The 553780-nt window shown below is 37.3% G+C and overlaps 13 protein-coding genes, 1 long non-coding RNA gene and 2 pseudogenes across 50 annotated transcripts in view; 7 read left to right on the forward strand and 9 right to left on the reverse strand.

The window, feature by feature from the left end:
* lrmda (leucine rich melanocyte differentiation associated) overlaps nt 1–10232 on the forward strand; it is a 262778-nt gene extending 252546 nt beyond the window's left edge. The window contains exons 7-8 of one of the 3 annotated variants that reach the window (XM_052613530.1): nt 8658–8748; nt 8835–10232. In XM_052613530.1, the coding sequence (XP_052469490.1) occupies nt 8658–8737 (80 nt within the window). In that variant the 3' untranslated portion in view covers nt 8738–8748; nt 8835–10232. Of the gene's footprint in view, nt 1–8657 lie in introns of all 3 variants that reach the window. The other 2 variants (XM_052613531.1, XM_052613529.1) reach the window with 2 other exon arrangements.
* Nucleotides 10233–18675: 8443 nt separating this feature from the next.
* LOC128026419 (calcium-activated potassium channel subunit alpha-1) lies at nt 18676–275545 on the reverse strand. 11 transcript variants are annotated; one of them, XM_052613541.1, is made up of 33 exons: nt 274610–275545; nt 195111–195275; nt 122696–122757; nt 105956–106049; nt 105642–105753; nt 87708–87783; nt 86698–86773; nt 86135–86305; nt 82977–83068; nt 75214–75324; nt 74830–74935; nt 74624–74706; nt 73331–73400; nt 72443–72598; nt 68662–68771; nt 68279–68347; nt 61722–61808; nt 61513–61589; nt 57570–57578; nt 54894–55067; nt 50190–50222; nt 45042–45135; nt 39703–39826; nt 37758–37982; nt 37136–37328; nt 33856–33969; nt 31298–31381; nt 29840–29970; nt 27440–27634; nt 26224–26342; nt 25103–25324; nt 23781–23809; nt 18676–22223 (listed from the first exon to the last, which is right to left on the reverse strand). In XM_052613541.1, exons 1-33 carry the CDS (start codon nt 274892–274894, stop codon nt 22072–22074), a joined length of 3900 nt encoding a protein of 1299 aa, XP_052469501.1. In that variant the 5' UTR covers nt 274895–275545; the 3' UTR covers nt 18676–22071. The 11 variants fall into 11 exon arrangements, with proteins under 11 accessions (XP_052469501.1, XP_052469493.1, XP_052469492.1 ...); XM_052613533.1 differs by lacking the exons at nt 54894–55067; nt 57570–57578; nt 82977–83068 and adding an exon at nt 82799–82890; XM_052613532.1 differs by lacking the exons at nt 54894–55067; nt 57570–57578.
* Nucleotides 275546–279263: 3718 nt separating this feature from the next.
* On the reverse strand, nt 279264–329508 carry LOC128026420 (disks large homolog 5). 6 transcript variants are annotated; one of them, XM_052613545.1, is made up of 33 exons: nt 328687–329508; nt 313762–313830; nt 310689–310851; nt 310191–310334; nt 307928–308111; nt 305231–305490; nt 304324–304636; nt 303822–304052; nt 301814–301998; nt 301595–301720; nt 300604–300736; nt 299548–299675; nt 299276–299451; nt 299056–299159; nt 297702–297794; nt 295872–296705; nt 294792–294912; nt 293795–293939; nt 292766–292890; nt 292576–292665; nt 291006–291162; nt 288289–288454; nt 287519–287652; nt 287262–287426; nt 286627–286810; nt 286400–286548; nt 285598–285768; nt 284498–284694; nt 284261–284404; nt 283780–283907; nt 283421–283530; nt 281175–281284; nt 279264–280971 (listed from the first exon to the last, which is right to left on the reverse strand). In XM_052613545.1, the coding sequence occupies exons 1-33, from the start codon at nt 328982–328984 to the stop codon at nt 280868–280870; spliced, it is 5841 nt and encodes a 1946-aa protein (XP_052469505.1). In that variant the 5' UTR covers nt 328985–329508; the 3' UTR covers nt 279264–280867. The 6 variants fall into 6 exon arrangements, 4 of the variants coding, with proteins under 4 accessions (XP_052469505.1, XP_052469504.1, XP_052469503.1 ...); XM_052613544.1 differs by having other exon boundaries at nt 295872–296717; nt 310689–310842; nt 328687–329507; XM_052613543.1 differs by having other exon boundaries at nt 295872–296717; nt 328687–329507.
* Nucleotides 329509–332932: 3424 nt separating this feature from the next.
* Nucleotides 332933–348625, reverse strand: LOC128026421 (annexin A11-like). 3 transcript variants are annotated; one of them, XM_052613547.1, is made up of 15 exons: nt 348489–348625; nt 345933–346160; nt 343579–343661; nt 341591–341929; nt 339676–339763; nt 339278–339372; nt 338781–338894; nt 337802–337892; nt 337614–337693; nt 337449–337505; nt 337269–337362; nt 336640–336735; nt 336133–336191; nt 334117–334239; nt 332933–334033 (listed from the first exon to the last, which is right to left on the reverse strand). In XM_052613547.1, the coding sequence occupies exons 2-15, from the start codon at nt 346150–346152 to the stop codon at nt 333974–333976; spliced, it is 1599 nt and encodes a 532-aa protein (XP_052469507.1). In that variant the 5' UTR covers nt 346153–346160; nt 348489–348625; the 3' UTR covers nt 332933–333973. The 3 variants fall into 3 exon arrangements, with proteins under 3 accessions (XP_052469507.1, XP_052469509.1, XP_052469508.1); XM_052613549.1 differs by having other exon boundaries at nt 341591–341791; nt 345933–346156; nt 348489–348560; XM_052613548.1 differs by having other exon boundaries at nt 345933–346156; nt 348489–348560.
* A 4588-nt stretch (nt 348626–353213) lies between these two features.
* Nucleotides 353214–354080, reverse strand: LOC128026611 (molybdenum cofactor sulfurase-like; annotated as a pseudogene).
* Nucleotides 354081–359756: 5676 nt separating this feature from the next.
* LOC128026423 (poly(rC)-binding protein 3-like) lies at nt 359757–375075 on the forward strand. Of its 3 annotated transcripts, none has more exons than XM_052613553.1 (14): nt 359757–360223; nt 361556–361644; nt 362351–362471; nt 363573–363596; nt 363764–363796; nt 364183–364299; nt 365070–365201; nt 366466–366594; nt 366942–367031; nt 368279–368320; nt 369674–369749; nt 370648–370700; nt 371708–371877; nt 374772–375075. In XM_052613553.1, exons 3-14 carry the CDS (start codon nt 362388–362390, stop codon nt 374806–374808), a joined length of 987 nt encoding a protein of 328 aa, XP_052469513.1. In that variant the 5' UTR covers nt 359757–360223; nt 361556–361644; nt 362351–362387; the 3' UTR covers nt 374809–375075. The 3 variants fall into 3 exon arrangements, with proteins under 3 accessions (XP_052469513.1, XP_052469511.1, XP_052469510.1); XM_052613550.1 differs by having other exon boundaries at nt 359769–360223; nt 372841–375075; XM_052613551.1 differs by lacking the exon at nt 361556–361644 and having other exon boundaries at nt 359766–360223; nt 372841–375075.
* A 2854-nt stretch (nt 375076–377929) lies between these two features.
* Nucleotides 377930–404173, forward strand: LOC128026649 (brorin-like). The gene is made up of 4 exons (XM_052613900.1): nt 377930–378129; nt 383292–384042; nt 388675–388804; nt 403189–404173. Exons 2-4 carry the CDS (start codon nt 383374–383376, stop codon nt 403338–403340), a joined length of 951 nt encoding a protein of 316 aa, XP_052469860.1. The 5' UTR covers nt 377930–378129; nt 383292–383373; the 3' UTR covers nt 403341–404173.
* On the reverse strand, nt 388784–390489 carry LOC128026650 (uncharacterized). Its single transcript, XR_008186471.1, has 3 exons — nt 390380–390489; nt 389074–389260; nt 388784–388919 (listed from the first exon to the last, which is right to left on the reverse strand). It is a non-coding gene; the product is annotated as an uncharacterized LOC128026650 (long non-coding RNA).
* A 17245-nt stretch (nt 404174–421418) lies between the features above and the next one.
* On the forward strand, nt 421419–432382 carry LOC128026425 (spermatogenesis-associated protein 48). Its single transcript, XM_052613561.1, has 9 exons — nt 421419–421932; nt 422050–422108; nt 425097–425167; nt 425633–425771; nt 426458–426525; nt 428078–428119; nt 428263–428370; nt 428457–428558; nt 432250–432382. Exons 1-9 carry the CDS (start codon nt 421470–421472, stop codon nt 432380–432382), a joined length of 1185 nt encoding a protein of 394 aa, XP_052469521.1. The 5' UTR covers nt 421419–421469.
* Nucleotides 432383–438200: 5818 nt separating this feature from the next.
* On the forward strand, nt 438201–461387 carry LOC128026424 (DNA-binding protein Ikaros-like). Of its 7 annotated transcripts, XM_052613554.1 has the most exons (9): nt 438232–438513; nt 446024–446077; nt 447528–447647; nt 454663–454941; nt 455437–455478; nt 457699–457866; nt 457984–458109; nt 458486–458611; nt 460116–461387. In XM_052613554.1, the coding sequence occupies exons 1-9, from the start codon at nt 438366–438368 to the stop codon at nt 460817–460819; spliced, it is 1767 nt and encodes a 588-aa protein (XP_052469514.1). In that variant the 5' UTR covers nt 438232–438365; the 3' UTR covers nt 460820–461387. The 7 variants fall into 7 exon arrangements, with proteins under 7 accessions (XP_052469520.1, XP_052469516.1, XP_052469518.1 ...); XM_052613556.1 differs by lacking the exon at nt 458486–458611 and having other exon boundaries at nt 438227–438513; XM_052613558.1 differs by lacking the exon at nt 454663–454941 and having other exon boundaries at nt 438229–438513.
* Nucleotides 461388–465472: 4085 nt separating this feature from the next.
* LOC128026426 (fidgetin-like protein 1) lies at nt 465473–468752 on the reverse strand. Its single transcript, XM_052613563.1, has 2 exons — nt 468589–468752; nt 465473–467578 (listed from the first exon to the last, which is right to left on the reverse strand). Exon 2 carries the CDS (start codon nt 467559–467561, stop codon nt 465564–465566), a length of 1998 nt encoding a protein of 665 aa, XP_052469523.1. The 5' UTR covers nt 467562–467578; nt 468589–468752; the 3' UTR covers nt 465473–465563.
* A 1297-nt stretch (nt 468753–470049) lies between these two features.
* On the forward strand, nt 470050–476475 carry LOC128026427 (tubulin--tyrosine ligase-like). 3 transcript variants are annotated; one of them, XM_052613564.1, is made up of 8 exons: nt 470050–470451; nt 470546–470720; nt 471618–471696; nt 471924–472156; nt 472241–472376; nt 472510–472779; nt 473544–473687; nt 474412–476475. In XM_052613564.1, exons 2-8 carry the CDS (start codon nt 470552–470554, stop codon nt 474593–474595), a joined length of 1215 nt encoding a protein of 404 aa, XP_052469524.1. In that variant the 5' UTR covers nt 470050–470451; nt 470546–470551; the 3' UTR covers nt 474596–476475. The 3 variants fall into 3 exon arrangements, with proteins under 3 accessions (XP_052469524.1, XP_052469525.1, XP_052469526.1); XM_052613565.1 differs by having other exon boundaries at nt 470052–470451; nt 470584–470720; XM_052613566.1 differs by lacking the exon at nt 470546–470720 and having other exon boundaries at nt 470052–470451.
* A 1192-nt stretch (nt 476476–477667) lies between these two features.
* Nucleotides 477668–508987, reverse strand: LOC128026428 (kinesin light chain 1). Of its 4 annotated transcripts, none has more exons than XM_052613567.1 (17): nt 508638–508987; nt 501739–502015; nt 501569–501634; nt 500346–500510; nt 500182–500260; nt 497801–498026; nt 496903–496990; nt 495695–495796; nt 494291–494464; nt 493539–493638; nt 492349–492401; nt 492202–492269; nt 491976–492084; nt 491017–491178; nt 483779–483909; nt 480812–480875; nt 477668–479868 (listed from the first exon to the last, which is right to left on the reverse strand). In XM_052613567.1, the coding sequence occupies exons 2-17, from the start codon at nt 502012–502014 to the stop codon at nt 479803–479805; spliced, it is 1929 nt and encodes a 642-aa protein (XP_052469527.1). In that variant the 5' UTR covers nt 502015; nt 508638–508987; the 3' UTR covers nt 477668–479802. The 4 variants fall into 4 exon arrangements, with proteins under 4 accessions (XP_052469527.1, XP_052469528.1, XP_052469529.1 ...); XM_052613568.1 differs by having other exon boundaries at nt 491044–491178; nt 508638–508986; XM_052613569.1 differs by lacking the exon at nt 480812–480875 and having other exon boundaries at nt 508638–508985.
* A 1382-nt stretch (nt 508988–510369) lies between these two features.
* Nucleotides 510370–513534, reverse strand: LOC128026612 (cytochrome c oxidase assembly factor 8-like; annotated as a pseudogene).
* Nucleotides 513535–514553: 1019 nt separating this feature from the next.
* LOC128026429 (BAG family molecular chaperone regulator 5-like) lies at nt 514554–525865 on the forward strand. Of its 2 annotated transcripts, none has more exons than XM_052613573.1 (5): nt 514554–514691; nt 521049–521322; nt 521417–521845; nt 522346–522569; nt 524480–525865. In XM_052613573.1, exons 1-5 carry the CDS (start codon nt 514669–514671, stop codon nt 525003–525005), a joined length of 1476 nt encoding a protein of 491 aa, XP_052469533.1. In that variant the 5' UTR covers nt 514554–514668; the 3' UTR covers nt 525006–525865. The 2 variants fall into 2 exon arrangements, with proteins under 2 accessions (XP_052469533.1, XP_052469532.1); XM_052613572.1 differs by lacking the exon at nt 514554–514691 and adding an exon at nt 516502–516790.
* A 13341-nt stretch (nt 525866–539206) lies between these two features.
* LOC128026435 (tRNA (adenine(58)-N(1))-methyltransferase catalytic subunit TRMT61A) lies at nt 539207–552814 on the reverse strand. Of its 4 annotated transcripts, none has more exons than XM_052613590.1 (5): nt 552593–552814; nt 552131–552204; nt 551273–551662; nt 547463–547729; nt 539207–541070 (listed from the first exon to the last, which is right to left on the reverse strand). In XM_052613590.1, the coding sequence occupies exons 3-5, from the start codon at nt 551601–551603 to the stop codon at nt 540754–540756; spliced, it is 915 nt and encodes a 304-aa protein (XP_052469550.1). In that variant the 5' UTR covers nt 551604–551662; nt 552131–552204; nt 552593–552814; the 3' UTR covers nt 539207–540753. The 4 variants fall into 4 exon arrangements, with proteins under 4 accessions (XP_052469550.1, XP_052469553.1, XP_052469552.1 ...); XM_052613593.1 differs by having other exon boundaries at nt 551273–551657; nt 552593–552786; XM_052613592.1 differs by lacking the exon at nt 552131–552204 and having other exon boundaries at nt 551273–551657; nt 552593–552787.
* Between the last annotated feature and the right edge of the window lie 966 nt (nt 552815–553780).

Below are 553780 nucleotides of genomic sequence, written 5' to 3' on the forward strand. Positions count from 1 at the left end.
ATGAATTCATGCAGAGATGCTCAGCAGATTTTTTTGTGTGTGTGTGTGTGTGTGTGTGTGTGTAATTTTCCTCATTAAAAAGTTTACAGATAAAATAAAAAATAATAATTATATATTGGCTTAAGGGGTGCCTCAATTTAATATGCAAAGAGTTTGTGAGTAGTTTGATTTATTAAAACACCTGGCTGAGATTTGTGCACTGAAGTACAGTTTTTTTTCCATTGTGTTTAGCTTATTCAGGGCCTTATGTTTTAAATTGTTTAATCAAATGTTAAGGCTGTAAAACATCTTAAATATTATTTTAACAGATCCTTAAATTTGTGCATGGAATTTTGAAAAGGCCTAAAGTGATTATTGAATTTCAAAAGGCTATGATTTTGTTAAATAAATGTCAGTGCTGCACATTCAAAGGAGTAATGCTATGCTGTTGCACAATATAAAGTCTCATACTTTCAGAGCAGTTCACAATCAATAAAGGTTGCACGTTTATGCCTAATTATTGCTTATGATATACTGTTGATAAATCATGACAATGTTTTCTTTATTTTTATATTGCAATATGTTATAGACGAATGTAAAAGTGCATATTTTATCTCACTCATCTTTTTTTGAAGTAGTAAAGCGGACGTTTCAAAATAAGAGTCCCAGTATATATTTTTTATTTTTTTTCTGTTTGTAGTTTGGTGACATACATTTCACTAGTATTTTACTAGACAATATAAATGTTTTATTGCCTGTCTTTGAACACATTATTATAGTATCAGAAATTACCAATTTATTTATTTATTTTTTTGGTTATATGTGTGCTCTAGACTATTTAAAAGATACAGGATTTGTTCTCAAATTGTATGGGTTTGTTTTGTATGAGCATGGTTAATTTTATCTGTCAACGACTGAAAAAAGTTTTACATTTGATTTAAAAAAAAACTGTTAATGTACGGCATATGATAGACATGCTGTTTATTTGTGATCTTTGTGTTGTTTTGCAGCGCCTTAGCTTTCTGTATCATAACATTCTACTAAAATGATGTATTTTCCCTGTAGTTCCTACTGTAGATTCAGTGGTGACACTGTAGAGGTGCAGGAAACACTGTGACTAGTACCTGCACTAGTTGTAGTGCTAGTAGTAAAACAAGCTTGTACTGTGTGGAAGTCTTATGCATTTTTCACATTGCTCCTCCTGACACCTTTTAAGTGGCGGTGTGATAAATGTTGGCTATTATAATTTCTCTGGAGTTTTGCCAGAGGAAGGAAAGCAAAGACAGCAGATTTCCAAGATGTCAGGCGCTGAGATAGCAGGCCAATGAGAGGCTGTGGAGGGCTTGTGTTGTATTCTAATAAGCAGTGACTGTGCCTCGATCTCATATGAAGACAACCTCCTCTCCTCTCCAAAAATCCAGGTATGACAGGACGAGAATAATGCTTTCAACCTTTCTCCTGCCAGTATATGCAGCATGGAAACATTAGCTTTCCAAAAAATGTTTTATTTCACTGTAATGGCTGTGTGAATGTCTGGAATAAAGAGAAGGCCAGGCCCTGACACAGTGTTGTTTTTTCATATTAGCTATCAGTTCATCAATCCATCCCCATGGGTTCAAGTTGAGCTCTGCTTTCCACGAACAGGTTATGTAAGAAATAGCTGCTTCTGCATTTTACCTTTTCTCCTGCTTTTGTCTCCCACTCCTTTTTTTTATGTTTCATGTAATAAGCGGAGTGTCCAGCTCTGGAAGTTGGCTACAGTGTGCAAAATTAGCAGTGGGCTGTATTATATCACGCATCACCCTAGCTGCCAGTTTACGCTAAACATGCTCCCCCATCCCTGGCAGGCCCATGTGTGTTTTCCTCTCTCTGCTCCCCACAGAGGTTTGTTGAAAGAAGAAAGGATAGACATCTCCCAGACCTGTACCGTTTGCAGACCGCTGCTTTAAGAGCTTGAACATGTGAGGAAGCAGTCATGCTGCTTCAGGTCAATATTACAGCTCCAGTCGTCACCAGACGCTGAACTGAGCCACACTTTCATATGATTTATTATTCATGCTATTTGTAGTATTAAAATATTAAAAGTAAATTAAAAATTTAAAAATAAATCAGTTTCACTCTTTTCAAGTAACTATATCATGCCTAACTATATCAAGATATTTTTCTTTATTACAGTTAAACCATATACTTATTTATTTTCTTAGTTTCTTTTCAAAGCAGTATTAAAAATTAAAATGTTCTCATTTACTCGTCCTCATGTTGTTCCAGACCTGTATGAATTGGTTTTGTTTGCTGCACACAAAAGAAAGATAGTTTGGAGAATGTTAATAATAAAACAGCTGCTGGTAGCCATGGTCTTCTATAGCAAATTTTTTTTTATTTTTTTTTTACATGCAAGTTAATGGCTACCAGCAACTCAATGATGGGGTGCTTCAGCATTTAGGATGATTGTGCTGCATTTGGGTCTTATACTCTGGTGAGGTGTACAAGAATCTACTCTCAAATCAACGCTCTGATAGTCAGAATGAGCATACAGGGATCCAGCGGCGGTACCTCGATCTCCAGGGCAGCAGCTGGAGTGCAAAAAACCCTGTCGCCCCCTCAGAACAAGTACTTGCGCTGGCAGAGCTGTCCGCTGCACCCCCCCACACCCGTCCACAGAGCGAGGGGGTGCTGACACAGGCACAGACGTCTGATCTGATGCGAACAGACATCTCCTCACACTTCACAGTTTGGATCACCTCAGCTTGTGAGGATGGCAAGGAAAATGAGCGTCGCTCGGCTACAAAAGTCCAAATTTAGATTGACTGAGTTTGTCCCCGGGCCTTGCGGGCTGACACGAGCTGGCCCGCCACTAACTCAACGAGGAAGGAGAGCGCGGGACTGGAGTGACACGTCGGAGAAGTCTGGTTCCCTATCGCTGGCGGTAGAGGAAGGGGAGGAGCGGCTACTTTGAAGCAATGGGAGAAATAAAGTGTCAGGTTCGGTTAGCATCCAGACTGGTGTTGGAATATGCTTGGCACTAATATGGCACCAGTATCTCTGTCCTCATCTCTGTTCACTGTCAGTGCGTGCGATTCCACGACCTGTTTCTCTGCAGCTCTGACAGTGTCTTTTCAGATCATGTTAGTTGCACGCTCGGAGCGCTGCCACAGCTTGCCCATCACTCAGCCACTTTGTTTGATGCCTGCCCTTTTTTGTCATTAATGCACTTGATGTCTATTTAAAAACGGCGGCGATGCATGCTATCTGTTGTCCTGTCAGGAGATCATTGACAGCATTAATGCCACTTGTCCTTGCCTCATTTACTAAAGCGCTGACACCTAGCTGCAGTCTGCCACATCCATCAAGTGCCTGTACTTCTCTCTCTCTGCCTCTCCTTCGCTGGCATGTCAGAACGATCCTGTCTTTAACACGCTCAGACTGGGCTGTCTCCACACATCACATATAGGCCTCACACTCCACTAACAGAAGGAAGATGTAAACAATACAAGCGCTGCGCTCTTCTTCCTAACTCTGGCATATGTTTTGCTTGGACATATATTGTTGATGTATGAGAGAAGTGAACGGTGTCACACTCTCAATGAGTTATGGCCAGTCTCAAAGCTCTCGAGGAGAAAGCCTCATTAATCGTCACTAATGTTGCATTAGTCACTGCTTGATTATTATTATTTTGGTTGAGCACCATAGCAACTCAACTAACTCCTTTACATCTGTGTAGTAACATCTCGGGCACCACTCAGAACTCCCTGGTGACCACCAGTAAAAAAATATCTGATGTCATCTTAGGGACAACCCAAACATCCCTAGCAACTGCCTAACAATACCTATACTACCACATAGAATACCACAGCACCAACTACTTACAAACATGCTAAGAAATACTCAGAACTCAAACTTTGATACAATAGTTATATCTTGTTTTTATCAATTCTGTGTTGTACCTTGTGTAAAAAAAATATGATGCAGGAATATGATTCATTAGCAAGTTATACATCAAAAATTTATTCTTCATCATGTTATATATCAAAAATAAGTATTAATGTAGTATTTTCTTGTGATAGCATCACTGTAGCATTTACTGCAGCACTACTTGATAAGGCCTGTATTTATACACCGCAAGTAGACATATGCAAATTGCTTCTGTATTGCTCTTTTGTATTATAACGTTCCTTTGTTTTAATGAATGAGTGGAGAGGAGTGAGTGGCAGCTTCACGTCACAGTGTCTCTCACACACACCATCACAGTGTCTCTCACACACGCCGTCTCAGTGTCTCTCACACACTCCGTCACATTGTCTCTCACACACGCCTTCACAGTGTCTCTCACACACGCCGTCTCAGTGTCTCTCACACACTCTGTCACAGTGTCTCTCACACACGCCTTCACAGTGTCTCTCACACACGCCGTCACAGTGTCTCTCACGCACGCCGTCTCAGTGTCTCTCACACACGCCGTCTCAGTGTCTCTCACGCACGCCGTCACAGTGTCTCTCACGCACGCCATCAGTGTCTCTTACGCACGCCGTCACAGTGTCTCTCACACACGCCATCAGTGTCTCTTACGCACGCCGTCACAGTGTCTCTCACGCACGCCATCAGTGTCTCTTACGCACGCCGTCACATTGTCTCTCACACACGCCTTCACAGTGTCTCTCACACACGCCGTCTTAGTGTCTCTCACACACTCCGTCACAGTGTCTCTCACACACGCCTTCACAGTGTCTCTCACAGACGCCGTCTCAGTGTCTCTCACGCACGCCGTCACAGTGTCTCTCACGCACGCCATCAGTGTCTCTCACACACGCCGTCTCAGTGTCTCTCACACACTCGGTCACATTGTCTCTCACACACGCCTTCACAGTGTCTCTCACACACGCCGTCTCAGTGTCTCTCACACACTCCGTCACAGTGTCTCTCACACACGCCTTCACAGTGTCTCTCACAGACGCCGTCTCAGTGTCTCTCACGCACGCCGTCACAGTGTCTCTTATGCACGCCGTCACAGTGTCTCTTACATACGCCGTCACAGTGTCTCTTACATACGCCGTCACAGTGTCTCTTACATACGCCGTCACAGTGTCTCTTACGCACGGCGTCACAGTGTCTCTTACATACGCCGTCACAGTGTCTCTTACATACGCCGTCACAGTGTCTCTTACGCACGGCGTCACAGTGTCTCTTACATACGCCGTCACAGTGTCTCTCACGCACGCCGTCACAGTGTCTCTTACATACGCCGTCACAGTGTCTCTTACATACGCCGTCACAGTGTCTCTTACATACGCCGTCACAGTGTCTCTTACGCACGGCGTCACAGTGTCTCTTACATACGCCGTCACAGTGTCTCTCACGCACGCCGTCACAGTGTCTCTTACATACGCCGTCACAGTGTCTCTTACATACGCCGTCACAGTGTCTCTTACATACGCCGTCACAGTGTCTCTTACGCACGGCGTCACAGTGTCTCTTACATACGCCGTCACAGTGTCTCTTACATACGCCGTCACAGTGTCTCTTACATACGCCGTCACAGTGTCTCTTACGCACGCCGTCACAGTGTCTCTCACGCACGCCGTCACAGTGTCTCTCACATACGCCGTCACAGTGTCTCTCACATACGCCGTCAGTGTCTCTCACATACGCCGTCAAAGTGTCTCTCACATACGCCGTCACAGTGTCTCTTACATACGCCGTCACAGTGTCTCTTACACATGCCGTCACATTGTCTCTCACACACGCCGTCACAGTGTCTCTTACACACGCCGTCACAGTGTCTCTTACGCACGCCGTCACAGTGTCTCTCACGCACGCCGTCAGTGTCTCTCACGCACGCCGTCTCAGTGTCTCTCACACACGCCGTCACAGTGTCTCTTACACTGTCACACTGTCTCTTACACACTCAGTCAGTGTCTCTTACACATGCCGTCACAGTGTCTCTCACACACGCCGTCACAGTGTCTCTTACACTGTCACACTGTCTCTTACACACTCCGTCAATGTCTCTTACACACGCCGTCACAGTGTCCATCACACACGCCGTCACAGTGTCTCTCACGCACGCCGTCACAGTGTCTCTCACGCACGCCGTCACAGTGTCTCTCACGCACGCCGTCACAGTGTCTCTCACGCACGCCGTCACAGTGTCTCTCACGCACGCCGTCACAGTGTCTCTCACGCACGCCGTCACAGTGTCTCTCACACACGCCGTCACAGTGTCTCTCACACACGCCGTCACAGTGTCTCTTACACACTCCGTCAGTGTATCTTACACACGCCGTCACAGTGTCTCTCACACACGCCGTCACAGTGTCCATCACACACGCCGTCACAGTGTCTCTTACACACGCACGTCGTCACAGTGTCTCTCACGCACGCCGTCACAGTGTCTCTCACGCACGCCGTCACAGTGTCTCTCACACACGCCGTCACAGTGTCTCTCACACACGCCGTCACAGTGTCTCTTACACTGTCACACTGTCTCTTACACACTCCGTCAGTGTCTCTTACACACGCCGTCACAGTGTCTCTCACACACGCCGTCACAGTGTCCATCACACACGCCGTCACAGTGTCTCTTACACACGCACGTCGTCACAGTGTCTCTCACGCACGCCGTCACAGTGTCTCTCACGCACGCCGTCACAGTGTCTCTCACGCACGCCATCACAGTGTCTCTCACGCACGCCGTCACAGTGTCTCTCAAGCACGCCGTCACAGTGTCTCTCACACACGCCGTCACAGTGTCTCTTACACTGTCACACTGTCTCTTACACACTCCGTCAGTGTCTCTCACACACGCCGTCACAGTGTCCATCACACACGCCGTCACAGTGTCTCTTACACGCGCACGTCGTCACAGTGTCTCTCACGCACGCCGTCACAGTGTCTCTCACGCACGCCGTCACAGTGTCTCTCACGCACGCCGTCACAGTGTCTCTCACGCACGCCGTCACAGTGTCCATCACACACGGCGTCACAGTGTCTCTTACACACACACGCCGTCACAGTGTCTCTCACACATGCCGTCACAGTGTCTCTCACACACGCCGTCACAGTGTCTCTCACACACGCCGTCACAGTGTCTCTCACACATGCCGTCACAGTGTCTCTCACACATGCCGTCACAGTGTCTATCACACACTCCGTCACAGTGTCTGGACAATGAATGATGCTAATGCTCACCTTATCATGCACTGTTGATCAGTGAATCAGTATGATGAGCTCACTGTTGATCTTCAACCTTACTGTCTTTTGATCTCTCTCTCTCTCTCTCTCTCTCTCACACACACACACACACACACACACTCTCTCTCTCTCTTTCTCTCTCTCTCACTCTCTCTTTCTCTCTCTCTCACTCTCTCTCTCTCTCTCTCACACACACACACACACACACACACACACTTTCTCTCTATCTCTCTCTCGCTCTCTATATCTCTGAAGAAAGCAATCTCTTGGCTTGTTATTGTCTAGACAATGCCCTCAGGCTAAATGTTGTCTCTCTGGTGTTCTCAGACTTTAGACGGATGCACTGTCTCCCCCGACACACCTTTCATGCCAGAAATCTGAGTGAGAAATGACAGATTCTGGAGACACAATTTCAAAACATCCTTTTATTTTATTTTTTTGGAGCAGTATGTGTACTTTACTGACAAACCACTTTCTGATGGATAAACAGTAACGGAGAACTTTAACTTTTTTGTCATTCATAGATTCCTAATCATAACACATGCTTTTGATTTGATAAGAAATCACTGTACTGCTAGATCGATCTATCTATCTGCCTTTATGTCTTTCTATCTATGCAGTTGCAGTTTTTAAATAGCTCGTTTTCAACCAATATGAAGATATAAAGGAAGAAATTGTTAATATTATCACTATTTTATCACAAAGTACTGCAGTACATTAATAAGCAGTTATATGCAGTACAGTTATGTTGCTTATGTTTGTGTGTGTGTGTGTACACAAACCAAAAATAATTCAGACACCAAATATAATTTTTCCAATTTTCTAGTGGGTGCAGGACACTTTAGTTCATTGATGTAAGTGAGGATAGCAAAATAAAGTAAATTGTGACAAAATTCTTCATAGTGGACTATCAGTTAAACTTTGGGAGCAAAATTACTCAGACACTTTGACCTGAAAGACAATGTTTTTCTTAAGTGTTATCTGAAATTATCAAGATGAATTTGTTCTGACAGTTAACTCTTGAATTCTTGTCATATTTTATTAATGTTTTCTAAACTATAGAGAATAAACTTTGATAATGTGGGAAATGTTGAAGGTGTCTGAATAAAGTTTGATTTTTACTCTGTCTGTCTGTCTATCTATCTATATAGACACATACACACCTAAACTAAATCAATATAAACAATTAACAAAAGTTTATTGGTGATCAAATAAACGTGAATCATGGTGGACTTCTTTTGTGTGCACTGTGCAAGTCGTGAAGTTTAATATATTTTTTTTATAATCACTTCTCATACAATTAGATGATGTGTTTAAACATCAAACCAAAAATAATATTTAATGTGCTATTAATATTTTATGTGTTATTATAATTGGAATATTTCAGCTTGAGGGTTACATCATCTCATGGTTTCAGCTCAGAATATACATGAATTTGACATTGATGTGGTTAAATGTCATTTTGACATGCTCTTCTCTCTTACTTTCAGGGGTTTTCACCAAGTGCCGTTATGTCTACTATGGCAAGCACTCAGAGGGCAATCGATTCATCCGCAATGACCAGCTCTGACTGACAGACAGGTCAGTGGATAGACACACGAGGGGGCTGTACAAAGATATCCTGCGCATATTATTATAAATATACATGTTTCCACACACATTTTAAGCAGCCAAACCAAGCCCTCTAGTGCCGTCTGCTGAGTGTGCCTTCCCTGCCACCTCCCATCGTTCTCGCTCCGTCTGAGCAGTGCCATCCAGATTGACATGATTGCCTTTAAGCAGCCGCAGTGACAGACACACACACGGCTGAGCGCTCGTCCTGACAGCCGCAGCACCATGATGGATTGCCTGGTCCAACTGCTGCTCTCCCCAGGTCAAAGGTCCCACCTGAGGCTTCGGGCTGCCCACATGGAAGCCCAGGATGAGCTCCTCTCAAAGTCAAAGCTAAAGTTAAAGAGAAAGATCGGTGGGAAAGTGTCTTTTTTGTTGGATTTCTACACTTCAGCCATTATTAAAAGTAGAGCTTATTTTACATGGTTTTGTAACCATGTCATTTTCCATACATTACCATAGGGGAGGTGTCAGTTTGAGTCATTGAAGGGTTTTGTTAATTTTTATTAAAAAAAAATAAATAAAGTTAAAAAGGCTAATAAATTAAACCAATTAATTGAGTATTTGTTTAAATTTATCAGCCTTTTTAAGCTTTGAAAATAAAAGGCATGCCAGGCATTTTTTTTTAAACCGTTTGCTTTCATATAAGTAATCTCTGTTATTATGTTTTAATGATCCAAAGCTGTATTGAATGTTTTCAGCATGAGTCCTTTCAGAAATGCAGCTGCGAGGCCCTCACAGGCTCCTGACTCTGCAGCTTGTGTCTGTTTGCGAGGTGCATGTGCATGTCGTGTGTGAAGTGTGTGTGTTGCGGGGGCAGTTGTTGCAGTGCCGGAGCCTGGAGGAGCTGTGAAAGAAAGAGGTAATGAGCTTTGCTTTATTTCATTTTTTCTCCTGAGGGAGAGAGCAATGACAGACAGCAGCTCTGCCAGTGAAAATGAAGGTGGATGTATGTATGTGTGAGGGGGGAGTCAACAACTTTCTCTAGGCTTTTTGAGGGATTCCTCGTGCTTTTTTTTTTGTTTTGATTTTTGGGACCTATTCACATTATTTTAATTATTTCTTTTCATGTTTAAAAAATATTTTTAAAAAATCCCTAATGTCCTTTGCTGTGCTTTGGAAACAAAGTTTATTAGCAGTGGGCAAAAAAAAAAATATAAAAAATATTTGCATCATTAACATCAATTTAGGGTGATAAATGTTTTATGTGCATCCAATTTATTTTTGTTTTTTGTTAAATTAGTTTTTTCTATTACATTCCATATTTAAAGTTGAGTTCATGCACTGAAGACTAGCCAAAGATCCACTGCAAACAAAAGAAGTACATTTTTAAACAAGAAAACTAACTGGGATTTGTTATTAGTTTGATTGTTGTATGAATCATCTTTTTATATGGGTTAGTTGATATGACATGTAAAAGTGTCCATCTAAAACTACTGGAAATATATATATTTTTAATCACAAAATAATTATTATACATATTGATTTGATGACCTCATATTGATTTAACACACTATGTAATTTTTGCAGTTGCAAAAAATGTATAGCTGAATAAAATTATAAAGAAATACATACAAAAATCTGTATATATGAAATGAAATGAAAAATATGCATATATGTAATGAAAATGAAATGGGTAGTCTATTACTGCATGTACTGTGATTATTGTATGTAATATGCTATTATTGTGAAAATATAATACCATAATCATGAAGTATTATTTTTTCTTAACATTTTGATTAAATAACCATGTGCTATCATGAGCATAAATGAACTAAATAAAATAGCTTGGAAAAAAAAATGGATTACAATCTAGTGTTCTTTTAATATTTAAACAACCAGGAAACTGCAATAGTTTTTATTAATGTTACTGGTAGTAAAAAAAAAAAAAAAAAAAAAACTTTTTTTTTTTTTTTGTTATTATTTTTTTCCTTGTAAACATTCATTATTAATGGCATAATTTTGCCTGGCCTCATCTTGTTTAATTGCCGTGTGTTAAACGGCCTCCCAAGAATGCCATCTGAATTAGCCCAGCAAATGAGAGACGTAGTTTTGGATGTGAAAGAAAGCATGTGTACCCGGAGCAGCGCTCGGCAATGTGAAGCACGCAGGGAAAGGTCACACATAGCCCAGTGGGTTTGACTGTGGGTCACAGGTTGTGTACGTCTGTGCCTTATGCACTTGTCGGTCCAAGTGTGTGTTGCAGTGTCTATTCTGTGTATGAGAGGGACACAATGCAATGGGAATATTGTACTAAATGTGTGTGTGGGTTGTTTAGTGTGTGTGTATACAGTACATTTGTGTCTTCGGCCCTATGAGATTATGCTTGCTGGAGAGTATGGTCACTAGTGCGGGCATTTCTAAATGACAAGGTTTATTTGTTGGTGTTGTGATATGTTCTGAGAAAAGTGGCACTGACAGCTGGTGGAGGCAGCAAGAAGAAGCCACAACAAGTCCCCCCCTAACCACACAAAATGTCATCTCTTCCCTGGCTGGCTCACCCAACCATCCCCATGAAAAGAACAGACATTTAAAACTTTGTGACATGTGTCAGAGACGCCGCCATTGAGCCACTGCCGCTGATGTAGCCGGAATTGACAGCACCCGAGCCGCTGGAGCTGGCTTGGGGACATACCGAGTTTGGTGAGTGTCAGCTCCCATCCTCGTCAGGGCCTCATCTCAAGCAGCTCCGCAAATATAAACAGCATTAGAAGGCAGGCGGAAGTGCAGCGGGAAGACATATGCTGACACACACACACACACACACACACACACACACACACACACATACACACACATGTGCGTTCGGGAGAGAGCTTGGTAGAGGCATATGGCGGGGACTAATTAAGGTGTGAGAAGTGGAGAGCAACCTGTAGACTCCGACCTAGGACGTCACGCTCGCAGGGCTCCTCATTAGAACAACGGCTGAGAAAATGAATGGAAAGGGTGGGAACTAAATAAACATGAAATGAATGAAAAGATCAGCTCAGTTTGTTGAGATGTTAATGGAACAATCATGCTTTCAAGTTTTGAATCAATGCAAATTATTGACATGCATCAGTGGTCATTTTTGCAGTAATAACACATTTCTAACATGGTAATAGCAAGTAAGATTAGAATTTAACAGTATCTAGATTGCATGCATACAGCAAACCATTTAAAGGTTAGAATAGAATAGGTGGAAAGAGTGGGACCTAAATGAATATGAACAGTTTGATGAGATTTTATTGAAATTATCATGGTTGATGATTTTTAAAACAATCCACGTTATTGGCATGAGGCATAAGTGGTAACTATCTATCTGTCTGTCTGTCTAGCTGTCTTTTGTTAGAATTATACAAAATGTAATCAACATTTTGGATTACTTTTTATGTAAAGCAAAAAATATAGACAGTGAAAATCTGTTGGAAGGCCTACAGTGTAAATGATATTTAATAAACTAGTAACAAGAAAAGTGGAGAAGACTGGCCAGTGTACAATGTCTGGTCCATACAGTATATGTAGTTCCCTGAGTTTCATAGAGGTATCAGAGCAGCACAGCTCTATACCCAACAGTCAGCACGGAAGCCCGTCAAAGCAGCGAATGGGAATCTTCTGTAGTCATCAGTTATTAGGCCGTTCTCTCTGAATGACTGACGTCTGCGAATGCAAATGAGAATGCGTGCCGCGTGTGATCGACAGCGGTGCGCTGATAGCATATGCTAACCGAATGAGTGAGAGGTGAGACGGGGAGCAGAACGCTCTCCAAAAGCTCACAGCTCCATCCTTCACGACAGACACGAGGAGATATTAGCCCAGGCAGACGGGAGAGGGAAAAGGGCAGGCAGGGAGAGAAAGAGCTTTATTTCCGGCGCGGTTTCAGATGAGTAGCATTTGTCATGGAAGGGGAAGATGGTGTAATTAGCTTGTCAGTCTGCTTTAGGCTGAGCTTGCGAGCGCCGGTAAGAAAGATGGACGAACTGCCACGCGGGTTGACAGGCAGTCGATAATGTGGCAATTAATGTCATAAATAATTCCTCTACCAATTATATTCGAATGGACCTTGCGCTTTAAAAAGAGAATGGTGTTCCCTTATCGTTTCCTTTATCAGCAAGCATCGCCATCATTTCCAACATAATTATTTCTCTTTAAACATCGAAAGAGAGGATGACCTGTACTTTCAAGTGTAGAAGAAATACTCATTCTTTCTTATTCTTTTAAAAAAAAAAATAATGGACACACCATTAGGGCCGTTCGTGCGCGCGCGCGTGCGTGCGTGTGTGTGTGCTTTAAATGTCATGGTCGGGTCCTAGACAAGATTACACGCTAATGTAATTTCTAAATATGGAGGGCATTAGATAAATCAATTTGGCTTGTTATGTTAAAGGTTGCCAAAGCCTTACTAACATGCAGCGTATTGATCCAACACCTCCTTGTTCTGTGGGAAAATGCTGGTCTATCTGATCTCCAAAGTCAAAGTAAATGTTTCCCAGGATACATAAATTACTGCACAAACTACATGAGCCAACATACTCTACAAGGCAATGCTATTCATATATTTACATCTATCGTGCCATCACAATCGGTTATGTTTCCAGATGACAGACTATTTAATATTTGTCTTTATTTGGTCACGTTAAATGACAGATATATGCCTGATTAACATTAGAATTTATGGAAGTCTATCTATACTATTACTGTCCTAGTGAACACATAATAAATGTTCATGACTTCCACTTTCTCGTTGTTTCAGTGGATTTGCCATTATTAATCGTCTGTCTGAGGTGAATCAAATGGCGGTGGGCTGTTGTAAATGGCTTCCCATCCATTGTTTTTAAACCACTCTTGAAATGGATGACCAAATAAAAGGAGCTCAGCTCATGCAAAGCATCAGTAATGTTGTGTAAAACCCTGTTAAATACATCGGATGGATCTTTGGTGTGCTGTATATAATATATAGCCCGGGCCGTGAAGGCTCAAGGTCACATCAGCCACCTCTACATAATGCATGAACCCCTCCTTCCTCAGACAGTGTCCAATCACTCAGGCCCAACCTTGGGATGAAAATTTTACTAAGTAAATCAGCGAACATTCTGGCATTTCTATTAACCTACACTGTGCAACTGACAGCAAGATGAATAATGCTAAATAATAACATGTGGCTGCAAATCAGCTTTACAGCTTGAAGGTGAGCTGAAACTGCTCTGTATACTATGTGCCGTTCGACATTATTTGCAATGCTTTAAAGCTAAAGACCTTGCTTGGGTTCAGCAAATAATCGCACTAAGCTAGCCACATCTTACAGGGAACTACACTAACCTTTTCCACTGGTGGCACTTGCACAGTTACTGGCGCAAAACATGATTTGGTCGCACAGATTATTTATAGTAGGCCTAAGCTGCTCTGGATAATAATGAACAATAATGAAACTTTATTGCATACAAATGTGCTTTTTATTTTACTTGCCATCTTTTAAACAACATGCCTTCTTGTTTTATTTCTTACAGTACACACAGTGCATTGCTCCGTAGCTGGCCTTGTCTGAAATTGTTTAATATTTTATTTTTTTACTTTTCCCCTCACTTGATAAAAGTGATTGCTTATAGTGTATTTTGAATGATGGGCCAAATCTATATTGTACTTCAATTTTTTGTCTTCATAATGTAGGCCTTTTGGTGTACACTTTGTTGAAGCCTCACTTTATTTAGGCCTTAAGCTGTTATTTGATATGCTTGACTTGAAAATAAAATGTTATATTTTATTTAATTTTTTATTGGAAATTAGAAAAATATTAGAAGAAAAAAAGGGATGCTTCATGAATCTGGTCTGATGGCACAGACAGCAGCTCGGCAGCATCTAATAGTGTAACACTGTTTTCAGTTTTAAAGACTTACTGTGTAGACATCATTCAGACAAAATCATCCCATCTGTCAACATTAAAGGTGAACTGCCTTCACCTTTGGTGAATTTGTGCTAGAGTAATTTTGATGTTTTCATTCAGACTCATTTATTTTTCTTTACTGGTATGACATTTCCTCTCATTTATCTTCATGCATGCAGTGACTATTAATATTGTTGTAAATAGAACACGTTACAGGGTGAAGCTGTACAGAGAAATCTGAGAAAGGTAATGGATTTCTTTCCATGCTGAAGTGTGTGTTAGTGTTTTCTCAATAACATATTATTAATGACATTGCACTGTTAGGGAGAGATTTGGACGCACACACGCCATACACAGTTTCTCTTCACGTTGTTTTTTGTGTTGAGGAAAGCTTGCTCTACAAGACAATCACATTACTCCCTGTGGATTTGTTTTCTCTCTGCTGTTTCACATGTAGACAGGCAGACTAATGCATGTGGAGAAAGAGCTTGATTGACCATTGCCAACAAACGTTTGTTGAAAGGCGATTTTTGATGTCATGTTAAATTAGTCATGATTTTCCTCCCAGTCTTCATGCTGAGTGAAATCTTGTAATATTAGTAAATGATAGAGCAGGCGTGTATAAATAACGCCTTGCCTTTATTAATATATCATCATCATCACCAATTTGTTTTGAGCGTAATTTCATGTGAAACCTCTCAAGCATGTGGATGTAACATGTTGCTTTAGTAGTTCCATTGGCAGGTGAATCCCAATTAAAGGGGTCATATGATGCAATTTCAAGTTTCTCTTTTATCGTTGGAGTGTTACAAGCTGTTTGTGTATAGATGAGATCGCTAAAGATGCAAAAAGTCTCAAAACCAAAGAGATATTCTTTATAAAAAGTTCAGATTTGTCCACACCCTGCTAAAACACCTTGTTTAAACACGCTCCCACGTGTCTACGTCACATGTAGGGAATGTAGGGTCACATGTGGGAAGATTTGCATACCTGCCACCCAAATGTTCACGCAAAGACAATGCAAAACTTTAATTCTCGCTGTAGTATTGTTACCGCTGCTGCCATGTCGTGGAGAGGCTGTGTGTTTCGTTGTGAAAGTAAAAACACTTTGTTTGGTCTTCCAAAAGTGGACACAACTAGAAATCAGTGGTTCAGTTGTATTTACAACACTGTTCCAGAACAGTTGAACCTGCAAGAGACCATTGACTTTTGTGTGCATGCTCAATCTAAATGTTGTTGTCTGATAGAAAGTAAATCAAGATTAGTGAGTTTAAGTGTGTTCTATTAACACGACGCAATTAGGCAGCACCCAAGTGAGAGCGCTTAATTCCAGCTATCTGATCGCACACATTTGCCCGTCACCATTCGATTCCACCTGCTCAGCATTGCAGTCACCAGCGGGGCGCAGGGGCATGAATCCCAGCTGACAAAATGGAGAAGTCAATTGGATGAGGCTTACACAAATCTCACCACAGGGCCATGCTAAAACAAATTAAAAGAGCGAACCGAGTGCATATTTTATGCTAGCGATTTATGATGTAGATGTCCTCCCCTCTCTCCTGTTGCCTTAATGATAAATCATCATCTTCCAGAAGAATGGATGGAGAAGGAAATTAAAATGTCAGTAAGAGAAAGCCAAAATGGCAAATGCGCCATGCTTTTGTTGTTCCTCTTAAATTCTGTTAATCGCCTCAGGTAAAGATTAACTGCTGCTGCCAATTTAATTCAGCTTCAAATAATGCAACAAGGTCACTGTTTTCCTTTCGCTCGTCTCTCTCTCTCTCTCTCTCTCTCTCTCTCTCTAGTGCAGGATTGAGTTGTCATGTAGCTCTAATAGGCAGCACAGGGAATCATTAGTCCGGCTCAGCTCTCTGACTGATGGGCATTTCACTCCAATCATCTGGCCGTGTTCAGACGGCGCGGCACTATTGACACGGTGTCAGAGCTGAGAGAGGATGGCTTAATCAGCCGGGACACTCTCAGCATTGATTTGACAAGCTGCTGTAATGACCTTCTTGTTTTTGTAAAGGATCACTGTTTATCTGAGCTGGCACTGATGCACTGAGCATGCCGCATCGTCATGGAAACTATTATCACAGCCAAGCCAGGGCCTTGGAGGGCTCCTAAAGATGATGTTGAATGTGACTCCAGGGGGTCGCCGTGGACGGGGGTCTGTTGCCACGGTGACAGCTCCTCCCCCTCTGACTGCTGTCCGTCTGAGACACGTGAAGGACTCCAGTAGAGATGCCGTTCTGAGTCAATAGCGGTGACTCTGACTTGAATAATAGTTTTGAGAATTGTCATGTTGAAAACAAACCCCATCAAGTGTGCAACACATTGATTAAGTGTTCAATATTACGAATTTCTCACTTTCATTTACTCAACTGACAATCCACCCAGAAAATTGTTTTTGATTTTAGCGCCCATTGATTTGCTAAATGGCCCATAATGGCTACTCGAATGTATTAATGTGGGAAAATGCCCACCTACGCCCGACCTCGTCGACTTTGATTGTCGTAGCTTCAGCTCAGATGAAACGAACCTCTGAACCCCATCTCTGCATTTCAATAACGTTATGCTTTAATTCACAATAAGCAACCTTACAGCAGCACCCAAGATGTTCCAGTATACCAGTATATTTTCAAAAGGATTCAGGGATGAGGACACTGTCTGGTGGATGGGTGTAATCAGCCCGTCCACCCCCCACCCCTCCACCTTCTTCCCAATCTCTCCCCCTACAGCCCATGTGTCAGACAGTAAATATTACTGGCGTACTGACAGGCCTGGAGCCGTGACTCACCGTGTAAAATCGTTAATAAGCGGCATGATGGGGCCACTACATCCCAAGGTGAGAATGTAGGGGGCTGTTTTCATTCACAATTATCCAAAGGACAGCATGAAGTGTCCACGGCGGGATGATTTGTGGGCTGGAAACAAGAGTGCTTTGTCTTGGAAAAGAGATGAGGGCTTGGGAGCAGGAAAGGGAGATGGAGAGAGGTCAAACGGATGGGAGCGAGCTTGTGTATTACAAATTGTTGGCTTATTGCTGGATTATTGCTAGATTTATATATAAATTTCAACAGATCATTGGCGTGTTTTATACAATAATAAAAAAAAAAAAGTATTTCAGCTTGTCTACTTCAAAATTTCACATTTGATTCAATCTTTTACTTGTGGTTCTTCCATATACCAAACAATTTTTTTTGTAGTTAAAAGATGATTTATAGTGGTATTGTTTATTTTATTGCTATTTACACACATTTTATTTAACCAGAATCTGAAGCAGTAGAAATGGTGAAGACGTGGTTGTTTTTGTTTGTGATGTGTGGCTTGTTTCTGCTTTATTGCTAGAGACTGGGAGAATAGGTCTTGCATGGTTTCGTTCAGTAAACATACTGCCAAGTTAAATGGCTGATCAATCAATTTGACTGGAATCGATCTGAATCAGTTCAGCCTGCGTGCACACACAGGGAGCCACTTTATTGTAAATCAATCATTTTGAAAACATCTCACAAAGGAGCCAGTCCTTACTAACAAGCCATAAATTTAAACCTACAGGGTGCCACCCTTATCAGCCTACAAATCAGGAGCGCAGCCGACATCTGTTCTACTTCCTCCTCTTTTTATTTCGGCTTGGTAAGTCGATCTCAGATCTTTAGTTTTAAAAAGAACAAGCCACGTAAGACCAGACTAATATCTTTATATAAAACAAGGTTTAATCAGTCATTTTTTGAGACTGAAACCGGGGAGCACTGTAATCAGGTTGAGAGGCGCACAGTGAAAAGTGTTTATCTACACATTCTTAAGTAGACGATATGTGGAATAGTTCAAATGTGAGAGGAGTAATTTGTCATTAAACATTCCTCTTTAAATATGATCAGATGTGTTCCCTGCGCCCCGTACATCCTGTTTCCCCCCTCCACATATCTTCGGACTGTAACAATGTCCATTTGTCCATGATGTGTGTTTTTAATGAAAAACAGTTTTCGATCAAATGTAGTGTAAATGAAGTAAGGACGCAATATACCAGTCACCTGTAGAACACAAATACATCGATTTTAATTTCAGAAAATACAAAAAAGAAACCATGTACAATTTATGTACAATCTTTTTTTGTTTTGTACAAGACGGTATGTTTTATCAGCAGGTTATATTTGACAGAGTCAGGTAGATCAGCTCAGCACCATCCATTCCTTCACATCTGGTATCCAAATCAGTCATTCTGCTATGAGAAACCCCATTTTCCTGCAATGAATATGCTAATGATTACATGGATGGATGGATGTTTCAATTATTTATTGAAGTGGAAGAAAAGACAGAAACAATACAGTAATCCTTGTTCAAGTTAAGCATGTTAAGACTTGATTCCCTCCGAGTATTTATTCTGTTACAGTGTAATTGCTTTATACAGTTTCAAAAACTTAAATCTCTTTTACAATAGAATAGAATAGCCAAAATATGAGTTGTGTATTACATAGCTATTACATAGTACATCAGTAAGGTTGCTTTATATGTTGCTTTAATTAAACACTTTTGAATACATTGACAGGTGACAAACTAAACATCATAGTCAGTTCTACCCAGCATCTTTCAGTCATTGCTCCCCCCCCCCATTTTTTTTTTTTTTAAATAGTTTTTTTTATTTTTTATTTTTTACTTGTACAATATCTATAACCAAGGTGCTAGGATTTCAGCAGCTTGCACAGGCACAAGTGTTGTATGCCCATTTGAATGCCACTTTTCGCTCAAGTGGGTCTTACGGTGTTCCTCCTTTGGTCTTCATGCACTGCCTGGCACTGTGCTGGCATGGAGGCAAGGGTGGCTTGGATGTTCTCCATGCCAGTATTAGATGCCATGAGATTCATCAAGTATTACTGACCAATGACTGACTGATGCTGGCAGATGGACACATTTCATGGCACTGTAGAAACTCTGATATGTGTACACTGTAGTTTCTTCAAAGATGTACAAATTAATTGAATGATAAAACACTGCACATTCGTTGCAGTGGAAAAGAAATATCAGAATCACCTCAAACTTTCATCAGGCCTACGGAAGGTAAAAGAAAAAATGTACGTCAGCTTTGTAGTTTTGTCATCATGATCACTACCTGAGTATGTGATTTTGAAAAAGAAAGATCTGTAAACAAACAACCGATATTTTCAAACTATACGTGATAGTAACATTGAATTGGAATGTAAAAACCTGATGGTTAATAATCCTCAGCGCTAGTTTGCTTTCTGCTTGTTTCAACATGCATCTACACTTTTGTCATTAAATGAAACCTGCTGTCTTGACTGTGCCATCAGCCTTTCTTGTAATGTAGTTTGTTACAAGGAAAGGACCCTACATAAAAGAAAAGAAATCTATAAATTGGACCTTTAACTCTAATGGATTCTTTTTAGCTCAATATATATATATATATATATTTTAGGCTAGCAAGTACGTAGACAATCCAATTGAACATACAGTTACTCACATTGGTATTATCTTTTTAAGAAATCTACTTGCTACAAAGTGCAACACCAATGTAATCACAATTGAGAAAAACCCAATCCTAATTGTCCAGTTGGCAAACAAAGCTGAGAGCCTTTGAGAAATTAAATGTGGATTAGAACGGGCAAATTTATAACATTTATATTCTTTTGCTCAATGGATGGATGAGTGCTAATGTCTCTATTCTTGCCTCTATAATCTTATTAGTTCACTGCTGAATCTGATCGCATTGCATTTGCTTCAAGTACTTCAGCACGCTCTTCTCTTTACAGAGACCTAATTTAGGTCAAACATCGCTAATATTACTATGACTCGTTACGGAAAGAGCAGATTCATGTCTGTCTGAGGATCAACATCGTGTCATCAGTCATTCAATATTGGTTTTCACCTCAGTTAGCTTATGAAAATGAAAGCATATAGGTTGTTTTAGTAGAGCTCGAGGTCCTTCAAAGCAGCCCGTGTAAGTATCAAAGAGCACTTCATATGGTAAGCTGAGATTGTACCTTTCTGACTCGGGTTCACAAATCTTTGAATGATCTCGATTGATGTTACGTGATATTAAGATACATTTAGAAATAAAGTTCTCTGATATGTATAAAAATAAGTACAAAATGATTAGCTCATGGATAAAAAATAAGTATGTACTTATGTATAAATCTGACAGAGCACTTGCAGCAACGTTCAAAGGACTGTGAAACATTTGTATCAATATATACGTTCTACTTGAAGGTACAACATAGTCGTGTAAGTGAGTGACGTTCAAATCCATTCAGTCCACAGCAAGAGTATTACAAGTTACATCTTTGGCTGATAATTGAACATTATGATTGAGCTTTTGCTCTAGAGTATAAGGCATCACAGTCGGTCACAGGGAACATCCAAGCACTTTTCCGCCCCTGTGCCAACACGGTGTCAGGCAGTGGCTAGACCCAAAGGAGGAACCAATGATGCCCACTTTTTGCAATATGTGGCATTTTTAAATGTGTATATGTATTTTATTTTCTCGGCGTTAAAGCTCAACCAATGTTGAATTATCAGCAGGTTAGAGTAGTGTTTCATTCAGTCTTATAAATAGCAGAGCCGCAGATGCACACAAACATGTTATAATCCTCTATCACAGACAGTTTCCCACACCAGAAGTATAAATGATGGAAAGACATCAACAGAAGTAGTGCATATCCTCAATGTATTGCCAATTCCGAAGAGCTACGTTGGGGACGGCCATTTGCATTAGGTAAAACAAACATTTCCACGTGTATATGTGCCTAAACCGTCTGTAGGGATGAAAATGGGCATCCTCTCCAGAGCTCTAAGTTCAGGTTACATCAGGCAGCCTTCAGCACACACCATGCGTGAAAAGAGTCACGCAAACACTCGTTTCCTTGAAAAAAACAGCCACAGCCTGGAGGAGAACTGAGGGAAAGCTTCGACTCTTCTATGAGCAGTGTTAGAGTTATTAGGCGGTAGTGCAAAATTAAATTGACGATGGATACGTAACTCAATCGGCAGGACTGATCTTTGGGTAATGTTTGGATGACGTGAACGACAGTGACCCTCATCCTCCATTACAACACCCTCTGCATGGAGTCAGGTCACGGCAGAGGTGAAATATTGCAGTGAATCACAGGAAGTACTTTTTTTTTTCTCTCTTTTTTTGTTTGCCTGTTAACAATTTTAAAAAGTGCTAGGGGCTGTACAATCCTTACTTGATTGTCATTATGTACATCACTATGTTTACATATATAAAAGTACGGAAGTAACATTAAAGGTATACACACAGGAAGTCCCTTCCAGTTCTCAATCGCTTCAAACCCTTGAGTTGAACAAGGGAAGAACAATATGTCGCCATCATCTCAGTCATGGTTTCACGATTAGCGCTCATCTTTTACAGCAGGATGACCCAAATCCCTCCATAATGGTAAAGGCCGGGGATTCGTTCAGCATTCATCTTCGACTTCTCGGATGGGTGGAATCAGACTGCTAGTGGATTTGTATTGATTGACTTGGTTGGCCATGTGAGTGCTCATGGGCTTGATTTGAATGTTCCTTGGGTATGCGTTTTCTGCTTCATCTGTAAACCATCTCTTTTCTGTGAGACAGCCATGCAGGAGAGAAGCAGAAGACGAGAAACTCAGCGTTAATATCAGATCTTTAATGCAGGATCATGCTTCTCTATTAAAAAATAAAATCAATTCCCACACACTCTTTCTCTCTTTATACAGTACATGAACTTGATTTCAAATTCAGGAGACAGGGTGAAACGCACATTGTTGGACCTATTACTGATTTCATGAGGCAGCACGGTACGTACTGTAGCCAAATATAAATGATTGTATCGTGCTGTGTATTTGAGCATGTTATCACACGACCGGTTCTCTGAAATCAGGGGTTTTATTCGGAAAGGTGTCCTATGAGGACTCAAGCCATGGATAGGGCCAGCATCTGTCCTCATCACATTTACTTTCTCCTAGGCAGTGTCATTTTCCAGCACTCCAACATTTTTCCACATATTCCTCCAACTTGAAATGTGCTGCACACCTTGGAGTGTCAGGCTGCGACGAGCCGTGGGGGAAGAGTGTCACGGCGCAGTCGTTTGATGTAAGTGGATCTCTGCCTGAGGTGGTGCAAGGAGTCAGCCACCTCGCTTCGTTCCCCTGAGTTCACTACTGATGCTGGCACTTACATTGCCCCAAGACATCCTCTGGCCCCGCAAGGGTTAAAAGAGCCAATTTCAGCAGCACAGGGACTCTCATCATGGCTCCCCTCTCTCACACGGATATCTGAGGTGAATTTCAGCTGAGTGCGGAATGTGAAACCACTTTTGCTTGGATTGAGTGGGGAACTTTTAACAGACCGAATCTACATTTTTATTTTTTTTTCTTTGGATTAATGCAGCCATAAGTCACAAGAGGTCTTTCTTAAATTAAAAACTATGTTTTAGGCACAACGCAAAGTGGCAAATATGACAAAAGCCACCAATGCATCATTAATAATTAGCGACACAGGCGATACTTTGAACAAATACTATATAAAATGTCAAAATATAATAATTACAGATTGTAATAATAATTAATAGTCAATTTAATTATTTTAAATATGTAATTTGATCAAATTTCAGATTTTTATTAATTATATTATAGAATTGGATTTGAATGGCTTTGAAAACAACTCTGAATAAGATTTTATTATTTTCCAAATACCTTATTAGAATTATGTAAGCTAAACAAATACATATTGATTTAAACCTACATGAAGGAACAATGTGCATACACACTGACATCTCACACAATGCAGTTTGTCTTAAAGAAGGAAAGAAAGAAAAAGGAAAAGAAATAAAACCCTAATGAGAGGTAAATGAACAAGAGGAGTTCAAACAAGTCGAGGGGGATTACTGAGAGAGAGATCACTGGAACCTATCAGATGGACAGAGGGTAGCGAGAGGATGATAGTCGACCACATGCAATGCTGGGACGGTCCTGAGCATGACAAGACTGAGGCAGTAGCAGCGAAGGTGAAAAGTAAGCATGATTTCATAGGAAAGTAAAATCTAAATCCTCTCTCATAACAGTGCTCCACAAAGGACAAAGTTATGATTAAAAGATCCCACAACAGGTGCTTTATCATGCAGAATCATTAACTTGCATACCTGGGCCCATTCTATTCATCCTTGTTGCACTTTAGAAAAAAAAGTGGTCTATGTAAGTTTTACAGTGTTTAAGGCAAATAACAGTTATCAAACAGAATAACTGACATCATATCGTTACATTTTTATTCTGTTTTTTTTTTTACACTAACGAGAAATCAGTCTTATAAAAATCTAAATTAAATGTTGTCAATGCTAATTCAGAATTTATGACTACAAACTATTTAGCTCAATCAGTATTAAAGATTATGATGGATCTTACAAAAAAAAAATAATAAAGATATCAGATATTAACTAATGTAACCTACTCTCTAATTGTCATTTTCAATATCTTCCAAACTAACTTTTTGAATGACAACTTTTAGGTATGTATGTTAACAGGCACTTGAAATCAATGCAGGGTTTTACAACATCCCACAATACCTTGCAGCACCTCCATTCTGGAGAAAAGTCTCAACAGCAGCTTCGTGAAGATTGAATATGTAGAAGATACAGTTTTCAAAGGTGGAAATTTGTAAAGATCCACACTTAAATTATCCAAAGCTTCTACAAAAATACACACCATAGGATTTTCTGCTCTTGCAGGGCATGTAGGGATGGCGTGAAACCATTTATGCTATGATAATGTCTCTAAACCCTACCTGAAACATAAAAAAAAAATGACTAGAGCATAACTGAAAATAAGCCACTAACACAGACTAAAAACATGATGATGCAATCTGCAGTTCTTACACACACAGACATAATGATTAGACAAACAGGAATTCATTAATTAATGCTGTTCCCTTACTCTTATATTTGGAATAACGTCCAAAATCATCTATATCACCTATACACAAAAGCTGATGAAAAATTCTGCCTCTATTTCTGGAACATTATTTAGCTTGATAATAAATATTGAATAAACAGTTCTTGAGGTCTGCAAGGGACTTTTCTGCAATTATTTTTAATACATACATTTACAATTCCTAATAGAATGCCGTGCTGTAACAAATCTAAACTGGTGCAGACTATGAGATGAAGACATCTAGTTTATTTACAAAAGCTCACAGGTTGATTGTGTGCAATATGCAGACATGTTTCTGGTTATGGTGCACTGGCGATGAAGCAATGATCAAATGGTCAAAGTTCTATGTGTGGTCAAGGCAAGGGCCACATGCATATAACAATGAAGCAAACTCACACAAACAGAACATGGAAGGCTGAGAACAAACACACACACACACACAGCATCCTTTCTGTACAAGGTGTGCTAAACCCACAGAAGTGAACAAACACACACATACACTCACTCTGCTGGGTTAGAGAAATGAAGGCCAACTTACTTCTGTTTGTCACGGGCTTCACGTGCTTTGCTGCTGCGGTTCTGCCGATTGGTGGCGGGGATGTGAACAGACGAGCTCTTCTTGCTGGATGAATGAGAGGAATGGGAGGAGTGGGACAGGCTCACTCGGGACTGGCCCGCATTGTGGTCAAACTGCATCAGACAGAAGATCAGGTCCGTGGGCACCAGCTCAAACTCATAAGGTGGGTTTGTGATGACATACCTGCACACACGTTCAAGTAGTGTTAAGATGCCATTTTGCCCTTTGCAGAACAATATTAAACAGATTTATAGGTGAAGTGTATAATTTCATGACTAATCAGTTATTAGTCAATATTCAAATATTAGCATGTGGCTAAGCTAAAAGCGGGATTCTAATAATAGTAATTCATAGTGCACTTAAAATTGAACAAAAAAAAACAACATTGAAAAAAGATCACTACTGATTAAAATCATGCTTAAAAATGGTTAAAATGGCTTAAATATTCACTGAACTATGGGGTTGCTTTAATCATGAAGGAGACGTGACAGTGCCTTAGATTGTAATTAAATAAGGCACACTATAGTACACTTTTCTTTTTTTAAATGCTTTTGAAAGAAATCTCTTCATAAAGGCTGCAGCAAAACTGTAATATTGTGAAATATAATTAGGCAAATTTTTTTTATATATAACATTTCTAAAACAATTTATTCCTGTGATCAATTCATTACTCCGGTGTTCAGTGTCGCATGATCCTTCAGAAATAATTTTAATATGCTGATTTGCTGCTAGAAAAATAACTCTGATGCTCCTTTTTTCAGGATTCTTTGATGAAGAAAGTTGATGAAAACAGCATTTCAATAAAAGTATTAATTTCTTTGAAAAAAAAAAAAAAAACATTCCGACTTCCTTTTTAATTTTGTCCTTTTGAATATTTATTTATCTTACAAGCAAGCATAAATTAGTGTTACATTTTATCAGCTGTGATCCTACAGAAAGCTGCCTAGGTAGGGAGCTCACACCTTACTAGGTGTTGGAACTGGATTTACATTAATGTGGGCTTCATTTTTATTTCCCAGCAGTGAAGCTGGATTATAGGCTGAGTGAAATAATGAGGTTAATAGGTCAAAAGGACAGCTTACCTTTTTGTGCACTGGCCTGGTGTACTTAAATGTGCATCGCGCAATCTATAGATCCCAAAGCACAGCATGTTGTATGTTTTTAATGCTTTACAAAACAAGTCTCCGTAGCAACCGCCATCCTGAAAAAGAACACACCATAGTGCTTTAATCGTTCATTCATAACATTCAGATCATTATATGCTTATTTCAGGCATGACAGAGCCAACTTGAGTGTAAGAGCAGCTGTTGTTTGCCTCATTCATTTTTACTTCGATACAGTCCGTGCTGGGTAGTAACTGAGAAAAACTAATCTTGATAAAGTAATCAGAACCCCAAATTAATTACTTTTAATTCAATTATATTACATTTTAAAATGCTCATAATCAGATTCCAGGTACTTTTTTTATGGATTACATTGTATTCACACAATGAGAGTAAATTATTAATAATGTATTTTTTCATTCCAGTTTATTTTTTATTTTAAATGTAAAATGTTCCTTTCTAAATGAACATACCTCTTATTATACAGACCAATATTTATGCAAGTTACTAAACACTGCTGACTCATAGCTGTGAAATACTTTGACTTCATCATATCCAGTGACGTCCACTAATCATTAATACTGGAAGTTCATTACTAACCATTCAACTGCAGATTGATTCTGGAATCTTCGCTGGGGGAATAAGCATTAAGCATCGGCAACAATCCATCCTCTACCTAATGCATGCTCATGTTTTGATTCAGATTGTGTTTGAAGAGGAGGGGCTAGTCGCGCGTGCCTCCGTTGTCAGTTTGTGAGAGGGAGGGAGCAAGCAGCATGCAGTAAAATACAATTGTACCCATATTAAATAGTTTAAAAATCGGAATCAATCCGTGGCAGTCAGCATTGATATTGTGGCGGGCCGCCACAAATTAATGAATGTATGGGAAACCCTGGAATACACTACTTAATATGTGTAATCCAGATTATGTTATAAACCACAATTTACTTGTAATGTAATTTACATGTAATTTATAATCAGTAAAGGACCATAATTTTTAAGTAATCTAGATAACACTGGATATAATACAGTAGAAATACCATGAAAGATTTAATGCTGCATTACTTTTTACCCCCAGACTTCGCATGTTCAGCTGGTTCACTTGCATTAGTGGGCAGGGGAGACCCCAGACAGGGAATGAGCCCTGTTTGGGAAAGTGCCAAAACATGTCAGCTCCTCTTAACTGCCCACTTACCCCCAAGTCTGCGAAGGGCCCATCGTAGAGGGCCAGCTGGGCGACCCGACACCTGTCCCTGTTAGCCAGCGTCTGCGGCGTGCTGTAGCCACCTCTCAGCGCGTTCTCCTCAGCTAGCAGGCCCTCCAGCTCCGGAGTGGCGCCTCCTGTGACCAGCGTCCGGATCAGGGTGAGGATATTATCATTGAAGTATGTCTGCCAAGATAAAGAAGTAGATCCGGACGTGAGTGTCATTAGAATCACAACTGAGGACAGACAGGATTTTGGAGCTGTCCCGAGCACTGTTATCTAGACCCTGATCCGTCTCTTCTCATTTCACTCCCTGGGAAGGGAAGAGACACAGGAATGTAATTACGCCAGTTGTTGTTGTTGTTGTCATCGTCGTCTCCTCCCCACGCACATTCATTTTGGTAACACCAGCCACTCTTAACAGGGGAGCGTTTTGCACACGAGGACATTTTAATTATCATTATTGCAGCTAATTGCAGATTACATACAATGAAGAATAGATCTCATAACACAACAAGTTGGGGACATTTGTCTTGTATAGCGGGGTCCTAAAGTCTGAGACCATTAGTGAAAGTTCTTTTTTTATTTTATAGACGAATAGTTGAAAATGTTTGCTTTAATGATAATATGTTTATATGTTTTAAACATGAAGCGCTGTGTAATCCTGCATTGTTAACACGGTCAATGTCACATTTTAAATAGTGGCCTACAAATAACCTAGATTATGTTACTAACTACAATTTACTAAATGTAATTTATAATCAGTAACAGACCATATCATTTGTAAGTCATCTACACAGCACGTTATTGTTGAAAACTGTTGTGTTTTTTAATATGCTTGCGGAAATTGCAAAATATATATATATATATATATATATATATATATATATATATATATATATATATATATATATATATATATATATATATATATATATATATATATAAAAATAATTCTTAGATTTTTATTATTCACTTCACCTCATAATCTTTATGCACTAACTTTTAATGTCTGAGGTCAGCAATATTTTTTTAAATGGATTAATAGTTTTCTGTTTTAATATATTTAGAAATGTAATTTATTCCTGTGATGTCAAAGCTGAATTTTCAGTGTCATGTGAACTTTCAGAAATCATTCTATATACTGATTTGCTGCTCAAGAAACATTTCTTTTTATCAATGTTGAAAACATTTGTGCTGCTTATTTTTTTCTTTACTGTCACTTTTGATCAATTTAATGTGTCTACACTGAATAAAAGTATTAATAAAAATAAAAAAATCAGAATCCAAACTTTCTAACAGTTTAATAATCCTAAAACTTTACATTAATTTCAAGTTTAAATCAGATTCTGTATCCTTGACTTTTAAAGTGGTTTCTGACTTGTAGACCATGCTGTATCTTGTCCATCAAATGTTCTTCAGTGTCAGTGATGATAAAGTTGTCAAATGATTACAGTACAAAAATAAAATTTTCCACCAAGATCACAAGGTCATTTGTGTGAGCACCAGAGGGCTGTGTCACCGCAAGCCTGCACTAGAGTGACACCTCTCCGGGCCCCTGACAGCAGCATTCAGCCCAATGATGGATGAGAGCTGTCTATTAGCAGGCTTCACCTTTGTCCACAGTGAAATGCACTTGAAGGCTGCTTTGTTCTAGCTTCACTCAAAGTGAAAGGTACTGGAATTAAGCCATCATATAGATAAGGGGATAGTAGCGGTCATAGTTGGTGAGGGGGGAGGAAGGAGGAAAAGGGGGCAAAAAGTATCTTTCCCAATCTACCCAAGATGACATTGTTAGTAGATTAGAGCTCTTGGACCCCATAGCAGCCCACCTCTGCGTGTCAAGGCATGCCATTAAAGAAAACTTGAGCACTTACCTTGTTAAAAGATCTAATAAGACTCTTGAAAGTTCATTTCATGACACATTATATGAGGAGTCTTGGCAACAACTTTCCTTTTGATGTCAATGCTGCTGACAGTGCTGTCTGATCAATGTGGCACTTCATTTACCAACCTCTGCCTGGTGGTAACGCCTGAGCCCTACATCTAAAGCACTGCACAGCCGGAGGATGTCTCTTTTCTATACATTATTTCAAAGGATTAGCAGTGAAACATGCCTTCATGTAATTCTATATGACATGCCTTGATGGGAGAGAAATGACTGTGCACCTTTTGACAGCTTGCTTTGTTCACCAAATCACTGGCTGCTTTTGAATACGAACGAAAAGATCACCTGAAGCCTAGTATATAATATGAAGGATCCTTCACACAATGAAAGGATCTGAATCGACTTATTCTGCGAGGATTATTTGTTTAATGGATTTATGTAAGCCAATCTATTCAAATCAGTGAATAGGTGTCAATGTGGCAGCTGTTTAGCCACTAACTCACCGCACTCATCAGGGAGTCCAACACGCTGATGGCGAACGCAGTACCGCAGGCAAACGGCTGGGTCAGATACAGCTCCGTATCTGGGTCGTCATCGTCGTCTTGGTCCAAAAACTGAACGTTGGAGTCATTCACTGCAGTACAGAGAGAGACGTTTTACAACTGTGAAGAAGAGTCAACTAATGTCCTTCAAAGGGTGAAGTGGCGTGTCTCACCATCCAGCAATAAACGGGTTAATGATGTCAAATAAACAATGAGCAAAAAAACAAACAAACTGCATGCACATCAGTGGGCATGCATTCTGGAGATTAATATAGGTTGAAATATTGATATCTGTACACTGCAGTACTCAAAAATTTGGATCTAACTTGAATCTGAATATCTTAGAAGTGATAGTTCACATAAAAGAAAAAAAAAAATCTGTTTCTGAGAGAAGTTGCAATGTCTGGATTGTTCTTTTGAGTCAGATCCTTTAAATGAATCATCACTCCACAAAACTGATATGAATAGTTTGTAAAAAAAAATCGAACCGATCCTGTTCACGGACTCAATAATTCAGTCAGAGTGGTTAACGAATCATTAGAGGGGTCAGATCATTAGTAAATAAAGACTTTAATTACTCTTTGTTTCACATACAGCTACTGTATGACATCAAATGATGTGGAATACACGATACAAGACTTGTGAACTGCTTTTATTAAGCTGTTGGATCCTTTTTTAAACTTAAAATCCTCAATCACTATTCATCGAATTTGCATGGAGAAGAGTGGCTAGTATAATTCTTTGACATTTCTCTTTTTGTGTTGCATCAAAAAAGATAGTTCTACGTTTCTGAAAACACAAATCCATTTTTAAACATTGATATCTTTAGTTGGGCAGAAGCAGTCAGATTGCTTTGAGGCTATTGTGTATGGTCTCAGCGGCCAACGTACAGAGACAATGCCCTGAAATCCCACTTGGTTTGAACACAGCCCCACACAACAGTCTTTGTTTCACCCCCTTTCAAAATCTATGCTTCAGAGATTAGGGCCAGCACCAAAAATAAATAAATACAAATAAACAGCTTAAAGCAAGGTTTGATAGTTGTTGGTTTTTATTTTTTTCTAATTTGATTTCTTCCCAAACTTCCTGTGAGCTAAGGAAGAGAAATGTCAGTCTTTCAGACAGGCCGCTGATGAAAAGGAGCCCGGGCCAAAGAATTGAACTGCAGGGAGATGCTATGGAAACAGCCACAAGGACAGACTCGCATGATCAAAGGCCTAGTGATGCTCTGAGAAAGAAAGAAAAAAAAATCCTTAAAAAAGGCCAAAAACAAGACAGTCAATTTCAACCAGAACTAAGGATAAAAATGTGTTCAAAGTGATGCCATGGGAGCAGGCCTCAGCTGCAGCGAGAGAAATCAAGGCAAGCCGATGAAGGAGGCAGTGCATCAGAGTAGCGGAGGACAAAGGCGCAGCTTACCCAGTTCTGTTATCATTTGTATGTTGTTTCCACTGTTTTTTTCCTGACTGAATGAAACCAAAGGCAGTAGTTTGCCAGGCTTAGCTAATGATGATAAAACAGTGTTGAGGGGAGACAGTTATTGAAACAAGTTCAAAGCCAGAGAAAGAGAAAGCATAAATGAGAGTATCATGTCAAGAGTGGGATTAGAAATCTAAAGGTACAGTGTCAGGATGAAGCGCTTCTATAAGAACTCCATGAACAGTTTGGCCGTGTTTATTCACAATACCGGGGATGTCGTGCAGGGAAAGATTACTATGAACCATTTAGAAGAGAAAACAAATCACTCTCAACATGTTTTTCCACGTCTCTTGTGTAATCACACATATTCCAACACTAATACTGCAGGCCTGATTTACCAAGTGCTCCATTGATTTGCTTGTGTAGAGAATCTGCTGATGAAGTGGTTCAAAAAGTAGCTGTGTATAACTTTAAGTAGATTATTACGCTACCTATAGGCTAAACATTTTTCAATCTGCGCAAAAAAAACTTCTAGTTGAGTTATTACAGCAAAAACTTGAGCCACTGAACAGATGACAGTATTCAGTGTGACAAAAAGGAAATGATTGGAGAAAAGCCAAGAATTCAGGTGATGCAGCAATGAAAATAGTTGCAGCTAAAGAATGATCAACTCATGTGAGTTTCTTAAATGGCTGATGGTCCACATATTTATATTAAAATGTAATGAAGACAAACATATATATATATATTTGTCTTCATTAAATTATAATATAAATATATGGATACAATACAATAATTACTTAGAAATTTAAAAATTAAAAAAAATTGATTTACAACAATTTTTATATGTCAAAAATGCATACACTACAGCAGTTTCTCAACTGGAGGAACATTATACTGTGTATCATGCACTCTTTAATCACACATGCAAATGCAGCAACGCATGCTGTATTATCATTTTACTAATTCACAAAAGAAACTACGAGCATGCAAGTGCAACGTGTGAAATAAAAGTCCAGTACCAATAAAGCACATCACTGGTACTTCGTGTGTTAGCTGGGGAGGATTTGCATGAAGGTATGATATATTTTTTAAACAGATTATATATATATATATATATATATATATATATATATATATATATATATATATATATATATATATAAATAAAATACTTTATGATATATATATGGGTGCCATGGCCAAAACAGTTGAGAAGCACTGCACTACAGTTCAAATGTTTTGGGTTGTAAGAGTTTTTAATGTTTTTGAAAGCAGTCTCTTATGTTCACCAAAGCCGAATTCATCAAAACAACTATTTTCTATTTGAGTATTCCCGTGATGCAAAGCTGAAATTTCAGCAGCTATTATACATGATACTTCAGAAAATATTTCAATATACTGATTTGCTACTCAAGAAACATTTATTTTTTATCAGTATAGAAAAACAGTTGTGCTGCTTAATACTTTTGTGAAAATCATGATTACTTTCCTCACACTTCTGAACGGTTGTTTATCTCAACAATTGAATTTCATTTCACTTTATAAATTATTTATATGTATTCTCCATTTATTTATTAACTCAATTGTTTAGTTTTTTTTACAATAATATATTTAGCTTCCTGTCCGCAATGATTATTTACAGGAAAACAGAATGGGACATTTTAAGAAATGACCAATTCAGAACACTATAAACAAGTAGCAACTCAAGTTATCTACACTTTTATCATGTTTACAATTCTTGGGAGCATTATTAGCTTGACTATCTAGCTTTTCTCTTTTTGAATTACAGAAGGACTCTGTCAAGAGGATGAAATATCCTCTCAACTCAAAGTCAAACTCACGCTTTCAGATTAGTCAATGTCAAGTATATGTCAATGTCTTTAATGACAGATGATATGGACAGCCTTTGTATAAGATTATACTGATTATTCGTGATGTGCTCTTTCTTTTTTTATTTTTCGAATATTTATAAAAAGGCAGAAACCTTTAGTAAATCAGGCCCCATGTGCCCCAGATGTAGGACTTTGCAATCCCTCAGGGAGGAGGACTTTTGCATTTCATGTTAAGAGGACAGTAGTACATACGAGTGTGTGTGTGTGTGTGTGTGTGTGTGTGAGAGAGGAGTGTTTTGCATAGCATCTGTGAGGCCCTTTCTCTTTTGCAGCCTTTCTAGTGTAACTCGCTGTAATTGGGTCAGTGGAGAGTTGGAGCGACCGGTCTCTGGTGCTTTATAGTGCCCTCCTGGATCTAAAACTTTCATGAGTCCCCCCACCATGGGAATAGTGCCACCCTCATTGTTATTTATAAATGGATCCATTTTGCTACAACATGCTTTTTTCCTCTCCCTATAAGTCTAGGTCTCTTCCAGTGCATTAAAGGCACATCTGATGAGGATGCGACATTGACCAAGTCAGTGAAATATTCAGGTGCACCATTAAACACATCACAGACACACACTTCATAAGGAACACACCAGTGTGGCTTGAAACAGGAGTTTAGATTCTAATCACACTTGACTTTGACATGTTAGCAGTATGACTGCAGTCGCGTCTCACCAAGTTCAGTTATGATCGGGATGTTTGATCCCGTGGTGATGGATGTCTGCCGCACTAAGCCGTGCACTGGACTGTTATCTGGAGAAGACCTATCCATCCCCGGAGGTGTGAAACCTGGAAGAGAAAAGGGAAAACGACCGTCACATTTTACTTTGCTTATGGTGCCAAAACAGATTCAAGGTTTGCAATGGTGACCAAACCAGTAGCATAACAGTCAGCCAATACAAAGAAGATTTTCTTGGTATAATGCTAAATGTAGAGAACATTGTAGAGTTTGTGGTGGCAGGATACCACATGCTAGTCTAAAACAGTGAATCCTCTGCTTTTAAGGGTCAGCTCAGGCATATTAAGCAGTCGCTGCCTTCCATCAACTAGCAGGTATAAATTTTATATGCTGTTCATTTTGTTACCATAAAACTGGTGAAGTGGATCCTGAAAACCTTTTATGTGAAATGCCATGAAATACAAGCAGGAGTGACAAGAGTATGAAATCACATGACTTGACACTTTTGCATTTCCTCAAGCTGACAAGTAAACACTTTAAATCAGTAATGCTATATGCATAATGCATTGGCCCTGTTTTGACATCCATCGACTGAAGAAAAATGCAAGCGTGTAGTTTTTACAGTGACAAACATAATGCAGGCAAAAGATTCAGGTCACAAAGTTTTCAAAGGGCTGCAGGATTCTGAACAGAGGTTGTCCTTTTCAATGTAGAAGAACAATAGACTAAAAAGAATAGACAACAAAGAGAGACTGTTTTAAGACATTGCTTTAAATGTGCAGAGAATAATCCCGTCTCCTGTTTTGTGTATTGTGAAGACATCAGATATGCAGTGACAGTCAGTATCGACCATCCGGCATATTGAAAAGCATTTTTGCTTCAGCTCTAAAAACAAGAGCAAGAGTACTGTTGATTCTACTATTTTATAATTACATTTGTATTTTGCACTATTAAGCATCTCAACAATTAAATGATTGCATATTTAATGTTAGTATTTATTTAGAATTTTGGCTTAGAATATTAGATATCCACTGAAACAAGTGTTAATTTCATTTACAAAATCTGTTATTTTCTTATGGCTAAAATATGAAAACAAGATGTCAGTGACATAATTAAACATAGTTTGTGATTGTATCAACATACAACACTGTTGACAAAAAAAGGACTAAAATAGACTTAAAAAAATAAAAACTTTACTGGTTACTGAATAAATAAAATATGAATAAATAAATGGTTACACAATTCATACCTTGTTTGTTGTTTAAAAAAGAAAGGAATATAATTTGAAATGATTGAAATATTAGGAATGTCACGGTTTCAGCTTTTGAGATTTACCAATTATCATAATGTAGAAAGTGTGTTTATATTTCTGATAACATAATAAATCAGGACAATCATAATCTTGATCAGTAATAACAATTATAATTTTGATAAAAAATAATTGGATTATGATTTTGAACTATTATGCAGCATGACTAAATTGTGATAAAGTTTTCATTGACTAAAACCGGACAAAAATTCCTGGACTTTTAGTCAACACTGACATTCAATTTAAAAAAGGAAAAATGTTTTTATATATTATACACACACACACACACACCATTATCTCAAGACTAACCACATTTCACTTGGTCTCGTGCAACTTTTATTGTTGCACATCGATCACACTCCATAAAGTTATGTGCCTCCAAACAAACATGCACACAAACCTTTAAGTTATGCTCTAAATTCTTCACTGTGTTGTAGTTTTCAATGGTAATGCATTATGTATCTTGGACTTTGTGTACTTTATTCATAAAAACCCTAAAGCACTGCCAGTAATGCCTGTGTAGTACTTTCTCCTGATTTATTCAATAACACTTTCTACACAAGTTTAACAAGCCTCACTGAAACGGTGAGGTGCTAAATATTCATCAAGATTATGATATGATGTAATTTGTTACATCTGTATCTCAGAGATTTCAATATGATCAGTTTGTAATTCTTCTGATTCTTCTGCCTTAAAGACAATTAAATCATGATGTATAATTATGTAACATTAATAAGAATCATAATAAATAACTATATGTCTGCCCAGTTGGAACTCCAATCTGAAAGAAAAATGTGCATCATGTTATCTCTATTGCTGCACAAGTTTACTTGGGAATAATCGGAAAAACAAGAAAACTGGTCTTTGTGAGATAAAATATGTTCTAATATGCTCAGTGTTAATGAAATTAATCTTTATTACACACCATTGCTCTGCTGTTGATCATGCCAGATGTTGTGTTTAATTCATTAAGAGCGTAGTAATTACCAAACCCGCATGGAATCTGTGCACAGATTTCCACAGAACTACAAACGCCCATCAGTCACAAATTTCTACACATCCCCTGCCACTCCTGCAATTTTATTCAACAATGCAGCTAAACTGATTGTGCTTTCAGTACTCTCAATTCCACTTGATACACTTTACACTTTATGTTTAAACCAACAGAATTCCCCCAAATCAGCATACTGCTAACAGATTCCTTCAGGGCTTGATAAAGACATATTCATCAACAGTATGTTTAAAAGATATGATCATTCTCCACAGAGGGATGTGCTCTTCCTCAACACTACACACCGTTCAGCCTTTGGGATAATATTGGACACATTTCATCTGACAGCTGTCATTTTGAAGCTTTAAATCCATCTTTTTATGCAAAAGTGGATACTCAATAATGGTTTAAACGTTAATTGTTGTAGGCCAGCTTGTGTGGTGTATGTAATTTACGTAATGAAGAGCAGCTGAGAAAGTGAAGCTGCTGATTTGTACAGTCTGTTTAATGATGATGAATCCTGATGGGAACAAGAGGATTACATGTTTATTCGAATGCATAAACAATCTGTTCGAGTCAATTTGTCGGCAAACAAATCTGCCGCGGTCCAGCAATTGGAGGCAAATACACAATATGCACAAAAGTGTTAGTTCAGAGCTGTGGTTACAGAGTAAATATACAATAGGTCTGCTCAGAATCGCATGCGTATTCTAATATTGCACATACATTGCACAAATTTTGTTTCTTAATGTTTGCATAAAGTGTCTAAATGACTGATTTATTGTGTTTCTTAATGCACAAACATTCTGCTTTTATTCTTTAGTAACTGATGTCTTCCCTTGTTCTATTAAACCAATTTGGGCAGAAAAAATGGACCTTGTTGTCTTTGAAAGCGCACAGTAGATGACTGTTTTCACAGTCTAAAGCTCTTGAGGAGTATTCTCCATGCCCTGAAGTATTCTTGGCCACTCCTTACCTTGGGAATTAGCCTGCAAGATCCCAATGCTGTCATCAAACTGCATAGATTTGATGTTAAGAGTCGCCAAGATGCATTCCTTGTCCTGCAGTGAAGCATCGTCGATATTGCTCTGATTGGCTGACAGGATAACGCACATGTCACAGAGGTTGATGTTGACGGCCCTTAAATCAGCTCGACTTAATGGTGTACCCTTCAGCGGAGAGAGAGAAAGGAAAGAAAGGGAAAAACAAATTAAAGACGGTGCAGGAGCTCAGGGAAATTAGTTAACAAGTATTTACTTTTCTAAGGGCAGTGACATTCAGCTGATCTAACTATGTGCCGAGGGAAGAAAGGATGTAGTCTAATCTAGAAGGCTAGCCTTTGCTGACGGCAGCTTTTCGGTTGCGTTTTTCATACACAGTCAAGTCAATGCTTAGCACTAAAGCAGGAAGCAAATCCTGAGATTCACATCTGCTGCCAAAACATCAACACTTGAAATCAAATTGTGGCGACACTTTTCAATGCAAAAAACTGGTAATGTCTTACTCCTTGAGTCACACAAATACATAACATTTACACTAGATATCTTTTTTTTCTCCAAGGTAAAACCTCTATGCTCATTTTCAATGCGTGTACTCACAGGTAAGATGGAGACTTTGGGGAAGTTGTGAAGGGTTTCCCACTCTCTTTTCAGATAATCTAATGAGCCCACAAACACGATGGGCTTTAGCTCGTGGTAGTGGAAGTTGCTTGCTCTCAAAGGCATCACCAGGTTTCGAAGCCCCACTAAAGCTGACGTGACATCTCCAAATATACACACTACTACATGTCCACTTAAAACCGTCATGGAGGCCTCGCTTCGTGTCTGTCATGAAAAAGCCAGAAACAAATAAGACGGTTATAATCTCATCAGCAAGAATGGAATAAGAGCTCATCTACTGCCATCCATAAAAAAACAACTTAAGCTGAAGGAGTAGTGTATATATTGTATAAAAGGAAAAAGGGCAGACATGCTGTATTTAACTGATTGAAATTTAATCACATAATAGCAATAAAGTATAATAGCACCATATGGAATTGTGAGAAAAAGCGCATTAAACGGCAATAATAATTGAAGAGAGCAAACAATGTCATTGTAGAAAATGGCAACAGCATTTTTGTATGTTCAAGCACATTATCATGAGAAAAAAAAACACCTGTTTAGGACTTTTACTCAAGATTCTATACATTTAGTCAAAGCAAATATATACTTACCCCCCCCAAATAATTATCATATTATTATCAAATAATAATCATTATATTCTTACACTTTGGTTCACTGTGCACTAGGCAAGTAATTCACAACATGAACAAAAAGGTTTGGGAGGTTTTTCATTACTTTCATTATAGGGGAAAAATACAATGCACTTGCTCAAAATTGCATACCTATTCTAATAATAAGAATAGATTTGTAAGTTCACTGTGCACAAAAGATAATAGCAAAATGAGTTTTACAATCTCAAACATTTAAAAGTATATATATATATATATATATATATATATATATATATATATACACATAGATATATATATATATATATATATATATGTATATATATATATATATATATATATATATATATATATATATATATATATACTGTATATATACACATATACATATATATATATACATACATACATACATATATATATATATATATATATATATATATATATATATATATATATATACATATATATATATACATATATGTATATATATATATATATATATATATATATATATATGTATATATGTATATATATATGTATATGTATATATGTATATGTATATATGTATATATATATATATATATATATATATATATATGTATATATATGTATATATATATATATATATATATATATATATATATATATATATATATATATATATATATATATATACATATATATACATATTTTTTCATTATTAGGCATTTTGGAAGATGACACAAATGAATAGGAAAATAAATTACATATCAATATTTGTATTAAATATTAGTTATTATTATGAAAATCCGGCCAATTATTACTCCCCTTACTACACTTCTTTTTTCAACATGCTATCCCAACAGCACAACATGCTACATTTTATCCCAACAACACTGTATTAATGCCAATTAATACAGTGTATAAATAACCAGTTTATGGACATTTTACATGTACATTGCATAAAGTAAAATGGTATATCAAAAAAATGTTTTATATATCTTTTAGAACAATAGTGAGAATACCCCCCCCCCCCCCCCAAAAAAACGTTATTATGTGTTTTTTAGTTGTTGCTCTGATTTATTAAGCGTGATCATAGTGCTGTAAGAATAGTGCATGAATATCATAGGATGTCAATAAAAATATGCCATTATGCCATTTGCAGTATTAAGGATTGCACTTAAAAATAGTTAATTTGCTAAATTTTAAATTTGCTACAAAATTCTTGTAACAAAGTGGTGCTTGGACATTCTTTAAAGATAGTACCTAACCTTTAATTTTAGACATTAAAATTGGGATTAACACTGCAGTTTAAAAGGTCCGGTACCTACCAGAATGGCCTTCTCAATATCGTTGGATGGACACCAGTGAAACATTCCAGTAGAGTCGTATCTTTTCACACTTGTATCCATGTTCTCAATCTGCTCATTTCCCGGAATGAGTAGAGGGTCATGTCTGAAACCGAGCACAAGGAAGAGAAAGCGTGTAAGAAGAAAACATGTACACTTGCCCTTGTTTGCAAATGCAGGTTAGTTAAAAAAAAAAAAAAATGTGACAGTGGGAATCTATCTTCTGGGCTTAATTGTGACATTTGTCAAAGGACAAACTTTCAGCACATCTCACCAGACGTCTGCTGACAATAAATAAGCAGTAAACAGGCCTGTGCTGACATGGCTTATCATTGTCAGAATGAATTTGTGCATTGGACTCCATCATAACGGCAGCTCTCTCCGGGCTGAGTCATCAAAGCGTCCGCGCCGGTGACAGCACTGGAGTGGAAGAGATGGAGCCGGAGCACTTCAGTGACTGAGTGGCACCAGAATGGAACGCCAATTACCGGCTTTTACTCCGCATCACTCTTGACGTGATGCGTCCAACGGTAAAAGCTTTAACAGAGCTGCACTTTAAATATTTTAGGAATTTGCCCAATCACATTTTGTTCCCCCAAACTGAAGGCCATTAATGTTTCAGCAGCGTGTCACGTCTAAACAGGCTAACCTATATCAGCACGTCCTGCAGAAGCTGATCCGCAGGGCATGTTGACCGTGAAAGAAGTGTCAGCACTCAGGTACAGAATGCATTCATACCCCCTTGAAAGCTTTCTAAACAGCTCTGTAGCAGAACTATAGAACTGAAAAACTGAATTCACAAACTAAATGTTCTGGGGATGTTTGGTATGAATAGCAACACAAAAAATTTTTAGAATGTAATTTTGAGCTTGTTTTTGTTGCATTCTCTGCCTCAAATACACTTATTGGTAGTATTTAACACAGGCATGCGTGCACAATTTAATATGCTTCATACAACATATATATAAAATTTATGTGTGTGCATAAAAAAAAAAAATGTTGGTCATTTGTTTTGCGCAATTCTAGGCAGATTAAATATATTGCCTTAGAATTGTCCAATAATTGTGAATTATTAAAACAACAGATTGGGATGTATATATACACACACAATATATTTGAAACTATTTAGTTGACAATATACATTCTTTAATATTGCAATGATTTTGATCTGTCTAATTGTTTGGCCATCATATTTACTAACGACTGTCATCGAACCAGTTTGCGATCCCTGTAGAAGCTGTTAAACGTTAAAGCACAGATGAGGGTGATTTCTTAAAAGGCACTGTTTTATTTGCAAGAGGTGGAAGGACCACCACAGAAGGAAAGATATAATAAAATATAAAAACAACAAGTGCTGTCCATGAATTTCATATACTGAAATCAATACTGATAAAAGTAACAAAAAACATGATATTTTTTTTTCTTGTTTTATTTTTTTTTTGGCTGCTGAACCAGTTCTATATTCTATGTGTGCATTTCAATAAAGTTATGTTATAATTTGTCTCCCCAGTGACACTAGAATTAATACTCCACTTTTTCTGCCAGCAGTTTTTGAGAGAAACCACAGAACTCTTGTAAATGCAGAGAACTGTCAACTAAAACCCACCGTGCAGCATGTTACCGAGCCAGAGACAGGCCAAAAGGGCTGGCTTTGAGGAAATGGCCTCGGGGCAGACAACAAAGCCCCATTTCTGAGATGTGGCTGCAGGGGAACATGCGCTCTCAGAATCTGCTCGACCCAGCTATTGTTGATAATATTATCCACAGATTAACAACCATATACAATGAATTTCAACAAACAAAAAACATGAGATCCTCTTTTTTTTTTAAACCAATCCTGATAATGACAGGAGATGATTTTGTTATATTAGTGTACATATTGTTACATGATTAATGCATGAAACAACTCAGGGAGGGTGGATTTACTGTATAACACCTCATACAAAGATCTGAAGCTTATGTATAGAAGACAACTACATTTGTTTAATAAAATACAGGATTTATCAATGCAATGAATAGCTATTTATTCAATAACGTCAGAGTGTATTATTTTATCTTATGCATGCGATGTAATTTAACTGACCGAGCCTGTTATGCCTTCTTCTGTAACAAGCTGTAAATAACAGCACTAAATGAGATTTGTAAATTGCATTAGCCCCTTGTTAATCACTCTAATAATGAATGATAGGACCTCTGCTTCAGCTTCCATATTTGCATAACTAATTTAATTTACACTTAACATAACTGCTCTGACATCTTTAGTTATCTTTATTCAACTACTGCATATACAAAATTCAACAATGGATGTGTGGCAGAAATTCTGGTCATATTACAAACCTTATAATTACGGTTTTCCTGTTTTTCTCTCTCACCTTCATAAGCAGGTTAATTCAGTGACCCAGTTCTCTCATGGGCTGTTTCGACTGTGTTTGATTGCTTAAATATCACATCAGAAATGTGTCAATTAGCATGCTTGCATGAGATGATGTCAGGCTGTGTGCAGGTGCTAATTAATATTTAGTGCTTTTACACCCCGACTAAACTTTCATCATGTGGCGTGTGTTTCACCACTCACTCACATACTGGTGCAGTGCACCTCTGCTAAGATAACTATCTCTCACCCGCTGTCAGAGTCACCTGCCCGTCACAAGCACAATCCACCAGTCCACACCACTCCAGAATAAAACATCGGACATTACTCACTGCTTCTAGGAAACCCGACAAATACATTGTGACTTCCTACAATTAAATGTGTTGTGTCTCATTTGAAGTGTTTAAGTGTGATATTGTTACTGCATTATATTTCAGATATTATAAAAAAGCTTTTTTAAATATTATCACAACTGGTAAAACTTTTTGGAATTATGTTTTTTTTTTTTTATTATTTAATATATATTTTAAAATGTAATTTATTCCTGTGATGAAAAGCTGAATTTTCCCCAGTAATAGCAAATTTTATTAATAATGGTTATTATTTTCAATGTTGAAAATCGTTTTTGCTGCTTAACATTTTTGTGGAAATCGTGATACATTTTTAAGATTATTTGATGAATAGAAACGAACAATTGTATTTAAAATAGATTTTTGCCAAATAATGAAATAAATGTAGCCTTGATTACTTGTTTCAAAAACAAGAATTAAGAAATGAAAAAAGAAAGAAAGAAAAAAGTTTTGAATGTTCCACTTGATTTCATCTTTGCAAACTACCAAGCCAAAATCACTTTAAATAGACATTTCATCTGAAAATAAAAGGCTTGGAGTACTTTATAGGAAACGACCAGGTACCAAAGCGAGACAGAAAGTTCCAGATTTAATTGGTATGTCCAGAGGAGCATCCTAGACGTGCATGTGGGGAAAAAGAGAGCAAGAGAGAACAGAAGTTGAGCTGCTTCTCAAACAGCGCTCATCTATTGCAGCGCATCACTCGGCAGTCACTGGCTCCCCGAATCCCTCTCCAGCAGCCTATGAAAGCAGCTCCTCGCTTTGAAAATTTTCCCTATCATGCAAACTGACAAAGGCATGCTTTTCAAAAACCCACAGCCAATCTGTTGATCATTATTTATTTACGACGGCCTGGAGGCGCAGAAGCCTGTAAAAACCATACTTGATATGGTATACGCAGTCTGTTTTTCCCTTTCCTGCTTGTTGAATAAAGTATCCCTAAGGCTCCCTCAAACAATCGCTTTTCACTGTGCATAAAACACACCTAGTAAAGGAGAGGTATTTAATGTATGTTGTAATATATTGACAAGGAGGGGCACAGGTTGAGTGAGTCCACGGGTCTGTCTTTGGTAATTTTGATGTTTTGCTGCAGGGTTTTGGCTTGAAAAAGCTTACACCTAGAACAGAGGAGCTGTCATCCAGTACCCAAGAGCCAGCTGAACACACAGGCACCCTAAAGCACAGAAAACTTTGACACCGCTTTGAAGCGTTTCAAAACAGGGTAAATAACTCCCAAGAATTATTATCACTTGTAGATCAAAGAGCCGATGCATACATTACATGGCAAACGGGGACCTTCAAATCTGCTCAGAAAACAGTTTTGTGCTGCAAGTTAAGGAATAAAATTCAAAGATCCTTCTGAGCAATCGCTGAAAGCTATTTCTTTCATTGCACTCGCAGTTTATTGTTTAAACCGAGAGCAAAAAGAAACAATTGAACATTGATCATTTTCACTTGGAAAGCAGACTAAAGGGCGAGATCCTCTGCAGGGCTGACAGTTTACAGTGTGTAAAATTCAACGTAATTGCTCCTTTTGGGGGGAGATTCGTGTTGGAGACCTCTGTCTGGGGTACTTATTATAAACTGAAGCAAAATGCCTTGTGGGTGGCACACAAATTAAATGAATAAAAATGAAATTAAAAGTAAAAAAGAAGAAGAAAAAAAATCCCCTATTTAATTTAATTTATAATACAATATTTAAAAAATTAAATATTACTATAAAAAAACTGCTGTTTCCTATAAAACATTTTAATTAAATGTTACATTTTAAAACTAATACTATATATAAAAATTTAATAAAAAAATTACATTGAAGAAAAAAGTTAAATATTAATATAATTGCAATAATTATAAGCTTGCATCATAAAATGGCCTTATATAATAAAAATGTGGCTGATTTGGCACTAAATTACAAAAAACTATCGAAACACAAAAATCATGCATGTTGGCTATGACTCTGCAGAAAGTTGTCCTTTCCTTTAAACCTTCAGCAACACTTTTTCACTTGATGATGTGCAACGTAGGGCATGGTCTCTGCATTTTTTACAACCTCTGCATAAACGTCTCCTGGTCACATGGGCGAGTCCTTTTATCAGTCAAAATCAATTAGCAGCATTCTAATTCCAGCGGACAGGATAAAAGGAAGGTAATATTTGAATTCATTTTTGATTGCAATGATACATTTCACATATGGCCTTAAGTAAGAAAAACACGCCTCACAGGGGTTCCCACAATAGATGAAGAGCCCTGAGGCTAAGTAACCATGCTGGCGTCTCTGATTGGTTGGCACCGTCATTAGTGCCACCGCTGTTTAAGAACTACATGTGGACGGGACTGGGAGGAGATGACAGCTGAGACTTTAAAGCAAGAGTATTTTTCAAACAGCTTTTCATAGCTGCTTTCATGACAGAAATATTTCAGCTCTATCATTAACCGCTGACAGGCTGACAGCTCAAACGCCTCGGCCTGAAAGACCTGCCCCCACTCCCTCCACACTTTCTTTCTCCTTCTCCATTCCTCCTACTCCCACCATCCCAGCACCATCCATCCCATCTTTCCTTTTGAAGGCTGGAGGGAACGTCTTGAAATCAATGTCTTACCTCGTCATTTTGGGTGAGCAGTTGGGTGAATTTCGCATGCCTCCGTTGCGTTGCTTCTTTTTGGGCGACAGTGTTGACGGATGCTCATCTTCGACTGCAAACACATGCAAAGAGTGTCAGACTGTGGACAGCTGGGATGGTAAAGTGTGCTGGAGATGACATATTAAAGAACACAAAAGCCAACACTCAAGCAATCATCGCAAAAAAAACACTCAAATCTGTGAAGACCTCCAAAAATAGAAAGAGAACAGTGTTAGTGTGGACAAAAGTACACTTAAAGAAGGCAAGTACAGACCTGAAGGACAACCATTAAGTTTTACACCCTGTTTTCCATGAGTTGGAGTGAGCGATGTGGGTGTGGATTTATTTCAGTCCATATCAAACTCTCTTTTCCCTCTCTGTCATTGTTAGGAGGGCATGAGCTTGAACAATGACAGAGGGGAAGAAAAAAGAAAAGAAGATTAATTTGGAGTGTGTTTTTAAATGGATGACTACATGGCAGAATGCATCCTCATCACTCAGAGAGCCGTGAGTCTGTCCCCCGTACCACAAGCACTCTCAGCGCTGAACTGAGCCTTCTCTTTCTGAAACGCCTCTCCAGGAGGATGTTACCGAGGGGCCTGTGAATGTCACATCCTCTCTGCTTTATAAACACATCATGTGCGAGTGTTAAGGGCCTGAAGGTTGAGCTGCATCTGAGATGCTGTGGATAGTGCAAGGAGAAATATTCAAAAACTACAGCTTTGCTTAAAATATTAGTTCACCCTAAAAAGGTTGTCATCATTTAGTGATTCTCATGTCATGCCAAACCTGTTTGACCAATTTCAGGAACACAACAGGAGAACATTTTCAACTTCTTCATATGACAATGGCATCAAAATCTGTCCTTCGCATCTAAAGGTGCCATATTGCAAGTGAACATGAGCACCAACGAAATTTGTGAGCGATAGAAAAAAAAAACTAAACAACTTAAATTTAGCATTTTATTTATGGTGGTTTAACAATTATGCTCACTTCAAAGCGTCACTGTATGGATCAGGAGAACGGTTCCTTTACGTTGAGGAGAAAGAGTTCAATACGTTTTATTTTCATATTATGTATAATATCATATTATACATCTTTTTTTTCTTTTTTTTTGTATTTAAGTATCATAACAGATACAGAACACAACATGGTCCGATTTGTATTAGAGACAGAAACCCAAACTCTAAAACACCGCAAGCTTTGGCTCTGTTAGAAATTCATCAACACAGCAAAATACTGCAAACTTGTAGGTCTCTGATTTCCCTTTGTCATCTAATTGTTCTAATAAATCTTTTTTTAAAATACAAATTAAACAAAAAGATGCCCTCTGTGTCTTTACCAAATGCCACTGCTTGACATTTGCAATTGCACTGTGGAAGGAGCAATGTGAGACAGTAATCAACTTTAAAAATATCACTACTGATAAGATAAGGCGGTGCAGTGGCCCTTTGTTCCGTGTTATGGTTGTTAAGCGAGTGGCCTGGCTGGGCCGGACCGCACTCTCCTGCCCTTGCTCTTCCAAATTAGGTGGCGGAGATTTACGAGCTACAGTGGTGCCCTTCAGTAAGAGGCTTAACAATGAAATAACTCCACCTGCAACACGGCCATTTCAGCAAGTCTCTGTTTGTTCCAAATTACATTATGGCACTTTTACAACCTCAATCAAAATAGGATCAGCCCACCAAAGTGTGATTGCTGTTCCATACCACAGGCAGCTATAGCCCTTCTATTTTTGGGTCTCTGATCAGAACGATTAAGCTAGACATCTTTCTACGGGCTGATGCCTGCTTTAATGCACAACAGATATTACAGAAATGACTATTTAGTTTATATTCGTTTATTTACGCCTTTTCATTTATTAATTTTTTTTACTATAATTCTAAACACTTAGTAAAATGTGGGGTGGGCAACTGGCTTAGGTTTAAAAGTCTCAGACCACATTGAAAATCTAATTTAAACCTGGAAAAGAGGGGAGAAACGTACATAAAATAATATGAAATATACATTGGATTAATTCTAATAGTCTGAGACCCATTGAAAATCTAATTTAAACCTGGAAATAAACTGAAAACACTAAAATTAATATTCAGAAATAAAAAAGGTATTTAATTAAATTAAATTATGTAATTATGCAATACATATACATATATATAAACACACACACACAAAAAATATTTAAGATATATAATGAAAAAAAAATCCAAACGATATAATAAAAAAATAAAAAAAACAACAACACAAAAGCATTTTAATTAGTGGCCTTGGAACCCCACTGTATGTGTAAGCTAGCTATACTGGAACTTCTATACACCTTACGATGGCAGTTTCAGTTACACACATTACACACACATTTAGTGTTGGGCCAGGGTGTACATTAGCCACTAGCTGCTCTACATGCATGCAGCAGTGACTGCAGGGACCATGCAGGAGGGTTGTCTGCGGCAGCACTGACTAATGCATCCTAAGGCACCACCTACAGTGTGTGGGACTGAGTGTAGAGGACAAGGTGCAGGGGCGGTAGCGGTACTTTCCAGGCAGGCTGCGGGCCCGGTTCAGACCAGCCAGGCTGAGTCGTGACTGTGAGGGTGGCGCCGGAGGGAGAAGACTTCCTTTACGGTTATTAACAAGAGGTACGGCAGTCGTGGAGCACTCTACAACCGGCAGCACACTGGGAAGAGTGTTGGGAACAGCCATACTGCTGGCCAGTTTGATCGAGTGCTTTTGAAAAGGTGCTCTAACTTCCTCCTTTACTGTCAAACAGTGGAAAACACAAACAATGAGAGATGACTGTGAATTGGGTCAGTGACATAAGATAAAGAAAAGGAAAATGATTTAAAAATCTAGTTTAAAACTCTCCTATGCAAGTTATTAGAAAATGTTCTTTGTATTCATGGAGGTTTCATATGGTTTTGAAAATCTTTTATATTATTTTTAAGAAAAGTTTAAATTAAAGGAATCTAAAAATTGCATTAACTGCATTAAGTTAAAAGTCAAATGTATTAACATTTTCTTTACACCTTGAATGTGAGTATACATATCCTTCACATTATTTTCACATGAATATGAAGCTTTTGGGCAGTCACACCACATGACATTTTACAACCTGAACTTAACGTGTTCTAAGAAGGTAAAATGATCAAATATTTTAAGAGGCTCTAAATGTAAATTAAATCCCTTGTTAAAAAAATAAAAATAAATAAAATGTGTTTTACATAAGATTTAAAATGCTATATAGAAGCCACCTAAAAGCACATGCCATTAGTGCTTCTAAACTAAATATATTATGATTAAAACACTGAAGCGTTCATAATTTATCCCTGAACTGCATGAGAATCACATAAATATTTAAGTATGAAAATACAAGTTGACATGATTTTCATTGTTGCGCCATTTATTTCCCCCTTTGATTACCTTTTACAGACAGATCCACAAATCTGTGCGCCAGAAAGGCATCCGCTGCATATTTGAATAATTGACGATGACCCCCCAGTTTTATTAAACACTACTTAACCACTTGGCAAGCGCTTTAGGTGAAATGTTCAATATGACATTAGCTTTTCCATTGCTAATAAACATTAATTAATTAGAAGCACTTTCTTCCCCGCCTGCTCTGCGACAAGACAGAACAAAGCACGAACATACTATTCCTGATCACCGTCACAATGAATCAGGTCACAATGCAGGTAGGGATGTGCTCACACAAGGGAACACGGCAATCTCTTTACATTCTGCCTCAATATACGGCACAACAGTGTTGAAACAATGTACTTAAAAATCTGTACTTCACACACCACACGGAAATTTTTTAGATTAAGCTTCAGAAAGGACCAAAATGACAACAATCTGCAGTCTGACGGATGGGAGTGTGTGGTGTGTATAAGGGACCTGGAGTGTTTCTCACGGGGAGTTATCAAGCTCACTGCCTGCCATCCCAGCCATAAGACCCCAGCCTAATGCTATCTACATAAAAGGCAAGAGGTTAACCAATATCTGGTGTAAGTGCAAAAGCAGTTTCCGCCCGCTCCCCAAACCTTGCTCAGAGCAATAAATAGATGGTTATTTCTGCCGTCAGCTGCCGCATTGATTTAAAGGCCGCCACAGATAACTCCTGGATTCATCTGGCCCCTGTCAAACACGAGTAGCATTATACGGAGAACATGCACTGTGGCACTTTCACTGTGGATTTACAGTAATCCAGACGGCAACTGTCCCTTTATGAAATGCAAATCCTGTGACGAGCCACAATTGTGTATTCTTATCAAGGCCATTGTTAAATTATAGAAAATACATCTGTGAGAAAATGCATTTTAAAACTTTATCTAATTTTATGGCTGCTCTACATAAGTCAATTCGGCATGCGTACACTTTTGAAAAATTTAAATCACCCTAAATTATCCTACTTATTAATAATATTAGCATAAGACTTTATATTATATATTTCTTTAATTATTTTGCAGTAAAAAAAAAAGTCCTCCAGGTTCATAAATATATATATATATATATATATATATATATATATATATATATATATATATATATATATATATATAAAAACATTTTAAATGGTTTAAAATACATTGTCACTTCAGCCTATCAACTATGCAAATACATCAACATACATATAAAAATGAAATGTAATAGCAATAAAGCTAAAGCTCTCTCAGCATAAGTTGGGGACTCATGTTCCTAAAACACATTCAGCTGTGAACGAACCCCAGACTGCCGCTGAGATCCTGTTTCCCCTGGAGTTGCAGCGCCATCTGCTGTTGGTGGCTTCACAATACAGAAACATGTGCAATACCTCGAGCTCCTCAATCATCCCTCACAAGGACACAGAGCTCTTTATGCCACATCTGTATTTCATCTGGAACCCTCTATTCAGCACCTGACCTTTCTCATGCACACGTTTTAAAGTCGAGCTCTGATGCATTTGACCAGAACCCAGTACTGAGAAACTGTCATCACGACCCCCCTTCCCATCAATCCCAAGTAATCTACAGAGAGCTGAGGATGGCAGCTTTTGTGCTGTAATGCTATAGTGGGGTAAAATCAAAAGCAAAGAGCCTAAGCAGGCAGATTGCATGAATGAATGAGGGAATGAGGAAAACAGAAAAGTACACTTACGTGATCTGACATATCCGTTAAACTTGTATTTGGCTGAGGGGAACGCAGAGACCAATGAAAGGATACAGAGAGGAAGAGAGAGAGAATGAGGGTGAGACAGATAGCAGTATATCACACTCACACAAGAGCAGAGAGGACGAAAAGTCAAGTTAACAGCAGTTAAAGCAAAGAAGTTGATGGAGATAATTATATAAGTAGGAGATGATTAAAGAAACAAAAAAACAAAAGAGATGATTGGTGGAGGGACTGGATTTAAATGAAGCGATGAAAATCAAGCTGCCTGTTCAGTGTTTCCACAGCACAGATCCAAAGACCTATGACGAGTATACTGCCCAAATACGACCAACCTCACAAGAATCATTATGATATTTGGAGTTTGGTTGGAGAAAAGAACGCTTTGATAAGTCAAAATCTTATCCTTGACACTCAATTTGATGAAAACCAGTAAAAACTCATCAAACAGATGTTAGAAATCTTGAGGCTTAAGCAAATTGTTAAACGACAAATTACAGATGTTTCCCATCACATAATTGCTTCTGTAAAAATTTACCACTGCCGGCTGATCATTTTTGATCTGTAATTACTATCATGTCAACTGCAGATGAACGCCAAACTGTTGGCATGGCATGCTGGGAGATTCAAGATTATTATATGCTAGTACAAACTTGTGACAAAGCAAGTAACATTAGTCATTAATGAGAACAAAACTAGTGATAACAATAGCTACTAATTAATATTTAACATTACAATATTTTTAAATAACTAATATTTTTTCATTTAAAATTATATATTTTAATATTTGAAAACAACATTATTCAAGAAATGTAGTTGATCTATTGGTAGCTGATTGGGTTTTAAAAAGTAGCTATTTATGTACTGTTTAATATTATCCAATAGCCTGTGCTGCCTAAATTACATAAAAGACATAAACTTGGAAAATTTGGAAAAATGAAAAGTCATTTTAGAGAAAAAACTATTTCTGTCTTAGGAATAATGAGTACCGAATCATTTAAAATAAGACCAGGAATGCATATTAAGCAGGTAAATAGTGTCAATTTTAACTTCATGTTGACTTTAAGTCATATGTTGCATATGAAACTGTATGTATGCGGGTTTGTTGAAGATAATCATAATGCAGGATGTTTTGGATGCATGTAGACTGTTCTGTACTGCTGCCCCCATCGTTGCAAAGACTCATCTTTAGTTATGAGTACTGTATCTGATGCCATAAAGGTCACGGTGCAGGCCCAGGGCGGGGCGGTGACACAAGCGCTCAAGCAGGGGCCCCGTGCCGGTCCTGGCATATGTCGCTTGCGATCTGCGGGCGCAGGAAGAGTCGGCCGACTCTCTGGCTAGCATCTGTCCTACACGGTGGAGGGGATGACCGGCCCTGCTCCAGCCTGGTGGTAAGGAACTGTCAGGTTGAGTTTCATGACACACCAGCTGAGCTGGGGAAATGAAAATGCAAACATAATTTTCATGTCAGGCTGCATAAGAGCTGACGGTGCTGAATTCCACCCTGCAAGGAGCGGACAAGATCCACTCGCCCCGCCCGCCACGCTCGTCACATCCTCAGCAAACTCTAGAACCAACCAAAGCAGGCAGGAGGACAGGAAAAAGAGAAGGGGAACATTTTTTTTAAAAAGCCGCAACCCCTCTCAGTGTGCCGGGAGACTGTTGTTTACAAAACAGACATGTCTAAGATTGCCCTCTGGAAGCTTCCTTGTGAAGGCTCATAAGTTCAAAACAGGAATTAATACCCTTTGTGATGCCGAGCACCTTGAGAGTCTTTAAAGCTTGTGTAATGAGGGGATAAGTCTCGGCAGGTGGAGCGGAGGGACTGTTATTGTCATTGTAACTTAGAGCGGAGACAGCTAACTCACTCGTTCAGGATATTTGCTCCCTAAAGCCTGCACTTGCAGAGATAACAAACTCTTCTTAATAGTGTGCAGTGCACCAAAGCTATAATGAGTGCTCCCTTGCTCAGTGACTCTCTGGGCTTTGACTGCAGCCAAAAGAGTGCAAGAAAGACAAAGTATTGACTTCTCACGCATCTCATTTTCATACTAATAATTCTTTGTCTGGCTTTGGCAGACAGGAGCATTACCGTCCTGAGTGATGCATGCACAGAATCAGAACAAAAAGTGCACGAGGGCTGTTTGAGAAAGTGCCATCAGGGAACATTACTTCTGTAAGACAGAGTGCATTTACTGCCACGCGTTTCATGCATTCAGCAAAATTACTGCATCCAGGGGAGTAGTATTTATTTCAGCAATAACTGGGCTACTATATTGTGCAGGTTTAGGACCAACATATCATGCCTAGCACAGGGATGTGATGATATTTATGCTTTCTGACCCATTTGCTGTGTGGGAACACATAATCGGCAATTTAGTGGAGAGTGCCAATAAATCTTCAGTTTAGATGTGAAAGTTGCAAATTGAATTGCTGTGAAAAGTCAAAAAACAGCTCAAAAATAAGATAAATAAGATAGCAATCCTGGCCCACATGTTCAAAAGAACAAAATCATAATTTTAGGGAAAACTGCTAAAGAAAATAGACATACAAATAGAAGTTGTAGCCACTGAGGACGTCACAGTGGCTTTTTAAATAAAGGTAATAAATTACTTGCACTGTGAAACAAGAAGAAACAACATAGAAAAAAATATGCATATTAAATAAATATATACACACCCCAGTGTTATGTTAGGATTACTGAGATACTACTATATTTTTTATTCATATTTAGAATCTTTTGACATTTTCGTTTTCCTTTTGAATTTTAGTTCATGATTTGTTGTTGTTTGACATTTTCATTTTTAATGATTAAAAGTATTTCAGTTTTAGTTTTTTAGTTATTTCAGTACTTTACGTTAAAACTAAATTAAAATGAGAAATGTTGCCTTGCCAACAAGCGGAGATAAAGATTCAGTTAAAATTTATTTTATGGTTTTAATTTTACTGACCTGATACACACAAAAACAATGCCAAATAGCAAATATTCAGAACAAGGTCAATAACGGGATGATGTGCTCTGAGAATTTAATCAGAAAATCATTATTGACTGAGCAAAATCAAAGTCAGATGGAGGAACTCCTCAAAGAGATGTAATGCTAGATCTGAGACGAAACCAATGGGAGAGATTCAAAACAAAGCCGCAGCTGGCATTAGCTGTCAGTCTAAGCAAACTGATTTTAATTCAGAAGAAACGACAGCAGCAAAAACCAACGAAGGATGACGCTACGTGAAGAGATCAGTGACTATGTAATGACCAGTAACTGATATCCAGGGATGTCATCACAGAACCAAAACACAAGACACATAGTCAACCTCATCATAGGGTTTGACGCTAATCTAAGCTGATGTGGTGAACAGTCGGAAGGCAGTTGTAGAGGAAATGCGATCGCCAGAACTGACCCTTGCTTTTATAGTAGGTCGCACCGCTGCCATTCCTAATTGACAGACGCTTTAGCATTTCACATCTGTTACGGCTTAATGAGAAGACCCCTGTTCAGCGCTGTCCTTTACACAACTAACTGCTTCAGTCATCTGACCTCATCCAATAGCCTGAGTCACCGCCATCTCAATTGAGTTCCTGTCAGGAGATCTCTTTTTAACTTTCCCATTGAGCCTGACAGTCCCACTGTGGTATACAAGGCATTAAATAAAGCAGCATTGACTTTTTCTCCCCTGATTGCTGGCTAAGAGAAAATCATCGAGGAGGATCAGATCCTGTGGAAAGGGGGAGAGTTTGACGTGTTTTTTCAATTGCGCCTAAATGTGGACTTTACAGAAGGAAGAGGTTTTATTTCAGCCAGTGGAAATGGTGGAGGCATTAATGGCTTGCGGTTGTAAAACATGATTGTCCAAGAATAGCAGAAAAGAGATTGCCAGTATATTCTTACACTCTATGAACAGAAGAATCTCACTTAAGATCCCTTTCAATCACAATCTAGCATTTGGCATCCAAATTAAACGTGATTTCAGTCAATAATGGACATATATTGTTTGACGACTTCTTTTTTTTTTTCTTCGTTCTGCAATTTTGCTCAGTGAAAAAATATAGTCAAAAGGGATCTTGATCAGTGAGATAGGCATTCGCTTGTTTCTAACATTTTAAATTCTGCAAGATGGCCCATAATAACTGAGCACATTCAAAATTCCAAGACCAAAGGATTGTGGGTATCCAGTGTTTGAACCTGGGGGGAAAAAAACAGTTAGCCATTTGATTGCATCTTCTTTAATCTGAAGAAGGTCTTCAGAAATCACATGAACATGAAAACACTGTCAAAACATCATTAGTAAACAATTAGCCCATAGATGTTTTGATTAAAAGCACATAATACAGTTATTCAACAGATACATGTACACCCGCCACTTAAAAGTGTAAACACCAAAACAGTGACTGCAGAAAGGTCACCAGCACCGCACAAGTGCTCCACTAACACGGCATGCGCTAACACAGTCCTATTGCACCTACTGCAGCACTAACACAGAGAAGCCACGTCACTTCAACTAACACCAATTCACCAATCAAAAAAGAATATGTACTAGTGTACCAACCAATAAGCCACATATACAGAAATAATGGAGGAACGAAAGACACAGCACATGAAACACGGCACAGACACACACGCACTTAAGTACACACACACTCACAGGTCACGGACATCGAACGGCATGTGGTTTGGCGATCGAACTTACAGGCACGTAAACTGGTTGAGCAATCATGAACAGAGACAGAAGAAAGTGGGAAGGCCCTCTGAAGACTGTCCATGTTACTATGTACACTGCCTGACATGCACGAGCAGTCGTGCTCAGAGCGCCCGCAATCAAAACAACATGCCAGTTTCATTCGCTTGTAGACGGACATCTTGGCTACAGTCATGTGTTGGATGAGAGGAGAGGAAAGCAGCAGGTTAATGGCAAGGATCAAAAGAATTTTTCAACCAGGGAAGGTAACTTTTTCAAAAACAGGAACAGAAAGTGCAATGCCTTAGCAGCAAGCACTGAGAGACTTGACCCGCAGATGGACTCCTGCGCTCCTGCTTGCAATGTGCTTCTGATTCTGTTCACACTGCAGAAGTGGAGTTCGATCCGAATTTGAAGATTCATACCTAATTGGACTTTGAAAACATCTGATAGAGGGCTTGTTTAGGCAGGAAGCAGTCGTCTCATTGGGGTCAAGCCGTGCCCTAAGGCTGATCATGTCATAAAAGGTCAAAAGGTCAGATATGACATTATGATCAGGGGTTGGGGCAAGGGACATTCAGGCAGAGAGGAATGGGTGAATGTGTTCAGCAGCAAAACCTCTTTGGATAACATCCTCTGCATCGAAAAGAGAGGATCACGTACCTGTATCCCATCATGCAGTAGCAGGTTAACGACATCACAACGGGCTCTAACGTAGGCACTCTATTCTGTTTGTCAAACTCTGCTCAATCAGGGATTGGTTAGGAGATTTGTGTAGGAAACATGCCAATATGCTATTTCTTTGTCCTCTGATTAGAAGATACTTTCACATGCATTGCTCATTTGATTCAAACATACAGTGCGTGGGGTATTATGTATGCATTTTTTTTATATTTTTCTTTGGTTCTCAAAGGGGCTGTGGTGAGAGACTATAGCAGCATTTAATTGCTGTGAATTGGACTAAAAACAGTCCTTGGTATGCATTCTCCTGGTGCCACCTTGCTAACGGACCATAATCAAGTCTGGCACCCTCAAAAGAGCAAACAATCCACAGCGAAAAGCCTGCTTTTGACTTCCATCTGAGGTTATGAGCCCGAATTAAGAGGCCGATTTCAGTTGTATGCTGGAAAGATAATACGGTAAATGGCTTGGCCTTTAGAGCCATAACCTCTGGGATTGTTATTCGTGTAGAATCATGCAGGAAGAACAGGCATGCAGTGGGAGGTGACCGCAGTCGTATCTCTTGAAACGGCAGCCTGGTCAACTGTTTACAGGGCTGAAACTGATTGAGGCAATGCAAAAACGTGCAGCAGCGGGACTTCTACTTAATTTCATGCTGAAATCTGTTACTTCAGAGTTTGAGGGTTAACATTCATCGGAGCACATAGTATGTTGTTATGTTAGTCAGTGAGACAGGGAGGGCGAAAAAGACACAAGACAACATGATGATGTGAGTGACTGAACAAGACTACACAGAGAGCCTAATTACTGAAGCCTCTTAAACAGGTCAACCCGATTTAGCAAGAATGCTATCAGCACCCCTTACGTCTGTCCTCACCCTAAAACTTCCCTTAAATTAAAGCAGGCTGCATCTTATGTTAAAATACTAATGGACAGGAACATATTTAAAAGCTTTACGTATGCACATAATAGCCTATTTTGACCTTATGCTTATAAGAAAAATGCTTTAAATTCTTAAAATACTTAAAACAAACACACCTCCATCTGTAAACCAGTATAAAGCAAACAACGCCCAGGGGCTCCTTGGGGAGACCTACATAAAGAAACCTAGGTGACAAGTAAAAAGACCCTACATTGCACATTGGCTGATAGCATTCTTGCTAAATAGGTTTATAAGGACCTCAGTGTTCCCATTTGGTTCCCATCTAATTTGTAGAACTACAGTGGCATCTAGTGTCCAAGTTGTGTACAGCAAAGGTCAACACCACCATGCACCTAATGTTGAGAGATGCACAGTGAGGGCAGCAAGTAAAAAAGGAAGATTTCAATACTGCTGATGCTTGTTGTATTGTGTATAGAGTCTGGGCAGGGGCCGGATGGTGGAGACAAAGGGGAGGCTGTAGGCAAGAGGGAGACCAGATTGTTTTGATTGTGTTTTGGAGACGATGCTCGTTAAGCCTAAGAATTTGAAGAACTTCCACAAGACTGAAAATACAGCAGCATGCAAAATTGCCTCTGACAGCGAGGTGATGGATTCAAGTGGACTTAACCTCCCCCCTTGGCACTCGTGAAGTCCATGACTAATAGTAGCAAAATCAATCGGTGTGTTTGACTTTTCAGATTGTCGTGACATTCATTTCAGGTTTCATTGAGTTTCGGGAGGGTCAAAGAACCTTTGAAATGAATCTCCGATTTCAGAATGGTGCTGTAAGTAAATCTTTGGGAGGAATAGTGTTACTGGTCACAGCCTCATTGTTCTCTCCTGTTAAAGACTGGTTTGTAGGAGGGTCAGGACTGGGTCATTTTCAGGCCAGTAAATTCTGCTGTATTGTTTTGGGCTGAGGACAGTGGAGAGAGAGATGAGGTGTTGGAAGGATGCAGCAGCTAGACTGATACATGCAACATATATATAGAGAGGAGATATATATATATATAGAACTATTATAAGAGTGAGACAGTCAGACAGTCAGACTGTACTCTGGCCACAGGAAACCCATTTTTACTCACAATATGTCACTACCAGTGAGAGGTTTAAATAAAGAGGCGATATTCCAAGGCAGCAAGGAAGAAAATACATCAAGAAGTATGTCAATGACCATAAAGAGGGTGAAATAAAAGAACACAAACTTCCGTCACAGCAATGGAAACCTCATCTCCTTTATTGTAAGGCTACTGGCCTCTTAGCTGATATTTGGTTTAGGGATGGTGCATATAATCAAAAACTATTAATTGGGGTGAAAACAAAAGAGAAAAAAGAAATACAAATATTTTAGCCACTGTGTAAAAGTTTGGGGTCTTGAAAAATTAAGCAGCACAACTGTTCTCAACATTGATCATAATAAGAAATGTTTCTTGAGCAACAAATCAGCATATTAAAATGACTTCTGCAGGATCATGTGACACTGAAGACTGAAGTAATGATGCTGAAAAAACACTGTAATCCCTCATTCATCCAAAAAAAATCAGCATTGCCATTACAGGAACAAATTACATTTTTAAATAAAGTCAAACATAAGACGTTCAAGTTATTTTAAATTGTTGTAATATTTCACAATATATATATTTTTACGGTCTTTTTTCTTAAACAAATGCAGACTTGGTGAGCATGAGTGCCCTCAAAATAAATAAATAAATAAATAAATAAATATATTCTACCTGTTGTCAAAAGTGCATCATCTGAAACAACATGTATAATTTTCAAATGATGTAGATGTAAACATAAACATAAAATAATAAATAAACAAGGGCAGCTGTTAAAGTGTGCACAGTGAAAGGTCACTGGGAATGAATCTGAATTATTCATCTTGTGACTAACTGGTTTGGACAAATGCTTATATAGGTCATGTAATAACAATGCATCATTTCAACATTAATGTTAATGCATGCTCTACTTAACATAAATATTGCTTCATTCTACTGAGCCAAGATTATCAAATAAAACAAACATTTAGATGTTGCCACATGTACATATAATTAAGCGGGTGTTTAAGGAAATACATTTCTATCAAATGATATAAACGTCTGCAGGATGTGCTCTGACAGTTGACTACACTCTGAGCTATTAATCTCTCTTCTACTTCAGTGACTTCCTGTCAGAAAGTGTTTTCACCGGGCAGAGGCAGCGGGACATGACAGTGGCGCGTCCGACCGGCACTTGCGCTGGGCGTTCTGGGTAAACAGGGTGGATATGATTGGTAAAATGATCCTGAGCCAGGAGTGTGTTTTCGGGTACTGTATGTCTGGCGAGGGTGGGCCAAGCTACTCTTGCCTTTTGTTTTTCCACCTGACTGGTGTCATTACCTCTGCCTCTCTCCTGCTGAAGCTACCATGAGCTGACAGCCTCTCTCTTCAACCCTGCTAATCATGTCATTCCCTCTCTACATCTGTATCTCTCTCCACCATTAGCATGCTGCTGACTGGCTTTCCTCAAGAGTCTCACTCTTTCACCTTGTCCTCTTTATCCCTCCTTTTCTACAGTCCATTTCTTTCTCCTTATTCTTTTATATGGTTTTTCTCAAAGTGAAAAAAAAACACCTTAGGGGCTCTACTAATTTTGCTTGTCTTTTTCAAGAGATTGCAGCAAGACAGCAATGCATTTTGTAGATAATTGTGGTTTTAGACATGACATTGATTTTTTTCACACTTAAGAAATGGAAGATGAAAGTGTGAAAATCTTCCACTGACAGCTGAACATTCTATCATTCAAAAAGGAATGGCATCACAGTAATACTATCATTCTGAATGGCAATCAGTTATCTCCATTACATCTATTTGCATGCTGTATTGCAATTAGTCTCATCTTCTTTACACTGCTGTCAAAAAGCTTAGGGTGAGCTTAATATGATTTTTTTAAAGGTCCCCTTCTTTGTGATTCCATGTTTTAAACTTTAGTTAGTGTGTAATGTTGTTGTTAGAGTATAAATAATATCTGTAAAATTCTAAAGCTCAAAATGTAATGCCAAGCGAGATATTTGATTTAACAGAATTCGCCTACAAAAAACAATCCGTTTGGACTACAGCCCTCTAGTTCCTGCAGTAATAACGTCACTAAAACAGTTTTTTTGACTAACCACCGCCCACATGAATTCACAAACAGGGGGCGTGGCCTTGTTGCGCTCCGACGGAGAAGAAGGAAGAGCTGTTTGTGTTTGTCGCCATGTTGTTGAAACGCTGTTTTTTTTTCATCTCTGAGTTCAATCATCTTTGTTTGGGCTACTCAGGAACGCTGTACTTTGAGATTAATGGTTACAATTTATGTTTAACTCGGTTCCCGAAAATTATAATGCACATGTAAAACTATGTGCAGCTCATTTTGCTGAGGACAGCTTTCTCAATCTCAATCAGTTTAATGCTGGATTTGCACAAAGATTATTCTTGAAAGATGGCGCAGTTCCCTCTTTGTCTGGAGAAGGCGTTGTTTATGGACCACAACCGGTAAGTGTATTTTATTATTTAAGTTGGTGTGTTTAACAGTTTCTGTAACTTATTACACAAAGGACAACGCTGTTTAGCTTTGTTAACTAGATGTTAGGGCTGTGCAAAAAAACGAATGCGGTTTTTCATGCGCATCTCGTCAGTAAAAACGCTCCTGTGACTATAAATACATCTCCAGCACGTGCGTTCTAGCCCAATCACGTTACCAGGAGGGCAGCCTGCTCTCAGCTGCTGTCGAATCACAACACAGGTACCGCTGGCCCAATCAGAACCCGTTACGTATTTCTGAAGGAGAGGCTTCATGGAACAAGGAAGACATCAGCCCGTTTTTGTGACAGTGAAAACAGCAGTATACAGATAGGTGAATTGTGTGAAAAATACTGTGTTTTTTTACACGTGAAACATGAACACATGTTATATTGCACATTATAAACACAATCAAAGCTTCAAAAAAGCGTGTAAAACGGGACCTTTAATGTTCTGACAAAAGTATCTCATGCTCACCAATGCTATGTTTATTCGATCAAAAAAAAAGTTACAGCAGTAACACTGAAATATAAGTACAATGTAAAATAATTTTTAATTAATTAATTAATTAATTATAATAGTTTAATTATACTTGAATATATTTTAAAAGGTAATTTATTCCTGTAATCAAAGCTGAATTTTCAGCATCATTACTCCAGTACACATGATCCTTCAATAATTATTCTAATATGCTCATTGTGTATCCAACGTTTCTTCTTATTATTAGTGTTGAAATTAGTTTTGCTGCTTAACATTCTTGTAGAAATAAAAACATTTTTTCAAGGATCATTTAATGAATGGTAAAAAAAAAAAAGATTTTTGGGGGGTAACAATATAAAAACCTTTACTGTCACTTGTGGTTATTTTCTAAAATAAAAGCATGTATTTCTTTAAAAATCCTACCCTATGTAAAGGGAAGTGTTTTAATCAGTTATGGCTGCACATGTTTATTTTATGAGTAATGTCTCACAGTATTCATTAAAAATATGTGAAAATTAAAATACTCAGATGACCTACTGTTTCTGCTAAGATTCAGCAGCACACATTGATTTACACTTTACAATCCTAGAAGGCCATGAGAGTCATCAAATTCAAGTAGTTGTGGGCGAGGTGTGTGTGGGGGGGGGTGTAAGATGATTGTCTCTTTCTAAGTGTAAGCACTATAGTTAGAAAGTTCAGTTCAACTTAATTTTAATGCGAAGTTTGATTTGGTTTTTGCAAATAATATGTGAATAAAAAATAAAAAAGCAAAACTATGAAAATTAATTAAACTGTAAACTTTTGTTTGCTGCCTTGCAAGTGTTTTTTTTTTTTTTTCAGAGCCCGTCTTCATTTCATTTCCAATATGTAACTTTCCAAAAAAAACATTTGTATTTTAAAAATTCTACATTACAAGAGAGACAACAATATCTTGACATATTACACAACGTAATAAGTGCCCTACAAAGTGAAAAAGAGTTGGAGGTGAGGGATGGTCGGGTGTACTTACTTCTCTTGCAGCCACACTTTTTAATCCTTTTGGGATCTGTGATGTCATCATGACATGCTTTGCAGTAGAAAAATGCTCTAAAAGAAAGACAAAGAATTGAACACTCTGCTTCAAGTGTGCCCTTCACAATTCAGTTTTCACTAGTATTGAAACATGAAAAATCAAATAGAAGAGCACAAGTAATTTAGATAGATTGTAGAGATGATTACCTTTTCACCTCTTTGGCGTCGCTGGCGATAAAGAATCCCAGTGTCCCCTCCTGCATCTTTACATGATTCCCCGGGTTGATCAGAATACTGTTCAGTCAGAAAAAGGGTCATTTTCATTAACATGAAAACCAACCTTGCAGATTCAACAACTCTAATCAAGAGGAATGGTACACGTGTTTTTGGACCTTGATGAAAAGACTGATGAGAAAACATGCATATACTGCATCAAATTTTAGTACTGAAATTGTACTTTTGTCAAAAAAAAAAAAAAATAGTGCAGCGAAAGGGACCTATTCAAAAAGAATGCTTAGGCCACCTGGTTTCACACAAATACAGTACAGTACACAACAGAATGACTAGCCCATTTTAATTCTTCTTCTCTTTGTTTTTTTTTTTTTTTTTATTAATGATGATCTTATACTGAATTGTCTAGATGATGAGATAAAAGAAAGAATTAAAATTGGGGCGGAAACAGTATAGGCGTTCTGGTCGACAGGCCTTCAGAAACTCATGGTGTGAGGTTTATCACAACACAGAAGCGCAATTGAACTCCTTCTTTAGTGCGGTGGAAAGCAAGGGAATGACCAGCCCACCAAGAGTTCAGGGTGCATCCTGGGTCTCTGAAACTGCGGCAACAGCATAAGTAAGCCAACACAAGCCATGCAGTTTTACTTGAAGTTGCTTCTGCGCAAACAAGAAAGCGGAAATCTAAACATGGTGACCATTACATTTGTAGCATCAGCTATTAAGCCATTGTTATTACTTTTATTGTTATTGTTGCTGTGTAACCTAATTAGAAAAATAAGAACTGATGTAGAGGTTATGCCACCAGTAATCAATATCTCTTACTTTGACAGACTGTGTTGTCTGTTATTTTATATTTTTGTTTAATTTTACTGACTATTATATACAGATATAATGAACTGCATGTTATATCATCTTGCTAACCAATATTAACATTATTTCTTTTACCTGAAATAACCTTTTGAAACTTAATATTTTAGTTTTTATTTCTTTTAGATGAAATAGAAACATTTTGTAACAATATAAAAGTCTTTACTGTCACTTTTGATCAATATAATGAATTGCTGAATAAAAGTACAAATTTTTGAATGGTTGTGAATGTTAAATCAATTCAAAACATCTAAAGATGGCAATTGTAAAATATATTTTTTAATATCAAAAATACAAAGCATTCTGAATCAAATTCAGTAAATGACAGACTTTTTTGTTTGAAGCAACCTTAGCTCTGGGTTTTGGCTCCTAGTGATTGATCTATCCCAGGCCATTGTGAACAAATACCAGTCGCTGTCAAACCTAAGCTAGCCCTGTCAGCGTCTCTGTGACTTCCCTTGGTGGGCGAGGAATTTTTGATGTTTATGAATCTAATGTCAGCTTCTGCCAGATATTTGGGAGAGTCTGCTTTGTAACTGTAGAGGTTGAGCAGTGTAGACCGAGCCACTACTGAACCATTGTATCATTCCCCGTTAATTAGAAAAAGACGAGACAACACAACATAGCCATCAAAGGTTGCCACATTTGTTAGGAATCGTCAATGAATTGAGTGACAATTTGAGACAATTGAGTTGACAAATGCCCAGTGTGACTAGAGACTAGAGAGCCCAGACGAAAGAGCTCATGAAAGACATCCTGTTATTCCACAGACTCAAAATGGTGGCCAGCATCACTGGCTCTGAAAGAGCCATATACTTAAATACCATTTGAAATATGCAGTCTATCAAAATCCTTTCCTCTGGGCTTGTCAAATAACCACTTCATCAAAAATGAAGGCCAAAAGAGGGGGATTTAATCCATTATAAAGCAGACATTGGCTGGTCAGTTAATGAAAATGTCAAAAGCGCTCTGTCTTGCTTGAAATCATTGTGCTGGGTTATTTATCACTAAGCTTTGCATCTGATTAAATAGCCCCCTTAGTGAGAAGCAGCACATTTGACATGCCTTTCATAAGATGAATACAAACAGACTCATTCACTGACATATTCACACACATTGCTCCCCAAATTTGAGATTTTCACACTGTTTGACACTTATGCAATGGGCCGATCACAGACCGATTGCATGGAAACACAGGCTTCCGTTCAGAATCACTAAAGCTCATATTATAGGAAACAAAGCAAGCATCACACATCACGTGACAGAGCATACAGGCATGCGGTCACCAAGAGCGTCACAACCAAGGGCACATCTAAGAGAGCAGGTGCAGCCACCGCACAGCGGCACGTAGATGCAAACTGTTGCAGTAACTTCTGTGCAGTTGGATTGTTGTACAGAACACCAAACTGACAGGAAGCGACCTCACTTCATAAACATCTACTCAGAGACGCACAGGCATTTGGGGACATGATGATCATCAGTTCCAGACAAACACCGACACACAGATCGACCATTCAGTCACACACTCACACTCGTTAGAATCAACATCACACACACACAAATACAAATCACAGTCGCTCCAACACACAGACACACAAACGCAATACAGTGTTAGAGTGGTAATGACAGAAAAGGCAAAGATGGTCACCATGAATAGTGTAGCCTTTACTAACCAATCAGTGTTTAGCATTTAATACTGCGTGAAATAAAACTTGCCATATTGAGACACATCAGTTCTTAAAGGACAAACACTAGTATTTTTTTATATACAATGCACTGAATACAGCTATTTTTAGGCACTATTAGGGCACTTTTCTTGGTGCATTATAAAATAACCCCCCCCCCCCCCCCAAAAAAAACAAAAAAAAACATGAAGTACTGTTTGCATGGAGAGCACAACACTGAAAAAGACACGGGCAGAAATTATTTGCAGCTGATGAACACTAAAAAATTAAACGGCAAAAAAAAAGCAAGAGGAAGATGAGAAAAAAAACCCCAGAGATGAATGAACATGGAGTGGATAAATGCTGTGTTGATATGTGAAAAGCACAGACGATGAAACAAGTGAATTGAACAATAGCAACTACTCTCTCTGCCTGCAAAGAAGTTAGTGCATTAAGCACAAAGAGAAACACAATAAGAGAGAAAGCGAGAGAATTTGGCCATTTTTTGACAGGGAGGTGGTACAATATCCTTAAGCTTTTCTCCCACAGTTGATCTAAAGTGTAGAGGGGTGAGATAATGAAGAGGGCATACCGCTTTCTGCTTCTGCAAACAACAAGAAAACATTATATATCAAACATAGACTGGGAAAAAAAAAGGAGGCGAGGTGTCAGTCATCTGTATCTGCACATTAAGATCAGGAAATAAAAAATAAATAAAAAATAAGAACCTGTCAATCTCCAAAGTAGAGGGCAAAACAGTCATTTTCACCATAAAAAAAATGTTTCTCATTGGTTAACTCGTCTGTCCTACAAAGGAAAAATGATGGTCTAAATCCCAAAGTGCGCTTCCAAGTAGGGATATGGCGGTATCAAATTTTCCTGTTGCGATTAATTGCTCCTGCTTTTATCACGGTATACGGTATTATCACGGTATTGGAATTTTGTTTCAAAAAGGGGTCAAAATACATTATAACATGTTAAATAACTTTTTATAACAAAAATAACTGAACATTTAAATACAATAAAGCAATACAGAAAAATATATAAAGTTAAAAGTCTTACACAAATTAATGTGCAAAAGAACTAGAAAGACCAATAGGTATCACTTTACATTAAGACCTCATTAGTTAACCTTAGTTAATGCATTAACATTCACAATGAGCAATAGCTACATTTGCTACGTACGTTATTGATCAAAAAATCTTAGTTCATGTTAGCTCATTAAATAACAGTTGCAACTTTTGATTTTAACAACGTGTTATTAAATATTGGAATACCATATTTTCCGGACTATAAGTCGCACTTTTTTTCATACTTTGGCTGGTCCTGCGACTTATAGTCAGGTGCGACTTATTTATCAAAATTAATTTGACACAAACCTAGAGAAATGAACTAAGAGGCTTGAACCAAGAGAAAACATTAACGTCTCCAGCCGCGAGAGGGCGCTCTAATGCTGCTCAGTGCTCCTGTAGTCTACACTGAAGACATAGAGCGCCCTCTCGCGGCTGGAGACGGTAATATTTTCTCTTGGTTCTTGGTTCTAAATGAATGCGACTTATAGTCCAGTGTGACTTATACATGTTTTTTTCCCTCATCATGACATATTTTAGGACTGATGCGACTTATACTCAGGTGCGACTTATAGTCCAAAAAATACGGTACCTAAGATTAATGAATGTTCAGAATAATTTTTATTGGCAGTTTATGTTAACTAATGAATTAACTAATGTTAACTAATAAAGCCCTAATGTAAAGTGTGAACCAACAATAACGAATCAAAACTTATGTTGTAGTCCAGGTTAAAATGAAAAATAAAAAATAAAATAAATAGCCTATTAAGTCCAAATATATTTGGCTGTGACACCATTGCAAATCCACAAATTTGAATGGCTATTTAAATATGTTTTAGAAAGTAGATCAGCTACTTTGTTTATGGGGTTTCTAGAGTAAAGGCTGCTTTTTTTCCACAGTTTAGCGCCATCTGCTGTCAGAGAGTGAATGTGCTATCATTCAGCACGTCTCTCATGTGTTCCCGGTGCTTCTGAAGCATACTTGTTTACATCAGAGCACACACCCGTCTTTCAAGCAGCATACAGGGGTGTTGTGCATTTGACCAGCTGATGGGAATAGTATTCTTAAAATACATTCCAAATTCGGAATAATTTGTAATAAATAATTATTCACTGTATTTAGAAGTGCCCAAGATAACAATATCGTGCATATTCATTACCATGATATATCACATTACCAAATTCCGGCACATGTCTACTTCCAAGTTTAAACCAGTCCAGGATACCATATTGTTACACTAAAGTATAATGTTGTGCCCTCAAAAAGTTCTGCCATTATGTGAGGTACGGCAAAGCTATTAACCAAAGTTTAACAGCCATCCATTACAAAGTAATCGAATTTTAGGAACTGTATAATACCTAGTGAAAGTAAAAAATTACTTTTGTTTTACAGTCATTGTGTGTTGCCACAAAGAATTCTGGACATCACTGGCACTTTAGGGTGATATTGAGGAAAAACAAGGTTCTGTGTTACACTTTCAGCAGGTGATTCATAAAGAGTGAAAAAAGGAAAACAACTAGTTCATAACTGTTCTGAATACAGATCTCTCTGAGAGACAATATTGTATTGCCAGATCAGATTATTGTAAAAAGGGGCAAGAAATTATAGGACTATGTCTTCTTGATGCTCCTATTCAGCATTAAATGTTTTTTTTTTTTTTGTGTATGTTTTTTTTTTCGTGTGTGTGTCTGTAATAACTTCATTGCTGAATAAAAAAGAACTTGAATTTGAACAATATGGCAAAAGCGGGTAGTGGTAGGCAGTATGGGCAAAATCTTATATCACAGCATGACTCATTTTTAACATAGTAACAACACATATGTTAAAAGTTATTTTGAGATAATCCAGAGAATTATATATTTCACAAAAGAAATACAATTCATCTAATTTGATCATTTTGAAAATACATATTCATACTTAGTCAATGCAACTAAGCAGAAATAAATGTGTGCATTATGTCTCACCTGAGTAAAAAACTAAAGATTCAAAACTATAAAATTTTTATTGTGAAATGGATAGTTAAGATTAAATTGACTGGATGAGCCACATTAACATACTGGTTTAATACTAAAATATGTCAAATATAATGTAGCCACTGTAAACTCTGCAACAAATATATCTAAAAACTTGTTTGGCATACATCCCCAACTCTAACTCTGTGACAAGTAGCCGTCCTAACCAGTATATCCATCTACTGTAAAATAAATTAATGCAGAATGTTTTATAAACATTTCTAGTGTCCCATAACATATATATTAAAAAAGGGAACAAATATAACCAGGTCTTCCGGCTGATATTATGATGTGTGTGTATTTTCAGGCCAACTTGTGTTCTAAACCACACTCATTAGTACACACTGTACACAAAATGTATTAGTAAGAGTTACAGTGTACAGAAACATTGAAACACAGGTTGTGGATGTGGGAAGGGGTGGTGGGATTTGGCAAAGTCGAAGTTACTGAGACAGAGTACTTCATGTTATTAGTTCAAATGGGTCACTTAACAGAATGCCACAAGAGTGCTATTGATAGAAGGCTCTTTACTTGGAGAGTAAACCCTTATCAATACAGCACAGTGAGTCTTGAGCAGATGTCATGGCTCTTTGGCTCCACGGTGACTATTACAGACAGTGATCGGCAATTGTGATGCTGTGAGAGTCCAGCTGAGGCAAACTTCCTCCAGTGACAGAACGTAACATGCTGCTGTCTCCATGAGATCGATTCCAATTTGAAACCAGATTAGATTACTTGCAGAGAGATTTAATGATAAAAAAAACTGCCAGCCTTTTCTTATAACATAATGTCTAGCAAATAAAAAAATGATTACTTTACTGAAGGGGGTCTATAGGACCAATGAGGGATACACCTGCTTTGCCCCTTTGGTCAGTGAATGGTGAATGGTGGAGTTGAAGATCAAATGGGAACAAACCTGCTTTCCCTCTGCTCGGACTTGTATTCAATAGCGATCAACAACAACTTGAGCTTCACATAGCACAGCCTGAAACAAAGAATAGACATTTAGTGTGCAGAAGTCATCATTTAGCTATTTTAACTGATAAGACCCATTAAATGGTCCTGTAAAAACTAATTAATCTATATCTAGTGCAATCAGAAGACACTATTTACCATGAAATCTCATTGGTTCAAAATCGTGCTTTAAACATTAAACATCAAATTGGTTTCAACTGGCTGTGATTGTGTAAAGCAGCAGTTTCACATTAAGTGTGGACATTATATTTACTACAGTGTGTTTGCATACAGAGTAACGGCATGCAGAAAAGCTCCCGTGCTTTAGAGCAGAAGCATACTTACTCACAAACTGTAGGAAATGAAAGCCCCACAAAGGCACTGGACAGGTACTCAGTGTACATTTCATTGGCCACTCCCTCCAGATAATACTTCTGCCATGTGTCCTCCTCAATCTGCACAAAAAAACAACAACAACAAAAAAAGATTCAGATATACACAGTCAGGGAGGACAACATATTTCATTTGATGGGAATTAATAGAGAACAATCAGAACATGTCCAAACATTTTTACAAAAAGATTTAAAAGGATATTTCACTCAAAAATGAAAATTATGTTATCGTTTGCTCAACTTCATGTTGAATCCCATACATTTGCTAATCTTTGCTCATCAACAAATTGAGATATTTTAATGAAACCTGAGTGATTTGTTTCTCTATTAAAATAAATCAATGACATCAAACCATAAATATATTATAAAAGAAGTCGATATGAATCAAGCACTTTAATCCAAGCCTTCTGAAAAGACACAATAGCTTTATATTATATAAAGAACTGTGTCTCTTCAGAAGACTTTGAGATTGAATAGATTAAATGTAGGCTTTTCAAAAACTCATACAACAGAGCGCATTAAATACGCTAAGTAGAAAATTTAACACACATAAAAAAAACAAATGTTTGTTTACTATATTTGATGTAGTCTATGTCCATGTGTTTATGTGAATAAAAGTAATAAAATAAATCTGTTTTTCATATTAAGTGTGTCTCTTTAGAAGGCTTGGATTAAATTGCTTGATTCATACGGATTCATTTAACAATTTTTAAAGTGTGAAAGTTTTGGTGTAATTGATTTTTCACTGAAATCAATACTACTAAAGTCTTAAGGTTTTGGAATAACATGAGAGTAAATAACTGACGACAGTTTTTTTTTTTTTTAACTATCCTTTTACAAACATGTCTTTCCAAAAATCTTCCAGTGAACAAAAAGCTCTAGAAAACTTGAGAAAATGAGATGTGAGGTAATGTATCTACTAAATGCATGGTATATAATTCTGTCCCTCAAAGCCTTGTTTCATGTGCATCAAATTACATATGGCATCTCCCTGAATAAATTGAATAGTCCCAAAGATGCAATAGGCACAGTCTCATGCCATGAGAATCATTCAAGCAAAACACGGCTTAAACATGCCTTACACTTTGAAGTTGCTCTCTCATTTTTTCAACCTCTGTCAGACTTGGAGAATAAAGGCCAGGCATATTCCGGTGTCTGAGCTCACAGCTGCTCTCTTCATCATCCTCTCATTACATGCGTCTCAGGATGTGGGGCGGGTGGGGCTGTGATAAGCAGTGGGGCCATTAGGCAAACACTCTGCCATTAGTCAGCCATCTCACCCAGCCGACGTCTGTCTGACAGACAGTTCAGAAAGAGGCTTTCAAAGCCAGGCCCGACTCCCTTTCCCACTGCCAGGCTAACAGCACTTGCATTCTGGGCAGGCATCTTTTAGGGCGGCACTAATGGGTAGAGTTTTGTCATTAAGTCCTAAAGAGATGGCAGCCATTTACTGCAGGCTCCCTAAATTACCCCGCACGTTCGTGTCCTGCTTGTCAGAGCTGATTTAAGTGCTGCGGGCGTGTTCTCTCACACCCACTGAACAATTATTTCCTCCAGTCCCTCTAGAGAGCCTGATCCAAAACCCCTCTGCTTACTGCTTTTTTGTTAAACCTGAAGAGATAAAATATTCATGCTGAACATTCTTGTGGTTTTATTTGTAGTGAATGGTCACACATCACAGATTTATAGTAGGGACAACAGATATATTGCAAAAGTGTTTGTGGCTGTGTCTCTGGGGTGTGGGTCTCATTAACACCTCTCGGTAACACCCTTCTGCTCTGCTTCCTGAAGCCCACTCAAATCAGTCATGTTGCTGTCTACTCGAACCTCGCTCCTGCCGCAGACAGACTGCCCTTAAACTCTCACACATTGTCTGTGTTGTCTTATTTGGGTATCACTGTGCCTTATGTGAAATTGCTAATGAAATCTGACTGAAGAGGTTTCAGATGAAAGCTTACAAAAACACCTGTGCTGTTTGAGCCTACACACAAGCACAAGAAATGTTTGCGAGAAGTTTTGAGAGGCTTTGTTTTGGTTGCCAATTAAAGTTAAAGGATACAACTCACGATTATTGAACATTAAACATGCTGATAATATTGATTTATGCATGCAATAGAAATTGCATATTTACATTACAGAAGCGTAAATATTACCTACTACTTGAACATTGCCAGACATTGTTAGAACAGTGTTTAAAGTCTTAACTGACACTTTTTATAAATGCATCCTTGTTGAATAAAGTATTGATTTATTTTTCTATTAATTTGATCAATGTTAGCTTAGTAACATGCTAATGTCAAACTCTAAGGGAAATCAATCATGCCTTGAAGCAGAATCACTATTTGTTGCTGCCTACATAGATGTGTTTCAAATCAGTGACTAACAAAGTTTTAGCAAGGTTAGAAGGCTGTTGCCAATATGGACAATAGGGGTGTTACGATACACATATTTTTGCACTGAAAATGTTTGGTAAGGGTCTTTTGGTTCAGTAGATATTTATACATAACAAATTCAGCACTGTTTTAATCACTTCATGAAAGAAATTACATGTAAAAATCCTAGTTTTATATATCTTTATTTTAACAAATCGATATTGATTCTAAAATCCCAAGATTGATCTTTTAGTCTATGCCGTTTCAGTTAATGCATGATTAAAACTTCACTAGACATTAGTGCACCTCCAGTCCAGTATTCACAATAAGTGATTACGTAGAAAAATTATTTTGTTACTTTGAATATGAAAAAAAAGTGATAAGACACCAAAATAATAGTTGTAAATGTGTCGTGTGGCATTTGCAATTTATGAAAGCCATTTTGGGAAATGATTATATAACAAACTGGTATTCACTAAACAACAGTTTAATAAACAACCATGTTTGAGACATAGAAAGTATTTGTGGTGCTACCATGGTATCTTTTATGAGTATGGACATTGGTCTGAGAGGTTTGATTTGTGTGTTTGTATGCTGCACTCTGGCATGGGTGGTCTGGGACGTCTCTCGTCTGCGTTTTTATGAGAAGAGTGATGTGCCCTGCAGATGTTTCCACACATGCCACATTTAAACAAAGTCATTCCTCATCTCTTTAGGACAAGAGAATGCCGCTCTCCATGTGGAAGGCTTGCACAGTTTAGAAAAAAAATCAAAGAGAGTAAAATATAACCCCTTGCGGATTTCAGAATAAGTTTTACGGTCTCTGCGAAATTCTTCAGTCTGATCGCACACTCATGCTCTCTCTTGATCTCTCCATTTTTCCAAAGGGCTCCATCCAAATCTGAACCACCTGATAACAACCCACCACCTCACTGCAGCCATTCAGGCCTCGGATCATTTTATTTAGTGTTTTCTTAAAAAGAGCGATCTGTATGACTCTGAGCAGTCTGGTTGAGTTGGATGATAAATAAAGATGGCTTTGGGGTGCAGTTCATTGACTATGAAACACACATGGTTCACATTTCCCCACTCTATCGGCACGCAGGAGGACCGTAAATTCAGCAAGAGGAAAAACCACTAATTTACATTCTCACTTCCACCATGCCATTGACTCATATAAATTACCTCATAATGGCAGCGGCAATGCTGTGTTGCCGTCCCGAGTAGGTCCCAAATGAGACCGCCAGGCTCAGAAGATGATTTACGCCATACCATAATGGCTCTGGTGATTGAGCTGAAGTGGGGATGGAGGCTGATTCTACTCTATGGGTTTTATCAAGGCCTAAGACGGGCTGACAGTACCTTGATGTATGACCTCATGGAGAAGAGGTTGGCCAGCATGGTGGACAGGCCCTGTGCCAGGCAGCTCTGGGCTATGAAGCCTGCCTTCAGCTCGGCCAGGCAGATCGCATCATCACCCTCCTTCCAGTTCCAGCTGGGAATGTTTAGCAGATGGGCCTGAGGACACACAGGACGAGACAAGGGGAAGTTAACAATGTCCCCTGCTGAGAAGTCTAACAACTGTAGTAATGAAACAATTACAAAATCAATACATTTCTTACAGTTTAGGGAGAAGTGGTTGATCTAAACTAATTTGTAGCAGAAAAACATGAACTTCAGATACATATATTATATTAAAGTCTAAAACACAAAACATTATCACAACAAACCATGTTACAACAGTCCACGGTCTCCCATTCCTTGTTAGATTATATAAATCTGTCAAACTGATAAAGCAAATCTCATAACAGCAGCACGTCACTATTTCATATCTCAATGATAACACAGCGGGTTCGTTGACAGTCCTCTAAAACAGTTGACATTTAACTGCTCTCGAGTGAAATGTCCCACGAACAAAAAACATCCATCAAGTCATTAACATCTATATCCTGTTCCAGCACTCCCTGATGAATACAAAGCTGTGTTCATGTTGCTGTAATAGGGGATAAACACTGGAGGGAAAAAATATGTAGACATACTGCATTTAATTCTTTTGAACTTTTAAACTCCCGTTGTCATGGACAGCAGAATCTGAAGACCTGTTCTCATATGGCAGATATCATATATATATATATTATTTTATTAAAATTATAGCCTCTTTATAAATTTTTTGTATTCTTTCTGTTTAGGTCTTGTTCATTTTCTTGTTGATTCGAACTGACATAGCAACAGAAAAAATACACGTCCTACCTTGTTGTGGTACTGCAACATTTGAGTGATTATTCTGATCTTTGGATGGTAGTTCTTTATAGATATTACTCTGTAAAAAAGGAGAGAAACTATTCATTTACAGGTCAGTTAAAGCAAACATAAAATGGCATTAGTGGAAAAGAAAAAGATAGAATATATATAGATTTTCAACTTGGTTTGTTTCTTTAGATTTATGAATTTAGTTTAATGGTGCATTCAGTAATGTATTGCTTATTAAAAAATATGCAAAGATAGACTTCAAAAGTTTGGGGTCATTCTAATATGCTGATTGGGTGTTCAAGAAAAATCTCTTAATATTTTCATTGTTGAAAACATTCCACTTTTTGTGGAAACTGTTGTGGAAACAATTTTTTTCATGATTCTTCGATGATTTCAAAATTGAAATAAAATACATTTCAAATACACTTTTAGTATTTAATGCATCCTTGCTAAACAAAAGTATTATTTCTTTCTTACTGACCTCAAACTTTTGAATGGTAGTATATGAACAGCACTTTTGAGAAATATTAAAATGATGTACAGTCACACTCCAGACATATTAATCTTTTAGAAAAATCTGTTTTATTCTGCATGGAGCATGTTGCTCCCGCATGTAAACAAAAATCTACTGAGTGCACCTTTAACCTTAATTAAGTCCTAGTATTCACAATCGTAACTCACTCTGGGTTAAAAACAAGCATCTGCTGAATGAATAAAAAAAGGAACAAATCTTTCATTTCAACAGAGGAGCCTGTGATATGTGGCGGAACAGTGTGATTTCCCTCTGAAATCCAGTCTGGATTTCTCTCCAGTCTCGTAAAAGAGAGGTGCAGAATTTATTTCCATATTAAGCCGCTCTATAACACATTAGTTCAAAAGAGCACCCTGAGACCTGCCTAAATTAATATTTCATTTTCCAAACAGGCCAGGCTGGGTGCAGTTCTGTGCATTACTCATGGCTAGAGAACATCTCCAGCATGAAAGGTGGAAGGGAAATATGTTTGCCCTCCTTTCAAATACACTTTTTCAGAGCAATATTAGCTGACTCCATCCCAAAGGAAATTCTTTCTGGCTCTTTTCATCTGTGTCCAGGTACGTGTGAATCTGACCTGAGATGCTGAGTATCCCATTCACACCTTCCTTTAACAGCACAGGAGGGTGAAAGACATCAGCTTGCAATCCTCCTTTTTTACAGGAGGATGTCCCTACGGAGTGTATGAAGCTGCCCACAAACATCAATATGAGATGTGATCAAATGTGTTGATAGCAAACGTAGCCCTTCACCGAACTGACCTCATGATATTAGAGGCATCTTCAGCATCAGGGTCTGCACAGTATTTGTTTGCAAGAATCAAGCAGGCATCCGCTGACTCAATCTGTATAAGATGTAAAAGAAAAGGTGACGCCGCCGTGATCAGAACAGCATTAAAACATCAAAAATATACAGTCTGCTGCATTATTAAATATAATGTCTTATTAAACTGTCAGCTCAAACTTACCTTAACTCTTGCTAGATCATGTGGGTTGAGGACCGAACCTTGATAGAATTCCACCTGAGTGAAGTGACGTTTAAACAAGGCTTCCAGCTCAAGATTAGGGGAAATACTAGAATTTGGCAAAAAGAGAAAGTGTGTTATAATGAAGACGAATGCTTTTTTGAGAATGCTATAAGTCTTTGAGAACAATGTGTCATTTGAGCACCACTAGCAGCTAACAAAAGAATGTCATTACAGTTTATTGGCTGATCTCTTTGTTATATAAAAACAGGCAGCTATATTTGATTTATTTGTTTTTCTTAGTAACAAGCAGTCATTATATTCTTTTACAGTGCGGAAAGGCTCCATCAAGTTTCTAAAATGTATTCCAAAGGGAATTGTACTTACTTATGAAGAAAAACGATTTCTACATTAACATCATCCCTGTCCTTGTGTAGGAAGTCTTTGAGGAAGTTGGAAACACTTTCGAGCGTGATATGACCACAGACCACAATGTGCCTGTAAGGGGGAAAATTCAGCTGAAAAGTGCAACATAAAATAAAACAAAACTCTGGCATATCCTAAAAAGGACCATAAAGTCTTGAAAATGTCTTGAAAACATTAAATGTTGTGGCTTTCAAATATTCACTGTCCGTTCTAGTCATAACAGTTTTACCTCATATTTATAAACGTGGTTTAAAACATTAAATGAAGTGCTTTGAACTTCTCAGGACAAACAACATAGAATCTTTCGTTTTAATGTTGGTTTGTCAAATGTTCTTAATAAGACGTGTCTCTGTAGCCAAACCACCTCTGTGCTAGGACGCATGTTGACATGAACATCAATACTAACTGACATGTATCGGAACCACTGTCAAAAGCAGTTAAATTGTTTTTGGATCTGTGGCTGCCATGAACTCTAACCGTGACTTCTCCGGACAGGCACCGAATGAAAAACTTGCAATAAATCAGATGGAACAAACAAACAGACTCAGGTCACGGTCTTCTGGGGCTCATTTATTCCATAGTAAGATCTAGTTTCATACTCTAGAGCTGTTCCTAAACCTAGTAGTGAGCTACCTTGACATCTACTGGCTATATACACCACACTCAAATAGTGCTTTTGTGCTGTATTGACAAAGGCTAAAGATAAAATAATTGAACTAATCAATAATCTCACAAACAAGGTTGCTGTTGTTTACACAACAGTACAGTAAACAATTTACTTAATATTGAGCAAATTACATTTGATATACAATAGTCAGTTGTATATTTTTGTATTGCCAATGACAATAAAATCTAAACAAGCAATAATGACATTTAATTCCTGAAAGACCTAGTCGTCTTAATCTAGTTGGTTGAGTAAGTGATTCAATGACTCACTTCTTAAAGACAGTCACTATTTTTGATTCCTGAATGAATCAGTGTTTTTGAACAAATCAGTCTTATTGTTATTCGGTGACTTGCATGTGTTTCTTTCTTTTTTTTTTTTTTTTATTAAATTAGTATTTTTTAACAGATCAGTAGACAAATAATTCAGTAGCCCACCAATGAAGAAACTCACCTGTTTAATCAGTTCAATCAATGATTCAATGACTCACTCATAAGAGACGTTTAATTTCTAAACGAATCTGACTATGAATTCATCTGTTAGTGACTCAAAGTCGAACAGATATTCCTTTGCTAAATAAATTAGTGTTTAAACAAATCAGTTGATTTATTATTTAATGACTCAAAGACAGTCACTTGTCTCCACCTACTGGCAAAACAATGTAATCTGCAGAAAGAGTCATGGAAAAATCCATCGATTGAAGGTTGCGTTTTTAAGCCTTTAAACTATATACCACACTACACACTAAGAGTTTTTCATGTCTGCAATTATCTGACTCGTAAAAAAGATTACAGCCCATCATTACTATCCTAACAACTTGATGGCCTCTTCTATTACTGTTGCAGAACAATAACAATGCTTTATTTGTCAAGCAGGGCTTCTTTGCAACAGGAGGTTAAAGAGTTGAGCCTTAACCATGGGGTTTTGCGGATCACTTCACTTCCCATACTGGATTACTCCAATACTGCTGTGGTCAAAGTCTCAAGAGCTTTATCCATGCATGGTCATCAATCTTAATCTGTCCAAACTAACTCTCTCATGTCTCAGCAGACATGATGTGCTCATGAGTTTACAAAGAACAGCGGCTGCTGACCTTAATTGTAACTGGGTGTATGTGCCTGTACACTCTCAGTTGCAGGAGAGGTGCTTATTTGTGCTCAGATCCTGGACAAACATTAGGCGGATCTCTGTTTGCCAGAGGGACGCGAGGAGGCTTTATGGTTGCAGTGTCTGGATGCTATCACACATAATGATCTTCACAGATCTGGCCTCTTGTATTTAATGAGTGGTAGTAATTGCATGCATGACTGTCCTGGGATGAGAAGACTCTTTTGAGTTGATGGCTTGGTGTAAAGCCAACAGCGTCTGGCATAGGGGCGGCTTGATGAGAGACACATTATTCAAGTTTTCCAGTTTAAGTAGGTTTAGTTAAATCAGAGTTTTGTATGACAACCCTCTCACTCTTTTTACTCTAGAACAGAGTCTCTGGCATGGACACAAACAGACTCTGTCTCGGCTTATGTCAGACATCTTGACTCCATGTTTGGATGAGCTATCAGTCGTGCGTGACTGAGCTACTGATTGTGTTTCACCACTGCGGGGAGTGTTTTTTTTTTTTTTTTTTTTTTTTCAAGTTTATGGTACCACCAGTGAAAGCAATACAGGATGCAAAATAGAACATTAGATAGATAGTATGAATAATTACAAGAAAAAAACTTTTACCAAGGATAAAATAATAATTGTAAAATATAAACATTTAAACAATAACATTCTTGTGAGGAGAAAACAACAACAACAACTTTAATCTACACACTAACAACACTATACTGCGAACAACACAGTGAAGAGAACACTTGGGCTACAAAACAATGTTATGCACGATAAGTTGAAATAAAATTAAAAATGTGCACAAACTTGGCAAGCAAATGCAGAAGGGTAGTTAACCAGCATGCACTGTGAATCATGCCAAATAAGAGTGAAAAAAAAAAGCACTTAAAGTATGGAAATCATTAAAAAAAAAAAAAAAAAAAAAAAAAAAAAAGCTCGAACATCAGCCTCAGCAGCGAAACCATTGATACTGCTCTAATCCTTAAACTGATCAATCATTTCAGAGTCAAACAAAAAGTCTCCGGTCTGTTTCTGCACTCATCACAGACTTTTATAATCAACAGTGTTTTAGGGAAAGCTGTGTCCAAATGATATCTGTGAGGAGAACGTCATCTGATGAAAGGAGTGCATGTCTGCCATTCTCTTCAGACCAAGAGAGAACAGAGCTTGAGATGGACCACATGTAGTCCACATGGGGCCAGGGCTCCATCATTATTACAATAAACAACTCAATGCAAAGGGACAATAATTAATTTAATTAGGTAACTATGTAGTCATTAACACCTCCTTAAACTACTGTAATTATTCAAAAACACTCCATTATGTTATATCTGACTGCATTTTCCCTACATATGCTGCAAGACTGGGTATGGCTCACAAATAACCAGGTATTTAACACTCTGGGTACCAAATGTAAAAGCTTAAGATGAGTCCTTTAGAAAAACATGTTGACTAACCAGTAATCTAAATAGATGGCTCATCTCATCTCGAGTGGAGCACTTTTAATCTTAATCTCTCTCGTGTGGCTTGTTTTAGAAAATCGACTTATACAAATGTATATATTATACAAATCATTTTTGGTGTAATTAAACCATAAAGTAAACATTATATAGACGGTTTCATCGGGCGCACGCGCCTGGACCTAAGTTAACTTCTGGTCTGTGTTGTGTATATCGGTCTGGCTGCGGTGCCATCTACAAACGCAGTTAAAGCCAAGGTGATGATTAGACTGAAGTTGGGCTCAGGTGGTTGTGCTGCGGGATGTGTTTCCCATACATTTATTTATTTTTGGAGACTCGCCACAATTTTAAAACTGATCGATTTTCAAAAAGGCTTCGTTAAATAAACATGAGTAACGTAACATTAGGTAACGTACTGCACGTTTAATAATAATAATTCCTTACATTTATGTTTAAATATCAAAACGAGGCACAATTGTTTTTATATCGCTGTATTTCTGAAGTAGGACTTGCATGTTATATGCGTGATAAAGCAGCGTGTGAGCGTACCAGCTCTGCTTTGTTTACAGCTGTTACTGGGGAAACCTCTATTTCTCGCGCTTTATGTCTTTGCTTAAAAACATCTCCTGCTGGCAAAGAATGAATTTGCATTTTCATTAAGTCCGCCTGATCCACGCAGCAAACATATTTTGTTTGTTATCAAAAAATATCTACTCTAGAGGGACTTGACTGTTGTTATTGATTCTATTTGGAGTCTACCGGAAGTTAAGTTAGGTCCACAAAAGCGCTCACGCGCATTAACGTTTGTTTAAGTTGATGCCGTTGAAACAGTCTATAAACAAATAATTATGTAATATCTTTTAACATATATATTTTTTTAACTTAAGTGAATAGTTCACCCAAAAATGTAAATAAAGTCAATGTCACAGTTTCCAAACCTGTATTAGTACTGTATATACTATTATATATTATATACTATTATATAATTTATTAATATTTTAAATTAGTTTTTTTAATAATAATCTTATGTACCTGTCATTTTTATTATTATTATTATTATTTATATTGAGCTGGTAATTTATTTTTACTTCAGTTTTAGCTTCATTTTACATACATTAAACATAGTTGCCAATGCAACATTTTTCATTGCTTTTCATCATTTTGAATAATTTAGTTTTTTTTGTCTGTAAAGTTTATTTATAGTTTATTTTAGCTTTATTTCAATTAACTACTTTTTAAAATGTATTTAAAAATAACAATTAAAACAAGTAAAATCTAAACAACACTGTACAGAATTTCCATTGTACAGAAAAAAAAAAAAAAAAAAAAAAACATTTTCTGCATAATTTCTATTGTGTTCCACAGAGGAAAGAAAGGTTTGGATTGGAATGAGACTGAAATGATAATAGAATTTTAATTTTTGTTATTAAATGCATTTTCAGAATGTGTACATTTTATAAGACAAACATTACTTTATAAAAATTGAATTTGTCTCTAATGCAAATTATTATTTTTATTATTATTTTTGGATCACAGGAGGTTATACATGAATGCAAGCTTCTGTTATATTTTAGCATTATAACTAGCAGGACAATGCAGTAAGCTGTCCAACATCTCAGACAACACATCAGACAGTCTGCAATGCATGGACTTCTCCACACACAACGAAGCTGAAGTCAGAGAACCAGATGACTGAACCTCTATTGATCTCCCTCATTTTATTGCATTGTGAGAGGCATATCAGTAATGGCATTTCTATATGCCATTCCGTCCTCTTTTCAACTCTTACTCCATGCATGCACATGCCAACACAGGCCTGGGCTGTGGAGGCAAGTGGTGCCAACTTCACGTTCTTGGTGTGGCTTAGATGCTGGAGAGAAGCTCAGAGGCAGCGCATGAGCTCAGAGTTCACTCTGGGTTTATGTCAGTTTCAGCAGTGCTCTAATGGAAACCACAGAGACCCCGGCCTGATCCAACAGAACGCTTTTCTATATTACAGTCATAGATCCAGATCTGCGTTCCTGTTCTGATCGTTAAACGCTACACTGAACACATGCTGGCATCAACAGCCCTCACAAACCTGGCTGCTGCATGGTTTTAAGATCAGAGATTACACGTTAAACTACTGAGACTATACCTGTCAGGCTCAATACAAAATAAATAAGTAAAAGATACTATAAAGTTATTTTTATTTTATTTTTTAGTTGACAAATTAGAATCATTTGATAAAGATGATTTTTAAGAAGCACTTCAGTACACTGAGTGCACACTTTTAAAAAAAGTGGTGCACATGTGCTATGTTAAAGTTACTCTTAAAGTTACACACTACTAGTCAAAACATTGTGGTCAGTAAAGGTTATATATATATATGTGTGTGTGTGTGTGTGTGACATCTGTTATTCTCACCAAGGCTGCATTTATTTGATCAAACATGGTATAAAAATACCTTGAAATACTATTATAACTTAAAATTACCCTTTTATATTTCAATACCTTTTATATTTGAATACATTTAATTCATTTTCTAATGTAATTTATTTCTGTAATGCAAATAAAAAATTTCTGTATCATTACTCGAGTCTTCAGAGACACATGATTCTTCAGAGATCATTCTAATATGCTGATTTGCTGTTCAAGAAACATTTCTTATTATAAATATATTTAATATATAACAAAATTATATTTTTGTGGAAACTGTAGTGTTTTTTTTTCAGGATCCTTTAATGAATAGAAAGTCCAAAAGATCTGGAACCTTGTTAACAAAGTAACGAAGGAATGAAAGTGACCGTTAATTCAATGTTCATGCAAAACAAGACAAATATAGTTAGAGACTTTAAAAATGATCAATTAATTCTTTATTTTAAAGTCAAGCTAAACTCTACACAGAATATTACTATAATCTGCATTTCTATAACATTTATGCAGCCTCCAATGTTTATTCATAAACCTACTCATGGACTTCATATATATATATATATATATATATATATATATATTTATAAAGAATTTTGTGAGTTTATGCAGAATTAAACTCTACACTTATGTATTTTGCACCAGCCTGAGCTTGTCGGAAATGTGCTGACAGTGGAAATAAATATCCTGACACGTTTTGGAGGTGTTGTGATGTGTCCGTTCATGAGCACACAGTCCTATGCATACTTAAACAATAAAGCGAAGCCTGGTGCCTGTCTTTCTGCTCGGCCAGAGAGCTGGAGCCTACTGTAATTGCAACCAGATGCATGCATAGCCAGAAAGAAAGAAAGTGAGAGGCTTTTGACAAGGCCTTCTCTCAACACCAGACTGCGAATCCAAACGTGGGGCTGAGGCCAAACATAACATTTCATCAATCTTGTTTCACTGACAGCGAAACGGCATCAAACAAAGGGGCTCTTAATGGCTTTCTCCCGGCTTAGTATTTGCCCTCAAATTCAGATGATGAAAGCCGGACGTGACCGTGGGCCTGTTTCACGCTGTGAAATGGGTTGGGAAAGAGCGCACATGAGAGAGACTAAGAGAGGGGGCTCTAGAACTTGAACATGAGCATTCGGGAGAATCGCTGTGCTGATGACAGGGCCGTGTTTGAGCCAGAAACGAGTGGGTGGAGGGGGTTCAAATTATCCACATTCACATTCAGGGGTCATCTTAGAAATGGAAAATAAAAAAACGGGACATGGTAAAATACCAAGCGGGGCAAAAAAGCAAGCCAGTTGCAATGGAGCCACTCCAGTGCGAGAGCAGAGGCATCCAGGCATTCAGGGTGTGCGCTGACTGAAGATCAGGGCCAGAGTCATGTCACACAGAGATGAGGTGAAGGGCCAGCAGTGACGCACAGCCAGAGAGGCTTTTCTCACTGCAGCATGCAACAACAAAACAATCCATTCACAGAGAGCATGATGAGCACAACTCAAAGAACAGAAAACTGAAACAAACACAAGACAATGATGACACTAAGTGAACAGCGTTCTTTTTTTTTTCATCTGATCGTTACATACAGTATAAGCTAGTGATCATCTATCATTCATTTTGCTAATTTCTATTTCAAATGCCAAACAAACACTGATTCTATGGCAGCACATAACAGATGGAAAAGCAACAGTAGTCACTGTAATGAAATTAAAATGCAGCAGATGTGTTATGGAAAAGAAGCCACGGACACAAAGCAAAGGGCACTGACATGTGGCTTCGATGGCCAAGGTCTCCAGTCACAGTGTGACATTCTTTTGTCCTATCATTTTTTTCTGCACTAACCCCCTCTCTATCAGAGATGGGGGCATGTGAGTCACACAACCACACCTGGATCTGGATTTTGACTTACTTTCTGCCTCGTGTTGAGTTATAACTCCCTCCGTATTTCTTCCGATTAAGGATGAGAGCAGCAATTTCTGGCACGTAGCGAGCAAACATGGCCTACATGCATGGAACAGAAAAAGAAAAGTGCATGCAAAGAGGGGTTCTGCTGTGACCAAAGCCACAGAGGCACCTGGAATACTTACTTTCTGCCATTTACCGCACTATAGGAACCACCATATTTCTTGCGGTTTCCTATTAACTCTATGATTTCAGGGACGTAGCTGGCAAACATGGCCTAAGGAGAAGATAGGAGACAGAAGCAGAGGCTAAAAAAAGACAGCAGAGAGACCCGTCCGTGTCTGGACTTTTTTCCCTCAACCTCTGAGGTGCAGAAATGTACGTGTTTGGTACAAAAACCAAATGATATAGCTTGGTAAACTGTTTATTTTAGTTTGTATTATAATTAAAATAAAAAATCTAAAAAAATGTCCATTGTGCTTCTAAAAAATAAAAATCAAATTGAGGGGAAAATGAAATAATGTACAAAAGGCCAACTTTGGAGACACTCCATTGGTTTGGAGACACAAAAAAAAGTTAGTCATGCTGTCCATCTTTATTTTCTCTGACAGCACAAAAAACTGTCTTCAGATAAGGAAGAGAAAAAAAAACCTACATGCCATGTTTTGTCCAACAAACACTAATGCAGGCAAGTGGATTTGAATAGTCCAGTCTGATCGCCCACAGCTGCAAAGAACATTAAGACTCATTAGTGTGCTTCAAATGAGCTGGATGCACTTTGCAAGATTGCAGCCTTGACGAAGTTCTGTTTTATCTCCATGCTGTGTGTTACTAGGGATCTTAATCCCACAGTTGTCAGCCTGACCTCCTGAAGAGATTTGTGAGAGGTTCTTCACCTCTCTCTAGGGCCCTGATGAATTATGACATCTGCCTGATCAGATCTGACGCTTTACAACATTTCCATACTGAAGTCATTAATTGAACACATGATATAAATCAGAGCAGTGATTATTTCCAGCCCACCTCAAAAACAAAAAGAAATAGCAGATTGCTATGGAAACGTCTGGACAGCTGTAACCTTCTGTGTCCAGTGATAGAACTGAAGCGCATCTGTCCTGCATTATGTCTTTATAAGCTTCACATGAGGCCTTCTGAATGCCTGTGGATGATCTATACCTTGATCTCGAGTCTGTTAGCCACCTAAACACTAATCAATATATATTGATTATTGAATCTGAACATTTCTTTTTAACTGTCTCTATGAAAGAGTTTCAAAATGACATCATAATTCAAAAATTATACACTGTAAAATGTGAATGTGAGTTACCTTAAGGAGCCATTTCTTCCTAATCTAAACCATTACTTGCAATAATGTAACCAAATTTATTTAGGTTCAATTTTGGTATTTTACTTGCAATCAATCTACCTGGCCACAATAGCAATTGAGTTGAATTAATTATAATTTTACCAAAAACTTCCTGCAAAAAATACACATCGTGTTTTATGTTATTTCTTTATTTTGTTTCTCTAGTATCCTCATCTTAAGTTACTCTGGTGTAAATGCACTTATAAGAGTGTTTTTGGCTGCTGTTGCTATGGTGACGCTCAAGCAGGACTATGGGCCATCCGCCTGCCACTGTGTTTGTTGGAATTCGGGGGGAAACAGAAGGATGGGATTCCTGAAACCGCAAAACTGTTTTAAGAAAATAGCAACATATTATAGTCAAAATGCATTTCTTTAAATACTAATTAAATTGCAATAAACATAATACGAGATGTAATATAGCATCAAAAATTATAGCACAAAAATTTACAAAATGCATGTACATTAGGGCTGTGTGATTAATCGAAATCAAAATCGCGATTTGAGACGTTGCGATTTGCTAATCGCAAAAGCCTGCGATGTGGACGCGATATTACTCTGTTCCAGAGCATATGAATGACCGTCAGTCTTGAGTGACAGTCTTACCAACCAATAGAGTGAGGGCACCTCCGTTCTCCCCAATCATATCTGCTGTAGCCAAACGCCCACCATATATATATAAAAAAAAAAACGGAAAGCAGGAGAGAGACAGAGTGGGATTATGGCGTCTACAGGGTCACATCAATAGTTAGGCAAAATATAACCTAAAGAAAAAACGTTATGTAACTTAAGCTTTGAAAAGACAAAAAAAAAAAAAATAATAAATTACAAGAGCTGCGTCACAATGCATATCAAGAGCATCTCTTATTGCATGTTCGCCATTCCCAATTCAGAAGACCGCACACACCTCCTGTGTCTCTGAATGCTTCTCATACTCGCTCCTCTTTTCCTCACGCGGAGCAAATCCCGCATCACGGACGAGCCGTTCACACGTCCCGCACTCACGCAGCCTGTTTCGTAACGCTCGGTTATATTCTCATGGGACCCTGCACCGCAAATCTCCATGAGCGCATCTGGCAGTATGGATGAGACTTGACGCACGCGCACAACCTGCGTCGACTTGCGCCTGGTTCCTCGTTTAAAACTAATGTAAATTCAGTCTAGCCGCTTGCTAATTTCACTTTAATGAAATGAAACATTCAGCACATTTTCCACTTGTTCTTAAAATCCCAAATACAGTGTAACATGTAATACTCTAATAATTGACTAAAGAAATACAGTTCTTTATTTACATAAAAAATAAATATTTCCAGTGAAATTCAGTAACTAAGTTAATTCTATAAAATGTGTTATACCGTTATAATCAAATTATATATATATATATATATATATATATATATATATATATATATATATATATATTGTATTGGATAGAACAACAGTAATTCCTATTTGAATAATGCCAAAAACAAAAAGGAATTTTGTAATGGTTTCATGGAAACTGTAAGAATGTATTTTTATTTTTATTATTTTTATTTTTTTCAGCAGTGTAATGATACTCATACTGTGTTGCACATTATTGACAATGTTAAGCTGAAGCTTGACTTTGCAAATGTAAAAATCGCAAATCAAATCGCAATCGCCAATATCTGTCAAAAAAAATGGCAATTAGATATTTTTCCCATATCGCACAGTCCTAATGTACATTTCATCTTAACTTGGGCTGTAATGGTGAAACAAGGTGATGGATCTTAACAGCAGGGGATTAAACATTACAAAGACAATGGACATATGGTAAAAATGGTGTAATAATTTAGGCTATCATGAAGACTGTGGCATGGTAAAAACTGTTAGAATTTCAAGACGACAGTTATGAGGATGTCAGATCACAGGAGTTTTGCATGATTTTTAAATGGTAGTTGTTTGCATTGGGGAATGGGAGGGGTGCAGGAGTGCCAACAAGAGGAAAAGTGATTTTACCAGACCACCGAGAATGAAGAAGACCATGAAAAGGCGTCCAAGAGTGGTTCTTGCATAGACGTCTCCATATCCCACCGTGGACATAGTGACCATTAATAAGTACACACATTCCCAATATGAGAGCGGCTGAGAGTTTTGGAAGTTCTCCCATGGATCCCCTGAGTTTTCCACCTGCCGGAGGAACGAAGGGCAAAGATTGAATTACTGAAAGATCTAAACACGATCCTCTACAGCCATCTACTGTCCATACAGAAAATCACAAGGATGAACTGTGAAAGGAACCAAACGGAGGATTTAGTGGCAATCAGAGTCTCCTGCCATCTAGTGGCACAGATGTCCTCTGGCGCATCCCCCAAAAAACAAAACAAAAACATGAAAAAAAGAACCACAAAACACCGGATCTTTAGATGAACTACAACACAAACCACATATACCACAAAGGAACAGATGTGACACTCGCTAGGAGCTTTTTCCTCCCACGAATCTGCTTGAGCACTCCTCTCGGTGTCATTTCTCCAGGGGCATGGGGAGAGAGGGGGGCGTGTGTGTGTTTTTTCACTCACCAGATGAATGAATCCTGCAGCAGTGAGCCATGTGCTTATGAAGATGGAACACAGGTTCACCAGCTTGATGGAATTACTGTGAGAGACGAGAGTTACATCACACCTCTCAAAGTGAAACGCATCACACTGACGTACAGATCAGTCAGTCATCTATTGAGCCCAACACACACACGAGCGATGCCTTGCCTTGCCGCTGCTCGCTGGGAGTGAACACACAGGTTATCAGCAAACAAATCAGAAGATAGTGGGATCTCGAGGACGACCAACGCATATTGGAGCTGTTAAGTCTATAGGAGCGTTTACATTGGCGGTTTCTACTTGACACTGTATCTGTACCACGTTGGTGTGAATTCTGCACACAGATGAACTAAACTAAACTCAACTAAAATCACCACTCTCACAAAAATACAAATCACTTTCGATCACTGCAAATCACCGTCAATGTGAATGCCGCTTCTTCAGCAGCCAATGACAGAAAATACAGTTTTGGAAAAGTAACGTCCTGTTGACAGTTGTGTCAGTTCGGTGTGATATATCTTAGCAATATCCCCCAACTGAAAAACAAGATGGCAGCTAAAATAAATGAAATGTCCAGCAGTTTTACAACCAACGAGTAGGGTGCTGACGGCTTTTTCTCCAATTCCTTCCACATTCATTGACATATTTATGAAATACCACTGAGGTGTCAAGAGGCGCTCATCTTTCGTTGTGTGACAGCCTGGTGGAGGAGGAATCAATCAGAGGCATGTCTGCTTCACACTCCTGCATTCATCAGGCTGGAGCGCGGCCCTGTTCTCTTATCTACAGCACAATACATGCACAGGGAAAACATTCTGCTCTGCTATATGCCCTGAAGACTTCTGGGGCAAAGCCACAGAGGTGTGTGGTAAGCGTTGGAAGGGACACCAGAGACTCCTGAGGAGCTGTAGAGACTGTGTGTGTTGATGCCAGCAGAGTGGAACTTTTGAAACTGAGAGTGACAGAGGTGCGTGATGTGTTGTCGGCCTTACCTTGTTTTTAAGATATTCAAAAACTGTAAAATTTCTGAGAATTGTATCAATCTCAAGGCTCTTAGAAACCTCAGACCTGCAAGAGAAAAGAGAAAAGCAGTCGAGGATCAATAAATGGGTTCAAAATGGAACATTAGATTAGAATCTATATTCTATTTTGAACACTTCATAATTGGAGTTACCTACCCCCTTTCAAATAAGCAATTTTTTTCTGTTCTTTTTTATTTATTTTTTTGTCAAAAAGCATTAGTTTTAGACCACAGCCATTAAGTATTGATTTGCTACTTGCTAAGTGTAGTAGGTGGTGAAAGGAGAATCATCAGTATTTCATTTTTAAAGATCTCCTATATTTTATGTGTGTAACTGCTGAAAGGTTTTTTGTTTGTTAGTTTGTTCGTTTCAGCCAAATTTTAGGAGGGTTACCTCAGTGCTATGAATAATTAATAATAGTAATATTTTATGGGTCTTCAAAAACAGACAATATTACAAGTTTTGGTCGTTATAAACTTCAATCAGTTTATTTGGGCTTAGAGCAGAAAAAAAAGAACCATGGAACAATCACACTTCTGTGTGTGAGAGAGCGAGAGAGATGTAGGTGCTGAAATGAGTGCATCAGAAAGCAGATTGTTGAACAATATCCCCAGCTTTCAGCAGACTTCTTACATAAACTGCATTATCCCTGCCTTCAGCCTCACAAACATCATCTATTCAGAAACACAGGATCTTAGCTTTTGCTCCAATTCATACAAAAATAAATCAGATTCACCAGTTTCACTTTGCAGAAATATTTTTATGGCAAGTTTGATGTCATCTTCAGCAACAGGAAACAAAAACACTACAATAACCCCCCAAAAAGCTCTTACTCAAAGTAAATAAATGAAAATCTGAAAATCTAAATGAAAGTCTCTGCAAATACAGTATTAAAGTACAAGTTCCCAAGGAAGGATGTCTTACCCCAGTTAGACAGCACATGGAGGCAGCTCAGGCTGTCACTCTCTTTGCTGTCTCCTATCTGGCCTGGGCCCAACTTCACACGGTAACCATTCTGAAACAGGTCAGCACAAGACTTTTTGCGCCGTCGGCTCTCTTGAACCGTTTCTGTGACCAGAGTGCCCCGTGGGCCCCGAAACACTAGCAACTTGCTGGAGATCATGATTCCGTGATCCTACTCCTTTATAAGTTCCGAAACGCAGAATGTGACGCTTCCTCAGAACTTGAAAGATGTGTAACCTCAGATTTACTGAATCAAAAAAAATCTAATTTGCTCAGAGAGAAAGAAATAAAGTTTCCATAGGCATGAACGTCAGAATGCATCCAGAGCCTTCAAGCCTAGACAGTGACACCTGCCACTGGCTGAAAACCCTGATTGAAGCCTCAATCTCTGACGTATTTGGTCTGATCTTTTCAGTATTAAACTCCCACGCATGCATCTTTCCTCTGACCCTTTCTCTGTTAGTGAGTTGACTGATGAGATTTTGTATACACTGACCCTTCTAGGGATTTCAAAGGAGAAAATAAAAAAAAAACTATCCTGAATTAATCACAGGGCTTGTATAATAATGTTTTCTCATGCTGTTGATGCCATGAAGTGAGACTGTTATGGTAGATAAGGTACATTTCATAGCAATACATTCCCTCCAGGATTTTTTTGATTTTCGCGATCAAAATTACGTATATATTTATATATATTAGGGGAGGAACAATACATGTATTCGTACTGAACCATCATGGTAATGATATCTCCGTATGAGGCCTTAGAACTAATACAGGCAATTTACCCCCAATCCAGAAGGTGGTACCTGCAGCAATAAATGTTATAAATGTTTCCACTGTATTTAAAATTTGTAATTATTGATTTACAGTACAGTACTCGCGATTTAGGAAAAGGGTGTGATTAATTTGATTAAATATTGCAGCAATGCAATGTTGTTTAATAACTGGGCGCCAGCAGAAGGTCTGCGAATGTGATGAGCTGCGCAGAATGCACATTTCAAAACAAAGCCCACTGCTGACTCTAAATGTGTGTCTCACAGACTGGCAAAGGGTTTTACTTTAAAGGTGGTGCTGCATGTAGGATTGACACAGAGTGATTGAACTAGGTATTGCAGTCCAAATTCAAAATATTGGAGAGGGTTTGTTTCACCCAGTCCCTCCTCTTGACTTGACGCATACGCAGGTTGCCAGATTGCCGACACCAACAGGAACGAGCATACTTTACGATTAATGTAACGAAATAAGCTGTGTTTGCCTCCAACTGGCAATTGGCTGAAATACAATTGGGTAAACTGGCAATGGGCGGGTTTCACAAACCAAAACAAACACCAACATTCCACCCCGGAATGCACATTTTCGAAGGAGAATAACTGACTGTAACATTGTTTTTCAGATGAACAAGTATGTTAGCTTACCATGTTTATTAAATATCTGCAAACACCTGGTATTTTTATACTTTAGTAGAGTCAAAAACCTACATACAACACCTTTAAAGGCTTGTGCACTCAACTGTTTGCAAAATGGAGCTTTGTGCTTGTGTATCCTACCGCTCTCATTTCACGCGCACACGCACACCGGTGCGATCAACACTTATTGCCTTTTTAATAATGTTCAGTATGTACCTCAGTAAGTGTACAATCTCCAAGCTGGCCACTTTAAAATACTATGTGTGTATTTGATTGCTTGGACATACACCAAAAGCTAGTTGTGGTTTGTATTTGAGCTTACACACACATTTCAGACTGGGGAACAGAAACTCTTTGGCGGATTATTGTACTTTAAACATTTCATTATCAAACATGTCCTGCGATTTAGCAAATGCTAGTTCCATTTTTTTTTCATAATCTTTCGGTGCCAAAAAGTGTAAGCAGATGTTTGAATGCTTAGTTCAAACATCTTAGTTAAAAGTTAGTTAAAAGGGCTGTCAATAGATTCAAATATTTAATCAAATTAATCACACCCTTTTCCTAAATCGCGATTAATCGCACACTTCATAAAATTAAGCGTACATAAAACATTTACTGTAAATTTTGGTTGCCAGTAAGACTGTACATTTACAAAAGTACTGTAAATCAATAATTACACATTTTAAATACAGTAGAAACATTTATAAATATGAGTGAAATTACAAGAGCAACTGTGAACTTGTAATGTTATTCATACATTTCACAGTAAATTAGAACATTTGTTGTGAAATTAAATTCACCAAATTAACTACAATTGAGATTTTTCACTGCTGTGATAGTGTGTAAACATTTGGTTATTTTATTTGAGTCCACGGAGAAGAAATATTTATATAAAACCACAAACACTTAATGTGTAATAGTAAAGTAACTAAAAACATGACTAACTCAAATCACTGCAGTTCCTTGTCAGCAATACCATACATGTATGTGCTGAAGAACTTAAAGAGATCATCACTCCGCAGTTACTGTCTTTAAAGAAGTCGTGGCCTAGTTGTTAGAGAGTTTGACTCCTAACCCTAAGGTTGTGGGTTCGAGTCTCGGGCCGGCAATACCACGACTGAGGTGTCCTTGAGCAAGGCACCGAACCCCAACTGCTCCCTGGGCACCGCAGCATAAATGATGCCCACTGCTCTGGGTGTGTGTGTATTCACTGCTGTGTGTGTGCACTTTGGATGAGTTAAATGCAGAGCACAAATTCTGATTATGAGTCACCATACTTGGCTGTGTCACAAAAAAAAAAAAAAAAAAATTCCACATTGCACAAGGTGCAAACAACATTACTCCTGTTTCACACCAATGTTTAAGTTTTTTTTTCAAGTTTGTAGGTGTCAAGGTACAGAAACCAAATTATAGCACTGGATAGTCTTCAATGTAAAAATGAAATATACAATCAAACCTACATTTATTCAGACACCTTTAACATTTCTCACATTATTACAGTTTTGCTCTCTCTCTCTCTCTCTCTCTCTCTCTCTCTCTCTCTCTCTCTCTCTCTCTCTCTCTCTCTCTCTCTCTCTATATATATATATATATATATATATACATATATAGCAAAAATAAGCAAATTCGATGTTCTAGTGTTTTGAGACGCCTTTCTCTGAACACCAGAACACCGTGGTGTTGAATTGTGCTCTTTCACATCTTTTTGTTTGTTCAAACTGCATTTTGCAATTGTTCGTTCGGGTGCAGGAGGAACTTCGAGGTGAACTTCGCAGAAGAGAGCTCGATTCAGTGTCGCTGTCCGTGATACGCGGCTCTCTCTCTCGTGCGCACCTAACGGCACGCGCTACTCTGTCCAGCTTTTCCGCGTGTAGTTTTTGGATGCTTTAATGTTTAAATCGACAAGCAGTACGGCTTAACAACACGTGAGAAAGATAAGCTTTCGTGACGATGCGCAGCAGTGGCCCGTCAACTGTCCTGAGCATATTTTTAGGCTGTCCTCAGCGAGTCAGTTACATAAAATATCAAGGTGAAAGTCATCATAGCTTGCTTAGTATAGACCCAGCTCCCAACCCAACTTTGAGAATAGATTAACGGCGATATTTTTTTTATCGCCCGATAAGAGTCTCGCGTTAACGCAGCATGTTAACGGCGATAACGGCCCACCACTAATATATATATATATATATATATATATATTTATATATATATATATATATATATATATATATAGTTATATATAGTTATATACAGTCTTGTTCAAAATAATAGCAGTACAATGTGACTAACCAGAATAATCAAGGTTTTTAGTATATTTTTTATTGCTACGTGGCAAACAAGTTACCAGTAGGTTCAGTAGATTGTCAGAAAACAAACAAGACCCAGCATTCATGATATGCACGCTCTTAAGGCTGTGCAATTGGGCAATTAGTTGAAAGGGGTGTGTTCAAAAAAATAGCAGTGTCTACCTTTGACGGTACAAACTCAAAACTATTTTGTACAAACATTTTTTTTTTCTGGGATTTAGCAATCCTGTGAATCACTAAACTAATATTTAGTTGTATGACCACAGTTTTTTAAAACTGCTTGACATCTGTGTGGCATGGAGTCAACCAACTTGTGGCACCTCTCAGCTGTTATTCCACTCCATGATTCTTTAACAACATTCCACAATTCATTCACATTTCTTGGTTTTGCTTCAGAAACAGCATTTTTGATATCACCCCACAAGTTCTCAATTGGATTAAGGTCTGGAGATTGGGCTGGCCACTCCATAACATTAATTTTGTTGGTTTGGAACCAAGACTTTGCCCGTTTACTAGTGTGTTTTCGGTCATTGTCTTGTTGAAACAACCATTTCAAGGGCATGTCCTCTTCAGCATAGGGCAACATGACCTCTTCAAGTATTTTAACATATGCAAACTGATCCATGATCCCTGGTATGCGATAAATAGGCCCAACATCATAGTAGGAGAAACATGCCCATATCATGATGCTTGCACCTCCATGCTTCACTGTCTTCACTGTGTACTGTGGCTTGAATTCAGAGTTTGGGGGTCGTCTCACAAACTGCCTGTGGCCCTTGGACCCAAAAAGAACAATTTTACTCTCATCAGTCCACAAAATGTTCCTCCATTTCTCTTTAGGCCAGTTGATGTGTTCTTTGGCAAATTGTAACCTCTTCTGCACATGCCTTTTTTTTAACAGAGGGACTTTGCGGGGGATTCTTGAAAATAGATTAGCTTCACACAGACGTCTTCTAACTGTCACAGTACTTACAGGTAACTCCAGACTGTCTTTGATCATCCTGGAGGTGATCATTGGCTGAGCCTTTGCCATTCTGGTTATTCTTCTATCCATTTTGATGGTTGTCTTCCGTTTTCTTCCACGTCTCTCTGGTTTTGCTCTCCATTTTAAGGCATTGGAGATCATTTTAGCTGAACAGCCTATCATTTTTTGCACCTCTTAATAGGTTTTCCCCTCTCTAATCAACTTTTTAATCAAAGTACGCTGTTCTTCTGAACAATGTCTTGAACGACCCATTTTCCTCAGCTTTCAAATGCATGTTCAACAAGTGTTGGCTTCATCCTTAAATAGGGGCCACCTGATTCACACCTGTTTCTTCACAAAATTGATGACCTCAGTGATTGAATGCCACACTGCTATTTTTTTGAACACACCCCTTTCAACTAATTCAACTAATTGCCCAATTGCACAGCCTTAAGAGCGTGCATATCATGAATGCTGGGTCTCATTTGTTTTCTGAGAATCTACTGAACCTTCTGGTAACTTGTTTGCCACGTAGCAATAAAAAAATATACGAAAAACCTTGATTATTCTGGTTAGTCACATTGTACTGCTATTATTTTGAACAAGACTGTATATATATATAAGAGAGCCTCCAAGCTTTTCAAAAATGAAAACAAAAAGAAAAGTATAACAAAACTTGACGTCGGTGACAGTGCTTGCATGTTTTTTTTCCCCCACAAGAATACCAACATGTTCACCTTCTCTGGTTTAAGAAGCGGTCTTTCACTATACACTCTTGAAAACCGTCCAACTTTTTCACCATCACTTAATCAACTAATACTGGAATAATTCACTGAAAATGCAACGCAAGTCTCTGTTCTCTCTGCAATCTCTGAAGTAATCAGCCTGGTTTCCTTTAGATTAGTATAATATGTATATATATATATATATATATATATATACATATATATATATATATATATATATATATATATATATATATATATACATATTATACTAATCTAATTAGTCTAATTAGGGGGATGTGGGTATGTGGCGAGTGGGGCGGGGCCGAGGGACGTGGGAACAAGGAGTGAGGCCGGCGGAATGATTGGGAAATCAGCGACACCTGCGACCCACCGCCAGTCTCGAGTCCCACGTAGGAGATGGAAGGATATAAAACTGGAGCGAAGACATTGAAGGACGAGAGAGGACCAGGCCTGGGCCATTATTTTATGTTTGCTTTTTATTTTGTGCGCACCAGTCGTCCGTGAGGGGCTGGTGCGCTGTTTTGTGTTTATTTTTGTCATTAAAGTTTCATTTTGATTGTGCGCCGGTTCCCGCCGCCTCCTTCCCGATGAGTATGGAGATTTTCCCATTGAACCTTTGTTGAACCTGATGGCACGTTTCTGGCTCTGCAGCTGAGAGGCCTGTAGCAGAGGAGGCTGGAGGAACAGGATTCAGGAGAGCAGGCCAAAGCTGTGCACTGAAGCAGGCTTAATAGATGTGTAGAATGGACAGATGCTCATTCAGACTATTTCATTCACATCTGCAGGCTTACAGAACAACAGGATGTCACGTGTGTTACATTCACAAACCACTGGTTATTTTTCTCAATCAGGGAAAACTGAATATACTCAGAATTCGTGCTCTGCATTAAACCTATCCAAAGTGCACACCTATCCATAGCACACACACAGCAGTGAACACACACACACACACACACACACACACAGTGAACACACACCAGGAGCAGTGGGCATCATTTATGCTGTGGTGCCTGGGGAGCAGTTGAGGGTTCGGTGCCTTGCTCAAGGGCACCTCAGTCGCGGTATTGCCGGCCCGAGACTAGAACCCACAACCCTAGGGTTAGGAATCAAACTCTCTAACCACTAGGTCACGACTTCCCTGTGTTCAAAGAGCAGTGTTCAAAAGGGAGATATTGCTGCAATTTACAGCAATATGTTCAGTATTTCTCAGTCTGGTCTCAAGTATAATTCATTTGAAGTAATGGTAATATTATATAATTTTATCCAATTAGATAAGTGTTAATGATAAAATACTTGTGACGTTTGTACTGGCCATGGTATACAAGCCACCAAGACACCATACAGACTTAATCAAAGAATTTGATGATTTTTTTATTTGCCGATTTTAATATCCATGCATATAATGAAAAAGATGCATTGGGATAGGCATTCATAGTCATTCTAAACTATATTGGGCTTAGACAACAAGTATCAGGACCTATTCATGGTCATAATCATACTTTAGATTGAATACTATCACATGGAATTGATGTTGATGGCACTGAAATTTTGCAGCAGTGATGATATCTCAGATAATTATATAGTCTTTTAGTGTACAGTCCATATAGCTTAAGCTGCAAATTCAACTCCTCGTTACAAATATGGTAGAAGCATCACTTCTACAACAAAAAAAACTTTGTAAATAATATTCCTGATTTGTCTGAATTCGCTCCTTTACACTTAAAGAATATTAAGCACACCAGGCCAACATTGTGGTATAACAAGCACAGGTGCCATAAAGAGAAATGGAGTGCAGCTGGAAGAAAACAAAACTAGAGGTATTTCTCATTGCATGTACTTCAAAACTGCTAGATCTGCTTACTTTTTTGTCTCTTTTTGAAGAAAGCAAACACATCCCCAGGCATTTATTCAATACATTGGCTAAATCAACAAAAAAATAAAGCATCATCAGGCACAGATATTTCCCAACAGCACAGCAGTAATGACTTTATGAACTTCTTTACTTCTTAGATCAATATTATTAAAGATAAAATTATATCCATGCAGCCGTCAGCTACAGTATTGGATTAGACAGTGAACTATAGACTAGATCCCCTGAGGAACAATTCCCCTAATTCTCTCCTATAGGACAGGAAGAATTGTATAAACTTGATAGATCAAGTAAACTAACAAAATGGACGTTAGATCCTATACCATCTAAGCTTCTAAAAGGGGTGCTTCCAGAAGTCATAGATCCTCTTCTGACTATTATTAATTCATCATTTGCATTAGGATATGATCCAAAAACCCTCAAACAGGCTGTTCTTAAGCCTCTCATTTAAAAAACAACAACAACTTGATCCTGGAGAATTAGTTAATTACGGACCTCAAATATCAAATCTCCCTTTTCTTACTTTTTTTTTTTTTTTAACTTGATACAATGTTCTTTCTTAGAGAAAAATGAAGGAATCCCAGTCAGGTTTTAGATTTATCATAGTACAGAGACCACTCTAATCAGAGTTACAAATTACCTGTTCTTATCTTCCAATCATGGTTGTATCTCTCCATTATTGCTACTGGATCTAATTGCTGTGTTCGACCACAACTTTCTTTTCAACAGCTTTAATGTAATTGCATTGGCATGGTTCAAATCATACTTTTCTGCCCGTCAACAATTCGTGGCAGTGAATGAAGAGGTATCATATATTTCACAAGTGCAGTATAAAGTACCACAAGGCTCAGTACTAGGACAGTTGCTTTTCATGCTTTACATGCTAAGCTTGGGACATATCTTCAGGAAACATGGTGTTAGCTTTCACTGCTATGCTGATGATACTTGGCTCTATATTTATTCAAGGCCAAAAGAAACATACCAATTTGCAAAACTAACAGAATACATAGTTGAAAAAAAAAAAACTATGACTACCAATTTCCTACTGATAAATTCAGAGAAAAAAAATAACCTCTGCATGTAATAATCTAGAACACTGTCTAAAGCTTGATGGCTGTGCTGTCAACTGTTTGTCATCAGTTAGGAACCTGGTCTTGTTTATTTGTGCTATTTACACAATGTTTACTTTTTTAGTTTGTAGTTGTCCAAAAACTAATTTAAAATAGCACTGCATAGCCTTCACTGTAAAATAAAATACAAAGTCAAACCAAAATGTATTCAGACACCTTCAACATTTCTCACATTATCACAGTTTATTTGTTATAGTTGAGAAATTGGTAATAAAATATGACAAGAACTCAGAGTTAAAGTGTGTCAGAACAAATTCATCTTGATAATGTCAGATATTTTGATAGAAAGATATGTAATGGAATAAACCAAAACTTCAGACAACTGAAGAAAAATTAAAGAATTAAAGAAAGAAACACTTAAGGTCGCTATTTTATTTATTTATTTATTATCAATTTCACTGGTGGTCTAAAGTATGAAGAATTTTTGGGTATAATATTTCACAGATCACTGTATTTAGCTATACTCACTTACATAAATGAACTAGTGTCTTGCACCCACTAGTAAAAAATATAATCAATTATATCTGTTTTTTGGATTGACTGGATAAATTCTTGTTTAAACTACAAAGTAATTCAGTCAAAAGCAGTGAGTGATTTACTTTCATTTTCATACATTAAAGACACTGACAGCAGAGCTAGTAAAATAGGCACTGTCAGTTTAAGAGACAATGCATCCATTATAATGATACACATCCGATTTCTTTCTCAACACTTTACTTTCACTTAAGACATAACCACAGACTTTTCGAACACACTTTATAAGACAGGTATTTTGACATATTTAGTATGTATTTGTCAGTACAAAAGCAAGAAGACTTTGAGACGCGTCTCTGCGGCAGAACCTGATTTTACCAAGTGAGACATGTTCCTGGGACAACATCTTTGTTGTCCCTGGAACAACATTGTGATTAACCAATCAGATTTGAAGAACCAGTTTATAGATTTTGTGAAGTTTATGTTTAAAATCACTGTATGGTGCTTGTACATCAGTGTCATTCATCTATCATTTTCTCTGATTTTAAGGATCACTCATGGTTAAGGTTAGGTTTAGGTGTAGGGATATGGTTTAACTCAGCAAAATCAAGACGTGCGTCTCTGCGTGCTCCCTGAACACCAGAACACCGCGGTGCTGAATTAAGCTCTTTCACAAAATTTTCTGTTTGTTTAAACTGCGATTTATATTTGTTCTTTCAGGTGCAGGAGGACGTCAATGTCCTGATGGAGAGCTCAGTTCAGTGTTGCTGTTCGTGAGACGCAGCTCTCTCGTGTGCGCCGAACACAGCCCGCGAGTAACAGCTACTCAGTTCAGCTTTCCTGCATTGCGGGGCTAAAACCAACTAGATATGTTGAATGCTCAGAGCATGTTATAAAATGTATTTTTTTAAAATACACATTTCTGTTTTAATACATGCTCATAGTAAATCATAGCATATTACCTAAAACATAAGGTAGGTACAAAAATAATCAGTGATACATTTGCGACCTTTAAAAAATTAGGGTCGCAATGTCATTTCAAAAGGTCGCTTCTCCAATGACTGGTGCCAGAGCCGGAACTCAATTGGGATGCCGATGCATATCAAACAAGCCAATATTTAAAAGACGTCAGAGTTCAGGTTAATGAACAGCATTAACAACGACAATTAAATATATCAGTTCAGCAGTGTTCAGCTGAAGAGATCAACACTCTTCTTCTGCAAGAGATAACAAGCAATTCCAATCACAGGTTGGTGGAAACATCAGCCAGTTCCGAACGAGTGCCAGTCTTGGCCAAGCACTGGTTTCAGCTCTGGCACCAGCACCAGTGTAGAAGCAGTACAAGTCACCTGGATCCAGTCAGTATCCAGTCCAGATGGTGGATCAGCACCTAGAGAGGACCTCTACAGCCCTGAATGTCAGGAGAGACCATGTCTACTAGGCAAACCGTAAAGACAGATCCTCTGTGAAGACCTCATCAGCTCAATCTGATGTGTGGTACAGCCTGGAATTAAACCACACCATGCTGGTTTAATCTGGCCTGAAGAGAACTGGCCTGGCCTGGGCTGCCGGGATTACTCGCCACTCATTTCTCCCAGAATGCATTTGTGCATACATGTCCTGAAGCTTGTGATGTGAGAGAGGACTCTGTATATGAAAGAGGCTTAAAGCACAAATTAGTTTTCTTCACTGATTTCTCTTCCTCTGCTCATGCTACTCATAATCCTAACTGAAAAGCCTCTATTTCAGTAAATTCAAGCCATCCAGTTATGTGGACCAATACTGCTAACCACCAGATGGCAGTGTTACACAAAATATCCACAGTCAAGGATCGACTGAGGCCATTGATGGTTTAAAGGGATAGTTCACCTTCAGTTGCTATTCCCCACTGACTTTCATAGTATGGAGGAGGAGGAGAAGAAGAAGTAGTAGAAGAATAAGAACCACTATGGAATTCAATGGGGACCAGCAACTGAAGGTTAAAAACTTCATCAGTTAACAAATATCAGTGAATATAAATTCACTGATGTAGAATTTTTTGTAGTATTTTAGTATTTATTAAAAACAGAACCTCAAAACACTGAAAATGTTACCACTAGACTTAAAATATATGTACTAAAATTAAATGTATATGCAAATACTCAACTTTTAACTAACTATATAACTATTAGCAAAAATGACTTATTTTCTTTAATGAAATCATAATCAGACCCGATTATAAAACATTTGGTACACTTCAGCTAAACTATGGGGGATAGCAGGACAATTACAGTAACTACCACTCAAAATAATAATACTTTTATTCAGCAAGGATGAATTAAATTGATCAAAAATGAATAAAAAGATTTCAATTAAAAATAAATTATGTTCTTTGGAACGTTCTATACATCAAAGAATACTGGAAAAAATTTATATTTCTACAAACATATTAAGCAGCACAACTGTTTAAGAACAATGTTTCCTGAACACCAAATCAGAATATTAGAATGATTTCTGAGAGAACGTGTAACACTGAAGACTGGAGTAATGATGCCGAAAATGTAATTTATTAATAATAAAAATTATTTAAATTGCAATAATATTTCACTGTATTACTGAATGTATTGTATTTTTGATAAATAAAAAAAATGCAGCCTGTGTGAGGCATTAAAAAAATATATATAAAAATTTAGAATTTTGGTTTTATTTGATGGTTTCTAAATGGTTCTTAACCCTTTCGAGTCGATTAACGCATATATGCGTTTTGAGTCATTATCTCCTGATAACCCCGAAAAGAACTTAAATTACACTCTCAGTTTTAATCGTACAGATAAGAGCAATACATCAATCGAATCTGTAAAGGGTCTAGTTTTTTTTGGATACAGACATAATAACAAAGAACCTTTGTGCACTTATAAATTAAAGATAACAAACAAAGTGCGCTGTCTGCAGTCTTTGTCTCCGCTGATCGTCATGTACAAACACGTCATTAAAATGAACTGTAACTCCGTGAATACTCAACGAAGAGACATGAGAGAGATATCTATAGAAAGCCTAAAATGTCTACTTTTAAACTAAACAAGTGCTGCCGAAAACAAATATTCTGAGATAAAGTAATCCATATGAAAACAACGCGATGTCTATTTTTCATATCTCCGCTCATTATATCTAATGTGACCACGCCCCCGCGCTTAACGCGCTATTCAGATTCAAACAGAAGCGCGCGGCTTGAATACGCCCACACAGAAGAAAAAGCAGCCAGACTGTTCTTCGAGTTTTTATTTTATTTTACTGTTTGCTTCGCGATGAGAGGAATAAGACATAATTCACCCCAAAAAGATGTGATGTGGTTGAGGATTTGAGAAATGGATTTCCTCAGAAAAAAGAATGAAGCACTTTATTCAACAGAGATCATAAACATGAGTAAGTCTCTTTTTATTTATTTGTACTAGTTTTCACATAACGTGTAAACATTTTACTAGTTAGACTTTTTCCAAATACTTTTTCCAAACTATAATTCCTGACTAAATGTATAATCAAGTGAAACATTATTAAGTTTAAATAACAATATACAATACTATACCATTCAAAAGCTTGATGTAAATAATATAAATGTGACAAATAGAGATAACTCTAACAAATGTAAAAACAATGCAGTTCTTTCGATTTATTCCCCCTAAAAAAACCTGAAAAATATTCTCAGCTCTTTTCAACATTAATAATAATAATAATGATAATAATAAATGGGGTTTATTTGGTAGAAAATAAGATTGTTAAAAGGATTTCTGAAGGATTGTGTGACTAGAGAAAGGATGCCAAAAAATGTGTTTGAAAGTAAGCTTTGATTGTCCCTAATAAACTGTTTAACTGCTCCCCCAAGTGGATATTAAATTATGTTGTGGGATAATTAAATATATTCTTAATAAACTACAAACATAAAATTATATACTTTTATTTTGTTCTCACATTCTTTCTTGTAAGTCCTCCCTCAGAGTGGCACAGTTGAATGAGAGGCTCATTATGCAGCTCATTATGCAGGCCTTTGTCTTCTCAGGTGTAAATCACAATGATATTCATGATAGTTGACGCCTACTCGCATATGACTTTTACCAACAAAAAGTGTTTTAGAAAATTTAAATCAATATATTGTTTTCTGTGAATGAGTAAACAAGATGATTTTCACATAATTTAGAAAGAAAAATTCTAGGCTACAAGCTCCAGTTCTCAACTTTTCCGGCAACCAATTTTATGTATGTGTTTTATTGCCTTATTCAAGTGACTTAACATTTTTAGTTTTTCACTAACCATGCATAACATTTTTTTTCTCAAAAATACAATCATGTACATGCATGCATTTCACATATTATTATAGCCCAGTTTGTGCTGATTACAGTGATATTAGACTTTACCCATTTAGATATTTATAAGAAACTGAAAAAAGCACAAATATCAGGGCATGACAAAACTTCTCCAGGCCCCAAAAATACCCTTAGACTCCAGAGGGTTAATAACAGACAAGACGTTCTGACAAAATCCCTTACAGAAAAAAAAACGCAGGGAAGAGATTAATTACAGTATATAATTGAAGAAGACCATTTTAATGGCCCTGAAAATAACAATAAAAACCAAAGTGAACCTAGGAATCTCCCTCTATACACGTATCCGTGCCATTAATATGCACAAGATCTCCTCACATAAGACATTGTGATTACTGCCTTCTCTTCACAAACTGATAGAGCTTTTGGATGAGGACTTTAGCTCACAAAACGTCTCCATTTCAGAGTCAAGTATCTGTTGTTAATTGATTGCAAGGATGAAGGAAGCTAGTGTATTATAAACAGCCTCATGCTAATCCATATACAGCCCTTGTGTTTGAAAAGACTCTCCTGAACTGCTTCTAGAAGATGAATTTCTATTTCCCAGTAGAGGGTCTCTGCATGCCCTTCAAATTAATAGCACGTTCTCCACCACTTTCATCAAGCTCATTTCTTTTCTTTTTTTTTTAAAAGGGAACGATATAGCAAAGGTTCACTCATAAGCCAAGGACTTTGACAGTCCCAACAGAAGCAGATTTAATTATCCATCCTATTTTTCTTAACAAGGTGGGACCTGGAGTCCAGAAAACAATTGTTGGAAACATTTGGCTACATGCTATACATGTCACATGACACATTTATACCAGGGTTTAAACAACCAATTAGTCTCAAGAGGAAGTCTCAATGTACCAAAAGTTTTACATTTAATAAAATAATAAAAAAATAATAAATGATAATTTATTTTTTGTCTTTTTCTATTTATCAATTTCTTCAATGTTTATTAAACGGTTTGTACTCTAAAAGCTGTTTTCTCTCTCCTCTCTCTCTGAAATGAATATCCCTGTGATATGCTGTATATCAGTGGTCACCAATGTTTTTAAGCCCAGGAACCCTGACCTCAGCCTTTATGAAAGACAAGATCTACATTCTGAAGCATTGACAAGAAAAGACATCCCAGTTTGTACTTCCAATTTGAGGCCTTTTATTTAGTATTTTACCTAGTGATGCACGATCATGACTGATTCAGAATCAGATTTCTTTTAAGCAAATTTATGTACTGGCTACTTGCTTTATAACAAGCAAACTGGCCTTAAACAAAAATATCTGTAGGCATTTGAAATTAGAGGCAACCACTGCATCTTAATCACAATCCAAACAAAGATGTGACACACGTTGCATGAGCAATTGTTTTTGTTTTGAATTATACTCTATATTTTCAGGATTTATAGCAAAAACAGAATGGCCTGATTTTAGCCTTTTTTTCTTTACTTTTTTTTTGGCTACATAAAAAACTTGCATGAAACAAAAAACTGCAAGTCTAAATGAGACACAAATTCACTCTCTGACAGCAGGTGGCGCTTATGAACCAGCCGTGATATAGCGTTTTCTTTGTTACAGCTGTAAACAAAGCAGAGCTGCGCTTTATTCGGAGATAAGAGAAGTAAATGCCATTAATGCCATCAAAACTCAAGACGGTTCCTTTCAGTGCTACATTAATACAACCCCACATTTTCTTCACACTTTCTTTTACTGTTATTTTCAGGATCTACTGGGACCACTGACCACTGCTGTACATCATCACTATACAACATATGATCGCTGTAGTCCCAACATTTAGAGACGGCTGAACAGATGTTGCTCTAGATTTCATATGCCGGCTGTTTCACAATCTTTCATCATGTCTGAGAAGTTGTCCCTCTGTGCTGGGAGAGCGCTCTTTGGTCTTTGAGAGGCTTTAATTCTGCATGACACTCCCATACCATGTCCACAAAAGTACCAGGAGCACATTCATTCTGTAAAACCTACTCGATACCATTTCATATCAATACTTCAAACTGTTTCAGTATTTCAAAACTTTTATACTCAGTCAAAATAACGATTAATTTAAAATATATATTTTTGTAACATTATAAATGTCTTTACTACAACATTAAATGCAACAATTTAATGCATCCTTACTGAATGCAAGTATTAATTTCCTTCAAACACAAATCTTACTGATCCTAAACTATAGTGAACAACATACAGCGCCTTTAAAACTCAGCATAATTAACAACTAAATCTCATCTAAATCTCAGTTATTTTCATAATTACATTTTGTGTTTCACCACTCATCCAACTGGTTTCATCAGCTTGGACTAATGTCCGAAGGAAAAGTGCAAGTCAAATTTCTTCAGACAAAAATTCTGCATCCCGTAATGTTTTAATCATGATACTTCTCCGAGCATCAGGAGAGTCAACACTCTTGTGTAAACAGTAGACGACAATGGCTGAAATTGTGGACATTTTAAGGAACACCCTCTGATCACAAAATTGGTCTGCCTCCAAGCCATTGTACTCCTAATGGTTTGGGGGTTTAATGAGTTTAGTGTTGAAACTTTCTCAGCATTTGTACAGCACAGGCTAGTGAGTGATTGTTTACACATGCCGCTCAGCCAAACAGCTGTTATTAGGTGGATGTTGATAGCGGCTTTTATTTAATTTTCATTTACTGGCTTGGTAGGGAGGAACACCATTAAAATGACAGATTTTTTTGATGAACTGCTGCTTTTCTAATGCATTATTCATTATAGCAGCACAATGGCAGAAGATGACAGTTTTCTGTTTTCTTTTCTTTGTTGAAGTGCTAAATTATTAACTAGTGGTTTTTGATGTGTTTAAGGAAGGAGGGCATTCTTTTTACAGCTGTTTTGGAAAGCACTATTGACGCAGGTGGTGTAACTGTTATGAACGATTGTTTTTACATTAACTGTGCATACTGTAGACTAAAGCAGTCTTGTTTTCCTAACCTTCTGCTTGGCCAAAGGATACACACACACATCGGTTGCTTTACACCGCAGTCGTGTCTCAACTGTTGCTCACCCCAGCTTTGACAAAAATACGTTATGATGGGAAATCATTACCATCAGACTGAGGGGGCTCACTTAACCCACTGGCTTAACAAAAGTGAGCCTTAACGTACACTTTCCCTTTCCCAAATCTGACCTTTCTGTAACATCCCAGACCAGACCAGACCACCTCTTACAGGTTAAGAAACCTGGTGGACACCAGCATCCAGAACCCAAAATGTGTGACCAATAAAGGCCTGTTCAAACCAGAGATAGTAGCTATAACTATGAAGTTGACCTTTTTTTAAATGATATGAGAATAAAGAACTCCATAACAATAACTTTGTGTGAGTGCTGCTGTTTAACAAACTCTAAATCATCTCGCATTCCTGCCATCCTTCCCAGCTCTTCTTCACCTGAGCCCAACTCTCATTTTTGCAGTTTGTCTTGTTTCTAAGCTGTGACATTTCGTTAGCTATTCTTGGGTTTCCCGTGACAGAAAGGTAGAAAAAGCCATGGAAGCTTGGTTTAATAATCATAAAATCTCCTGTTCAAACATTTGCCCTCGTCTCATCATCAGTTTGACCTTTATCCCATCTAGCCGTGGTTTGAGCTGATCCTGTGACCGCTGGCCTGGGGTGCAGGGACTGACAGGAGGGTCAGGAGAAACCGGGAGTGAGGAGAGTGTTTGGGGACTTACCCAGCCAGCTCCTGTTCAGATACACTGACACAAACACAGGCGGTACGGTGAAGAAGTCCACCACTGAGTTCACCTCCAACCAGAACCACAGCTTATCGTTAGCTGCTATGAACTGGAAGAATATAAAAGAAAAAAGAATATATATTTTAAAGGGGATCACATTTTAGTAAGAAAAATCAACAGTTAAAATGAATGAGCATTAGAATGAACAACTAGTAGTCAAACATTAAAGATTTTGGGAGCAAAACACGATATTAAATGTACAGAATGTGGTAAATAGATGTTAAATATGAAATTTAAATATATGTACTTACACGCAGGCCAAAGTAGAGTAAGAAGAACACGTTGAATGCCATGTCAATTTGTAATGTGAAGTCTTTGTAGAAATTCTGACAGGATTCTATAGGACTATGGAGAAAGAAAGAGAAAAAAAATGTTCATTTAATTGAAAATTTGTTTGGCCTGAAATTATTGTCCTGAAAATATGATCAATATGCAATCTTAATGGTGCTAAAACAGGCTTAATTTTCTTCATGCAAAATATTTCTTTTCTTCTGATTTTTAAAGTGACATTTAACCTAGACATTTTTTTTTTGTGAGATGCACCCTATAACACATTATATAAATAACCATAGATGCTATAAAACCCACCCTTATCAAACGCGCCTTTTTTAAATATTACTTTTCTGCACCAATTTCTGGGCATTATATTCAAATATATTAATATCTTATATAGCCTACATGAAAGTCCACGTGTAGAGTGCAATATTCATTTGTATTACAATTATACTCAAACCTCACCTACAATAATTTATTTACATTATGTGTTATCTGTACATTTGGTTATATCTATGCACATTGGTTCTGTACTCTAATATCTGTATTAAATCTAATGTTCATAGTGTTTTGAATCAGTATTTATTAACAGTTTATATTAGAATTATAATGCATTAAATAACTTTTTCTAAATATAAATCTCAAAGAATCACAGCAAGTGTTCAAAAGGGGTATTATTTCTCATAGTGTTTTGAATCAGTATTTATTAACAGTTTATAACTGTTTCAATTATTCACAGGAAAACAAATTAATGTAATGAATGAATTATAATGCATTAAATAACTTTTTCTAAATATAAATCTCAATGAATCATAGCAAGTGTTCAAAACAGGTCTATTATTTCTCCCTCTGTTATGAGACGACAGACACAACATCAGGAATAGTCAACTGCATGCTTGAGCACTGTCTTAAAGCACTAGGTGCCTTTATCCATTAGTAAAAATATTAAAATGCATAAAAACATTGCCAATTAATTCAATACATCTGAGATGGATAAATCAATTGCTGAATGATTCAATTAATTAAAAGGCTTAATTTCATAAACCACAAGCCTTTGAGCTGAGGTTAATGTGGTGACATTATCATCGATCAAGACATAATTGACCAGACATAAATAATATAAAACTAAAGACAAAACTGCTGAAATAAGGCAACAGAAGCCCACAATGCAAGCTTAGCTTAGCTCTTTTTGGCATTAATGGTCAGGAAGAGCTTTCTATCAAGTTACAATTAGCCGTGTCTCAAAATGCATGACTGTCAACATGTGTACACTGTGAAACAAAGCATCTGATCCTTGAGCTCAATGTCACTTCACACTCTGCAATTACAAGAGATCTCCTGACATGTGGCGTCCGTGCAGAAAGTATCCCTGCTTCCTCCTTAATCCACCTTAAGGCTTCAATGTCATTATCCAGCAAGATCCCTGAGGTCAGCAGAGAGCATGCTGTGCCAACTTATAATGGGGTAAACAGCACTCAGGTGCCACTGAGCTTTTAACTTACACTAGGTGGCCTCAGCTCCTAATCGAGTGCCTGTGGAGGACGTACTGCAATGTCAGTGCGCACAGATCTATGCTGCCCTGAGGGACGTACACACTGGGCTATTTCTGGCCCGCTATGTGTTTTCATCATCATCTTTTACAAAGAAGTGCCACTGTGGCACTGATTCATAAAGGGCACAGAAATGAATGTGCATCCTGAAAACCGCCCTGGAATGGTTTTCCCATGTGTTTATGGGCCTAACATCCCATTATGTGATAAACAATAAACATCATTAATGGCTATCAGTGCACTAGAGCTATAAAATATAGAAAAATATAGAAAACTAACTTACACCTAAAATTAAAATTGTAAAGGTTTTAACAGAGGGTTTTGTTCATATTTAATTTCTCCAATTTTAACAATGTTACATTTACCTCTTAAAACATTTTTCAAAATGATTTATTATTATTATTATTTTTTTCTGTTGATAGGATTTTCTGATTTATGGAGTGATAATGACTTTTGATAATTAAAAATACCTTCCGTAAAACCATTTGAATAAGTCAACAAAACTAAACAAGAACCTAGCTTTTTCCAATGCTCAGATTTTTGTTCCGTAAATGTATGCAAATTATCACATATTTAACTAGCTAATGCCTTCAAACATAACATTTCAGAAAACTTAATATAAAGATGTTTGATATATATATATATATATATATATATATATATAGTATTAATTATTGATAATCCATATTCCAGTACTGTTGATGGTCATTTCCGACATGTGCAATCCAATCACAACAGACTGGGTCATGGGACCAATCAGAGCAGAGTAACATTATGCAAAGGAGGGGTTTGGAAAGATGGATATTTTATGGATATTTGAACTAATCATTTGAAAGTTTTTGTGAAATAACGTAAAATTAAAGTAAGTGTTTTTTTACCTTGCATGCATGTAAACCTGTTGTTGGGGACTCACAAAACCAAATTCTAAACATTTCAAATAGCATAGGAGCACTTTAATACAACAGTGAATGATTTAGGCCAAGGCACCATTTCTAAAATAAGAATGATTTAGCACCTGCAAGGGCACTGGACAGCTAAAACCTCAGTCAGTGGTCTAAAAATAGCCTTTCTGTTTTAATTCCTCCCTGAGGTGCTCTCTGCATGTGATTCTAAAAGAAGAAAACACACAAAGCAATGCCCCGTGTTTTCCTCCTATTAATGAAAACAGGAGGAAGTCAAAGCTCTAAGCAGAGAAGACGAGAGACTGAAATTTGTTTAGGATCTGTGGTTGATATTTGTTCAAATAATCCACTGTTCAAGCTGGAGAAATGCACAGAGGACTTGCTAATTCTCAAAGAAGCACGTTGAATATTTTAAAGAATTTTCATCCAGTTCTATTAAGTTTACAAATACACAAATGACGCAAACCGCACTGCAAATCCAGTCTCCCACATACAGAACTCAATACGCACCAAAACGAATGTCAAGATAAAGAGAGGCATGGCATCAATGGCATCTCTTATCTGTTTATTGATGAAACGACCCTCAAAAAGAGGTCATGCTGGACTGAGCTTTTTAAACTACTTTCCTGCCCTCTATGAGAACTCTGTGTGTTTACCTTTGGAACAGAGACCCCACCAAAGCATTTTTCTCAGTGATATGTCCCTATTACTGCAAAAAGCTGCAGAGTCAGAAATATGGCCTCCTCAGCAGAGACAGAGAGTGAAAAATTGAAAAATTATTCAAAAACTAAATAATTATATGTGACCCTGGTCTTAAGTCACTGGGGTATATTTTTCGCAATAGCCAAAAAAACACTATAGGTCAAAATTATAGATTTTTCTTTTATGCCAAAAATCATTAGGTAACTTTTGTAAAAATATATATTTTTTTACATATTTGTTAAACCTGTCATTATGTCCTGACAGTAGAATATGAGACAGATAATCTGTGAAAAAAATCAAGCTCCTCTGGCTCCTCACAGTGCTCCCGGTAAAAAACATCCAATCAGAGCTGTGGTCCGTAACTTTGTTTGTGTTCAAAATGTAGAAAAATGTATATAATAAGCGAGTACACCATGAATCCTTTTTCCAAACCTTGTTTTTAGCTTGTCCTGAATCACTAGGGTGCACCTATAATAAGTGTTTATATTCGGACTATTTTAGATTGCTTCGGGGATACCGCGGTGGAGTAACCCAGTACCTTTGTGATTCTTCATAGACATAAACAGAGAGAAGTAGTTCCGGCTACGATGTTCTTCCGCAAGACGCAAGCAGTTCTGTTTATTAACCGCTAGAGCGTCAAAAGTTACCTACCGCAGCTTTAAGTAAAGATTATGCTCCATGAAGATATTTTGTAAATTTCCTACCATAAATATATTAAAAATTAATTTTTGATTAGTAATATGCATTGCTAAGAATCAATTTGGACAACTTCAAAGGTGATTTTCTCAGTATTTTGAATTTTATTTTTTGCACTCAGATTTTCAAATAGTTGTATCTCGGCCTAAACTGTCCGATCCTAACAAACCATAAATATAGTATAAAAATAATCTATGAATTTTTTTTGATCAATGAAACAAATCATTGAATCGGATCCATGAAATGATTCACTGAACTGATTCAAATACTTAGTTTTTGCTACTGCTTAATATTAAAACACCTGTCTTAAAGGGATAGTTCACTTTTAAATTAAATTTTGGAATGTTTTAGCTTACCTCGAGGGCATCCAAGATGTAGGTGTCTTTAATATTTTTAGGTAAACCATTGTTCACTCATATAATGCAGGTCTATGTTCACCACCTCAAAGAGCATGCACAGAGAAGTCCAAATTAAACAATTCCCCATCGTAAGTACACATTGATGGCCTAAGACACGACGTCCAAGGCCAGAGGGGCCCAATGCCATGCTGTCAATAGAGTGAGTAATGTGTTGTATTTTTATTATTATCGCAACAATTATAGGGTGCAATATAAACCAATTAATTAATTACAGCATTATATTTCAGACAGTGCACATTGGTGGCGTATTGTGTGGTAAACAGTAAACAATGAGCGACGTACACGCACGAGAGATCACTTCCGGCTCTTTCCGCGCTTGCACAGACTAAGCCAGAACTAGGGCTGGGCGATATATCTAACGATATGATCATGTGCATCTAATCAGTAAAGCTGCTTCCGTGATCACCGCTAAAATCGCTATCACCTGCTTATAATTGGAGTGGCATTTAATAGATAGAGCCGTAGATCACTGACAAGCTACGCCATATCGCATTCATTATCCCAGATGAATCGCCTTCGATAATGAACGCGATATGGCGTAGCTTGTCAGCGCGCGCACCCTCCGATCACGTAGATGTGGTTGTATATAAGAGGTAAAAACAATATAAATACTGTTTGTTTTCTCACACAAACCACTTGTTTCATGTCTTAGGCCATCAATGTGTACTTACGATGGTGAATTGTTTAATTTGGACTTCTCTGTGCATGCTTTTTGAGGTGGTGACAATAGACCTGCTTTGTTTGAGTGACAGACAAGAATGGTTTGACCTAAAAATATTAAAATTGAAACTACTGCGGAAACATAGACACCTACATCTTGGATGCCCTTGAGGTAAGTTAAAACATCCCAAAATTTTATTTCAAAGTGAACTATCCCTTTAATGTTTATATATATGTAATATCGTACTATAAAAAAAAAGTTAAATGACTTACAAGTCATAAGACAAGGAAATATGACTAATGACACATTCTGTAGTAGTCAAATAAAAAGAACAGTCAATTTGTCAAACACAATTTTGCTTAATATTATAGTGCCACAGAATCATTATGAATAGAGTTTGAATATTCAAATTGTAACCCAGGTCTGAGAGATCGAAAGGTTAAGAAATCTTAAGATATCAAACTAAGCCATTACAAGTGAAGCCTGATATTAAAATGAGTTCATATTTCATCATCTGCTGTAATGCATTATTAGAGCTGTATGATATTGAATTCTGATACTGAATATCAGACGCAGGCCAATGTCTCTTTCTCCTCCTCCTCTCTAAAGCACAGGCTGCTGGTGTGTGGGAGATTTTCAAACGTGGAGAGACGATGCACTAGAATTAAACAGGGTGGATTATTCATCCCTGCAATGCAGTGCCAGGATGTTTATTTCTGTGGCTTCTCAGTGTCTCCCTGCCCTTTCACAGCATAGTATCCTAAAGCTTTTCCAGGTTAATACAGTTCAGCCTAAAAGCTTTATATAGAAGCATTCATTCATCTAACCAGCTTCAAAAACAAGTAATTTTTCTGACCTTACTGCATTAATAATTCATTAAGCCATGTCTCTTTGCTCGTTAATCAGTGCTGGAATTGAGCATTCGGTACTAGGCTTTGGCATTGTGATATTTGACTGCGCTGATCACCCAAAAAGTCATAAGTGGGACACAAAATAAAGGCATCCCTTGAAGGAGAGCTTCCCCTGTTGTTGCCCTACATATTTCTTGCTTCATTGTTCAGCCCTAAAAAAAGACACTGGTCTAGAGAGGAAAGTACAGACTGTTCCCATTAAAAAATATGACAATGAAACTACAATGTTAAGAAGTTTTTAACAAAACTACAAGACAGCACAAATATATGATGTATTTTTACTTGATCCTCACAAAAATGTACTGAACTAGAGCAACAGTGGTGCTTCCCTGTGCTAAACTCACTGTCATGATGCTGTGGGTGCCAGGGCATGATTTGCTTCCTAAGGTCTTCTGAGTGTTTGATAGCCCACTGCTAGTTGGTTGCTACAATATTTACAAGTGGTTGTTAAGGATGTTCTGGGTGGTTAATATAGTGTTGATACGTAGTTCTAAGATTTCCGAGTTGTTCGTAGGCCCAGTATTTGCCAAGTTTTAAGTGTTTGCACACGTCTAGACAAAAAGTCACATGATTTGAGGCATCATTCAATTTCGATGCACAAACAGAGCGATGAGTTTCATGCTAAAAGTTCAATACACTTGTCCCCAAGTATCTGAATGTGCAATAATAAAAGTGATGCATGCCACAGCAAACTCCACTAATAATACCAGAGTAAAAGGCACAGACTCTGTGCTAAACAATAGGTTCATTACAACTGGCTTCTTTCAACACCAGCCATGCAACAAAACACTCCGTCTTCACTGAAGAGTCTTTTCACTCCACTCCTCAACGGCGGATCAGTTCAACCAAAGGAAACAGTGCCCTGGAAAGTGACTCCATACACAAAAAGAGGATTATCCAGAGAAACTCAGGGGAGGGTGGTCGTTTGCCACTAGAGTTAGCTTTGCATCCACAGTGTTGAGTGAAGAGCCCCCCTGAAAGTCAGACGTGTGCACTGAGGCGATGAACACCCCCATCCCCCCCACCACCACCACTCCTGTCTGCAGTTGCTGCTTTCACCCTTCATCAAATTTGGAGTTACCTTAGGGAGTAGCCATCAGTTCAGAATCACTCAAAATGTCCCACTTTAGATGCCTACTGATGGCTTTTTTAACGGACGATTACGTTGTCTATTTGAGAGATGCGTTGAACGTGCTGTTGTTCCCTGTTCACATGTGCGAGGGGCCAAATCAAGAGAAGACGTTTTGTTTGTTCCAGACATTCTGGAACAGTTGTGATAATTAGCAGCGTAAATGAGTCGTAAGAGTCGTCAGCGGATGATCCATTATCGGCACCATTAAAGCTGGAGTCACGCGGTACGGCAGGTCAAATGAGGAGCTTGCGAGGGTGAGAACCTGTGTGTCAGTTGCACACATCTCTCTGCTGAGGACAGCAGCAGTGAACGTATCAGCTGCCAAGACTTCAGGCAGTAACTCTAGAGCCAAATGTGATGTAGATCATTAAGAGCACATCGCAGCACCCACCGCCACCGTCACATCCTGATCTGGAACTGAACCGGATGGGAAAGACACAGACCACTAACAAAACACTCACACACACATATGCACCAACAACTTCAAGCTTTATATCTATACCAGGGTTTTTCAGAGCTAGATGATCCAAATATGAATAGGTCTATAATACATTATTGTACAGTTTTGTGGTAAGCTAAATAAACTTGTATATGAATTAAAAAGTTTTGTATGTCCTTCAGATGCAAAGCTCTTTTCGTCTTTTTCATTTTTTTTTTTTTTACTATAAATTTAACGATGCATGAATGAGAACATAAAGCGCAGACTCACTTGATGTTAAAATAGGTATTAATCCTAATAAGCCACAAAAAAGACTTCTATTCATTACTCACACTGACTGAAGCACACACAGAAAGATGCTTCTCTCAGACAGCATCGGATCACGATTCGTGAATGAAGAGGTCATGTACGCTTATTACTAACACACTGACTGTATATTAGTACTTATAAAGCACATATTAATGCATTTTATGTGGATATATGATGATTATATTTTAGATACCTTAACCTGACCCAATACCTAAACTTAACATCTAACTTACTAACTATTAATAAGAAGCAAATTAGGATTTTGTTAACTAAAACTCTTAGTTAATAGTTAATGTTCCATAATCAAAAGTTTTACCAAAAAAAAAAAAAAGAAGTTATTTTAAATATTTAAAAACATACATAACATTACATCACATAAATAAAATACATAGGGCCTAATAATACTGTTCTCATATTTTTGTGTTTGCAAATAAATGCAGCCTTGGTCAGCATAAGAGACTACTTTCAAAAATCTTACTGTCCCCAAACTTTTGGATGCTAATGTCAATATTTTTAATGTATATACTTGCAAAATATATACAACTCTACCACCCCAACCACTTACGCTGAAGCTCAACTCAAATGACATAGGCTTCAAATCCTATTTCACACAGGAAATATGACTCTATATAGGGGTGTAACGGTACGCAAAAATCAAGTTTCGGTACGTACCTCGGTTTTAAAGTGATGGTTCGGTTCATTTTCGGTACAGTAAGGGAAAGAAATGCAAACATTAAACTGCAGGTTGTTTATTACTATAAACCTTTTTTTAACAATTTGTTTACTTTTTTAAAAAATACTTTTTAATAAAATATATATAAAATAAAAAAAGAATAAGAAATAAAATACTGCTGCAAAGTTCTACACTAAATAAAGTACTCTCATTCTCAAACCAATATCATATAATAAAATATAATGAAAAATTTAAATAAATAACTATGATTACAGTGCAGCATTACCGATCCCAGCTTATAGGCCTGCTCATATTTAAAAAAAAAATATATATATATATATATAACTTTTCCAAAGTGTAAAGTGCAGCATCAACAGTTTCAGTTTTTAGACCAGCTCAGATTTCGTTATTGCGTTGGACTGATCGGAATTAAGAGCAAAGGTCTGTTTAAATGCCAACGTGAGCTGCATTTGAATTACAGCTGTTTTTTTCCTAGTTGTAGTGATGTTCACACTCGCACGATGCCTTTTGAAAACATTAGGCCGGTGACACACTGGCATATTGCACCTGGCAAAATAGACTATGTTTGACAGGTGCAATATTTGAAAATCGATAATTATTAATTTATTTTTTAAATTACATTTATATCTGAATATATGTCAACCTATAGACTTTCAAACATCAAAGTGTCATGAATTAATATGTATTTGTGTACAAAATGACATATAAACATATTTTCCTATTATATTTTGCCTGGAAACGCTTCCAACACACGCGCGTGTCGCGTGAAAAATAGGCGTCGGTTCTATTTCTAGCATGCACGCGCGTCTCACACAGGCAGTCTGCAAGGTCTAACCTGTTAACAATTAATTAAAAACAGACACGCCACGCAGCTGAGACGCTTGCGCCACGCAGCCAGTGTGTCGCCGGCCTAGAATCAGCTGCAGGGCGGGATTTGCGCTGAACGCGGCCACTTAATATGTTTGTTTGGAAACACGACAATAAACCTATGTTCCGCATACAAAAAATTGCATTCGGTCATTCGGTACACACGTGCACCGTACCGAAAGCCATGTACCAAAATGGTCTGGTACGAATACATGTACCGTTACACCCCTAACTCCCCTACACCCCTATATGAAAACCTTCAATAATTAATAAATTGAACTGTTCCCATGTAGAAATGAAGTGAAGTGACACACACAGCCAAGTATGGTGACCCATACACAGAATCCGTGCTCTGCACTTAACCCATCCAAAGTGCACACACACAGCAGTGAACACACACTGTGAACACACACCCGGAGCAGTGGGCATCATTTATGCTGCGGTGCCCGGGGAGCAGTTGGGGTTCAGTGCCTTGCTCAAGGACACCTCAGTCATGGTACTGCCGGCTTGAGACTCGAACCCACAACCTTAGGGTTAGGAATCAAACTCTCTAACCACTAGGCCACGACTTCCCCCTTACATGAAAATATGTAAGCCAATTCACGGCATGTCGCATTATATGGAGAAAAAAAGATATCAACTCACAAGAATGATTTATTAACCATTCATTTTAGTTTGTATATGAAGATGTTTTTAGAAAGGAACAATTTAATAAAAAGTAGTCAACAATTTCTTGATTCGTGGACATTACAATTTCCAGCATATCCTGAGCAGGGCTCTGTATGAATAGATGCATCAAAAAAAGAACAGATTCCTAAATTTATTAGTATCGATACTTTAAAGAATGACTGCGTTCCAGATTTGTAAGAGACGTATTTCATGTTGGTGTGCAACGCACGCTTCCAGTGCCCCTCTATGGACGTCTGTGTTTTTTCTCCTCACGCAAGCAGCAAAAAAGCACTACAGCGAGATGGTTGCACTTGTGGCTTTACTAAACTGATTTGGCTTTACTAAAATGTGTGCATAATCGCATTAAATAGCTTAAATAAGTTGTTCAGATGAACAAAGCACGAGGTTTTCTTGCATAATTAACATTTTAATTGTTTGGTCAGACAGTTCATATATAATATTCAAATTAATCGGGGATTAAACATGGAGTTATGTTCTGTATGCTAAATATGAAAATGAGCATATGTGCACAGCACCTATAACTGCGCTTTGTATCTGCTGATTGCTGATCGAGATTTACATGCTTGGCTCACTGACCCTGTATACTTATTAATTTCGTTCATAAACGAGATGTATCAGTTCATTCAACTCGTTGACAAATGGAAAGATCTCTCGATCTCATTCAGTGAAGGGTGTATGGGTTCACTACATTCAACAAATCACATGCTCTGTCACAATCTTGACTAACTCTTTGACAGGATGAAACAGTTCACAGAGCTGTCCACCGTGCTTGCGCGCTGCTGCGGAGGGAGGAACTTCAGTGAACGAGAAATGAGAAAATTAATTTTACTTTATTTGCGGGCTGGGGCGGGCCAAATTATTTAATAAAAGTGGGACCCGCGTAACTATGATGCACGTGCGAGCAAGAGTGATACTGTGGCCACCGGTCCACGACTGGTAGAAAAAGATGACGCTCAATAAAGATGACGCTCATTAAAGCTCACTGGCTGAGTTTTCTCCTCTGAAAGAAAAGGTTGCACAACTGACAGAATAAGTTACAATATCTGAGATATTGCTGCTAAATTTTATTTGTTTTTGTTTTTTTAACTTGAATGCCATTGTTTAAATTGATATTTATCTTTTGACATTTAATCTTCTGAGTTCAGAAACATTGTTTAATATAATTGCTGTTCTATTTTTATTCAAAGTTCAGAGTCAAGATAAATGTATTACTCTTATGTTTCTTATGATAACTGAGATAATGCTGCTAAATTGATGCTTTCTTTACCTTGAATGTCATTACTCTAATTTATTTTTTTAGATTTTGATATTTCATATTTTGTTCAAATGTTTAATATATCTGCTGTTCATATGTTCATTTATTAGTGTGTTATATGAACACTTTAAATGTTCTAAAATAGCGGGAACCTAGTCCTGCACAGGTTCGCAAATTTGGCTGAAACGGGTGAAAAATATCCAACTGTGTCGGATATGGGTGCAGGTCGGGTCGGACACAGGTGAAACACGGGTCTAAACATGGGTTCAAAACAGTCAGGTGCAAACGTAAAAATAGGCCTATGTTCCACTTTTTAAAAAATCACAACCGCACGAACAGCTGCATGAGTCATTAGTTAACCGACGTAAGAGATCAGCCAGCTGTTTTTTTTCAGATCCAAACCACTCGGTTAGAATCTGTTAACTTGAATCCACCCACACTGTAATGCTAGTGAATACAGGACATTGCTGTTCTGCTAGAGACCACAGACAATAAATGTGACAGGACAGCTTAGACTACGCTGTCAGTCAGTTTGCAGAACTGAAGGGACACCGATTCACTAAAAAAGTATAGAGTAGCGAACCTCAACTAGACAGCCTCATGATGATTTAAAGATAACTATATTATTAATTCAATTAATTTTCATATTGTTTTTATTAAATTAAAATAATATATACCTCCAACTTCCTTCATTGTTTATCACGTCAGTTAATTTTCCAGGTTTATTTATTTATTTATTTTTGTCATAATAGGATTATCCAGCACAATAATAGCATAAATACTGGAGGAAATATGAAAGGCCCTTTGAAAGAAGTGTTGGAAAAAAGGGCGCCTCAAAGTCAAAAAGGTTGAGAAACACTACTGTAGTTTAGATGACAGAAACACACTATATTGCTTTTTTGTCATTAACTCAATACACTTTCCATTGCTGACTGCATGCAACAAAAAATGTGCAGCTCAAAAGAATGGCTCAAATGGAGCCAGTCGACTCAGTTGAACTCACTGGTAAATCTATATCAATCAAACTTACAAGTTAATTAATCTTTTAAGCTGTGTTTAGACACCAGCAACTTTGTCTCTGTAATGTGAAGATCCTAGCTTTGTGGCTGTAATATTATTAGCAGACTACACGTCTAGACGTATCCTAAGAAAATGCAACCACAGATGATATATTTCTGATAAAATCCAAGATATCATTCTAATTTTTCAAGACATTATGTATCTTGTTGCTAAAAGAAAGTAATATTCTGCTGTTGGAGAGGTACTACTACTCAGTGCATTAAACAGATGAACGGCCAATCAATCTATGAAATAAACTCACTCATACTTCCAAAAATTTCTATATAAGTATTGGGAAACAACACTGTAATAAATTAAATGATTTTAAATAATAATAAAAATGTTTTAGCTCAGTATATCATTTAGAAAACACAAACAATAAAGCCTAACAAAATTATGAGGGTTTGCAAAAATAAACAGCAATGTGTAAAGTAAAAACAGCATTGTGTAGGAAACACTGAACTGAACTGACCTCATATAAATCTGTTTATCATCTATCTCACATATGCACTCAAATGAAGAAGCTGCTGACTTTAAGCTGTAACATGAAAACATGTATTGTAAATAGAGTGGCTTGCCCCTCCCACCGCTTCCTTTATTATCCTGATCGGAGCATTGTAGGAATTAAAATCTCCAATCATGCTTCTCTCTAGCATGCACACACACAGACTGTATGTAAGACTTTATTTTCAAGACTATACCCATGCTCATTTGAGAGCTTAGCATAGAATTAAACTGCACGTGTTGGCTTTTAACAAGCTGCACTATGCCAGCACAGCAATCTGGATCTCTGACATCAAACTAATCTATGGCCTGTCCCTCTGACCTCTACTACTTTACTCTTTATTCCATTTGGTCTCTGGAACTGCCAGTCTGCTGTTAACAAAACAGAATTTATTTCTTCTATTGCTACTCATTCCGGTCTCAACCTCATGTCCCTAACTGAGACTTGGATCAAACATGAAGACATTGCCACTCCCGCAGCCCTCTCCACTAATTTCCCTTTTTCCCACAGCCCTCACACAACTGGGAGGGGTGGAGTTCTCCGTGAAAATCGGTCTAAACTCAGGGCTGCAGAGAAACTCTACTGACCTCAGTGTGTATCAGTCACTCCTCTCTTCATTCTCTGCAAATGTCTTCATTGCTAAAACAACATACTACCACAACAAAATTAACAACTGTCCTGACTCTCGCACACTTTTCAAAACTTTCTCTTCTCTTCTCTGTCCTCCAGCCCCTCCTCCATCAACTTTTACAGCTGATGATTTGGCAGTTTTCTTCACAAATAATACAAGAACCATAAGTAACCAATTCCCCACACCGAAGACACTCCACTCTCGGAGACAGACGTTTACAAACTTATCCTTTCCAATCACACTACTACTTGCCCACTTGATCCTATCCCCACTCACCTCCTTCAGGCCATTTCTTAATCAGTCATAACTTTCTCTTTCTTGTACAGAACAACCTCCTGGACCGCAACCAATCTGGCTTCAAAAGTGGCCACTCAACTGAGACTGCCCTGCTCTCAGTTACTGAAGCCCTCGAGTGGCAAGAGCAGCTTCCGAATCCTCAGTACTCATCTTGTTGGATCTATCAGCTGCTTTTGAAACAGTTAACCACCAGATTCTCCTGTCTATCCTCAGAGAGAGGGGCATCTCTGGAACCGCACTCCTGAGCCCCTTTCACACTGCACGTCGGACCCGGCATATTGCCGGAACATTGCCGGGTCACCTTCTGTGTGAAAGCAACCACATCCTGGAATTGATTCCCGCATTGAACCCGGGTCGGGGACCTAGTAAAATTGCCGGGTTCAACTCGGGATGAGCGCTTTGTGAACAAAAGCCAGATCTAATGGCGTGTCAAAGTGGTGACGCGGGACTCTTTTACCGGCTGTTTTGAAGGAAGATCTACGTTCGCGACGAAAAAATATGTGCAAACTGTAATGAAGCAGAGATCAGTTTGTTCCTCACTTTCCGCGCTGACGCAGAGATCGTTTGCTTGCTTCAGTGAAAGTATAACGTGCCTAGCGTTTTCGACTCGTACATTACACGTCACGCCCTGATGTCACGTGCCGTTACGGGATCTTCACGGGTTGTTTGTGAAAGCACGCACATATCCCGGGTCATCACTGGCAGAGTGAAAGTGCAAAATCTAGCGACCCGGGAACAATTGCCGGAACACTTTACCTGTGTATTTGCCGGAATGGCAGTGTGAAAGGGGCTCTGTGGTTCAAGTCCTACATCTCAGGTAGGTCCTTCAGAGTGTATTAAAGGGGTGATGTTTCTAATTTACAACTTCTTGCTACTGGGGTTCCTCAAGGCTCTGTGTTTGGACCACTTCTCTTCTCCATTAACATGATGTCATTAGGATCTGTCCATCAGAAGCATGACTTTTCTTATCACTGCTATGCTGATGACACTCAACTCTACTTCTCATTCTAACCAGATGATCTGATGGTAGCTGTCTGAGAGACATTTATAGCTTGATGAAGGACCATCAGCTTTAGCTCAACCTTACTAAGACAGAACTGTTTGTGGTTCCAGCTAACCCATAGTTTCATCACAGCTACTCTATACAGCTGGGTTTGTTAACCATAACTTCTTCCAGGACAGCAAGAAACCTAGGGGTTATGATCGATCATCAGCTAAGCTACACAGAGCATATTGCTACAATGACCCATTCCTGCAGATTTGCCTTATACAACATTAGGAAGATTAGACCCTTCCTGTCAGAGCAAGCCACACAACTTCTATTGTAATGCTCTCTTGGCAGGAATTCCTGCATGTTCTATCAAGCTTCTGCAACTGATCCACAATACAGCAGCCAGAATTGTCTTCAATGAGCCAAAAAAAACTCACGTTACTACTCTCCTCATCAGGTTACACTGACTACCAGTATCCTCACGCATCAAATTCAAGGTACTGATACTTGCCTACAAGACGAACACTGGCACTGCGACAATATACCTAAACTCACTAGTTCAAATTTATGTGCCCTCCAGAAGCTTGCGTTCTGCGTTTCCTTTCACCTTGTAGTGACATCCCAAAGAGGTTAAAAATCACCCTCACAGACCTTTTCCTGGACTGTGCCCAGCTGGTGGAATGACTTCCCAATCTCAATTCGAACAGCTGAGTCTTTAGTCATTATCAAAAAACATCTAAAGACACATCTTTCTCGCCAGCACTTGACCAACTAATACTTGCACTTACCTTTTCTTTCTTTTCTGTTCTATCATATTCTCTCATTGGTCTGATTGCTACACTTGATCTAATTTCAAGATCTCATCACTTGATCTTGATTTCATTTGATCTCATTTCAAGTCGCATTGGATAAAAGTGTCTGCTAAATTATTAAATTTAAATGTAAATGTAAACTCAATGCTATATTCACAGCAAATGAGTTTGGCTTATTAAACAATCACTGGTGTAAAAGATAAGTAGAGACTGACCATCACACATATGTAAATAGTTGCGCAAAGTTCATCTTGAAAATGATGATACCTGGTTGCCTGGGCAACAGCTAACAGTACACCTTTCTCTAGGAGGCACAGGGTAGAGGGGTGGGAGGCAGAGATGCTCTGCTAAAGTAACCATGGAAACTGGCCTGCTTGGCTTTCATTGACAAAATAATCCCGACACAGAGAGGTTGAGTCTTTAAAGTCCAACATTACAGAGGAAAAAGAAAAAAACCTTGAATTATATAATGGTACCCTTAACGGTACCAATGAATGTAGTGCTCATTAATATCATACCATTATCTATATGGGAAAATAGTACCTTAACACCGTAGACTGCCCCGCTACCATCTGTGCCTTGTACTCCTAATGATAAACTATTGGAGATTTATGCGTTTTACAGAAATATTGACCAGTGAGTATATTTTAAAACAAACTGTAGTATATCCTGCATTCTTCCAGCTTCAACCTGGTTATCAAAATTATTATAAGAAAAACAATCTTTAATATTTGGAAAATTTTAGTTTTTCCCAATTAAGCAAGCACCTTTAGAGTTATATCTTTCTTTATTGAAGTTCAACCCTGACACAGATCTTGGCATTATGTTAAATTAATATTATTTTTTGTTTACTGCTAGAATTAAAAAAATGGTTTTAAAAAATGGTTTTAAAAGTATCACATTTCAGTAATAACAATCCAACTTTAAAATTAAAGACTTCATATTTATTGTGCATTTACCATCTTGCCTTTGCCCTGCTATTTTCTGACAGTTAACCACCTCTTTGTTGAATTTTGACCCTATTTTAGAGTTAGTCCAATTTGGTGAAATTAATTGAAAGTGTCGTTATAGTGAAATGAGGCAAAGGAAATCACTTATTTATAAGATCTCATTTTTTAACATCTGTGTTTAAGGCCTTTGACTCATGTGAGAATAAATCATTCAGGCAAGAGTTGTTGAATCAGAATAGGACTCACTCTGAAGAATCTATGAAGTATATTCCCAGAGCTCCGATGCTGAGTGCAAAGACCAACACCACCTGGAGGGGCAGAGAGAAAGAAAAGAGAAAAAGGTGAAAGGATATCATTAGCGAAGGTCCACTGGGAACAGAACCACTTACAGAGAACAGTTTAATCCTGGAGCTGTTCAACAATGAGCACAACTTATTTCCAGCAAAACTACACCTGTGGATGAGACATAATAAACAGGAAAACCGGAAATGTCATAAAAATGTAAGCGATCCCACCAAATCAGGCTGTGTTCCCAAACCTAGTTGGCTGTCAACCTAAGCATTGTTTAAGGACAACGTGGGCACATTTGAACATTCAAACATGCCTGTGAAACGGTCTAGGGAGACAGCAGCTCACTGGGGTTAGAGATGCAGCTCCAGTCTCTTTTAGCCCGTTGCTTAGTAAAATTAGAGGAGATTTAAACCGTTGAGAGGCTCTTATAAAAATGACTGTCCTTCCCAAGCTTCAAATGATCCCTATTCAGTTCTCTATAAAGGTTTTAAAAGTTGTGAATGGCTGGCTCAGCTCCTTTATTTGGATCAAGTGCAAATCAAGGTTGAAATTTTCTGTACTACAAATTTTCAGGTTTGATAGGTGGACTGGATTTGCCTAATATTAAGTTATACCAATGGTCTGCACATTTAAGATACATTTCCAATTGGGTTGCTCTTGATAACTCTTCTACGTGGTTGGACCTTGAACAGTTGTTGTCAAAACTTCCCATTGTGGATCTGTTGTTTCTCAAATGAAATCCTTATTGGAGAACTGCAATAACCCTTTAAATGCACTCAAGGCATGGAGGGCTGTTTGTCATTTCGAGGGAACACGTAAATTAATCTCTGCTCTTACGCCAATTGTGAATAACCCAGATTTACCTCCAGGCAGTTTTGATGGGAGGTTTAAATTTTGGGTGAATCAAGGTATTAATCAGCTTATGGACTTGTTTCAATGAAGGCCCAATATCTTTTGAAAGTTTGACACAGCAGTATCAATTATTAACAGGGCTTTTTTTTTTTTTTTTTTTTTACAGATTAGTAACTACATTTTAAAAATACCTTATTATTTACTAATAGATGTCTGTCTCCTATAGAAAAACTATTAGGCTACGTTCACACTGCAGGGCTTAATGCTCAATTCCAATTTTTTGAAAAAATTGGATTTTTTTGCAAGGCCGTTCACATTTCCAATTAAATGCGACCTTTTGTGATCTCTTGTGTGAACGTGAAATGACCCAGAAGTGACCCGCATGTGCAGAAAAGTACTCAATGGTGAACGACGCCACTCGTTGTTTGCGGAAGTAGCAAACATTAAACATGGATGTCAACAACAGTGTAGTCAACAGCGGAGCTCTTTTTGCAATATTAATGTTATTTTCCCAACGGAGCCAGCACAATTACAATCTGCTCGTTTTAAGAAGAAAATTAAAAAGAAGGATGAGAGCAAGGTTTTTTGGCCATGGCGTTTTGTGGAGCAGTGTTAGCAACGTCGGTACAGAGAAACGTGTGGGTGCGGAGTCGCAGCCCATAGTGGTGGGATACTGATGTGTGAGTGGCTCTCCTCATTCCCGCCTTCTTTAACGCAGAATTATGACGCTTGTAGCGAATCAATGACGTACGGGTCGGATATATGTAGCCTGGCCGTTCAGACGGAGGTCACATTTCACCACATACCCAAGTGGCCTGGGTCACATTTGAAAAGATCGGATCTGTGTCATTCAGACTGTCATGAAAAGATCAGATACAGGTCGCATAGGGGCAAAAAAAAATCGGAATTGGGTCGTTTCAGCCTGCAGTGTGAACGTAGCCACTTGATTTTTGATCTAAATTTTTGCTTTTTGCTTTCAGATGCCTAGGATAAATCTGATTATTAAAGTTGGAAAATGTTCAATAAATATATTTGAGAGAAAAAAGGACTGAATAAATCATTGATATTCAAAAGCCTTCAGTGAACAAGAGACAAATGAGCACTAGGGCTGTCACTTTTAGTTCGAAAATCGATTGCACAATCAATCGGACCAACCAAAAAAAGTTTTGAAAATGAAAATAGGGAATCGATTTTAACCAAATATGTACACTATTCATTTTAAAATAATTAATTAAAAATATAGGTGTAACAAAACTCACAAACAAGCAGAAAAAGAAAATAAAGAATTCCGAAAGTACAGTATGCCTTGCAAAAGCTAGACAGAAAATGCCAGCAATTTTACGCACCTATAAGACCCAGTGACGTTGAAAGTGACCTCTTATGCTGCGTTCACAACAAACGTGAATAGAGCATCTGACGCGAATGATTTCAATGTTAAGTCAATGTAAAGACGCATTTACGCGCGTCTGGAGGTCTCGTGGCGAGGTAGATGTGAATTCGCCTTATTCGCGCATCTAGTTACAGGAGATTCTGAGTTCTGAAAAGGACCATTGCAAGCTGACAGCACTTTTCCACACTTTTGTGGTGGAAAATTGGCAGTAAAACCCCCACCTTGCGCAGCTGTACCTGAGAGTCCCTGGGACATCAGTGCGGTCAGAGCACGTCTTCTCAACAGCTGGACAGATGAATAAAAAATGCTCTGCTCTGGACACATGGCCTGTTCTCAAGTCCATTTAAAGTTAAAATTTTTTGAACAGTTGTTTGAAATGGATTAAATAATTATTTAAAATAATTTTGGAGATTTTTGAATTGCCTAAATCATAAATGCAGCCAGGTTGAAGCATGCAGTGATGTTTTTATTTTGTTATGACAGCCGTCCCCTCTGCATATATATTTTTTTGAGAATGTTGCACTCCTGTAGCTGTTTGTTATTCTGCACAAAACTTCATGCCAATAAATAAGAAATATTGTTAACTTGTGCGTTTCCAGCGCTCTCTTTACGTTCGTTATTTGACGTTTAAAATGGAAACGTCTTTTTTTTTTACATGGAAAATCGATTTTACAATCGATTCAATGAACACTTATGTCTTAAAAATCGAAATTGATTTTTTCACAATAAGTGACAGCCCTAATGAGCACTGGCTGTGTGTAAACAAAACAGGCTGTTCTTATGACTGTTGGGAATCTAAACTCAGGTCTAAAGCAGGGAGACAAAGTATTTCTTTCCTCTCCAATTGGTTTTGACATGACAGACTACATGCAATACACTGAACATACATGTTAGAGTCTAATTAATGTTACTTATGAGTACAAATTAAATAACTTTTTTTTCCCTTTGAAGTTTGTGATATGTATTTGTGTTTATAGTTGTGAGACAAACTTTTATGTTTATTGTGTTTATGTACTGTTTTAAATTGTTGTGCAATGTTGTGATTCAGTGGCTGCTTTTTGATATTTTACAAAGTAATTTATTCCTGTGATGCAAAGCTGAATTTTCAGTAGTCATTACTCTGTCTCCAGTGTCACATGATCTTCAGAAATCAGTCTAATATGCTGATCTGCTGCTCAAGGAACATTTATTAAACTGTTCAATAAGTATTTTGTACCATTATATTATTTCATGCTTCCTTACTTTTCATTTCTAAAAATAAAATAAATAAACAAACAAACTGACCCTCAATCTTACAGACTCCTAACTTTCAAACAGTAGTAAATGTTTTTACCTCACAAAGGAAAAGTGTGTATAGGTCTGTGCAAAGCCCAGCCTTACAATTAGGGTACATACTCAAAGTTTTGATGCTCTGAATGAAGGGAAGCCCCTGCACTAGTAGCCCCAGCTCAGTGGAGCGGAGAGCACAGGAGAGGGGTGCAAAGGGTAAATCGTTTGATCTTTCGTGGGACGCTGCCATGTGAGAGACACACTATACCCATATCAGGTGAAACTGAGACAACTGCTATCGAATGGCTGCTATGCTGTGGTGCGTGTTGAGTAGTAAACATGCATATGTGTGCTGACCTGTGTCACCCACACTGCTTTCCAAACCAGTGGGAAAGAGCCATATGAGCACAAATTAAGCACAAAGAAAACATGAGAAAATCTTCAATCCATACCTCACCTCCCTTATAAAACCATTATTTACGTACACTAACCATAACTATACTATTTACACTACCTACACCATAGCTGCTTTATAAAAACCATAGTGAACATTCACTGCCACCTCCGTCAATAATTATTATTATTATATGTCAGTGGGAAGCTGACTGTGGAAACACTTTAGTAACAATTTAGATTGTCGATTTGCACATTACATATCAAATTTGGTGTGGCAACTAGAGCATGCTCTAGGCATGTTCACTTGTGGTGCTCATATGGGTTAAACAGGTTTGAGCCCAGCCTGCAATGTGTCCCAGTTCCATTATTCCTCTATGTTCCCTATAATGTCCTGTCAGTCCCACTCTAACGGTCTGATAAAGAGCCTTGCAGCTCACTTGAACCTGTGGTGGTGTTTCAACAGAATTTGCGATGCTACCAATTATCTTTAAAAAATATATATATATATATATATATATTACAGTATACATTTACATAACAGCTATTATTTTATTTGAACAGCAGATTTGTGTTCTTTATTACTTACAAAATGACTTTAAACAGTGACATTTATGAAAATGTGCCCATATACACATATACATGCATCTTTAATACAGGATCTGAACTGCAGATTAAAGAAAACGCAAATACACAACGCTTGTGATTAAAGAAAGATGTGAAGTACCTTTGCCCATCTTTTCTAGTAAGTAGATTTTTGGCAGACTACCATATTAGTTTTAAAATCCCTGCATAGCAAAAGAGGGAATAAAATGCAATGTGATGAGATTTATACTGCTGTTTCTTATAGAGTCTGCTAAATGAGGTTACTTCTATAACAACGTTTCAGATCTCTAATCCACACTACAGTCTGCCAGCTTCCATACTGACAATAATGTACAGTCAAGCAGTGTTTACAATAAGCATGAACAATATAAAAAAAAAAACTCCTGTTTCTCTGAATTTAGCTAAAATCTTATAGAATGGTGCTGGCTTCAGATTGGTCAATAGAGCACACCAAGAGTGTTAAATTCACAGCAAATAACAGCTATGACTGGAAACATGTTTACTATATCACTGCACACCACCCATAGGATAACACTGTTACTGTTTACATCTTCACAATGAAAAGTACTGCATGAAATGGGCTGATAAAATAATATGACAGCACTCATGATCAAACCTGTCCTGAAAAGCATGTGAAAGAACACTCTAGGCACTCTAAAACTGTAAATGGAACGAGTCTTGTCACTGGCCTAGGTTGAGTTTCGAGGTGAATGGAAAAGTCTCTCTCTGTGAGGTGTAAGGTGATTGGAGTTTCTTGACCCTTAAGGTCTAAAGGGCTATTGGCCGGAGAGTGGACATCTCAAACATTAAAGACTGGAAACTGCAGCTGCCAGACAGGGTGTTTGTGTATCCAACAGTGGAGAACTATACTGGCTCACTTCATGAGGTCAAAGACAGGGGTCTGTTTGAGAAGTAATTCTACACACAGACGAGCTCTGCTCCAACGATTAGCTCTTTCTGTCATTATCATTAGGTACAAAGCTTCATTGTGTGCTTGTGCACAAAATAATTGGGCAAAACATGGATCATGTAACATATCATGTTCGGATCACTAAGAATGTTCATTATAGTTTTTCTCATATCAAAAAAGATTATTTTTTTTGTCATTACATAATAAGTATGATTTTAGCTCCCATCAGAGAAATCCAAAACTTCTACCAAAAAAAAAAGAACCATAACCTTTTCCTGTTATTTTGTATTCATTTCACCAGACAACATAGTAATATATACTCTAATTAATAAGGTAGCAAGAGAATATGATATTAATGACAAATTATTATCAAAACATTACTTAAAATCTATTAAGTTTCATCCTTACATGTTAAGACAGAAACTACTGTTAATAGTTTTCCTGTATGGATGCTGTGCAGTGCACAGTTTTGTCTTAGATTTTCATATTCCTCATATTTTTAAAATTGACTGCATTTTCAAAATCAAATTACTGAAAAGTTTGAGCTTGGTAAGATCATTTAGATTTTTTTTTTTTTTTTTTTTTTAAGTCTCTTATGCTTATTTTTAAATTCTCTTTTTAATATTTCTCTTTTCAGGATTCTCTAAAGGTTAGAATGTTCAAACAGCATTTATTTGAAATATAATTTTTGTAACAATGTAAAATTCTTTATACTGTCACTTTTGATCAATCCTTCTGAAAGTATTACAGTACATTCCAATAAAAATATATAAAAATAAAAATAAATTAGGGCCGGGACTTTAACGCGTTAATTGAGATTAATTAATTACACAAAAAATAACGCGTTAACTAAGATTAGTTAATTACAGGAAAAAAAATTCCCGCATTTTTAATAACTTATTTTTGCACCGCGGAACGTTTCTCACTGGATGAGTTTCGGCGGGACTGATTATACTGAAGCACCAACTAGCGTTCGTATATCACTGCAGCACATCGAGCCTCAAGGATCACCTCAACGCAAAACATATAGCAGCTAACGTGGACTTTACACTTTATGTTGAACTATGTATTATTTTGTTGGTGCAACAGTTTATGTTGAACTCTTTATTGTTTTGGCCAAGGTTATTGAGAGTTGGACTTAGTATGTTATGGCCTCTGAAGCAACAGAGAGATGTTTTCTAATAGTCAGTGTTTCCAACGTTCTGAATGTAGTTGACAGTATTGTGTTTTACTTTAAAAAAAAAACACTTTACAGAAGGTTACAGCACCTATAAGCTTCCTGAATTTCTGAAATGTACTATTTCTAAATTGTTTCTAAATATGCTATTGCTACACTTCATGGCAAAAAATTGCACTGGTCTGCTAGACTTGGTTGAACAAAAATAAACAATATTTTGTTGCTTAAGCTTATCTATTCAGTCATTATTTAATGGTATACTATAAATCCATGTGAAAAAAAATTACTTCTCACTGTTCTCAGGTCAAATATTTATATGCGATTAAAATGTGATTAATTTAGATTAATTAATTACAAAGCCTCTAATTAATTAGATTAATTTTCTTAATCGAGTCCCGGCCCTAAAATAAATAAATAAATCTTACTGACCCCAAACATTTGAAGTGTATAGGTAACTCAACTTCTTATAGTACAAACTAATCAACGGATGGACGGATAAGAACAAGAAACAAAAATATATAATTTATTAATCTCACCCCCCTCAAAAAACCTCCAGCTAGTTAAGAGTACCCTGGAAAGAGATATTACAGTTGTTAACAGGATGTAGTCTTCACCTCTGTTACAGAATGATCATAGACATAAAGCAGTTGGTGAACCATTTTATCTCTGTGACCACCAACAATACTCATACTGCTTTACATAGGCATACATACATTTAAAGTTCATAAAGCAGTTGGCTTAGCTTAACATTATCCTGTCAAAGCAATACACAAAAGCTCTCGAAGAAGCTGGATCACTGTATTAATCAACTGCATTATTGATGACCAGAGGCTGATTATTTTCATCCGGCCTGTATTTGGATTGATATCCCACATTGTCTAGTGAGAAAACACCTTGATGCATTTTTAATTGGAGCTCTTTGTCTGGGTGATGGCGAGTAACAATGAGTAGCAGCTGGAGGAAAAGGAGCGGTGCAGCTCAAGATAAGCAGAGACAGTAGAAAAGAGATACTAGGCACTCTAGCATAATTCAGAAGATCTGCTTTTGATCAAAAGATGCTATTGGAGCATGTTAATGCAATTTTGGTATTTCGAATCAGATGTCTCCCATTTGACATCATAGCTGTCCTCTTCCACAAGAGGGCACAGCGTGCTTGTTCAGTGGGTGTGTTCACAGTGACCTAATCCAGAGTCCATACAGCAGGTTGGTGACATTAAGAATAAAGATGTTTACACCACCAAACATGCCTTTCCTTGCAGCTGAATAGTGAGTTTTACTGTGGCTGGTCGCTGAAAAGCAGAGCATTTGAGCAGTCCCGATGAACTGAGATGATAAGAGGCATCGTCTTTAAACTGACCCAGTTATTCAGCTGGAAACATCGGTACCAACACTGCGCTCGTCTCTCACACAAGCTCACTGCAAAACCTTTACCGCAATTACAGCAACGTAGGAGCTAAAGATTCACAAATACATACGAACATATCAGTGGGAGAGGCATTCTTGGATATTAAGGATTTTGTTGTTCCTAAAAAGACGACAGAGAATTAGAACTTGATTGCAAAAAAATCAATGACACATAAGGCTGCCTTTTCAACATACATGCCAAGTTCTTAGAAATGAACACTTTGTATTCATGCACTTTCATAAAAAAAAAAAAAAAAAAAAAAAAAAAAAAAAACATATCTTTAATGGTTAAAATGTATTCTCTAAAATTTTTACTTTAAAAAAAATTTAACCATCAAATAAAAGAAATTTGTATTTTTACCTCACACCTTACTTAACGCATCTTACTTATTTTATTAATATTTAATATATTGTAAAGTTTTTTTTTTATTATTATTATTAATTTTAAACCATATTTTGCAATTGAACAAACCTTGCCTTGTCATAAAGTCAAATGATCTGAAGTTCTTATTGCTCTTTAAAAAAAGAGAAGCTGTGAAACCTTAAGAAATAAAAACTATTTAATACATTTTTCATTTCTTTTAATAAAGATTTTTCTTTCTTGATTATATCAGATAGCTTTACACCTTATGCAATACATAAGTAAAATTCAAATCATTGTACATATGAATTGCACTTTAATATAATTTAAATAAATTAATTGATCTGAAATAAATAAATAAATATTGTCATATCATTGAGACTTACGATTATGACCTTAACAGCTAAGCATATACATATGCATACTGCTCCTCACATAACACATTACAAGAGATAACAAGGGAGTTAAAGAGCTATTGTTTTAAATATAGCATGTTGTTTGCTGTGTGCTGTTTCAAGTTCCATCATGAAAGTGGTGTTTACAGACAGAGTTAAGGATGAATCTGGATTCAAGGCTTCTCACATGGCCAGTACAGTCATAACCTGAAATATGACTCACTAACACACACACACAGCTATTGTACAGCTCAAAGGATAAAAATGTCTTCAGCGTGACCCATCTGATTGGAATGCACAGACGCACACTCAGGCAGCAGTATCTTGAGCGAGCGCACTGTTTACCGTGGGGACTGGTGAATAATTCACCACCTGACTCCAAAGGAAATGGCACCTACTGGACACTGTCTTCCAATTACCCTCTCAGTGGGACACGCAGCATTGATTTGTGAAGACGCTGGGTGTTAGAGTAGATAGTCAACATATAAACAACATAAATGTATTCCTGGGGTGTTGGTGTGAAAACTACCACAGAACTGAATTAATCTGCTCATGTTTAGAAAGCATCATCATTGATTACGAGAGATGTGCTATTGCTGTTGAAAGAAAATTAGACCTTTTTAGGGTAATAAAACTGGTGGACCATAAAATGGGTGAAACAATAGAGAAAAGTCATATGCAGTGACCAGAATTTTAAATAAGCACCTAGCAACAACCAAGAACACCCTAGCAACCACCTACATAGCAATATGCTATTATCCACCAAGAACAGCACATTGCAACATATTAACGACCACTAAAAATATCTCACCAACCTCACAAAACACACTAGCATCAATAGTTGTGCATGGGAAAACACACTGCCTTCAGAAAATGTGCAAATATAGTTTGTGCTATTCTTTAGAGAGGATTTGAAATGATGGAGATAAGAGAGAGAACAGAATTTGGCTGGATTCAGAGGTCAATTCAACAGCTCAATGACTAGGCCATCCCATTTTAAGATTTATTTATTTTTTTTTTTTTTTTGTTGTGTTTTTTATAAACACTACATCAAATCTGTTATATCACTAAAACAATTTGGGCTAAATTACAGCTGGAACAGTTTCATATCTACTTACACTGAGAAACAATAACTTCCCGTTAAATTAAATGAGTTCATTCCACTCAAATATTACAGAAGGTTCATTGTATTTAATAGAAAAACTGATTACTGAATGAGTTGCAGCAGATTCCTAGTTCCCAGCAATGCATTGCATCAGAATGCACAAGAGAATGAATGTTGAAATTAAGTCTAGTTTCTGTGTTTATGCACAAGATTATTACTGGGTTTGATGTGTTAATATTTAATATTCTGTTATGTTGGGATTTATATGGGTTTCTGTTACACCGCAGTTTTGCAGTGGTAACCACTGAGCTGAATACTAAGGCATTTACCCTCCAAAGTTTTGAGTTAATAGGATGTTAATGCAATAAAATTAGGACTTAGTGCTGTCAGTATTTTAAATTTATTCCAATTAACATGGATATGCAGCACAAAATCAAAATGTATTAAGTTTGTTACGTTTTTAAAATGTTTTGACTTCTTAGATTTTGTTAACAACAAATTTGATATAAACAATTAGCTCAAATTTGGATTTCTACTTGCCTTTTAGGATTTACAGAGTTATCAGCAGATCAAATCATCATAACTTTAATATAGGGGAAGTCGTGGCCTAATGGTTAGAGGGTTGGACTCCCAATCGAAGGGTTGTGAGTTCTAGTCTCGGGCTGGACGGAATTGTGGGTGGGGTTAGTGCATGAACAGCTCTCTCTCCACCTTCAATACCACGATTTAGGTGTGCATGAGCAAGGCATCGAACCCCCAAGGGCGCCGCAGCATAAATGGCTGCCCACTGCTCAGGGTGTGTGCTCACAGTGTGTATGTGTGTGTGTGTGTGTGTGTGTTCACTGCTCTGTGTGTGTGCATTTCGGATGGGTTAAATGCAGAGCACAAATTCTGAGTATGGGTCACCATACTTGGCTGAATGTCACTTCACTATAAGGTCACTATTGTGTTCAATATAGCATAGTTCACAAAAATATGTTTCACCAAGTTGGGTCAAAATCTAAAATAGTCGGTTCTTACAGGGTCACAGACAAAAAGGGAAGTAAAATTGTCATTTTGTACAATAAATATTAATTTTGGCACTGTGCTGGGTTACTTGATGTCAAATGTCAAATCTGAGGACAGAGACAAAACCCACATCAAAACAATGTCTGGTTAACACTGTCACACATTACAGCTGACCCTCTCTTGTCTGACAGTTTCACCTCAGTTGCCACCCACTTTAAATCCTTCGATTTAATTAAGCTCAGTTTCATAAGAGCAAACCCAGAGTCCTTCGTTCTTAAACATGTATCCCATCTGTCCCCACAAAGAAGAAGCATAAGGACCAAAACCCTGATCAAAACAAGTCTCATTCAGACAGGGTGCAGAAGCCAAATAGCATCATGACCTCTTGAAGCTCAGCAGAGGGGCTGCTGTCGTGATCTGTCTGGTGGTTAGTTAGTGCTATAGACATCACTCTGATGAGAAAGGCCTACTGGAGTCAAGCCCTCATAACCCTCAGTGTCCATAGCACAGACTAGTATTCACAGCATGCATTACATTTACACATTACAGTGTTTCACTACATGTATTTCATTACAGTGTTTCCTTGCGCTCTATTTGTGTTGGCACAAAAAGACCCCGGGGGAATTTACTGGAATTTCTACATTTGATACAATAAAAATATCACTATTTGATGCCATTTTTGATACCACATGGAATAACTGCCACAACTATATGAGCATAATTTATTTTATTTGTATTGCAAGATTAATAGAGCAAGGCTAGAACTTTACGAGGTGGTAAAACACTGGAGAAAATCTTATGGATTTGCACGTTTACTTCAGATTTCTTTAGAGAGAAGTATTACTCCTATTTTTACCCAAAATAGGGTGATGTGAGCATTAGTGAATAAACTCATGTGATTTAAGTTTTATTCATACTGGAAGCCAGAGGGCGCCCTCGTGCAGAAACTCCAAATATGCCTCAACAGTCCTAAAACGTTCCAGGAAATCCCTAATATGGACAAAGGCATCCAGCTATTGCTGTAGCTGAATAAAAAGAAGATAGAAGCACTGTAATTGACCGAATTTGAAGACAATAAACACACGACCACAGTAATATAAGAATAAAGTCTATTTATAATGTAATGGTTATTGACATAGCCTTTATTACAGTATAAAATACTATAAAACAATGATTCTATAATAAAAAGCCACATCGGATCGCAAAAGTAAGTTATTTCAAACAAAAAACATGTTATTAAATGTGTTGGACAACATGCTTATAAATGTTCTCATTATATTGTGGTGTGCAAGAGGTTGCTGTCAAACAGAAAAAGAGAGAGACTCATTTTAAATAGTAAAATAAAAAATCAACTCGAAAAGGAAGATCTATTTATGTCAGTCAACAGTGATATTGTGGCTGGCCGCCACAAATAAATCAATGTATGGGAAACAAGGCATTAAGCAGATGATTTTATCCAAATAAAGTTTTATCAGCATACATTCCTGGAAACTGAACCCACAACAAAACCGTTGCAAGATTGACTTCTGATAGGTAGCATCAATAATAATGGATTGAACATTCAACCAATCATTTTTATACATTCAAACCAATAATTATTCATGATGTAATATTATGCATTGTGAGTCAACATTTTTTAAGTAAAGTGTTGACTATTTGCGAGTTTTATTTGTATTTTTTGTCATTTATTTATTTTTCTGTTTAAAGAGAAATATGGGAAATGTATTCAAATAGCTTTCAAAAATGTAGGGACAGTGTGATTTTAATTATTTTTTTTTTTTTTTTAAATAAATTAATCTTATTCAGCAAAGGTTGCATTAAATTGATTAAGAGTGACAGTAAGGTAATTCATAATGTAAAAAAAAAAGATTTCTAGAAGTCAAGTCATCTTTATTTATATACTGCTTTATACAATACTTATTTTGTCAAAGCAGCTTTACAGTGTTAGACGGGAAAAAAGTTTGTCAATAATGCAAGAGGACAACAAAGAGTCATTTTTCCAGCTAAAGTCAGTTCATTGATGATTCATTCAGTGATGTAATCATCCAGTTCAGCTCTCTTCCAATAAAGTATTCTACAGTTCTACAGTATTTTAAAATAAAACTTTCTGTTCTGTTACCATATATATATATATATATATATATATATATATATATATATATATATATATATATAACTTTTCTGTGGAATATATAAATTTTCTGTATATAAAAAGTAGATATTGCACCTGTTATTGTTGTTTAAAGTAAATTTTGAATGCATCTTAACTCAAGTTCAGTGCTTTACTGCCAAATCTGTACAAACAATAAACAAAAGAAAAGTAAATAATAAATGAACATGAAATATTATTAGTAACTTCATTTATAATTGCAAAACAATAGTAATTTTATAATTAAATGATCTTTATTTTGAATACCCTCACACACCACCCCTAGCGCTACCAAATCTGCTCCTGGCGCCACCATCTGCAGAACTTAGTGGCACTGGTGCCACTGCTCTCAAATGTTATTCAGGAGCCCTGAGGAGTCCGATTTCATTTATCATGTGAGGAGAGTGAGTTGAGCTAACTGACAAGAAGACTGAGGTGAGAAAGACAAGACCATGGCGGAAAATTTAGTTTTGAAATCAAATGCAAAAGCACATGTTTGACAATATTTTGGATTTTGAAAAGTCTGCCTACTTTGCCATTGATCTAAGGTGATTTAGATGATTTTTAGGAGATTATTATTATTTTTTTTACATTTGTTTCTTATTTATTTGGTTCCCCATTGTTTGCTGAATGTCCGTTTTTTATATTTAAACTGAGTAAGTTATTTGTTATTTAATATTAATCCTACAACATGGTGTATTTTTATTTCTTTTGTTAAAAATTGATGTTTAATAAGAATAAAATAAGTTATTTTATATTCAACTGCTATTGATTTTCAGATATAATAATGGACAACATGTGAAGAGAACTGAATTGTCTTCATGCCAGATTTATAAAAAAAAACATCTATAAATTAAATGTAAATGAGCTCCTTTTTTGTGTTTTTTTTTTTTTTTGTAGCTAACTAATGAACTGTGAACACTGGATAACTTTGCTGAGGTAAATGCAATGTTACGTGATGTTCACAAACCGCTTTACTGGCACCTTTTCATGGTTGAAACGCTGAATGAATGATTACATAAGATGTGATATATGTCGGTAAGTTGTACTGTATCTTTCATCATACCTTCTGATGTTCATTCATGTTGTATTAAAGTGACAGAGACTCGTGTTCCGCTTTCCCGCTTGAAATTAAGCTGCTACACTTATTCACAATGCCACATTTAAAAGCTTCAAAACGGCATTTACTGTATGAATTTTGTGACAGAACTGTCAGAATTCAAAAAATTAGACTTTGTTTCTTATCACAAGTAACGAACACAAAGCTCTTTGATATTGAATGGGAAATTGATATTGAATAGTTTTGAAACTAAAAGCAGATCTGGCAAACTCTGGCTATTAATAATAGCTATAAATGTTGCTATTTTTTTTTTTATCTGTTAATGGGTTTTTATTGCATTCATTTCGACAGCGCTAAATTCAGCACAAGACATTTTCTTATGTTGAGTTGTTGGGATGTTTTGGCCTCCTCCTTTTGATTAACAGGATATAATTGGGCCTGATCATTGGCTGCATTAAAAAAATATATATTTTATTGACTGATACTGATTATTGACCGATACATCAGTGTCTCTATAATCATAATTATATTTATAATTAATATTAATAATAATAACTTTGTGCTGGGGCAGTTAAAAGATTGTGTTTTTTTCAAAAATTAAATAGTGAAAACTAGTCTTGAAACATAATGCATAACACAACATGAATCCTTTGGCACAAAACGTCCTGTGACTAGTTTTTCATATTGATTCTTTCTCTCAGTTTTCACTTCCTTTGGGCAAAGAACAGCCTTTTTCATACAGCCATTTTGAGGTCATCACTAACACTACATCCTGCAAACAAGACTCACAGCCACAGTCAATGGCTAACACCTTCAGCAAAGTCTTAGTCAATACCGCTTACTTGGCAGCTAAACTTCTGAGAAACTACAAAAAAAGCTGCTGTAAAAAAAAAAAAAAAAAACATTCATCCCCTGACAGTTTTGGCCTGACAGATGCAATAAATACAAATGGCTTTATCGATGTCCAGAAAACTAGAGGCGCAAATGGCCCCGGTTCATTTAACACTCCAAATTATGTGGGATGGACAAATTTCATCTCAGAGACAAGTGATTTGTAGAGAGGACAGAAACAACAGATGAACCTATTGCTGTTCAAGGGCAACATCTGGGCTTCCAATGGTGGCCAAGGTCCACGGTACAAAGAATTCCCAGCGTTTGGTGCTCAGACTTAGCATGGCCAAGATCCTCATTATGTTGCCTGCGAATTGCCAACCTTCAGGATTAATGGCCTTATGCACATGAAAACAGAATCACATCCAAATATGCCATGAGCCATTTTCCATGTGGTGTCCAGCATGTCATTTGGAGCAGGTGCATATTATGGACCAATGATCATAATCGGATCCATAGCTCTATTGTGACATTGCTTAAGATGCTGCTGTCATCTAATCTACAGGGTCAGATTTTCCATAAACTTATGGATTCAAAATCATTTTAAGAGCTATGACATCCCCAATTTATTGCAAAATACATACTTCTTAACAGACCCCAGACCCTTATTTTTTTGTCTGATAACAATTTAAACTATTTGACCCATCCAGATGAAAAATTAACAGACATCAGACGTCCCAGTATTGAGCTTATCTAAAATGCAGAATAATGGCAGATATTGAAGAGAGTGCAGACAGGATGACATGTAGGAAAATTATGTGTCAAACTGAGATGATCTCTGAAAGAGGACACTGCAGACCTACAGAGCTGATAGGATGAGGCACCTTGTCACAGAGATAAGGCACAGTGTAGTTTCATTGACCTTGACTGACTTCAGAGCCATGGAATATAAAAGAGGTGCTTCACTGGCCCCCGTCATCAGTGAAAAAGGACAAGCACTGTGATTGGTCCAGCTAAGAGGTGGGAGGATGTAAAAGTATGTGACCAGAATTCAGACTGGGTCCCTGAGGAGCAGCCAAACAGGTCATTCACTGCCTCACAAGGACGTGAGATCGAGCATGTCTATCCCTCCGAAAGACTAGGTGTTTTTTCATAGCCATGACACATTCTAGGTTTAATTCCTTTACAGTAAGACACAGCTTGATTCAAAGTGATGCTTGCTACAGGCAGTAAATGTATAGGGCTACAACATTTGCCAATGACAAACAAGAGAATCTATGATAAAAATAGAGGGATTTTTTATTTTTATTTTATTTTACACCCATGCCACATTCTGAGAAATGTACTTGTACACTACTGCTGAAACGTTTTGGGTCAGTACGATTGTTTAGTCTAAATGTTTTTAAAAGAGGTCTCTTCTGCTCACTAAAGCTGCATTTATTTGATCAAAAATACAGTAAAAACATTATGAAATATTACAACAATTGAAATAACGGTTTTCTATTTCAGAATATTGCAAAATGTAATTTATTCCTGTCAAGTCAAAGCTGAATTTTCAGCTTCATTACTCCAGCCTTCAGTGTCACATGATCCTTCAGAAATCATTCTAATATGCTGATTTGCTCAAGTAACATTTCTTCTTTAAACATTAATGTTAAAAAAATTTGTGGATTTGATTAGACAGCATGATTATTGCACAGGTGTGCCTTATGCTGGCCACAATACAAAGCCACTCTAAAATGTGCAGTTTTACTCTATTGTGGGGTCCAGGGGGTCTGAAAACCAGTCAGTATCTGGTGTGACCATCATTTGCCTCATGCAGTGCAACACATCTACTTCACAAAGAGTTGGTCAGGTTGTTGATTGTGGCCTGTGGAATGTTGGTCCACTCCTCTTCAATGGCTGTGTGAAGTTGCTGGATATTGGCAGAAACTGGAACACGCTGTCATATACGCCGATCCAGAGCATCACAATTATGCTCAGAGAGTGACATGTCTGGTGAGTATGCTGGCCATACAAGAACTGGGATGTTTTCAGCTTTCAGGAATTGTGTACAGATCCTTGCAACAAGGGGCTGTGCATTATAATGCTACAACATGAGGTGATGGTCATGGATGAATGGCACAAAAATGGGCCTCAGGATCTTGTCACGGTCTCTCTGTGCACTCAAAATACCATCAATAAAATGCACCTGTGTTTGCTGTCCATAACATATGCCTGCCCATACCATCACCCCACCGCCACCATGGACCACTCGATCCACAACACTGATATCAGCAAACCGCTCACCCACATGATGCCACACATGCTATCTGCCTCAGGATTCATCCGTGAAGAGTACACCTCTCCAAAGTGACAGGCGCCATCGAATGTGAGCATTTGCCCACTCAAGCCAAGATGTACTGCCAAATTCTCTGAAACGCCTTTGGAGATGGCTTATGGTAGAGAAATAAACATTCAATTCATGGGTAACAGTAGACATAATAGACATTCCTGCAGTCAGAGTGCCAATTGCACGGTCCCTCAAAACTTGCGACATCTGTGGCATTGTGCTTTGCGATAAAACTGCACATTTTAGAATGGCCTTTTATTGTGGCCAGCTTAAGGCACACCTGTGCAATAATCATGCTGTCTAATCAGCATCTTGATATGCCACACCTGTGAGGTGGATGGATTATTTTGGCAAAGGAGACGTGCTCACTAAAACCGATTTAGACAGATTTGTGAACAACATTTAAGAGAAATAGGCCTTTTGTGTACATAAAAAAGTCTTACATCTTTGAGTTCATCTCATGGGGGCAAAAAAAAAAAGAGAGAGATCCATATATAATTTTGTTGATATAATATTGCAATGCGTAATTTAAAAAAATGAAGGCTGCCCTTGACTAAGGATTTTTCTGGACAACTAGTAGTCGTTCATCTGAAGCATCACACGTTTATTGATAAACCATTTAAATCATTATAATGAGCCTTTAATTGCCTACATAGCCATAAGCGCTCAAGCAGACGCATAAAGTTGGTCACAGCACACCAGCAGAATATATTATTATGTGTCAGGAAAAAAAAATAAGGAGGCTACATTAACATTTTAATAATTCACTGATAAAAACTAGCGTTTTTGGTTTAAGAGATGAAGTCATTGACACCGACATCTCCGCAGTACTGGATGTGCCTGCATGCATGTTTCATACAGATTACATTAGGGATGGTTCGATTCCACAATTTTGGCTTTGGTACGATACCAGAATCTAATACCTCGGTATCAATACTAAATCGATACCACAGGTGACCAATAACCAGCCTAAAAAGTTAAATGAATTGAAACAATTCAAATACAAACAAACAGGCCTGTCACAATAGCAAATTTTGCTGGACGATAAATTGTCCAAGAAATTATCACGATAAACGATAATATCGTTCTAAGACCAGTTTCAACTAATATAATGATAATGGCATAATAACGCAGGTACATGTTTTCAAAGATCAATAAACTTTAAATAAATTTTATGTCAGATTCCGAGCAAGAAATACCAACATGCTGACTTTGTGTGGATTAAAATTTATGAATTTTGTAAGTTTGGATGTTATTTTATGTTTATATGCCAGTTAGGGATGCTCATATTGACTGTTTAACCGTTACCCGAAAGTAAACATTCTGACCAATGAAGGAGCTCGATGGACTGCCCGTTCACATATCATGTCTTTTGGGCGCTCAAGTTCGTAATTTCAAATGCGGTATGTGCGCTCATAATGGAAGATGCGCTTGTTTTTTCCAGGCATGTCCGCACCGGTAAAACATCTCAGCTGTTCAGAATGACGCAAGCGCACCAGATCATGAGAATCAGCAAAATCAGCTTCCTTTTGGGTGAAATTCCCTGTTGTTTTTGAACACTGCAGAGTTTTTTTTTTTTTTCTTGGTGAATAAATCGTGTAGAAAAGTTACAGCAAGGGTTTTTCAGTGGTGGAAAGTCATTGTAACGGAGATCGCGGCTGATGGATGCTTGGCAACGACAGACACCTCTTTGGAAAGGAGGAGAAAACAGCACACGCGCGCGCGTGTGTGTGTGTGTGTGTGTGTGTGTGTGTGTGTGTGTGTGTGTGTGTGTGTGTGTGAACTCACTGGGTGCGTTGACACACGGAACCACATACCTACAGACATATTTAGCTGAGCAAGCCAAATGAAGCGAGCGAAAAATAGGCCCACTTTGACAGAAAGGGCAACGAAGTTACTTGCAAAATATGCTACGCGGTGTTAAAATAAAGCAGTAGAGCAAGTACAATGCTTTATCACTTTATCTTTATCATATTAGTGATATTCATATTAGTACTATTACTCTCTCTCGGCTGATTCCTCTAGGGGTTGCCACTTTTGTGTTTACCGTATCTTATAAGTAGGCTATGTGCGCTGATCAGTGTTATGAATAAAAGTCTAAATTAAATCAGTTGAATGATGGACTCACCTGTCGATCTCTGAACTCCTTGAATAAGTCAGGATGAGCTAGAGACAAATGCTTAGCCAGGTTTGAAGTGCTGCCTCCCGCTGTGACACATAATTTCAAACAGCGTTTGCATAGTGGTGCATTAACGTCTGTAGCTTTACCTTTTTCAATACCTCTGTAGGCAAAGTAATGCCATATTTCACTCCTACTGCCTTCTTTATTAATTGCGGGCATGTAGAATTAGCTTGATCAGTTTGATCCGACTTGTTTCTCCGTTGCCACTTTTTGCCGGATTCAAGTGACTCGCTTCTGTTTGGGTAGAGCACTGCCGCCTAGCGGTGAACTTCGGAAATGCAGTGGATCAAATACCGAATTGAGCTAGATTATGATATTGTACCGTTTGAAATATAATATATACTGTTATTTTTGCAGTACCAGTATACCGCGCATCCCTAGATTACATAATCTGAAAATATTTGTTTTCCACTTGAATTGGTTTATTTGACATTTCACAAAATTTTGTGCTCAAATATACAGACACATACAGACTGACAAGTCAGAAGGCGCAATCCTGCTTGCTATCATTATTTTACAAAAGCGCATTGTTCTGATGTTTTTGTGAGTGCACACAAATAAACGTACAGTATTTACAGACTTGAAAGATGTATTGCTCTTATCTGTATGACCAAAAATGAGGGAGTAGGATTAAGTGAGCACTCTGGCGCCTCCATCTGTCTTGCAGTGAGCGCTACTGTTCAGCTTTCGCAGTCCACACAGACACCGAATAGCACACATTTCTTTAGGTTAAAATTAGATTGAACGGCCATGTAAAGTTGATGATGAAAAAAGATCATATTTGAGGTCGATGAATGACAGTCGAGCTGTTGGATGTCCTGCCTGATGTACAGTAGGCCATTACCACACAGATCAGCCCTTAATCTCTGTGACGTCGCCAATGTGGATTTTTATTTATTTATTTTCCTGCTAATAAGTGACTAATAAAATTTGGTCAACCAAGCCCCTTGTAGTCAACTAACTATAAAAAAATAAAATAAAATAAAAAAAGTTTAAATTGTACACAAAAATTCCTTCACAACAAAACCATATACTGGCCCCTATTTTTACAGACTTTCCTTGGAGTGTGAAGTCAGCAGGCTAGTTGATTAATACTGGATGTCAGAGAGTGATTCATTTGTAAATGTGTGCTAAAAGGGCTATTTCGCTCCTCAGCATCGGGCTTTGCACGTATTTGTGCGTTCATGTGTGTTAAAATCAGGGAGGAAACGTGTGACATTTTCCTGCTGAGATTTGCGAGCGGCAGTAGCCATGTTTCTCTGGCCTTCTGTCACCATGTCAGAGCTATTCCTGCCACAGCCTAGAGCGTGATCCCATAAACACACACATTCACAGACACTCCGGCCTATGCAGCACTACTAAGAATATCAACACATTAACTGTCACTTCCTCTCCAAAATGACCTCCTCAATCATGGGATCCTTTTATTCATTAGAGATAAATTAAGACATTTTCTTATCGCTTTTTATTTCTGACTAGACATTCTATATCAATAATGGTATGCGCAACACTTTGTCCTGAATATACAGTACATCTAAAATGTATAACATATAATAAAATATAATAACAATAATAATAATAATAATAATAATAATAATAATATAATCCCCAAAATTAAAGTGAATGCAAAGATGTAAAAGCTATAATGGAAAAAATTATAATGCAGCATGTACAGAGTGGATGAATTATCGATCTTTAGCTGTAAATGTAAATGATGCTAAATCTGACCTCAACAGTAAGTTGACTTGTGGAAAATAATAAATATCTGTTCCTGACAAAGCAAAAGTGTAAGCGTTTAGAGATGATCGGTGTAATAATGTAATAATTAAACAATGCTAATGACCAGATTTCTGGACTACATTTTAACACACAACAGGAGTGAGCTATAAATAATCCAAAATGCAGCTCACTTAAAGGGAAAGTGTGTATCCAGTAGCAGAAGGAGTGTGTGTGTGTGTGTGTGTGTAATATAAGAGAGCTGCTGTGTGTTCAGTGTTGGAGATTGAGTCAGCATGTCAACTGTCATTAGTGCTTACTGATCTCTGATTCATGCCTAGCCCAGTGTGCTGCTTCCACACTCAACATTCAGCATGAAAACAGTCAGATCACTGCTCACTTACTCCATGGCAAGAAGGAACTTGTACTTCAGTGTTTGCATATGTTCATTATGTTCATTCTCCATGAAAACTCTTCACTAGGTATAACAGAGCAAACGCCTCGGAGCAAATAGAATGAGGTTCAATATGTCCCAAGATATTTGAAGACCAGCATCATTTGACAAAAGTTTAGCCACATTTACTTTAGCAAGTTTAGAAGTTCAACAGCAACAAATTATCACTGTAATTATTAGAAATAATCGAACGTCAATAGAACATTAATAATTACTGACAGGATGTTTTATTTGCCTAATATAATGAGTGTGTGATTTACAGAAAGATCGATGGTTGGCCACAGATGCTGTTGTCATGGGCATTATTAGAGGCAATCATCCTCATTATCTATGTATAATCATTGCATATATCTAATCTGTTAAAGGGGGGGTGAAATGCTATTTCATGCATACTGAGTTTTTTACACTGTTAAAGAGTTGGATTCCCATGCTAAACATGGACAAAGTTTCAAAAATTAAGTTGTACGTTTGAAGGAGTATTTCTGTTCCAAAAATACTCCTTCCGGTTTGTCACAAGTTTCGGAAAGTTTTTTTCGAGTATGGCTCTGTGTGACGTTAGATGGAGCGGAATTTCCTTATATGGGTCCTGAGGACACTTCTCCCGGAAGAGCGCACGCTCCCGTATAGCAGAGCACTGAGAGCACAACAGACTTCACTGATCAGAGCGAGAGCGTCGCGAAATGTCACAAAAGGAGTGTGTTTTTGGTTGCCAGGGCAAGACAACCCTGCACAGTAGATGTTGTCATCAAACTGCACTTTCCACATGTACAGCTTAAAAAAAAAAAAAAAAAAGACGACAAAGTGGAACTTAGTCATTTTCCAAAACCGCTAAGCAAATATATAAAGTTTCAGTACATACCACATAGAGACGTTGTTGCTGATGCTGCTCTTGTTAAATTTTAGCCTCTGGATCTGATTCTGGATCATAAATATATGCTGAATCTGACTGTAAGCCATGGTTTGTTTTGGTTGGTTTTGTCCTCACGTAATGTCACAGCTTCCAAACTCTATCAAAGCAAAAGCCTACTGGCTCTCGTGATTCTTTAGCTCCGCCCACACGTCACTCCTCCAGCCGGTCGTGTTTTTCCAGGAAAAATCGGTACAGACTATCTTTCTCTTATGAATATAATAAAACTAAAGACTTTTTGGAGTTATGAAGGATGCAGTACTACTCTATAGGTACTCAAGATTAACAGGATATTGAGTGAAAACTAAACTAAACAGGAAACTAAACTAAACTAAAGTGAACATTGCAGGAATAAAAATGAGAAGCAATTAAGTGGTATAAAATGTCAACCATAGTAGATTTTTTTTTCCTTTTCTGTGTACAACACGACATGTCAATATGTGAACGTGGTTAACTAATGTACAGTAGGGGTGTCACGATTTCGATTTTAAATCGAAATCGATCGAAATTAAGTCACAGTCTCGAACTTCGAATTAAAAAATGGTATCGTCGATGCTGCCACGCCCCCATGTTTTATGACGGCAAATCAATGACAAAAATAACTGAGCATTCAACTGATGCTGACGCGCGCGCTATGGCTTCCGCGAGAGGAAAACTGAATCGGATGCGAAGAAACGGGAGCCCGCGAGCTCATTTCAAACTCTCGCGCGCGCGTGATTGCAGTCTTGTAATAAGAGATACACATATTTTACAGACTGTAATGATGCACACACACACACACACACATACTGTACATACATACATAATATATATATATATATATATATATATATATATATATATATATATATATATATATATATATATATAAATAAATCTAAATGAATGACAGTGAAGTGTTTAACAAGCGTTTTATCTTTAATCTTTTAAATAGATACATCGTAATATTTGAAGGTTAGTTTAGTCATTTTTTATTGTTTTTGTTTGTTTTGTTATGAACTTGAATGTCATATTTTGTGACTGCACTTACAAAAGAGAAACTGGATGGCAGTTTATTTTAAGTTTTCAATTGACTAAAGATATAAGTTATTGTTACATAATGTTGTTAACAAAAGTTTTAAATTTGACAGTGTAGCAGAAATGAGTCGAATCAGACAAATCAAAGAGTCTATCAGAGCTGTGTGCATTGAAACGAGAGCCGAATTCCTCAGGAAGTCATAAATCAGTTCTAGTGCCACAAGAACCAAGCAAGATAACCAACCAGCCAACTTGTTCACACAACAGCTTTCAACATTAACACCAATATAACAATTATTGACAATTTTAATTCGAAGAAGAGATTGTCAAATTTATTGTTCGTGATTGGAATGCAACGCTGGACATCACATGTAAACCCAGGAGATCAAGTTAAATACTTGCATTGACTTCCCCCCCAGCCAGTGAAACCAGACTGAAATTCCTATGGGGGAAGGGCTTTAAACCTTTGTCTTCACAGAAAAGTCCCTTTGCCAGAGAATGGCAAAGAAACTGCTTTTTATACATTATATATGGACCAGAATGAACTCAAAAAAGACTTATGAATGAATCATTCCATTGCTTAACTCCATATTCATTTACGTGTAACCCACACATTTGACTATCATGTATAATCACTTATTGTGTATGTCTTTTGATAACTATAGGATACCTAGTCATGTCTAGTATTCAAATAATCGCATTTTCTTGCTTGATATTGTCCTGACAATCATTTATTTGTAAAATATATCATAATCATGTTATAGGAATCATGTCCAAAATTAGACCCTGTGAGGCAAGAACCACATGCTTGGTAAGATAAACAGTGATTTATGATACCCCAGACCCCAGGACCATATCTGATTGGTCAAGGCAACATTTGAGGGGTGGCCAACAAGGAAGTTTAAAAACTTTGGACACGATTAAATCTTGCTTTTAGTTCTAGTCTGCCTGCTGCTATTAGCCATGTCGGCTTTTAGTCTGCTTTTAGTTCCAGCCTTGCTCGTGCTATCAGTCATGCCTGCTCTTAGCTTGTAGCTTTGCTACCTAGCTTTAGCTTGTAGCATCTAGCCATGTGGTTAGTCATCATGGTTCTTCGAGCGCGGTTCCAGCGTGCCTGCCTGCTGCTACTTATGCCACAATGAGAAGGAACACAACCTAGTCTCGTCAAACTTTATTTCTTTTCTTTTCCGTTTGAGAGTTTCGTGTTCTGAGTTAAGTTTTGTAACGTCGACCTCGTCTGCGCGTTTGAACTCCGACCAGCCACACAACTCCAGCTTCAGCCAACGCCCAAGCACGGGCTCCCCAAGACGTCACTTCAGCCAACTGAACTTCCAGCCAATCAGCGACACCGGGATACCCCTTTCAACGGGAGTCCCTTTCACAGGAAACTAAGGCAACGTATCCCCAGATATTTGTTGTGCTGGTGTATCTAATATAATTTTAGTCACATTGAGGAACTCAATGCAAGGGCTAATTACGTGATTGATGGTTGTTCATGTCTATGCAATTTAACGTATTGCTGTAAACTTGGGATTCCATATTTCCATTCTCTTAAACTCATCTTTCCCTAACTTTCGATATTCCTGCAACTTGTGTGAATGTGTGTGTGCGTGCGTTTATGTGTTAGATTAGTTTATATGTCTTAGATTTATCTAATAAAGCCTTATTCATATTGAAAAGAGAAGTATCTTGTGTTTTGTGCTTACAAGTTAATGTCTTAAGCTGCCGATCTTGTTACTGTGCTAATTGATAGTGTTTCACTATAGTTTGGATATTAGTATCCAGCGCAGATTTGATGTTAAACGGCTCGTTCACTGAACCGCAGGCGCGTCTCCGTGACCAGCCGTGAAACAGTGATTCTGTTCAAATTCCCTTTAAAATCTTAAATGATTCCCTTTGAGCTAAATTGACCTGTTTCCCTTACAACAGTGTAATGTGGTACATTGCAAACAAAGGTCAGATATTATATTACATAAAAGTCTAGTTTGAAAAATGACAATCTGTGCTTTAAAGAGAATAAATGTAAAAATCGAGAATCGAATCGAACCGTGACCTTAGAATCGAAAATGCAATCGAATCGAGGATTTGGAGAATCGTGACACCCCTAATGTACAGCGTGCATGAGATGCTACCATTTGTCAAAGAAACATGGAGAAAGACGAAAGAACAGAACAGGAGGATCCACAAAGGATTCAGTTTTCTAAAGTAACCTGCCACAATAGGGCGCACTATCAAAACAATAACAATCGCGTGGTTTGATGATGCTAAGAAGGAGCGTGGAATGATGGGATTTGTTGTCTTCTACCCAAGCGCTGATGGCCATCAATCAGACGGAAAGATAAATCACGGATTTAACAAGAGTTCAGCGATTTGCGTGAGTAGATTACATACAAATTCACTGCAAAGACGCGATCAGACTATGAATCAGATGCGTCCTCACGCGGGTCTAGAGAGGCGATGCCCTGCGTTTGGTGTGTATGCTCCATAATACTAATCTTGTTGATCATTATAATAGCATACGTTTTCTGTAAAGATACGAATCAAAACAACTCACCTGTCGAGTAAAACACGAGCGAGATCGGCATCTCTTTCTAGTTGAAGTTTGTCGCGAAGCTAATTCCACATTTGTCCACGGCACTGTTGTCATGTGGGTTCTCTGTCAGTAAAGGCGGTAACAAAGGATAACTAACGTCTTTGACAGGTGACTGCAACAATGCCCAGTGTCACTGTTTAAAATGGGAATTTTCTCATGATTTACAAGTAGTTGAAAACATTAGAGACATTGTTAGTAATCAGCTGGACAAAATATATAACACTAGCCTAGTGGTTTTGGGGTATTTTACTGCAAATATGTTATGTTTAATATGTTATAATTGTACCTTTAAATTAGTTAAGTTCTGTTAAATTCTGTAATATACAAATATATTTATTTTTACAGTAACATTTGCCCTAATAGCAAAAGAAAGAATCAATTGCTAAGACTTTCCTAAAGAGGAAAAAATTAAAATATCAAGAGATTATGTTGAATGTCAAATTTGCAGTCACTCCCTCAGTTGTTGTATTAGAAAGCAGCGTCTACTAATTTAAATTTAATGCCAAGGTAAGAAAACACAAACTATAGTGTGTGTGTGTGTGGGTGTGTAGAGATATATATATATATATATATATATATATATATATATATATATATATATATATAAAGAGAGGTGAGAGAGAGAATTTATACATTTACTTGTATTATTACATTATTACATGCACGTCAAAAACAATAAACTGGCTGATCACTTCACATGTCGGCCAGACGTAGTCGTCAAGTTTGGCTATGAATGACCAGGCCAAAGGTAATGCAGAATTGTGCCAATCTCTATTACGTGTTATTACATCATCCACTGGATGCCACTCTCTCGAATGCGTTTGTACGACAGTTTGCAACAGATAGAGATTACAGGTAATACATTTTTAAATATGGATATTTCTCATGTACAAAGACATCGCTTTGCTTCAGGAGACCTATATTCACCGCCGGAGCCGTGAGGGGCACTTTTATTTTAATAATGGATGGATGCACTTTATTTTGCTTCAAAATCTGGATCACTATCCACTGCCATTATAAAGCTTGGAAGAGCCAAGACATTTTTTTAAATAACTCGATACACCTAGGATGGCTTGAGGGTGAGTAAATCCTCAACCCCTGCAAAGCAGAAAGATGTGTTTCTTGTCACTCTTCATCTGAGAAATGTGACAGAACTGATGAAGTTTCTGGGGAGACAGAACAGTGACACCTTTCCTGTCCTAATTAATTCCAGGTTTCCTGTGTTCTTTTCCTGGTTAATGACAGGTTTGCTGCACACTTGAAGACCCCTACAGCTGTGACTTAATATTATTTGCACACAGCACAGAGCATGCTGGATAAATACAGTTTAAAACCTGTGAATTGTGTGTATCAGCAGTATAGCTCAGAAAATGGAACCAAATATTTTTTTTTTAACATCCACTGTTCCTTACTCTGTTGTGGGAAGCAGCCATTAAAACAAAAAATTGCAGAGACCACACTGCAGTTTTATTTAATTAGAGCTCACACATGCCTTATGTATGAAGACGTATTTTGTGACTCTCAAAACTATTTTGCAATGATTTATTCAGTGTTAATTTTGCAGCAAACACATTGATTTGTTCTGAGTAATGGATGAGTCAGTTTAATTCTGAGAATAGTCTGCTCATCGAGTTAAATAATGAATACACTAAACTGAACAAATTCAGATGTCAAGAGTCCCTTACCCATACTGTAAATACTTATATGGTTATTAAAGGACTTTAAATTAGATAAATAATTGGAAAAAAAATATCCAAAAAAGTAATACGTATTCAAATAAAATAAAACCGTTTATTTAACCGTTTACCACAATTTATACCCCAATTCAAGAACTAAAAACCTAATAAAAAAAGGCACTCTTTTTAATACTTTGTGCCACTGTTTTTTTACTTTTTGTACAATTTTTTAAACTATTTTTTTTTCTTTCCCATTTGTCATGACTGGCAAACTGCATTTCAAATGTCAAGTTTTAAAAAATGCATGGGGACCAGGATATATTTATATATAAAAATACACAACAAAACATGGTAATAGAGTGATATTTGCTGACATAAACTACAACACTTAAATGTAAAATGCCACAGGATTTCCATGAACAATTTTGAGGGATGACAGAAATAAATAACTGAATCTGTGTTTGGCATGGTTCTCTGAACTGCATTTTACATATAGCACTGTCGTACACTGAAAATATACAATTCAGACAGACAAAATGACATCTGAAATAATCATCAAACATCTAACACTGGTAGGAGTCATTAACAAAAATAAATGTGAATTTTCTTCCAAAATACCATCTCATGAAAAGATGCATTTTCCCATTTAGCAGTTCAGCCTAAGTGCTAGGTCTGACCTCAAGGATTTATGAAAATATGTTTTGCACAGTAACACCACACACGCTATGCATCAAATCGAAAATCCTGAAGAGCTTCATCCACGCCTGAGGTAAATGTTCAAAGCACAGCACTGAACTGAGCTAAAACCCCAGGTGACAATGGGCTTTTATGATTCTAATATTACAGACAAGACTTTTACAAGCCTCTACAGCCTCCAGAGGGAACAAGCAAGAGGCATGAAAGACACAATCATATCGCAGGGCCTTGCATCTACAGTTACTTCCTATGGGAAGACTAACCGAGATTGACAATTCAAACAGGGAGCAGTGTGCTGTCTAAATAATCAATCTAACAAAAGCCATCAGAATGAGCAATCTCCACATCTGTCTCCAGCCTGTTTACTCTTGAGATGCAATGATAAAGTTATGTCTGTAATCTATGTCTGTAACCATGCATATCACTATATCTGAGAATGGGTTGAGACAAACCACAGCGGCTGATATCAAATCAAAACACATATCTACACTACAGGTCGACCAATTTATCGGTTTTGCCAATTAATCGGCACCGATAGTTGATTGCTGGAACAATCGGTTATCATCAAAAATCGATGCCTATAATTTTCTGGGTTTCGTCCTTTGCTGGAGCGGCTGATAGTTTCCCGGGTTGAGTCTGTCGCTGGAGCAGCTGAGAAGGCTCTGTTTTCATTATACAGTGCGAGAGCGGCCTCTAGTGGCTGAATAGACAGTGATTTCAGCGTCTGCCATCTCACTAAATGAGGACATCTCCAGAACTGCTCTGAGAGTCACTTCATGAGCATTTGACCATTGGATTCGAGCAAAAGCATCATATCACATACACAGAATTGTAAAGGTATTCATTTTGCAACCCGTCAAAATAAAAGTCCGGTTTTGGAGTCTACTGTTCAGAAGAATGTACATAGCCTACTACTGCTACTAAAATCAAACAGGCATAATTTTTTTAAGGAATAATCACACAACATTCTTTCCATGTTTTAATTTTAATTGTAAATCCCCCTTGTTTGCCAAAAAAGGTTTAATTTTAACCCCTTTACGTGCAAACATCGCTGACGGCCCCAGTTTATTATTGTTTCACTTTCACAGCACATTAAACATCACTGTCTTACTTCATCTGGACAAACTGTGCATCAATGGAAAGTTTAAAGACTCAAGCTTCGATATTTGACCAATATTTTGATAAAACATTGTTGCAGTGACCGATATTTAGTGATTTATGTCAGGAGTGCAAAATAATAAATCCGTATTATGCCACATTTTGAATAGAAATTCACAACTCACTCATATTCAGACAGGTCAGCAGCGGTTTATTTGTGTTCACACAGACTCACTGAACAGCGTCAATAAAGATTTATAGACCAAAGATGCATATCTGCGGAGATATATGGATATATTTACTGATGTTTACTTCATATTTCTTCAGACAGAATCGTCATTTCTATTCATTTTCCACGGATTTACGCGATCTGATGATAAACAGTCTCTCCCAGCGATCTGTGTGTGCGTGCAGTAGTCACAGCTCGTGCGGTGTGTGACTCAGACTCTGATTGGGTCTTTCAAATGTCAATCTTAGAGTTTCATATCTGGACACCGCCCCATCGTGTCACATGCTTCCTGCACACTTCCTGGTAGTTATCTGGCCAAAACAACACTGAAACACCTCTGTACACACAAAATATCCGAATAATAAACCCGCGATTACGATAGTAAAGCTTGGTATGAGAATTTCTTGAGATCTGGGGCGTTTTTATAAAAAAAATCGAAAATGTACATCGGAAATGCTAACTTGTGCAGCGATGAAAAAGGCTACAAATAACATATTTTTACAACAGTAAACGACCAAATTCCACCCCTGATCACTAAAGGAAGTTATTATAAACACTCGATCGGGGTTTAAAGTGAGTTTTGAGTAAAAGTGTACTAATAATTTCATAAATTGTTAGATGTAGCTTGATGCTAACGTTAGCACCAATGCTACTAATAGCAGGTGCTTTTCTTCTTCATAATGCATTTTTGTCTCAATAATTCACGTAAGGTCGTAAGAAAATGTTTTGTTGTATTTTTATAGTAAGACTTTTGATAAATAAGGGCTAAATGCAAAGAGAGACTGAAGTGAGATCGCTGCTTTGTTGCTTTGTAAAGCCTGAAAAACCACAATCAAGGCTAATAAAGGTGGAATAAAAACAAAAGAATAATGATAAAAGAATAATGCGGATAATGTGTCATACTTGGCGGAGGTGTGAAACAACCGTTTGGTGAGAACAATACAATCATGATTCGGGCAGTTTTCAAGAGTGAAACATACACAAAGAGCACAGGAATGTTTACATGTGAGATCTTATAGAGATGACAAGGGCCATAAATCAATCTGATTAGCCTTCTCTAAAAACACACATGACATGGCATTAGAAAATATTTCATAAAATTCACAGTTTTACAGATTCGATTATGAAATTTTTTATGAAGTCTTGGAAGACTTGTGGCCTTAGCTACACTGTGTTTTCAAACTCATTTCCTACATCAACATTTTTTAAAATACATTTAAAACATATGTTTTTAATATTTTTATTTTTGTTTTTATGTTTGAGCTTATATATCTCTATTATCATAACAGTCTGAGTGATTCTGATTCCTGAACAGTAAACTTTAAAGTGTCAGCTTTGTGAACAAAGGTTGATTATGTATCTAGTCAGAAAGAATCATGAGCAGAAACCTTTTTATTTTGGGTATGTAATTTCAGTCTCCATGCCAAAAAAGGGGGGTTACTAGTAAGGGGTTAAGTAATTAAAGGACAAATGAAATTTATGTTTCATGCCTTGATTTGATAACAATAAAAATGTAAATACACAGAATTTTTGAGGGGAAAAATCATTAGGCTTCTTTAAGAAAAAATAAATTAAGTTGGTCAAATAATTAAACATGCTAAAACAGATTCGGTAACAAAAAAAAATACTATGAGAAAAATATAAAACATTTCATAGGGCCCTAATCATATAATTTTTGTTAAACTTATATTAAACTGATTTGAAAATGTGTAAGTTTCATGATTTTATTTAATTAGACTTTAATTTAACAATTAAAAAGGAGTTGAGTTAAATTAAAATGGAAAAAACAGAATCCAGAAAAATGTAATAACAGAATTTGGAAATAAATAAAATGGAATTTAGGAAAGAATTAAACAGATTTCATAGGGCCCTATTAGAGTATGGTAATTTCAACATTTACTATTACTGTTATTATTATTATTATTATTACTATTACTACTTTTTTGTAAATAAAGCACTATTTTAGTTTTTTCTTTTTCTTTTCAGTATCCATTTTAAAAACTAACGGTTAATTAATCGATATCGGCCAGTGTGGTCCAACCTAGCTATCGGTATCGGCAAAATCCAATAATATCGGTCTACATTGTGATAAAAGACGACTGACCACTCCTGCATATGACAATTTCAAAAAGAAATAAACAGTTGCATTATTTCACATTTTTAAATGAAACAAAGATTATTAAAGTACATTTTACAAGAAAATTCTATTTAAGATTCACACATCTTTAAAACCAGAACTGCACAACCATTTAAAAACATATGGTGGCATACTGTGTTTTATATATTTTCTTTATATTTTTAAGTAAAGTTAGCATAAGGCGTATACAGCATATTATTTAGTATGTAGTAAGCTAATTCATTTCCAAACATATGCATTAAAAAACCTAATCTTTAAAAAAAAGAAAAAATCTTTGGATAAGGAACCTTGAAGAACGTCTCTGTTACATATGTAACCCTCGTTCCTTGAATGAGGGAACCGAGACGGTACGTCAGTGACTGAAAAAATCGGGGATCTCGCTAGAGACGAATCGCCTTTGAGTGTTAACAAAATGAGCCAATGAATATTGGCGTGTGAGATTTGCATCGCGCACCCCGCACCGCAGCACGGGTATAAAAGGAGAGCGCGTGCGGTCGCACAAACAGTTTTTCGCTAAAGAGCCGAGACGGTGTGCCCCCAAACCAGTTGGGGCGGAAGACAGGACAGGGGTTAGGCAAAAGAACCCGTGCTGCTGTTCCATACAGTGAGAATTGGATAACACTGGGAAAGCGTACCCAAGTAGGGGGACGCTGCGGAACCACATCCTGCACGTAGAAGGTAACATGTGGAATTACACATATGGACTGGATGTAGGGCAGTGCTACATATGGAAGTCCCTGTGGTAGACTCAGGCCACCTGGGATGAGATAACTATACAGCAGGGATGGCAGAGAGACCTCTGCCAGGGAAAACACGGGCCCATCGTGAGGGAATCTGTACCGTGGAAGAATACACGTGTGGGATCACCTCAAAAGGGTGAATCACTACACACGGGCACCTGGCCCAGCCTAAGGGCTGACCTTGGGCATACGCACAAGTGCTGGACCTGGCGTCTGGCGCTCCGCCACGCCTGACTGCCGAGGGTGTGGGAGGAAATTCAACAGGGTTCGCCAAGAGGGAAACTGAACTGAGAAGCACTTAGGTGCACATATCCGGTCCGTGGAGGGGAATGGCGCAGCAAGTGTGATTGACACTGAGCCAGTCCAGCATTACAGGCCATATGGGGCGAGTACGCAAGAGGACACAGGCTCTACATGGAGATTATAGAATCTCGCAAAGGTGTTAGGTGTCACCCTGCTGGAAGCTCTATAGATGTCTGCTATCGAGGCGCCCCGTGCCAAAGCCCAGGAGGAGGCCACAGCTCTTGTAGAGTGTGCTCTCACTCCAAGGGGGCATGGTAAGCGACAGGCCTGATATGCTAAGACTATAGCCTCCACTATCCAGTGGCCAAGTCTTTGTTTGGAGTCAGCCTTTCCCTTCTGCTGTCCTCCGAAGCAGACAAAGAGCTGAGGTCCTGAAACTCTCCACGTAATTGCGGAGGGCACGAACAGGACAGAGCAAAGCGGAGGCTGGGTTTGCCTCCTCCCGGGGCAGTTCTTGCAAGTTCACCACCTGATCCCGGAAAGACATGGTGGAAACTTTGGGCACGTCTCCAGGCCAGCACAACCACAATCGGGCATCTATAGTGTCCTTCCAAGCGGGAAGTACACCAACAGACAAACAGGTTCCACTTCAGCGCTTAGGCGTGCCTAGTAGAGGGCACTCTAGCTGAAGTGATAGTGTTCACTACCGCTGGAGGTAAACCACCTAGAACCTTGTGCCAGAGGGTGCCCCCCCTTCTAAGAAAGGAGATCCTTTCTCAGGAGAATACACCAAGGAGGGGCTGTCACAAGGAGCATCAATTCTGGAAACCAAGTCCGATTAGGCCAGTATGGCACCCCTAAGAGGACCTGCTCCTCGTCCTCCCTAACCTTGCACAGTGTCTGTGCGAGAAGGCTCACTGGGGGAAATGCATACTTGCATAAACCCCTTGGCCAGCTGTGTGCTAGTGCATCCGTGCCGAGGGTGCCCTCGGACAGGGGGTACAGCCTTTCTATTAGAACAGCTGGCAGTGGGACGTGTCCGGGGAGGCAAACAGGTCTACCTGAGCATCCCCGAAGTGTCTCCAGATCAACTGGACAGTCTCAGTATGGTGTCGCCATTCTCCTGGAAGGGCGGGTTGTCGTGAGAGCTCGTCGGCTGCACGATTGAGCTCGCCTGGGACATGAATGGCACTGACTCGATGGTGGGCGAGTTGCGTCATGCGACGGGAGCGCAGAGCGCCCTGGTGATTGATGTACGCAATGGTTGCAGTGTTGTCCGTACAGACCAGATTGTGTTTGTCATGTAGCCTCGATCTGAAGTGGCGGATAGCAAGCCACACTGCCAGCAACTCGAGGCAATTCATATGCCACTGTAGGTGAGGCCCTGTCCAGGTGTCCGACGCTGCATACCCATTGCACATGATACCCCAGCTGATGGCAGAGGCATCTGTTGAAACAACAACATGCCTGGACACTTGCATTAGGGGAACCCCTTCCCGTAGAAAAGCAAGGTCCGACCATGGGCTGAAGGTTTGGCGGCAGGACGGGGTAACCAAGACCCGGTGCGTGCTGCGTTTCCATGCCCATCCCGGGACTCGATCGTGAAGCCAAAGCTGAAGCGGTCTCATATGAAGCAACCCGAGCGGCGTGACAGCGGCAGTGGATGCCATTTGCCCCGGGGGGCTCTGAAACTGTTTCAGTGGAACCGCCTTCCTGCCTCGAAATGACTCCTAGCAGTTCAGCATTGACTGAGCATGCTGTCGAGAGACACGGTGTCATGTCGACCGAGTCCAACTTGACACAGAGAAAAGAGATCCGAGGCACCAGCATTAGCATTACGGAACACAAGGGGGCACGATGTGCTAGAGGAGTGAGGGGCCTGTGTAGACTCCCTCGGCAGGGAAGCCCTCACTGTGATCCTCAGATCACCCTGGCCATGAGCCGAAGTAGCCCTCCTCTTAAAGGAGGAACTAGAACGGGGCATGGGGAGGGGGACTCCTCCTTGTTTGATGAAGAGGAGCCTTGATCGCAACATCGCGAGGGTCATGTTCCCACAGGGAGAACATGACTCATCCACCAATGCTGCCTCAGCGTGCTCGAGGCCCAGGCACGAGATGCAGCGATCGTGACCGTCAGATGGAGCCAGGAAGCGACCACATCCAGAAATGCACGAGTGGAAAGACATCTTTAAAAAGACGCCCCGTCACTCGTGAATCTCTTTTAGAAATTGCTCTTTTAGAAATTGCTCTTTCAGATTAAACACAGAAGTGTTACCCCGCTGAATTGGCTTGTCTTGACAACACTGCTCAGGAAGCTGAAGGCTGGGCTCCGAAGCGAAAAGCTGTTTGTGCGACCGCACGTGCTCTCCTTTTATACCCACGCTGCGTGATGCAAATATCGCACGCCAATATTCATTGGCTCGTTTTGTTAACACTCAAAGACGTTTCGTCTCTCTAGCGAGATCCCCGATTTCATCAGTAACTGACGTTACATTGAACGTGACTGACTGAAAGGGAACGGTTTTAGTATGTAACTGACTCTCAAGGCCAACCAAGCTGTCAGCATATAAATTGAAGTTAACTGGCCCTGACATTTGATAAAGCATTAGTCTACCTACCTCTTACTTTTGATATACAAGAAGCCAAAGCCTCTGCAACAAGAATGGATGCATCCTCAGCTCATCAGAGAGAGTCTGATCACACATGCACACTCAATCACATCTGAATTATTCCGTATAATCGGGGTGTTATCTCCTTCCAATGCCACACTCTTAATGTGATTAAAAATATTTTTTCAATCATGACAGTTCTTTCATTTTAACAAGGGTTTTGTGTTTTTCTTTCTTCTTTTATGGTGGAGCTAAAACTGTAATATATTATGCATAATAAAGAAAAAAAAAAATGTTTTTCATTTTTGTCTTCAGGCTAGTACGCACTCAGTCTTCCTCACCCACAACAGTAAAGCAGCCCACTTCAACAGCCAAAGGCAAAACTCCAGTTTTCACTATTCCAACATCAACTAGAAAGAGGCCACATTAAAGTTTTTACTTTTGCACAGCAGTGTTTGATCTGTACATAATTGAGCTTTAATGCATCCATGACTTTGAGCTCATTTTTATTTAGAGGTTGCATAAGTCAGCCATCTAGCCGCTTTCCAGCAGATATTTCTTCATTTAAAATGGTATACAACTAGGGATGCAACAATACATTTTTTTCATAACCGATCCGATCCCGAAACTTCTGATTATCTGCCGATATTGACCCAATCCGATACCGGCACAGTTTTTTTTTTTAAACAATGTAGAATTTCTATACTTCTCTGTGTTGACCTGATCGCCACTCTTTTGTGTTAAACACAATCTATTCAATAGTGGAAAAATAACAAATGAAAAAATGAAAAAAAAAATATAATCAATGACTAAAAATACTATTATACACTAGGTTACTGGATAATTCAACAGCAAAAAATAGTCACATGTGCTAAACAATTTTATAAAATCTAGTGAAACATTTGTATTTACAAATACAAGTGATTAAGTCCACATCTGATAAAATGTTACACATTGCTCTTCGTATTGTTTTAAAAATACATTAATAAAAAAAAAAATACATTTAAAGCTGCAGTAGGTAACTTTTGTAAAAATATATATTTTTTTACATATTTGTTAAACCTGTCATTATGTCCTGACAGTAGAATATGAGACAGATAATCTGTGAAAAAAATCAAGCTCCTCTGGCTCCTCACAGTGCTCCCGGTAAGAAACAACCAATCAGAGCTGCGGTCCGTAACTTTGTTTGTGTTCAAAATGTAGACAAAAGTATATACACCATGAATCCATTTTCCAAACCTTGTTTTTAGCTTGTCCTGAATCACTAGGGTACACCTTTAATAAGTGTTTATATTCAGACTATTTTAGATTGCTTCGGGGGTACCGCGGCGAAGTAACTCAGTACCTTTGTGATTCTTCATATACATAAACAGAGAGAAGTAGTTTCGGGTACGATGTTCTTCCGAATGACGCAAGCAGTTCTGTTTATTAACCGCTAGAGCGTCAAAAGTTACCTACCGCAGCTTTAAATCTAAATGTATAATAAAAAAATGTATAGACATTTATTCAAATTTATAAAACAGTAATGAAAGCAGCAACATATGATAGATAGTACAGAATAGTGATCGACCGATGTATCTGTTTACCGATATTTTTCCCGATATTTAAGCATTTTTCCATAATCGGGTATCGGTTTTGTAATATCGGATTCGCCGATTTACGGCGCCATCTTGTGGCCGTTTTGAGATTTCCGCCATTGCAGCCTGGGTGTCTGAGGAGATCAGTCACTAACAACTCAGTGCACAGGTAAATATATATTCTACTTGGTTTGCTTTAATTAATCAACTTTATTTAACATAACAGACATGCACAAACGAGATCTGAGACATAAATTCCTGATATAGTTAATTTATGCAGCTTGTTTCTAAACAATTGAGACGAACTCATTGAGTCACGTAGTGTAATTCATCATGTCCTGCCCCAATAAAGACGTATCTTTACATGAATTAAATAAAACAGACAAGAATGAGTGCATGTTGAAAATAAAAGCGTTGAATTTAATTCTCTATCTGTTGTATTTGCTCACCATTAGTCTAGAAGAGAAAGTTTGTTCATATTGCTTAGCAACTGACGGATGATCTGGAGGCTTAAGCACGGCGACTGAATGAAACTTTTGACAAGATTATCTTGTTTAACCCTCTGGAGTCTAAGGGTATTTTTGGGGCCTTGAGAAGTTTTGTCATGCCCTGACATTTGTGCTTTTTTCAGTTTCTTATAAATATCTAAACGGGTAAAGTCTAATATCACTGTAATCAGCACAAACTGGGCTATAATAATATGTGAAATGCATGCATGTACATGATTGTATTTTTGAGAAAAAAAATGTTATGCATGGTTAGTGAAAAACTAAAAATGTTAAATCACTTGAATAAGGCAATAAAACACATACATAAAATTGGTTGCCGAAAAAGTTGAGAACTGGAGCTTGTAGCCTAGAATTTTTCTTTCTGAATGATGTGAAAATCATCTTGTTTACTCACTCACAGAAAACAATATATTGATTTAAATTTTCTAAAACACTTTTTGTTGGTAAAAGTCATATGCGAGTAGGCGTCAACTATCATGAATATCATTGTGATTTACACCTGAGAAGACAAAGGCCTGCATAATGAGCTGCATAATGAGCCTCTCATTCAACTGTGCCACTCTGAGGGAGGACTTACAAGAAAGAATGTGAGAACAAAATAAAAGTATATAATTTTATGTTTGTAGTTTATTAAGAATATATTTAATTATCCCACAACATAATTTAATATCCACTTGGGGGAGCAGTTAAACAGTTTATTAGGAACAATCAAAGCTGACTTTCAAATTTTTGGGCATCCTTTCTCTGGTCACACAATCCTTCAGAAATCCTTTTAACAATCTTATTTTCTACCAAATAAACCCCATTTATTATCATCATCATTATTATTATTATTATTATTATTAATGTTGAAAAGAGCTGATAATATTTTTCAGGTTTTTTTAGGGGGAATAAATCGAAAGAACTGCATTGTTTTTACATTTGTTAGAGCTATCTCTATTTGTCAAATTTATATTATTTACATCAAGCTTTTGAATGGTATAGTATTGTATATTGTTATTGAAACTTCATAATGTTTCACTTGATTATACATGAAGTCAGGAATTATAGTTTGGAAAAAGTATTTGGAAAAAGTCTAACTAGTAAAATGTTTACACCTTATGTGAAAACTAGTACAAATAAATAAAAAGAGACTTACTCATGTTTATGATCTCTGCTGAATAAAGTGCTTCATTCTTTTTTCTGAGGAAATCCATTTCTCAAATCCTCAACCACATCACATCTTTTTGGGGTGAATTATGTGTTAGTCCTCTCATCGCGAAGCAAACAGTAAAATAAAATAAAAACTTGAAGAACAGTCTCGCTGCTTTTTCTTCTGTGTGGGCGTATTCAAGCCACGCGCTTCAGTTTGAATCTGAATAGCGCGTTCAGCGCGGGGGCGTGGTCACATTAGATATAATGAGCGGAGATATGAAAAACAGACATTGCGTTGTTTTCATATGGATTACTTTATCTCAGAATATTTGGTTTCGGCAGCACTTGTTTAGTTTAAAAATAGACATTCCAGGCTTTCTATAGATATCTCTCTCATGTCTCTTTGTTGAGTATTCACGGAGTTACAGTTCATTTTAATGAAATGTTTGTACATGACGATCAGCGGAGACAAAGACTGTAGACAGCGCACCTTGTTTGTTATCTTTATTTTATAAGTGCACAAAAGTTTTTTGTTATTATGTCTGTATCCAAAAAAAACTAGACCCTTTACAGATTCGATTGATGTATTGCTCTTATCTGTACGATTAAAACTGAGAGTGTAATTTAAGTTCTTTTCGGGGTTATCAGGTGAAAATGACTCAAAACGCATATATGCGTTAATCGACTCGAAAGGGTTAAACACCCTAGATTATATTATCATTTACTACATAACAATTTATTCGCTAATACACATATAAATATAGCCTACCGCTTTGTGGAAATTAATTATTTAGTATCTCCATGCGCGATCGCGGTTGATTAAGTTATAGTCAAACAGCACTTTGTCAGTTGGCATTTCATGATTTAACGTTAGATTAAATTTAGATCATAAAATGCCAACTGACAAGTGCTGTTTAACTTTATATAGTCTCGGGAAAAAAAGTTCGTTCATATTGCTCAGCACCTGACTGGGTTGATGATCAGGAAACCTCAAGCAATGCCACTGAATGAAACTTTTGACAAGATTATCTTGTTTAAACACCCTAGATTATATTATCATTTACTACATAACAATTATTTCGCTAATACAAATATAGGCTACATATACCGCTTTGTGGAAATTAATTATTTATTATCTCCATGCGCGATCGCGGTTGATTAAATTATAGTCAAACAGCACTTTGTCAGTTGGCATTTCATGATCTAACGTTAGATTGAATCTAGATCATAAAATGCCAACTGACAAGTGCTGTTTAACTTTATATAGTCTCGGGAAAAAAAGTTCGTTCATATTGCTCAGCACCTGACTGGGTTGATGATCAGGAAGCCTCAAGCACGGCCACTGCATGACATTTTTGAAAGAAGCAGGCTTACAGGGCAGAATGCTGAAAGACTCTGTTTTCTACACTAAAACCTAGTTCTGCTTAACTGGGAGTAAATAGCTATGCACTCCTAAATAGCCCTCCCGCCCCCACCAATATGTTAGAATCATTTTAGTGCTTTATTTTTTTTACCTGTTTTTATTTTTTTTACCTCATCAAAGCTTTTATTTTAAAACAAAGACACTTAGTAACAGTGCGCTTACATTTTTTGGACTCAGACCCCTCTATTTATTTGTGTATAAATATAATGTTTTTTTTTTTTTTGTATGCAAGGGGGAAGTGATTGTTATAAATAAAATGTTTTTTTCAGCTCATTTGTGTTGTAATAATTGTCAGAAACAGAAGTATAACAGTAAATAAATATCGGTTCTGCATATCGGTTATCGGGTACATAAACATACAAATAATCGGTATCGGTATCGGTTATAAAAAACCAATATCGGTCGATCACTAGTACAGAACAAGAAAGACTATTAATAATCTTTCATTGCGCAGAAAAGCATTATAATACTAAAGTCTCCAATACAGAGCGGCACAGAGTGCTCATGCGCATCCAGAATGATGAGCTTAAAACAACACCGAGTCACAGTGCAGGTTGGGCAGCCCTCCGAGTCCGCATAGAAAAGTTAGTACAAAGGGAAGAGATACTGATACGTAGTGCATTAAATCTGTGCGTTGGTTTATTAGGCCTTTTCTCTTAACAGTTTTAAACCTTAGTTACTGTTCGCTCTTGAAGAGAGTTTCATCGTTTTGTCTGTAGTAACCGAACGCAACACAACACAGTTTGATTGCTGAATGGAGGGCAGCTGTGGCCTAATGGTCAGGGACTTAGACTAGTTACCAGAAGGTTGCCGGTTCGAGTTTTGAATTGTAGGTGGGAGGGAGTGAATGAACTCTTCCACACTCAATACCCCTGGCTGATGTGCCCTTGAGCAATGCACTGAACCCCCAGTTGTTTGGTCAATACCCGATCTGGCAGAAGATTCTGTGTATCAGATCAATGCATCCCCACTTACAAGTGATTTTAAAGATAGGCTCAGGTAAAAGAATAATCTCAGTTTACCTGTTAACCTGACCCCCAATTATGGGACTCACCGCTGAAAGTGCTCTACCTAACTTAAAATTGTAACAGTTTCCTACTTCAGTGTGTTACAAACATAATAGAAAGGCCTTTGGGCTTTAAATTTTAACAACCAGATTTGATAATCCTCAAAAATATCAAAAGTTATAGACACTGAGGTGCCTTGATTTTTTATATTTTTATTTTACAGCACTTAAATATGTTTTTATTTGATATAAAAATAATTGAAATCAGTCCTGGAGCAATCTAGAAAAGTAATGGGTTGAAAGTCACATTTCTCATGAGTTTCTATTTCAAATCTGAATATCATGAAAAATGAGACCCCTGCAAATATTTTTATGAGACTGTGTTCTCAACTGTGTTGAAGGCTTCTACAAACTATTTAGTCATTAAACATACCACTGCAAAGTTTTTTTCAATTATAAAACACTAGACAGAATATAAGAGATTTATTTGAGCACTAGAAAAAATACAATAAGAATATTTTGAGTAAGAAAAATAATAATAATAATAATAATAATAATAAAAGATTTAACTTCGTATGCATTAACAGAAAATCCTTAGATTGCTAGAAATTCAGCATTTACAATGAATCACAATACAAATACGTGCTGATGTATATACAAAACTTCTTAAGTTGAATTTAATACATTTTACCACCTTTTTTAATACCTTGAAAATATTTTAAATACCAGAGCGACTTCAAGCTGCAACTGTAGTTGCGTAAATTAAATATCTTTCCAAATGGAATAACATATTGAAATACATGTAATAACACTTTATGAAAAGCCAAAAAAGCTCAAAATCAAAAAATTGACAGGTGCATGAAAAAAAAGTTTTTGCCTGCAATGTCCATGCTTAAGCATTACAGTAAGTCTATAACACTATGCCCATCACAAGCCATGTCAATGTTAGTCACAATGGTGGTACTTGGAAAGCCTAATCTTTTGTGAGCGGGTACTCTGTGAAAGTTTTTAATCTCAGTCTCTCTGCAAATCCAGCGTCAACCTGTGTCTTGTTTACAAAGGAATCTGTACTGAAATGAAGCGATCAAAAGCTCAATGTTTTACTCACGTGAGCTGGAACTTCATAAAAAATGAAGTTCAACCACGCATTCCTAATATTTGAATCCGAAAGAAGGTTATGCAATGACTGTTCTTCCATGACTAGGCACTGAAAAATATTTTTCCATCTTTTAACAGGATGTTAATTGCTGGGTTGGTCGATAAGGGTTAGCGTTACTTTTTATTTTCCTACTATGTCATGCGTGAATCAGTGGATGGGGCTACAGTATTAGACGTTGATATACTTTTGTGGAGGCGGTGTTTAACCAATCTATTACATAGCCCAGACTATTCATCGACCTCTATATAAACACATTCGAGAGTCACTGGTCCAAAGCATATATATCTGGTTTGATTCACCATAAGACTCAAGCAGAAACTCTGGTAAAGCTATGTGAGACTTGAGTGATTTCCTCTGTGGTGATCTGGTGGGCTTATAACCTGCTGAAGTGTGTTAACAGATTGAAATGCCAATCATCAGTGAATTAGATGCACTCCAGAGCATACTGTTAGGTGAACTGAGCAAGCATTTCTTTCAATGCTGTTTCATATCGAAGTCAATCATAATAATCCCATCTCCTCGCCACCAGAAGTTTTGTTTTCGCTATTTGTGGATTCTGAATGCATTGCCACAGATTTTGGTTTTGCTTCACAGTTTTTCGTTTGGTGTTTTGACACAAACTTCTTGTGGGGGCAGGCTTAACAATGATCTACTCTGATTGGATAGTGAGCTTTTGATGGACAGATGCTCTCTGACCGGGAAGTACAGATGCCACTCATCAGCCCTGGACTTCATCCAGACCGGCCCACTATGTATGTAAACACACACACACGCACGCATTCACACACACACAAACACACACACACACACACACACACACACACACACTACATGTCTATACATACATTAATCTGCATGTAAAATGCAGTTCAAAGTTGTGCGAGCCACTGAGTGACGTCTGTACTTCCCGGTCAGAGAGCACCTCCAGAGTAGATCACTGTTAACCCCGCCTCCACAAGAGGTTTGTGTCAAAACACCAAACGAAAAACTGCGAAGCAAAAGCGAAATCTGAGGCAGTGCATTCAGAATCCATGATTATCGAAACGAATCTTTGAAAAACATTAACAAAGAATGAAGCATATTTGAAGAGCATGTTAAATTTGTGCGACTGAGTTCATTTTTTCATTTTCATTGTGTTTTTCTTCTTTTGTAATGGCATATTTTTGAAAGTGTCTGAAAAATGTACGTTCAGTTTTATAGTTACATTCATTTTTATTGAACCAAATGTAATTCCATACAAGACCCTGTCCAATCTCAGCAAATCTAGGAACATAATCTTAGCACAAGCAAACAGATCTTCAGCAACGCTAGCTGCTGACTGCACTGATAAGCAAATGAGTGTGTAAATGTGACACTTGTGACAACAGCATATCCATTAAATCCCTCAATCATGCACCACAGGACAAATACTTTTCTATGAAGATCACAGCATGACACTGATCTGAAACGTGTTTTCAGACACAAAATCCTGAAGCTTATATCTAGACACGTACATGGAGTTCTCAATGTGAAGGGGTTCTGTAAAATTTTTAAATAATGTTGGCATGTTAAATTTTTTTGGTATTTGACTTGGTATGAATAAGCTTTAGTGGTGCAACAAAGTACATCATAAAAGCTCCAAATATTGCAAGAAACGTCTGACTGAGTAATGTCATCATGAACTAGATTACTTATGCATTCAATGCAGGAACTTGAGTCTGATATCTTACTTCTTAAAGTTTGACAAGAACTGAAATCTCCCACCCACTGCCTCTGACTCAACCTGCCTTAATCTAGCAAAGTCTGCTGGTGAAAAGAGGCACCTATGTGTGTGTGGTACATTCACACTGACAACTGATATATAATCCCTTCATTGAACTCAAATGAATTAGGATTTGCTTGTCCACTTTCATAAAGAGAGCTGGAAGCACAAGCTATGAGCAGCTTGGATGAAAACTGGGGACTTGTTGGCACTTTCTATGCATAGAATAGATTTAAATATGGTAAAATTTTATCAAAATGAGTGAAGATTACATTATTATGTTAATAGCTAAAAGACTGAATAAATAAACATAAGAGAGAAATTTGTGAATGACCAGCATTCCTAATTCTATGTGGAATACTGCAGAGGCAGATTCCGTATGGGCCTAATTAAGACTCCATAACACCAAACAATCTGTATCAGAAAATGTAACATATATAAGCACTCAGGTTGGAAGCAGGCTGAAATCTGAGGTTCACTACAAATAGTAACTTGAAAGATGAGAGAGCATGGCCTGAGACGTCACCTGAGACTTTAAATATAAGAGGCTGACATCTAAATCGAATTCATTAAGGGTGAAACAAAACAGAACGCTAGAAACTGAGGACTGATGGCAATTCTCCAGTCCTAGATGCCTGTCAGTGGGCTTCCTGACATCTTTCTGTCTCTATGGATCAATGAGTTCACATGTTAAGCTCAGACGCTTCTGCTTTAGTAAGCAGCCTGCGAGTCATCCACATCCATTTGTGCTCTCATGCACTCACACACACACACAACCGTAAACACAGTTGCACAACAGCGCACTCTTTCATACAGACTAGGGCTGGGTATCAATTCAGATGTCTCGATTCGATTCAATTTCAATTCAAGCTCTCGATTTGATTCTCAATTTTTTTTTTATTACATTTAGTAAATATAGTTTTTATACAAATGGTGAATTTACAAAAAAATATTAAGAGCCACAGGTCTGTATTTTAAACCTTTTCTTTTTTTTGTATAGGGTCTTTTTTAAACAATAATAGGGCAATATAAAATGTTCTTAATGTTTCTGGTAATCAGATGAAGGAATACCATTTTTTTTTTAAATCCTAGTCAAATGAAAAACTTATATTTGGTAAACAAGGGGCTGCACAACAGAGGTTTACTGTTAAAATTAAAAAGAAAATAGTTGTGATTATTCCTTTAAAATAAAGATTTATTAATATTTATTAGAAGTAGTAGTAGTAATAGAAGTAGTATCATTGTTGTTACATTGAGTCTTAAGTCTGATAAATAATAATATATTTTTTACAATTTCTTCACTTGAAACTAAACTTTTATTTTGACGGGATGCCATGAGGAACTTGCAGCTGCTGTGTATGTGATATGATGGTAGTTTTTTCAGATTAAACGGTAAATTGCTAATGAATTGACTCCCAGAGCAGCAGGGGATGAAATTTGTTTATTCATATTATTATAGTGAGACGTCAAAGGCTGAAAACACCGCAATCATCGGCCGTGCTTGTGTAAACAAAACGCCATCCATTCATTCACTGCAGAAATTGTAGTGCCTTTACGTGTGATGTCAAAGGCTTCCACAGATTTTTAGTATTACTATAGAATTTTACCTGAGCATTGCAAATCGCGCATATTGCTTTGTTCTTGTCAACTTTATCTCCGCCATGATAAGCACTGAATGAGTGACAGGCTTCCTGTTTTAACATTGCGCAAGGTAAATAAAAGGCTGACATTTACTGGAGAAGACTAATGGAAAGATTCATATTAATCAGATCTTTTAAGTGTTTCCTTATTAAATAAATATTGGAAAAGATCGATTTGCTTTTTGAGAATCAATATCAAATCGACGTCACCTGTCAATCATAAGTGAAATTACATCACTCTGTGGCACATTGCAAGTACTCCGGTTGAACACATGGACCAGTAATCTAGTAATGTTTAAGTCAAAATGTCATAACTGGATCTTCCAGTGAAAATGACTATCTGGTGACTTATACAGGACTTCTCCAATCATTTAGTCCACTTAAACCCTAAATATGCCATGCCAGTTTTGACATCACTAATACCAAAGCCAATCATGATGGAGATGTCAAGATTTTCGCTTAATAATGACTTAAAGTTTGATAATTTAGAGTTTAAATTTAGCACTTAGAGTGCTATAATATCTACAATCTAATTGTATGTAAAAGAGCAGCATCAACATTCTTTAAAACTTCTGCATTCTACAAAAAGAGGGATTAGAATCTTAATTTTAAGTCAACTTCAAATTTAGAAAACTAATACTACTACGCTACGATTGTCACAATGCTGACGTCAATGCCATATTTGACTTTTTAAATTGTTATTAATAATTAAAATGGCCTTTTAACCATCAAATCATGTCTGCTTCAGTACATTGTCTACAAGATACTTGCACAGTCACAAAATATTCATGGGTCAGCTGCCCTGAGTCCATAGAGTCAAGGGCTATGTTTAATAGACAGCAGCAAACGCCATTCAATTCATGGCCCTGGATATCTTGGCAGAGCACAAATAACATTTTAAATATGAAAAATCATTATTTCTGTCTTTAGCCAAGAGTCTAAGGAGCTGATTTTAATTATCTAATTGCCATGGTTTCATTTCACATGGAAAACTGTAATTAGCTAAGTGGTCTTAAATAACCACAGAATAAACAATAAAGGGCACATTGTCAGTTTGACTTAGTCTCTTGAAACAGCGGGGTTATAAAAGTCAAATTAAATTCAGTGAAAATGCAATTCAGATAATTATTTATAAACACATAATAAATGTTATAATTGTATTGCTGAAAACACGATACAAAGACTATGAACTATGTAGTGCTGAGCTGTGTAGTTAAACCATTGAAAAGCTTTTCACCATTTTTGTCTTCAGGATTTTTTGGACGGGTCTGAAATCATGTCTCGATGATGCACTGGAGCCACTGAGCATGGACCCTCCCCTAACACTATAATACGAGGTGTGCTGGCTGCGCTGCAAAGACAGATCATTGAATGACATTAAAATACCGTGTGAGTAGGGCTGGGTGATTTTCCCTATTTTATAGATTCATTCAAATTTATTGTTTTGCCACAATTGTTTTTTTTTTTTTATCGTGCGATTTTGAACAGAAATATTTCCAATTGTTAGAATTAGACACTTTGACAATATACTGTATTGGTGATAACAGTAAAGACAAAAAAAAAACGTTCCAAACTCATGATGGCGCACGTGATTAATCACTTATGTGTGATGTGCTCTGTGAAGGAACATAAATATAGCGCTAAGCAACATTCACACAGAATGCGCTTTTGTATTGACAAAGATGTGATGCAGGCAGTGGAATAGGTAAAACATGCAAAAAGATGGGAGTTACTTCTTTTAACTTGTGCGGCATTTTTTTAGAATGCTGTTTCATGCATAAGACACTGCAAGAGATGCAAGTCAAACACATCCATGTATACACAGAAAAAAAAAACAATAGAAAAGCAGCACTGTAGAATAAAAAAAAGAGCTACTACTCTATGTCTGATATTTTTATTTCATATAAAAATACATTAAATCAGTCCTGAAACAAGGCTGAAAGTCACGTCTAATGAGTTTCTATTTCAAATATGAAGATGATAATATGAAAAATAAAATTCCTGCAACCATTTTTCTGAGACTATTTATAATTCTGTTTGTGACACTGTATGCTACAAAACCATGCTGTTTTTTTTTTTTTTTTTTTTACTAAAAAGATGCAGTTTTCTGAGCACGATCCTGTTCCTGAAGAACTGAAACGTAAGCAAAGGAATTATCATCCATATTACAACATATTGCTTTGTTGGACTTAACGTGCTCTATGAGATGTCGTTCAGTGGACCCCTTACCTTTCTAACTAAACCGGGATTTACAGCTGTGGATGTGTTTATGACTTGTTATTACGACGAATCTGGTATGTACAGCGTTTTCATTGCTCATGTTTTGATGTGTACTGCTTACACAAATTTAGCAAATACAGTCTTTAAGCTTTCCATTGAAAAACAGCAATCTGTTGTCGATGCTTGAGGCTTAGATCTTGATATATAGTTTGTCAAGATAAATTGTCACGTTTTATTTAATCTATTCGTAAACACTGACACGTGCAAACAAAGAGTGTTCAGTGCGTTGGCGTCCAGGTGTGGGTTAACAGATTAACTAAAGGGTTAATAAAGAAAAAGTAACTTGATTCATTTTGTAGTTACATTTTCAAGTTGACTTGTCAAAAAACTTATATAAAAAATAATCTGGAAAAATCAAGATTACATTTTTTTTTTTACAAATTCACCCAGCCCTACGTGAGAGATATGAGAGCAGACACTCCTTATGCATTCGAATCTGCTTGCGCGGTACTTTGATATCATACACCGATCAGTCTGCTCACTATTGCTTCAAGTCCAACACACCAAATAGCTAGAGCACATTAGCATCTGGTTCGCCCCCTCAATCGTGAGTTTCTGTAATTACTGTTAGTTACTACAGCCTACAGTTTGATAGCTAGCTATGCCTGTGTCACGTAAATGCATATTGGTTTCAGCGCCGACAGTGGAAACACCCCCAGCGTTTGAGAGCAGAGAATACTGCTTATTTACTCAGCTTTTTATTATTTAAATTTGGCTAGGTGGTTGATAACTCATAACACATTTAATATTGCATTAAACAGACTTTAAAGTTAAGCCTTGTGGCCAGTGACTCTCCTCCTGAAACAGGAGGATGAACTATTACACAAATATACATGTGAAAGCCATTTTATATTTAATGTCTCTTTTATATTAGAAATCAAAAGGGACCAAAGCCCCATTTTGTGTATAAACACTATTTGATTGATTGAAAAAACATTAGGATAAGAAGAGAGGGTTAACCCTATGAGGTCTAAGGGTATTTTTGGGGCCTGGAGAAGTTTTGTCATGCCCTGACATTTGTGCTTTTTTCAGTTGCTTATAAACATCTAAATGGCATGGCTGGAGTCTAATATCACCATAATCAGCACAAACTGGGGTATAATAATATGTGAGCAGCATGTATGTACATGATTGTGTTTTTGAGAGAAAAAAAAGTTATGCGTGGTAAGTGAAAAACTAGAAATGTTAAATCACTTGAATAAGGCAATAAAACACAGAGAACATTGGTTCCCGGGATTGTTGAGAACTGGAGCCTGTAGCCTAGAATTTTTCTTTCTAAATTATGTGAAAATCATCTGGTTTACTCACTCATGGAAAACAATATATTGATTTACATTTTCTAAGACACTTTTTGTTTGTAAAAGTCATATGCGAGTAGGCGTCAACTATCATGAATATCATTGTGATTTATACCTGAGAAGACAAAGGCCTGCATAATGAGCTGCATAATGAGCCTCTCGAGGACAAAATAAATATATATAATTGTATGTTTGTAGTTTATTTAGAATATATTTAATTATCCCACAACATAATTTAATATTCACTTGCGAGTGCAGTTAAACAGTTCAGGAACAATCAAAGCTGACTTTCAAAGCTGAAATTTTTGCATCATTACTCCAGTCACAAAATCCTAAAGAAATCCTTTTAACAAACTGATTTTCTACAAAAAAATAAATAAAAAATGTATTATTATTATTATCATTTTTATTATTATTAACGTTGAAAAGAGCTGAGAATCTTTTTTCAGTTTTTTGGGGGGATAAATTGAAAGAACAGCATTGTTTGTTACATTCGTTACATTTATTTGTTACATTTATATTATTTACATCAAGCTTTTGAATGGTATAGTAATGTATATTGTTATTGAAACTTCATAATGTTTAACTTGATTATACATTTAGTCTGGAATTATATTTTAGAAAAAGTCTAACTAGTAAAATATTACTAGGACAAGTATATAAATAAATAAAAAGAGAATGAATAATGCGCTTCATTCTTTTTTTTTTTTTTTTTAGGAAATCCAAATCTCAAATCCTGAGGTAATCCAATTCACATCTTTTTGTGGTGAATTTTGTCTTATTCCTCTCATCGTGAAGCAAACAGTAAAAGAAAAAAACTTGAAGAATAGTCTAGCTACGTTGTCTTCAGTTGTGTGGGCGTATTCAAGCCGCACGCTTCAGTTTGAATCTGAATAGCGCGTTCAGCGCGGGGGCGTGGTCACATTAGATATAATGAAGGGAGACATGAAAAACAGACATCGCGTTGTTTTCATATGGATTAATTTATCACAGAATATATGTTTTTTTTCGGGAGCACTTGTTTAGTTTAAAAGTAGACATGTCAAGCTTTCTATAGATATCTCTCTCATGTCTCTTCGTTGAGTATTCACAGAGTTACAATTCATTTTAATGATGTATTTGCAAATGAAGATCAGAGCACACAAAGGCTGCAGACAGCACACCTTGTTTGTTATCTTTATTTTATAAGTGCACAAAGTTTTGTTGTTATTATGTCTGTATCCAAAAAAAGTAGACCCTTCACAGATTCAATCGATGTATTGCTCTTATCTGTACAATCAAAATTGAAAGTGTAATTTAAGTTCTTTTCGGGGTTATCAGGAGAAAATGACTCATAACGCGTATAATCGACTTGAAAGGGTTAAATGTCAGACAGACCAGTCTCTTGTCTCCTATTTAACATCAGCGTGTGTGTGTGTCTGTGATGGGGCTACAGCTGGGTGGCCCTGTAGATGTGTGTCTTCTCTTCTGACCTTTTAACCCTCATGTGGTGTTCGGGTCAATTTGACCCGGAGAAGATTTTCTTTTTCCCGAAAATAATAGTTAATGTTATCGCTTTGGACTGAAACTTAGTGACTTTGTTCCCAAAGGGTATAACTACAATTAAAAAAAAATTGGGAAATTTTCTTACTTTTTTTGTGGGGGTTTTGTTACCTTGTTACACTTGTGGTGTTCCCGGTCGAAAATGACCGGCCTATAAAAAATAGCTCATAAATCACTCATTATACCATATTTTCACCCAATCTTGGATTCAATCTTTTTGTCAACTTGTTCTCTTTCAATTAGGACTGGTTTTATATTTCTGTTTGCATCTGATTAATCGTGGGCCTCATTTATCTGAGAGTAGGCATCTCGTTTTTTGAGTAAAAAACAAATAATTTATGAGTAAATTTGGAAATATGAAAAAAAAATATGAAAAAAAATGGCTACTGTTGATCACACTAGTCTACTCCAATGTTTCACCAGGAATTTTGTTTTGAAACTTTTGTTTTGTAAAAAATATGGCACATAGTCACACTTGTGGTGTTCCCGGTCAAAAATGACCGGCCTATAAAAAATAGCTTAGAAATCACTCATTATACCATATTTTCACCCAATCTTGGATTCAATCTTTTTGTCAACTTGTTCTCTTTCAATTAGGACTGGTTTTATATTTCTGTTTGCATCTGATTAATCGTGGGCCTCATTTATCTGAGAGTAGGCATGGTCAAAAATGGTCACAATGGCCGACCATTGAAAGTGAATGGGAGAGACTGAAAATAACAGAACAATTTAGTTTTCAGGAGCATGTTCATTATTTTCATGTACACATATGTGCATATGTGCTTGCAAACATCGAGCCTTTGGACCTGTGCATGTATCGATACATTTATACACACGCTACCCAGACACACACACGTTAAAACACACAAACTTTTTTGAGTATTACAAGGAAAACCTTCAGGAGGAGGCTGTTCCTAGAAGAGCTGGGAAAATCCATGGTGAGCCCCCTGATACAGAGGCGCCAAAATATACCCAGAGGACTGCCCTCTGCTACATTGGTGAGAGACATACAAACACCAGAACCAGGTACTTCAGCTGGCACAGGCAAAGGAGAGAAACGAAAGAGATGCACTTTGTGTGCCCCAAAAGATGTGAAAACAGGCACTGTCTGTTTCAAATGCAGAGTGCACATTTGCAAGGCACATACATTATACTGTTGTCAGTCATGTGCATAAGTGACACAAAATGACCAATTGCAAGTTACCTTAAAAATGCTTTTGTTAGTCACTTGCATGAGTTCACACAGAGACCGTCACAGTTTCTTATTTTGGTTAGTTCATAATTTGGAAAACTGAAAGAAAATGAACAGTATTTGATTTGTATTCTCTATATGACAGCGTTAATGTGTTTATTTTTTGTACGTCACAATGGTCAGTATTGTCATGGAACAGCACAAGTGTTACTGTGCACCCCTTTTCTGAAAAATTAAAGCATTTCAAAATACAAGCCCTGTGTTTTGTAATCTTCTACATTCACTTTCAATGGTCGGCCATTTTTGACCGGGAACATCACAAGTGTGACTTTGTGCCATTTTGTACAAAATAAAAGCATTTAAAAAAAAATTCCTGGTTAAACATTAAAGTAGGCTAGTGTGATCAACAGATGAAACTTTTTTTCACCTTTTTCACAATATTGACAAAATTATTAACAAATAATGCTTTTTTCACTCAAAAACTGAGGTGCATAAGCTCGGATAAATGATTCCTAAAATTAAATAGTTTGAAAATTAAATGCAAAACCAGTCCTAATTGAAAGATAACAAGTTGACAAAAAGATTGAATCCAAGATTGGGTGAAAATATGGTATAATGAGTGATTTCTAAGCTATTTTTTATAGGCCGGTCATTTTTGACCGTGAACACCACAAGTGTGACTTTGTGCATTATTTTTTACAAAACAAAAGTTTCAAAACAAAATTCCTGGTGAAACATTAGAGTAGACTAGTGTGATCAACAGTAGCCATTTTTTTCATAATTTTTTTTCATATTTCCAAATTTACTCATAAATTATTTGTTTTTTACTCAAAAAATGAGATGCCTACTCTCAGATAAATGAGGCCCACGATTAATCAGATGCAAACAGAAATATAAAACCAGTCCTAATTGAAAGAGAACAAGTTGACAAAAAGATTGAATCCAAGATTGGGTGAAAATATGGTATAATGAGTGATTAATAAGCTTTTTTTTATGGGCCGGTCATTTTTGACCGGGAACAACACAGGTGTTATTGGGTTTTGAACACCACATGAGGGTTAAAGGATCAAATGGAAAAGAGACTAATCTATTCCAGAATGACTGCCACAGGCTTCAGATCTGTTCAGAAGGATTGGGAGAGGATGGGTGTCTAATGAATCAAGGAATAAATGGTGGAGTATGAGTCACTGCTTCATAATTACGACAGCTCATAATGAGAGTGCCATGAAAATCATTAATATGTACAAATTGAGACAAAAAAAGCGATGCTAAAGTTAGCCGACTGAAACTAATGAAGACAACCAACACATCAAAAGCAAGCAACAAAGGAGACCCACAAAACCATACATCTCCCTACATATACAAAGATATGTTGTATACTTTACATCTTGAATGTATGACAATATGAAATGATAGATGGTTGGATTGATGGATGGATAATGATTGACAGGGTTATAACATCTATATGAGGTAGTCACATGAAGATATTTGGGAGTGTGCTTTAAACTGCTTTAAACTGACACTACTCTCCAGAGTCTCAAACCGTTCCAAATCCCATCCTGCCTGCTTTCATCAGGCAGTAATCCACAGGGGATGTGTCTTTACTCCAGTGTCCACAGATATATTACACGGCATCATGCTTTCATGGGCAGAAAGAAGTTAGTTAGTAGTTTTGTGTGATGAAAGAGATGCTTGTGTATTATTTTTGTATACATTACATCATAACTTATAATAAGATTTTGATTGGTATAATGTCAAACTATAGTGGCACACCTAGCACTACTGCAGCACACGAATATAAAAAATTTACCAACTGTATTGAAGGGGTCTACAAACTATTTTAGTCATTAAACATACCACTGCATAGTTTTTCAATTAGAAAACAATAGAACAACAGAAACTTAGAAATCATATAAGTGATTTATTTGAGTACTAGAAAAACACAATAAGAATAATTTGAGTAATAATAATAAGAAAAATTTAAAAATATGTAACTGTGTATGCCATTTCTAGTGATTGCTAGAAATGCAGCATGTACAATGAATTCTGGTCAAACAGTCAATTATCACGCACTGTTGGCCAGTTATAGAGATGGTAATCATAGAATTGCGCCATAAAGTCAAGAATCACACTCTATTCATATAGAGGGCGTTCACATTTGTAGCTGTGATTACGCAGTAAATAGCGGGCCGATTTGCGCTCAAACAGATGGTGATCATGCATTCAACATAAAACACACACACACATATACACACATGAAACATTTTGAAACTAAAAAAAGAAAAAGCTGATCACTAAGTTACACCTCCATCAGATGACAGGTGCGTCACAGCGCGCATCCGATAGAGCGCCAGATTTCAAATAAAAAATCTTCCACCTATCTTTCACTTTTTTTTTAGTGAAATGTCTAATTCTGTTTGTGGCACTGTACGTTACAAAAACATTTTTTTACTACCAAGACACAACGGACACAAACAATTCAGGAATTATCATCCATATTCCAATGTCATTGCTTCAATGGACTAAACATGCTCTATGAGATGTCGTTCAGTGGACGCTTACCTTACTAACTAAACCAGGATTTACAGCTGTGGATGTTATGACTCATTATGATGAATCTGGTTTGTACTGCATTTTTATTCTTCATGTTTTTATGTGTACTGCTTACACAAATTTAGCAAATTCATTCTTTATAAGCTTTCCAGTGAAAAACAGCAATCTGTCGTCAATGCTTGAGGCTTAGATCTTCATAATGATCAGTGGTGTCAAAAGTACTGGCATTCATTACTCAAGTAGAAGTATAGATACTAGGGTTTAAAAAGACTTTTGTAGAAGTTGAAGTATCAGCTCAAGCTTTTTACTCAAGTAAAAGTGTAAAAGTACTGGTTTAAAAAACTACTTAAAGTATAAAAGTAAAAGTAATGTAAGGGGAAAAAATGCCATTAAGAACAAAAGCTTGGGCCGCACCACAGGGGCCTATTGTGCACTACCCCACCGCCTCAAAAAACATTTTTCTAAAGGCCATAGGCCATAATGACTATAATGTTATATTAAAATGTTCATGTTGAAAAATTTGGGATGCACTAGGTCCTCTGTTTGTTTGAGTGCGCATGCGCTGCTCCGTTCGCGGTCTGCGCCTCTGCGGATTGAAGAGCGCGCTGAAAGACGGGAGGAGACCGGTCTGACGCTGGTTTCATGTGAAATTTAAGCGGACTGACTCTGAGGCGATCGGATACCGGTTCCATACCCAACCCTACTTTTGAGAAATATATTTTTTGATAAACGAACCCAAAACTGTCTATGTCCTGGCTGGACTGTGATGTGATTTGTGTCACATGCAGGTGCGATGGATCGCGTACAGACCAATCGGGTGTCGGAATGGTATATGTTTATTCTTCTCATCCAACCACAATCAAATTCACTCCATCCGGATGGTGCGATTTATCTGGATAGGTTTTTTTTTTTTTTTTGAATGATGACAAGCCGGAATGAAAACAAGCCGAAATGAAATAGCAGTAACGAAGCTATTTTTAAAATGTAAGGAGTAGAAAGTACAGATACTTGCCTGAAAATGTAAGGAGTAGAAGTAAAAAGTCGGCTGAAAAATAATCACTCAAGTAAAGTATAGATACCCCAAATTTCTACTTAAGTACAGTAACGAAGTATTTGTACTTCGTTACTTGACACCTCTGATAATGATATATAGTTTGTCAAGATTAATTTTGTCCTGTTTCATTTAATCTATTCGTAAAGATTGACACATGGAAACAAGGACAGTTCAGTGCGCCCACGTGTTATGTTCGGGAACCCAGGAAAACACAGGAGACGAGAGATCCAAACGCAGTGTGGGTTTTAATGGGTAATCCAAATCAGAATCCAACAAGCAGGGGTCAAAACCAGAAATCAATCCAAAACAAACAACAGGGACAGGAACTGGAACAGGAAACTCAGAAGACGAGGAAACGGGGTGACGGAAAGAAAGGACTCCATGAAGACAAAAAGAAAAAGACCGGTTAATATAGGCAGGGTAATGACTATCAAGTGAAGACACCTGAGTGAAATTAACAGGAGTGCAATTACTGTGATGAAGGGACAAGGTTTTGTGGGAATTGTAGTGCCTAGGGTGAGGTGCCTATGGGGAAGTGAGACCACTAGTAGAGACTCAGGGAAACAGAGACCAGACAGCGAGACACCATGTCCAGGTGCACGGTGTTACATGACAGGTTAAAGGGGTCATACGATGCTGCTAAAAAGAATATTATTTTGTGTATTTTGTGTAATGCAATGTGTTTATGCGGTTTAAGGTAAAAAAAAAAAAAAAATGAAATAAATAAAAATACATTAAATTTCCATATAATGCACATTATTGTTTCTCCTCTATTCCCCGCCTTCTGAAACCTATTTATTTTTACAAAGCTCACATTCTGAAAAAGCGAGATGTGCTCTGATTTGCCAGCTATCCAGTGCATTGTGATTGGCCAAATGCCTCAAGCATGTAATGGAAATGTTACGCCCCATAACATGCCGTCTACCAGGCCAGCAGCACAAGACTCAGTTCAGAAACGATGCTGGCCTGTTTGAGAAGCTCCAAACCCAGAGTGACTGCAGCACAGGGCTGTAACTGACCACACCCCATCTCTTCTCTCTCCAAACACAAACAACATCTCATCATGGAGAACAGGGCTGAGATCAATGCAGGATTGAATTTCTATCGATTGTTCTGACGAATGATGGCAATACGGAGACTTTCTCGCATCACGGTTGAAGCAGAACACTTTGAAGTGTCACTGCGTATGGTTAGCAGTAGCAGCAAAGCCTGAAGAGGTTATTTCATCCCATGTCATTCTAAACAGAATTTGTCAAACCAGTGAATTGTGGAAAAACATTGAGAACAGAGGATGGGCTTTTATTTCTTGAGTACTGAATCTCCTCAGTGGGGAAAGCAGAATGCTTTGTGTTTGCTCGCTGTGAGTGGTGTTATGCACAAGGCGTGACTGTGCTCTCTGGAGGGGTGTTATTTCTGTGGTGGGTGTTAGGAGCTCCATTCCTCTCATCCCTCCATCTCAAATGAGATTTTTCCGCCAGCCTGCAGATTAGTTCTGCAGGAGAAACAAATGAGTATTGAATTATGCTAACCTGGTCCTGTCTGAGTGCCGTCTTTGAAACAAATTGAAATGTTTTTTCCATCCTGGTCCTGGATAACGTAGCTATCCATTTTATAAACAATTTAAAAACTTAATTAGCATTCATTCTCATCCTGTTTCAATTGTTGCAAAGCAGAAAAAGAAAAGGGTAAACTGTTTTTGTAAGTTTAGGTTTCATGCTTTGACTTGGAGTAAATAAAATGCTAATTAATATGCAAATACAATGATGTCATGTTGAAATGACCATTTGGGAAACATTCCATTAAGGATCAATAACAATAAATTAATAAACAAATCAACTTAAGCTACCTTTCCATCTCAGACATTCATGTATGTTTGGTGAATTCTGTCCACTAGTAGCTGTTGTATGGAACTTTTAAATTGGTTGTGAAGCAGCAGATTAACCATGGTAAATGGAATGAATATATATGCATGAATACACGTATGAATATATTCACACAAAACAAATGACAGTATGTTTTTAGAGTAAGCATTTCAGACATACAGTCCGGCCACAAAATGTAAAATATTGTGACCCATCCAAAACTCAAATTGGACACAAAAAAAATACACATGCATTGCTTATTTGAAAAAACCTTCATACTAGGACTGTGTAAAAAAAATACTGATTTCTCGATTTCAATCAATTCTCATTTTTATGAAATTATATTGAAGAATTGATTAGTCTAGGCAAGTGATAGGCAATTACGGTCCTTGAATGCCGATGTCCTGCAGAGTTTAGCTCCAACCCTGAAAAAAAACACTCCCTTGTCTATAGCCTTCGTTGTCCTGAAGACCTTGATTAGCTTGTTCAGGTGTGTTTGATTAGGGTTAGAGCTAAACTCTGCGGGACAACAGTACTCCTGGACCAACGTTGCCTATCCCTGGTCTAGCCTGTCAGATATTGCATTGAACACTGTAGTGTGCCTCCCATTCAATAAATTGCAAGAAGCTTTGTTATTTGTTACTTTTTATAAGAAAAAGTCTCAGATTTCAAATTCTGTCCATTTTATTACAATATTCAAATATTAAATGCCAATTTGGCACTGTTCAATACTTACAGTAATTAGCCAATATCGCACTGTGGCGAGTGGGGCGGGGCCGAGAGGCGTGGGAACGAGGAGTGAGGCCAGGTGTAGTGATTGGAGATGAGCTACACCTGTGCCCCACCGCCGGTCTCGAGTCCCACGTAGGAGATGGAAGGATATAAAACTGGAGCGACTATAGTGAAGGACGTGAGAGGACCAGGCCTGGGCAATATTTTATGTTTGCTTTTTATTTTGTGTTTATTTTTGTCATTAAAGTTTCATTTTGAATTAAAGTCTTTGTTTGATTGTCCGCCGGTTCCCGTCTCCTTCTTCCCGGCGATTATGGAGTTAATATTATTACAGTGGTGCCGAAGCCCGGGAGAAGGAGGGACGCGCTGCTGAAGATCCCTTGCCGCTGTGGTGAATCCGCGGTGCCATCGAGCAGGCGAGGAGTGTGCCGCCATGGACGCTCGAGGCGGTGGGCTGGAGCGAGTTGCCGGGGACGGGCGAGCTCGCTGCCAGCCGCCCACGATATGGAGGGGTGGCTGCCGTCCGTGAGGGAGCGGAGGAGTTGGTGCCGTTCACCAGGGGGGCCGGAGCCTGCTGCTTCCGTGAAGGAATCCGGAGGAGCAGGTAGCGGGGGACTCCTGCCGGCTGCCTAAAACCGGAGGAGCCGTCGGCAAGGTGTAGTGATTGGAGATGAGCTACACCTGCGCCCCACCGCCGGTCTCGAGTCCCACGTAGGAGATGGAAGGATATAAAACTGGAGCGACGATAGTGAAGGACGAGAGAGTACCAGGCCTGGGCCATATTTTATGTTTTGCTTTTTATTTATATGCACCAGTCGTCCGTGAGGGGCTGTGAGGGTTCTTTTAGATTCAGGAATACCAGGAGAAGATGCTATGCTAAAACAAAAACCCACCATAAGCTTGTGCCAGGCTCCAGACTAGTCTCTCTATTCATCAAGATCCTCTGACTCTGGTTCTGCGTATCTAACTGGTTCTGAAACTGGTTCTGCATATCTAACTGTGTGTGTGCATGTGTATGTTAGTTTAAGTGTTTATGTAGTTAATAAAGTATTATTTGTATCACACTCAAAGTTTTTCATTGTTTGCTCTTAACTGGAGTCCCTTATCATGCAGATTTTTGCGTCACGCTCTGAGTAGGATTGTACAGTAAGAAAGTTATTTTCCTTAACCAGGAAATTAACCTTCTTAGAATTCACAGACAACTGATACTGAGTAAATACAGCAGATATAATTATTTATAATTATTAATTATAATTATAACGAGTTATGATTACTTTAAGCTGATTCACTACATGAGTGCATTTAAATGTTTGTATACAAATCAGCTAATTTAAACCTGCCATATTACTGACTCTCAGGCATTAGTTGAGAGATTTTTTTTTCCTTGAGAAAATTTGCCATGTCCTGTACCTGATATATATCCAAAATAATCAATATTGAATCAAATTGAATCGAAATCGTAATCAAATCGCAAGCTTGAGAATAATCAAATTGAATTGTGAAATTTGTGTCTAAGACCAGCCCTACTTCATATTCAATTTTCTAAATTTAATATGAAATGTATTTTAATATTTTGCTTTGCACATACTTAAAGTGGCATGCGAAAGTTTGGGAACCCCTTGAAGAATCTGTGAAAATGTGTATTAGGAACCAAAGGTTCCCAAACTTTTGAATGTGGTCATTTTAATCATGTCAGCTATGTTTTATTTTTATTTTTCTTGTGGACTAAATGTAAGCATCTTTTATGTAAAATATCTTACTCAGGACAGTACTAAATAAAAACTAACATGCATTTTGTATTATCGCTCTTATTTTGTTAAAATTATTCACATTTTAAGATTCTGCAAAGGATTCTCAAACTTTCACATTCAACTGTAACACACTTAAGACTGAAATTATCTAGTCTGACTGGAGTCCTAAGTTATTGGTAAGGTTTGAAATTGAGGTTATGCGTTTAACCCCTTAATATGCGAGTCGTCTACCAAAACTTGCTACCTATTATACCATGTGAGACGTCTACCAATACTTGCTGCCTATTATATAAAATAAAAAAAATGAGGACAAAATAAACGGCTTTCGCCTAATCAGTATGAAAAATTTAACCGAACTACAGGTGGGGGGAAATGTGTTTTATGTGGCAGATAATTACAGGACAAATTGTATGTCACGCTTCACATGGGATTGATGGCTTTGTCATTACTGTTGTAGTTTTGACTCATTTACTCCTGCAATGACAGCTGTTGCCCCCATTGATAAGTTTACTGGCAGCAATAGATTAGCTCTAAATTAGAAATTCCCTCCACGGGAAATCATAATTATGAATCCAGACGCACTCCTTCTCTGCCAGACTCCCGCTACGGAGCCGTATGGGTGTGCAGACTGAATCTGAAAAGACGCTCTGACGCGCTGAAAGTCCAGCAATAGAGCCGGTGGCTGTGATCAAAACCATGTTTAGTAAGTCTGCTGGGTATATATTTGCAGGGGTCCGAGGCTCAGGGGTCATTAGGGGGCTGATGACTGACAGCACATTTCTGTTTCTCTCTCCCACACCATGTAGTGGTGAAAGTCTGCTTCCCCGCACAGGTGCTTGGATACTTAGACCTGCTCCCAGTTGGGGGCTGGAGGCTTGAACAAAACACAAGCCACATGGCCTATCTGCACCTGTTAGGATGACTTGAACAGACTCACAAACAACAAGGGAACTGAGGGATGGGCATTTCTGTCTACCCGAATGCTTGACAAATTAATCAGCTGAGTAATACTCTAGGTCTAGAAGCAGGGGTTCCATCGCTGCTAATGTTCCATTGTTGGTCAGTGTAATAAAGGAGGTATTTGGACAGCTAAGTTAAAATTAATGTTGCATGTCATTTCTAATGTCAAAAATGTCAATGTCACTGCATTAGGAACAATATATCAAAGTGTCATCTAAAAATAAGTGATGCAAGACATTTTCTAATTTGATTGTGTGTTTTTGTAATTACTTTCTCCCAATTGGCATCAAGGTGATTTTTTATGAAAGTATGAACTCAGTTCACCAAAAGTTTACACAGATGACCTAGCATAAATATTGTAAATGTCACTTGGTTGGATGTTTTTTTTTTCTAATTCAAATACAAACATTTAATACAAAGACATCCATATAGTTTTAAAGCATGTTTAGACACCATCTGCGCTCTGTTGATCAACAGTGATTTTTAAGCATGGTTGCCTTCCTGGTCTGAAAAGATTGAAAAGTTTGGGGTCAGTAAGTTTTTTTTTTTTTTTTTTTGAAAGAAATGTACTTTTATGCAGTATGGGTCTATTGATTTGATCAAAAGAGACAGTAAAGACAAACACATTTTATGTTATCAATTAAAATATTCTTCAGAAATATTCACACAAGCAGTATAACTATATTTTTTATATAGATAGATAAATAATTAAGTTTTTTATTAGAATGCCTAATAAGACCACTGAAATCACTGCCATCACTGGAATAAATAAAGATGGACACAGTTTTTGTTTTATCCAGATGATGTACAAATACCCTCGGTACAAATGGCACAAATTGCAAAAACATTGTGTCATGTCAGTCAGAAAAGCAGTTTAAAATTCAAAAGGCCTTTAAAATAAAATAAAATTACTGAACACTGAAATTTTTATGTAACCTCTAAAACACATTTGCTCTTCATTGTGTGTCCATGCCAAACAGCAGCTAGGACTAACATTCTCTTCTCACTGTGAGCTCTGTGGTGTAAGAATGAACAGAAACCTTTCAGTGAATGCTTGCCCCAACATAATCCCTGCTTCCCAGAATGGCCAAGAAAGCTTTAGGAGTGAAAAGAGAGCCACCTGACTGGTAAGAACAGACATGAAATGACTCATTAGGGAGCTGTTGCGAAGCTTCAATTAATGAAATTCCATCTTCTGCCATTAAAAGACAAAAAGCTGAACTGGTCTCCGATCAGCGGCTGCCGAGTCTTTGTTATTCCAGTCCCTGCCACCCCCACACAAACAGAAATAAAGATAAATCATATTTACAGACCAAGCTTGCTGCCAAGTAATCCGTTATGACAAAACCAAATTCTTGTTTAGGTGTCTGATGATGCTTTAGTCCGATGGAGGCAAATATATGACATGCTGCATCAGCCATCTGGGACCTCAACGTATGGCTTAACACCATGACAGAAGAAAAAGAGACAAATACAAAAGAGTGGCGGCTTTTCAAGTGTACATAAACATTTATCTAAAATATTAATCCTGCCAACACCACAAATTTTATAACTAAGGTTGTTGCTGACTGATGTGGCACCCATATATTAACCAATGATGCATGATGTGCTGCTATTATGAAGGTGAAATGCTGTTGAAACTAAAGCACCACAGAGGATTTTCATCTGTCGTCCATCATTTACATAAGACTGAACATGTCAAAGATAAAAGTAGAGATGCACCGATTGTAGTTTCCTTTGCCGATTCCGATTTATTGTTTTTTGTTAGTGTGATCTGCTGATACCAATTTTTTTGCGATTAAGATATAATTGACAGCATAAACAAACAAAAATCTACTTTTCTTCAATGCAAAGTTTAATAAAAAAAAATAAACAAACAAAAAAACGAGTTAAAGAGCCAGTAAGATGAAAATTCTAAGCTTCCTATCACTGTTTATAAGTCCTGTACATTAGGTTTAAATCCATCCAAGGTTAAAAAACATTGTCATTTTGTCAAAATATCATTTTAAAATTACCTCAATTCTCAGAGATCCCCAAACGGTTCGCGCGAAGCTGTTCAAAAGATTCAGTTTCCTTAAACCCACCTTTCGGTTGCATACTGTGTTCTGATTGGTCAACTGACATAGTTTTGATTGGTTGTTCCGCTCACAACTTCACAGTGAACAATGCGTTAAGGATCTGTTTGGGGTAAATTATGTCTTATTCCTCTCACCACGAAGCAAACAGTAAAATAAAAAACTTGAACAGTCTCGCTGCTTTTTCTTCTGTGTGGGTGTATTCAAGCCACGTGCTTCAGTTTGAATCTGAATAGCGCGTTCAGCGCGGGGGCGTGGTCACATTAGATATAGTGAAGGGAGACGTGAAAAACAGACATCGCGTTGTTTTCATATGGATTACTTTATCACAGAATATCTGTTTTCGGCAGCACTTGTTTAGTTTTAAAGTAGACATGTCAAGCTTTCTATAGATATCTCTCTCATGTCTCTTCGTTGAGTATTCACGGAGCTACACTTCATTTAATGACGTTTTTGTAAACGAAGATCAGCGCAGACAGGCTGCAGACAGCACACAAACTGATAAGACGTTCGGGAGAAAACAAACACATAACTTCATAATCATACTTCGCGTTGTGATTCGGAGATGCTCGTTGGTCTAAATAAAGTTGGTAATGAACCCTCTTTTATGGCCAAACGCTTTGAAAATCCCACCTTGTTCTCACCGAGATTAGAAAAGCAGTCATCAGTGAAATGTTGTGAACACAACAAGGATTTGTTGTACTGCTCTGGTATTGTGGTAAAAATTAATTTTAGCCATTGGTTCTTCTGATCTTCATTCTTTGGCAGTGAAAATAAAACAAACTTGCCTTTACAATTAAAAACACACGGTCTCCTTGACATGATGCTATCACACCAACCAGAGCGTCTGTGTGGGGGGTGGGGCAGGTCAGAGTTTTGTTTCTCCTAAGACGGTAGGCGGAGATTATTATGCAAAGTGTTCCTAGTGACGTACATAGACATGGGCAAAAGATTTGAAATCTATAACGACTCATTTCAGCGATTCAGAGTCGACTCCTTACTTTAGAAGCCAATAACTTTATAAATCGTGTACATTTTGGTTTTATTACTTTGCACATTGTTTACACTGATGGACAGCTACATCATACACTGTAATACAGGTAATTTTTGATTTCCCATCTGTGTGGCTCTTTAAAAGTCAGTAATAAAATCAGAGCAAATAAAAAAAAATGCAAAAAGCACAAATAAATGCAATAGGATAAAGAGAGCTATGAAACTAAGTTTTTCAGGTTAAGTACGTTTTTATTCAGGTAAGAAATACTACAGAAATTAAAGTAATCAAATGTACATTTTTATCAATGGTAATATCTGTTATCTTTATTGTACAAATTAAATACAAATGAATGCTTACCATTAAAGCTATAAAACACATTCAGTCAAGAGCAGGAAGTGATTTTTTTTTTGTTCTTTGACAGACATCAGCAGGAATATTGGATTGCGATCCCTTTAAGAGTTTATCCAAGGACCCAATAAATTGTTACACAACATGCATTCTCTTTCACAACTATTTAACTTTCCAAAACTGACTGTGTTTAACCGGATACTCGCCAAGACAGGCATTTTGACAATTTTGTAAGTATTTGAATGTTTTAGCGCAGTTAGTCACTCATTCTAGTATTTGTGACTCACAAGCTGTTTGAGATTGAACGCAGGCCGGCTTGTGGGCTCCACTAATATAGATCAGTGGTGGTGTGCGCGCTTTTGGTGTAAGCGCGAAACCTGCGGGAATGACTAAAATAATATGCAATACAAGCACCATTTAACAGGAGCGAATGAGATGCATGTGAGAGAGAGAAGGGGTCATCGGAGAGAAGAGAGCAAGAATGCACAGCTGACTTGATGTTATTGCCTGTGCCGCTGGTAACAAAAAAGATCAGCTCGAAATCGGAAAGAAGTGAGACTGATCGGACGATCACCAATCCGGGCTGATCCCTGGCTGATCGATCAGTGCATCTCGAAAATAGAAGGACACTCATTTAGCCAACCATAAATCAGTTCTGCCTGAGAAGACACAACCAAACTGCACTAGGTGAATTGTGATAGATCTTGTAATTTATTTTTTCACCTTGGGGGACACACCTGACATCTTAGCACCCACAAAGTCATCAGGCAACCCTAATGAACAATACCAGGGCAGACGCTTGTGGTTTCATTTTCACAGAGACCCCCCACACAAAATACATTACCTATGTGCCAGACAGCTGCTTGTCACCCTCATCTTTCTTGTCATTTACCCCGTGACCAGAGTGCCTGGAAGACAGTTTTCTTGTTTTCACCAAGGATCCAAACCGCCTTTCAGTTCTGCACATCAGAATGACAGAGCCAAGGTAAATTGCTGTTGCCATGGTTACCAGCCAGGCTTGGCGTCCACCGATGCTCATTGTGATTTTAAGCTGCAAACAGAACTCTGATAAAGGGCATGAGTCCATATATCCACCCACATAGACACACACACATTCACACGTTATACATACACACACAGTGCTCATAGTACATATGGGCACTGAAGCATTGCTGCACATAAACACATACACCCACACATACTCACTCACTACATTCACAGGCCCACAATGCATATGCACCATGCACAACAGCACTGTGCAATTTCATCATTCAAAAATGCTCACAAAGTCCCTTTGTGCCATTTATATTAAAATGCAAACAAACAATTAAAAATATATATATGTGATATATTTATGGTAGGAAATGTAAAAAATATCTTCATGGAACATGATCTTTACTTAATATCCTAATGATTTTTGGCATAAAAGACAAATCAATCATTTTGACCCATACAAAGGTTTTTTTGGCTATTGCTAAAAATATACCACAGCGACTTAAGTCCAGGGACACATATGGTAAATATTGTTGCTTATTGGTAATTGTATTGTAATTAAAATTATTAAAGAGTTTACTACCAACAGTGTGGAAAACATGCACTGCTTATTTTTAACTAGATCTTGCTGTTTTACTTCTTGCTTTAAAATGTTTTTATCTAATTGGCTACAATGACTACTTGGTTCAAAATTATAGTTCAACTCAAACAAGCAAAAGGAAAAGAGAGAAAGTGAGGAAGAGAGAGAGAGGCTGATGAAAGCATTGATCATTTGCAGAAACTGATGATATTCTCATGGGATGTGTGCAGCTCTAGTATAACGAAGGCTTTGCCTCCTTATAAATAGCCTACATATATGAAAGAAGCCAATTGAAACAATCACTTTCAGCTGTGTTTGAAACCGAGGCATTTCTTGGCTTAGACCTGTTTGAACATTAAAGAAATTTATATGCAGGTATATCTGTAGTTAATTAACAGGGATGTAAATGTATCAATTCCGGTTGCAATTTTAATTCTTAAATGAACTACTATTTAAAAATAGATAACTAAACATTTTCTTGATTTTTTCCACCTTAATCATTAATTACAATCAAACCCTGTTCCGAATATGTTCTTTAACCATGCTGATGGTATGATAACCTTAAGTATAAATATCACAGTTGTTAAAGCTCTAAAATGTGTTATTTTAAATGTCTGGATTTAAAAATAAATAAATAAATAAAAATTCCATTGAACACACTATATTTTATTTTGAGTGGATGATTGATTTGCTCCTAGAGCTACTGCTGTCCAGAAAAGAAGAAAAATAAAGACATCTTTATTTAACCTAAATCTGTAATTACAGTTAATTTTAGCAATTCATACACATTTCAGTTATATAATTTCATATCATTTAATTATAGAATTTCATATACATCATTTGATTTAATAAGAACCCAATTAGAAACAAAAACAGAATGCTCTTTTTTTTCTAGCTTTATATATTATACTACATGCCTGAACGAGACAAACAGCAGTCAAACTGAATGAGATGCAGATTCACTCTCTGACAGCAGGAGGCACTTCTGGAACAGCAGAAACAACGTTTCCTTGGTTATTGCAGTAAACAAAGCAGCGCTACACTGAAACACAGCTTTAATGTGAATTATACAGAGACGAGACAAAAAGAAAATACCATCTAAACTTTTCTGAAGTCAGTCAGTACCCCTCAGAAACACACTCATATAAACCCCCAAATCAATATTGAGGATTTTCCTCAAATAGTTTGTGCATCATGAACAGTGAATGAACGGCATGCTACAGTATTTTTCTCTTTACATCTGTCTTCAACATCTCTGGCCTGTATTAATGGGTGTTTACAGACTTCATATTTTCACATAAATTACATTTTGGAAAAGGATTGGAAGCAGAGGATGTTCCAGGGGAAGCTCCTTTGGCCATCCTACACACACGTGACTGACTGCTCACACCAACTGGGGGTGGGGGGGTTGTTTTACTCTCTACACTTCACACAACCTGCGGAATTCCTAAACTTTCGGTCTTTGAGGAGACATGAAAAACAGTACACACCGCATTAACAGTAAAACGGAAAATGTAAGTGGTTTTGAATCTGTGAAATTTTCAAATTGCAATATACCTTGAAAGAGGTAATCGGTCTTAAGCGCACAACATTTTGAACTTTAAAACTGGTTCATGAATGTTTTTGACCAATTCTTTAAAAGCCAATTCATAAGAGTCATTTCTATATGGATCAGACTACGCTGGGCGAAAAAAATATGTTAAGACATTTTGTCTTCATGCCTCATCACATTCAGTTCAGACTATAAGCTCAAATGCAAACTAAATCAAACTATTTTGTCTTGACACTGTAGACTCATTGGAAGAAACCAAAAGTTCAATGACAGGACCAAAAAGTCATTCAAATCGTTTGTAATTAATAATAATTCATTAATAACTTCATCTTCACATGTTAAAATCAAGTTAAATTCAAAGCGTCTAAATTGATTAAGGAGTGAGAAAAAAAAAAGAAAAGAAAAGAAAGGAAAAAAAGAGGAAAAGAAAAGATGTACATGAAATATGTGTGCTGTGGATTCAGGGATAGTCTTGGCCCATGAAATATTGTGAGTTGATTTACGGGTGTGAAGAAGCGTTCCAGCTGGACCTAATTTGGTTGGTATAAAACTTACGATACAGTCACAGCCCTGACACAACACTCCCACTCACACTATAACAATATGTTCCTGCTCAACATACCTTCAGTGGAAATGTTCTCTTAAAGGAAGGGCCAGGAGAAGGCCTCAGGAGAAGCACAAACAGCACACCTTCACATGCAAATCATTCTAAACACTTCTTAAGTCACAATTCAGACTGAATAAACTTTTAATGCACTCTGTCACTTAGTCTCTTCCCAAAATCACATCATGGAATAAGGATGTTAGGAACAGAGAGCTCAGTTTCAAGGTAATGGTGGTTGTACGACTAACAGGTACACACTGTATACATTGGTGCAGTGTCTCTGAGCATCGGTCTACAGATGAATTCCAGCCAGACTATGACTTTCCATCATTCACCGCAAGGATATATGATCCACTGACAAATCCAACCCATTAAGCTGTTTGGACTAAACTCAATGGCTTAGATGGAGCCATTGGAGTAACATTCATTCATATCTGTGGGGTCCAAATAAAAGTTCCACTTAATTTATATTTTCCTTTGCTTTAAGCAAATACACCTCTACCTGCTGGAATACAACTGAACTGAAGATTATAACTAGCCAGTAAAGCAATGAACACTATCTCTTGTCCAGATTACTGAAGTAATCAATTACAAGTTCCAACACCAATGTAACAAATGTCACTCATGCTGTTGCTTTATTGACTACATTGTTGAGAATTTAGAGATGCTCACACTGACAGTGATTTGCAACGACAAAGCAACTTGATTCAATGGGAGTTTAGTAAAAATGTATAATAATATGAAAAAACCATAGACTGTATAAAAACATGGATGTAGTGTCCATGACGTCACCGTAACCTCCTGGAGAGCGTTTTGGAAGCTCAAAGTGTGCAGAGCGGGCCGTCGCCATCTTGGCAGCGCATCACCAAGCGACTCTCCCATACAATCGAAAATGGGCAAAAAGGTGTGAGCTGGTTGCTGAAGCCACACCTACATAGCTCGACAGCAGTATCAGCAGCGGCAATCCACCTGTCTCTCAAGTGGCCAAGCCGTTATGCAGAACTTTAAAAGCGGTCGCACACCGGACGAGAAGGTACAGTCTCCGCGTTCAGCACAAATCCCGCCCTGCAGCTGATTCTAAGGCCGGTGACACGCTGTCTGCGTGGCGTGAGCATGGCGTTTCAGTTGCTTCGCGTTTTCTGTGTCTTTACACACCAGAATCATGCCTGACACTGAACATTCATTAATCTTGAGTATTCCAATATTTAGTAACACGTTGTTAAAATGTAAAGTTGCAAATGAATTTTTTTAATAGAGCTAACATGAACTATGACTTGTATTTTTTTTTTTTTTTTGTTAACAAAGATCAATAATTTCTGTAGCAAATGTAGCTATTGTGAATGTTAATGATTAACAAATGAGATTGTAAACTTATACCTAAGGGTCTTTATAGTTGTTTTGCACTTTAATCTGAGCAAAACTTTTAACTTTATATATTTTTCTTTATTGTTTTATTTTATCTAAATGTTCAGTTATTTTTGTTATTAGAAAAAAGTTATTTAACCTATTATATTTACTATATTTTGAGCACTTTTTTTAAACGAAATTACTGTGATAATACCGTTTACTGTGATAAAAGCATGAACAATTCATCGCAACCGGAAAATTTGATACCAGCATATCCCTAGTTGACTAGATGCTGCAAGTCTGACCCAAGTGTTTAATGTCACGACTGTTTAATGTCTTATCTGTGAACACTCCATGAAAACCATATATAGGAGGTTCTCTGGGTTTATTTGCATATTTTACTTGGAAACAATAAACAAATAAAAATCTCTAGCCACATTGGGCTTTTATTGACCAGCCACTGTGGTTAATGAAGTTAATTTCATAGTCTGCTGATACAGTTAGACACTAGTCGAGTAGGAAAGTCTAATGGCGACCGCAGCACAGCGACCTTCCGTCAGTGATTTAATTGCTGTCAGTGTGAATGGCCCATTACAGATCAGACATGCACTAAAAGAGAAACACTAGACTAGACTGGTCTACTAAGAGCCCTGCTTCCCAATCTGGTCATGTACAGTGGCAACCCAACCTGAAAGATGAGATGCAGAACTGGGAGAAAAATATTCAAGTCACAACAAATGAAGGACATGCTACTGATGTATGAGGTTAAAGCTTTTAGAAATGCAGACACACCAGAGTATAAAATCACAAAGCAAAACGGATTTCACCCATAATTTGCTGAAGGTCATAAATTTAAGACTGCTCTCATTTGCATAATATTCCCAAAGTAAATGATCTTCATTATGTGGTAAATTGACTCAGTTGTTCATAGCTAATTGACCTGTCCATGTCTAGCACTATGCGAGCACAAACGGCTGCGATGACGAGCACCACCCACGCAAGTCCCCATTCAGTATTACTGCACTCCCAAAAGCCCTTTATATGGGGCATGCTAATAAAACCACATTTAACAAAACAAGCGTACATCATCTGGGTATAATATTGACCTCTAGAGTCAGATGTATGATAGTCAGACAGACTAAAAACATCTCATCAGCAGTAGGGGTGGACGATATAACTAAAATCTTACTTCACAGTATGAGAAATCTTATTTCACAATAACGATAGATATCTCAATATAGCTATTTTTTGTTTTATTTTATTTTTATTATAAATAAGAAAAATAAGAAAATTATAAACACAATAGAACAAATAAAAAATAAACTTAATTTATTTAGCTACAGATGGCTTATTTAGCATGTAGTAAGAAATATTTAAAAAAAATTGAATAAAGTGTATTTTTACTGCATACTCTTCACTGTATCAATCAAACATGAAATGATTCTTATTAAAGATCCAAACAGATTAACATCAATAATGACAGATAGCAGCAGGTAAATAAGGGTACTGTCCCTTTAAGACCAACTGCACGGATCCAATATACTGAAACACAGTGATTTCACCGGTTTTAACAGTTTCTGTTTATTCAACACATAATTGACTGGAATTACTCCACAAAACGGGCATGTGTTAGCATGAAGGATATCCGTTTTAGGAATTGCATGCTGTCTGAGAGGGACTTTCAGCATGCATGCTTCGGCTGTGTGTCAGTCAGCGTAAGCAGTGGATTGAGTTCTTTTTCACTGCTTATTGCATGTAATAGTAAGTAAATGTTATTTATAGAGCACATTTAAATTCAGCTTAAAATGACCAAGGTGCTGTACAAAAAACCATATAAAACACATTAAAGTGTAAAATAAAGTACAAATGAAAATCCAAGATAACAATACTAATCCATAAATAAAAAATCAAGAAAGGTCATCGAATAAAAAGAGTTACTAAACAGACAGAGCACTCTTAATGTCAGTTTGCAAATGATTCCATAACCGGGGAGCAGCTACCTCAAAGGCTCTATCACCTTTAAACTTACGTTGTGACCGTGGGATGTATAAAAGAGCTTTATTAGCAGATCTGAGGGACTTAGGAGCAGAATTAAATGAGATAAGATCAGAAATGTATGATGGGGCTTGTCTAATAAGTGCTTTAGAAACAATCAACAAAATTTTGAGTGATATGATCTCTTTTGTTGCACCAGTTAACAATCTGGCTGCTGCTTTCTTTGCCATCTGCAAATGAGCCAATGAAGATTGGGGAAGACCAAGGAATCAGGAATTACAGTAGTCCAATCGTGATGTGATAAATGCATGAATAACTTTTTCCAAGTCTTGAAAGGAAAGTGTTGATTTAAGTCTAGAAATGATTTTCAATTCATAATACCTGTGAACAACTGAGCTAATTTGCTTTTCAAGGCAAAGATCAGAACCAAAAATAATGCCTACATTTTTGCATGTGACTTTGCTAATAACTTTATTAAACATCATGCACTTCCCAAAGTCGTGCATCATACTGTCTGAGTGTGTGCCAGTCAGCACAAACACCACATTGAGTTCTTTTTCACTTCTTATTGCACTTATTAACTCTATCAGGTGCATCCCATTCTTTATTTTCTTATTCATGCATGTTTTCTCATTACTCAAAGGTGTAAAAAACGTTAAGTACTATTATGTAATGCAGATATATTAGCATACCACGGATTATAGCAAAATCTCTGGATATATATATACCGTCATACCGCCCAGCCCTAATCAGCAGTGTGCTAACTGTGTCACAGCATGTGACAAAGGTTTCATGAGATGTCAGTACAGAGTTATCAGTGAGAAAACATTATTTTTTTGTAAAAATTAATATATGAGGATCACATGCTCTGGAGGGATGTTTGTGGTTATCTGGTGATGTTGCGGTGGGTGTATGTGTGTAGCCATCTCACCAGAACTCTGCCAGTAAGGGTCTGTGCTGAGATCATGACCCCTGCCCAGTCTTTGACTGAGGTCATCCAGCCCACCTCGCTGACTGGGACATCCTCTTTATCATTCTGGTTCTTCGTTGGGCCATCAGCCTGACTGTTCATAGGGTTATTCACCTTCTGTGCCTCCTGGGAAAAATAAAAGCACACATAGGACAAAGTAAGCAACGGGATGGTTTTTGGATACTCATAAACATGCTGTTAGAAACAGTCAATCAATCATACAAACTATGGCTGATATATTGAATATTTGCATTGCAATTCTAAGAATTTTGCTGGTAACAAAATTTTGCAACATTAAAAACCTTTTGTTGGTTTAGATGAGCTTTTTATTCCAATGAACTCAAAATCATTAAAATAAATCTGCAAAAAAATAATTTGCATAACAAAAAAATAAATAAATAGAAGTCTTACAAGGCATTTCATATTTTGACATTTTATTAAACAAAATGCAGGGAACACGCCAGAAGTGCTGAAAATGTGAGTTTGATATAGGTTTCAAAAGTGGGGTTGGCAGAATGGCACCTATGCAATTTTAAAGAAATGCCCCTCGGCACATGTAACCCAATACCTACAAAAAAGTATCTTGGAGCAAAATCCGAAACACAAGAGAACGTCACTTAATTCTTCAAATTTTGTGTCTTTTTTTGCGATTTTCAGGCACTGTATTTTAACAAACTCCTCCTAGATCAATTAACCAGATCAACACAGGTAGATTACAGGTCAGTGTAATCTAAAGTCCTTCGTGATGTTAAATTGCAAAGATCTTGAATTTTTGTTGTAGGGCATGTCCATAGCGGCCTGACAAATTTTGATGTTTTGCCTTGAAAGAGGAAGTTGTTATAGCTCAGGCATACAATGTCCAATCTGCCCCAAACTTTACGTTTCATTAAGAGTCCTGTCCTAAAGACATCCCCATGCCCATATTCAGTTATAGTCATAGTGCTACCAGCCGGCAACAGGAACTGACATGTTTTATGATGTAGCAAACTCCTCCTAGAGATTTAATGACATAAACATTATATTTGGCCAGTCTAATCTAAAGCTCTTTGACATGTTTAATTGCAAAGATCTTGAGTTTTTCGCTAAAGGGTGTGTCCATGTCTTTTGTACCTTTAATAAAGAATAATCTTTTATTTATACAGTCCAATATGCAATGTTGTTATACATTTGATTACCTTATTCAATTTCTGTACCTAAAAATTAATGCCAGACCTACCTAAAAAAAATAAATAAATAAATAAATAAAGTATTGTTAATATTTTGTATCTTTACTCTATTGTATTTATTTGTGCGGTTGCTTGTAGTTGGAGAGAATATTCTTATTTTGTTATTTTTATTAGAAAGTATAGTTTTTCCATAAACATAGCACATACCAAACTTTACCGAAACCATGACTCTAAAATCGTGAAACAAACCAAACCGTGAAAAAGTTAAACCATTCCACCCCTAATAAGAGTCCTGGCCTGAACACATCTACATGAAATAACTTATTTTTTCTTCACCATATGTTTCATTGTAACCTAATTCTGTGTTTTAGCATTTCTAATTATTTAAATTAGGGATGCACCGAAATTTCGGCCACCGAAAATTTTTGGCCGAAAATGGCCTTTTCGGTTTTCGGCCGATAGACTTTTATCACCGAAACAACACGGCCGAAATGTTGTGATGACGCAAACAGAAACCGCGACCTGCACGTGCACCTGCATAGCAAAGACCACGAGCTCCCCGCGACATTCACTTAACACCAGTGAGAACATTCTCTCTCTTCTTACTCCTTTATTCGCAGCACTAAAGCGTCTCCTAACAAAGAGATTAAGACGAACCACGAAGTAAAAACAAAGAAAAGTACTTATAGAGTCTGTTAGCACACGTCTCACTGAGATCTTTTCGGATCCTCTGCACTTCATCGCGAATGTGCTTGATCCGCGTTATAAAGAACATTACTTGGATGCGGAAATAAGGCAGCGCGCACGAGAAATGACCCAGGCCGCGCTGGATGCGGAGAACCCGCGTGGAGACGGAGAAGCGCCAAGCGCAGGAGACAGATCAGAGCGCAGAAAAGACTGGTCTCTGCACCAGATGAGTGGCATGCACCATCGTTGTCTGATATGTTCAGTGGAATTCTGCAAGAAAGTGCCTCAAATAATAATAATACGTTGGCTATTTTGTTCTAATACACACACACAAACATATACACATACATAATATCAGATTGTAGCCATATTTCTGCTAGATTTTCTGCTAGATTTCTGCTTTAATTTGATAAAAATGTTCATTTATGCCCTGGCCCTATTTAAATACACTCTCTCAAATATTTCTCAAATGTCAGGCAGATGACAAGCTCAACTGCTCAACAGCTAGATGGTTATCTGTCTGAAGTCCCCATCCCCAGAAGTGATAACAGTCTTGCCAACTGGAGAAGTAATGCACTTTCTAGTCCTACACAGAAAAATTTCAAATGCACTTCACCTAAATGCACTTTGTTTTTATGAGAGAACTGTTCATTTTAAAACCTTTCTGCAGGCCAGTAGGCCTGTACATTATTATTAAATATACACATGAGTGGGATACATTTTTAGTTTGAATTTTATTTTACACTGTGCATTGTTGCAATGTGCTTAATAAATATTTACATCATTTGTAATTATGTATTTTTATGTTTTTTTTTTTTAATAAGTTATGTAATTGTAATTATCTTTGAAACTTTAATATTAATTTATGCAATTGCAATGTCTTAATTTTAGTAAAGTTAGTACACGGTCATAGCAATAAATGCAATGGTACTAATAATTGGCATAATTTATTTCGGTGTTTCGATTTCGGTTTTCGGCCTTTGTTTTCTCTTTTTCGGTTTCGGCCAAGAATTTTCATTTCGGTGCATCCCTAATTTAAATGCATAAAAACAACTTAATTATTATTTTTTTTCTTAAAATAGCCTTATGAATTTCAGAATTTTCTCAGAAATTCTGTTCTATTTAAATTTTTCTGGTTATCAAACGAAGGCATAAAACATTCATTTAATTTATCTTTTAATTATTGAACATTAGGCAAACTATTATTTGGTAAACAAAGGGGATTTACTATTAAAATTAAAACATGAAAAGGAATTTTGTGTGATTATTCATTTAAAAATAATGTTTGTTTCTTTTTATCAGTAGTAGTAGTAGTAGTAGTAGTGGTAGCAGTAGTAGTAGTAGTAGGCAGCTACATACATTCTGCTGAATAAAAGTAATAGATTTCTGGCAAATACTTGCCTTTAAATTAAACTTTTATTTTGATGGGTTGCCGTGAATACTTTTACAGTTCTGTGTATGTGATGTGACGCTAGTTTTACTCAAATCAAACGGTCAAATGTTCATGAAGTGACTCTCAGAGCAGTTCTAGAGATGCTGGTATATTGGATTTATGTGTAATGACCTACTTTTAAATAATTAATCAAAAATTTGACAAATTCTGTGAGATTCCACATTAAACTGTAAATTCCGTTTTTATGACTGCATCGCAGAAATAATAGGGCCATACACATGCCAATATTCAGTTATAATTTATAACTGCATTTTTTATATTAACTAATATATGCAATGTTAAATATGCCCCAAATTTCTTGTTGAATAAGAGTTCTGGCCTAAGGACATTTACATGCCAAAGATTCTGTTCTAGCGCCACCAGCTGGCAGCAGGAAGTTTGGTGCATATAAATGACTTTGACATATTCCTTTTATATTTACCACTTTAAACGCATGTTTTCCACCATTCACTGTTTTCCTAAAGACACCGGGAGTTGGCGGCTCTGGGTGTGAGGGCCCTTTCAATGCCGGTGTCAGAAACTGCATTCATAACACACTATTTTTGCCTGTTTTTACAGCTTGACTCATGCTTTGATAGGCTGAGACCTACATCACGGTAGACATCAAACTCACTGTCAGGTTTCTGACAGCTGGAAGAGGCCTGGGAGGAAGCAGCGAGGAGAGTTATTCTTTGAGGCCCAGCAAAAGTGCATCTCTCAGACTGCCTGACGCACACAGCTCGGCTGGTGGTGTGTAGGCCGAGGCAAGGACAGCTATGATTCACAGGCTCAGGGAGTCGCTGTGGGATTCTGGGGTTACATCCGCAGGCAGAGAATTAAGAGACTTGGGCTATGATGCATAAATAACAGCAGGAAATACTCTAATTTCTGCACAAAACTCTTTTGAACATCTCTGTCTGCTCAGTGGGATCATGTGCTGGAACAGAATATCAGTCTGATGATAGAAGCTGTCTGTTGGCAACAAAAACGAGGAATGTTATCCAGTTTATCCCAATGAAAATGAAATGGAGATGATAATATGACTAGTGACGGACTGAAATATAACCAAGGCAAAATAATTGATATCGGACTTTCTCCAGTTAGGAAAAATGTCACCTCTCCACTCTGTGAAATCCAAAATCTACTGAAAACCCTGTCAACACACAAGAAATTCTGCTATCAGTGTATAAACTGTTAATTCTTGTAAATCTGAATTGTTTTCTTGGCAGCCAACCATCATATTAGAATGCTTTTTGAAGGATCATGGGACACTGAAGAGTGGAGTACTGATGCTGAAAATGCAGTTTTGCACTCACAGAAATAAGTGGCATTTTAAAATATAATTGTAATATTTCACATTAGTGTTTTTACAGTATTTTTGATCTAATGGTGAGCAAAGGTGACTCACATTTTCAAGTCTTACCAGCCCCAATCTTTTCAACAATATTGTTTATTTTTCTTTATATATTTGTTGAATACTTTATATTATTACACAAAGCAAAAGGTCTGTGTTAGTGTGTTCTCTCTGACCACAGAGCACTTGAACGTGACACACAATTACACCTTAAGAAGTAGGATGTAGGATCATCTGACAAAGTGTCTTTAAAGAGTTTTTAAGAGCTTACAGTAGGCTTAAATGCTAGAGATGTCTTAAGATTCAGTCCAAACCACAGGCATGGCTGTGGGTGTGAGGTCAGACATGACACATCCTTAGAGAAAGTATATCACTCTGGTGGTACCACAGAGGATGCTTAGCTGTGATGGAAAGCTGTATGGTTCAGATGAGAGCAAAACTAATGAGAGTCTCAGGAGGAGAGAAACACTTCTGTCAACAAGTGGGAAGAACAAAAAAAACATGTATCAGTGATATTAAACTAAACTCCAGGATAAATGAAAATCACTGAGCACTCACTAGTTCCAGGTGCTGCTAGGAGAAAAGTATCTGGTTTTAAAGATAGCAAGACAATTGGAAGGCCAATTTTGGATCCTGAGTATAGCTGAAACTAACAGACTGAAACCATGAATGTAAAAAGCTACACAGTAACAAGTGTGAGGTGTGAGGGTCATCCCAGGACAGATATATAGTCTGTCTTCAGGGTGTGGCATCCAGTGAGGCAGTAAACCATGTATCAGAGGTTTTGGAAGAGACTGACACCACAGGAGATCCAGACACGACCATCTGGCTCCAGAATTTGACTAACAGCCCAGGCATACTGAGCAAAAGTTACACAGTCTTCAGACAGCTGAAGACTATTGTAGCGAATCAGCTCAAAGGGGAAATATGAATAATCAACCCTAACTAGTTATGATTAATTATAGATATTTAGATCCGCTGTATTTTCTTGACATTTCATTGTCAACTTCCCCTCAATTCTAATAACGTTACTTGCCTGTTAAAGGAAAACAACTTTCTTACTGTACAAAACTACTCACAGCATGTAGCAAAAATCTGCATGATTAGGGACTACAGTTATGAACAAACAACGAACAACCTCAAGTCTGATACAAATAAAACTTTATTAGCTACATATACACTTAAACTAGTCTAACACACACACATACACACACACACACGCATAGGAAAATGGGTTAAAACTTAAGCAGTAAAGAGAAGAGAAATAAATATACGAAGCTATGGTACAATTTGCTATTCAGCAGATTTGCAGCCTGAAGGAAACATCAGTTTCTCAGTTCAAACATACCTTTTGAAAAAGCTGCATATGATACTTAATGTATCAATTAATAATACCATGTTTGATACTTGCACTTCTCGCCTGTTTGAAAAAGAGTCCTGATGCACTTTGAGGCTCCAGTTGGTCTCTGCTGAAGTGAGTTGATGAGAAAGACCAGTTCGAATCAGAGGATATTGATGAATTAAAAGTCAAGGCCCGAAGCTTAGGGAGGGTTTTAAAGCTCTTAGCTCAGCATCTTCTCCTGGAATTCCTGAATCCTGTGACAATCATTTCAAATCGAAAATGTATAAATTTAAATGAACTATTCTGATTAAAAGTGGGTGCTTTAAATTATTGTAAGAGGTTGAAAATAAAAACAATAATGAAAACAATAATAACAGCCAGTTGTTGTTGTTTTTTTTGACTCATCAGTGTATGAGTAATATCTTACATAAATGTAAAAAAGCTGTAGTTTACACAAATTTATTTTGACTCGAATGAGGTTATTTCATTTTTGGATTGTTAGCCACTCTTGAGCAATCATGCCACACATTTGACAAACACACTGGCAGGAAGTAAAATCATAATGTTTAAAACTGATTACTGCACAGAACCTGCTTGCTAACACCACTGGAATCACGTTTCTCCAGCACCACAATGTGAGAGTGAAAGTTGTGATCTGAGAGAGGTGTGGTGGTATGGGCAGACTCTTCATGTGGGTAAAGCCATGAATTATACATAAGGTCTCAACCTGATGGCTGTGCAGAGCCAGGCACACAATGTAAACAAGAAAAAACTTCTACTTCATTTGAGCGCTCTATGTGAGTGAGGAAGAAAAAGGGTCTGTGGAACAATGAGCCATGGGACACTCCATCAGCTATTTTTTCAGCTGTGATGTCAAAGCCTGAGCTGCATTGGGCAAATCCAGCCCTCTTCAAATGCAAACGGACAGAAGGCCTGAAGCAGACTATGGCCTAGCAGTCAACACACTGAATTTAGGGTGACCTTGTTTCCTAACCCCATCATTGTTTTTTTCTTTTTTTTTTTCTTCCTTTTTTCTGTTCTGAAAAGACGCAAAAGACTACTTCATGTAGTATCTACTAGGGGTGGAATGGTACAGATATGTCACTGTTCAGTACGATCCACTATGCTCAGTTTCTTTTCATTTATATTGAACAGACAGTAGTACAAATTTAAAAAAAAAATACCTAGATGTGAAAATACTAAATATTATCACATTATGTTATATATATATATATATATATATATATATATATATATATATATATATATATATATATATATAAAGTGAATCATTGATAAAACAGATAAATGAACTGTTTTTATAAATGGCCTACATTGGAAATAATAAACTTGAGCGCACAAAAGATGCAATATGTGAACGGCCCCTAAGAGCTGCGGTCTTCTACAGTACTTCAAATATGCTGTGGAGAATCACAGAAAGTGACCGAATTCAAGAACATTGTTGTGCCATCTCTCAAGCAACGAATAAACACCGCTAACTTGGAGAATGCAGTGAAAACTCCTCTTCTCGAGTCTGCCCTAGACCCTCGGCACAAACATCTCAGGTTTCTCGATGAAAACATGAGAGAAGAAAAAAAAACTTTTTTGAACATTATCAGAACATTTTCCTTGATGCGATTGGTGCGGATGTAGCCGCCGCCACCAACGATGAAGAGGATGCAATGCCCACTCGTCGGAAATGGCTGTGCCAGTTCTTCAGCGATGATTACACAGAGTCCAGCCGAGACGAGTAGGAACAGTTCTTACTGGAGCCATGTATTCCACCAGATGAGGATCCCATTCAGTGGTGAAACGAAAACACGAAGGGCTTCACAAAACTTATTTGCTTAGCACACCGTTATTTGTGAGTCCCAACAACGTCTGTGCCTTCAGAGCACGTTTTCTCCGCAGCCGGCCTTATTGTTAACAAACTAAGGACCCGACTTTCCCCCGATCATGTTTACATGCCCGTATATCTTAAGAAGAACATGTAAAACAGAAAAAAAAGCTAAGAAGATTTGCTGACAGTTTAAAAGTTTCAAAGTTAAGTGTAGGCTACGTTCTACAATAGCCTAAAGGCTGCAGGCTGCTTTACGTTTTTTCTTTGTTCACTTTTTTTTTTTTTTTTTATCTGTACTTGTGTTTGTTTGCACACATTGTTAAAGGTTTTCAGCAACAAAACACGATGTGTAATGTTCAAGCTTATTGCGTGTAAGCTTTAAAAATGACGGAAACAATAAATGTTGCTGAAAAATAATTTTAAGTATAATTAAGTCTCATTAAACTTAATTTAAATAAACGAATATTCGTTTTTTGTGAGCTCAAATATTCAATTGTGATATTTGCGGAAAACTAGTGGCCCATCAGTAGTTACTTGTCCTGTCAGGCAAGTAAAATTCTCTTTCACTTGCCCCTTCACAAAATCCACTTGTCAAGCGTTTATGTCGAGCTCTGTATATTATATGGGTATATTATATATTTTATGGGACACCTGTACCACTTTTTTTTTTACTGTAAAACTATAAACACAAAGGAAATATATATATATTATAAAAACAGAAGTGTGGCGCAGCGCTCCATAAACAAGATCACAGAAAGGAAAGGATGACAATGCACGTTCTGTTTGTTTGCTTTATTTTACAAAAGCACAAATCTTCTATTTTAATTGTAAATGTGCAAAAATAAAAGTAAACACTTTTGTGGATTAAATCTTACTCCAAAATATATTTTTATATATATGTTTCAGCTGTTTGATCACATCAGCACCTCACGCACACACACCCCACATATTCTAGCAATTCAAACTTACATTGCAGTCTGTTCATTATCAAAATAAAATACAGTCAACCAAAGACAGAAAAGGATACACTAGTCAGTTCAAATAGACTGTATATGGTATACTGGTCCACTCTGCTGTTATGCCAAGGACTTTTTTGCTCATGCAAAGAGGATGATCTTTTCCATGTGTGTTTTGTGTGTAAAGTACAAACCAAGCTTACATAATAAATAATAGTTTAACATTCAAATACACTGCGAATATGGAAATATTAGGATTTGTTTCGAATAAGACATGAGCAATAACCTCCAAATCCATCTAGCCAAACACGTTCACGCTCATCCTCGTCGCGATCTATTGCACTGTAAATGCCAGATTTTAAAAAACAAATAGGCCTACCAGAACAGGATCCAGCAGAATCAAATTAAGTACTGTTCATAATACTCACATAAAAATGTTTCATGTGAGAAATTAATCCCATGTTGTAGCAGGAAAAAAAACTAATAAAATAAATTTGCAGCAAAATTATGTGCTGGTGCGAGCACTTTTGTGAAGTTTGTCACACCAGTGCAACCAGTGGGAAGAATGAGTCTAGAGCCCCGAATATCTATCCATAAATATTTATTCATATATATCCAATCATTTACAGTATATCTATCCAAATCTATATACCCATCAGCATTTTTTTTTATATTATTTATTTATATATTTCCATATACTCCTATCTCTTTCCAGTTGTGTATTGATCTAATCTATATCATCTATAGATGTATTATATTCAGACAATTACATGCTGCTGTCCCTTCACAGTTCCTACTCTCATAAATTACTCACACTGCATGTTGACTTTTAAACCTAGATATAAATGTTAAACAACAGATATTTGAGCACAATGGATGTTTTAGCACTGAATATTGTCCCCCTTGCCTCTCTGTGTTCCGTCTGTTTAACACACGCCGGGCGCCCTTTAAGGGTGGGCATTTATGCAAAAATGGAAAGCCTTGCGTGAATTTATGACATTTACAGAAAAGGATATAACTGTTAACTAAAAGTTTTTTGTGCTGAGGACCCACACACATATCTATCAATGCAACTGACAGGCAAACCGTTACGCTAATGCATTAGCTTGAAGATTAAAATAAAGATTTGTCATGTTTTGGGCATCTTGGATCACATACTTTTCCTGCGGGAGACCATTCGGTTTCCTCCAATACTTTTAGATGCATTTTGTCCATATAAATGCGTTATTCAGTGCTGTAATTTGATGCAAACAGTTTCTGTTGTATGTGCACTGTGGGCAGACCCGACTAATCGATAATGAGAATCGTTGTCGATGATTTTCATTCTCAATAATAATCGATTTTATCAATAAGTTTTTTGCATATATATATGACTCTGACTCCCTGTCTCACCATCTCTCTTTCTATCATCCATCTCTCTCAATTTATATGCAAGTAAACAAAACAGATAAATATTTCAGTAAATGTAATTAACTATGAATGAAATGAAATATATTGCATATTTTGACAGCTGAAACAGGGTTGACTGTGATATGCCCTCACTTGGGAGTTCCAGTAATAATGAATGGCATAAATCATGGTCATGTGACCAAGGCTTATCTAACAGGACTTGGCTTTAGCGCAGCTGTTCCAGCAACTTCCATTTGTATCACTGGGGAAAACTGTACTTCATAGCGAGTGCTATTTTTAGCTTCACCCAGGGAGCTTGAGAAAAAAAAAATTGTGAATCCAAATATGCTCTTCCCATTTGCCATTTAAATATCATTACAGTTTACCAATATCACAGAATGACCATTTCACACTACAGCAGTCAAAGAGGTCCCCCTAAAATAAATATAGCTTAAATAAACAGCAGCTGAGAGTGTTACAACAATAAACTGGAAGGTGTCTGAGAATGTGCCTGACTATGCACAATGTAACGCACGGCAGGTTCCATCACCAACCAATCACAGCGCACTCCCTCACCTGAGTAATAATCACTCCCACCTGCTCCTCATCCACCGGCAATCACCAATTCACATAAATACCACACACACACACACGCACCCAGTCAGCATCCGGTCTCGTTTGCAACAAGGTCTAACCTGCATGCTTACTCTAAGGACTAACTATATCTCTACTTACCTCTCTCCAGTGATCTCCAGTGTCGCCAAGTCCCCTTTGTGTGCGTGTGTCTACTACCTCCAGCATCTTGAACTCTCCACCAACGGATCTTATTATCACTACCTCCAGCACCATTACCACACCATGCACTACCTGCTCCTCTGCTTGTGCTTCAATAAACTTGTGTTAACGGTTTTTTCAGCCTCCTGTCCTGGTTTACTGTAACAGAAGACCGGACCAAGACCGATCGGCACAAGCATGAGCCTCACGGATCACTTCCAGGACCTTGTTGATGATTTGCGTCAAACCCTCACCACTCTTCCAGCATCCCCATTACCTGCGAGCACTTCCGCTGACAACACCACCACTTCCTCGCCAGCTATGCTCTTAAGTTCAGGACTCTAGCGGCCACTAGCGGATGGAATGAGCAGGCTTTGTTGACCACCTACCGTAAGGGATTGAAACCTCGAGTGCAGTTGCATCTCGCTGCATACGAGGACACCATCGGGCTCAAATGCTTCATTCAACTCTCCATCCGCTTCGCCACTCATATGCAGTCGTGCCTCGAAGAGCACCAGGTCCAGGCGTATTCCAACTCGCCACTCTGCTGACCAGAGACCGTCAGCTCACCAGAACCAGCTAGCGAGCCCATGCTTGTCGACTCATATCGACTCATTGCTGCTGAACGGCAAAGACGGCTGGCCCAGAATCTCTGCCTCTACTGTGCTGCTCCGGGGCATATCATCTCCGTATGCCCCGTCCGTCCTCCTCATCCCATGGTGAGTGCCATTCTCACTTCAAAGTATCAAATGAAACCACTCACCACTATAGTGACACTTACTGCCGCTGACATCTCTCTTCCAGTTTCCGCCCTCCTCGATTCTGGGTCAGCCGGCAACTTCATCTCCGGTGTCCTCTGCCGTCAGCTCAAACTCACTACCACGGCAACGCCGTCAGCTTACCAGGTCCATACAATAACCGGTAAACCATTGAGTCGAAGATGTATACATCACAGTGTTGGTCCAATAACCCTCCATTCCGGGCTACTTCTTAAGGAAGCGATCCATCTGCTTGTTCTGGAGGAATCCACCGCTGACGTCATCCTAGGGCATCCGTTGTTGGAGCAGCATAACCCAGTTATCTCATGGAAGACGGGCGACGTCCTGTAGTGGGGTGACTCCTGTTTCCAGGGCTGTATTACTGGATTCCCTGTTCCAGCCAAACTCTCCCCTAAACCTCTACCCGTCTGTACCACATCCATCGAGAGCCTGGTAGAGAAGCAATCTATTACCATTCCAACCTGTTACACCCCTTTCAGTGACGTATTCTGCCCCAAACAGGCCTCCAAGCTGCCTCCACACCGGCCATGGGATTGTGCCATCGATGTGCTTCGTGTTGAACCAGTGCCTAAAAGAAGGATCTACCCCCTTTCCATCCCAGAAGAGAAGGCCATGGAGGACTACATCAAGGAGGCGCTGGCGCCTCCCCTGCTGCATCAAACTTTTTCTTAGTTGAAAAGAAGGACGGAGGCTTGCAGCCCTGCATTGATTACCGTGCCCTCAACAACATCACTGTAAAATTCCGCTATCCTCTTCCTCTCGTTTCAGCTGCCCTGGAACATCTCCATGGTGCCACTGTATTCACCAAGTTGAACCTCTGCAGCACTTACAACCCCCACCATATACGTGAGGGGGACGAGTGGAATACAGCTTTTATCACCCCTACTGGCCACTATGAATACCTGGTGATGCCGTATGGACTAGTCTAGTCAATTCCAGGATTTCATACATGAGGTGCTCCGGGAGTTTCTTTACAAGTTCGTCCTTGTCTACACTGATGACATCCTCATTTACTCCCGGAGCTTACAGCCCTCAGTGCAGTTCCTTGGATATAACATCGACAGCAGTGGCATCCAGATGGACAAGGGGAAGGTGAACGCTGTCAGGAACTGGCCCACTCGTACCACCATCAAAGAACTCCAACGATTCCTCGGGTTTGCTAATTATGTTGGCTTGGCAACAATGTTATGCTATTTAAACTTCTTCTTTTTCTTCTTATTATTTTTCTGACAGAAATTCTGAACACTACTCCTCCTAGGGCTTTAAAGCCACAAGCCCCAAACTCGGCAGAAACCTGCGGGATAGAGCGGTGGTGTGTGCTATATCTTTTCAGACTGATCAGACTTAAAGTTTTTTTTTTATTAATTTTTAAATGTCAAAATACATTACCCATAGACTTACATTATCTGAGAAAAATTGCGCCCCTAGTTGCAATAACCGAGATTAAAGGGAGGAGTCGGGTTTCGTTTCACTTTTAAACCGGTTAAAAATACCAAGTAAATAATACAATTTCCCTCAAACTGACAAGCTAAACCAACATATCTGATTATTACAGGGGTCAGGGCTCATTAATAATTTATTTCTGGGCAGAGAGCAGTCAGAAAGACGAGAGAAGAATCACTGCTGCTCAGCTCAGTCTGTCTCCACGGAGCTCACAACGAGCGAATTCATTCTTATTTAAGACCTTTTAAAACGGCGATTGCACGCAATCCACACGTTAGAACACACCAAGAGCTAAATTCAGATGTCTCTGAACTGTTTAAAGTAATAACATGATATATTCGCGGCAGCCAAATGTCCGCGAGCTGGCGATGTATTTCTCTGAACACTTGAAGTCCACAGAGAATTTACAGCCTTTCGCATTAAAACACTGCAGCGAAACGGCACAAAACAATTAGAATAATATATTATATGGTTTTAAAGTAGTTTTGGCCACTGTCACGCTGGTCTTAGCTGGTTTCTAACTGAATCATCATGCTGAACGTCACAGATGAGCTCGCGATGTATTTCTCTGAACACTTGAAGTACACATTTACAGCCTTTCACATTAAAACACTGCAGCGAAACGGCACAAAACAATTAGAAGAATATATTACACAAATGAAAATGAGTGTTTATATGTGCTTGTGAGATTTATCTGTCAGGCTTAACGTCGCAGCAATTGCTCAGCGTTGCATAACATGGTAAAGCAGGGAGCTACACTGAGACCAAAAGGGTCGCATGCATCACTGATTATTTTTGTACCTACTTATGTGTTATGCTATGATTTAATATGACCATTTATTAAAACAGAAATGTGTATTTTAAGAATACGTTTTATAACGTGCTCCGAGCATTCAACACATCAAGTTGGCTTCAGCCCCGCGCTGCGGGAAACTCAACTGAGCAGCTGATGGCGCGTGTGCACGAGAGAGAGCCGCGCGTATCGCGGACAGGGACAGCAACACTGAACAGAGCTGTCGTTCAGGACGTTCACTTCCTCCTGGACCTGAACGAACAAATTCAAATCGCAGTTTAAATAAACAGAAAAAAAGAGCGAAAAGCAAAAGAGCTCAATTCAGCAGCGCGGTGTTGTTCAGGGAGCAAGCAGAGACGCGTCTCAAAGTCTTCTTGCTTTTGTACCGACAACAAATACATACAAAATATGTCGAAATACCCGTGTTGGAAAGTGTGTTCGAATAAGTATGTGGTTATGTCTTAAGTGAAAGTAAAGATTTGCAAAAAAAAAATCGGATGTGTATCATCATAATGGATGCGTTTGTCTCTTAAAGGGACCGCGCCTAATTTACTAGCTCTGCTGTCAGAGTCTTTAATGTATGAAAATGAAAGTAAATCACTCACTGCTCTTGACTGAATTACCTTGTAGTACAAGAATTTATCCAAAGTCAATCCAAAAATAAGATAGAATTGTTTTACTAGTGGGTGCAGGCCACTAGTTCATTTATGTAAGTGAGTATGGCAAAATAGTGATCTGTGAAATATTATACCCACTAATTCTTCATACAGTAGGCTACCAGTGAAATTGATTTAAAAAAATAATAATTAAGGACCTGCCCATGTTTTGCTTAAGTGTTTCTTTCTTTAATTGTTAATGCAACCTTTTCACACCACAGACTGAACCAAATTAAGCATTTCTTGCTTGGTAACTGTTCAACAAAGTATTGATAGTTGTGTAAATATTGTCATACTGACAGTCTGAAGTTTTGGTTGATTCCATTACATATCTTTTTATCAAAGTTATCCGAAATTATCAAGATGAATTTGTTCTGAGTTATTGTCATATATTATTACCAGTTTCTAAACTACAGCAAATAAACTGTGATTATGTGAGAAATGTTGAAGGTGTCTGAATACATTTTGGTTTGATTGTGTATTTTATCTTACAGTGAAGACTATGCAGTGCTATTTTACATTAACAAAAACAAACTTAAAAAAAGTAAACATTATGTAAATAGCACAAATAAATAAATAGAATGAACATACAGTACAAATTAAACAATTTTAAACAGTGTGTAACTGCATCATCTATACAAACCATTGTGCTTGGACCCCTTATGATCTCCTTGATTTAAAATGCATTGTTTCAGTAATCTTGTGTGTCGTTGCCCACAACGCAACGGTGGCAGGACTGTGAAATACATACACGAGAAAAATAGGCATGACTTATTTCACATCCAGCTAGACAACCCTGTCATAGCTGTTATCATAGCCCAGGCTTTTTATTAAAAAAAGAAAACAGCAAGGGAGCATGGAAAAAGACTGTTGCAGGTGTATTTTTTTATGGCATTATTATGTGTATTAATTTTGCAGCGGGGCAACTCAATGTTGGGCACACAAGTACTTTGGCTCTTTTGCTCCATGGCCAAGATGGCCAAGCCAACATCAAAGTTAGTTCACTAACTTTTAATTCTAGTTTCTACTGCCATTTCATCCACAACTACAGCTCCATCACCAACCCACTCACCAGTCTTCTCCGTAATAAGCCCAAGTCTCTGTCCTGGACCCCTGCTGCCACGGAGGGCTTTGACTCTCTCAAAGAGTCTTTCACTACTGCTCCACTCCTGGTACATCCTGACCCCAATCGGCCCTTCATTGTCGAAGTCGACGCTTCCACCACTGGAGTTGGAGTGGTCCTGTCCCAGCAGCAGGTGAATCCCAGCCACCTCCAACCATTGGCCCTCTTTTCTCAGAAGCTCAACCCGGCAGAGGTCAATTACGCTCAAATCCCTCCACCAACAATCCACCGGGTTGTCCCCCAGGAGGGCAATACATCCCCAGGACATGGCGCACTCCACTCATCCACTCTGCACATACTTCTCTTGGCACTGGTCACCCGGGGGTCAATGAAACCCTCTCGCTGCTGACGGAACGCTTCTGGTGGCCCAATATGGCATCGGACATCAGAAGGAACGTGCACGGATGTAAAGTCTGCGCCATCTCCTAGAGTCCACACCACCTACCATCAGGCAAACTCCACCCTCTTGCAGTCCCGAACCGCCCGTGGTCACACCTAGGGGTGGACTTCATCACAGATCTGCCTCCCTCTGATAACAACACTTGTATCCTTGTAATAGTTTACCGGTGCTCTAAATCATGTCATCTTCTCCCATTGAAAGGTCTACCCACGGCCATGGAAACGGCCAAGTTAATGTTCAACCACTTCTTCAGATACTTTGGCATTCCCGAAGACATCGTCTCAGACAGACGACGTCTCCTCTGTGGGTAAGTCGTGGCCTAATGGTTAGAGAGTCAGACTCGTAAGGAATTGTGGGTGGGGGGAGTGCATGTACAGTGCTCTCTCCACCCTCAATACCACGACTTAGGTGCCCTTGAGCAAGGCGTCGAACCCCCAACTGCTCCCCGGGCGCCACAGCATAAATGGCTGCCCACTGCTCCGAGTGTGTGTTCTCAGTGTGTGTGTGTGTTCCCTTTGGATGGGTTAAATGCAGAGCACGAATTCTGAGTATGGGTCACCATACTTGGCTGAATGTCACGTCACACTTTTTCACTTCTTTCAGCCTCCTGTCCTGGTTTACTGTAACACACAAGTGCTGTACAGAGATATTAAATTGTCAATTTGAAAATAATTGTTTGGGAATTATACTAAAAATAAAGACAAACTATTCCCTATTAACAAATTTATAGAGTATACATGTACTTTTATCAATTCCAGATTGTCAGATCTCACCAACAATCACTCAGCACCAAATAACATCAGGGGTATATAACAAGACCTAAGGTAAAGGAGACCCCTGAAAGCTATCAACACTTACAAGCACTAAGGAAAGAAACAGACAAGAACATCATACACTGACTGACACAACCAGGTCACCCTGTGCTAAAAAAAATGATTACAAATAGGTTTTGATGAGATATGTGTGGGTCCTAAACAACAGTAACATTAAAAAACATAAGCTGGAGGAATATCAGTGAAAGACATTAGATAATATCAGTGAATGGAGTAGGAGCTACATAGAAACTAGCAAGTCCCCAATTATCTACCTGTAAAAATCATAGGTAAACCATAGTTTAAAACAATGCTTTATGACCACTTAATATTAAAATCTGATTGGTTGACATGCATATTGTTCCTGTGGCTCAGTGGTAGAGCATTGTGTTAGCAGCAGAAATAGTTTGTGGGTTCAATTCTCAAGGAACGCACATACTGGTTAAATAATAAAAAATAAATAAAAAATTGTTTAGCCTGAATGAACTGTAAGTCGCTTTGGAAAAAGACGTTTGCTAAAATACAGAAATGTAAAATGATGTTCCATGACCAACAAGGTCACTGATCCAATATACATGGGTATATCACATTAAGTGTAGTGCCATAGAGAATATTCAGGAGAACAGATACATGGATAAATAACAAAATAAATAGAATATATACAGAATCATAACTCTCCCTTCTGCCTGATTCAGGTTTGGAGCTTAAATCAGGGATGCCATGGACTTGATCTGAGGATTACACAGGTATGAGGCAACATAATCTTTGCCTCTGGTTGGACGTGCAAGACTGTGATGCCAGACTATTTATATTATTATTATTCAAGAGTACCTTATCTCATTTCACACTCGCTACACAAAATAGTAGACAGTATAATAAACACATCTAGTCTAGAAACATGAAGCCTCAGCACGGTACAAATCCCTGCCTTAACCACAAGATATTATAAGATATTATTATGACCAACACAGCCCTTCTGTTTAATTGTTACACACATGCCCCATTTCCCCCAATGACATGAGCGGACATTAATAAACAGATAAAACAATCTGAAGAGAAAAACAATGAACTGAAAAAGTTGATGGCAATGTTAAAAAATATAATTTTGTCATATGTCAACAATCTATGTAAAAAAACAAGTAAAACAAATGAATGTTCAAGTAAAATAAAATACTAATACTACTTTTTCATTACCATTTTTTAGGTTTTTTTTTTCTTTTTAGTAAATATCGTTCTTAAACAATTTTCATACATAATTCATATAATGTTATTAACTAACACTTTCAAAGAAGGGCACTCATTTAGTTATGATTAGAACAACACAGATAACATATACAAAGCATGAATGTGGCCTAGTAAGATGATTTTTTTTACAAATCCAACATACATTCTGAACAACTGAAGTCTACAATTTTTTTTACAAAAATGTTCCTTATATTATCATTTTTATTATAGCTCAAGAAATCTGGAAACAACCGCTGACCCACGGAGCGTCATTCTCTCATATCTCTCATAAAACAGCCAAACACTGAGGACGTGCTGCCTGTGCATTAGTGCTACTCTACAGGGCATCCAGGCCTCATGTACTACTGTTCTTGACATGATTCATAGCAGCGCCCCATTGATGCATGATTATCAGCCCCAGTGCTCTCAGATAAAGACACATCCTCCCATGAATGGTGCGGTTTCTCAAGGTTGGGACTCGGATAGCTGCTTCAATGATAAACATGTATAGTAAACTAAAAGTATGTTGCCTTGGTCCATGTCGTGAATCCCTGCTGGAGCATCTGTGGTGGAATAATTGAGACCGGAGGGCTTTGGGAGAATCTGACCTTATTTTTCAGTGTGTGTTACCTGCCAGCAGCAATGGCAGCTTGGAATATGAGCAGGATCCAGTGAACATAGACAAGCAAATGACGAGAGACTCGAGCTCTGTGGCTTGGAGGAGAGGAAAGACCTCTCTAAACCTTTAAAAATATCCCATCAGTCAATGCGCTCATTATGTTATTTCACTGTAGGATGCAGAGTGCCTTTAAGAAAACATTGGATTATATACAGTAGCAAGCAATAAAGATCTTCAAAAATTATCCTAGTAATACAACCCTGTACATTGCGCACATATGCAACTAAATCTTCATTCTGGTGACTAAATGATGTCTAATATTAGCAAATGGCTAACAAATGCTCAGATTTTACTTGCTAGTGTGTGAATTGGAAGCAAAATAGAAGTTTAGCACAGATATATTTTCACTCGCAAACACTCTGACTGTGACGGAGTCCTTCAGAGTTTCACTCTCCATCAAGCGATCTGTGATATTTTTCAGTTCATCTTAATGGATATGCAGCACACCTGTATTTGATGTACCCTAAACTCTAGTGTGAGGGCGCACAAATTGCTTTTGTTTTCTCTCTCTCTCTCTCTCTCTCTCTCTCTCTCTCTCACACACACACACACACACACACACGCACACACACAGAGAGAAAGAGAGAGAGAGAGGGAGGGAGAGAGAGAGAGAGAGAGAGAGAGATAATTGACGTGCTACATTTAAACAATAAGCATTTCTCAATACCAAGTACGCAGAGTCAGGACTTCCATCCTTCCGGAGTTTGGACTTGCCAAGTTCAACTCAGAAGAATGAACTCTCGAGGATGGGAGGACGTGAGTCCAGTCATTCTACAAATGGAATGGCAGCGTACTTGATAACGTCACTCAGCATGCAATAGACCTGCATGCTTTACTTGAATTAACTTAAGTTAAATAATACTTGATTATTATAAAGCTTGACTAACTGATGTTAAAAGTGTACTGATGTTAAAAGCATGTTTAAAAAAACATTTTACAAATATGATATATACTAGGGCTGCACGATGTGTCGTTTAAGCATTGATATTGCGATGTACGAATCCGCGATTGTCACATCGCAGGATGTGCGATGTAAGCTGTCATAGTTGATCCGTTATTCATTAACTGTACGGGCAGCTGCTCCACGGCCCTTGCCAAATATGATTCGCAGATTAATTGCACAGTTTAAGTCCTGTCAGTTTAACAGAGCGCATATAAGAACGAGCAGAGAGAGAGATAGCACGAGAGAGGGAGAGAGCAAGAGAGAGAGAGCGTGCAAGAGAGAGAGAGCGCGCGAGAGAGAGAGAGAGCCCCAGCCACGCGCGCATGCTCACCTTCACCATCTACAAACAACAGCTGTTTTGCTCTCTCCCTCGCGCATATTAAACAAAATCAATTGACACGATGGTGTCAATAAAAAAACAAATTCTGTGATGACATGTTTTCTGTGTTGTCAAATCTTGTGCGATATCCTAAACTGCAGAGATAATTACATAACGCGTAACGTAAATGTCTGTTTCGCGAACTAATGATTCCTTTAAACCGATTCAATTTAATGAATGGTTTAAACAACTGACCTGTCCAACACTGAACTCACAAGACATCTGAATTGGTGTATGAAAAAAATCTGTAACACTTTACAATAATGTTCTATTTATTAAACTATTTAACTTCATTATTTAACATTTACTATTACTAAACTGCACTTCTACAACATTGTTAATTTCAACATTCAGGCTATTGCCTTCATTGTTGAAATCAAAAGTTGTACCGTATTTGTTAACATAGTTAATGCACTGTGAAGTAACATTACCAAACAATGAACAGTGTTTTTATAAACTAAGATAAACAAAGATAAAAAAATATAGTAACAAAAGTATTTCTCATGGTAAGTTCATGTTAGTTAATATGTTAACAATTTAAACCATATCCTAAAGTTACAAACAAATAATTTACTCTAATTTAAATAATACTCTGATGTTTAAATCATTTAAAATGAGAACGTAAGTGTGCTCACGCCATTTTTGTTTGTAAGAAAAAATTTGATTAGATTTCATATCGCAATATATATCGCAGAAAAATAAAATAATCGCAATGTCATTTTTTCCCAATATCGTGCAGCCCTAATATATACACACACACACACACACATATATATATATATATACACATACTCACCTAAAGGATTATTAGGAACACCATACTAATATGGTGTTTGACCCCCTATCACCTTCATAACTGCCTTAATGCTACGTGGCATTGATTCAACAAGGTTGAAAGCATTCTTTAGAAATGTTGGCCCATATTGATAGGATAGCATCTTGCAGTTGATGGAGATTTGTGGGATGCACATCCAGGGCACGAAGCTCCCGTTCCACCACATCCCAGAGATGCTCTATTGGGTAGAGATCTGGTGACTGTGTGGGCCATTTTAGTACAGTGAACTCATTGTCATGTTCAATAAACCAATTTGAAATGATTCGAGCTTTGTGACATGGTGCATTATCCTGCTGGAAGTAGCCATAGGAGGATGGGTACATGGTGGTCATAAAGTGATGGACATGGTCAGAAACAATGCTCAGGTAGGCCGTGGCATTTAAACGATGCCCAATTGGCACTAAGGGGCCTAAAGTGGGCCTAGAAAACATCGCCCACACCATTACACCACCACCAGCAGCTTTCAAAGTGGTATCAAGGCATGATGGATCCATTTTCTCATTTTGTGTACGCCAAATTCTGACTCTACCATCTGAATGTCTTAACAGATATCGAGACTCATCAGACCAGGCAACATTTTTTCCAGTCTTCAACTGTCTAATTTTGTTGAGCTCTTGCAAATTGTAGTCTCTTTTTCCTATTTGTAGTGGAGATGAGTGGTACCCGGTGGGGTCTAGGGAATTACACAAACTGCAATTGAAATCATAGAAAATTAAAAAGTCTGCAAAAGGCCAATAACAGAGGCCAGAGACGTTGAAGACAAACACAAAAATAAAAAAATAAAATACTGTAGCAGGCAGAAATATAGAAAGAAAATCCTAAATATTGAATTGGTATTGGGGGTTTAAATTAATGTATTTCTAAGGGGAACTTGAGGGGATCTTGAGAATAGCTGAAATCACATTTTCTTCTCATCTTGCCTCTGTATATTGCATGTAAAAAACTAAACAGTGCAGTGCTGATTTATTTACAGCAGTAACCAAGGAAACTCTCTATTGCTGCTGTCAAGTGAATCTGCATTTTCATTCAGACCTGCTGTTTTTGTTTTGTGCATGTAGCATAATTTCACAAAGCTAAAGTCAGACCATTCCAATTTTGCATCTGAATCTGCTCTTGTATGAAGGCTCTTTGTTTGGGTCATGATTAAAATCTATTGGTTGTCTCTATTTTAAAGTCCCCATGAAATCAAAATGAAAGTTTTTGGTTGTTATGGTGTTTTCACACCAAACATGAAGTGAATATGCCCATTGCGTGGCTCACTCTAGATTACAGCGAGGCGGAAAAAAGAAAAAAAAAGGAGTATAACCAGGGTGAGGATAAATACGATCGCTGCTTTGTATCTGTTGAGGAAGTCCCAAAAACACTGGTAAGCCGTACGCAGACATGTCTGGGTTTACAGCACCATACAGAGGTGCACACAACTCCGTGAAGTTGTATCATATAATTTCAGGGTGCCCACAAACAGCCACAATGCACTCCTCCATTTTCTGTTTAAACCAGATGTGCCAATAAGCTCTTCGCATCAGGCGAATTTTCCGCTCGAGTTGAAATTTTTAACTTGCGCAAAGACGCAATTGAGGCGAATATCTTGTGTTCACAACATTGACTTTGTATGTCATCTACTCACGTGAATAATTACATTCACGTTTGGTGTGAATACACCATTAGTATCAATATGTAAGTCTCACAACGTGCTCTCTTAATATTATTGAATGATCAATCACATTTATTCATTTATAATCCTGCCACTAGCCTTTTATTTAGACTAAAAAACCCTTTCATTGGATTTGAGTGGCATTTGCACATCCTGTCATGCCATTTTTTTCAGTATTAAGGTTAACGATTAATCGATTAATTGATCATTAATTTAAACGACGATCGATCATGGGAATGATCGAAAATTGACATCCCTGATCAAAACATGTTGCGCACAATGTCTGTACAGCATCCTGACACACATCAGAGTTGTAATCCAAGTTCACCCTGATATGCTTGTGCTGTCAATCTAGGTGCAGTGGCTGAGTGCTCTCCCCGCCAAACACAACAGTCTTTTCCAGCACTGTCAATCAAGAAAAGACACACAAAGAACAGAGCCCTCAAGCAACCGTAATGAGCCTCTCCTCTGAAGTCACAGACACCAATCTGAATCAACCATCTTCAAGCACCTGTAATGAACTGGCAGTCAGGTCAACTTTTAAGAAAAGTTCAAAATATGACCTTCTCACAGCCAAAGGAAGTTGACCTGCCATCTCTTTGAAAAGAGTCCAAGCATCCGTCTGCGCATCAAATTTGCTTTAGACAGTCCATCATTTGCAGATCAATGCCTTTCTCTATAAACAGCATTCAGAAATCATTCTTACAGAATTTTTTAAAAGGGCAAAGTTTAAAGTTAAGCCTATAAATATATAAGTGGCTCAGTTAATTCTCATACAGATACTTTGCTGGTATGTCAAGTGTTTACTAATCTATGGAAAATAATCTATTCCAGGGCCGATTCCACACATTTAAATATTTCATGTAAACATACGGTACTTACAATGTGTTTTTGCAGCATTGGGTAATGCATCACAGACATCTACTGATTCCTTGAATACAATTTTAATCAGAATCCACTCACTGTTCAAAACACCAGTGTTTTGTTCAGTGCTGAGTAGAGTTGGGCCAATAGACGATGCCATTGTCCATCGCTGATGGCTGATGGCATGATATTGCGCCGGTATCATGACCCCCCCCCCCCCTCCACTGGACGCAACAAGGTGACCACTGAAAATCATTTGAAATTTCTATATGAAAACGTTGGATCCCCATCCAGAGAGTCCAGGGCCACGGAACAGACATACAGCTAATTACTGCACCAGACCCAAGCCACTTTCATTACTGCGATCTATGCTGATCAGAGGTGGGTAGTAACGAGTTACATTTACTTCGTTACATTTACTTGAGTAATTTTTCGGGGTAACGAATACTTTTCGGAGTATATTTAAAGATGGGTACTTTGTACTCTTACTTGAGTACATTTTTTGGGAAAAATCTGTACTTTTACTTCGTTACTGTGGGCGACGCCCCTCTCGTTACTTTATCTTAATGCAATAAATGCTTCAGTTTATTCCAAACGCGCCGTCTACTTTTCTCTGGACAATGAGCGATGCCCATTCGCGAATGATTCATTCTTTTGAGTCAACTCTGTTCAAAGGCTTGATCAAACCAATTGGCAAACGAGTGAATTGGTTCATGAATCAGTTTGATTGAGTCGTTCAGTTCCATGCTGCACGCGCTGAGCTCTGAAGCGGTTCACTCAGAGTTGTAACGTTTAAGAATATTAGCAGCGTTGAAAACGGGGCTATGGAACTGCACTGAATTGAAAGCTAATCTGCAAAGGCTATTCTTTGCTTGCGATGGAGATCCTTATTAGATGAACGCGTGTGCTGTCTACTGTTTAACAGGTAATAACTTGGGCTACATTCGATTACAGTACACGATACCACTGTGACATTAGTTTGTTGTACGTGTGTGGCTTATAACAGGTTGAATGCAGCTTCCAAAAGACAAAGAATAGCCGATTAAGATTTTATTAATTTTAATACAATCACACCAGTGCGAGTACGTTCAGCAAGTCATATCATCAGCTGCAAAATTCAGATCTGTGATCGCTTGCTGGCGCTGAGCCAGAGACAGACGCGTTTTTACAGCGCTGCGCATTAACCAATCACACACGGTTCTGTTGAGCTTTTGAATGCAATGGCCAATCAGAGGTGTTCCGATGAGTCATCGCTGAAATGCCGGTGCTTCCTTCACTCGCTCACTTACTGAATACCTCTTTCTGCCGAATTCTCTCGTCAGAAACAACAAAGTGCAGATGTGTGTACGAATCTATAATTAAGATATTGATTTCACAGTGTTAACAGTTTCAGTGATTTTAATGGTAGTTTCTGAGAGTTAATGAAATCTAGACTGTCAGTGAAAATTATGTTTAATAATGTAAATGTTATTTGCTCTCTTTCTGAACAATGAAAGATTAGTAGCAATATTTATATCACATTAACTTTCAATGTTAAATTCACATTTAAAATAAACTCAGTCGTATTAAAAATATGTTATGGCATGACACCTATATTTGTTACTTAAATAAACAGACAGGGTTTTATAATAAATTACATAAATTGGATTAAAGGCTGATGAAATATATAAATTTATACACACACACATACATTACATACATTTTTTGTCTATATATCTATATAAAAAAAGGCTCCGTATATATGACCCAAAGTAACTAGTAACTAACTACTTGAGTAGATTTTTTATCCGATACTCTTTTACTCTTACTCAAGTAACTATTCAAGACTAGTACTTTTACTTTTACTTGAGTAAATATTTCTAGAATTACTTTTACTTTTACTTGAGTAAAGTTTTTGGGTACTCTACCCACCTCTGATGCTGATGCTGCGCTTTCTTCTCTGATGGATGCGCTAAAGGAGAGGTATGGAAGTGGAGGATTAGGGCTGGATACAAGGATAATGGACTGTATTGTGAGTCATAGGCACATATGAGGGGAAGCCATGGACAGATATTACTGAAGGGACACAAAAGGAGTCCCAAGCTCATTACTTGGGAAACACTATCCAGTAGAAATTCTGCAGGAGAATTAAAACAGGAGCCAGATGAACAGTTACAACTGTTATTATTTTAACAACACACAAATCTCAAAACAAATCTCTCCATTATAACTTAAATATATATACTTCTGCATGTTTAGTGGAGATTGTTTTTCTTGACAACCGTAATTTCCTCCTTAGATCAGAACATAGCAGTTTGAGAGACCAGAAACATCTGGTCTTCACATGAAAAAACTAAAGTTATCCATCTTTTGGATGGCACAGAAATGCATCTTGAATTTAACTATGCTAACGAACATGCCTTAGATCATCATGTTTATTTAAATTCTGATGAGACTGAAAGTGGTGACTTTCAAGTGGGAAAGTTGTTTACTTAGTCTATCCATTTAATCAGTTTGACTCATTCACACTTAGTGTGTTCTCATTCAGCACACAGTGTGTTGAGTTGCTCATTCCATCTTTGAAGCGTGGTCACATTTGCTGTTCAGACGAAATGCACATTCAGACGAAATGTTGAACGCAGTGATTATGTTAAGTAGAGTAGAGTTTTTGTAAGTGGAGGAGCCCCGTTTGAAAACGTTTGAGCAGTGAGCGCGCAATCTGTGAAGATTCCGATTTATGTAATGAGAAATTTCATGATTGTGCTCTTATGTTATTAGGAATTTGATGACATTGGAATCCTCGTCATTGAGCAAGAAGGTGACGTGCTCTCATCTTCCCTACATCTCAATCCAGCCTCATTAAAGATCACAACTTCGTCAAAACTATGTGCATTCTGTATGGACTTGCATACACACTGCATCTCAACTACCGTAAATCTATGAAGAACACATTCCAGTTCATCCAATGGGTACTTCTCATGTTGGATCAAACCCAGGTTGCAAACACTGAAAAAGCAGCTTACAAATGTAATGAAATCCAAAAAGCTTCCATGAGAAGCCACCTGTGTTTTGCTGTATATGACATTAAAGTGTCCAGGGCTCTGAACCGGTTCAAGGAACGAAAATGAAAACCAGAAACGAACGAATGTTTGATAGGAACAGAACCAGAAGCAGAAACAAAATAAAAAAAATCGAATTTTATAGTTCCGGGTTAAAACCAAATTAGGCCTGATGACGCAGCGCAAAAAGGGCCTATTTTTTCTTGGCGTTGGTGGATGTGCATTCGACACTCAAGCGCCAGCATGCCTAGCCTTTCCTGCCCAACTGAGAACCGCAGCTCTCCTTTGATTATTCCCAACTTTGAGAAGCTCTGCTTTCCGGAGTCACTGGACATCATCATTCACAGATAGATGCGCTAACCAATTTTCACATTTGGAAACGTCTGAGAAAGATTCAACGATGACAAAAGCTTGTACAAGCTCTGCTGATTCATTCACTGACACTGGTTTCTGAGTGTGCATGAATGCAACAAACTGTATCAGCTCATTTTGACCAATTAATAATCAGTTAAAAGGTTTAAAAAGTAATTAATTTATTTTCAATTAATTATCAAAATATTTTAAAAGGTTTGCTGCATGATTAAAATACGCTACACGTATATGCGTATTCAAATTGGCATTAAAATACATCGCTAATACGGAAACATTTGATTTAGTGTCGAATGAGAGACCCAACGTTGGTTTCAGTTTAGTTTTAGCCTGAATTAATTATTTTTGGTTTGTCGTTAATATTTCTATAGCTTCTTATATTTGTAATTCTTGTTCTTTTTTAAATACTGTTAACTGAAATGATTTGTTGTGGAGTGAGGGGAACTAAAATAGCCTAGCGGAGCTTCTCAAATTTCCCAGAAGCTGAACAGTTTTCATTTGCTATATGAACTTCAAAATAATTCTTAGAATGAAATTTGGAGTCCGACTTTCGGACGCATATACAGCGTTAATTATTACACATTTACTATTATTCTATATTCTTTGCACTGTGATGTTACTGACTAGGGATGTTAATTTCGGTTATTTTTCCTAACAAATGCTCTTTTTATCCGATTATTAACCGTTAACCGACAAGATTTTTAAATAATAATAATTGAAAGTACAAACACTATATAATAAATAACATTTTAGCATCCATATACATCGAGAATATGGAAACATTTGGATTTTTGCTGAATGAGAGAGGTAGGCATCAGCTTCACCTTTTGTTTTTGGATTGACGTTTTTATAGGCTAATACTTAGAGGATTTGTTTTGGAGAGAAACTAATAACTGTTTATAATGTATGTAAACATCTTGCTTTAGACTACAGGCATTTTAACCTTATTCCGGAAGTAATAGGGCTAATAAAATGTGACTTTTTTTTACTCTCAAAACGCAATCTTATACACTTGAAACGCAATCAGTTTTTTTTTTTTTTTTTTTTTTTACAATGCAGCAAACATTTTTAAATATCTTAAAATAGTTTGATGTCTTTAAAGTGTTGATAGATATATATATATATATATATTTTTTAAGTAGCTTACATTTGGCCAAAATCTAGAGAAGATGATTCTGTATTTGCTGTGACTAAGCGTTAGATTTATATTATTTCCTTTTCTTTTTGAGTAAAGAAGATGCTATACTTTATTACTATACTATGTATTATTATTAGTATTATTAGGCAAATTATAGGGAAAGAATATGGTTTTTAAAAAAATTACGTTATTAACCAGTATTTCTTCCACCCGAACCGGTTTCAGAGCAGTATAATATAAATTTAATAAGAATAGAATATATACATTTTCGATCTAAAAATTTGATTTTGCACATGTTACTGTCAAATGTGTATTACCAAGAAATAAATGTGTCATATTATTAGTAATTGCACTTGTGAAGCAATAGTAAATTTATGATTAAATTACTTTTTTCTTTTTTTTTTTTATACCCCCACTGGCGCCACTGCTCTCAAATGTTAGTCTGGGGCCCCGTCACTCGAATTCGCTGCACTGTCCAACAGAAAGCTGCATGGTTTAGAAAGTGATTTGTGAGCTGTGTGCTCATACACTGCAATGCAAAATTTTGCTAATGTGATGACACCTTTAGTAACTTTATGAGAACTCATTGAGCCAATGAGATTCAGCCTCCCTCTCAAACTCTGCATTACTTCAGAAAATTTTTTATCTCATATTTCATAATATTATTTTTTGCTTTTATACTGCAGATTTTTTTCTCCTCCTAAGAGAAAAACACCCCTGGTGGACATCTCATTCCATCCTTTTAAATATTGACCGAAGTCAAGAAGCTTTTTATATCACTAAACTGCAATATCTCATAACAAATAACGATTCCTTTTGCCAGAGGCCAATTAGAAGCGCAACACAAGATTCAGATAAGGCGCCTTTGAGTCAGAGGATTTCTTAATTTTAAATAATTAGTTTTCAGGCTTCAAATGCCCTCTATTCCTCCTATTACTGCTTTTGCTTTGATCTGATTTTATGAACTAACACAACACACTGCAGTTTTGTTTATTCCCTTATTTCCCCATTTTACTTTTTTTTTTTTCATATCACCCTGGAAGTGTGCACCAAGTAGAGCAGGCTGCCAGAGTGATAGGTCAGTGCTTTGGGGTGAATTGAGCTGTGCTCTGCGGAGTGTAAACTGGGCAATGGGGATCATCTGAGGCTTGCTGCCTTCAGCCCTGACTCACTCTACATACTGTACACATGAACGGCTCAATCAGGCAGTTTTTATATATATATATATATATATAGTTATTTCAGTACTTATACTATTACTATGTCATTAATAGATAAATATAACCTTGGTTACTAGATAAAATAAAATACTATATATTATATTATAATTTTATATAGATTTATATTATATATCAGGGATGGCCACTGTGGCTGGTGGATTTCAAAATCTACCAGCCACTCAATGTTTTTACCAGCCACTTTCTTGTATTTAACCGACAATGTGTAACTGCATGTGAAAATTTAAATACAAGATCTACAATCCTCAAGCAGTTTTTTAATCTCACTTTTTTAATGCACAGAAATATTTTTGCGATATTCTAAACAGTTTTTGTAACTATTAATAATGTTGTATTTAATTCCAAAGGAAAGGATTCACCAGTAAAAGTGTTTTTTTTTGTGTGTTTTTTTTTTTTGTGGTTGAGGGAACACGTGGGGAAAAGTCCCCTGTTCAACACTATCACTGAAAAATCTCGGCTCGCAAACTTTTACGCTGTCGACAAACGAACGCACAGTATTTTTAATACATCATTTTAATATGTCTCGTCACGCCAGAGCTATCAAACATGTGTAGCGATACAATGTAGTTTCTACAAGCAAAAATCAACAGCATAAATTCTTACTAGCCACAGAGCTAACATCTGAAAAAGTATTTGAAGACTGGGAATAAAATGCATCACCTGGACAGCAGTTATTACACACACAACCGATAATACTGTTTGTTAGTTTGCTTATAATGCCATTAAAAACAATAACATAAACACAAACTGTCCATATAATCTAACATGTTGCAGAATGCTGGAGGAGAATGAACTTACCGGGGTTTGAAAAATTAACTTTTTTGTCCACCGGCTGGGTGAAACAGTATGCTATTTTTATTTTACCCGCCACGGTGGCCGGTAGGTGAAGCGAGTTTAGCCGCCACAACACAAAATCACCCGCATTTGGCTGGTGCTAATTTCCATCCCTGATATACATACATATACAGTGCAGACCAAAAGTTTGGAAACAGAAAAAAATTTAATATTGTGATATATTATTACAATTTAAAATAATTGTTTTTAAATTATACTTTAAATTACAATTTATTTCTGTGAAGCAAGATATTATTTAAAAACAAGTTAAGAGCACCAGCAAAAAAAATAGGAGCACTCACCAAACATTTAGGGGCATCACAACTACAGATTATATATTAACAAATTTTATCCTTACATTTTTTAATTTAATGCAGATTTTAGAATGGATAATATTAGCTGTCAATCACTCAGTCACTGCTTTCCTCTAACTACCACGAGAAAAAGAAAGAGCTGAAGGAGAGAGAAAATGAAAAGAACACTTACAGATTTCTCTTGTAAACAACCTTAAGTTAAGCTCTTCTTTGGCGAGGGTTATGATGGTGTATGCTGTGTTAAATTTTAAATTCAGCCAATTGCACAGAACCGCTGGCAGCTGGGGTGTGGGATATTGACAAAAAATGATTATAGTATTATAATATCAAAAAATAATTTTAATATTGTAAACAAAATGTTCAATACTGCTATTTGAAATATTTGAAACTTTAAATATGAATCTGCCAGAGGGTGACAGCAAGACACTTAAAAAGTTAGTAATTGCGATTGAACCAAACCATTTTTAAGGAATGATACTTTCAGGAACAAAAGCGCCCTAATGTTGCTCAGAGACGCAAAACAGCGCTGTGACTGTGTTTGGAATTGTTTTCGTTTAGCGAAATATAGGGAAAACAGGCAAAATATTGTCTAAAACGTAAGTCTCTTAATATTAACTTCTTGTTTATTGAAGAGTTGTATAAAGTCAATATTACATTTGTAATCATGCTGATTTTGGGAGGGAAAAACAGCACTCTTTGGATTTTTGCAATATACCGCACATCATATAACAACAATTATGAAATCTGTAGATTCAGTGGCAAAAGCTGTTACCTGCAAACTCCCTCCCACAGGCTTTACAGTGAATGCAGTGCATAAAACCATTTACATAGTGGAGCCACTCGAAGACTTTCAACTGCTCTCTCTGAAAACGATATGCCTTCTATTCTATTCTATATTTTCTCTCTTCTTCAGCCCTTTACATTCCCCGTGGTAGTTAGCTCCCTGTCAGCTGACATCGGAAAGCAGTGACTGGTTGATTGAAAGCTAATAATAACCAATCTAAAATCTACATTAAAGTTAAGAATGTACAGTTGAAGTTTAATTGATTATGTAGCCTAACGTTTCATAGAACGGCAGACAGGTCACCGTATAAACACTAAGGCACATACTCTAAATGTTTAAGAGAAATTATATGCACTTCAAATGCTATATATATATATATATATATATATATATATATATATATATATATATATATATATATATGTGTGTGTGTGTGTGTGTGTGTGTGTGTGTGTGCGCGCATGCACTTTCATAAAGCTTCAGAAAACAGGGAATGACTAAACTGAAAGATAAGCACAGTTGCACTGCTAAGCCCATGACCTAAAGGCAGCTGCCAAAGTGCATTGTGGGAAATCTCTCTCTCAGCTGGGAGAGTCTGGCCCTGTCGCTGCTGTTTTGAGATAAGAGAACACGGATTCTCCCTTTAGTCAGCACAACGCACAGGCCATGCTAGAGACTGCCCTGCAATTTAGCCCTCCATTGTCTGAAAAACCACTGTGAATAGAGGCTGTGTTAGAGAAAATGATGATAAGAAGTGACGGCAACATTCACATGAGACGATCTAAATCAGCTCCTCTATAAAACAGCAAACAGAGCAGTACAGACACACACACAGACAAACACACTAATCTCAATAAACTTTGCTAAGCCTAAAAACCCTGACACTGAGTACTGGCATCGAAATATAGCATATTGTTCCAAATAGTGAGCTGTCTATGAAGCCAATATTTTAAGATATTTCAGACACACTTCCGACACAAAGGCTGGCAACTTAATTATGCTGCCTCTGAGAAGGCAATCCCAGAATACAGCAACCCTCTACACTGCAAGAAAATCACTTGCATATGCGACTAAATCTTCACTCTGGGCAACTAAATGATGTCTAATATTAGCCAATGGCTAATAAGTTCTCATATTTTACTCACCAGTGTGTAAGTTGGAGGCTAAGTAAACGTTTATCATATATTTTCACTTGCCGAACACTCTGACGGAGTGCTTCAGTTTCATTCTCCAAGCGATCTTTGATTTTTTCAGTTCATCTGAATGGATGTGCAATGCACCTGTTTTTGATGCACCGTAAACTCTAGTGTGAAGGCACACGACTCGCCATTGCTTTGTTTCACACACACACACACACAGAGAGAGAGAGAATCGATGCGCTCCCTACTTGTAAACAATATTGTTTGTTGTATTTTTCTGTCAAAATAACGGCATTCCTTAGGAATTCTTCAGCTTTTAAAAACTGCCAGGTTTTCCGGTAGAGAGGGGAGCTAATGCGCAACCAAGCCATCTCATCGGTTGACGCTCACCTATTATCGTCCCTGTATTGATTTCAGCAAATCAGTTTGAGTGAACACACAAAATCCGACTTATATTCATGAATCCAGCAGCTCATTAATCCTCAATAATCCTTAATGCATTCTTATTAGCAGAATTCATGTCATTATTATTCTATCAGTTTTTACTGAATGACCAAAAAAACACCACCACTAGTCCAGTTAAAATGAATAATATGCATTCAAACATGGTTATCAAGTTTATTTCTAATTACTTAAGTTCTACTTATAAATAATACTTGATTATAATAATGCTTGACTGACTGTCAACTGTCAATGACTGTTTGTTTATATATATATATATATATATATATATATATATATATATATATATATATATATATATATATGCACTTCAAATGCTCCCAAATATATTTTGATGTCACACAGTTTAAATTTCGGGAGCATTTTGGTCGCAATTTCGAGCCATGATTTTGATTAAGATATACATCATTAAATGCAATTGCTTAATGGATACATGTTTGTACCCTTTAAGCACACCCCTGTTCCCATTAAGCTCACATCATGTTTTATTAAAAAAAAAAAAAAAAAAATCTAAAATCTAAGTCAATCACAAAAAAATAAACCTGAACATTAAAATCAAGCAACAAGGCATTCAATTTGATCCACTGTATATTCAATCATAAGTGTCATTTAAGCACATCGTAACATCTAGACTAGTCCATGTTCAGCTAAGTAACATTCAAAAATCAAATAAAACAAACCAATACAACATTTCATTCATAAGATGAACACAAACTAGCCTCATTATGAACCTCTTATTAAATGGATGTCAACTTATCTATAGTCTCTTAAGGCTGGAATACACTGCAGGACTTTTGTCCCGATTTCCCACTGATTTACAGTCTGGAGAAGTTGATGCTAGTTGCCAAAGGTCAAAGCCAGTCTGAAGATTTGAGTTGGCAGAATCCATAGAAAATCGATAGTTAGTGACAACCATCGTTTAATATTTAAAGTTTGTTTATGAAGTATTTACATAGATGGAAGACCATATAGAGAGAGCACTGAGATTAATGCGAGCAGCAACAATTTTTTATTAAAAAATTTCATGAAATACTTGTATCCTGTATTAAGTTTTAACTGTCTTTAACTGTATGAACTGTCAATTTATAATATTATGGATTTAAAAGTACAGGTCAGTAATGCCTGTGAAGTAATATATTACCCTAGCCCACAATCTTATTCAGCTAGTCCGCTAACTGTGTTCTGTAACATCTGCGATGTGTTGCTAAAACTGTCTTTTGGATCTAATGTAATTATTTCCCACATTCAAGTTCTTGGCTATAATATGGCAAAAGTCTAAATATTAATCTCGTAATTTTACAACAAGTAGTGAAACATACCCAAAATAAACGCTTGAACATCAAAAAATAATAATAATAATAAAAATAATAATAATAATGCACATTTAAAAGTGCTCCTCTTTTGGTGAAAGTTTACAGACAGCTTTTAAAATAGCCGCCAGACAGTGTGGACACATGGAGACCCAAATCTCAGTGTACAATAATCTGATTGCTTGAAATTACAGGACGTATTTAGTATCAAACACATCAATTTAAGACATGATAATAAATCGTTTTTTCTGTTTATAATATGAGCTAAAATATGGAAGTGTGCTTAATGGGTACGTGAGCTTAATAGGTACGTTTACCCTAACTTTGTGATACTTAAAGCAAAACTGAAGAACGAACAGGTGTGACATCTTTCAGAAAAAGGGCCAAAATGATATTTTTTTGTTAAACACCTTTAACATTACATTGGGTCATGGCGATTTCGTAATAGGTAGGTGTGCTCTCAGGCTTCACCTTCTTTGATGTGGAAACTGTTTCAGGTTAATTTCTTCACTCAGTCTGTCAATGTAAAGCATGAATAAAAACATGAAGAAACTAATACACATCCTCATTATTCTCAACTGCTCTTTTGTCCCATTTGCTATTTTTGTTGTGTTATTGAGAGGTAAGCATGCAGCACATATTTACATATTCATCTAAACAGTGCTTACAGCAGCGTGGGGGCGTCAGAATGTTCGCAAACAGTATACCATTGCTCACTTATCTGAGACTTATTTTTTTATCCAAGTGAAGTACATCTTCATTGGGACTTTAGGCTAACATACTGATTCCAGAGAGGTCCTGCTTTGTGCAACACAAAGTATCTAAAACAAGTGCATGTTTATTAAGAGAGTTAAACAGTTTTAATCCGAAAAACAGGTATGCCAACAAACATGATTTCTTCAATGCTCTTTGTGTTTTTGTAAAATACATAGATTAATTAAACAAGAAAACATATTTGTATATAAATATATACTATAAAATGAAAAGACATTTTGTACACAAATATATTGCACACTTATGATGCAGCAAAATATGATTTTTTACAGAAAATATTTGAAAGGCCCCTATACAGAGCAGCACAAAACACTTACGCACATCTTGTGTGCAGAATGATACACTTGAAGCAACACTGAGTCACAGGGAGCAGCGTAGTGTATTATAGTTTTTCGAGTCTTTTCTTTTAACAGTTTTAAATTTCAGTTACTAGGCTCCCGAAGAACAATTAAAAGTGCTCTCTACTCCAGTGTTGTGATCTTACAGACACCTGATAGTAAGTAACATGAATTAGAAATGGCACTAAACTCCTAGATAAAATAATTTTATTAACTATAATAATATGAACACTGAATCATCTTGCGACTAGCATCAAAAACATCCCATACACAGAACTGTAAAGGTATTCACAGCAACTAGGGCTGGACGATATATCTAACGATACGATCATGCGCATCTAGTCAGTAAATCTGGTTCCGTGATTACCGCTAAATCGCCATCACCTGCTTAAAATTGGAGCTGCATTTAATAGACAGAGCCGTAGATCACTTGCAAGCTACGCGATATCGCTTTTATTATCGAAGGTGATTCATCTGTAAAAAAAAAAAAGGAATAAATCACACAACATTTCTTCCATGTTTTAATTTTAATGGTAAATCCCCTTTGTTTGCCAAAAAGTTAAGTTTACTTAATTTTCAATGATTAAAATATAACTTAAATAAATGTTTTAAGCCTTCATTTAATAACCAGAAAACTTTTCACAGAACACAGAATCAAATTAAACAATTTCTGAGGGGAAAAAAACCATAAGGCTACTTTAAGAAAGAAATTAATAAATTAAGTTTTATGCATTCAAATAATTAGACATGGTAAAACACAGAATTTGGTAACAACAAAAAATATGGTGAGAAAAAAATGAAACATTTCATAGGGCCCTTAACATGTAATTTTTGTTAAACTTTTTATAAATTGATGTGAAAGTGTGATTAGAAAATGTAATTATTTAGACATGCTTTTGATTAATAAAACTTAACTGAACTATTAAAAATAAATCCAGAAAAACTTCAAATGGACGTTTGGAAAGTTTTATTAAATTAATTAAATTTTAAAAGGACCCTAAAATGTCAGTATTGGAACTGATACAGATACTGAGTATCGCATCGGTGCATCCCTAATAATCACCATTTCCAATTTAACTGGCTGCCTGTTACAAAACTTCTGTAAGTCAGGCTGCACAGATTTATCAGTTTGTCAGGAAGCAAAATCATGTTTACAAGAGTAGCTCAAATAAATGCTTTTGAGGCAGAACAAATCACCAGATTTGTCCTAAGGATTGTGTCAAGGGAGAGGCATCAAATAACTGACAGATTGAGTTTGGTTGAAACCAACAACCCTTTTTGGACCCACACTGCTGTGCCATGATGAGTTTATTATCGAGGTATAAACAATTTACCAAACAGCAGATGATTTTGAAATAGGATTTGCCAAAATCGATTAATTGTGATTAAATCACATTCAAAATAAAAATATTGTGTGTACTGCATATATTTATTAACTAAATACAAACACATACATGTATATAAGAAATATATTTAATTTTCAACTATTATAATAAAATCATATATAAATACACACACACACACACACACACACACACACACATATATATTTCTTAAATAAAGGTATGCGCATTTTTATATACATCTAAATATATGTAGTACACACACGTTATGTAAACTGTATTTTGGATGCGATTAATGAATCTGACAGATCTATTTTGAAATGAGCCCCTTATGCTAACCATTTTATTTTATCAAAAGCACAGTAAAGCAAGTAATACTGTCAAACAGTATAACCATTTATACTATAACCAGTTATTTTGTACATCTGTTTGTTTTTCCAGGTGTATTTTCAGCAAGATATTCTGAGTGATTCGTCATTGTAATATCAAAGTGCTTTACTAAACGAGTCATGCCAGCTATGTTTGTCAGTATGCATTCCCAGAGCCAGAGAAGAGAAGGGTGCTTTATGTGGCAAATGTTTCAAGTGTCTCATGTTAGAAGCCATCCAGCAATGCTGGACTTAAGACAGTCAAGCACAGCCTTTTAACATTACAGTGAGCAAATCCACATTGCTAATCCTGAGATTTATGTCTTGCATTTAAAAGAGAGCCACAGACAGAAAGAACACATCTTCCTGTTGTAGTTAATAGCCACCATTAGTCAATACTCAGTAAGTGCTCTTTATCACAAACATTTGTCAAAATAAAAGCCGGAGATGCTCTAGGGACCAATCAAAGGTGTGAACCAGCAAAGACAAATCTTCACACTGGTCATGTGACTGACACTAATCATACCGCAGAGGCTTCGAAAACACCAACTGTATTCCTCAGCCACATCAGCAGCCTTTTTAGAAAAAGCTGCAACAACATGCTGAAATGTTCATATGCGAGAAAACAAATATTACAGAGTCTGTAAGGTCAAGTTAGAGAAGCGGTGAGCATCTTAACTTGTGTAAGATCATCATTTTTTTGTAATGCAGAGGCAACTTGGATGGCAAGATTCAATCACTTTTGAGGATGAAATTACACTGGGCAAATGTCACTATTATAAGAGCAGTCCATCGTACTTGGCTTGTCGCTTAGCAACAGACACTGGGATGGTAGACTGTAGGTGTGTGTGCTAGAGTGTGTGGGAGACAGAGAGAGAGAGAGAGAGAGAGAGAAGAGTGGTGTGTTTGCATAAGCCAGTGAAAGCATCAGAGAGAGAGAAACAGAAAACGAAGAGCGAGGAAAGGAAGAGCGAATGAGAAAACAGTGGCAGAAATGAAATGGATTCTTTTTAGTTTGAGTGCTCATATAAATAGCTAAGTGATAAAAGACTTCATAAACATCATCTTTAAACAGTGTAGAGCTGAAGATCTTTGCCTGAACCCGATGGGACTAGCACTGGGATAAACGATTATTTTTTAAACTATTAATCAAGCGATTATTTTTTCGATGCATCGATTAATTTAACGATTAATTTTTTCAGAGCGATTCGATTTCAATTATCTCCCCATTAATTGACTACTAACAATTTATACATGTTGATTTACATATCTGAATGAAAAAAAAACATGAATTCCTTAACATTGCAATATATGTTCATTGCTCTTAAAATTACAAAATAAAAGACGGACTAAGAATGCATTACTTTGCACTTGTATAGAGAAAGCATTCAATAAAACCTTGAAGCCTTGAAAACACATAGCTTACTGAAACAAGCTTACTGAACACATAGGGCCTAGCTTACTGAAAAAAAGTTCTTCTTTCAGATGAAAATAACCACAACTTGATGTCTAGCATTCAATAAAAAAGGTCACCCAAAATACTTGTTTAGAGCAATTAAAAGAATACAGTGCTAATACAGAGAGTGCTTTTCCCCAAAAAAAAATGATAATAAAAATTAACAGTGGGAGAAAAAAAATAAAATGTCAGAATGCTCCACGTGAAACTTTGGCGTTCCGCCCTTTTTCTATCGTGTCTAATGATTTTGGTTAATATGCAAAGAGGGAGAGAGAGAGAGAGAGAGAGAGAGAGCAAGACAGTACTCTTGTAGTTTGAAGACTGTGAGTGCGCAAGCACGAGTGAAACTTTGGTGTTTCACCCTTTTTCTATCGTGTTTAATGATTTTGATTAATATGCACAAGGGAAAGAGAGAGTGCAGCGCAACCGGGGCTCTCTCTCGTACCACGCTGTCAGACGCAGCAGCCATTCTATTCTACATCACTCACCAATCAAATAAGGCTTTAACAGCCGCCAAAAAAAAAGATCAATGCAGAAAAACCCCTGGATTGGTTATATAACATTGAACAGTATGTTGATCCGGCCATCGCGTATATTCAGCGAACATAAGGTAAACGGTTTGCAAACGTATTTTTAGAGAAATAAAAACAGGTCGACGAATCAATGCCCATATTATGCGTCGACATATTTTTTGTGTCGACGTCATTGATGACCTCGACGCGTTGTCCCAGCCCTAGATGGGACCTGACGGGTTCGGGAGGGTTCGGGATTAATTTATATCATTTTACACGGACTCGGGCTTGCGTTCCGGTTTGCGAGGTAAACGAGCGGTCATGTGATGTGTTTCGATTAGCGCAAGAAAGATACGATAATGGATGCGGAGTAGGTGTAACGGAGGCTTACCTCTGGCGATTACATTTTGGTTGCACCAGTAACTAAAGCAAAGTCTGAGGTGTGGAAAGGATTTGACCATGTTTATAATGAGAATAATGAGTGAGTAATGACACACCATCATTTTCCTCCACAAAAACATGCAGGCTTAGCCTAATCTCTGTGAGTAAAGGTTTTCAAATGATAACTAAATATTCATTGAGTCTTAAATGCATAATGTGGACAGAGTATTTAAGATAATGTTGGTATTATTCTTTTATTAAATGTCAGCTGCTAGTGGCGAAGCAAATCCGGCGGAGTCTTTATTTTAATTTCATTATTGCCAAATACCCATCTTAATTAAAAATTTATCTTAATTTATTTTGTTAAAAAAGACTAGTTTTTATTTTAGCGTTGGACTATTTATAGGCTAAATGAGCCTATGTCTATTTTAAGTGCTAAGATGTCACAGACGATTAAATTTATTTTTTCCAACTCCCAAGTGGTCTAGCCTACGTTAGTTATGAATAAATTATGTTACAACATACATCTATAAATGACTCATTCTTGACAAAAGGCAAAAGAGTTGTGTGCGCGTACATGAATGAAATGCCGCTCCATTTGAAAGCAGGTGATGGCGATTTACCGCTAATCAGGGAACCGGCTTGACTGACGGAATGCGCGTGACAATCGCATGCGATATATCGCCCATCCCTACCTTAACATTCACACAGCAAAATTCTAGCAGCTACTACAACACTCTAGCATCACAGTCACCAGTCACCCTATGTTTTGCACATACAAACACCAGTAGGCATTTTCTTCAGAATCTTGTTCTTGTTTCTTGATATAAAATATTAATTGGATGAGTAGGATATGAAGGATTTTAAAAGGACCAAAAGGATCACTTCATGACTTAAACAACTATTCCTTACCCTCCTTGCAGAAATACTTGGCAATATGAGCTATCAAGTGAAAGACAGCCATGATCTCTGAGGTGCAATTGATCTGTTTGAGTAAGCCAGACAACAGAGACTGACAGAGGACATAAGGTGGATAAATTGGTCTGGTCTAGGCAACCAGCTTCTCTGACCTTCATTTTTAATGAGGTAAACACAAGCTGCCATTTGGGAATTTCAGATCCGTCGGTGCATTCAGACATCTGGCAACAACAGACCTGACAAAAATTATGGTCAGAAAAAGCATCCCATCTTAGGTCAAACACAAAGGTTTTGGCCAAAAACTTTCCTGTCCATTACTAAAGTGCATTAAAAAAAGTGAAGTGCTTCAAAAGCAGTTAAAATGGATTTCCAAACACCAGCCAGCTTTTCCTATAAATATAATATCTAATTAGAAATAATAATAATAATAATAATATATATATAGCTGCAAGCCAGCAATTATTGGGCCAAGCACTACAGAAACAGCATCAGACCAAATGTAGAAATTGAAGCCATTTTAGAAGGCTTTAAGTCAAAATGGCACTAGTAATATGATTTATTGTCTTATAATGTGTGACCAATAGGTGGCGCTGCTGTCAAATCAATGTGGTGTGAGTTGACAATGGCACACACAAATTTTGGTGTCAATATGTCAAAGCTTTGCAGAGGTACAGCCTAAAACGTATTTTGGCATCATGCCTCAGATTTGATGCGGCACTATGCAATAATGGTTTTCTCTATCAACACGAAATCCATAACTTTTTTTTTTTTAGCACACACTGACGATAATCTGACTCGATTTTTGTGCAAATCGGACCAAATGTCTAGGAGGAGTTTGTAACAAGTTTTGTAATGGTACATCAATGCACTCGTAAAATATAACATTTTATATAACACTCTATTGTTATCAGTGGCAATTTCATGTTTTGTTCAATTGTAACGCCAGCAAGAGGCATAATCCCACCAAATTTGTTATGTGTTCTTGGAGTGTGCCCATACATGTGTGTCAAATTTAGTAAAAAATATCTCATTTTGTTTTGGACATATTAGAAGAGAAAAAAAAAATGACTGGTGCCCGACTTTGTTTTCAAAGTCTTTGTTTAACTTTGTTTGTTAATCAACATTATGAAAACTGGTCGCTAGCATATAACCAAATTGGATATCAATTGACTCTGTATGTTGCCCTGATTCTATTGAGACAATTTTTTATTTTAGTCACAAGCAAAAATAGCCATTTTTATATATCCTCACTACTAGGTGGGACAGCACAGAAACTGTGCATGTAGCCTCAGGTCATGGTTTTTATAACACACACCAAGTTTCGTCTCAATACGCCAAACCATTGCAGAGATATAGTCTCAAATGCATTTTTATGTGCTCTTCGTCAAATTAATTCGCACATTATTACAGTACGGTTTCACTAAACAACTTTAATTCCATAACTTTTTGCCAGCATGGTCTGAAGATGATCTGAGCCAGGGATGGAAATTAGCACAAGCCACCACCCAAATGCGGGCGATAAACTCGCTTCACCTACTGGCCACCTTGGCGGTAAATAAAAATAGCATAATGTTTCACCCGACCGGGGGACAAAATAAGTTAATTTCCATCCCTGTTGCATGTACAACATGCAATAAAGTGTAAATATCATCCGAAGCAGCTCCGTGGAGAAAGTCGTTGTAAACTGGGCTTGAAACGGCCTCGTTGTTCCCAGTAGTGTTTGCAGCTGAAGTTTGTGCCGCTGGAGGAGTGATATATATGTTGGTTGTTTACAGTACGTTTTGTAGCATGTGCTCATGATATACAAGATCACGTGAAGAGTTGAATTTGTTATCGCGCACAAATTTCCGCATACTGTCACGTCTCTGTAAGTTCATTCTCCTCCAGCATTCTGCAACATTATACATTATATGGACAGTTTGTGTTTATCTTTGCATGTCTAATAACTGCTGTCCGGGGGATGCATTTTATTCCCAGTCTTCAAGTACTTTTTCAGAAGTTAGCTCTGTGGCTAGTAAGTTGTTACACTGTTCATTTTTGCATTGTATAGCTACACGTGTTTGACAGCTCTGGCGTGATGAGATGCGTAAAAAAACGATGTATTGAAAATGCTGTGCGTTTGTTTGTCGACGGCGTAAAAGTTTGCAAGCCGAGATTTCTTTCAGTGATACAGTGTTGAACGAGACTTTTCCCCACGTGTTCCCTCAACAACAACAAAAAAAAAAAAATACACTTATACTAGTGAATCCTTTCCTTTGGAATTAAATACAACATTATTAATGCGTGCGAAAACTGTTTAGAATATCGCAAAAATGTTTCTGTCCATTAAAAAAGTTCAGTGTATCATACGGTTGGGCTACAGAGTTGAGAGAATTAGCTACTTCAGCAAGAGTCGACTTGCTAAGAGTCTAGATAGGCAGCATTTTTGAGCATCACTGAAAGAGAAAATGTCAGTATTTCATTGAGACTTGAGATTAAATAAACTGCTTAAGTATTGTAGATCTTGTATTTTAATTTGCACATGCAGTTACACATTGTCGGTTAAAAACAAGAAAGTGGCTGGTAAAAAAATTGAGTGGCTGGTAGATTTTGAAATCCACAATCCACAGTGGCCAGTGGACAAAAAAGTTAATTTCCATCTCTGATCTGAGCCAATTGTGGAAAACTATTACTATTTGACTCAGCATGAGCCAAGGATTGTCATACTGCAGGCTTTCACAGCGGTTTACAAGGTGCTTCTTCTACTGTATGTCTAATACCACATATGAACAAGGGTGCCTTGTTGAAAATGTCAACGGTAAGTTTAGATCACACGTTGAAGTGAACAGAGAAACACTGTGTCTACAGCAAATGATTAACCAGGGTATTTTTACACTACTGCGAGAGGGAAAAAATGCATTCAGGAAAGCTGTTATAAAAAGGCATAAACATGATAAGCAGTACTTAAGAAGTTCTGATAAAAAAAAATATATATAGTAACACATGCTGTAATTTGTTAAAATTAAGTTTATAAACACCTGCCAATTCAAACCCCTGATTTCATTATGTCTGTGTAGACCGCGGTAGACGGCACAGTACTACGGCAGGCTAAACGGAAAGTATTTCAGTATCCCGTCCAGCGATATGCCGGTATCAAATTTTCCTGTTGCGTTTAATTGATAATGCTTTTTACCAATAGGTATCACTTTACATAAGATCTCATTAGTTAACCTTAGTTAATGCATTAACATTCAAGGCAAGGCAAGTTTATTTATATACCACATTTCGTACACAATGGTAATTCAAAAAGAAAGTAAAAAAAAAAAGTCACGAAGAAAAATAATCGCAAAAATATAACAAGCAATTTAAGAACTTGAAAATGAAAATGATTTAAAAATTGACTTAAAATGAATTAAAGACGGTTTAAAAATAGAAAATGATTTTACATAAAATACAGTGCAATACATAAAATATAGTGTAATCAGTTTGGATATCGCATAGTGCTCATTCAATAAATGCACAGCAAAACAATGAGCAATAGCTACATTTACTATAGAACAGTGGTTCCCAACTTTTCATGCACATCTCATCAGTAAAGACGCTCCTATAATTAGAAGTATATCTCCAGCACATGCGTTCAGATCAAGGTTGCCAGGTTTTCACAACAAATCCTGCCCATTGCCCAGTTGCTTCTTAAAGCTAGTCCAAAACTAGCCCAATCGGGCTTCCAAAAGGTTCCACGATAAAAAATTGCTTCCCGAGGTTAAAATATAATTTTTTTTAGCATGGTTGCCTTGGTAAAATTCACATTTTAGGGGCTAAATATCACATTATTTCTATCGGGGTCGCTTTGACCCACGGACATGAAAAACAACCACAGACTTGGCAACACCGGTTGGCATTTACTACACCGAGCCGTAATTCACTGACAATCTACACAAAATCAATGTTAAAATCGCAGGCGATTCTTTGTCGATTTTGAAAAGATTTTGTGTTAGTTGTCGGTAGACTACAGCTCTGTGTAGTAACTGCCGCTCCACCTGAACCAGTGTTGCCAAGTCTGTGGTTGTTTTTCATGTCCGCGGTTTGAAGCAACCCCAATACCAATAACGTGATATTTAGCCCCTAAAATGCGAATTTTACCCAGGCAACCTTCCCAAAAAATTTATATTTTAATCCTGGGAAGCAACTTTTATCGGGGAACCTCATGGAAACGCGATTGGGCTAGTTTTGGCCTAGTTTTAAGAAGCAACTGGGCAGGATTTGTTGTGAAAACCTTGGTCTGAACGCACGTGCTGGAGATATACTTCTAATTACAGGAGCATCTTTACTGATGAGATGTGCATGGAAATCGCATTCGATTTTTTTGCACAGCCCTATCTGTAGCATATTCAGCAAAAATATCTAGGACAAATAAATAAATAAACAAATCTGAATTGTTATTTAAGATTATTTAAATATGGTTTAAAAAGTAACAGCTGCTTTATTTACTGTGTTTACAGGGTAAGGCTGCATTTAGCACCATCTACTGTCAGAGAGTGAATGTGCTTTCATTCAGCACGTCTCTCACATGTTCCTCCATGTGCTTCTCATGCATGCTTGTTTACATCAGAGCGCACACGCTCTTTCAAGCAGCATACAGCGATGTTGTGCATTTTAAGCAGCAGATGGGAATACTATTCTTAAAATACATTTCAAATTCTGAATAATTTTTAAAGTATATTTATTCACGGTAACTAAAAGTGCACACGATAACAATATCGTTGCATATTAATCACCGCAATATATTGCATTACCCAATTACTAGCACACGTCTAATCCAGTCACAGATATTGGGTCTCAAGCAGACCCTATTGTCCTTCCATCCACTGCTCAGCCTTTCCCAGAAGCCAAAGCCTCTCAGTCCACAACAATACACCTTATCAAAAAAAAAAAAAAAAAAACTGAAGTGAGACAAACAACCCATACACAAGGCAACCAACACTGCAAGGATACAGCTCCTGTTCCTGACATTTACATACATTTTTATATTTACCGGTAAAGTACTTCCTGTAATTTTACAGCAATTTACTGTTATTTCTGTATGAGAGGGGCTAGTGTATTCTGAAGCGAAACAATAGGTGTAAAAAACCTATGAGAACTTTAGGAACCTATTTGAAGATTATCAGCTGATCCACAATCTGCAGGTACATTCAGGCTTCAATCAGAGCTGGACTGTAACCTTACAAAGAAGTCATCTCAGGTCAGCTGTGTAATGCTGTCTTTTCCCTTGAATCCCCCGATTTAATCCTACAGAGGGGAATATTTTAGTGAAACCACATTAAACCCAGAGATTTGGGCCGGACTCCATTACTTGTACTGCAGAAAGGAGATCAAACCTAAAGAAAAGCATGGTAGCCCATGGTAACAGAAAGGTCCAGATGGTGAGGAAGTAGATATGATGATAGTGTGTGTTGACAGAGATGCACAGTGTGAGTAGAGAGGGAGGGAGGGAGAGAGGGAGGGAGGCCCGGCAGTGTCTGAGAGATCTCAGCTTCTGCAATTGCTGTCAGTTAAAAGTCTATGAAGCAGAAGATGAGCTGACATTTCACTGTGATTCTTAAAATACCCACAGTACAGTTGCTTGCATTTCTAGACACTAATTTCAATACTTAATCAAAAACATACTGCTTTATAAAAAAAAAAGGCTTTTTAATCAAGCTTTAACCAATTAAAGGTTCAAATCAGTCTTCTAAAATTTGCCATGTAATTTAGATATCATCAACACTCCACTTAAAACATTTAGTTTTGAACAAATATTTAAATTGCAAAAAAAAAAAAAAGGCAATTTAACACAAAAGTTTTTATATTAACTTTCTAATAATATATTTCTTGTCCCATTTGTTGTGGAAAAACAAAAAAAAATAGTTTTTCTGTTTTATTCAAACACACTAAAATAAGTAAATAAAAGATAAAAACTGAATCATTATGTAATGAATTCCCTATATTCAGCAAAATGTTCCTCTCTACGGTATTTTTTCTCAATGACTAACAAGCTGTGAACATTGGCTTTCCTAAGGTAAATGTAGCATTACGTGGCATTGTATACAAGCTATTTTCCTGACATCTTTCAATGGTTGAAATGCTGATTGACCGATTACTTAAGACATGACACATTTCAGTTGTACTGTACCTCCTAAGATACCTTATGATGTTAATTTGTGTTGTAAAAATAGAGACAATCGGCTCACACAGTGATCTGTCCTGACATATTACGGAGTGGCAAATATGACAAATTTTTTTCAACTGTGTTATAAAAAAAAATTTTTTATAAGGTTGTGTGTCCACTCACTCATTGTTTTATAATCCCAAAAAATCATAAACATGATCTCCACACTAGCAGTTCCAGACTATGACATCACACTCCGGGAAAGTCCCGCCCATTTGTGACTCTCTCTGCCCTATTAGCATATACACAGCCCTGAGTGAGAAGTTGCAGTCCATCATTACGGTTTTCTTGCTGTAGCTGCTGGAGGTACAATGTCAGCACCAAAGAGCCAATAAAAGTGTCACATGTTGAGATGCACCAACGAACATATGAGTCTCAACAGACCACTGAGGACACGGTGGTTACATTTATTTAATTTTTTTTTCCGAAGGAAATGTCCCTGAAAAAAAAAAGGAAAAGTCCTATACTTTGTGCTAATCATTTTACGCCGGACTGCCTCACAAACGAGGGTCAGTTCAGCGCTGGAGTTGTGAAAAGATTGCTTCTGATCTTGGGATTGAAGATTTTCTTTTTCAACCCAACCCTAATAATTCCTATAATTATGTTGCTTATATGCATATGTGCACACGTGAGACCAAAAACAAATACAAATGCGCTGTGCAAATATGTTCAGACCGCTCATTTGATTACTGACATTGTTGACAGCAGTTAAAGCACATTCGCCGTTTTAGATCGACTTACTGTAATATTGTATAAGATTTTCACTCAAACTTTAATTCGCTGCCGGATTCAGAGCAAAATACAAAACTGACTGATTTCATTCACTGATGCTCGTCACTCAGCAGTGCATATACTCGTCTGCAACCCCCAAAATAAAAGCTTCCTGATTTAAGGTTTGAACATTCATTTTAAAAACTTAATATTAGCATTTTAATTTTAAGTGTACTATAAAATACCTTTTTATTTTATATATATTTTTTATTTTATTTATTTATTTATTTTTGGTATTGTTGTTATCACTTTTGTTATTAGTCTTGTTATTGTATTTTCTTCCTAAAAGCCTCTCGTGGACAGGTGTTGAAAATTAGCATTCATGCTATAACACTAAAACCAATGCACATGGTTCGTCCAATGTAATTGTATGTCCATGTCAAATAAAGAGATGAATAAATACTCAATTTATTTTTTTTTAAATAAATTTAACTCAATTTTTATTTATACACTAATAATGTTTCTTATTAGACAATGAAAAATTAAAAAATTGACAAGAAAAAGGCTATAAAACCACCAAAAAAAAGTTATCCACATAACAAACTTGTATGTTAGAGGCCAAGCCAATTATATTTTAATTCATGAAATTACACAATATATAATATCTTAATGTTGAAGGCAAAGACCTTGCAGTAACTGCTTCTAGAAAATACTAATGAGGTCGGTCTTGAGTGGAGTCATTACATCACTTTCCTCATGATCACTGTATCTCCAGCTTAGCCTGACATGAGCCGTCAGCTCAAAGCATCTGGAGAGAGAAACTGACGACACTCAGTTGGAAAAGTGGGTTATGAGACATGTTTGGTCCTCTTAGCATGTAGTTATCTAGTTTAATCTCCTCTTTCCAATATCACTGTTTAAAAAGTCTCACATGTTTATACTGATAATAAACAGAGTACTAGATCTACTGGCACTGTTCCAAAGCCTAGTGAGCTGCCTACAAAGTCAGCACTTTAATCCAGCATTGTTGTGCTCTCAACATGAAGACCAATACAACATTAAGCTGCCTTCAAAGATCCCTTCATAGGCAATAGCTGATTCTCAATAACTTGAGGCAGCCAGGTATCCCAGAATGCATTTCGCACCAACCAGCGAGCTTTAATGGTGGAGGAGAAAACCTGCATAAGTATCAAAATACATGAAATGCATGCAATATATGAGTGCCATGAAATTTAGTTTTAAGAGTTTTTCAGACTAGAATGTAGTTGTTTAAATCTCAAATCTGCAGTTTATTTATAAAGATAGTGCCTATTTTAAAATTTGTGTCGAAATATAGTGTCACTAAAGCGCCTATTTATGAAACAAAAGGATGGATGCACATGAAACAATAGACATCTACTTGCTCAAAATTTGTCATTCCTTATGGTAGTACCTCATATATAAAGGCCTAATGTCCAATTTAACACATCCTCTGTGGTGGCGGAGAAACCATGACAAGAAATATAGTGACGCTAAAGTTAGCGATAGGGATGTCAATTGTAGACCATTTCCATGATCGAACGTCGTTTAAATTAAAGGTCAATTAATCGATTAATCGTTAACTTTAATGCTGCAAAATGCATCCATTGCAGCTGCGCTGTCACTGGTATGACAGGATGTGCAAATGCCACACAAACAAAGAAAAAAAAAACGCTTTCTCACCCAAATTAAAGGGAGTTTAGTTTGAATAAAATGCTAGTAGCAGGATTATAAAATGAACAGATGTGATTATGATCATTTGATAAAATGAAGAGACCGTGCCATACATTTGAGATCATTTTACTCACTGCTGAACGTGCCTCTATAAATGGTTTTGTGGTGCTCGTTGTTGTATTTTAAAACACAATTGCAATGTTTTCAACTGACATTATGGCATTTAAAATAAAATGATCTCAAACGTAACTCTGTCACGTGTGGCTGTGCTGCGCTTTCAGAGAACCGTTTCCATCGGTGCTGCTGCTAAACACATTAACATTAACCATTTTTATCTGAGTATTATGACCAGTACTTAGTTTGATCCTGCTGGGTCACGTTCTAGAAAATGTCCGATTTGGAATTTTTGCGTCCCGGTAGGCTTACTTGTTTTCCAAAAATCTGGCATGGAGAGTGCAGGGCCCAAAGTAAAGTGGGTTTAGTTGCAACACACATGATTTGAATATTTTCACACATGCTATATATCAACATTATATAGAAAAATAGAATACTTGTTAATTGGCTTTCATTAGGTGTGTCATATTTCAAGGCCTTAGGTCTCTTTAATGCATACTCTGCAGTGGCCAAAAAACATGGACCGATGGCACAATAGGGGGCTCAGTGTACATTGTTTTATATGCAAAGTTTTATGGTTTCTTGTGTGCACATAAAAGTCTGTATGTGTTTTATTTGTGCAAAGGTCCATGAGGCTATGGACTTGACAATAAGGGATGTCTGATGTGAAAGACATGCTGGACAGTAGACTGATTTGTCACTTGCCCAATCGGGCCACTGCAGCATCGTCACTACATTTTATCAATTGCATGTGTTTTTAAGACTTGTTAATTTAAACATTCAAGCTATTAAAAAGCATTAGGGCACGAAAGACAATTCCTTGAATTCAAGTGCACCTTGACTTCATTCAGTTGTGCTTGACAGCAGCCATGAAAACACACTTCTTTTATGATAAATGTATTTTCAGGAAATTCTTAATTTAAAATGGGGCAGAAGTCTGGAAATACTGATGTTTTTCCTATATATATATATATATATATATATATATATATATATATATATATTGCCTGAACCACATTTTTGTGGCTATTAATGTGTTTAAATAAAAAGGAAAAGAGGCAGGTGTTTGATATCATATTTTGTCTTATTGTAAATATACATACAGTGAGGATAACCGGAGTAAGATGATAAAGTGATACAAATATAGACTTTACAACAATAATTCATTTAATTCTGAAAAATATCAGTAAAGAATCTAGTTGGAATTTTTAACAGCAAATGCTCTCTTTTTTCTAGAGCTCAGCTCTGCTTCTTCAAAGAGGCAGGAACATCAATCTGCTTCTGAGCCAAGAGTAGGGCTGGGTATTGTTCAAAATCTTTCGATCCGGTGCCAATTTCGATACCGGTTCCTAACGATACTTTTTTCGATACCATACGTTTTGAAATCCATTTCAACATCAGCACAAATACATTAAACACAAAACTTTTATTTTTCACCTTAATTCAAACAAATTCTGGTAACACTTCACACTCAGGATAACATTATTAATACAACTGGTTGTGCTTTTTGGATAGGGGTGCTATTCAGCGGCGGACTGGGACCAAAATGTTGCCCAGGCTTTCTGGCCCACAGCAGCCCACCACATCATAACGCAAACGCCCCTGTTTTTATGTCATTTATTAATTTTATATTTAAGTAAACAGTTTGGGGATTTTAACCAATAGGGCAACTGATCCTCCGTTGAAAAAAAAAGAACAGCTGTTCATTTAGCGTCTCCAAGTGAGCGATACATGCTAATCAAGACACAAACATTCTTCTAGAACTCTCTTTGCATTCAGTTAGCAGATCCATGCGAATCATGCATGAAATAGACTCAAACAATAGCTTTATGTGCTTTACAGATGAATTTGAAGTCTTTATTCATTCGAGATGTTCAATAATAGCTCATCTTTGACACGGTAATACAAGTTCATGATCAGATTAGTGAACCCATGATTCTTTTGAGTCAATGTTTTAAAATAATCATTTATTTTGTTTAACGAAACCAGTGTGGAAACCAGTGTTTCACAAATAGATCCGAGGTGCAGGGCTCACAAAATCGTTAGCCCCACCTCCTGGGGCTATTGTGTTTTCCAGTCCGATGGGCTATCGTGAATAGTGATGTAAAATTCCTAACTTCACTTGCTTCGCGTTGTTCACTCGCTTGAAGGGGTGAAACGGATCATAGCCGATTGTTTGCATTTGTTTCTAAATATTGCTGATTGCTGAAACAATTCACGCACGTTCGGAGCTTGCACTCACTCATTCAAAGCACGCGCTGTGAGCATCATTTTAGACAATGCGTGTACAGAGAATGAATTCATCTTTAGAGTATCGAAATTCGCTGTACCGGATAAATCTGTCTCTCTCTTTCTGTTTTTTAGACGACGTGAAAGGGGGCGTTTCAAGATACGCAATAGAGTAAACCAAACTAAACAGGGAGGGAGGGCAAAACACTCATCCAAACAAATGGATCATTAACACAGGCTTTGGTTGCAATACTATTATTGCATATGTTGCACATTGCTGACTCGGCATGACTTTAATAAAGTGTAGCCGGAAACGTTTTGAGAAAAAACAACTACAGTTGTGTTGTGTAACAGAGTTTTTTCAGAAATCCTCCCCGTCCCGTCACGTCACGTAGTGGTGGACAGCCAATCGGTCCTTACATGCACGTATGCTACAAGCTCACACAAACACAGCTGATTGGCAAAAAAAATAAAATAAAAATAAAATGGCCGCTTGGCTTTTGGAACCGAAATTTGGCACCGAAAGATAAATAATTTTTCGATACTCATAGTATCGAAGTTTTTCGTTCGATACCATAAAGGCATCGAAGTTCGGTACTCAGCCCTAGCCAAGAGGGATGAGAACAGTGAGCATTCCCAGATGTCTTCCTCCATGCCATCCCTGAGTGAATTGCAATTTGCTTTAAAAAGATTTGTTCTTTTTTTTTTTTTTTTTTTTTTTTTTTTAGCAAAGTCATCTTCTGCCAAAAGGAGCCATGCCTTTTGGTAGCAAACTGCCACTGAAATCTGTCAAAATCCTTTTAAGAAAAGTTGGCTCACTTTTTTTTTTGCCATTTTGGCAACATCCAAAGACAGATCATTTCTAATCATTTTAGTATGGCTCCTACTGATTTGGATGAGGGGGGTTGATGTACAAACTGTTGTCCAAGCATTTCTATTCAATACAGAGATAGAAATGTATTCATCACAAAACAACAACAAAATTCAGTTTTGTCTGACTAATGCACATACAGCTCCCAGGGTAAAAATCCTAGCACATGATCTGCATGTGCACATCCCCTTCAGCTCTCTGGACAAGGGCAGTGGTTCACAGACATGTCAAAAATATTAACTTAAAATTTCTTCCCTCTGACGAACACACAGCTTCAATGCAAAGACTTCTACAATGTAGCAAACCACAAAACATGAAGAATTATGCAGTCCAGGTATCTACAAAAACAAATCTGCACACAGTCTATTGAATTATGCATATGGGATTCACAATATTACATTGGGTTGCTAAACTATTACTTATAATGTAAACAAGGCTATGTACTTCACTTGTTTCAATATTCATAAAATCAGCCTTCACATGCACAAGAATGTGTTTGGCATACCACAAATGTGGAATTATGCATATGGGAATACACTTGTATTTGATTTTTGTATTGTAGATTATACTTCAATTATGTATTGTAGTTCAGACACACCTGAACCTTGGCATATCTATGCAGCCTGTGCACACTGGCACCAAGAAGGTCACATTCATATGAGTTATGACAATTTTGTATTTGTAGGACACACTTAGCACTAATCATTTTGGTCCTATTGAAATATGGCTGCTTTTAAAAAGATTGGTATTGAGAGGCTGTAACCTAGAGCAGAGTGCTCTTGTGAGCCCTGTGTTATTATTGGTGTGCCACATTCAGTAGGTGTTCTTTTGGTGCATGCATGCACACAATACAACATAACTAGGAATAATGTTCACAAAATATGCCAATTTTGACACTATTCACATGATGACATTCAAATAGGTATTACAGACTAAAATATCAAGTTTTTTGACTCCTGCACCACTGTAGTGAAGTGAGTTATTTCCTCAAGTATAATCCTGGGCTGAGGAACAAAACCAGAAACAGCAATTCATCATCCGAGGGTTTTCCTGAGCACTCCTGCAATGAGCATGAAGGAAAACACCATGCTTCCTGCTGATTCTGCCATGAAGCCAGAAAAAAAAACCTTACCTCCTCTGCTCTCGGAGTAATGAATCCATGAATCTAAAGGATCCAATGCAAACTAATATTAAGCCCACATTATACTGGATGTCTAATATAGTGTATTTCCTGAAAAACATTTCCTAAATCTAAATCTATAGGAAAATATACATATTTACGCAAAACTGAAAGGAGAATTAGTGTACATCGAGGTGAAAATGGAACTTTTCCTACTGATCAATGTGCATTACCTGAGTAGTTCATAAGCTGTTTAGCTCTAATAAAGGCAATCATAAGTTTATTCTGTGAATATTACCATTTATAATTACTTACACAAGTATATCATGTCATCATACCTAAAACTTGTTAAACAATCTCCAAATACACAGGTAAGTAATTATTATTATATTCAGAAATAAAAAATGCTGTTAAAATGTTTCTAAACATTTAAAATACTATAAACATTTATTTTACTTCCTTTGACTGCACAGAAAAAATAAATCCATCAAATCACTGCGCACATGAATTAAAAATGTGAGTGTAAAATAAACATGCATAAATTATAGTGGCATTGATTATAAACAAAATTCATTTAAAACACCAAGTCTACACTAATTTAAAGCTAAACTGAATTACCGTCTTGTGGGAAATGTGCCATAAATAAACATTGCGTGCCTCACCATGCCTAACAAGCACAAACTGCTAAAGCTGATTGTAAGGAGAAATAAAAACTGACACCCACAGGATAAAATATTTATGTACAATTACACAGGCCACTCATTTCTAATTTTCCAACAGCTGACATGCTGTAAAAATAAAAAAAGGAACCAAAAGTTCCATCAGCAGCAAAAAACAAATAAATAAAAGAAGACAGCGGTTGAGACATATTTGAGGATTTGTGAAAAGAAACAAAAGATTCCAGGTGTAGTCCAGTGGAGCATTGCTAAAATCAAGGACAATCAGCTGAGCAGCTCACACAACAGTTTACAAAGCAGACATGTGGCTTAATCCAAATTTATGGGCTCATGTACCTCTAATTCGCCACAAATCCAAATGTTTTCATATTCACAATATTACATTGGGTTGCTAAACTATTACCTATAATGTAAACAAGGCTATGTACTTCACTTGTTTCAATATTCATAAAATCAACCTTCACATGCACAAGAATATGTTTGGCATACCACCGATGTGGAATCTGACTCTAAAATCAATTTCAAAAGTGAGAACAAAGTTAGTCATAGTAAATATTATTTTTTACCATTTGAAGCACTTTTTTTGGGTTACTTGTAAAAACATTTTTTCAGTGTATAAGAATGGGCTGAAGGCTGCACAATGGCACTTCATTTTGTGCAAATATCACTGGCTGATGAGCAGAGTGTCATTTAGACTGGATTACTTTGGTTTATTGTTTGCCTGTTTACAAGGGAAATCCAGAGACTATAAGGAAATTACATTGACAAAGACACAGTTTGCCTCAAAACAAACATCTAATCAAAGACTGGCCATTGGCGGTAAAGACAACTCTAAGCATTAATTACCAAGACAAGCAAAGCTTCAAATAACACATTTAGAATTTGGGCTGCACTGTTTTCATCACATGAAAGTGAGGAAAGTGTAGGTCTAAAGGGTTTAAAAAGTTAAAACCAGCATTGCTGGTTGCTTCTAGACTTTTACCTTTTGTTTCAGTAAATGAACCCTCAGCCCAGGGCACAAAAGACAGGGAGACATAACCTCAGATGGGGTGAAGGACAGGGTATGAGCTCTCAGGCTGTCAACTGACTCACTCAGTGCCTCGGTCTGCCATTTTCTGCTCCAGTGAAGTCCAGTTCTTCACACACATAGACTTAACTTGGAGAAACATATTTGCTTTTATTATTTTTGTCCTCATACTTTTTTTATCCGACCAAAATAATGAAACCATCCATGATCGATTAACTAGTGTTAAATCTCCTGCATGTTTGGTGTATGCTCGTTCTGTGTGTGCAAGAACTGTCTCCTTCCGCTTATGTTTCCATGTGCGCTGCACTGCAAAGACGCAGCGGATATTTCACAGGGCTGGCTTCAGTCGCAAATAAAAATGTATGTGCGCAAACTGTTAAATGTATTTAAGGAGCACGTGTGCGAATACAGAAAATTGAATATTACATTTAAAAACAGTGCTGCACATTGAAGTGTCATAAGGCAGCGGTGATGTTGCACGTTTTACAAGCTCAACAGCACTTCAGACTGCTTCAAAGTGATTCTCAATCAATAAACATTTAAAGCAAGGGATTGCTTATGAACAAGTTGATGAATTATGACAATGTCTACTTAATGACCTTTATATAATATGTTTTAGACTGTTGTAAGAAAGCATATTTTCTCTCTTTCTCTCTGATCTTATTCAAAATAAGAGTAACAGTGTATTCCGGGCTTTTTAGAATTAAAATCACACATTTTTTGTTTTCATGGGCATTATTAGTATTTTGTTTACACAATCAATTGTATTTAATGTAATTGCCATTTACACAATTAATTTTATTATTCTTTAATTATTCATTAATTTAATTGAGACACTATATGAAAAGTAAGGAGAACTCTAGCATTTAAATGTTGTAATTCTACACAATTTACACTGCATATAATAAAGCATAATATTAGTATGTATTTAAATGTAATAGTAGAATACGTAATTAAAATGAATTTCAATAAATCAAAATATTGTTAAAAAATATTTTTTATTTGACATGTAGTAAGTAGACCAATTTTGTGCTGTGGATAATAGAAGGATTTTCCACCCCACTACCACCACAAGTATATTTCAAACCTGTGGGAAGCACTGAAGTCACTGGATGGAACAAGGTGGTGTGAATGAGCCCTGCATCTGACTTAAGGCCCATCTCCTGCAGCAGGATACAGCTGACAATGTCAGGTATATTCTGACATGGCATTTCTTTGGCTAAATGTCAAGCTCCTAGAGCTGAAGGAACCTACCAAATCAAAACAACAAGGGCAGGGTGTGCTCTGAGACAGCAATAAATCCCCCATAAGAGCCCATCTCTTCTAGAGATGCACTGATCGATCGTCCAGGGATCAGAATCATCCAATTTTCTGCATGATGACCCAGATCTGTGATCAGCCGATCAGTCTCAAGTTTTTCTGATTTTGAGCTGATCAGTCTACATGCGGCTGTGAGTGCGAGAGCGGCCACGACGTTGATGTCACCTCCCCACTCGCACTCGCGCTCACAGCCGCATACAAAACATGTCGTTGGCATGGAAGTTTTTTTTTTTAATTATTGAATACACCTGCTAAATACACCTATTGTACCTGAAAATAAAGCACTGTGTGTTTTATTTTTTATATTATGTCTAGTTGTAATGTGTCTCTTTGTCATTCTTTTGTCTTTGTTATTAAAAATGAACAAAGATTTTTATCTTCACCTTTTATCTTTGGCCTAAATATCTTCTTTTTTTTTTTTTTACCTTGAATATTTGTCTTTATAATAGTTAAATTAGTTTGGCTGTAATGCTCAGACAACTTGCAAAATAGTAAAACCAACATGACTAAGAACTGTGATAAAATTGTGAATTGTGATATTTCTAAACAAAACAAACAAAAAGAAAAAGTGAAATGATATTTTTTCCATATCACCCACCCCTAATATAACCAGTTTAATATGAAGAGACTTTGTATGAACTTTTTTTTTATGTGTTTTTGCCCTACACTGTACAAGACGAGAGAACAGGCCACTATTTAGGTTTGTATGGACTCACTAACTTTAACGTTAGCTAGTTTAAGCCAGATATACCTTGCTAAAGCACAAGATGACATTAATGTTCTGCTTGAGCAGAGGAAAATTTTAACTAAATGAGAGTATAATGACCAGAAAACTAACGTTTTTGTCTTCACTGGGATTGGGGCTGAATGCTTTGGGACATTTTACACCATTTTGTTTGGTTTAGTTAATAGAATAAAATTAATTCCACTGCCTATCCTCTCAGGATACCTGAAATCACTGTTGCAAGTACACCAGGCACATAGTTTTTCCATTTTTAAAGCATAAACCCAATAAAAACGATGCAAGCTTCGGATTTTCCAATGTTTCTCTATGGCGCTGAAACCTAGAGATGTCCGAGTTCTGCTCCTCGTGCGACGGATATTCGACTGCCATTGGTTCATTGAAATTTAGTTTAAAAAAAAATCACAATAAACAGATTAAATAACTTTTTTCTTATAACAAAAATAACTTAACATTTAAATACAATAAAGCAATACAGAAAAATATATAAATGTAAAAGTTTTACATGGATTACAGTGCAAAAGAACTAGAAAGACCAATAGGTATCACTTTACATTAAGACCTCATTAGTTAACCTTAGTTAATGCATTAACATTCACAATGAACAATAGCTACATTTGCTACATATGTTATTAATCTCTGTTAAAAAAATACAAGTCTTATTTCATGTTAGCTCATTAAAAAACAGTTGCAACTTTTGATTTTAAATATTAAATATTGGAATACCTAAGATTAATTTATGTTCAGAATAATTTTTCTTTGGCATTGGTTTATGTTAACTAATGAAGCCCTGATGTAAAGTGTGAATAAACAATAAAGAATCAAAACACTTTCAAACAATATCTAGGGCATGTTAAAGTCCAGATTAAAATGAATAAATACATTTTAAAAATTGAAAATAGCCTATTAAGTCTAAATATTTAAGTATTTGGTTCTGTGATGAACACCATAGCAAATACACAAATCAGAATGGCTATTTAAAATTATTTCAATATGTTTTAGAAAGTAGCAGCTGCTTTATTAATGAGGTTTCCAGAGTAAGGGTAAGCCATCTGCTGTCAGAGAGTGATGTGCTTTCATTCAGCACGTCTCTCATGTTTTCCTGGTGCTTCTCATGCGTGCTTGTTTACATCAGAGATGTGTCTTTCAAGCAGCATACAGCGGTGTTGTGCATTTTGTCCAGTTGATGGGCAAAGTATTCTTAAAATGCATTCTAAATTCGGAATAATTTGTAATTAATTATTCACAATATTTAGAAGTGCCACGATAACAATATCATGCATATTCATTACCACGATATATCGCATTACCGAATACTGTCACATGTCTAGACATAACCGACTGTGTTTACTAGAATACTTGCCAAAACTGGTATTATCACAACTTTGTGTGTGTGTGTGTGTGTGTGTGTGTGTGTGTGTGTGTGTGTGTGTGTGTGTGGGCATGTTTTTGTGACATATCAGGACACAACTCTGTATAATGACATGGGTATGACACAGGTATTACAAGGAGAGGGTGACTTATGAGGAAATAACCCATGTCCCCATTTTTCAAAACGCTTATAAATCATACAGAATGAGGTTTTTTTGAGAAAGTAAAAATGCACAAAGTTTCCTGTGAGGGTTAGGTGTAGGGTTGGTGAAGGGCGATATAATTTACAGTTTCTACATTATAAAAACGGGATGGGATGTCCCCACTTTTCACAAAAACAAACGTGTGTGTGTGTGTGTGTGTGTGTGTGTGTGTGTGCACACGCATGTTAAAGAGGAATCAATTTGGTGCTCACATGGTGTCTCTCTCTCTGTTTGTGTGTGCACTTCGGTTGTGTGTGGCAGCAGCTGAGTGCACAGAAATCAGCGGGCAAGTCAAAATTGTCAAGTCAAAATTGCAAGAAAAAACATGTGCTAATGATAAACTTTCACTCTGTGATGGTTAAATTTAGCAGTTCATCCGCGAATCACATCCGCGAATCAGTGTTTGAAATAAATCCTTCTGCGAGATGATATGGCTTCTTACAAAGTATAAGGCATGCAACAAATTTCATAGTATTCTAAGCAGCGATAAAGGCTATGTCGATTAGCACTGCATTATTATATACTTTATTATAATAAAAATAATAATAAGACTAACTCAGATAAACCATATATTGTCAAAGTCGTGTGTTTATTAGTCACACTGAATTTATGAAAGCAGTTAAATCTTCTGTTTATCCAGCAACCGCTATAGTGATTTCCTGGGTTTCTTCTGCGGGGCGTATTTGGACTTTCCACGCAAAAGAGCCCTCTGGCCTTTGGATGGAGCTTTACTGAGCCGTGCTTCAATGAAAGATACGCATGACAATTGCAGTTTATGCCTTATCGTGATTAATCACCTTTGCGATTTCATTTTGTTTAATCGTGCAGCCCTACAGCATTACATTATTAATTTTGTTTACAAGCACACACAAACAGACAACTGCTGACAGAAAAATCTACAAAATCTTTTTTTTTTTTTTTTTTTTTTTTCAAACAAACTGAAGTGAACAGACTGCTCATCAGAAATGGATGTGTGAGCTTGAGGGACAGTGAACACAATCAGAAAGTGCAGTAGGTAATTAAAGAGCATATGACATATCTTTCATATCAATGTAACTGTGCCACCACTTCTTGGGTGGGTTACCAGGTTTAAAAAAATGCTGTTCTTGTGCTGTAATTTGAGAGAGGCTGGTTAATTTCTCCAGTCACCTGAGAAACTATGACCCTGACCCTATTCAAAGAGGTTTGGGAAAAGTCTAGTTTGGGAAAAGTCCAACTAGTAAAATGTGTATGAGTTACGTCACAATAAAACAATAACAACAGATGCAAGTAATCTTAGGCTACTCATCAGAATGATATTCTACACTGGATCTAGCTGCACGACGCATTGCGTTGTGTTCTTTTTCTGAGGGAAATTCTGGTTTATTCCTCTGACCACGTCTTCTTCCAAAAACAAAAAGTAGCCGGGATTATCTTGTTTGTTTACGTGGAGGTGATGTGGCCGTTCACATGCACGCACATCTCACATGGATTGTTTCATTTGAATTACTTTAACAGAGAATATTTGTTTTGGACGTGAATTCATTAATTTAAAAGTAAACATTTAAAGCTTTCTATACATATATCTATACACATTTGTCATGTCTTTGAGGCAAGTATTCCAGAGATTCAGGTTGTTTTATTGGCGTGACTGAGACTGCAACGAGTGCACACTGTTTATTTTCTTTATTTACAAAAGCACATTGTTTTATTGTTATTATGACAACACACAAATAAAAGTAGATCCTTTGGAGTTTCAACTGATACCTTATTCTTATCTGTACGATCAAAAATGAAGGAGTATTTTTTGTTCCTTTTTGTGGTCGTCAAAAAAATAAGAGACAGACTGCACCAGTGTGGGCTTCGACCCCAGGGGGTTCAACTTGAAAGAAATAAAGATTTGACATTTATTGTGATAATTATCGATATCGACTAAAATGAAAAAAATTGAGCATGATCATTTTTCTGGCCATATCACCCAGCCCTATTCTGAATATTATATTAAAAATGTTTTTAAATAAGAGGAGTACATTTAAAAGCATATTAGTTATTGTTGTGGTATCAAACTCAGTACTACATTGAGAAATGAAATGATGGTATTGTGATTTGCCAGGGTTGGTACTGCCTATTTGAGACGGGCCATGTTGGAAAATGCTGCTACAGCTAGAGGCAAAAATGTAATTTAAATAATTATAAATCATAATAGAGAGAGAGGTGGGGGAGAGGGGCAAGCTGGGTTTTTTGAGCCTGTGTCTGTTATCATATCTGCAGTTGTGTTGCTTTGAGACAATCCTCAGCAAAGCAGCTGTGTGACTTTTAGCCCCCTCTGACTCACCAAACCAAACCGGAATCAGCCCATCAAATGATGTCATTATGATATATAATGCAAAATCATCCTCAATTTGCAGGGTGCATTCAACTGCATGTCATGCACTGCCAACAACACAAGGACATTCAAGGGTAGATGCCTGGTATGATTCACATTTCTTCAATGCTAAACTAAAGAAGATGTTTAGTCAGTATTGTCTTGAAAAATATTGCAGCAGAGCCTTAAGAGAGAGACGCAGCTCTCTGAAGCGTGCTAAAACCCTTAACGTATGCCAGAAGCCATTATCTTGCCTGCACTGTGAGTTTAGTGAGCACAGTAATCACTGTTCATGTACCCGACGGGTTGCACTGAGGATATTCACACTATTTTAGGCTTGTCCAACATTTTCTTTTCCTACATTTTTTTATAAAGCCAGGTTATTTTTAGCTTTCAGTCAATAGTTTGCGTTCAAGAAACACACTACTCTTAACTTTGAGAGCCGTTAGAAATAAATGTGATTAAAGATTAATTCCTCACGACAACCGTTTCACAGTGAAGAGAAATAGCAATCAATTAGTGGTATCCACCAGCTATGATTAACAACCAAAACATGAACAAATGTACACAAATGAAAACAGCCACATGTGTACAGTAAATGTCTAAAAATTGCAGACCATAACTGAGAGTGTAACAGCAGACAAACTAGTCTTCTGAATCCACACAGTAGTCGCATAGTAATTTACTGCCCATTCATATCAAATGAATTTCAACATGATGTACTTGCATAGATGACAAGGTCACAGCTGCTTTCATTCAGAGCAAACAGATGTTAGCTTTCAATAAAACAATCACCACCATTTTCACTCTCGTGATGATGACAAGACATCTCAAATGGTTTTGCACACCTTCCAATCAAAGCAGATGTTTTTGAGCGTTACACAGTCCAGTGTCTGGATTTGTGTGGCTGAAACTCTTGCACTGAGCTCTCCATGGTGCTGACGGCCTAATTCTGAGCTGAATCACAAAGGCTGGAAACACTTGTTTTATGAATCTCATCCAAACTGTGAAACTTCACTCTCACACAATGCTAGAATGAAGCAAATGATTTTTGCACTTAAGATGTGCATGAGTGCCTGAATGTTAACAAGATTTCTAGTGTGGCCCAGCCCAGCCCAGCAAAACAAGATGCCTATTAAGCAGCCTAATTTCCAAGTGTGTTGAATGTGATTCATGAGGGATATAGAGCTCATCAACAAGGAAAAATGTGCTTGTGCTGTCAGGCAGTCTCACAACCTCTGAAAAGGCAAATTCTTGGGTGATCAAATATGGTGAATGTGCCTGTGCTATATGATATTTAGGTAGTATGTTGGTGTTACATTTTTAATGAATCATGCATATCTTGGACAAATAAAGAATTTGCTATAAGGGATTAAATTAATGAAAGAGTATCACATTTTTTTCTTCTTCACATACTCTCTAATAAAAGAGTGAGTGCATTTACATGCAAATGGTCAAAATCAGCTCATTTGAAAAAAAAAAAAAGGTTTACATTGTAAACATGCTGAAATTGTCATGTTTTTCTCCAGTTTTATTTTTTTATAGTTCAGTTTTGGCATTAAAACATAAACAGACATGCACACAACATATGCAAACACTGATTAAACTGCCAGAAAGCAAAATGAGGCTGACTGTTTTAGCTTACAGTTCATAATCATGGCCTAACTGTTTACATGACCTAACATGATGTTGAGTTATTAAGATTGTGCTGAATGTAAATGTACTCATTGTCTTTTAGAAAGCAACAAGCCATGAACACATCTGATGACATCGTACAGGCACAACCGCATAAATGATTATTCTTATCAAATGCAATATCCAGTACCATCAACTTAATTTCACCTGTAAGCAGATAATCTGTCCTTTGTTCCCCTGAGGTTTAGTTAGGAAAAAACAACAGCCTGTGTTCTACTGACTGAACAACACTGCGTCCTGTTTCAACAGCTACATTTATCCACAACCACACAGAATTGCTATGCATTTCAGTTACCATACCTTATTATTACCCTATGAATTAGTAGTGTACTAACATTTTTAATAGTAGTGCATTAAAATATTTTTCTCTACAAAAGGGGGGCCCGGCAGAAAAGACATGGGAACCACTGGCCTGCTCAAACAAACAATATTTCATTGAATTTGATTCATAAAGGCCTACCTCATGGTGCACGTTTGCACTTTTTGAGAAAAACAAATGGCACAAAAAAAGAAAATCCAATCCCTCACTTTTTCTAGTTATATAAAGTTAAAATATTTTTTACTGTCATTTTTCTCGATATCGCCTGTACATATATAATATATCACCTTTTACAGTGTAAAATATTGTGATGTGAATTTTAGCTCATATCGCCCACCCCATGCTTAATGTCACAAATGTTAATCAAACAACAAAACATAGCTTTAACAAAGATGAATCTAAATTTAATTCATACAATGGACACTATGCAGTTTTATTATACACTTAATTATTAAATTTCTGTACATGAATACTAGTGTATATTTAATGTATGCTTGTAATTTGCATATTTGTTCTTTTTTTCATTTTCTTTTTTATTGACTGTTTACTTGCCTCTAATCATGAACTTTCTTAGGCTATAGTTTTTGCTGTGGTATATAAAGTATTACATAAAGGGTAATTTAAGCATTAAACGGAAAGCAAAGTTACATTTATATAAATTATAATGAATTATAAAAATAAATATATAATATTTATTTTTTGTAAGTTTGTTCACATTGATGTTAAAATTACATCTTCTGATTTATGAAATTACTTTTTATGTAAATGCTAAAACTGCTGGTCACTTTCAGAAGTTGTAGTGATCCTTTGTTTTCCAAGAAAGAATTTGAAAAATATATTTAGATATATAGTTATATACTTTCCATTTGTAAATATTATATTATATTATAATTTTATAAAAATTTTATTGATTTTATTGATTTACACAGTCAATATCATATCGCAATATTGAATATCACATTATTTAACAAGCTATCACATATCGCATTTTTCTTCAATATTTCACAGCCCTAATAAGAAGTATAGTTACGTTATGTATAGCAGCTTTACCTTTACAAGATACATTAAATAGCTGATGTGATGACAGACAGAAACATACCCAACAACATCAGTTCAAATAAAACTACAATGGTATTAATTATTTCCTTCACCAAGACCTACAACAATGAACTTATGTTTCAGTGTGTACAACATAGGCTACATGATGTCAACATGCCATGTCATGTCCAGAGCACATGACAGCTTATTTTACAAACGTGCGTCTCACTTTTCACAAGCCCTATTCCTTTCACTATTACTTTTTAAACCAGGTGTGTCAAACTCAGTTCTTGGAAGGCTGCAGCACTGCAGAGTTTAGATTCAACCCTAATTAAACACACCTGATCCAGCTAATAATGTCATTCAGGCTTATTTGAAAATCTGATTAGGGTTGGAACTAAACTCTGCAGTGCTGCGGCCCTCCAGGAACTGAGTTTGACAACCCCGTTTTAAACAAAGGAAACACTCTAGATCATTTAAAAGGGGCCTTTATGGATCCTAATAGTAAAGAGAAAAAATACGGTTTCATTTAAAAACCTTTAAACAGTATAGCGAACTGAGAAGAGATGCTTTTGTAACATTTCTTCAATTAAACCAGCCTGACATTTGTCGGAATAACCTTTGCAGGCACATCAAAAGCACTCCATCTTATCACACCAATGCACTGTAGTGCATGCTAAGAGCCAAGCAGGTTATTAAACTTGCCGCCTGCCATCAGAAGCACAACCAGTTATTAGCTTGCAAGCACACGGGAGAGATGTTGCCAAATCACAGAGCAGCACAAGGCTTTGGCAGCACAGCCCACATCCCTGAAGGTCACAGGAACGTCCTCTACCCTTCACTTCTCCTCTCCCCTGCACATTGCATCACTGCTTCCAATCAAAGCACCAATTATGATGTTAATGACCCCTCTCTTTAACCTGGTTTACACATAACACACTGCTTATATTCAAATCTGTTAAAGGATTTTTAGGCTGCATTAATTAGGACAACGGGAACTGGGAACACTTCCAATAACACAGAATGTACTTGCTACATCATTAGAAGAAAGGCATCCATGCTAATATTAGTCTGTTTCTTTCTTATTCCGAGGTCACCATAGCCACCAGATCCGGTCTGTATTAGGGCTGGGTAAAAAAAATGGATTTTTCGATTAATCGTTTTTTAAAATGTGGTCGATTCAAAATCGATTCTCAAAGGCCATGAATCGATTTTTTTCTATATTTATTTCCAAAGACATTGAACGCAAGATTAGCGTTATTCTAATTACAAATCTTCTCCACTAGATGTCACCCTCTTATGTGCCTTGTGCAAGGTTACCAACGAACCTGTCATTCATTCATTCAGTTTAAAGCAGTGGTTCTCAACCCGCGGCCCGTCACGAATTCAAATGCGACCTACCATATGCTGAACACACAGACACACACACACACAACTCACTTGAAGAAGTTCAAGCAAATGGAAACACCATATACTATGCAGCAATCATCCTTAATTAAAGAAATGTGGAAAACATCTCTGGAGAGAACATCATATTAAATTCGAAAAGTGCTTTCCATATTTGGATCAACATAGGCTACATTTGTGAACGCACATTTGCTGCAATGTCGCGCGTTAAGTCATACTCCCGTGCGCGTCTTACATACTGCATCTTAAAGCCTCTTATACTTTCTGTGTCCACGAGTCCTTTTTTTTTTGCGTCTTTTTTTTCTGAGCAGACGCCCGCTCGGACAGGTGAAAGTGGTCAGTAGTCTTCACATATTCAAAAAGCACAATTGCACATGTTCAGGCAGTGTGAAGAAGCCCATTGCCAATCGAACCTGTGCAATCCGTCAATAAAGAAAATAAAGACAGCGATGTGCAATAATTCTGGGCAATTGTTTGTTCACATGTTTGTTGCAGAGTGGACCATCAGCGTGCGCTTTCGGAAGTACAAACAAAGAAGTCCGCGTCCGAGCTGACCGTGTCTGCGTCCGGATTGTTCATGCAGAAAGTATAACACAGGCTTTACAATCACAACTTCATTGTGATGTTACTACATCGAGCAGAATTTCACAAAATTGTTCAGCTCCCGACAGAATCAGGTGTTGTAGAATTATTTATTTCAATGAATCTAATCAATTAGATATCATAATGTTTAGGCTATATTATAAATCAGGTTGGTTTTTATTGATTACGTAATGTGCGAGCGGCCCGCGAAAAACACGCAGGCCTTACCTAATCTTGGTGAGTAAATGTTTTTCAAATAATAACTAAATATTAATTGAGTCTTAAATGCATAATGTAGACAGAGTAGGCTATATAAGCTAATGTTGGTAAAATGTATTTGTCGGGCTCGGGCCGAAACCTGTCGGGCTTAACTTTTAAGGCCCGATTACAGCTCTAACAGAAAATCGAATCAAGAATCGTAATCGAAAATCGAATCGATTTGAGAGCTTGTGAATCGAAACTGAATCGCCTTGTGATTATTTCATAAGGACCACTAATACATATTGAAGAATCTAGTGCTTGGCAGTAAACCAAAAACCAGTGTATATTTTCGTTACGATGTTCATTTTGAATATACCGCCATACCACCAAGGGTTGAGAATCATAACTAGTCGTTGAAGTTCTGCAAAATTTCCCTTTGCTCCACGATAATACTGGTATTAATTATGTTGGTAAAACCAGTACTTGGCCTTAACTCCTACTTTTAGGAGAGAAGCTCCGACTCTGGGAAATTGTGGGTTCCGGCATGTTTACATCTTTAAGGGAAACAGTTTTCTGTAATCTATTCTCCTGGCTAAACTTTTTTTCCCCTCACAGTTGTCATGAAGGGCAAAATTAGCTATTTAGACCAAAATCATTTTATGCACCAGGCTGTAAACATGTTTTTTTATGCTGTAAAGTTGGGCATTTTAACATGGGGAGTCTATGGGATATTATATATATATATATATATATATATATATATATATATATATATATATATATATATATATATATATATATATATATATATATATATATATATATATATATATTAGGGGTGTAACGGTTCACAAAATTCACGGTTCGGTTCGGTTCAATACACTGATGTCACGGTTCGGTTCGGTACGGTTCGGTACGTTTTAGATACAGCAAAAAGAAAAAATTGGCAGATAAATTTCCTTGATTTTTTAAAAAATGTTTTATTTATTAAAACTAACAAAGTATGTGTTTTTTTTACATTGAACAATGATGGAGCTATTCTTTACCCATCTTCTATGGTGTTTTCTTAGCAGCATACTGTATAAAACAAAAATAGCTCCTTATAATTTTTTTTTTTTAAATTAAATGTAATATTGTTGTAGTGGTTATGAACAAATACAAAGATGTAACTCTTTTTATATGGAACTCTATAACTCTTTATATTTAGTGTGTTTTTACTCAATTGGTTCTCTATTTGGGCTTATGTTTTTTGGAACAAAGCAGGAATTACGGTCTGTCTGAAATGGGCTCGTGAAGGAATATTGTAATGGGGCTCAATTACATTAAGCATGTTCTTAAAACCTGCGTTTTCCACTACAGAGTAAGGTCTCATATCCGCGGCTATAACGTAAATGCACCATTCGCTGCGGTGATGTCCGTATACGGAGCCCGGGACGTCACCTGTAGGAGAAAAAAAATCAATCCGTGGCGACGGTTTTGCAATCCGTCCCCTCAGTTTATAAACCGTACTCACGAATTCATAAACGGTTTGTTAATCCTGGGTACGATTTGTTAAACCGAGTGAACAGTTTATTAATTCATGAGCACGGTTTATAAACTGAGGGGACGGATGGCAAAACCGTCGCCACGGATTGATGTTTTTTCTCTCCTACAGGTGACGTGCGGGGCTCCGTACCGAGCCTTCAGCGCGTACTGAGTGAGCGAGCGCCTGACTGAGTAGCCTAACATAAACATATAAGTTGGTGTTTTTTCTTCTTCGGGGGTGTCAGGGGCATTGCCTGTTACGTCGTTTGGGTTATTGGGCTACCTTGTTGAACGCATAACATTATATTTCACACACCTTTTTTATTTTCCAAATTTAATTAATTAGTCCAACGAACCGTTCGGTACATAATGCGTACCGCGTACCGAACCGAAAGCCTCGTACCGAACGGTTCAATACGAATACGCGTATCGTTACACCCCTAATATATATATATATATATATATTGTCACGGGAGGAGCACAAGACAGACACAGTGGGCGTGGCGTCAGGCCTCGGAGAGGCTTTTATTAACAGAAATCATAAAACAAAGGGAATAAAAGTGGCCAAAAGGGGAAAGTGTCCAAAATAACAGGGAATCTGGTGTCCTCGTTGTGCTGCGGGATTTGTGTGGGTCGGGCAGTGTTCATCAAGGAAGGGTCCAGGCAAGGGGCGGAGTCCGGCGGCCGCACGCGCTCCCCTCCTTGGTCCGGGGCGCGAGGGGCGGCGGCTTCTCCTAGCGGCCGCGTCTCTCTCGTTGGCCGCGGCGCTGGTAGGGGATGGACGGCCCGGCATCCTGGCCCGTCGGCCGTGTATACGGGTGCGGTTCCCATCCGGATCGCGGGTCCGGCAGCTCACGTCTTGGTGGCGCGGGAGTCCCTCAACGCACCCTTCCTGGACCCACGAGGACACCAGTGTGCATGCACGGGGAAGAGACCGGTCTCCTGAGGAGAGGCGCGTTGGGCTTTTAAACAGCGGCGGTAATGAGGCTCCACTTCCTTCAGGTGTGCCCCATCACACGCCGCCGGCCCTGACTCGTCCAGCGCCCCTCCTCTCACACACCCACTCCAGTCGGGAGCCTGGTGAAGGGCGGCGATTTAGGACGGGGTGCCGGTGATAATCAGGGAGGAGGCAGCTGACTCGTCACATTCCCCCTCCCAAGCGACATCCCCGTCATCAGGGCGCCGCCCACACGGGAGTGCTACCATCCTCAACCAGGCTCCAAACGGTCGGAGTGGGCGGGGCTTCCTCTCCGGGCGGTCCTCCCTCTCGCAGCGCACCAGAACAGGGACAGAGAAACCGGGTTTTAGTGACAGCCTCAACCAACCACAGGGTAAAATGACAATGGAAAAGTCACTTACCCCTTGTGTGGCTGGGAGGCTGTCCCCAGTTTTCCTCCGTCCCAGTCTGGGTTCTCACGAACGTTTGCAAGCGAGAGGGAGTGACGTCACCAGACGTTTCCCAACTGCGCTATCTAGGCTCCGCCTGCCCGCATTCTCCACCAGTGTCACGGGAGGAGCACAAGACAGACACAGTGGGCGTGGCGTCAGGCCTCGGAGAGGCTTTTATTAACAGAAATCATAAAACAAAGGGAATAAAAGTGGCCAAAAGGGGAAAGTGTCCAAAATAACAGGGAATCTGGTGTCCTCGTTGTGCTGCGGGATTTGTGTGGGTCGTGCAGTGTTCATCAAGGAAGGGTCCAGGCAAGGGGCGGAGTCCGGCGGCCGCACGCGCTCCCCTCCTTGGTCCGGGGCGCGAGGGGCGGCGGCTTCTCCTAGCGGCCGCGTCTCTCTCGTTGGCCGCGGCGCTGGTAGGGGATGGACGGCCCGGCATCCTGGCCCGTCGGCCGTGTATACGGGTGCGGTTCCCATCCGGATCGCGGGTCCGGCAGCTCACGTCTTGGTGGCGCGGGAGTCCCTCAACGCACCCTTCCTGGACCCACGAGGACACCAGTGTGCATGCACGGGGAAGAGACCGGTCTCCTGAGGAGAGGCGCGTTGGGCTTTTAAACAGCGGCGGTAATGAGGCTCCACTTCCTTCAGGTGTGCCCCATCACACGCCGCCGGCCCTGACTCGTCCAGCGCCCCTCCTCTCACACACCCACTCCAGTCGGGAGCCTGGTGAAGGGCGGCGATTTAGGACGGGGTGCCGGTGATAATCAGGGAGGAGGCAGCTGACTCGTCACAATATATATTTTTTTTTTTTTTTTTTTACATGATATGAAATCAAAACAATGAACAAATGTTGTGTCTGTTGACTAAACCCTTGCGGATCAGTAGCAGACTGCAAACACATCCTGTGTGAACGCACAATGAGTCCGTGCTGCGGACTAGGGATGCACAATCATGATTTTTCATGGCCGATTCCGATACCAACCTTTTTACAAGCAAACTGTCCGATTCCGATACCGGTTTCCGATTTATTTATTTTTATCTTTAAGCAACAGAAAAGTGTGCATAAACAAGATGTTTATTTGGTATTTAATAGGCCAAACTGGCTTTTGGCTATTGAAAACAATAAATGTAACCATCTGAAATTTATGGCAGTAACTGCACAGTAAGTAGCCTGCATTCAATACAACCATAGATGACAGACATCAGCATTTAGCTTTTGTTTTTGAATTGGGTTGAAACTACATAGAACTGGCCTTAAATGAAAATATTAACTGTAACCATGTGAAATTAAAGGCAATAACTGAATAGTTCTACAATCCTAACAACACAATCAACACACATTACAAGAAGATTTTAAAAAAAAAGGTCTTTACCAGTGAGAGTAAGTAAAAGTATGCCATATAAATACATTATTCCAAAATGTTAAAATCAAATAATGTTGTTGCGAATAAAACCAATATGCAAAGTGTTTCATTCATCTAATTAAAAAATAAAATTAGGGTAATGATTCACATCTATTTTTTTTTTACTTGAACCAGTGAAAAATAAATAACTATTGTCTCAAGTTAAAAAATATAGATGTGTATCATTACCCTAAATTTTTTTAATTGGATGAATGAAACTGTTTTTCAGGTGACTTTTAAATCAAATTAAGTCAATGGAATTTTAAGGTAAAATTAAAATCATCATCCTATACAGAACTGACCTTTACTTCTGGCTTTTCAAACATGTATGCAAGTTCTAATAAAAAAAAAAAAAGCATTTCAGTTGTGTCACAATTTAGTCTGTTTCGTTTCGCATCCAACATGTGAGAAGTTGATCTGAACATCTCTTCACGGTCTACTAGTGTTCAGGTTGTGGACAGTTACAGTCCGCTCATGCAGCTTCAGTGGGCTCTTATTTGTGCGCCAGTACACCAACAAAAAAAGACCAAAAACCGGCCGATTGCGTTTGCGTATTTTACGCAAAAACCGGCCAGTTACGATTTATGGCCGGTCAATCGGTGCATCCCTACTGCAGACTGCATATTAGGGATACGCCGGTACACCGGCACACCCCTACTGCATATGCACTGCAGGCAGATTATGTGTGAAACAGGCGTTACAGCCAAAAAGAGGAGCCTGGTCTGTTTGTTTGGAGGTTTTTTGGTTTCCAAAAATCCGATGTCGACCAAACATCCATTTTATGCAAGTGCTTATATTGCTCCTGCACCTTAGACGCAAGCACGTCTTGGAATATCAACCAGCAGAAAATGCATTGTACACCTGATTATGCATGAAAAAAAAAAGTGTCATAAACCGGAAAACCGGTATAATTTTGAAAAAAACGTGATATACATTTTTGGTCAAACCGCCCAGCACTAGAAGAATCACTATTAATGTTAATTAAATGTAACCCTTAACCAGCTTTCAAACAGCCATCCTCCACTAAACTCAAAATAGCAATATGAAGACGAGCTGTGTTTCATCTGATTGTGGTCTAGTTAATATTAGCCAGGGGTTAGTGGAGATGAGAGCAGATGGTGGCTCTGACTGCAGACAGATTACATGCAAACAAGGCTCTTTAAAGACAACAGCAGCTGAACCAGCCAGCAGCGGCTTCCTCAGCAATGGCCATCCTGCTATCTTTTCCCATGTGCTAACGGTTTTGACCAATCAGTGAGATCTGGTGTCGCCACCAGTGAGGAATGTCTCTGTAGAACTTGTGGCTCAATGGTGACGCTTAAGCCTGCCCTGATTTACATGAAACTCTAACTGCAACATTTAAAAACGCAAAGGGGAAAAGACCACAAGCACACAAAAAAATAACATAAGCAGGAAACATGATTTTGCTTGCGATTTGGAAAATTTTTAATTCATGTTTCAGTTCTGTGCAATATAATTTTATAAATTATAAATGCGTTTACATTTTTGGTTCACGCTTATTTTTCGATCTATGACTGTGCTGTTTGTTATTTAAAAAGAATTGCATTTGTTTTTCGTTTTTTGTGCGTTATTTTACACGTGTTTTTCGATCTGTGATTGCTATATATTTAGCGGGATTCTAATCCCATACCTTTGGTCTTTATATATTAATGTATTTATTAATATATAATTTAGTAAAATCATTAATACAGCGGTTTCAATTCAGGACCTGGGGACCCACCGCTCTGCACATTTTGCAAATCTCCCTTTATTTAACACATCAGATTCAGATGATCAGCTCATTAGGAGAGACCTCCATGAACTGAACTGAGTGTGCCAGATAAGAAAGACATACAAAATGTGCAGAGTGGTGGGTCCCCAGTACCAGGATTAAAAAATCACTGCATTAATACATTAGATGTACCTGGCAAAGGCTCGCCCCCTGCAAAAGTGTATATTCCTTAGTGTTTTACTTGGACTGACTGAGATGTCTTGACCACAGCAGTGGAAACTGGTCAGTCTTTGCCCTTTGTTTGTAGAGCATGCTTATGCCTGACCAAAATCAACAACACATGACAGCAATGTCAGGCGTCTATGACCAGCATGGAAGGCCTAGCACATATACTAAATCATTCCTGTTTCCAGCAATGACAACAACTTTGCATACAGATTAACTGATCTGTAATTTCTGTGTAGCCAAACACTGTAACAATAAACTCGGCCTGAGGTTATTATTAAAGCACTATGTGAGAATAACATATCAGGGGATCAAATTGTAAGTCCTTTAATAAGTGGACATGTTTGACAGAAAATAAATCACTCTCAGAAAAAATATTTAAGTGTACACTAAAACAACTCTCTGAGGCCTGACTGCCCTGTACAGCTGTCAATTTCTTCATCATTATCGCTCAATTCAACCATGATCCATCCTGGTGGCTGCAGTAACAAATCTGACATGTTTTTATATTTTTATAACTCACCATGATAATGTGAGAAGCCTCTTCCCAAGTTTTAATATGCATACTCATTTGTCATATTGACAAAAACTGGCAACGGGACATGCTTAGGAGATACATGATTTTAAAACATTTCCAAATATCAATTAAAGAGGTGTACAAAGACAGAGTGTTTGTTGTGATCAATAGCAAAAGCAGTTTCACATCATTCTTATTGAGCATTCACAAGATGGATTTTGTTGCAAAGCTTTAAAAAAATAAGCCAAAGGGGGAAAGAATTATACTCGAAAACAGCTTCATTAAAAGCAGAATTACTACTGAATTTTAACACCCAATTGCCCTTTGACTTCCACCACATGCTCTTCCACTGCACTCATTTGCATATTCAAAACACAAACTATGTAGTGACAATGAAAATAATTTGATGTTTATCTCACAATGGAGCTATAGACACATGTATGGAGAACAGACTCACAGAGTACATTGTGTGAGAGTGTTAGTGAGAGGGACAGCTGATCTTTGGGTGTGTGCTGTCCGCCTGTTAGCCCAAAGGCAGCCGGCACGTTGCCAAGCACGAGGGGATACACAGGCGCACAACAAACCCACTTACTAGGCATCGCAGTAATTCTGAGTGCTTTAATGAAAATACAAAGTTCAGCCCTAGGTCCATAAAAATATATTTGTATTGTAGTCTCAAAACACATGCATACAAAACACGTGCCTCATTTGAGACGTAACCCTCCAGTGGGACAGACAGCATCTTGAGCTTTGAATGGAAAATGGTAGTCAAGCAGCACTTGGACTAAATCACTGGATCGAAAAGCAAAGGCTCATTTCAAGAAGCAATAGCTTTTGGTAAACACCTACATGTTATTTGCCAGTAAAACAAGACAGGGAAATAAATGAAGCATTTTAGAGCAGAAATATAAAACTATATTAAATAAACATGGAATATAAATCAATATCCAGGGTTTTTTCTGCATAGAGAATTATGAGATGGCCGACTCTGCCAAATTTTGTGCCATCTCTGGTTGTAAACAAAACACAAGCGACACTGATCTGCTTCCATTAGAGCTTTTAGTTCATATTAGGAAAAATAACTGATATTTTTATTTATTTCTTTACACAGAATCATAATTTCCATCAATTTTCCACTGATTTATGTGATCTGATGACCATTAACTCATTATGCAATCACATCTCTGTATCAATGAATGACGCGCGGTTTCGTCCACACGTACTGAAGCCCGTGCAAAGCTTGCGGAGATTTCAGCATCTGTCGTCTCAGTAACTGAGGACGTAAATACACAAAAAACATCTCTACAACTGCTCCGATAGTCACTTCATGAGTATATTACCATTTCATTTGAGTAAAACTGGCATCATGACATACACTCAGAAATATAAAGGTATTCAAGGCAACCCGTCAAAATAAATGTCTGGTTTAATTTGAATATACTGCAGCAGGAATATATTACTTTTGTTCAGCAGAATGTACTACTACTACTAAAATTATTTAAAAAATATTTTTTAAGGAATGATTACATTTTTTTAAAGAAATAATAATAAAGTTTAATTTTCAATAATTTCAAGATAAATTCAATTAATGTTTTATGCCTTCATGTGATAACCAGATACACAAGACAGGATTTCTGAGGGGAAGAAAACAATTTGAAGCTATTTTAAGAATAAATGTGAATAAATTAAGTTTTTTATGCATCCAAATAATTAGACATGCTACAACACATAATTTGGGAACAATAAAACATATGGTGAAAGAAAAGATTTCATAGGGCCCTAAACAGGTCAACATTTTTGTCAAAGTTTTAATAAACTGATGTGACATTGTAGAAGTTCCATGAATTAACTGGACATGCTTTTTGATTAATAAAATGTAATTTAACCATTAAAAAGGATTCTAGAAAGATCAAGATTTGGGAAAAAATAAAACAGATTTTCATAGGGCCCTATATTTAACATTCATCGCATTCAGTTGGCACATTTGTTTTCAGGACATTGGGCAGAAAGTGGAAGTGTGTTTTTGTCAGTAAAATTTAAATAAAGAAAAAAGGAGTTTTAATCTGATTAATCGAAAAAATAATCGGCCTACTAATCCATTATCAAAATAATCATTAATTGCAGCCCTAGTAAAATATAACTTTATAATTGTCATTTTTTTCAATAATATAATCATTATAGCACCTAAAATACGTTGCGTGTAAAAATTGCCATGGTGGTACCACCTTGTCTCATTTTGAGAAAAGGAAAAACCCTTATCAAACTCTGCTTTAGTAGTGTATTTGCAACCTTGGGCAAAATGTAAATAGATATTTGGGTCACACAAAAAAAAAACTACATTTCTTGTGGCTAGGTGTCTGCCTTATTAAAATGAGCAAACTGTTTAGATGCAAGTATGTATGCAAGTAATTATGTGTTGCTACTGGCAGTTAGCCTCTGCTGACAGATGTCATAGTTACAGCATTATGTGAACAAAAAGAGAATTCAATATAAAATAGCTGTGTATTCTGATGTGTTCTGGAAACCTCATTTATAACCTCATACTTCTGCACTGGCAGGACTGTGCATGTTCGTGTGATCAGCCAATCAGTTTACCATTTTTTCCATGGCTTCAAAGTGATTATTCACAACTCAAATGATTGGCTCAAAAAAAAATTAAAAATAAAATAAAACTGCACCAAACCAAACCCTTAGGCAAAGATGGTAACAACATACGTTGGCTGGCTGTGAACAACTTGACCCACCCTCAAAAAAATAATTGACTGATGACTGCTTCTCTAATCAGGGGGAGTTCAACATGGGATTCACAAAACACTTACTCTTGAAAGATGGCTCCACTGAATCACAACCTGTAAGTATGACAAATAAAAGATTTTTATTTAGGTTTATATTTTTTATTGAGCGTTAAAAATACAGAACTATGACAAGGGGTGCATTGATTGTAAAACATGCTGTACGCGGTCGACTGATCACAACAGACTGAGCCATCTGACCAATCAGAGCAGAGTAGGCTCACGGAAAGGAAGAGAGACTGAATCTTTGAATGAATCGTAATATAATAAATGGAAAATTAGGTGATATTAAATACACATTTTGAGAAAACAAAAGCTTTGATTGACCTTGCATGCATGTAAACCTACTGTAGGATACACCCAAAACAATATTAGGAACCTTAAAAATGGCATAATAGGGACACTTTAACAGTATTTTGCTGTAAGATTATATGAAATTTCCCATTAGATTTATTATTCTTTACCACATATAGCAAGGCAATGTACTGTAAACCAATTAACAGGTTTTTACCCTAGCATTTATCTAGATTACCATCTTTTTTATTTTGAAACTACTGCAATCAATTTTTTAACAATGTATGGTCAACTTTAACAATTATACATTATTATGGTCAATAACAATTTGCTTCTGCCATAGTTGTTGAATCGCTATGCCCCTAACTTAATCCCAAGTAGCACCAAGCCGACGGCCGTCCATTGGCAAGCGTCTATTGTGCTAGTTTGATTGGATGGTCTTTTTAGCGAATAACTAAAGCAATTAAAGCAAAAGTAATGAAAACGTGCACGTAAATGAAGGCGGCACAGACAGAAGTTCTAATATTACATGATCTTACCCAAGCATTCCAATATGTAAATATTTTCAAAAGAAAACAAGCTGCTTAAAATGAAGAAAGTTATCAACATACCTGATATTGAAAATGGTAAGCAAGCGCAGCTTTGTTTAAATTTGATATTCTTGTTTCGATTTCTTGTTTTAAATGACAAATATATGAATAGCTGCTGATTTAGAAAGCTAATTCCTCTCATGCAGGTTGTTAGTTTGCAGTCAGCTGTAGTCTGAGCAGTGTGTCCAAGCGCAGCTTTTTGGTCCAGATGCTGCCGACGCGAGGTGACAACACCGTTAGCATTGGTCACCGCTGGTTTTCAGAAGTCAGCTTGGTGTGTCCCAGCTTTTTGGGTGTCTGCTTAAAGATAGCACACTTCTTCTACTCATAAATACAACGTGATGTTCATGTGCACTTGTGAATATGATCATTCCAACTTGACTTCAAAGCACCAACAAACTTCCTTGGCTCAACTATACAGATGACAAGAGTGTTTGTTAATTTCAGTGGTGCTGCTACTCCTACCAATAAAAAAATTGTAATACAAAAAAAACCTATAACTCTTTATTCTGTTTGCTCCCTTAAAAAGGACAGAAACACTTCCCTATAAGACACAATAGGTGTTGTACGTTAAAGCACATGTGTTTCAGCTGGAGCCTCAGGCAAGGTGCCACAGAGGAGAGAGTGAGGGTGCGCGCGAGAGAGAGAGAGAGAGTTCACAATAAGTCATCATTCCTTCTGTGTCGCAACCGCACCTTAGGGGCACTTATCACCTAGCGAACAATGGAAACACTTATCAAATAACCAATCCACAAAGTCTAATACAGAATCAGGATGCGCAGATGAACAACTAAGATGATGTGGGGTGTTTTTCTTTCCTTTTTTTCAGGTGCATTACACCTGTATGGTGCAATCTTTATGACTGATATAATGGCACACTCTCAGTCTCACCCACTTGCTCAACATGGCTGGCCTCTACTGCGCATCCCATTACTGACACCATGCCTGGAAGACCTGCCGTCCGCAGTCAGCTGCACGGGGGATAATGTTTCAGTCTCTTAATGCTCCTAACAAGCATGTTCCCAGTGCAACAGCGTGTCAATACCCATCCACAAAGTCACCCCTCCAGAGTCTCCTTCCACTAGGAAACACATTTAGTGCATACAATTATCCACAGTGTCATTTTCATTTCTTCTTGGAAACAGGATATGGTGAGATATCACTTGGAACACCATACTCATTCCCATTGGCCCATAAAATGAGTTGTCAACAGCCACTGGTAGGGAAACACTGACGATGCAAAATAGTCTGGTCTTACTTATACATCACATCCCAGAGAAGACAACAAGGCTTCAACAGCAGCAGATGATATAAACACAGGCCTGATGGTGTTTTCACAACTGCCATCCGAAGAGGCTGAACTACAGTGTCAGTTTCAGACAGACAATGCTTGTGCATGTACTTAATTAAATGGTAACGAACACTGGTGACTTCACAGACGTCATTAACCCTTCTTATTTAAATAAATAACAAGCTCAACACAGTCTCATCCGAATGAGAAGGAACACATAATTCATTCATATTAGGGGTGCTCCGATCACGATCGGCCGATCGTGATCGGAGCACCCCTAATTCATATCAACCATTTAAACGTGAAAACACCCCAAAGCCAAGGTTGTTTACAAACTAGCAGGAAGACAAACCATCTGATTTGTCTTTTAAGTAATTCCCAGACAGATATCTTAGTCGGTAGATACTAATAGGGATTAAAGTCTATTGGCTGTTTGAATCCAGGCCTCGTGTGGTTAATTATAACTCATCGGATATTGCCTCCTCAAATCCCACATGAAGCAGCCAAAATGAAGCTTCAGTCCTTTTTTATGTCTGCATTGGGTCTTTAGAGAAGTGAAAAACACTTTTCCATTTACACTGGATTGCAGCCAATCCATCAAAGATGATGGATATGTGGAAGATAAGCCACTTTTGGTGCATTAGCCCACTGTGTCTCACCGAGTCCATTTTGAGTCCCTAATGGAAGCCATCACATTACTATCAAATTGAATGTGAAGGATTGAATCCTATATTTCATACATTTGCAAGCAACAGGTCTGGACTGGTTTCCTATGAAAATAAAACAATAAAATGTATTTGTAGCTGATGATGACTGATTGTTATTTAAAAGATAAGATTTTACTACTTGACTATTCTATATATTAATGTGCTGGATTGCTAATTTTATTGCACTAAATTAATAATATATTATGCGTTTTTAAAAGTCTGATAGCCAGTATACTTCAGATAATCAAATTAACCCATCAACAAACCACTAGCCAAAGTAACAAATATCCTTAGTAACCTAAGTTCCTTTATGACTTTCAAGACAAGCCAGTGTATAAATAAAAGCGGTCTAATTTAACTTCATTCTGCAGTCACCTTGTGTCTCAATGCCTTGTTTACAAGGTTACATAAGAAATCTAGTAACAGTTTAAATGGATTAGGGGTTACTGATTGCTTACACACATAAATCTCTAATTCCTGATTCAAATCTAGTGTATTCTCTTAATTTTTATTTGTATTTTTTTTTTTTTTTTGGGGGGGGGGGGGGGGGTAAAACAAAAAAAAAATCTAAATACTGTTATTTCTTCATTCAAATATGAGGCGAAGCTATATGAAAGGTTTTCATTTGCTGACATATGAATCTTCCCATTTTCTTTAAATGTGCAAATACTAAAATGTGTTGGACTGTGTGCATCGTGAATGGTTTATTCAGACAGAGTGCTTTCTGCAATGTTGTCATGCAGATCCAGTGTATTACTCACAATGAATCACTTCTATCAATGCCAATCACTCCCATCCAAATGTCATTTAGTTATTAAGATACTACCAATGCACAAAGATAACACGACCGTTTAATTCCAGCTAATGGGGCTTTTCGTGGAGAGGGGAAATGGCTTGCATTACCTTGTTTTTGATGTTGCAATGGCAGCAGACCGTCCACAGGTACTTAAGGGTCCTCCACAGGAGGATGATGAAGAGACCCCCGAAGAACGTCACCATGGATGAGGCGAGGAAAGCCCACCACATGCGCTGACCATTGTTGTCACAGGGTACTTCTGGTGAGAACGGGATGATCAGGTCCATCTTCGATATAGAGACAGAAGAGTCCTTGTTTTTATTCAGATTGATATTACTGCTCATTCTAGAGCTGCTGCCATAGGATCCGTTGCCATCTGCCACAACTAGCATTGAGAAGAAGCTTTGGAGAGCTCCTGCCTGCGCCCCCAGCCCCAGCCATCAGCCATATTGCTTCAAATATCCCTCTCCTTACTTCTCTATTTTCCTATCCACGTCTGCTCAGTGTGAATATTATTTCTGAGTGATAAATGCAGCAGCTTGGAGAGCGTGAGGAGGAGGAAACGCGCGTCCGTTAACGTTACCCTCAGCGCGACACATTTAAATCCGCATTAATGACGACTTCATGTTTTCATTTTGAAGGGGTTTCCTCGTCTTTTTCCATATCTTCAGAATAAAATGGAGTCTTAAACCAATATTTTGTCGTTATCAGTCAGCACGCAGGGGGATTCGTGAGAGAAACGCGGACTAACGGCTGTCTCTCTTCAGGCGGCTCGTGTACGAACAAGCTCTCTGTCGTCCATCCAGTGACAGGGTCGCCTCAGCGGTGTCTAATCGATATTTCTCTCATAAACTCCAACTTAATCAATGTCTCCGAAGCTATTCAGCTGGGAACCAAGCCGCTCTTTGTAGTCTTGCGAAAGGCGGTGGAAGAACTCGTTCAAATATCGGCGTTTGGGCGATTATGGCGCTCTCAATGACATGTCGCTGTCCCCATTCACTTTCCTCAGCTGCTCCAGTCCAGCAGTCCGTCAGATCTGCTCCACAGACTGCTGGGAGATTTACAGGTAGGAGGGCGGAGCCAAACCCGTATAATAATGAGAGAGAGCATACGGAATATGAATTTGTATTATTATTATTATTATTAAACGCATCAACAGTGAACAACATGAGGGGGGATGGGGGGAGCAACAATCCCACGGATAAATAATATTTACAATACATAATACACAATATATAATATTTTGCCAGACGTACTTTTCCCATTCTTGATTTAATGAGACTAAGCTATCAAAGAGAATTAAAGAGAATAAGCTATCAAAAAGCGCAATAAAATGGACTAAATATATTCTGATCTGTTGTAATACATTTAAGCAGGACTGTCTATATAGCACTCATAATTTGCAACAGTTCTATAAACATTTAGAAGATAAAATCATGTAAATCGCATTCAGATAAAATTACCCATTAATTCGTATGCCTGTAATATTTCACATTTAACACTCTTAATTTGCAACAGTTCTATTTAGTAAATAAAATAATGCTTTAACTCTTGTCATTTACCGCCCCAGCACAATGGTGAGAAAAAAAAATTGCAATAAATATAACTTTTATAAGAAAAAAGAAATTAGAACTGTGGGTGTGAATTATAATGTGAATTAATATTTATACAACTTGTATAACAAGTGCCTTTAAAGTAAGTGGACAAAGAATAAATAAATAAAAAAACTGTATGCAGCCTTTTCAGAAATTTTGAAAACATAAACATTTTATTTTTCAGTAGCCTGTCTGAAAGTAAAATATTTTCAAAATATCTTTAAATTAATTTATCTCACATTATTTAAAATGCATGATTTGTACAGCAGCATACACGGACATTTAGTGCAAGAAAGGTCTTTGTAAAGGGAAGCAAATCCTATAAGGTCAAAGGCCCAGTGTGTCCTGTGCGTTCAGGGGCAAGTTCAAGCTCAAACCGGTGCGCAATGTTTTGCTACGGTTTCCGGTTTGAACGACATGTTTCCTGGGTACGGTGTGCAACGGGGTTTGAGATTCTCTTGTTTGGTGGTGGGTGTGTCAAAAATGTTGATCCAGCAACATATATACAAACAGACAGCTTGCACAATGGGTCCAAGTAAAGTCATAGTAGATGTTTCTACATCCCTATGATGTTGTAAACAGGCTGACACAAATATGCTAAAACACTAACTGCTATACAGTGAGCATTTGTAAGTAAATGTAATTAACATCAATAATTAACAAGAGCAAGTATATTGTTTGCACGTTTATTTACATTAAAGGCAAAATAACTTAAGATTAGGAACTTGTTGAGATGTGTAATGATAGCTTGCTACATTTTATTGTAAATATTGATGATAAAATATGACAAATTTTATTATTGTTATTAATAGTAACATGGTTGCTTATAAGACAGATGACAAACTACATTGACAAGCTGTGAAATCCAACCTTAAACAAGTCATTTTCAAAATATAAACATAGATAAACCCGAATGAGGTGTAAAAGAGATTTACTGATGTCTATGATTTTATGGTTATGATTTACTGTCTGAGAGATGCTATTACTTAACCAAAATAGCAGCTGAAACAGAATCTTTGAAGATGGTTGTAAGCTAGTCTACAGTCACATCAACAGAAGATGCCACTCTAAAATATTCCAATGTCTTTTATTTATTCATTATGCAAAATTTATTTGTTTAATAATGACTTTGGTTAGTTATATCTGTACATGTATATAAATTGACCATTTAAATTAATAAAATTGTTTTTGGTCCTGTTTCATCTCATCAAAAATTCCTATTTAATTATATATATTACCAGATAAACGGGAGCATTTTATTATTCAGATTTCCATTCTGCTTTCAGAATGCAGTCATTGATCAGCAAATGAATTTTCAAATAACATCTATTACTTCTCCTCCTACTGGACAACAGCAGAAGTGCAAGTTTAGTGTAAAAACACTGAGCTTGGTGATTTGACATTGCACCATGAGCAACATGGAAAGGGTGTCTCGATAGCTCCAGTTTGACAGACCCTGAGTGTTACCCAATAGACATGACAGAAAATAATACTACAAAAAAAAAATCAATCAAATTATTTTCTCTCAGTATGTCCCTATGTTGGCAACACATTCCATCTTTCTGTTCAGTAACTACACTATTATATTCCTGTATTGTATGTGCGGGTGGGGGTCTTTTAGTGGTTTTCCATCTCATTGTAGCCGTCTGTCCTAGTAGGCAACTAGTTGGTAGGGTCTGGATCTTGCAGACCCGGATTCAATGGTGTTATTTATGGAGAGCAATAGGATCCACGACTGGTCATCTTCCTGGAAAACGTGCCCAGCTGTCAGCTTAGACGGCTAAAGACCCGGTTCCTGCAAGAGCCGCGTCAGAAAACAGCATAGCTGACAGATGCAAAGCTTAGTTACACAGTCATCCACAGGATTTCTATTTCCATGCTGGAAGAGAGGCACAAAAATGTAGTGTTTTTCATGTTTGACCACTGAGGTTCTAGCACCGGTTCTCAAGTTCAGAAGAGCTGTCAGCAGCTGTCTTGAAACAGATATCCCAGCAGGAGACTCGACCCTTTCTAAAAGAAGAGGAAGGGGACTTGAAGGACGTGCTGCTTTCGGGGTGAAGCCTAAGAACACCGCAAAGGCATTCTTAGGGCTTCCCTGAGGCTGAGAACTGGAGCTCAAGACAGAAAATCAGTACAAGCCAAATATCAGTACAAGCACTTGGGGGAGGAGCTTGACTTCTCCAGAACGAACTGTGCTAATCAGCGCTGGCATTGCCAAGGGCATCTCCAGTGCTACACACCACCACACTAAGAAAAAGTGCTGTCGTACAGCCAGTGACCTCTTTGTCAGGAGACTGTTTTCTAGGGCTTACCTCTTCTTTCTTGTTTGAAGGGCAGCTAAAAACAAGAAGGAATGTGTGGCTAGAAGCACACTATTATTCAATGCCTCTTTAATAAAGTAGCAAATTATGATAATTAAGTCATTGGCTATTTTTGAAGCTTGTACGATTAATGTACAATTAATGGTTTGTCAATATTAATGCATTAGGTAACTTGAACTAAAAATGAACCACTATATTACAGCATTCATTACATTAGATTAATATTAATTTCATGAATAGATGTTTGTTCATAGTGCATTCATTTACTTAAAATGTGAGTCAAGTTTGTATCTATATCTACATCCATCCATCTATCTCTACATCTCTCTGTATATCTACACTACCTATCTTTACATCTCTAGCATAATGAATAATTCAGAAATAGGCATTTAAAGCTACATAGCCTTCAGCAGTGCTTTACAATGCCATCAAAGCAAGGTCAGATGACACAGTGCTGTAGTGCTCTACTCGATCAGCTGACAGTCTGATTAAGCCACTTTCTTTGACAATAATCTTTTGCAGAAATAAGAGAATGTCACATCACGTCATACAGAATCAGGTTTAAAGAGCCCCATCCTCCCCAAACAGCAGCTGACAGCCGTTCAGACGCAGCTATTGTTTAAGAGCTCACCTTAGTTCCAGTAATTAACACCGTATCTTCCCCATGGTTAGATGCAGTGCATCAGTTTCAAGGAGGAGCAACAAATAGGACATCTCCACACTCAATTACAGCACATGTCAATCTGCTGTAGATGCAACCAGTGCTGCGGAAACGGCTGTATGACACCCTTGATATGACGCAGATCAGCCCACAGCACAATGAATACACGCATCAATCAAACACACACCATCGGGATTCATTTAATGACATTGTGAGATACAGAAAATGACTTTTATTCTCGCATTACTGACATTTTGGTACAAATCACACACTTTTAGAATAAAAGAAGTCCCAGTGGAAAAAGTACCTGTGTTTTAATCGTTCTAAATACTCGGTGGTGATGAATCCCTCATGTAAAACCATACGCTAGCTATTCACAATAATAGTTAAGCGTTAGATTCACTTTAACAAAATGTCTGATTTCAACCCAGTGGAATGATATCTTGCTGAAAAAAAAAGAAAAAAAAAAAAAGTAATAAATCCCTTTTTATGCAGTGTTCCTCTTTTCTTTTCTTTAAAAAAAAGGCAGTTAATGAAATGTATGGAGCAGGAATGATACACATGAATATTATTTTACAATAAAAATTATAGTTCCTATTTCCATTCTACTGGAAACCTACAAACAGTCATTTGTTTAGAAGTGCAAAACAGGAAAACGAAAGAAAATGACATGTTTTTTTGGCACAACATTAATGGGGCTACAGGTCTGCATGAGACATAACATGCCTCTTGAATAATAATAATAATAATAATAATAAAATAAAAAATTAAATAGCAATGAAACACCACTAGCATTTAAACAGTTCAAAGAAAACCATTTCAGGTTTACCCTGCAACGATTCTTTTCGTGATGTTTTTTTTTTTTAGTGTGGTACAAATAAAAGTGACTGACAAACATACAACAGAAACGTGCATTCGCTCTTTCACACACACACAAACATGCTAATATTTGCTTAGATTTGACACTCCGTATCCCTTCTCCTAGGACTATAGCCTAGTAAAAATACAGTATATATATTTCTATATATTTTGATGAAATTGCATACATGTGCACCCATAGTTCGTATACACGAGTACAAGTTAAAGATGGGATATTCTCTTTAAATATTATCTCTAATATAAGAATGCTTCGAGATCTCATAGTACACATTGGTCTGTCTAGCCCTGGAGTGCAATCTGAGAAGTTTTACTGTTTAAATACCAGGCTTTCACTTCATGCCATTGTCATACGCTCAGTAGATCTCCAAAGGCACTTCCATTTGGCCCGTAGTATCGGTTTCAGCTCCACAGATAAGCAGTACGATTCAAACCAACGCTCTCTGACATCTACACAACAAACGAGTCTTAAACCATGAGACGAGGATTTAGTCCTTGAGCTGATGTGTCGGACGTGGGAGGGTGTCACGCAGAACGTTTTGGAGCAGGGCTGCTTGTATGAGGTTCTTCACATTCAGGCAGACGTTAACACAATTCACCGACTGATTGCTCTGTAAACGAGTGTTTTAAATGCAGCATTGCTAAAACTTTACATGTCCGTCAGGAAGACCAAAGAAAATGAACAAATGCTTCAGTGCTATCGTCTCGCATCTGCACACACACACACACACCTATAGACACTCATACACACATATATACAAAAAAAAGTTGCAATTAATAATGTAATAAAAATTCATATACCAAAAAAAAAAAGGATCACGATCTTAACGTGACACTCATAACGTTAGTGTACCTCTGCGTGTGTTGTGTATAAAGTCTAGTGTTATAAAGTGTGTATAAAGTCTCTGAGCTCTACGGGGAGCCCAGCGGCGTCCACAGTACTTTGCTCTGTTCCTGATCCACAATAGTCACGATCTGAGTGCAAATGTAAGGGAAGGCGCCTCCCTGAACGATACCTGTAAACAAACATCAAACAACAGCGAGACACGCTTTCATTTATCGAAAGTTCAAAAGAACAGCATGTATTTGAAACAGGAGTTTTTTGTAACATTATAAATGCCTTTACTCTTTTGATCAATTTAATACATGCTTGCTGAATAAAAGTATTCATTTCTTTCTTTAAAAATACAATACACGGAGGCAGATATGAATAACAAACCTGTAAAATATTTGCTATATTCCTGCTCTATCTTCTGTGCAATCTCAAACTGCTCCTTGGAATGTTTTTGAGAGACTTTATCCCGCAGATGAACTGGATCCTTCTGCTCTCTACACAGGGAAACAGAAACATTCATTCAGACTTCACACATAATGACATTACGAGATTAAACTGGCACTATGACATTGCTCTTTTGAAACAAATGTGATTCAAGCAGCAACATTTTGGACAGGTGCATAATAATAAAACGCTTGTAAAATGAAGACATTAGCTGTAACATACTACATCTGAACTCCCTTGAGAAATAGATTCCTGCAGGGCAAAACAACTGAACATCTATGTAAATACCTGGATGTGACAGGTGTTGTCTGTGTCAGTGTGCGTTAAATGTGTGGGGGGGGGGGGGGGAAATCGATGCAAAATAAAATAAAAATGTTTAAAACTGGAAGATATTTATATAATATTGTATTATCACTAGATTTCCTATATTGCATTTTAACATTTTAATTTTTAACTTAATTTCCAAAAATGTATATAGTTACAGTATCTTAAGTATATGTAATCACTCTCCTGGGACAGGTGCTGTCTTTATGAACATATGTAGTTAAAAATGTATGAATATATTATGTTTATAATATAAAAATGCATCTTTACTAGATTATATATATATATATATATATACAGTACAGACCAAAAGTTTGGACACACCTTCTCATTCAAAGGGTTTTCTTTATTTTCATGACTATGAAAGTTATAGAGTCACACTGAACGCATCAAGGGCTATTTGACCAAGAAGGAGCGTGATGGGGTGCTGCGCCAGATGCCCTGGCCTCCACAGTCACCGGACCTGAACCCAATCCAGATGGTTTAGGGGTGAGCTGGACCGCAGACTGAAGGCAAAAGGGCCAACAAGTGCTAAGCATCTCTCGGGGAACTCCTTCAAGACTGTTGGAAGACCATTTCAGGTGACTACCTCTTGAAGATCATCAAGAGAAAGCCAAGAGTGTGCAAAGCAGTAATCAAAGCAAAAGGTGGCTACTTTGAAGAACCTAGAATATGACATATTTTCAGTTGTTTCACACTTTTTTGTTTTGTATATAATTCCACATGTGTTAATTCATAGTTTTGATGCCTTCAGTGTGAATCTACAAGTTTCATAGTCATGAAAATAAAGAAAACTATTTGAATGAGAAGGTGTGTCCACACTTTTGGTCTGTACTGTATATATATATTATTCCTAAAAAATTTTAATACATGGAAAAATGTCACACAGAGACTTCAGAAATTGCATTAAAGTCATGGTAATATTTAATAGTTACTTTATTTTGTACTGGTCCAGGTCCTGGCAAACATATCACAAATATTTAATATACCAACCAGCCCTGGTGTATGTGTATGTGACTTTTCATAGACAGCCTTTCTGAATTCCAGGAAATGCAAGAGCCTATGAAGTCTTTGTAAATGACGTGATGTCATGATCCTGAGTGCTAATGAGAGCAGGACTGATTAACTCGGGTTGCCTCTATATTAAGTAGGTGCTAGTCAGCAGGTCAAAGACCACCTGTATTAATCCCCACAGTGACCGAGTGCAGGCTTGATTTCCTAATCCTTCTGGGAAATCACCAAGTTAAAAACCTCTGTTGGGACGACATTGCACCATTAGCGCTCTGACAACTCTACACGAAAGTGCTGAAGAGACCTGGAGGCACAGTTATGCAGTGCTATCAGGAGAATAATGCTGGGATTTATTGTCCTTTTAAGTCTCGCACCCCTAGAGAGATATCAGTACAGTATGCTGTGAACCCGTGATATGCATATTAACAGTCTACAGTCATCTTTAATTTTCCTCGTATTTTCCTGATAAACTGGGAAGGGGGTCTCACAAAGCGGTCTTCAGCAGACAACCTTGAGCAAGAGTAAAGGAGAGAGACACAGACAGAAAAGAGTGAAGCGGCTGCCTACGTATATATCTTGCTCTATATCTTTATATGAAGATATTCATGCATTTAACAGCAATTCTTCCAAGTCAAATGCAGCCCACACAGTAAAACAGCTCTTCATTTCCCAAATGTATCCATGGCCCTGAGGGAGTGCACAGGAACTTCTTGGCATACAAATGTGCCAGGAGGGCCTTAAAAGTGTGTGTGTGTGTGTGTGTGTGTGTGTGTGTTTGGACGGGTCCCACAAGGACACCCAAGAGCTCCGCTGGCTCTCTTACTCTTGTGAAGAGAGATGTGGACACTTACTTTATCTGCTTTGCGTTTTTGTAGCGAATGAAAATGACGATTGGGTAAATGTGAACGCTGTGAAGCCGTTCGATAGAGTGAGGTGCAATGTCAAGCAAACAGTGACAGTCCTACGAGAGAGAACGACACACAGCACAGAACACAACAGGTCTGAGTCATGTTACACATATACAGCATGAGCGACTGCAAACAGAGAAACAAGAGCCTGCTGACAGCAATCCTGCAAGCACAAACAAACATGAGCCTTAGCTCTCCATACCAATCGAGTAAAAAGATATTTATAAGATTTTAGCTTATTATTAATCAAATGAACATCATAAAAATGGACTGAGATGTGGTCAGCAGAGGTGTGGACTGACCTTGTCTGTGATCTCCTTGATGGAGGCAACAGTAGTCACGTCAAAATGGCCACTCCTCCGTTTGTAGTCGATGAAGAGGAAGTCTTTCACCCCGCGCTCGATGGCCTGCTGGGAAGCCTTCATCACCTCTAGATGAGCAGAACAAACAAACGTCAGCACACTCATATTCAACACCATCATTAAACTCAACCAGTCTCATTTATCCATTACTGATTATTAATACTACGTTTTTTATCTGATAGTAATAGCAGTGAATTTTCCAGTTTCTAGACATCAATTTTATTACCACAGCAAAAACAAACTGCAATTTAACACAGTCCTTTATTAAGTTATTAACACTGTAAAATCGAGTTCTATTGATATCTGTATTTTGAGGGTGGTGTTATTCAGATACAAGTACTGATGAATCACAATGCCATCACGGATAAATGTATAATTTTAACAGAGATCACACTGCAGTTAAAAACTAGTGGACAATTACCAAGCACAGATCTGCTGAATTTCCCGGGGGATTCTTTAACCAGCATGTCTTTGACCGGATCCACGAGCGGGCCGAGGATCAGCACCGGTCTGGGAGACGTGCAGTCGATCTTCTGCACTCTCTGATAGGCCAGACTCACAAAATCTGACATTCCGAAAAAACAAATAGGGTGTACATCAATCTAATCAAAATGATCATTTCAGCAGCGCTGCGTTATGAGAAACTGGAGAGTCTCACCATCTAAGAATGGAATAGAGTCTGTGCTGATTGCGTCCAGGGCTACGCCGTCTTTCCCATCTTTGGAGCTGCTCCGCTTGTGCTTCTGTTTCCTGCGGAAGAAGGATCTGCGTGCGGCTGCGGAGAGGGTCTTACTGGAGCTCGCCTCGTCCTTCAGCTCTGTCATACTGTGTCTGCGGTAGAACTCTTGATCCATCCTACAGGAGAACAGGAGGCCAGGTTACACAACTGCATTCATACAGTTACCTACTGTAATTCAATTAAAAACTAGCCATAACCTATGTATGCACACATTTTTGTGTCCGCATTATTCAGTTGCATCAAGTTGCTTCTAACTAGTGGTTGAATGAAATCAGAAACCTAGTATGTGGCAATTTATACAGTACATAATACATTTTAATGACAGCAATTTGTACTCGAGATTGATGAGATGAAACACTAACTTCAAACATTACCACATATTCACATAATACTCATGCAAATTAATAAAATATTAAATATTAACATTAAAAAAAATGTATCAGCCAAGTGGGAATGGTTATCAGCTGATGCAAAAAAACTAAAAAAAAAAACTAAAAAAGGTCAAATGTCAGCCAGTATTTATACTACTAGCATTTAAATGATTTTGGTCATAACATTTTTTTTTTTTTATAATTATTTTTGGGAAAAAAGGGTGTCTTATGTTCACCAATTATTCATTTACTTATTATGCAGTAAAACAATAATATTGTAAAATATAAAAAATATATAAATTTAAACTATCCATTTTAATATATTTGAAAATCTATTTTATTCCTGTGAGGACAATGCTGAATTTTCAGCATCATTACTTCAGTCTTCAGTGCCATATGATCCTTCAGATATGATGCTAATAAGCTGATTTGGTGCTCAAGAAACATTTCTTCTTTGTATTAATATTTGAAAACTCCTGTGCTGCATAATGAAGCATTCGAAGTGTGGTAGTTTTTTTATGTTTAAGTTTGAAGAAAAACATTCATCTAAAATAGAATGTTTCATAACATTATTTCTTTACTGTCAAAAAAGCACTAATTAAAATAAAAGTATTAATAACATGCTACTTTCTAAAGGATGTGACTCACATATATTTGCTAGGGATCTGGCCTCTCTGAATCTTCTGTGCATCTTCATCAAGCTGCCAGGCCATCCAGGTGCCGAAGTTGCCATTTGGTAGCGTGTCATCCACATAGAGGATGTCGTCTTTCTTAAAAGAGAGGTCGAGCTCAGTCTCAGCCACTCGGTCATAAAGTGCTCTGGAAAAGAAAGAGGATGTGAATAATTCAACAAGTGACAGCATAATACATGAGGAAAAGACTGCGGCATCTGCAAGAATGAGGTAATTTGAGACAAATGAAAAGGGTGCAGAAGACAAAGACGAATAAAGGAAGGAAAGAACGAATGAAAAATTCAGGAAGAGGCCGGGACAGAGCAGATCCTTTATTCCTGGCCACCCATAACTCCTCATATCCCCGCTCAGTCATGACATGCGGATTGATGGAGATTATTTACTGCCCGTGACATCATGGGAGCAAACAGCTGCGGGCCACAGAATTTCATTTGCAAAGACAAACACGGCTATTTCTGAACAGCCCTCTTCCATTATTCTTTTTCCGCCGCGCAGACACGATGCATCTCTGTCTCGAACAGTCTAATTACCACGGCTACGATTATAGAACTCAAATTATGGAGATTCGGTGACACGGTCTTCACCGCCAGATACAATATCTCACCCTCCATCTTAAACATAATTAAACGAGATTAAAAGATTCCCATTGCAGCAGTTTTCTCACATATCTATATTCAGAGCAGCACATTTGGTTCTAGGGAAGCGCTAAGTGGCCATGAATGGTGATGTATGTCAGTACAGATGAGAGCATGCTGTACCTGATATAGAATCCATCTCCAGGAGTGTCCTTCACCTGGTTGAACTCATCCAGACGATGCTGGACTCTGAACGTCACCGTTTCCACAGGTTTCAGCATTTCCAGGTACGCCTCCTCCACAGTTTTATTCTTCATGCTAACTGAGCCATACTGGATGAACAAAGAACATTTCTTTTCACACTAGTCCCCTAAAAGCACTACATAGATAGAGCAGTGAGCTCCGTTTACCTCAAGCATCATGTCTCCAGGAACAAGACCATCGGCTCCTCTGGCAGGACTGTCCTCTTCCAGCCTCTCCACAAAGATCCCCCGCAGGTTTCCTCCACACAGCTGAATGCCCAGCTCCCCCTGAGTCTTCCTCACCGTTACCAGGCGAGGCTCCGGAACTTTCTTGGAACTCTCAGAAGACATCCTGACATTCAAAGCGGAAACAGTCTGGTCACCCAAAGTCACGGATTTTGTGTTGTGTTACCCTGGCTTTTCCAACGGGTAGGCTGCATATTTATGCTCGCTTTGAGAAGAGGTACAACATCCTTCCAAGAGAAGGGAATCCAAAGAACGCTTTGCAACAAACTCAGTGTAAAAAAGCATTTTTTTTTAAATCTATAAGAGTATCAAAATATTAGCTTAGTAACATGTTAAAGTCAGTATGAAATTAAAATGTATTTAATGAAAAATCTATGTATGTTTCAGTCATACATACATTTCATTTTTGCCATATTTTAACCTTGTGAAAATTAAACATAGAAACGTCTTTGTAGAGCGTTACAAATCTGTCTTTCATGCCTTTACATTCAGTCAGAATGATGTCTTAAAATCCATCTGCTGATGAATCTGCTATCTAGGCAGTTTTTAAGCAGCACCTGATGAAGCTGTTGGGACTGGTGGTGGGTGTGGTCTGTTTGGAGGACGGGGTGAGTGTGCCTTCATCCTGTTCACTCAGGGTGTCTATGGTGGAGTGGTTATCTGGGGTGGTGGCTCCACTGCCCTGCGGGGTGGACTGAGTGCTCACTGGCTCCAAGCGGGAACTATGGAACAAAATGGCCAAGAATAAACCAACCCTGCTTTGTGATCAAACCTGTATTCACCCGAGCTAAATGAAAAGGGAAAAAGGCTGTACCTGGAGCGAGAGTGGTTGCCGAGCTGATACATGTGTGGGTTGTACTGGGCCATAATCGTGATGGTGTCACACTGCTGGCCAATGATGAGGCGTGCTTGCTGCTCGGTGGCATTGCGCAAGTTTATCCCATTATACTGAGAAAGAAACAAAAATCTATTTGAGTTGCACGATGCGTATTAATAGTTGACATGGCATGCAGCCTTACTGATCTTAAAAGGAAAGAAAAATTCCTGTCCGTTAAATGTTGAAAATATTAAGTATAAAGTGCATAAAATTAAATAAAAAAAGTAAAATAGCATAATAAAATGAAATGTAAAAAGTGCATAAAATTGCATAGAATTAAATAAAAATAAGAAAACACAAAATTGCATAAAGTGAGTGAATAAAATGGCATAAAATAAAAAAATTAGTGTATAAAATTGCATATAATAAAAGCGCATAAAGTGCATAAAATAAAATTATATAATCAAAATAAAACCAAACAAAAGAAAATAAGATATTACTAATTTCAAATAAAACATGTAATATGTCCTGGGGTGTGATGGTCCTTGAAATCAACTGTGAAATATATTAAAACATTGTGGACAGAAACACTATTTAAATATGTTGCACTCTTCTAATTTGGCTGTATTTTAAAATAATGACTGGTCATGAATTTAAATTTCCCTAAAAAATGTAAGTAAGTGCCAAAAATAAAAATTGACACGCCTTCCAATTTCCTATCCTTTTCTCTCAAAGCCCATTTGGGTTACTGATGTGTTAATGCTAACCTCCAGTAGCTGATCTCCATACTCCAGTCCAGCCTGGTGTGCGATGCTGCCCCCGGTCACCTTGGAGACAAAGATCCCTCCATTCTCTCCACTCACGATGGAGATGCCCAGAGGCTCCGCCCCTTTGTGCACGACGACATTCCGAGGCTCCTCCTTCAAGTACGGCCTGCATAGTGATAAATGTGGATGAGTTTGAAGATCAGAGGTAATCAACAGCCGAGACAGAAGCTGGTCTGCAGGGCTTTAACCAGGGGCGATGCTGAAATACTGCGACAGAGGAGAACCATGCAGGTGAGGTGGGTGTTCAGCAAGAGACATTTACTGAACTGACTGCCACACAAACAGGGTAGAAAGCAGAGGGAGCGGGCATACAGGACTTCAATAAAAGATTCAGAAGGTCAAACATTTATTCTCCTAACCTAAATATTCAAATATGCATGTACAAATAACTGATTTACCACCAAAACAAGTAAAACCGTGCTTTAATGTAACAGCTCCAAGTCCAGACAAAATATCAAGACTTCACTGACAAGTACACAACATTTCAAAACAGACATCTGTATGCATGAGCAAAGAAATTTAAGCTGCTGTAACCGATGATAAACTTCTTGCTATCATCTACCAGACCGAAACTATTTTTTTGATTTCTCTTTGAAGACTCTTATTTCAGAGATACCTGTCATTTCACACATGGTAATAATTCCTTATAGCAGCTTTAAACTGCCTTGAGCATTTGTGATTGATTGACTGGTTTTAAATCTGGATCTTTTCACGACGAGAGCAGCCAAACTGACATGGAAACCATAAAATGTCTTTCCAAAACCTCAAGCACTTAAGTGCACATTTACTTAAAAAACTAAACCTGCTCTGTACAGATTTAACGTTCAAGGGGAATCTCTTGCTGAGCAGGTTAATCAAAAAAGTAAATTAGAAGCAGCGGGAAATATGAAAACCCAATTAAACTCAACTTGAAGGAAAATGTTGACAGAGGTTTATAAACCTGATGCCCTCCATATAGTGGTATTGAAAGGATAGTTCACACAAAAATGAAAAATTCTGTTATATTTACTCACCCTCATGTCATTCAAAACATGTATAATGTCTGTTCATCCTTAAAGGGGAGGTCTAATGCGGTTTCATGCATTCTGACTTATGTACACGGTTTAAGTGTTGGATTCTAATGCTTAACATGGCCAAAGTTTCAAAAAATGTGTTGGACAAGTATTTCTGTGCCAAATACACTCTTCCAGGGTTCAAAAAAGTGTGTTTTTGGTTGTGAAGGAAAGAACCTTGCTTCACAAACATCCCAGCGTTAAGGAAACGGTGGATGCACTTTGTTTTTCGCCGCTATGTGCTTGTTCCCGGCATTTTCGTGATTCATGTTTTATAAACAAATAAAAAATTTTAAGTCAATAAAGTTTTTGTTCCTGTTTTATGTCGACGTCACCGCTTGCATACAATCGCTATGCTCGTGACTCTTTAGCTCCGCCCACAGCACAGCAGCAGGAGCTCGACTGATTTCGGAGAGAATCGTAAAACAGTATCAGTCTTTTAAAAATCTGATACAACTAAAGACTCTTCTGAGATATGAAGGATGCAATATTACTCTATAGGTACTAAAGAATAACATGAGATTGGCATGAAACCTTGTGTGTTATGTCTCCTTTAAAACACAATGAAAGAGATTTTTTTTATGAAAAGGTAGAGATTTCTGTCCCTCCACTGAAAGCTAAAACTCCACCAAAATGTTCAAGCCTCAAAATGTACATAGAGCGATTGTACTAGCAATGAACTCAATAGTTTACTTTTATCTCTATGCACTTTTTATCTCAGTGGAGGGATAAAAATAGCTAAGGTTTCATTCAAAATATCCTTGTTTTTTTGTCTTTCGAAGATATTAAGTCTTGGTTTGGAATGACACCAAGTTGAGTAATCGGGGAGAGTTTTAAGTTTTGAGTAAACCATATAAATACAACAAACATATTTTCATAACTGGCCTGAACAACTAGTTGACTAATCAGTACGAGTCATCACGGACTGCCTTTCACAGCCCATTTTACTTTGGTAATGCAGTATTTCCATGTGGTAAATATATTTCTCATAGCACCACTAACACAAAGCCTGGGCTGTATGCTAACACAGACACAGAGAAGCAGGGATCTCTGCAGCCAACCAGTTGGAGCAAACAAGTAGGTTTGTCAGCCATCCCCTGCGGGTCACTGGCAGGGAACAAACCTCAAGCTTCTGAGAGAGGAGAACCTAGGCCTCGCAGCCAGAGGGATTCTCAGAAAGGATCTGTTGTGGTACAGAGATCTGAAAGATTCAGAGAAGCAAAGAAGAGAGGAGAAAAACAGATTGTGGAAGAGAGACACACACAAGGGACTCTGGAGGAAGACAAGTATGTAGAGAAGAATTGTAATAAATACATAAGAACAACTGGAACGAACGAGTGACCTAGTTTACAAAACTCCACTTTAAAAGTCAATCTGAATTTTATATGACGGTGCAGATTAAAATAAATTCTCACGCAGCGAGTGACGGTGTCGATATGAACGACTGATCCTTCAACATACATTATTTTAGATTCACGCACAGTCCAATTATTGGAGTCAGATAAAGAGCTTCTGAGCTGTATGTGGATGAGAGCGAGCTGATGTTTGGGAACCTGATGAAAGGGCTGAGCGCAGCTGGAAGGACCCGAGGCAGCGTGAGTGTACCTGTCTTTTCTCCGCTCTCCCGTGGGGACGGGGCTGACGGAGATCCTGGGCAGGGTGGAGATGGAGCTGGAGGCGAATGAGGACGTCTCCAGATTGAGAGGAGACAGGGGTGGCGTGATGAGACTGGGACTGCTGCATTCTGAATGAGACAGGGACCCTGATCAACAACACACACAAACAACAGTCAGCATGGGCTCTACACCAACAATAAGAAGCTATTTAGACAACTAGCCATATATATATAGATTTCTGCATTTGCCATCATGGCCAATTAGACTCACATTGTTTACTGTAAATAATGTACAGCAAAAATGTACTTAAATATAACAATACATAGTAAAACAGCAATATTTACAGACAGATACTTTAAATAATACCGTAAAGCCATTTACAATGATAAAAAATAAATGTTATTCTTTTGAACTTTCTATTTTTTCTCAAAAAATCTTAAATATAATCACAAAGTATTAAGCTATACAACTGTTTTAAACATTGATTATAATAGGTAATGTTTCCTGAGCAGCAAATCGGCATATTAGAATGATTTCTGAAAGATCATGTGACGCTGGAGTAATGATGCTGATGAATCAGCTTTGAAACATAGGAATAAATTACATTTTAACAACACAATTTTTATACAGTAATATTTCATAATATTACAGTTTTAAATATTTTAGTAAACTGAGTGTAGTTTTGGGTAGTGTAAGAGACTTCTTTCAAATCCATAAAAAAAGAAAATAGTACCGACCCCAAACTTTTGAATGATTGTGAGAAGGGCCACCCAGGGACATTCCTGAATGCCAATTTTGCTACTGAAGTTTAAATCAGAAAATGATTTAGCTATTGAAAGACCTCAGTCTTAACGCTCTCACACTCGCATGTCGAGAGATAAGAAATAAGGGCAAAATTAGTTGAATGGCACACTCTTTAGAGAGTAATGGCTGAATAAAACATTAAAATCATCAAGAATTTCACAAGGACGGTATTTGCAAATTTTAAAATCACACAAAAAATGATCACAAGGTACCATGAATATACATTATATTGATCCGTTCTTGTACAAAAGAAAACTCTGGGATAAAGGACAGTCCACTTCCACTACTTTGTCTATATTTGATGCTGAACGTGAACAGAAACTTAGATTTCATGCATGAATCACTATTAGTTACACAGAGAACAGCTCTTTTATATGCACACTTCTAAGTGCACTCTTTGCCTCAGGTTATTTATTCAGGCTTCAAATATTTCAGTGTACACAAATCTACTTGACATGTTTGACTTGATTTAGCTTAGTCTGAGATTTTAACTACCTGTAGCATATTGCTGCTACTGGTGGTTAGTTAGTTTTACAGACTTCAGTATGGAGGACAACACTGGATTTAAGAACTCTGAATACATTGATTTCAGAAAGATTTCAGAAATAACTAAATTTAAACGCATAGAAGTCAGGTCAACTTTTATTGTAGTATGAAGCCTACAGTCTATATTACATAATATGTAGAAAAGCATAAGTTAGTATTCCAGTTCAACCATAGCCAAGATAACTTCGGGTTCATGAGTGGAGGCTCACCTCTTTCTGAGCCCAGCATTGAGCGAGGATAACGTGGCGTGGAGGGAATCTTTATCCTTTCAGTGCGATACTGCAAATTATTTGATGAGCCTTCAGGAAACAAAAGGGAGAAAATACACCCACCCTATTTAAACTCAGTAGTTACTGTGTGAGGATCAGATGATATGTTTGATTAAAGCCAGAGACTGACTGAGTCTAGCGCTGGACGGCAGGGAGTTGGTGCCGTGTGAGGCCCGGCTGCTCCGGGACGAGTCCGAGTAGTCTGTGGAGCGTTTCTGGCTGAGGTCCAGACTCAGATGCCCTTGATGCTGAGGACTGAGACGGAGAGACGAAAACACACCAGATCAGCAAACCCTCATCATCATGGGGTGAAGGAACAATTATTCTCATGACAAAGTAAATAATTACCCTGTTTATGACCTACAACGACAACTTGTTCTTAGCACAACATACTGAAAAGTGTGATGACATCATTAACTGCAATAACTCACATTTGGGATGCACTTGTTCTGCATTAAAGTGATACCTTCCAGGATCAGAAATTAACAGGAGCTTGGGGCAAAAATGCCAGTAAAGTTAAATGAAAGGTGCTGATTGCAATGCATTTAGATCTGCTTATTTTACATCAAATTTTATTTGTATTTTATTTTTTATGTTGCGAGTGCATGAATGCAATGGCTGACCAGAAGCAGTCACCGGTTTTGGTTTTCCTGCTACTAAGATAACCAATGTGAAGTCTTTGTTTTCTAATGCATAAAATGCAATCAATTCAGAAACCATTCCTAAAAATGATTTGTCATAATATTGCAGTTCTGCCCTGTAATTAATTCCTGTTTGTCTTAATTTATTATATAGGCAATTTCAATATATTAAGCAATTGTCATGTACATCTATGTATGCCACCTTAGCAGCAATAAACAATCAGTGTAAATAAACATGCCATGTCAGAAGCAGCTTCTGTTCAACATTTGGAGTGTAAAATTTGCTTTTGATGCCTTTATAATCTATATTCTGATTGATTGAAGTTGCCTAAATTTAAACAGAAAAGTATTTGACATAAGACAACACTGATACATTTAAGAAGGTAAAACAAATGGCTGGAAATCAAACCCAGGGGGGCAAATATAGGAAATGGAATGGAAAAAGTGGATACCGCCACAGAGTTGGAAGTACAGTGTATGTGTGTAAGTGTTGTTATCTCAGCGGGGAACTGTGGTACCTGGGGGGGGTGTGCTGCTGATTGATCTGGTTGGGGACAGTAGGGCAGTTGTTAGTGTGTACTCTGTGACTGCGCACCATGTAAACGGGGTTCTTCATTACAGCCGTTACTGCAGAGCAGGGGGACAGTCCTCGATGTGCTGAGTCTGAAGTTTAAACACAACACGCACATAATAACCAATAAAACACGTCAATGAGAATCACACACTCCTGCTGTAACACTTGCACTGCCCACTGCACTCACATCTTTCATTTCTGCCTCTATTATTGTGACTATTGCTCTCCTCGCATGATCAAAAGATGTTTTAAAAACTACACGGGGCGCAGAGTGTGTGTAGTGATGTCACGCTTTGGCTTTTGCTTGTCTTCAGAACTGAGATCCACTGGTAAAGCCAGCTGCTCTGGGCGACAGATGAGCAGACGGTGGGGAAGCTCGGAAGGAGCCATCACGGCCAAAGCTTGAATATTCAAATCAAGTAAAAATAGACCTCATTATCACACAAACCCCGTGTGAACTGTATAGTCACGTGACAGAGGCACTAAGCTTGTCCTGTTTCAACAAAAATCTACAGTCCTGACAATGAGTTTTAGGGGAAAAATAAAATGGAAATATGTCATTGCAATAAATGAGACCTAACTGACATTTCAGAGCTCACCAATAAAAATAGCTTTATGCTGCTGGAAAGAATCAGTACAAAAGAGAAAAATGCATAATATTGAGCCCTGCATTTTCATACAAAGTAATAGCATGAACATTCAAAGATGAAAATTATAAATGGGTTTCATTGGGTAAATTAACAAGCTCGTTGAACCATATTCTACATGATTATCATAAATGAGCATTTCAATTATCCAGGACTGAGGTCACCATAAGATGAACTGTTCTCTACAGAGCAAATGCAGACAGAGAGAGAGAGAGTAGGAAGAGTGTTGTTAAAGAGATGCATTGAAATGCAGCATGGGCGACTCGGGCTTTGATTAGGGCAGGTTTAACTCACTGGGAGGCAGGGTTCCATTATAGGCTGTAGGCACAAAACCCACGCTGTGTCTGTGAGGTCGATTAGGAGAGGAACACAGCGTCTCCCTCTGCTCCACAGAGTCACCATCATTTGAATAACTCTGTCAAACACATGCACACACAGCATTAGATAATGCAGCACACAGTTATGGAATAACTGGCTGGAATGAGTTCTCGTTCTTCAAATGATATACAAAATCTTTATGTATTTCTTCTGAAAATGGTTAAAAATTATACTTCTGACCACTGTAGCAAGATTATGTAGCAGAGTTAATAAAATTATTTAAAAAAAAAATCAAAATAATCACCTCAAATTGTTTTTGTTTGTTTTTTTTAAACGAAATGGAGGAATAATTTTTTTAATTAATAATAATTAAAAAAATATATATATATATAACAAAAATAATATTATTATCATTAGTATAAAAAATGTCACTGTTTTTGCATATAAATCCCAAACTTTTGAAGCATGTTAAATTCCATCTAAAGAATATGAATATTTTGAAGTGATAAATCATATTCTGAATTCCATTAACTAATCGCCAAAGTGATTCATTGAACAGTTGAAATGAATTTAGAATATTTTCATATTTTCTACCAAGATTTAAAATCTTTGTCTTTGTAAAATCTCAAATATCTTCGTCTCAGTGTCTCATATGGGCGTACTGCAACTTTAGAAAATGGCATTTATGTTATTAGAAATTCAAAAAAATATATATGAATATATGATAATTAATTAAATATGACAACGAATAAATCTAAATAATAATAACTTAGTTCATATAATATTAAGACAATAAGTATCATATTCAATTATGTACTTTAGTAAAATAGTAAATAATATAAAGCATACGTTAATTATACTAGCTTATATTACTATAATTATCAAATTAATATAATAAAACATTGACTAAGCGAATCTTCTAAATATCATCAGGAGGAGTGCGTCAGCATTTCTTATGTTCTCTCCCCATCTCTCTTTCGTCCCGGTGCAGTGGGAGATCAATCTCAGGCTGCGAGGTTAATTAAAACAGGCAGGACGGCGGATCTATAAATTCACCTGGAAGCTCTGCAGAAGAATGGTCTGAGGAGTCATCCTGCGCCTGAGTGCCGGGGCAGATTTGGGCCTAGGACGCTTCACTTCCTGTTCCTCCGGCCGCATCCGCCCGATGTCCTCCTCGCAGGACTTCCTGGAGCTCAAGACCTTGCCCTCGGTGAAGTACAGGTTCCCGTTGCGGTCCTCCTGCTTGGGTTCGTGGACAGACATGACGGTGATGGTGGACTCCGAGGCGGAGCTGCCCTGATGTTTGTGCTTGAACTTGAAGGAGTCGCTGCGTGTGGGCGGGGTCGGGGGTGTCGGGGCGGAGTCCGCTTTCAAAGGTTGAGGCGAATGGTTGTCTTTCTTCGATAGCGTGTCTGGCCTTTTGAAAGTGTCGGCATCAATGGGCTTTCTTTGCTTGGGTGACCTGTAGATGGAGAGCTGTGCGGGGCTGTCCACCACCATTTTAGGCCAAGTGCCGCCACTGTGTTGCTTCTCCAGGCTGGTTTCCAGTGTAATGCATTCGGGGCCGACTGACTCTGAGCGGGTGTAGCAGACCTCCTGAAAGGCACTGGCGCTGTAGCGGGCCGGTCCCAGCTCTGAAGCGGGTCGGAGAGTGTTAGGGTGCAGGGTGGAGATGGGGAAGACTTTCCTCTCAGAATAACCACTTTCCTCCATGTCGCTTCGGGTCTTTCTTCTCTCGCCGCCCGTGTCCCCGCTGTAAACCTCTGTCTGAGTGGAGCTGTTGTGTTTGAGGTTTCTGAGGTTTCGTGAATGGATATCCGACAGGTGGATTCTGCCGTTGGATTTCTCCGCCTCCCGCAGGCTCTCAAAGATGTTCTGCCCCGATGTGCTCTGGGGGAAAAACTGTTAATGGACAAGTTCAGCATGACTGGGATAAATAAAACAACACATCATCAATAAAACAAACACTCAGAAGTACAAAAACTACAGTTAGAGTGGCCTACTTCACGAAGCTGGTGAGTTTGAGGTGAGTTTGAGAAACTGTTTTTTCAGGTTGAAGATGATGGACTGGTTTTAAGTGGTCATTTATTTGATGAAATGAAGTCACAATCCCCACTTGTTCCAAATTAAAATAATTCACAGTGCTTGCATTTTAGAGATGAAATTGCCTGGCTTTCGCTGCCAATTATTAATAATATTTATTTTATATGAAGTAAATATCATATACTTAAAGCATAACATGTAAGAAATTATATTATGACAACTGATATTACATTTTTAACTTCAATTGCACTTGGAGAATGTATATAAATTATTAATTTAATTTAGTTGATTTACTTATATTAGAGTCTTTGTAGAGTACTTTAACAGCACAAGCGAAATTTTATTCCTGTCGTGTCTTGTAAATGCATTTAAATTCTTATATAAATATATATATATATTTATATATATATAAAACAATCTCTAAATCTTCAGAAGATAATTTATGATGCTCTTACACTTCAGATTTATTTTTTTAATGAAGGCATTTGGAAATCCACAATGTTATTTCAGAGTACCTTGTGTAACTATTATCGAGAAATGATCTCTAAACCAAATTTGTTTAAAACTATTCAAACACAAACGTTATGGTTAGTTAGCTCAGGAAAGCATTGATTTACAGAGGTTCTCAGTAAAGGCTCAGCTGATTACTGAAAATGAACTGCAGAACAACTACAAACTAGCCAATTTTCCAAATCTGACTTCCTCGGTAACGTCTCAAGAGTTGGTTTTCCAGCTCCGACACAGCTGTCTCAAATACGACTTGGAATAAATGTCACAGCAGCACCTTGGCATGGGGTAATGAGAGCGGCACACACACTCAGACAGCAATGAGAGAACAATCACCTTCATGAGCGAGAGAGAGAGCGAGTCCCTGCCGCCCCTCAGCAGAGCCTCACATTCACTCAGAGATTTGTTATCCAGAGCAATCCCATTTATCTAGGGAGAGAGAAATTTAGGTCAGCTCTTCACCAAAGAAAAGTGCCAGCAGACTTTCCAGTCCTTCTATTTTCAAACCCAGAAATGACTTCGGAAACTTGAGAACAGAGACAAAGAGATGGCTGGTGAATGAAAGGATGGCGCACTTTCAAGATCTCCAGTTCAGATAAATCCTTCCATCTTTTTAAACATAAAGAAATAGTTCTGTCAAGGTTTACTTCACCCTCAAGACGGTGATGAAGCATACTGGCTATTTAATGACACTAAAACGTAACAACCATTTTAAAACGTCAAAAAGTGGGCAATACTGCTTCAAGTCTTTTCAATTCATACAATAGTTTTATAGGAGGAACAAATTCTGAAAACAAACATGGTGATATTAGACATCAGGTTTGATGGCAATGACACACGAGAACCAAATCCAATTTCTACAGCCTTAAGCTTAAGTACTAACATTACTGAATGAAACAAAAGCAAAAACTGAAGTAAAAATCCATTAAAACGGTTCATAAATTACTAATTTCTTTTTTTTTCACTTTTTAAAATGAAATTAAAAAGCAAATTGAAACCAAAAATCAAAGCTAATTGAATTAAACAAACACTGAAAAGCTACATTGGTCTGTTTCTCACATTAAGCTATCATATGGCTTCAGAAGACTTTCATGATGCTCCATTTGGTGTTTTTGTCATTCTCAAGTTCACAAATCTCAGTCCCCATTTACTCCCATTATATGGGAAAAGGCAAACATTCTTCAACTTCCTGCATTTTTCTTCTCATGCTTGTGACAAGCCATGTGAGTTTAGAAATAAATAAGTGCAAGTAATCAATTCATTCATTGAAAAAGAGAAAGAGTTTTCTATGTTTTTATTAATAAATAAAATGTCATATGACATGGGCAACATCAGAGCCTAAAGGTTCCAGATGTCTTCTACAGAACATCAAGCATGGAGTCAAAAGTAACACCTGATCCGCTCTCAGGATTAACATCTGTGTTAATTATGACCAGAGTAATAGCTATCGCTCAGAACATCACCTGTCTTATACTCTTCAACTGCATTTAAGGAGAGGATTGGATTTGATTGGCAGTGTGTCTAAAGAGCCCGCATGCATTTAAGATAAGGAACTGGATTAAAAATCTGCTTCATTTAGAAGACTGTAATGAGAGGTAAGGTCAGACTTTTATAAGAGCAAATCGGATCCTTGATTGCAGCGATCTTGTTTCAACTTGAGGAAGGATTGCATGACTTCTTGATGACTTACGGCAATCAGGCGGTCTCCGATGGTTAGAGATCCCTCTCTGGCAGCTGGGCTGCCCGGTGCGATAGCAGCCACATATACGCCCCCCTCAAGAGTCATACCAGCGTCTGGGAGAGTGCACAGCAAAACCAAAGGCCATTGATAAGAAAACAAGGGAAATTAACCACGGAAATGGTAAAACGAGTCAGAAAAATATGTGGGATGTTGCAGAAGTAAGTGATACCTTTGTGTCCGATGAGATTAATGTGGACAGGAGTAACCAGTCTTCCTCCTAAAGATTTCCTCCTGCGGACGACCATATTGATCAGCCCTCCTCCATTAAGTACAGCTTTGATGACCTGCTTCCTGTCTTTGTTAGTCAGGTCCACATCATTTATTTTCAGCAGACAATCATTCACCCTATTGAGAGAGAGGCACGGCTGGTCAGGACAAAACTATGAGCATCAAATCATTCCAGAGGCCATTATCTGAAAAACACTCCATATCTGAATCCACCTCAATCTTCCATCCGCGATACTTCCTTTGTCCACTCTGGTCACAAATATCCCACAATCCCCTGGTAAATATGGATCATTCACTCCCTCTGCGATATCAAACCCCATCGCCTTCAAATCCATGTCATCCTGTTGGGAAGATAACGACGGAGAGACTGATGAGACCGCTCCAAATGGAGGAAGAAAACTCAAAAATCAGATGTTGTGAATGAGCATCCTGGAACCATGAAGGCAAATTTAAGACCTTTTTTAAGAACAAGTACAGAAAATGTAAGGAATACAATGTGTTGCTTAATTCGAACACATCTCTATTACTTTAGCTTGAATAGCTTTGCTCCCTTCTGTTGAAATTGCAAAAAGTGATGGCTGCTTTTCTAATGCAAATGTCGAAAGATTTTTCAGTCAAGATGCATTTATTGAGAAGCAAGTCTTGTTTTTAGTTTATTGAGAAAATGATCTAAATGAAGTGAGTTTATCATTTAAAAATAACAAATATCTGCCAATGGGACAACAAGTTTCCATATCCTAATGAAAGATATTTGTTCTTGTTTTAAACAAGCTCAGTTTTGTTCAGTTTGTCAGAAAACAGGACTTCATATCTTCAATTTGCAACTCCAGTAAATACATCTTGACATAAGGATGTTTAAATACTTATATTGGAAAACAAGACAAAAATACTGGAGATGATATACATTTTTCACAATGCATGCAAAATTTAATGAACATTTATTACAAAATTAAGACCTTCTGCTCTGATTAAAGTCCTTTTGCTCCTTACTTTATAAAAGGGCGACCTGCGGATCTTTTTAAATCCTGCAGTAAAAAGTATCTTTATATTAAGTTTAGGTTACATACCCACTAATGTAATAACTATAGTATGCACAAAATATGTACATGCAGAACAGGACTATAAAATAAAGAGTTTTATAGACATATTAATACTTTTCCAAGCCTGAAAACACATTCATATAAATGTTCCCAGATATTTCCCACACCTGTAAGATATATTTTGCCTCATGACTTTTAGCTGTGCTGCTTTGGATTTTTGCATTCTTACCCGATCCTTCTCAAACTCCACCACCTCCGTCTCCCATTCTAATGAGTCTGTGTCTATAGCTGAATCATGGGAGCTGTGAGCCATTAACTGGCAAAAACGCGCCTCCTTCTCCAACTGGCTCTCCATCTTCTCCCTTTATTAGAAGAGAGAGCACAAAACAAGAGGGATCATTTTTCTCTCTCATCTCTCCAAACAGTCATCTAATTCATCTCACTCCCACAAAACAGGAAGAATGTCAAGTGTCAACAGTCTTTGTAAAGACCATCTCTCTTTGTTCGAAAGAAATGCCGATGCTAAGACTGGGATAACCTCGGTCTTACAAGACGTCTGGATGATACGGGTTGGCATTAGGGCATTTTTTGCCATAGTTTGTGCAATCTGTAACACCTGTGCTAGATGGAGATGTTATAAAAGCGGCATCAAGGTCAAACCTTAAATTTGGGTAAAGAAAAAAAAAACAGGATCAAGTAGTTGGGGAATACTGACAAACTGTCAGTAAGATTCATAGACTCAGAGAGAGGAAAGCCTGGAGGGCATCAGTGACATAAAAAAAACTTAAGAAAAGTCTTCTGCAAGAGGGTGGGGGTGCTCTGGTGTTTTTATTAACCACTAGGGGGCGTCTGAAACAGGAACTCATTCAATCATCAATGTACTACTTTGCATTTATAAGACACTATCGCTGTGAATTAAATAACAATTTAATTAATTATTGCATTATTATTATTAATGCTAAAATTGTTTGCATTTACGAGTTATTATGGCTAAAAACTTGAACGTTCCATAATGTAATATCCTTAAATTTCATTCCTACATAACATTGACTCCTAAAATACTAGAAAGCTATTTTGGGACTTTGGATTGTTCAGAACTTTGTGAGAATAAAATTAAGAAACTTGTAACTTTTACAAAAGCTCATTTTTAAATGTTATTAAATAAATGCCCCACATCATCTGTGAAGTTTGTGAGAGAAGCAGGACTACACCGTGTTTACTTGAGCTCTTTCAGTTCCCTGGCTGCATCGTTGCGCTGCTTCCTCATGTCGTCGAGATTACGCAGGGCATCCGCCAGATCGCTGACGGCACGGTCTCTCTCTCTGCGCAGGTTATCACACAAAGTCCTGCCAAAACACAACAAAGACACACTCAAGTCCCAGCATCGGCAGGCGCATATCATGAAATCCCTAGACTGATGAATTCAGTGGCAATGTTACCGTATGCTCTCTCGCTCAGCAACAATCTTGTCTCTTTCTTGAAAGGCCCAGTCTCTGCGACACTTGGCCACCTCGGCCTCCTGCACGGCCTCCTTCAGCTCCTGGGACATGGCCTCACACTGTTTCCTCAACACCTCGATCTCTTTATTGGCACGCTCCATGTCCAGAGTGGCCGAGTCTTGTTTCTGTAGCAAAAACAATCATGATGAATATGACTGCAGATGACTTCTTCACCAGAATGTGTTTTAAAGGCATACAAATACTGGTGGAATGAGTTGAATGAATTTCACCTGCAAGATTACGGCTACTCTAGAGCTGTTAGAGACCTCTGGTGGACTCTAGCAGCACTGACGCTTTTTATAATCCAATGGCTCAGAGTTTATGAGATTTTTATGAGCTTCGTGGTTTGTAGTGTTTGTTTGTGTGTGAAAAATCAAGATGGGCAGGGACAAAAGGTGAGAGGACAATGCTTTGAGACTCCAGGTTCATCTAACCAACAGCTCCTTAGACATTTCTGCTCCAAGAACAGCAGATGATAAATATCTCTGATTAAAATTGAATAAAAACGGTGAAATACGACAAAAACAATACTACTTCTGAGCCATGGTGCAGGGGACATGCACACACATTGTCGTGTGACTGAATGTACTGCATTATCTATTAAAAAGCTATTATTTCTATTTAAAGAGTTAAAAGCAAGAGTGTTGTAGTGATATACACTAAAGTTCAAAAGCTTGGAGTCGGCGAGATTTTTTTATGTTTTTAAGTCTCTTATGTCCACCAAAAAATAAAATACATTAAAAACAGTATATTGTGAAATATTATTACAGTTTAAAATAACTGTTTTCTGTTTGAATATATGTGACCCTGGAGCACAAAACCAGTTTTAAGTCGCTGTGGTATGTTTTTAGCAATAGCCAAAAAAAAAAACATTTTATGGGTCAAAATTATAGATTTTTCTTTTATGCCAAAAGATTTTTGATTAGTAATATGCATTGCTAAGAATTCATTTGGACAACTTTAAAGATGATTTTTTTTTTTTTTTTTTTTCACCCTCAGATTCCAGATTTCCAAATAGTTGTATCTCAACCAAATATTTCTTCAGCTTTCAGATGATTTATAAATCTCTATTTTAAAAAAATTGACACTTAAGACTGGTTTTGTGGTCCAGGGTCACACATTTTAATATCTAGTTTATTCATGAGATGCAAAGCTGTATTTTCAGTATAATTACCAGTCTTCAGTGTTCCATGATCCTTCAGAAATCATTCTAATATGATGATTTGATGCTCAAAAAAACATTTATTATTGTTGTAAACACTTGTGCTGCTTCAATGTTTTTGTAAAAAACAGTGAAACCCGGTTAGAAATGTTAAATCTGGAGATTTAGTGTGAATATTCATGATTTTTCATTACATTTTGTATCTTTATCAGTGTTTTTTTTCTGTCTGTCTAGATCCTTTCATTTTCCTAATATAATAGACAATAATTTTAAGCACTTGCATTAGTAATGTTAAAATCACTTTCCTTAACTAACAGCACTGCCGAGATAAAGTGAAATGACTGGTAAGACTTAACAACCCGATTAATGAGCAGATGCAGCACATAGTTATTTATTTGAAGACACAATTATCCAGCATTTTCACCACAATCCAGACAGACACTGGTGCAGTTTCTTATTCCATTTACACAAACAATCTTAATGACATTTTCATGTATCAGAAATACTGATACATTATTTTTTTAAGATAATCTCTTAGAGGGAAATTTCTCACTGTTGTAACAGTAAGGCACTGAGTAGAAAGGCATAACTCGAGATAAATTACTTTTCAATAAACATTTCCACTACTTGTCTTAATTCTATATATTATTTTACGAGGCCTGGAAAATTCATCGTGTCTACCACAGAAGACTTTCCATAGAAGATTGGATGCAGCATTGAAATATGAAATATACTTTTAATAAAGCCGTTTATGTGAGCATATATAGAATCCCAGAGTGTAAGCACCTGTCTGGCCTGGTAGTATTCCCGCAGTAACTGGTCTCTCTGGATGATGGCCTCGGTTCGCTCTTTCCTGGCCACATCTCTTTCCTCCCGCACAGTCTCGATGTCTTTACAGGCCTGACTCAGCTCTTTCTGGGCCTCCGCTTTGTCCTTCACTTCATGGCAGTATTTTTCCAGCAGCTCGTTTCTCTCACAGATGGCACGGTCTCGATCCACCAGCGATGAATTTAGCTCCTACAAAAAAGACACAGACGTCAGCGACAGTTATACACTATTGATTTAAAGTGCTTTTTTAAAACAGCGTGTTATTCACTGGCTGCCTAGCACAGACTTGCCAACAAAAAGCTGATTTACAGAACAGAAAGCATATAAAAACAAGACTTCATCTTAAATACTGGATTTATGGACAGTGATAGAGGGAGTTTCCCTAAATGACTTCGGACCATAAAGATCAAAGCAACAGTGTTAGATAGATGTCTGATATCTGTTATTGGGGACGTGTTACCTGTCTGAGAGCTTCCAGCTCCTCACTGGCCACCATCCTCTCAGACGAGGTGTTTTTGAGCCGGGCTTCTGCCGCCTCCAGCTCCGTCTGCAGCTTGTCCACCTCTTTAATGACCTGGTCCCTCTCGCTCATGATCAGCCTGTATTCATTAAACACAGAATCGCGCTCCTCCTTGTATTTCTCTGCATCCTTGACCGCCTTCAGCTGGAAGTTCTTGTAGCGCGTCACCTCCGACTGAAGTCTCTCCATCTCTCTCTGCAGCTCCTTGTTCTGGGCTGAGGCTTTATTCAGCTCCTGCTGCACCGAGTCAAACCTAACGGGGTTCAAATAAAAAAATGTTAATTAGTGAAATGAATTAAAAGACTGGCAATTGACTACTAACCAATCAGAAGTCAGGACCATATTATGTGTAGGATTTAAACAATATATGCATAAAATATACGACAATAAAACTCATTTATGCAATGCATGTCATTCACAACGAGATTTAGGCAAACTTGATTATGCTTTTAGCTCTGTTTACCATATTTCAAACCATTTTGCCTCAAACAAGCAGAAAATGTGAAAATGCTGCAGATTTTTTTGAGATGATTGCGGTGTCTGAAAGTGAAAAAGATGTTGATGTACAGCGTTTAAATATAAACAGTGCACACGCTCTGTGAAATTATGTGACAAAGTATTTCATTATTACAATCACAACTTCTACACAATTGAACATTTAGGCAAATTTTATTATGCTTTCAGCTTTTTTTGCCTCAAATTCAGAGCAGAAAATATACAAAAGAGGCTGCAGATTGTGTTTGATGTGACTGTATTGTTAAAAAGTTGTTGTACAACCTTTAATTTACTCAAAGAGTGTTACGCAACATTTAGAGCACATAATAAAGACAACTGATGCTGCTCGTACCGTCTCATAGATGTAGACCACTGCTGTTGGTACTGGATGGCCGTGTCGCGCTGTTTAAGCAGAGCGTCTATTTGTTTTTGCAAGTGCCTGTTGTCCTCCTCCACCTGCTCTAGTCGACTCAGATCAGTGTTGTGACTGGCCACCTTCTCACTGTATCGTTTGCTCAAGACGTCGTATTCCTTCTTCACCCCCTCCAGCTTGTCCATCGCTGTGTCATAGAGCTTGTTCAAAACCTCTGACGACCCGTTCTCCCGGATTACCTGCATCCAAAAAGGCTTTCGTGAACCTGATTTACTGTGTGGTGTCAAAGAAATTGATATTTAAAAAAAATAACTAAATAAATTAAATAAAACAAAGCCTTGATAACCTTTGTCGAAAAAAGGCTTTTGTGAACATATTTACTGTGTGGCATCAAAGAAACAAACTAAATTAAATAATAAGCTAATAATGATAAAACAAAAACAAAGCCAAAACAAAACCATGATTACCGGTGATAAAAAAAGCTTACTGTGTGGTGAAAACAAATCAAACATATCAAAAACAAAACAGAACAAAACAAAACAGAACAGAAAAAAAACAACAAATCAAAAACAAAACAAAACAGAACAGAAAAAAAAAACAAATCCAAAACAAAACAGAACAGAAAAAAAAAACAAATCAAAAACCAAACAGAACAAAAAACAGAATAGAACAAAACAAAAACAAAACAGAAAAGAACAAATCAAAAACAAAGACGAGACAAAACAAAAAAAAAAATAGCCTTTTGACACTACTTATTTGTACTAAAATGGTTTACAGTGATTTTTGTTCTTAAGCATATTGGCCAGTACCAAAGTACTGTAAATGTGCACGGTTGGTGCATTCATAAAGAATTCAAACGATGTGTGCTTATATGCCTAAAAATATGCCTATATTGCCTTTTATGAATTTGCATTTTATCATCACTTGAATTCAAGGTTTTCTATGCAAACACCAGATGGCAGTCATGAGTCTATAAAACATCTCCTGTACTTGCATGCAAAATGCTGTCACTGCACTAACACACAAACACGCCACACAGCATTCAGCAGTAAAAAAAAGCATTAAGTCTACTTGTTCTGCAAAAATGACCTATTAGGACACTATATGTTCTAATGACATAATCGAAGGCAATTCCCTGTCCAGGAATTAAGCCCACACCTCAGTGGCCCCTGAGCGAGCCACAGCAGGATTTCACACGCCGAGTGATTGGCGTCTGTATCTAAATCTCCTCCAGGCCATGTAAGTATTGACTAACTGCAAAAGCTTCTGTCCTTTTCCATCAGTCAGGGAGCACTTGCCCTTCCTGACTGACCTTTTTCAAGCAGGCGGTGAGCTTTCTGTGCAGCCAGTGGGCAGCGTGAGCACTGCTGACAGGTCAAAACATGGTTCAATCTGAGCACCACATGTACTGATCCCGTGGCACGCATGATCTGACCTCTTTGTGACAATTATGATCATTTCACACACACAAGCAGGAGCTTTCCTAATGCTTTAAACCTTTCTAGTTGTGTTTGTGGGTTAAATCCGGAAGGAAGCCTGATAAATCAATCCGACAGAAAAAAGGCTCATTCCTTCAAAGTAGCTGCAGGGAGCAGACAGTGTGTTGACACGGTGGCATCTGACTAAATAATCTCCTGTCCCCTGCTTTCCGATTTATGTCAAGGTCAGATTTGGTTGCACTACAATAAGATGCCCAGCCTCCGGATTTACAACATAAACGCTGCTGTTCATGATGTAACAGATGCACTAATCCCACAACAGTCTGCACTGAGGGGAATAACTAAATCTGCAAATTAATTAACCATCCCTGAAGCGCTCTGAAAAAATCAGGGATCAATTTTGGCACACTAACGTCACTTTCTGGCTGACGGCAGTACCGTTAGGCCCGTTTCACTCCTAAAGCATAAGCAGCACATATGTATTTTAGTGCCCGTATTAACAGGTTGCATTAACACTGTGTGCATTAACAGGGCGGTGCTGTGAAAAAAAAAAACGGTTCGGCAATTACAGTTTCAGCACTGAGCCCATTATTGCTGTTTAGAGCACACTCAGCTAGCGGACAACAAGGTGGAAATTCCCCATTTATCACTACAATTCAAAAGTCTGGGATAAGTAATACATAAGTTAATACATAATTTTATTCAACAAGGACATATTAAATCAACAGCAAGGGCACAAATGTGACAGTAAAGACATTTATAATGTCACAAAATACTCGTTAAATAAACAGTTCTTCTGAACTTCCGATCAATCAGGAGGCACATCAGAATATTAAAACGATTTCTGAAGGACCAGGTGACACTGAAAACTGAAGTGATGATGCTGAAAATTCAGCTTTGCCATCATAGAAATAATAATAATAAAAAAATCAAAACAGTTTAATAGGTTTAAAGCTCCACTTTGGAATTAGGGTTCTATTTTAAAATAATTTGGAAAAAAAACATGATCAATAACAAAGAAAAAAAAAAATTTTAACAACAAAGAGTGCAATAATTTAAAATGGTACACACCCAATTACTATTTTACAATTTAGGGACATTAAAAGATGTGGAAAGCCAGAAATCACTTGATTTTCTCTATGGAGATGCAGGTTGTGTTGCTGTTAACTGGCATTTCATTTACACAGCGCTTGTGCATGTGTGAATCCTCCCTGGAGTGTGTGTAAAGTGTGTGTACCTGTTGTTGCTGTAGCCTCATATCGGCCACCTCTCTCTGATCTTCAGAGTGAAGTCTCCTCAGCTCCTCACAGCTCTGTCTCAGGTGGTTGTGTTCCCGAACCCGCTTGGCGTTCTCTCTCTTCAAAACCTCCAGTTCCTCCGTAAGCTGAGACTGATCGCTCAGGAGGCGGCTATGCTGTACGCTGAAACATAAACACAAAACAATCAATCAAATGAACCACTTATACTGCAACCGTTACACCTCACGTGTGCAAACTTGTGGAAGTTGTGGCCTAATGGTTAGAGAGTCGACTCCCAATCGAAAGGTTGTGAGTTCGAGTCCTGGGCCGGCAGGAATTGTGGGTGGGGGGAGTGCATGTACAGTTCTTTCTCCACCTTCAATACCACGACTTAGGTTCCCTTGAGCAAGGCATCGAACCCCCAACTACTCCCCAGGCACCGCAGCATAAATGGCTGCCCACTGCTCTGTGTGTGTGTTCACAGTGTGTGTGTGTTCACTGCTCTGTGTGTGTGCACTTCGGATGGGTTAAATAGAGAGCACAAATTCTGAGTATGGGTCACCATACTTGGCTGAATGTCACGTCACTTTCACTTTTAAAAACCACCAGGAATCATTAAAACCCTGCCCTACAGGTACTGACCTACAGCAGGGACACTGAAGTCTACAGCAGAAGTTTAAGACATCAAAGGCGTGCTTCCAAACATAAGCAACGGGGTGAGGTTATTGTAAGATAACGTGTTCTGATCAATTTCTAAGAAAGCATCTATGTTCCCTTCCAAAATAAAAAATGCAATCCCATAATTCATTGCAATGATGCAAAACTAAATTGTCCATTTCAAATCTAATGAACTATTTCACACAATATCATAGATACCCTTCACACACAGTGCAATCTTATATTGCATTGCAATAAACTCCATCGAAGATAGCGGACAAACTGAAAACTCAATTATGAATATAAGGAAATACTGATCAATGAACTATTTTAAATGTAATAAAAATGTACTACTGTACTCAATATTAGAGTGTGTTTTGTATTTAATGCTCAGAGTATAAAACTAAATAAAAAATAATAATTGATCACTTTTTAGGAAAAATTTAATAAAATAACACCCCGAGCCTTTGATGGAGTACACTGCGGTTTCAAAAATGAACTTGTTTTTGCCCAGATTATAAAGACAACATGTGAGATAGATTATCACATATGCTACATGCTAACTACGCACCTCTACTGAAATCAATTATGAGTTCTCTGTATGTGTGAGAAGTGTCATCTATATATGATACAGACTTTCTGCTCATGTACAGTGCTTCACATCGGTTCCACCTCAGTGTAGACACTTCCAGCAGACATGGACACTCAACAGTGTGTATGTGTGTGTGCTGGGATCCCACACTGTCGAGGGAATATGGGATTAATCCCTCGTCAACTCAATCTCTATGTGGCCGTCTGTGCCCAGCTGAGACGGGGACAACAGGGCATGTGTCCTTACATCGTAATCAGATTACAGCCACTGCACATCTGTGTATGGATGGACGATATCATGTGGTGTGTGGATGACAGCACACAAGGCTGACTCAGAGACAACAGAGCAGAACAAACTTTGTGTACATGCTTACATTTGGCCAACTGGTTTAGATAATGAGGCTACAAAAATCATCATCAAAGATATCTTTTGAAAATCTATTTCTTTTTCTTTTTTTGTGTCATGTGTTGCTTTGGACCCCATTGACTTTCATTGCATGGGCAAAAACAGGGGGAAAAATTTACTTTAAAATAAGTTTTGCAGGATGACATGAGGGTTAGTAAATTATGATAGAATTCTAATGTTAACTCTTTCACCACCATGGCTTTCCGTGTCTTCACTGTTGTAAGATAGGAGGCAAAACACTGGCGAGAAAGATGTCAATTTCACATTGTAATTTATTTATAACTTTTTATTGTAATTTAAATAAATATATTGTCCTTCAATTTTATCATTTTATTTATTTTTATTATTTAATTTTAGTTTGTTATTATATATATGTATTTTTTGCAATGATAATTGTCATTTGTTAATCATTTGAATGATTAAATAAATAATGGGTGAACTGTTCCTCTAGATAACACTAAAACTGCATTACGCATATTAATATTGCAATCTGAATTGAGCTGCAGACCAAAGGGCTTCAAACATTTAATAAGCCTTAATTAACCTGTAGATCATGCAAGTGCTAATTAAAGACTGCTACAAATGCAGCAGATGGCTCCTGTACTCACTGGTAGTAGTCTGCTTCCTTCACGGCTTCCTCGCACCTCTTCAGAGTCTTGGTGTGCTGGTTCTGCAAGGACTGCAGGTCTGCCATGGCCTTCGTGCACTGCGTTTTCAGACGCTCGTAGTCATGGCCAGGTTTGGAATTTGGCCTTTTGGAGACAAAGAGCAATACATCAGCATTGCGTCCCTCAGTCTGCAAGGGCGGCCCAATGTTCACTGGGGTAACAGAGACACCACTGGCCAAATGTTTAGAATAATAAAGATTGCTTACATGTTTTCAAAAGTCTCTTATGCTTACCAAAGCTGCATTCATTTAATCTAAAATACAGTGCAAGTGTAATATTATCAAAATGTATAATAATTTGATTTAAAATAACACTTTCTTTTACATTTAAAAAATATAAAATCATAATTATTCCAAACCTTTGACTGGTAGTGTATGTTTGCATCCGAAACTCATTCTCTGTACCTTTACTAATAGTAATGAAATCAGAGATTTGTACCTGCAGTCATCAAACGTGGTGCCAGGTGAGGCGAGAGCCAAGCGTTTGCGAAGTTCGTCCCGCTCCCTGGTGACCTGTCTCAGCTGGAACAGGATGGTGTCCAGGTTCTCGCTGGCGGGCCGGTGGTCACTGAGCGCAGGTGGAGGTGATGAGGCTTTGGTACCTGCAACAGTGAGCACGTCACCGGAGCACAGACAAGCTCACCCAGCACTAATGCTGGGACAGCAGTAATTCCCCAGTCTCCCAATGCTCTCAAGACACTTAAAGGGGTCAGGCGATGCGATTTCAAGTTTTCCTTGCTCTTTGGTGTGTTACAAGCTCTTAGTGCATAAAGAAGATCTGTAAAGTTGCAAAGACTATAGTCTCCAATCCAAAGAGATATTCTTTATCAAAGTTAAGAGTCATCCACTCCCCCCTAAAACACCTCGTTTAAACATGCATCGAGGTATATGATGTCACACTTGTCCGTGTGTGAAGACGCTGCGCAGCGCAAATCCATGAATGCAGTTTAAGGTTAAGGTTTCATTCAATAATGTGTTTTTTAACCTTAAACTGCATTTACACATTTCAAATAGGTAGGTAGGTATATATTTAATACAATTTTTTATTTAATCTTTACATTTAGTTTTTTATAGTTTTAGTGAATTTAGTTCTTAAACTTTCAAATTTAAGCTTAAGTTTTCATCAAAAATTTGATTAAATTAGACTATTCAAATAAAAAAATATTATTCCAGTCTAATAGTTAATAGTTTTAGGTAACAATAACAACACTGGCATTAGAGCAGAGCTACTATGACAACAACTCATACAATAACAGGCCTTAATACAATACAAAAACAAGACTTAAATGAAATATGACCTTTAAAGCTTGACTGTAAAAAACTGCTAAAAAAAAAAAAAAAAACCAGCTACATAATCATCTGGGGAAAATGTGAAAATGCTTGAGGTCACGATAGCAGGCATTCTGAGCAATTTATGTAAATGATGATCTTTTGGGATGAGCAGCAACTAAAATTCCACCATAATCTTTTGGTCTTGGACAATCTGCTGCAGATATTCAGAGAATGATTTCAGTTTTATGCAATAATAAAAAGGATAATCTCTATTACAGACAAAAGCAGGGCTGAGAACATAGTATTAATCAAGATGTTATTTCATTGTCTTTCAAGAGATTCATTAGAGAAGGTTGACATGAAACTTCTTAATAAAGAGCACACAACTTCTCCATTTTTTTTTAAATTCCCAGATACTTCCAGCTTGTGGGACTGAATTTGGTGCAAATAATTACATTTGCTAGGCAAAACGGTCCGAATGTTTCCTATAAAAGTCCTATTTATATCAAGTTACATGCATAGCAAACTAAATTATGTATCTTTAGAAATGCCTTCACACAAAAATGCAATTATGCATCATGTGAAAGTGAAACATCATGCTGCAATAAATGATGTTTATTTTGAAGTGTAGGTGGATTTTTTTTTTTTATTCTGAAATTAAACTTAAATGGATAGTTCACCCAAAAATAATAGTACATGTGTAAGCAAACAGTTGACGATAGCCATTGATTTCCACAGTATGAATAAATGACTTTGGAAGTCAATGGCTGCCGTCAACTGTTTGCTTGCCAACATTCTTCAGAATATCTTATTTTGTGTTCAACAGAAGAAAGAAACTCTTACAAGTTTGGAAGTGGATGTTGAATAAATGACAATTATTATTATCATTTTAAATTCTAAGATAACGAGATTAAAGTTATAATATTTTTAGAATAAAGTCGAAATATTATGAGAATAAAATCGAAATGTTTCGAGAATAAAGACGAAAAGTTGAGAATAACGTTGTAATAGGCCTACTACAAGAATAAAGTCGAAATATTAAAATAAAGTTGAAATGTTTCGAGAATAAAGTCGTAATGTTTCGAGAATAAAGTCGAAATATTACGAGAATAAAGTCGAAATGTTTTGAGAATAAAGTCGTAATAGGCCTACTACGAGAATAAAGTCAAAATGTTTTGTGAATAAAGTCGTAATAGGCCTACTACGAGAATAAAGTCGAAATATTTCGAGAATAAAGTCGTAATAGGCCTACTACGAGAACAAAGTTGAAATATTACGAGAATAAAGTCGAAATATTACGAGAATAAAGTCGTAATAGGCCTACTACGAGAACAAAGTTGAAATATTACGAGAATAAAGTCGAAATATTTCGAGAATAAAGTCGTAATAGGCCTACTACGAGAACAAAGTTGAAATATTACGAGAATAAAGTCGAAATATTACGAGAATAAAGTCGTAATAGGCCTACTACGAGAACAAAGTCGAAATACTACGAGAACAAAGTTGAAATATTACGAGAATAAAGTCGAAATATTACAAGAATATAGTCGAAATGTTACGAGAATAAAGTCGTAATAGGCCTACTACGAGAACAAAGTCGAAATATTCTGAGAATAAATTCGTAATATTACGAGAATAAAGACGAAAAGTTTAAAAAATAAAGTCGAACGTTTTCGAGAATAAAGTAAAAAAGTTACGAGAATAAAGTCGTAATAGGCCTACTATGACAATAAAGTTAAAAAATATTACAAGAATAAAGTCGAATTTCAACGTGGCACTAAAATTAGGCATATGAAAACTAATAAAGTACTAATATTGATAAAAGTAAAACTAACTAAAATAACTAACGGTAATAAAAACTTCTTTGTGCGAATACTTTAGTGTCATTTATTTTCAACTGACTGAGAACAGGCTTTCTGGTGACATTATCCTCACTGTCTCAAACCCACACTGCTCCTCATCAGACCACAACAGGCAGAGGGCATTATGGGTATCTCTAGTGCAATGTTTTGGTCCCTTTAGAAAGCGCTATGTGAAACTGCCAAGTCATTTGGACGGCAGTCAGCCTCAGAGCACATTCTCTACTGGCACCAAACCAGGAGAACAGGCCTCAGTCTCCAGACACAATCACCATGCCCCCCTGCACCCGCTAGCACTGCTCATCTGAGCCTTCTGTCTGCTTTGAGTGACTTTACAAATGCATCAATGTGTCAAGACTGGGAGCTGAAGCTCTGACATACCGACACTGCTGAGGGAGCTGCTGCTCTCGGAGTCTGATGGCATTGTGGACAGGACGCTGTTGGTGGACCCTGCAGAGGAGAGAAAACACCATTAATAGCCCAACACTCATGCTCACGGGTCTTCAATTAACAAAATATTCAATGGTGGCAGAAAGAAAGCACTTAAGAAAAGAGAGAATAATACATCTGTGACGCTCTACAGCAAAACACCGGAACATTTCTTTGAGACAGAACAATAGGTCAATTTCAATTAGTTTTTTAACATTCACATGTCAAATCAGTTTGTCTATATGCATTCTATTTATAGGGTATATTTTTATTTATTCATTTATTTATAATTTTTGTTTTTGATGGACAGATATTTTTGTAGGAATTTTCACTTAACAACTATTCATTCTCAAAGTCACCAACACACAGCCTAACAGTTAGATATAACCCAAAACATTTATATGAAAACTAGATTGCAAAAAAACAGTAATCATCTTTGTTGCAGTTGTTACTGTAGTAATAATAATGTAAACAACAATAATGTATTACAATAAAAAATGTATTATAATAACAGTATTATTATCTAAATGTAAATATACAGGCATGTGATCAGCTAGAGACAAAAAAAGAAGGAAAATCTGACCACGCCCACAATCACTCATTACTAAAAATATATATTTAAGCACATTAAAAGATATATCCTATATTTTAAAAATAAGTACTGTCCTGTAAAAAATTTTAACAGCATTTAATAATCATGACAACAATATTATAATATATCATAATAAAGTATATAATATACTATATACTCCTGATAATGTTCAGGGTTCAGACACTCTCTCTCTATTTAAATCTAGATTAAAAACACATCTTTCTGCACACTTTCGCCAAGCATTTGAATAATGTATCTCTTAAAATGCGACTGCAGTTTTATCTGATCAAATGCACATTCTTTGTTGGAACAGCAGCTAAACTAAAATTTGAATTGAACTGAATTGAATTGAACATAGAGTTGTTTTTTTTATAATTAAAGAAAATGCGAAAAGTTTACAATTACATTACAATTATTAAAGTTTTTGAAATAACGTTGAATATATATATATATATATATATATATATATATATATATATATATATATATATATATTATTTTTTTATTATTATTATTATTATTTTTTTATAGTGAAGTATTATTACAAATACAAAAAACATTTTCGGTTTTAATATATTATAAAATGTAATGTTATTTCTGTGATGCAAAGCAGAATTTTCTGATTATTATTGATGTTGAAAACAATTTTGCTGCTTCTTTTTTGTGTGGAAATGGATAAACTTCTGATGAATATAAGGTTTAATGAACAGCATCTATTTGCATTTATGAAATTCATTAATTACATTTGTTAAAGCATTTATAAAATATAAATAACTTTAAATGTCTTCACTCACTTTTTGTCGATTTAATACATGATGAATACAACTTTTAAGCTCTCTCTGTTTTTTTAATCCTATACAAATGTTTGAGTGCTCTCATTGTTTCCACAAAAACATTAAACAGCGTTGATAGTAATCAGAAATGTTTCTTGAGCAGCAAATCAGCAGATTAGAATGATTTCTGAAGGATTGTGTGGCACTGAAACTTATTTTTGCAAACAACAACATGTTTATAAACCTTTCTAAATGTTGTACGATTTTAATCATCATGCAGTAACCAACCAAAGAGGAAAGTCACATACACCTCGGATGTTTCGAGGGTGAGTAGAAGATGGACGAATTTTCATTCTCGGGTGAACTAACCCTTTAATGAAGATACAGAAAAGTTAATATGCTAATTAATCAGACACTTCAAAAGGATCGGTACGGTTCATAAATATCATGTCTGACTTTTATAGAAATGCCAGCAAACATTGAGACTTGAAATGATCACATTGAAAAAAAAACTTTACAACAAAACCCCAGAAAACATCCGGCTCTATTATGGGAAGGTGTGAGTATTCCAAAGTGTGTTACTACAAAAACTCCTTAGTATGTACGCAAATATAAATAAAAATGAAATGCATAATTGAATCTTTGCTATTCTTTGCAGCTCTTCCACTGCAGGGCTTCTCCTCTTAATGAGCAGAGTGTGTGTGGTGACAAGGACACAGTTCATTATCACAGGCCTGACTCCACACACACACACACACACACTCTCCCGCAGAAGATCACAGAAACTCTAATCTTCCTTCACGCTCTTATCACATCATCCGAGACACAGTTCTGCTTCTGAGAGCAACTTCAGCAACAGACTTCAATGCTTCTCGTAGCCTGAAATAACTTCAGGGTAGCGACGACTGAGTGCAAGTGCTACAGTCCCATGTTTTTTTTTGGTTGGGTGAAAGGCAGATGGAATAAACAGATATTGTATGAAGTCTGAAAGCAGACACGTAGTCCTGCGAGTCCTGTCCAGGAAGCTAGGCTTCAGAAATAGACAGACATCATGGTTTTTAATGCACTCCTAACAAAGGGTACTTTGCAGTGAGAGGATGGATGGAAATACATTCACAGGAACAAACATGGAGCTGCACGCTCTTAATGCATCAGTGATTCAATGGCTTTAAAAGACTAAAAAGGCCTAAAGGTTTACTTAAACTAGCCTATTTCCAATCAATGCAAATTAGCAATAGGCAAATGTTTTTAATTTTTGTGAAAATACACAAAATGAATCTAAAGATAAAATAAACTTTAAACAAAATATTAAACAAACTTTAAACAAATCTAGAAATGTGCAACTAATTCAAAATATGATTCAAATGAAATACTAAAATAATTTTAACTGATATAAAAAGGCTAAAATATAAATATAAAAAAACTAATTCAAAATTGAAAACCAAAACAAAAAGAACCCCACCTAAATTAAGCTTAAAACTTTAACTAAAATAAAATGAAAATGGAAAATATAGAAATAAAAGCCAACTAAAAAAAGTTGATTAGATTCTTAGTAAAGAGTAGATTCTTATATTAATTCAATTTTGTTTTTATATTGAATTTAAATGAATAACATAGTAAAATATTTGCGCAGAGACACATTTGGCCAAGTTTATGTTGGACAGACTTTAAAACAATAGCGGTAGCCCTCGTCTGTCCTGGTGCAATAAGTAGGTCAGAGATGGCATGCTTTGCCCTGGGCATCTTTTGTGTTTGTTTTGTTTGTTTCCTGCTCTGCACACACTTGGTCCAACATTTGTTTCAGGCAAGCAGACAATCAAGCCCCCAACGAACCCCAAGCACACATCACAAATACTGCATGACATGCACTGCTACCACAAATTCAGCCAAAAAAAAGAGGATCCACAGGCACAGTGAACATGCTCTGAGCATTTTCCTTAAAAATTAACAAGCGCTACAGACAAAAGCTGAAGGCTGAAGCTTAATAATGGATGAACTCAAGAACATTCATCCAAAAAAACACATTTATCCTTTATCTTTGTCAGCCTAGCAGAATCTGTTTGTACGGGGTTGATCTTGAGTCAAGATCTTATAACACTGTGATGATAATCTATTCAAACACTGTCTCACAGCGGCAGAATACACTTGTCCGTTTTAGAGTTACATTCACACACACTTCAGTCAGAAACCAGAGTGACAAAGACATTTCATAAACTCCTGCAAATCACAAATAAACTAAAACCAATGAATAGAAACAAAATGTAACTAGTTTTTGAAAAATGACAAAACATTTTTTAAACTTCAAAATTAAAGTGAAATACAAAAATAAAATATAATTCCAAAACATGAACAAAAACTATAATAGTGGTACTAAAAACAACACTGCAGCGAAGCCGTTTTTGCAATACATTATTAATACTGGAGGCAAATTTTAATGCAATATATATATATATATATATATATATATATATATATATATATAAATATATATATAATAACTTTTACATTAATTTAATATCGTGAATATCGTATGACTGAATAAAAATCATGTGGTACAACCAATATGCATATATAACATAAAAACACTAGTCTTTTTATGCCTGTGCAAGGAATCAATACCATAGAGGGGACCGCTGTAAATAATACATGAACACAAAGAGTGTTTTAAACTAGGTTTTTAAAAGATTGTTTCTTCTTTTCTATATGCCATTGACCCAAATACTAAAGTCAGCCCCAAACACTGACTGTGTAAGTGAAGCCTAGGGAGTTTAGAAATCAGCAAGCCAGCAACTACATTGAGCTGCATCAACTAGAGTTTGTGTGTTGATGATACTGGGCCGGCAGAGAGGGCGTCTGAATGAAAACCGACTTTGGCTGTGCTCCTACTTCTGCTGGAGTCGCTGCCGTCTGATTCAATCTGGAGACGCCCCAGCACAAGCTGAAAGACAGACAGCAATGTGCCCCAGGAGAAGACACGTCACATCACAGCCTTTGTTCAGTCACTTTCACATGAGGCCGCATGGCAAGGCCGTGGCACCGAGGGCAAGGTTCACAGTGAGCAGCCAATCGGGGCTCAGAGGCGGTCATGTGACATGGCAGTGTTTACAGTCGTAATGTGCAAGGAGGAAAGAGTTATCAGCAGACGAAATACTGGTCTCTCACGTATCAGTTGATGTCACACAAAGATGCACTTTGAGATGCCCGTGCAAAAACCAGAGGGGAACAGAGGTAACCCAATAACCACTGAATAACCCCGGGACACATAATGAACTGAAACACAGGAACAGAAAATCTAATTTTACCTGTACAAGTGCTGCCTCTGATGTTACTTAGCATTGGTGGGAGCTTTTTATCCAAAGCAGAAAAAGAGCCCCTGGAGCTCAATGGCAGTACAGTAATAGTGTGAGATTGTGATCTCAGTAACTCTAGTCCTTGCTCACGTCTACTGGAAGCAGCTTTAGCGTAACGCTGGAGAATCTGGGCTGCCAACAGCATCTCATCACTTCACATGTCACTCAATCACAGGAAACCCTTGTGAGCTGTGGGCAAACATCACTTCTCCTCTCTGCAAAGCTCACAGAGAGTAATCACATGAGGACAAAGCAAACTTTAAAGCAATTTTATTTGCCCCTAAATTTTACTTGTCTTTTTACTAAACACAAAATTATCTGTAGGAGACATAATGATATACAATACCGTTCGGGTTTGGCCGAGTATGATTTTTATGTTTGTGAAAGAATTCTTATGCTCAAAATAGAAAAACGTCAGACCTGTCAGATTTGGAAAAAGTGTTGATGTGTTGTCAAACTGATGAAGAGGTTTTCTTAATTTGCTGGTGCTTTTTCTATTTGCCTGGTGTTTTCATGTGAGTTGAGATCTCTCGGTCAGTATATAATAGAACTAGACTCACACACAACAACACAGACAGACGGATCGGAGAGAAGTAAAACACATGGAATTTTTATTTTCAGGGATCATTGATGAACAAATGCGTTCAAAAGAACCTTGTTTGTTTGAAATGGAAATATTTTGACAAATAAGTTGTCTACTTTATAACTTGTAGGGAGGAGGGTGCCCATTTCTTTTAACTCCTTTTCTCCTGTTTTTTTGGAAAAGTTAGGTAGTTAAGGAAGTATATTGTCTTTTTGTTATTTATTTTTCCCTGTGCTAGGTAACTTAGTTTCAAAATGGAGTAAGCTGCTGTTTTGTTTGTTATTTTGGCTATGCCCCCTCCTGAAGCCTGTTTTCTTTGTTCTTGCTACTCCTGCATGTATTAAAGAAGTATAATAAATCGAATTATAGTGGATCCTTTGGTGGTTGGCAGTGTTCTTCAGAGCTGGGACTGGGACGAGAGGCTCCATGTGGATTTTCCTTTTCTTTGTTACGTATTCCTCCATTCCCCTAGACTAGTTAAAAAGTGGGAACGTAACATAATCTTGTAATCTTTAAAATGTCTTTAAATAAAAATACTGATATAGATCTACTGGACAATCTTTCTAAAATGAATGTATAAAACATTTTGCAGACGTGCGAGTGAAACATTTTTCTATAATCGACTAGACAACTAGGTTATCATAAGGAGGTCCTGTATAATTAGGTTGAATTAGGGTCAGTGTCATTAGCATGTACACATTTAAATTCATAGCACAAACGGAATCAAAGAGGATGCAGGCAAGGTCACTGGTTAGACTCCCAGAGAACGCGTGGCCTGATGAAACGCATTACTTGAATGCAATGCAAGTTTCTTTGCATAAAAGAGGTTGCCATTATTAAAAAAAAAAAAAATTATATATATATATATATATATATAAAAAACTACTATCACAGTTTTAACTAAAACCAGAGGCATGTGGTTTAAAGGTCCCGTTCTTCGTGATCCCATGTTTCAAACTTTAGTCAGTGTGTAAAGTTGTTGTTAGAGTTTAAATAATATATGTTAAGTAAAATTATAAAGCTCAAAGTTCAATGCCAAGCGAGATATTTTATTTAACAGAAGTCTGGAGAAGGCGTTGTATGTGGACCACAACAGGTAAGTGTATTTTATTACGTTGGTGTGTTTAACAGTTTCTGTAACTTATTACACAAAGGGCAACGCTGTTTAGCTTTGTTAACTAGATGTTAGGGCTGTGCAAAAAACTAATGTGATTTTCATGCACATCTCGTCAGTAAAGATGTTGATGTTCTGTGATTAGAAGTACTTCTCCAGCAAGAGCGTTCAGATCAGGATTGCCAGGATTTCAAAACAAATCCTGCCCACTTACTTCTCAAAACTAGTCCAATCGCGTTTCCAGGAGGGCCACGTGCGCTAAGCTGCTGTCGAATCACAACACAGGAACCGCTGGCCAATCAGAACTCGTTACGTATTTCTGAAGGAGGGACTTTATAGAACAAGGAAGTCATCTGCCCGTTTCTATGACAGTGAAAACAGCGGTATACAGATAGGTGAATTGGGTGAAAAATAAGGTGTTTTTTTACATGCGAAACATGAACACGTTATAATACACACTGTAAACACGATCAAAGCTTCCAAAAAAACACGAAAAACGTGACCTTTAAGAATAATAACAGGAACATTGCCCACAGCAGGTGATCTTAAGCAGTAACGGTCTTGAATTTAATTGGTTAAAGATGGTGAATTGTTTATAAAAGCATTGCTCTGATGACTGTAGAGGTGACACTTTTGAGGATGACACTTGCTGCATGTTTATGCCACAGAAATATATATCCTGTTTCCTAGAGAAGAGTAACTTCCCCAGAAATCAACCCCAAGCGTGACACACTCATCTGATTGTGTTGCAGTGACAGGTACATAATGCAGGTTTACTCTAATATAGCATCTCCCTACGGGACACATGGCCTGTTTTCCGCTACCCCACTGTAGTCCTTTCTAGAAAAAGCTCCATGTGCTAGTCTGATCACTTGCGCTCAGATTAGCAGCCTTCTTAACTCCTCCTGGGAAGATTGTGTGTGTGAGCCTGGAAGTGCTAATTACGAGGTGATGTGCATTCAAGTGATTTAAGTCAAAAGATTTTTTTTTTCTTTTTATTCTGACTGAAACACAGAAAACCTTTTAGCACTTATGCAACAAAATGAACAACAGAATATAACCATTATGGGTGTGAATTATGCTTTATGTATGTGCTTTATGTATTATGGAACTGAAATTGTAAAAAAAATATTAAGTAGCTTAAATTCGTGTTTTCTCGCAATACATCAGTCCACAAAATGTGCACAAAACGATTAAAAATAAAGTAAACTGTTAATAGTACATTAGCACACTCTTTAGAGTTGATAAGATATTTCATTTGAAAGAAATTATTTTTTTATTAGGCAAAGATGCATTACATTAATGGGTCAAAGACAAAAACGGGTTTTCATAATTGAAAAAAAAAATTACTTCTATATTTTTACCTTAATTTACAACAGACATCCGCTAAAATGTAATTCAGTATAACAATAGCTCATGTAGCAAAAACAAGAACAAGAATCATTAGATCACATTAAAAGACATTTTAAAGGGGACATATCATGAAAATCTGACTTTTTACATGTTCTGAGTGATATAATCGGCCCCCTGGTGCATCTATCAATCCAGAAAAGGACAACCCAGTAACTTCATTTTGGTAAGCACGTGGAAATAAAGAGCTGCTCAAATTTCACTTCCCAATTGATGCTGGAAGGGGATCACATTATAATATCACCACCTCTTTATCTGCATGTTTCCACCAACTGCGCTGTTGTTACTTCATATACAGATCAAATATGTAAAGATGCAATTTCTTTCCCGGCTGTATACTTTCTCAGACATAACCGACTGTGTTTTAGTAACTTATGCGTGTATTATCATAAACTAGGGATTCACCCAAATGAAAATTCTTGGCTGAAGCCGAACAAAATAAAAACACTGGTCCAAAGGCTGAATCCCGAACACGGCTTTTCTTTCCCCCATGTATTTTTCAATTGTTTTCACCATTGCATTGCAATTAATTACTGTTTTTTTTTTTTTTTTTATATATATAAACTTGACAAAACAATTTAAAAATATTTAACAATCTAACAGACATTATACCAACAAGTTAGTAAAAAAAAAAAAAAAAAAAAAAAAAAAAATAATATATATATATATATATATATATATATATATATATATATATATATTTCCCCCTTCTTGAATCAGGCATGCATTTTTTACTGTACAAATAAAAACATCCTCGCTGAGCAGAAAAGGCTTCTTTTAAAACATTAGAAAATGTTACAGATCCCAATCTTAACACTGCATTTGAATGTTGTTATAACTGTATTAACAGAGCCGTTGTAATTATTATCATCATCATCATTATTATTGTCTTTTTATTTCAACAGTAAAATTACAATACTAACATTTATGAATGTCGGAGTTCTTGCTTTGTCTCCACTTTTATTTAGACGGAAATGCACAGGAAGACCTCAGTGCTTCTTTATGTTGACAACAGCAGATTTATAAATGAGTCTCATTACGAATATGTCGCAAGTATCACATTGTCACAAAAAAATCATAAAAATGTGTAAATGTGTAATTTTCAACTACAGTTTATGCGCATATTAGAAAACATAACGTTCTGCAGTTTACTAATTAATTAAGGCCATTTTGCAATTTCGATCACCATACAGAAGTCAGCAACAATCACCCCTTCCTCTCCTCATCGAAGACATGCGCTGCAGTACTAAACACTCTCTAGATATCTGTGTTTGTAATGATTTTTCAATCTTTCTCGGACAGTTTTAGCCCCTTTTGATTAAATCCCATGTTTCCCACTGATAAGTACAACATTTGTTGGCATTCATTTCACGCGCTCTCATCAGTCCGATCACTCGGATATGACTTAAAGCCAAGAGAAGACGCTATCATAGCTCTGTATATTTCCATTACCTCACAACTAGCATTTAGACTGTGGCACTTCCACAGTTCCTCTGCAATTAAGCAGCCTGGGAACACTTCAAAATGCATCCTATTAAAGAGTCCTAGACCAGCATCCATCCATGTGGTGTTGACACAGTATCATTTTGTCTCCTTTAATTCCAGCGTTAGCGATCATTCATGCGTTCTACTGCCATTAAACGATAAGGCGCCGCTAGCGACTGTTCACAGCACAAATTAAGCTGAGATCAATACTGTTTGAGTCAATGTGAAAATGTGTGTGAGCCATCATCACAAGGGATACCGGATTTATAAAACAGCTTTATTGAGCCACATTTAGTGATGAGGTATGAAGTTAAACTAAAATGGACAGATATATGGAAATTTAAAAAATAAATGAAAGCTGCTATACAGACTAAAAGCAGTACAGTCTTAAATGGGTTTCATTTAGGTAGGTGGATGAGAGGGTGTGACGTTAAGAGGCAGAGATCCTAAAATAAAAATAAAAAACTCTTTAGATCTGAAGTGATGGCCCTGAATCAGTGGCATCAGTATTCATTTTTCATGACGAAATCACTTCTGAGATTTTAATCAAGAAACATTTAAAATAAAAAAAACTATATAAAATTTGAGCTTGAAATGTTCAAATTTGTTTCCATTTGGACGTATGGTCAAGGCTCAACAATAAGGATGGTGTGCTGAATTGGCATCACTGTTTTTTTTTTTTAATTGATGAAACGGACACTTGCTTTTTCGGGGTCAGTGATGTGCTTCTACTGTAAATCTTAGATTTGTTGATCATATATATTTCTATGGCTTGCAATAAAAACATTATTTTTGCAATAGCAAACTTATCCGATTCTGCGGTTATTTAGCATGTACATTAAACACAATTTTGAACTACTTTAAAATGTTCAGCTATAGAAGGCCTTAATTACATGAAATAAAAGGAATTTTGGTAACACTTTATAATTAGGTTCCATTAGTTAATGTTAGTTAATAAAATGAACAAACAGTAAACATTAGGATTATTCCAGTATTTATACTGTACATCTTTTTTAACGTTAATGAAAATACAGTCGTTCAGAGTTAGTTCATGTAAATTTACAGTGAATTAACCAATGTTAACGAGCACAACTTTAGATTTTAATAATGAAGTAGTAAATGTTCAAATTAACATTACAGATTAATAAATGCTGTAAAAGTATTAGTCATTCTTAGTTTATGTTAACTAAAGTAGTTAACTAATTAACCTTTCTGAAAAGTGTTACTGGAATTAAAAAAAAAGAAGAAAACATTTTTAAAATAATACAAAATGTAATAAAAAAAAATATAACTTAGAAAATCTCAGTACATAAATGAATATTTGATTATAAACTTGAATAATACAGTGCTAATTAGTGCTAATTATTTCAAAAGTTTTGGACTTCTTGTATAATTAAATAGTGACAAAATGATCTTTTGTTTTTATATATTTAATTTATTCTTGTGACTTTTGTAATATTAAAATAAATGTCTTTACTGCGTTGATCAATTTAACGCATTCTTGCTGAATGAAAGAATTACAACATTTACAACAACAACAATAACAACATTTGAACGTTATTGTATATCAGTTATATATTTGCAATAACTGTTTATTATTTAAATACCGGGCTTAGCGATTGAAGAAACTTGTATTAATAATCAACCTGATAGTCAATCAATAGAAAATTAACCACAAAAGAGTTACACGTTCCAAAAATAAATAAATAATAATAAAACTTAAGTTGTATATAAAAGCAAGGATATAAGTATTAATAAGTCCGCTCAGAAATATCACTTTCTCAGGCTCAGTTTCTAAGGCTGAGTCCTCTTTTTGATAAACTGTCCCACACTGTAACAGTCTGTCCGCTGGCCTGATCTACTGGGATCCAAGTGGACAGCCCCCGTGGTCCTAAACTGTGCAAGCTGCTGACGGTGCGGTTTAGGACAGTTCATTTAAAACAAAAGGCCTGTTGTCTCTGTAGCAGCCCTACATTTGACTGCATGGAGGAGTTGTGGACAAGCCCTAGTCCGTGTGAAACAACTGCACTGCTCCTCATTTGAAATAAATGACAACAAAGCTCCAGTGTCACATTGATCTGCCCCGTCTGAGCCGGACCACATCAGGGCACAGCAATCACTTCAGATCAGACACCATGGCATCATGCTGCTGCTGAATCAACACAAATGTTTATTGTTTACACCATATAAACTGTGAAATATTATAGTAAAAGACTGTAAAATTGCTACGGTAAAAACCTACATATTGATTATTAGTTCCCTTACCATGGAAAAACTGTAATTGATCCAATGGGACATTTCATGTAGATTTACACTAAAGTACTGTTGGATTTACAGTTTTGGAAGTGAATTAAAAGAACAAGTCATCTTTTAATTTACAGTCAAAAACTGTCGATTGACAAGCCCATAATTCCCTGTGTGACACTCTCCATTTGAAGGTTTTTGATTTAAATAATTACGTTCCTCCTTAGTTTTTTCATATCAGTTGTACAGGTTTTAGATTTCATCTTTTATTGTTAATGTTACTGCTTTATTTTAGTTTCCACGATGGTGTTAACTTTTTATTTAGAGTTCAGTCTGTGTGAGAAAAACAGCTCCGAAATGATGCAAATTAAAAAGACACCAAGTCAACAGAAACAATCAGGGACACGCGTTTACAGTAATCAAAGCGTTTCAGCTTATGGAAATGTGCACGTCTGCACTACGGCCATTCGAATATAATCTAACGCACATAAATCTCACCCTTCCTGTCCTGTTATGGAGACTGATCGGCAACATTGATCTTCTGTCTCCCCATTTTGGTTGATTCATGAGGCTGTGAACAGGAGAGTTCTTCCATGGAGAGACATGCTGTGCAGTTCCTTTAACCTGTGTGTTGAACAGTTGGAGCTGCCGCTACAGCCCCTCCTCCACCACTCTGAGCCTGTGTGTGTGTGTGTGTGTGTGTGTGGAGGAAGACCTGGCAATGAAAAGAGCTGAAGCCCAACAGTGGCAGCTTGGGAGAATGACTTCAGAGCAGGTTGATATCAGCGCAAGTCATTGTAAATGCATATGGCAGAGTCATTTCAGGCTGTTTGGAGCCTGCAGGGGGACAAGGCTCGCCTTTAGCTCTTACTTACACGACTAAACCTAATAATCACATTTCAGCTCAAATCAGCATTAGCCCTGCAAAGGATGCATATCATCTTCAGAGAGAGACCTTAGACAACACGAAAGAAACGTGTCAAGGATCATTTTTATTAATATTGTGATAATGTTGAAAACCGTTGCTGCTTCATATTTTTATGGAAAAGGTGAAACAGTTTTTCAGGATTCTTTGATGAATAACGAGCTCAAAAGAACAGAAACAGAAATCTTTTGTAAAATTATATGGCCTTGTTTATTGCATCCTTTCTAAATAAAAGAAAATACATTAATAATGGCGAAATGGGCATGTTGCATAACATATCTTCATTCTCAAAACTACAAAGAATAAATAAAAACTCTAAGACTCAAGTCTACTTTTCAGGGGTGCACGATAAATTTTGGCCAATAATTAACGCTGATAATGAATGTGGATTTGAGCAGCTTGTCAGTTAACATGGCTCTATGTAGTAAACGCTGCTCTATGTGAAATCACGCACGTGATGGAATTTACCGCTGATTAGAGAACCGGCTTTACTGATGAGATGTGCATTCATTATTGGCCGATATTTATCATGCACCCTACTACATTTAATACAGGTTCAACTGCAATGTCTGACCAAGGCTGCTAAAAGTCAAGAAGCCTAAAGCCAGCAACAATATATGTGAAGCATTCAACAGTACAGTTATTCAGAATGAAATCAACATCCAGTTCATATTTCCTTCTATCGACACCTTCAGTTGGATAATCTTTCCAAAAGACCCCATAGTGAAGACTCATGAACCCACAATCATCCTCAAGAACATGATGTAGCAATAAAGACACCATTAAGCCCACATGTATCATTACAAAATCAGATCAGTTACAATCCTTTCAACCCATTTTTAAAGACTCCACAGAGCCATTCTTACAGGTCTACGAACACAGCACATGTATGTTCAAATCGATTAGCCACGGTAGACTGGCAAGTGTGTTTCCATGGAAACAGGCCCTTAGCCTCTTCCGTAGATGTGCTTCTGGGAAGCATTGGTTTGAACAAAATTAAAATGGAAATGATATATATGACCCATGTCACGGGCGGTGAAACAGGAGCACATCTCCATTGGCTAATCCAGGAGAAAAATCTTTATTCAGTTATCCATGATGCCTCTCTCTGATCACTGGTAAAAGATTAATGACGCGGAGCATTGACCAAGAAAACCTAGTGTTATCTTTGCATTCAGGATCAGTCAATAGTACTTTCATCATCATCTGTAACATGATGTTTCAACCTCTAGAAGATCCCTGTTCCACCCTGCTGATCTGCTGCCTTCATCTGGTCAATCCCAACAATTTATCATCGATTCAATGCTAAAATCAACACGCATGAGCTTTGCCATGTCATAAAACATCTACATCATTGCTCCAAAACATCCACTGCAAAATAGAAAACTGGCGGTAATTCAAAACATGGCCCCTTCAGACACAACAGAAAGAACCTTTTCATCATCTAAGCAAATGGATTGAAGACAAAGGCTCGAAACAAAGGTTTTCAAGCGATTTGGGGGTTCCGCAAAGAACCTTCATTGAGTCATTATTGCATGTTAAACCCCAATCCTCTATGCTTCGTGGGAGAGCCACTTCGACTGGTCAATTCCAGCACTTGACTATTGATCCAAAGCTAAAAATAACTACAACCATCATGCAAGTTGCAACACCATTTCATCAAGTCATCACCACGTCAACCTCCAATGCACAATAATGCATGACTTCATCATCTATGCAAACACGAAGACATGGCATGCAAGTGAGCAAGTACCATTTCTACATAAATCTGTTCATTCATGTCCATGCCAAAAATCCTGACCAACTGCTTCTTTCATATTCATCGAAAACGTCACCAGATATCAGTTTTGAACATGCATGCTCTTATCCACATTATGAGTCAAACATGATGGGTATGTTTACTTCCTATTCTATTTTTCTTGCCAGATTGACTTCATTTGTTCTGTTGCAAAGACATGCATGCAAAAAAAAAATATAAAAAAATCAATCAGAATCAATCAGATCACACTATGTCTACTGAAATTACTTCACTTTTAAATTACCCTCAGCTAGCACTTTCGCATCCATCTAGAACTCAGTTAGACCACCAAACATCAGTGAACATCTTGAATCAAGAATGTTCACATCCCAATCTGCTATCCAGCACTTTACCATTGATCCAAAGCTGAAAACAGTAGCAACCATCATGCAACGCCATTTCATCAAGTCATCACCAAGTCAACATCCAATGCACACTAATCAAAAGCATAACTTCATGCATGCAAACACAGATTCAACAACAATCAGATGGTCAACCTCTGCTAGACCTTTCACCTCCATCTAGAAGTCAGTCAGACGACCAAACCTCTGTTTTAAAGCATGCATCATGAATCAAGCATGTCCAGTCTGTAGTGCATCGTACCAGAGTGATCAGCTGGTCCTCCACCGTTGGCGAAGAGGACAGAGTACAGGTGAGGGTATGTCTTCTCCAGGGCCACACAGAGCTCCAGGAAATGGTCGCTCTTCTTGTTCATGAGCATCTTCAGGAGCTGCTCCACTTTCTCGGCGCTGGAGGAGCAGTTCTGGTCCAGCTCGAAGGCTTCCTGCTCGCTGAGGCTTCCCGATTTACTCAGCAGCTCTATCAGCCGGTCTGCATCCGTGATGGACTCCAGTAAGTTCTGGTGGTACTGGTGTAGTAACTCTTTGTGCTTGGGCTCCATTGCAGGTCCTACAGTTCCCAAGCTAAACAGCTAGCTCCGCGCTACCGCCGTAGAGCCGATCCCCCCCACCACACACAAACCCGATGAATGCAGCAGCAACTTCTTTCTCTCCGCTCACTTGTAGGATTTGAGCCAAGTCGCCATGAGATGTGATGGCTTAATGAAGCTGGGTTTCATTACAAACTGCAGAAAGGCACAGAAGCCATGTTTGTTGCCTGAGGCTGTACACTGCACTAAACAGCGAGACATTTCTCCGGATCACTTAAGCGAGGCAACTTCGCCCATTTTTCCCTGCGCTTCCGAGGAGAGCATGTTCGTCTGCGTTTATAGTTTCTTCTTGGCCATTTAAGTGGCGCTGTGCGGACTCAAGTGTGAGCAAAAGTAGCGCAACTCTCCAGGCGTCCCCTACTCAAACTGTACGCTCCGCCATGTCTCGGTATCTCAGCGGCTGCTGCCTGCTGTCAATCAACTTCCCGTACAATGCCCATATACGGTAAAGTGGGCGGGGATCTTCCTGAGACACACCTGGCTTTCTCCAATGCTCCACTGTTCAAAATTTCTGGCAAAAAAAGGCTACAAGCTTATGAAGATGATGCATCATGACATAACAAGTGCAAGTGCTAGTTCATAATAATTAAATAATTAATTAAATGGTAGCTGGTTTATAAAAAGGTTATCAAGCGGTATCAAAGCACTGCAGTATCATAAAATTATTCACTTTTTATATGATAGAATAAAAAGTAAATTCTGTATTCTTTCTTATATACATATATGATTTGTTGTTAATTAAACTAACATAGTTAAACAAGTTTTACCATCTATAATTTATATATATATATATATATATATATATATATATATATATATATATATATATATATATATATATATATATATATATATTACAGTGTCCTTGTTACATACATTTACATATAATTAATTTCTAATAATAACAGGAATTGTGTAATGTAATTACAAGCAGTTAGACAAAAATTGCACACAAATTAGAAGTACATGTTGTGCTTTACAAAAGTATGTCAGTTCAGAGTAAAGTGTGACCTAGTGCAAAAATAAAACAAAATATTAATACAAATCTTACATCGAGATATATTTATCTGAGAAGCAAAATTACATCACATATTGATGACAAGTCTTGTTTTCAAAAAATTTAGAAATGTATCAAAATAAATTAAGTTTACACTTAATACAAGAAAAATATCTGTCAGTAAAAAATATATATATATATATATATGTAAAATTAAAAGAGAAAACAGGTAATTTTTACTTCTGCAGTAAATATGTCTTTATTTAACAAAAAAATAAATAAGAAAGATTTTTTCCAGTACATGAACAAACTCCAAACCCCATGATTCTGGATAGCATGTGAAAAATGATTTCCGAGATGAATCCTGTTCAGTCACTGTTTGTTTAATATCATCCATATGAGGGCATTACGTTTCTGATTTGTGGCTTAGTGGAGCATCCATCCTTGATGTTCAAAGTTCACATTATCATGCTGAAAGCCAGTAAGAGTGGGAGCTGAAAGAGTGTTTACACATCTTCATTAGATGACGTACATCATTAGCGGTACAGCTCAGACCGTTTTATGGATGAAGAACTAAAGGTTATGTGGAGTTCACTATAAGAGGCCAATTGGGGGTTTTACATGGTAAAGAAAAGAACATTAGTAAGTATCCAGTCAATGTTCAGTTACCTCAAACATACAAAGAGATAAACATGGGATTAAACCAGATTGAGTCAATTTATTTCTACTACCAAAGTAGATAACAAGGGCTGCAAAGAATGTCTGTCAGACACATGCAAACATGGTGCACTAATAAACTATCAGTTCTCATGGTAAGTGATTGTATATGTTATGCAAGACAGAGTGTGCATGAAAGATTTGAAGAAATCTGCAATATTTTAAATGCAGCTGACAGATGGAAAGAACCACATGTCAGCAAAGCAGGGTTGGTTACTCCCATCTGTCAAAGTTGTTACAGAGCAAACTGGTTGCTCTAAATTGAAGCTATTTTACACTGCACTCCCACATGAAGCATAATGAGTGTTCTCCAGGAAATGATGCCACTGTGTTCAACTTGATGCTTAGATAGAATTAACAACCCACAATTAGAGAACACGTGTGTCTGTCTACACCATCCCAAATATCAAGACAATTGCTCTTTGTCTGCATTTTGTGGAACTCACAGAGACACAAAATAGTTACTTGTTGTGAGTGACTGATGATGAAATTACTATGATGGAGTTATTTCTCTGGTTAACTCTATGCAGCCTTGTGAACATGTTCTGTAAAGAGAATAGCATGCAAAGGTAAAACAATGTAGAACGAGTCTTTAAATAGATTATTATGCAGATGTTTGGTTTTCATCTCATCTAGAGTTATCGATATAAGCTGACTGTTCTCAGAGGAACATAATTTGCTGGATAGTATTTGCAAGCCCTGAATAATCAAGACTGAAGTTTTTAATGTCCATTTAAATTATGACAAATGCTGAAAGACGATTATTTCTGAAAAATAAATAAATGTAGCCTATGTAATTAATCACGATTTTCTGGTTATTTATTTATTTTTAATAATGCCACGAGAGACTATATATATATATATATATATAATTAATTTTCTTTATTATTATTATTATTTTGCATAGTCCTTGTAGCCTACTTTAAATGCACAGGGTAATTCTGCCCTCTACTGGTAAAATTATTAAATCCTGAATTTAACTCCTCGATGTGTGAGGCACCTACCTACTCACCACCACCATCGTAATATTTATATCCACACATTGAATTATTTATATGCATCTTTCCAAGATGTTTGTTTTCATACCTGTGAATTTCTGAGCGAACACGATTAACGTTCATGACTATACTTTAGAGAATAAGAGTCCTGCTGGTGTCTCTCCGCTAAAATCTTCCTGGGAAGATGATTTAAAAGCCCGCTGTCACACTGTGTTCTCGTTGAACTTGTTAAACTAAATAACGCTCATGTAACTTGCTGTCCTCAGCAGTTTGGCCTTGTTATGAAGAAATAGCCCGGCTGTTGGATGGCATCAGAAGCGAGCTGATCTGGGAGCAGTGTCGCTTCAGGGAAGAGAAGGAAGGAGGAATGGATGGACCCCATGATTCAGACACAGTGAGATAAGAAGAACCTCCTTAGTTATTAAAATCTTTTTTAAACACGGCAAATTACAAGTGACATAAATAAGAGGGTAGGCCTGTACAAGACATTCAGCTTTACTGACTTCTGGTTTTGCTATTAAAACAGTAATATCAATATAAAATTATTTCAGCATTGAGCAAATTAAAATACATATTATAGATCGTATACTTTAGTTTTACCTGGTAATATTTTTCCTTAAAATTGATTCTTTATTTTGAATAAGAAAAATAATATATTGTTACAATTTTATATTAAATTAAATGTTATTATTTTATGAAACTATAGATATTGAATACCAATTTTAATTACTTACATTTTTTCATCATGCATTTAATAAGGTTATTTTTATATTGCTCTTTCTCTGAAATATTTCCGACCTTGGCATAACAACAAAAAATTTATTTGTTCATTAATAAAATTGTATATTAAATTTTACATTATTTTAAATGTTTTTATAAAACTAGAAATATCCTATAAAATATTTACTAATTGTATTAACATTTTCATCATGTCATTTAATAATTTGATCCAGATATGCAGGTCTAATTATGATTATTATTTTTGCCCAGGTAATGTCGTTTTAGATATGAAAGCTTTATTCTGTAGATTGTAATGCTGTTTGACTGCGAGTCATGCCTGATCTGGTAGGAATAATTCTATGAATGTTATTAATATTCATCAGGGTGTTTTGAGTTTTGCTTCAGAAGTCAGCACTGATGATAACCAAAGGGGCTATTGAAGAAATACCAACCTAATTCAAGTTGAAATCTCTTTCAGGCAGAATTTACTTAGCATTTCATATGTGTGTTTGGCTCTGTACAGAGTAAACAAATAAGAAACACAAAGACAGCACCATCATTACCACTTTTCTCAAAAAGGAAGAGGCCAAAAATCATAATGGTTACAACAAAAGAAATGTGTATAGTTATGCATATATAAAAATAAGCTTAGTGTATTTATGCATAGGATGCAGCAAATATACATTTTTTTACTATAAAATTTAAATTTATGCCGAACATGATGACTACATCTAACAATTATGGCACATTATCCCCAGTATATGTATTTTTCTTAAAAAAAAAAACATAAGTGTAAAAACATGTTTGGCATTCAGATCTGTGCACAATACTCGGTCCAGAATTTTCTTGAATCAACTTGCAAACAAAGTATACTTGGAGAAAATGAATACATCAAATATATATGCACTCTTCCTGATATAAACATTAATTAATTAATCCACTGTTTTGAGTGTAGAAGGCACATTCAGATATGGTTTGCTACTCTAGAAAATAAAAATACATTAATAAAAGAGCATGAAATGTAACGTGCAGCATATATGTGACCCTGGAGCACAAAACCAGTCTTAAGTCACTGAGGTGTATTTGTAGCAATAGCCAAAAATACATTGTATGGGTCAAAATTATCGATTTTTCTTTATGCCAAAAATCTGAAGATATTTAGTAAATTTCCAACCGTAAATATATCAAAACTTAATTTTTGATTAGTAATATGTATAGCTAAGAACTTCGTTTGGACAACTTTAAAGGTGATTTTCGCATTATTTTGATTTTTTTGCAACCTCAGATTCCAGATTTTCAAATATTGTCCGATCGTAATAAACCATACATCAATGGGAAGCTTATTTATTGACACTTAAGACTGGTTTTGTGGTCCAGGGTCACATATGCACTTGACTACAGTAAAACATGCAAGTTAGTAATAGAGTGCAAACTAAACTAATGCATTAAATGTATAGGAATCGTGGTGTGGCTTCATGTCCTCTTAATGTCTGCGAGCATCTGTATCTTCTAATCACTTCCACCGCAGAGCTTCAGCAGTAGTTTCTTATAATCCCCAGAAGTGTCTCCCTGTAAATGCAAATGAGTTTGATTACAATTATTATTACAGTGCTGTGATTTCCATTTCTCTGGGTTGTTCCACAGATACTCACAGATATGGCTGTGTATAGAGATTTCCCATAGTTCTTCATGTATTCCTGACGAATGTCCATCATGTCCACTTCAGAGCGGGTCACCATGATGCGAATCAAAGTGCGGTCCTTGGTTCCTGCTCCCTGTGTATTTAAAACAGCTTATATTTGGATTTGAAACTTTGACGCATGTGATCTTATACACTAGAGCAGTGGTTCCCAAACTCTCAGAACAACTACTGCCTTTAATCAAATCAGAATTCAAGTAACACATGTTTCCTCAAATTATTTCAGCATTGAGCAAATTAACTCTCTTTTGAGTGTATTAGGACTGTGAGTTACATTATTCCATATTATAAAACGGTTCGTTCCATTCCTCGACTCTGATTGGTCAGCGTGTGTCTGTGTGGAAGCCTACAGTTTCCCAAGTGAGGAGGATATTACAGTATTTATTCGTTTTCTATTTAAGGTATGATTTTGTATTTCCATAAATGTATACTGTAATGACGCTTGCAAACTTGAATTGGTCCGTTTTAAAACTAAAAGATGGAAAAAAGACGTTTTCTCATGCTGAGAGATAAGCAGATATTATATGTGGTGTTACAACAATAAATGACACAGCGGATGATAAGAGCTCATATTCTCTGTTATTATTTAAGCTCCATTAGATGAGGCATGTTCGGAGCAATCTCTTGATGTTTACTGTTGCTGTCAGGAACTATTTTTTTAGCTTAAGGACAGCATTTAACGATCTTGCTTTAAATAAGTAGCAATTCAAATCATAAATTCTTGTTTTTAATATTTTTTTATAGCAATAAGGTAATCGAGGGTGTGCTGTATGGTGAATAAAACACGGCTGAAGCCAAAAGTAGGCACAGGCGGCCGTCACCATCTTGGAAGCACGTCACCACACGTCATTCCCGGATAATCAAAAATGAACAGAAAGGTGGGAGCTGGTTGCTGAAGCCACGCTCACCTAGCGCAACAGAGGTGACAGCAGCGGCAATCCACACGTCACTCAAATGACTGAGCCATAAATTATGCAGAAATTTAAGGCTTAAGATAATTTAAATGCATGAGTTATTAAAAACATCACCCCCTCACAGTTGTCATGAAGGACAATATTATCTATATAGCCCAAAATAATTTTTTGAACCAGGCTGTAAACATGTTTTTTTTCCTGCTGTCAAGTTGGCCATTTTAACATGGGGAGTCTATGGGACTGACTCCCTTTTGCAGCCAGCCTCAAGCGGCCAGTTGATGAATTACAGTTGAAGTCTCTTCTGTATGGGCTTGTGCCTAACAACATCCTTCAGCCGTGATTTATTTACGATAAAGCACAGCCTCGAGTACCTCGAGTATTGTTTGCTTAATATTACTGTAGTTACTGCAGTCCAATTCAAATACATTCTATTTTCTATTGCTCTAAACATTTCCAGAACTTAGCACAAGTACAAAAATGTATGTTCATTATTAACATTTCAACTACTTTTCCATGACTGGTACTTGAGAAAATTGTTCAACACTTAAGCTTGCATATTGCATTTCCAAATTAATAATGACCAAATAAGTCCTTGACATATAGAAATACTGTAAAATAAAACTCAAATTAAAAATAATATTTTATATATATTAGAATGTTTTTTGAATATTAAAAAAATTACAATTAAAACAATTAAACAATTATATCTAAATTAATATTAGTTAAAATATTTGTATATCACACACACACACATATATTAAAAGAAAAGTACCAATTCAAAACAAATGTATTCTAATAAAAAACATTTTAATAAAATAAAGAAATATATAAATACTATAATATAAAAATATATTTTTAATACTACAAATAAAAGATTGTACTGGCATACCACCTGGGGGCACTTTGTGTCCACAGTTTGAGAACCTCTGCTGTAGAGTAACATTTCTTAAAATGACTTCTAAACCATGGCTTTGTTAGTAATTAATCATGAATTAGCCTTCTCTGTTACTCTGTAGTCAGTCCAGCTCATCTGCACAAAGAAGAATGAGTCTCACCTTCATGGCCTTGTAGAGTCTCTCTGCAAAGTAGGCCGGTGTGTTCTTGATGCATTTCACTGCATACAGAAAAACATGTTCAGACTCACCGTACACCAATCACCCTGCAGCTAACAAGCCGAGAACAATAGAGCAAGCAAGATGAATCTTGAAAACAGAAAAATAAAAAGGAATGAAGACTGAATGAGAATTCATCGGAAAGTGAAAGTAATTTAATTGAGAAAAAACCTGACTGTTCATAACAGCAAACCGAGATAACACACCACATTATGAACATGTCAACCACTGAAAGGAAGTCATGCACTATGACACAGCAAGCACATCTGTCAGCTACGTTATGTGTTATGACTCTCACTGTGTGAAAAACACATCACCGCATATTTACCCTATGACAGCTTTACCGTTAAAGGGGCCGGCAGGATGGAGAGCAAGTTAAGAAATACAATTATGAGTGTTTGATGATTAGATTGGATGAAACGGTTCTAGATGGCAGATCGGACAGCTCACCGACAGCCAGCATGCCGCTCTCCAGATCTCCAGACATCTCCCTATCGATGCTCTTCTCAATGTCTCTGCCACACATGTGCTGATACTCCTGAAACACTGTCAACACAAACACACTGCATGTCTTCATATAAACACTGTGATCACAAACAAACAGCCGTTAATGAGAATATGAGAGCGCACTAATGAGCTTTAAAGCTTGTTATGTTACTTGATCACCAAATCAGCATAATAAAATAAGTAATGGCCTAAATACTGAAAATTCAGCTCTGCCATTACAGGAATAAATTACATTTAAAATAGAAAACAGTTATTTTAAATTGTAAAATTTCTGGCCACCCCATTTTGTTTTTACCCATTTATTATTTTGTACGTGTGAACACTCAATACACTACATTATACAGTTGATCTGAGCAGACGCAGCTAAACATGATTTTTTTCTGATTCAGTATAAATTCTTTACAAACCGTTTCTGAGATTTTGGTATTTCCTGATTCAATATATATGAGCTTTACAAGCAAGCTTATTACCAGGAAGGAAACAAGCAGCCTGGGGAGTGACATGACCTTCCTAAAAGGGACTTTGACTTGATAAAAGAAGACAATTGTTCGATCCTAAGGGCCATAACGTACCTGCTCTGAGGTGAGCTTTGCTCCGAGCGCACAGGATGGCATTGAACTTCGACTCATCTGTGCCAAGTTTATTTTCCCCTGCTTGATAGAGAGTCTGCAGCCGAACACAAATAAAAGCATAATACGGACTCTTCAAAGAATGAGAAACACTTGAATTTTTAGAAACATTTGAATAATTACCTGAGCATCCTGTTTGGCTAATGATATGTCCACATTCTCGCTCTCATCACGGTTACCCTTTGAGATAACAACACTGATATGACTTTCACATTTCTGCCATTCGCAATGTTTTTGTCCGTCAAAATATGAGCGTTTCACATCATCACATTGCCGTCATCGGTGTACCTGAGCAAGAGAGATCAGAAGTCTGCGGAAATGTCCAGATGTGTCTCCACTGATGAAGTCCTCCAGTGATTTCTTATTTTCTAAAACAGAAACACTGAGTGTTATACATCACAGTTCACCTTGCTTTAATGTCCAGCTTTAAAATGAAAAGGTGCATGAGAAATGCTTGATTAAGTGATAGGACGCACCAGCTTTGAAGACTTGATTGATCTCTCGGATCTCTGCATTAGAGCGCGAGGACAAGATTTCAATCAGACAGGCCTCATCCGTCCCTGCTCCCTGTGAATTAATCAACAGATTACATTGGTATTAATGGCATGTCTAAACATCTAATCAAATATACCACAAAGGAACAATTCACTCAAAATGTAAACCAGTTGTAGGTACATGAAAATTCTTCATATTCTCCCTTCATGTTTGTGTTTTTGTTGAAATATTTCTTTATTCTCAGAGAACAGTGCTACACATAAAAGTAATGATATATGCATCATTAAGAATTGAAACAGATGTTTATACACACACACACACACATGCACACGTTTATTCATATACCAAGGCTGAAAATACAGTACAAATGAATATTGCAAAATATTATTACAATTTAAATTAATTTTTCAATTGTAATATATTTTAACATTTTATTTTATTTTTGTGATGGCAAAGCTATATTTTCAGCAGCATTACTCCACAGTCTTCAGTGTCACATGAACCTTCAGAAATCATTCTAATATGATGATTTGCGGTTCAAGAAATATTTTATCATTATTATTATTATCAAAGTTGAAAACTGCTGTTTAATCGTTTTCTGGAAACCGTAATTATTATTATTTTTGCAGTATTCTTTGATGAATAGAAAGTTCAAAAGAACATTTATTTTATATAAGCAAAATCGTAACAATATAAATGCCTTTACTGTTATTTTTGATTATTTTAATGCATCCTTGCTGAATAAAACCATTCATTTGATTAATTTATTAATTAATTACTGACCCAAAACTTTTGAATGGTATATAAATATAACTAAGCTATAATTATAAATCCAGTATGTTTACATATTATATATTGCATCGGTTATCCATGTGAGGGTGCTAAGCTGCGCAATGTTTGACTGAATAATTTTTCATGCTTCATTTGTATTAATACTGTTAATAAAGTACTTTCACAAACCTTGATGGCCTCTTTGAGCTCATATGCATCAAACTGAGCAGGAGTCTTCAACATGGCCAGCACCAGATTCTCAAAGTTTCCTGAAAGCTCAGACTTCAGGTCCTTAATCAAATCCTGTACGCATTGAGTAACATGAGAATGATTAATGATGCTTTTCTTAACCTATAACAAAATCTATATCTTAGCTGCATTTAGTTTTTTTCTGTATTAAGGATTTATGATCTATATGCCAGTGTTGACACAATTATCTTGTCATATTTATCTTTTAGTCTTCCTCCTTTAGGAAAATGGACATAAATGTTGATTTCTAATCTTGTACTCTCTCTAGAATGAGACAGTTTCCACCAACTAACACCACCCGCCTAGCACATCATGGTTCACAGCTTTAAAGAAAAGCAATTAGCTGTTAAAATAAAGCCTGGTCTCAACCTGAGGGGCAGCTGGGGTATATCTCCTGCACAGCAAATATCTCATAAGTTCTAATGCTCTCCCTTTACCTTTCCATACGCAGTCTTGTATGACACACAGAGTGGCACACGCTGCTTGTTGGAGCGACTTCCGAGTAAATTAATGATGGCTTGTTCATCTGTGCCTGTTGAAACATGTTCATGCATATTAGCAGCCTGCTATGTAGCAGCAAATGCATTAGGAGTCATTTTCTGGAGTAGTAAACACAGGAGTCATTTTCTTGAGTCCATGCTCCATTTCAGTCTAAAACAAGGCATCAGTTTTAAACATCTGTCATCTGTATCACAAAGGGGTCAAACTTAGATTAATAATAGATAAACACCAAAGAACAAAAAGAACACAACGCCTTTTAACCCTGAGGGAGAACGAGTGACGCTGCTTTCTAAGAATCAGAGTAAATGGAAAATGAACATGAAGAGTAACCCACCAAAGCCTTTCATGGCCTTCCTGAGGACTTCCGCATCTCTCAGAGGATCAGCTCCAGGGAAGTCTTGGATGGTCCCTCTGAATCCACGCTACAAACATTTAGGACACAAATATATACTCAGGCTTTTTGCAGGTTTTATGAAGGTAAACATTTATTTTTTTAAAGACCAAGTAAAGAAAATGTAAGGATTAAACTGAATGTAACATAATTCATATGTTCTCTATATGTAAAAACAATGTGTACAAAATGTAGCTTAACTAGAATAAGGAAATATATATACTAATATGGATTAAAACAAGAAAAAGAAAAATCTTACATCATTGAAAGGTATTTCTTGTTTTAAGCATAAACTCACTTCATTTTGCTCCTCCAGTAAATTAATATTTTTAATTCAGTCTTAGTCTTAGTCCTGTGTCTAAGTTACATCTTAGTTTTTATCATATATAGTCAACTTGCCCTGTTTTAGTCAAATTTTAGTCGACAAAATGCCTGAACATTTTCGTCATACTGTATAATGGTTAAAATGATGAAAAATATATATTATTTTGCTCCATTTTAATTGCATAATTGTTGTCATTTGGGAAATTTATTTATTTATTTTTACATTTCATCAGCAGTTGCCTTTTCACCAATAAGCACAAATCAATAGAATATTGTCTTGTTGTATGCATGGATTATTTTACCTCATCTAGTGTACAGATTTATAACAGGATATCAATTAGAGGGTAAATAAACACCAAAGACACACTTGCCCTGTCTGCGTTATGAAAACTGGTGTAAAAAAACCTACTCTCAAATATTATAACAGAGAAAATTCTAATAGTAATTCCAATCATTCCAAAAGCATTAAGTTTGCAGTAAGTGATTTCTGAGAAACTCTGTTAAAGTGGACCGGACCGAGCACCAAAACACCCCTGTAGCCAGTAACAATTATGGGGCGTGTCCAGCAGTGACGGGGGAGGTGCCTACGTTGAATAGCATGTTTTTGAAATTTGGGGGTGGAGGCAAGATATGGGTGTGATTCTTTTGGCTAGGGGTGTGTTTGTTTTTTGTGATTTCAAATATCAACAGCATTTCTCAGATATCGCTCACTGCATCTTTAAGGTTTGTCTTAAAAAACAGCAAAAAAACTTTTTTGCCACACAAAGGTTGTGCGAGTAACGTTACAATCCGCAACCACTATCACAAACAATAAAGTCGAGATCCATGACAGAGCACAGGCTGGCTGAATATAGCTTTCATTTAAGCAGAATACCTCAAATAGAGATCGCTGAACTCCAGCTTACTTGTACAGTAGGCCTACTGTATGCCGTTGTTTTCAGATCAAGGCACCTCTGCAGAGAGAGTGCGTGTGAATGGTTGCCAGATTGTATAAAGCAAAAAGCTGGCAAGAGTACATATCCGTTTAACAGAAAAGCTCTGATTGGGGGATTTGAGATCTTGATATCTGGCAATCAAAATAGAGTCTTGTACAGCAGTCTGAAATGTTTTGGCTCCACGTTTTTTCAACAAAAATAAAAAAGGTTTTGGTCAACTTTTGTTCTTTGAACTACATTTTAGTCTCATTTTAGATATTGCATGTTCATTTAGGCTCAGTTATTGTTTCATAACCTTATTATTGTGTTGTCATTGTCTCGTTTCTTAAAGGGAAACCTTGTTGACGAACATTTTGTGTCAGTTTTCATTAACAAAATTAATGCTAATTGGAAAACAAGACAAAAGTACTAAAGGAAGTTCATTATTTGCAGTGCATTCAACATTTAATAGCAGATTTCTGCTCCAATTTGAGAGCTTTTAAGGCCTTTATTTGTGAAAAGATGAATTAAGACTTTTAAAGACCTTTTAAAGACCCTAAGAAGCCCTGTATACTGCAACAGATTTGCATAATAATAAAAAATTGTTAAGAGTTAATTACATTGATAGCTGGAACAGCAGGTGCAGCTCCTCCGTAACCTCCTCCATATGCGGGCATGGACGGGTTGGGTGAGGGTGCTTTGGGATAGCTAGGCATGGACGGAGTGGGTGCTGGGGCGTTTGGGAAGCCTGGCATCTGCTGACCCGGGGTTGGGCCTCCAGGGTAACCCATTCCCGGACCTTGGGGCATACCTCCTCCTGGCTGAGGGTACATGCCATAGGGCTGGTTAGGGGAGGGGGCTGGTGGGCCCCCAGGCTGGGGGCCAGGATAGCCACCAGGCACTTGAGGGAACATGGATGGATTTGGGGTAAATCCACTATTGGCGGCAAACTGATTTACCTGCGATGGAAATTTTGAGGGGGCGAAAAAAGCAAAAAGCATGATAGCGAGCATGACAATTAGGACAGTAGAGTAGAATTAGCAGGAAATGTAACATATACAGCCATGAAATTACAATACTGAAGGACAAAGAAATGATTAAGGCCAGGACAGGGAGATAAGGAAGTCGGTGAACAAGTGTGCATTCATGGAGGGGTTTGTTTAGATAGTGTGGCTTTGCACTAAAACATTTCTGTTGACTTAAGCTACATGCTTCATATTGCACACGGTTGTCACAGAGACACTGTTTTTGACACGTTGGAAGAGTTTCCACATTCCCCGGTTTTCTCTTGCTGACCCTGCATGAAGAAGTACTGTGGAGGAGTAATGAAACCAGTCCTTTTAGTCTAGCTAAAGCATCATACTGCTAAAATATTTCCCTGAAAAGTAGCGGTCAACCAATGTGTTTTTTAAATGGCTGATACTAACACCTAAACCAGCAGAAAGCAAGGTGGTCAGTTCATTACTTTTCTAGTCTTTAGGAGTTTATTAAACTTTTGGGCACTTTTATGCGCCTGAGGGCAGCATAAATTTCATATTATAACACAAAAAAGTCATTTTCTGGAGTAGTAAACACAGGAGTCATTTTCTTGAGTCCATGCTTGAGTCCATTAATATGAGTCCATTAATATGTCCATTTCTATCCATTTATTAGGTTTCCCTTGTGAAAAAGAAATGTATCACATATGCACCTGTAGTGTACTTCAAATCTTTAAGGTATATATTTTTAGACTGCACTTAATAATATGTTTTAACATTTTTCTTTAAAGCACAATGTTCTTAATCCTAAAGAATAACGAATTCATTGATTATAATTTAAACTTTAGTGTGTTATTCCATTTTACATTTAAGTTAATATATTTTAAATGCACTAAACTGCAACGTCATTACAAACGTACAATATAATACTTTAATATAATAAGCCCTACTTAAGTGGGACATTTCTTTTAATTGTAATTAACATGCAGTTAAATTGCTGAAAACATTACATTCAGTGTGCACTTAAGTATATTCTTTTAAAATTATATATTTTTATTTTTAATTATGCATAGTGTATTTCCATTTCACAAAGATAGATCCCTAGAAGAGAAACCTCTTCAATGAATTAATTAATCCCCCCAAAAAGTATTCTACATTTCTAATGATAGTTCTTATTCATGCAGCTCTATAACTAAATCATCACTGTGTTCTTATTGGTGCTTTGAGGTTTTGTCTTAGTACCAGTGTAATATGTTTAGCTAATTACACCTGATGTGTATAATTTTTTATGTACATCATATAATCTTTTGTGTATAATATTGCCCTTGCTGCAGTAGTTCAATGGATCCACACTTGTTCAAATTTCCTCTGATGTGTAAATTTGATTACGGAGCAAACTCTAAAGAAGCTTGTGCATCAGTAGATTGAATAGGGTCAAATTTGTTGGTCAAAGCACATTCTGATTATAAGAGATCAATGCCATGGTCACAGGAGAACAGTTTTGTAAAAAGCTGATAAAAGGAAGGATTTGATGGGGTTTTAGCCGAGGTTGTGCATTTCATGCTGAATGGAATCAAATTACCCGCATCTGTTGACAAATCGAGTCCAACACACTTTATTATAGAACTTACCATTGCTGGGAGATTTGATGCATTGAATCCAGGATTCGGCAAATTATCCAAGCCAATAGGAGCACCGGGAGCACCCCAACCTCCTGCAAATACATGCATTTAAAACAAGCAAATTTGTAAACCAAAACCTAAAACCCCAACACCAATTATGACTGAACAATATCAGTGCACTTCACAGTTGAAATGAAATCAAAACCAACCTTATATACCCCCCTCCTATGTAATCTCCATTCTGCTATATAACATATCTTAACCATTCTGGCCTATTTTTCACAATGATTACTGCTGTTGTCTTACTGACTATCTTTTCTCACGTGTCAGATTACAGAAATAAAATGTGCTGGGCCTGGGAGCATCATTTCCAGTTGTCTTCAAAACACAGTGTGTATATAGGGGACAATCAGGACACAATTTTTATCAGATGACAGGCTGATAATAATATAGATATCAACTTTTGATCATTGTTCTGTGCAGTACCCCGAGGGCCCTACATCCTCTCTAACTATATGAAAAAAATTTTTTTTGATGTGATAAGATAAAACAGAAACACTCTGTTGAATCCAGAGCAGCAGGTTTTGTAATAGTAATAAGACGTGCCAGGTAACATTGCACTGACATTGCACATTAATTATTAAGCTCTTTTTGCTAGGTGTTTCCTTTATTTGTAAGTCTAAGGACTTGTATTTTTGGTTCGTTTTCATGGAACAGACTGGGAAGCTGACCTGTCATGTGACATGCTGAAATCCACCTAAAACTATTTTAAACAGCACTAGTTTTTGCACTTTTAGTAAGATCCCTTTAATGAACTGCAAGTCCATGTAAATGCCATACATATGAACTGGTGAAAACATACATAAATAAATAAATAAACACACACACACACTTCAAAAGTCAGTAACATCTTACTTGGGTTTTTGAAAAAAAGTATCTTATGCTCACCAAATACTTCACTTATGTGATTAAAAATAAAGTAAAAACAGTAATATTGTAAAATATTATTAAAATGTAATTCTTCATAAATCCATCTAATATACTGATCTGTTGGCCAAGAAACAGTTCTTATTATAATCATGATTTAAAAAAAAGCTGTGCTCCTTAATAATTTGGTGTAAATGCTGACACTTTTTCAAGATTCTTTGATTAATAGAACATTCATGAGAACATCATTTATTCAAAATAGAACACTATAAGTGTTTATTCGTTTATGCATCCTTGCTGAAATAAATATTCTGGCATAGGCCATATTCATATAATTTTGTATAATTGGGATTTCTTTTTTGGGATTATCTGAGATCTGAACAGAAAAAAACAAAACAAAAAAAAAGTTTATTTTTGAACCGTCAGATATTTGTAGGATTTTAATTTTTTTATATACAATGTGTGTGATCTTCAAATATGAATACATTCATGTCTGCTAACCCTTTTTAAGCCAACAGAGCTTCTAGCAAACAATGTGACATTCACAGAGTACTGTAGTACATAGTGAATGAGTGAATGAGTGAGTTGTTTTCAATGCACTACACCAATGGGTACAATACCTCTGGTGTTTATGTCCTCTCATGCGCCTATGAGTTCAGCACCGCAGTATGATCATGATAGACATGAACAGAGGCAAACTGACAGCTTTTGTATGAGAAGGTGTCTGGACATTGTGTTGACGCTTACATAACTACTAACACAACTGATGTAAATACACCGGATATTAGCTTCCCTGTTAGAACAGATCAGATTTCATTGCTAGCAAACTGACAGCGCAGACAGACAGTGCTAAAGAATAGATCTGAAAACCGATGAATCCTGCCTTAGAGTTTTGAACATTGTGATAATTAAAATAATGCTTATAAGTAAAACAAAGCAAGGTCAAAAGTGCTAGCATGTATACACACCAAACAGCACATTTTGGTGTGGCAAAATAGCTAAAGCAATCCGATTATGGAAAATGTGTGACCAACTAGTCAACAAGCCATTGGTTTCCAGAACATTCATATGCGTCCGTTCAGTAATGTAATCCATATGACCTCTGGTGCAAAATAAGAGCCTTCAAATAAATGAGTGTATGTCAGTGCAAGACAATGTTAGAAACTAGCTAGCATTTCTAGCTAACTATACATTTAGTCACTCACTCACTTTTTTCCGCTGGCTCCACCTAAATATTCCACATTACCGTGTCAACATCACTATTCATCACTGTTCAGTGAAAGCCACAAAACAAAGTCAGTTTGTCCACTGAGTCTAATGTCTAAAATAAAACCTTCATAAACATTTCCAATACAAACTGCATAGAGCATGAGGTAAGGCAGGACAATGCACACTTATGGAAATCATTTACCAGATAACACCCTGCCCTGGCTCACCTGAAGGCACAGAAGGATATGACCCGGGCTGGCCAGGATAGGCACCTGGCTGGGACGGGTAAGCTCCAGGTTGGGGAGGGTATCCACCTGCCTGTGGGGGGTACATCCCAGGCTGAGGAGGGTAACCTCCTGCAGCTGGAGGATAAGCCCCGGGTTGGGGTGGGTATCCACCGGCCTGGGGAGGATAACCGGACTGGGGAGGATAGCCTGGATAACTCATTGTCCTGCCTGAAATTGAAAAAAGTAAGGGTTGTATTTAGCAAAATTGTGTAATGAGTTAACCGTCACAAGCCTGGATTGCAGAGACAGAAATGTAAAATATGATTTCAACATTTAGTTTGGTTGGGCACTGTAATTTTTTGAACAAACGCTAATGCATCAGGTGCTTCCAGTTCATCTGAAGTCAATGCAACGATCGAGTCAAAACAAGTGAAATAGTGATTGTTTTTTTTTTCAAGTGGCTAAATGGGACTATAGAGTAATACACTTTTACAGCCATGTGTTTATACACAATGAAACTATTCTAACTCAATCTTTCCAACTTGTACTATAGATTTAAAATAGAGATGGAAAGGGTTGTTGAAAGCTTAGTGATGGTGATGCTGAAGTCATACGAACATGGTGTGGTTTGTTTATAACCTAAATTTAGCTTTAACTTCTGCTGATTGTATTCCATTATTCACAAAGTTTGTGAAGAATTTTTTTGATGAACAAAATGTGTAAGGATCACAAAACAAAATCAAACGCTTTTTTTTTTTTTTTAAACCAACCATTAACGGCAGTCAGTGTGTCTCACATATGGTTCAAACCATGGAAACACATTACATAAAACAAATTCAAGACAGCTATAGCAACCTACTCATATTCAGGAAGTAAAAGTAATTTTTACCATAGGGAAATGTATTTTTTTGTGATAACACATTAAACTAATGTAAGACTGCCCATGAGCTCTGAGGGTTTTACACTTAACAGTATGAAATAAAAATCATTTTCAAAATGCCAGACTTCTCAAATGAACTCCGCCTATTTTCCTACAACACCTTTCAATCCCACCAATCAACAAATAAAAAGGTTGAACAGCTGGCAGCAAATGTTGAGCTCTATGGAAGTGTCATGCTCTGTTGTCTTTGCTAAATAACTAATTATTAAGGTAATGCAGAAAGACAATGTTATCTGCAGTAGGGTTAGAAAATGTAATACATAGGCTATAAATATGGATTACATGATAGGAGCAGATAAGATACAAAAAAGAAAACAGGGCTTTTATAATACTGCTCATTGACCTTTGAAGCATTGCCTCAGAGAGATGTCCATATTTTGTGAACTTACAAATAAACAGCTATATATATATATTATTTAGCCTGATTTCATGCTCTATATGTGGTCACTGGTCATGGAAACTAATACTGATGTATCTGAAAGTAAAATACACTCTGCATACAATCTTATCATCTTTACTTAGTGTGGGGACGGTTCGCCACAGCACCCCACCTGCCATAAAACACATTACATGAACAGAGGAAAGGAGTAGTACACACAGACTTTTAGAGATGAACTCGGTTGATAAAAAGCTCCACAACCCCAACATATGATGCTATCTAAACACTCAGACTTTCCAAACTTATCTATTGATGAATAAGATGTCGATTTCAGACTGGCCTCCGATGGGCCTCTATACAATCATGCATTGCTCAGGGCAGAAAAAAGGGCTTTTGTTAGGCCTACTTTTTAAGAATGTGAATGTACTACACTAGAATATCAAAACAGCTCTATCCACCAACAGTTAGTCTCTCAACAGGCCTTGACTACACACTCAAAACCATCACAACACCAACACCTGGAGAAGTGTCTCACCTCATATACATTGTGTGTGTGTGTGTGTGTGTGTGTGTGTGTGTGTGAGAGTGTGAGAGAGAGAGAGAGAGAGAGAGAGAGAGAGAGAATAATACACAATACTATATTATGCAAAACACTATATTATGTAAATGTAAAAATTAACTATATAGTGAAGTGTACAGTTCAGTAAACTTTAATTTTGCATATTGTTCTCTCTCTTATATATATAAATAACTATTAAATATGATAAGTAAAACTATTTACTTAGCATAGAATAATATGTTATACTCCACACTGTATACATTATTTTAACAAAAACATCTAAACTTGCATTTTATCCCAGAGAACAGTTACCGTCTCGGTTTTCCTATGGCAAATGTATAAAAGACCAAGTGTTCAGTCACAATAAAACAGTCTTTCTCTCCGTAACCATTACTTTATCACAGAACTGAACTGTGCTGATCCTTAAATGTGCGAAGTGAAGACCAGCGACAAAAGTACAAATGGACATTTAATGCACAGCATTATGGGTGGAGCTGTAAAAATGCTTGCTGGAAGAAGGCTTGGTGAACTTAAAATAACGCAGCCGTGTTCTTACGAGAATTAGAGAGCAGAAAGCGCATAAACGTCACAGCGCACTCAACAGCTTTATTACTCTTTTAATAGTTTCAAACATCAAACAGAGCGCATGTATATTGTAAAAGGGTATATGTTACTTACGGTTTACGCTACGGCCCGTCAGTCACTTCCTATGTCCAGAGTGCCTCTGCGCTGCGCTCGAGCGCGAGACACGCTACGTAATATTTAATGAGGTGGGTGGGACTCATTCTTTCCATGACTGTGCCACTCCAAACAATGTTTAACTAAATACTAAACATGTGACTCTTTCATACACTATGACTCACGTTGTTTGGTAATAAAGGAATGACTATTGTAATCTTTCCATAAGTCCGTCAAATATATGACCCAACCTATTGTGGGGTGTAGTTACAGTTTAAAAGAGCAGCTGTATGAAATGCGTTGTAGTCTCTTTAAAATCTCAGTTTCTTGTAGGTTGTGTGTTTTGCTGATGCTGCTGTTTTAATATTAATACTTAATACAATGGATATGTTGTTTTTCTGGCACAAGTCACAAGTTTGACCAAGCAGAAAACACCCTAAACCCGGCCACGCCCATCTGTGCGTGCATAATATGACGTCCGTTTACGCGTGTGTTTAGGAAAACTCCAGTTGTTGTTTAATGTTGAAAGTGTGTGTGTGTGTGTGTGTGTGTTTAAACTCTATTACTGAGAATACATGGCACATTTTTAATTGAGGGTTCTCTCGTGGGGTTTCTTAAAGAGTGCAGAGCTGGTTTTCTGAGAAAAAGAAAATAACTTGTCCTTTGTAGATACAGTATTAAATATGGAAACGACGAAGAAGAATTTAGGTTTGATTAATAGTACTTGATTAATGGTATTTGTTGTTGTTTACTAGTTAAATATTTACACAAATATAGATTTTTTAAGTCTCCAAATTATTTTGGTACAATATCTAAAAAGCTGTCAAATAATAAGAACAAAAAATAAGATAAATATAATTTATTATAATGTTTTGTATACTCTTGTTTGATAAGGCTGTTTTTGTGATTTTAGCCTGTCGGGAAATTTTTCAATGTGTGTGTGTGTATACGAAGTGGCTAACCTGAACTACAAACATAATGAAGTAAAAAAGCCGAGAACTTTTTCCTCAATATGACTCCAGAATTTCACAATAGCACATCAATTCACTTTTAGAGCCTGTGATGCAAGATTTATTTCACTATCATGGTTTAACTTATTATTAGTTAAAATAATGACTACATTTTGACAGACCACATTCATGCATGATAATTACATTGAGGAAATGTTCCATAAAAGAAAATGTGTACTTCCTCAAATATTCACAGCAGTGATGCAAGGCTAACAGAATCTGATGTCTAAGAAAAGGCTATATTTCATAAAATGTGGAAATGGTGGATTTTTTTTAGCTACTATGCCAAAATACTGTAGAATGTTTACAAGACACAAAAATGTAACATATTTCATATTGAATTAGAAAAAAGCCTAAAGTCTGTTCAAAGTGTATGATATATTTACAGTACATTTAAATTCATTTGTTTGTTTAAAATCAAAGAAAATGGCAAAATAATTCTAAGGTTTTTCAGTAGATTCTGATATTCGTGGAATAACACAGGCCCCTATGGATAAGAAGAGGACAGCAGTTGTGTTCTTTGCTTACTGGTGAGCCAAGTAAACACAAAAAGTCACCTAAGAACAAGAGCAGAGGAGAAAAGAAAAGAAAAGTAATTTTTACATTCTGGAAATATAATCTCCATCTTCTTGTAAAAGCAATCAAAGGAAGAAAACATGAATAAGGAGTTTTGTTTCTACAGAACTTTCCACTTTTGCATTCAGAAACAGACCGAAGGGGTCCCTGGGTGCAAGTGGCTGATTTCTAATCAACTCCAATGACCCAATCACCTTAAACAAAACATCAAGAAAAGGGGCATGTGCATTTGTTTAAAACCTGGCTGATTATGACTGTCTATAACATCAGCTGCCCTACTGCTCTACTAACCTTAAACTGTGTTTCTCCTATTCTCAATTGAGACCAGCCATCCTTTGGAAATGCCTCCTGTCCTGAGATGACCTGATTTGCCCTAAAACACTGAATGAGCTGCTTCATGTCATGCAGTGTTCCTTCATTCACACTATCATGTCTAACAAACCAAATATAACAAAACATGCCAAAATAATGAATACAATATATATGTAGAGTATTGGCTGACATGAAGACATCATTAAGGTAAATTGCTTGCCATTATAGGGATGTATACAGACAGATGTAATAACTGACATACAGTACAAAGGCAGAGCTACAATATATAATGTGTATAATTTCCCGATAATGTTGTCTCTTAGCATGCTACGAATACTCTAAAGGTTTCCTACTTTTTCTTGTCGTAAAAATGGCCCATTTGTAAATTCTATGGGTCTGGCTTCCAGTCTCATCTGCGTCCACTCCATCCAGCTATTTATAGCTGAACAAAACAGTTCATATGCTGCTTGATATTGAAAGTTGGTGTGTCCTATCATATTATTTTAACGTATTATCTTAACTATGAACACATTGGTTTGTAGTCAAAACAGTTTTACTGTTTACTGCACGTTATTCTCCTCGTTATTTACCTATAGCGGCTAATGAATCCAAAGTCTCACCCATAAGCTCACTTCCATGTTGAAGAAAATGGTGGCTACCTTAACTAAACTGTCCATTGCCCTGGTGCTGAATTGGTTGATATTGATAGCTCGAGAATCGATTATTCACTCTATGCAGGGGAGAAAGTAAGAAAGTGGCGTTCTTTATAAAAAAAATAAAAAAAAAGCTCTTCAGAAATAGTTACAAATTTGCATTTGTCAGGGCTCATAGAATCTTATAAAAAAATAATCCACATTGCAAACTAAATCCAACCCTGGATATTTTATTCAATTGCCCAAACGTAACATGCCTCAACACTGGCAGTATGCCTTCACTGGCATCATAATATATTCAACATAGTGTCTTCATTTACTCAAACATTTCTTTTTTTAAAATATTTTATTATCTTTGGCTTTTTTGCCTTTATTGTGATAGGACAGTATGTTGACAGGAAGTGTGTGTGTGGGGGGGAGGTGGGGGTGATTATTAACATAATCAATCCAAATCCAAATGCTGTATTTTACCTTTTGCCCAAAATTTCATATCATGCAGGAATTCAGGTCTTTGTCTTATAAAACGACAAGGTTTTCCTAGAAACTCATAAAGCTTCTCCACAATCCACTGTCTGTACCTTACACCAAAACAGATTCATTTGAAGCTACAGCAATATTCATATTACTGTGGATTAGCTTCAAACACATTAAACTGTTTATAAATTTTTAGCTCAACAATGTTTAAATGCACAATGCAATGATATAAAATATATAGAAGATACTCGTGTTTTATCTTCATAACCTGTCACCACAAACTTTGTTTTGGGATGTTCGTAGATCTGAATTTGTTAGACTGGTCTCCAAGGGAACAGAGACTTCCTGCATGCCTGAGACCGGAGAGAATACATTACTTGACCATTTTATTGGAGAGAATACATTATTTTAGCTTAACACTGAATACATTATAATATATTACTAAAGAATAAATATCATTAATAATCTGAACTTTGACCACATAATGACAGACATGAACAAAAACAAAAACAAAAAAACAAAGCTATTTTTTTCTTGTAAAATAAAAATGTGGTTTGTTTTATAGTATCTTTCACATCCACAAGGGTGCCATGATATCGTCTAATGTCCTTGAACAATGGCACTTCAGCAGTACTTGAAAAGGCCCTTTCTACTAAGTATTTAGGCTTTTAAAAGGTGTATTTTATTTACATAAATCTGATGAGATGTCTGTAGTTGTGTTGTGCTTTGATGCACTCTCACCTGAGACCTGCAGCTGCAGTGTGTTAGAGGCCAGAGAGATGACAGGACGGATGAGACACAGATATGGCTCGCTTTTTTGGCTCAAACAAACTCTTTTTCATTCACAACCATCCACAGATGGTCATACAAAAAACCCTGTGGTCCCAGTGGTCACTCTGTCACCTGCTAGGTCACTCACAACAACAGAATACTTGCCATGAAAACTGGTCAACCTGCTTTTCATTGTCAAAACAGAGAAGGATGACCAAACAGCTTTCTGCAGGATGCACATGATTTGACAGGGTAGATGAAGAGATTTGTTAATTTATGGCTATTGGCATTGTTTTTCTTTCCTTCTTTTGACACACGTCTTCAGATTGTGTTATTCTCTCAGGTGAAGGAGTCCATTCTCATGCCCTAGTAGGCCATTTGGTTTTAATGGTAGTTCATAAGATGGTGCAGACAAAAAAATGCATGCAAAAAAACATTATTGTATAATATGATTCTCGCAATATAATATAATATAGTATAATATTGTATAGTGCATTTAACAGACGCTTTTATTCAGGCTAACATTTTTTACCTAACATGTGTTCCCCGGGAATCGAACCCACAACCTTGCGCTGCTAATGCAATGCTCTACCAATTGAGCCACAGGAACACAAAACACAAAACAATTCACAACAAGTCCTCAAAACTAGAAATATATCCAAAAGACACACGCATGGATCCTGTGGCCTTGAAGGAAACCTTTATTAACAATTATTTCAAAGTCCTTTTATTTATTACTTTCAATTTCTGTCTGTCTGTCCAATTATCTATCTATCTATCTATCTATCTATCTATCTATCTATCTATCTATCTATCTATCTATCTATCTATCTATCTATCTATCTATCTATCTATCTATCTATCTATCTATCTATCTATCTATCCAATATACTGTTTATAAATATACTTCTTTTAACAGGTTATTAAAATTAATTTGAAGACAACATGGCAGCTCCTGACTTACCGGAGAATACTCTACTGTTCGTTTGACAGTCCAGCAGGTTAAAGTTGAGGATCGCACCCTGTTCAGCAATATTCTTGAAGTCATTATCACAGTAGATCTGTTCCATTGCTATAACACAGACATGAGAAAACAATGTAGGTGTAGCGAGCTAATCCAAATGTGTGAAGCTGAAAGTTCATCATACTGCCTGGTTTTTCTCAAGACTTCAGTGGCCTCATTCCTCACCAGCAATGCTCCGAGTCCAGTCGGGAAGCCGAACATTTTGTAGAAAGATATCGGCACAGAATCAGCGGGATATTGTCTTAGAATCCAGAGGTGAGCAGCTTACAAAACAGGCAGCGTCCAGGAGAACAAACCATCGACGTGGTGCTCGCATGCTGGATAGAGCTGCTGAGATTGAATTCCCTTCACATAGCTCAGAGGATACTTTCTGCCTGAGAAGTTACTTTGGGCAGAATAACAGAAAAGATGAGGTGCAGAGCTCTCCTCCTCTCCATTTGTGTGTGTCGGGGGTGTTCTCGCACTTCGTGAGGCAGAAGAGAAACTGTGACATCTCCCTGGAGTGCGGTCACACGGCGAATGCCCACCACAGAGGTGTGGCTGTCAGTGAGGTCGCAGAACTGACTTACCGGCCCCTCACTGGACACGGTCTTCCAGGAGAAAGTGTCCGCCAGTACATTCAGTGCTGCAGTACTTTTTGTCATTTTTATAGTTTTTATTTTTATATCTTATACATTTATTTTATATTAATTATTTTAAGATTTATATTTAGCTTGAATTTAATTAATTTTAGTACTTCAGCTTTTTTATTTCATTTAGTTGTCAAAGCAGCTGTGTGTCCAACTCTTTCCTATTTGTATTATATTGCTCTTGGATCAATGTATACTGTATATGCATTATTATTATTAATAATACATTTAAATGACAATAAATATTTCTATGCTATGACTCACTGAAAGATCAGATGATGTGAAAGTGCTTACCTGTACCTGACACTTTCCACAGTGTCATACGTCAGTCTACTGCTGGGATTGTGACTGTGAGGATTGCCTGACAAAGAAAGTATGCTACGATTTAGAGCAAATTGATATTTTTTATATTATTAAGTTGTGCATTCAACAATGCATATGAAGGAACTCACCATAAACATTCCTAGATATATTAAGATAAAATCCTTTAATCTGAGATGTTGTCCCTGCATGATCAAGATATGTGACACCTTATAAAGAGAAAGGAACCTGTGAAGGTCTAGATGTAATTCACACTGGGATCAACAGAGGGCGCTGCCTTCTTTCTAACCACATGACAACAACAACTGAAGATAAATAAACACTTTGTAGCGCAGCGCTACCCACAATCACAACAGTGTTTTTTTTGTGTGTGTCTAAACCATAATCGGCTATTTGCTAAACAAATATTAGTATGTTGTTAAAGCTTAAAAGTAGTAGCAGCACCACATGCAGATTTTGACAAGTTAATGAAGGTGAAGATGGTTATTGATTTTTATTTTATTTTATTTTTTTACCTTAACCACTTTTACCCGATCTATCAGTTCTCGTTGATCGATGCCTTAACCATAATAGCGCCAGAAACTCTTAAAACTCTCAAAAGTGCATAAGTCCGGGAACTCCTTCAAAGACTGAGTCTCCATCTGTGGAGTCAGACACAAGACAAGACAAGAGCTCCCTCTTTCGCGAATTTATGTTTGTCGTACCGTGTCCAATTGATAGAACCGGCTGAGACTGTCGATTTTTCCCAGGACAAAAAGAAATTGAGTTTCATTTAAAACCCCATGATGTCTGGAGGACTCGCATACAGAGGGAAGTTACCATTTTCATCAAATATAAAATTATAAATCCAAAAAGTATATACAAAAGTAAAAATTACATTTTTGAAATATATTAAAATAGACAAGTTATTTTAAATTGTAATAATATTTCACAATATTTTTGTTAAAATACATCCTCGGTGAACATGAGAGACTTTTTATAGTTTTTTTACTGACACCAAACTGTGTACTACATATGAGTTTTATTTTTTATTACATTTTCAAAGCCAGTATAATAAAATATTTTTCCTACAGTTCCTCTACATAATTTGAGAGTGTTGTCAGTTAGCCTAACATTATAGTGTAGCAACTTAAAGTCTACACATGACATTTCTCACTAGTGATGAGACAGTGCTGTTTAGAGACGCAAAGAGGTAATAATAATAATAATAATATATTTATTTTGTATAGCGCCTTTAAAAGTAGCTTTCTCAAAGCACTTTACATACAAGCATAACAGCAAATGAATAAACACAATGTAAGTACAAGAAAATAAACGCATAAAATCAAGTTCATGTAAAAGCAATCCTGAAATAAAATGTTTTAAGAAGAGATTTAAAAGTCACTAATGAATTTGCTTCCCTGATGTCAGCCGGGAGAGAATTCCAGAGCTTAGGAGCATAGACAGAGAATGCTCGGTCACCCTACGTATGAAGCCGTGTCTTCGGAACAACCAAAAGACCACTCTGAGAGGAGCGCAGATTGCGACATGGTGTGTAGGGGATTAATAAATCAGTCAAATACTCAGGTGCCAGATTGTGCAGAGATTTATAGGCCAACATAAGGATTTTAAAATCAATACGGTACCTAACAGGTAGCCAGTGCAGGGACTCCAAGACCGGAGTTATATGGTCCCTGGTCTTGACCCCAGATAGTACTCTAGCAGCTGAATTTTGAAGATATTGCAATTTATCCAGTGATGATTTAGATACCCCAGCTAGAAGACCATTGCAGTAGTCAATGCGCGAAAAGACAAAAGAGTTAATCAACTTCTCAGCTACCGAAAAGGATAACATAGGACGTAGCCGGGCTATATTTCTGAGGTGATAAAATGATGTCTTAACTGTATTCTGGACAAAAGGCTCAAATGACAGTGTGGCGTCAAATATGACACCTAAATTTTTTAATTTGGACTTAAACTCCAGTGCAACGCCATCAACAGACAGAGTAGGAGACCCAACCTTTCGCAGTTGATGTGGAGATCCAAGGAGCATGACTTCTGTTTTTGAGCCGTTTAGAGACAGAAAATTATTGGACATCCAAATATTTATCTCAGCAATACAGTTAGAAAGATGCCCAACGTTCACTTGCTGACCCGGTCTAGTATGGATATAAATCCATACTAAGATCCATACAATTAGGTATCCTAATTCACACAAACTCTCTCTTTCTCTCTGTCTCTCTTGTCTCTTTCTAATAACTTAATTAATAACTGCATTAGAATGCTAGCAATGGCTCAGGCCTCCATTACCAACTTTAAAATTATGTTTTGGAACTAGCAAAAGAGGCATTGGATGAAATGCGGAAGAAATAATACTACCCACAATACATTACAATTACATTTAGTCATTTAGCAGATGCTTTTATCCAAAGCGACTTACAAATATGGACAATGGAAGCAATCAAAATCAACAAAAGAGCAATGATACACAAGTGCTTTAACAAGTCTCAGTTAGCTTAACGCAGTACACATAGCAAGGGCTTTTAAATAATAAAATAAAAAGAGAACAGATAGAATAGAAAAAGAATAGAGCAGGCTAGTGTTTTTTTTAAAGAATAGAATTAGAATAGTGAGTGCTAAAGTTAGAGGGTCAAATAAAGATGGAAGAGATGTCTTGAAGACTGAGTTGGATTGATTTGGGCAGGTGGGAAAATTTAATTTAAAAGTCTGTAAAAGTGACTTTGTGTTTGAGCTTTGTGTGACGTGTATTCTTTTCGGTTCATTAAAAATTCATCTTGCTGACACATTCTGGATTAATTGTAAAGGTTTGATAGAACTGGCTGGAAGACCTGCAAAGAGGGCATTGCAATAGTCCAGCATGGACAGAACAAGAGCTTGAACAAGGAGTTGTGCAGCATGTTCCAAAAGAAAGGGCCTGATCTTCTTGATGTTGAATAAAGCAAATCTGCAGGATCGGACAGTTTTAGCAATGTGGTCTGAGAAAGTCACCTGATCATCAATCATAATTCCAAGGTTTCTGGCTGTTTTTATGGTTGATATGCCTAATTAGACAGAGAAGAGAAGTGGTCCAAGAACTGAGCCCTGAGGTACCCCAGTAGTTAGATGCTGCGACTTGGACACCTCACCTCTCCAAGATATTTTGAAAGACCTATCTGATAGGTAAGACTCAAACTACCGAAGTGTGGTTCCCGAGATGCCCTTTGCCAGTAGGGTTGATAGGAGGATCTGGTGGTTAACTGTGTCAGAAGCAGCGGACAGATCAAGCAGGATAAGTACTGAAAATTTGGAATCCACTCTTGCCAGTTATAGCAGTCTTGGTTGAATGTCCACTTCTGAAGCCAGATTGGTTGCTGTCAAGGAGGTTGTTCTGTGTGAGAAATGCAGAGACTTGGTTGAACACAGCTCGTTGAAGTGTTTTTGCAATGAAAGGAAGAAGGGAAGCTGGTCTATAGTTCTCTAAAAGAGATGGGTTGAGGGTGGGTTTCTTAAGTAGTGGAGTTATATGAACCTGTCTAAATGTTTAGGGGGAAAAACACCAGTGTGGAGGGATATGTTAATGATGTGAGTGAGTGCAGGTACAACTGTAGGAGAAATGGTTTGAAGGAGATGAGATGAAATAGGATCAAGTGGGCAAGTAGTAGGATGATTAGAAAGGATGAGTTTGGATACTTCTGCCTCAGAGAGTGAAGAGAAGGATGTGAATGAGTGTATGTTTGCTGGTGATATGAGCTTGACTGATTGTGGTCTGGAAAATTGTGCACTGATGTTTTTCATTTTATTAATGAAAAACATGGCAAAGTCATCAGTACTTAGAGTTGATGCAGAAGGAGGACAAAGGAGCGAGGAAAATGTTTTAAAAAGCATACCATAATTTTGTTATGGTAGTATGTCCTTTTAGCAGTGGAGACATTAGCAGAGAAGGAAGAGAGGAGTGACTGTTACACATTAAGGTCAGTAGTATTTTTAGATTTGCGCCACATCCTTTCAGCAGCTCTAAGCTTAGAACGATGTTGGCGTAGAACATCAGATAACCAAGAGGCAGAAGGGGTGGTACGGGCTGGTCTGGAAGACAAGGGGCAAACGGTGTCTAAACAAGATGTAAGAGTGGAGCAGAAAGCACTGTTAGCATCAATAGAGATTCCCTTTAAATATATCATCTGATCGATGTCTTGAGGTGTGGTTACCGTAATATAAGTCGAATAATTGACTACAGACCATTTAATTATTTTGTTATGAAACGGATATTCCTTGTCCTTTATTCTGATTGGTTGAGCGGCGTTCGAAGCTGTTGTAATTTACACTACAAACTACTGATCTTTTGTTGATTTTGATTGCTTCTATTGTCCACATTTGTAAGTCACTTTGGATAAAAGTGTCTACGCCTAATGTTAATATATTCTCTATAAGTGCTACAAACATACACCTTTGTTTACTTCTGTGTGTTGTTCGGCAACACTTTGAAACTACCTTGTTTGGTGGAAGAATACTGCTTTTATTTATATCAGTACACTTATTTGCTCTGTTTTATTCTGTGAAACCTTACTACGCAGATGGAATAACCGTTTTATAAAAGCAACAAGCCCCGTGAAACCATGGTTTACAGTGAATTAATAATAGCTAAGGGGGTAACAGCTAACAATAATGTTAGTTGTTAGAAATTCACTGTAAACCACTGCTTCTTGAGGCTTATTGCTTTACTATGATAACAGTTCTATTAGCAATTTTGGGATTTATATATATATATATATATATATATATATATATATATATATATATATATATATATATGGATAGATAGACTCCTTTACCATTGTGAAAACAGTAATCAGTGACTGTTTTAAAATTTGTGTACTATTTATGTATTTTATGTAGTTTTATTAATATTTTGAAGTCGCTTATTAGTTGTATATTTTATTTTGGCATTTTTTATTGTGTTTTTGCTTTTAATATTTTTAAATAATTGTAATTTATTTTTAGTTTAGTAGTACTAATTTTAGTATTTCAGTACTTTAAAAACTTTTTTGAAGGTAGTTGCCATGGCTTTAGTTCATATCAACATTAGAACTTGTTCTTACACTATTTATTAACACATATGCAGGGAGGGAATGGCAATCCACAGAGACATTGTTCATTTCCATCCCAGACAGCAGGCAGCAATTAAATATGCCACTTCTGCTCCACTAATTCATTCACTTTGAAATTCTACTGCCCAGCAGAGTGCATCTTTTTCTGTTAAAGGGCCACATTGTTTGTGCAGGACTTTGGCCTCATTAGCAGGAGTAGATGGGGGAGGGGAAACTGGCCAAAGAGACATTGTGTCTTTCTGTCCATAATGATGTGACACAGTCAATTTGGAGATGCTTATGTTGATTGGGGGTACCAGCAAAACATGTGGCATTTTCTTCTTCTTATGTGTCCTTCAAAATGTCATTATACATGCATGCATGTGTCTCACCTAGGTCTTCTCTGCCAAAATGGACCATGTATTTCAAGATGAGTCTCACAGTTAAACAATTCTGTCTTACTTTTTCTTGTGAATATTTTGCCAGACAATTTCAACTTTGCAATTTCACCAAAGTATGGAAAACTTGTTGCCTTCTGTTCTTCTTGGGATTCCCTAATTCCCGTTCCCGGGATGAAGGCGCAGTGGCGTCGACTACGTGAGTATTAAGAACTGAGAGAGCCTCCGGGCTCACGTAGCCTGGGCTGAAGGCTTATCAGAGGCTAAGCCAGAGGGGGAAAAAAACAGTAAAGCTAGTCTCCAACGACCAGAGGTACAGGCACAAGGCCATCTGTCCATTCTCTGAATACAACTGACAACAAAGGAGGGCAACTCCGCACTCAGGGAATCATACACACTCTGAAGCCTCAAACGTTAACTCATCCTGGACTGACCAAGCAAGAAGAGTTGGAGAAGAATTTAAGTGGCCTCTTTCACGCTGTCTCAACCTCCATCACTTCTCAGGTCAGTTTGCTAACTTCAACCCAAAGCTGCTCGTCACGCTCAGGGACTTCCAAAGCACAGGAACAAATAGGCGTATTAATGCTTTTCTGGCAGCAACAGTGCTCTTGTTTTATCTTTGACAAAACTGTTATATCTTTCAAATACATTATGCATATTATGTGACTGTATACATACTATATGACACTTTATATCCTTGCTTATACTTTTACATATAATAATGCAGTATAACATTATATCTAAACAAATATAATGCATAGCTAAATTATGTTAATAATAATAAATTATATATATATATATATATAGAAATATAATGTATAAATTATATTCATGTTTATCCATATCAAAGTCATATTCTAGTTCTGACGCTACATAGAGTAACACTTGTTTAAGTTGTTTATACATTTTGATTTAATTATAATAATGCAATATAACTAAATCTCAGCAAATATAATTTATAAAGGTATATAGGTATTTCTATACACATACCTATCTATAAATAAACAAAATAAATATAAACTATGTTGAGGTTAATACATATAAATGTCATGTTTAAAAAATAATGCTCTAGGTTTGGGCAGTAATATTACATATTATTATTGAATGGACCTATTTAATTATATACTTTCTGTAATATATACAGATTTGTTATTGTTGTTATTATTATTATTATTATTAAATTTAGTTTGAATAGTTAATTGCAGTGTATTGAATTCACAGTAGTGAGGACCAAGTCTTGGCCATTAGGATTATGCATTTAAAAAAGAGTGATCATTTCTGAACTCTAATCTGACACACCATTTACATGCCGCATCAACATTTCAACGGCAGTCGCATAAATTATTGATTCCTGATTCATAAACACATTTGACATTTGAAAAACTTAGTGTGTGATATCTATATTCGGGCTTATTAGTGCTGTGTTATATGATGGCAGAATGCTTTCAGATGCCTGTTGACAAGCTTTGGAAGGACAGAAATGGGTCAAATGGGTTTTAGCATTAGCCAAACAAATCCAGGCCTACAGGATTAGACAGGATGGCAGCAGTGTGTTTGATGCATTTACCTGATGAAACAACACTGAACTAATAGCCACACAAAAGAACAGGCTTTTTACACCATTTGTTATTATTTCATATTAAGAATGCTGAATCCATAACTCATTGTTTAACTTCTGCATAAGGAGTCTTGTTGATGATTAAAATTGAATTCTGTCTTTGAGAATGATTTAACAAATAACCCTTTTACTGGCTTCGATGTTAAACAGAAGCAAAAAAAAAAAACGAATTATATATAGATAGATAGATAGATATTTAACATTTGTTTCTCTTCTAGTCTATTTAAGGGGTTCACATCTCTTTAACAAGTTCCTCTGCTGCTGGAGTGTCATGGAAAGAGGGACCACATTTCATTTAACAGCTAATGTAAGTCTGAAAACATTTCAAAAGCAGTCGTTTTCAAAGAGACCTAACAAATGAAAGCACTGGGACTCAATTAGAAAAGATGTATTCGTGTTCTCACTTAAATAAAGAAAATGCATTCATTTATTGCTCGTAGCTGCAGGGCCTCATTAGAGGAATATGAGGAATGGATAAGGCATTATTAAAAGGAAATTTAAGACAATCTCCTAACTCTCCCTCTGATCTAGCACTGCCTCATTTTTTAGTTTCGCTCATGAATGTGCTCTGTGATCTCATCTGGCTTAGAATCGATTTAGATGGCGATAAGCTCGGTTTTAAAGTGAGGAATGTGGGAACAGATCACTCTCTGATAAATTAATGGGCCTTGTTGGACATGGACACACAAACGTCACTTGATCCAAAGGCCTGGAAAGACACAAGTGGCTCTTTTTGAGTCTTATCAAACACGGTCACACCATTTCTATCAAAGCAGAGCCATTAGAGAGGTTAGAGACAGGACCCCGCTCACCCGCTTGGAGGGAAATAACGCCCAACTTAATGTCAGAGCACAGCAACAGGTATCAGCAGATAAACAGATTGAACACATTTATGGCTAAAAATGGTAATAGCAAGGAATTAAGAGGTTGGCAAGACTGAAATGTTTTCTCTCTGAAATTCATCTTATATCTCTCCTGACTGAACTGGTAAATTTGTCTGCTTGTGTGCACAGAGACAGTCTGTTTGAAGCATCTAGACCCAAGAGAAGAATGAATATGAATGAGAAGGAGGGAGGAGTATGTGAGGGGGGGCTAAATGTCACCCTCACCATCCGCCTGCTAATGCATGGCAAGGTAAGACACATCCGGATCCTCACAGAGCTGAGCTTGTTTTGTTCTCAGCCTTGTTTTGCAAGTGCATCCAGTGAAGCGATGAAACCAGTACTCGAGAAAGATTTATGAGTAGTGATCATTTTAGATTATAGATTGTCAGTATAATTGATTATAAAATGTTGTCTTTTAGAAAACATCATCAGAAATAGTACTGATAGCATATATAGTAGTCTGGGTCTGAAATAATGTCACAGTCTTTCTGGTTATGGTATCTATAGCTACACTACACAAATGTTTGGAATAATTACTTTTTTATGTTTTTGAAAGAAGTGCTCACCATGGCTGCATTTATGCGATCAAAAATACAATAAAAACAGTGATATTGTGAAATATTATTAGCATTGAAATGAACTGTGTTATATTTGAATATATTTCAAAATATAATTTATTCTTGTGATGCAAAGGTGAATTTTCAGCATCATTACTTCAGTCCTTAGTGTCACATGATCCTTAGGAATCATTTTAAAATGCTGATTTGGTCCTCATGAAACATTTCTTATTGTCATTGTTGAAAACAGTTGTGCTGCTTTATATTTTTGTGCAAAGCATAACAAAGTACCATTCAGTATTTGGGGCTTATAAAAGGGGTTGCACATATGTGCACTTTCCTGTACTTACAGTACAGTGGACATACATAAGAAAGTAGATTCAGGGTTAGTATATAATTATTACCCAGTTTTTCTAATAACTATAACACGTACATAGCATGCACATATGGAACAGGACTGTAAAATAACATGAAGTAAAGTAAACAAATAGATATTATTACTTTTATTCAGAAAAGACACATTAATTTGATTAAATATGACAATAAAGACATTTACAATGTTACAAAAGATTGCTATTTAAAAAAAAAATTCAAATTCAAATACATTTCTAATCATGAAATAATCCTGAAGAAATGTATTAGTTTTCTTTGAAAATATTAAGCAGCAAAACTGTTTTCATTGTAATAAGAACATATTGACAGCCACGCTTCTTGTCACTTTATGCTGTCAGTAATATATCTAATTTTGTCATCTAAAAGAAAACACTGATTTTGTCTCTTTTATGTGTTTCTAGGAAGTTGGAAGTATCATTGGGAAGGTAAAATATTTAGTATTATCCTGATAATTGCATTATTGAATTTAGCATAACAGTCTTTATTCTTTGGCGTTCCTAAGCACTTCTTACTGTCTTTAAAACTGACTTACAATCTAATTATAATGTACACTTTTTGATATAACTATGATTTTCCTCTTGTTTTGATTTAGAAAGGAGAGACTGTCAAAAAAATGAGAGAGGAAGTAAGTGCAACACTGTTCTTCATGATCAAATGGGACTTTAATTTAATTATGAATATCAAAAGCTTATTATATATTTCACATAGTAAGGTTTTTAACTTTTTTTTATGAACTACGGACCGTTGCCTTGATATTATATGCAGTGCATATTATTAATTCTGACAAGCTTTGTAAAGATGAAACTCATTTGGGGGGCCACATGTATATCAAAAACTAGACAGCAGAAAACAGCCTGGAATCATTTTCAGTTTGAGCAAAATCATCTTATTTTCTGCATGATCAGTTCAGTGGTATTTAACTGGCAGAGGGTGCAAATGTAAGCCTAGAGGAGAGACTGATCAATTAAACGTAATGCAGCACAAAAACTCTGCTCTTCTCTGTGGATTTAGAGTGGAGCCCGCATTAACATATCCGACGGTTCCAGTCCAGAGCGCATTGTCACCATTACTGGATCGTCTGAAGTCATCTTCAAAGCCTTCGCCATGATCGCAGAGAAATTTGAGGAGGTGGGTAGGAATTCCCAGTAATAAGCGATTCATGTTATGGATGATTTGATGCATTTTAGTACACTACAAAAATATTAATGTGGATTTACATGGCAACTATTTGCCATGCTTTCACATTAATTTGACGATTTAGTACTGAATACAGTGAATCCACAGTGAACAGGAGCAGGAAATGGGTGATATAAAAGTAGTATGCTATTGAATCACAATGGTCTGTGTCTGCATTACAGTGATCTTGTATATTTAGACGTTAACTGTAATAGTGTGACGACCACAGTAATATGCCTGCATTGCATCCATAAATTATGTGGTTGCATTTGTTTACTGTTCGATATATTATGTTGTTGTTGCTTGTTTTTTATTTATTTATCTATAACATTTTAATTATGTTTATTTTTAAGATTATACTTTTTAACTATTAGAGATAATGGGTTTTATATGCAGAGAGATCATACTAAGCATACTAATACTTAAAAGACAACAACAACTAATATCACCACGATAGTATTGATAAACCCTCCTTCCTTAACTGTTCATTAATATTTCTATTAGTTACAATATTGATATGTAAAGTGAAGTATGAGGAATTATTCAATCACTTGCTTTATTTTCTCCATGTTGCACAGTGAAAAAAATTACAAACTGTGTTCTGTAAAACAACACCATAACACTTTTTCTCCCGTATAAACTTGTTTTTATAAAAAAAATGACACATTGCTTTGACACAAGCTGAAGTGAGCTTCTTTCTGATGCATATGCATCTCTTTCAGGATATCCTGACATCCATGATCAACAGCACCGTGATGAGCAGGCCTCCTGTGACACTGCGTCTCGTCTTCCCCGCCAGTCAGTGCGGTTCTCTCATTGGCAAAGGAGGCTCCAAGATCAAAGAGATCAGAGAGGTAGATGTTCTAGGTAGAAGTTTAATTGTTGGCAGATGCGCAGGGTTTGTAATGCAGGTCACAGCGGCCCCCGGATGATGCACGGAATGATCCGTTAAACAATTAGTTTCCGTTGCCTCAGCGGCAGGCAGAAACACTTCACATCAGCATGACTGATCGTCCTCATCAAGTTAGATCTTTTTATTCCTGAGCACAGGGGGCCGCTCGATTCATGCTAAATCCACACGTTATGAGACGGCTGCAACCCTGAGCTGTAATTTCCTTAACTCTTGAACTCACTCACTTTTCCTCAAACTCATCTATTCATGGCTTCCGTTGATGGAAAACACTGCAATTCATCTCAAAAGTGAAACCATTCGTTTTCATTTAGCTGTTGAAATTGACACGAGGACAGTGACGTTTGCTGGAAGGCTTTGTTTTTTATGTGGCTGGTGGATCACATTGAATAAATATAGCTGTCCTCGGCGCTGAGGGCTGTGAGGGGTGAACGGGCTGCTTTTATTCCCAGTTGCTATGAATGTCTAGGACAGGACGGCCCACCAAGGCCTAAATAGACTAATATTTATATACAGCATCCAAATAGCTTGACCTAAATAACTGGCCAGATGAGAACAATGTCAGTTCTGGACATGAGAATAGTAATGCTGTAATACCAAAAGGGACTGTATGGCACACTTTGTTTGCTATTCACTTGGAAAGAAATCAGAATTTGTAATCTTACAAACTCCTCAGTGCTGAAATTTCGATCAGTTATCAATAATCTAGTTATTTTTTAATTAGAGCTTGTATTGCAGTTGTGTTAATATGTGTGATACGGACATTATAAGTTAAAATGCTATTTATTAAACAAAATGTGCAGTTCAAACATGAATAAGTTTCTCTCTGAAGAACTGTTCACTGAAATATGCTTCTGGCATCCAAAAAACAAAAAAACAAAAAAAAAAACCTGAACCTTTAATTTTAAGAATGTAGGTAAGATTATGAAATATAACTTTTATAAATATAATAAATATAACTGATTTTACATTTTATGTGCGCACATTTATTTAATTGGTGAGTAGCTCTTTAATAAGCAGGATAATCTACAGTCATCCGCTCATTATTGCAAAATAAATCCAGGCAGACAGGGTGACCAGGAATGCGGATGTGGAGTGACCTTCTCCTTTTAAATGTCACTACTGAAAGAAATATGAAAGATGTCATTTGTGGCTTTTCTAATCATCCCGTCCAGCATGTGTTGACTTGAAGTGTTGCTGTGTGTCAGAGCACAGGTGCCCAGGTCCAGGTGGCAGGAGATCTACTGCCTGACTCGACTGAGAGAGCTGTGACCATCTCCGGCACCCCTCACGCCATCACACAATGTGTGAAACACATCTGCACCGTCATGCTGGAGGTCTGTGACAGAGCGTCTGCTTTTAACTTGAAAATCGGTGCGATTATGCACGATTTCCCTTATGCCTAAAATGTTATTTGAAGTGGGGAATACTTTTCAGGTCTATTTCACCTTCACACTCAATTTGTGTGCACTTTCAGCGCATGGACTACATGTTAAATGTTCTTGTTTGCTTCATTAGTAACCAGCATCCGACCTTGGCTGCCTTTGTTTTGCAGGATTTTCCCTGGCCCGCATTAACTTTGGGCTTTGAACAGTAAAATCCAGTGAGGCTTAACAGAGTTCTAGACGCATACTGCCTAAACGCCTTTGCTTTTGTCCTGACTGTGCTTGTCTCCCTCATTTAGTCGCCACCTAAAGGAGCCACTATACCGTACCGACCCAAACCCACCGCCGGCGCCAGCCACACAGTGTTGTCACAACCTCATGCTGCATCAGTGAGTACTCCATCTATCTCTTAATGTAGAAACCATACAATCGAAACATCCCTTCATGAGCATTAACGATTCCATAGTTCCCCGCAGTCCCAGTGGGACGCTCAGAGTGTGGATATTTACACTAATGATTAGACCGAGATCAGCTGGTGGAATAAATCTCACCCGTAATCAGTAATACAGTCACCAATGGGGCCACTGGACCATGCCAATGCATGCGGATCAGACCAGCTTTGAATCACTAATTCAGATCTGTAGGTGTTTGAATTGGAAAGATTGTAACTAATCATAAATACAGCTGTATAAAGCTGGACTAAACAATTTGTATATCAGTATTCCATTCTATTCGGTTGTTCATATCTGGTGAAATACTTTCTCATAAGGGTGTGTTAGCTAAGTTTTGAGCCTTTATTTTTGACTTCTGCTTCTGTTGCTCATTTGACTGATCATGATGACATTTAGTTTGACAGAGGTGAGTCCATATACTGAAAAATCATGACAACTGGTCTCTGGAAGATTAAAATGCTAAGAAACAGTTTAGTTCCGTGTTTGTTGCCATGTTTGACGATAGCATGGGATGTTCATGTGATGTTCATGTGATGCCCCCTTGTGGTTACATTAAGAAGAGCTTAACATATTTCAGTCATAATTCCACCTGGCAGTATTCATTATGTTAATAACAAAGTAGTCTCAAGTAGACAGATTTTGACTTGTGATGTAAAGTCTGGTCCACTTTGCAGCTCATTCTGGTAAAGAGCCACTTACCAATGGTTTAACATGAACAAAGCGGCCAACCACTGTTTGTTTTGTTTTATGTATTATCTAGGGGACACATGATCCTTCAGACTACTATTGACTGTCAACTAATAACTAATTCAAAATATGACACAGAAATCTCGCCAAATACAGAAATCTGATGACTAATTATTTCACACAGCAAAATAGTTTTGCTTGAGGAACAACTGCTAGAAGATTTGAAGCCACTAACCATTTCTTCTTCAAAAGTGTTTATATTATCAATCTGGTACACTATTTTATATGATACAATCCTGTTAACCCCAATTGATTTGCACTGCATTTGAACTGCTTTGAGCTTACAATTTTCATAAAGGCTTTCTAGGTTTTTATGAAATATGCATTAAATGGACTGTGGGTGGTCCATGGGTGTGCCATATCATTAAGACTAATGACGAAGCAGCAAATAGGCAGCTGTTATCTGTACTAACCTAAACGTGTTATCTGTTCCACAGGCATTTGCTATTCAAGGACAGTTTGCCATTCCAACCCAAGACGTGAGTGTCTGTCACACAGGCTGATCAGTATCATTCACAGCACACTACAGTCCCCCGGCCACATCCCACCCCTTACACAACCACAGTTCTCCCACTGCATTCCTAACACACACCGATATCTCTGATATGGTCCCTGCCTACGACCGCTTCTTTAATATCTAATATCACTAACACTTGTTAGTCCGTAGTTATTTAATATCCCTGGTTCAGACACAAGTAAACAATATTCGTTAACTGAACCATTCACATATCAATGCTATGAATGTAAAGGTTTAAAGGCAGCACTGTATTGACAGATCCCTAAATATTACGGTTAGGTTTTTTTGAAATCTAAAACCTATGTAGTAAACTTCTGAAATTAATAACACCATACAGACTACATTCTGTGGAAGCCAGAATAACAAATCCAAGTGATTGTGGGATAAAGTTGAAGTAGATAACATTTGTCAAATACTGTATATACATACATACATATAAAATTGAGATTGCGAGTCAATGCAAGATAAACAGAGAAGTCGCAGGTATGGAAAACAAGTTGCAATTGTGAGATATTTAGTCCCACTGCAAGATAAAGTCTCAATTTGACATATAAAGTAAAATTGCAGTTGCAGGATTTAAAGCTGATGTGAAATATACTGTAAAGCTGAAAAATAAAGCCACAATTGTGATATATAGCCAAATTGTGGGATTTGGTCACATTATGACATTATGACACATTCAAATCAACACGAGATATCACAGGTATGAAAAACTGTTGCAATTGCGAGATTTAAAGTCAATGCAAAACATACAGTAAAGTCATAGTTATGTAAAACAAAGTTTCACTAGCGAGATTTAAGGTCACAATGAAGTCACAGGTATAAAATATATAAGTGATGGAAGGTTAAGTATTAAAATGACAATCAAATGTGATGATGTAATCATACTATTTGCATACTATACCAATTTTGTTGTGCTCGGTCTTCTTTCTTACACACATCAGTTTTCATTCTGAGCTGTGATTGGTCTTGCATATAACACACATAACACTGCATTGTCACATAGTGTACAGACAGCTGGCAGAAAAACAAGACGTGTGTCGTGACAACTGCTTCATTTCACATACAAACACACCTCAAACTTGTACACCATTCTTTTCCCGCCTCTCAAGCAATTAAATTCCCTTAAGGAAATGCAAATCTAGTTTTTCGATCACTTTATTTGGGAGAAGTGGACGGTAAGTCCGAAGGGGGACCTGATAACTAATCAAATTCTGAGACTTGATATGGGTGCCGTTCTGTCTGTAGATGTGAGTGTCCTCTGAAATAACTCCATTTTGATTGGCTAGTTCTAACCTCCTTCCTGCCCCCGCAGTTGACCAAGCTTCACCAGTTGGCTATGCAGCATATCCCCTTTACCTCCCTTGGGCAGAGCAACCCCACCTTCCCTGGTACGTACCCAGAGCTCCCCAGGGAAGTCTGTCTCTCCCTTTGTCTGTCTCTCTGCCTGTCTTTCTCTCGATCTGTCTCTTTCCCTCTCCACTCTTTCATCTGTCGTGTCTGACCACCTCTGTCTCATGCGCTCACCACCGCATGTTCTACTTTTCACTTCTGAGGAAAATGAGGGCGAAGCCATTTTTGTGGTAAGGTAATAAATATCATAACACTGCCAACATAATGCTGCACATGCCGTGCCATGATACGACCACAAACCGGTCCGGATAGCTCCAGATAGTCTGCGTTCGGATGCCGGCCGCTGACGGCTCCTTTGAGATGTTGTAGAAATCTCCAAATGTGTGATGTCACCATAACAACAGCATCATGACGGCTATTTGATGCATATGTGTCACCCCTTTCTCTCCTTATATGTGAAGTCGTCACGAAGGCTTTCATTCATTTAATATTCTTCCCCCTCTCATATCCTCCACAAAACCCCTAACCTGTTCAAACCGGCAGCGTTTTCCTAAGCAAACCTGAAGCCCACTCTCACAGCAGCCCACATTTATCATGACAAACAGATTCCGTGCATTGCAAGTGCCAGCCCATAATTATTACCATGGAAATAGGGAGTTGAAGAAAGACAGCCTCTCCAAAGACGTTGCCGATAATGTGTGCTATTTGGAAATGCATTTATGGGTGTTTTTGGGTCTCAGGCAGCCATGTATTAAATAGGAATTCATTCATGACTCACCCGCTGTAGCAGCCGTAATGCTTTCAAACACTGTGTAATTTTAATGTGATACTTTTCGATTTAATTCGAGCAGTCTCAGCGGCAGTGTAGCAATGTCAAAAAGTTGTTGTCTTTTTTCAGCTGTCAAGTTGTGCTTACCTTCCCATTTACCTGTTTAGGTCTGGAGGCATCCTTTGCGACCACTTCTCACGAGCTGAGCATACCTAATGATGTAAGTTACGGTATATTAATTGTCCTACACATAAAATAATACAGTTAACTTGAGGCTAAATATTTGTGGCAGTTCGTGTTAAATTAGATGCTGTTACTGCTGTGTACACTGTCCCCAAAAAGTATATGGACATGTAAGGTCACGTTTAAACTGTATGAATGTCATTACATTAGAGCAAGTGAAAATTTATAATAAGTTAGAATGACATATTTTTAAGGGTACACTATTCTTCAAAAGGATGGCATTGAATATATTTTTCAAGTCTTATGTTCACCAAGGCTGCATTTATCTGATATTTGTACAATTTTAAATAACTGTTTATAATATATTTAAAAATATAATTTATTCCAGTGATGCGAAGCTGAATTTTCAGCATCATTAGTCCAGTTTTCAGTGTCACATGATCCTTCAGAAATCATTCTGATATGTTGATTTGCTGCTCAAGAAACCTTTCTTGTTATTATCTGTGTTGAAAACAGTTGTGCTGCGTGATGAATAGAAAGTCTAAAAGAATTGCATTTATTTGAAATAGACATTTTTGTAACAATGTACAGTATACGTCTATACTGTCACTTTTGTCAATTTAATGCATGTTAAATGATGTTTATTTAATTCCATTTCATACAATGTTTTTAAACCAATATTTTTATTTTATTGTACTAGAATATTCAATTTGAAATGTTTTTGCTTGTCACATCATACTTTGAAATGCATGCCAATTGGCTTGATATTTAGTATTTATTCCAATGACATTCATACAGTCGTAGGTGTATCTTTTAGTAATTCAAGTTTTTATGATTTGCCATAATTACACTGACACATTATTACACTGATCATGGATTAAAGTAATCTGTTATTCAGCACTCACTTGTAGAATCTATTTAGTAAAATTCCAGGCATGCCATACAGTAGAGAACAGCAGCTTCCATGTCCTAGAGGTTCACTCTCAGCCTCCTTAGACTTTTAATGTCCAGATGTTGTTTGCCCCTCACCCGTCTGTCTCTCAGCTCATAGGCTGCATCATTGGCAGACAGGGCAGTAAGATCAATGAGATTCGCCAGATGTCTGGTGCCCAGATCAAAATAGCCGGGGCCACAGACGGTTCGGCAGTGCGCCACGTCACCATCACAGGCTCCCCAGCCAACATCAGCGTGGCGCAGTACCTCATCAGTGCGAGGTAAGACCTTCCCGCTCACATTTTGAAGCAAAGTTTAGCCAAAAATGAAATTCTGTCATCATTTACTGAATCTCATGTTATTCCAAACCCGTATGATGTTTTTTTCTGTGGAAATTAAAGGGAGAATTTTAGAAGAATGTTCATGCAGCGCTTTTCCATACAATTCCATACTGTTCATAATGGTCACATGAGTCAAACTCCAAAAGAGACAATTTATAAAAGCAGTATAAAACTAGCCCATATGCACTACAGTACTGTACAGTAATATATAAACAATATATACAAAATTACTGTTTTAACTATTTGTGTTCAAATAAATTTCTGTTCAAGTAATCAACTTTTGTTAATAATAGACCAAAATTGAAAACATCTTTCAATTTAATTCTTTCCCATTATAGTTTTCAAAACAAATAAAGTGGATTTCAACTTATAACATCACTTTCTGGCGTTCTGACCAAAGCATTAATATACGATTAATGATTGAATATACATCAAACCCATTTTGGATTTAAGAGCTATATTTGATCTATTTCTGTTTTGGAATATTGTGCATGTTGGGTAAGAGCAGCCAGCACATTCAAAAAATATTCCTTCTTACACAGAAAAAAGAAAGTCATGAGCGAATAAACATGTTGACAAAACTTTCATTTTTGGATGAACCATCCACAATCTGTTTTATGTAATGGTGTAATACGTAGGAATTAGACAGCAGTCATATAGTCTGTCTCATCTCACCCATTAGGCACTGCTTTATTAATTCTCATCCAGGCATGTTAAACCCTTATTATTATTCCTTCTTGTAACACATAACATTCCCTAAATTGATTATTCTTTTCTCTATTTCTCTCGCCCCCTCCCATGTCACTCTCTCTCCTCTTGTGTGCCGCTGTAACCCCTCTATTAACCCCACACTTGTCCTCACAACCCCTCCTGGTTTGCGTGCATCTGAATGTGTGTTTGCAGTTTAGAGATGGCTAAACTGAGCATCCAGGCAGCGTCGTCCTCCTCTTCCAGCACACCTATCGACCTCGGCCTGGGCTTCTCCCAGTCCACCCCCTCCACCTCTTCCATGACCGTCCTGGCTGCTCCCCCCTCTGCTATTAATGTCCACTCCCCCTCGTCCATCCCCAGCGCCCACTATGCATTGCCTGTTTCCAGCCTGCTTGGCATGAAAACCGTCCCCCTGCTGGCAATGCACACAGCCACCTCTGCAGGCTTTCCGGCTGGCTTCACACCCTACACCACAAAGATCCCCACCTCGTCCAGCATCAAAAAATCAGAGCGGCAGAAGTTTGCCCCGTACTGAGCGGCCGTGGTCTTTAAACTCATCAGTTATGTTGTATTTGTTTATTATTCATTCAAGAGTATTAGGTAGATTGAATGTGGCCCCCCGCTCCACCCCTATTTTGGTAATGTTTCTGTGCAATATTTCACAAGCAAGGAATTGTGAGTGCATGACAAGATTAATCACTCCTTAGATTGTCTTCCATTTTGTGTGGCGTTTCATTTGGAAGTGTTTGAGATATCCATCCCATATAATTTATCTGACACTGAACCTGTGTGTGTTTTTTTTTTAAGAAAAGCCAAAGCCAGCACGAACTTGATTTATTGGTACTATGCAGCTCACAGTGTTGTGTGTGTGTTTTATAAATCTTGGAGTGATCTTTAATGTGCTGATTAGAATGGCTGTCATCTTTGTTATTGTATCACAGTTCAATATAAAAAGTCATTTAAAAGAGAGTGTGATGCTCTGCCTCTCATACTGATGTAGTTATTCAGATTTTGACCTACTTTAATAATATAACATCATATCAGAATCATTTTTATTAATGCTGCAGAGACACAAAGGCACAGAGCTGGGGACCACCAGGAAAATTGTCCTGGGCCCGGTGATAAGGGGTCCTTCTAAGGCCCTTTTAATGGATGGATGCCATGGATAACATGACAATCACTTTGAGAGTGACCCTCATACAAAAATATATGTAGTAGCTCAATATTATGATGTATTAAAACCTATTTATTCTGTGTGAAAAAGAAAAAAGAAGTGTGATAATATACTATTTCCAAAATTAAATAATTGGCTTTTATATTATCACTGTTAACAGCAAGACTATCTGGAAATATTTACTTTATATTAGGATCATACTGAATCTTTTTTTAAACTACTCTAGTATCGTTAGATGTATAAGGTATATATATACCTGACAAACAATTTCACAATCAATATTGTTATAACTCCAAATAAAAATATTTGTATAACATCATAAGTTAATGTCATTCAAAAATTGGGGGTCAGTCATTTTTTTTTTTTTTTGCAACAATGCATTAAATTGATCAAAAGTGACAGAAAAGAGATTTATATTGTCACAATAGATTCTATTTCGAATAAATACTGTTCTTTTGAACTTTCTGTTCATGAAAGAATACTGAAAAACTGTTTAATTTATTTTTAAAATGCAGTCCAACTGTTCTCAATATTGATAATAGTAGGATCATGAGACACTGAATACAAAATACTGGTTTAAAAATATTTAATTAGAAAACATTTTTTTTAATACATTATAAAACTATTTTGCAATACAACAACTGTAAAGATTTGGCAAGCATAGAAGTAAAAAATGCATACAAGAAAAAAAAAAATTCTGTCTAATTTCCTCATTTACAGCCTGTGGGGGTCCCAGGACACCCGCCTGAAAAGCTTTAGTAGAAACAACACTTTGTGTTTTTAAAATGTTATTTTGTTCTCTCAGCTAAGATATCTGATGACACTATGAAACTGTGACACAGTAGACCCATGCTTCTCATGCCCAGCAGGGCTAAGTATCAGAAATATAACTGCTTTAAACAATAACTTGATCTGTTCTTCTGTATCTGATTGTTTGTTTTCCTCCTAGGCTGTCCTCAGTGATAGCAAGTCTGAGGCCACTGTAGTGCAACATTAACAGCTTTTATCATTAATCTGTGATTGGATTACCCTAAAGCCACAGTGGACTCTTATGGACACAAGAACTCCTGGCTACATCATGAAAATGGTTTTCCAACTTGAAAACCATACTGTATATTAAATAGATGCGCTGTAACTGTAGTTTTTTAAATGTGTCAGCCATTCAGTGTGTTTGTTTTTAGATCACCTTTTGAAATTCTGTACACATTTTGCAGTTAATGTATGACAAATCAATAAATGTCGAATTTAAAAGAGTTTTTTTTGTTTATTAAACAACAGCTTTTTATTAGTACACAGACTTTCTAGTTCAATCTTACATATAAAGTTGATGTCCGGATACTGACATGCTCAGTATTTATAAATGCATTGCATTTATAAACCTTTAATGAAATTAAACATTCACTGTTTCATTTCATTTCAGTGCCTGACCTGTTGTGATTGAAGTTAAAAGGTAAAAAGCAAAGAGTTTTCATGCAGCGCCAGATGCATATCTGGCTCTTTGAGTCTTTCAATAATACATGCAGTGCTTAAAACAGGGTTATTTTGGTTAACGTAAGCTGGTCTCTAAGAACCAGAAAGCACACCAGGGAAAGCAGATTTCATTTCTATTTGTTGTAGAGAGCTTATTTTGTCCTTCTTATTCATCATTTGTTTCTGATGGACGTTTGCTGTTTTGTAAGTGTCATCAGTACGTCACTAGTTTACTGGAGAACACACACAGTGAATGACTGAATGCTATTCATCTCAGTCAGACACAAACATAACATTCCCATGGGATCTGTGGATACTGCTCTAACAAACAGTGCCTCAAAGCCACTCATTTTCATGCATTCTGCATCCACATTCATATAAAACTGCATGTTTTCTCATGACTCGTCATGTGTGCTAATAATTTCCCCATAGACTTATGAATGCATTAGGACAAAAACTTTACCCTGATCATGGATGTTTCACGACAGCCTACTTTCTAGGGTCCTCTGACTCCCCTAGACAGAAAGAAAGAAAGAAAGAGAAAGGCCTCCATGAATATTTATAGTTTGTCTGAACTTTTTACCCTTTAGCAGAAATGTCCACGGAGACATCAGTTGGTTCTAGACAATAAACTTTGTCTGGCAAAAATCAGAATGAACTTTTCATCCCCCTTGTTTTAGAAACTACATTTTCACAGATACTGCTGGGACAGGTTTCCCTGCAGGTTGCTCAATCATGCATGTGGCCTGAGTGGACCATTACCACACTGTCACTCAATGCATGAAGAGTCCTTGTCCTGTTCTCAGGGAGCAGAGGCGCCATTCAACATTAATAAAATAACTTCTGCTTTTAGAAAAACACTCTCACACATTTGCCAAGCCTTGAGAAACTGTCCTTAAACCTGTCTGCTGGAGGATCTGAATCACATTTGTATGCCAAATACAGGTTCAGAGTAAGGCTGGATCAATTGTTAATGGGCCTGGAAATGTAGTGTCTTCTGTATGGAGGGGTTCATGGTGCCAGCAGCTTGTGCTCTGTTGTGAAATGTACTGTTGTGGACATCTATCCTTGCCCCTTTGTTAATGTTAAATTAATGATTTTCCCCTCTCACCCCATCAAAAAAAATGATGATGGAAATGGCTTCGACCGACCCTGAATAATCAATTATATTAATGCAGGCCTGTGCTGGATATGAAGAGCATTTCTTTAAATGGACATCATCATCTGGCCTCCAGCACCTGTCGTTCTGTGTGTATGTGTGAGTGAGTGTGTACAAAACTGTCCCCAGAAGTTGGTTAAATGTGACCGCGTCCTTTCGAGGACATCTGGGGACATTCCCATTTGGAAAAAAAACTATTCATGAATAAAAATTAAGAATTATAAGATTGTAAAAATGTTTTTTGTTGGGTTTAGGGTTAGTTTATGGTTGTAGTTTGTGGTAACTCTTGTATGTTCTCTTTTAGATAACTAATAAACGTGTGTGTGTGTGTGTTTAGCTATAGTTTGGAGAAAACATTGTGCCCTGAAGTTAGATACACTATGGTTCAGTTGTTTGGGGCCAGTGAAATGTTTTTGAAAAAATTCTCTTAAAGTCACTAAGGCTGCATTTATTTGATCAAAAATACAGTTAAATCAAACATTTTGTGAAATAATATTACTTTAAAATACGTTTTTATATGCAGTAAAATGCAATTTATTCCTGTGATCAAAGCTGAATTGTCAGCATCATTACTCCAGTCTTCAGAGTCACATGATCCTTCAGGAAACACTCTAATATGTTGATTTGCTGCTCAATTTTACATCTCTTATTATCATCAGTGCTGAAATCAGCTGTACTGCTTTGTATTTTTGTGAAAACTGTTATACCGTAAAAAAAAAAGTCCGGATTGCTTTGATGAATAGAAAAGGAATAATTTATTTGAAATTATATTTTTTTATAACATTATACATTTCCGTACTGTCGCATTTGATCAATTTATTGCATCTTGCTAAATAAACAACATTAAAAACACAATGACCCTAAACTTTTGATTGGAAGTGAAAAATAATTCAGAAATAAAATATTTGTAACTAATATCAGTAATATATGTTCTTTATTATTTTAAATGTATTTTTCTTTTATATAAGGAAGTCTGCAGTCATTGTAATCAGATTCATACAGAAACAAATCTCACAATGTTGAGAACTTACAATTTGAATATCAGCTTTAGATCAAAACGTTTTAAATCAACTTATGAGGATTAGGGGTGTAGAGTTATAATAAAGGTTTAACAAATATCATCACCCTAATAAAACTCAAGTGTATATGTCTGTTCTGATTTCACTGTTCATAACTGAAAAAGTCACATCACACTTCAACAGCAAATACAATACGGAAAAGTTCAGCCCCATGTGCATTTTCATCCATGCACACTAAAAATGTCATCATCGCACATCTTAAGACAGGTCTGAGATTGATAGGTTCTGTCAACACAACATGAACGATTGATTAATCACACAGTAAATAGAATGAGTCCAGTAAGGGAATGTGCCCCCTGGTGGTCGGAAAGGCGTCGCGCTGTTTTCATTAAACTCCTCACCATGTGACGTAAGTCTGCCGGTACAGGTTTTTTTTTTTTCTTCACTGATGCTGTGGAGTCCACTCCTTTCTTTCAGTTCTCCGGCAAGAGCTGAGGAGACATTAACAGCCCTGTCGTCCTCGCTAGTGGCACCATTTAAACTAAATTTCCTATTTTCTGAGTGCAGTTGTGAGGTGATGAGGAGATGAACGAGCCTCGATATCAACTGTGTGACAACTATCTAGACAACACACCAACCACACCGACGGAGAGATGCAGGTATGGACGTCCAGTCTGTTCTAACGCCTCTACAGGGCATTGTAAAGTTACAGTTAAACGTTTAAGAAGAGTCCATGTACTGTTCTGCATGACCGATGCGCTGAAGCATGTCCAGTATATGAACAAACTGAGATTCACGGGAGCAGAGTGAAGTATGACATGGATAAACGCTATGCTTGCTTTCCATAAACGCTTTTCTTTGGGTTGCATTACCTTGATTAACTTATGTGTGTGCTATGAATATTAAGGATAATAGCTTCTATTACAGCGCAGAGAGTGTTTTTTTTTTTTTTTGCATCTGCTTTGTGTCGCATCATTATCTACGCCTCTTTTTCTTATTCTCAGCTTCAACTCCAAATGATTGCATCAGTTATTAAAGTGATCTTTCACCTGAGGTGTTACACTTTCTATCGTTATCCGTGAGGCTGTAGATGTGATTTTCGAGTGGATGTGAATGATGCTGTGAAGAGCACCTGTGCATTGCATCAACAGGCTCCACAGCTCACAGGGACTGGAGTTGAGAGCTACATGCATGGCTTTTATGCTTGAATGGGAGTTTAGATTAACCATTAATAATGTCATTTTCGTCTAACATGGAAGGTTTCACATTTCATGAGTTACTGTACATGATGTACATGTACATTGATGTCTTAGGCTACTGCAATTGTACCACAATTCATTCAGGTAGTTGAATTTGTATAAAAGAGCTGGAACATTTCACTGTTTGCAACACTCATCTTGTTTTTGTCAACACAACAGCCTTCCCACTACAGTATTTGTGCTGGGCAAAGTGGAACAAGGAGCAAGGTTTTAACATAAATGTAAAATATATATATATATATATATATATAAAGTGTTTTGCAGGTGTCCAAATCCAAGCGCAGTTGTGTCTTTTTACCTGTATAGAGCAGAGGCGAACCAAGATGAAATGGGGCCCCAGGAAAAATAATAGATGGGGCCCTTCTAAGATTATTTTGTTAATATAACTTCGTTACCTATATATATATTTATACAACATACAAAAATTTGTTAAAACACGTATAATAGAACATAAAATGTATATTTAAAAAAAGTGGGTATTCTTCAACAAAATATCAATCTTCATCTTTATGGCAGAAGATACAACTCACAGCCTCTCTTATCTCATTGTTGACCTATGTTTTTATCAGCTTTACTAGTTTTATTAGTTGCCAACTAATTATGTTAACTCAACTAATTCAATGTAGACGAGCTATATAAATAGTCAATTTAGTAAATGTAATACTTATTGGCTGCAAGAAACAGCACCCAGGGATCCAAACTAATCATGGGATCACAAAGACGAGCACCCAAACAACCCCCCTCCCCTAAACCGAAATTTTTATAATTTAATAATTTAATAAAATGACAATTTAATAATTTAAATTATATTTTTTAACTCCGCCAAAATAATGAAAAATCACTTTAAATGTTCACTTTCATTCATGAAGAAGACAGAAAAAAATGTATCCTGTTGGAAAACAAAGACTTAAGATGAAAATGACATGAAATTACCATTATATCCAATAGATGGCAGCAGAGGATCTCTCAATAGCTCAGTTGCCATTTCAACTCTCTAGTTTTTTTTTTCATACGGAGCCCCGCACATGACATGCAGGAAAAAATATTAGGCTAAATTGTGTGCACGATTTACTAATTCGTTCCCTCAATGTACTAAAACGTGCACACGATTACTATAGCGTTCCCTCGATTTACTATTGTGTTCACTCGATTTATAAATTGTGCGCACGATGTTAGTAAATCAAGGGAACGCATTAATAAATCGAGGGATTGTGTTAGTAAATCGAGGGAACACATTAGTAAATCGAGGGAACGTGTTAGTAAATCGAGGGAACGCATTAGTAAATCGAGGGAACATGTTAGTAAATCGAGGGAACGCATTAGTAAATCGAGGGAACGCATTAGTAAATCGAGGGAACGCATTAGTAAATCAAGGGAACGCATTAGTAATCATGTGCACGTTTTAGTACATTGAGGGAACGAATTAATAAATCGTGCGCACAATTTATTTATTTTTTATAAATCATGTGTGGGGCTCTGTATTTTCATGTCTTGCTTCTGAGTTTATTATAAAATGACTATTAAGTATAGCAAGTGCAGGAAGTTATATAGATATTTATAGATTTAATTTAAACATTGCATTGTCCAAACATTGTCTAAAAGGTACACCTCAAAGGAGAGCTTTAAGTTATCTTGACCTGTAGAAGATGCTAAAGGCAACACAGACTTGTTGCTGCTGTAGTTTTGTTACTCTGAACTTACTCTGCATCACATAAAGCACAGCTCTGTTTTGACATCTTGTCAGATAGTTTGTTACGTCCATTGCCAGGGGGCCTGGACTGGGGGTAAAACCAGTACTGATTACCAGGGCCCCAAAGGAAGAGAGGGCCCTTGAAAAGTCTGGAATATATATTTTCGGGGGTGGGGGGGGGGGGCTGCATTAGGACTGCCTATGCATAGGGCCCTGGATCTTGTGCAGTGCCCCTGTCCATTGCTACAGTTATCACTGTCAATCGCAGATCAATTTGGCGATTCACTCAAGTAAGTTTTTACACTCATGTTTGTCATTCCTGAAACAGCATATGTGGACCGTTTAGTCCTCTTAAAATTTTCTTCAGCCTGTGAATGTAGTATGACACTGAGCAAAGGCTGATAATAATTTTTTACGCATGGACATATGTTTAATGTAGTGGTAATCAAATCTTCAAATACTATAGTTAGCATTACTAACGGTCACTGTATAATAAAACCAGGCTTCATTATCATAAGGGACTGCCAGTTGCACCCATTAAAATGCAATATTTTTATTCTGAGAGTGTATTATTTATATTAACATTAGTTACAGAATAGAACATCATCAGTATGAACTTCTTATGTTCAGTTTAAATAAATGTAATTGCACAAATTATGAGCTACAATTTCGATTCGTTTTTTTTGTTTTTTGTTTTTTTGTTTTATTTAAATAAACATATTACGTTTTCTGTCCTCTGTTAAGACATCCCATTCCTAGTTTGTCTTCATGTATATGAACCAACTAATGGCCAAATTTTTTTTCCTAAAAGTTAATTGATATTAATTACTTTGTATGAGTGCATAATTGTAGAACTGAAAGTACATAATTGTAAAACACAATGTTTTATAAGATTATTTCTGTGGTTCTGGCTGTTATTGTCAAAGTTGATTAAATGAAAATGCACCCTGTCTAAATGCATGTTATAACTGTTATTGTGAACAATTAATCCATACATGCTTCTTTTTCTTTATAAAAAGAATCGGAATGTAATAACTCAATCTTCTGGTGAAAGGACAGAAGTCTCTCTGGTTATGTATGCAGCTTGTGCTTATCAACCTCCACTTTTGAGTGTGATGCCCACATTTCAACATCCAATAAACAACTTGCAGATGGAATCAAGTCCCAAACCTACATTTTTTCTTTTTCGACAATCCGGTGTACATCACAATACATAAGAATAGATCTGTGGCTACTTCCGTTTCATGGTCACTTTAATATTAGCATAGCTGTGATAACTTGCAGTCTTGCTATATTCAGCACATCAGTATGCTTGTGTGATATTGCTCAAATATTTTTTTCAACTGATCCCTTTCCCCCCCATCTTAAATCTATTTCACGATTAACCTCTTCGTGTCGTTTAACAGATTCATTTAAAGTGAATTGATTGCGCTTAGCTGGATGGAGAATAGAGGAGTTATTGAAGTGCTTGTGAGTCAAGTTCCCTTGAGGCAATTTACTTTCGTGTCCATCACCCCCGTGAAAATTGATGCGTGGAGGTGTGATTGGAAGATTGCTGTCGCTATGTGTGATCTCACCCGAGGCAGTCAGCCTTCACATGTTTCCAGAATGGGAAAGTTGTATATCTCTTTTGAAAAAAAAAGAGAAAATTAATTAATTAATTAATTATATACATTTTTGCTTATTTTCTATTTTAGGCGATATTCTGTACAGTTTACATTATGTTTACTTAAAATTATAGCGACAAATTACATATAAATGTTTAGAAATCATCTCCTTAAAAATGAGTAATTCTGCAAATAGATCAAATAAAACAACTGAGTTAAACAAATACAGTTAACTGGAATTAAAATAAACATCAGTCGTATTAATAGTACTAAATAATTTCTAATGTAACAATAATTTATTTAGATTCCATAAATGAAGATTCGTTTATATTTTACATTCTGGATCTCATTTATTTATGAGAAATGTATGAGTGACTAAGTCTTTGTTGTCTGTTGACCACATCACATAAACACTTACCACACTAACACTCATGAAATAAAAAGCATTCATTTAATACTTTAAAGACCTCACAGACCTCGGCATTCGGTACATGAAACATGACAAGGGTAACAATCAAATAATTTAGAACATTTAGACAGGCCATGCTTGCAAATCAAAGATTGCTTATTCAAATTGTATTGGATTTGGTCAATTTATTGCAATCAGTGAATGTTTATTCTCATTAGCTGTTAGTAAAAAAAATTAGTAGCTATTATTTAAACCGACTTTATATTAAGTTAAACAATGAAACTAAACAAGATCATTCTATTAAATACAATTTACATATTATAATTTCATGAAATCTACAGAAGCACAGAATCAGTTTTATAGCCTGCATGATTTACTTGACTGAAGAAACATTGAAGGGGTTTGAAAGGAGTGTTGTAGATCTCTGTTAATATTTTGGCACTCCTTAAGAGAATTGATTTTTGGTCAGTTTTTGGATAGCTGCTTTAGCTATCTGCTATGACTGATGATGCATTCATGTCATGTCCAAAAGATCATATTTATGAGTTGAATGACCAAAAACACATCAACAAACTCATAATTAGGACTGGAAAACTCATAAAATAGAACTCATGGAATTTGTGATTTATATAACAATTCGTTCAGCAGCACCTTTATAAACAAAATAAATCATAACATATAAAAACACATCATATTGGATCAATATGGTCATCACCATTTTAATCCAACCAAAGTGACCTGAAAGCACCAGATTTCCCAACTCGTAAATATGAACTTTTCAGGAGGATTGAATGCACCATAACATTGCATTGCCTCTGTCCATGGTGCTGAACTCTCTAGTTTGTTTCTTTTACAGATGTGACGATGCTTCTTCTATACTAGAGTCTACCTGTGATTTAAGGGCTGTAATGTGAGTCCAGGTGCAATCCTGTCTTTTTATGCTGGAGGAGAGGAGCGAGATGCTTCACTCGGCTGCCATGACAACAGGACTTATCTTTGTTTGCTGGCTCTTGTATACGAGCGCACGGGGCAATCCCATTGTGTCGGTGCCAGAGGGTGGGGAGAAAGAGCGCTTAGAGCGTGTTCTGACCCAGGCCAAGGAAGGTGCACTGAGCCCTGGTGCAAAGCAACGTCTGGAGGAGCTGAGTAATGTTGAACTGGAGGGGATCAAGGGTGGGAACAAATCCAATTCTAGCAGGACCAGACCCAACTTGAGTCCCTTGAGACGAGGGTCCAAACTACAAGGTATGACCCTCGAATCCTGGGGTGAGCAAGAATCGCTCAAACAAACGGAAGAGGCGCCAACAGAAGAGGCCAACATATCCCTGGATGAGATCGATGACTATGCTTACCCTGATTATAGGGGTAAAGGCTGCATGGACGAAACAGGGTTTGTGTTCGCCATCGGGGAGAAATTCACCCCAGGACCCTCCACCTGCCCATGCTTGTGTACAGATGAAGGTCCTCTTTGCCCCCAACCAGAGTGTCCAAAACTTCACCCTCGTTGCCTGCGTGTCGACACCAGCCAGTGCTGCCCGCAGTGCAAAGAGAAGAAAAACTACTGTGAATTTCGAGGAAAGATCTACTCATCTCTGGAGGAGTTCAAGGTTAGACCAACACATTAAGTGCTTCATTATCCATATGCCAGCTTTAGGTTTACTCCTTTCTTTTTTCTGTATTCAACAGTGTCAGGAGTGCCAGAGTGACCTTTATTTTATGGTAGATTATGTGAAGTCTTTGCATTTAGATCTTTACTCCTACGAATCTCTGTTCATTATTGAGCTGGAATTGAATTTTTGTGGTCCAGTGGAGTTTTCTGTCCAGTTGAAGAAATCTAATGTGTGCGCATCATGTCTTGATTATATATTGATTCCAGCAGCCCAAAAATGAGATTTCAAAATTGCTAATTTTTTCATTTTTAATCCATCACTCTTCCTCAGCCCCAGACTTTCCCCAGGGAGGAGGTTCGCCACTAGATAAAATATTGTTTTTCCTGTCTTTTATGCTCTGAAAGTGTTAGGTGTTCAATTATTATGCGAAACTAATGGTGACTTATCTTGTTTAGGCTGTGTTATGTAAGAGAAGACGACAGGCCTTTTTTCCCTGTAAGGTCTTATTATGATGCTCTCTAATTTCGCCTTAAGTAAAAAGTGCATGCCATCAGTTTCAGAGTTAGCATCAGGTGCACAAATTATTCTTTTTGAACTGTGTGTCTCAACCCACAACAGTGTAGCCAAAGCCATTAGCTGCTTCTACACTTCTTGATTCAGCTTTCATTGGCTCCTCCTCCTGTGTCTTTGGAGTCCTTATCCAAAACACTTGAGCTTTAATGGCGAGCAAGTGAGATTTATTAATGCATAAGTCAGCATATGTGTTTTTCACAAAGACTGGTAATGACCAAGCACTGAATTTATTGGTTCTGCTCGGCCACACCTAATGCATTTGCAGACCGCAAAGGTAACAATTAAACCCTCGGCAGAACGAAATGAGTCCCGGTATCATATCTGTTTAGTCCCACAATGCGAGCCTCTGAGGTGGAACTGCTGAACAAATCTGTGCTCGCCTTTGTTGAACTTTTCAATTTTAGAAACCCCCTGTGAATTTGTATTTTATTCTCCATCTCAACTGGAGGTGACACATTGTCCTCTGTTTGATTCGTTGAAGATTGTCTCAGGAGATGCTGTGTGCATAAGGGTCTTTTTACAGAAATGCTAATGCCAGAAAAGTCTTTTGTATTTTATGCTTGGAATCAGAGAAGAAGCAGTGAGCAAAACTGATCGTTTGTTCAAATATACAGTATGTGATTTCTGAGACATCTGTGGAGTCACATGAATGCTTGAGAAATCCACTGTGTGACAGAAAGACTGAATTTATCACATGAATACAGTTCAGGTTCATGAAATGCAGTTAGTTTCTTTAACTATGGGAACTTTGGGTGCTGTGGATTTTTAAAAATGAAGCACTTTTTGAACTTGCTACTTGATTTAATTTTTTTTTCTAACGATGTTCAACAGTATATATATACATGAATAACAACAAAATTCCCTGAACGATAATTTCCACTACAGTACATCTGAAATACCCATTCATGCAAATGATGGTGGTGGAAATTGACATTTTAAACATTTATGGACTCTTTCCCCTAAGGCAAATTGTATAGCTAGCATTTTATGTATTGTAGATACAGACATTTGTAAATACTTCCAGACTGTTTGCATACTTTGATAGAATGCAACAGTTATAAGTGATATTTACCTGGATTTAAAAAGTTTTCTTCACACGCTGGGTAAATTATTAGTGGCAAATTTTATGTTTGTAATGGAAAATATGCTACAGCCGAGGGACAGTCATAAAGTATGTAAAATTTCATATATATATAAATCATTGGTAAAACTTCACAATTAGGTCCCATTAGTTGATGTCAGTTCATTAAGTCACACAATGAGACACACAGTCAACATATTTATAACCTTATGTTCATTGTTCATGTTAATTCAAGACAATTAAATTAGCAGATACAACTTGATTTTAATAATATAGTCATAACCTCTTAAGCACAAATTCTATTTTGGGGATTTCCGTTTTTCATTTTCCTACCTAATTTTGAATGCCTGCCTATACTAATGCTACAGTGTAAGCTCAGAAAGTTTGGTATAATTTCAAAGGAAATCCTTTGAAATTACATAAAACACTGTTGAAATTAATAAAAATGACAATATATGCTGTCTGTGTTATAATAAATAGGGGAAAAAACAAGGCGCTTTTTTATTTTATTTGTGTAAACTGAAGTTTGAAATGGTATAACTCAGGCATTGAAGGGGCTGGCAACTTCAGACCAATGTCTTGTGCTTGTTCCACTTGTCAGCTATTAGAGGAAAACAGAAATTTCTTTCTATCCTAATCTATGCAAAAGTTATTCTATTCCAACTGAAGGAAGGAATAATACCATTTTTGTATAAAATTTTTGTCTAAATAAGTATGAAGTCATCTTTTGCACACTTGCAGTATGGAATAATGTGATCTCTGTATATTATTTTACAGAAAACACTCAGAAGTTACATAAAAAGCTGCTGTTTGTGACAAATAGTATTATTTATGTTGTTTCACATATGATGAACCATCTCAATACAATGTGCTTTTTTTGTGTGTGGGTTTTCTGAACAGTCTTTGAAAGAGAATAAGTCAAATTACACAATAGCAACATGCATAAAATTATAAAAATATCTGGTCTATCAAAATCTAAAATAGAATCCACAATCTCCAGCTTCATATCGTTTCATTTATGTCTATTCTGCATCGTGTAAAGATTGGGAGACCTGGCCTGTCTCTTTCATATATAATATTTTGATGTTTTATCAGCGTGTCTGTTTGTTTTGGTTCTGATTCAGCGCTAACATGCTCCCCGAAGCTTCTACGCGAACTTCGGAGCGTCAACAAACTAATTTATGTTTATTCCCCCAGTACTGTACGGATTACTGTACATTCACTGAGATGCGGTCGAACACTGCACAGTTATGAAAATAAACATATTAGCTTATTGCTAGCGGAGCTTCCAAGCCTCAGAATAAAGAATCAAATGTATGAAAGCGAGTAGCACGCGTATACGCTTACCAGATGCGCGTCCTGACCTCTCCACGGCGAAGTTGGCCACCCATAACTTGTTTTATGAATATTATGCATTATAAATCCGGAGATTCGGCCATTTGTAGTTTCGCCTTCGCGTGGCCTTTGTTTAGAAGCAGCAAAAAACTCCGTTTCCCAGACACCATCGCGTCACACGAGCGGAAAGGAGTGGGCAGTCGCTGTCCAGTTCCAGCACCCCCGCGGTGCTGAATCACACATTCGATTGGAGGGAACGACTTGTGAATGGCAGCAATTAGGACAAATAGTGCTTCACAAAAGAGGTCAGATGTCTATAGCAGAAGAAAGGCTTTTAGACCCGTATATATGAGTTGAAGATCTTGTCAAACATACAGCCCTTGGAGCCCTTTTGCGCACTTGTACAAAACGCTTTATATCTCAGCAATGGAAGCACGCAGAAACGTAAAAATGGTCTTGTTTGAAAGAAGAGATTCTAATCTAAAAGATTATATCGAGTATATAGGTATGCGTGGCTGTTTGCGGCTGACTGAAGCGGTGCAAAATGTATAAATAATAAGGTGAGAAATTTTACATCGCGATTCTGTTGAAGATCATTCGATCTGTGATTGTCACACAATAAAATGATCTACATCATCAGATTCCTGAGAATGAGAGCTTTTTTGTGATATATGACTTGACTGTTTTGTGAAAAATATTTTAAATACACATTCTTACGAAAACGTATTCGCAATCGTTAGATGGAAATTTATGGGGGGGGGAAATATATTTCTTAGCTTAATTTGACTACTTTATGTATCATAAAACCCCAATTAATGGTATTCTTTGTAAAGAAAACACTCTAAGCTTTCAAATGAACCCATTTTTGGGCAAATACCATATAAGGAAGGATATGCAAATGAGACACAAACATCTGGCATGCTATTTTCGGACCCGGTACCGGGTCTGCAGAGTTTATTTACATTAAGATAAAAATGCTTTAGAAGTCATTTTCATTGTTAGCTCAAATGTCACATGTAATGTTGTTTCTACTAAATAATTTACACACAATAAAAATAGAAATGGGTTATCTTTCACGGTTTATTTAGATGAAGCGGATTCTCGTATTTTAAGATCAAAAGCTTGGGTAAAACATATATAAAGCAATATATAAACAAGGCATGCTAAAAAGATAGTTTTAATATGACCTCCGTCTAACAAAAAAAAAGGGGGGGGAGGGGTTGTTGGAGTTTTAATGAAAATAAACCCTTGGGACCTAAAAGTGCCTGTAGTTGAAAAATCACTTAAAAAAATAGACAGGTATTGATATTCATCCATAATGAATGGGCTCGAGCGTAAGGTACAACTCAGAGTTCCCTATGGACATAAATATGGAAAGAAAGGAAGGGAGATGAGCAATGCCAGAGGAATTGCCTGAAAGAATTAGGTAGGCATTATTAATATACTCTCAAGTGCTCTGATTGGCAGGACTATATGAGCGTCCTCATCAATTAAACCGAACACTCGTCAGTTCCCAGTAAGAAGCACACCTCAGATCAGAGCTCTTGTTCTTCCTCTGATAATGAAACATCATATCAATCACAATAGTACGATGAGTGTTGCTACAGAAGGTTTTGTTTCTCATCTGGCTGTGCTTCCAGGTGTCTCCATGTGAGAAGTGCCGTTGTGAGCCCAGTGGAGAGGTTCTGTGTTCGCTGTCAGCGTGCCCGCAGACCGAGTGTGTTGATCCGGAATATGAGCCCGAGCGGTGCTGCCCGGTGTGTAAGAGCGGTAAGTGGTCGTGTTCTTCCAGCCTTTCTCTCTTTCTCTGTCCTCTCCATCCCCCGAAGCGCAGAACCCCTGCTGTGTCCCCCAGGAGCGAGAGAGAGGTAGGTTAGAATCGCTTCTGTAAAATGACCACAGGGACTTCACTTTCACTTCACCCAATTACCATACCATGAAGAAAATTCACAGAAAGCATGCACAGAGCCGCAGATCTCATCGCCTCTCATATGGCTTACGTGTGCATCCATCTGATTGTTCTATAATAGCCAGTTTACCTCAGTGGGGTGATGCAAACCCGAGGAGATTATATTTGTCTGCAGGCCTTTCTTTAAGACAGTTGCCGGAATGCATTATAAAGAGAGCAGTAGCACTAATGAACCTGCAAAGTTGCTCTGCTTGTTACCAGGAGGTGAGGTGATTAGCACAGGCAGGCGTTTCGGTTGCAGTCTGCTGTCTCCAGCCCTAGGGCACAGATGATTAAACTTTTACATGTTTTTCTCCCCTCCATTTGACTAGAAATACCGAAGTATAAGGTACATAAATGTATTCCTTCGTCAAAGTACCCACTGCAGAGAAGGAAGTGTTTTCAAAGCCACTCTACATGAAAAGCACCCTTGCACAGAAGCCTTTTTTTGCTCCGGTACAAAATTTAGTGAGCGGCATACAGAAGCAGCATTTTAAGAGGTGTTCGGCGTGCTCCTGACAAGAAGGCTGTTCCACAAGGAATCTGACGTATCTTATTTTGGACAAATTCTTAGGCAGTGTATTATGTGTATACTTCACAGCCATCCTATAAGGCAATGTGTTGAACTCAATCAAATATACTATTGTCATTGTTCCCATAATTGTAGTGTTTTAGTCTGTATGATTAAATTAGTTTTAATAATATTCCTGAGTAAATGACAGCAGAGTAATAAGTATTTTATTCTACTGTTCTGATGCTCCCCTATCATGCTTGCTTAGCTTGTCACTTTGTTTCAATCTTGTTCGCCCTTAAAAAATGCTGCTTGCATGTATATTTATGATTATATCTTCTGTTTGCCAACATACCATGAATGACGTTATCAGGATGAGTATTTTGGGTGGAGAATTGTCTCAAGGACGTCTACCGAACTTGTGACATACTGTAGTGAGGGGGTGTCTCTGTTCATAAATATTGGTAAATTATTATTTTCTATCATTATTGTTATTGTTCTTGGCGTGAACAGGCTTTAATAGTGTCACCCAAGCTGCTGGGTCTACATTTATTTTATTCGTTTTTGGCTTTTTACAGCTCTCTCTGTTCTTAAGCATCTAAAATTAATCAATAACACAAACTAAACAATACAAGAATGCAATAAAATATAAATATTTATTAAGTTTAACACATTTTGTCATTGCTAAATATTCCTAATTTATCTGTAATATAAATAAGATGCTACATTTGTTATTTGTACAGTGATAATGGTCATTCAGTGTAATGGATTTCAGTGTGGTGTAACAGAAATTGCATTACACCAAATGACAAAAAACATTTTGTAACTTAGGTTACCACACCATGAAAAGGTGAAAAGATCAAATATTTAAGAGCAATAAACTCACTTTTCTGCAGCACCACACAGTCTTCAGGGTGCCATTTGATGATGATTGATCAGTTTTTTGTATGTTTTCAGAATGGCTTCTTGTTCCTGTTACACTGGATGAGCTCTGATCAATTTCATTTTCAGGATAAAAGTCCCCTGGTTATTGAAATACTTAAAAAAAAAAAAAAAAAAACAAGACATAGACCTTTCAGTATAACAGCTAACACTTGCCAATGCCAAGAAAAAATGCCAAGAAAACAAATATATTTTTTAGCTTGCTATTTTATTGTTTATTTAAAGATGTAAGTCTGGACCAGTACACTGAATGACAATTTTACAGTTTAGAACATTATTGCCCCCATATTTTGACTTTGTTTTTCTTTCACAAAAGTTATTTGAAATACAAAAGCAGACACTTTACTTGCATTTAACATGTTTTTTTATGTATTTAAAATGACTTTAATTTGATACAGACAGCAAAATGTTGGTGTTTCCTCTTTGACCTATGTATAAACTGAGATAATTACTTAATTATACTAAATGCTTTAACCAATTTATTCTCATTGTGAAGTCTTACAGATTAAATACAGTTCAGTGAATCTGAATTATTTAATTGTAGCTTTGTTCTGTTAGCATAGCTTCATCATGTGTTAATAAGATCAGTTGAATGAGGAACACTATCTGTGTGATGACAGTTTAGATGTTGCCTGTGTAGACAGCAGACAGTGAGTGGACACACTAGGTTTCTGAACAGAGCTTTTGTGTGCCTTGTGAAAGTTGTTGTTCTCTTTTTGACCAGAGGAGCGTTTTACAGTCAGGGGGAGCAAAGAAATGCGGTGACCTCGGGTTAGTGTGTGAGTGTTCTGTGATTGGAACACATTACAATGTCTTGGGAGAAGTTTTCTGAATTAGTGTGGGTTATATAGAGTTGTTTGAGATGCTTTTAGACAGCATGTCCAAGACTGTTGCTTCTTGTGTACGCCTGGATGCTGATCTAATATGGCACCGGCAGCCACGCTGCCTCCTTCAGCGGAAAAGGAATGATGACTTGGTAAATGGATCTCTGACTCGGCAGCTAGTGTGGACCATTGGGGGAAGGGTGATGTGGGGCAATTATTTTAAAGAGCACACATGTTTAAATGGATCCTCTTGGCATTTGCTGAGATGCTGCCAGGACTCCCTGATCCAATATCTCAGTTGGTGTTTGGCTGTGAGATGGAATCCATGGAAGTCATGCTGTGGTGAATTCAAACAGTTTTACAAATGTATGTGCACAACAAGCAGTCAAGCTGTATGATTTTATGATGGATTGGAAACCTTTTTGCTCAACGCACAAGATTACAGCCGCCTAGTGATTTCACGGCATGCTGGAATACCGTAGTTCAGCTCGGCTCCGTTGCACTTGCCAGGTAGTCTGCAGTTTGATTTCATCTCGGAACTGTTTCGATAGATACACTGTTTGTGTTTCCTGTGGTTCTTGTTCATGTCTTGGGTGGGGGGGGGGGGGGTGTAGATCACACAGAGACGTGAGTGTGATGGGTGGCACCTCTGAGGATTTTGCTGCGAATGTCAGAGGTACATAGACTTCTGCACAGATGCAGTACAAGAAGGAGCCAGATGCTTTGACCCCATGAGATTTGCACTCTTCAAAAGTAAGACTTCAAGGCTTCATGCAGAGACACCGTAGGATGGGTGTGACAGCTAGTTCTACCACAGCGTCTGATGAGGATAATCAAACACAGACTTAGCATTTGCCAGGAGAACACAAGAGAACATTGGAGAAGACTGAAACTGGATGTAATATGATTGCAAATCAGGTACAGAGTCAACTCTGACAGGGTAGTCATTTTAGCCATAAATGTCATGACTGATCACTTTGGAGCCAAAATGGCACTATGACAATGTTGATGGGCTCTGTTTACAATTCCTGAACAATTTGAATTCAGTTGGAGCAAACAGAATGCAGATTTTTAATTCAAATGTGTATTCAAGGAAGTAGAATGAAAATGTATTTATTTTGACTGGAAAAGTACTGGCTAAGTCTAGCTTTGAATTATGGCTTATTAATGCCTTGTTAAAAAATAATGATAAAACACATTTAGTTTTGTTGATTTACAGATGGATGTTGAAAGTATGGGGCCAGTAAGATTCAAAAGTGTCAGTAAAGACATTTACAGTGTATCAAAAAATATATATTTTGAATAAATGCTGTTCTTTTGAACTTTCCACTATTCAAAGAATACTGAAATTTTTATCAGGGTTTCCACAAAAATATTGAGCAACACAACAGTTTTCAACATTGATCATAATAAGAAACCAGAAATCAGCATATTACAATGATTTCTGAAGGATCACGTGTTACTGTAGACTGGAGTTATAGCTGCTGAAAATTCAACTTTGAATCACATGAATTAATAATATATATATATATATATATATATATATATATATATATATATATATATATATATATATATATATATATATATATATATATATATATATATATATATATATATATATATATATTTAATAGAAAACAATTCTTTTAAATTGTAATAATATTTCAAAATATTACTTTTTTGCTGTACTTTTTTACTTTTTTGGTCAAATAAATCCAGTCTTGTTGAACATAAGAGACTACTTTTAAGCATCTTGACCACAATTTATCCTAAGCTGAGACAGATGCATATACATCAAATTTACACTGTTACACTGGCACTATAAAATATGGAAATATAAGTGCTATATATATAAGTTAAATGATTAAGTGTAGATATAAATTTATTTCATTAGAATGCACGGCTAATTTCAAATGGCTTCCACTGAAGAAAATGCGATTTAGCATCAGTTAATGTATTTACAACGAGGCTAAAGGAGCATTGTTAACCAGCTAAAACTTGTTCCCTTGCTCAAAACAAAACTTTTTCAACTTTCTGTGCAAGTGATTTGTCCAGTAAATCATAAGGAGAATGATTATTTAATTGGTACCATTAAGAGTCAATTACCATCTGATTGACTGCGTCTTTGTATGGAAGACCGGCCCTTTGAGAAAAATGTGGTGTCTAAGGGATGAAATGATAATAGCTGCAGTAGAAATGGGGTCTGTCGTCTTCATTTTGGTTGGCAGAGTTGACACTGAATGGGGAAGCAGTGAGGAGAATTGATTTCTAAATGGGTTGCAAGCATTTCTCTCATAATCATAATCTTGTGCTCGGTTCACACTCACCACGGCATACCCAGCAGGGGCTACAAAAGCCTCCCCCTCCAACTGTTTTAGCTCAGGTCACAGAAACCACACAATTCAAAAGACGTAAATGCTTGTAATTTGTTCGGTCATTAGAACATCTCATCATTGAGGTGATTCATCTGTGGCCAGCGTCAGCAGCTTGCAGAAAATGCAGTAAACAGTGCAAGGCCACCTACACCTTCAAGGCTGCGGAGCACATTTCATCCTATTAGCTACAGTTTCATTTATTTTAAGTGGTTGTTAGCATATGAAAAGCACAAAGGGTGAATAAAGCAGTCACGAGGGCTGATATCTCTATTTGTTGCTCATGAAGAGCAGAGGTAAGCACCTCTTTCTTAGCTGCTGAATGAAGTATTATGTTCCCGAGCAGAGCACTGCCTGGGTCTGTTGTTGGAGGAGTATGCTGGGAGACACTTGAGGAAGTGCCATGGGGGGAGATGAAAGTGAACGCTATTGCTAATATCCACCCTAGGCAGTTGTTCATGAATATCAAAGAACATCTGCGAGGAGCTGCAATGTTAGGACTCAAAAAAAAAAAAAAAAATGGGAGAAAAAAATATCCCGATTCAGTCATAGCACTCCCGCGTTCTTTTCACCAACTGAGGGACTGTCAGTAAATAAGAAACTTGACATTGAGTGAGCTTTTGAGTGCCTTTTGGTGCTTTAAGATTCATAGAGAAAGCTGTACCAATATCACAAACTCCCAAAGATGCAAGACCCTCTTTTAGGAAAGGATAAACAAGCTTTCACAAGGAATTCTTGTGAGATGATTGAAACGGCATCAACTGGTCATATAATCTTTGACCACATACAATTGGGCACCATAAAGCAACGCATAACTCACATGGTGCTGTGAATGAATCAGTGCTTTTGAACAAAAAGTGAACAAATTTTAAAAGTGAATGAATCATTATCTTTTACTTTCATGCACTGGCTCTGACAATGAATATTTTTTCTTTTTGAAGAGTGTTATTCTTTTCCTTCCTTCAAAGGCTCAAGGGACGACTCAGGTTGTCATTGAATGAGTTAACATAGGTGCACTTTTTTGATCTTAAAAATAATTTTGGTTCACCCAAAAATGAACATTTGATTGCTATCTGTTTATCCCCAGGGCATCCAAGATGTAGGTGACTTTGTTTCTTCAGTAGAACACAAACTAAGATTTTTAAGTCAAACCTTTGCAGTCTATTTACTCTTAAGCCCCTTTCACACTGCACGTTGGTCCTGGAAAATTGCCGGATTACCTTCTGTGTGAACGCAGGATTCCAAGAGTGATCCCGGGTTGGGAACCTAATAACATTGCTGGATTCAGTCCTGGAACGAGCTCTGTGTGAACAAAAGCCAGAACCAATGGCGTAAAAGGTGTGTCGTGGGGATTACGCACATTATCTCACGACTCTTTTACCAGGTTTTTTGAAGGCACATCAAAGTTTGCGAACAAAAAAATATGTGCAAACTGTAATGAAGCAGTGATCAGGTAGTTCTTCACTATTTGTGCTACAGCTGAGATCGTTCGCCAGTTTAATTGAAAGGTAACGTGCCTAGCGTTTTCAACTCGTACTGATGTCATGTGTCATTACGACACCTATACGGGTTGTCTGTGAACGCCCGCAAAAATTCCGGGAAATAACTGGCAATGGGAATGAACCTAAATCTAACGATCCGGGAACAATTGCCAGGACACATTACTCGTGCATTATCTGGAATCTCAGTGTGAAAGGGGCTTTATAATGTAAGTGGATGTTAATCATGGCTAAAACATACAACAACAAAAAAACACACAAAAACAAAAACAAAAAAAAAATTAAACCCTGCGGCTCGTAATAATACATTGATGTGTAAAGACACAAAACGATCAGTCTGTGCAAGAAACTGAACAGTATTTATATTGGTTTTTACCTCTGATTCATGCAATGTCCGAACTGTTAGAACTCTCCTTAGAGCATCCTCCTGAGCATGTTCTCAAGCAGGCATGTGAGGCATCTTCTTCTTCTTGCTTTATGGCAGATCATAGACTCATAAGTGCATTACTGCCACCTGTCTTTCAGGTGGACCATTGACACTCAATTAGAATCTCAATTAGAAGTGTCAATGGTCCACTTGAAAGACAGGTGGCAGTAATGCACTTATAAATCAGCAATCCGCTATAAAATAAGAAAGAAGAAGATGCCTCACACGCTTGCTTGAGAACACGCACAGGAGGACGTGCTAAGGAGACTTCTAACAGTTCGGACATTGCTTGAATCATAGGTAAAAAAAAAACGATATCAATACTATTCAGTTTCTTCCACAGACTGATTGTTTTGTGTCTTTACACATCAGTGTATCATCACGAGCCGCAGGGTTTAATCTGGTTTGGTCTGTGTATGTTTGTTTTTTTATTATTATTGTATGTTTTAACCATGATTCCCATCCACTTACATTATAAGAGTGATAGACTGCAGCGGTTTAACTTAAAAATCTTGGTTTTTGTTCTGCTGAAGAAACAAAGACACCTGCATCTTGGATGCCCTGGGGGTAAGCAGATAAACATCACATTTCAATTTTTGGGTGAACCATCCCTTTGGTTCAAACAAAACAGCCTTGTTCATAAAATCAAATGAACTGGGTTGTTCATTGTTGCACAAGGATCTATAGACTAACTAAATGATGGGTTATGTTAATTTAGTTGCAAATGTGAATCAGTTTTATTCACAACAATGAGAGAAAGGAGATGGAGAATTTTTAATAAGTAATCAATGACCATGCACAATTATGTAAAATGATTGTTCTTTCAATGAACGCCTGCTGGTGAGATTTAACCAGCAGAAAGCATCTGTGAACAAATCAGTAAATAAATCTTTTCAGGGAATTCAAAATAGGGTCATCGAAGTGACTCAAAATCTCTTCTAATACCTTGCATGTACAAACAGGAAAGAGATGCTTTTTTTCCCCCTGGAGCCCTTTCCTTTTTGTCGACCTGCTCTCATGTGGGCCATCACCTTGGCAACGTACAGGGAAACAAGCCCTCTTCTTGAAAGGCTCAGGCACTGGGGTCGCTGATAATCTGAGGAGGTTGCAATAAACATTTATACCAAAACCCCTGAAATTTAATGTTTCAGGGGGGAGAATGGGATCACTTGCAAAAAAAGAAAGAAAAAAAATGGAGGGAGAAATATTCATGGGTGCTTAAGAGTAGGGATGGATGTCCCATTCCGATCCACGACATCGGTATTGTGCAGATACTGGCCCAGAACGCTAGATCGGAGATCGGAGGGGAGAAAAAAATATGATCCGATACCTATGTCCGATACCTATCCAACACAAACCATGGGAAAATCTAGCTTAAACCATCACCTAAATCCTTGAATATTAGCATTTCTCTTGCTGCGACATCCAGTTAAGCGTGCAGCCTGTCACGTGATAACAGTAGTAGTCAATTATAGTCGCATGAGTATGAGAGTTAAAGTGCTCTTGCAGTCCGGTCTGCCCTCAGTCAGCCATTTCTTTCGAGGGAAGGGGTGTGCAATATGAATATTTTTGATCGTGGACCACGATTTGCTTTTGAAGAAATATCGTTGTACTATGCTGCAGCACACATTCTATCCATGGAATGAATATACTGCGACAGCCAACATATCCAGTACCATATAGATTGAGACTATAAAATCAAACAGACAAATTAAATCATAGCCATAGGCAACTGTCTAGATACAATTGTTATTTGTAAATAATAATTGTTTTATTTTTACTTGTTCATAATCTTTTTTAATGCTACTGCTAAATTCTATTGTACCTGCAAAACACAGTTTATTTTTATTAGTGTATTATGTGTATTTGTAATGTATATCTTTGTTCTATTTTTTCTAATAATGAAGATAAAATAATGACAAAGATTTTTATGTTTTTAGGTGGCTAATTGAGCAACGTGCTTCCATTTATTTCATTATTATTATAAGTATTAGTTCAAGAATAAAATAAAAATATCGGATTGATATCGGAATTGGCAAATAGCCAAAGCTGTGGCATCGGTACCGTTATCGGAAGTGAAAAAGTGGTATAGGGACATCCCTACTTAAGAGAGACCTTTCAGTCCTCAGCTCATCTCAAATATTTCCTTTTCTTTCTTCCTCTTGAAAAATATGTTTGCCTGGATTTGTTGCACTGATGGTTTTATCCGTTTGTAATGGGACTTGTGTCTCTGCGATACTGAAGGAGAGAGGTAGAGGACAGTGATTTTATATGCACAGCACCTCCATCTCTCTCTACATTCTCCTGAAAGACTATTTTTTCAGTCTTTTATGTCCAGGAGATGCACAAAAGTAGGAGAACAGGATTTGAAAAGCAAACCACATGGATGTATTTAACAGAAGTCTGTAATAAAAATGTCTTGTATTTATGTTAAAAACATCTTTCTCATACATAAAAGCTCAACAAATTAGAAAGATTACTGAGGCCGGTTACACCTTAAGTTACGACTTATGCCTTGTTTTGATGTGAAGTAACAACTTATACTCTAAAAAAAATTTTGTGTTGCACCATTAGATTTGAAATATTGAACTAACGTTTACAGAAGGAGTAGTGGTTGAAATCAAATTAGTAAATTGCCTCAATAATACTTCAAATCAGTTTCTAATTATTCACATATAAAAATATATTTCTTATTATTATAGGTATTGTTTACCACAAAAATGAAAATGAAAATGAACATTTACCCTCAGGCAATCTAAAATGTAAATAGACCAGATTTGGAGAACTGTAGCATTACATCACTTGTTTACCAATGGATCCTCTGCAGTGAATGGGTGCCATCAGAATGAGAATCCAAACAGCTGATAAAAACATTAGAATAATCCACAGCTAATCCACACAACTACTTTCCATCAATTAACATCATGTTAAGTGTAAAGCTGTGTGTTTGTGAGAAAAAAAAATCTATCATTAAGGCGTTTTAACTTTAACCCATTGCCACTGGACATATACCAGTCCATAAATCAAATAATGCTCCTCAAAAAACACATCTACATCTTGGTTGGGCTGTGCATGAGTACATTTACCGTACATTTCAGAGTACCTTTATAAAGGCTATTGGATCTCTGAAGTAAAATGTAAAATTATTCCACATTGCAATATTTTATGGCGATCATATTACTACTTAGCTATTTTTTCTTAAGAACAAATGGTGCAACCAAATACAAACCAGCTAGTAGTCACTAAGCCCCTACTCTGTACTTTATGTTCCATTTTAACAAATACAGGTGCAATACTACCCTGGTCCATATGGCATAGCGTATGACTTATTATGAGAATGTTGGAATTTGTTCATTAATGTTTTAGTGAAGTCCATCCACTGGCACTTCCAGAATAAAATATACCCCTGCAAATCCACATACACCTTCTCCATCCATCCCAGCCCAGTCATCATTTCCACAAAAAGTAAGTAAATTTAGTGGCATTTATAATGCATACGTACTAAAGAACTGCATTAAAGGGCTTTCCTTTTACAGTACTTATTCTCAGAGCAGTGTGAGGTATGATCCCGGCTCTTTCAGAGAGCATCAGCTCTAATGAGCTTTAAAAGATCATGTCATTTTCAGGATCCAAGCTTTCCTTTTCTCCTCCTTTGCCTTTTAGCTCAATTATCACTGTACCATGGGGAATGCAATTCATCTCTGAATGGACCAAAGTCTTTAATGGTGCTCTCTCTTGAATTTAGCCTTTACAACAGTGCTTTGATAGGCGGTGAGGATAAGGGTCTGCTCAGCGTGATAAACACTCCTGTCCACTGCCAAAAATGCAGCATGCGCACTGCTCCACTGCTGTATTGTTTGTTGCTGTATACTGAACCCATTTATCTTCCATTCGATTCTTTTTGTCCTCCTTTTTCAACTTTCTCTACCCCCTCTCTCTGTGTACCAGTGATCACATATAATGTGACAATACATAATCATGTTCTGTTATGCGACAGTTAAACATATATGGCAGCTGTTTTAATGCACATATAGTACAGAGCCATAAGATAATGTGAGATATAACCCATCACGATGAATCAGCTGTGCCAGCTGTTTTTATTTTCACAGTCTTGATATTTGGGGACAGGAATCTGAAGTGTTTCCTCTGGAATTATTATGAATATGGATTGGATGAAGTCTTGACAGCATTGGCCAAATATTCAAGATGATTGATGTGCCTGCATTCTTTTGATGTAGTCCTCCATCTTTTATGATAATGTCTTTTAGAGGCTGAATATCATTTTTCCTTGTTTAGCGAATGTAAAAAAAAAAAAAAAAAGGGGGTGGGGGGCATGGTGCATAGGTAGCATTTCTCTTTGATGGCATAATGTTTTTTTTTACTAATTTTGTTTCTTATTGGGTTTTTTTTAGTTTCAGACCTGAGACTAAACATTTAATATCTTTAATAGTTTTGTAGCCCGTTTCCCATAGTTGAAGAGTAACTTCCATCGAAAAATTCTGACTATTAAAGCCATTTTACACAGCATGTTCTCAGATTTATTATCAATTGGAGCAATTATCCGAATTTTGGCTTGCAATTCTATATCCGAATCTAAATTTATTTTGTTCAGCCTGCTATGCCATGCCCCAAACTCTAACTGATTGTTGATCGGATCACTCTAAATTTTTTGATGGTTCCTGGGAGGCTTTTTTATTTTATTTTTTTGTACACTTTTTGGGGAGATAAAGCCATGAATGGCCTACTTATAGAGGCCAATGAACAAAAAAAATTGTTTAACTGAATGTATTTTGACATAAACTTTAACTTTATTAGCTATCATTTACATGCAGCACAGAATGCATTATTTACATATGCTAGCATGGGGGTGAAGCAGTATCTCATTAAGATGGCAAATAAATGAAAAGCTTGCTGCCCATCGAGTACTGTGTAAAATGCCATTAAATCCTGCTAGAGCTTTCAAGCTGTGTTCACCAAGCTCAGCACAGTACTTCAGGCTGTTCTGACTTAGCAGGCTTTATTTTTTCGAATTGATCAGACTTGATTGTCTTGTAGTAAAAAGCCTTCCATCCATCCATTCATTCAAGATTTAAACTATTTAAACATTTCAAACAAGTTTTGTCTACGCAGCTTCTGAGTTTGTCATGACAAATTCTCTTTTTCTAGTTAACATATGCATCTGAATGTGACAAGCCATTTAGTGTTTGTCCTGATGAGTCACTTTTAGACCTGCATGGTCCAGTGCATGATGTGGCATAGCAATGCCAGTCTATCTTCCTCTGGTAACTGATAATGTTTTTTTTTTTTTGCTTTTGTTTATTGTCTTTTTGCCTATACAGGTGCTGGTCATATAATTAAAATATCATCAAAAACTTGATTTATTTCACTAATTCCATTCAAAAAGTGAAACTTGTATATTATAGTCATTCATTACAAACAGACTGATATATTTCAAATGTTTATTTCTTTTAATTTAGATGAAAATTTAACTGACAACTAAGGAAAATCACAAATTCGGTATCTTAAGTATCTCTTAAGTAATTAAGACCAATACAAAGAAAGGATTTTTAGAAATCTTGAAAAGTATGAACGTGAAAAGTAAAAGCATGTACAGCACTCAATACTTAGTTGGGGCTCCTTTTGCCTTAATTACAGTATTAATAGGACGAAACAGGAGCGTGGATGGCTGTTTACTGACATGGGATTCATTCCCCATGAAAACAACTGCTACTGTACCATGGCTTTGAATACTGTAGCAGGATGTTTGCTTGTAGCACCTATATTTTATACCATGCCTGTTTATATTTCTATTTGCCAGTGTTTGTTTCATCAGTTTCAACAGCTATTTCCAAAAAAACAGCTTTACTATTTTCTCTTGGCAAGTTCTCAAAAGCATTTAAGCTGGATTCAGGCTTAAACACATAAGTTTGTTTAAATATTTTACATTTTGAAAGAGCACTTGCATGAGAGGAACAGCTTTATAGATTAGCACACTAAAGGTTTGTATCTGCACTTGGGGCTTGATAAATGTTTATTTGTGCACCAAGAGCTCAGCACTTACTCCTCTATGAAGTAATGATACACTCATGTTAGAAGGAAGGCCTGATATTGAACAGCTGTTACCACACAGAGCCGTTGTTAACTGAGAAGCTGCGCAAATCCACGTTCATTATCAGCGTTTATTTGCGGAGCTTCTCACTGAACAAAGGCTCTGTGTAGTAACAGCTGCTCTGTGTGAAATCTCGCACCTGATGGAATTTACAGCTGATTAGAGAACCGGCTTTACTGACGAGATGCGCATTAACGATCGGCCGATCTTGATCGATGCACCACTATCATTTAGAGTTGTTACTGAATTTACAAGTGGCTCCCTCGCTGAACTGCCAGGCATTTTTTATGTCCGATTCAAAATGAACAAAGAATCATTAATTGGAAGCTGCACCATCTTTTTTTGGAACGAACATATTTCTCATGTCTGTGTGTAAAGTATTCACTGAGTTTCAGTTCATTTTAGAGACACGTTTCAGGAAGATATTCACGGAGAACGAGACAGCTGAAAGCACAATGTATTTTGTCTTTATTTTACAAAAGCACAATGTTTTTTGGTATTGGGAGTGTACACAAATAAAAGTGGACCCTTTATAAAGTGAAATTGTGTATTACTCTTAAGTGTCAATCAAAAACGACAGAGCATTTTTAGTTCTTTTAACTCTTATTATGAAAAAATGCACGTGATTTTGCCGGTGCCATCGTCAAACCCAGGAGGTAAAATTAGATGCAATCTTGTGCATACAAGAGTTGAATGCGAATGAAAAATGACTCTGATAAAGTAGTTGCTTGAAATCATTTATAAAGATTCATGAAACAGATTGAATCATTTAGAGCTGTTACTGAGTTCACAAGTGACCCCCTCACTGAATTGCGAGGCGAGTCTGATTTAAAAGGAAACAAGAATCATTACTGTTATATATGGTTTAAGTTTTTCAGACATACATGTGTCTGTTTATTGACTGATCATTTATATGACAATGTATATTTAAAGATACATATTCAAAACAGCATTTTGTTGAATAAATTAATAATAGTGTTCTAAAACTATCTAAAAAGATTTTATTTTTTCAAAAACAACGATTTTTACTAATAAACTAATAAAATGATTGGTTATTGTTTAAAATGATGTCCAATTATAAAGTTTTATACTAAATACAGATACAATAAGACCCTAGTTTATATAACTAAAACCACTGTAGTTTATATACAAAAGTGTCTCTTTATCACAGGTATAGCAGAATGAACTGAAGCCTTTCTGAACAACAATTTATGTCAGGCAATTTTGTAATTTATCAACTGAAAAATTATTTGGCTCTTAAATATTTAATTGCTTTTATAATTTATTTGTTGGTTTGGAGCCCTGTACATGCAGAAAAAAAAGAACTGACTTGGGTCATAGTATTGTGGTTTGATTGACTGCTAACTTGAAAACATCATAAAACTTACATGAAGTCAGTTGAAAATTCTAGCTTGATCCTTGGCAGTCACTGCCACTCAAAACCAGGGCTTGCAGTTGTGTTGGCAGATCTCAGCAGGCTTTCTCTCAATTTGATGCACTCTCTCCTGTCTGTGTACAGGGCCAAACTGCTACGCGGACACAGCGGTGATCCCGGCTGGCCGAGAGGTTAAGATCGACGAATGTACCATCTGCTACTGCACTTACGAGGAGGGCACCTGGCGTATCGAGCGGCAGGCCACCTGCAGCAAGAACGAGTGCCAGCCGAGCTAAGGCTCGAAACGCTCAGCGTTCACCAAGACAACTGTGGAGATCTGGATCACCCGTCCCAGCTGTGGTCTGTACAGGCTCAACACAGCAGCCCTGAGCCTCACACGCAGCCAAGACACCGGCACCGTGTGCTGTAACATCAGTGGGTTATCTGTGACCATTCATGACTATGAACTCAGAGTGTCCTGTAACAAACAGCGGATGGACCAATTAACCTGGGGAAAAGGCCAAAGGCCAGGGTGCGAAACGCTACTTTCCTCTAGCTACCACAGAGCCTCTGAATTGGCATCGAGTCATGATGAGTGATGAGATTCATCCGTTAGAGTTACATGTATAGTCTTAGGAGGCATGGAGTCGAATTCAACTATATTAATACTTCAAGTTTGTATTGAGATTTATAGCCCATATAAAGGATATTTATTTATGTATGTGCTGGTTCAACGATTATGATTGGATTCAGATATCTGATTTACAGTGAAATGATATTTTTATAGCCACTGTATTTTGATATGCTGTAACGTTTTAATACCGGATCGACTTTAATCCGTCTTATTAGAATGTATAACGCACCTACAGCTGTCAATGTGTCTGGAGGATTAGTTTCGTCAAAGACTGTCAGGAGTGACACATAACATCTAACACAACGTCAGGATAGTCAGCAGAGCAGAATGGATTCAGTCTCCATTCAAGGAAACCTAAAATAAAAATAAAAAAGCTGCTTGCAGATGTTTGCATTTTGTTAAGTCTCTATTGTGCTCTTATCTGAGGTCTGTTTTGCTAAGACGCGTTTCTATATGTACGTGTTTTCAATGTTCCAAATAAATCGTTACACTGTGCACGCTTGTTTGTGATTAAGATGCTGATGTGAAGTCGACTAAGGTTAGTAACCATTTTCAAACACAGAGCCACGCTTGAAATGTCAAGTAAAATCGTGAAAAATGACACATATTTCACAAGGAATATTGAAGCAGGAGGAGCGTCTGATCGACTGCCACGTCCAATAACTCGATGATTTAAATTTAGCTGTGTCAATAAAGAGCTCTGTATTAGCATTTTGCTTTCAATCCAATTCTTGCAGTCAGTGTACTAAACTGTAGAGTAAATAGCTCTGGGTGAAAAGCAGTGTTAATATCATTGAGATACTACTATACTTTTTATTAACATTTGGTGTTTTTGTATTATAGTTGCTTATTACTTGCATATTGGCCATTTATTAGCACTTATATTCTGCATATTAAATCCATTAATACTACCCCATACCAAAACGTAATAACTACCTTACTATCTATTAATAATAATCAGTTTATTAAGGCAAAATATGTAGTTAATAGTTAGATAATAGTGAGAACTGGTCTCTTTTTTTAATTCAGTAGTACTTTAGATTAGAGAACGATATACAATCTACCAGTTGCTTATTAGATGCATATTTCTAGCATATTGGTACTTATAAAGCACGTAATAATGGATGACCATATTCTAGATCCCTTAACCCTACCCAATATCTAAATATAACTACTACAAAAGAAGACCTTACTTGTTATCAATAAGCAGCAAATACATTTATTGAGAGAAAACTGTCAGTTGATAGTGGATATGTATATGTATTCCCTTATCTAAAGTGTTACTGTCTATATAGATTTGAGTTTTTACTCCAGTTTTTTATTTTTATTTTAATACATTAAGTAAATTTTCGCTTAACGTTTGTTATATTTCAATGAATTAAATATTTTTTTATGTATTAAGTATTAGTTAACTATAATAACGCTGGTGAAAAGCTCCTGCAGAATAGAACATAAAATAATTAACAGGGAAATATGTACTGTTTATGTATGTACCTGTTTAAAATTCATGTATACTATGCATTCAGTAATCACGTACTGTATGTCTTCCCAGTTCAGGTCTTGGAGCATCTAATAATGAAACGTTGAGTGGAAATGTCCAAATGTGCAGTGCTAGGTTACTCCAGGACCACCGGATTGAGAAACACTGCTCTAGATGATTCAGTCAGCTCGCACACCTCCCACTGATGGAGATGTGAGATACATGTTAGATGCGTCTGTGCTTGAACAATAAGCAACAGTGCCTTGTGGCATGCTGCTACTGCTCATATTAATCCAGCTGGATTAAAATAGGGACATTTTCTTATTAAATTAAATAAACCAGTGTTTTTTAGTAGTATTTATTATTTATCGTTATAGTATTTATTAATATTTTAAATTAGTGCTTATTTATTTAGTTTTTATTTTAATTTGAGATTTAGTAATTTTGTTGTGTGCTTTTTTCAATGTTATTAGTTTTTTTATATATTACTCCAATTAGCTTTAATATACTATTATATTTAGCTTTAATTTTTCTTTCAGTTTTAGTAATTTTAGTACTTTAGTAGCTTATTTTATTTATGTTAGTTGTCAAAGAAACCGTCATTTTAAGTTTGTTTTCCATCTAATATTTATATTTTATTTCAGCTTTATTTTAGTTATAAAAATTCACTTAACAAATACGCTTTTTGGTTTTATTTTATCTTTACTTCAATCACTAGAAAAGTTTTCTTTTCAGTTTCAGCAAACAATAACACTGTTTTAGACACTAAATGGCGTTTCTTCATTAGTAAGCACCATGTTTTTAAAATTGACCTTTATGGGCATGTCAACAATTTGATTAAGGTCAATATTTTTTTTAAAGGTCAGATTCAAAAACAATTGCACAAATGACTCATGTTTTTAGACGACATTTATCTCTGTAGGGACAGTTCAAGTGTTAACGCACAATGATTGCTGTGATTTGCTCTAAACAAAACAAATCAGCGTTGAAAATGCTGATCATTAATTTAACGCAAGAGAGCGAAGTGAAGTTGACAATTTCATGTGACAGGATAATATTTGCCAACGTCAGATGTGATTTCAAAGATGCACATTCAATCTTGCATCAAAGTAATTCAGTCAGATTCCTCCTGCCATATGGTAGCTCTTAAATGCAGTTGGGTTTGATGTCAAGGGCTCTGCTGCTAACTGAAAGCTACAAAGAGCAGAACACGGGTTAGCTGAGTAGATTCTACAGTACTACATTTCGAGTGTGTTGCAAACAAACAGAAAAGTCTATCTTCAGGATTTTCTTCAGCAGCCTCATTTACACATAGAGAAGGGGATTAACGATGAGAGTTTATATTGCAAGGTTTATATTTCCCTCATGATGTTTTATCAGCAGTTAAATAATGTTCAATCAATTGAAAGAGTATAAAATTACACAACATAATTACAGACAGATTATGAATAATGAAGCAGAATTATGAGTCGTATAATACAATGTTACTGGATCACACAGAAACAGATGTTCAAATATTTGTTTATGGTGCACCCCTTCATGCTCTTTTCCTTTAAACCAGGGTTGCCAGACAACCAACGTATCCCTCCTGTAGCAAAACGTGCCTTTGGGCAAGACTGGGGAATTGTGGGAAAATGAAGCCAGATGCGTGCACATACATGACAGAAGAGCTGATCACCCCCCGGCTTCTCCCTGTGCTTCAATCTATCTCATTCTTTATCTCTGATCACCTCCAATGTCTCTTTCTCCCTCTCAGCATCTCAGCTGTGGGGCTCAGTGGATTTGGTATCATGGATTTCTTCATGCGTCCTTTTGTAAAGTTTGACACCCTGCTGGTTGTGCACAATTGCCATTTAAGTGTCTCTTTCCCACAGTATCGCTAACTCCCCCTTCGGCTTTTCTTACATCAATCTACCCATCTATCAGATGAGAATACTTTCTTTTATATTTCCCCTGCTCAGTTCTTCAGCTTTGACCTTAAAATGAGCTTTTATCCAGGCCATTAAGATATGCACGCTTGGCTGTTTTATTTATCCTGCACACATTTTATTTTTTTAAAGAAAACAGCCTTTTTGTGATTGTTTCAGCTCTGTTTGGTCTTACCAGTTAAGCTCGGTTCTTAAAACTAACTCTAATGACTACACAGTCGAGGGTAGCCTGAATTAGTTTGCCCCTTTGAAATCAAATTCCCCAAGTGTATTAATACCAGCAACCCCGTCTGTCTTCAAAAGGGTACTTTTAATGAGGGAATCTGTTACACGAGCTAAAACCGATTACCCTGCGCTGCATATAAAACTTCCCTTAATATTTGAATATCCCCTGGTCATTGAAATGGTAGTAAATGCTTCTCCCTTAACAAGCAACGACATTCATTTCTGGCTTGTAGCCATATTTCTTCATACATGGCTAATAACCTGTTAAACATGTCTGTCAATCTGTGCTGATTTCCTCTGGACAAAACTGCATTCCCACTTCCCGAAATCTGAAGGAGTTTCTGATACAGTAAACACAAACCACTGTGATTTTGTTGGTAATTGTGTTTGTGTAAGGTATAGAATGAACAATAAGCATTTGGCTGCGTTCCATTAGCAGCATGTCCGCAGATAAAGAGGAATTTCACCCTCTGATTTCTAGCCTTATACAGCCTCTACACACCATTAAAAATGGCAATTAAATGATAGCAGTGACTCAAAATTAAACACAGCATCCAATTTATTAAGCTCTGTGATTGTTCATTATAAAAGAGAAACATGCAGAAGTGTAAACCAATCACCAGTTCATGAGCAGAATAATGTTTCAGCTAAAGCAATAATGTCTTATAGGAGTAGGAGTATCAATGTGTAATCGATGACATTTTATACTATTTTTCTCTGAACCCCCTAAGAAGACCAACAAGTAAAGTGCACCACTGTGTGTAACTGTATTTAGTAGTGCACTGTATTTAACCTGATGACTTTTTATTATTTGTTCAACTTTTGAATCTCATTTAATTGTATAAGATGACCAGGGAACATTTCTATCTCAGAGGCCAATTTACATTTCTAATATTAACTATAAGTTCCAGGTCATTTCCAGTTGTGACAAGCTATTGTATAACATTCTGTCATACTAGTCTACATTTAGTCATCCAATTAACTCATGGCACCCTCGTTCCCCTCAAACTAAACCTCATCTGTGATGACGTGATGCTGCTGCTCTCGCGGTCCCTCTTCAGGGCTGTTTACTCTGGTCCAGTTTTCCACAGCAAAACTAGTGCAAGCAAGTAATTAGAAGAGGAAGATGAACAATAACACAAAAATACAGGGCAGACCCTTCTGTTTGTCAAAACAAACACCACACGGCTGAGGCGATGACCTGCTGGTCTGTCTTGACAAATGAGGTATTATTTCACAGTGCACTGTAAAAAAAATGGGGCCATTTCTGTGGAAGCTCCAGCTGAAAAAAAAAAAAAAACAAAAAAAAAAACAAGATGCTATGCTGTACTGGAAATTCACCAGTGAAATCGATATGCCTGGTTCTCACCGGTCCAGTAGCGCCAGCTGTGTGTGTGTGTATGTGTGTGTGTGTGTGTGCTTGTCGTCAGACTGTTGTCAGCAGCCTGCAGCAGAAGTGGCAGATGGAAACGCTGCATTAAGAAGGTGTGATGTGGTCTGAGACGAGGTGATATGCCTAACACCCTCAAAAAACACCTCTACCTCAATCATCCTCCACCTCACAGCTCACGTCTGAATAGTTAGTACAAGAGAAGACATGCCAGTCCCTCCATTAATACCAGAGGGGGGAAAATAATGAGCATTGGCTATCTGTTTTCGTAAGTTGTGCCAACCACCTGTTGCGTCTCCCTGCGAGTGTGTTATTGATTGGCTCGCGTGTGGTTGGAGGGGATGCGAGTGATTGCAGGAGAAGGCTAATCCTGCTCATCCTCTTTTTCGCCGGAGTTATTGTGCTGGGGGAGATGCCTCGTCTCCTCTCTTCACCGCTGTGACCTGAATACAGAGCGCGTCTTGATTCAGCCTGGAAGAGCATTGTTTTGATACGGATGTCTGCATAACAAGATGTCAAGCTGTCTGAGCGTGAGGTCATGTTAACATAAAAAAACCACTCTGTTCCCTTTGCTTCAAGGAATGTTGAAATCCGTGTATTTGGGTGTCTTTTTTCATCTTTGGGATTGGCGAATCCTTGCTAACAGGGACCCTGTAAGGTTATCTGATGCAAGCTACTGAAAACGGTGAGATTCTGTTCTCATTGTGAAACTTAAGAGATTAACTTGCCCCCAAAAAATCATTCGGTCATCATTTACTCACCCTCATGTCCTTCCAAAGGGAAAAGACTTACTTTTATCTGTGGAGAATTTTTAGTATCGTCCTGGATGCTTTTGTCTATCCTAATACAAATAATGAGGACTAAAGCATTTAAGGATCAAACAGCATTTCATAAAAGGCTTATGTGCCGTATTCCAAGTCTCCTGAAGCCATATAATAGCTATGAGTGAAAAACAAACTGAAAATCAGTTTGTTCACAGTAAGTCATTTTGTCACTACTTAAAGGTGCACTAAGCGATTTTTGCTGAATGATGTTGATATTTGAAAGCACCAAAACAAATACGCCCATACCCCAACAGGACCTAGCCCCTATTTTGAGAACTCTACCCCACACGTTCATACACAAACCTTGCAGCGACGATCAAGGAATCTCCTGTATCTGCTGGCCGCAATATATACAAGCAAAAGCCAACAAAGAAAAGTTGTGTGAAAAAGCAAAATCAACGTAACTCACCTATAAAGAAGAAACAAAGAAACCTAGGTGCCAGGTTCCAGGTCTTTCCACTTAACTCTTTGGTCAAAATTGGTTTTCAAATATTGCTTAATGTACCTTTAGTTTCTTTATGAATCAGTCCGATTCATAAATAAATCATTCAGGGTGGTTTCATTAGAGGAATCAACCGATACATAGAAAAGATTCAACACAAAACTGATTAATTCACAAATTCAGCATTGCTGGTTCTCCCATTAGTGAATGAATCATTTAAGGTGCAGTCACACTGTTTTTAGAAAATTTGTACAAACACAATCCAGTCATTTTAATAGGAAATCATGTGATTCTGGACTTTTGTGTGAGATTTCATTATCCACTCAAGTGAGCTTTTATGTTGTTAATGAATCAGTATGATTCTTTTGAAGTACATCTCATTTTAATGAATGATTCATTCATGACCAGATCATCAATTTAATGAATTGAACTCGACTACAGGATTGGTGAACAAATTAATGAAGGTATGGTCACATTTACTATTCTTTACCTAAATTTTGTGAATGAAATTCTTTTATTTCAATCGAATCAGTCCAGATCACGAAATAAATAATTAATTACACATTCAGATTGGTTATGTTGAGTTAAATGTGACTACCGGATCAGTCCAATTAGTAACCAATTTTTTTAAGGGGAATATTTGGCACGTTTTTGTATAATTTCAATAGAAATCTACAGGAATAGAAAATATTCCCAACACTGTTTTTCACAACAGTTTCAAGTTGATCAAACTGATTCGTAAATGGTGTGAAATTGACTTCTGTGTGAGTGATGCTTCATAAAATGATTTATAATAAACATTGGACCTTTTTGTGCATAAAATTTCAACAGAATTTTACTAATATGAACACACGTTTATACTGATTTTGACTAGATCAGTAGATTAATTTAAGAGGGCTTTCACACTAGCACTTTTTGTGTTCCCACAGATTCGTTTGACGTTAGAGTTTGGTTCATTTGGATAATGTGATTTCTGAACTCATGTGCACATATCTACAAACCATTCCTGAAAAGTGTGACTAACTCGCTGCAGTAGAGAGAGTTTACATCTCATTTCTACTCTCAGAAATTGACTCCCACATTCTTTTGAACCCTTTGCATTAAAGTCGTGACAAATATATGGATGTGCCATTCTGTGTTAGCAACAAAATTGTCAAACTCTGAGGTAAAAAAATGAAGCAAGCAATCAAGGTTTGGACCAAACAATCAAACCAAGTGTGAAAGCACCCTTAAACATGAACTTTGCTACTTCACTTGTGAACTAATGAAGTGTTGATTTTTTTTTTTTTAATCTGAAGTTTGACACCTACAGTCCTCATTTACAGTTATATTGAAAAGAGTGTCCAAGATATTCTTCAAATGTCTCCTTTTGTGTTCACATAAGAGAGTCATACAGTATTAGAGTGACATGAATGTGGCTAAATGATGATATAATTTTCATTTTTGGAACTATGAACTATGCCTTTAATTTTTCTTTAACATGACTCCAAATCATATCTTAAAAGGAAGCAGTTGTTAGCCTGTTTGTTCCTGAGAGGACACAATCAGCACTGAGCAGAAATTAAGGTCCGATGTTGGCCCATTTTTAAACGAAACTATTAAATGTCAAGACAGCAATTAAGGTTCTTAGAAAAGGCATTTACTCAATCGTCTCTTTCTGTTGCAGTCGGTTTCTCCGGTCCAGGTAATTTCGAACCGGTCTTAGGGAATGAAAACAAGTTGGCTCTGCAATTGTGTGCCAGTCTAATAATGGAATCTCGTAAGTCACAAGGGACAGGCTCATTTTTACAAAGCAACAGAGAAAGTCCATTACCCTCTGTGTTGCCTACCTCGTGGTGCTTTTTATTTCTTAATTGAAACTCTTGGCTGTGTTATAGCATGGACAGAAACACTGAGAAACAGAGGCTGTAGAAGAGAGGAGAGACAGCAGACAGCCAGATCCAGAAGCCCTCTCTTCTTTGCCACCTTCGGGCAATGACGGGTCTAAAAATATCTACAAGCTTCATTGAACATGATCTTTCCAGTGAGGACACTATCACCATCCCCACTCATCTCACAGCCACGAGGGAACTAATAACCAGTGACTCCAATGCAAACAGTCAAATTATTTGCAAACTGTTAATAGCTTTGATGGATCAATCATTGATGAGTAAACATACAGCAATAACGTGATTCTTGTTATAGTGCCCAAACAGTCAGGTCATATGTTTTTTTTTTAAAGTGTCCTAATATTGTGTCGGAGTCCCCTACAACAGGTTTAAATGCGTCCAAGGTCAGAAAACATTGTAATTTTATCAGATTATACATTTAATATTAGAGTCATTTGCCAATGACTTCGAAATGATTTGTTCCAAGCAAGTTTGGACTAAACCCCTCCCTTCCATAAGTCTACTCTGCTCTGATTGGTCAGCTGGACAAGTCTGTTGTGATAGGCACAGAGAGGAGTCCTTGAGCCAGTTAGCCAGCGCTACCTTTGACAAAGCACCTTTACATAAAACAATAATATAGTGCAAAAAATGTAAAAATTATGCAAGCGAATCGGGCCCACAGCTAAAGTTTAGCTGCGAAATGGTGAACACTTAAAACTAGGGTGACCATATAAGCCATTTTCCCAGGATGCGTTCTTGCCAGGATTTCTATATTGCCTAAAACATCCAAAGTTGTTTGACCAATAACATGCAGGTATGGTACATAATCAACCAATCGTGGCGTGTGAGAAGGTGAGATCTACAGAGAACGGTCAAAGCAATGCAAATACACGTACATTTTAATGCATAATGATCCATCTGCTCTGCTCTCTATAGCTCTTATGAATGTCATACAATGATCTGCACAGCACAAACAGCCAAAATCTAGATATTTTAGGCAATATAAAAATCCTGGCAAGGACGCGTCCTGGGAAAATGGCTCATATGGTCACCCTATCAAAACAATAAAGGTGGATAGCCTACGTTAGCCATATGCTAATGTGACTAACTGATGAAGCAATACAGTTTGTAAACCAAAATATGTCTACTGTAATGTTTGACAAAGTACAACTCTGTCTTAACTGATAACTCACTCATCTCTTTTATTTTATTTTAGTGCACCTTTAAAATTATTATAAAGTCTGTCGGCTACAATACATTCTTTATTATTCAATTAAATAATTAGAACGTCAGTCTACAATAATCAACATATTCTTAGGAAATATTAGGTTCACAGCGAATTATCAAAACTACTTTGGTAAGATATATGGTGCTCTACCTTGAAACCTAAAGATGCACTAGTTATACATCACATATTAGCACAAAAACCTAATATTTTGAGCACTCAATTGAAAACATACACATAACATATCAATCGTACTAACAGGTTGTGGTTCAGAGAGCTTGTTAGTCCAAATTAAGAAGATTAGAAGCCATGATTAGAGAAACAGTAACTGATAAAATTACATGCACAAAACAAAAGGTGCGACTTGTATTTCTGTGGTATCCTTGAACACAGCATCTTCTTAGAATTATAACACACTAACTAGCAGAAGTGTTTGTGGGCAGGTCAGACTCTGTTCATATTTCCTGGGCAGGCGTGGATTATGCAAATGTCTTACGATGTATACCAGTAAGAGGCAAAAGATTCGAAAATATAACGACTCGTTAAGGCGAATGAGTCGACTTTCTCTTTTGAGAGACAATATCTTTATTTATCATGCACTTTTTTGATTAACAATTTTCATTTAAGGATAGCTACGTTATAAACTACAAAAAGAGATATTTTTCAAAAACCCATATGACCTGCTCTTTAAGATACACCTATTGATTTTTCATTGGTAGCATTTCCACAGAGCAAGTAATGCAGGGGTCATATTATGAATCAGGTCATTCCTCATGCTTGATTAGGTGATTTCTGTTTTTAAAGAAAGTTTTTAGCTGTTAATAATTGCATTTGAGATTTAAAGGTAAAATAAATAAATGAAAATAAATGTCAGGACACAATTATGCCTTCAGAAAGGTAACCGTTTAATTTTTACATCACTAGAAAGAATGTCTACATTAATTTATTGTTTAGTATTATTATTATTATTATTATTTTTATTTTTTATTTTTTGGTAAAAAAAAAATATCAGTTATAAATTTTTTACGTTTTTGTTTACTAACATGTATAGAACACAAATGTTATTGTTTTTCGAATGACCCCTGGACTTGTGCCATTGCATGTTTTCCAAGCACAAGTAATAAGCTATAATTTTTTGTTTTAAATACATGTTATTTTCATTGATATCTAATAGTGTTTTGTCTGTTGCATTTGTTTCTCCTTGTTTTATTGTTTTGCCCATTTTATTTATTCATAGGTTTGCTGCTGCTATGCATTTTAAGTGCTCTGCAGCTGAACTTCTCTCTGGCAATTAAGCAGATCTTATGTTATTCAATGTGTAAGTGCAGTGATGGTGTTTAACAACACATCGGGTACATTTTTCCCCCCACCATGATAGAGCTGACTAATTTACTAATCAGATTAATGTCTATTATGCATCCGCCTCAAGGTGGGAACTTAATTTGGCTGTAATCTCTAAGAGACCCTTCAGCTTCCTGACAATCAGGCTGATGCTATTGTCTGATTTCTTGTGCATACAAACCACTCCCAGTAAAAGGGTCTGTGAATATAAACCCCAGCACGTTTCGTTCAGCACCTCTGAGTGCTTTTGTTTTCCATTTCCTGTTCGCACGTTTTGTGACAGCTTCTCAAAATGTTGCTTCTGATTATGCGCGTGAGACAAGCCAAACCATTCTGTCTCAAAAATGTCAATTGGCTCTGACTGATTTTCATTTGAGCTGTCTTCTCCCAACACGGCATTGATTTCTAATGAGAGAGCTGAGTAAACACTGTCATCTGAGGAAATACATACACTGATTATAAACTTCCCTATACTGAGGGAAATGATGGCTCACAGATATCTGTCCGCTCGCTCGGTCCCCAATGAAAAATATAGAGTGGCAGATTTGTTACTTCATTGGACTAATTGAGTGTGACAGGCAAAGAGCAAGGAAGAGGGAGGGTGATAAAGCAGCACGCAGAAGCTGCCAAAGGCCACACTGGCAGGACAAGCTCACCCCAGGTGCTCATGGGGGTTTTATAGGATGACTAGTGTTTGGATGAGCAGTGATGCCGCTGAGGCCAGCCAGGCATGGGAAGACGGGAGACTGCAGAGGAAGAAAGGCCAATGATCACTCAGACTTATGAGCCTTGGCGAGGCCACAGCTTGGGGCAATGTGTCATAAACATGGCTAAATATTCACTTTCATTAACTGAGCATGCATTTGAAGCAGCATACATCATGTTACTAAAGAAATCTCGATTGTTTGAGCAAACATTATGGAGATATTAAATTAATAGAATTATAGAACATAATAATAAAATTATATTTATTTGTTGTTATTGCTACCGAAAGACCAGTTCTCAGATACATCAAATGAATGATTATAAAATGCTCAGATTATTGCCAAAAAGCTGTTCTGTTCTGTAATGTAATTGTGTCTTGCAAAGAAAATGAAATAATTCAATCTATAGTCTCACATAGTCATATAGTCTTTGGGGCAGCTGTGGCCTAATGGTTAGAGAGTTAGACTTGTAACCTGAAGATAGCCAGTGAATAACCAATGCTCTCTTCCACCCTCAATACCACGACTGAAGTGAAACCCTTGAGCAAGGCACCAAACCCCCAACTGCTCTGAGTGTGTGTTCACTACTGTGTGTGTACACTTGAGCCCCTTTCACACTGATATTCTGGAAAATACACGGGTAATGTGTCCTGGCAATTGCTCCCGGGTCGCTAGATTTGCACTTTCACACTGCCAGTGATTACCCGTAATATGTGCGCACGTTAACACACAACCCCTAGGATCCCGTAAAGACACGTGACATCAGGGCGTGACGTGTAATGACGTGTATCAGAACATCTACATAACTCTTTCAGCAGCGTGGACGGCGTTGGGATGTTAGTTAACTGTAAGTATTTCCAACTTATTTTTACTTTTAAGCAAAATAACAAAAAATAAATGAATACCAGGGCCTTGAATCACGTTCAGTCTGTTTTTGTATGTTGTGTGCGCATAAGGATGCGCAGGAGTGCATATGTTGCTGGCTGCAATTCACTTAATGAGTGAACAAGATAATAACAGAGTTTCTGAATTCTACATATAGCCCCTTTAACCCTTTGGAGTCAATGAGTTATAAGTCATTTTCTCCTTATAACCCCGAAGAGAACTTAAATTACACTTTCAGTTTTGATCGTACAGATAAGAGCAATACATCAATCAAATCTGTAAAGGGTCTACTTTTTTGTATACAGACATAATAACAACAAAACTTAGTACATTTATAAAATAAAGATAACAAACAAGGTGTGCTGTCTGCAGCCTTTGTCTGTGAAAACTTCTCCAGGCCCCAAAAATATCCTTAGACCTTAAGACATAAAAATGAGAATAATGTATCACTATGCTGTAAAAAATAAAGGTTCTTTATTGGTGTCATTGGTTTCATGAAACATGAACATGTCAATGGAACATGAAAGTTTTTTTTTTTTTTTTACACTAAGAAAAATGGTTATTTTAGAAACCTAACTTAAATGTTCTTTGGGGGAACCCAAATGGATCTATATCACTGAAAATATGCGAGACCTTCTCTTTTAGCATTGTAAAAGTATCTAATTTAATAATGCTGGCGTACTGCTGTGAGACATCAAGGTAAATACCAGTGCATTTTGTTTACAAAATAAATGAAATTCAATCTTGATTTTTAAGCCCAGTAATACTTTAATGTACCAGACAGTAAAAGGCACTTTAAGGCCTTTAAGGGAGCAGCTTATTAGAGAGGAAATAAATAAGCATCATCTGAGCAATCAGTGCCATCTCTCCCTCTTTTTGCTTCACTTTTTATTTCTCACACTTGCACTCACAGTCTCCCACTTTCTTTTTCACAGTCCCAGGCTTTATTACAGGTCAGCATCCATCCTGGGTCTGTTGTCTAATTAAAAAGACACAGCCAAAATGAACCCTGGTCAAAAAGAAAATAAACACACATAGCCCAGAGATCAGTGTAACCAAAAATTTTAAAAATAAGTGGTTTCTAACAAGTTCATCAAGACAAAGCTTTGAAGTTGTGTCTGAAAGTTTACAAAATGTTAAAAGCCTTTATGTTTGAAGGCTGTCACAATAAGATTGATATAGGTTAAATTTTGTTTGGACCCCCCGAAAAAAAAAAAAAATGTTGAACGACATGATGGTGAGTAAATGACAGAATTTTCCTTTTCGGACTGAACGAACCCTTTAAGAGTTAAGAGACAGAAAAACAGACAGCCTGACAGAAATGGCAAAGTGATACATGAGACATGAAAGTAGCACTGATATGTTGCCTTTGTGTCAATAAAATCCACCCAATCTTTGTCTGTATCTATGTGGGTTAATAGCACTGTGTGCAAAGAAGATATGTTTCAGTTCCATCCTACCATTGCTCCTCAAAACTGACGTGTTATCAGGGCAGGACTTAGCGGACCGGGGCCCCTGGGCTTGAGGTTATGTTTGGGCCCTATAAACTACAAATCCCTTCAACTAGAACATCATTATGGAGTAATACAAAAATACACAAAAAGAAAAAAGAAAGAAAAGAAAGAGTGCTCAAAACTCTTCAGGTCGCATACAGTATATCATCCTCTGTAAAGAAATGAGACTTTATATGAATATATGAGATTTTATCTTTCTTAATGTACGCTCTTTTGAGCTAAATGCTTAATGGAGCTGTTTAAAGTAGCCTTTAGATTTTAATCGACGCAGATGCGATTCAATACATGTGTCCTTCTTCTATGTGAAATAATCATGAATACCAGTTTATGCTGTTTAAATTATGGCCTCAAATGTAATAGTTGGAAGCTGTTAGCCCATCTGGCCCTTTTAGCCCCTGTGTGTGCAGTGGAAATGCGGCTAATAATTTCTTAATGGCGTAACTGAATAAATAAAACAATTGTAAGCGGCCAAAGGTGAGCCCTACAAAGCAGAGCCCATGGGTACACACAAGCCCAATGGTAAGTCCGACCATGCTTGTTACTCTAAACTTATGTAAGTTTGTCAGATAGCACAAAGGCCGGAGTAAAAGAAAATAATAGGCCACTCTATCAAGAGACTAAACAACTTCAAGCCAAGTATATTTAGAATACTAAGTTAAACTGTTCTTACATTCCTTGAACAAAAGATTTAATAAAAGTATAGGCAAAATATAATTTGACTTGTTCTGATAAGTACATTAATTATACAAAGTATACCCTTTTATAGAAGTATATTAATACTAATTGTTTTAGCAGCAGCATAAACCAGTCATCTGTAATTCATTGCCAAGGTAGTAACATCAAGTGTTATAAATGTAAAAAAATAAAATATAAAAAGATTTAATTTACGATGTTAAAACCTGTGGAAACGCATCATCAGTTTGTGAAAAGGGTCCATATTTGACTCTCAGTACCATAACACATGAATGAGAATCAGGTATTTCAGAAATAAAGTGAATTCAGTCAAAACAGACTGGAGGTCTGTGCCAAGTGGTGGATGGGGCTTGCAAGCCCTAAAGCCAATTAAAATTTTGATGAAACCATAACTCAGGTTTATGCATTGACATTATGTAGGCTTGACTAACAAACTCCACAGCAGCTTCTCACACTATCTCTCTCTCTCCTTTTTCAACCATTTCATTTCCCTTTATTTTCCTTTCTCTTATGTCATCTTCTAAAATATACAGTTGCATTTCTTCTTCTAGTTGAATGAGGCTTACCCAAATTAGCCACCAAATTAGGCACCATGGGATGGGTGTGCGGCTATTTAAATAATGTCAGGGCCTGTGAAGAGAAGGAGGGAGCAGACAAGCAGACTAATAACCACATTTCAGCAACATGGCACTCTCACTCTGTCTTTCTCTCCCCTTTCCCTCTCTCTCTCTCTCTCTCTCATGTTCTCTCTCTCTGAAGAAAATTATTTCTTGGACTAAAAATACCCATATCCCTGCCAAAAATACTTTCATCTCCAAGCACCAAAGATGTTCTAATTCATTAAGAGCTCCCCCACTGAATGAACCCCAAGTGAAGGAGAGAACAAATAAATTAAGGATCGAGCATTAATTAAACGGAATAGCCACGCTGATGTCAACACAAAGCTTGTCACGTGTTTTCAACATATTATTTGGCAATGTGAAGGGAGCATCTATACTGCACACTCCTGGCGAATTCTCGTTTAGTTCGGGGGGCCGCTCTCAAGGATCATCTAACACTGGTTTATCCAAATGCCTGTGGAGTCTTTTACCAATGGTGTTTAAAAATGTCATCACACTGTTTTTGTCAGGGATAATATGGCCAATTAGTGTGAACACAGACCAAGGATGATAAAAAAAAGCACAAATTGCAGGCCGTGCTTTGGATGGAGTTCATTCAGGAGTACAATAATTTATAGAAGTGAGCAGCACTCTGGCATTTTAGGCCCATTAATTCTTAATTGTTTACAGAGGAATTTGTTTATGTCTCTGCAAACACCACTGTGGTTGTTTGTGTGGCTTCAAAACACACAGGCGATGCATTACTGAACGAAAATGCAAATTGAAGCCTAAAAAACATAAATGATTGTTAAATGACTGTCAAATGGCCTTGATTAATTCAGTTAACCATTAGAAACCTTTTGATCTGTTTCCACATCTTAATGAGCACCATCTCACTGTATATTTTTGCATTGGTGAGCATGAGTTTCTAGTTTAACTGGTCACTGGTTAGCTGGAAAGTCTTTGATTGTGTCACATGTGATTTTCCCTTGTGGTTCCTGGTGCATTGCAAAAGTCATAAAAAAACACTATGCTTTTTGCCTTTTCTAGAAAGCTTGTAAAGGAAAATTATTAATATTCAGCCTTGAAGCTTTATATTTAAGGTTACATTGAGTCAAGTCCATTTTCTGCAGTAAAGAACATAAAGCATGAGATACAGTATCCAACTTTCATTTCTTTTGAAACAAAGCAAGCAATATAAAGGGGTGTATATTATTAAGGGGAGAACCTGCATTTGAACCTCCACTGAAAACTGTGCTGACTTACTGTTTTTGGATTTTCCCCTCTCTCTCCTGAGACCCGGCATATCCAGTCCATACAGCTTCCTGCATGTTTGTTGGGTGTTTATGTTAACGAAGCTATCAGCGCTTATCACAGTCATCAGTACCACACTGTGACACCCAGATATGCAAGGGCATTCTCATCAAGAGTGCAAGCACACACAGCCATATTAATGACAGAGCTGTTTTTATAAACCAATGTAAAGAAGAATATTGCATTTTTATCAAGCCAACCATCTACTAATCTTTGGCCACTGATGCAGAGTGTATGAGATACATTTTGCTTCAGTAAACATTGCAGACCATATAGAGACCAAAACACCATAGACTCAAGATTATTCACTAAATAATATTTTTGGTATGCTGATTGTAGTCCAAAGCTAGCTTTACTTTTAATGTTTTTATTTTAATATATTAGGTGCATAGGAAAAATAAAAGCAAAAGATCACACAAAAATTATGAATCCCACACAATGCTAATTGAATTCCTGTTTAAACAATGCCTGATAAATGTTGTGTTAAAATTAGTCAGCAGTGTGCATATTAAAATGTAACATATATTTGTTTGATTTACCATAAGAACTTCATTTAAATCGTGCAACAGAGTTTTTGGTTTTTAATAACAGCGACGAGGCTCAAAATAAAGTACCTTTCTCACACAGTGTTGCTTTTGCATACCTCATGATTTCTAACTGCTAACAGTACATTACAACAACAAAAAATATAAATTAAAAAAAGAATAATAAACATTTACTTGGTCTACATTTCTATAGTGAAAGTGTGTGTGTGTGTAGATATGTTTGAAACTGCCAAAAGATGTCTTGTAAGATGTAGGGTTATGCTTGGGGTGTAGTCATGATATTTGACTTTATTTAAGAACCACCATCACAGTGTGAATCACCGTCATAGCTCAAATTGTCTGATCTAGGTCTCCACCTAGTGCCCATTACATGATATTGCGGTTAGTTATTTTGTACATCCTATATACCAGGCTTATTCAAATCTTGTCCTGGAGGGCCAGTGCACTGCAGAGTTTAGCTCCAACCCTGATCAAACACTAACAATCATCATTACTTCTATTAATTTACATTTACTGTTCAATTTAGATTAAAAACTAGAAGTTGCTGTAATTCTACTCAATAATGAGTTTTAGCTTCGCTTGGAGTCCCAGCATCAATTTACAGACACATGCAAGTAATCTGACCTCCTGCTGACTGCAGTGACACAGCATGCAATCTAATGACAAACTAATGACACAGTCTCCTGGCAACAGAGGACGCTGATGATTACACCTGTGGCTGCCATCTGCATAATCCCACTTCTATAAGAGAGATTCAGCGTTTACGGAAAGATTTTCTGTTTATTGGTTTATTGTTTGCTTTTATAAATCATTAATGGAGGAGGAACCAGAACCTTATTGTGTAAGACTTCTTCAGGCTCCCTGTGTGAGTTCAGATGAAGTGAGCAGGTGGCTGTGCAGGCGTATGAATCTGCCCTGTGGGAAAGGTCCAGAGGGAAGGGATGACTTTGAGAGCATGGTTGAGACAGATAGACGTGCGTTCTCCAAATTCAATCGTGGAGCCCAGCTGCCTGATGAAAGAGCTCCTCTGGCACCGCTGCGTGGCGATGTGTCTCTAATAGATCCGTGCTCCGGTCAACTGAGTGCAGGGGCACAGGTGCATCTGGAGGCAAAAAGCAGAACCCCATTCATCGACACGGTTTACACTGCATCCGATCTGTGGGTTCCAGCAGGAGTGCGAGACAGGCCTCAGACTCCCCCAACCAGACCTTCGGCTCTGATATATGACATGTCCGAGCACAAGAGGTGGAACTCCAGGATGAAGGCAAACCTCGGTGGTAACTGCAATCTTTTTTTGTTATACGAGTTTGGGCTGACTGCAGCAGTGTGTAACAAAAAAACAATTTAACAGTATTAGACTCTTACATATTTATTAACAAAAATTCCACCTACAGGTTGGACAAGTGCCCAGAGTATTAAACACCCCTCTCAGGACAACCATGAAATGAATGCGGTCAGTCATAGACATGCTCAATTATTCATCCCTGCTACTGTAATAATACTCCTATATGCTGTTTGTTTGAAGCTTTAGAACTTTTCTATTTACATTTAGTAATTTAGCAGCAGTGTTAGGCCGTAACTAATTAATAGTAACTCAGTTACTGTAATAATATTACTTTTTGCAGTAACTAGTAGTGTGACTAATTACTAATAAGTTTTCAGTAATAATATTACAGTTACCATCCATAAAACAGCTTAAATACCTTTGAAACCTCAACCCTGCTGATTTAAAATCCAATAATCAAATAATTCCTAGATTTCTTTTCTTAATATTCATGACTCACGCATGCATGTGATGTCCCCAGTGCAGCAGACAAGCTTGGAATATGGAAAAGCTTACATTCAGCAATACAATATTGTGGCTTTACTTTACTCTGGCATTACTTCCCACCCACAGCATTCTGATCAACATGCATGTGATACATTATATTACAATAATTAAAAATCTTTTTGAAAAAAATGAAACAGTTTCTTACAAACTTATGTGATTTGATAAAATACATAATGAAATATAACCGTATATGGGTAACTGAGAAATTACAATTAGCTTCAAGCTACACATGATAATAAAAAAAATATTAATACAACACTTCTACTTGAATGTCACTATCAGTCACCACTGAGTGTTTGAAATAACTTCTGACTGTGATCCAATGTGGATTTTGCTCAAATGATGAGAAATGAGGCAGAAATATGTTCTTAATAATATTCTAGAATAACTTTATTTGGAAGATACACAGTTACAACTTCAGTGGGGTGTGAAGAAAAAGTAATGTAATTAGTAGTGTAATTATTTACTGTTGCTAGAAAGTATTAAGTAAAGTAACACTATTACTTTTGAAAGGATTGACTAGTAATGAGTAATATATTAACAACACTGTTTAGCAGATGCTTTTATCCAAAGTGACTTACAAATGAGGACAACTGGAAGCAATCAAAATCAACAAAAGAGCAATGATACACAAGTAAACTATAACAAGTCTCAGTTTGTGAAAAACTCCTCCCTCCCATAGACGCTGCATTAGAAACACCCACGCATATTTTTTTATTTTTTATTTTTTGATGCAGAGGTTATAATACAAAGAATAGTGTTATAAATGTACATACATTTAAAAGTACAAAAACAAATAATAATAATAAAACTTCTATTTATCCACTAACTTTAAATCACATCTTATTTACTTTTAATAATTTATACAGTGTGCTACACTAATTAGGGTGTCTCTGATGCACATCACAGCACACGATCCGTTCTCATCATGTAACAGGATCTTCAGAAATTGAGTTACAGTGTGAAAGGGGCTGAATTATCTGCCTCCATTGACGCTCGTTGGTTTCTCGCATGACCCAATCAGAGCTCTGTGCGCGTCCCCTGAGGAACAGTTACGTTGGAGACAACAAACACTTTTGAACCCAAACACTTTGTATCTATTCGAATGGTTCCACTGATGGTGAATTAGTAGCTGAGTGCCGTGATCATGAAGCGGTCGGTCCAGTGCGCTCCTCCGGCTGTGGTTGTGGGATCTGAAGGCTGGAGGGATGCCGAGGACCTTCTGCGTCAAACTCACGCAGATCAACTGCACTCATCGACACGCTGCTGCAGCCACAGAGCTGGGACATTTACCTCCAGACTTCCTCAGTTAACAGCTTACAGTGTGAACAGCAGCGTCGATGAGGAGCACAATGAGAGTGACTCGGAAAAGAAAGAGGAATTACGATTTCAATTCATTGGAAGTATGGTAATGTAGCTACATCAGAAGTCGAAACAGTGGCTGATTTGTTACAAAACAATAATCAAGCAGCGATTTGCCTATATGCGATTATAAAACTGATAGTACTGATTTTACAGCACAAAAATTAAATATGCAAATTAAATGAGCTGGAATTTAATAGTTCACTCAAAAATGAACATTCTGTCATCATTTACTTATGTTGCTCCAAACCCACTTTTCTGCATTCCTAGAAACATAAAAGGAGAAAAGGACAATAATTGTAGCCTTTGCTTATATACATGCAGGTACTGTACTATGAATGCGGATTGAGCTTTTAATCTTCAAAAACAAAAGCACCATAAAGGTATCAAACATTTGTTTATACAATTTGTGCTTCTATATTCTCAGAATTTAAACTAGTTTTGTGCAAGGAACAGACCTTATTATTCATTCCTTAACTTCTGCCTTCTCCTTGGCACATCTATGAGAGGAATAGCGATGCTCAATTTCTGAATTAATTGTTATGTTTTTGATAAGTTGGACTAACTGAATAATTTGTTTATGATTTGAACTGATCTGTCTCTTAAGTTTAACTTACTGACCCCATGACCCTGTTTACATGAAGATTATTTAACAAGGTTTGGGAGGAACATACAGGTTATCCAACCAATCAGCATGGGGAGAGGCCTGTGTTTATAGCTGTTCCTCACCTCTGTTCCGAGACGCTCCAACGCCTGGTTCCTATCCCAGTCAAGGACTGCGGAGTACTCTGGGTTTGGGCCAAATTCTGAGCTTGGAGTCTTCCCTCGGACAGCACGCCAAATATACTGTACATGTCTGTTTCTCAATCCAAACTTTTGTTATGGCATCATATGTAGCATAAAGCGCATGCATAGAGTCATCAACTACTTTTATTATAGCTTACTTTTATGGTGCTTTTGCATATATATATATATATATATATATATATATATATATATATATATATATATATATATATATATTATTTTTTTTTAACAAGGGTTCAGTCCATGTTCATTATCAAAAGAGCTAAAACTAGTGTATTCTTTAAATTATCCCTTTTGTGCTCTTTGGAAGAAAGAAAGAATTGAAAGAAAGAATGAACTTAACTTATATATTATATTTCCCTATTTTGTCACTCTTTTATATGGGACATTTGCTAAATTATTGCCATCTTTCCACTGTGTCTCTGTACTATCCCTTTATAGGATGCAGAACCATCTGTTCTTTCTGCAAGTCCAGCAGCTCGACGATACATCTACACCTCTGCAGCCCAAAGGTCTGATTAGTTGCTCTAAAAACTCTCTTAACAGCACAGCTACCACATTTTATTTCGCAAGACTCTCTCAACTTGACCAAATTTTTGAAAGATTTGTCTTTTTATCATTTGTCTCTTTATACATTTGACAGGCACTTTTATCCAATACTTATAGAGCATTCAAGGTGTACTTCGGGGTATACATTTTGTCAATATATGTGTTCCCTGGCAATCAAACCCTTGACCTTGCCATTGCTAGAGCCATAGTAACACCTATGCTGATGCAAAGATTATATGCTGAAACAAAACAAAACAAAAATGTATAAATAGCTTATCGGTCATTTGATCACTTATCTTTCTTGCTATAATTTCAACTGAAATCAATGTGTCATGTCCATGTATTTATTTGTTTATTTGTTATCAACCAAAAGCCAATGTGCCAGCTGAGTGTTTATAAACATGTGATTGTAATATGCTTTGGTATAGAGCTTATGAGGATGTAGACTGGGACTTCAAGTTACCTCCTCGCCACAAACCACCCTCAACTACTCTGGAGAAAATGGCTGACCCTGTGAGTCAACGTTTTGTGTTGAAGCGATACCACAGCAGACCTGAGCTTTGGCAGGTGAGTCTGCTGCACTGGATGTGAGGTTACTTCCAGTGAAGATCTGAGACATTAAAGGAACAGTTCACCCAAAAATGTAAATTTGCTGAGGATTTTGTCACCCTCAGGCCATCCAAGATATCAATAATTGTATTTCTTCATGAGAACAGATTTTGAGAAATGCAGCATTACATCACTTCCTATGCAGTGAATGGGTGCCGTCAGAATGAGAGTCCAAACTGCTTATAAAAACATCACAATAATCCACAAGTAATCCACATGACTCCAGGCAATATATCAATACAATGTTCTAACTGCAAACTGTTGCTTTCAGCTAAAACAATTAATCAGTAGAGAAATACAAGTGAAAACAGTTCTTAGCAAACATGTTGGTGTATTTTAATTGTTTTTTTTTATGTGGATTTGTTTGTTAACACAGCTTTTTTGCTTCACAAGATGTTAATTGATGAATGTGGATTACTTGTGGATTATTGTGATGTTTATTTCTGCTGTTTGAACTCTCATTCTGATGGCACCCATTCACTACAGAGGATCCATTGGTGAGCAAGGGATGTTATGCAGCATCTCTCCAAATCTGTTGCTATGAAGAAACAAACTCATCTAAACCATGGATGGCCTGAGGGTGAGTAAAATTTCAGCATTTTTGAATGAACTATTTATTTAAGAGAGATTTTCCTTGCTTTCAGGCCATTGGATCCCATTGGAACAAACATCAGTTACGTGCCACATTTAATGCAAGGAAACCCATCAGCTTGTATGTGATTTAAATAATCTTTTATTTTTTATTTTTTATTTTATTTTAGATTGATCAATTCTAAGAGTCTGAGCCTTAAGTGTACAAACACGATTCAAAAAAGTTGGGACACTGTACAAATTGTGAGTAAAAAAGGAATGGAATAATTTACAAATCTCATAAACTTATATTTAATTCACAAAAGAACATAGATAACATATCAAATGTTGAAAGTGAGCCATTTTTGAAATGTCATGCCAAATATTGGCTCATTTTGGATTTCATGAGAGCTACACATTCCAAAAAAGTTGGGACAGGTAGCAATAAGAGGCCAGAAAAGTTAAATATACATAGAAGGAACAGCCGGAGGACCAATTTGCAACTCATTACGTCAATTGGCAACATGATTGGGTATAAAAAGAGCCTCTCAGAGTGGCAGTGTCTCTCAGAAGTCAAGATGGGCAGAGGATCACTGCGGCGAAAAATAGTGGAGAAATATCAGAAGGGAGTTTCTCAGAGAAAAATTGCAAAGAGTTTGAAGTTATCATCATCTACAGTGCATAATATCATCCAAAGATTCAGAGAATCTGGAACAATCTCTGTGTGTAAGGGTCAAGTCCGGAAAAACCATACTGGATGCCTGTGATCTTCGGGTCCTTAGACGGCACTGCATCACATACAGGAATGCTACTTTAATGGAAATCACAACATGGGCTCAGGAATACTTCCAGAAAACATTGTCGGTGAACACAATCCAACGTGCCATTCGCCGTTGCCGGCTAAAACTCTATAGGTTAGAAAAGAAGCCATATCTAAACGTGATCCAGAAGCGCAGGTGTTTTCTCTGGGCCAAGGCTCATTTAAAATGAACTGAGGCAAAGTGGAAGACTGTTCTGTGGTCAGACGAATCAAAATTTGAAGTTCTTTTTGGAAAACTGGGATGCCATGTCATCCGGACTAAAGAGGACAAGGACAACCCAAGTTGTTATCGGCTCTCAGTTCAGAAGCCTGCAACTCTGATGGTATGGGGTTTACAACATCATGTCTGCGTAGAAGAAGGATCCGTGTACTGAAATGGCCAGCCTGCAGTCCAGATCTTTTACCCATAGAAAACATTTGGCACATCATAAAGAGGAAGATGCGACAAAGAAGACGTAAGACAATTGAGCAACTAGAACCCTGTATTATACAAGAATGGGACAACATTCCTATTCCTAAACTTGACCAACTTGTCTCCTCAGTCCCCAGACGTTTTCAGACTGTTATAAAAAGAAGAGGGGATGCCACACAGTGGTAAACATGGCATTGTCCCAACTTTTTTGAGATGTATTGATGCCATGAAATTTTAAATCAACTTATTTTTCCCTTAAAATTATACATTTTCTCAGTTTAAACATTGATATGTCATCTATGTTGTATTCTGAACAAAATATTTGCATTCTGTTTTTATTCACAATTTGTACAGTGTCCCAAGTTTTTAGGAATCGGTTTTGCATATTTACAGATGTATATCAGATTATGTATTCAAAATTGTGTTGTCTCAATTGTTTTCTATTATGTTTTCAATTAACAGCACCAGTCCATGTCCAAAATCAGGCCATATACCTTTATACTGGTAAGCAGATGCAGAGATCTTAGAGAGTTCAAGTAAAATAATGAACATTACTAAACACACCTGTATATATTATAAATTCAAATCATGTCAGTTGTTTTCTTTAAGGCTTTGAATAATATTTGTGATCTCGCTGTACTGTACAGCGGTACGGTGGGCTCTGAGAACATGGATAGTGTGGACGTCCCAGGAGAGGACTTCATCCCTCTGACTGTTCTGCGCACCATAATACCTCCTCACACCCCTGCCAGCTAGTATGACTCTGATCTGTGTATCCGTATAAACATCAAAACTATTCTACAGAGCTTGTTATAATGAAGGTGTTTTGTTTTCTCTGTAGCAGAACTACTATACCTGGTTACACTGGAAAAGCCCGGTTTGACAGACCAAGGACCTCAGGTGTCAGTCTACCTTCTTTACCATATACTCCACAAACAGCAGGGTAAGTCAGTTCAGATTAAGATATTTTGCTTTGTCTGCTATGGACTGGCCATCCCTCCAGGACATTTCCCTGCCTAGGGCCTGAGACACTGGCACTTATTCCAGCCTCTCTGTGATTTGGGAAAGTGGTCTTACACTTCACTGTAAGACCACTTTGTCTCAGTAGGTGGCAGCAGTGCTTTGATTTTAAAAAGTTCTCCTGTAAGTTACCTTTTGTGGTCAACACCACAAAACTACACACATTCTCTGAAATAAGGCACTTAGTTTATGATTTTTTTTAAATAATAATATGAATTAATAATATATATATATATATATATATATATATATATATATATATATATATATATATATATATATATATATATATAGTGCTCCTGTGACTCAAGTGGTAGAGCATTGCGTTAGCAGCGCAAGGTTGTGGGTTCGATTCCCAGGAAATACATGTTGGGTAGCCTGAATGCACTGGAAGTCGCTTTGGATAAAAGCATCTGCTAAATGCATAATTTAATTTTTTATATATATATATATACACACACACACACACACATCTGGTCAGCTATCCTTGTGGGGACTCTCCATAGGCGTAATGGTTTTTATACTGTACAGACCGTATTTTCTATCGCCCTACACCAACACTACCCCTAAACCTAACCCTCACAGGAAACTTTCTGCATTTTTAGATTTCCAAGAAACTTCATTCTGTGTAATTTATTAGCTTGTTTACCGGTGGGGACCTCAATTTAGGTCCCCACCGTGACACGAGTCCCCATGAGTCTGTGTGTATTCAGGTTTATCCAACCAATCAGCATGGGGAGAGTCCCCACCAGAATAGGAAAACAAGTACACACATACACACACACACACACAGTGGGTACGGAAAGTATTCAGACACCCTTAAATTTTTTACAACTTTTTAAAAACACAGAATTGTTGACATTTTTGCACATTTACAAAACTGAAATATCACACTGTTCTAAGTATTCAGACCCTTTGATCAGTATTTAGCAGAAGCACCTTTTGATCTAATACAGCCATGAGTCTTTTTGGGAATGATGCAAGTTTTTCACACCTGGATTTGGGGATCCTGTGCCATTCCTCCTTGCAGATCCTCTCCAGTTCTGTCAGGTTGGATGGTAAACATTGGTGGACAGCCGTTTTCAGGTCTCCCCATTCAGGATGCTCAATTGGGTTTAAGTCAGGGCTCTGGCAGGGCCATTCAAGAACAGTTACGTAGTTGTTGTGAAGCCACTCTTATGTTATTTTAGCTGTGTGCTTAGGGTCAGTGTCTTGTTGGAAGGTGAACCTTCGGCCCAGTCTGAGGTCCTGAGCACTCTGGAGAAGGTTTTCATCCAGGACATCCCTGTACTTGGCCGCATTCATCTTTCCCTCGATTGCAAGTAGTCATCCTGTCCCTGCAGCTGAAAAACAGCACAGCAAAGGGTCTGAATACTTAGGACCATGTGATAGTTCAGTTTTTCTTTTTTAATAAATCTGCAAAAATGTCAATATGGGGTGCTGTGTGTACATTGAGGGAAAAAATGAACTTAAATGATTTTAGCAAATGGCTGCAATGTAACAAAGAGTGAAAAATTTAAAGGGGTCTGGGGTATACTGTGCATACATACACACACACATACACACACACACACTATAAAAACATTAATGGTGATCATATATAACTATCTAATGGATAATGCTAATAATTGAAGCCTAATGTTTGTCATTGCACCGATTTGTGTCAGGTTTTAGTGGTACAGTAGTAAACACCCCCTGTAGCATTAAGCACATCACAGGATCACTCTGAAGAGGCGTAAGAGTGTTCATTTATCTTCTGATCTCTTTCTCTGTTTCTGCCTTAGTATGTGCAATGTCAAACTTAGTTTTTTCAAGCTCCTGCATGTTCCCCTTCTGTCAGTGTCTGCCCTAGATTTACAGCTCTTCATCGCTCTGCAGCGTGTGTCTCTGACTGGAGGTGTGTGAACCGTGTCGTACAGCATCACTTAGTAGAACCCAACATGATGTGTATGGCTGAACAATGTTCAGGTCATCTCATAAAGCAGACAGGATGACTAAAGAATAGAAAGTGGAAGAGTATACTATAATTCTCCAGGAAAAATCATGAGGCATTGATATTTTCTGTGGGTTTCTAAAGAGTCAAATCAGAAAGACAGTACCGGGAACAAAACCAGACAGCTTTCTTCCACCCTCCGCCTGCAACGGCAAAAAGTCCTCGGCTTTCAGAATGAGTAGGAATGAATGAGGCATCTGCAGCTCAAGTAAAGAGGAAGAAGAAGGAGGAGGTGTTTGAGAGAAGCACTGGAGGAAAACCAAACTCCTCACCCAGGGACCGGGTGGTTTTTTGAAAACGTGTTTCCTAGCTGGACCACAGAAAAGCTGGTTTACCGTCTTTTTGGAGCAGACCTCTCCAGATGGCCCTATCCAGAGCTGAGCTGCTCTTGTTGCCGGTGGTAATCGTGGTTTTTGCTCAACCCAGATCCATTTTCCTGGAGTCACTGGTGTTCTGAAATCTGTTTCCTTTGCCGATAAAACAGGCCTCCCATCTCTTTTCCTTACAGCAGACAGTCAGCACCTTTACAGCTTCCTCTAACTCTCTCCTCTGTTTTATTTGGTGATAACTTAAATGTCTCCAAACCATTTTGGTTCCTCTGCAGCTTTGGCAACACTCAGTCAGACTCTGACATTGTTTGCTTTATGGAAAATCAGACACAAGTGAATGAAACTCCCTTTTCAAAACATTTATTGACACATAATGAGTCTATGGACTTTTTCCATCAACATCAACATTTTAGGTAAAAATGTATTGGGATAGGCTATATAAGAAAAATGTAGGCTATATTTTAGGTCATATGACTCTTCTCCAGTTCTTTTAAATGTAATTTTTTTTTAACTAAAAATGTCCTGCAGTGTGACAAATTATATATATATATATATATTACCTTATTGAATGAGAATGAGAATATTAACCCTCTCAGGCTCAAATTAAGTTTTAGTAACAAGTTTTTAGTACTCCAGATACATAAAATATGTATCTGGACTAATAAGGTGGTTAGTTTTTAACTGTTGCAAATCAGCAATGCCTGCCTTGAGAGGAATAAAATGAATCAGGTAACTCGATTTACTAACGTTTGTGCTCGTCAAATGACTGGTATTTGCGCCATTATTTAATGCTCCAAAAACATGTCTTGAAGCAGACGCTAATTTGGTAGATTGTGGCGGTCTTTATGGAAATGATACATAGTTTCTATGTTCTTTCATTTACGGTAAATCATTAAATCATCTGTAAATCACCCGCAGATATTTCACTCCTAATAGTGCTGGAATTGCGCTCTCTGCTCTCACGCTTATTTGCCCTGTTTAGTAAATCTTGCCCTATATAACTTATACACACACACACAAATTAGAGTATTATTTGAGATGTAAAGTAGGTATTGTAATTTTATGTTTAGTTTTTTCTCACTCAAATCATCTTAACATGCATATTGATTATGTCTTGTGGCTATGTGACTAAAACAGTGAGTATTTTAACATTCACAGATTCAAATGTTAAGTTTGGTGGTAATCAGAAATGCTTTTCTCATAATCAGGGTTCTGCCACATTTGCTGCTGATTGAATCCAGAATATTCCTTTAATTTGAACATTCCGAGTTTGACAAGTGTTCCATTTTTAGGAATGGTTCTGGTACCTGGAGCACCCTTGACTTCGGACACAAGGCTCCTCTGTCAGGAATGATCACTACTGTCCCACCGGGAAACCCTTTCCTTCATCCCAAAGCCCCGGTACTTTCCATGAAAAACCTGTAAAAGCACACACAGCATGTTCTTTATAAAGAGAAGAATAACTGATGAAGAAGTCTGGGATATGAAAGTCTCCTTTTTGATGAAATCTGTGTTTGCGAATAGATCTATAATGATGCTGTCGATGGCTGATTCTCCAAGCCCTGAATAATTAGATGCTTTATTAGCATAATTTCCCTTGATTTAGATGAGCGCTTCTGAAAATGTGGAGGTTATGCCATTGTCTTAAACATTCGGTATGGGTGTGTGTGGGCTTACATATTTGACTACTCACAGATCCTCTTTCGCATGCTTTTATTATTCTGGCTCATCCGAACAGCACTTTCAAACTGCTTGTGGAGCTTAAAGCTTCTTTGTGGTTATGCAGCAATAGCAATGCAAATAAAACCTAGCCTGTTATCATAAAAGAAAACAAAAGACATGCATTTCTCAAATGCTCTAGTTTTGCAGCCCAAGAACTGTGGTTTGGACAATAAAAGAGAGAATACCAGTGCAGCTTCACCTGCTTACAGGAAATAGGAACATGCTGGTTTCCTGTTTCCCCCTTTGTCGTCTTTGCGCTTCTGTGTTGAAAACAGTCCGCTCTGGAAGCGGCTCAGTCGAATCCAGCAGTTAAAGCAAACACTCATGATTGAAAAGTGCTCAAAACCAAACATTTTCTTTTCTAAAAGGCCTAAACGGTGTTCAACTTACAAATCTCACGTTGAACACACGGAGCTGCAGAAATAAGATGTCGTTCTAAGTTATGCTTTGCATGATGGGAAAACATTCTCTGTTTTCAGTTAGCTTGACAGCTGAGCCATGGTGGGAATAAAACCCTCTCTGTGGTATTTCCAGAGATGGAGATGTGGTTAACTGATAGCTAACGTCCATCCTGGGGCCAATAAAAGGGATCAGACTAGTCTTTTGTTTCAGGGTCTGAAGTGTTTTCTTTAAGGTGACCTTCAGCCCATCACTATGAGCCCATGTAAGACAAAGTGAAGGCCTTTCTAAAATAAGAAGGACTCAACAAATAGTTATTTAAACAGTCTCATATGTTACTGAGATTTTTCTAAGTATTTTTAATAATGAGATCTTCATCTACAAAAAGGCTACAAACTCATGTCTGAGGATTTTAGGTGTCACTTCATCTGTGAGATAAATTGATTTAAAGCTTTACCTGCAGTTTCGCAGTAATGCAGTGTGATGTGAAGCATAAAAGTGAACAGTCAATACATTTACTAAATCTGACATTATGATGGTGCAGCCACATTAGCGAAATTGTGAAGATGTATGACACACAGCTCACACAGAAGTCACCCTCAAACCAGGTACCTTTCTGCTGGCCGGCGAAACAAACCCGTGTAGTTCACTTGAACCTGCTGCGAAATCTGAATTTTCATTTTCACTTAATTTGTCATGCAAATGATTTACTTTGAATCATGAAATCTATAGCTGTTGCTTAATTTAAGCCATAATATCCATCAGGTGTTTGTCTGCTGTGGTGTTGATTTAGCACTGATACAGAAGTACCAGAGTCAGAATAGTAGAAGAAGAAAATAGATATAAACCCAGAATTACAAGATATAAACTTTACATCTCACCATATGTTCATATCTTGCAATTCTGAGGAGGAAGAAAGTCAGAATTGGCAGATAAAAAGTCACAATCTGGTGGTGACAGGCTTCAACTGAATAGAGTCAGGAGAAATGTGTATTTACAAACTAAATTAGGTACATTTTGATTTCTTGTTGACTTTTCTGGACATATTTTATTTCACCACACTATTACACCACACAAATGTGCAGTGAGTGTAGCTAAAAATATTGAACTACGTCAGAACATATGCCAGACATATGGAGCTGGTTATGTGATGCAAATGTTAAACTTAAAAATGTTTTAAAATCATAACAGTATTGTGTGAAGAACTGTGCAAAAATAAGTATTTATTAATCAATAATCTTCCCCTGAAATCATAATTTGTTTAAAAAGGAATAAACGTTGTTGGTGTTTTACGAGTGTTCACTTTACCTGCTGGCTGGAGTTTTGAATACATTTAGAGACACATTTTCCCAATGAGCCTATGTTCATGTTTTGTAATAAACTGATTCAGAAATCTAGATGTTTTCAGTAAGCATGAAGAGAGATCACAAAATTAATTGAGGCTATAGAGTCACCTTTGACCTCAGTGTGCACAGCAATGCCATGTGACATTTAACCTCCGTCCAGTCGAAGTATTATCATATTTTTTTACTAGTCAAGCTCATTGCACTATTCAAAAAGTTCTCCAAAATGTTGAGGCATGATCGTTTTAGACTAACTCCTTAAGCTTAGTTTTTTTTTCTTGTCTACATCGTATCATTGGCTCAATTTTCAAGATGGGGTCACAAACATAATGACTGATTCAGCGTCAGTCCTTTAGGGTCTTCACCATACTCGCTCGGCCGAGAGATTAATTTCCCTCCCGCCGCTTAGTTTTTTTGTGTCATTTCCACATAAAGAGGCTAAATGTCAAGCATGCCTGACTCCCTCCAGTGACACATCCATTCCCGCAGATAATTACCATAAGGAAATTGATGCTTTAGTGTGCAGAGGGGAATTTAATTTACTCTGACATCCCCCTGCATAATGCATTCCCAAAGAAAGAGAGTTTTTCAGCCCAAGATTAAGAATTTAAATACAGCAGACTATTAACGTGATCACCAACCTCGAACAGCTCCAACTTATTTAGGTAGTTAAACCAATTATGGATTACATGTTGTTAAAGTTAAAAATTAAGAGGGTGTGAAAGCTGCTTAAAGATCCATGAAATCAGCAATAAGAGGACGTCTCTGTTCTTTACTCTAGTAATTTGCTACTGGATAACATAAGATAATATGTTTATTAGCTGTTGTTAGCTGGCAAATGTTCATCAAATTTTTATAACAACATTTATTGATCTAGGCTAACGATAATTTAGAAATATATTATTGTTTATTGTTCATTTATGCTTGTTAATAATACATAGCTGATGTTGATTTACAGAACTTGACATTAAAATGTGTATATGTAGAAATGAACATTTACATTATTCATTGATGTTTTGTATTATAAATATAAGCTAATGCAAACCTATTGTAAAGTATCACTAGAATTTTTCATATATTTTACTAGTTTTAGTATGTTTTTCTGCCTTCAAAATATTATTTTAACTTCCATGTAAAACATTTTAACACAGCAAATATTTTATTCTGCGAGTTGATATCTAGGTTAAAAATTAACATTTGTTTTTATTAGCCTTTTAACCCTGTAGGTCAAGTGGTTTGGAGAATGGATGGATAGATGGTGTTTCTGAATTTATTATTTAAATAACGTCAGGGTAGTGCATTAACACTGCAAAAAAAAAAAAAAAAATACTATTGAAATTATATTTTATTCTAAATGTTTTTGTATTGTGTTTAACAAGAAAATACTATTTAAGTTTTTCTGCTTCAAAATTTCAAATCTAATACAATTAAACATTTTACCAGCCATTTGTAATTGTTTGTAAAATTTATTGGCGATTTCTGTGGAAAAAATGTTTCCACTAACCAATTGTTTCTACTCAGCAACCAATTAGAACTTGGCTAAAAACTTTCAACAAAACATTTGAAAAAGAATACAGAATATGAGACAAAATTTAAAATTCTTACACACATTTTGAAAGTTTTTAGAACCAAATATAGCAAAAATATTTGTTTCTTGAATTGTTAATTTATAATTGTTAATGCAAAATGTTAATTTCTCTATTTAATGTTTGAAACATAACAGTCTGTCAAACTTTATTCAATGGAATAGAATGCATTCATAATAATTTCTCCCCAAAAATGACAGGCTACACATGCTCTCAGTCACACCAGTTTGTGCAGTGTCATGGTGCGCCCCTGTGGCGCAGCAAGTCTCCTCTCTGCTCTAATGACTGGAGCTAGAACACAGTTTGCTGAGTCACTCTACACCAAGAGCATTCCCACAACATTGTCCATGTCACAGACAGTTTTTACTCCAGTTATTAAGCTGTCAGAAGAAGAGAACTTTCTGGCTCTTACTAAATTACACAAACAACAGGTTGTCCTGAAAAAAAACAAAAAACAAGCCCACATCATCCAGGGTTCCCGTTTCACCCCACACCCAACTGCCTGAAAAGTCCTCCTGGAGACAGGAGATAAGAGTGGCCTCCTTCTGAACATGACTCAGCACCAGCAGCTCCTGAGATATGGCTACCTGGAAGGGTCAAACATTTGGATCACCGGGAGCCAAAAAGACTCTTTTATTACGCCAATACCACAGCCATGAGGCAATGTACCGGAAACGTCATTAAAAATATAAGGGGGAAACATGGAAATTAAATGACCCTATTTGTTTAAGCCAAAATTGCTTTCTAACTCATTATTTATTGACTATTTCTATAAATATTAATTCAAAAATTATATCTTTTTGGATGATTGGTAGCAGTATTGTTAGTATTCTGAGTCTAGTGATGTTTTTCAATAAAGTAACAGGTCAGATTGCACTGTCACAATCTTACTATATTTCAAAAGAATGAAATTTGTATTCCATACATTCTCTGAACCACTCGTGCTTTATAGAGTCACATGGAAATTGTATTGTTTATCAATTAATCAATCAATAAGCAAGAAAAAAAAAAAAAACTGAAAAAACAAAAACAAATTCTGTGCACCAGAAGATAGTAAGTACATCCAGTCTCAGTTGTATACTACTGTTCATTGATGTGAACTTGAAGTAGGACCCTTCATCCGTAAATACAAACTAGAAACTGACAGGATGTACAGCTTCACACACCAGAAACCCTTTTACATTTAAATTACAACATTACACACTAACCGATCCCCCCATATTAAATAATGAGCAAAAACACATGAAACAACACTTAATTTGAACATTTTTACTCTCCTTTAGCCGTCAGAAGCAAAGCATGCTGGGAACTAGAAATTGCTGTGTGTGTATATATGTGTACATAGATTCACATTTATATGGGAGCAATATATGAGCAATATATACAGTACTAAATAAAGAATCAAACAATGAATATTTATTTCTTAATTTCTAAATATTTTTAACTTACAATCCTCCCACAGACAATATTCAAAGCCCACCACCATACCTCTTTAATGACTTCTCATAGATTTAATTTATGGCTCTTAAATACAAATACAGCATTTGATAGAGATGACTGTATGGCATTAAATTAAAAGGAATAAGCAGCTTCATGCACACTTTATATAACAGTTAGTTCTTGTCCTATAATCTGATTGGTCAAGCAGCAGTGCCCACAGCACTGCACTTTTCACTGTTTGAACCATCTTATCCATTCACAGCATTCCAGACCGGAGCAGAAGTGGATCATGGAGTGAACTTTCCATACTCTGTAGACTGTGATCACTCAAAGTACTGAGCAGTTCGCAAAAAATAACTGTTTCATAGAACGAAGCATTCGTGAACCAGACATTACTAAGCAGTATATCTACAGGTTCAGCCGTAAACATAAGCTGCATGTGTTTAAATTCAATAAAACATCACTCTTGCTACTGCTATTCCTTAAATCAGGTATCGGAAATCATTTAAAATCATCTGGTGTCCCTTGTAAGTTTAATAAGGCCCTCTAGTGGGCTCCGGCCCTTCCCCTACACAGCAATTAATTAATGAAACCTTTTCCGTTTCTCGTTTAAATTAACATCATTTCATTTCTCATTTAAGAAAGGTATTCTACTAGCATCATTAAAACAGGTGACATGAGATCAAGAGACCCCTGTCTCTCTGAGAGAAATAAATAAATAAGAAATGATCAGTCCACTGTCCCAACCCGCCTCATCCCATCTCATGCATGGCTGCCAGTGATGGTCTACTGGGTGTCAGCTTTTATTGGCACGATACAAAGCGAAGTGCCAAGCTCTGCTGCCTCGATTCCCCGAGCAGACTCGGCCTCTGGAATAAAAGCCTGCAAAATACCTCGCACGAGCACAGAGACATAGCAATGCTGGGCTGGAAGGAGGAAGTGCAGTGGAGAGGGGAGGGACCGCGCGCAGAGTTCCAGACTGCAGCCGCGGCGCTGAGAACTTGTGCGCATGGAGCGGCGGGGGACAGCTGGAAGAGCTTCATACTGCACACTCAAGGAATAGCAGGTAAATAACTCTCACAGGCCGGTCCAAGTGACACATATCACAGACTTAATATTGAAGAGTGGATAAAAATGTACAGTTCAACTAAGCGAGAGCGAGGAGATCTGGCGTAATGGAAGTTTTTGTCCTGAACTGTAGCAGGTGCAAGCGCTTCAATCCTCTTGACAAGGCGAAAGGCGTGTTTGTCGCGCGCGTAATTACTTTATTTTGCACTAGGGCTTCTTCATCGGAAGTTTTAAATGTACTTTATATGTTTTGCTCTTCTTTCTCTATTCTTTTCGTTTTCGGCTCATCGTCTTTTTTCCAGTTTTCCATATGGAAAAAAGTTTCCCAATGTCCCAAACGTGGAACTGTGTGGAATTTTTTTTCCAATTACTTAATTGATAATACAAATTAAATAAACCCAATATATTTCTTAATTATGTATGTTGCTATTTATTTTTATTTTATTTTATTTTTTGTTTAAATGCAACTTTGAACGTTACTTTCATTATCTTTCGATACGCACCTGTTGCTCAGAATAAAAATAAAACAACTTCACTACTTGTATCAATGTGGACTTTTGAAAACATTTTGTCCGAAAAAAAGTGTGTTTTAATAACACATACAATATATGAGTAATATGTCTAAGGAAATGTATGAAATCGAAGAGTTCGTTTTCTCCATCCAACTAGGCTACAGATGCATTCTTCAAAAATAGTTTTAGGAAGTTTTACTGAGGACTTTTTTCATTATTATAGAACCGAATCTTTGGTTCCATTAATTTCACTTTCATTTTAACTTGATTTTCTTCATCAGAAATTAAATTCAAAGTGGATTAAAAAAGTATAATGAAGTGATCACAGCAAGCTTGTTTTACTTAATAATCCTTAAAAAAAAAATTTGTGCGAGTTTCCCCCTTTTTCCAGGTAAAACATATGAAAATGACTTACACGAATTCTTTGGTCATTTTTTCTCCGGTGATGTTTGTGTTTCTCGAGCTTCTCTTTTGTGCCCTTGTTTGGTTTCATGTACACTCGTTAGTGCTCATGGCACAGGTTATATGTGCAACACAAGAGAAACTGTATTGAGCGATTGTGTAAAAATACACCGCGTGCGACAGACAAAAACACACTTCTCACATTTATTTGAGAGAATTGATTCATCAAACCTTGTCACTGAGAAACTAATAAACGCGAATTTACAGTAAGAAATTATTAAATTAATTATTACCAATTAAAAATATAATTACCAAATCTGTAATTTAGGCCTTCATTTGAAGCTAAGAGAGTTAAATATAATAGCCACTTTATATTTCAGTACAGTTTGCTGCTGCGTTAAAATAACTTTATTCTGTCTTTTAAAGGGGAAAAAAGAATGGTTTTCACATCCGCGCTCTTAAAATAAGTTTCACAGTGTTTGTTTATAACTTTTGCGCACTTTAAAAACATAATATCTCTATACGACTACATCAATGGCACTTTGTTTCAGGCACCTTTAACGTTTAAAGCATATTGTATACATTAATGTGGCACATTGAAAATGTTGGCAGAGAAAGAGAGAGAGATGCAGTGATGAAGCGAATGAAATGAGTGCTCTCAATGGCAGTGTAGTGAAGTGTGGCCAGTGTAGATGAGGCTTCTAAAGTCAGCTTCTTTTATTTCTGTGAAAGCCTCAGAAAGCAGTTCCTGCATATCATCTTTGACAGATAGTAATCACTCTATCCTACGCCCTCAAATGTGATGAAATCCCCACTGATGCAAGACAGGCCAGTCAATGGATATCCCATTTGACAAAAGATAGTGAAAAAGCTAAACATTGTTTAGAAGTTCAGTTCTCCTAAGAAATCCTTATTTTCACATTATTTAACTGGTGCAAACCCCTTTATCCAATGCTATTTTTATTAAGATATTCACACTAACTATCCAGAATTGTAAATGTTTATTTTAGGTTATATTAATGTTTTGTTTAATCATGTTTATTCAAATATAATATATATAAACATAGTTTTTTTAAGAAAGTCAAGCTTTTCAGTATTTTTAACATTATTTGTAAGGAGAGAAATGTTAAATATTATTAAGTATTATTTAAATATAAAAAATTATTCAGGTGTCCACAAGTATCACTATTACATTTTTTAAATCTAAGATTAAAATCTAACTGACCAAATAAATCTGTGAATAATGAATAATTACATATTTAAATATATATATATATATATATATATATATATATATATATATATATATATATATATATATATATATATATATATATATATATATTGCATTTGTGTTAACACCAATATATTTCTTTGAATGTAGCATCTGTTTGACTCAAATTGCACCATATTTAAAGTGGCTAAAACATTTCTGTTATGACTTAAATCAGTTTTGTTTTTATTGAAACCAAGAAAAATTCCCAGAATTGTTTTGCATCCTTTTAGAATATTGCTGTTTTATGCAAAGGAAAAAATTCCACCATTTAACCTCTGCAATCCTTCTTGACTCATTACATGTAGATTTCATTTATGTAACAATCCCTGAGTAAAATGATGAAACGGCTCTTGTTGCAAGTAGTTCTTTAGTTAAGTCATACTCACCTTTGAATGCTTCAAAACACAGCAATGACATTTTGTCTGTTTAACGGTTTTGCAGAGCCGAGTCTCCACCCATCTCTTCAACTTTTTTTTTCGCACATAGATCTGTTTTCCTACCCTTACTACTCTGTCTTTTCACACACAAACATACAAACACAAAGACACCCTAAGGGTGTTTTAAACCCCACAGTGCTCTTCCTGTCACTATGATAATGTGCTTGACTATGCTAATCTCCTGTCTTGACTGTGAACAGTGTCCTACACGCATACTGGGGTTTGACAACACATTCTAAAAAATGCTGAAAAAAAGAGGTAACTGAATGTGTGGACTGAGATAACATGTAGGATAGTAACAATTTCAGTTGCACTACCTGTATATAAATAAAGTCTGGACAAGTCATACCAGTTGCCTGCTCTCAGCTGATTATGGTATGATAACTAGTCCAGAGCTGTTCACTTTTTTAGAGTGGGAGAACAAAGTGCTGGTTTAAAAAATATGTATGAAGAGGCTTATTAGTGAGGAGCATTTTTACTTTTCTTCCCCCTCGTTGTCTACACCATCACTATTTCCCGTCTCACATCTGCTCAGAATAGGGGGCGCAGGGGAATACCATACACCGCCACCCACCCAACACACATACACTCTACTTCTCCACTCCATAAAGCTCGTTCATCTGGCTCAGTTACCAAAAAATAGTGCAACAAACTTGGTGATGGTTAGTTTGTGGCATGAGGAATGTGTCGCGTATGATGCATTTTTATTGAATCTAACACAAACCCAAACCTGACCTGACTCTAACCTCAGCCAATTTAATCTAGTGAGAGCTGGGCTAGTGCAACATTCATGGTTTTAATGTTTCCACACATACTAGAACACATTACCAAACTTCGCTAATATTTACTACTCGCCATATTAACATTATACAGAGAAAAAAAAAAGTGCCGTAATTAAAGTAAATATCACTGAACATTTAATCAAGCATATCAAAAGTACATTTCTTACTGTAGTTAGTTTTTTATCTCAGTTTTGTGTGTGTGTGTGTGTGTGTGTGCTTTAGAATTTTTTTAAATGAGACATATTTGCTGTTATTTTAATCTCCAAAATAGATTTTAATGCTAATCTAAACAGCAGAAAGCACATGCAGTATATAACTCTTATTAATTCTATTGAGAAACCGTGAATAAAAAACTGAGAGAGAGAACATATAGGTTCAGAAAGAATATTTCAGAATAAAACTGAAGCACTCTTACTAGCTCATCTAGAGAGGCTTGTGTTCAGTTCAGTGTTTTTCCCATTGTGTTTCTTCATCTGTTTGCCCACATTGTTTTGAGCTATGCTTTATAGTTATGTTTTATGGTGTGTTCATTTTCCAAAAAGAGTATATTTGTATTTATTAAAAATGCCATTAATTTAAGAATAATTTTTTTATTGTACTGTACTTTATTGACAAAACATTTGAGTCTTTCTTGTATATTTTTGAATTGGACAAGATAACATTTTAAGCTGTTAAATGGTCATGCTAGAGTGTGCCCAGTGTATGGGGCATGTTGTCACATTTTACTCCCATTCTTTGGGGGTTATTAAAGGAAATGAGCACAGTGTTTTAATGAAACACATATTTGTACATATTGGTGAAATTAATGTGGAAAGAATGATCTGAACCCCAAGTGTATTACACAGACGGAGAGAGTAAAAAACTGCTCTCCCCTACACAGTGTAATTAAAAAGTACGGTAAAAAACTGGCAGCTGTGGTTACCAGAATATTACTGTTTAAAAATACAGTAGCAACATTGTTTTACAAATTTAATTTCAATTTAGAATTATAAAACATGTTTTATTAACTGATATAACGTATATACCAACCTGTTTAGTACCTTTGTAATACTCTGACAACCACCAAAAGCAGGTGATGAGAAAGTCCCGATGAACCAAAGTTCATCACAAACAGCTTCTTCACAAGCTAATATATATAGAAGGTCTTTTACACAAATACTAAACACCATCATGGTAACACACGACACTAACGTAATGAAAATAAACAGAAATAAACAGAAAAAGATTAGATGTATTTCCTTTATGTTTTCAACATTTTTTATTTTACTGTAAAATTACATGAAATTTCCATCATAGATTTTCACTGTATATATGCGGGGAACTTACCATTAAACAATGAATAGCTTTTTACTTTAGTATTTTTACAGTCTTTTATGTTAAAATCATGATTTGTTTTACAGTGTATGCTATTATTCAATATGGAAAATTACAGAGCTGTTAGAAAGAATTCACACTCTTTAGTTTAATTTTTGCATTTTTTTTTATATAGTTTATAGTATTGTAAAATCCTATTAATAATACCATAAATACATTTATTAATTTTTTTTCTCAATGGGACACTAAATTCAATATATTTTGAATGGAAAAACATTTCAAACATCAAAACATTTTCTCAGAAAGGACTATTGGATGTTTAATTTATAAAAAATATTAATCCATGAGTCAAACCTTTACTTTGACTTTTTTCCACCTTAGTTAAATGCAGTATTTCTCCGGTCCTGTCACAGATTTTCAATCATACTTGAGAGATCCTGGGCCAGTCAAGAATAGAATTAGCTTGTATTTACCCATCCCATGTTGCTTTTGATGGCAACAAGCGCCTCCTGGTGAAAATCAAAGTCAGACCAGGCCCAAGATACATGGCAAAGAAGCCAAATGCCTTTCTTCAAGCCACTATCTTTAGTGGCCAACTGTGTGAAGTGTTGAAAAAAATGATGTCCCATTTAGACAGTCAAAGAGGTCTGTGAAGATCCATGAGCAGCTCCTTGGTCTTCATAACAGCTGATCTGATCTGCAATTTGCTTGTAAAATATCACCAATACTACTTTATATTTACTTATATTTATACATAATACTGTAAAACCATAAAAAATACTGTATGTTTGTAGAAAATATCATTTAAATAAATATGCATCCAGTTTATTTAGCCACACAATCGGAATGAGAATCAATTAATGGAGACAATGGAGATTTTGCATATAAGGATATGAGAAATACACACAGAAAACGTATTACTTTTCAGCTAAATACAATTTAATTGTGTCTAGCTAATCATGTCCACCTGCAATCCTTCATGCACCAGTGACCGTTAAACTCTCCATTTCACACACACAATGACGCCCCGGCACATGCACATTCGTATCTAAAAGCAGTCACAGCGAGCCCACACCAGGGTTTTGGGTGTGCGAGCTGGTCGTAAGTCTTGCAAGAAGCGCGCTCCCCAGGAAGACTGGGACATTGCGACAGACGGTGGGCCGCCGGTTTCCCACTATTTGTTCCAAGTGCATGGAGCCATCTGTCATTAAAAACAGGAAGGCCTATGTCCCCCTTCTCCCAGGAGTTCTCTTCAGCTTGCTTGGCTATTTTCAGGAGCTTCACTTCTCCCTGTGTGGCTGGCGGGGCCGGGCGTGGGGCCCTAGCGGAGCGTCTTGAAGTGGCAGCGAGGCCGAGGCTGTTGTGCCCATCTGCTGTGGGCCCAAGTGGCCGCTACATTATTAATGGGGCCATGAGCGCTGGTGACTTCTCAGATATGCAGGCCTGGCCTGAGGAAGTGCTCACCACTGACTCCTTCAACATTTATTCTGCCCCTCCACTCTAATTCCTTTTCTCATGCTATCTACCTTTTTAAGATAAGAGTGTGTGCGGCCATTTGTAACTCAAATGTAAGAAGCTTCTGGTGTCATTCAAAAACAGTCCGTCATGCTGCTTGATTTTGCAAACTAGTATTGGTTTTCATATTATTTTAATGTATTGTTATCACAAACTTAAACTGATTTGCAGCACAAAATAGTTTGCTACATTCTCACAACTTTCACTTTAAAAGCAAAAGACAAAACATTCTTAAAGTAATGTTAGCGGAACTTTCTTATAACCTTCATAATATCTTTGTCATAAGGTTCTGAGATCAACATTCCCGGAACGTCCTTAGAATGTCATTTGTGCTGGATGAACTTTCTAAGAAATGTTTTTTGTAACCTTGAATTAATATTTCAGTTATGTCAAGAAAATTGCACAATTTAGCGTTCTTAGAATATTAAAAAGAAATCAAATGGCATGTTGAAATAACTTATTTTGGGTGGAAATAAAGTTAGTACCATTTTTGTAACCTTATATTAACATTACAACCACAACAAGAAAACTGGACAGTTTAATGTTCTTAGAATATTAAAATAAACATTCAATTTCGGACATTTCAGTGTTTCAGAAAAACTCATTCACAGAAAATATCTGGACTTATTTCCACCTTACTTCTTAATCTATTCATTTCTTGTCTCTGATAAACCTGCTTTGTGTAGTACCCTCTGTGTCTTCTTCTTTCTGTCACCTTACTCATTGCACTCTCTGTGTTCATACATCTGTGTGTTCCTATGTGTGTGTGTGTAAGAGTTGGTCTGCCGGGCTCACCCATGCATGCTCAGTAAATTAGAGTGAACACGAGCGCCAATCAGCTGGCGATGCCAAACACCCGCATCCTCCATGACCCCGGGCCATCTAATTTTCTGCTTAATTTTGCCGCAGTCAGTTTGCATTTTTGGATGATTATGTGGTAGGAAATTAACAATAAATAACAAATGTGGTCTGAAAGCCTGTTCCTTTCGAGACTCCCCACTCCATCGCCGGCCTTGTAGTCCACCAAACCTATTCTCTTAGTTCACCCCGTTTGTCAGAGCGGTAATGAAAATGTCTGTAGTTCATTGTAATGTAATGTGGAAGACAGTGGTGTGTATGGCTGGAATAGGGCTGTTCTTGCCAGGGTGATGGAGATGCACAAAGAAAGGGCATTCTTCTTTAATCACCAACCACTTCTCTTATACAGGCTTATTTTTTGAGCCAGCGATCACTGATGATACTCTTTCTCTCTTGGTTTTGCTCCTGTTAGAATACCTGCACAGGATGGAGACTGAGGAGGCACAGGAAATGTCCCAGATAACAGGTAAGAGTCGCCTCTCAGACCGTCAGACGTTCAAAGCCACAGTGAAGTCTGGATGATCAAAAACAGTCGAGCAAAGATAACTGTGCTATATATTAAGGTCTACATAGGTGATTCTAGACCAGACTGAGGAGACTCCCACTGACAAAAATGTCGGATTAACTCTTTAAGAGGTTAAACAAAAACATTATTCAAAAAAATGTTTGTTCTGCAGAAGAAAAAAGTCACAGTGGTTTGGAATGACACAACCGATGTCTATCTTTTATCAGAAAGCTCCCTTTTCCAGTGAAGTACCAAATCAAGTTTATCCAAATGTGGCCCCATTACTGATACACATCTACTGACAAACCGATTCAATTTTAAATTGTATATTCAGCAAGATTTTAACTCTTGCACATGAAGCAAGAAATATAGCTCTGTGCCACAACACCTCAAGGATCTTGAATCGGCCCGGGGTTCATTCAAACACTTTCCAGGAAAAAAGTTCAATGGAAAAGGGAACACAGTGGGCGGGCAGGAAAAGTGTCAGCATTTGTGTTCTGACTACATTTTTATATCTAAATAAGGTTACAGAATTACACAAGACTTGTTATAGTGAGCTCCAAACTTGTTGCATTAGCAAGAGTTATATATTTAATGCCCTGACTGTCAACACTGGGATGCAATACATCCTGGAGCAACCACAATACAACCCTTTTACTTTGAAGGGAAGTGTGCAAATTTTACACTTGTAATGAAAAAAAACAAAAAACAGGTTTGTTCGACTTGGGATGGTTTACCCATTTGGAAAGATTTGCTCAATTAAGCAAAATGCATTGCTTCAAGTGAGACACAGATCAGAGCCGAATGAAGTCAGACACAATGACTGTTTCCAAACAGTTCTCCTGAACATTCCCATCACCTGTCATTGGTCAGACACACAGATAGTCCCACCCCCACTTCATGCCCCCACTAAAGCTCTCATTCACTTCAGTTCATCGCAGTCTCACGATGTCCCATTAATCAATGAAGCTGTCTGCACTGCTCAGTGAATCTCTTATTTACATCCTATCTACACGTTGTTATAATGAGAGGATTCGCATTCTTGCAAAACTCTGCACTTGACAAAAACTTAGTGTTTTGAGAGGTGAACATTTGACGCTCTCCAGAACACAAATACACACGGGAGCATTTATGCACCAAATATGTTTTGCCAATATCAGATGGTGCACCCTGATTCCCGGGGGATCCTAAGCAGCTGCTTACCTCCCTTATTGGTAAAGTCCGCCCCTGGATATCACTACCTGAATTTTTGGGAGTCAGTTTGGTTGTAAAATGTGATTATTACAATCTGTACATGGCCATTGCCTCAGCATATAAAACAAATAAATGACATCCATCAATTTTCAGTTTAAAACTATGTAAAATGGATGGACCAGCATCTATATTTGTGACTTCTCTACTCTCTGTTCAGGAGGGGACAGCCCGAATGCTAACGATGGGGGAGAGGACCAAGATGAGGCAATGCCTGTTCCTGAGGACTTGTCAGCAAGCACTGGCCTCCAACACAACAACCGCACGGACAAACCACTAGGTGAGTCAGCCCAGCCTAAGCTGGGACACAACCACAAAACTACCTCATTTACAGATTAACGCAATACTCAGTCTGATATAGTTACCACTGTAGCCCACTTTTAAAGTCAGCCTCATACAGAACGCTTTAAAATGTAAAACTATCGATGAAATGAGTGCATGTTGTCGTCCCTACAAGATCACAGATCAAGTGCACTGGATTGTACAATCACAATTGCAGGGTTCAAAGCATTCAATTTAGCTCATGGTGCGCATCTTCAGATTTTGGATTTTTTATATTGGCACGTATATAAAGAAATACGTGTACCTGTAAGACTGATAGTTATACCTACTGTTTCCTGAAACTGTGGGACAATTAAACAGCAGACTGCTAATTTAATGCACTGAAACAGTGTTTACTCCCAGTCTGAGCCTACACATAACATGCTCAGTTGTGCCATGAACTCTTTAACCCACTTATTAGGAAATATTTCTCTTTACTTTTTTTTTTAACACTTCTCTTCCTTTACTACTTCTGTGGTTTACTCTTGAAATTCTCTATAATTTTTTTCTTCATCATTCATAAGTCCTATTTGGATAAAATGTCTTAAGGATTAAATGCAAATTAAAAATTTGTTGCAAAACTGTTCGAAGAATCGTCAATTAACTAACTTTAGCTGGAAAAATGACTTTTAGTTATTGTCCTCTTGTATTATTGACAAACTGTTTTCCTGTTTGACACTGTAAAGCTGCTTTGACACAATCAGTGTTGTGTAAAAGGTTCACTAACATTCAAAAGTGTGGGGCCACTAAGAAAGTTTTAATGTTTTTGAAAGTCTATAATGCGCACCAATTATGGTTTTATTTATTTGATCAAGTAAAATAGGGATTAAAGCAAAATATAATTATAATTCGTGTTACCCTTTTCTATTTTGAGATATTTTAAAATGTCATTAATCTCTAAATTTTCTTTGGTGTCACAATCCTTCAGAAATCATTCTAATATGCTGATGTGCTGCTCAAGAAATATTTCTTATTATTATCAATGTTGAAAGCAATTGTGCTGCTTGATACTTGTGTGGAAACCATGACTTTTTAGAATTGTGGATGAATAGGAAGTTCAAGAGGACAGCATTTATTTGAAATAGGCCCCTTTAGTAACATTGTAAATGCCTTTATTGTCACTTTTGATTACTTTAACACATCCTTGCTGGAGTATTCATTTCTTAAAAATAAACTTTTTAATGACCTCAAGCTTTTGAATGATAGTGTGTCATGTATGATCGATAGTTAGTAACAGAATGTTTAAGCTAGTCATTATATTAATAAATATACCATTATCAGTGTAAATAGAAAGTGGGTTAACTGAAGGCGAAAATGGGTGGGAATAAATTTGGCTAACCAGAAGTTAACAGATGGCCTGTTTAATATCTTGATGTATTTTAGTTTGGAATTTTTCCCTCCAGAAGTTCCAGATTAACTTGGACTTAATGTGTGACCTGCTCACTTTTAAGCTACTGAAAGTAAAGAAAACTGACTAAGAGAGAGAGAAAGAAAGATAAAAAAAAAAAAGATGCGAGAGGAAACTGAAATAGGATGTGCAAGAGTTTCCTAAGAAGAACTTACCAAAACTCAGTTTCAGCACTCACTCAGGGAGATAAAATGTTCAGGAGCAAAAGCAGATAGGCGCAGTATCGCAACAAATGCGAGCGTACGCTCTCTCTGACACGCGACACACACAACTCTGCACCTGCACTTATGCCATGCTTTCACTTCAACTGCCACGATATTCACAAACTTCCACACACACCCACGTTCAAATGCAAGTCCAAAAGACATGCTTCACTCTAAGTAAAACAGCACTTCCATATATCACTCATGTGTTATGTATATAAGAGCAAAGTCATATCGATAAAGTAATAAGAGACCATAGATGCTAACAGAGGCTGCAGTGTTCTCATTACTTGACTGGTGAAAAGAGACCCCTTGTTAGTCAGCTGTTTGATCAGTCAGGATTGACATTAAGAACACTAATAAGAGTATTAAAACAATATTTAACTCAACACCACCCCCCTTTTTTTTTGCCCACTTATTCACAACTTTAGAGATGCTTACACTGATTAAAAAAAAAATTCTGATTGAGATGTGAGTGTATTTGGGATGTACAGAAAGAATAATAATTTCATTAGGATGTAGACATAGAATTTTAATTTTTTTTCGGAGGATTGTTCGAGAGAAACAAGGAATTAAAATTCACATGCTCTGAACTCCTCTGCAAAGGTTTGCGTGTGCGTGCATCTGTCTGTCTGCATGTTGTCCCTGAAGATATAATCAGCCAGTGTGCAAGAGGATGTGAAGACAGTATCTTCACAGTGCATCATTGCTTCTCTGATTAAGTGTATCAAGGCAGTATCTGTGCAGACTGTGCAGTACACGGTTCGATCAGACGCATAGCAACGAGCGTAGAACACCAGGAAATCAAAACATATAGAGATGGTTCTTAAAGAGCGCTGTCTCTTTGCTTTCCTGTTATGAAAGACTCCTCTACACTTATGAAAACATTTGAGGATTGAAATGTAATATCTGTGAGAAGTACAAAGAGACAAACAGTTTCATTTTAATCCTTCAAATCTTAAATGTATATATTTTTGAAAACTGACAATACATTTTTAATGAAATAAAAGGCCACTTAAGAGTACAAAAAATACACTTCCTAGTTTTAATAATATTTTGTTGTGCTTTAAAGTGTAGTGTTTTTTAATAATACATTTCAAGATAATATATATTTCAAATGTTCTAAATTGCAACATCATTACAAAAGTAAGTCTGTAAGTATATAATTAATTATGACATACAAGTTTCAATAGAAATCACATTTAAGTGTATTTTATTTTGCCATACAGTATATGTGTGTCCAACGCTATCTCACGACCAATTCGTACTTATTTTACGAGGTGGCTTATTCGTACGAATTTGTACGACCTCACTCGTACGATTTTATACTATTTTATATGATTTTAGGGGCGGGGTTAGGTGTAGGTCATTCGTACAAATTCATACGAATTGTGCAAATCGTAAAATACATACGATTTGGCAACAATCGTATGAATTTGTACGAGTGTGGTCGTACGAATTCGTACAAATAAGCCACCTTGTGAAAAATGTACGAATTGCCGTGAGATCCGGTTGGCGTGTCAGTGCTTTCAGCAGAACACGTTAACCAAATTTCAAAGACCATAGAGCTAATGTACTTAAGTCATGACTGGTGGGTCAAAAAAGGGTTGATGCTTTATTTTATGGTGGCCTTGTCACAGTGTAATTATAAATTTAAGTAATATTAATTAACTAAATATACTTTATGTTTAGGGTTAGGATGCTTGATTAGTTTAGGGTTAGTTGCATGTAGCCTATTGTTATTATTATAGTAAATCCATGAAATGTGCAACATAAAATAAAAACATCGAGCTTCAGCTAACTGATTTTGATATACATTTAAACTATAATGTTTTTACATCAGAATTTAATTTCAAATACCTGTAACATGCAATGAAGTGTCCAAAAATAATGTATCAAAAGGTTCACAACCATATTTGTTCCCGTAATGTGACATTATTGAAAAAAGATACTCATTTAAATTAACTAAAAAAAAAAAAAAAGCTAGCTAAATGGCAGCAGAAAAGAAAAAGACTTTTTCGATTTTGATTTTAATTAAAGATTCTGAATATAAACTGTTTATTTCCATTAAATCATACATATCAAGACACAAAACAACCATTAGCAATAAACAGTGCATTTTAATTACATGTTGACTTAAAGCATTGAGCATTAGCATTGAATGGAAAAATAATGCTGTCCAGTGAAGTGCAGAAATGTTTTCATGGTGCAGGGCCGATTTTATCATGTAATTCCTCTTTTTAAATGTATGAGGGTGACAGCCTGCCCTTAAACCTGTTGCTATATCAGATGCAAACATTTCACTAGCAAGTTCCTAAAAATGTGAGCGAAAGCAGGGTTCTTTTTATCACATACGACACACAAATGCATTCACATGCATGCTCAAACATATTCTCTCACCCATTCGCTGTGGAGCCGTGGTTAATGTGCATGTAGCTCTCCTACACCGCATAAGCTATTCATAGTCATTTTCAGCACCTCGACTGGAGCACGTACGAAAATTAATTGTACTAGCAAAGCGTTATATTCGTTTATAGTGCCCTCGCCATGAATAAATCCCTTGCTAAAGTGCAATGTGGTGATAGCGTTGTAATTGATGTCACAGAGAGTCATAGGTTCAAACAGCCAAAGGAAGACTGACTTATCACTAACATGGTCCTCAAGACACTGAACCACTGCACTTCCAGAGAATTGCTCTGAAAAAAAAAAAATCTAATTTAATCCCGTTTAAAATTAGTCACTGATGTTTGTGAGGTTTGCCTGTTCTATTCTATGTAGAGCTCTTTTGTTTGTCCTTGTCTGTGGCTTTTGACACTTGCTTCCCAAAATGGGTAAATTAGGATGTGTGACAAACGTTATACAAAGTAAAAGCTCCTCTTCCCATCCCCAGTTTAGTCACAACTTCCCCAAAAGATCCATGAGAGACCGTATCATGACAACAAGCCTAGTTCCCTCTGCCAAACGCAGGTCACATCACACTGGTTAAATCATCATATCATTTAAGCAGAAAGGCTGTCAGTGGATCTCTCTCTCTCTGTGTGTGTGTGTGTGTGTTTGTGTGTGAGTGAGAGGAAGAGATACATCCTTTTATGGGTGTTAATAGGAGATTGCATTCCTGTATTGACTTTATGTTATTAACTGCTATAATTCATTCACACATTGACACTGAAATCCATATAAACCTTCTTTAAAGTCAACATGAAATGCCGTTTACAACCTGTTTTACTAAATCAGACAAGCTTTATTTAAGTTAAACAGAATATTAAGCAAGAAATAAAATGTAGGACGGTCTATTTGATTGGATTGTGAAAATACTAATATAGCCAGGACACTGGAGGGGAGGGATTAAAAAGTACATAACAAAAACTGTTACTGGGTCAGTTCCCTTTCAAAAAAGTATTTATGTGTATAATTTAGGTGCACTTTAAGTAATAAAATTTACATTTAGGTAATCATTTCCTTTAGGGCTAAATAAACTGCCCCAGTTGTTTTTGTGTGAGAGTGTACGACGGATTTATGACGTAGCTGAAAATGAATGCTGTCACGGGGTTATTATATTTTGATAAAAGTCAAAGATTTTTTTGTTATGCAGAACAATGTCCACCAATGAATAGTGCACAAAAAGACCAGGAACATGCATTAAAGATGAAAATCTCTGGCTTGATTTTATTATGTGATTATGTTCAGTCAAGACCCTATCTGAAATGAAAGAATATAAAGTTTTTAGTCAACTAGCTTTTATCTTTAGATAGTTATTTGATTAGCGTTCAGTCTTTTTCTTAGTCATTGGAGTCGATTATACTGGAAACTGGATCACTTGCTGTAAAACACAAGACAATTCTATATCTATTTTGGAAACAGAGTCTGGCTGCTCACTGTCAGAGAGTAACCTGAACACTGAACGCAGTTTTGTCTGCCGGTACTCTCCAGCTCAATCACATGCTTCAGTTGCTGATCCCTGTAGTCTGAATGCAGAAAATGAAAAAGAAAAACTGTTTCACTTGTTGTGCTTAACAATTCCCTGTCTGTGCTTCCCTTTCTGTCACTTCTCCATAACTCTTGTCCTTTTTTTCGGTTGGGCCGACTCGGGCGCTGAAGCTTCCCCTTTTCCCTTGGATTCCCATATTTCATTATTTCTGCTTGTTCCTCTTGAGGCTGTACAAACAGAGGCTGAAGCGTGGGGAAATCAGCCTGGTACCACAGCATGTTAACCACAGGACCTTTACCCTGAGCTCTAACTGCCTGAAAGACTGGAAATGTTTACTTCATTAGACTAAACTGGCATTTGAACAATGCTCTAGCTTTTATATTTGGACATTACAGAGAATAATCTGAATAGTTAACAGTTTAATTTTTATTTGATTGTGTGCTCCTTTTTGCATGCTTCTGTAGGCTCGTATGTGAGTCTATGTGTGTGTGTTTACCACGGTTTGCTGGTCTGGTTTACACCGCTGAGAGTCCTCAGTTTCACAGAGCTTCCTGTGTCTCTGTTTCCTGTTTATCAGTCATTTGTTTCAGAGAAGTGTGATGGTGAATGAGATGGTAAGATGGTTTGAGAGCAGGCAGTCTGATAGAAGAACATTGGATTATTTAAGTGTATCTCAAATATATATTTTTTTCTCTTTTCCTTAAAGGGAGTTGGGAGCCATTATGTAATCAAATGTCTTGTGTAAATGTCTTATCTTTATAACACATAATTGTCAGTTTATTTATCCATAACACCTGGTAGGACTATCTAGTGTTGGGGAAGCTAAGTTGAAACAGCTACATAGCTAAAGTAGCTAGCTAAATAGCTAAAGTTCCTAGCTACTAATAATTTAAAGGACTACAGTAAAGTTTTTTTTTTATTTTTTTTAATTACAAACTACTGATAAACATGTTTTAACACTACTGTGAATGAATGAACATGTACATCAATCATCAGAACAAAATGATTCAGTCAAATGAACCTGCCTTCACTGTGCTTCATAAGAATAGCATTTTAGATTGATGTCATCTGCAAGACTGTGTGCTTTTTTTCTGTAGCAGCTGAAAATGTTATTAGATTAGTAACTAGCTACTACTTGCCGTTAGCTACCTACCAACACTGATAATATCTACACTGGTGCTCAACAAATGCTGCTAATGTTCTCTAATGCCAAGTGAATGTTTCAAACATGTAATAAAAGGTGTTGATTTGCACATACGCACACACAAAAGCTGATAATAAAAGGCTGAAGGAAAGAAAATAGTTGCTTTGCAGGTGCACTTTTTGCTGTAGAACAATAAGATTTCATGGCAAAAGATGACGCTGTTAGTTAGTCAGAGAAAATAACCACCCAGCCTGCCACTGTACTTAACAGGCCCACTACCCTCTTTTCCAGCCTGTAATATAAAAGTTGAGGCTCGGAGTGACGAGGAAAACGGGCTGGCCTGTGAGATGAATGGAGAGGAGGAGGAGGAATGTGCAGCCGAGGACTTGCGTGTGCTCGATGGCTCAGGGGCCAAAGTGAACGGCTCCCACGCAGGCCCTGACAGCAAGCCGGCCGCCTACCCCACGGCCGGGGGCATCCGCCTCCCCAACGGGAAGCTGAAGTGCGATATCTGTGGGATGGTTTGCATTGGGCCCAATGTGTTAATGGTGCACAAGCGAAGTCACACTGGTAAGCACAACTGCCATCTACTCTTCCCTCCTTATACTATCACTCACAGATCACAGATCACAGGGCGCAGGGCGCAGGGCTGGGTAGGTTGAGAGAGACACACAGAGAGCAGGACAGAGACAGACACTGGATGTGTTTTAAATGTAACCATCCTTTTCTTTAGCAGAGGCTAGAGTAGAGCAAACTACAGTAAATGTGCATGGCTTGACTTGAACGGATGCTGTAAATTGATGTAAATGACCAATGCGATTTGTTTTTAGAACATTATAGGACACCATTTTTGGATAATGTCCGCAGTTTGTTTCATCCGAAATGTAAATTCGGCCATTATTTGCATATGTCGTTCCAAACCTGTATGACTTTTTTTTTTTTTTTGCGGTACACAAAAGAAGATATTTTAAAGAAACACACCGTTTTGGTTACCACTGACTTCCACTGTAAACAGACTAAACACCTTGAGACATCTCTCAAAATATCTTCTTTTATGTTCCACAGACGAAAGAAAGTCATACAGGTTTGGAATGACAAACAGTAAGGGTGAGTAAATGATGACAGAATTTTCCATTTTGGGTGAATTATCCTTTTTAAAGCTTACTTCTAACCTATTGTTGATATACTTATGATGAGATGTTCATATATGTTTTTTTTGCATTAAAAAAAGAGGTTTGAAAATGTGTTTAGATTGCTTTATAACACTCCAAATGCAGCACCAACCAAACTAAGTAAGTCTCTCTCATATGACAATTATTTCAGTAGTTATTTTCTCCCTTTCTCAAATTATTCCACTGTGATGAAGCCAAACCAGTGGGTGAGAACTTTTTTCAAAAAAAGGCACTTAACTTCCTCACTTGACAAAGTAATGAAACTCAAAATGCAAGAAAGGAACAGTGGGCTAATGTCAATTCAGAAAAGAACGTATAATAAAAGATACAATGAAGTGCTTCCTGTTTAAATCTAAATATTCGCAGGAGGTGCCGTGCTCCTCAAATGCCTTTTTAATGAGTTTCTTTCTCCGTCTTCTTGCTGCTTCACTGGTGACTCTTATTTTATAGGGCTTTTGAAGAGAGCGCCGTATTAATAGCGTTCTCGGAGAATGCCACAACAGTCGGAGGAGCTGGATATTGGTTTATTCCAGGGGCGCTGATCAGGAAGACTGGCTCTCAAAACACAAAGTGTTTCCTTCACTTTATTTAAATGAGCTCTGCATTTGCATTGTGATGGGCCGCTCTTATTTTAGAGCCGAAGAAGAGGAAAAAATTAGATTTTCAGATCAAATTGACCCAGGCAGTGGTGCATTACGAAACTGGCAGGCAGCGTCTGAAAGCCTCTTGTTCGAGGAGCCAGGCAGCGCGCGCAGAGCGGAGAGCGGCGCTCGCGTGCGGGGTCCCGCCCGCGTGTTTGATTGAGCTTTGGCACGAGGCGCAGCGTTGTTGAAGATGTTGCAGCACGGTGGAGCCGTGTAGGACAGTGACCCCGCATTCACAGCGTAATAGCGCTACAGCGGCGGACGCTTTGCTTCCAGAGAGCCGATGCAGTGTCTCAGACGCTCGCCATTTACATGACCATTTGTCGCTGGCATTCTATGTTCAGGCGAAATACAATTAGAAAGAACTACAGGTGTATATAGTGCATGTTACATCACAATGAGTCACTTCTTTGTGAACGCAAGTAACTTTATCTCACAAGGGTATACAGAAGGCACAAAAAGTAGGCTATTTGCACTTTTAAGCCACTCGTTTTTGCAATAGGCTCCAAAGCAGCTTTGGATGAAGTCCATTATAAATAAGATCAAGTGACATAAGGCTTTATACAAAACAGATTGTGTCAAAGCAGCTTTACAGCAATATAAAATGGAACCGTTTATTTTATGAATCATTCAATTTCAGCAATAAAGCAGGTCTACAGAAGACAATATCAATTAATTTCAATATAAGTGTCTGCATTGCAAAACTCATTATTTATGAAACAAGGTAAATTCAGCTATAAACAGCTGTAATTAAGGCAATAGTGTAGTTATTCAGCTCAGCTTAGTTCAATGTTGATTCAGTTCAGTTGATGTTACAAAGTTAGTGTCATTATCCAACTCAATTCAGTTAAGTCCACTTTATATTATTAAGTGGCCTTAACTAGTATGTACTTTTAAATAAAAAATTTGGTACAATGCACTTATTGTGTACATACATGTTTAACAATGTACTTTACATAACAATGTTTACATAGTACTTGTATTTAAAAATATCTGCATGTGAAATACATCTGTAATTAATTTCTGTAATTACTTTCATAATTCCTTACACCTTAACCCACCCTTAACCCCACCCATACCACCAAACCTGTCCCTTACGTATCCCACCTCAGTAGCAGCAAAAGTGTGTTACAGTAAAATATAAACACAATAAGTACATTGTGCTTATTTTTGATGTAAGTACTTAGAAGTTAAGGCCACTTAAAATAAAGTGGGACCGTTTCAGGTGTCATATATTGTTGCACTTAACTGTATTCTACTAACATTTGATTGCAAGAAAGTGTCCAAATACTTGAACAGTTCATCTACTGTTTTATTATTTACAACCTAAAAAAATATTCTGGTTTAATGTATTGTTTCAAATTGAAATAAACTCAACCATTTTTAAGGTGGATTAAGTGTCCAAATATGTTTTGGGACCACTAGAAAGGAGAACATGCTGAAAAATCTAGCTCCTTTATCATTATGCATGCTTTACAGAATTTAGTATTTTTACTTTTCTCTTCTCCTAGGAGAAAGGCCGTTCCAGTGCAACCAGTGCGGTGCTTCCTTCACTCAGAAGGGTAACCTGCTCCGACACATCAAACTGCACTCTGGCGAGAAACCTTTCAAATGTCACCTGTGCAACTACGCTTGCCGCCGCAGAGACGCCCTCACCGGACACCTGCGCACGCACTCGGGTAAATGCCTCTGTCACCTGGATCATTCAAACATGCCTTCATTTCTTCATTAACTCAAACCTGCACTGATTGCATGAGACTGTATTGTAGTGGAATTTGTTTATTTTGAATTTACAGTTGGAAAACCTCATAAGTGTGCATACTGCGGGCGCAGTTACAAGCAACGGAGCTCGCTGGAGGAACATAAGGAGAGATGTCATAACTACCTGCAGTGCATGGGCCTTCAGAACAGCATTTATACAGGTGAGTGATTTCTGTTCTTTAATAAATGGAAATGCTGCCAATCTATGACCCATTAACATAGCTTAAATGTGGTTTATTTCCACTACAATGAAAAGTAAAATAAAGTAAAATAAATAGTACCGTTGACGTCCCGGTAGTACTTAATGGTGGCATCAACATGCCTGTAAAGTCCCAAAGCTTGAAAAGCATCTTAAGAAAAAAAAAAAAAATTAAGTAACTTAGAGTAAGGGCTAGAAAACCATGTATGTCACATCAGTTGCATGATTAAAGGAACATCATCATCTATTATAGTTAGCAGCACATGTCAGAGGATGAGCTCAGGTTAGATAAGGACATCTGAATCTTATGCGTGGTTTCTTTGTCTTGCTTTCCATAGTGAAGGAAGAGAACAGCCAGAATGAGCAGAGGGAGGACATGCCTGCAACTGAAAGAGCCTTGGTGCTAGACAGGATAGCTAACAATGTAGCTAAGCGTAAGAGCTCTATGCCACAGAGGTTTGTGGGTAAGAGTTGAAGTTTGCTTTCATTGTACAGTGTATATCCTAGATCATCCAGATATCATTGTCAAAATGCATTGATGTATCTGACTGAAAGAATTAAGACACTGCAGAAAAAATAACAGGCAGCTCCCTCTTTGCTTCCTTTTTGATGAGTGGACTTTAAAAAATCTGGAAAAGAAACACTATAATGGCATGCAACATCACTGTTGCTTATTGGTTTATAAATTCTTATATATTTGCATTTGCATCTTATATAAAAAAATAGCTCATGAAGTGCTATTAGAGTAATGTGATGTGTTACTAAGCCCATTTCTCTTCTTTTCATGTTGGTATTTTACTGAAGATTATTGTAAAAATATAAAGATTAAAAGGAGACCCCATTTGAGGTTTCTCAGACTGCCAGACTGGAAGACGCATCTGGAGGATCTGTTGGCACCTGCTGAAGGTGCCTTAACGGAACTATTGGCATCGATGGTTCCATGAAGAACCTTTAACACCCATAGAACCTTTCCATTACACAAAAGGTTCATTTAGTGGAAAATGGTTCTTTAGATTAATAAAATGTTCTTTTAAGAACTGTTCACTCAGAAAAGCATCTCTCAATGAACTGTCTATTTTGAAAGGTTTTCCCCTAAGAGGTTCTTAGGGGAACCCAAAATGCTGCTTCTATTGCATCACTGCGAAAACCTCCTTTTGCAGTCTATATATTATTAAGATAGTACTTCTAAGTATATTTTTCCAGTATCTCAAAACCTTTATAAACCATTATGTTCTAGGAACATTTTGCTAATGTTAACATTAAGTTATAAAAACATCTCTTTTGAATGTTCTCCGACTGTTCAAAATGTCATGAATTAAAATCTTCTCGGTTATTGGAACATTATATTTTATCATTTTGGAAACATTATGGGACTGTTATTTTTTAATGTTCTTTGAACATTCAGAATAAAGTAATGATATAAAAAAAATAGTAGACCAAACAATGTTTCAGAAAAAAAATTTGAACCATGAAAAAAAGTATAAATAACGTTTTTTTATTTTTTTTATTTTTTTTTAAAGAACAGAAAAAAATTTAACCATGAACAAAGTATAAATAATGTTGTTGTTGTTGTTGTTGTTTTACATTTTTAAAGATCAGGAAAAAAAATTGAACCATGAACAAAGTATAAATAATGTTTTTTTTTTTTTTACGTTTAAAGACCAGAAAACTTTGAACAAACATTCTATTAACGTTACAGGAAGAATGTTTGTTCATAACTTTGAGAGAAACTTTTCAGAATGTTGGCCAAAGTTCTGAGAATGTTCCTTATTTTCTGGGATGGATTTGAGTTTAATGCAACTAAGTGTCTTTTCATTTCCACAGTAATAATAGTTAATAAAGACAATAAAAATTTGTCAGAATTTGTGCAGTAATGGTCCAGTACAGTTTAATGATGCATCAATTCTCATTTAACATTTCACAGAACTCAGAGGAGTTAAAACCTTTGCTCTTTTGGCTTTTCCACAGGAGAGAATCGTTTGTCGGACCTGTCATTCGAAGCCGGCTCAGGTGAGCTCATGCAGCCTCATGTGATTGATCAGGCCATCAACAGTGCCATTAGCTATCTGGGAGCGGAGTCCTTGCGGCCTCTGGTTCAAACCTCCCCTGGCTCCTCCGACATGGTGGTCAGCCCTATTTACAACCTCCACAAGTCACAATCAGCTGAAGTCAATGGTGTATCTGCTAAAGACAGCGCTGCAGAGCATCTCCTTCTGCTGTCCAAGTCCAAATCAGCCTCCATGGAGAAGGATGGCTCGCCCAGCCCCAGCGGCCAGGACTCCACTGACACCGAGAGCAACAACGAGGCCGGGGCAGCGGCTGCAGGTGGTCTCATCTACCTGACCAATCACATGGCTCCAGGAATGCGAAACGGAGGTCTGCCAGTAGTGAAGGAAGAGCAGCAGCGGCATTTTGAGGCCTTGCGGGCAGCGGGGATTGAGCTGAGTATGGCATCATCAGAGGGGTTTAAAGTGCTGAGCGGAGAAGGAGAAGAGTTGAGGGCGTACCGCTGCGTCCACTGCAGAGTTTTGTTCCTGGACCACGTCATGTATACCATCCACATGGGATGCCATGGCTTCCGAGACCCCTTCGAGTGCAACCTGTGTGGTTACCGCAGTCAGGACCGCTACGAGTTCTCATCGCACATCACGCGTGGAGAGCACCGCTTCTGAGTTCACACACAGAGACGTTCCACATACACTTGACTACACACACACACAACACATTTAACATTTCAGTATTTTTTTAGACACTGTCCAAACACTGGAGTTTTGTGTAACATTGATTTTTTTTGTACATAACAGTTGCCTATATATTTCACTGTCTTGTCTATTTTTCTACAATGGTGTGACTTGTATGTAAACCAGTTAGACTTTTGAAAAAGAGAGAACTGTAACTGAAAAAAAATGGGTGTTTGAAAGTGCTACATTTTGTATCATTCCACATAAAAGTGAAGTTTTTGCTGCCCTAAATAAAATAATGTATTGATATATGGTTATAAAATATTTGCAACAGATGTAAACTTCTTACGTAACTCTTACGTCCCTGTGTTCCAACTTTTCACTCTCCGTTTTAAATATATTTTTTTTATATTAAGCAGCTTAAAGAAGTTCTGGAAGTTCATATCATTTTATAATTTATTACAATGAATATGTCATGATATGTCCATTTTATGTAACAAGACTCCCTTTTGAAATGCTCCCCTTGTATATTGAACCAAATATATGGCAGTACATATTGTATCTGTTTTTTGTCTTTATTTCATAGCTTTTTTCCCCCTGCTTGTTTTATATTGTATTTAAAAATACAGTTAGAAAGTTATTTTTACTACATATTAACATCAACATCCTAGATTAAATATGCTTGCACTCAAAAAAATGACTCTTTGGCTGAACATGATTCTTTCATGGACAGTGGTTCCACATGTTTGTACCATGTTATTTGGACATGAATAAATCAAGTTATAAGGACATGTCTACTTTTAGTTGAGTTTACTCAGTTTGTTTTAGTTCATCCTACATGAAATATCTGAGTAGAAATAATATGTTTACATCATGTAGAACCACTGTCCATGCAAGTTTAGCCAAAGTGTTAAAAAACATTAGCAAGTAAGATATAACTTTTCTTTACACATGATGTTAGTAGTTTGCAGTTTAAGGATGTTATTATGTGTACATCATGCACTAGTACTCTCCTTAAAGTTGCATTTTTTTTAAATTAAGTATTTTAGACTTTCATTTAACCAGGTCCTCAACCCAACCACAAGCTCCACACTTCACCACAATGGTAACTCGCACAAAATACACCAATATAAAGTCTTTTAAAATGCCCACATAATAGAGCATTAGACATGAAAAAGTCTCCTTATTATCACATTTTATTAAAGACTGCATAAAATAACACTTTATTTCAACATTTTCTCTCCCCATATCCAGTCCTGTGCAAAGCATGATGGGAAGAGTAAAACTTAGTTTGAGGTACTTGATTGAAACATGTTCTTTCAAAATGAAAACTTTTTGTTAAACCAACGAGTGACAGTTTTAAGTCAGTTTAACATGACACAATCATGTTGAAATGAAAAATAACCATTACAAAATAATGGCATTAATTCAACATGAATTGTTCAGGTAAAGTGAACAAAACTGAAAATTCATTTTTTTGAGTGTGCAAAAAATTGTACAATATAAATTTATATAATTTATTCAACCTCTGATAACGTGTCAATTTTTGTAAAGGTAATTGGAGGTAAAAGGCTCATCCAGACTGAGTATCTAACAAATCACAAATTATGAAATGGTGTTTATTGTCACATAATCATATGCTAAAATAATTAGTATAGACTTAATAATTCATAAACCTCCATAAACTCTAAAGTCCAAGCATCACACTTATAATGCTCACTTGAATCACTTTTTATCTAAATTACTGAGCTAAATGAACATCAGTCAAAGATTTGTCATCTTTCAGACAACTTGCTTAGAGACAGCTGAACAAGAATTTGAGAATAAAATTGAACACCTACCTCTGTTACAATAATTGCATTTTGAGAACTTTAGGCTAAAAAGTCTTTAAAAGTCTTGCTGATTAAGTTTGTAGTTGAAATTAGTAGGGTTTGTAGTTTGTAGTTGGGTTGAAACAGCATTTACAGTACTGTGGATTTATTGTAATAAAGAAATCACCACTTCTCAGGTATTGACAATTAACAATATACAAAACATCATGTTTCTTGTGAACTAAAATGTTTAAGTATTTGTACTTTGGCACTAATAGACATCTGTAAAAGTGTGCAATGACCAAAGGGAGATGAAGTAAACTAAAGAAGAGCAGATCTGTCAAAAGTGCATGAGGTAGCCCAACCCAAAAGCTCACCAGCTTTTCGCCATGACATGCGTGTCCAGATGGTTGTTGTGTGATTGGGTAGAAACGGGAAGCAGCTGTGGCCAACGCAGAGCCCCCACGCTTCAGTGGGAACTAACCGTGGAGAGAGTGCATTTGCATGAAAGGGATAATTTGGCCAGCACCCCCTCACACCACCCCATCCGCCTCAATCCCAAATCTCACTTCTCTTTTCCTCTTTGACTTATGATACTAAAGCACAAATAGACCACACCCATTCAGAGAAACTTTAAAGATGTCAAAAGCAGTAATAAGAGACAAGAATAAATTGGTCAGGCAGATAAATCAATGCCCTTGTGTTTTAAAATATACTGCCAGATTCATCAGTTAATCAGAATAATATAAATACTTATATTATATATATATATATATATTGTTATTTTTATTTTTTTTGTAAATTATGAGCAAATATAAGAAAAGTAAATGTATATTACACCCTATACATACAATTAATATTAAAGACTATTCCATATCTCAGCATCATAATGACCACAGGCATTAGCCATTTAATAAAAAATAGTGGTCAACCACTACGATGAAACAATCTTATGTCAGCACCAAAGGCTGTTTTCAAGGAGAAAGTAAAATTAAAATGAACCCAAGCAAGCAATCTTTATACAGAAAGAGAGATCTATTAATGCAGTTTGAAATAACTAATTGTCTAAAAACACACAATGGAAAACAACATTGTAGCTTTATACAAACAAGAAAAAAAGATAATGCAATGGTTAATATTAGTTGTAGATATAGTGTGGAGGAATTCTGTGTGCCTGTCCTTCTATAGTCCAGCTGTAGGCTACCCCTGCTGTTCTGACAGCCCTCCTCCTCTCCTTGGGGATGGACTTACTACTTGCACTGCTGGCTAATTTTACAAAGTTTCAACACTCCGGCCAACCACATAATCCTAAAATATTAATTAACCCTCTTGACAAAAAGATAAAAAATAAATGACACCCTTTTTTCATGGGCTTCCAGTCTTTCTAAGATTGATTCATGAAAATTAGATGACTGATTCATCTCATGTGAGCACAATCTATAATCGGATGCAGATGAAGACAACACAAGAGTCAGAGTTTCCACTGTTAAATCCCATTTTCCTTATGAGGTTTATTAACAGTTCAGCCTGACTACCTGAAAGAATAGTTTTGCAGTTGCAAGACGCAAACCAAATCAATCAGCCGTCTCTCTTTCAATTTTCCCAGACAGCAGTCAACACAGACTTAAATCAGCCGTACATTTGACAGTGAAAATATAACGCTAATGCAGTGGCATAAAAACAACAAACAAAGATATTTCAGGGACGCCAGTCTCGTCCAAATAAAGTGACAATTCAAAACCTGCTGAAGATACAAACTTTACAAAAAATGATTCATTTTGTAACCCGGCCAAAACCATTCGTGTTCAAATTCATTCATTCATTACTTTGTGATTTGGCCTGGGTGAGTTTCCTCACCACTGGACCAGCAACTTTTACCCCTCATGCCATCTGTGGCCACTCATTTAAAACTCCACAATGCTCCTCTCCATCCATCAACAGTAAACACATCAAGCCACAGCTCTTATCTGCTTCTACAATGCATCATTTTTCACCAGGTTTATGACTGGTGTCATCATAAAAACCTCTCTTTCTAAGACCTGGAAGTCCTGTAGTTAATGAAAACAGCAATTCTGATGGGCTTCCCTCCAACTTTCGTGTAACTGAAAAAACTAAACCAACCATACTGTCCTTTAGGAGGAGGATGAAGAGGATTGAGAGACCATCTTTAAAACCCCTTCCAGGGCCCAAAGACATTCCTCTGGTTTACCAGATGTGGGCCGAGACCGCATTAGCTTAGCAACAGGAAGAGCACTGCAAGAGTTGATCTGTGGGTAACTCTTATCATGAGACCAGAATGCCTGCAGTGTTGCCCAACTTCCCCTCCAAATCCATTCACCAAGACACAACACAATGGGAGAGTTGGCCCTAAGGTGTCTAACGCTCCATCTATGCAAGAGCGAGAGCAGTTAAACATGGAGAGCTGCTGAATTCATTCTGTGCACACAGAAGGTAGGGCGAGCTGAACATTGTACTAGCTGACAGTTCCCTTTTGGATAAGTGCATTCAGAAGGAAACAACATACTCAAGACCCCATGTTCCCTTTTAGTGCAAACTTGGCACATTTCCTCTACATTACAAGGAAAAGAGTTGCAGCTCCACTCAGTGATGCAACTGTTTTCAGGAAGGCACAACTGCGGTATGTTAATTTTGAGGCCATGCACACGGTTAAAAGCTCAGTTTTACAAAATCATGAGTTCTGATTTGAGTCAATCCATTCTGACTGCATAAATGATACTAAATATGAAACTTTGCAACAACAAAAAACAGATTGTCTTTTTACACCACAGCTCTCTAAAAGAATGTTCATGAATAAGATGGAAAAAGACACAAGACAAATCAACCTTTTATTTTAAGAAATTAACCCAGCATCATAGTCATACTAACATAAAACTGATAAATTAGTGTAAACTGAGCACAAATGCTCAGCGACCGCAGCCAAATGTCTTGTTCCACTCTTCATATAGCTCCAGATCTTTAGAAGAGACACTGGGCCGCACAGTTTTGAGAGCCTCCTGGAAGTCATTGTAGAGTATCGGCCGAACCTGATCTGCCGAGATGGTAGCAATGTCACTTAGATGAATGCTTCGGATGGGGCCTAAAGCTGCTTCTCGACACAGCTGTGTCATATCTGCCCCTGAAAACCCCTCTGTGCCCTGTACAACATTCTCCATCTCATCTGCTCCCAGCTGGCATTTCTCACGGGTCATGAGGTTAGTCACTATGTGCCGGCGAGCCTCAGCCTCTGGGAGAGGGATGTAGAGTCGCTTGGCCAGGCGACGGCGAGCTGCTTCGTCAATCTCTTGTGGCCGGTTGGTGGCACCAACCACCAAAATGCGATCTTCTGCTGAGGTGGCGGCACCATCCAGCTGGACAAGAAACTCTGTTTTGATCCTACGGGAAGAGTCATGCTCTCCATCTGTCCGTTGAGAAAGAAGAGAATCGATCTCATCGATGAAGATGACGGCAGGTTGGTGACACCGAGCAATGGCAAAGAGTGCCCGTACCATCTTTTCGCCCTCTCCAACCCACTTTGAAGTGAGTGACGAAGCACTGATGCTGAAAAAAGTGGCTCCGGACTGGCACGCGATGCACTTCCCTATAAGTGTTTTACCAGTTCCTGGAGGACCAAAGAGAAGAATGCCTTTAGGTGGACCTCGAAGGCCAGTAAATATATCAGGCCTCAACATGGGCCAAACTACAATCTCTTTGATTGTGGCTTTGGCAAACTCCAGACCGGCAATATCATCCCAAGCTACCGGGGGGCCATGGTCCATGATCTCACTCATGATAAGTTCAATGATTTTGGGCTCAAAGTTTTTTAGTCGCTCATCAACAGGTTGAATGTCTTGTGGTGCGTTTTCCTTCGAGCTGCCCTCTTCCTCTTGCCTTGGCATAGGAGAGATGAATTTGGAAGACGCCCCACGAGCCCGATTTGCCCCAAGGGATTTCTTGGTGACTGCAGCAACGTTGGCCGCAGAGCCTCGCTGACCCTGATGGGAATGCTTTTTTTGCTGGTCAACGATGAACTGCTCTCGTGCTGATCTAAAATTTATGCTGACACCTTCCTCTCTCCTCTGTCCCCTCCCTCGGGGTTCCTGCTCGCCTTGTGATGGGAATGAGCTTCTGTTGCTTTCAGCTCTTGAGCCGTAGAAGTTCTTCCTCTTGGAGGGGTTTGTGGAGGAAAAGTACACAGGTTGATTATGCACATTAGATCCACTTGTGCAACCCAAACTAGAGTGAGACACATTAGTATTGCCTGTGGAACTGAAATTGTTATGGGTAAACATAGGCATAGATCCTGTTGGAACATTCTGTGCCAAGGACATATGCAGCGGGGCTCCTTGAAGTCCTCTCGCCCGCTCTGCAGGACCGCCAAGTAGGTTACTGACCCCCCTTCCTATCTCAGCCCTAGGTGGAGGCGCAGTGGGCCCATGAGCCAGAGGCTCTCGTTTTAATCCACAAGAAGGACCAGAGAGATCACTGCCTTTCTCCCCTCCCCTGCAGATTTCACCACCGACAGTGATGTTAACATCTACCGGATCTACAGGGAGAGCGCCTTCTTTTGACCTGTCCTGCATCATCCTTTGCACGCACGGCAGGTTGAACACGTTCTCGAATGTTAGGGACGACTCCCATTTGTCGCTATGGTTCTTTTGATTGCGAGCTAGTTGCAGGGCACTCTCTGCATAGTTGTTTAGCCCTGTGCGTGGGTCGTCTGAGTCCAGGACTGCGGCGTACCTCTCCGAGTAGGTCCTGAGCAGGCTGCCAGCTCCAGCCGTAGAGAGCTCAGCACTCGCCCATGCATACTGAATGGACAGGACATGTGCCCGATAAGCATCGGCCGTCTGTTCAGGTGTACAGGAGCCAGACGAAATGTCAAAGGACCTCCTCTGCCACTCGTCCAGGTGTGCTCTGCTCATGCCTGGCGCGCTCCAAACTGCATGAGAAGAGGGCACAGGATCAATCAATAATGTATAAAAGTATAGAAATACCACACAGCAATAGCATGGAAGTTCATATAGGGCTGAGAATTGTAGCAAATATTCATACTATTTTTTATAATGACATAAAAGGTGATATAAAACTTCAGCAACACTGCGAATACCACAATAACTTGAATGCACTTAAGTAGCACATTTTCCAAAGTGTGATTTTTGAGTATAAGAACATGAAGGCAGAAATGTTTTAATAGTGTAATAGTTTAATAATTTAAACTTAATTCATGTGAAATCCATTGAAACTATTCTAATGAATCAACTCAAAAATGATTCATTTGAATTATGAATTATGACTTTTATTATTAAAAAAGCTGTCAACTTTTATGTAAATTTAACTTGGCTACAATGGCTGTGGCAATTTATATACATATACATATACATATATATATATATATATATATATATATATATATATATATATATATGAAATTCTAAGTGAGACAGTAATTTATGAGTATTTGTATATAAATTACATCTAATAAGAGTAACCAGCAAGTTACACTGGATATATATGTGTGTACTGTGTGTGTGTGTGTGTGTTAGTGTGTATGCATGCATAGAGAGAGAGAGGGTAAAGTGAAATATCAGTCAAAATTTCAACAATTACAACTGAATTTTTCATTGTTTTGATGACTTACTCTTTTAAATTGTTTAATGTGTTAATAATAAAGAAAACGCACTTGACTTGTACTTTACTTATAATAAATTCAAGCATATCCAAATGTTATGTGACAGACGAAAGCCCACTTTCACCTGAACCCTAATAATGTACTAAATAAGTAAGGTTGTATTAAAAGTATGCCAGTATGAAATATGAGTAGATCATTCAGACAAACAGGACAATGTTTATCTAAACTCGGGAGCTGACAGCAGGAACACACATCACAAATACAGCTTCAAACACACTCTTGTGCTCGTTTTGTGTTTGGTGAGGAAAGTAGAAACCTACCTCTGGGATAAAGGTATTTCTTGTGCGAATGCTGTAAAGTTCAGAAATAACTGAAAATCTATACAGCGACGTGGAACAAAACAACCATAACTTTGACCAAACCTCGCGCCTCCTGCTTGATCTGCGCCGATCTACGCAACTTCCGGCCACGCCATACTAAGAACGCGCGCGCCACCGCCTGGCGAAACAAACACAGATTTCACTTTTTTATTATAAATAAATTTATTTATTTAGCTAGTAAGTTAATAAATAAAAGTTGATAGATGAAATAAATTATATAGATTATTAAAGATGTAATTTAATTGTTCGTTTTAGTGTTCATTTGATTTGATTTATTGACTTGTATAACACTGAACACTGATGTCCCAGTAAATAAATAAATATCAGTTTCAGTTCTCTTAACATATTTATTCAGTCCAGGTCTGAAATGTCACTTTGACTAAGACGGGATCCTAGAAAGTGATTTTTGCCTAGATTCTTCAGTCTCATTCTAAGACCTTGATAGCACTTTTATATAAAAAAGAGACTGCATCCGATTTATGATAACATTGTTCATAAACAAAAGTTTGTTGATAAATCATAATTTTCACATCATAAGTATAAGTAGGCCTGTTTGTATGAATCATAATAGTCTTTTGAGAAATGAAGAGATAAGTTATATTTTACCATGCAAATTATAAAAAATATTGAAATAGCCAAATTATATCACAAAAGCCATATTTATGAGAAGAAAAGTGGAAAGTATTACATAAAAAGTCACATTTAAGGGAAAAGTCATATCTATTGACATACGGCATAAAAAAAAAATCAAAATTATAACATACACTAAAAAACAATTGTTATTCTCTTTACAAACATTTAGCATGGTTCACATATGGTTAACACATCACAGATATGGTATATCAGATCAGGAAATTAATTTATTGCGCCAATAAAAGAAAGTTTACTAAACAATAAATATTTTGTTGTCTTCATGAATATATTGGCTAAACGATGCATTTAGTAAAATCAAAATTACAAAACACACTAATCACATTTAGTTTTAAAACAATAATTTAGAGAACTTAAAACTTTGAACGCAACAAGTTGCCTTGAAATTTTACGTTTTCTCAACAAATATTTATTTACAGTGTGGTTGAGTCATAATTTTGACATAAAAGTCGAATTTAAAACACAAAAAAATTACACCTCGTAATTTCTCGTCTTATATTCGACATAATTATTATTTACCATAATTATTATTTTTTTCTTCTTATATAATATATATAATTTTTGTTCAGAAAATCATGACAAATTGTTCCAATATAGGCCAAACTCAAAGTGCCGGGAATTTTCTTTTTTTTCTTCTTCTTTTTTAGCTGACACACAGACTATTATCATTCGCATCATCTTTCGTGCTGTTGAAGTCGCGCACAAGTATCATAAAACTACAGTAACCAGAAGTCTTTGCGGCGTACGTGCGTCGACTCCCAGCGGTACGTCACATCATGAGTTTGCTGGGATAAAGAGGCTTTATATGGGGATTTAAACTGATGTCTAGACGAGCACAGAGGAAGCGAGGAATTATATGCGCAGTCTCGTAGTCGACCTCTATTCTTTAGACTCTGTATTAAGCCAGCTGTGTTTTTAATATCGGCTGTTCATATACAATCATAGGAACGGAGGAAGCTAATGTAGACTGTTAGCTGCGAGAATTCAGAAGCCGAATCGTTCAAGAGTCACACCCTAGTGTTCACTGTCCTCCCTCGGCCACGCGACCGCGGGTACAGATGCGCGGCCACGCTTCTGGGTCCGGATTACAGCGGGACTCTTCCCTGCAAAGATCTCTGTGCTGAAACAACTAAGACGCATCAAGAAAGTCATGTATGTCCGGTTTCACTCTACTTTGTTAGAAGACAGATAACGTTAGTCGACTAGCTAGTGTGTGGTCATCATCACTGCTCTGTGCTCTTAGCAGAAGACTATGTGTTCACCGATGTACACGTTTGTTTTGAGAGATGACAACAGTACTGTGTATGCCGAGGTCGCCAAGATCCTCATCTCTACTGGGAAATGGAAACGACTGAAGAAGGACAATCCTCGGTTCAATTTAATGTTGGGAGAGAGAAATCGGCTGCCTTTCGGACGGCTGGGTAAAGGGTTTCAACAGCTGCATATTAAACATACATTGCTATCTCGTAATAATCATATGTTTTATAATTCCATGCAGTTTACATGTTGTAGTATGCATTGAAAGTTAGGAGTTTCAGCAAGTTATAATGCATCTAACCTACAATATGCACAATTTCAGTAAATCATGTTTTTTTTTTTTCTGGAGATAATGGATAGTACAAGCTATTAAACTTATGATAATGAATGAATGATGAAACGGTGCATGTATGCAGCAATGTAATAATTATCAATTATTAATAATTGAGCACTGAAAACAGGACACAGCCATGCTGATCACAAAGATGTAGCTCTATAATGCAGTCTTGTGGATCTGTATCTGTGTAGTAATATGTAATCAGGTTGACATCAACTTTTTCAACATGAAAATATTAAGCATTAATATCAGTAATTTATTAGATTTTATAAAGGTTAAAGAGAATGTGTACCTTAAGTATATACATACACACGCACATCGGCCCAAGTGTTAAAATAATACAAGTTAGTAATGTTTGTATTAATTTTTTTGTTTTTGTTTTTGATGGTCTCTTTTGTTCCCCAAGGCATTGTGAATTGATTTGGTCAAAAATACAGAAAAGCAGTATTATTGTTGAAATGTTATTACAGTTTAAAATAACTTTTTATTGTAAAAAATTATGATATTTTAAAATGCAATTTATCTCTCTGATCAAAGCTGTATTTTCAGCATCACTACTTCAGTCTTCAATGCCACATGATCCTTCAGAAATCATTATAATATGCTGATTTACTTCTCAAGAAATATTTTTTACTGTTATTTTATTATTTCATTGTAATCGTTGAAATTTGTGCTTTTAGCTGCAGGACGCTGTGATCAACACATTTCAATGTGTCCTCTACAGGTCACGAACCAGGACTGATGCAGCTGGTGAATTATTACAGAGGAGCTGATAAACTGTGTCGCAAAGCATCCCTGGTCAAGTATGTGGTTTATTTAAACATATCAGATTAGATTTACTCTATAACCACAAGTGACTTTAATGAGAGTTTTAAAATGATCTTCGGAACAATACTGTTCAGTTAATGCTTGCTTAAGTAAATGATGTCTTCAAATCACACTAATTTCCTTTTTGCCATGTCACTGAGTTTGAAACCCCTGCAGTTCTTAAGTTGTGAATTATGTTTAAATAAGTACGTTTGATGTTTAGGATTATCAAGACCAGTCCAGAGTTAAAGGACTCCTGTAACTGGTTCCCTGAGTCTTACATCATATACCCAACCAACCTCAACACCCCAGTGGCCCCGGCCTCCAATGGCATCGGCCACATGAAGAGCAACCCAAAGACAGATGAGCGAGAGGTCTTCTTAGCTTCTTATAACTCCAGAAAGGAAAGCGGAGAGGGAACGGTGTGGATCGCCAAATCATCAGCAGGTGCAAAAGGTACGTACCTCCATCGGTCCAAAATGGCAGGTTAAAAGAAGCAGGTTGATTTAATAGTATGAGATTGTTCCTCACTTTGTTCAGGTGCAGGTATTTTGATATCTCATGATGCAAATGAGTTGCTTGAGTTCATCGATAATCAAGGCCAAGTGCATGTCATTCAGAAATATCTGGAAAAACCGCTGCTGTTAGAGCCGGGACATCGCAAATTTGATATAAGGTAAGATGATGTGTATAATCCAGTGTGCAGAACATTTTTGATTTGAAAAGCATAGAATTGCAATGCCCCATCCTAATGGAGTCAAAGCACTTCTAAAGTCAGCTGGTATTCTGTCTGGCTGTCGTGTCTGCAGGAGTTGGGTGCTTGTAGACCATCAGTATAATATCTACTTGTACCGTGAAGGAGTGTTGAGGACGTCTTCTGAGCCCTACAACAGCTCGGATCTGCAGGACATGACCAGTCACCTGACCAATCACTGCATCCAGGAGGAGCACTCGCAGAACTACGGCCGCTACGAGGAGGGCAACGAGATGTTCTTTGATGAGTTCAGACAGTACCTGTTGAGCACACACAGCGTTGCCATGGAAACATCGATTTTACCTCAGATCAAGCATATCATCAGGTGCGCCTTCACCGAAAATCGGATTGCATGTGTGCCTGCAAATGAGTTATACAAGTAGAAAATGGCATAACTGTTTTTGTGTTCGAGATGTATACGGTGGAGTCCAAAAGTTTGAGAACTTACTTTTTCTTTTTTTACAGTTTAATTTTTTTTCCTCCTCAAATCAGCATTTTGATATGTGCTTTATGTTGCTTATATATATATATATATATATATTATTTATTTATTTTTTTTCATCTGTATTTCAATTAACAAACTATTTTAATAGTTAACTACTCTGTTGCTAATTAAATTACAGCTTACATGTTTAAGTGAACATTGAGAATACTTTTTTTTTTATAACAAGTTTTTCTGAAAATCAAATGTTTGTACAAAGAATTAATGATCTTGAATTAGGGCAGCATCTTGAATATTTCTAACTAATTTTATGTTGTCAGTTCTTGAATAAAACCTATGAGCTCGGTGTTTTTAGTGCCACACACTGTTTGAGCTACAGGAAACCTAAGGATTTTTTAAATTTCTAATGCAAAATATATAATTTTCACTCCGATTTTTGCACCCCGCTATATTCTGACAGTGACACCAACAGGCTTTCAGTGACTCTCAGTAACCAAATTAACATACAGTTCCTTTAGTTTAGAGATCAATTATAACATAACATTTTCTACAAGGCTGAGCTCACTGACACATTACAGAAATGCGTCATTGGACGATGTCTAACCACCTGTGGTGTTCGTCTGAAGTCCTGACTCTTGTCTCAACAGGAGCTGTCTGACATGCATCGAGCCAGCCATCAGCACGAAGCACCTGTCCTACCAGAGCTTCCAGCTCTTCGGCTTTGACTTCATGCTGGACGAGAGCTTTAAAGTCTGGCTAATTGAGATCAATGGGGCACCTGCCTGTGCACAGTCAGTACACACTTATCATTTGTTATGTCAAGAATGTATTTGTTTCTTGCATCTGTCCCAAAAATTTCAAAATCATGCTTTAGTCCCTTATTTTCATATTTGGTGGCTTTATGCATATAATATTGCTTTTCTTCATCTGGCAAATAATGATGTTCTTGCCCAATTAATATTTTACAACATATTTTCCAGAAATGCACACTTTTAAGTTGCAAAAAAAGAAAAAAAAAGAAAGAACGGCACAAATCACATCTTACATTTAGAAATATTGTGAAATACTGGTAAAACAAAACGTACTGTATAGAAGCATTATAAACACTATTTGAGTTCCCTTCACTCCATAACAAATCTTTATAAATGTAACTATTCAAAACAGAACAGAAATGCAAAATGTAAGTATAAAACAAACATAAATAATAGTGGCATTCATTACAAACAATGTTTGTTATAAATGCCAATCCTAAATTAATTATTTAAAGCCAAACTGAAACTACTGGCTTAAGGGATATAAACTATACAAATAAACTTTGTTCACAAAAAAAAAAAAAAATCCCAATTTGTGTGCTTTGTACATTTTGCATGCTTGAGTTTAATTTCATTAGTCGTTTTGCAATAATTAAGTATATTTAAGACCATGATTGCGGTTGGTAAAAATGTCTCTCCTACAGATGTTTCTCCAGTTATGAAATTGAAATGTTTATTGAAATGTAAGTTTCCTCTCTTGTAGGAAACTCTACCCTGAGCTGTGTCAAGGCATCGTGGATGTAGCCATCTCCACAGTCTTCTCTCTGAGTGCAGATGCCATCTTATCCTCACCTCCGTTCTCCACTTCTCCATCTCTGTCCTCCAACTCCTGCTCCTCCCCCAAGATCAGAGCGCCTCATCACTTCGGCCCATTCATCAAACTATAAACTGCCCCTCCCCATAGTCCTGCCCAAAAACATCAACCAATCTAGGAGGCATAAGGATGTACACCTGATCTTGGGGATGAGCATGCAGGGGATTCATCACTGTCTGAAGAGGACAGAAGGGACATGAGGTCACCCCTGTAAACTCCTCTTCCAAACCCAGAGGAGTCCACAAAGTAACGACTGGAAGGTGAGGAGAATCCTGCACATACTGATGTAGCAGTACCCAGAAAAGTGTGATTTGTTTTTAAAGACAAGCATGCACACTTATAATTGAGACTACAGTTGTTTGAGGCTTTAACACTCAAAAGACGTGACTTTGCAAGCACACATTTGAATAAGAAGAGGAAGGTTTACAGTAGCTCCCTAGATCTGTTGCATCCACAAGACTCCTCAGGGCTTTCCCAGGCACCTTGATCAAACGGAGGGTGGATTTGAGACTTTAGTGCCTTACATATTCACGTCCTCGCTAACACTAACTCCCAACAAGCTACCTGGCTTTTTGTACGTCTGTATGTGTCCCATCAGCTCTGTTATCTGTCAGATCCGGTGTTTTATGCTGATAGCTTAACTGTGTTTTAAACCGTTTTGAAACCACAAAAGAATCGTTCTCAGATGCATATATGTATGATTTGCAGTGTATTGTACATTGTTGTGATGTCTTCAAAACAGTATTTGGTAGAAATGGCAGAATATATGTTTGCTTGCATATTTATTTGGGTTTTTTTTTATTGTCTTGTTACTTATTCTGACCAGATTTCGTCTTCCCACTGATTCTGTTGCTGTTAATACAGACACATTTTTGGTCTGGTTCATAACTACTTTGTGACAGGCAATCAAGCTCATCTGGGAATTGAGGACGCTCTTCCTTCTGCTTGAATTGTCAGGGGACAAATACTAGCATTCAGAACTCTCTTATTATCCAGGAGACAAATCATATATTGAAATGTCTATAATTGTCCATCAGTTCAGTTTAGTTATTCCATTCATTCCCAGTCATGTCGAGTTATTTAAAAAACAAAACAAAAAAAAACAACCTTTGATGGACTGAGATGTTGCATATTAAAAGCAAGGCTCTTTATACATAACTAGAGGAAGGTAAGAATGCATCACTTCAACTCATTTTCTATTGTTAAGTTTGTTGATTTTTAGCACCCAAGTATTTTGAGTCGTTGAATATTATTTCTCCAGACCTATTCTGCACATGTTCATGACCCGTTTCATCTTTGTGTGCAAGGAGAAACAAGTTCCTGTGGTTGGTGTGGTTCATTGAGAGCAATGGTTGACCTTTACACTGTAATGATGTCTGTGATGCAAATGACACGCATGAAAGTGGATGTAGAAAAAGAAGGTGATATTAAACATGTGATGGTCAGATATCAGTATTGTTGCTTGGGGAAAGAGGAAGGCGTCTGTTTAAAATGGGCTTAGGCAGTATCACATCTTTTTGAATCTGAAAGAAAAGGTTTTAAAGGAAAGGTCTGCCTATTTGAAACATACTGAGAGGGTCGACAACAGTAATAATAAGAAAAGATCAGTAATCCAGTTTTATTATGTGTCTTCGCCTTACTTATTGCCATAAGGTTAGTCACATTTTTACATAAAGATTTTGCTGCACAGTCTTCGCGTTGGCTGTTTCGAGTTGTATGTAGCCTGAATAAGGGAAAACATGACCATCTAGCCAAAGATGAGTGTGATTAAATATCCTCACTGCTGTCTAATAAACTTTACCGGTTTGAGTTAAGTTGTGAAACATTGGGAATGGTGTTGTAATGGTTTTTCTCTGTGTCTGTTTGAGGGAAGATCAATGCAGTGTATGTTGAATTAGTGAAAGCCTAAACGTATTTAAGTCATTCAAATAAAAGCCTCAATCATGTGCAATACATTTGTTTCCTAAATGCTCAAGCATTGTGATTCTGGTTTTAAAAAGCAAGTACAAGTTTGTAACATTTATATTTATCAATTACCTATTATGTTTACATAAAGCCTGTGTTTATTCCTTACTATTATAGGCTAATCAAGTAAAAAAAGAAAAGAAAAAATAAATAGTTCACTAAGAACTAGTTCAAGAAATAGTTAAATAAAAAATACATTTTGCTGAAAATGTAATCATCCTCGGGGCATCCAAGATGTAGATGAGCTTGTTTGTTCATCAGAACTGATTTGGAGAAATTGTGCATTACATCTCTTGAGCACCAATGAATCCTCTGCAGTGAATGGGTGCCATCAGAATGAGAGTCCAAAGAGCTGATAAAAACATCACAATAATCCACAGGTAATCCACACAACTCCATGTCATCAGTTCATGTCTTGTGAAGTAAAAACCTGCTTGTTTGTAAGGAACAAATTAATTATCAAGGCATTTTAACTTTTAACCTTCAAAATACTAGTCCATAATCCATAATAAAGCTTCCTCCATTGAAATAGTCCATTCCCAGATGTCCTTTTACATCACTATATCAAAATCCACTGATTTATTTGTTTAGAACTGATTTTGCTTTTAAACTGTGCTTGATCTCTGCTTATTTCTTCCCTGATTCAGGAAGCAACTTTTTCACTGGAAAGGTCATATTATATTACAACTTGTATTTTAGCCAAAAGCAATAGTTTAACGTTAAAGTCCTGATGGATTGGTTTCTTTCACACATGAATCTTTTCACAAGATGTTAATTGATGGACTGGAGTCGTGTGGATTACTTGTTTAATATTGTGATGTTTTTATCAGACTCTCATTCTGACGGCACCCATTCACTGCAGATGATCCCCTGGTGAGCAAGCGATTTCCCCAAATCTGTTCTGATGAAGAAACTCTTGGGGCGGGCCGAGAATGAAAAATTTATTAAAAAATTTATTACCATGATAAATACAATTATTTTCCCTTCCCCATTGTGTTCCAGGTTTATATAAAGATAAATCAATATATTTCATTACACTGTGTATCAACTGTATATCAGCTTTTTAACCCCATTAAGAAGCACATAGAACCCAGAACATAGAATACAGTTTATAGAATGAAAGGGAAAAGTTCTAAAACGCTTCGACTTGCCAACAGAGGGAACTAGAATCCAGAAACTCTTACAGTAGAAGAGTACTTCCGTTGTCTTTATTCAAGTTCACCAAACATACACATCAAAACAAACATGGACACTAAATGAAGCCTGAGCAAGTGGAAGATACATGAGTCCAGTGCGAAGTTGAGAATACACACACAAATATAGACACGTACAACATAATACAAACATTATGAAAACAAACAGAAATGCAACATCCACAAACAGACAGTATGTCAGGGTTATATCATACAGGCCACAATTAAATTGGAACCTTTGAGAGTATTTTTAGTGAGTGCCATAACCCTGTTTAAAAAAATAACAGCAATGACTAAATAATAACACAAACTGATCAACAGCTAAAAAAAAGGGCAGAATATAAACCATATGAAAATAAAACTTAAAACTTGTGAAGGGCACATTTAGTCCCACAAGTGTGTAACAAAGCCTGAAATTAGTGACTTAAACATCTGGATACTATGATATATTTATTCGTTTAGAGTACAAAGAGAACCGAAACACAAGTCAAGCAGATATTCCAACTTTTGTCTGTAAAACACTGCATGTGAGATCAAAACCAGCAACACAAAGCAGCTATCCTATTGCACATCGTCACAATGCAGAGCATTAACATGCGTTTTACAGAGAAAACACACTTATACACACACACACACACACAAGATGAATGATTACAGGAGGCAGACCCACAGAAAGTGTTACATGGATATGGAGAACAAAGAAAGTAGAAACAAAGTCGAGAAGGTCAGTTGAGCAGTGCACTATATTAGCATAAATCCATGACATGATACACTGATATATACTGGGCATTTATTTGACAACAGTATTACAAATTATTAATTACTTTGTAAAATCACGACTCACGTTTGACCTTACAGAGCTCAAACTGTTCTGCCATCACACTCAAAATCAATAACTTCCACATTCATTCGCAAGAACCTGCCTGAGGCACTCACAAGGCACACTGCTTTCAAACAGGTACTGTAGTTCAACATCTGGGGGCAGAATTCACGTTCCAGTGCATTTTAATCTGGAGTAGCCGTACGTACAACTCCATTTGAGATCATGCTTTATCTCATAAATAACAGAGATGTTCATTTAAACTTGTTATATTAAGTTATAAACCTCTTTAGTAACTATTTTAGTGCTGGAGCTGGTGTGAGAGGTGAAACCAGTCCATCAACCGATAGCATCTATAAACCAAACGTAACCAATAAAAACTGAGGATAGCATCTCAGTTTAGATCTGTAACACACAAAGGGTTGATAGTGTAACATTATCCTATCAAACTGTTCAAAGTGCAGTGTTACGTCACTAAATCAATCTGTTCTTCCAGTCCTGAGATTGAATCCATATTCCGAACGTATAGATCTCCATGGCATGAGTAGACCACTTTAAATCATTTTCTCTTTTACCACGAGGGAGGAATTTTCCTATTTCTTTTGTTACAAACCAGATCCTCAAAAGCGATAAAAAACGTGCATCATTGAACCATAACTCATGTAAACATAGAAGTTCATAAACACGTTGCAGTTCTCTCTTTATCAAGGGAATACGTTTGATTGAATCAGTACTTCAGCATCGTGGTCCTCTAGTGTAACTCAAGGTAGAAACAACATTAAAGATGTCAATAGCAGAATATTAAGTCACAAAGTGGGAAATTGGTACAAGCTAAATTAAAAACAAGCCAATTTTTATCTCAAAACGCTCAAATATGCACACCTCTGTCTCTATTATCCTTAATTATTAAAAACAGTCCTACAGTTGTTGGATTTAAAAAGCGTCAAAGTACATCTCAAAATAAAACAAAGGGAAATAAACCACAGGAAAGCAGCAAAAATGCCATTAGAGAGTCTAGTCTCAACCTGAGCCCAATGGCATGATCTATTTTCTGGTTCCGATAAATGTTAATTTTCGCAGAGCATAATGTTGTCAAATTTGTTGTGCACTTTGGTTCTGTCTGACTTTTTACATCAGTTTTCATTTCTACAGCTAACTTACAAGAAATTAAATACATATACAGAGACACCAGAGCAAAAGTCCCGTCCGGAGAAGGTAGTCCCGTCTAAAACACAGTTCACGTCAGCCCAATGATGAGTCCTCTTCGTACCTCTCTTCATCGGGACGTCCGACAGCACACCTTCAATGCGCCAGGTCAGTGTGACTGGAACTCAGGTCCCGTGACTTCCTTAGACGATTATTTCGTTCCTGACGGAAATGAAAAGAAAGAGACAATAAACAGACCTCAGAACATCCTGATGGAAGTGAACGACTGTTCAGGGTAAAGTCACCTCAAGATGTTTAGTGAACTGAATCAGTACAAGAAGCATATAAACTGCAGCTTTGTTTTGCAGTCTATTTGACAGCTTATACCATTCAATCCCATCATTAATTGACATGTTAAAAATAGCATTAATTGACTTTTTGCCAGGACACAGAGTTGGAGAAAGCCAAGAATATATACACTATACAGTAGGGAAGCAGCCATATTTTGGTAAAGGGTGTGACCTAAAAGAAGCCCACAAAAAGGATAATTAAAGGCATTGTCCCCATACTATATATGTGAAAACTAGTATGCAACCTACTATGTCCACCGAGATTCTTTAGTGCATATCTAATTGACACTTGAGGTCACATGACAAAGGCAGTCAAGTGATGCAACTGATGCCGTAAGTCACATGACAATAACTACATGCAGAATCCATGCATTAATGTTTTTCTTTTTTTACAGTCGTGAAGTTTGTTCCTCATTTTGGACCATAGGTTTAGTTTACAACCCAAGAAACATAAAAGATTGTATTTTTAATTGCTTAAATGTTACAAAACTCTAAGGATCATGTTAGCATTTAGATATAGACCAAAGAACTGAACGATCAGAAAAATATCATTTGAAATAGTATTGTTGAGATGACTATACAGTTGTCTCTAGATATTTTAAATGCACTGAACAATGCACTAGCTCAACTTTAGGATTGTTTCTTAACATGTTTATTATATAACCCAACACCATCAATGGTGATGAAAGGTTTTAGCAAACAACCAGTGGTGTTTTTCTGTGAGATCTCACACATTCATTAACGTGTGTTAATATGGTGACGATGGAGCTGTCAGAAGAGAGAAGGAAAGAGAGCAGTGAAGGATGTGGTCTTACGTTGAGTTGACCCACAGGTTTATCCGGCTCGTTGAGGACTCCAAGAGAGCTGGCCCTCTTCATGCTGCATCCGAGAGAGCCACATGCAAGCACGTGAGTTAGGTCAAAGGCCAGGGGTGAGGGGTCACGGTGAGGTTTGTGGGATGGGAATGTATGGGTTAAAACATGTTAATGCAAATTTCACTCAATGATGTTACCTTACAAAACACCACAGTGGAAACACATGCACTGACATACTGTGTTACGTTAGTCATCCACCATTCAGTTTTTGACACTTCTCTCATTACTCACAGATAAATATTTTCAAACGGAACAAAAAATCTGTTTAAACGTACAGTGATAATGACACTGCTGAGATATTTCAATTCAGGCCTCTGATGTTTCACTTATTATGTAAAAGGGGTGTGTTTGTTCACAAATTAATTAATAAATGCCATGTAAATGTATTACACCAAGTTTGACATTGATGATGACATCATTGATGCCAAAATGCCATTTTCAGATATATTGTATCTGAACGTGACATGCTAGATTGAATATGAATGATGCAAAAACATTATTTTACAAAAACTTTCACTTTTGCATCTCTCAAAAATATAATGGGCTCACTTTCAGTCTGTTCCTCACACAAAACCATTGTAGTAGTCATTTGGACCCCTTTTAGGGTTCCTTTATGCGGATTTCTTGTCCTTTTTGGAACATGACAGGTGTTAAAATGTTTGAAAAGAGATGAGGGTGAGTACATGATGACATGTTCATTTTAAGGGTTAACCATTCCTTCAGGTCCAGTGTTTTTATTAGACTGCACAAAATCATAGAGATGCCAAACAGGATCTGCAATGGATCAGTTTCACATTTCCAGTCTTTTCAGAAGCAGTTGTCGATATAATTAGCTAAACATCTAGAGTGGAGAACAGAGGACTACAATAACTGTTGTATTGTTAATATTTGCTAAAAAAAATTATATACAGTACAGACCAAAAGTTTGGAAACATTACTATTTTTAATGTTTTTGAAAGTAGTTTCTTCTGCTCATCAAGCCTGCATTTATTTGATCAAAAATACAGAAAAAAACAGTAATATTGTGAAATATTATTAAAACTTGAAATAATAGTTTTCTATTTGAATATACTTAAAAAATATATATATATTCCTGTGATGCAAAGCTGAATTTTCAGCATCATTACTCCAGCCTTCAGTGTCACATGTAACATCCAGTCTATCACATGATCATTTAGAAATCATTCTAATATTCTGATTTATTATGAGTGTTGGAAACAGTTCTGCTGTCTAATATATTGGATGAATAAAAGGTTCAAAAGAACTGCATTTATTCAAAAAAAAAAAAAAATATATATATATATATTCTAATAATATGTTTTCTTTACTATCACTTTTTATCAATTTAACAAATCCTTGCTGAATAAAAGTATTGATTATATAAAAAAAAAAAGAAAGAAAGAAAAAAAAATTACTGACCCCAAATTACTGACCAGTATTGTGTATATTGTTATTACAAAATATTTATATTTTAAAAACATAGCTTCTTTTTTTTTTTTTTTCATCGAGGTATCCTAAAAAAGTATCACGTTCTGAAAAAATATTAAGCATCAGAACTGTTTCCAACTTTGATAATGAATCATCATATCAGAATGATTTCTAAAGGATCATGTGATAATGATCCTAAAAATTCAGCTTTGCATAACAGAAATAAATGAAGTATAATAAATTTAAAAACAATTATTTTAAATTGTAATAATATATCACAATATTAATTTTTTCTGTATTTTTGATCAAATAAATGCAGGCTTGATGAGCAGAAGAAAAAAATATTAAAAATAGTAATGTTTCCAAACTTTTGGTCTGTACTGTATATATATATATATATATATATATATATATATATATATATATATATATATATATATATATATATATATATATATATATATATATATATATATATATATATATTTACAATGTTAATAACTGTGAAAATGAAACTTCTAAAGGGAATTTCAAATAATAAAAAGAAGACATTTGCCAGGGAGTTGGTAGAAACAATGTATAAGAAGATGAGAAGAGAGGTAAAAAAAAAACTTGGTAATTGCAAATGAGACCACAAGACAGAAACTGGAGGAAACAGGCATGCAGCAGACAGCAAATTTGCATGGAAATGTTTATTCAAAATGAAACAAATGTACAACACAGCACATAGAAATAAAAGTCCTCAAATAAAATAAAAAAACAGATCCAAGCAGACATGAAAAGGCATCGAAAAAAGTCACCAAGCAGAAAGGCATAAAAGATAAAGTAACCATAATCACACTCACCAGAAAATAAAGTTAAAATGCAAGGAATAAATAAAAACATAAATTGCATTTTACAGGGTAAGGAGAGAAAGACAGTCACATCTGGCAAATCAGATGCTACAGGGACCCCAGTAACAGACACACTGCATCATCATGTCACCCGTCACCGCAGATGTCGATTCAGGGTTACCAAGGTTTGTGCATGTGCAGAAAACACAGTCCAGTTAATAAAGCAAGCAAATTCCTTCATCCACTTAAAACTGGGTGAAAGAGAAAAAGGCTTTGCATATACCAGCAAAGGACTTTCCTTCAATATAACGTCATCACAATGTGCAAAATCCCATCTCCATGTAGTAACCTCCTGCCTCCCTCACATTAAAGAGATCATTCTATAAATCGCTTTTCCAAACTGTTTTGAGGAGGGGAAAAGCTATTTTTTGGTGTCATCCAGTGTTAAGAGTAATTCAGATTAGGGCATTCACTTTAATCTCCCAATGACCCTTTCAATTATTTTTAGAAAGTCCTTAGCAAGTAAAACTATTATTCCAGTGTATGTTGTGTCTTAGTCTTAATGGTCATAGTTTATTCAGCCATTGTTTAGTCCACAGTGGGAAGGTTTGGTCTCTGAATAGTTAGGGAAAGTTATGATATTTACCCCGGATTTTTAGGTTCGTTTTCTCGTAAGCCGCCTCCTTTGAGCTTGCGGACCAGTTTCTCACTGCTGCGGCGGATAGAGGCCCGCAGTTTACTAAAGGAACCGCTGCGCTTCAGCGAGCCCGAGCCGTCCTGTGAACAGAAAAGCTTCAGCGTCAAAACCACACATCCTCAGTTACATGCTGCACATTAGTGAAAGAGAGCACACACTCATTAACACACCCAACTTACCTGATCAGTACATTTGGTCCTCAGTTGTGTAAGATTTAAAGGGACAGTTCACCCAAAAATGAAAATCCTGCAAATTCTTTGTTGCTAAACCATAAGACTTAGCGTAACCCATAAGTCACATAATTATAATTAACATGAAGCAAATCAGAAGAATAGGATTAATCCATACGGAGTAATATGGAGTACTTGACAAAAATTTATATGATCTTTTTGAAGCTTGAAAATGTTGCTTGCTTGGACTTTCAACAGACAACAATAGTACAGGATTATATAAAAATAACTTCACCTGTGTCCCAAAGATGAACTAAAGTCTTGTAGATTTGGAACAACATTAGGATGAGTATAAGACTATTTTAATTTAAGGGTGAACTATCCCTTTAAGGTTATTTCTACATCAATATTATGAACCATTTAACCTTTCATCACAAACAGCTAAAATTCAAAGCATAACAAAATTACCAAAAATTAAAAGTGTGTATATATATATATATATATATATATATATATATATACTTTTATTTTATATTCAATAAATTGATTTACCTAAAACACTCATTTTTAAATCTCTTTAAACACAGCTTACACACGACTACAGCTAAATATTCACTATTTTTTATTTAGTTCTTTTTATCTTCATTTGCAACTTTCTTTTAACAAAGTTAAATGCAGAACAAATTTTTTTTTTATCTAAGGCTTTTGCAAAAAGTTCATGCAAACATACATTTCATTTTTAAATAAAGAAAAAAACATATATTTTTTAACATTTCTTAATGCCACTCTATTACTTTCCCATTCCTTTTGATTACTGCATAAGGATTACGAATTATTAAATAATTAAAAAAAATATTTAACTATTTAGAGACTGCTCTCACAAAACAGCTAATTCTAGCTAACAAAACATGAGCATAAATACAAAGATTTATATTCACTACAAAAATCGAAAAATGTAAAATCACAATTTTTAAAAATGGTTTAAAATTCCTAGATTTGAAATTTCCCTGTGATCGTGTGAACCCTGTAATATCCTGTAGGTCCCCCATACTCCGATCTCTGCTGCAGTCTCTTCTGCTGCGACCTCTCACCTTTGACCCCAGAGCCTGGCTAAGCATCCAGGGGCTTGGAAAAGTGAGGAGGGGTTGATGGAGGGGGAAGGAAGGAGACGGTTGAAGACAATGCACACTGACCCAGAAAAAATATGACCAAAACCCTCTATTAAAAAGACGAGCTGTTACAGCAGTCAGCCACAACACATTCAACTCACAAACACACACCAACATCAGGCTTCAGTATTTCACCAGAAAACATACACACATTCAAAAACAGATGAAGAGAAAGAGCACACAGGCAGAGGCTGTGGTGAGCAGTCAGTTTTTATTAGAAGTTATGAAACACAAAGATGCAGCAACACACCAGAGAACAAGTTAGTAAGAGAAAGAAAACAAGAGCATCCGATTCATGCTTCTACTCATCCCTCTCTTTCTTCTCATCTCCCTTCTCTATTGTTTTACTATATACAATAGTCTCACAAAAGTGGTCAATATGAGATGTCTGAAAAAGTGTGTGGAAGCTGAACAACACAACCATGCCACATTAATGCACCGTTCATGAAGTGTGTGTGAGATAGCAGACTTTCAGACAGACAGAGCAGGTCAGAGTTCAGATGGCCCCCAGCACTGCAGGACATTAAGGGGAACCAATGAGAACGGTGTCACAGGCTCTGCGGCGTAAACCAATTTGAACTTAAATACAAGAGAAGCTCTGTTCATAGCATTTGAGGCATAATGGCAATTTTCACTGCATATCATTTCCTCCATCATTCTATTATTTTGTCTTTGGTCTTGTGGACTTATTGTGGACAAAACGTATTTGTATACTTCAAAGGTATGGTCACAAGTCCAGAGTAAAACTAAATTGTATAGAATAATGTTTTATTTAACGTGATTTTAAATTTACAGGAAGCTTGAAATTTTACTGCATTGCTGTAACCATGATTTTTACATTTTACCTTAAAAAATTTTTTGTGGTAACTGACATTATGCCAAGAATGCTGTTGTGTTTAATCTGTATTGAACCCAGAACACATTGCTTATGGAGGATGTGTTAAAAGTACAGCACAAACATTAATCAGAATAGTTTCTTTTAAAGCCAAGTTAAATGTGACATCTTCTCTGACTACGGTTTATTTTCAAGTTCTGTCTTCCATTAAAGAATCACTTCACATCGTTCCAAGTGTGCAGGTTTATTTTTCTCTTTTATGCAGACTTAGAATATAGTGCAAGTCATGGACTCTTTTTTTTTTAATGGTAGCTTGACGTATATGGTCAATATCAAGAAAAAAATCAATGTGTGTTCAAATATAAATAACAGCAAATAGGTTTGGAACAACATGAGGGTGAAGAAATAATGAGAGAATTTTCATTCTTGGGTGACCTATTGCTTAAACACCAAGGCAGCTGAATTAAGACAATATAGCCGAGATGAAAATACCAGTCAGTGTTAGAGATGGGAAGGAAAATGGAGGACAGTCCCTCTGGAAAACAAACAGTGAGAGCTTTATACAGTAGGAGCTCTACGGGAAGTTCATTAGAGACACAGTGGCAGTTACATCCCAGATGAACAGATAAACAGTTATAGAGAATGAAAGACAAGAAGAGATCTGTCTACTGACATATTAAGGACTGAGAGATTATTATAGCGCTGCAAAATAGAAGAGCGACTTATTTCAGAAGGAAAGGCCAAGGATCTTGGCCAGTCGGGCCGGCTTTAGCCCACAGGAGGAGGAAGAGGAGGAGGAGGAAAACAGCAAAGCTGGAGAGGGGGGTGAGGAAGGTGTCCATCATGCAGAAGGTAAGTTCAACAACCATAACAAGGCATCTGGAGTTACACCTGCCAACCACACCAGAAACAGAGAGAGAGAGAGATGAAAGAGAGAGAGAGAGAGAGAGAGAGAGAGTGCGAGAGGAGGCAGAGTAAGTACACAAGAAGCAGAGAGAGGTTATAGAGAAAGAGGAACAGAGACAAATCGTTACATTATTACAGAGACTGAACTTGAAAGTTCTTACAAAGAAAGAGTCAGAAAAGAAGAAAGAGAAATAGGAAACATACAAACAAAAGATGGGATGGCAGAAAGATCTAAAACATACTATACGCAAGCAAATAAACACAAACGCTCGAATTCATGTCGCTGGGTTCTGAAATGTGCCACAGCTCACATTGTGTTCTCAAAGACTGCCACAAGGGGCGCTATAGCAGTAGAGCAAGCAAGCGGTCTTCTTCTAGTCAATTTAGTCTTCTGGTGAACTAACAGTTTTTGCTGAGGAAGTTAAAATGTTCAATGCGCAGGAAAACTTTTCCACAAGAATCAGCAGTTGACACTTTTGCAGGAACAAGGTTTGAACCCAGAAACAAGTTTGTGTTTATTCTTACAGTTCCATTGTCCTTAAAGGGATAGTTTACCCAAAAATTCTAATTCTGTCATTTATTACTCACCCTCCTGTCGTTCCAAACCCGTATGACCTTCGCTCATCTTCGGAAAACCAATTAAGATATTTTTGATAGCTTTCTGACCCTCTATAGACATCAAGGCAACTGAAACATTCGTTGCCCAGAAAGGAAGGACATCGTTAAAATAGTCCATGTGACATCAGTGGATCAACCATGATGAAGCTACAAGAATACTTTTTTTGTGCGAAAAAACAAAAACAAAACAAAAGACTTCTGTGTCAGTCTTCGAGACATTAACAAGACTATGACGCATGCATGTGAAGACTGTTTTATGTACTGTACAGCATGCATCTTCCTCTGCTTGTAAACAAGGCGCAGTGCATGTGTCTTCTTCGTCATCGTAATCTCGTGAACATGCGGCAGAGACATTGGTTTTCTTTGCACACAAAAAACATGAACTATTTTAATGATGTCCTTACTTCCTTTCTGGGCCTTGAATGTTTCAGATGCGTTGCTGTCTATAGTATAGAGGGTCAGAATGCTCTCGGATTTCATCAAAAATATCTTAATTTGTGTTCTGAAGATGAGGGAAGATCTTACGGTTTGGAATGACATAAAGCTGAGTAATTAATGACATAATTTTCATTTTGGGGTGAACTAACCCTTGAAGTCAATGGGCATTTTGAATGGGTTTTTGGTTAAATTCCTGAAATGAGGTCTGTGGTCAACACAAGCTCAACAGGTTTCACATTTACTGTATGACATAATACACATTAATAATATCCCATTTGTGATGTTTTTAGGTGTCTTGAAAAAGATGGTCACTAACAAGTGGTGAAATAAGACTACAGAGATTGTCTGGGACATTAAACGTCATGACACTGAACTGTTAAACTCATCCACTCACTAGTTCTGCTTTTACAGCCTCTTCGTGCTTATAGTTGGACCCTTGCAAGCAATTCTAGCACAAATTTACAACTTTTAATTTTAAATAAAGATATAAAGAGCAGTCAGAAGCTTAGTGATGTTAAAGCTGTATGACCATGGTCTAGTCCATTTATAACCTAACTATAGCATTTAATTCTAGCAATATAATTAAGCTTCATAATTCATAAAAAGTGTGTTTATTTGTCAAGATTACCTTGAACAAAACGTGAAAAGAATCGTAAACTTTTATTGGTCACAGATCTTATTTTCTGCAACAATCAAAAGTGAATGGACAAAATGTTATCCGCTTTCTGTCAAAGGAACCAGAGAGATGCTAACTTCCAATTCTAACAAAGTTGTGTTTACAAGGTACCAGCTGATTTATGTGCCTTTGAGGATGATATTGAACTGTTTTTGCCATTTTATTTGGATCTGCCTTTATTCAAGGCATCAGCAATTTGCTGCATTTGTGTTTGCATTTGCATATAGTATGTTATTAAGTCAGGAAGGAACATGTAAATGGGTATTAAAATTAGCTGGGTATTAAAATTAGCTCCTCAGAAGAACCAATGCTAGACTTAATAATCAAAGGCACCAAAAAGCTGGTAAAAAAAAAAGATCCAAAAGAGAAAACAATCTTGTGCTACAATGATCGCACATGGAATCATGTGCTTGCTTTGAGGGAAATAGCCAGCCGGAATAAATTCAGCATAAATTCAGCCACAGGCTGTTTTCCATGAGCCCGTTCCATCAACCTTGGGCACGGTCTAAAAATGGCACACTATCAACCCTGAGGACTCATCGGTTTGTGCAAGCTGATACATTATGGACCTCAAATTTGATTGGGAGAGAGATATGAATAGATGAGGACAATAGCATGAAAACGGGCAGGCAAGAGGTAAAATGCAATAGGAGATTTTAAGAGTGCAAACAAAAACGCATTTCACAAATAGGATTAGAGCAGGCATTCAATGAGACAAATCAGAAAAGACAAAAAAAAAAAACACATCAGGAGTACAGAACACACAGCCCACGCCAACATGTGAGAGACCATGCCATGTACCTCAATGTGAGGTTTGCTGATTATATGCTATGTATGTGAGTGCCTGTTTGTGTAATATTAACAAATGCATGTTTGCAAAAGATTAAAACAGTACAGTATATAGTGAAGTCCTGAGCTATATGTGTGTGAGAGAAATAAACAAGGACATATAAGCAAGAAAGACAGAAAAGGGAAATTCAGGTTACTGAGGCCAAACCAGCTTGATGGGAGCCTCCCACAATCTGAGTGGGGCGGGATCTCACCGGGGGGTGCTGATTGGTTGTCTTGGCACTATAGTTACTGTTGCTAAGGCAGCACAAAAGTTGTGACTCAGAATTGCAGAGAGACTACAGCAGAGGGGTGATGATCAAAACAGCAGCTACAAAACAGCTGCTTTACAGAGATCGAGCAAACAGTCATCTAATGAACAGCTACAGAGAAAAAGTTTATGAATGAATTCTGTTTCGATTTGCGAGGAGTCACATCATTCAGTGTTCATTAAACTTGTGGAATATTTTGATTGTATTTGGCACAGAAATAATTGTTAATATTAGGGTGCTTACTAAAAGACAGCAAGTGCCTGCATTTCAACAATGCTTGGCGATTATTTTTAATTACGTGTTTAAGAATACACTACCACTTAAAAGCTTGGACACACCTCTTAAAATAATAATAATACAAAATTATAATTAATTAATAACAGAATGGATTAAATGTTACGATATTAAAAACACAATAATTTAGTTATTATTGCTACTATTATATATAATAACATTATTATAATAAACATCAAAGTACATCGAAGGATCTGCTTGCAAAATTAACTTTCTGCATAAGACTTTAAACCAAAAGGTTGTCAAATCAAACAAATTCAGTCAAGTGTCTCTAAATGTTTAACTGGTAGCATATTACATGTAAATGAATATGTATAAAATATACTGTATGTACTAAACAGTATAACAGTATGCACAATACAATCTCAACGGTGAATGGAGTTAATTCAGGGTTGAAAGGGTTAATAGGGTTTCAGCTCTACAAGCAAACAGATCAGACACTTAATCAGCATGAGGACTATGACTGCAACAATGTACGGAGTCACAAAGTATAAAGAGTAACTCTAATACTAATTCTTCGAGAAACACAGGCCTGGAGATGCCTTCTTGAGGGTCTTTTCCCTATGACTTTAAAACTGTTGGTCTGTGAGAACAACAGTACTTAACTGACCTTGGTTACTTTTATACTTTTGATACTAAAGCTCATACAAACCACTGTTACCAGTCAATAGTCATCTAATGAAATTAAAAAATATATAATTAGCCGCATCTAATTTCAGGTTTGATCTGCTTCCAGTGATTTATGTTTCTGTTTTAAGTAAAGCATTTGATCAATGCACTGGAACAGATACGAATGCATTATTCTTCATGTCATCTAATTCTGGATGTGAGGTGGGCTGGGTATATCAGGAGGCCCATGAGGGGCTTCATTGTGTCTGGTCTGGTCAGAATTACAAGCTGTCCTGAGTTACTATCCTTCCACTGTGAGACCCACGGGGCATTGTAGTGTGTGTGAGGCTGGGCAGTGTGTGCTGTACTTACCCCGTTCCACTCCACGCTCATACTCACTTCCTCTCCTCCGTCAGGGCCGCTCTCGTACTTCACCGTGTCCGAGTTCAGGCTCTCACGGCTCCGCTGCTTCTCTCGTACTTCAGGGTCTCCCAGCACCTCCGCCACACGCTGCTTATGTGCCGTGTCCAGACCCTGCAGGAGGAGAGACACAGCAACACACTGGGAATTAACAAATATGATCTGAACTACATCTTTTTTTCAACAACCTATACATATTATTACCCATTTATAGAAAATGGCACTGACTGTATTCTAGAAAATCTACCTTGATGACATTTATTCGACACTTTCTGTACCTTTTTAATCTCACCACACATGTCTGTTGTATAGAAAAGGCATTTTGAACATTTAGAATAAAGTTAAATATTTTACACATTTTATTTCATAATAAACAAATAAATAAAAATAAATAAACAGTAATGATAAAATACTGTTGGGGAAAAGTTTGGAATAACTAAGATATGATTATTACAAAAATGGCAGTAAAGAGCTTTAAAATGTTACAAAAAATACATATATTAAAAACAAATATGCTGTTCATTGAACTTTCTATTCATCAGTATACTTACACAGTAATTATAAAACATTCAAATAAAATAAAAAAAGTTATTTTAAAATGATATAGATCCCAATATTACTGTATATATATATATATATATATATACACACACACACACACACCGTACAATAATTTTTGGCATTGACAAAACCCATTTCTATTGTGAACCCACCCCCCGAAGGCTCTCATTAGGGAAAGACTGCTAAACATAATTGCAGCCAAATGAGCTTTAACTGTAATAGCATTACATAAATCTTTAAACACCTGGCTACATGCCTAACTAAACCTTTATGAGGCCTTAATAAAAACCTATTGAATCCTGAGTGACAGACACACACACACGCACGCACACACACACACACACACAGACCTGTTTCCTAGAGCGCAGAGCCGCCTCCTCCAGAGTCTCTGCAGCCTCAAACTTGCCCTGTCTCCTGTAGAGAGCTCCGAGGTTCTTCAGTGTGGTCGTGACAGTGGGGCTGCAGGCGCAAAGGTCAGACACAAAAACACTTCATTATGATGCTGCAGCGGTAACACCGCACAAACAAATGTGTGTGTTTGTATCAATGTATGCAGCAGATGAGGAAATATCTGACCTGTCTACTTTACAGGCCTTGTACCAGCCACCATACTCTCCAAACGGAGAACCATCCTTCTGCTTGCCCTGAAACAAAGAAAGCACTTAATCTCGCAAAATCTCAGAAACACTGAAAGCACCATCTGGACAGAACAATTGTCCTTACCTTGCTCTGTTCTTCTCTCTCCTCTGCATGCATCCAGATGGGTTTATTTTCATCTGCAGGGGGAAACCAAGGACATAAAAACAGCATCAGTTCAATATCAGTTCAATCCCAAACACACACACACACACACACACACAGAGAGAGCTATTAGGTTCAATATAATTAGTGATGGTGTTCTAGAGCCTGGGGTGAACAGTGAGTTCACTGACGCACATATTGGGAGCTTTTAGCTTACAAATGAGCTCTCTGTTAAAGCTTCACAACTGATCAAAATCTTTACCGGTCAATAAATGTGTGTGTGTGTGAGCTAGTGAGAGAGAATGAAAGAGGATACTAGTGCAAAAGTCAAAAAGGTGTGCAAGCATTAGGGCTGGGTGCTATAAATATTGTCTTGATATTTTTAGCTTTCTGACATAAATTAATACATCTCAATATTTATGTATTTTCACTGAAATGGCTTAAAAGAGCAAGACATATTTTCCTAAATAAACATCTAACTAATTAGATTACAATTTATTTATAATTATGTTTTTTTTTACATAATGTTCACAGTTATATAGTCATATATTACATGCTATAGGGACTAATATAGCAAAGAAGCAGTAATAAACAGCACATATTTCTTTTATTTAAACATCTTAAGATAAGAAAAATGGCACATAATAAGCTCTTTTGAGTGATGAGACAAATTCAAAGCTGATTGGTCAGTTTTAAAGATTCACTGAAACTATGGACAATAGTTTGAAATGAGTGGCACATGCCAACAGATACTGACAGAGACAATATTAAAACATTTTATTAAACTATATTAAACCATTTCGGGCTGAGCTCTCTCAAGCGATCTCGTGATAACAGAATTAATCTATTGAAGCAATCTTTAGGAAACAATGGCCAGATATAGCCATTTTCACAATGATGACGAACTTCACATTTCCAGCAACATCATCACACATTTAAAATGAACAAAATCATATTCCCCAGCTCTACAGAGCACGTTAAGCTTCATTATGAATTGTGTGTAAATTCCAGTGTGCTTAACTGAGCTGCTGCTGACATAAGCATAAGAAAGCATCAGAACGTCTGTGAGCTCTAGTTTTAAGTTGAATGTTATACCCTACAGAGAACAACATAAAATATGTTCTGAAAAAAAAATAAATAAATACTTTGATCAGGAATAAATGAACATGTACCGTCCACAGAGCCAAACTCTCTCTCATGGGCTCTGGTGAGGATCTCTTTATACAGAGTCTCCGCCTGCTTAAACTTCCCCTGCTTCAGATAGCACGAAGCCTGAGAAACAGAACAGATGGATCATAAGAAGGACAGATTTACTTTAATATTATAAGTAGATAACAAAAAAAATTGCATGCTCCAGATTTCACACGAGTATGTATATTCATTGATTACATTATGTGCAGAAAGACATAAACTACAATAAATGCACATAATTAATTAGAAATAAAGCAGTGCTTGTACTTGATTGCAGATTGCAGTGTTAATTTGATCAACGATTACTGGCTGATACATTAGCAAGTCTAATCATATCTGGCAGAAAACCTAAACCTCAGTCTGCTGAAATATGTCTGAATCGGAGCAGTATTTACTCTAAAAGCTTCTTCCATTACACTAAAAGCTGAATGATCCGTATCTGATGAGTACAATCTGCTGAGACGACAGATATCCTGCAGCAAATACCACCGCAGACTCCACACCACATGGATACATTTCTTAAAGTTACACAAAAGCTGACCGAGTCGGATCATCATTTCAAAATGAACATGTGGTATTGTAAAGGGATATTTGATTGCGAAGTTAATCTATTATTTAGCTCTGACGGTCTGCAGGAGGTTTTGTTTTCTCTAAACAAACTCAAAAAAATGCATACAGTACATGCACAAATGGAAGTGTGCATGTTTAAATGAATGTGTGGGTGTGTCTGTACCAGGTTGTTTTTGGTCTTGGCCACATTGGGGTCGTCGGGGCCCAGTTTGGTCTGGTAGATCTCGAGGGCCCTCTGGTAGTAGTACTCCACCTCTTCATACTTCCCTTGGTTCTGACACAGCAAGGCCAGATTATTCAGCTGCTTGGCAACATCAGGGTGGTCCTTTCCCAGCACCTGACAAACAAAAATAAACACACACCAGGTTATTCAGCTGCTTTACACTGATTGTAGTAGTTTACACACACACAGAGAGACAGGGGATCACCTGGTTATTCGTCTTTTTCGAAAGGTTAGGTCTATTAGTTAAAATAGCCATTCACACAGCACGAGTGTTTGCATTCCACTGTGCTGCTTTCCCATTGTTTTTCTATGCAAACATCCACTAGACGGATGTGTCTTGAGCACATCTTTAGCAGCGTCTTGCACGATACAGCTGTTTTCAGAACGCTGTCATGCGCAAAATGCTGCAAGCAAAATGTTTCTCAACCTTTTAAAAAAAAAAATATATATATTTTTTTTATCTCAGTGCCTTGCGTCTAATGTTTTTGCATTTCATGCATTGTTATTCTATATAAATATGCACTAGATTTGACTGCTGCACTTGCGTCTCACATCTTTTGCAGCAACTTGTGCATAAGGTGTTTTAAAGACAAACTGCATTTTTGCATTCCACTGCGCTGCTTTTCTATGGTTTTTCTATGTAAAAATGGATGTGTTTGATCATTGCATTTGTGTCTCACGTCTTTTGCAATGTCTTGCAAATGACATCGTTCTAATATGGCGCTCAAGTTAAAAGTATCAAGTAATATTATGAATGTCTACTGTCTTAATTTCACGTTTGCTTAATTTCTTTAAAAACGAACAAACAAATCTTACGGACTTTTGAAAGGTAGTGCACATTTTGTTAATACCGCCCAAGAAAGGATAATGTGAAATGAAGTTCTGCAGAGGTGAAGCAATGAGAGTTTGGATTCAGTAGGTTGTCTAAGCTCTTTCTCTGTGTGAGACACAGCACTCGGAGTAAGACTCTCAAGACTTCCAGCGAGAGCTTTATCACACAGGCTTAGATAAAGAGATGGAAATAAATCTGTGACACCGCGTGTCTAACACCATCCTCCTCTGCACCCAGGCTGTGTGGCTGCTGCAGGTGTGCTCTTCTACAATGTGTTATTTTTGGATAGGAGAAAAAAGTTGAACAGAGAACTGTGGAAGGGGAAGATCACAACTAAAACAAGTCAGAACTTCTGAAGTTCCATTCTTTGTTCTTTAGTCTTTTAATGAAAGAGATGAAACGTAGAGAGAGAAAGGCAATGTGCAGAACTCAGAATATGAGTTATGCTTTGCAAAAGCGATTGGGAATAAAGACTAAAGTTATTATAAAGTCATAGGCATGATCTCACTCACCTTTTCTCTGATCTCCAGTGCCCTTTTACACAGAGGCTCTGCTTCCTTGTACTTCCCTCGTTTGCCATAAAGAACGGCCAGGTTGTTCAATGTGGCAGCCACCTGCATACGCAGGAAAACAAGAATATATATTTATATACATAGATACATTTCAATCATACAGCTACAAAAGTCAAATGAAACAATCAAAAGAACAAATCAACAATTGTGAATTGGTGCAATAATTTATATACAAGCAGTCATTTCATTTTACTGAAAATAATTAGTTGCTGGAAATCTGATCAAGATGAAATGTTCCCATTGTGGGCTACCTAGCACGCATGCACCCATAAACCCCCTGTGTGCTGTGTTACACAACTTTGATTATGACACCTCCGTGCATGTGAGACACATACCTGTGTGACAGACGGCAAGAGTGAGAAACAGGAAGAGAGAAACAGTAGGGCTGGGCGATATCTAGCGAATATTTTGTCTTTTAATGGTATTACATATTCATAATACTATATGTATTTATTCTGAGATTTATTATGGTGTCAAAAAGGGTGATTTCTTCAATCAGCAGAACCATCATTTCATCAAACAGCGATTTCAGACAATTACTAGATTCAGAAGGTTTCATGTAAGCACTAAAAAAAAAAGTCAAAAGAAAGTAAATAATCCAGGCATGTTTTCCCCCAGTTTTCCAATGACACGATGAAGAATTATATTTAGATATTTTCATTCACCAGTATAGCAGTACACATTAATAATACATCTACCAACTTTTTTTTTTTTTTTAATAATCTAAATATTATATACAAAGACTTTTGATTGGTGCAAATGCAAACAAATAATGAGGTGCAAGTTTTATACTTGGAGGATACCTTTTTGAAAAGTGCTTTAAAATCATTACGAAATGTTGCTCAATTTCATATCGGCCAAAAATCATCAAATCGGTACATCATTCAGCTTTAGGAAACAGTCAGGTAGAAGATAGAGAATGAAACAGAAGACAGATCTATAAGAGGTGTTAAAGTATCTGACCTCTGCAGAGAATTGTGGGACGCTGGTCCTGATGAGAGGGCAAGACATAAGCTTCACAAACCCAAACGTCAGCAGCCTGTGCTGCTTATTTCAATATACACACACACAATATGCTCACAGCAGAGGCAAGCGGTTTACACAGTTTTCTCCTGTAATGTGGAGAGCACATAGAGCCAGGTTCTTACCGCAGGGTGGTCTCTGCCCAGGGTCTTCTCTCTGATGGACAGTGCATCATTAAGGAGGTTTGCTGCATCTTTGTATTTATTCTGGTCCCTAAAGAGCAGAAATCACATACAAATCAATCGACTGCAATTCGTTGTGCAACAAAGGGCTACTGCTAAGGTCTTTCAGAAAAAAATAAACCGGCAACACGGTGATGGCAAAATAGCCTAATGTCCCAAATGGTTTGCAAACCCAGATATTACCATAGTTTACAACAAAAGCTATAGATGATGATCTCAACCTATTTGTTTGAAGCACTTGCTGATACCACAGTGCGGTTTAAGGTTCAATAGAGGTGCACCAAGTAATTTTTCTACAAAAATATTGACTCTGCATATTAATAAGGAGAAAGTATTTTAACACGAAACAAACTAAGTAATCTTACTGACACCAAACTTTTGAATGGTATTCCACATACATGAGCAGGACTTGTGACTAACATGCTTAAAACTGTACAGTAAAGTCAGCTGAGTGGAGAGTGAACACATACCGTATTTTTCGGACTATAAGTCGCACCTGTATATAAGTCGCATCAGTCCAAAAATATGTCATGACGAGGAAAATAACATATATAAGTCGCATTTATTTAGAACCAAGAACAAAGAGAAAACATTACCGTCTCCAGCCGCGAGAGGGCGCTCTATGTTTTTAGTGTAGACTACAGGAGCACGGAGCAGCATAGAGCGCCCTCTCGCGGCTGCAGATGGTAATGTTTTCTCATGGTTCATTTCTCTCGGTTCATGTCAAATTAAATTTGATAAGTCGCACCTGACTATAAGTCGCAGGACCAGCCAAACTATGAAAAAAAGTGTGACTTATAGTCTGGAAAATACGGTATATATTACAACGTGTTCTGCTGACCTGTAGACGAGGGCAAGAATGTTGAGCATGGTGGCTACGTCAGGATGATCGTGTCCAGATGTTTTCTCCAGATCTTCCAGAGCCTGTTTGCAGAGAGGAACGGCCACCTCATACCTGCCCTGCGAGGCGTACTGGATCACCAGATTGTGGAGGGTCCTGAGACGAGCGGGGATCTCGTAACCCCCCTGCTGCGCTGCTGCCACTGCACTGCTGTGAGGAGGCTGGACTGAAGCACGAGAGAGAATGAGATACGGTAAAACAAAGTGTATTATACTTGGTGAACATCTTACAACTCAATATCTGCTGTGTCTATGGCTGTTTCACTAGATGGCCATCTGCCAAAACATTGAAAACAACCTTGCGTTGGACACGGAAACCGTCTGCACGGTCACAAAAAATTGGGCTTCATACGGACAGTGTATGTGGATCACGATGCCGGCTCAAAATCATGATGTCAGTCTCAATCCTAGGTCCCATACCTAGTGAGCTGCCTACCTAGACAGTATTTGTAAGCATGCAGGACAGTATAGGCTGCAATATGCCCCAGCAACTTAAGGCAGACATATAGAGGCAGACATATAACTTTTTTCTCAAACAGAATCAGTGTGTTTCAGTTAAGATGATCAATTAGCAAAAGTCAACACGTAGCTTCTTTCTAAGCTCTTCTTACTAATACTGTCGCTTATGTGCACAAGATCTAAAAGCATGTATTTTCCGTTGTGAACCTGCCTCAGACTTAAAAGACCAAAGCAAACTTCAAATTACCCAGCTCAAATAAACAAAAAATTATTAAAAAACATGGCAAGTTGACAGTGAAAGGACTGCATTGGCAGCACTTCAGGAATGAGAAGAAGAGATTAATGCAATCTTTCTTAGAGCAGATTAATGTCGTCCTTATTGAAAAAGCCTGCTGGAGATGATTTACAGCAGAGAGAAACAGCCGCCTGGCATTCATGTTTCAGGATGAGGGCTAATCTGAGGACGCTCAGGACTCAGCAGTGTCAGCCTGCGACATACGATGCCACAACTCCCGTGCACTGGAGCGCTCTCTGTCACAACACGAGCCGTGCTGCTCTTTGATCCTGCTCCACTGTCAACGAGCCAATTATCAGACAGGAGAACAGAGAAAGTGGAGGGGATGAAAGGAAATACAAGAGAGGAAACTCTTTCTAGCAGAAAATAACTATTGTTTGTTCCCCTTCCCCATCAACCCACTGCACATTTTAGTTTTCCATAAATTACACCTTTTATTTCACTAAATTACAATTGTAGTAAAGTAACTGATTTGAAAAGAGTAAAAGGAGATGTAATAAATGTAAAATGAATGTATTTTTTTTCCCCCCACATTCAAGAAAATTATATTTCGAGGTTACTGAAATTTTTCATTTCATATAAAAAAAAAAGTGCACTTTGATGGTATCAGATGGTGTTATGATATCACACTACAGTGAAATACAGCGGAGTACAAAAGTCTGAGACCACCCTGAAAATCTGTGATGGTCTCATTTAAACCCAGATATGAATAGAATATTTGTTTGTGTGTATATACATTTATATAAATATAGAGATTCATTTAATATACATGACTGTTCAAAATGTGGAGTCATTAAGTGCATTTTTTAAAGAAATTCATATTTCTATAAATTAATTTAAATAAATGAATCCAAAATGACAGTGAAGACTTGTTACAAAAGATTTGTTTTTCACATAAAGGGTGTTCTTTTGAACTTTCTATGCAAAGAAACTTAAAAGCATACCGATTTCCATAAAAATATGAAGATATTAATACTGTGTATGAAATGCTTCTTATGCACCAAATCAGCATACTTAAATTATTTCTGAATGAAGATGGGAACAATGGCTGTTGAAATCACAGGAATAAATCACATTTAAAAATATATTAAAATAGAAAAAAAAACTGTATTAATAATTTAACTGTAATTTTAAACTGAATTAATATTTCACAATATTACTGTATTTTTGGTCAAATAAATGCATACTTGTTGAGAATAAGAGACTTTTCAAAAACAACTGGAAATCTTACTTAAAAGTTCTGAATGTTAGTACAGAAATTTAATCAAAAATATACATTTTATATTTATAATTAACAATAAATTATCAATCATTTCATTATAATTTACTTTTAGATAACATTAAAACTAAATTGGTGACAAACTGTATAAAATTAGAAACTTTTTACTAATGGTCTCTGACTTTGCGGAGACTTGTATACCATACGCCTGAGTGGTCACCACTTTCTATTGTCATGGTATTTCAAACCACAGTGTTTTAATTGGGACAGGTCTATATTTTGAATTGGACTATTTTCTATGTGTCCTGTGTTTTGTCAGGTCAGGGGTCCAGAGATGAGAGCGACTTACTGCCAGGGCCCGGCTCATCCTGCTCATCTGGGAAAAGATCATCCAGTGTCTCCCTACTGGAAACAGAGTCCTTATCATCCTGATGAGGGTGAGATGGAGAGGAGCACAGAGTGAGATAAAGGCTCTATGGTAAATGTGAGGAGGACAATAAGATGGAGTCTCACTGAAGGGCTGAGGTCCTGGTCATATTTCTTGAGCTGGTTCATGAACTCCAGATGTTTCTTCTCCTCCTCCAGCTGGGCCACGCTCTGCTCACTCTTCTGCAGCCGCTGCTGGGTTCCTGCCAGCTCGTCTCTCAGCCACTGGTTCTCCTGACACAGCCTCCGCACCTGGACAACAGGAAGAGCAGCCTCAGGGCATTTTCACTCATTTGTAGAAGCGAACAGAAACAGTGACAGCCCACTTTTTCAGCCGCCCTACTTCAGGAAATATTTTCCCTTTCATTTTACCTACCCATAGTCATTAAAAGAAAAATAAATCCAGAGTAAATCCCATATACTATTGTACACTGTAAAAATTATATTAATAACCCGTTAATTGGTGAACTACTAGTTAACTTACTATATACAGTAAAGACTTGCATTATGTAATTTTATTTTAAAATACTGTTAACTGTATGGTTTCTAAAAGTTAAAAACTATTAATTACCATGTCATTTACAGTGAAAAAAAAAACAAAACAACACAGACAAGTTTAGTTTCTACCTTTTATTTTTTACGTTAACTTACAATAAGATGAGTTTGTGTTACGTTTATGTTATGCTTAATGCATTATCTCATCTTTGTCATTTCAGTCTGTTCCCGTTATAGGGTCTTTTTGTGTATAACCTCATTTTATGGATATACCACTTATAATTAATTCATCTTTCTTATTCACCACCTGTATTTTTATTATTATGGTGCCTCCATAGTTCTGTTTCCATAATAGATTTGCCTGTTTTCCTGTTTATCACACATCTCTACTGTATATAAAGTGCTTCAGAAACAAAGGTGACTTGACTTACAGTATCACTACATTTTAAAGTAAAAAGCTGATTTTCTGTTCATGCACATTGGTTTACTAACAATATATCACTATTAAATAATATAGTAATATATTTTACAGCTGCCAGTTTTTACCGTACATTTAACAGGGTACTTGTTTACAGTGTATGATATTTCTAAGTAATTGTCTACAATTTAGTAACTAACCAAGAATTTGATTAATAATGTGATTTTGACTTGTTCGCACAACTTGGAGCCAAATAATACAATGTGAAATACTATATCAAATTAGAGCGGGGGGATGGAATCGAATTTGAGTTTGGATCTTGCACTCAAACAACACCTGTGTGCCTGTACGCCACTGAACCCAAGAGCACAGATTAATTTTAGATGTGGTGCAGTACCTGTGCTCGAAGCTTCTGTTTCTCTGCCTCCACTGCACCCAGATGCCCTGACAGAGCCATCATCACCTGCACCGATCGATAAAAGAGAGAGAGAGAGAGCAAACGTGGTGTTACTATGGTTACAAGCTAATTTATTCAAAAAACAATCCCCACATCATCCCACACTGCACCTGTGCCTCGCTAAGGCCCAGCTCCAGCATCTCCATAGAGCGCTGGATCATGGCTGTCTTCTCCTCAACAGCACGACCCTCCTGGCTCTGTTTGAGGCAGCGCAAGGTCCCCATCAGCCCCTCCAGGATGACCTGATGTTCTGACCGGAGCGCCTCCAGCCCCTGCATGACCTCCCGTGTCCGACATAGCAGCTCGTCCTGGGACAGCTTCTCTCCGGGGTCCCCCTGCTCATCCGTCTCCTTCACACACAGCACGCTCGACATGTCCTCACGCATCCTACAGAGAGATAAGACACAACATAAGAATGAGAACAGAAGTCTGGGAACTTCTCCTGTTGAGATGAGTGTGTTTGTATAATTGATCAGACGTGAAGACACTGAAGGCAATTAAATGAGAGTCGTCTCTTCTTTGTTCTTGTCCTTGTTCTAGAAAGCCGTAATGAATAATTCGAGTCACTGTAAATGTGAGGTGCGTAGAAAACGCTAGGACTTTCCAACATCTCGAGGAAAAACAATGAATTCCCTACCAACTCCCAGAAAACACCATGGGAACTGGACCTGGAAAGCGCTGTAGAAGTTACATGGCCAACTGAACCAAACATCTCCTCAAACTGAAATTGATTTGCTTTTAATCCAGATTTGGCTTCTCTCACTGAGCCAAACATCCACATTGCCTTCAGGAACTTATATAACAGAACTAGGAACCTATAAAATAGCTTGCGTGTAGTAAATCTGCTTAGCCCACTTGCAAAGCTTAACAAAAATTACAGTTTCACTTAACAGTATTTAAGCTGAGGCAACGGGCATCAACTAGATCAAGATCATGTTAGCTCAGATTTAACCAAATTAGCTGAGATGGACTACTTAGATAATCACATTTTTCCGGGTGGTGCTTGCATGGGCAAAACACTCTGATACAATGCTATGGTGCTCTAGTTGGCTGCCAGGCCATTACTATGTGATTGCCAAGACATTTTTAGCATGTGCTATGTGGCTATTAAGGTGTATTTTGTGGTTTTTAGATGGTTGCTTACTGATCAAACATTAGTCTCTAGATACCTAGGCTCACATCTCTTCCTCATTGAACGTCTATGGGATTTCAGCTTGTTTTAAAGCCTTCACTTGTGCACATTAAGCCCAAAGTATACTTCAGTTTGAAAGCTTAGTGAATGCCTTAAGCAAGAAGAGTGGAATGTGGAAAATAAGTGTATTCTGCACAGATGGACCCCCTGTCGGTAGATTTTCGACTCATTGCACATGTTGAATTGGCGGCAGGGCCCTAATACAGATTCGGGTGTGCAAAGGAACTGTATTCGTCAAAAATGAAATTAAAAATCACATTGACTTATTGAGCAAGACTGTTCTTGCTCTACTGATTTATTCTTCTGAGAGCCATAAATACCATATGTGTGTTGGGTAAAACCATAAATCAAAATGTGAAGTGAACAACGCTTCCCATTTTTGGCACACGTCATCTTCCTGAATGATTATCTATCTGAAGTAGTAAACTGCCATTAATCCCCATGATGGTACTCATGGTGATTAAATAAATGCGCCAGGATTCGAAGCCAAACAATACAATGTGAAAATCTATGGGTGAGGGCGCACACAGTTGCTTTGTTTTGAGTCCACCTTTCATTCTTAATGACAAACAGAAACTACTGCCACCTTCTGGTATGGAGATATTTCCACTCACACAGGTGCTGGAGACACATGCTAGTTGGCCGTGTCTTTGCGTTGTACTCAAGTGCAACATTTCCACCCCAAATGTAGGACGACTTAATGTAACACCACAATAGACTTCCACTGCCGCTAGCTCTTTGATGTCGGTTTAATGTGTCTGGGCCTTTATCATCCACCAGGGGAAATCATAAGTGTTAACTCTAAGGAAAGTGGGAGCAGACCACATCATTTGAGGGATCATTCAAGTCAGTACCACAGTGTTATGTGAGTTACACACTAAAGTTTAATACTTACTGTATTAATCAGCAATCATAAGTATTAGCTAGTAGCTTGCTTTAGCAAACACAAGAAACATGGAATTCAAAACTAAAAATGACCAAAAATAAGTTCACTCTGAAGTGCAACAACAACGCAACCTTCAAGATTTTGAGAGGCTCCTTACTCTTTCTAGCCTGACACAGTGACACAAAGCAGCTGTCGCTGTTATTGCCAAGACACTACTCACCTGCGAAGGCAGATCACCGTTGCTAAGGCAGTGGGTGAGGCACGTTAGCGTACGCGTACTGGGAGTTATAAAAACCCAAAGAGAAAGAAGAGAGAACCGGAGATTGTTGCCCTTTCCAACGCAATACATCTAGAATAAAGCGAAGATGTTGGGAAAACCCATTTATTGGAAATTAACACGTCTCCTCAGCTTTCTTTTCTCTTGTGAAAACAACCCTACAGTCTCCTCCCTACAATGCTGATGTAAAGAAGAGGTTGGTCTACAAGCTGCTCTAGTGCTTTGGACCTGTGCTGTATTCCTGCGGGACGGGAAATGGGAAGCGAGACGGCAGAGATTCATGTGACCCATAAAGCAGCTCGTCATCTGGCATGTGACAACCACTGAGCAGGAAACACCATAGCATGATGGGAATCAAAGTACTGATTAATGCTGCACAAACTGTTCAGAACCAACCAATTTCCATAGCTCTTTTCCAACAGGCAGCACCCACTAAACAATCTCATTTAACTTAGAACCCCCAGTAATGTTAAAAACAATATTAAAATGTTAGCATTTTTGGTTGATAACCAATAATCTGCGGATATTAAAATGGAAAAACTTTTTATTTTTGTCCAAATTAAGAATAAAACGCAAACTAAATCTGAAACCTATTACAAGTGGCTTCATACATTATGTACACATGACAAACGTATATTAATTTTGAGACTTGCTAAGACTATGTTTGTTTAAGTGTTGTTCATGAAATCTTATATACAATATAGCAAACATAACAGGCGTATTAATTAGAACAGTTTTAACTGGTCCTTTCACAGCCCCATTCGTTCAAGTACCTTTTTATCAACACCTTAACAGAAACGTGTCCCTTTTAAATCATATTATACTGGAAGCCAATTATCATTACAATAATTCATTTTAAAATAAACTATTGATCAGTAGCGGCTCCTGAGTGTAAATTAAGGTGGGGCAGATTCTGGGTCAAATCACTAATATGAAAAACATTTTGTAAACTTTATATTCTAATCTTGAACACATGCTGAACATTTTTTGGCAAAGATGTCCTTGCGTTATCCTGTGGGTGGCGCAGTAATCTTGACTGACAGGCATGGAGAACAGCATAACATGCTGTATTATAATTGCCTTATAGTATTTAATCACCAAATTTCCCACATTACAAGAGCAGAAAATGCGGATAGGAGTAGAATTCTGCGCAAACCCGCGCCAAAATTCTAGTCTTGAAAATTTTGAAAATCTGACACTAGTCCGTTTAGCAGTTTGCAATCAATGTTCAGCAAAAAATAAATAAACTTGAAATCCATTCGTACGTGTTTAAAAAATAAATAAAAAAAACCTTTACTCATATTTTAGATAGATGAGGCTTTAAGTAAGGTTTTGTTTTCTTCAGTGGCTAAATAGGTTTTCATCACACAAAATTCACGGCTAAACTAAGCAGTACACACCATAAGAAACTATTTTGAACAGAACACATGCATAAACATGTCAAATTCAGCAATACCACCTGCGTTTATGTTGTCTTGTGAGCATCAGTCGTGCAGAACCATGGCAAGATCTCATGATAGACAAGAGCAGAGGGAAAATTTACACTTTTCCAAAGACAAAAGTGCAGTTTGAACAAATCATAACAGAATGAGATCATAAATGAAAAACACTGCAGGCCTGAACACCTCTTATACGTGATAACAATCAATTCTTTATTACTCAATCTGGAGAGGTTGAGAAGGGAACGCTAAAGATGCAGTGTTAAATAGAGGAAGTTACAGCCTGAAAGCAGAGAGCTGAAGAGATTGAACAGGTTGGGTGAAAGACTCATTAGATGTATTCATCCGATAGAAGTACTCTAGCAAGACTCACAACACCGTCTATTGGGAAATACTCTCCTGTGACCTCAGGGGGAAGGGAGAGAGGGGGGTCGAACCTAATGCCTGTAACTATAACAACATCCATGCTGTCCAGTCACAGGAAGAGATATTGCTGACATTACAGGAAGGCCACACACCAAGGGGAACAAACAGGACAGAGATTAAAGAAATAGTTCTCCCAAAAAATGACAATTCTATCATTCACTCGTTCAAAATCTCCTCTTCTGTTAAACAGAAAATGAGAGTTTTTTTAAAGACTATCCTGGTCATTATTTCAGTAGCCTACAATTTTAGTGAATGAGGGTGTGTATCATTTACAATAATAACCCATACGATAATCCATCCATTTTGTGTGCTATATTCCAAGCCTTCTAATGTCTTGTAACATCTTTGCATGAGAAACAGAGCCATATTTAAAGTGACATCCACCCTGCATCATCTAAATAACATGTCAATTTTACTCTCCTGTTTTTAGTTTCAGCATCATTACTCCACTCTTCAGTGTCACATGATCCTTCAGAAATCATTCTGATATGCTGATTTGCTGCTCAAGAAACATTGCTTATTATTATCAATGTTGAAAACAGTTGTGCTGATTAATACTAATGTGGAAACGGCAATACATTTTTTTTTAGAATTCTTTGATGAATAAAGTTAAATAAAGGCATGTATTTAAAATGGATAACTTCTGCAACAATATAAATGTATTTTCTGTCACCTTTGATCAATTTAACGCATCCTTGCTGAATGAAAGCACTCATTTCATAAAAAAAAAAAAAAGGATCTTAATACCCAAACATTTGAACTATAGTACATACTGTGAAAGTGCATTCTGGTGCTTCATTTAAATGATCTCTATCCAGAGTGTGATTGCCCTGACACTTCAGTCCAACCCACTCAGCACCTCTGATTTCTCAAACACTATTGTGAATGTTCAAGCACTGTGTTACACTCTTTCACCTTCTTTCTGTGTTATTTTTGGGAAGCATCTTGAATTTTTAAGTGTCAGCTGTGCATGAACAAAAAAGGAAGTGAAGTGTTAGCATAAACAATGAATCAAGAAACCCTTGTTATGGTGTTACTTTTAATGGAAATCATAAAAAAATCAGGAGTATTGTGTTCAAAAACATCCAAGTGTGAAGACTATTACATACTAATACTAAAGCAAGCAAAAACACAACAAAAATAGCAGTGTGTCTGTGTTTTTGCACGAATATCATTGTAATAACATTCATTATTTTATGTACATAAATACCATGGTATATGAATAAGGTAATTGTTTAATATTTAGCCACATTCTCAGCTGCTGATTAATAGTCACATGACATGCAGGTAAACAAACCAAATATTGAATCTTTTTTAATAAGTGTTTTTTTATTTTGATTGTTTTATTTTTAAAATTACACATTGTAAATGTTTATGCTGTTTTATCAATTAAATCATTAAATTATTAAATGATTTAATTTAAATAATTACATTTCTATATTACTACTTACTATATTATTTATTATTGGCTTTTCATTCATATAAACCCCATTTTGTGACAGTTTCAAAAATTTACAGACAGCATAGTCAATGAATAATAAACTAAAGTTATAACTTTGCCATTGATTCCCGGAGGAGAACTTGCCACTGAAGCCCGAGCTCCGCACATTCACACGGCTCAAAGACTGAGATTCCTTCACTAACACACAAACGCTTTCACTGAGCAAAACAAGCCATCTGCATACTAACTAAAAACATCCACGTCAAGCACCTTGTGCTCAGATGATTCCAAGATTTTGACTGTCAGGAATTTTTATATATATATATATATATATATATTTGGGTAACAATGAATGAGTTCAATGATGGTGGTGAGTCAAGCATTATGCTTTTCATTTAAAACAATTAAAACCAATTTCTTGCAGCAAACAATTTCATTTGATACGATTCCTCACTCAGTCAACTGGTCTAACAAGCTGAGACCAGCACAACCAGTTCATGAAAACATTAATTAGACAATTAGGCAGTTCTTAATAGAAAAGAAAAATCTAGAGAGCTGAGTCATTATCATCTAAAATATTTCATGTTGCAAATCTCAGACACATAGCTGAGCTACCATTCAGAAGTATTTATCACTTATTTGGTGCTCAGAAATTAATATTGGTTCTTATGGTTATCAGTGTGTGTGTGTGTGTGTGTGTGTGTTTGTGTGTGTGTGTGTGTGTGTATAGATTATATACTATTGTAGAAATGCCTTCTCGTGAGGCAGGCTGTGATGTGGTGCAGTGATATTTAATGATCTCCTGGTTTAAAGTGGATAGTTCACCTTCAGTTGCTGGTCCCCATTGAACTAGTGTTTTTTTTTATCATACTGTGGAAGTCAATGGGGATCAGCAACTGAAGATGAACAATCCTTCAAGGCAGCGGTCCTCGATCCTGGAAGACCCCAGTCCTGCAACTTATGATATGAATCTGGTATATTCAATAATGGATCAAAAATACGTGCTGTGCCATGAACAGACCTCTGGTGCAGTGACGGACAGTGAATGAACACAGATGTATCCCTGGGTTAATATTGATCTTCTGGATGGTTAAGCGTTGTCTCTGGTGCTCATCTGATGCATGTCACAGCCTCACTGGACTCCTGCCTTCTCTGACTCCCTCTGACTCAACATCACACGTCTGACTCTCGATATCAAGCCTCTGAGCATCAATCCAAACCTTTTACCGGGTCTAATAAAGAGACAGCGATCTCCGAGTGGTTTAAACGCGATGTAAACACTCATTGACAGCGAGCGTCGGACGGGAGCTGAGCGCGTGTTAGCTCGTTAGCATAAACAACATCTTACCGTTCAGCGGAACATCCAGATCACCCACAACGGTAACAGGGCTGGTTCTTCCCCGTCCCACCGCGAACCTCAAATCAGTATAACGCTCTGAAGCCTGGTTGGGAGGGTTGGGGCTGAAATCGGGCAGCCGGAGCAGTTGTGTGTGTGTCCAGTCTTCCGGAACTCGACGGGGAAGTTCCTGTCCCTGACAGTCCAATTCCTCGAGCACGAGCTCAAATCACAGAGTGGCGCAGAAACACTAGACTCATAATCACACAGTCGTTGGTGAAACGCTCGGATCTCAGCGCAGACGCATCTGTCTGGAGCTTCTCTGGATGAAAATGGCGTTGTGTTCCTCCTCCTCCTCATGATGTCATCCCAGGACTGAAGGAGAGCGCTATTGTTTGACAGTCTGCTCTCTGATTCTGAGCAGAAATGTGAGAATACTCTACTCTCTTAACTAGTAATATTAGCTGCACGGATTGTTTCTGTTCATTTAACATTTTAGTTTGCAAATGTATACATTGTCAATATAATGCAGTGTTGCATGCCATGATGGCTTTGATTTGGAAAATTCTATAAATGTCCACGTTAATCAAAACCATCATGCCACGTTTTTAATAAAATATTGTTTTCGTTTAAGTACGCAATATCAATAATAAGAATTGTCACATTACTCAAGCTCTTATTAGCCTCAAGTATAATTTTTGTTCATTTTACTTTGAACCTTGTGCTTTTCTTTTGTATATTTAATAAAGGATTTGACAACTTTCCATTTTATTTATGGCAAGCTGCTTTACTAAATATTAGGCACAAGGTGCTGATATCGATTAATCTTAAGATTATGAGATAAATTGGCTAGTAGTTTATGCATTTCTTCTGTGGCAATAAAAGAGCTCAAAGCATTTGGTAATCACTCCGCTTCATCTTTGAGAAGTTAGGAAATATGTTTTCCCTTTATTTCACAGTTTTGTGAATTATTAGCCTATTTCTTAAACTCTATTTTTGCACCTCAATATGACAATTCATGGATTGTATGGTCCTTGATATTTATTATTTAGCTGTGATAAACTGCATTGACAAAGTAGCAAATAATTTAGCCAAATTAAATATAATCCTTTTTTTTTCTCACCAAACATTTTCCAAAACCATTTTTAAATCACAGTGAGGCTTTTACTTCATCAGTGTTTTAACTTCAACAATAAATATCTTTTATGTGTAATGGTCAGTTTGAAAAACGTACTTAAAGATACATAGTTCATCAAAAATGAACATTTTAAAACCAAAACTGAATGTCACAATTTAATCACCCTCACGTCATTCCAAACCTGTATTTCTCAAAATATCTTATTTTATGTTCCACAAAAGAAAGTCATCATAAAGTTTTGGAGGGTGAGTAAATGACTATAGAATTTTGGGTTGGGGGGAACTATCACTTTAAGAAATGCCTGTAGCTTTCTATAGGCCTCTACACATAAGTGCATCTTTCCACTCCACCTGTGTAGCTACAGCAATGTCTGTTAATGATCAGGTTTTGAGCTTAGTTATAAGATTGAAATTGTAAAAAAGTACTGCTTCGCTCTACTGAAAATTGAGAATGGAAAGTCAAGCCTGATGAACTGCATTACACTCTCATATTTAGAAACACAGGCAGACAAGCATCTTTAGTATTTCACAAGAGTTCCAGATTTTGTTGCAATCTTTGCTCTAATCTTAAATGCTTTCACTTCGACACAGAGACAGCACCATAGAGTCGTGATTGATTTACAGTCTTTATTTGCATTTCATGTAATTTTGCCTTTCTCTCGTCCAGTTGCCCTGGTCTTTCCAGTCAGTGTCCTCCATGTGTTATGTAGAGCTACTCTCGCCATCAGAAGTGTAATGGTGAAATTCCTTCTATACCATTCCCTGAATAACAAAAACATTTGTAAGAAATTAATAACGGGGAATTAACGGAAGAGTACATTACCGCTCTGCATATTTTGCATGTCTCTCTTATTTAACACAGCTGATTCAGATAACAAGCTTTTTTAATAAGATGATTTTTAAATGCTTAATGATGAAAGTTATTTCGTTTTTATTATGGGTGCAAAGCATGTAATGCAGTGTAATACAGTGATGACTGAGATGAACAAATAAACAGTCTTTTACTTCTTAAAGAAGCAAGCATGAGTTATCAATCAGAGGGAATGTAGAAGATTATATACAACATATTATATAATAATAGGTATTTGTGTATTTATTTCACCTGTTATAACTGGCATGCCTTGTAATGTTTTTGTCCAAAAAGTGTTTGTAGAATACTGCCATTTCCTCTCTACATAAAGTCCTTTTCCTTCCTGGAGCTGTAGGAAATGACACATTATACACAACAAGGCATGTCTTCAACAACTTTATGATTCAATTATCAGGTCGATCCATATGAGTTCTTAAGTGACTGATCCTTAAACATTTACATTTGGTTATATCTTTGCAAGTTTAGTGTGATACATATACAGTACTGTAGTTAATGTTCCTATTTAGACAGCTCACCATCGTCATCTCTCTCTGACAACCCTTTTGCCGACAGTTGGGATCTCACATATTCCTCCTTTTCCTGTAAGACAAAAAACATAAATAAATGGGTCAAAATTTGCTATGTGGTTGCTTTTTCGCAGTCCAGGGTCAAAAAAGTCCATTCTCTATGTATTTACAGCAAAATGTATAAGCCTATATGACTAAGGAAATAAACATTTACAGCACAAAACTACCCTCTAGTGGTAATAATGGTAAAGAAAGAACTTCATGGAGGATTTCTCAACCTGTTAAATGTGTTTCCTGCATCAAACTGTGTTGTTTTTAAACTAGCACCATACAACTGTGGTTCACACCTTGCTAAGTGTGAAGTTGTGGTTAGTCCAGAGCTCGTGGCTCCAGTCTTCAGTCTCCTGTCTCAGACGCCTCAAATTCCTTTCCAGGGGTGTCTCTTTCTCTGGGATGTGGTATATGACCGGCCTCAGGTTTGACAGGCTTGACCAATCCAGTCAGATTCTGATGTTGCTTTTGGACTGAATCTCGTCCTCTGCAATGAAAAGATTCAAACAATGCAGCATAAGAAATTTTCAAAAACAAAACCATAAATCTGGTTGCAATTAGACTGAATTAGACTTTTTCTAATTTATATAAATTATTAAATTTCAATAATCATTAAGAAACTTAAATGAAAATTTAGGCAAATATGTGCATTTCTAAATTAAAAGCATTAATAATTACATTTAATTGGGGTATATATATATATATATATGTGTATGTATATATATATATATATATATATATATATATGTATATATGTATATATATATATATATATATATATATATATATATATATATTAGTGCTGTCAAAATTAGCGCGTTAACGCATTCGATTAATTTGAAATATTTAACGCGTTAAAAAAAAATAACGCAATTAACGCGGTTGCAGTTTTTTTTTTTATTTCCAGTTGTGGCCTATGTGTGTTCAACGTGCAAAGAAATATGGATAAGACCAAGGAAGGACTTTTAGACGGAAAGTTTCAGTATAAAACTGCCGGATTACTCTTCAGTCTGTCACAAGAAACATTACTCTTCATTCAGTCTGCCACAAGAAACAGCAACATTAAAATCATGAACTCAAATGTCATTGTTTAAAAAAAAACAAAAAACAATGACTGTAACAGTGCGTAAATCAGACCTTTCTGTAACGCTAACGTTAATAAGCTTAAACGAAAATATCGAAATAATTGTGTAGCGGAGTATTTTTTGTACACAGTGCCGCGAACTGTCAATCACTCCTGTACGCGTGCATCACTGTCCTCCTCAGCTGCAGCAACATGCGCTCTCTCTCTTCATCAAGCTTTAAAACAAAAAGGGGACAAAAAGATCATATTGTCTTTGTGCATAGGCTATAGATTAATTAGATAAATGAATATCTAAATTTGTGCCTAGCTTTGCTTTAGTATAACTCACAACGAGTTTCACACACCTTCTCCGGCCACGTTGAGTTGTTGACACTTAACAGTGGGAAAAGCGACACATGCCCTATTCACTTGTATAACTTAAGGGTGAATGGGTAATGTAGTTTCTGCTCTGGGTGGGATGAATTAGGAAGCTTGCATTGTGAAGGGCGCTCTGAAAATCGGCAGTGCAGGTAAAAGATTAAAACCTCTATTAAAACAGATGTCCAAATGAGCGTACCGGTACGCTACAAGCACGTTCTGGGCGCACGGAGAGGTGGCGGTATGCTCAAGAGCTATATTTGGAAGTGGCTGTACTGAGTACCAGTGCATACCGGCCCACTTAAAGCACTGGCAATGACTATACTTTGGAATTTTTTTGCAGTCCACTTAGAATTCAACATGGAAATCATTTTTGTTTTTTATTGGCATTTTATTGGCATTGATTGTTTTGAAATTCAAATGGTACTTACATGCCTGTGTTTTTATTTCTGTAATAAATATGGCTTTCAAGCCAACAGTTAATTTGGAGGATATTGATGGTTTATTGCAGGTATGTTGTTTACATGAGAAAATCTGTGTTACAAGTTAAAAAAATTCCAATAAACAATCATATTTTGAATTTAAATAGTTTCTTTGTCTTGAGTTTACATTAATTATTTACATTTTACATTTACATATACAAAAAGTTTCAGTCTTTTAATTGCGATTAATCGCGATTAATCGCGATTAATTTTAAAAAATTGTGCGATTAATTAGTTAATTTTTTTTAATCGATTGACAGCACTAATATATATATATATATATATATATATATATATATATATATATATATATATATAATGCATGCCATTGTGCATGTAAGTGATAGATGTGTAGTTAACAGTTGCATTGCTGTTAATCTGAAAACAGTTGCTGAACGACAACTCTCTGCTCGCTTGACATGACCACGACAGCACAGGGACCTACTTATTAAATAACAGCCTTTTTTACATTCATCTTTTGAGGAGCCATTGACCTTGACCAAATATATATTTATATCTTGTATTTGTACTTGTAAGTACACTTTTTCCATTGGGCTCCGTTACAGCGTGACCCTTCAGGAATTTTTTAACATGGTGAATACATTTAAAAAAAAAGTCCTTCACCTCGGATATATATTATTGCTTAATGAGAAAATAATAATAATAATAAACGTAACATATCGCGTCCTGTAACGAGTGCATTGAGTTTTATGTAAATTATATTTAGATAACAAAATGTACTTGTGATTTAATAAAACTGGACGACCAAAACATACCATGAGTTACGAAACGTTTTTGTGACTATGCCTTCAATGTATCACTGTGACGTATCATCACTGTAAAACAATATATCATACTCACAGCAAATCATCAAATGAGAATGATTTCTGAGGGATCATGTGACACTGAAGACTGGGGTAATGATGCTGAAAATACAGCTTTGCCATCACAGGAATAAATTAAATACTTTGTAAAATTGCAATAATATTGCTGCTTTAATGTATTTTGGGCAAATAAATTAAGACTTAGTGAGCATAAGAGGTTTCTTAAAAAAAAAACATTTAAAAATCTTACAACCTTTCTAATCTTTTTGGTTCTATTTTCTTTACATTTATTATAAAATTATATATTAAAAAAAGACCTAACACTAGCTCACTCTGTTCTTTTTCTATTCTACCTGTTTTATTTTTATTTATTATATTGTTTAAAAGCCCTTGCTACGTGTAGTGCATTTAAGCTAACTGAGACTTGTAAACACTATTGCTCTTTTGTTGATTTTGATTGCTTCCATTGTCCTCATTTTGTAAGTCGCTTTGGATAAAAGCGTCTGCTAAATGACTGAATGTAATGTAATATCCTTCAGGCTGCACAGAGATACCAAACATCTTACATTTTTGGACAGGTGTTATTGGTGTTTAATGAATTCAAACCCATCGGTGGTTTTCGCTTGGCCAGCTGGTTTCCGTCATTAGACATGTACAACCCATAGGTACAACCGGTGGGTGTATGGTGTAAACACAATGGCGTTGTTTTAATCTGTAAACAAAACACACAGATGGCTGTCCGCTGGATGTGCAGGTAGGATGGACAGCCTGATATAACTCCTGCTTAATAAGAAAAGTACTCGTATAACAATGTTGTTCATTCACGCACACCCTCACCTCGCACTGCTGAGCTCTTAACGAGAGATGACCCGTGTGTTTGCGTGATTTAAACGGACGGGACAGCAGGAGCAAGCGGATCATTTCACGTCGTTTGTGTTGTTTTGAACGGTTTCACGCAGCTCTGATGTTACGTTTACAGCAGATTCGTTGACGTCGTCGCGCAGAAAAGATTAAACCACTTAGTGTTGTGGAAGGGAGTTCGCTTTTGACTTAATCGCCTCTATTTGTTTATCCAAACGATGGAGAGAGGTGAGGCAGTGCACCCCGTGCTGCACCGATAACACACGCCCCGGGTGCCGGAGAGACGGGGTTATTCACTGAGCGGGTAAATGTGGTCATTTTAAAAACCTTACAGTGTGAGGGATCCCTCCTGATGTGAAGAATGGTCTCCCCAGAGTGGGACTTCGTGCGTGAACGAGTCGCTGTGTTTGAACGAGTCTTTTAAGTGAACGAGTCATTCTTGTTAACCTCCATACAATTAATTGGTATAGTTCATTTACCGAAGTCTCTCCCTTTTGACTGCTTTCTGAACTTCAGGCACTGACTGTAGCTTGATATTTAAATGGTTAGATTTACCAGCATCGTAGCAGACTGGAAATGTCTTTAAATATCTTATGTGTGTATATCTTTAATAGGCCTATCTGTATCATATCTTTATATATCTATATCTTTACATGCTACCATTATACTCTTACAGCCCATTTACACTAAGAGCGATATCAATAAAGTCCACACGTTATAAGGATAACAGAGGAAATATATTATTAAAATCATATTTTGAGGGTTTTTTTTCGGCTGATGAACAGAAACAAACAAACAAACAAAAAACACTGATAGCCAGTCGGAATCTACCTGCCTTTAAAGAGCTCAAGAAGTTAGAATAAATATATGTCATTATAGAGATTCATATATTTCTGGTACAATAAATATAATGATTAAATTTTAATAGTCTTTTTAATTCTATAAGACAACTGAATCCATGGCACAGCTATAAATTTGGATCTGTTAATGTTGCATCACATTTCTATTTACACATTTTATACGGCGTTGTGCATTATAACCAATCCCACACGATTCTGTTGAGTTTATGAATGCAATGGCCAATCAGAATTCAGATGTATGTCGAAGCAATTGATGTCAGTTTTGGGGGATCTACATAAAATGGTATTTTTACTAATACACATTTTCATATTTAGGGGCCAAGCCCAAAGTGCTGTAGCCCCTATTGTATCTGTACGTTTTCTTTATTATTATTATTCTACTTTTTCTTCCTCTCCAATGGGAGTCTATGGCAGCCCTATGAAGAGAACATGGGAAAATGATTAAATTTGGCACACTTGTAGAGATGGTCATTATTAGTGATCTGACCAACTTTGGGGTCTCTAGGCCCAACTCTATAGCGCCACCAGCAGTCCAAAATTTCAACATTCAAACGTTAATAACTTTTTAACCACTCAGGGTTGGAGCTAAACTCTGCAGTGCAAGATTTTAATAACCCTATATTACATTGAGGGAAGATGAAAACAAAACACCGTCATCAAATATTTTCTAAAGACAGTAAAAAGACAGAACAAGGTCTGTACAATTAAAAATTCTTGTATGAAATGTTTACAGTGTGTCCGGGTAGTTTTCATTAACAAGGTGTGTATGCCTTGCAGGTGATGTTTTCTATGAGTAAGCGGCACAATCATAACAAAATCACATTCACTTGTCGCCACCTATCGACGCAACGATGTCACTGCATGAAGAGTCACTGAGTGAACTGATTCAAAAGAGTCACTGAGATGAATCACTAGCGCTTATAGTGGGAGGGAAGGGGAGGGGCACGAATGCAGTCCATACCGATGTGATGCTGCTGCTCTAAACGCCAGTCTCACTCCCTGTCAGTGCCACTGCACGTCCACGATCCAGACATTACTGGAGTGTTGCACCGCGCAAAACATTTCAGTAGCGTGTCTGATGGAAACGGAGCCCGCCAGACATGTGCGCGAACATCCTCGGCGCGTTGAAAAGGTGAGAAATGTGCTGCGCATCTTAGGAGGAGGTGCTGAGATAGATTGTGTCGGATAGGGTTGGCTGGTGTTAAGAAGCAATAAAAATGTCCTTCTACGATGGTTTCATTCATGTTAATCCAGGCACAGAGCTGTCAGATTGCAGGAAGCATCTGTCTTGGTGAGGCATGTTCAGGTTTGTGTTATATTATAAGTCTGCCTCATTGATTTTATGTGACATTTAGTTAATGTCACGGAGGTAGCCACATATTCAGTACTGGGGGACGAGCAAATGTTGTAATTTAAGGTTCAGCCACTGAAAAAAACATTCGGGGGGCATTATATGTTCCTTGTTCGTTTATCAGGGTTCAGATGTGAGACTCTTCATGAAGGCACAGATGATGATGATGATGATGATGATGAAGAGACGTGTGTTGCATTCATCCTCCAGAAGACAGTTTTCTCTGCCATCAGCATCAGAGCTGCTGTGGACCGTTCCAGAATCTCGACTCCTTCCCTGTTAGTGCTGATGCTGAAGTTTGAATTAACTGTAATAGAGCAGAACTTTGCTCATTTTTAGTTTAATAAAGATAACGGTCTTGTTCTACCAGGACATTGTCCATTAAATTAATGGACATTTCTTTAATTTTAAAACAGCTCAATGATTAAGTCAAAATATGGGTAAAACACGTGAGAAAATCAGTATGTATACATTATCCTGATGGCTGTGACAATATTTCTGCTGTGAATTTCTGGCAACCGTCAATTTAATAGTATCCTTTAAAAAATATGAAACTAGGCCTGCTTTACGATTATACTGATGATGACGATGAGACATTGGATTCAGCCTCCATGTACAGAGATACTGTGACTTTTTTCCTTCTATTATTATTTTAAAATAAGGCAAACAAGGATAGAAGTACAGTTGCTTAACAACATACAGATTGTTCAGCTGACTAAGTTTCCTATCAACCTCAAACTTTCAACCTTTTTGTTGACAAAAGCTTCACAAAACAGTTTTGAAAGTTGTGAATATGACATGATCCTGGAGGATGAGTCTATCCTTCACAAGCCGATTTCCATCGGTGTTAAATAATGTGTTGGTAAGATAATATTGTTGTGTGTAAGTGACATAAGGTGTTTGTTTTGTAGTCCTTGAAGTGGTTCTTGAGGCTTATTGACAGTGTTATTGGGGATACAGAAGGCAAAAAAAGAATAATTAGGAAATAGTGCTTACTCATTTGGCTCAAAAAGTGGGGACCATCCATATAAATATTGTCCCAGCCAGGCCATGTGAATTTGAGGTTTAGAAGAGAATTATTTGACTCTGATGTGGCACAATGCCATGAATGGTGAGAGAAGCAGTGATTTATATGGCAGTTCCCATTGATGGATGGCACGTTGGCTCTATGTCTCCTCATAGTCCAAAGTGTTTGTGCCCATATTTACTTGCAAGAACTTGCAACCTATAATAAGAGATCTTCTGTGGCTTAATTACTGGATTGAGTTGGGGCGACCGGAAGCTGGGTAGCAGGTGGAGAATCTGGACAGATGATATTCTGACTCCTCTTTATCTGACCCTCTCCTCCTACGATCACAGCATGACGTCACATTAACGTTGCAGTTTTGCTCAACTGTGAGAACCAGGACTTCTGCAAGCCAGATGAACTGTTCATAAGTTCTCTTGAACCTGGGGGTTTCTTGGGAGTGTTCAAGGAGTATGTCTTTGATATTTTTTAACTTGACAGTAATGTGGAACTGGTTTTGTTAGATTGGAGCAGATGATGCTTTTCTGTGAGATTGGCCTAAGTATGGTGCTTATTTTTACTTGTATATGGCTACTGTAATCATATTTATTTATACTGCCGTGAGTTTTTTTCTTGACTACGTCCTGGCTGTTTACCTGGTTATATAAAAGGATAAAGCACCCAAGGCGTACTTTTGGAGGGAAAAAAAAGCTATATAGAACAAGCTTAATATCACAGATCCTGAGGCACCGTTGTAAATGTAGTGTGCATTAAAGTTATGTTCAGGATTAAATGCAGTTTAATCTCTTTCACCAGCATGTATGTGACATACTCTAGATTACCACAGAAAATAATTTGACTTATGCCTCAGTTTGTAATGTGTGTACAGCTGTAATATTGTATAAATTGTACTGCTGAGGTTTACGTCCCCCATTGATGTACACTGATATAAATCAATATAAATGTAACTCAAGGTGCCATTGCAGTTTGGATTCAAATTGCAATTTGTCTTCATGATTGCATTTATTTACATATTAGATTGGTTTCATCTCCACTGCATAAAGACATGTCACATTGACTGTGTTGATTCATGTGTGCAGTTGACATAAACCGAGATAATGACAATAATGACAACAGCAAAGCGGCTCTGGTGCAGATCCAAAGCCTAAAATGTACATTTACCTATACTTTAACCCTCTTCTTTTAATACCTTGCAGGCACTGCTGTTCCCTTGGGAAATGTGCATCTAATGTTGATCAAAAGAACTGCATTTTTATATAGTACAATAATTATAAATTACTCACATGCTGTTATTGTATCTTTAACTTCCTGCTCCATTATCTTTTAGTTACATGTATCAGAATGCATTTACCATTAGTTTAAATGCAAGTTCTAAATAGTTTTAAAGCATTCTGCAATCTCTTCCATGTCTGTTATCAAATTTATTTGGTGAGCCCTATGGTGTGAGCCCTAAAGGACACTGTCTCTTTAAGGACCACGAATATGATCCATCTGTGACATCATAGACTCTTCCCTGGGGAATAGCAGGGCAGTCTGCTGCCAATAAAATATTGTCTGGGACCTTGAATCTGCAGAGGTAAGACCGCACTGAATGGACTGTGTTTTTGAAGGGCATCTGAACTTAGGGACACTAAGTGAATTTCTTTAAACATAGTCTGCAGTTTGGGTTTGTTGGAGAATTTGGGTTGATGCACTTTTTTATAACGTGTGCTAGCCACGATTACTATCTTTTTGTGGAAATGAGTTGGACCCATGGTGTTATGACTCTGGCAGGTATGAAGTACATTTTCCTAGACCCTCCAGTAAGTTGGGTTGTCACTCATAACCTGACTGTTGTTGTCAAAATCAGATGAATGGATTCATTACAGAAAGCCAGAGTTGGTACGCATGGACCAATGGATGGTTGCATTTCAGATGGACAGATTAAGTAATAAGTTATAAGAACCTTCTGATTTTCAGAAACTTTTTGTTCACAAAGTTTGCCACCCTAATAAATGGAGGTTTGTTTTAGTGATCATGTCATGCATTCAGACAGTTCCCATTTCCTGCTCTGGCATGCATAATTCGGTTACTGTTTTGTTAATGATGGGTGTATTGGACGCATCTGGCTGAATAAACATTATTCATCACCGCTGTATACAAAACCTCTCCTGTATTTTTCATCATGGATGTTTACCTGGGTTAGGCATCCACTAAAAATTACACACTAAAGTAATTTGAAAAAAGAAACCTTTGTTTGTCACCGTATGTTTTTCTGATGTCTTTTGGTTCAGTGTTTTATTTTTATTTGATGCAATGAAATTCATGCATTAAATTTTTTCTTAAATGGATATTTCACCCAAAAATGAAAATTGTCATTATTTACTCACCCTCATGTCATTCCCAACCTGTATGACTTACTTGCTTAGATATTTTGAAGAATGTGGTTAATTTAAATAAATAGTTCTCCCAAAACTGAAAATTCTGTCATTAATACTCACACTCATGTCTTTCCAAACCCATAAGACCTTTGTTCGTCTTCAGAACACAAATTAAATAATTTTGATAAAATTCAAGAGCTTTCTGACTAGGGCTGAAACAACTAATCGATTTAATCTATTAAAATCGATTATTAAAATAGTTGTCAACTAATTTAGTCATTGATTAGTTGCTAAATAACTTTTATTTGCCATAAGGGGCTCTAGTTATCCACATTCTTCAAAATATCATCTTAACAACATCTCCAAATTCATTTTGAGGTCACTATGTGCCTGTGATAATTATATTTATTTATTCCTTCATTTATTGTATTTTTTTTTTTCTATGTAAACTTTTGGGTTCGGTAATTCATCATTTTATTCTGCATTAATTGATCTTAACTGCAAAGTATTCCATATAAGCTACCCATAAATGTTTACCCATAAAAATAAAACCTTCTATTTGACTTTTCATCCAGTGTATTGACACCATGTCCCAACATCTTCCTCTCACTATTTCCACATCCTGACTAGCTCACCTCTCTTTCTCTTTCAGCCTGTTTAGGAAACCCTTTGATGGTGGGAAGAGGACAATGGGTCATGGCAGTCAACAGCCACAAACTCAGCAGATGCCAGGACCCTTCCCAGGTTATTCACGTCCCCAGGGCCCCTACCCCGGGCAGCACCCAGCCCTGTTACGGCTAGACGAGGTGCAAAGGGAGATTGCCACCCTGGGCCCACAGGTGTGCTCTTACAGCGGCCTGCAGAGCGACAGAGAGTACAAACGACTGGAGCGAGAGCTGACCCGATTGCTGCTGGAGGTCGATCAGGTCGGGACCCGCCATCAACTCCAAACCAACCTTTTGCTTCAAGGGAAGTCACACTTAGTTCATTCTTCTTAACCACGACTGTTTCCCAACCCAGGTGGAGACGGAGGGCCGGCCGGAGCTTCAGCAGGCTCGGAAGTGTGCGGCAGGAGAGGTGGAGGGTCTGCTTCGCTACCTGGAGGGTAATGCCACGCATCCGTCCCGGCTGGCCATTGAGGAACTGACCCAGGAGGCGCAGTGCTTGCTGAATGAAGGGGTCGTAGGGCCGTTCCGACAGGGCCAGGCTCAAGATGCCTTTGAGATCAGTGAGGAGCTGGTGGAGGCTGTGCAGGACGTGGCCATGCGGCTGGCTCAGGTTAAGACGGGAGGGAGCGTTCCTCTCCGAAAGGCCCGTTACAGAGCATTGACAAGGGTCTGTGCAGTACAGGAAATACTGGAGGGTCGTGTACGCACTCATACATTGGCGCTGCCATTGTCAGATGACACACACGAGGCTGTGCAGCGTATTAATCAAGTCATGGCCCAGGTGCGTGCTATTGCAAAAAATATATATATATATATATATATATTATGAGAAGTCACAAACCTGCATCATTACCAGCAAATCACTGTTACTTATTTGATGTGATGGTACAGCACCTAATTTTAACAGTCAGAGAGAGAGTAGAAAATGGCTATTCAATGTTATAAGTGTTAACATAAGTTAAGAAAATAAAATCTAATAAAAATAAAATAAAATACTACTGTTCAAACGTCTGGGGTGAGTAAGATCTGAAGACATATAAGACTGGAGTAATGCTGCTGAAAATTCAGCTTTACCTTCACAGGAATACATTACATTTTTAAATGTATTCAGTTATTTTAAATGGTAATAATTCTTCTCAATTTTACTGTATTTTTAATGTAATCGAGACTTGGTGAGCATAAAAGACTTCTTTACTAATTTCTGAAAGAATTGTCTGATTTCATCTATGAAACATCTTAAACCGTGTTGGCAGTAAATTAAAGAAAACTCCTGTTGTGTAGGTGAGTGGAGCCCGGTGTCAGGAGGTGGCTCTGCTGATGGGTCTGAGCGGGCGTGATAGCTGTGCCCACCTGGCGAGGATCCTTACTGAGCTGTTGGTTGAACTGGACGCCCTGGATGTGTCTAGTGATGCTGCAGTGAGGAACTACAGAAAACAAGTGGTGGAGGAGATCAATGGTCTGCTAAAACATCTTGACCTGGAGGGAGAAGGAGAAGAAACACGCAGGTGACACCAAATACACACACCCACACACATCACTACAATATGTAGTTATCCAGTGAAATGCAATTTTTTGTGTTTAAAGTTTGCAATTTTAAAATATAAATTCAAATTTTATTTTTCTTGTTAAAGGTCCCATGACATGGATTATTTCCTTTTCTTTAAATGCTTTTTAATGTTTCCTTAGGTGTATTTATATTGTTAGTATGATTTTTACATTTAAAATTTAGAAATAAAAAGCATTTTTATATCCTGACATTAGCCCTCTGGCTTGAATGCTCTGTTTGAAGGGGCGTGTCTGCTGTGAGACTCTGAGTAAACCACAACTGTTGTGATTGGCTGACATCTTTCCATCCGAAATGCTTATTACATGTGAAACCCCTCTCAAATATATATATATATATATATATATATATATATATATTCCTATTACAGCTGTCGAGATTAACGAATCGTGGAAGTGTTGATTATATAATTATTTTTTCGATCTTTTCCCATCACATGAAAGGCTGCAGTGATGAGCATTGAGTAGACAGAGTCTGTTTATCACGTGGATTCAGTGATCTCGTCATTATTGCAACATGTTATCTCACAAAATGCTTTCACCACAGCTAACAGCAAACACATGAATACAGTAAAAGCTCTGTTGTGCAGCATAACAGCGTCATTCATTGTAACGGCAGTTTGGGCAAGTGTGCAGATATACTCGCGATGTGTAACAGCTCCGGAAAAAAGCGAGCCTTCTTTGATCGCTCTCTGAAGTCAAATCACAATTTAAATAACAGATTTGTTTCATGCTACTAAGAGAAACAACGTGAAGTTGATTGTTTAGTCACCGTCTTGATTCACTGATGCATAAACAGTATTAAACGATTTAGAAAGAAAGTCTGGGTGAACTTGAATGATTAGCTACACATCAGAAATCACTGATCACAGATCAGGCATTAATGAACACTGTTACTCACTGTTTGTGCCAGTGCTGTCGAATCCATATCATGAAAGTTTGTTTGAAACACCTGGGAGGTAACAATTCTCGTTACAACGTCACAACGAGGAGATTCAAGATCAGCCCGTTTGAGCTTCCATTTTCTCAAAGGCAGAGAAAGATAGCAAAATCTCAATGTACACCGATTCATAGTGTTAAAAAACCTCAGAAAGTGAAATTTTTATGTCATAGGACCTTTAAAAGATATAATTGTACATATACAAAAGTTTTGAATAATTCATTTTTTTTTTTTTTTTCGGAAATTAATTCACTTACTAAGGCGGTATTTATTTGATTTGTAAAAACTGTAATATGGTGAAATATTATTGCAATTTAAGTTTTCTAATTTAATATTTTTTTAAATGTCCTTTTATTTCTGTGATGCAAAGCTGAATTTTGAGCATCATAACCCAAGTCTTCAGTGATCCTTCAGAAGTCTAGAAACGAGAAAATATTAATTTCTATTTATTAAAAGTATTACAATTTTACATGCATTATCGTTCAAAAGTCTGGGGTATCATTGTTTACACAAAAAATATTAAGCTGCAAGTTTATTGCGACATAATGAAGATGTTTCTTGAACATCAATGATTAAGAAAGATTGCATCAAATAATTTTTGCTATGAATGTTAGAAACAGGATTCACGAAAGTTAACATGAAAAGCATTTATTTAAAATAGAAATCTTTTGTAACATTTGTTTTACAATATAAAAATTGTTTTGATTTTTATATATATATTTTAATATATTTATTTATTTTTCTATATATATATATATATATATATATATTTATTTATTATTATTATTATTTTTTTTTTTTTTTTTTTTTTTTTTTTTACATATCACTTGTATGATCAAGAGCTATTTGTAATGGGTTATTCGTCACTTTTTGTATTTTTAACCTATATTACTGAATTCATTGTACCTCCAGGTATGATCTAGCGCAGAATGACTCGATCCGTGAAATTGAGGCGATCAGGGGCCGTGTCTCGGAGCTACGGGAGGAGGTGCTCCGGTACGGTGCTTCAGGACAGGGGACGGAGCTGCAAGCTCTCCTCATGCACCTGGATCAGGTGGACACGGGGCGAAATCCCTGCATTCGGGAGGCACGGCGCAGGGCCGTGCTGGAAGTTCAGGCTCTCATCACCTTCCTAGACCTCTGGGAAGCCCTCGGACGGCGTAACCCTGGAGCAGACGAGCCCCCGTCTCATGCGTCTGTGTGGCGTGTCTTAGCCAGCCTGTGCGACCTGCAGGCTCAGGTTTTGGGCTTTGACGGCAAGAGGGCAGACAAGAGCTACATGGTATTGGAAGAGCTACTGACCAAACAACTACTGGCTCTTGATGCTGTGGACCCTCAGGGCGACCAGGGGACCAAAATTGCCCGTAAGCAAGCTGTTAAATACGCCCAGAATATCCTTAATTACCTGGATATGAAGACAGATGAGTGGGAGTACTGAGAGGCCAATAAAAGAGACTGAGAATAAGGAAAAGCTTTTTTGCCTCTTGTGCAACATGTGAGGACACGGTCGTGCTGAGGATACAGTCCACAGGCGGAATCCTTAATTTGTCTATAAAAGACTTTGTGTATTGCTGTGGGCAGTTAGACTGTTACCCATGATGCACTGCACCTGCTGCTTTTATTGGCCCATGACTGGTCCCTGAAAACTGCCTTTCTTCTGCAAGAAGGAAATGCTGTTTCTAATCCACATGAATCATTTGTTTTCAGGACAATGACCCCTGACGATCTTTTTAGTTGAGTCTGTGCTTGTGTGATTGGTGTCTGCTGCCAAAATCTGTTTCTTGCTTTTCCCAACATGCCTCTGTGGAGCACATTTCAGGCTTTGTCATGGTGTGTGTACATCACCCCTTCATTCCTATCCAGTTAAGGCAAGTATAGGCGCGGATGATCCCGTTATGACCACAACAGTTGAGCAATGGGCCATTTCCTGTTAGTCACACATAATGGAAAAGGCATTTCAAGCTGTGTCATAAGTTTAATCTCTTCTCTAAGTGGCACTGTCAGAGCCTGAGCTCTCCTCGATACAATTATTAGCCGAATATAAACAACAACTGGCCCAGTGGAACAATATTTGATCATTTTCTGGCACCTTCTTCATATATGTCCCAGTTTATGTTAAGAAAATGTTATCTTACAACAGACGAGAGGGAATAATCAGTTTAAAGGTGAAGTGTCATTTCTGCACCGTTAGTGTCACCAAGTTGACATTGTTTACACTGTACAAAAATCAATCAGATTTCTAACCCTTCCTGCGGTTTTGTCAGATTTCATAGAGGACTTGTGACCACAATTGCAATGGGATATTGTCTTTGGGGACATTTCTGTTTACTATCAATATGGAGGACAAAAAATAGAAACTAGTTTCTTGTCTTCTGCAATTTTTTTTTTTTTTTTTTTTTTTTGCTGTTAGGCAAAGGTGCCTGTGCAGGCAACTAGGGAATCGAGCAGAGACTGAAAGAGTGTGTGTCTGTGATCATAAAAAAGAAAAAAAAAAAGAAAAAGTGGTGCATGCTATTTTGGTGGTGAGACTGATCAAAGTAGACCGGGGCAAAGTACATTTTCATTTGAGCAGACCCATTCATTCACTACCTTCACACAGAGCAATGTGACCCAATATGTGTCTGTGTGTTACACATGATAGATCTGGGGGTTTTGGGATGACCGCATGACGTTTATATTTGGTTCACTTTCATATGTGGGAATAAATTAGACAAAATGAGTCCCACAAGTGACTTTTGTTGTGAACAAAAGTGTTTTCATCATATTTGCACATTGGATTTACCCTTGGTTTGAATCAGACACTGGTATGAATTACACTCTATAAAATAGTACACATAAAGATGCAAAAGTATATTTACTTATTCTGTTTCTTCACTGTTTACTCTCAAACACTGTGGCTTTGTTTGAACTGTAACTATAATTCGGCACTACTGTGGAGGTTTTATTGGCTGATAATGAATAGTTATCTAAAGAGCAGAATAGCCAATGGCCAATGTATGATAATAAATGCAACAGTGGAGTTCTGGATGTAAAAAAATCATATTCATTTTCTCCATAGAGGAATTAATTTGAATGATAACTTGCTACTGTGAACTATATGGTTAATGGATGGGATATGCTTTTTTCTTGAAACATATTTCATTACTTCAATATATATATATATATATATATATATATATATATATATATATATATATGCAAAGAAATATCCACCACCTGATATTCAAATACGTTTTTGCTTCAAAACTAATGTTGTAATTCAATGTATTTATTTATTTTATTTTTGATTGTCTAAAATATTTGAAATATTTTGATGGGTATTATGCATTGATTATCTAATTGTTTGTAGACTTATGGAAGTAACATTAGGGATTCCCAGCAGGCATATATAGTATATATTGATCTATAACAAGTAATGATAAAAGAAATGTGACAATATAAGTTAAATATTCTAATTAAATACAATAAAAATATTGTTACATTTTATTATGTAAGCTTTAAACATGTCAGGGTCAGTCGTTTCAGAATGAATTGCTAGAGTGAAAGATTCAATTACTCCCTTCTAAAGATCATCCCTTTTTAATTCTTGAATGAATCAGTGTTTTTTAATTCAACTTTTGTGCATTGCCTGTTTAGAGCAGTGTATGATATAAACTACATTCAATTAAGTCATGTAAACAAATTTTCTAAAAAAAAATCATGCTGGATTTGAAAAATGAATTGGGCACTTGAGCTTGCAGTGTGAAATAGTCTATTAAAACCCTTTAGAGACTGTTGAGAAAAGGTTGTAGGAGTAGTTTGTCTGTGGTTAAAACAGCAGGAATATCCAGTTCCACTGATTAAATATTGATCACTGAGGCCAGGTGCTGGTTGTACACTTTCCCCACCTCCTGTATGCTAAACGATGAGCCTCATTTTGGGAAATAATATATCGTGTGATCTGTATAATACTGCGCTGTTGATTCTCTCTCTGCTCATTTGAGCTCTCTTTAGGTTACAATGGTTTGTTCTGAACAAGATCGTTGACTCTGTTATCCGAGATCTGTTTCAGTCGTGTCCCACTTACTCTGTGGACACTACCCTCTGTCCTGCTCCACATAAGAGCACGTCCAGATAAATGTACTGTCAGCAGTCCTGAAGCAACATCACAGTTATCATCAAAAAAATCACATTGTGCTTGGATTAAACACAGACACTCTTATCGAAGGGCTTTAAAAAAAAATTATAATAAACACACAGGGGCTAGAAGTCATAAGTAGTGCCCGGGAAAGAAAGGAGCTGCAGAAAAAAGGAAAAAGCAATAGGTTGTAGTCAGAACAGATGAATCCAGACTCCGTCATTGTCTGGCAGAGTCCCTGCGGTGGGCAGAGCTGGCGGTTCATCTGAGGAGGATCCTCCATCAGTCAAGGTGAAATACACACTCCAGAAGCACTTTAAAACAGTCTTGCACTACTAGGTGTTGGCTCTTCTAAACCCACAGAGAGATGGCAAAGATGTGAGATCTCAGTTCTGCGTAACCAGATTTTTCCTGCAGAACATGCATAGGCTGCATACACACTGCAGGTCAATTTTGCGCATTGACTCTCTTCATTAGATCAGTGTGATGTAGCTATTTGTTAATGCAGTGGAACTGCTAATTATACACAATAGATTGTGCTAGAAAATGACAGGAATGTATCTCATTTGCATGTTGTCTTTCCACTGCAGTTCTCTGCCTTGAGGTCGCCAGAGATTTTGATGAACTTGCAGCGATGAGGGGATGCTCACACACAAGATTTATCCTTGATTTACAAAAGCCGCTTGAAGGAAAACAAAATTGGGCAAAATGCAAAGCCGAACCATGAACATAACACAGCCTCTTCAAAAATGCAAATGTAGACTCCCCAAAAAATTGGTCTCAAAAACTGGATTTCTGTAGACGCAGGATAACTCAAATTTCCCAGCTGTTAACGTTTCTAGTCTCCCAACAATAGCTAATAACAACAAACAGGTTTAAACAGTTGCCATGTGCGTTTCTTCTTCACAGCCACAAAATGCTGTCAACCATCACAATTGAATTTCTGTTTACATTCAATATGATCATTTAGGAGATTCTTTTAATTTTAAAGGTTTAAAGGAGTGTTTGCAAAGGTTATTATTATTACAAACTATAACTTAGGTTGTAATGCCCAGCACTGCTTACATATTTAATGTGTAGTTCTTCTCTACCTTGCATTTTTATGTCCATTTAACCTTCTTGTGACTAACTTCACAACTTAGTGTAAACGAGATACTATTTGTTGCTATTCATACTTCGAGCAAACTGTATCTAACACTATTTTCACTCGCTTTTGCTTCACACTCAGTCTAGTCGCAGCCACATTTGAATGTAGTTTTCACACCCAAAACTTTGAAGAAAATATCGAAAAATAGTAATAACTGAATTGGTCCATATTGATCTGTTTTACAGGTGTTTTACCTATTTTTAATAATATATTACATTGTGTTCTGTTGTAGGGTTATTTAACCCTAACATATCACGACCTGACAGAAAATGACCAGCTCCTTTTGTGTTTTTCGACTGATCCACACCACATCTGGAGCATTAGATTAGTTTGATATGGCTATTAAACATGGCACAGAGTTCTCTTTTAGTTTTACAGTGTTATGTGTAGTGTAAATCTCCCTCCAGACTCCCTCATCTCTCCACAGATCTCCGTCTGACGATTGCTCGGTCACAGCTGAGTCACCCTGATATCTGCAAAACTATCTCCATGGCTACAATCACAAATCAAATCCATTCTTACTGTTGAATGGCGCTTGATAGCAGATTATGGCACTTTATAGGTCAACGAGTCCTCTAGGAATATTATAGATTCTCTTGAATGTGGTGAATTAATATTACCTTGATTGTATTACAGGATGAGCTTTCAAAACAGATATTTGACTCCAAGTTTAGGCTCTCGTCCTGCTTTAATGTAATGAGCGAGCATTGCACCAGTCTTTTTCGATTTTGTTTATGGCAATTACAGTCTTTATTAGTAGCGATATGACTGACATTACACAGGGTACAAACACCATAAAACCCATTACTCTGCTCGCAAGATTGAGAATGTAATGAAGAATGTCCATCTTTATTTATACCAAAGTTGTTTTTAACTTCTATTATCTTTTTAATCACTTTAACTAAAAAAGCTTTGGTTTTCCTAATCTGACCATCTGTCTGGACGAATGTGTTTTTGTGGTGATCTGTGAGATTGTCAAAATGTGCTAGTCTGCTATTTATGATGTTCGATGATATCTGTGTACAGTATATTGTCTGATTATGATTAAAAAAAAAGAGCACATTACGTTCAAACTGCTGTGGGGATGCTTTGTTCAGCAGAGTGGTTGGATTTTTAAATAAAAGACGGTGATCTGGAAATAACTTATGTTTGTGGCAAGGTATTAATTATGGCCTGGGAGCTTTCAACCTGTTTCCATGGCAACCCCTCACTGTGCTCACAAAATAGGTGTTTAAAAAAGGAATGGGGTTTGCCTGAGATAAGGAGCACAGAAAATACCACGGCACACTTCGTTAGCTAAATATATCTGCCTAAACTCACGGAGCTGTGATTCAACAATCACATATCTGTCAGCTGTCTTAATTTCAAGTAAATGTAATTGATAACCTAATACAAATATCAGAACTTGATGTTAATTGCCCTGGAGTAGAAAATGCATCTGTCTGCTTCCGATTCGACCGACATACAGCATACGAGGGACAGAAGAGAACAGTCAACACATGCTCATGACCCCATGACAGCAAGGACATCACGGTCCCTGGGGAAGAGTGACAGATGCAGAAATACACACAAACACAAGCACTGTCGTGTCCAAAACACTGATTCTGCACTGAACATCAGGAAATGAAGAAAAGTTCAGCTGATGCTTAAATGTTGCCGTCATTAAAGCAAAAGAAAGACAAACCAAAACACGCTGAATTTCATTTTTCATTTAATGTACATGTCTGCTGTTCATACGTTTGTGGTCGTGGTAAGATTTTTTGAGAGAAGTCTCTTGAGCTCACCAAGGCTGCACTGATTTAATAATAATAAAAAAATGCAGTTAAAACTAATATTGTGAAATGTTATTACATTTTTTTATTATATATTCCTGTGATGGCAAAGCTGTATTTTCAGAATAATTACTCCAGTCTTTAGTGTCACGTTTTGTAATATTATAAATGCTTTTACGCCCCCCTTTTTACTCATTTAAATTTATATAAGAATTGGATTAATTAAAATGTTATATAGCAGGGACCTCATTAAAGTTTTGTAATAAAGCACACAGGCACATACTGCTGCTGCATATTACTGTATCCTACTATTATACTACATAGAAATGAATCTTGTTTGTATTTACAGTGACCGCCAGATGGCATCATGACTTGTGATCAGTAATTCTGTCTAACAGCACACTCTCCAAATGTCAGCATCTGGAGGCAAATGCTAAATGGATAAATAGTCTGTTTAAGTAAAGGTGATTAAAGTACAACCCCTTGGTTCTAAATCCACTGACCAACTGGCTAAGAGGAGACTCAATGCCTTAATTATGTGCAGTACAGTAACTGAACAGTAATTTATTTCTCTTGCCTATCATCTGTTAATGGATCTGTTTTCACGGATCAGTTGCACAAGTTGAATAGTCATTAATCTTATTGATTTAACAGACATAACTTAAAACATTGAGCTATTCATCATGCGTGTTGACTGGCGCAGTTTAACCCTTCAGGGTTATGTGTGCTCAAACCCAACCCCCACTTAGACAACTCTAACAGAATCCATGTGATCTGAACGTGCACACGCGAGGGCCATTGTAAACATGTTATGTAACACTAGTCCCATTTGATTCAGATCACACTTACACATGCCCACATGTTCTCTCCTATAAAGATCATTAAGAGCTTATGTGTGCTGTGTAGCATTAAACTGAACAAAATCTGAAATGGTTTCTTATTGGCCTGCTCTTGAGCTCTTTTGAGGTCTAATGGTGAGTGAAGTGGTCTAATACACTGACAATAAATACTGTGTTATATAACTCATCTGGGCAGTTAAAAATGAATGAGCTCTCGCATTGTTTTAAAATACAAACATACAGATTCTGCAGGGTATTTGGAAAATGACAGGCATAACTGTAGATGAGAGTAGATGAAAGTTGTCTCTACCCACATCCTTAGTGGATCTGGGATTTGTCAAGGGTTTCTCTAAAAATGCATGTTTTGAAAGGTTCCTTATACACTAACTGAATGCAAGTCAAATTTGACCCTGTATGCTAAACCAATGCTTCTGGAATACAGCAAACATATATTATGACAAGCTGAACATCAGCTTTAGCCTGACATTCACAGACCGCTGCTTATTCTGTGAGAAATCCCTCCGAACCCAAGTTCATTAGAGAACCACAGGACACAGCAGTTTTGTTCCCTAACACACAAAACACAATTATTAAAAGGTCATTTAAGGAAGTGTCAAACAAGAACATCTGTCATTGAATAGGACTGTCTGGCCAGCAGCCACACAACAGCTGGATATTACCCACAGGTCTTTGAGTGCATTCACACATTAAACACATGGCCTGCAACACTCAACAGAAGGAAAAGCATGATAAAGGTACTGCTGGAAAGCCGTGGGCTGTTTATCATGTACAGTATATGGAATAAATGTTCATTAAAGATTGATTATGATCTGGAAATATGTTTATTATTTTTTTAATAGAAGAAATAAACACTTTTATTCAGTAAAGATGCATTAAATTGATCAAACATGACAGTAAAGACATTTCTAATGTTACAAATGAAAGTACTTATATTTTAAAATGCTGTTCTTTTGAACTTTCCATTCATCAAAGCATCCTGACAATAAGAATCAAGTATTTGCAGTAAAACTTTTCAACACTGATAATAAGAAATGTTTCTTGAGGCTCAAATCAGCATATTAGAAAGATTTCTGAAGGTTCATGAGACACTAAAGAGTCTAATTATGCTGAAAATTCAGCTTTACCATCACAGGAATAAATAACATTAAAAATAAAAATAATAAAACAATTAATGATTAGTTGTAAGTTTACATCTGGACTGGAAAAAAAACAATTATTTCAATTTAAAATGCAAAATTAGAAAACTAAAAATATTTCCTCAACTTTCAGTTTCTCAAACATCTATTTCCATGTGCTTATTTCCCTCATTTGTCCATTAGAGAGCAGCCTCATCTAACACGAGCAAGCACGCACATCTTGAAAACATGAGGACATTTTCCAGTGTGTACGTGTACAGATGCAAGTTGAGCAGGGGGAGGCCTGTCTGAACTCTGAATGTTCCACTTGAGAGTGGAATGTGGCACACCCTGATGTTTAATTCAGTTCAGCATAGAAAACATGATTAAAACAAACATCAGAACACTACACAGGGCACACAACACAGCAAACCAGGCCACTGAGTGATTCAGGACAAACAAGCTCTATAGGAAATCTGTTTTGCAATGTTTCTTATTAGTCATCATCAGCTCAAGAGCAGCAAACAACAAACCACAACTTAAAAACATATTCATAGCAACAGAAACGCAGCTTGTTTTAAAACAAGTTTACTCATCCAACAAATGAAATATATATCCTTATTTACCAAAATCAACTCGGATATATTTCCAATTTACATTTACTTTTGGATGGTAAACTAATTTCTTTGTTTTTGTGCATTAGTGTACTACTATGCCTCTAGAGACATTTTGATCAAATATTTGGTCATGAAGTGATGTTTGTCACAGTCCATGAAAATGAAAAGTTTTACAAGGGTATTAGAACCAGTTTCTGTATTAATGATATTATAACTCCACCTTGCTCATGTAAACAATGCATTTTACACTAACGAGAGACAAAATAATTAATCATTTATGAAAAATGTCAGTCGTTTAAATCCTTTAGTTAGTTTAGTTTGGTTGCTTTAACTTCACTGAAGAGCAACTTGAACCTACTTTCGATTTCCATAAAAGGTTTCTTTACAACTGGATATTTTCTGTATAAACCCAAGTATGTACAGACAGGGCCAAAACGCGTAGCCAGTCATTTCTGTCGACAGGAGGAAATGTGTCGTTAAATGGCACAGCAGTATGAATCTGATATATTAACCACTAACCCATGAGTCAACCCATGAGTGAAATATGACCCTTTATTCAAATACAGCCACCTCCCCTATTCCTGCCTGCGGACACTGTGACATTCATCCACAAACTCAAGGTCACCATAACCTACATGATTGGATCAAATGGCACAAAATTAATAAACAATGTTACCACAACTTTTGGCAAGCATGAGCACTCTTTCTATAAGCATAATTGTAATCTTATTAAATATAAACCAAGGTCATATCTCATATGCAGCTGTGGAGCAAGTGTTACAAGTTTAAGATGCATATTTCAGTATGGTCTTGATCCCATTTCAACAGATCCATTCAATTATTTGTTGGACAGTTAGATAATGTTCACGGTTTACATACTACAGTATACTGACAGGAATAGCAGGTTTTTCTGCTATCATGTACTTTGGCCAGGAGGAACACGTATACGTGCGCCTCTGCACACGCCTCCCATCATGCATCATTCTGCTCTAGCAAAATGAAAGCACGTGTTTATTGCATATCTCATTTACAATGCAGCAGCCTTATAAAATGTATACATTGTGAGTGTGGTGTGCTTGTGCTTTTTGTCCCCTCAAAATGAACAACTCACTTTCAACTGAGATCATATCTTAAACATTAAATGAGGTCACATTATGTCACAAAACTTGTTATTTGCTCACATTTAAGTATCTTATCTTGTGTGCTCAAACGCATGCGCACTGAACGACAATGAACACAGGAAGTGTGAAAGTATGCTATCTGTACCGGCTTTACTTTTTTACCGAATAGCCTGTTAGTAGATGGTAAAACAGATCCAGTCTAGTCACATGCTGCAGTCTGAAAAGAGGTACTTAGTCATCAGCATATGTTAACGGGTTTGATGAATGTGCCTTTGTTAAAAAAAAACAACAACAACATTTATTTTAAATCAATATGGTTCATAGACTCATGAGCATGACTAAACACTTCAGGTTAAAACTGAAGAGCTAAACAGGGAATTAAAACTGCTCCACTGTACCAAAGTGAAACCCGCACAGACAGGAAGAGACTGACAGGAAGAGACTTATTTGATTCTATACTCTGACCTATATATAAAACAACCACAAAACACAGCCAGTAGTGGGTTTACTGTTACATTCAGTCATTTAGCAGATGCTTTTATCCAAGGCGACTTACAAATAAGCACAATGGAAGCCATCAAAATCAACAAAAGAGCAATGACATACAAGTGCTAACAAGTCTCAGTTAGCTTAAACGCAGTACACGTAGCAAGGTTTTTAAAATGATATAATAAATAAAAAGAAAACACAGGGCTCAGCTGCTCGGATTGAGTTGGGCAGGTGACTCCACCGGGAGGGAACATTTCATTTAAAAGACTGTGACTGGCTTTATTTTTAAGTTTAGTGCTTTAACTTACAGTACACATTTTTCTTTTTATCTTATATTAAATTAAAGTTTTTTGTTAAATAATTATATTTCATTTCAGATTTCAGTTAACAGGATATGTGTATATACAGTCATGGGCAAAAATATTGGCACCCTTGGTAAATATGATCAAAGGAGGCTGTGCAAATTAATCTGCATTGTTAATCTTTTTGATCTTTTATTTAAAAGAAAATCACAAAAATCTTAACTTCCATTGGATATTAAGAATTTAAAATGGGGGGAAATATCATTCTGGAATAAATGTTTTTCTCAAATAAAAGTTGGACACAATTATTGGCACCCCTAGAAATTATTTTGAGTAAAATATTTCTGAAGTATATTCCCAGTCATATTCACAATTTTGCGGACTCCAGGATGATTATGAACATGAAATTATCCAGCCATGACTTCCTGTTTCACAGAAATATAAATAGGAGGGAAAACAAAGCTCAAATGCCCTTAATCATCAATCACAAAGAGAAAAACCAAAGTATATATTCCTGATGTGTAGTAAAAGATAACTGAGCTTCACAAATGAGTGAAGTGGCTTTAAGAAAAGAGCTAGAGCAGTGAAAACTCCCATTTCCACCATCAGGACAATAATTAAGGATTTCCAATCAACATAAAATGTTACGAAACAGCCTGAAAGAGGACGTGTGTCTATATTGTCCTAATGCATGTGAGAAGGAGAGTTTAAGTGGGGAAAGGACCACAGCTGGAGAACTGCAGTAAATAGTTGAGTCTCATGTTTAGAAAACCTTAAAAAAACAGCACCTACATCACCACATGTTGTTTGGGAGGGTTTCAAGAAAAATTATCTTAGCTCATCCAAAAACAAACTCCAATCTATGGTCAGATGAAACTAAAAAATTAGCTTTTAAGCAGCAATCACTCATGAAGGATATGGTGAACACAGACATAAAAAGTACCCCATGTGTACAATAAAATATACTGTTGTATTTTTGATGTTGTGTGCCTATATTTCTGCTGCAGGTCCTGGACATCTTATTTAGATACATGACATCATGGATTCGATCAAATACCAACAGATTGAAAAAAAGGAAAAGTGACTGACTCTGTAAGAAATCTTATAATGGGCCATGTTTGAATCTTTCTAACTGTCAAATGAAGGTTTCAAAAAGTGTTGAATTAAAGGGGGCCGTTAATTGTTGCCAATGTGTATTAGAGAAAAACATTTATTTCATAATGAAATTTCTCCCCATTTTAAATTATTATTATCCAATGAAAGGTTAGACTTTTTAAAATTATTTTAATAAAAGATCAAAAGGATTAACAATGCAGATTAATTTTCACAGCCTTCTTTGATTATATTTACCAAGGGTGCCAACATTTTTGTCCATGACTGTATATCAACCAAGAATCTTGTGTGTGAACAGGAATTGCATAAAACCAAATATCTGATTGCAGTTTCATTAGCTCTTGCTATTTGAACATGAAATATGATCAGAAAATCAGAGATCAAAATGTGGGTCAGTGGGAGTGCGGAGACAAACTGACTGACCTTTCATTGACATAATGAATGTTCATCCTCCCTCCCTGTCCTAGCAGTATATGAAATACTACTGGAATTGACACAGATTTCTCAATCTCTGAATCAGAAGAGGGAGAAATATAAATTGTGAACTATTGGATCCAAAATGCATCCTTTCAATTATTATGAGCTAAAGAGAGCACTTGAGGAGCATCTGAGGCACAGATCTGGAGTGAATGTGACATTCTCAGGGCAGACAACAAATCTGAATTATGGGCAAATCTGATCTCTGTATATTGTTGTGGCCTTGCCTTTGCATAAAACAATTAGAAATGTAAAAATGGCACTGAACAAATAATAAAACTGAATCAAAGACTCCACAGACAGAAAACCTATAGCCTCATAAACTGGTAGGGAAAATATTAAATAAAGGCTTGATTGAGCACTGTAAGAACATCTTAATGTAAAACACCAGAATATATTAAGAGAATAAGACAGGAAACAAAAACAAGAAATTATTTTATGAGAAGAATAATTTGTCTTAAACTGATTAAACCGAAATAGGGAATAATGAAAATCATACTGGTCACTGATCATACAAAATCACATATCTGAACTGGCTTGAGAAAAAAATCACATATCTGAACGGGCTTGAGGCCTTTTAAACCAAGGGGAAGCTGAACAATAAGATCTGGATTTAAAATCAGGATTTCTAACCTGAAGACATGCACTTATGAGTTTATTATTAAACAGAATATTTTCATAGTGAACAAAGGGTTTATGCTCAGTTCATTTTATTATTCTCTAGCTCTTTGGGGTTTTTTTAATCAGAGAAAGCTACAAGCTGCAGGCATGTTATTGCACTCCACTAAACTCATACACTGCATACTTTAAGCTGACGTTTTGAGACATTTACTCAATAGCACTTTTTTTTAAATTAATAATCAGTCACCAAATAACATCATCCTGCTCTCCTTTCTCAGAACAATACACTCAATGATATCCACTTAAAACTCAAAGATCAAACGCACACACCTTTGTTTTCCTGTCAAGTTGGAGACGTTCCATCTATTGTTTTATACTGAGCTAATGAGCAGTTCTTAAACTACGTTTATCGCTCTGATACTTCTAGAAGTGTGCTTGGTACCATGTATATGGCAAGGGAGTCCTGGCTGATAAATTGAGCTTGTGCAAGTGTTTTGAAAGCCCAAAGTATCATCAGCACAAGCGGTCTATGTACTCGATTTACTGTACTTTTTCTCCTCCCAGCTCCTGGATTAAGGGCTGAACTGCAGGATCTGAGAGTAAAGAGTGGACAGAGAGACTTATACCAATGAGAATGTGCTAAAAACACTACAACTACCATTCAAAAGTTTGGAGACTTTTTCAAAGGAATTTAAACTTAAATGAGTAACATTTCATTCAAATAAATGCTATTCATTAAAAAAAAAAAAATCATGGTTTCCAGAAAAATATTAAGCAGAACAACTGTTTTGAAACATTGATAAGAAATGTTTCTTGACCAGCAAATCAACATATTAGAATTATTCCTGAAGGATCATGGCACACTAAAGAGTAATGATGATGAAAAATCAGGTGTGCAACACTGAAATAAATAACATTGTACTTCTACAAATTAAGTATTGATTTGAATCTGTGTTTTGGATACAAATAAAACATCATGCATATACTATCTTCTCTTTCTTTTAAATATATATTTATTCACACTAGTACCTGAGAAACTCTACATGGACAGAAATTATGAGAGATCTTTATTTAATCAAAGATGCATAAAAGTGGGTGAGCAAATAATTTTTTTGAATTTCTTGTTTTGATTATCAATTTGAGTTTCTGTGTCATCTGGTCCTTCTCTTTCATATAAAGTTTTCTTTTTGTTTTTCTTATCCATTGTATATCGTTTTCTGTGAAAACTAACACCGCTACTTGCATTAACAAATCATGTGACCATGGCAACAGTCTATTTTTTGTTTTATTACAAACCCTTTGCCTAGAGAAGGGTTTAAGGGATTATATGCAACACCTCAATTGGTGCCAAAGGGGAGCAAAGCCATGTGAAAACTTGTGTACGTGTATTTTTATTGCAAAGAGCTTCTTTCACATTGTCATTATGGGGTATTGTTTTTAGAATTTTGAGGAAAATAATGAATTATATATATATATAAACTATTGATTTTAATGTTTTTCTCTCTACATTTTAATACCATTTATAATCATCACGTGAAAATAATTATAGGCTTTTATAGTATCAACATTTATCATTCCCAAGATGGCAACCGACCACTGAACCTCACGTGCAATGAAATGGTATAACTTATCAATGTTTAAACTATTAACGTTGCCTAATGCATCCCGATTAACTTTTTTTTTTTTTTTTATAGCAGCCGGTATTAACTATATCATGTACCAATATGCTACTAAACCATTCCAAACACAGCTTGTAACTATATTTCTGACTATTAGACCATCCTTACCATCCTAGTTTCCCAAAAATCGAGCGCAAAAGGTTAATAACACACTGAGCATTTGAGAGAGTGAGAGAATAAGAAATAAATCCACCTCTGTACAGCATCCGTGAAAATCTCAGATTGCAGAAGGAACACCTTTTATGGAGACATAAATAGAAAATCTCTTAGCAGATAATTTCAGATATAACATGTACCAGATGTTGGCACATTGTTCTTCAGTATCTTACATTCCACATGCATGAAAGTAATATACACAACAGATACAAAACAGGCCGTAACAGCCTTGAACTGAGAGCACCAGTGGAAAGACACTGCTATCACCACATAAATGAACACAAATGGAAACACCACAATCAAAGCTTTCATGATGTTGTCTGACATTCTGCTCTAAAATAAAACACGTCATGGGGAGCATAAATTTCCAAGTCACTCTATCTTGTGTTCTCTATGAGGGGACAGATATCGGTGTACTAGCTGCATTCAGCAGCTGGCAGTCATACAAAGCCACCATGTAAAGAGCACAAGAGAAAGAAACTATGAAGATATGGTTTTTTCTCCATTCCAGTATAATTTATTGTAGTAAAACAATCAACTAAAAAAAAAAAAAAAAAAGGCAAACAAATAACAAGGAGCATCAACCTGTACTGGTTTTTAAATATCATGAACTTATAATAAATTAATGTAAAAGCCCATCTAGCTGTTAACAGTTCTTTTTAATAACTAAATAAAGCTAACAAAAAAAGACTTTACAAAGGTGTGTTCAGGTGACGTCCTTACATTCAAGAGATTTAGAAGAGTCTGCATTTATTCTTAAAGAAATATTCCACCCCAAAATGAACATTTTGTCATTAATCACTTACCTCCATGTCGTTCCAAACCCGTAAAATCTTCTTTCGTCTTCAGAACATAATTTAAGATATTTTAGATGAAATCTTGAGACTGTCCCATAGACCGCCAAGTTAGTTACACTGTAAGAGTCCAGAAAAGTATGAAAAGCATCGTCATAATAGTCCATCTGCCATCAGTGGTTCAACCGTTACGTTACGAAGCAACAATAATACTGTTTGTAAGTGAAAACAAAAATAACGACTTTATTTAACAATTCCTTTGTCGAAAAGTCTCCTCTGTGTCTCTCCACATCACTCAAACAGCCTTCTGTTTCAGCCACGCCACAAGGATGCACTGTTTTCTTTCAAATAAAAGCCTAAATACACATAGAAACCTTGTGAAATCAAGTAGAAATCCTTGTGGCGCGGCTGACACAGAAGAGCGTAGGCAGTTTGAGTGATGTGGAGAGACAGAGAAGACTGTTGACAAAGGAATGGTTGAATCCATTTTTGTTTTTTCTTCGCTAACAAACAGTATTCTCGTCGTTTCATAACATTACGGTTGAAACACTGATGGGAGATTGACTATTATGACGATGCTTTTCATACTTAACTGGACCTTGACACTGTTATTTACTTGCCAATCTATGAGACCGTCTCAAGCCTCCCGGTTTTCATCCAAAATATCTTAAATTTTGTTCCGAAGATGAACTAAACTTTTATGGGTTTGGAACGACATGGGGGTAAGTGATTAATGACAATTTTCATTTTGGGGTGAAGTATCCCTTTAAACTCTACAACAGTCTCCATCAGCCTCAGGTATGCCTCTAGTCACGTGGTTTGGTAGCAAAGGTGAGGTATCCTGTGTGTCCTGCCATTTCTCTGGGAGGTGTGGCAGTCCTGCAGATCACAGAGGTGTTCCCGGAGTTTGGGACTTCATCTTGACTAAGATCTGAAGCCACCTGGCTGCTCCTGGAGTCCTCCTCCGGTCCGAAGTCTGGTGAGGGCAGAGTGACAGTACGAACGTCATGTACTCGGAGCAGAACCTCCAGTGTGCAGATCTCCTCAAAGCCATGGTCCAATAATGCCTCACAAGTCCTCTGGACCTGCTCTATACATGGCGAGAAGGAACAGATACGACCTCCTGAAGACAAAGCCAAGAAGAAAAGAGAAGCAGTAAGTTAATTATTGACTGACATTTTTAGGTGGCTTTCACTCTAGACCGCATTCACGTTATCCAAATGAACAAACCTCTGATGTTTTCTCAGCTCAGATACGCATCCACAAGTTGTATTCCACCTAAAATGGGTGATTTGAGGTATGGTTCATGCAAACTCAGAAGTTTTGTTTCTGATGTGAACCGAATGACAAATATTGGTCAAACTGTTTTTATGCCTTTTCTCATTCACTGTCCTAATAAGCATGACTGAATTTATTTTTCATTTCCTCATTTGCCTTCGGCAGAAACTAACTCCCACATTCTTTTGAACCTTTGCATTACGTTCATGAGAAGTAGACACGTGAGCCATTCTGTCTTGGCGCTTTGGAAACAACTAGTTTCTGCACTATTTTGCTCCAGAAGTTACGAACGAAAACAAATGTCTTTTTAAAAAGGTGTCCATAGTTATTACATCTACAGTAATTTGTTGTTCTGTCTCTTCCGTTTTCTGTCTTCAATGGTAAAACAACAAACTGGGTCAGGTGATTTACAACCAAACTCTAGTTTAAACGAGTAAATTGTTTAGCATTATTTTATTTACTGAACTTTTGGAGAGAAAACTTGCAAATCACTGGACAAAGAATGAATCCTTATATTGTACTTGTCGAGCACCTGTGTTTGCACACATTAAGTCGTGGCCTGAGAGTTTGAGAGAGTTTGACTCCTAACCCTAAGGTTGTGGGTTCGTTTCTCGGGCCGGCAATACCACGACTGAGGTGTCCTTGAGCAAGGCACCGATCCCCCCAACTGCTCCCCACGCGCCGCAGCATAAATGGCTGCCCACTGCTCCGGGTGTGTGTTCACAGTATGTGTGTGTTCACTGCTCTATGTGTGTGCACTTTGAATGGGTTAAATGCAGAGCACGAATTCTGAGTATGGGTCACCATACTTGGCTGAATGTCACTTCACAATTCACAATCAACAGGAGTATACTCTGAATGGCTGTGCATACGAGCAAAACACCAAAGTATACTTTGAAATTTAGGATTCATAGTGAAACCTTACATCAGAAAATTACACTTCAGCATGTAGTTTCATGGACCTAGTGGAATAAAACTTTAGAAAACCTCCAGAAATGGTTCTTTAAAGCTGCGGTAGGTAACTTTTGACGCTCTAGCGGTTAATAAACAGAACTTCTTGCGTCTTGCGGAAGAACATCGTAGCCGGAACTACTTCTCTCTGTTTATGTCTATGAAGAATCACAAAGATACTGGGTTACTCCGCCGCGGTACCCCCGAAGCAATCTAAAATAGTCCGAATATAAACACTTATTATAGGTGCACCCTAGTGATTCAGGACAAGCTAAAAACACGGTTTGGAAAATGGATTCATGTGTACTCGCTTATTATATACATTTTTCTACATTTTGAACACAAACAAAGTTACGGACCACAGCTCTGATTGGTTGTTTCTTACCGGGAGCGGATGAATTTCTGCAAATGGCAATAGGACCACTGGGAGGAGCCAGAGGAGCTTGATTTTTTTTCACTGATTATTCGTCTCATATTCTACTGTGAGGACATAATGACAGGTTTAACAAATATGTAAAAAAAATATATTTACAAAAGTTACCTACTGCAGCTTTAATAATGTTTGGATCTCTGTATTACTGCCTATGACTAACTTTGGCCTTAAGCTTGCATCTGTTCCTTATCAAACCACTGAATGAATACACACATATCTAGCACTTGGGTTACATTCTGTGCAAACATAAATATCGGTTTCTTAGTAGTTTTATTGAATCTCCCTGTTGAACAGTAACAAACGTTACTATTTGTAAAACCTTATCAAACACCCAAAAGGGAAGTTAACTATTGTGGCTAATGTCAAGACTGAATCTAGAAATGGGGAACATGGAACAAGAACATTTTTATTCAGTGCTTTTTAAAGGAAGTGCAACTGAGACCTTGTTTTTAGTTTTATATGTAGAGCCACAAATCAGTAACTGTTTTAAACTTATTAGTAGACCCAGAAATTGATATTCCACATATGTTCTGCATTCCTTTCAGGTGTAAATCTGCAGAATTCTTGTGGAGTGGATGCAAAGCTGAAGTATTTTACTAGAAGCATCAAACCCAACTGCAAAACGGATTACGGTCTTCAAACAAGTCTTAAACACACCCCTTAACTGCCACTGTAAGAAGCCCACCCCAAAAATCACATTATTGGCTGAGCCAATAGTTACGTCATACTCTGTTAGGCTGCTCAAACAATTAAAACAGTAAAAAGAGAAATCTGCAGAGATTTCAGCAACCTCTGTGGGCGCAGATTTCATGCAGGCCTGCTGAGAATAGTCAGGAAGTGATGTACAGAATACGGTTCCTTATTACTGGAAACATATGTAAAGGGTCAGAGAGCAGTCAACATGCTCTTGTTTGCATATTCTTGCCTTACTGTTAAACGGTCTTATAATAACCTGGATAAACAGAGGAAGGGTGTTTAAGGGTCTGAGACGGTGGTTCTCTTCCACTCCTTTGTCATCTTTCTCCACTAACACAAATGGAGGGAATTTGGACTAAAGGTGGTATTACTAACATGCACAAGAATAGCCACTGCTGATCAGAGTAAGAAGATAGACACAGTGCTGTGAGGAGAGGAGTATAATGAGGAAGACAATGGGAAGACAATGGGTGTAGTTTACTCTTTGGATCTGTTGTTTTAGATTCAATCACATTCACTTAATTCACCATGACCCCATCCCTTACTTTCAACATCCATTATAGAACTACAATTTGTAAAATCTGAAAAAAAAAGAGCACTAGGTATCATACACATGATGACTTTGTAAATGGTTACAGAGGGAAAACTATGCATCAGACACTACCAGACTTTTAAATCACTCAGAACAAAAACCTTCACCTTGTTTCTAGGAGACACATGACAAATGAAATCAACATATGTTCTAAAATCTGCTTAAAATATTAAACATGCTTACAGTGTTTTCCTCCAACATACTATGGAAATTCATAACTCTTTTAGGTTTTGGCAAATTGGTAGTGAAAGGTGGGATCTCAATGCATTTTTCATCGGTTTGAGCCTGGCTGAATGTTAGGTTTGGACTGGACCTCAGTTTTGTTTCGTTTTCTCTAAAAATATATTTTTTTGTATGAATCAAATGGAAGTCTGTGCCCATCATACAAATACTCAATTTTTTTGTGAATTCTGTCCAAATTCTGCTGACTGGGTTTGATTTTCGGCAACTAGTGTTGAGTCCTCCAGACAACAAATTGGCCATAAGTCTGTTCAAAAACTCATATAGTATATCAGTCTTTGGATTGTTGTTTTTGTTTTGTTTTTTGCAACGGAATAGGAATGTATTATGTGATTGTATTGATTTGGAGGACAGCAAACACGCTGTAATATTTTTAACCAATGTGATGCAATAAATCATTGTTTTATTTGTCACACCTCTCCTGGGAACAAGGCACATGTTTGTATGGGTCTGTGTGTGTGTGTGTGTGTGTTGTGTTTCTGAAAACTTGTGTGTGATTCCTATTCTTTTCTCAAACTATTTACAAAGTTGGCTTAGTGTTTTAAATCTAGCCTTTAGAATTTGCCCAAAAGAAGGGTTCTTAGTCTCTTTTGGAACTGCTTTTGTGTCTGGAGTGCACTGCTGATGCCTTTATATTCTGCCTATGTAGGCAGCTTCTAGAATTTGAAACAGGGTGATGTATGGCTAAAGACTGTCGATGAAGAGCACTAACAGAAGTATATTTCAAGCCAGAGAGAGATGTTTATTGTGTCATTCCTCTGACAAATAAGGCCTTTCCATGAAAACGGTCATAAACAGAGACATTGGGTCTCCTGGCAACTGGGCTCTGGGAAAGAAAGGAGCCACACCAACATCTGGGATTCTCTGGGAACTTAAACCAGAAAACAAGACCAACTATCAGGCCAACAACTGGCTTGTAGTTAACCACAGCTTACATAGACAAAGCTGTGCTTTTTTTGTGAGGAGAACTGATAAATATTGCACAACACAAGTTGAAAGAAACAGAAAGAGGCCAACAGATGCGTGTCTGAGCTTCACAGAGCAATCCCTATGCTCACTTAAGTCTCTCTGCCTGCCCCTTTATGGTCATTACCCTGCCAGCCAAAACATTCAGCATGTGTGTATATTACAAATCAGATTGTGAGTCTCCAAGAGGGGGTGTAGTGTGAAGGAAGGCAAAAATTCCAATTACATGAGACAGAGAGACTTTGAAAAAAAGATGTCCAGGAGATACTCTCTGAACAAGGCATTGAAACTGCTTTTGAATGCACAATCACTTTTTCCTTTTACTTTTGAGCTTTGTGATTGCACGTGCTCTGTGTAAACTACAGCGCCAGCACTTACCACACATTTTACAAGATCAGATGCTTGTCAGTGGTGCTCAAGATCTGTAAATCATTGACATCATCCTCAGTCATCTTTCCTTACTCTGTTAATGTGGTAAGTGAAATCTCATGTACTGTAATGTAACAGGCTAAAGCCAGCAAGCAGCTAACAATGTACCTTTAGTGGCTCACGTTATTTTATTAGAACGTGTATTATTTGTTTTCCGTGCCTTTCTGAATACAGACACCAACCCATCCTGCATATCACATCCCCTGCACAGCCTGGAACATAACATTTATTGGCACGATCTGCCATTTTCACTATCCTAGCTTGTTTTTTACAATACCTGCATAGCTTCTGATGATTCAGCTGTGCAGGTTCGGCTGACATAGAACTTGGGTGGGTGGGTATACGCAAATGTTGGGTGTAACTATAAGTGATCCCGACTGTAATGTCACAGTCAGTGTTATGTTCTGATTTGCCTATTATTTATTGGTCTTTTGCATGCACAAGATTGGTGTTTGAGGCTCACGGTATGTCATTACCTTGTACAGAACTGTTATTATTCAGTTCTGTTTTATAATTTTTTGTGAACTCATGAGCAATATACCCATACAATTTCCAAAGAGTTTGTAAAGTATGGTCTGTCAAATGAATTTCTCAAATGTATTAAATCCCAGCACCTGTTGCCAATAAACGAATCGTTTAACTACATCTCAGCTTCATCCTGTACCAAGAACGTAAAGTGATAGGTTAAAAGCCAAGGGCTGTGCGTTTTATGAAAATTCCTTTCAATATTTTACTGACGCACGAGAATAATCCATTGCTGACCCCTTACTGGGATACTGACTAGTCTGGGCATGCCCAGCAGGACAAAGTGGGTAGTGGTTCCTATAGAAACAGCCACTTGCTAAAGTAGTCAGGTCACTTCTGAAAAGACCAGTTCTGACATGGCCACTCGATGAAACCAAATATTTGTTTAATCAGAATGATCATTGAGACCACAGACAAAACAGATACACACACACAAGCTATGAATGCTGTTCAGACTGGGAAAACTCAAGCCAAAGATAAAACCAAGATGCAAATATGGAGAGTAATGGCCCTCTGTTAATGGTTCACAGACGCTGCATCCATAACAGAGATGAAAACAAACATAGAATACAGATTTAAATCAATTATTATGATTCTCACCCCAAACCTCCTGTTCCCTGGAGGTTATCTGGCCATTTCTTTGAAGTCAATGGCAGACGAGGGGAGTTAAAGAGATAGTTCAGCCAAAAATGTACATTTGAAAACGAAAACCCTCAAGTTGTTCCAAACCGGTATGAGTTTCATTCTTCTGATGAGAACAAAAGAAGGTATTTTGAATAATGTTGGTAACCAAACAGTAGACGGTAACCATTGAATTCAACAGTATGGAAGAAAATACAATGGAAGTCAATGGCTACCATCCACTGTTTGGTTATAAACATCATTCAAAATATCTTTACTACTACTTTTGTTCTCAACAGAAGAAAGAAAGAAAACTCAAACAGGTTTGGAACAACTTCAGGATGAGTCAATTATGATAAATTATAATAATTTTCATTTTTTTGGATAAACTATCCCTTTAAGGAAGATATTACACACTGCAACTTTAAACATGGAGTCACCATAGTTTTTTCTTTTGAAAATATATCATTATTTCACTATGTTATTCTTTGAAGTACATTGGAACACAACATAAATATAGTACCACAGTAATATATTGCATCAAAGTACCATAATTACATAGTACTTTTAATAAGTGTGTGCAAACTGTTCATTTTTGTGCTAGAACCACTTTCGTGTCTGAACTGAAGTTGTGAGTTCATAACTGTGGTATTTCTATCTTGTAACTTGAAGACTCATTTCAGTGGCTTCATGTGTGAGGAAGTCATGGGGACAGAGTAACACATGACATTTAGCATTAATATGGTAATGTTGCTTTAGTTATCTCACAGTTGTGCGCTCTCACCTCTGCATTTAATGGCGCTCTTGGCATGTGTGATTGCCTCCCATGGAGAGGGGATGTCTAAAAACACTGCATCGGCTATTCCTGTGATGCCAAAGCCATCCTTGCACACATCCTGGTTTCTAACAGTAACCAGGTGAGACACCTTGTGCTCCTTGAACTCCTGGATGGCCTTTTCGGCTCGCTGAGCGTGGAACTCCACTGTGTGCAGGTGGCCGGTGGGAGCAATGGTCCGCAGAATAGAGTGAGACAGAGAGCCGCTGCCTGTACCTGGAAGACAGGCACAACATCTACTGTGATAGCAAGCCATGGGAATAAGAGGTCCGAGTTTGATATTAACTAACTCACCAGTAAGACTTTGGTTACTCTTTGAAACACAAATCAAGATATTTTATTGAAACCGAAGAGATTTCTGTCCCATCACTGAAATTCTACTCCACCAAAATATTCAAACTTCAAAAAGTTTATAAAGAGACTGTAAAATTAAAACATAAGTTTTCCCAAAAGACATGATCAGCATTTAATTTTTATTCACATCAATTTTGATCAACTGTTTTAAGCCAATTTATTATTTAGAAATCTCAATACCACAACTGGCATATATTTATACATAATTTGGGTCATAATATGCACCATAAACAATCTTTCAATCTGTGTAAAAAGGGAGTTACCGGTGATTACATTTTTACTTGCTACTGGAATACCTTTGTAATGAACCTCTTTTTCAGAATAAAGGCATAAGCTTAATTACAAAATGACCTGTGGAATTAGAAAATGTGTACATAAATGTAGTCAGTACCCTCCTCTGTGCAACTAGACCATCTTTACATACACAAAAAGATTCCGATTTATAGAAGAATCAAAATAAAAACAATTCTGCCTATATCAAAGGGAGAAAAAGGTAATTTACAGAGAAACTGACAACACCATAGTGTCTTGCACATGCACACAGTCTCATGATCTACATTTTTCAGTTCACTGCACTATTGTGTGCTTTTGCACATACTAACTGAAAAACGGACTGTTTTCTCTTGTCCTTTTGCATTATCAGCACGTTTTTCCTGTTTAACACTGTAAAGCTGCTTTGACAATCTGTACTGTATAGAGCGCAATATAAATAAAGGCGACTTGACTGCAATAAATGGCAAAAGCAAGCATCTCTAATATTTCCACAAGAGAACAGCAGAAATATTACATGAATGTTTAGAATTCTGTCCACTACCATGAATATACCAATAACAGAAAACCTCTAATTAAAGGGAAAAACACATGCTTATATAAGTGGTAGTTTAAAGTTAAATACAGCAGTCATGTGTGCATGAACATGAATGTTAACACATTCTGGTGTTAATGCCCCGTCTTCCTCTTCAAGAACCCATTAGCAGTTCTCATAGCAACAATAGGGTCAATGTTTGGTCAACAGCATTGCATTCAGATAGAACAGAATGACTGACGTAAGACAAGAGGCTCAGCAGGGGAGAAAGAACACACAGAACGTTTCCAAAGAAATCTCCGATATTATCCTTGAATGATAATAAAGCATCAATACTGCACATATACCAACCAAATCTGTGGCACAGTCAGCCTCGACTGAACACTGCTCAGACACCCACCACAACCTAACTCAACCTTAGTCAATCTTTACAATAGACATTGTTTCATAGCAGTTTACATAAGCGTTATATCTATATAAATGCTTTTCATGAGCGTACCGTATGAAAAATGTTTTTTTGCTATGCCAAAGACAGTTTTTAATGTGTTAGATGTTCTATAAACAGAAACTTATTTTAGAGCTTCAATGCTCAGGCATGTCAGTTTAAAGCTTCTGAGAGCACTAATGCAGAGTTAGTGCTTCTGGTCAAATGAGGTGAAAACAAGACCACATATGCTAAAAAAGCTTCTCTCTCAGTGATAGATAGTTGCTTTATTCAATGTTAAGCAAAACTTGCCAACATGAAAGATGTTTCTGACTCATGAAAAAAAAAGGTGTTTTTTACGATGCAGCAAGACAGTTTTTAATGTGCTAGATGTTCTATAAACAGAAACTTATGTTAGAGATTCAATGCTCAGGCGTGTCTGTTTAGAGCTTCTGAGAAAACTTATGCTGTGTTAGTGCTTCTGGTCAAATGAAGTGACAAAAAAAAAAGCCCACATATGCTAAGTTGCTTGCATGTTAAGTGCAAAACTTGCCAACATGAAAGATGTTTCCGAATTATGAATTACATGTATGCAGATAAAGTTGGATTCACTTCTATACTGAGCTTTCTACAAAGAACAGAATACAAAGTAGTACAATAGAGAAATACAATCTGTTATGCTGGGTGAAGAGTGGCAATGTGCGTTATTTTTATTTTTTATTTACACACTTGCGGCTTTTTCAGAGCAGCTGGGTTCACAGTAAATGCTGCTTCTCACAAACTCTATCTCTGTGAATTTAATATGCATTTGGGAATGCAATGTGCGCTAGGTTCACTATTTTATTCACATAATTGTCAACATTTTTGTGGGCAGTTGTTTACAGCATAAGTCTGAAAACCCTTAAAAGTATCTATTTCCATAAGCAGTAAAGTAATTTATCTTTGCCTCTGGATGTCTCAGAAGTAGCAATATGAGACATGAAATTTGTTTATGAATCAAATGTCATATAACAGGTCAAATTCCAATATATAAAGAAAAAAAAAAAATAGGTGGTTGTGTGTACCATTCTATATATAATGCATTTATTTTCTGCTCACATGCATGTCATGTAACCAATTACCAACATCAGAGAATCATGGAAATGCAAATGTGTTAAATAATTTCCCATTACAGAAGTACAAGCCTAAAATTCGAAGAATTTCCAAAACGCACAGAGACAGACAACAGGTTAAAACAAGGGAAAACAGTAACAGTGTTTTACAAGATGTAATTTGCTGGAATATTTGGGCTTCAATTTATACGACAAGCATTACAAAGTTTCTTCTAGACAAGCTAAACTGATTTTAAACTAAACGGAAGTTGAAAGTAGCATATTTCTACATGTTGAGACATGCTGTCATGGGGCTTATAGCATGAAGCCAGTTTAGTTCACTAGCCAGATAAGTATTACATTAGTTTGCACAAACTGATTTTATTTATTTATTTTTTTTATTGGTGATTTGCTGTTTGCTACTGATGACACGGTTTCTTGTGCATGCACTTCATGAACTCAGGTATTTACACACGACACCATTTTTAACTAAGACAATCAATTTTTTAATGCATTTTGGTCGTTCATTTACACGACAGTGGTAATTTGGAAACATAAATAGCGAGAACTGAAGTGAAGTTTTTAAAAAAATATTAAAGTTACTGCCTAGTATTGTATACTAAGAACATGAAAATTTCTGAAAACAGTGAGGTCGTACCCATGAAAATTAGGTGTTCGGTCTATAAGAATTTATCAAAGGAGGTTATTATCAAAACATACATTTAAATATTTCCCTTTTTATGTGTGTAGACACACAGTGTTTTTTTACAAAGTGACATCGCCAACTATTGGCCTGGCATGTATAATACAGCATTTTTTTGTCATTTTCACTCATCTATTTAAACGGGAATCGTTTTTGATGATCTTTTAATCTGTATGCCAAAACCTTTCAATTTTTTGTACAATCGTTATCGAGCAAATAGACCCACCGTTTTAAAGCCTAAGTTGACATAGATGATTAGTGTGCCTGAGTGGATTTGTTTGATTTGTTAAGTCAAATCTAATTCTGTAACCCTTGAAGATATAAGTATTGAAGATCTCTAAAAAAAAAAAAAAAAAAAAAATGAAGAAAGACTCATTGTTACCTGACTCGCAGACGACAGAGCCTGGTTTGAGCTCCAGCATCAGTGTGATGTTGGCGATGTCTGTAGTGTAGAGGATCTGTGTTCGGTGGGGAAGGTTGACAGTCCACAGCTCTGGGGTGGGGTGAAGCACATAAACCCAACCACCCTTACTGCAGGTCACTTTGGACCCAAACTGCTGTCCGATCAGGTCGCTGGAGTGCCGGATGACCCCATAGCGGGTTTGCGTCTGAGCTCCTGACTGAACCATAACAGGCATCATGGACTCATGACCCAGGAAGATAATGACCACATCCCCTTCTTGGATTATCTCGGAGTACTCCACAAAACTCATGAGGTACAGCAGGGTTCAGCTTCAGTGAAGAGTGTGGCCTCAGATGATTCAACACTGTTCTGCCATAAATAAAAACACATGAATGAACACATTATCTTCATAAGCTGGTAGACAAAACATTCACCGTCATATTTACATGCCCTTATATACTTTATAAACTTAAGTGAGTATTCATAATAACTTTTTATATATATATATATATATCGTTGTGTTTCTATAAACCTTAGACTAGAAATGTTCTCTCTGGTCAAACTCTGTTAAGAGTAAATTGACTCTGAACACAACCGCAGGATAAAGCGATAAAAAAATTTGACGTAAAATACAGTCATAATTTTTTTATTGACGTATAACACGGTTATCTTTTGTTTATAGGTTAATACGTACACATACCTAAAGACTGATAAAATAAATAAATACATATTTATTTATTACCATGTTATACGTCAACTTCTCAAAGTCCAGTCAGTGTGTATTTTGATTTAAATGTTTGTAACCGTTAGTGTCCGTTAGACTCAACATTACATTACCAGTGCCTGTGTGTGTTCCTGCAGTCCTGAGACGGCTCATAACAGCAAAACAAATGGGGCAGATGTAAGTTAACCTGTAAACAATGCATTTAATCATCTTTGTGAACATTTTTATTATTTTATGTGTAAGACTCAGCAAGGTCGCTGTCCTTAATGAGACGAACAGGAGAAACGGAGTGGCTAAAAACAGACTGTATAAAAAGGCTAAAAAAGGCTAAAACGCGACTTCGATTATATGAGAGCACAGATATAAATCTTTATACAAACAGCATGTTTCCTGAGGGCTACACTGAATATGAAATAACACGTTTTAAGGTGCCATCCATTACATCGCGAAAAAACTTATTTATTTTCAATAAGTAAACAGTAGTTACACGTTCGTTGATGAAATGTAAACGCGTCACACGTTTGAACGTAAGTTACATCGATATGTTTAACAAAAAGAAAGACTCGGAAACTCACCGTTCCTTTGGCAATGCTGTAGTTTTATGTTTGGGAAGGAGCAGAGACAGCACGTGTGTGCGGCTAGTTAGTTTGATAAACAGCGTGTATCCGTGAATTAGGTGCAGACGCGGTCTACGGAGCGGCTCTGTACATCATGTGCCTGGACTCAACCCGCATTTGAACCGTGATGTGAACGCGGTGCTCTCCATTTACAAATCTACGCTAGTCGCATAACGTCACGACTCAGTCTGTCTCGGGAGAATGACGTAGGAGTATTTTAAAGAAACATCTGTTGCAGAAATCAAATATGTGCGTGCTGGTTTAACTTTAGATTCACTAAGATAGTGTTTTACAGTCCCACAACCCAAATAAAGCTGAAGTATCCTTTCAAATCAGTAATGTGCTCCTGTTATGTCACCTCATATTATATATCATTTTGCATTATTAATATATATATATATACACAGTACAGATCAAAAGTTTGGACACACCTTCGCATTCAAAGAGTTTTCTTTATTTTCATGACTATGAAAATTGTAGATTCACACTGAAGGCATCAAAACTATGAATTAACACATGTGGAATTATATACATAACAAAAAAGTGTGAAACAACTGAAAATATGTCATATTGTAGGTTCTTTAAAGTAGCCACCTTTTGCTTTGATTACTGCTTTGCACACTCTTGGCTTTCTCTTGATGAGCTTCAAGAGGTAGTCACCTGAAATGGTCTTCCAACAGTCTTGAAGGAGTTCCCCGAGAGATGCTTAGCACTTGTTGGCCCTTTTGCCTTCTGTCTGTGGTCCAGCTCACCCCTAAACCATCTGGATTGGGTTCAGGTCCGGTGACTGTGGAGGCCAGGTCAAATTCTGACTCTACAATCTGAATGTCTCAACAGAAGTCGAGACTCATCAGACCAGGCAACATTTTTTCCAGTCTTCAACGGTCCAATTTTGGTGAGCTCATGCAAATTGTAGCCTCCTTTTCCTATTTGTAGTGGAGATGAGTGGTACCCGGTGGGGTCTTCTGCTGTTGTAGCCCATCTGCCTCAAGGTTGTGCGTGTTGTGGCTTCACAAATGCTTTGCTGCATACCTCGGTTGTAACGAGTGGTTATTTCAGTCAAAGTTGCTCTTCTATCAGCTTGAATCAGTCGGCCCATTCTCCTCTGACCTCTAGCATCAACAAGGCATTTTCACCCACAGGACT

The sequence above is a fragment of the Carassius gibelio genome, chromosome A13, assembly GCF_023724105.1.
Source record: "Carassius gibelio isolate Cgi1373 ecotype wild population from Czech Republic chromosome A13, carGib1.2-hapl.c, whole genome shotgun sequence".
NCBI classification, from domain to species: domain Eukaryota; kingdom Metazoa; phylum Chordata; class Actinopteri; order Cypriniformes; family Cyprinidae; genus Carassius; species Carassius gibelio.

Bases quoted from the DNA above. Each gene is read 5' to 3' on its own strand.
- LOC128026424 (XM_052613554.1), top strand. From the start codon at position 438,366: ATGCTGGGCTGGAAGGAGGAAGTGCAGTGGAGAGGGGAGGGACCGCGC. The intron at 438,514-446,023 runs GTAAATAACTCT...TGCTCCTGTTAG, and splicing joins GCACACTCAAGGAATAGCAG to AATACCTGCACAGGATGGAG. The intron at 457,867-457,983 runs GTAAATGCCTCT...TTGAATTTACAG, and splicing joins ACACCTGCGCACGCACTCGG to TTGGAAAACCTCATAAGTGT.
- LOC128026427 (XM_052613564.1), top strand. From the start codon at position 470,552: ATGTGTTCACCGATGTACACGTTTGTTTTGAGAGATGACAACAGTACT. The intron at 472,157-472,240 runs GTACGTACCTCC...CACTTTGTTCAG, and splicing joins ATCATCAGCAGGTGCAAAAG to GTGCAGGTATTTTGATATCT. The intron at 472,377-472,509 runs GTAAGATGATGT...TCGTGTCTGCAG, and splicing joins CATCGCAAATTTGATATAAG to GAGTTGGGTGCTTGTAGACC.
- LOC128026429 (XM_052613572.1), top strand. From the start codon at position 516,759: ATGTGCGCGAACATCCTCGGCGCGTTGAAAAG. The intron at 516,791-521,048 runs GTGAGAAATGTG...TTTCTCTTTCAG, and splicing joins ATCCTCGGCGCGTTGAAAAG to CCTGTTTAGGAAACCCTTTG. The intron at 522,570-524,479 runs GTGACACCAAAT...TTGTACCTCCAG, and splicing joins GAAGGAGAAGAAACACGCAG to GTATGATCTAGCGCAGAATG.
- LOC128026426 (XM_052613563.1), bottom strand. From the start codon at position 467,561: ATGAGCAGAGCACACCTGGACGAGTGGCAGAGGAGGTCCTTTGACATT.
- LOC128026423 (XM_052613551.1), top strand. From the start codon at position 362,388: ATGAATATGAATGAGAAGGAGGGAGGAGTATGTGAGGGGGGGCTAAAT. The intron at 362,472-363,572 runs GTAAGACACATC...ATGTGTTTCTAG, and splicing joins GCCTGCTAATGCATGGCAAG to GAAGTTGGAAGTATCATTGG. The intron at 368,321-369,673 runs GTGAGTGTCTGT...CTGCCCCCGCAG, and splicing joins TTGCCATTCCAACCCAAGAC to TTGACCAAGCTTCACCAGTT.
- LOC128026419 (XM_052613541.1), bottom strand. From the start codon at position 274,894: ATGCTAGTTGTGGCAGATGGCAACGGATCCTATGGCAGCAGCTCTAGA. The intron at 83,069-86,134 runs GTAAAATCACTT...TCTTCTCCTTAG, and splicing joins TCTTCATTCTCGGTGGTCTG to GCCATGTTTGCCAGCTACGT. The intron at 50,223-54,893 runs GTAAGTTCGATC...CGTTCCCCTCAG, and splicing joins CTCAACCAGTTTACGTGCCT to CCAAATACAAGTTTAACGGA.
- LOC128026420 (XM_052613543.1), bottom strand. From the start codon at position 328,984: ATGGAGCCCAAGCACAAAGAGTTACTACACCAGTACCACCAGAACTTA. The intron at 301,999-303,821 runs GTGCTTACACTC...TTTTTGCTACAG, and splicing joins AATACTACCAGGCCAGACAG to AAACAAGACTCGGCCACTCT. The intron at 296,718-297,701 runs GTGATTGTTCTC...GTCCATTAACAG, and splicing joins TCTCTCTCTCGCTCATGAAG to TTTTTCCCCCAGAGCACATC.
- LOC128026649 (XM_052613900.1), top strand. From the start codon at position 383,374: ATGCTGGAGGAGAGGAGCGAGATGCTTCACTCGGCTGCCATGACAACA. The intron at 384,043-388,674 runs GTTAGACCAACA...CTGTGCTTCCAG, and splicing joins CATCTCTGGAGGAGTTCAAG to GTGTCTCCATGTGAGAAGTG. The intron at 388,805-403,188 runs GTAAGTGGTCGT...GTCTGTGTACAG, and splicing joins CTGCCCGGTGTGTAAGAGCG to GGCCAAACTGCTACGCGGAC.
- LOC128026428 (XM_052613567.1), bottom strand. From the start codon at position 502,014: ATGCGTGAGGACATGTCGAGCGTGCTGTGTGTGAAGGAGACGGATGAG. The intron at 496,991-497,800 runs GTCAGCAGAACA...TCTGCTCTTTAG, and splicing joins ATTCTTGCCCTCGTCTACAG to GGACCAGAATAAATACAAAG. The intron at 479,869-480,811 runs GTAAGACCACAT...CATTTCCGTCAG, and splicing joins AACCTGTGGGTCAACTCAAC to GAACGAAATAATCGTCTAAG.
- LOC128026435 (XM_052613590.1), bottom strand. From the start codon at position 551,603: ATGAGTTTTGTGGAGTACTCCGAGATAATCCAAGAAGGGGATGTGGTC. The intron at 547,730-551,272 runs GTAACAATGAGT...CCTGTCTTCCAG, and splicing joins CTCTGTCGTCTGCGAGTCAG to GTACAGGCAGCGGCTCTCTG. The intron at 541,071-547,462 runs GTGAGAGCGCAC...CTTTGTCTTCAG, and splicing joins GAGCGCCATTAAATGCAGAG to GAGGTCGTATCTGTTCCTTC.
- LOC128026425 (XM_052613561.1), top strand. From the start codon at position 421,470: ATGGAGGAGGAACCAGAACCTTATTGTGTAAGACTTCTTCAGGCTCCC. The intron at 425,168-425,632 runs GTCTGATTAGTT...GCTTTGGTATAG, and splicing joins TACACCTCTGCAGCCCAAAG to AGCTTATGAGGATGTAGACT. The intron at 425,772-426,457 runs GTGAGTCTGCTG...CCTTGCTTTCAG, and splicing joins GCAGACCTGAGCTTTGGCAG to GCCATTGGATCCCATTGGAA.
- LOC128026421 (XM_052613547.1), bottom strand. From the start codon at position 346,152: ATGAGTTATCCAGGCTATCCTCCCCAGTCCGGTTATCCTCCCCAGGCC. The intron at 337,506-337,613 runs GTACACCGATGA...GTTATCTCAAAG, and splicing joins TTCTGATCTCTCTTGCTCAG to GGTAACCGTGATGAGAGCGA. The intron at 336,736-337,268 runs GTACGTTATGGC...TTGTGTTGACAG, and splicing joins CAAAGCTCACCTCAGAGCAG to TGTTTCAGGAGTATCAGCAC.